This window comes from Cervus elaphus, chromosome 18, assembly GCF_910594005.1.
Source record: "Cervus elaphus chromosome 18, mCerEla1.1, whole genome shotgun sequence".
Classification (NCBI taxonomy): domain Eukaryota; kingdom Metazoa; phylum Chordata; class Mammalia; order Artiodactyla; family Cervidae; genus Cervus; species Cervus elaphus.
The window spans coordinates 100306613-100883328 of NC_057832.1; the positions used below are offsets into that span (position 1 = coordinate 100306613).

The following is a 576716-nucleotide window of genomic DNA, read 5'->3' on the forward strand; positions in this document are numbered from 1 at the left end:
CACCAAGTCACCATTTGTCTTAGTGTGGCCTGGGGCAGAATCTGTAGGGAGTCATTTAACATAAAGGTGGTTAGGTTCCACCCCAAGACTGAAACAGACTCTCTGGGGTAAGCCCCCAAATCCACCTTTTTACCATCTTGTCCAGAAGGTCTGAGGTTTCTTAAAGGCTGAGGACCTCTGATCCCTGCTCCCCTTACTCCCCTGACTTGAAGGAACATGTTCAAGTCTCCCAGGGACACCTGGGGCTTTGGGCCTCCTACCCTCTACTGCTATTAGGGCCAGAGGTGGCTAAAACACTGGGGAGCCAGTCACCCTTCTCCAGAATATTTCCCAGGGGCTGCCTTGACCCTAGCCTAGTGCAGTGTAGTCTGCAGACCACAAGCATCAGCATCACCTGGGAGCTTGTTGGAACGGTAGATTCTCCGGCCACCCCAGCCCTCCTGAATCAGGATCTCTGAGGAGAGGACCCAGGTGATGCTAAAGCCTAATCGGAGAAGCACTGTCCTAGAGGCAGCAGGATCTGGACTTTGATGGGCTTCCCAGTAACCGTGAAAATAATCAACTCTCTCTGGCACACACTACACACCGGGCATGTTTCCAAGGATTCAACCCATTGCCTCCTCACGGCTCCAAGAGGTAGGACTATTACTGTCTTTCATTTTCCAGAGGAGGAAGCTCAGACTCAGACTGGACATTGGCTTTTAAAAGGCACACAGCTACTGAGTGACAGGCCTGGGACAGGCCTGCAGGTGACCCTAGTGATGCTCAAAGCTCTTCAGGACCAGGGCCAGGAACTCATTCTCACAGCCACGTTGGCAAGATCTCTGTGCAGCCAACAGGCCCTCTGAAGTTGAAGCTGAAACTGCTTTCCAGAGGGGGGTCTTCTTAAAAGGTAACTTCTCCCTTAAAAATCCTTCAGTGACTTAATACCCGCCCAAGGTACTGCATGGCTGGCCCCGCCAGGCCCTATGAGGTGGCCAGCCGTGCCTCACCTTTGTTTTAATGCCTCGTTCATCAGCCCCAGCCTCACCAGTTTTCTCTCAGTTCCTTCAGCTCCTTCCCAGCTAGAGGCCTTGCACGTGTTGCTCCTCCTTGTCTGGAATATTGTTTCCTCTTCTTCTTCCTTCATGTGTCCCACTCCTTAAGATTTCCCCTTCAGTATAATTTCCTCACTAGTCCTTCTCAGAGCACCCACTGGAAGTAGATCTATTATTTCCTTTTCTCAAGCCTTATTTATTTCTTTGGGTAAACTCTGGGAGTTGGTGATGGACAGGGAAGCCTGGCGTGCTGCAGTCCATGGGGTTGCAAAGAGTGGGACATGACTGAGTGACTGAACGGAACTGATTCATTTCTTTGACAGCAGTGATACTGATTGACTTCTTTATCTGTGGTTCTGTCTACTGCTATTTGAGAGCCTATGAGGGGACTGACCATGTCTGGGTTATTCCCTCTGGCTCGGCTCCTGTCAGGCACACAGTAGGTACTCAGGATTGAAGGGGTGTTTCTTCTCTTCAGCCTAGTGTAGGTTTAGCATAGGTGACAGAAACCCATCTTGCTGCTGCTGCTAAGTTGCTTCAGTCGTGTCCGACTCTGTGCGACCCCATAGACGGCAGCCCACCAGGCTCCTCTGTCCCTGGGATTCTCCAGGCAAGAATACTGGAGTGGGCTGCCATTTCCTTCTCCAATGCATGCATGCATGCTAAGTTGCCTCAGTCATGTCCAACCCTGTGTGATCCCATGGACAGCAGCCCACTAGGCTCTTCTGTTCACGGAATTCTCTAGGCAAGAGTACTGGAGTGGGTTGCCATTTCCTTCTCCAAACCCGTCTTACTGTGGCTTAACCAGATGAAAGTCTTGTTTCTCTTAACAAGTCATCTGAAGCAGGCAGTCCAGCACTAGTTCAGTGACTCCTTGATACACTGGGGACCCAGACCCCTGTGGCCTGTTCTGTTTTGCCACTCTGCTATCCTCTTGACCGCTAGTCTGTCACTATCATATGACTGAATTCCAGACAGGAAGGGTAAGGGGCTGAGCTGACCGTCCATGGACTTAAATGTACGTCTTATTGGCTGGGACAGTCAGGTGGCCATACCCACCTGCAAGAGAGGCTGGAAAGTTGCTTTCTAGCTGGTCACATTGCTGACCCTTTCCTCAAATTTGGAGTTCTGCTGGCAAGGAGGAAGGGGAGTATGGATATTGGAAAGGCAGCCGCAGACTCTGCTGCAGCTTCTCTGAGAGGGCAGAGGATTTTCAGGGGCCTCTAAATCCTTTCCTTTGCTCTAGCTCATCAAGTTTCTGACTTAATCATAAAGCCATAGAACTTTCCAGCTTAAGGAGTCCTTTGAAAGTTTCTAATCCAACACTTTGCAGTTATAAAGATTGGAGGCCTTTGGATCATCCGACTTACACAAGGCCCCACATAAACTTCATGGCTGAGAGAAGCCAGGGATCGTCCCCCTGCGACTGAGGGGTCTCTTCTAGCAAGCCCAGGGGTGTGATGGCAGGGTGGGGGGTGGGCAGTTTAGGTTTATCAAGTAAAAGCTTAAGACTTAGACATGCAAGTTTGGGAGCTATTACAGAATAATCTCTTTTTCATAAAACTTGAACTCCCCTCCGCCCCATTTCTTAGGTATATAACACTAAACAAGACTTTTTTCTCCCCTGCATTCTGCTTGTTTTTTTTCTTCCAACAGACTTTCCTTTTTTGGTATGTTTTTTCATCCTTTTCACCAGAAAAATTTATGAGCATTTATTTGAAAGAAAAAAAACATTGGAAAAACTGAAGGGAGAAAGAGCGATTATACATATGGAAAGCTATAAAGAACCACAGTGAATGTGCTGTGGTTATTGCTTTCTTAGAAAAACAAACTAGGCAGGCAGTTTGGAATGTAAAAGAGTCCTGTGTGAGGGCAGGGCAGGCAGCAGGGGCCGAGGGTGATGGGCTAATGGCTGGGGTCCTGGGAGTCCGGTGAGGTGCTGTCCACTTCCCCCATCCTCCTCCCTCTCACCTCTGTTTGCCCCCGACAGGGTCAGAGAGAAAATGACTTTACTGAAAGATAAAGTAAAAATTTAAAAAGCTTCCTTAGAAAAATAAAAAGGCCCAGGCAGCCACTTAATACAAACTGAGGGAGAAACCAGTTGACGTGGGACCTGTCAGTGCTTGACAAACTGGCGAGGCCGTGTTCCTCTTGCTGGTGGGGTGTGTGTCCTGAATAACAACTCCAGCCTGTTTGCCTTTGGAGGGTCCATCCTCCAGGATTCGGGGCCATCCTTGGGAATGATGACACGGTTGCAAATCTATTCATTTGGTTTGTCCGTTACTAACCTCTCCCCAGGGTCTGCACTTGGCCTCTTGCTCTGTCCTAACTAGCTTCACCAAGTTCTGTGATTCTCCATCTGCACCTCACCTCCTCACCCATCAGCCCACCTCCCTCAGTTCCCCAAAACAGAGTTAAGACCAGGGATAACATCTCACGAAATTTTACTTGGGAACACAGACGGGAAATGCAATGTAGAAAATAAAACACATAAATTGGATGCTGGAGATTGCTGCCACTGGAGTTGGTGGTTCAGAGGTGGTTTCCTCTGCCTGTTTCTATTTTGCTAGGGCAGCCCCCCAAGGATAGGAATGCACCCCCAAGTGCTCCCCAGCTCCTCTCCCAGGCTCAATCAGAAACATTTTTCCTTGTGTACATGGGACACCCCTCCTCAGTGTCTCTTCTGTATCTCTGTTCTGAGATTTGGGCTCTGATTTTGACTTTTTTTTTTTCTGATTTTTCCTAAAGACCCACTGGAGTGCTTCTTTCTGCAGGTGACTCTTCTTCCAAAGAAAATTTCTGCCTCCATTCTGAGGATGAACACTGCTAGCTACGTTAAAGTGACAGCTCCACAATTTGAAAGCAAACAAATAGTCTCTACTGGGCACTCAGTTATGAAAGCAGAACTCAAGGAGGGCTGCTGATGGACCTCCCCCTTTTCTTCCTTGCCCCCACCAAGACCACCCTCCCTAATACAACCTTAGCAGGACGTGGTCCCTTTCAGCCTACCCTGCCCTGGGAACACTTACCACTGAGAACTCCAGGGCCTCTCTGTCTCTATTCTGACCTTCCCACAGACCTGGCAAACCTCTCTCCACCCTGCCCAGGGTAAAACTATAAATGTCCTAGAATCATTAAGCGTCACAGCTGTAAGGGACTGTGGAGATCATTTTGACCAACTCCCTCATTTCATAGATGAAGAAACTGAGGTCCAGGAATGTGCAGGGACCTGCCCTAGATCATATGCTGGGTTTGTGGCAATCACTGTACAAGGCGTTGCTGTCCCATTTTTCTCTCTTCTGAAGCTAGTGTCTGTGTTAGGTGGGTTCTTTTTTAAAACCAAAATTTATTGGACTATAGTTGATTTACAATGTTGTGTTAGTTTCAGGTGCAGAAAAGTGAATCAGTTCATATATATATGTATATAAAATCAGCTTATATATATATATATATATATATATATATCTCCACTCTTTTTAGACTCTTTTCCAGTACAGACCATTGCAGAGTATTGGGTAAAGTTCCCTGTGCTATACAGTGGGTTTTTATTAGTTAGCTATTTTATAGCTAGATACATTTTTCCATCACATGTGACAGAAAACCAACCTGAAAAAGCTTGTGGGAAAAAAGTAGAATTTGTTGTCTCATCCCTAAAGCTGGGGTGGGGGCAGGGTGGCTCCGTCCACCTGAGTCACATGACCTCAGAGTTGGGAAGGGTGGACCTTAAGGGAAAATGGAGGTGCTGTTATCAGAAGGAGGAGGATACTGGGTGGGGCAAATAAGAGTGTTGTCCTTTACAGTCCACCACGTGGCTGCCCCATATTCCCATAGACGTTTCTTCCCACGCACACACTGTATGTAGCACGTACAGCCTTAAACACACCTGCCAAAGGGGACAACTGACATCTCATTCATTTACTGCATCTAGCCACTCTGACTGCACCCAATTAACTTCCCTTCCAAGATCTCCCTTGCCACTGTCCCCCTTGGATCTCTAATGTAGATATGGGGGACTGTGTCTCCTTATGCTGTTTTAGCAACCCATTTTCTAGGTTTTGCTGTGGGGATCTCTAAGCATTGTCTTAGAGTTCCTGTTGATCATGCTTAGGCATTTTCTGGCAACAGGGCTGCCATGGATAGTTGTCCAGCTTGTGCACTGCACAAAGGTATTCTGCTTAGGACAAGGGATGATGTTTGTCCAGAGAGGGAGGGGTGTCTTTCTCCATTTCACATAAAGGCTCTCTTCTGACAATACAGGTACTTTAAAAATACCTGTATGCTTACCTTAGTGCATCAGTTAGAATGCTTTTTACATTTATGTAAAGTAATTGTAGCAATATTCCTAGATGCTTCCTAAGTGATTGTTCTGCCCATCTGACATCACAAATACTCCAATCTTTAGAGGATTATGTTAGAGTTAGAATATATTAACTAGATTTAAACTTTAAAATATAGATTCTCAACATGGTTTGAAATTCTTCAGTTGATGTCATTAAAGTGTGTAATTCTTTACTGCTTTAAAAAAAAAAGAATGCTTTTTACAACAACAGAAATCCCAATTAATAAAAAGAAAATGTATATTCTTTCATATTATACAATCTAAAGGTGGGGCAACAGACTGGACAACGTCCAGAGAAAGGCATCTCCTTCTCAAGAGTGGGGAAATGTTTTCCAGAAGTTTCCTTGTTGGTCTCCCCTCACATCTCATTGACAAAACTGGGTCACATGCCTACCTCTAACCAATCACTTGCAAAATAGAATGAGATTCTTTGAAGACTGTCTTAGACCAACCTTAGAATTTGGGCTTCCCTTGTGGCTCAGCTGGTAAAGAATCTGCCTGTAATGTGGGAGACCTGGGTTCAATCCCTGGGTTGGGAGGATTCCCTGGAGAAGGGAAAGGCTGCCCACTCCAGTATTCTGGCCTGGAGAATTCCCTGGACACAGTCCATGGGGTTGCAAAGAGTCGGACACAACTGAGCGACTTTCACTTTCATTTCACTTTCAGTTTTAGAATTTACCCCTAAGCTGGGAATGGGGTGACTTTCCTGAGGGGTGACACCCGTGTACAACCTGGGTTTGCTCGGTCAACTCAGCCAGCAGGAAGGAGGGAGGGCACTGAATGCTGGTCGATGTGGTGGCAGCAGGTCCCTGCCTGTTTACACTCAGGCACTTACCCAATGACTTGTCCTTGAATCTGGATGCCAGCCTGTTTTCTCTCTCATGCTACCGGGTCTTGGTGCTCTGCCTGTTCCCTCAGCTTTCAGCCCATTGGCCTTCATCTTTGCCCTTACTCTGGACTGATGTGAAACATGCCCATGGGTAGAAAGGCAGAGCTATGGCCCTCTGCCCCAGGTTCCAGTCTAGCAAATTGGTCTTTACCAAAAGGCAATGTTCAGCATTTGGAGGGACCCCAGAAATTAGGCTTAACTTCTACCTGAGACCCACATTCCTCTGCCACAGTGCTCTCAGCTTGCTGCTCAGTGCTGACCCTAACTTCAACTTATGGCACCCTCCCTTACTGCTCCCCCTTTTCCAACAGGCTTGTCTTTTCTGAAAGGAATTCACAAAAGACCAAGAATTAGCCAGCACCCCCTTCAACATGGGTAGTGTGCATGAAACATTAAAAACTATAGGGTAGCTTTTGACTTAGAAAGAGAAATACTGTTTTCATAATGCAAACTCAAGAAAGGCTCTACAAAACCTTTCCTGGGGGGTGGTGGACAGATTAGAACAGCCCGAGAGCCCCGTGGGACACTTAAGAGATGAGGGGGACTATGAGGGCTGGGTGAGACACGGTTCCTGGTCTCAGGAAGTGTATAGTCTCACTGGGGAGACAGAAATAACACTTCAGGAATGATTAAGGAGAAATAAATGTGTGTTTGTGTTCAAGCACCAAACAGTGTGATAAACATCACTTCCGTGCCCTACCTGGCAAGATCCAGTCATTAGGACCCAGGTCAGATTTTACTCTCTTGGTGAAGTCTTTGCTGGACACTCTTGGCTGGGTCCATAGTTCTGAGTCCACAGCCCTACTGGTGCCTTTCACACCACATTATGGAAAATGCGATGCTCAGGTCTCCTACAGCAAGGGGAGTGGCCCAAGGAGTGTCTTGCATGTTTCATCCTATCTTGATGACAGCTTCTTGGAGACCTATTGGAGAACCAACACGTTGGCTGGTTATTTCTGTCTTTCCCACTAGAAGTCTGTCAGCATCCTAACAAGTCATTGGGGAGCCTAGTGGCCCGATGCTCCCATTGCTATGGTGTGACGAGGCCACGCGTCTCCTGGGCTGTTCTCAGCTGGGCTGAGCACAGCACGGCACTAGTACCAGCGTTCCTGTTGGAGGTAGGATTCCCTGAGCTGCCGTGTTGGCTCCAAGGTTCTGCATTGGCCTGGCTGAAGTGTCCTCAGAACTGTGCTGCTGCCTGAATTCCTCCCCCCGCAATCTGCCTTCTCCCTGCTCCCCTCCCAGGTGTCAGTCCTGCAGCGAGCTGAAGCCTCTTCTCCCTTTCCCCTTTATCTCTCGTGGGTGTGTCTCCCCATGAATGTCATGCATGTTTAATTCAGTCTCAGTGACCGACAGCATCTTGGAAAACTTGAGAGAACACAAGTGAGTTGGTTACTTTCATGTGCCCCATCAGACCAAGTTCCATGAGACCAGGGGCCCATCTGTCTCAGGCATCATGTCAGGGTGGAGCGGAGGACCAGGCCCAGAAGGATGAATGAGCAAAGAGATGAGCATTCATTCAGAGGTGGGACAGAGAGGTGAGAGAGAAGCCAGAGGAAGCTTCAGGAAGGAGGCAAGATTTGCCTGGGGTGTGGAGGGCAGGCAAGGCTGCCAGAGTATAGAAAGGAACAGTCTTCATGGAGGCTCAACATCTGTTGAGGATGGATTCAGCGTTTTATCACCTTCCTGGAGCTATGCTCGGGAGAGTTGTCGGTAAACATAACGGGTCACTCTGCCTTGGCCTAGGACATCTGGCCAGGTAGAGGGTAGGCTGGAGAGGCAGAAGGAACAGATGGAAACCAGAAAGGGCCGCCTTGGCCGTTTCATCAGTGCCCGAGCCTGAGGCCCTGACACAGAGCAGGGCCCCCAGATGCCGCGAGGGAACCGCTTGACCCCTGTGGATTAGGGGGGATTTGTGTTAGATGTCTCTTCAGTGAGGTCAGCATCCTGTGCACTGTGCAGTCCCCACAGGGGTCTGGTCCTGGTTCCCACCATCACACTTTCTGCTCAGAGGACATCTGATTACAGCTCCCACCGAGGGCAAGCCTTGATTCCCAAAGCCCTAGAGCAGCAGGGAGGGAGGGGAACTTCTGCTCCTGTGCTGTGGCCCGATTCCCACAAGGCCGCCAAGACTGGTGGGAGTGGGGCTGGGAAGTTTCCTTCCCAGGGCTGTGCCCTGCAGGTCAGGTGACCCTAGACAAAACCAGGGTGGTTGAGGAGCCAGCAAGTCTGGCTCCCAGCTTGCTCTCTCGTGGGAACAAAAGAGCTGGCGTTCAGGAACGTGGGAGAAGGGACACCCTGCACGAGGGCCCCAGCTGGTGCGGCCAGGCTCCAGGGTCCCGGCTGCTTCAGTACATAGGACTGGAGGGTCTGTGGGCAAGCAGGCTTCCAACTGGGAGGCCGCAAGCCCTAGCTGACCCTCAGGCCCAGGTTGGGCCCTCATGGCAGAGGTTGAGGCCTGGCTTATCTCTCCAGCTGCCCTGTTCCCTGCCACTTTATCATGAAGGGTGGGCCGGTGTCAGAGCCCGGAACTCCCCTCCCCACTGTCCATGGGAGAAGGCCCAGGTGCAACGGAAGGACTACTCTTGGGCTCAGCCAGAAGACCTCTGTCCTGGGAAAGTTTAAAAGGCCCCAGGACTTTCTCTGCGCCAGCTGACCTTCCCAACTGACTGCAGCATGCAGGGCCTGCTGATTTTGAGTGTGCTGCTGGGGGCTGCCCTCGGCAAAGAGGATTTTGTGGGGTAAGAACATGGAGAGGAGGGGGTGCTCAGAGGAGACATGGGGGAGCACTCATCTGCCAGCCAGCGCCTGGGGGAGATATATGGGAAGATGCCCAGAGGGCAGCAAATTAGCACATCCTGGAAGGCAGGCTGACCAGGGACCAGGACTGAGAAAGGGTCCAGTCTCTCAGGACAGCCTTGTGAGCTCTGGAGAATCTGAGCATTGAGGGGGAATTTTCAAAAGAGGAGGCAGGACAAGGCCTGGCGGTCTTTGGAGAGAGAAAGAGTCTAAGCTGGGGCGGTGACGGCAGCAGTATCTGAAGGTTCCAGGGATCCCAGGACTCCCATTGCTAGGATCCCCTGTGCATCCCCTGCTTGGCCCAGCCCCCCTCCTCCCGCCTGGGGAGCGTGCATGGCCAGTAGGAGCTGCTCAGGCCCTCAGCCTCCCCTCCCGCTCTGCCCAGGCACCAGGTGCTCCGAATCTCTGCCGCCGATGAGGCCGAGGTGCAGACGGTGAAGGAGTTGGAAGACCTGGAGCACCTGCAGGTCAGAGGACGTGGGAGCAGCCCCAAGGCCCCAGGGTACCTCTGAGGGCAGACGGGCTTGCCCCAGACCTCCACCCACCTGGGCCCACACGGGACCTGGGCTCTCTCTCCCCAGCCACCCAGGAATGAGCCATGGGTCTGATCCCTATTAGGATGTGATTTAAACCTCCCAATTCCAGAATCTTGCTGCCTTTGAGCATCTGAGCAAAAGGGCCTCCCCCTCCCTCCCCCTGTCCCAACTCCTGGTTGTTGTCTCTCCCCTGCTGCCCCCAAGCCCCTCCACTCTGCTTCCTGGGCCATTTGCCTGACCACACTGGACTTTGTGCGGTGCCCAGGGGTTCCCTTCATCCTCTTCCCCCCATATTCATGCCCTATCCCCAGTTATATGGGAAGTTCTGGCGCCAGCACACCCTCCCATGGGTGCCCTTCCCCAGCCCGCAGTGACAGTGGCTCTTGTCTTCCCTAGTTGGACTTCTGGAGGGGCCCTGCCCAGCCAGGCTCCCCCATCGACGTCCGAGTGCCCTTCCCCAGCCTCCAGGCTGTTAAAGTCTTCCTGGAAGCCCATGGCATCAGATACAGGATCATGATCGAGGATGTGCAGTCGCTGCTAGACGAGGAGCAGGAGCAGATGTTCGCCTCCCAGAGCCGGGCCCGCAGCACCAACACATTTAACTATGCCACCTACCACACCCTGGACGAGGTGAGGGACCCCGGGAGGGCGCTGCTCCCCACAAGCACCAAGCTCTTGGTCAGACTGGCAGATCGCGCCAGGGCCAGCCTGGACGTGTGTGGCCTCTGCCCGGTCTCCACGCCACCTGGAGTCTCTGGATTGCAGCTCCTCCACATTCAGGGCTCACAGCAGGCTCACTCAGGAGCTGCTAAGGGAGGCATCCAGGCTCCCTTTGGAAGCGATGAAGGCAGCCTTCCCTCCTCTGCTCCTTCAGATCTATGACTTCATGGACCTGCTGGTGGCCGAGCACCCACAGCTTGTCAGCAAGCTCCAGATTGGCAGCAGCTATGAAGGCCGTCCCATCTATGTGCTGAAGGTAATGGGTGCCTGCCAGTGCATGGGGCACTTCTGCAAGAATGGATGCCCACATCTGTGCATAGGGCTCCCAGGGGGGAGCCCAGGGTGACAGAAAACACACTGTTACACAGACCCCATGTGTAGCACAGGTGTACACATACCTGTACACACAGTTTAAACTTTTAGGTGACTCCCCTGTTCCCAGTCAAGTGTCACATTGTGCAAAGTATCCCAGAGTTGGGTAGTCCAGATAAAATGTTTTGCACGTGACCTTCGACAGAGCTATGTGTGAGCCTGGGAACACAGTGGGGCCCGGAAGCTGGCCGAGTCATGTTTGCCCCATGCTGCCCACTCCAGTATTCTTGGGCTTCCCTGGTGGCTCAGACGGTAAAGAATCCACCTGCAACGTGGGAGACCTGGGTCTGATCCTTGGGTCGGGAAGATCCCCTGGGAAAAGAAACGGCCACCCACTCCAGTATACTGGCCTGGAGAATTCCATGGACCGAGGAGCCTCGCGAGCTACAGTCCATGGGGTTGCAAAGAGTTGGACATGACTGAGTGACTTTCACTGTCACTTGAGCTGAGGGCAGGAAGCTAGGCTCTGCAGGATCCCTGTTCAGACCCACCTCTGCCTCCCACCTGAGTGACGGCCCCTCAGACGGAGCTTCAACCTGGGGTACAGAGACCAGACAGCTTAGGGTGCACTCCGTTTCCAGGGGCCCCAGCTGAACCATTTCCTGCTCTTCTCATCCAGTTCAGCACTGGGGGAAGCAACCGTCCAGCCATCTGGATCGACTTAGGCATCCATTCCAGGGAGTGGATCACCCAGGCCACTGGGGTCTGGTTTGCAAAGAAGGTGAGCCTGGGGAGGTGAGGGTGCTCTCACCTGGTAGTGCATTGGTATCCAAGGCCCACAGAAGCCCTGGCCCCTGCCTCCCATCCAGAAGCAATCACCACAGAGGGAGGTTGAGGGCAGGCATCCATTGGTCCAGTGTAGCAGATGCCTGGCCTGGCCTGCTCTGCCCCTCTGCTCCCTAACACCGCCCTCCCCCGACCCCAGTTCACAGATGACTATGGCCAGGACCCGACTTTCACCGCCATTCTTGACAGCATGGACATATTCTTGGAGATTGTCACCAACCCTGATGGTTTTGTCTTCACCCACAGCCAGGTATAGGCCTTCTCCTGTTCTTGGGGGAAGCGGGGCGAGCCTCTGTCCTCTGAGCCCCACATGCTGCTCTCCCCTCATCTCAGCCCCCAGAAGTTGAGGGAGGGACGAACAGACCTTTTCTCCTTGACTAGGGGTTCTTGACCCTGGCATTCTTGACAGTTTGGGCAGATAATTCTTGGTGTGTCAGGAGCTGTCCTGCGTAAACAGCATTCTGACCTCCTCAAGCCCCCAGGTGAGACAACTGAAAACATCTCCAGCTTGTGGGGGACAGAACTGTCCCCAGTGGAGACATACATACTCCCCAGAAATTATTTCCTGGTTCTATTTTATTTCTATGGGACAACTTGCTACCAATCAGCTATGTATGGGGTTGGGGGAATGCCACATGCCTTCTTCACTTTCTGCCAGTAGAACCCTCTGCCAAGTGCCGTCTATCATCTCCTCCATTTTCCTTCAGCCAAGAGCCTCCTTTGCAGATCTTCCTCCCTGAAAACCAGTTGAAGTGGTTTCTGATCCCCTACTGTGTCCACACCCAGGCTCTGTGTTGATTTTGGCCCCTATGGGGTGGCTAACCATTTTCCTCTCAGAATCGATTGTGGCGCAAGACTCGATCTGTCACGTCGGGCTCCTCCTGCATCGGGGTGGACGCCAACCGGAACTGGGACGCCGGCTTTGGGAGTAAGGCCCAGTGTGGTTTGGGGAGCGGGGATGGGACACCCCCCCAGAATGGTTTCTTACCATCCTTTGTCCTGGTGTCCCCACCCCACTCCTGCCCCTGCAGTGCGGGCACGTGGGGAATGCTGGCCCCTCCTCCAAGGTACTCAGGGAGGAAGGTGGCCTCTGAGACCTACTTGTTCCTTTGCCAGTAAAATGAAAGTCCCTCCCGATGGAACTGAGGTCTGAAACCCATCCAGGGGTTTCCTAGCGTAACTTCAGCCCCTTCCCTCCGTGGTCACTGCACTGCAGGGAGCGGCCTCACATGAGGACCCTTCTTACCTCTCTGGGTGTGTTCGTCAGCTCTGCCCAAGTTTGGCTGGGAAGGGAGGCCCAGGACCCCCAGGTTATAAAAGGCCTCTGCCCTTTCCTTATCCCGGGGGGGTGAGGCCTTGTACATCTCACCTCATGCAAAGACCAGAAGCCCCTGGAAACCAACTACTTGGGTGTAAGGAATGCCAGCTATCCTCTCTCCCCTCCCGCAGAGGCAGGAGCCAGCAGCAACCCCTGCTCAGAGACTTACCGTGGCAAGTCTGCCAATTCCGAAGTGGAGGTCAAGTCCATCGTGGACTTTGTGAAAGACCATGGGAACTTCAAGGCCTTCCTCTCCATCCACAGCTACTCCCAGCTCCTCCTCTATCCCTATGGCTACACAACACAATCAGTCCCTGACAAGAATGAGCTGGTATGTACCTGATCCCTGCTTGCCCTCGCATCCCAAAGGCAGCTTTGGGCGGGCCCATCAAACCTGCTTAAGGCATGAGGGCCTACACTGTGCCTAGCACCCCTTTCTCCCATGGACCCCTGATGGCTTGGGAAGACCAGCAAGGCCGATTAGACTCTCCGCCTGGGAAGCTGAGGCACAGAGTGCTTCAGTCACTCCCATCACACGATAGAACAAGGGGCAGGGCTGGATTTTGAGCTAGTACCACAAGTTCACACTTGGAGCTGCAGAATGGCCAAAGGGCGGTGAAGTACCAGCCAGACAGCCCACAAGCTGAGAGTCATAGGGCTTCTGGGTTCCTGAGACTGACCCCGCAAGGCCCAGCAGGCTCCATGCTGTCTGCCGGGGGTGGGCTTCTGCAGGGCATGTGCTCCTGAGTCACCCTGCCAGCCCCCAAGATACCCCGGCCCAGCAGTTATGGGGGATCTGGGGTTGCTGGCCATGACAAGTTGTCTTGCTTGGCGTTTTCTCCAGAATCAGGTGGCTAAGTCTGCTGTTGAATCCCTGAGCTCTCTGTATGGGACCAGCTACGAGTATGGCAGCATCATCACAACAATTTGTAAGTGTGCACGGTCTCATGGGTGGTCCCGGGAGGAAGCTCAGTTGACTTCTCCTGCCTACGGGAGTGTCTTTCCCGGAGGAAGTAGCCAGGGGTACCCCAGTGTGGGAGCATGGACGAGGAGCACGGCCCCGGCCATGACTGACTACTGTTGGCTTGGTGTGCAGCAGGCCCTTTCCTGACGTGAACTCTGCCTTCCTTGATACCTTCAGACAAAGACTTCAGTTCCTCTGAGAATTCTTGTCCCCTTATCTTGGGGTTAAATCCAGCTTCATGCATGGATCAGAGAGAGAGTTCTGCTGGCCTTTGTAGTGTAGATCCCCCAAGAAATTAAACTTAAAAAATACTCCTCCTCCAATGCCCTTCTATTATAGAATATATCCTATCTTTTCTCAGCATACTTATCCATGCAGTGCATCAAATGGAATTAAGTCAAATGTTTATTGGACACCTACGATATACTAAGGCTTGTTTTGCGTGCTTGGGATACAGTTGGGAATAGAATAAGCAGACTCCTATTCTAGCCGGGGACAGACAATTTATTCTAGACAATAAACATGAATAAGGAAATGATATGGTGTGTTAAGTGATCAATGCTAAGGAGAAAAAGAACTCCCAGGACAGGGTGAGGGGACTCAAGTAATGGGGGTGGAAGTGGGACTGAAGCATGAGCCTCAGTGAGAGCAAAATTTGGGCAAGTGTTGAAGGAACTGAGGGATGGAGCCAAGAGGCTGTTTGAGGATGAGGTTCTAGGCAGAGGAATCTTCTAGAACAAAGTCCCTCCCATGTGCTCTGGCTTGGTGTGCTTTGGGAACAGCAGGAAGAGCACAGAGACTCATTGGCTGCAGCAGAGACAGGCTGGGGCGGGGGATGGAGGAGATTCTGTAGGGCCCTGAGGGGATACAGCAAGTGTGGGGCTCACTCTTCGGGGCAGAGTCCTGAAGAAGCAGGGCACAGGGACACACTTCTGACTTCCTGCCCTGAGTGCCCAGTTCTGGGGGGGCTAGTGGGGTCACAATCTCACCTCTGGCTGGCCTTGCTTTTGGACTGTTTGGAGTTTGTTTGGAGACTGTTTCAACCCTGAATGAAAAGGTTTTTGCTTTGTTCAGTGTTGTGGGGTTCAATTCTGATCTGGAGCCTCCTCCTCCTCCCCAGCAGTTCCTAGGGAGCTTTGTCTATCTGCTGCAGAGCTGTCTGCCAAAGACAGCCGAGGGCTTCTGCTATGACTCTGGCCCCTTGCACTTTCCCCCTGCAGAGCAGGACCCTGGGGGACGATCCTGGTTACCCAAGTGGGCAACTCTGGTATATGCGGGGGCTTGACCCAAGTAGCTGTTAGACAGAGGCGGCTTTCCAAATCATGGGAGCTTCCTTGCACGCTCCAGTGAGGGGAGAACTGTTGCTGGTCTGCCTCTCTGGGCCTCTTGGACTGCAGTCTTTCACAGGAGCTTCTTGGGAGGAAGCCAAGCTGCTTGGTCAAGAGCGGGAAGGTAGCAGAGGTTGACTCCAGTCAACACTGGACGAGGCTCTCGGCTTGGGATCATTAGCTTGGCCCTTGCAAATATTTTCAAGTGAGTGACCTTGTTCTGCTGGTTCTACTCCTGCCCCAGACCAAGCCAGTGGAGGCAGCATTGACTGGGCCTACAACCAAGGCATCAAGTACTCCTTCACCTTTGAACTCCGGGACACAGGGCGCTATGGTTTCCTGCTGCCAGCCTCCCAGATCATCCCCACAGCCCAGGAGACGTGGCTGGGGCTTCTGACCATCATGGAGCATACGTTGAATAATGCTTACTGACCCAGCCCTTCAGCACTCTCTTCTTCCTCCTCTTCAGCCCCACCTAGGCAACCAAATAAAGTCTGAGAGTACATGGAACAGAATGGACTCTCGTGTGGGGATGCATGTGGCGTGTCTGCCTTTTCAAGCTGGGGCAGAAGTAATTTAGTTCCTGCAGATCTCAGTGGAAACGTGTGGGTGGTTGGACTAGATGACCCTTAAACTTCCCTGCATTCCAAGGTCCTGTGAAGTTGTATCCAAGTGGCATCTGTTTTAATGAGACCACCCTGAGCTCAGCTCGTCAGTGGGGTGATTTGTTCATACCTTAGGAGCAAGCAGCAGCCACAGCTGCTAACCAAATGCCCAGCACCCCGCCGTGGTAAGGAATTCAGCTTGTACAATAGTCTAGCTAGTTGGATCCATTCATCTACAAAAGCAATAACCCTGAGTATGAAATAGAATAATCCTGGTGGTCACTGCTTTCCCAGATGGATGTCACAGTCAGGCAAAGCTTTCTATACAGCAAAATATGGTCTCCCACTCCTGAACTAAATTGGAAGAAAACAATTGCATTAAATGGAATTATTTAAAGATAAAGAACAAACACCAATCCCAGGGCATTTTTGTAATTGAAGTTTATCACAGAGACTTTGCCTTTAGAGACAGAAGTAGTTTACTTCTCACTGCCACACACTTTCTAGCATCTCCTGGTACACTGTCTGCACTCCCTCTCCTCTCCCACCTACCGCCGCTCCTTATCATTTGCAGAATTTCTCAAACCTGAGACTCTCCTCTTGATACATCACCTCCTCAGCTCCTAGAATTTGGCTTCCCTCCTTTGGCTTGGTGATTCTAGTGTCTGTGATATCACCCTAGTGGCTAGCACCACAAAACACATAGCATATATCTCAACTTTTTTTCAAAGCAAGAATCTATATTCGTTGCTTCCAGATCTCTTAAGGTGTGACTGTTGAGTAGGGAGTCAGTCCTAAGAAGTTACTGGGAAGTTGGGGTGGGGTGATGGCTTGGTAGCTCCCCAAATAGGGGAGCTGGGGTAAGGATGGCAGCCTTTCCCTGTATCAGCCAAAGTACCACAATGCTTCCAACTCCAGTGACTTAAAAATTTGTGTCTTTTTCACACACAATAGCCTGAAGTTAAAATGCTTTTTTTTAAGGGCCCATTAGGGAATTTTCATCTTGGAATTTTAAAAATAATCTTTGATATTCTAAAATTGAGATATAGTTTATTTACTATATATATATTAGTTTCAGGTATACAAAATAGGGATTAAAATTTTTTATATATTATACTCCATTCATTTTTTATTTTAATATGTTTTTGCTACCAAACATTCTGAAAAATAAAATGGATGAGGCTGACTATACATATAGTACACATAAACTTACACATACATAAGTTTATAAGGCAAGGTGAAACGGTGTTTCAGCCTTTACAGAAAGATGATCTAAAGATTTTATAACCCTTCCTTCAGGTTATCTTTTGGGAAGCATTTCCCTTCAATTTATGTAGATAAGCTGAAACCCACTGTGATGGCTCAGCAAAAAAAAAAAAAAAAAGGACAAGAAAAAAAACCTGATCTTACTGCTTAATACAGACTGATAAATGAAAAAATATTAAGTTAGCAAGATAGTGTATCCTCTTATTAAAACTGGATTACTTAGGGATCAAGGGTAGACTTGCTTAATCTAAAATAAACTGTATTCCCTGATAGCAGAGGCTACTTGGTTTGGTATTCAGTCTGCAAAACCCTCAGAAGTACTTGACATACAGATACCCAATAAATATTTGTTGAACAAATGCTCTCCACACTTACTAGAAAACTTTTCATTTTTATAGTCTGTATTTTGTAAGCTTGCAAGTCATTTTGAATTCCCCTGATCTGCAGTTTAGAAAGTAATGCTCTGAACAAGTCAAACTATTAAGAAAGCTGAGAAGACAAGCAGCGTAGCACCAGAATGAAAATGCCATGGGGGCAGGAACCAGGCTGTTCTGCTCAAAACTCAGTTTCTCATGGTTGGCCAAGTATATGACACGTATCATGCACTTAATAAGTGCTTCTCAAATGGAGACATGGAAATTAATCTTTAAAATATTTTTAACTTTATACTTTGCAGATACATATTTTTATAAATCTATGGATTAAAAGTTTTTATTTTCTAAATAAAACAGCACTAAAAGAGAAATGATAATTTTAGAAACCAATACAGCATATATGAAAAAGTATTAATAACCCTGAGAGGAAAAGAGCCTTTATAAGTAAAAGGGGTTTAAAAAAAAAAAGACTTCACATTTCAAAAGAAAAATAGAAGATTTTTTCCCCAAAGAAGAAATACAAAAAGTTGATAAATGAAAGATACTGATTCTCTGGGCAATTTTTTTTTTTTGTACATTAAAGAAAAATATATTATTTTTTTCCCATCAGATAAAGAATAAAAAGACTGACAATTCAGTATTATCAAGAGTATGAAGAAATAAGACCTGTCATATACTGCTGGTGGGAGGATAAATTTATACCACCTTCCCAGAGGGGAATTTGGTGATATAAATAAAAAATTTCAACATATTGCTGCTTTGACTCAGTAAGTCCACTTGGAGGAATTTATTTTATAAAAATTCTCTGAGAAGTTCAAATAAACACATGTACAACATTGCAATAATAAAAATTTAAATAAAATGGAAAAGAACCTAGATAGATACCAGTATTAATATGGGTATTACATGTTTACACAATGGAATATTGGGAAGCCGTTGTAGTCTGTGGTTGATATGGAAAAATGGTCACAATATACTGAGTGAAAGAAGCTGGTCACATGGTGGAAATATTCTAAAATAGGACTGTGGTAATGCTTGCCCAACCCTGTAAATTTACTAAAATCCACTGAACTGTATCCTTCAAATGGGTGAATTTTATGGCATATGATTTGTATTTCCACGACGTTTTTTAAAAAGCAGGCTATAAAATAGTACATGGAATATGAATCTCATTTTTGTTTGAAAAACATACCCACTATGCCTAGAAGTAGATATTCTCCAATAGTAATAATTGTGGTTACCCTAGGTGATGGTTTTTCCTCTTTACACTTTTCTGAGTTTCTTGCAATGAAAGAAGCTACTACAAACACATCAGATCACCTGTGGGTAACATTATCTAGTATCAACTTATTATCAAAATCAAACATCTAAATGATCATCTTAATTTGTGCCCAGATTCTTTTTCATAATTTGTCGAAACTCATTTCTTCTGCTGTCTCCCTGAACAAGGTAATTGTCTTACTTTCGGAAAAGTTTATATTCCAGATGGAGCTGGCAGTAAGTGCCCTACCAAGGGCAGGGTACCAACATCTTGCTGGGGCCAGAGGTAGTGTGGGTGACAAATCCCAGGAGTGCTTGCTGCCCACACTCAGTTCCTGCAGCAATCTGGGGAACTGATTAGGCTTCTGCCTATTCTCCAGGACTTTTCAAAAGTCTTTATTTTAAAATGAACTCATTTACTCCATTCTTAGACCCTTATCCATGATTCTCAGTGTGGGCCGTGAAGCCATTGGTGGTCCATAAGAATCCTTTGGGTGGTCTTTTGAATTAACACTAAGATATGTATGTCTAGCTTTGGCCTGAAATTAAAATTGAAATGTCACTGAATACAATCCAGATATGACCTCACCAGTCCCTCATCCAGTGCAGGGCTGTTCATCATCTCAGCGATTGTTTTGCAAGGACATGTGGGACTAGGTGGATTTGAAGATGCAGACGGATTCTTGCTCTAAGGACTCTAAAGTCAGAAACATCATTCTGTGAACACACTAAGACCCAGATGGTCCTTACAGGAAACTGATATGACCAACCAAAACATTCAAACTGGCCAGATGAAGGAAGAGCTCTGAGAAAGAAGCACAGAACACCCGTCAAATCTGAAAAAACTGTCAAAGGGTAATGAGTTCTCCCCAAAGCTTTCAGGATCCATTTGGCAACTCAAACTGTGAGCATCATCTACCAACCCCAGAGACAAAGACAGCCAAATGTTTCGTGCCAAAAGAAGAAAGTTCAAAGTCTTCTGTTTAACCACGGTGGTGTGCTCAGCCACATTTTTAGAGGAGAGCAGTGGAATGAGAGCCCTGCTCACACACGGACTGAGGTGCAGAGGTTTGCTGCTGCTTCCTCCCGTGAAGCCCAGGCCTGTGACCATGAGCCAATTCACACAATTTATGTTTCAGCCTATGTCAGAAACATAGCCACAAAGGAAAGAGAAGATCGGACACAAATCATATCAATATGGTTTTACTGGAGAGTTAACCATCAGGAAAACAGCCTACTTTCCCCCTATAATCTGTTGAAAAGCTTGTAACTCCCATTCCCTAAGTGATACCTCATTAGGGACACGCTGAGAACCAAAACAGATCTCAGAAACCCTGGGGCACCTGTCTTCAAGATAGGTCACCAGACACAGACAACAGTGGAATGGGGAAATTCATGGTCCCAGGAGCAGATGCTTCTGTCCCTGAACTCCCACCGCCCTTTGTGTAGGTAGAGGACAAAGGCTTTCAGTGGAATCTTGGGTAACGACGAAGGAAGGGAGGCCAACAGCCAAGGGAAAGTTACATTTTTGTTGGTGAACTGGAGGCATGGCCAGGGAGAGCATGCTGGGCCCACCCAGAGTGGGAAGCCCAGAGCAGAGTGGTTTTCTCAACCTTCCAGCTCAGTGACTCAAGGGCGAGTTGCTTAATTTCCTCTTGACCCTCAGTCTCTTCACCTGAAAATGGGGGCGCCTACCTTGTAGGGATGTTGGGATGGTCAAATGAGTCAAAACATAAAATGAAGACTCTAAGAATACTACCTAACACATAGCAAGTGCCCCATAAATGTTTACTAGCATTAATACTGGAAATCTTTAAGATTTGAAACAAAAGAGAAAGTAAAACCTGCTCTCAGATGGGAAGATGGTGTATAACCCGTAGCTGATGAATTCTGAAGGCCACTCTGAGCCTGAGGGGACCATGGAAACAGGCAGACTGTAGACAGCCAGAGTAATAATAAAGGTCCTCACAGCTTCCCGGGTAATCTAAAATTGCAGGGGGTAATCTAAAATTCTCAGAGCTACGAATGCCTCACTTACAAAAGTAGGACGTCCAAGGGGGCAAGGGATAACAAACTTTCCGGGTTTCTGGAATGGCAGACCAGTGCTGAGTGACTGCCACGGTGGGCTTTACATCCCAGACTTCAGTCTTGATGGATTTCTTTAGTTTATTTATTCACATACCCTTATTAAGGGTCACTGTCACATCGTTGGTGATTTTTACCTTCTAGGAGCTTATAGTCAAAATAATTTTTTAAAACGTAGTCAATCAGTCCGTAGTGTCTAGTAAGTGACCTCTGTTGCCATACATTTCACCAAGTGCCTCAGGATGTTATGCATGTGAAGAGAATCTAAGTCTGCATTCGGAACAAAGAGGATCAGCATCAGAGAGTGAGGCCGTAAGGGGACGGGGTGGCAGGGGGAAAGAGGCAGCAGAGTTCTGTAAACACATAAAATCATGCGCTGAATCCCGTTTTGTCAGAATTCAGTGCTGACAAATTGCCACCATTACACATTTTATGCTATAACTGACCTGCGTGCCAATTTAAGGACATGGCAATAGCAATTTCAATAATTACTGCAATTTTAGGAAAGTACTACTACCCAAATGTGTTTTGAACACTTGGGAAGCACAATGTGTCCTATTTATTGTTTTTATAGGAAAAACATATTAATTTTAATCAAAAAAATAATTGAATAGAAGATAAGCATATCATCATGCTCACATAAACTGATGTAAAATACACATTTCTGATGTTTCTTAAAAAAAGAAAAAGGAGAGTATCATGGGAGTTACAACTTTGAAAGAACTGTGAAAAAATAAAAGCACATTATAGATACTGCGAGTATTTTAAAACTGGAGAAAGAAAGGTTCTTAATGATTATCTTCCTGATAGAACAGGAAGGGAGTCATGGATTTAAATCCAGGAGGACAGAAATTAATTATCCCCCCTAAAAAAGTCAGAGAACATAAAAGACAGAATCTACAACCAATATATAACATGACAGAAACCAAAACCAACACAAGAAAAATTGCCTACATATTTCTTTCTAGCCCAGGACTCTGATTTCACTTATATTCCACAAGGGAATTAGAGAAAAGAAGGTTTTGTTTTGTTCTGTGTTCTTGGTGAGTAGCCTAAAGTCTTATGAATTTTTGTATAATCTCAATAGCACCACAGGAAAAATCCCTCAGCAACTAATGAACACTATTTGTTCTCTTTTAATTCTGACTTACACCCTAGTCCAATATGATTGTGCTAGTTCTGACTTTCTACTGAAGGTGAAAAATAAAATTACTTTTAGGCCATTCAAATCATTCTATGCCTTTCAGTAGATTAAACCTGACATTATTACAGCCCGAGATGTTCTTTTTGTACTCGAATGAGTAATGTTGCCTTCTCCTCCCTCTCCATTTCTTGCTTTCATGCTTCTCTCCTTCCTACCTTCCTTTCTTTCTTAAATACACATCCCTTTAGAGTACTGAACGTATTAGTTAGACTTTGACCATCACTGTCGCTCAGACAGAGGAGTAGCTGTACTTCGAGGAAGCATTGTCCATCTAGGGGGTCCTAAGTTCCCAGGCAAGAGCAGCTCGTCAGCCTCTGCAACACTGATGAGAGTCCCATGGTATTGTGTTTAAGGTGGCCATCAGTCCCTGCTGGGCATGGAGAGAAACCCAGACCTTCTGACTAGAGAGCTGAGGTCTCCTGCCCTAACTGGAATGATTTCCTGATTCATTTATACAAAGAAAACATGCGTTCCTGGGAGATACAGCATAAAGAAGTACACTTTCCCATCACCCCAGTCTCATGTGACTCCCCACAGATTATCTCAACAGAGAGGGAGTGAGAAGTTGGCAGACTTCGGCATATTAATAGCAAACAACAAATTAAGAACTATGTACTTTAATTGTCAACATTCATAATTGCACAAAGTATCACAGATCACTTAAATAATACATGTCAGTTAATCTAATGAAGAAACTAGTAATGTAGAACATTCAGAGCAATACCGTGAGCATGTAAAAACTGTCTGCGAGTGACATTTAACACACAAAGTACAGAATGAGAACAGGTCTTTGAGGAGTAGTTATTTAAAACCCTTACCAACAGGCAAAGCACTACGGAGAAACACACATCAATATAGTCAACCTGCCAGATCTCTCAACTAAATGCACAGCAATTCTAATAGGTTTGGCTACACTGACTGTGCACACATACATAGTCATTTCAAACACTCCAGTGTTGTGTGGTGATGGGAATGCAGAATAGAAACAAAAGGGGCTACCACTTACTTGTAAAACTGAATCCAGTGGGGGAAATCTAGACTCCTGACTGGTCAACTTGAAAATGGAATAAACAGAACTCTGTCACAGAGAAAAAAAATTTTTTTTCTTAAAAATGTATATGTGTCCAAAATGGCTGAAAATCTTGTCTATGCTAGGGGAAAGTTGAATGTGGAAAAATTTGCATTTAAAAAAATCTATGCTGTAAAGAAAATAAAAAGCCAGAGCATTTTGGCATTAGCAAAAGGCTGAACTTAGTTCTCAGGCAATAAATTTATGGGGAAACATGACAGGCTCCTCATTAAAGCTTTGTGTACGTTGGCTGAATTTTATACAAGATTCTTGAATCTTATGGAAAATTGGGCACGGCTTGACATCTGAACAATGTCCCTGGTTTGTTTGATTTCTAAAGCATCGGAAAATGTTGCACTTTGGAAATCAAGTAGAGAAGAATAAACACACTAAAATAGAACTGGGCTGAATCTGAAAGTTATTTTTCCATATGTCTCTATAAGATATTTATTACCTTTATTTTTCCTACAAATACAGCTTCCCATGCTGGAAATACTGTGATACCTTTTTTTTTTTTTTGGTGGTGAGAAAAATAGTCCTGTTAAGACAAATCTTACCCAGCAGCAATAACCACCTAAGGATAGGCAATTTTCAGCTGGCTTTTCAGAGGCTGGTTGCCATGACAAAGAGCACAATTTATTCCTCAGTCCCTTATCACAACTACAGATCACAGGCTGTAAAAATTAACAAGCCTCTTTTTCCTTTTCCTGATGATTTCAGAGCTCCTCATCCTTACCTGAGGTCTTTTGTTCCCCCAATTAAATGGAATGAATGTCAGTCATCTAGCAATTCAATTAATGCCGATTCAAAATTCTGGCCAAACAAGAATCTATAATCACAACCTCCTAATCACAGCTCAGTCATGAGAATGAAAAGTAAGCAGGAAATTGCACTAATTACTCAATTAGACTAATACTGTATTTTTAAGCAAGGATTTAAGGGGTTGTCAGCTTTGACAAAGGACTGTGGAGTCGTCCTCACCTTGTGGGCTGGTAGTGACCCAACCACAGCCAGTGTTTTCAACTGGCCATAATTTCTACCCATCTAATATGGATATGCCTGAGCTGGATAATGGAAATTTACAACTAATAAACCAACCACAAATGAGGGACGACTCCAGGGGGCTTCAATGAATGACTCTCAACCCAGCCCTGTACAGTGGATAGGGCTTTCCCATGAGGGTGGCTGGGCACACATCATCACCTGTGCTGGCCCTAGGAGAACATCTTGTGAGGGGGAGCTTTGCACACACGTGACAGCGGCTACTAAATCTTAACTGAGTAATGCTCACAGGTATCGGCTTCCAAACTCAAGGCAGAACCTGCCTCGGGTGGGTGCTGGGCAAAAAGCTCCTGAGCCAGCAGGTCCACACCTGATGGGGACCCTGGTGGCGGCTGAGAGCTATGAATCATCCGCACCCCCAGGGGCAGCTTCTCAGGCCACAAAGCCTACCTAGAGAACCTTTGTGAAACCAAGAACACTAAGTGAAAAAGAACTGGCTGGGAAGGACACACAGATGTGCCTGAAGTAGTTACAAAACAATGCAGGATACAGACCAAAACAAACTCGACCTTATTTTTTAAAAAATGAAAGCCTAAAAAAATTAAGACTTTTTTCCTACTCAGTTTCAGAGACTTAAATATTCTGTAAACAATAGGGAGGACACTAGAGCCTGTCATGCCTCTGGTTTTTGTAAAAATCCTTCCCAAGCTGGATGTGGGAAAGCAGTTGGAGATAGGAAGAGGGCCTGATACACAAGCTTAGGTCTTTGCAGCAGTTTCTGAAATGACCACCTTGGGAACTGCTTGGGGTTCCAAAAGGAGAGAAAACATTTATTTGACTAAGGCAGACAAAGTCTTTTACTTCCAGGGTTTGCCTTGCAGGTGGCCACTGCCCAGTGAGCGGGGATTCTGGTGGCTGGCAGGGCCCCCCGCGGGGAGGTTCTGACCACTGCGGGTACCTGGAACCTTGGCATCTCTTCCAGAAGCGTTAGCTTGGCTCAGCCGGCCTGGAGGAAGCAAGAAAGCAGGGAGCAGAAATGCAAAAATGATTGCAGAGACAATCTGCCAAGTATACTTTTAAACTAATGAAGTCTTATGCTACAAACCACTTTTAAGCTAATGAAGTTCTATTCAGCATCTACTTTAGGTTAAAACCTACTCTTGAGCCTTGAGATCAATTAGAAGGTAGGGAAGAGGGTAGGGATGAAAGGAAACCCAGATTGCTCTTCTTTCCTTCCTCTCTATTATCCCAACCAACCTCGCCTATTTGTCATTTCTTCTCATAGAGAAGGGAACAGCAACATTTAGAGGAGAAAGAGAAAGCACTGTGCCAAAGGAAAGGCTGGAAGTGTAAGAAGAAGCAGCAGAAGGAAGCAAAGTTTTCCAAGAAGGAATTGAGGGCTTCCCTGGTGGCTCAGTGGTAAAGAATCCGCTGGCCAATGCAGGAGACACGGGTTCAATCCCTGGGTTGGGAAGACCTTCTTGGAGAAGGGAATGGCAACCCACTCCAGTATTCTTGCTTGGAAAATCCCATGGACAGAGGAGCCTGACAGGCTACAGTCCCTGGGGTGGCAAGAGAGTCAGACATGACTTAGCGACTAAACAACAAAAACAATGGTAATAATGAGGGGAAAGATGGAATACTTTGTATTCCAAGAAGGATTCTGAATGCTTTAGCTTAGCCTCTCAACTCCGCCCGAGACACCCACTTTATTTGACTGAAAACTTCTCCTATTTTGGTTGTCTGTGTGCAATGCCTAATTCTTGCCATCATCTGGGAGCACCTCCACTCACTCATTTCCCCTCTCCTCACACAGCACCTGCATACTTCCCTCCCTGCTGCAAATATTTTAAGAATCTGAATATAAGAGATCAAGCTTCTCATATGATGAGGTTGGTGTTCAAAGCTGTAAATCTCAAGTTCTACAGAAACATTATTTCCAAAGGTCAAAATATCTTACTAGGATTGTCTGCAGGACCCTGGTCCTCTTCCAGGTAATATTCTATTTTCTTTAGGTCTTCTGGGGTAAATCTCCATTTATTCTCAGCTGGTAGGGGCAGCACTTTGGGGCTGGATCGTTTCCGAGCAGAACCAGGAGGAAGGGCCTGCTGGCAAGACGCTGGCAGGGAACCTGTAATCAGTCCTTCTGGGAATTTCTGAGCTAAGACTTTTAGACCTAGGTATGGAAGATCATCAGAAAAAGCAGTGTTAGCACAGTGAGGCCAAGGCAAACCTGGAAAGCAGCCCACGTGTCTCCTCAACACAAGGACGGGAAATCTTTCTTAATTGCTTCACCATTAAGTAAATTACCCCAGAAAATGTCCGTTGTTATGTGGGATTTCTGAGAATTCCACCAGAAATTGCTTTGCTCAAGTCTTCAGCACTGAGGCTTGCTTACAGAGCCATAAAGCAACATCATTCTTTCAGGAATTAGAAACATGTGCTGATTGAGCTAAGGGAAGTTTCACATATCCTGCCTCCCTTCCGCCAGCATGGTTTTTTCTCTTTCCAGAACACTGAATTCTGAGCTCTGCAGGGGAGGGGAGGGGGAAACTCTAGGAGTGAAGTTGGAGTGTAAGTCCAAGTATTCGCCTTTTAAGTCCAAAGCAGAACATAGCCCCTCACCTCCGGAAAGCATGAAGAGGTTCTCAAACCCCCGCTCGCACATGGTGGTGGCCGCCTGGCTGGCCAGCCTCTCATCGTCATCGTACAGGATGATGATCTTGCCATGGGCGTTTTTCTAGGAGTCAGATGAGTTAAGGTTTGACCACACTGAGCTAATGCTCCTAGACTATACAGAAATGCCCAGGGAAGGAAAGCAGTCAAGGTTTGCCTATCTTGAGTTCAGGGAGCACAGGACGACCCCTCTTCAGGGCATCCTGAATTTTTTTTCCTGTGCTGAAAACCAACACAAGCTGGTATCCTTTTATTGTATATATATGTATATATATATATATGTATATATATATATATATATATATACACAATATATATATATATATATATATATCTCCAAGATGGCACTAGTTATATACTGTATACTCTTTGGCCCTTTCATCTATACAATCCCGGAGAGCAATTATAACCTCCATTTATAGTTGAGGAAACATAAAAACTTTTGTGCCCAATGTATCCACGGCAGCCTTACTTAGAACAGTAAGAAAGTGGGAACCACCTAAAAGTCCAGTGCTCCAGAGAGGAATGATTTAGTAAACTACAGTAAATCTAAAGATGAGATATTTTACTGCATCAAAAACAGAGTTTATAAAGAGCTTGTATTAGTGTGGGGAAATTTACTGTAATAGGAAGTGGGGGAAGCAACACACTAAATTATATATATGACTTTCACTTTGTTAAAGTCACTACATAGAAGACCGCCTGGAATAAAATACACAAAAGATACCGTAAGAGTTTGTTGTTCAGTTGTGTGGTTATCGGGGATCTCAATTTTCTTTTTTATATTTTTCAGTATTTAAATTTTCTATTTGTACTATTCTTATGAGCAAATTAAAATTTTAAGAAGAAAAAAATTAAAGTAGAAGGAAAAAATTCACTCCTTACATTTTACTTGGGGAAAATGGGAAAAAAAATCTTTCTGGGGAAAAAAATGTCGAAGGACTAACTGTCAATAGATCCTAACTGTTAATCTAATGTTTCTTGTCCAACTGCAGGACGGACTAGAAAGCAGCCTCAGCAACAGCTAAGGATCCAAATTCTAAAATATGCTAAGTTAGCTAATTAATATTGGTAAATTTGATTCTTACAATCCTTATACCACCCAACTCCTTAAAGTGCAACAAAGGATACATACTCAAGAATATCATTTGAGTAAGGGTTCATTGTTCTAGACAGAGTTGCAATTGGGTAACTGTAAGCTGCAAAGAGAAGAAAAAGCTTAGGAAGTTTGTAGTTCACAGTACAACTAGGCCCCAATCCCTAGCTGCTTTAACATCTAAGAGTTAAAAGAAACATATTTTCAAACTCACTAGTGATAAACCTAAATACTTCTGTGAAAGAGAAGAGAACAGGACTCAATGAACAACAGGAAGCACTGCTTCACTGTTTCTGACATTTAGCCCTGGGCCCCTGATCCCTCTGAGAATGTCCCCAGCCTCTCTCAGAACATGCAGTGGAGCCAACTCACAGGTTCCCGGAACCCATCTGGCTAGCACTATGCTGACCACGGGTGGGGGTCGAGCCTGCCCGGGCTCAGGTCTGGGCTCTGTTCTTGGGAGTGAGACACTGAAAAGCCTTTCTCTCTTACCTCCAACAATGTGGCACTGCTGGTAAGAGTCTCTATCTCGCACATCTAGCAGCAGGAAAGGGCAGTCGGGATAAGGTTTGTCTTTGGTATTGGGCTCTGTTTTCTTCACAAGCCCTTTGTCTAGATCCAGTTCCCCAACACCACTGATGACGCTGCAAGTGAAAAAGTAGGCCGGCAGACACTAGTCAGGGGTGGGTGGCTTAAAGGTCAAATGCGTTTTTTTCACAATGGCGACAAGAGTGCTCAATGTCTTTTCAAAAAACACCTCAAAGAAAAAGGAAAATGGATATGGTGTCTCAGTTCTGTCTCTGAATGCAAGGTCCTATGGATGGATTCTTATTCTATCACCCTGGACACCAAGGAAGGGATCCACTGTCCATACTCACCTTCAGAGAGTGCATGTTAGGTCATTAGCATGGCAGAGGGGGTAGAAACTGTAGGGCACATGCTGCCTCCAGCAACAAGGGCAGCATTCAGAGAAAGAAAGAGGCGAACAGTTAATCCAACGGAATTTTGATGAGTGTAAGAAAGCAGAGCAAAAGGAAAGAATAAGGTTGACAGGACAGGAAAACTGAAGACATTTCTATGTATATTATGTGTAACATAAAGTAACAATGGTATTTTAATATATTTCATATACCATGACTTATCCAGTATGTCTTATCCTCAATGTCTTCAATAGTTATCTGTAGTCACTTAAATTTTTATAGGTTACGAAGTTGAGGTTGAAGAGGCTTTTAGATTTTGTGGCATGTGATAAGACGGTGGAAAAACTATGATTAAAATGAGGAAGCTGTTTCTGACCCATTTCTGAAGTCATATAATTACCAAAATTGCTTGCCATGTTAATATAGGCAAAATATGGCATAAACATGAATTGGAGAAAAAATGTGTTATGATCAAAATGGCAAGCAGTGAAATATCTGCATTGGGATAAGAAGATGATCACTTTTCTGATAATATGAAGACACACATGCCAAACCACAGGTTAGTTAGTATGTAGCAATAGTTCCTCTCCCATCACAGCAAGTCAAATTCTGCCTTTAAATCCAATGAAAAACTACAACTATATGCCATATAGTGCATATTTTGTTGAACCAAAGAAGAAAAAACTCTATGTCATGTGAAACTACATCCTCATGGAAGCCTTGTTTGTCTGTCTTGTTTTGAATGCAATTTTAGAGTCCATGCACAGAAGTAGTTATGAAAATAATAGTAGTGCAATTGACAATAGCAATACTGTCTCCAGTAGAACTAGCCTGTCTGGTAGAACTGTTTTACCAGTAGAAGGGATGCATATATGCAGAAAATTAGTACCATCTTATAACCAACAGTGAATATAGGTGAGGAAGTACTGCATCGTGAAACTGCCATGTGCATTTGAGAGTTGACATCAAGGCTGCTTTCACTCTCCTTTGCACCTATTTAATATCAGAGCACTATATGTGGCACTCTATTTTTCTTCTGATTCTAGACAGGGTAATTATAAGCTGCAGCAGACAGAAAAGGAGAGGGGGGGAAATCATACTCTCTGAGTCAAAAGACAGCGTGGTTGTAAAACTGAGTCCTAATAGCAAACTTGCATATAGGAAAGCTCAGAAGAAAGGGGTTGAGGAGTGAAAATTAATGCTCTCCTATCAATAGATGCTTGCATTAACTAAGAATGCTGTGAAAAGATTCAGGAGGTGGCATTTATATAGAGAGAAAATCAAATGGCTGGGATGAAAATGTGGGATTTCATGACGCCAACCTGTTTCTAAGGTAATTAAATCATTGACATGGTATGTAGATTAATGAAGGTAAAATGCAGTGAAAACATGAATCTGATAAGAGCACCTCTGAAGAGTCGAGCGGCTAAAGTCCCCGGCTCCCTCACTGTTTATGAACTGGACGGGGCTTGGCGACTGCTCCCCAGGGCTCCCATTCCCGTTGGTCTTGGCAGTGATTTCGGCATCAGGCTCTGAAGTTGCAGAATCATTGTCTAAAATTTGCAAATGAATAAATAAATAAATTTAACCTCAGAATTTTTATTTACTTGTTAGGTAGTTCCACTGAAAGTAGGTGGAAAAAGGAACTCATACAATCATTATTAAATTGTTCTCTAAGTTCTAACATACAGATTCTCAAACTGTAGCCTGTGGACCCCAGGAGTCCCCAAGACCCTTTTTCAGGGGATCTGAAAGGTGAAAACTATTTTCATAATACTATGATGTTATTTGTCTTTTTTACCATGCTGATATTTGCACTGAGGGTAAACATGGCAGTAACATTTTCTAAAAAGTCCCTGATAAAGTAGTAATCATAATTTTTATTAAATGTCCTCCTTAAACAACACACCTTTAAAATATTCTGTGTGATGAAATGGGGGAATTCACACACAACAAATTTGCTACACACCAACATCCCATTGGTGTTTCAAGGGGAAGTATGTATGGGATTTGTGCTACTTTTGCCTTGAACTCCACTTTTATGTGGAAGAAAAACTGACATGAAAACTATAGTTATTTAGAGTTGTGCATTTGGCAGATATTTTCTAAAAGATGATCTAAGTGAATTTCTCATTTCAAGGAAAACAACCAATGGTATTTGTTGCAATGATTAAACTTTAAACAAGAATAGAATTTTGGAAGCTATTTGCCACCAAGAGCTTGACTTCTTTACCATCTTAATGACTTTTCTGATAAGATGGGTGTTGAGGTTAATAAATGTGACTTATTGATATTGTATAACAAAATTTGTCAACATTTGGAAGATAACTCTTAACTCAGTGAAACTAGTGAAAATTAAAGTCGCTCAGTCGTGTCCAACTCTTTGCGACCCCATGGACCATACAGTCCAGGGAATTCTCCAGGTCAGAATACTGGTGCACTGGGAAGACCCAGAGGGATCGGGTAGTGCGGGAGGTGGGAGGGGGGATCAGGATGGGGAATACATGTAAATCCATGGCTGATTCATGTCAATGTATGACAAAAACCACTACAATACTGTAAAGTAATTAGCCTCCAACTAATAAAAATAGATGAAAAAAAAAATAATACTGGAGTGGGTAGCCTTTCCCTTCTCCAGGGTCTTCCCAACCCACAGATTGAACCCAGGTCTCCTGCACTGCAGGCGGATTCTTTACCAGCTGAGCCACAAAGGAAGCCCAAGAATACTGGAGTGGGTAGCCTATCCCTTCTCCAGGGGATCTTCCTGACCCAAGAATCTAACCTGGGTCTCCTGCATTGCAGGCGAATTCTTTACCAACTGAGCTATCAGGGAAGCCCTCATCAGTACTTTCCAAATGACCAATGAATGATGTTATAAAATTATGTATGAGTAAAAAATACATTCAGAGTTCAAAACAGACCAATGGGTTCAATGTAACAGGGTATGAAAAGTTCATTGATATGGTTTCAGATTCCACACTACAACCAACCTTTAAGAAGGTACCAGCTATCAAGTTTTGATGTAGTGTCAAAGAAAAATATATATATTATATGAAAGGACTATTAAAATGTTCTTCCTTTTTTCAGTTACAGATCTGGGTGAGGCCAGATTTTCTTCAGGTTACTTCAGCCCAAAGAGCATATTGCAACAGACTGAATGCAGAAGGTATGAGATATTTGCTGTCTTCTGTTAAATCAGACATTAACAAGACTTACAAAAAGTGTGAAACAATGTTATGCTCCATATATATTTTTGTTTTGGTAACACAGCTATTTTGCATAAAAATATGTTATTTATGTTTGCAATGGGTTTAGTAGTATTATTTTTAAGGTAAATAGCAAATAAATATTCTTAAAATTCTATTTAAAATTTTAATACCCCAAGTATTAATAGATATAATTCACAAAAACCAAAACTCTTTGAGGTCCTCAAAAATTAAGTGTAGAGGAAGATTAATATGAAAAGGTTTGAGAATTTGCTGTTCTAACCAATATAATGAGAGAATAAATAGAAATAAGAAGTGTAGTTATTAAAGAGAATATCAAATTTTAATTTGCATATGACATAATATACCTAGAGACTTTAAGAGAATCCTATGAGAATAAGGAAAATATTCATAAATATGTTAGATTTTAAAATTAATCTAGATTTTAAGGTTAATTAAAAAATAAGCTATTTATAAAATAAATAAATTAAATACTGACAATCAAAATATTTTTTCTACATACCAATTAGAAAATAACATGAAGAACATCTCATTCACGATAACAGCTATAGTTACAAAATATACTCTCCTAGAAAATTAACCTATTAAAGAATGTGAAGGCCCTATAAAAACTGGTAAGTACTTTATAGGTCTTATAAAAATTTTACTTAGGGACATTAAAGAAGACCTGGATGAAGAGAGAGTGACATATTGTGCATATTCCTGACTTAATGATTAAAGTGAAATGATGTTAATCCTTTCCTAATTTAATTTTCAGCCTTAAAACAAATCCCAATGGACTTTTTTTTTTTAAAAAGCTTAAAAGGATTTTAAAGATGAGAAGAAAAAGGATATATGTATATGTAATTTGGAGAACCTGCCTTTTCAAGTAGTCACATATATTGTAAAGGTAAAGGGTCAAAACAATGCAGTAGAACAATGGAAAATTACAAAGAACACGGAAACAAATCCTAGGAGATATAGATATATATAAATAAATATATATATATATACATATATATATATATAAATCTAATGTATGGTAAAGGTACAAAAACCAGTAGGCAAAGGGAGAACTGTTAAATAAATAGTGCTGGGACAATCTGTCAACTATTTAAAAAAAGGAAACTTAGATAACCTCTTCTTATTTTGGATTTTATGACTCTAAAGCACTAAAATGAAAATACAACAGGCTAATAGATTTAATCATGAAAAAATGCAAACCTCAAATATGTCAAAAGTCACCACAAAGAAAATTAAAAATCACAAATTAGAAAAAAAATCCATGACATATGTAAGTGAGAAAAGGTTAATATGCTTAGTTCATTAATATTTTAAAACTAGTTCTTTAGTAGGAAGAAGATTGTATGCACAAAGTAAAAATGCAATCAAGATAAAACTTAACACGGAAAGGAAGCCTTCTTTGCACTCCGTAACTGCAGGCCAGTCAGGCCCCTTCCCCCAAGGGGACTACCTTCAAATATATGTCTCCTTCCAAAAATGAAAAAACTACATATTTTATACATATTTATTTCTCCCGTTCTTACACATCCAGAAAGACGCTATTCGTACTGCTCTACAATATGGTTTGTTGTTTACCTTTTTTTTTTTAACTTAATAACATCAAGTAAAGATTTTTCTCGTTTATTTTCAAGGCTATATTGGTTTCCAATGAATAAAGAGATCATAATTACTTAAAGATTTTACAAATCAGTAAGTAAAAGATGAACATACCATTAGAAAGAAGCAAGAAAGGGCATGTCCTCAAAAGAAGAAATATCTATGACCAACAAACACAGACATGTATGCAAGACTCAATCTCATTTTCAGATAAATTAAAAATAAAACTATTATATACCATTTTTCATCCATCAAACTGGGAAACATTTACAAAAGTGAGAACAATTCAGCACTGGCTAGGATGGGGAGAAATGGGTCTTCTTATTTGTTTGGTGGGAATACAAACAAGTAGAACCTTTCTGGAGATAATGTGGAATCGGCACTGAGCATCTTAAAAATGGTTCCACCCTTGACCATCTGCAGCAGTTTATCTTCAGGAAATAAGTAAGAACCATACAAAAATTTATGTATTTACATTACAACATTCTCTCATAAAAATGAAAAATCAGAAAAACATTAATGGCCAACAATAGGAGAATAATTAAATAAATAATGGCATATCTAAAGGCTAGACATTATATGACAACACAGCCTTTACTATTGAGCTTTCGAAATCTATTTAATGAGATAGCAAAGTTTTCATGATAAAATGTTCAATGAAAACAGCATAATACAAAACTATATACGAAGAGTATGGATTTGGATGGGGAAAATAGACCAAAATGTTAATAGGGTTTATTAGTTATTTTAATTTTCTTCTTTATATATTTTTTAAAACAGGTTTCTGATTTTCTAGAAATCTATTTTAAAGCAGGGAAAAAATAAATATTATAAAAGGAGTTTTTTTGTTCCTTCAAAAACAGCCAATGTGTATACAGATACAGTCTGCTCTACAGGCATTCCTGAGTGAGTTGTTATTCTGTATAGAGCACTAAAAAGACTAATATTACTCACACATTATGGTGTCCTACTTTACAAGAGCCTATTTTGCTCTGCAAATTTATCTCAGAAGAGAAAATTGCATGTGCCCATATGTCCTGGTGTTGCAATCTCGACAATGAATTAAAGGACAAAATCCAGGTACTTTATAATAACCAGGTTAAAATTGGGAGTACTCATATGAGGACACTCAATTATCTCTATTACAAAGAGCCCTTATTTCTCTGCAGTGTGAGAGGCATCCATCAAAAGGTAAATTCCTGTCTTTTCCAGATTCTCTTTATCCTCCCTAACAAAAACAAGCCCAGGGAAATGACAGTTGAGTTGTACAAACCCGGTGTTCAGACTTCCTGAGAAACTTGTCTTGAAATCAGAAGTCAAATTCCTGGCCTACATCAACCTTAACAAAACACATCCCCTTCAACAAGCAGCCGCACACTGACAGCTGAGGGCTTCAGGATGAATAAAGACCTTTGCTCTGTGGATTCTTTTCATGATAGTACACCTAAGAGACTTTCTTTTCAACCTGGTATTTAAGAAAGGAGATCTGGTGCCTATCTGTCTTTCTAGCCTTATCTCATAGCCTTCATTCAGACCCCAGCCAGACTGGGTTATGTGATTCCCCAAACACGCTTGGACTTCTCCGTGCCTTTGCTCAGGCTCAGTCTCACCCTTAGCTTGCACCTGTTGAGACTCCACACCCTGAAGGCCACAGTGTGCACGTGCACACATGTATGGGGACGGACACACATGTGTTGGGGAGGAAAATAATAACAGAAAGACAAGGTTACTCATATGACAGAAATTCATACGACTCCAAGTAAGCAGAGCTGTGTCTTTTTCATCTTGGTAATCTCACAGCACCTAACTCTATGGCCTGTACATATACAGAGAGCAGTAAAAATATTTGTTTAAAAAATTAATTAGTACATTTAAAACATTTAAGACTAAAAATGTTACAACTACTAAACCAGACAGCTTTTCTTTTTCTTTTATTTTTTTCTCAGCTTTTCTTTTTAAAGAAATAAGAATCAGCAAAGCACCAGATAGCATTTCTCAGAGAGTCACAATCTAATTACAGACAGATACATCAAAGTCCCTGTGAACACAACAGCACAGGATTCCACAGTCAAACGGTCAATTTGTTATTTTCCCCAAATCCTCAATTCTCATTACCTTCTAGCCTTTGAATCTCCTCAGCTGTCACTTCCAGTGTTTGATCAGATAGGGATGCAACCTGGATGACCTGATAAAAAACAGAATGGAATGTGTAGATGTGTGTATGTTTGTCTTTAAACAGAGACAATTCTGTTTTTAACAGAAGGTGAGGAAATATCAAACATCAAAGATCTCCTGTTTTAAGAAACTGTCAGTGTCCCCAGTTGAAGACTAAATCTCAGGTCTTCTTACTTTGAGGGCAGTAATTACATTTTCTTCATTCCAGAAGAAAAAACTTGTTTAAAACATTACACAATAAACTTAAAAGACCAAAAGGATAATTTTGGACAAGAAACATAAATAAGAGTTTAAAAATGCCTTCATGTATATTCTAGTTTCAATATAACATGCTACTTCTTAAAAAATGCATAACAGCATTGTATTAGAAATTATTCATGCAACGAAGAAATAAATGTAATTATGGATATATTGATTACAATGTTGTACAGCCAACACACAGTTTTTAAAGTACTTTTCTGTTGTAGGAAATGATAAATTAGGAGATTGTGATTAATATACACATACTACTACATATAAAATAGATAATTAACAAGGACCTACTGTATAGCACAGGGAACTCAATATTCCATAATAACTTATATGAGAAAAGAATCTGAAAAAGAATACATATATATATAATAACTGATTCACTGTGCTGTACATCTGAAACTAACACAACATTATAAATCAACTACACTCCAATAAACATTTAAAAACTGGTACGTAGAATTCAAATTAAAAAATAAATAAATCACTTTTTACAACTTAGCTCACTAGTCTAACATCCACCTTGAGTTGCACATCACTGGAACCCTTGTTTGGGGGCCAGAGAGACATTTTGTCCATAATTTTCAAATGAAAGAAGAAAGTAACTTTCCTAAAGTAACAAAATAGCCCATGGCAGAAAGACTTGGAAAAAGAGTACAGTCATAGATGGGATATTACCTGCTTTGCACAGAGAAATATGTCCAGGCAATAAAGAACCCAGAATTCTAGATTCTCATTATTAAGATAAATTGACAAGGAAAAGTAAAACTTAAACTACAAATTTGATGATTAAAAAGTAGAATGTATATTTTACTGTATAGAATTCTTTTCAAAGAAAAAAGTTTCATACCAATTAGCCCTCTCATAGGTGAAATATAAAGAAGCAGAAGAAAACCCTCTGCAAACATTACTCAGAGTTGAATTTAGAAATACAGAAAGTAGCACAAATTAGATAGTCTTTACTCCAATGGAAGATCATTAAACTTACCAGCTGGGCAAAAGTTGTTACTTTTAGTCTCTTGAAAAGCTCATCTTTTTTGTATCTATAATCTGCAAAGCAGAACGGGACAAATATTTTTTCCAGGTTTATTTTGCTTTCTTGGAGGTAATAATTCTTTCTAGTCATCAAGAAATTTCATCAAGAAATGTACCCCCAAATGGTATATTTTTCCAGTTATTTACATGTATTTCCTTGCATTACTTCATTTGATCCTCAGGATAGCCTCAGAATTAAATGTGGCAGGTGTTGTATCATTTTTGCTCTGGCCAGGAGAAGCATCCTGCTGCAAATCTAAGCTATCTTTTTGGGTCCAGTGATTTTACCTCTTCCCTTTATTTTTATTGGTCTACAATTATCCTTATCATGCTGTCTCTACTTTGACCACACTGTATTGCACACATTTTTGTAAGTCCTTTAAATCCTTTTCAGAACAAGCAGGGGATAAATACCTGAATTTTACAAATGAGGACAGAGACCCAGAGAAGCTGAGGTGCCCTAGGTCAAAAGCTGGTAAGACATTTACACCCCACTATTCTATCTCTGTCCTAGAAAGAGAATAATTAGTCCTGAGGTTACAAACTATGCTAGAAACAGAGGATGACCCTTTTTTCCTGGAGCACATTACTGGGCACAAACTTACGATCGGTCCTGATAATCTCTTGTATCAATTTTCCGTCAACTTTACCTCAGTAAAAATCAACTTAATGCAGTTTTGCAATAGGAAAAAGTTCTGGAGATCTATTGTGCAACAAAGTAAATATACTTAACAGTACTGAACTGTACACTGAAAGAGGTTACAATGATAAATCTTGTACTGTGGATTTTTTTAAAACCAAACTTAGAAAAAAAAAGAGAAATCAACTGAAAACATCAATATTTACTCAGTGCTATCTTTACAGTTCTGAGACATAACTCAAACTTTTGCATTTGTTTGTGTTAATAATTCTTCACATATTAAACAGTTTTAAGAAATACAGCCAATCTCACTTTATTATTTGTCCCACAGAGGCATGTTAAAAGCTGGCCTCCCTAAACTTTTCTGAAGAAGACTTGCCAATTCTGAAGAGTTTCCAGGATTGAACTCCTGCCCACCCCTACTCTTCACTCCTCTTCTAGGTTTATATATTGGCATCCTTGACTCCTTAAATACTACCTCATTATTTCAGAATTACTGAAGGTTAGCTGGATAATTACTTTAGTCTCATAAACAAAGAATCCTGGCAAAGGAAAGATTAAAGGTACTTAATATTATTTACTTGGTTATACTAATCATTCCCATCAATTTTCCAAAAAACCAGCACAGACCAGATAGCTACTTTGGAGGATAATGTAAGCATGGTTTACCAAACACCTTGAGACTCAAGAGTCAGGAAATGATATTATCTTAAAAACATGCCTTCTCTTAAGTACCTCAAGACTCTTTCTGAGGAGGAACTAAAGCTTCTCTGTTCTAAAATGTCCTTAAGATAGCAATTTGGCTAAAAATTTTCTTCCAGGAAATTCTTAAAACAGTTTCTTTTAGATACAACAAGGTAGCAAACCTAGATGCAAAGTAGCTTCTAAAACACATCAGGATGCAGACCCGAATAAGCTGAGCAGAAGCTTTAGAAAGTGCAACTCAACTACAGTATTTCTTTCAGTTGCCACCAACTTGCCCACCCAAAGTCATTTATGTAAATCAAAATGGCAATAAGTCAGCCAATGAAAATAGTCAATAGCTTTCAAAGTAGTTTGCACTGTGGCATTTATCCATTGCTATTCTTTTGGTATAGTTAACATAGTTGGAAATACTACTCTAGTTCTTCATGTTCTATGTACAAAATACACACATTAAAACCCTCTTTAAATAGAAATCCCCTTAAATAAGGACACAGGCGCTGCTGTTTTCTAACGACCAGCACTTCCAGCATCCTCTCATAAGCACTAGAAATTGCGCTGCACATTTGAGCCTGAACACTACATACCTGGTTCTGGTTTAGAAGGACAGCCATCATGAGGACTTTCTGACATTATTACTCAGATAAAAGATTAAGCTAGACGTTTTACAGTAAGTCTTAAATTTTATAAAAAGGATAACTTGGAAAGCTCTGTCAGTCTGTCCTTGCAAGGGCGAACAGAGCTTTAAGAATGGAGCTTCTGCTACTGTAGCTTCTCCCAGACTCTATAATGGAGACAAACAATCCTAGTTTCAGATGTGTTATCAAGTTTTGCTTCTCCGGTAAGTCTGGAGTCTAAGTGTGTCTCTCTCGAGTTACTGGAAGGACAGAGACCTAACTATCTAGGGTGCTTCACTCCGGGCCCAACCAGTGTCATCTAACCACCAGAAGCCAAGAATGGGCTTTGTGAATGGTCAATAGACACAGGGTGTCTATTTTCCCCAGGCAGAGTTGAAAGAATATTCAGATCACAAAGGAATTCTGCGTTTTCAGGGTTCTGTTAAAATGCGTTATTAGCAAAGGGAAGTTGGGCTCACAGTGGAAGACAAATCAAAGGAAGTAACAGGACAAGGTTTGTGATTTCACAGAAAGACATGGCATCTAAGGTAATCTGAGAAAAGGGATGGGTTTAGGGTGTCACAAAACAAGGCAACATTCTCCTCCTTCTGACCCAAAAGAACACCTACAACAGAAGATGGGAAAAGAGAAGGAAATATTTTCCAAGATGTAGATCCCAAACCAGAATCTGAAGTAATTCTAGCTGGAGAATCAGCACAAAGTGTGTGAAACCAGGTGAGAGGAACCTCCTGTCTTACTAAATGGCAGCCCACAGCTTCTAAAGAGGGAAGGTGAAGTGCGCATTTTCAAAGACTCTAACCCACAGGTATTTCTTTTGGGAGATAAGCTCCATTTAAAGTTTATATATCACAGAAACCACATTGTGCTTTTATGAGGAATATTTTAAACAGGGTTTCAGCAAGCTGGGTGGAATGGGACAATTTTTATATGGGACAAATTTTGGTGTGGATGGGTGAGTTTACACTCGGCTACCTATGCTTAGGAGGTGAAAAAGGCTACAAACCAGAACAGAAGCAGGCCAGTTGAATTTTGCTCACAGTGGATGAATTAAGGATGACAACAATAAAGTTTAGGTGAGTAAACAAGATTTTTTTCATAGTTTAAAAATTTAATATCCACATATTTATGTATGTAAAGTGGAATATTTTGCAGATACATAGCATTTTAAATATACAGCATAAATGTATAAAGTATAAAATATGTAAGAAAAAAAGGATACTGTGACATTACACATTAAAAAACAAATGTCAATAACATCAGTCCTTATAGCTGAATGTAGCAAATAACAGATTCAGCACGGAGCTGCTCCTGAGTCTATGTCTATTGTCTGGGATTTCTAATACTGCAGCAATTCAAAAGGAACAGGAACATTATCATTTAAATTAAAAGTCCTGCTATGTAAAAACAAAAGTTCTGGTGAATTCTGGGTTTGTAGTATTTTCTTCCCAGAAGGTATATTTGACCAGAGCCAGGTCCTGAACTGCTCCCAATCAGGGTACCTCTCCACCGCCCTTAGCTCAACACTGCCGCAGCATGGGGCTCTCCTACTGAAGCTATGAGCAAATCCACCTTGGAAAACAGATGTCCCTGCTTCTCTGATGCTGGCCATGATGTGTACATTTTACATCTGTTTTGGACACAGATTGAAAAATTATGATTTTGTGCAAGCGCAGTGCACTCAGTGACTAGAAGCATATCTTTGGCGAAGATTAGTTTTTTAAAAGGATGTGCATGAAATATGATTTTTAATTAAAAGAAAGCTGACTGCAACGAATTTATAATGCATAACACCACTTTAAGAATAAGCTCTTTCTCACACCTCTAAGTCTTTCATGAATACTGTCGAATTTATACTAAAAAGAATGCTATGAAATAAGATATTATTACTCCTATCTCAGGTACAGAGAAAATAAGAAAATAGGAAAGATTAAGTATCTTGAATACAGATCATAAAGACTGCAGTACAATGAAACTAGAAGCTGGGGTTCTCACTGCTTAACTAGAGATTATTTCATAGTCCAACATTAATATCTCCCATGGGATTTAAGGCAGGCAGAACGCAGACTCAAAGACCACAACCTCAGCAGCTGACCTGATGGTACAGTGTTTCCCACATCCTTCAAGGCATCTGCCATGCTCACCTGACTCCCATAGCTTTGTATGCAAGTCACCTGTAGAGTATGGTTAGGATCGTTAAAAACCAACTTACAGAGCCACTATAGGGTTCCATTACCCCACACCATAAATAGTGTTACTCACTTTTTTTGATCTCTTCTAGCTTCTCAATGTATTTAGTCATACTGTTACCTAAAAAGAGAAGGATTTTAAATATGCTTTTAATGGAAGAAAATGAGGTCTGAGCCTTCCCATCCTGTTTTTACAGAACTGCAGTAGACAAATGGATCAGACATAGTAAATAGTTTTTAGGATTATACGGCATTATTAAAAGATAAGGAATCCAGGGAAATGTTTTGGTCAAATGTGTTAAGCTGAGGTGCACACCCAATAAACATTAAGAAGTCCCCCCAGGCACTACAAATGATCACTTTATGCAATTTTTTTTCTTTCCAAGTTAAGCCCGTCATCCTCCATTCATTCGCCCTGTAAGCTTTTTTTGTGGGGAAGGTATGCAGAGGAAGAGAAAGAAGCAACAACCTCTGAATGTATAAAATGAGCTGCTGTGCCTGGCCAAGTAACCCTTTCCTCTTCGCTTAATCTTTGTGGTTTCCTTCTCTTCCCTGAACTTGGTCTTCCACTATTCATGCTGATACTGCAGCCTGAACGAGACCACACAGTCTGTACACCAGTATTCACCATGGATTTGATTTGCTGAGAAATAACAGCAGATCCTCAGCACTGTGGGGAGTCCCCCACCCTCATGTTTTATGGCCTGGTTCTATAACACTAGGTTCTAGCCAAGGTGGTTTGGAGAGTTTTCATGCATTAAAACTGGGCCAGGATTCTTATGGTTTCCGAATGAACTAAAGTCTGGTTCTCAAGCCAGGGGCTATTATACTGAGCATGCTTCGATTTGATTCAGTTCAGCACAGCAAGCTCTATCTGGTACCTAACACGTATAGCAAAAATAAAGGAACACATTAAAAAGAATTTTTCATTTCTAAAACTGTGCTCCTAACTTTTAAGCCTTGAGAGCAACTAGTCAGTTTCAGTCACAAACTTTGGGTAAAAGAAATGCTTCTGATTAATGGTATGAACTTATGCTTTCAAGCACTGTTCTGAACTTTTCTTCATGTGTAGGTGAGAAGCAGAGAAAGAAAATTCTTTTTCTGAAACCCAAAGCACATTTTCAAAAAACTTACATCACTTGTTATTATTAAATCTATACCATCATGGAATAAAATTTCACTGAGTTAAAACATTCTTTTTTCATCTGACAACACACAGTCCCCAGATCAGAACCGAAGAGCAGGACTGATTCAGTGTGGTCCTGGACCCAGACCGTATCCTTCCAAAAGCTCAGAGACGTGACAGTAGTAGGGCTGCTCAGAAGGCCTGAGGCTTCTCAAGACAGACACTGAGAATACCCCAGAAAAGATCCAAAAAGGACCAAAGACCAAGGCTGGAATCAAATATGATCTTTTCTAGGTTCTTCAGGCTGGAATGAACCTGAGATGTTGACCAGATCTCCACAGTGGAAACCATGAATCCTTCCCAGACTCACAGCCTCTCCTGTGCAACTGTGCACTTGGGCGGGAACTCAACTGGTCAGTACTCAGCTTAGAAGACAGGGCAAATGGCATGCTCTGCCCTGTCCCACAGTCTTATTCTTAAACGACTTTATAGGAGCTTCTGGTTGCATGTTCCTGGGCCCCTTACAGTGCCAGGCTATTGACGTGCCAGTTAGTTTCTTTTCGTTGGAGAAGCTTCAGGACTCCTTCCAGAACTGTTGAAAAATTGAGGTACAAAAAGGTCCACTGACTTGACTGGAGACATAGCAAGTTAGTAACTAAGTCGATTAATATTCCCAACCTCCTGGTTTCTAACATGGCTCACAGAAACACACTGCTTCTCTAGCTGTGCTGTTTTAAAAACATGATTTCACTGTGAGGTAAATATGTAGGAAGTGTTACTTTCTTCATAGTAGCAGGTGGGAACCATTTCATGCTCTCAAATTCCCTGAGGCATGCTATGCATGGGAAATAATAGCCAGCCTTATCATATAGTCTTTATTATTAAAACACTGCATTTCCAGTCTATAGCAGTTTCCACTAACAATGTGTCTAAAATCCATTTCTCAGTCAGTTAACAACATTTTCAGAATATTTACACAGCACTTCATCTTTGTACCAGCAGAGCCTCACAATGACCCTGTGAGGTATGTTTTCATTCCTACTGATTATTTTTTCCACTAAAAGAGAAGGCAGAGAAACAAAGTCTTTTGCAGAGGTGTACAAATACTTGGCAAAATTAAGAACAAATCTAAGAGTGCTATTGATAAGAAGCTTTTTTCATTATGGCTATTCATTGTTTCCTGTAGGGGGGAAATAAAAGAAAATGGAAGATTTCTGCATTGCTTTAATTGGAGAAATGACTAAGCAACACACAAAAAAATCCCTAAAAATGATTTTAGAAAGTATGAAAAGTAGTATTTTTACCCCACTTCATGTACTGCTTGTATCTTAACTAAGCAGCTCATCTTACTGGATCTAATTTCATCTGAAAACAGCTTTTTGACTACCTTTTAAAAAGAATACAAATGAATCTATTTTATAATTGACTTATTTATAAACATATTTTTACTTTATACAAAAGTAAGGAGGCTAAAAGACTATCAACAGAATAATTTTTTTTAATTGAAATTACACATTACTGCCAGATAAATTTTCCTAGACAAGACTTTGATTAAAAAAGAAAGTCAGTGGCTCCCCACTGCTTACTGACTGAAGTTTAAACTCCTTGTTCTACTGCTGAAGACGCCAACATCTTACTACCTCTTCAATCTTGCCTTAATTACTAAACTTGACAAACTCGCTGTGAGTCTTTGGCACTCTAACATGTCACCTTGCCCACGTAATCATAATAGCTCACCCAGCTGGAAGTGACCTTTCCCTCCTCTGAACTTCTACAGAACTCAGCTTACCAGTCACAGGGCATTTATCATTATACTGCCTTATTTGTGTGTAAGTCGTATCTATCTTATTATACTGAAAGCCTAAAATAACTACACACACATAGACACACAAACACACACACAGAATACCTTTATCCTTTCCACTGTCTAGTGTTGGAGGCACTCAAAAATATTTGCTAAATGAGAAATACTATGAAAATTTACTAGTTGAAGAATCCTTATAATGGATCATATTATAATGTAAATAATCATACCCTAATTTGCTTTGAGTTTTTGGACGCCTGATTTTCTCTAAGCTATACACAACTTGATTTATATATAGTACATATATGTTACATACTATTTAAATGACCAAATTGTTTCAGGACTCAGGTAACAGAAAGGTGGTATAAGGTGGTATTTAGCCTCTACTTAGTTTATAATTTAAGTTGCAAAAAAAGATATATAAAAAGGCTTTACAAGTGGAATCAAGAGAAAGAGACAACTCAACTATATTGATATTGCTAAGCAAAGATACAGCACAATCAATGAACTGAGGGGCTCATTCATTAGAGTTTTTCCTTTGTTTTCCTATAATGTAATAACCTTATTTGTACTGAGCCAGTAAGAAAAGCAAGTGATTTTGAGCAGCAGTAATCTAAAGTGGTTAAGATTTATAAGGCAGGAACTCAGTTGCTAAGAGACAATTCCACTGCTTTATTTTTCTTCAATATTTCCCTCCTCTATGGAGAAGTTCTTTTGGCTCGGAAGGAGCAGAAAGCGTGAAAAGAGGCACAGAGGTCCTTTGTTAATCTCAATAAGTTATACGAGCGCATAGTGCTTTCTGGTTTGTAAAAGGCTTTCACATACATTTCTTCCTTTGGCGTAAGAAACAGAATTAAATACCAAGTAAAGATGAAGAGTACCTAGTCTGTAATGAGTTTCAGTGCTTAAGATCAAGGCTATTAGCAGATATTCAGGAAAAGTAAAGACTAAGAAGAAAAAAAGGAAATGACTAGTTTGTATAGAGATAAGAAAAGTAAGGTGAATTTTAAAAAATTTAAAAATGGCTAGAAAAGACTGAGTGGAAATAGTCTATGGAATTTTAGAAAGCTAAAGAAATTTGAAATTAGATTGAATATAGATTGAAACGAGAGAATGCCAGAAATGAAAGAGTGTAGAAGACTAACAAAGGGAGAGCCCTGTGGTTTGGAAATTGTCCCTTAATCAGCCTGCAGGGCTACAGAGCAGAAACCCAGAGAGGGTGCTTGAGAATACACAAGGACCCTGCGGTGGTGACTGAACAAAATGCCGGCAGGGATTTCATCGGAAGCATAATCCATTCCGGGCACAGTCTGGCAGTGCTGGGGAGCTGGGAAGATACACTCAGGCACCTATGGAACAAAAGAAATATTTGAAGTTCAAAATAATTCTGATATTTCTAGCCATGGCTATACAATGGTGTTTGAATTTATAAGAGAAGTAGTGTCAGAAGGACAGAAATAAAATATTGTCTTTACCCAGGAAGAAGATATCTGGCTTTGAAGAACTCAGTGGAAGGCGATTTGGGTGAAGACTGGAGATGCCACAAAATTCTTGATTTCTTGGGATTAACTCTGAATTGCTCACTGTTTGGTAAGAAAAGATTAAAGACCCATCTATTTAGCCTAGAAATGAGAAATGCTCATTTGTTCCTGTGCCTATTTCTACTGCTCTGACTGCAGAGCTTAAAATCATACCTCAGACAGGAATTTCTTACTTTTACTTGACCTTTAGAGTCAGTCTGGTGTTTTCACAGTCAGGATTCCTCACACTTTTCGCCTTATGGCAGACATACATAAGTGATAACATTTGGACACAACACTGAGGTTTGGGCTGTGTCAGGCCCTGACGGCTAGCCAGAGGGCTAAAGAGATCCGTATCCTGGCTCATAACCCACAGGCCACTGTACTGAATATACAGAGAGGTAAGTCACACACACACAAATGAATAGAAAGAAATGAAAATCTTTCCCTTAAATTGACTTTAACATAATTTTTAAAATCCAAAACAAAAAATCAAACACTAGAATTATACTTCTTCCATACTGATATTAAAATACACTGGGTTTCCGGCAATGAAACACACTTTGGCCTTCCAAAGGTATTATAAAACTAGACTTCTGTTTCCAGGAAGATGAGGTAGGATGTACTTTTCTCTATTCCTCCAGCTAAGTACAACAAAATCCCCAGATGACCCACAAAACAGGAGGAAATATCTGCAAATTATCCTTCAGATAAGGGTCTACTATCCAGGGTATATAACAGAACTCCTGTAACTCAACAATAAAAAGAAAAATAACCCAACTAAAAAAAGAAAACAGGCCAAGGATATGAATAGCCATCTCTCCGCAGATGTATAATTGCCAATAAGCACATTAAAAGGTGCTCAACATCATTACTCATTAGGAAAATGCAAATCAAAACCACAATGAAAATACCACTTCACACCCACAAAGATGGCTATAATCAAAACAATGGACAACAAGTATTGTTGAGGATGTGGAGAAAAAAAGAGCCCTCCTACACTGCTGGTGGGAATGCAAAGTGCAGCTGCTTTGGAACACAGTTTGGCAGTTCCTCAAAAAATTAAACACAGGGTTAACATCTGACCAAGAATTCAACTTCTAGGTACATAACCAAGAGAACTGAAAACAGGTTCACACAAAAACATGTATACTAATACTTTAGCAGCATTATGGTCAAAAAGCATAAATAAACCAAACATCTATCAAATGATGAGCAGATACACCAATTGTGGTGCTGTGCTTAGTCGCTCGGTTGTGTCCAACTCTTTGTGATTCCCATGGGTTGTAGCCCACCAGGCTCCTCTGTCCATGGGGATTCCCCAGGCAAAAATACTAGAGTGGGTTGCCATGCCCTCCTCCAGGGAATCTTCCCAACTCAGGGGTCAAACCCAGGTCTCCCACACAGCAGGCAGATTCTTTACCATCTGAGACATCAGGAATAGCTATATAAAAGAATACTGTTTAGCATTAAAATATTGACACATGCTAGAACAATGATGAACCTTGAAAACATTATGCTAAGTGAAAGAAGTCAGACACAAAGGTCACATGTTGTATGATTCCATTTTTATGAAATATTCAGAAGAGGCAAAGTCATAGATACAAAACATAGATTGGTGATTACCAGGAACTGGTAAAAGTAAGGCATAGGAAATGACTGCTTTGGGTATGGGGTTTCTTTATGGGATGACAGAAATATTCGGGTGGTGCAAGTGGTAAAGAATCTGCCTGCAAATGCAGGAGATGCAACAGATGTGGGCTTGATCCCTGAGTTGGGAAGATTCTCCTGGAGAAGGAAATGGAAACCCACTCCAGTATTCATGCCTGGAAAATCTCATGAACAGAGGAGCCTGGCAGGCTATAGTTGCAGGCTACATGGGGCTGTAAAGAGTCAGACATGACTGAGCGTGCACACACACACACACATACACAGAAATATTCTACAGTTGATAGTATTGATGGTTTGACAACCTTGTGAATGTTCTAAAAACGTCTGAATTGTACATTTGTAAAGGTTGAATTTTATGGTATGTAAATTATATCTTAAGAAAACATACCCAGTTAAAAAAAAAGATTGAATGGAAAAAGAAAATCCTGGATGGGGTAAATTAAGAGTTTGGGATTAGAAGCTACATATTACTATATATAAAATAGATAAACAAAGTCCTACTGTATAGCACAGGCAACTATATTCAATAGCTTATAATAACCTATAATGGAAAGGAATCTGAAAAAGAAAATATATTTTATGTATATATACATATATGTATAAAACTGAGTCATTGCTATACACTAGAAACTAACATGACATTATAAATCAACTATACTTAAAATTTAAAAAAATACTGGACATTATATATAAAACAAACATAAGACAACTCTGATAGGTGGAGCGAGGAAGGCAGATTGGCTAGGGACTTTGGGACCTGAGCAATGACATAATGGTTGAGCTACCTGGGTGTGTGTGTGTTTGGTTTTTGTCTCATTACCCTCAACTTGGAGCTGAAAAAGCCAGAAATCCAAAAATACCAACAGATGGAAAAATTCCTAACAAAAATCTGCTATCTCCAGCCAAAGGACAGCAAGACAGAAAACTATCAGATAATAACTGCCTTATTCCAGTTGCATTCCACAGAAAAGCTATGTCTTACCCTTACCTGCCCACAAAGGCCAGATGGAGAATCTTGATTTTCATCTTTGTTGGGTTGTGATGAGATGCTATCAGAGTACCAAAAAGGAGGATAAAGAGGCTGGGGCTGAAAATGTACTCAAAGATACAATTGCTGAAACCTTTTCAAATTTGTTCTCAGTCCCTGGTGGCTTAGACGGTAAAGAATCTGCCTGCAATTTGGGAGACCCAGGTTTGATGCCTGGGTTGGGAAGATCTGGAGAAGGGAATGGCAATCTACTGCAGTATTCTTGCCTGGAGAATTCCGTGGACAGAGGCTACAGTCCATGGGGTTGCAGTCAGACACGCCTGAGAGACTAACACTTTGAATAATAGAAGGAAATACTATTTGGTGTTTACTCCAAGGAAATCCACAGCAAGATGTTATCATAGTCAAACTTCTGAAAACTAAAGAAAGAAATCTTGAAAGCAGCAACAGAAGAATGACACCTGACCTATATGGGAAAAACAGTTTGAATAACAGGAGATTTCTCATCAAAAATCAGGTGTCCAGAAGAAAGTGGCACAATATTTTTCAAGTGCTGGAAGGAAAGAACTGTTAACTGGAATCCTATACGAAGAGAAGATACCCTTTAGGAAAGAAAAGAAATCAAGACATTCTCATTAAGGAAAACTAAGAGAAATTGTTACCAGTAGACCTATCCTAAAGAATGGTTAAACGAAGCTCTCTAATTAGAAAGGAAAAGATAAAAGAAGGTATCTCAGAATATCATGAAAAAAAGAATTCACTAAGCAAAACTATGCCTCTTTTTAAGTACCCATGGAACATATACCAAGATAGACCATATCCTAGACAATAAAATAAACATCAATACATTTAAAAAAATTATATATACAGAGTACATTCTCTAACCACAGTGGTATCAAACTGGAAGTCATTAACAGAAAGATAACAGGAAAATCTCCAAATACTTGTAACTAAATAGCATACTTCTAAATAATCCATGGATCAAAGAAGAAGTCTTAAGAGAGATAAAAAGATACACTGATGTGAATGAAAATGAAAATTCAACATATAAAAATTAATTTTTGAGACACAGCTGTTAATCAGTGCTGAGAGAAATTTGTATTACTAACTATATGCATTAAAAAGAGGAAAAGTCTTAAATCAATAATCTAAATGCCTACCTCAAGAATCTAGAAACAAGAGCAAAATAAACCCAAAGCAAGTAGAAGAAAGGAAATAATAAAGAGAAAAACCAATAAAATTTAAAACAGAAAACACAGAAAATTGATGAAACCAAAAGCTAGTTCTTTGAAAAGATCAATAAAATGGATAAATCTGTAGTGAAGAAAAAAAAAGGCACAAATTACCAATGTCAGTAATGAAACAGAGGCTTCACTTCAGACGTTACAGATATCAGAAGGATAACACGGAAATGCTACAAACAACTCTATGCACATAAATTTGAAAACTTGGATGAAATGTACTAATTCCTCAAAAAACACAAACCCATAACTCATCTAATATGAAACAAACAATTTGAATATCCCCTTAATTATTAAAAAATTAAATTCAAAATTTTAAAACTCTCAAAAAAGAAGTCTCCAGACACAACAGTTCTATTGGAGAATTCTACCAAATGTTTAAGAAAGAATTGACAATAATAATACACAATCTCTTCCAGAAAAACAGAACAGGAGGGAATACTTCCCAACTCATTTTATGAGACCAGTATTATAACAATACTAAAACCAGACAAAGACAATCCAAAACAAACCAAAACTACAACCAATGTCCCTCATGAATATAGACACAAAAATCTTTAATGAAATAATAAATAGACTTCAGTAATATATAATAAGAATTATTATACCATGATTAAGTGAGGTTTATTCAATAAATGCAAAACTAGTACAATATTTAAAAATCAATACAAGTAATCCACTATATTATCAAGATAAAGAAAAAATACATATGATAATATCAATTGAGGTAGTAAAAAAAGTATTCAATAAAATTCAATTGTCATTCAGGATTAAAACTCTCAGAAAAATAGAATAGGAGGAAACCCCCTCAACCTGATACAGCTAACATTATCCTTAATGATGAAAGACAATGATTTCCCTCTAAGTCTGGGGTAAAGATAAGGATGTTTGCTCCAATCACTCTCATTTAACATAGTTCTGCCAGTTCTGACCAGTGCAATAAGACAATAAAAGGAAATAAACACATGTAGACTGGAAAGGAAAAATAAAACTTTCTTTTTTTAGATGACGTGATTGTCTACATAGAAAAGCCCAAGAAGTCTACCAAAAACTCCTCCCTTACCTAATAAGTACTTTTAGCAATGTCTCTGGATACAAGTTAAATACACAAAATTAAGCTGTACTTCTATATGCTAGCAATGAAAACATGGGACGCTGAAATTTAAAAATACAATACCATTTAAAATTGCCCAGAAAAAGAGAAATATTTATCTGTAAATCCAAAAAAAATGTATAGGATTTATACGCTGAAAACTGTACAATGCTGATGAAAGAAACAAAGAGTGAAGTATATGGAGAGAAATAGCATATTAATAGAATGTAAGACTCAACATAGTAACGTGTCAATTTTCCCCAAATTGATAAGACAGGTTGAGTAAATTCCTATCAAATGTATAGCAATATTTTTAAAGTGTAAATAAGATTATTCTACAGTTTACATGGAAAGGCAAAGGAATTAGAGTAGCTAAAGTAATTTTGTAAAGAAAAATAAAGTGGGAATAATCCATCTAACCAATATCCAATTTACTATATACAGCTACGGTAATCAAGACTGTGGTACTGGCAGAGGGATGGACACAGAAATCAATGGAACAGAATACAGAAACCAGAAATAGATCCACATAAATATGCCTACTGGTTTTCAACAAAGGTGAACATACAATTCAATGGAAGAAATGCAACCTTTTAAACAAATGGTGCTAGATAAATTGGACATCCACAAGCAAAAGTTAATCTCAATCTAAGTTGCACATCTTTTTTTTTTTTTTAATTTTTTATTAGTTGGAGGCTAATTACTTCACAACATTTCAGTGGGTTTTGTCTTACATTGATATGAATCAGCCATAGATTTACACGTATTCCCCATCCCGATCCCCCCTTAAGTTGCACATCTTATACAGAAATTACCTCAAAATGTATCATGGACTTACATATAAACCTAAAATACGTAACTTTTAGAAAAAATTATGATAGAAAATCTTTGGGATCTAGGTTAGGCAAAGCATTCTTAGGCTGGACAACAAAAGCAGGATCCATAAAAGGAAATACTGATATCCTGGATTTTACCCAGATTAAAAACTTTTGCTCTTTGAAAGACCCTGTTAGGAGGATAAAAAGACAGGCTACAGACTGGCAGAAACTATTTGCAAACCATGTATCCAACAAAGGACTAGTAGCTAGGATATATAAAGAACACTCAAAACTCAACAACTAAAAAGCAAGCAATCCAATTAGAACATGGGCAAAAAACAAACATTTCAGTGAAGATGAAATACAGATATACAGATGGCAAATAAGCACACAAAGAGATATTCAACATCATAAGTCATTAGAGAAATGCAAAACACAAGGGCAATGATATGTTACCACACATCTATCAGAATGACTAAAATTAAAAATGGCAACACCACCAAATGCTAAGGACATGGAGAAACTGGATCACACTGCTGATGGGAGTGTAAAACGGTCCAGTCACTCTGGAAAACAGTTCGGCAGTTTCTTAAAACACTACAAATGCAACTGCCAAACAACCTAGTAACTGCACTTCTGGGCACTAATCCCAGAGAAATGAAGGCTTATTTTCACACAAAAATCTGTATACAAATGTTTATAGCACATTTACTTGTAACAGTCAAAAAGGGGAAACGATTCAACTGTCCTTCAATAGGAAAATGATTAAACTTTCGACTCTCTGTGATCCCATGGATAGTAGCCCACCAGGCTCCTCTGTCCATGGAACTTCCCAGGCAAGAATACTGGAGAGGGTTGCCATTTCCTATTCCAGGAGATCGAACCTGAGTCTCTTGCATCTCCTGCATTGGCAGGCGGATTCTGTACCACTCTGCCACTTGTGAAGCCCATGGTGCATCCATACTATGGAATATTCCTAAGAAGTGATGTCATTTAGTCGTGTCCAACTCTTTGCGACCCCACAGACTGTAACCTACCAGGCTCCTCCATCCATGGGATTTTCCAGGCAAGAATACTGGAGTGGGTTGCCATTTCCTTCCCCAGGGGATCTTCCCAACCCAGGGATCGAACCTGGGTCTCCTGCGCTGCAGGGAGCTGCTGCTGCTAAGTCACTTCAGTCGTGTCCAACTCTGTGCGAGCCTGTAGACGGCAGCCCACCAGGCTCCACCGTTCCTGGGATTCTCCAGGCAAGAACACTGGAGTGGGTTGCCATTTCCTTCTCCAATGCATGAAAGTGAAAAGTGAAAGTGAAGTCGCTCAGTCGTGTCCAACTCTTAGCGACCCCATGGACTGCAGCCTACCAGGCTCCTCTGTTCATGGGATTTTCCAGGCAAGAGTACTGGAGTGGGGTGCCATTGCCTTCTCTGCACTGCAGAGAGACTCTTTACCATCTGAGCCACCACTCAGGAATAAAAAGGGATGAACTACTAATACATGCAACAACCTGGTTAAATCTCCAGAGAACTTCCTGAGGGAAAAATCCAGTCAAAGTTATATACTGTATGATTTGATCTATATAGAAGTTGTGAAATGACAAAATTATAGAAGTGGAGAGCAGATTGGTGGGAGCCAGGGGTTAAGGAGCAGGTGAGGGTGGAAAGTGAATATGAAGCATCCTTGTGGTCATGGAAAAAAAGTTCTATATCCAGACTCTATCTATCAATGTCAGTATCTTGGTTGGGGTAGTGCAGTATAGTTTTGCAAGATGTTACTATAGGAAACTAGGTAAAGTACATGGAATCTCTGTTTTACTTCTTACCATTCCATGTGAATCAACAATGACCTCAAAAGCCCAGATGGTAAAGAATCTACCTGCAATGCAGGAGACCTGGGTTCAACCCCTGGGTTGGGAAGATCCCCTGGAGAAGGGAAGGGCAATCCACTCTAGTATTCTTGCTGGAGAATTCCAGGCAAGAATGGACAGAGGAGCCTGGTGGGCTACTGTCCATGGGGTCACAAAGAGTCGGACACAACTTAGTGACTAACACTATCTACTGACACTAACAAGTTTAATTAACAAAAACACTAGATTAAAAAATCTCAGAATATACAAGGATATAGGCAATTACTTTGTATTATAAAAAGAATATACAAATCTCAATTTCCAAAAAACTGAATTATTTTCAGGTATCATAATTGAGTCAAACTTTGGTTATGAGTTGAGGAACTGAAGAGAAAGAAATAGGTTTTCATTCACAAAACACAATTCAATTTCCAGGAGGAAAAAAAAAATGATGTTATAAACAAATCTATATAGCTGAAAAACATCTCAGCTCTTACAAATTTTAATTTTAAGAAGGCATTAAGCAGTCTTTAAAACATTATCTGTACTTCTCAGAGAAAATATGGTATTTTTAATAAAAGTACTTCCCTCTCAGAATAACTTTTTCCAGAAGGGTGGGTTCACAGTTGCAATTATGGGGAGATAGGTAGAGATGCAGAAGCTGAGGGCATTGGTGGTAGAAGAAATGAGGCTGGAGGAAATAACTGGGATAGCGTGGCCAAAGACACAGTACACAGGACCTCAGGCCAGGTCTCCAAAGTTGACCTCTTTATCCTGCACACAATCCTAGTTCTGTCTCCTTTATTGAACTTTAAGTAAATCTCATAATCTCTGGACTAAGATTTCCTCTTCCTCAAAGACAGAGATAACATTTTTTACCTCCTCCCATAAAACAGGATATTTACAAGGACAGATATCTGAATAGCACAAAAATGTTTGAAAGAAAGGTCCCAAAAAATAGTATCTGCAAAGCAGGCTCATTTAAAACATTTAAGTCTATTTTATATGTGGGAAAATGCATAACAGAAGACGATAATTTTGAAGAAGACTAGGAGAAAGAGAAAGAAAATGAATGAGATTTAAACAGTCAACATCTCAGTTTATTTTCTCAGTTGTTTTGAGGTTATTGGTAGAAAATTTTGTATTGCTAAAGGCATGTGGTACTCCAATCTACTAGCAAAACCATCTTAACAGGATGGATTTTCCACAGCAGACTTTAAGAGGTTGAAAAAAACTAAACAACCAACCAAAATCTCACAAGACTGCAAATCCACCAGGGGTTTGGGGAGTGGTTTTCATCCTGACACTGAAAAATGTCAACAGCATGGAAATAAGCAGTAATGCACTCTTAAATTTCATTTTACCTGAATTGCAGCACTAATTTAATTTTGTCTGGTATTTTAGTTACTCATTCAAGTCTGTCTGCCTCCACTTGAATCTAAGCTCTTTGATTGCAATAATCAACTGTTCACACTCATCTTTACATGTCCCATAGCCCAGAACTTTGCATGTAGCTGTACTCTGCAAATAGGGAATTGAACAAACATGCACAAAGTATAATCAACTGCTCCCAGTTTTAAGCAATATACTTAAATTGCTTAACATACTTAAAGGTGTTCCAAGATAGAGGTGACATCCTCATATTTTTATTAGCCTCAGTCCTGTAACTTATTAAACAATTTTTTTTAATCAGTTTCGCAATTTATAGTAAGCTCAATTATGTGAATGGAGTTTTCAAAGATAATCTGAAAAATAGCTTTCATAAGTCCTGAACTCAGAACGATATCAGACAAGACAGTGAGAAACTTTTAGCTATGATTTGTATCAGGCATGACATACTGCTTTTTGTCAATAATCAGCTATTAAGATTTTTTTTTTAAGTTTTAATTTGCTAATCTTTACTCACCAGTGTCTAGTCTTGATTTGACATGCTGATACCTTGGGTTTTGTGGTATCCTTCTGGTTAGATACTAAAAAATAAGAAAATTCACAAATAATTGGGTTAATGTTGGGAAAGGGATAATATACTTTAACAATTAGAACAAATTCTAAAATTTAATTGAATTTAAAGATGGAAGGAGCTCTAGAGGTCCTACAAGGCTCTTCACTACAGCTTCTCCACAGGTGAAGATGGTTATCATGTTCTGTCAAAATATTTCCGTATTTTGTCAAAATAATCTCATAGCACTGTGCAATTAGGAAAAAAGCTCTTGAAAATGATTTCCGACATTGAGCCAAAATTGATCTAATTTCCACCCAGTCCACTGATACAACCTAGAATGAACCATTCCACCCTGCCTCAAGCAAGCCATTAAAATAACTAAAGGCAGCTCTTTTCTCCTTTTTGATTTTCCCCTTTAGATGATGATTTGAAGGCTGTCTTCTCTGGATGCCCTCTAGATTTTATCTATACAACCCCTAAAAAATGGCACGCAGACCTGAGCTCGCTGCCCAGATGTTGCCAGGTCAGGACCCGGTTTGGCAGGTCTTTCCTTCAACTCCCCTTGAGTTGAAGCTTCACAGATGTCACCGTGATGGCATCTGCTCTCACGGCAGCTGGGGCGTATCATGGGCTCAGGGAAAGTTTATGGTCAGTAAAAAGCTGTCAGGTCTCCCCTGTCCTGTGCTTTGGTAGTAAATCTGAATCCAAGTACAAGGCATTTACCCATATTAAATTTCAGTGGCATTTTCAAAAGCCATTGAAAGAGGGAAGGCTAATGAATAAAGACATTACAAAATACAGTTTTCCTGCTCAGGCTTTTTTTCTGGCCTATAAGTATGAAAAGCAGATGTTCCAAAAAGAAAAAAGAAAAGCAGATGTTCAGTGACAGGTAGCAGCGGAACCTGAGATTAGAACTGGGTAATACCTCTCTAGCTTCATTTTCTGTTCTCTCCCACATGTTCCTGGGTTGAAGTTGCCCAAATGTTCTCCAAATGTACCAGGTTCACTCAGGTTTCCAGTCTTAGCAAATTGTCAACTTGTCCATGAGTAAAACTTCACTTCCTCTATAAAGGTGTCCAGGGTGAAATTAGCTACTTTCTCCCTGGCTACTAGAGGACTGAACCCTGCACTATTGTTTATACCTTCTTTTCTAGTCTAGGATTTCCTTGAGGGTAGGAATGATAACTCACTCAAATTTGTTTTTATCCAGGACCTAGCACATGGAGGGCACATTTACTGATATTCAACCAATAAATAAATATCTAGAATGAGGATCTTGTTGTTTGCTGTTCAGTTGCTGAGTTGTGTCCTATTCTTTCTGACCCCATGGACTGCAGCATGCCAGGCTTCCCTATCCTTCACCATCTCCTGGAGCTTGCTCAAACTTGTGTCCATCAAGTTGGTGATGCCATCCAATCATCTTGTCCTCTTACCACCCTTTCTCCTCCGACCTTCAATCTTTCCCAGCATCAGGGTCTTTTCTAACGCGTTGGCTCTTTGAATCAGGTGGCCAAAGTATTGGTGCTTTGGCTCCAGCATCAGTCCTTCCAATGAATATTCAGGACAGATTTCCTTTAGGTTAGTCTCCTTGCAGTCCAAGGGACTCTCAAGAGTCTTCTTCCAACACCACAGTTCAAAAATATCAATTCTTCAGTGCTTGGCCTTCTTTATGGTCCAACTTTCAAATCCATACATGACTACTGGAAAAACCATAGCTTTGACTGGATGAACCTTTGTTGGCAAAGTAATGTCTCTGCTTTTTAATACACTGTCTAGGTTGGTCATAGCTTTTCTTCCAAGGAGCAAGTGTCTTTTATTTTCATGGCTGCAATCACCATCTGCACTGATTTTGGAGTCCAAGAAAATAAAGTCTGTCACTGTTTCCATTGTTTCCCCATCTATTTGCCATGAAGTGATGAGACTGGATGCCCTGATCTTCATTTTTTGAATGCTGACTTTTAAGCTTTTTCACCCTCCTCTTTCACTTTCATCAAGAGGCTCTTTAGTTCCTCTTCACCTTCTGCCATAAGGGTGATGTCATCTCCATATGTGAGGTTGTGGATATTTCTCCCGGCAATCTTGATTCCAGCTTGTGCTTCATCCACCCTGACATTTCTCATAATGTACTCTGCATATAAGTTAAATAAGCAAGGTGACAATATATAGCCTTGATGTACTCTTTTCCCAATTTGGAACCAGTCTGTTGTTACATATCCAGTTCTAACTGTTGCTTCTTGACCTGCATACAGGTTTCACAGGAGGTAGGTAAGGTGGTCTGGAATTCCTGTCTCTTTAAGAATTTTCCATAGTTTGTTGTGATCCACATAGTCAGTGGCTTTAACATAGTCAATGAAGCAGAAGTAGATGTTTTACTGGTATTCTGTTGCTTTTTTGATGATCCAATGGATGTTGGCAATTTGATCTCTGGTTCCTCTGCCTTTTCTAAATCCAGCTTGAACATCTGGAAGTTCATGGTTCATGTACTATTAAAGCCTAGCTTGGAGAATTTTGAGCATTGCTTTGCTAGCATGTGAGATGAGTGCAATTGTGTGGTAGTTTGAACATTCTTTGGCATTGCCTTTCTTTGGGATTGGAATGAAAACTGACCTTTTCCAATTCTGTGGCCACTGGTGAGTTTTCCAAATTTGCTGGCATATTGAATGCAGCACTTTAACAGCATCATCTTTTAGCTCAGTTGGAATTCCATCACCTCCACTAGCTTTGTTTGCAGTGATGCTTCCTAAGGCCCACTTGACTTTGTACTCCAAGATGACTGGCTCTAGGTGAGTGATCACACTGTTGTGGTTATCTGAATCATTAAGATCTTTTTTGTATAGTTCTTCTGTGTATTCATGCCACCTTTTCTTAATATCGTCTGCTTCTATTAGGTCCATACAGTTTTTGTCCTTTATTGTGAGGATTATATTACAGCAACTATTTAATTTCTTAGAAGAGAACATTGGATTTTAAAACTTGTATCATTTGCCCTTGAAAACATAGTTAAATTACAGCATGCCCTGTTGGGAGGACTGAAAAACAAATCTACATATTAAAATACCTTTTCAAATGACTCAAAAAGCATTAAAAAATAGGGCAAATATGTCTTACAGAATATCTATTAGTCAGAGTTTTTGATTTTGAAAACCAGGAAGAATTTTTAAAAATTGGGATACCTACAGAAAATTATCAACATTTAATTTTGACAAGGACATAAACAAAAACAAAGTAAAACTTCACAATTTCCATCTACTATTTTAATATTAAAAAGAAAGAAAAAATCCTAGAATAAAAAGATCAGCTCTATAGTGTTATTAAAAAACTCATTGATATTGTCTGTTTTTCATTTCACCCCAGGCACATAAAACCTTTGTCACGGACACTTGGCATGGGTACTCAAGAGGTGGAGGCCCTGAGCTTCTTCATCCTAAGAGACAGGTTGGAAAGCACCATCTGATCAGTAACCCCGTTGTCGGTAAGAAAAAGTGACTCTATCATCTTCTAAGATGAAGACAGAGAAGATTCTTAAGCGAGAGATGGAAAATATTCAAAGACTGAAAAGTTCCCCAGAGGGAGACAATACTGTGGCAAAACAAAACAATGAAAGAAACAACAACAAAAACCCAGGGAAAATATGTGCATGTTAAATTAAGTCAAGGAAAGCTAAAACTAGAATTTAGTTATCTCAGGCTAAGGGATTTTCTTTTTTCTGTCTTTCCCTTTCTTTCGTCCCTTCACACTCTGTATTTTTATAGTTTCTATATACTGTTTCCTGTTTTTACTTTTGTTTTTCCCACTAGTTTCCTAGCAAAGCTTCTTTTGAAAGATTCCAGGCCAGTCTCTGCTGAACCAGGGGGATTTGTCCATACCTCAGCCAACATAGCTAAGAAGTGACGGTGTCTCTGGGGACCAGGTGTGGTGGCAGCAGAGTGATGGGGGGAGAGAGTGTGGACAGCTGCAACGGCTGAGCCCTTCCCGCCCCCGGTTTTCCCTTACATAGACTAATGAGAAATCCATATGCTACAGGACAAAAATGTAGTGTTTCTTGCCCATTTTCCCATTTTGGTCCAAATCCTTGTTCCTGACTTTCTGGTACCAACCATAACGTAAAACTTTTGTGTTCTATCATATGCAGAATACAGAGTTTATGGAACTGCCAGACTTTTTTTCCCTTAAAATCCTTGCTTTCAGGGTGACTGTTTCTTGACCTACTGACCAACTAGCTTCTTTTTTTCAATTACATAAACAGGATGGAATGGTGGAAAGTGAAAGAGCTGAGAAAAGCAGCTGTTTCAAGGAGGACTATTCATTCATTCAACAAAGGCTTATTGAGCACCAACCATTCATTCGGTCGACATTTACTGGGTGCCTACTAGGAGTAAGCTACCATGCTGAGGACACAGAGGTAACAAAACACAGTCCTTGCCATCCAGCTCTCACTGATGCTGGGAAGTGAGACAAGCGAGCAGATGTCACACTGCATGATGAACAAGCAGAGGGAAGCAGGGGGTGTGTGTTAAGATTGGAACTACTTCCTGAGGGGTGATTTCTGAGCTGAAACCTGAGGGCTGAGGAAGTTAGTCAAGCTGAACAAGTAGTGGGAGGGAGCTGCAGGGCTCCTGGTAACTGTCAGGCCTGCAGGACTACGGGCAGTATGGGGTCAAGTGGAGCTAGAGGAGCAGGCGGGAGCAGAGCACAAAGGGCCTCGTACCCATGCTGAGAAACCGAGAGTTTATTCTGTAGATCACTGTGGATCCTGTAGATCAAAAGGGGCCATTTTGCTCCCCCCAACTCACAGGGATATTTGTCAATGTCTGGACTGGGTGGTGGTAAGTCACCAACATCTAGTAAGTAGAGGCCAAGGATGCTGTTAAATATCCTACAATGACAGGAGGAGCCCCCCCAACCCCCAGAAAGAATTAGCCGGCTCCAAATGTCGATCGTGCTTAAATTGAGGAACCGTGGTGTTGATGATGGGAGTAACTGAAGAAGGTTTAGGGAGAAGGGGTGGGATCCTATTTCCATTTTAGGAAGATCACTCTGGCAGCACCCTGGAGAACTAATAGGATCATAGTCAAGAGTGGAGGCACAAGGATCACGTAAGAGCTTGTGCTCAGAGAACCTGTGGCCCTAAGAAAGTGGCAGTAAAGTTGAGAGGCAGACAGTTTTAAAAAGTCTTTAAGATATAAAATCTTTAAAACTACCAGTATAACAGGGGAAGGGCAGTGATTGTCACTGTCGTTCAGTTGCTCAGTCGTGTCCAGATCCTCGTGACCTATGGACGGTAGCCCGCCAGGCTCCTTTGTCCATGGAATTTTCCAGGCAAGAATACTGGAATGTGTTGTCATTTCCTCCTCTAAAGGACCTACCCGACTCAGGGACTGAACCTGTGTCTCTTGTGTCTCCTGCAGTGGCAGGCAGATTCTTTTCCACTGCAGCATCTGGCAAGCCCAAAGGAGAGCGATACCATTCCCCTAAAAAAGGACTTAAGGAGGAAGCATATATTGGAAAACATCATGTATTCTGTTTGGGGCATTTTGAATATGAGGTATCTGTGGGTTATCCAAAACAGAAGTTTTGGATATCTAGATAAACTAGATATCTAGGGGCTCTGCAGATCAAGAGAGATTTCTGAACTGGAAAAAAACAAGATTTGGGGGTTGTCAGCATGCAGGCAACAGGGGAAGCCATGGGAATGACAGAATCACCACTGGAGAGTGTACAGGCTGAGGGAAAAAATCTGCAACGTTTATGGTCAGGTGGAGAAAACCACTGTGGGTGAAACTTGTAAGAGGCCAGAAGAAAGTGGGTCATGAGAATTAAAGAAGAGTTTCAGGAAGAAGGGAATGGTCAACAGTGATTGATGCTGTCAAGTCAGAGAACAGGAGGTCAAATATGAACAACTGAACAAGAATGAAGGTCAAGGAAGATAAAACAGAAAAGTGAATTTGGACTGAACAAACCAACAGTGGTTGATGACCCTGGTGGATGCCGTTACGGTAAACTGACACCAAGAAAAGCAAAAAAGCAAGTTAAGTGTATGAGAAGGGAGGATAGTAGCCAGTTGGGTCTTTCTTTTTTTCCTCTTCAGAGTTGCTAAGGAATAGTTTTTGTTGTTTGAAGAAAGGAGAGGTTCGAGGATGTTTGTAAGCAAATTGGTTGAATAAAAGGCTGAAAATGAGGCGAGCAGTTATGAAAACAAGGGAGTAGGAGAAGATGAGGCCCAGAGCCCAGGCAGAACGTGCAGCTTTGGAAATATATTTAAGATAATGAAATAAGGGGACTTCCCTGGTGGTCCAGTGGTTAAGACTCCATGCTTTCAATGCAGGGGGGTGGGTTTGATCCCTGGTCGGGGCAGGGGCTGGGGGGCGGGGGGGCGGAAGGATCCCACAGGCCGTGTGGTGCAGCCAATAAATAATGAAATAAGATAGGTTGTCATGATGAAGTTCAATGGGAGGGAAGAGGGAGAAAGTTGAGAAAGTTCATGTTTGTGGTATTAGCACAGGCTCTTTGAAAGCAACCAAAAGTGTCAGAGGCCCTTTGAGGGCTTACATCTCTCAGTTCAGTTGCTCAATCGTGTCCGACTCTGCAACCCATGAATCGCAGCACGCCAGGCCTCCCTGTCCATCACCAACTCCCAGAGTTTACTCAAACTCTTGCCCATTGAGTCAGTGATGCCATCCAGCCATCTCATCCTCTGTCGTCCCCTTCTCCTCCTGCCCCCAATCCCTCCCAGCATCAGGGTCTTTTCCAATGAGTCAACTCTTCGCATGAGGTGGCCAAAGTATTGGACCTTCAGCTTCAATCTCAGTCCTTCCAATGAACACACAGGCTGATCTCCTTTAGGATGGACTGGTTGGATCTCCTTGCAGTCCAAGGGACTCTCAAGAGTCTTCTCCAACACCACAGTTCAAAAGCATCAATTTTTTGGTGCTCAGCTTTCCTCACAGTCCAACTCTCACACCCATACATGACCACTGGAAAAACCATAGCCTTGATCAAATGGACCTTTGTTGGCAAAGTAATGTCTCTGCTTTTTAATATGCTATCTAGGTTGGTCATAAGTTTCCTTCCAAGGAGTAAGCATTTTAGTTTCTTTTCCTCTCTAGGGAGGGTCAAAAACAAAAACAAAAAATACCCTCCCCATCTACCTGCCTATCTGTGCTCTTTAACTTCTAGTCAGCTTTCAAGATCCAGCACAAGCACATCTTCCAGGAAGATTCCTCCTCTGGGGAGTGCAGTCAAACAGAAATCTCTTCCCTGCCTAGACTGTCACAGCACTTTGTACCATTTACACCCCTCACTGCCTGCACTTGGGACACAGGCTCCACCTCTGTACCTGGTACAGGGCCTTGCACCAGTGTGAGAGTAATAAGTACTGCCAGATGCACGGAGATGGTCCTGAGACCTGAGCCACATGCAGTGTGAGCGCTAGTGCCCCGTGGGCAGCACTGACGTCAAGGGCTCGAGGAACCTGGACCAGAGAGAGCTCTCACACTGGGGATGATAAGGGAGACTGCATGGAAGAAACTGTACTGGAGCTGTATTTCAAGGGTTGAACTTCTGTGGATAACAAGATGGGGGAAAGGGATGGAAAAAGTATTCTTTTTTTTTTTTTTTTATTGGCAGGCTGATTCTTTTTTTTTTTTTGGCTTTTCTTTTTTTTTTTTTTTAATTTTTTTATTAGTTGGAGGCTAATTACTTCACAACATTTCAGTGGGTTTTGTCATACATTGATATGAATCAGCCATAGATTTACACTTATTCCCCATCCCGATCCCCCCTCCCACCTCCCTCTCCACCCGATTCCTCTGGGTCTTCCCAGTGTACCAGGCCCGAGCACTTGTCTCATGCATCCCACCTGGGCTGGTGATCTGTTTCACCATAGATAGTATACATGCTGTTCTTTTGAAACATCCCACCCTCACCTTCTCCCACAGAGTTCAAAAGTCTGTTCTGTATTTCTGTGTCTCTTTTTCTGTTTTGCATATAGGGTTATCGTTACCATCTTTCTAAATTCCATATATATGTGTTAGTATGCTGTAATGTTCTTTATCTTTCTGGCTTACTTCACTCTGTATAAGGGGCTCCAGTTTCATCCATCTCATTAGGACTGGTTCAAATGAATTCCTTTTGACGGCTGAGTAATATTCCATGGTGTATATGTACCACAGCTTCCTTATCCATTCATCTGCTGATGGGCATCTAGGTTGCTTCCATGTCCTGGCTATTATAAACAGTGCTGCGATGAACATTGGGGTGCACGTGTCTCTTCCAGATCTGGTTTCCTCAGTGTGTATGCCCAGAAGTGGTATTGCTGGGTCATATGGCAGTTCTATTTCCAGTTTTTTAAGGAATCTCCACACTGTTTTCCATAGTGGCTGTACTAGTTTGCATTCCCACCAACAGTGTAAGAGGGTTCCCTTTTCTCCACACCCTCTCCAGCATTTATTGCTTGTAGACTTTTGGATAGCAGCCATCCTGACTGGTGTGTAATGGTACCTCATTGTGGTTTTGATTTGCATTTCTCTAATAATGAGTGATGTTGAGCACCTTTTCATGTGTTTGTTAGCCATCTGTATGTCTTCTTTGGAGAAATGTCTGTTTAGTTCTCTGGCCCATTTTTTGATTGGGTCATTTATTTTTCTGGAATTGAGCTGCAGGAGTTGCTTGTATATTTTTGAGATTAATCCTTTGTCTGTTTCTTCATTTGCTATTATTTTCTCCCAATCTGACGGCTGTCTTTTCACCTTACTTATAGTTTCCTTTGTAGTGCAAAAGCTTTTAAGTTTCATTAGATCCCATTTGTTTAGTTTTTCTTTTATTTCCAATATTCTGGGAGGTGGGTCATAGAGGATCTTGCTGTGATTTATGTCGGAGAGTGTTTTGCCTATGTTCTCCTCTAGGAGTTTTATAGTTTCTGGTCTTACATTTAGATCTTTAATCCATTTTGAGTTTATTTTTGTGTATGGTGTTAGAAAGTGTTCTAGTTTCATTCTTTTAGAAGTGGTTGACCAGTTTTCCCAGCACCACTTGTTAAAGAGGTTGTCTTTTTTCCATTGTATATCCTTGCCTCCTTTGTCAAAGATAAGGTGTCCATAGGTACGTGGATTTATCTCTGGGCTTTCTATTCTGTTCCATTGGTCTATATTTCTGTCTTTGTGCCAGTACCACACTGTCTTGATGACTGTGGCTTTGTAGTAGAGTCTGAAGTCAGGCAGGTTGATTCCTCCAGTTCCATTCTTCTTTTTCAAGATTACTTTGGCTATTCGAGGTTTTTTGTATTTCCATACAAATTGTGAAATTCTTTGGTCTAGTTCTGTGAAAAATACCGTTGGTAGCTTGATAGGGATTGCATTGAATCTATAGATTGCTTTGGGTAGAATAGCCATTTTGACAATATTGATTCTTCCAATCCATGAACACGGTATGTTTCTCCATCTGTTTGTGTCCTCTTTGATTTCTTTCATCAGTGTTTTATAGTTTTCTATGTATAGGTCTTTTGTTTCTTTAGGTAGATATACTCCTAAGTATTTTATTCTTTTTGTTGCAATGGTGAATGGTATTGTTTCCTTAATTTCTCTTTCTGTTTTTTCATTGTTAGTATATAGGAATGGAAAAAGTATTCTAAGTGGAAAAAATTATAATAGCAAGGACACTTTAGAAGCATGTTTGCATGAGTGCTAAGTCACTTCAGTCGTGTCCGATTCTTTGCAACCCTATGGACTGTGGCTCACCAAGCACTTCTGTGGGATTGTCCAGGCAAGAATACTGGAGTGCATTGCAATGCCCTCCTCCAGGGGATCTTCCTGACATAGGGATCAAACCCTAGTCTTTTATGTCTTCTGCATTGGCAGGTGGGTTCTTTACTACTAGCACCACCTGGGAAGCCCCAAAAGCATGCTGAAAGAACAGCAAACTGTTCTATTAGATGGAGAAGACCCAACAACAATAAAGGTAATCGCTGCTAACATTTACTGAGCACTTAACTGTATTGTCAGGCACTCAGCTGAGCATTTCTCTCCATTATCTCCTTTAATCCTCACAACCAATAAAGTAGATATTACTGTTACCCTCATTCTACATATTAGGAAACGGGAATAGAGAGGTGGAGTGACTTTCTGAGGTTAGCTGCTAAGAGTGATAGAACCTGTAATTAAACTGGACAGTCTGGCTCTAGAGCTTGAACTCTTATTCTACTGCACAGCCTCATTCAGGCAGCGATTCTGAATATGGGGTCCATGGATGGAACTTAGGAGGTCCATGAGTCCCATGAATCTGTATGCAAAAACTTTGAGTGTATGTACATTTTTCTAGGGAAGGGTCCTTGATTTTCACCAGATTTTCAAAGGGGTCTTATCACCAAATGGTTAAGAATCACAGGTATATAGAATCCTATGTTGTAAGGTTGGACATGGGTACAGAAGCACCAGGTGGAAACCCGTGAATTTATAATAGCAAGGTCTGAGAGTCTGGACTAGCCCTGAAGATGATGGAAGATACCAGAAACACTGAAATATGAGCCACACAATCAAAGGAGTATTTTGGCAGATCACTATTACATGCAAGGTAAGACCATGTATTTGTGAATACATGGATGTTGGAGAAGAAGGGAGAAGAATGAGATGTCAACAGTGGGGATTTTTCTGCAGGAAAATCACTAAAAAAAAATGAGGGAGATTGAATCACAGGTCATTCAAAAATGAATAAGCTTTTCTGACTTCCCACTTCTTTTCAAATGAAATTCACAAGGTTGTTCACATTAAAATGACAATGTATGATTTACAATTAAGCACTAAAAAAAAAATTCCATTACATATTTTGTTCAGAATTTATCTACTTATCTCATTTGCATAAAGAGAAAGTCAATAAAATGAAGGCACTACGTGTCAATTTTAAAAGAGATTTTTTTTTTTAATGGAAGTTTTAATCTGGTCCAATTCTGCTGACCTAAAACATCAGCCTTGACCCACGTTGCACGTGCAGCAGCCCTTACTCTGCCAGCAGCTACCACCTGTGGTAGACTGTATTTTTCAAGATGGCCACAACAGGATTTCCCAACCCACTTTCGCTGTGATGCTGACACTCCTCCCAATGAGAGGTGGGGGCCTATGTTCTTTCCCCTTGAATCTGGATGGGCATGTGACTGATGGAGGTGATGCCACAGGACTTCGGAGGCTGGATCATAAAAGATAATGCAACTTCCACCTGGTTCTTTTGAGACACTTGTTCTTGAGATCCAGCTCACACTACAGGGAAGGCCAAGTCACATGGAAAAAGTCATTTGTAGGTGGTCTGGCTGACAGCACCAGCTGAGGTTCCAGCAACAGACTATATCAGCAATCTGATGTGAAAAAGCCTTCACGATAACTTTAGACCCAGTTTCTGTCTGTCTGCAAAACCACATGAGAGAGCCCAAGTAATTGCCAAGTTGAGCCTAGTCAGCCTCTAGAACTTGATCAATAATAATGTCAAGTTATCACATCTCCTACACATTCTCTCTCTTTCGGGGGCTTTATGTCCTTAAAATAGTATCCTTTTAATGAGGTTTTTACTGAGGTTTTGGAAGGAAGTGCATTTGCTCAACATGCTGTCTTCACCCAGTAGGTCATGATCCCACCTTCTTCAGTTTGTTGTTGTTCTAAGCCACTAAATACTGAGAAAACTCATGACAAACCAACATATAATTGGAACGCCATCTCACCCTTTTTACTTTCTAGCTAACCTCGTTTTATTTATTTTTGGCTGTGCCGTGCAGCATGTGGGATCTTCATTCCCTGACCAGGGATTGAACCTGTGCAGAATGCAGGATTGAACCTTGCAGCTGAAGTGTAGAATCTTAACCCCTGGCCTGCCAGGGAAGTCCCTCTAGCTATGCTCCTTGGTTTTGGTTTTTGTTTTTTTTACACTAAGTAACTGCATCTTACTCTTCCATCCGTTGCAATGTGGCCCCTGTCCGCATCATTCTACTGTGGTTCCTGGAGGAGCTAGCCAATGTCAGAGATTCCCTAACTGCTAAATATAACAGCTACTTTTCAGCCTCTAACTTACATGACCTTTCTGCACAGTGTTATATAGTCCCACTGTCTTCAGTTTTCACTTGACTTCAATAATAGCTCTCTCTCCTGATTCTCCAATGACTCATGGATCCTTCTCTTAGCCATTTAAACACTGTCTTCCCTAGGATTCCATCTTCTTAATCTATAAGTTCTCTGTGGACCATTTAGCTTTAATTCCATTTACATGCTTCTAATTTCCAAATAGTGAACTTTAGCCTTGACTTCTTCTCCCAGCTGAGATATACTCATTTACTCATTTAACAAATATTTAAAGAACAATTGTGTGCCAGGCAGTGGCACAGTACAGACAAGATCCCTATCTTATCTTCTTGTAGATGTGCCAGAAATAGACAAGCAAATAATTATATAGATCATGATTATAGATCATGACCTACTGGGTGAAGATAGAATATTGAACAAATGCACTTCCTTCCAAAACCTCAGTAAAAACCTCATTAAAAGCATACTATTTTAAGGACATAAAGCCTCCAAAAGAGAGAGAGTGTAGGAGAAATGATAACATGTGTTTTCGGAAGTCTAGGAAGCCCATCAACAAGTGAAAATTACTTGATAGACTCAAGATAATTGAAGCGAAAGCCAAGAAAAATTCTTAATAGGTCCACGAATTGACAGCTCCAGGCACCTCCAGAAGTAAAAGGGCTGAAATAAGCAAAATTGGTTGAAATCTGAATGAGAAGCTACTGGATCTACAAAACCTTCTCCCTCTGTGCCACTGGGTGACTGCCCTTCCCCCACCACAGCATCTATCCATAGAGTTATTTCTTGAAAACGGTTTCTGGACTTGGGGCGGGGTGGTTTCCAGACACAGGGAAAGGCTATCGTTACTGCAAAGAGGGATATTAAGTGACTGATGCATACTCATGTTGAAATTTAGCCCCTAACTTTACTTTCTCCAGCAACTCAACTAGGCTTCTACTTTCAGGCTTCCCTGGTGGCTCAGATGGTACAGAATCTGTCTACAATGGAGGAAAACTGGGTTTAATCCCTGGGTTGGGAAGATCTCCTGGAAAAGAGAATGACTACCCACTCCAGTATTCTTGCCTGTAGAATTCCATGGACAGAGGAGCCTGGAGGGCTACAGTCCATGGGGCTGCAAAGAGTCGGACACGACTGAACAACAACATTAAGTGTACAAAAGAATTATGTCTTTAAAGTGTATATATCTTAATTAAAAAATACGTTTTTGCTAAAATATGCTAACCATCATCTGAGCTTTAAGCAAGTTGTAGTAGTAACTCAAAGATCACAGATCATCATAACAAACATTAATAAACAGTTTGAAATAATTGTGATAATTGCCAAAATATGACACAGAGACACGAAGTGAGCAAAGGCTGTTGGGAAAATGATGCCAAAAGACTTGCTTGATACAGAATTACACAAACCTTCAATTTCTGAAAATGAAGTATCTACTAAACGCAATAAAACAAAGTATGCCTGTATGAATACACATAGTAGCATCATTCATAATAGCCCTAAAATGGAAACAACGAAAATGTCCATCAATAAAAGAATGCATAAAAAAAGTGGCATATCCATGCAAAGGAATATTACTCAGTAATAAAAAGGAATGAAATATCAAAGCACAATACAACATGCATGAACTTTTAAAACATTATGAAAGATGCCAGCCACATAAGACATTTTGCATAATTCAATTTACATGAAATGTAGAGAACAGGCAAAGCCAGAGAGAAACAGACAGGAGAGGATTAAGGATTGATAGCTAGAGGTTACAAAATTTCTTTTGGGGGTGACGAAAATGCTCTGAAATTGATTTTTGTGATGACTGCACAACTCTGTGAAAATACTGTTGTTTAGTCGCTAAGTTGTGTCCAACTTTTTCCAACCCTATGGACTGTAGTCTGCCAGACTCCTCTGTCCATGGGATTTCCCAGACAAGAATACTGGAGAGGGTTGCCAATTCTTACTTCAGGGTATCTTCCCCATCCAGGGATCAAACCTGCATCTCCTGCATTGGCAGGTGCATTCTTTACCACTCAGCCATCTGGGAAGCCCCAGGATCAGTTAGGAAAATGCAAATTAAAACCATGAGGAGATATCACTACACACCTATTAAAACAACTAAAATTTAAAAATGCGTGTAATACTCAATGTTGCCAAGAATGTAAAAACAATGGATTTCTCATACACTAGGGCTGGGAATGCAAAATGCTATACCCGCTCTGGAAAACTGGTTTGGCAGTTTCTTACAAAACTTAATATATGGGACTTTCCAGTGGTTCAGTGGCTAAGACTCTGTGCTCCCAATGCAGGGTTTGATCCTTGGTCAGGGAACTAGATTCCACATACTGCAACTAGGAGTTTGAATGCCGAAACTAAAAGATCCTGCATCCCACATGCCGCAACAAAGACCCTGCACAGCCACATAAATATTTTAAAAAGAAACACACCTAATATAAGCTTACCATACCACCCAGCAACTGCACTCTTGAGCATCTATGCCAGAGAAATGAAAATTAACATCCACACAAAGAACTGTACCCCAAAGTTCATATCTCTGTTTGTTGACCAAACAGAAAACAACCAAAATATCCTACAACAGTTTAATGGTTAAACAAACTGCTATACATCCATACCACAGAATGCTAATCAGCAATAAAAACGAATGAACTATTGCTACAGGCAACAACATGAATGTGTCTTAATAATACTATTTTGAGTGAAAAAAGCCAGTCTTAAAAGGTCACAAACTGTACGATTTCCATTTATGTAACATTTTCAAAATTACAGAAATAAGAGGCCATTTAATGGTTGCCAGGGGTTAGGATGGTGAGGAGGAAAGTGGGTGTGACTAGCAACGAGTAGCTTGAGGGAGAAATTTGTGGCGATGGAATAGTTCTCTATCTTGATTGTAAATCAACACTCATGCAAATCTTGATTATATTAAATCTACACATGTGATAAAATAGCTCCAAACTACACACATGTTATACAAATGTCAAATTCTGCTTTTCATATTGTACTATATTTACATAAAATATAATCATTGAGGGAAACTGGGTAAAGGGTACATGGGGTCACTTTGTAGTATTTTGGAAACTTCCGGTGAATTTATTAAAAAATAAAGGTTTTTTTAAAAGGACACTAGAGTCCAAATCAGAGTTCTTAAGAATTAACAACATGATGGCAGAAATTAAAAACTCAACAGAAAGATTGGAGAATAAAGTTACATCTTCCAAAGAGAACAAAAAAACAAAAGATGTGGAAAATAAGAGATAAAATTTAAGAAAATTAGGGAACCAGTCATATAGAAGCAACATCAGAATAATGAATTCAAGAAAGAGAGGATGGAGAAAATGGAGGACAAGAGTCAACAACAATTTTTTTAAATGTTTACAGAATAGAAAGATGAGTTTCTGGTACCTCTCCCCCCAAAAAATGAGAACAAACATCTATCAAGAAATATCTTTGTAAAACATCTTAACGCTGGTGACAAAGAGAAGATTCTATAAGCTTCCAGAAAGGAACACTCAAGTGGCATACAAAGGAACAGAATGGTGTAACATTTCCACAACAAAAAGTGAATGCTATGAGACCACCTTGCAATGTTTTCAAAAGACTGATGATTTCTAACCAAGAATTCCATACCGAAATAAGCTTTCAGGCAAATAAATATGAAGGTAAAATAAAATTTTTAGATATGCCTAATGTCGTAGACATAAATTTAAAATATTTATTTCTTATGCAATCTTTCTTAAGAAAACAACTGGCTGTTGTGCTCCATGAAAACAAAAGAGTAAGCTGAACATCTTTATTCGGGGCACAAATATGCAACCATAGAGGACATCCCTGCTCCTCTACCCCTACACTCCTAACACTATTCCTCCTCTTTCTCCCATATTTCTAATCTCATTAATGACATCAGCACCAATGAGTAGCCCAAGCTCAAAGTCATCCATCACACTCTCATTTTTCAGAGTTAATCATTAAGTCATGATTATTTTATCCCCTAAGTATTTCTGACCCTAGTTCCACAGCCTTACTTGAGGTCTGTATCATAACCACCACCTAACCCCAATCTCCCTAGCCCCAGTCCTGGCCTCCTCAAATCCCTTCTCTTCAATGTGGTTACAACCACCACCTAAAATGCACAACTGTTCATGGCACTGGGCTGCTTAAAACCACAAAGCTTTTCAAATTCTGACCAGCAGTCAGCAGGCGTTGGTCAAAGTGTTACTCTTCACACCTACGTCCCCTACATCCATGGTAGACATTATAATGGATCATGGCACTCCCCTGCAGAGCCTAAACTCAACCTTACAACTTTCTCAACAAAGCTCATAGGCATCCATCATGAGATGAAACAAGCTGCAACTCCTATTTATTACACTTGCAAGGCACAGAAGGCCCTTCCGGACTTTACTCCTGCCTCTCTATGAGGCGCTGTCTACCTGCGTGTTTCACATCTCCTTAACTTGGCTCCAGCTGTCCTCTCTAGCTCCGGCTGTCCTCTCTACCTGGGATGTTTCTTCATCTGCCTAGTAATTTGAGACCAGATCATCTCCAGGCCCTTTCTCTCATTCTCTCAGGTGAGCCCTAGCTTTCTTCTCTGCTCTCCTAACATCTTATTCTCCAACCACATTGAACTCAAATTGTTTATAAGTCTTCCTCACTAGACTTAACTTAATGAAGGACAAACAGGCCTTGTCTGATTCTCTTTGTATTTATAGCACCCCCCTGCACAGTAGGAATCCAGTAAACATTTGTTGCGAAATGACCCCATATGCAGAGGGCAACCGGGTGTGAAACTGCCAAGTATGTAAAGGTCTTAATCGAGGAGGGGGTAAAATTTATGTCATATTTTGCGTCCTTTCCAACTGGCTTAGTCTGCTTATTCCTGCTCTTTCTGTATCCCCATAATCAGAAATGATGGCTCCTTTGATTTGGTTCCTTTAGTGTTTCAGGCTTCATCCTGATGTTACTTATTTTTTTAGCTGCCGTTCTTAGACTGTAAGCCCTCTGAGGGAAGCGACTTGTGTCTTCATGCACTTCGCTCCTTTTGGCGACAAACAATGAGCCTGTGCGGGATGGTGGCCTGTGGCCGCAGGATAAGGGTCAGGCATTTCATCCCCCCCTAGACCCGCCCCGCCTCCCTCCCCCTCCAGACCCCTCCTCACGCAGCCGCTTCCCGCCTTCCGGACGGCGGAAGTCGCTGGCTACTCTTCCCCGCCCACGTGGAGCCTTTTCCGGCGCGCCCCCCCCTCCGATTCTCCGATCCGGACCTGGCCCTCACCTCAGGATTCCCAATGTGCCTCCGGACAGACATATTTGCTCCAACCGACCACGCTCGGGGTTCTAGCCTCACCGGTAGCCTCTAACCCTAGCTTCCTACCCCCACAACCCCCGCTCAGCCGCCTCCCTACAACCTCTTCTCCGATTGGCCTGCTTTCCCCTGCCAGCCAATGGATGCCCTGTTTACTCTCTCATTGCAGGGTCAAGGGAGAGTGAGACGCTGCTCAATGGTTGCCAAGGGCAACGCGGTACGCCGGCTGGCGAGGCTCTTTGTGCTCTCGGCTGGGCCTGCAGACTCCAGCCTCCGCGCGGGATGAGGGACGCGGGGGGAGGGGAAGCTGCAGACAGCGCGTGGGCGGCTGCGGAGAGTTCGAGGGGGGAGGGGCTCGAAAGCGTGGAAAAAGCAAGTGTTTCTAGCTAAGGTGGAAGCACAAACACCGCGCAGGCCCACCCCCCCTTTAAGGCTCTTTTAGCCAAACATCTGGATACTTCTTCCACAATAGAGGACAGTTATGGGAAATGGTTGTTCAGTAGGGATGAGAATCTAGTTTATTTTCAGGTTAAGTTAATATTGCAAATTGTGCAAAATATCATGTGGAAATACAGGCATTATTGTTGCTTTAAAAGCTTTTAACTAGCAACAGAACGGCAGCCTTAATTGCAAAGCACACACATCATTCTGTGATTCTTCATTCATTTAACAAATATTTAATAAGCACCTTATGAGAAAAGCTGCAGAAGGTTTTGTGGAGGATGGGAGGATGACTAAGACCCAGTCCCGTTGTCATGGAAACCATTGTGACTCCTGCCATCAGCCACCACCTGTTCTTATTCCAGATCTGAAAATTAAGTCCTAGCACCTTTACAAAACAATCACACACACAGTTTGACTTGGCTCCAAAATGTCCCACCAAATCCATCAAAATTATTATTTCCTTTTACACGGGGGGAACAAACACAGTAACCCTTTGTCCTTTGCTTTAAGTTGTTTTTCCAGGAATGAAGAAAGGTTACCCTGAACTGTTCATACTCGCTAGCTCTCTGCTTGTGAATAATAGCATACATCTGAACTGTTGCAGGGTCTGGGCAGATGACCCATTCAACAACATGGCGTGACATGCCCTTGTCCTTTCAGACTCCTCAGCAACCCACCCTTCCGGTCAAATCTTCAGTCGATTTGTTTCTCAGAGCTGCTTGATCTCCAGGATCTTAAACTGGCCACAGCTGTCTTCTTGCACGTTCATGCCTCCTGAGTTTTAACTTCCTTGTTATCTCCAATCCTTCCACTCTTTGCAAATACCAGTTTTTCTCCCCTCCACTAAAATAAAGAAGAGTTTAGAGACTGCAGAAAATTGAAGGTGGGAGGATATTTAGAAGCTTTTGCATAGCAAACAGAGGCTTCTGGACACATTACAACTTAGAAAGATGCTTACCTGGTGCAGAGTGGGGGTGGTGTGGTGATAAAGATTATGAGTAGAATAAACAGGAGAAAGGAAAGCAGAGAGGGAGATAATAAGGGACTCAACTAAGGGGTTGTGAGAAAGAGGAAAAGAGATTTAAAGACGTGAGAAGAGGTAAGGAGTGCAAGAGATAGGGAGGAATCAAGGATGGTTATCATTTTTATGCCTCGGAGACTGAATAGATAATAGTGATAATGCATTAATCAAGTTAAAGTACAATGGATGTCAAGAAATCAAAAGAACAGAAAGTACAAGACCCAGTAGCTCGTCCAAATTGGAAGCTCAACTTCCATTTATCAGTGTTTGGACTCACTTCTCTGTATGGTTGCCTCCCCTTTGTTGCAGAGGGAATGGGAGTATCAGGTTTCTTTGCCTCAGCAGTCATTGTGGTTGTCAAATTTGGGCTGCATATAAAGCAATCAGAGATATTACAGAAATGTGGCTTCTCAGGTCCAGTTGTCAGAGATGCTGACTCTTTGTGTCTGGGGTAGAAATGTAGGAATCTAATTTAAATGTGTCTTCCCCCACTCCCACCCCTGAGTCTGATGCACAGGGTCCAAGGGCCACACCTTGAGAGATTAGAACAGCCTCCTATTAATATTTCCTTCCATTTTGCCTCAGTGGAAATTTTGGAAAGCTTAAAGCTATAAATCAAAAGTTTTTAACATCATGAGTTTCTCTTTAGGATTTCTTTTGGGTCCTGCTATAGCAAAACTGCTTCAAAATTAAAGCAAGATGCTTATCCACAATATGAAAAGTAGGTAAATCACACAATATAATAATTCATAGAAGAAAAGCATTTGATAAACTGTGAAGAAATATCCAACTAGTAGGGAAAGATAAAAAATAAAACAATTAGATCCCATTTTTTGACTAACAAATAGAAAAGGTTTTGTTTTCTCTTTTTTTAATGATAAATGCTAAGTGTTAGCTAACGATTTGTGAGACAAGCATGCTTGTACATTGTCAGTGTGAATACAAAGAAGTGAAAAGTAATTCAAGAGTGGGTATCAAAAAAGCCCTCTAATTTTAATATGCTGAGAATTCTTCCTGAGGAAATAATCAGGGAGTTGCACAAACATTACACCCACAGATGTTTACTGGAATCTTATTTTAAATGATGAAAAACTGAAACAACCTAATTGATCATTAGTTTAAAAATGATTAAAATAAATAATGGCATATCCATAATGAGTAATATTATGGAACCATTAAAAAATTTGTTTCAGGGAATAATGAAGGCAATGGAGAACTAACTGTTCTTGATAGAGTAAATGGAAAGAGCTGGAAACAATTTTTTAGTTAATAGACTCCTGATTTGTGTGGAGAAAAACATAGGTATTCACACACAAAAAAAAATCTGACCAAAAAATATTTAAAATGTAAACCATCTCTAGATTATGGAATACAGTTATTTATTTTATTCTTTAAACTTTGTGGGTTTTGCAAATCTGCTTCAGGGACTGTGAATTAATTTTATATCTTAATAAAAACCATTCTCTCTGTAAGAAACAAAAAAAACTTGATTCTGACTTCAGGCTGAAAATTGTCTCTGGTCTTTGTCTGGGCGAATTTAGAGCTGAACTGAATTCTACGTAATTCTGCTCTCTGAAGAGCTACAACTCTCCCGTTCTTGGCAGTAAAAGACTCTCTAGGCACTTGAGTAAGATCCTTGCAATCAGAGTCATGATTGCTAAGAGGTTCAAGCTTTGTTTGTAAGAGAAGAAGTTCTGATTCTTTTCTTTAAAAGTTCCTACTTTCACTGATTAACTTATTTTTCATGAAGTTAGAAGTGCTCTTGTGAACTTCCATTTGTTGGATGTCTTCTTTTTAACCCTGTATATGTTCCAAAAAGCTTTTGGTCTCTACAGAGTCGATGTGAGCCCCAGGTAGGTAAGTGTTGCTGGTTTAAGGCTACTTATTGTCTTAGGTACTCCTGTGCTTGGTCAGTCCCCTCCATCTAGCCTCCTCTCCCCAACAACTAGATGGGTATTTGGGTATCAAGCAGACTGGCCCTCTCTGAGCTAAAACCTTCTGGACCCCTTTATGCCAAATCCATCCTCTCCTCCAGTCTCATGCCAATTAGCTCTCTATCTCCAGCTCTCAGCCCAGGTTCCTGCTCAGAGCCCAGCATCCTCCCCTCAGACCTGTCTCATGACAATGTTTCTGGGATCTGGGCCTTGGCTCCCTTCCTTGGCTTCATTTACCTTCATTCCCTAAATGATGTGCACTTCCAGATGTTAAGGAACTAATTCCGTCCAATCCAGTTCAGTCCTGGGTTCCTTCCCTGAGCCCCTAGAAATGAAACTGCCCCCGAGGAAGTGAACCCACCGGTCCATAGCCACCCCACCTCGCCGCCTCCGGGATGAGGTCTCTACGGTTCTGGTAACAATTTGATGTTGTTCTACCTGGTGGTGGAATGTGCCCAGGAAGGAGCACATCAACTGCTGATTGGAGAGCTGACCCCTGCCCTTCTCCAGCTTAGGACTGAGTTGAAGTGCTTTATCTGGGCCCAAAGACCTCCAGCATCCATGCAGCCCCTTCCAGGGGAGTAATCCCTACCTCCCAGAATTTCTTTGGCTACACTGCTCACTGGTGAAACAAAAAAATTGGCGTGCTGGTTGCTTACCTGATGGGATTGGCATTCCCACATGTACAGTTTTGTATTCACTTCTGAGAGCCACATGAGTCTCTTACACTATATACTACACTATAGCGTTTCCTCCCAGGGAGATCCAAGACCTTTTTTACCACTAGGCTAGGACATTTAGTTGTCATATGTCATGTTTTGCTTCTGGAATTTGCATAGAACAATGCTTTGCCATGGAATCAGTTCCAAGTGGACTCTGAGCAGCCAACATGGGTCTCAGAATGGTCTGCCCCAAGGTGATAGAGGAGAAGTCAGTGTTGGGAGTTAACTGTGTCACTCTGGGCACAATGGTCATCTGGAGAGCTTGTGCCCCTTAAAAGTCCAGTAAAAGTGGCTCAAGTGTGTCATATGGTCCCATTTCTCAAAACAATCTAGAAACCTAGATTCTCATGTGAAATCTACAGGCCACTAATTTGCAACCCCTGTGCTTGACTCTGTGAATATAATTCCTGTCCTTCCTGGTTTTTAAATAATCAAGATCATACCCAAGGTAAAAACAAACAAACTGGTGGAAGTCCTGCTTCTATTTAGGATGGAGGAAGCAGCAAAGGACATCACTCACATCTTAACAATAAGGAAAAAAAAATGAATAATCTACAAAGTCATGTTTTCTTAAATACTTCAGAGAGCTGAGATCACAAGGTAGCCAAATAACCAAATTTCAAGAAGTGACAAGTTCTACTGTGGAGAGGAAGGACATACAGACTGCTTCATGTTTGGCAGACCGCTGGAGAAAAGGTGATGGCCATAGAAGTGGGTAAGAAAAAATCAGCTACAATCTTCATCAATTCCTAAAGGCTGAGTTTAGCCTAGCAGATCAGTTTAGAATAACTGGGAGCCTGTGTTTGTTAATTTTATGCATCAGTTTGACTAGGCATGATACCCAGATATTTGGCCAAACACTATTCTGGATGTTTCTGAAGAGGTTTGGTTTTGTTTTTTTTTTTTTTTTGGTTTTGTTTTTTAATGAACATAGCATTTAAATCAATAGGCTTTGAATAAAGCAGATTGCCCTTGATGTGTGGGTGGGCCATATCCATTCAGTTGAAGATCTTAAAAGACTGAGGTCCCTGGAGGAAATGGGAATTCTGTGAGCAAATGGCCTTTAGATCTGAGTTATAGAATCAGCTCTCCTCTGGGGCTTTTGCCTGCCAGCCTACCCTGCAGATTTTGGACTTACCAGTCTCTGTAATTGTGACAGCCTCCATGTATATCTGAGAGAGAGAAAATAAATCTTATTTATATTTAAATATATAAATATACATTTGTATCTATATGTATTTATACTGGTTTTGTTTCTCTGGAGAACCCTGACTAGCACAGAGTCCCAGACAAAAGGAGAGTTTCTGTTCACTTGCAAAATCTTCTCCGTGGGTGGCTAATAGGTGCTCCTGAGGAAGACTGGGGGCAGGACAGGAGATCAGAGGGAGCCCCCTTGGAGGTATAGGTTTGTAGAGGTAACTGGCTGCTGCTGGGAATAGGCACAAACCACCACCAGGATCCATACCATCTGACTCTTCTTTATTAAAGCAAAAAAGCTTTAAGCCGCAAGAGGAGAGGCAGTAACCCTCTTGCCCACAGGGTCACCAGGAGAGGGGTTGAAGCGAAGACCATCTATCTGCAGATGGGGGACGGCAGGAAATCATTTCTCACTCATAGGAGCTGAGCGGACATCTATTGCTTCAGGAGGAAGCATAGAAGCAGAAGCTGTTTGTTCCTGGGGCAGTGCGGGGAGGGTGGGAGAAATCATGGAAACCTCGGGTCCAAGAACCTACACCAACATGAAACAGAGGCAGACAGCCACTGGGAGAGAAGCACATGCCTCTCTCCTGCCCAGACCCCACCAAAGACACAAGGCAGAGCTTGGATCTCATGGGAGATGTGGGGAAGGAGGGTGGGAACATTAACAAGGTCCCACTCCCCAGGCGCAGATGCATAGGCCTTGTCTGAGACTGGACCAGGAGAATCAGGGGCCACCACCTGCTTCCAACATGGTCTGGTAACAAGCAGCCTATTGCTGAGGTGGAGACAAGACTGTGAGAGAAAATCCCCCAGCATCCATGCTCCACGCTAAGCACAAGGTAACGGCACTTGCTGGTACCCCAAGGGTAATGATAGTGACAACTAAATTCAAACCATCTCAACCACTGCCTCGGAGAAGGCACTGGAGACCCACTCCAGTACTCTTGCCTGGAAAATCCCATGGATGGAGGAGCCTGGTAGACTGCAGTCCATGGGGTCGCTAAGAGTCTGACATGACTAACGCAACTTAGCAGCAGCAGCAGCAACTACTGCCTAGATCAACTCAAGCCCCATAATAATTGCCTAACAGAAGAAACATGACTCTTTCCAGGCATAAACACTGTTTGCCTCCATCTCTATTGGCTTCTGCACATAATGTCCAGCATTTGATAACAAATTATGACAATACAAAAAGGAAAAAATGAGAGCAAGAAAGAGGGGAAGGCTTATCATCAAGAGGTAGAGCTATCAACAGAACCAGATCTCAGCAGTAAGGGCCTATCAGATAGAAACTTCTACATGTCTATGACTAATACATTAAAGATCTAGTGGAAAAGGCAGAAAACATGAATGAACATATGGGAAATTTTGTAGCTAGATGGAAACTCTAAAAAGTAAATGTGAGAGATAAAAAATACAATATCAAAGATCAAGAATTCTTGTAATAGAATCATCAGCAGACTAGATAACTAGAAGACAGTACATTAGAAATTATCCAAAATGAAACACAAGGAGAAAAAAGTGGGGGAGGAGGGTCAAAAGTGAGAATTTTAAAACTGTAGGACGGAAATTCCCTGGCAATCCAGTGATTAGGACTTGGTGCTTTCACCCCAAGTGCTTGGGTTCAGTCCCTTTGTCAGGAAACTAATCCCACAGGTTGCAAAGCATGGCCAACAAAAAAACAAAAATGAAAAAACTGTGAAACTGTGGGACAATATCAAGGAGACGGTAGAGAATGGGGCAATAGAAATATTTGAAGATATAATGGCGAAGAATTTTCCAAAATTAATGAAATACAACAAACTACAGATCCAAGAGGCACAGAGAATCTCAAGCAGCATAAACACAACCTAACCAAAACAAAGTCAAACCTACCTATACAATCATATGTCATTTTGTATGTGCTTTATAAATACTGTAATTTTTACAAATTAAAGTTTTGGGGCAGCCTTACATTGAGCAAGTGTATTTTCAGTTTTTCCAACAGCATTTGTTTACTTCATGTTTCTGTGTCACATTTTGGTAATTCTCACAATATTTCAAACTTGTTTCAAACAAATTATATTTGTTATGGTGATCTGTGATCATTGATCTTTGATATTACTACTACAACTCATGAAAAGCTCAGATGATGGTTAGCCTTTTTAGCAATACATGATTTTTAAATTAAGGTACATATATACATATATTGTTTTTGGACATAATGCTATTGCACACTTTGTTGTCTACATTATAGTGTAAGCATAACTTTTATATGCACTGGGAAACAAAAAAATGCATGTGACTAATTGTATTGCAATGGTCACTTTATTGTGGTGGTCTGGAATCGAAACCATGATATATTTGAAAAATGCCTATATGCTCACAGTCAATTTGCTAAAAACTAAAGATTTCTCTTTTTTGGAAGAAAATCTCAAAGGCAACCAAGAGGGGGGGAATTATACACAGAAGAAAAAAGATAAGAATACAGCAAACTTCTTGTCAGTAACTACACAGAAGACATTTTTAAGCACAGAAAGGAAAAAGTCAACCTAGAATTCTATCCTCAGTGTAAATATCTGCTAAAAATGAAAATGATAAAGACTTTTTTAGACACTAAAAATTGAACGAACCCATTGCTAATAAACCTGTATTACACAAAAAGTTAAAGAAAGTTCTTTGACAGAAAGAGTATGATACTAGTGGAAACTTGGACATACATAAATGAAGAGTAATGGAAATGACAAAATGAGGATAAATATAAAAGATGTTTTTAAATATTTATTCTATTTAAAAGAAAATTTACTAAGTAAAAATAGTAACAAGGTATTATGGGAATTATAACATACAGAATTAAAATATATAATAACAATGGCACAAAGGTTAGGAGAGGAAATTGAGATGTACTGTTGTAACGGTCTTAAACTAAACATGGAGTGGTATGTTATTTCAAGGTAGACTATACTAAGTTTAGGATGTATATTGTAAATCTTAGAGCAAGCACTTAAAAGTCATAAATAACGAGCCAATAATGGAGATTAAATGGATTAATAAAAATACTGCTACTCCAAAAAAAAAAATACTGCTACTCCAAAGAAGGCAGGAAAAAAAGAATAAATAATAAATGGAACAAATAGAATACAAAGAGCAAGATATTAGGTTTTGATCCAAGCATGTGTGTGTGTGCATGCTAAGTTGCTTCAGTTGTGTCCAACTCTCTGTGACCCTGTGGACTGTAGCCCACCAGGCTCCTCTGTCCATGGGCTTCTCTAGGCAAGAATACTGCAGTGTGTTGCCATTTCCTTATCCAGGGGATCTTCCCGATCCAGGGATCGAACCTGTGTCTCCTGAGACTCCTGCATTGCAGATGCATTATTTTACCACTGAGCCACCCAGGAAGCCCAAGCCAAGCATACCAATAGTCAATATAAGTAATTCTACACCAGGAGTCAGTAAACTATGGCCCTCAGCTCAAGTCTAGCCTGCTGCCTGTTTTTGTAAAATAAGTTTCATTGGAGCACAGTCAGGCCCATGAATTTATGCATTACCTATGGCTTCCTTCTCACTATAATGGCAGAGTCAAGCATTTGCAACAGAGACTGGATGACTTGCAAAACAAATACTTACTATCTGGCCCTTTACAAAAAAACATTTGCAAACAAACCCCTGCTATAAACACCTCAATTATCAATAAATGGTAAAGACTGTTATATTGGCTAAAGAAAACTATCTGTCATCTACAAGAAATATACTTTAAATATAAAACTACTCATTGGTTAAATGTAAATGGATAGAAAAAAACTATACCATGTAAACACTAACCAAAGGAAAGCTGGACGAGGGAAAGGAAAGTCCATTCAATAAATGGTGCCATAGTGGGGAGGGATAAATTAGGGGGTTGGGGTTAACTTATACACATTACTATAAATAAAGTAGATACAAAGTAGATATATATTATATATGTAATATATATATAAAGTAGATATATATTTTTATATATAAAGTAGATATATATATAATATATATATAAAGTAGATATATATATAATATATATATAAAGTAGATATATATAATCAACAAGGATCTACTTTGTAGCACAGGGAACTCTACTCAATACTCTGTAATAACCTGTATGGGAAAAGAATCTGAAAAAGAATAGATATGTGTATATTTATAACTGAATCACTTTGCTGCACGCCTAAAATTAACCCAACATTGTAAATCAACTATATTCCAATATAATATTTTTAATGGTGTTGGGGAAATGATATTCACATATAAAATAACAAAGTTAAACCTTATACCATATACAAAAATTATCTCAAAATGTATCAAAGACTTAAATACAAGAGCTAAAACTATAAAACTGTTAGAAGAAAACATAGGGAAAAATCTTTATAACACTGGACTTGGTAATGATTTCTGAGCCAAGAGCTCAGGCAACAAAAGAAAAAACACTTAATTGATCTTCATCAAGATTAAAACATTTATACTTTAAAAGACATTGTAGACAGAATGAAAAGATAACCTACAGAAAGGAAGAAAATATTTGCAGAAAAAAATTATTGCATAATCAGAATCATGAATCTGATAAGAGATTAATATCTGGAATATATGAAGAACTCTTAAAAATCAACACCAGCAACAACAAAAGAAAGAAACAACCAAAATTTTAAAAGGGCAAAGACTTAAATAGACATTTCTGCAAAGAGAATACTCAAATGACCAGTGAGAACATGAAAAGATATTCAACATCATTAGTCATTAGAGAAAAGCAAATTAAAACTAAACTAAGGTACTGCTTGATAACCAGTAGGATGGCTGCTGTTGATGCTGCTGCTAAGTCGCGTCAGTCGTGTCCGACTCTGTGCGACCCCATAGACGGCAGCCTACCAGGCTCCGCCATCCCTGGAATTCTCCAGGCAAGAACACTGGAGTGGGTTGCCATTTCCTTCTCCAATGCATGAAAGTGAAGTCGTTCAGTCATGTCCGACTCAGCTACCCCATGGACTGCAGCCTACCAGGCTTCTCCATCCATGGGATTTTCCAGGCAAGAGTACTGGAGTGGGTTGCCATTGCCTTCTCCGAGTAGGATGGCTAGGACTATTTAAAAAATGGAAAACAGGTGTTGGTGAGGATGTGGATTGGAATGCTTATGCGTTGCTAGTGGGAAGGTAAAATGATGCATCTCCTATGTAAAAATAGTTGTGTGTGTGTATTCAGTAGTTCAGTCATGTCCAACTCTTTGCAATCCTATGGATTGTAACACGCCAGGATCCTCTGTCCATGGAATTTTCCCTGGCAAGAATAATGGAATGGGATGCCATTTCCTCCTCCAGGGGCATCTTCCCAACCTCAGAGATCAAACCCATCTCCTGTGTCTCCTGCATTGCAGGTGGATTCTTTACCACCAAGCCACTGGGGAAATCCATGAAAAAATAGTTGATGTTTCTTCAAAAATGTAGACATAGAATTACCATATGACTCAGCAATTCCACTCCTAGGCATATACCTGAAAGAGTTGAAAAAGGAACCCAAACAGATACTTGTATACCAATGTTCATATTGGCATTATTCACATTAGCCAAAAGGTAGAAACAACCCAAATGTCTACAACTGATGATTAAACAAAATATTATATGTATATATATACTTTAAAATGTTTAAAATGGTAAGCTTTCTGTTATATATACTTTATCACAATGAAAATAAAACAACAGGTTGGACTGGCTATATTAATTTTACACCAAGTAGACTTTAGAACCCTTCAGTGATTTTCCAGAGTCTTATGACCAGATCTTATTCTTCAGATGACACATAAGACCTTTGAAATTCTGTTCTCTGCCTACCATTTCAGCCCAATCTCTTACCATATAGAATGGCTTCAAGTGGGCCATGTTGTCTGTTGCCCCTGAGTCTTTGTGTTGGCTCTTCTTTCTGTTTGGAAAATCCTATTTTCACTCTTCACTCTCCCTTTAGGATAAAATTCATCTCTTTCTGGCAGCCTTCCCTGACTAACTTCTACTCTCATCTCAGACTTTGGGAAGTGTTTTTTTATTTATTTATTTGTCCTGCACCAGGTCTTAGTTGTGACATGCAGGATCTTTGTGGCAGCATGTGGGATCTTTTTTTTTTTTTTTGGGATCTTTTTTTTTTTTTTTTTTTCCAGTTGTAACATCGGAACTCTTCATTGCAGCATGTAGGATATAGTTCCCTGACCTGGGATTAAACCTGGGCACCCTGCTTTGGAAGCGTGGAGTCTTAACCACTAGACCACCAGGAAGTCCCTGGGAAGTGGTTTTTCAAAATGCTTCCATGGAACTCTTCCATGGTAGACACAGCGTGTCTACCACACTGTGCTGTGATGAATTATTCCATGCCTGCCTCCTTCACTACCTTATCAGCTCCTTGAGGCAGGAATATAGTTCTTCATATTTCTAGTGCCTGGTATGGTGCCTGGCATATAGTAGGCACACAATAAATATTTGTCAAAGGAGTGAAATTCTGTGACAGTGCTCATGAAGGCACATGGGAGATCAAACCATAGGAAAACTTCCCCTTTATCACACTGGTCATTTTTTTTTTCATTTATTTTTATTAGTTGAAGGCTAATTACCTTACAATATTGTGGTGGGTTCTGTCACACATTGACATAAATCAGCCATGGAGTTACATGTATTCCCCATCCCTATCCCCCTTCCCACCTCCCTCTCCACCCGATTCCTCTGGGTCTTCCCCACACTGGTCATTTTTAACCTTTTTTTCTGCTGTCTAATATATCCGTACATAGGGCACAATTGTAAAGTATCATCCAAAATGGTAAATAATATTAGCATTTGATTGTTGAACTAGTGAAATCCACACAAAATGAATATGAATAAATGTCTGCAAATGTCATCCTAAGAAACAGGATGCAGCAGCTCCTGGAAATTTAATCAAGGCATGATGGAATGTGGAGCAAAGCTGTAACCTAATCAATGGCCTTAACAGCTGAAAAAGGAATATGTGAGCAGAAAGGGGGTCTGTAGGGAGTGCTGAAAAGTGGAGCCAAGGAACAAACATTTGTCATGATGTCTCCAGCCCTGTCAAGGGAAAGAGTTGTTTTTTGACCATTTGACACAAATATGCAGTCCACTCTATATCCCTATGGATGCCACAGAGCTCATCCAATTCCCTCCCTTTGTTCTGATTTCATGCTCACAAACAACCTCTTGATTATAATTTGGCTTTCCATGTAGATTTTCCAACAGGAGAGAATGCGCTGACCAGTCAGCATGAACATCTGGTCTCTTTGGCAAGGAGCGTCCTCTTTGTATACGAACGCATTGCATTGGTGTTCTGGTTTATACATCAGTCAGCTCATACACCCTGGGGGCGGCAGAGGTGCTCATTCTTCCAGCTCTTGTGAGACTGCCTGCGAGGTCCTGTTCCCCTTTGCTTGCACCCTGCCTTGGCATGAGCTGAGGACAAAGTATCACAAGTCAGCCACTGCTTTTCCAGGTTTGAGCCCTTCTTGTTCAGACTCACATCTTCCCTGTAGAAGAAAAGGGCTTTTGGATCCACAGCTTAAGCTGCTGCTCAGAGTCTTTCATCAGGACTTTCTCTCCTCTTCAAAAATTTGACCTCTGCTGATGATACAGTTCTCATCTTCCCATACCATGATTCCTTGCCAGCATGTTTATTTATCTTAATAATCATTTCCAAAGGCTTGAGATTAGGCAAAATAATTTCAAGAGAACATGGTTAGAATTGATATGAGTCTGGCGAGGACTTACCCTGTAAAGCTCAGGCACAATTAGCATGGAAGATACAAATGGAGGCCAGCCTCTACCTGGTTGTTATTCTTGTTGAAATGGATGCTTGGACAATTTCTATAGGCCTAAGGCCACAACTATTGGGTGTTCCGTGGGGTGTTTTGAGTTCTAGAAAAATTTAGGGGCTAAATTAATGGAGTTGCTGAGAGGAAATGCCAAACGGATCTACACTAGGCTGGAGAGAGACCTTGAATACATATTCAGGCTGAAAGGAAGCTGTATAGAAAGTAGAGGAAAGAAAGACAGGGTTGGTGAACTCTAAGGGAAAATTTGTAACTAAGGGCTTCCCTGGTGGCTCAAATGGTAAAGAATCCGCATGCAATGCAGAAGACTTAGGTTCGATCCCTGGATTGGGAAGATCCCCTAGAGAAGGAAATGACATCCCACTCCGGTATTCTTGCCTGGGGAATTCCGTGGACAGAGGAGCCTGGTGGGCTACAGTCCATGCGGTCACAAAGAGTCAGACATGACTGAACAACTAACACGTTCACTTTCAAGCATTTATCCTTCCTTTTCAGTAGGAACTGTATTTCAGAGTAAGGAAATAAGTCCTAGCCAATGAGGCAAAGTGATACCAGAAGAATGCCAGCAGATAAATGCAGAAGGAATTACACAATAAGGAAAGCAATAGTTAGGAAATTCTAGTGAAAATATTCTTTCAAGCAAGATGCTTCAATTGATTCTAAAAGAATGGTGAATCATGTTGAGGAGGTGATACCTGTATAGCACCAAAGCAACACACCACAGAGAGATTTCCAGTGGTCAGGTGAAAAACGGGTAAAGCAAGGGTGTTAGACTGTCATCACTTATCCTGGCCTCAGTCCTTGTGTTCCTAAGAGATGGTCATCCATGTGTTATGTGTCCTATGATATGACTTAATACTGAGTACACAGTATAACCTATGATACATTCTATCCAAATATACCTCACTTGAATAAATACTTTATATATAAGTTTTATTTTGTATGCAAAGCAGGAGATGGAGGCACAAGTTGAACAATACCACAAGGGAGCAACCAAACAAATCCTGATGGTAGGATATTCTACAAGACAACTGATCTGGCCTCTTCAATAGTCAGTGTCGTCGAAAAAAGACCTGTGCTATGATCAAAGAGACTTAAGAGACATCAAAACAAGAGCTGCTCTAGGGTTCTGGATTGGATACTGATTCGGATGAACCAATTGTAAAGACCATATTTTAAACAAATGGGGAAATTAGAATCTGGATTGGGTATTAGATTAAATGAAACTTACAGATAGGTCAAGGTGACTGGAAAAAAGGCTACAAAAAAGTGTATCTAGTAATATGTCATTTTGGTTAAAACATTCAGTTCAGTTCAGTTCAGTCGCTCAGTCGTGTCTGACTCTTTGCAACCCCATGGACTGCAGTACCAACTCCAGGAGCTTACTCAAACTCAACTCCATTGAATCGGTGATGCCATCCAACCATCTCATCCTCTGTCAACCCCTTCTCCTCCTGCTCTCAATGTTTCCCAGCATCAGGGTCTTTTCCAATGAGTCAGTTCTTCACATCAGGTGGCCAAAGTATTAAGAGTTTCAACTTCAACATCAGTCCTACCAATGAACATCCAGGACTGATTTACTATAGGATGGACTGGTTGGATCTCCTTGCAGTCCAAGGGACTCTCAAGAGTCTTCTCCAACACCACAGTTCAAGAGCATCAATTTTTTGGCGCTCAGCTTTCTTCACAGTCCAACTCTCACATCCATACATGACCACTGGAAAAACCATAGCCTTGACTAGACGGACCTTTATTAGCAAAGTAATGTCTCTGCTTTTTAATATGCTGTCTAGGTTGGTCATAACTTTCCTTACAAGGAGTAAGCTTCTTTAAATTTCATGGCTACAGTCACCATCTGCAGTGATTTTGGAGCCCCTAAAAGTAAAGTCTGTCACTCTTTCCACTGTTTCCCCATCTATTTGCCATGAAGTGATGGGACCAGATGCCATGATCTTAGTTTTCTGAATGTTTAGTTTTAAGCCAACTTTTTCACTCTCCTCTTTCATTTTCATCAAGAGGCTCTTTAGTTCTTCACTTTCAACATAAGCGTGGTGTCATCTGCATATCTGGGGATATTGATATTTTTCCCAGCTATCTTGATTCCAACTTGTGCTTCATCCGTTCCAGCGTTTCGCATGATGTACTCTGCATACAAGTTAAATAAGCAGGGTGACAGTATACAGCCTTGTTGTACTCCTTTTCCTATTTGGATTCACAGTCCAGAGTGCTCACCACTACACCATGGAACCACGACTTCCTTTTCCTATTTGGAACCAGTCTGTTGTTGCATGTCCAGTACTAAATGTTGCTTCCCGACCTGCATACAGATTTCTCAGGAGCCAGGTCAGGTGGTCTGGTATTCCCATCTCTTTCAGAATTTTCCACAGCTTGTTGTGATCCACACAATCAAAGGCTTTGGCATAGTCAATAAAGCAGAAGTAGATGTTTTTTGGAACTCTCTCGCTTTTTTGATGATATAGTGGATGTTGGTAATTTGATCTCTGGTTCCTCTGCCTTTTCTGAAACCAGCTTGAACATCTGGAAGCTCACAGTTCATGTACTGTTGAAGCCCGGCTTGGAGAATTTTGAGCATTACTTTGCTAGCATGTGAGATGAGTGAAATTCTGTGGTAGTTTGAGCATTCTTTGGCATTGCCTTTCTTTGGGACTGGAATGAAAACTGACCTTTTCCAGTTCTGTGGCCACTGCTGAGTTTTCCAAGTTTGCTGGCATATTGAGTGCAGCACTTTCACATCATCATCTTTAAGGATTTGAAATAGCTCAACTTGAATTCATCACCTCCACTAGCTTTGTTTGTAGTGATGCTTCCTAAGACCCACTTGACCTCATATTCCAGGATGTCTGGCTCTAGGTGAGTGATCACACCATTGTGGTTATCTGGGTCATGAAGATCTTTTCTGTATAGTTCTTCTATGTATTCTTGCCACCTCTTCTTAATATCTTCTGCTTCTGTTTGGGCCATACCACTTTTGTCCTTTATTGTGCCCATCTTTGCATGAAATGTTTCCATGGTATCTCTAATTTTCTTGAAGAGATCTCTAGTCTTTCCCATTCTATTGTTTTCCCCTATTTCATTGCACTGAGGAAGGCTTTCTTATCTCTCCTTGCTATTCTTTGGAACTCTGCATTCAAATGGGTATATCTTTCCTTTTCTCCTTTGCCTTTCACTTCTCTTCTTTTCACAGCTGTTTGTAAGTCCTCCTCAGACAGCCATTTAGCCTTTATGCATTTATTTTTCTTGGGGATGATCTTGATCCCTGTCTCCTGTACAATGTCATGAACCTCTGTCCATAGTTCTTCAGGCACTCTGTCTATCAGATCTAATCCCTTGAATCTATTTGTCACTTCCACTGTGTAATCGTAAGGGATTTGATTTCGATCATACCTGAGTGGTTTAGTGGTCTTCCGTACTTTCTTCAATTTAAGTCTGAATCTGGCAGTAAGGAGTTCATGATCTGAGGGACAGTCAGCTCCCAGTCTTATTTTTGCTGACTGTATAGAGTTTCTCCATCTTTGGCTGCAAAGAATATATTCAATCTGATTTCGGTATTGACCAGCTGGTGATGTTCAGGTGTAGAGTCTTCTCTTTTGTTGTTGGAAGAGGGTGTTTGCTATGACCAGTGCGTTCTCTTGGCAGAACTCTATTAGCCTTTGCCCTGCTTGTTTCTGTACTCCAAGGCCAAATTTGCTTGTTACTCCAGGTGTTTCTTGACTTCCTACTTTTGCATGCTAGTCCCCTGTAGTGAAAATGATATCTTTTTTGGGTGTTAGTTCTAGAAGGTCTTGTAGGTTTTCATAGAACCGTTCAACTTCAGCTTCTTTAGCATCATTAGTCGGGGCATAGACTTGGATTACCGTGATATTGAATGGTTTGCCTTGGAAACGAACAGAGATCATTCTGTGGTTTTTGAGATTTCATCCAAGTACTGCATTTCGGACTCTTTTATTGACTATGATGGCTACTCCACTTCTTCTAAGGGATTCCTGCCCACAGTAGTAGAGATAATGCTCATCTGAGTTATATTCACCCATTCCAGTCCCTCTTAGTTTGCTAATTCCTAGAATGTCAATGTTCACTCTTGCCATCTCCTGTTTGACCACCTCCAATTTGCCTTGATTCATGAACCTCTAACATTCTAGGTTCCTATGCAACATTGCTCTTTACAGCATTGGACCTTGCTTCTATCACCAGTCACATACACAACTGGGTGTTGTTTTTGCTTTGGCTCCATCCCTTCATTCTTTCTGGAGTTATCTCTCCACTGATCTCCAGTAGCATATTGGGCACCTACTGACCTGGGGAGTTCATCTTTCAGTGTCCTATCTTTTTGCCTCTTCATACTGTTCATGGGGTTCTCAAGGCAAGAATACTGAAGTGGTTTGCCATTCCCTTCTCCAGTGGACCACATTCTGTCAGACCTCCCCACCATGACCCATCCGTCTTGAGTGGCTCCGCATGGCATGGCTTAGTTTCATTGAGTTAGACAAGGCTATATGTGATCAGATTGGCTAGTTGTCTGTGATTGTGGTTTCGGTCTGTCTGCCCTCTGATGCCTTCTCTTGGCACCTACCGTCATGCTGGGGTCTCTCTTACCTTGGACGAGGGGTGTCTCCTCACGGCTGCTCTGGAGGGGCTCAGCGCCGCACAGCTGCCTCTCCTTCAGTGGCCACAGGACTGGAAAAGGTCAGTTTTCATTCCAGTCCCAAAGAAAGGCAATGCCAAAGAATGCTCAAACTACCACACAATTGCACTCATCTCACACGCTAGTAAAGTAATGCTCAAAATTCTCCAAGCCAGGCTTCAGCAATACGTGAACCATGAACTTCCAGATGTTCAAGCTGGTTTTAGAAAAGGCAGAGGAATCAAAGGTCAAATTACCAACATCCACTGGATCATCAAAAAAGCAAGAGAGTTCCAGAAAAACATCTACTTCTGCTTTATTGACTATGCAAAAGTCTTTGTGTGGATCACAATTAACTGTGATCTGAAATTCTGAAATTCAGAATTCTGAAATTCTGAAAGAGATGGGAATACCAGACCACCTGACCAGCCTCTTGAGAAACCTGTATACAGGTCAGGAAGCAACAGTTAGAACTGGACATGGACCAACAGACTGGTTCCAAATAGGAAAAGGAGTACAACAAGGCTGTATATTGTCACTCTGCTTATTTAACTTATATGCAGAGTACATCATGAGAAATGCTGGACTGGATGAAGCACAAGCTGGAATCAAGATTTCCGGGAGAAATATCAATAACCTCAGATATGCAGATGACACCACGCTTATGTTGAAAGTGAAGAACTAAAGAGCCTCTTAATGAAAGTGAAAGAGGAGAATGAAAAAGTTGGCTTAAAACTCAACATTCAGAAAACTAAGATCATGACATCTGGTCCCATCACTTCATGGCAAATAGATGGGGAAAGAGTGCCTGACTTTATTTCGGGGGGTTCCAAAATCACTGCAGATGGTGACTGTAGCCATGAAATTAAAAGAAGCTTACTCCTTGTAAGGAAAGTTATGACCAACCTAGACAGCATATTAAAAAGCAGAGACATTACTTTGTCAACTAGAGGTCCGTCTAGTCGAAGCTATGGTTTTTCCAGTGGTCATGTATGGATGTGAGAGTTGGACTATAAAAGCGGAGCACCAAAGAATTGATGCTTTTAAACTGTGGTGTTGGAGAAGACTCTTGAGAGTCCCTTGGACTGCAAGGAGATCCAACCAGTCCACCCTAAAGGAAATCAGTCCTAGGTGTTCATTGAAAGGACTGATGTTGAAGCTGAAACTCCAATACTTTGGCCACTTGATGCGAAGAGTTGACTCATTTGACAAGACCCTGATGCTGGGAAAGATTGAGGGCAGGAGGAGAAGGGGACGACAGAGGATGAGATGGTGAGGATGGCATCACCGACTCAAAGGACATGAGTTTGGGTAAACTCCGGGAGTTGGTGATGGACAGGGAGGCCTGGAGTGCTGAGGTTCATGGGGTCACAAAGAGTCAGACAGGACTGAGTGACTGAAGTGAACTGAACTGAATAATTAGTGATGTTGAGCATTTTTTCATTTGTTTGTTAGCTATCTGTATGTTTTCTTTGGAGAAATATCTATTTAGGTCCTCTGCCCATTTTTTGATTGGGCTGTTTTTGTTTTGTTTTTTTTAATTGAGATGCATGCGCTGTTTGTATATTTTGGAGGTTAGTCCCTTACCAGGTGATTCATTTGCAAATATTTTCTCCTATTCTTTGGGTTGTCTTGTCTTGTTTATGGTTTCCTTTCCTGTGCAAAAGCTTTTAATTTTAATTAGGTCTTATTTTTTTTATGTTCATTACTCTATAAGAGGTGATTCAAAAAAGATCTTGCTGCAATTTATGTCAAACAGTGTTCCTCCTAAGTGTTCCTCCAAGAGTTTTATAGCGTCCTGCCTTACATTTAGGTTTTTAATCCATTTTGAGTTTTGTTGTGTAAGGAAGTCTCACACTTCTTTTGTTAAATTCAGTCCCAGGTATTTTTTGATGCTACCATAAATGGAATTGTTTCCTTCATTTTATTTTTGAATTGTCCATTACTAGTGTGTAGAAATACAACTGATTTTTAAAACTTGTATCCTGTAATCTTGTTGAAATTTTATTAGTGCTAACATTTTGTGTGTGTTTTAGGATTTACTGTATACAAAATAATGTCATCTAGAAATAGACATAGATTTTTACCTTTTCCTTCCCAATCTGTGTGTCTTTTTTTTTTTTTAATTGTACTGGCTGGAACCTCCAGTACCATGTGGATTAGAAGTGTTGACAGCAGACACCCTTGTCTTGTTCCTGATCTTAGGGAGAAAAGCTTTCAGTCTTTCACCATTAAGTATGTCTTCCAAGGGGTTTTTGTAGATGCCTTTTTATCAGATTGAGGAAGTTCTCTTCTATTTATAGTTTTTTTGAGTGTTTTTTATTATGAAAGGGTGTTGACATTTGTGAGATGCTTGTTCTGGTGTCTATTGAGATGATCATATGGTACTGTGCCTCATTCTATTAATATAATGTGTTACATTGATTTTCATACATTGAACCAAAACATATTTTGTTATAGTGTATAATCCTTCTTACATGTGGCAAGATTCAATTTTCTGGTATTTATTGAGAATTTTCTGGTATTCAATTTTCTGGTATTTATTTTCCGGTATTATTTGCGTCTAAGATCTTAAGGGATACTGCTCTTTAGTTTTCTTACTATCTTTGTTTGGTTTTGGTATTAGGTTAATAATGACCTCAAAGAATGAATTGGAAAGTGTGCCTTCATCTTGTATTTTTTGCAACAGTTTGTAAAGGATTTATGTTAATTCTTCTTTACATATTTGGTAGAATTCACTGCTAAAACCATGTGGTTCTGGGCTTTTCTTTGTAGGAAGCTTTTGATTATTAATTCAATCTCTTTACTTGTTATAGGTCTATTCAAAATTTCTATTTCTTCTTCAGTCAGTTTGATAGTTTGTGTCTCTCTAGGAATTTGTGCATCTTATCTAGGCTGCCTAATTTGTTGGCATACAATTATTCATAGAACAATTTTTTAAAATTATTTATTTTACTTTACAACATTGTATTGGTTTTGCCATACATTGACTTGAGTCCGCCATGGGTGTACATGTGTTCCCCATCCTGAACCCCACTCCCAACTCCCTCCCCATCCCATCGCTCTGCGTCATCCCAGTGCACCAGCCCCGAGCATTCTGTATCATACATCGAACCTGGACTGGCGATTCGTTTCACGTATGATAATTTACATGTTTCAATGCCATTCTCCCATATCTTCCCGCCCTTGCCTTCTCCCACAGAATCCAAAAGACTGTTCAACACATCTGTGTCTCTCTTGCTGTCTCGCATACAGGGTTATCATTACCATCTTTCTAAATTCCATATATATGCTTTAGTATACTGTATTGGTGTTTATCTTTCTGGCTTACTTCACTCTGTATAATAGGCTTCTGTTTCATCCACCTCATTAGAACTGATTCAAATGTATTCTTTTTAATGGCTGAGTAATATTCCATTGTGTATATGTACCACAGCTTTCTTATCCATTCATCTGCTGATGGGCATCTAGGTTGCTTCCATGCCCTGGCTGTTATAAACAGTGCTGTGATGAACATTGGGGTGCACATGTCTCTTTCAGATCTGGTTTTCTTGGTGTGTATGCCCAGGAGTGGGATTGCTGGGTCATATGGCAGTTCTATTTCCAGTGTTTTAAGGAATCTCCACACTGTTCTCCATAGTGGCTGTACTAGTTTGCATTCCCACCAACAGTGTAAGAGGGTTCCCTTTTCTCCACACCCTCTCCAGCATTTGTTGCTTGTAGACTTTTGGATAGCAGCCATTCTGACTGGCGTGTAATGGTACCTCATTGAGGTTTTGATTTGCATATCGTTGATAATGAGTGCTGTTGAGCATCTTTTCATGTGTTTGTTAGCCATCTGTATGTCTTCTTTGGAGAAATGTCTGTTTAGATCTTTGGCCCATTTTTTGATTGGGTCATTTATTTTTCTGGAATTGAGCTTCAAGGGTTGCTTATATATTTTTGAGATTAATCCTTTGTCTGTTTCTTCATTTGCTATTATTTTCTCCCATTCTGAAGGCTGTCTTTTCACCTTGCTTATAGTTTCCTTTGTTGTGCAGAAGCTGTTAAGTTTAATTAGGTCCCATTTGTTTATTTTTGCTTATATTTCCAATATTCTGGGAGGTGGGTCATAGCGGATCCTGCTGTGGTTTATGGCAGAGAGTGTTTTGTCTATGTTTTCCTCTAAGAGTTTTATAGTTTCTAGTCTTACATTTAGATCTTTCATCCATTTTGAGTTTATTTTTGCATATGGTGTTAGAAAGTGTTCTAGTTTCATTCTTTTACAAGTGGTTGACCAGTTTTCCCAGCACCACTTGTTAAAGAGGTTGTCTTTTTTCCATTGTATATTCTTGCCTCCTTTGTCAAAGATAAGGTGTCCATAGGTGCGTGGATTTATCTCTGGGCTTTCTATTTTAGAACAATTTTTATAATCATTTTTTATATCTGTGAGGCACTGGTATTGTCTGTCTTTCATTCTTGATTTTAGTAATTTGAGTGTCCTATATTTTCTTGGTCAGTCTCGCTAATATTTTTTCAATTTTGTTGATCTTTTCAAAGAACCAACTTTTGGTTTCATTGATTATCTCTATTATTTTTCTGTTCTCTATTTCATTTATTTCAGGTCTAAGCTTTATTATTTACCAGGGGCTTCCCTGGTAGCTCAGCTGGTAAAGAATCCACGTGCAATGCAGGAGACCTGGGCTCAATCCCTGGCCTGGGAAGATCCCCTGGAGAAAGGAATGGCTACCCACTCCAGTATTCTGGTCTGGAGAATTCCAATGACAGAGGAGCCTGGCAGGCCATGGGGTCACAAAGAGTCGGGACACAGCTGAGTGACTTTCACTTTCAAGCTTTATTATTTCTATCTTTATGTTTGCTTTGGGTTTAGATTGCTCTCTTTTACTAGTTTTTCAATATGGGAGGTTTGATTGTTGTCAAGAAAACTTTATTCTTTTAAATATAACAACTTAAACTCTACACTTGCATATGAAGACTGCTTTCATTGCATCCCAAGAGGTTTGGTATGCTGTGTTTTCATTTTCATTTATATCAAAGTGCAGCTAACTCCTTAATAACACAGGTTTAAATTGCACAGGTTCACTTATATATGGATTTTTTCAACAAATATGTACTATAGTACTGTACAATCTGCAGTTTGCTGAAACCATGGATGCAGAACTTAGGATATGGAGGGTTGACTGTAAAGTTATACACAGATTTTTGACTGCATGCAAGATCTGTGCCCCCAATCCTGTGTTGTTTCAGGGTCAGCTGTATTTTTTAATTTCCCGTGTGACATTTCTTTGACCTGGTAACTATTTAGGGGTGTGTTGTTTAATTTCCAAATATTCGTGAATTCCCCAAATTTCCTTCTGTTAGTGATTTCTAATTTCAGTTTGTTTTGGTCAGGGAAAATACTTTATATGATTTCTGTCTGTTTGAATTTATTAAGACTTATTTTATGGGAAAGATGGAAGGCAGGAGGAGAAGGGGACGACAGAGGATGAGATGATTAGATGGCATCACTGACTCAATGGACATGAGTTTGGGTAAACTCTAGGAGTTGGTGATGGACAGGGAGGCCTGGTATGCTGTGGTTCATGGGGTCACAAAGAGTTGGACACGACTGAGTGACTGAACTGAACTGAACTGATTTTTATGGTCTAACATATGGTCTATCCTGGAGAATGTTTCATATACATTTGAGAATGATGTGTATTCTAATGTCATTGAGTGGAGTATTCTGTAGATGTCTGTTAGATCTAGTTGGTTTATAGTGTTGTTGAAGTCTTCTGTTTCCTTGCTAATCTGTCCTGTTGTTTTACCCATTATTGAAACTGGGTTAAATTTTCAACTATTGTTGAATTGCTGATGTGGCCCAGAGGTCTCTAAGAATCTTTTCATCTTTCTTCATTCTTTTTTAATTCTCTTCCTCAGACTGAATAAACTCAACTGAACTATTTTCAAGTTTGAAAACCTTAAATCTGCCTGCTCAAATCTGTTCTAGAGCCCCTCTAGTGAATTTTTCATTTCTGTTATACAGTAGTATTTTCCAACTGCAGAATTTTTAATTGGTTCTTTAAAAAAAAAAAAAAGTCTACCTCTTTAATGATATTTGTTATTTGATGAGATATTGTCCTCATACTTTCTATTAGGTTTTTAGACATGGTTTCAGTTCATTCTTTTAAAATATTTATAACAGCTGATTTAAGTCTTTGTCCTTTCAGTCCAACGTCTGGGCTTCCTCAGGGAGTTTCTATTGGTTGCTTTTTCCCCCTGTGTATTGACCCTAAGTTAATATTTATTTTTTTTCTCTCAATTTTTTATGAAAATTAGACATTTAAAATAATATAATATGGTAAACCAGAATTCAGATTGGCAATCTGGAATATAATCTTTAAATCAGATCCTCTCCCCTCCCCAGGGTTTGTCATTGCTATTTCTGTTTGTTATTGTTTGTTTAATGACTTTTCTGAACAAATTCTGTAAAGTCTATATTCTTTCTGTGTATGACCATTGAAATGTCTGCTTTCTTAGCTTAGTGGTCAGCTAATAATAGGCAGATGTTTCTAGGAATCAACAAGTCTTCCAGTCTTTGCAGAAGAGTTCAGTGTGTATGTTGGGGCACTTCTTCAACACTCAGCTAGGCAGTTGAAAATTCTTGCTTTGCCCTCACTTCCTGCTTGCTCGGGCTTCCCTGATAACTTAGTTGGTAAAGAATCTGCCTGCAATGCAGGAGACCCCAGTTCAATTCCCTGCTTGGGAAGATCCGCTGGAGAAGGGATAGGCAACCCACTCCAGTATTCGTGGACTTCCCTTGTGGCTCAGCTGGTAAAGAATCCACCTGCAATGTGGGAGACCTGGGTTCGATCCCTGGATTGGGAAGATCCCCTGGAGAAGAGAAAGACTACCCACTCCAGTATTCTGGCCTGGAGAATTCCATGGACTACAGTCCATGGGTTGCAAAGACTCAGACACAACTGAGCAACTTTCACTTCACTTCCTGCTCGCAGAGACTCAGTGTCAGTAAAAATGAGTTCTTAAGGTCTTTGCTGAATACATGCACAGCCTTGGGTATGAGTGGCCTTCTAGATATCCAGGAATATTTTTACATACTGTTTCACTGTCAAATTTTCCTGTTAAGTGTTTTGGTTAGTCTGTTATTTGCCCCATTGATTATCCAATGAATGAGGCGGTTGTGAAGTTTAACAAGTACCTCTAATTGTTTTTGATAATTGTCTTGGGGAAAAGTTTTTTGGCATTGGATGAACCCTGAGTTAGTCAAATAAAACCAACCTTGCAAGTGAGATCTCCCAGGATCCACCAGATAGGTCAGATTATGACAATTCTTTATGAGTGAGCTTTGAAGGAGCTCCAGCTCCATTCTGCCAGTCTAGTAGCTGCCAGGCGGTGGGTTTTCACTGTAATTGTGAACTGTTGGTTTCCAAGACAACCGTGGAGCTGGAAAGACATGCATTGGAATAGGGCAAATTAAATTATTATACAGATCTCAGTTCTTACTGAAATTTAGCTTTTTTAAAAATAAATACTTTTCGGATTACTGTAACTCTTTAATTTCCAGAGTTCTGAAAAAAATTGATTCTGATTATTTTTGCTAGTTTTCCATCGTTTTTGCAGAAGAGAGAATTTTGAGGTTCTTAGCCCACTGTTTTTGCTGACATCACTCAGTAGCAGTAATTTCTAGGTAAAGGTGTTTTATTTTGTAGCTTTGGTTTGTCAACATTTTCTTATTTTTCACAATACACATGGGATGTGTCTGCAAGAATAAGTTGCATTTACATAAAGAAAAAGAAATAAAATCTAAAACTAAAGTCTATGAAATTTTAGTTGCCATCTCAGTGTATTTGGCTATTCACGGACTATAAATTAGAAAATTAATATTCTTTTAATTTTCTCTGATTTTTTTTTTACTTATCATTGTCAATTTACTTCTAATGACTAGAAATAAAGCCCTTAAAATGAAAAGCCTACCTGCATTTTTGTGGGGGCAGCAAAAAAAATGGTGTGATGACCATGACTCTTCAGTTAGTTTTAAGAAAGAGAACTCCTTGGCCAGAGAAGTGGTCATTAGAGTGACCATATGCCCTGGTTTTCCTGGGATAGTCCCAGTTTATACCTGGTGTCATACTGTAATATTTCTTAGCACCCATTTTACATTCACAGAAGTGTCCCAATTTGGATAATAAATTTTATGGCCACTCTAGTTATTGACAGCAGCAGGAGGTGAGGAGGCCAGATTACTCAGGGGCTGCTGCAAGAACAGAATACACAGGAAGCCAGTCTAGTAGAAAGAATGGCCCTGGGGATGAACAATTGAAAGTCCTGAGTTCGGACTCTCCAACAAATGCACAGAGGTTTCTCAAGCATCTCTTGGATCGCCATCTTGGATGAGTTCTTGATTAAGGTTGATTCCTTCTGCGTTGCTACAAGGCAGTCACTAGATGCTTCTCCCACCTGCCTCGGCCAGCCAGGTAGTTTAGGCCCGTCTCCAGGCTCTTGCAGGCATTTCCCATTTATTACTGGTGAGAGGAGCCGCATAGTAAGCCCTCTCTGGGCTCCTCGAGTTGGAATTTGTGATGCTGAGTTATCTGGTGAAAGAAATCCTTCTATAATGGTCGTCTTGGTGTCAGGAGCTTTGCTGAAGCTTCTTCAGAAGTGCAGACAGAGAGACTCATGTTGGCTTCAGGGACTTAGGTAAGTAATCAGGTTTGGAAGAACAGAAGCTGAGTTGTGTTGCCTGGAGTTTACTGAGAACAGGTTCCTGGTTTCAGGGTGGCTGTTAAATGCAAAGTCTGGCTGTGGTGATTTTTGGATGCCTCTGGTGTGCCTCATGTTTCATTAGCATCTAAAATTTGGGGAGGAGAAGAATATCAGCCAGGAATTCTCCTTGTCTGGGGCAAGTATCTGGATGTTTCTCATCAAAAAAATAAAATGCAACAAATTCCAGAATCCAGTGTGATTGTCACAGCAATGCAAACCCTTTCTACAGACAAATTCTTCCAACAAAATAGTCAGAAAGCAAAGGTGATTTCTGACTTCATCTTCATCTTCTGAAGACCTTCATCAAAGGTCTTCATCTGAAAATCTGTTCTGACCCTCACATGCAATGCAGGCATGGGCCTGGGGTACTGATAATGCAAAGCTCTTTTAAAAAACAGCCAGTGATTAGGTGTGGGGTAAATTGGCAGGTGGGGTCGAGTCAGTATTAAGTCATATTAGACAAGATTCAGCTGGAGAGAGAATCTTTTAAAAGGTATTCTTGAGTGCCTGCAAAATTGTCTGCCACATTTATTTTTTTTTCTCTTTTCTTTAGTTAACATATTGGACTCTATCCATTGATTTTCAAATATTAAGCCTATCTTCTGTTTGGGGGATAAACTCCCCTGTTGGTCATGATGTATTATCATTTTTACATATTGCATCCAGTTTATTAATATTTTATCTATTCATGAGGAATATTGGCCTGGAGGGGGTTTTTTTGTAATGGGTTTGGTTTCCATATCATGGTACTGTTGATCCCATAAAATGGCTGAGAAGTGTTGCCTCCTCTATTTCCTGAAAGCACTTGTGTAAGACTGGTATGATTTCTTCCTAAATATTTAATAAAAACCAGTGAAACCATCTGGGCTTGGGGTTTTCCTTGTGGAAGGATTTTTTATACTGAACTCTGAGTTATAATTTACATGCACCAATTTTAGGCACAATCCAGTGAATTTTAACAAATATATCGATTCAGGTTACCACACCTGCAAGTAATTCCATTATCTCTCTAAAAGTTCCCCCATGCCCTGTGTAGACAGTATACTTTCCCCTCATCCTAGGCTACCACTGAGCTACTTTCTATCACTATAGGTTGCTGTTCAGTCCTGTCTGACTCTTTGCAACCCCATGAACTGCAGCACACCAGGCTTCCCTGTCCTTGATTATCTCCTTGATTTTGTTCAAACTCTTGTCCTTTGAGTCAGTGATGCCATCCAACCATCTCATCCTCTGTTGCCCCTTCTCCTCTTGCCCTCAGTCTTTCCCAGCATCAAGGTCTTTTCCAGTGAGCCAGTTCTTTGCCACAGGTGGCCAAAGTATTGGAGCTTCAGCTCAGCACCAGCCCTCCCAATGAATATTCAGGGTTGATTTCCTTTAGGATTGAGTGGTTTCATCTCCTTGCTGTCCATGGGAAGACTCTCGTCTTCTCCAGCACAGTTCAAAAGCAACATTTCTTTGGTGCTCAGCCTTCTTTATGGTCCAACTCTCACATCTGGAGATGTGACTACTGGAAAAATTATAGCTTTGACTATACGGACCTTTGTTGGCAAAGTGATGTCTCTGCTCTTTAATACGGTGTTTAGGTTTGTTATAGCTGTTCTAAAGAGCAAGCGTCTTTTAATTTTGTGGCTGCAGTCACCATCCACATTGATTTTGGAGCTGAAGAAAATGAAATCTGACATTCTCTTTCCACATTTTCCCCATCTATTTGCCATGGAGTGATAGAACAGATGCCATGATCTTAGTTTTTTGAATGTTGGGTTTTAAGTCAGCTTTTTAACTGTCGTCTTTCACCTTCATCAAGAGGCTCTTTAGTTCCTCTTCACTTTCTGCCATTAAAGTGGTATCATCAGCATATCTGAGGTTGTTGATATTTCTTCTGACAATCTTGATTCCAGCTTGTGATTCTTCCAGCCTCACATTTCACGTGATGTATTCTGCATATAAGTTAAATAAGCCGGGTGACAAAATACAGCCTTGATGTACTCCTTTCCTAGTTTTGAACTAGTCCATTGTTCCATGTCCAGGTCTAACTGTTGCTTCTTGTCCTGCATACAGGTTTCTCAGGAGACAGGTAATGTGGTCTGGTATTCCCATCTCATTAAGAATATTCCACAGTTTGTTGTGATCCACACAAAGGCTTTAGCATAATCAGTGAAGCAGATTATTTTTTCAGCATTCCCTTGCTTTTTCTATGATCCAGTGTATGTTGGCAATTTGCTCTCTGGTTCTTCTGCTTTCTCTAAATCCAACTTGTACATCTCAAAGTTCTTGGTTCACATACTGCTAAAGCCTAGCTTGAAAATTTTGAGCATAATCTTGCTGGCATGTGAAATGAGTGCAACTGTATGGTAATTTGAGCATTCTTTGGCATTACCTTTCTTTGGGATTGGAATGAAAATTGACCTTTTCCAGCCCTGTGGTTGTTGCGGAGTTTTCCATATTTGCTGGCATATTGAGTGCAGCAGTTTCACAGCATCATCTTTTAGGATTTGAAATAACTAAGCTGGAATTCCATCACCTCCACTAGCTTTGTTCATAGTAATGCCTCCTAAAGCTCACTTGACTTCACACTCCAGAATGTCTGGCTCTAGGTGAGTGACCACACCATCACTGTTATCCGGGTCATTAAGAGCTGTTTTGTACAGTTCTTCTGTGTATTCTTGCCACCTTTTCTTAATCTTTTCTGCTTCTGTTAGGTCCTTGCCATTTTTGTCCTTTATTATGCCTATCTTTGCATGAAATGTTCCCTTGTTATCTCCAATTTTCTTAAAGAGATCTCTAGTCTTTCCTATTTATGTTTTCCTCTATTTCTTTGCATTGTTCACTTAAGAGGGCTTATCTCTCCTTGCTATTGTCTGGAATTCTGCATTCAGTTGGGTATATCTTTCTCTTTCTCCTTTGCCTTTCCCTTCTCTTCTTTTCTCAGCTATTTGTAAGGCTTCCTCAGACAACCATTATAGGTTAGATTTGCATTTTCTAGAATTTAAATGGAATCATATAGCATGGTTCATTTAAATGGAACCATATAGCATGGTTCTTGTTATTCATTATCATGTATTTTTGAGATTTATCCATGTTGCTATAGGTATTAACACTTGGTTTCTTCTTTTTTGCTGAGTGGATATACTAAAATTTGTGTGTCCATTCACCTGTTAATTGACATTTGAGTTGTTTTAGACTTTATTATGAATGAAACTGATATCAATATTCATGTACAAGTCTTCTCTTCAGTAAACAGGAGTGGAATTGCTGGCTTATATGGTAAGTGTATGTTTAATTTTATAAGGAATTGCCAAACTGTTTTCCAAAATAGTTATACCATTCTACCTTCTCACAATATGAGTTCCAATTTCTCCACAACTTCTCCAACACTTAGAAAGGTAGTTTTTAAAAACTGTAATCATTCTGGTGAGTGTGTAGTTTTAATTATTGTACTTTTAGTTTTCATTTCCCTGATGACTGATATAAATTTATATCTTCCATGTATTTATTGCCTATGTGTCTTATTTTGTAAAGATCTCTTCAAATCTCGTCTCATTTTAAAATTGGTAGTTTGTCTTCTTATTAATAAGCTGTGGTAGATCTATAGATATATTCTGGATACAAGTCCTTTATCTGATATATATGTTGTGAATACTTGCCTTTTGGGGTGTCAATTTAATACTACAAATTGTATTTTTCAAGAACTTTCCTCATTTCATCTTGGTGGTCAAAATTATTTAAAATATTATTTTATTACCCTTTTAATGTCTTCAGGGTCTGTGGTGTTAGCATCTTTTCATTCCTGATATTGGTGACTTGTGTTCTTAATCCCTGGATCAGTCTAGCTAAGGTTTCTCAGTTTTGTTGGTCCTTTCCAAGAAGCATTCTTTCACTTTGATAATCTTTCCATTATCTATCTCCTTTCTCACTAGTTAATTTCTGCTTTTATCTTTATTATTTCTTTCCTTTTATGGTCATGGGCTTGCTTTGCTCTTCTAATTCAGTTCTTTTTTTTTTTTTTTTTTATAATTTGATAGAATTCCTATTGGGGGTATTTACTTATTTATTTTTCCCCCAATTATTTTTATTAGTTGGAGGCAAATTACTTTACAATATTGTAGTGGTTTTTGCCATACATTGACATGAATCAGCCATGGATTTACATGTGTTCCCCATCCTGAACCCCCCTCCCACCTCCCTCTCCACCCGATTGCTCTGGGTCATCCCAGTGCACCAGCCCTGAGCACTTGTCTCATGCATCCAACCTGGGCTGGCGATCTGTTTCACCCTTGATAATATACAGGTTTTGATGCTGTTCTCTCAGATCATCCCACCCTCGCCTTCTCCCATAGAGTCCAAAAGTCTGTTCTGTACATCTGTGTCTCTTTTTCTGTCTTGCATATAGGGTTACCATTACCATCTTTCTAAATTCCATATATATGAGTTCGTATACTGTATTGGTGTTTATCTTTCTGGCTTACTTCACTCTGTATAATGGGCTCCAGTTTTATCCATCTCATTAGAACTGATTCAAATGAATTCTTTTTGATGGCTGAGTAGTATTCCATGGTGTATAAGTACCACAGCTTCCTTATCTATTTGTCTGTTGATGGGCATCTAGGTTGCTTCCATGCCCTGGCTATTATAAACAGAGCTGTGATGAACATTGGGGTGCACATGTCTCTTTCAGATCTGGTTTTCTTGGTGTGTATGCCCAGGAGTGGGATTGCTGGGTCATATGGCAGTTCTATTTCCAGTGTTTTAAGGAATCTCCACACTGTTCTCCATAGTGGCTGTACTAGTTTGCATTCCCACCAACAGTGTAAGAGGGTTCCCTTTTCTCCACACCCTCTCCAGCATTTGTTGCTTGTAGACTTTTGGATAGCAGCCATCCTGACTGGCGTGTAATGGTATCTCATTGAGGTTTTGATTTGCATATCGTTGATAATGAGTGCTGTTGAGCATCTTTTCATGTGTTTGTTAGCCATCTGTATGTCTTCTTTGGAGAAATGTCTGTTTAGATCTTTGGCCCATTTTTTGATTGGGTCATTTATTTTTCTGGAATTGAGCTTCAAGAGTTGCTTATATATTTTTGAGATTAATCCTTTGTCTGTTTCTTCATTTGCTATTATTTTCTCCCATTCTGAAGGCTGTCTTTTCACCTTGCTTATAGTTTCCTTTGGTGTGCAAAAGCTTTTAAATTTCATTAGGTCCCATTTGTTTATTTTTGCTTTTATTTCCAATATTCTGGGAGGTGGGTCATAGAGGATCTCGCTGTGATTTATGTCGGAGAGTGTTTTGCCTATGTTCTTCTCTAGGGGTTTTATAGTTTCTGGTCTTACATTTAGATCTTTAATCCATTTTGAGTTTATTTTTGCATATGGTGTTAGAAAGTGTTCTAGTTTCATTCTTTTACAAGTGGTTGACCAGTTTTCCCAGCACCACTTGTTAAAGAGGTTGTCTTTTTTCCATTGTATATTCTTGCCTCCTTTGTCAAAGATAAGGTGTCCATAGGTACGTGGATTTATCTCTGAGCTTTCTATTTTTTTCCATTGATCTATATTTCTGTCTTTGTGCCAGTACCATACTGTCTTGATGACTGTGGCTTTGTAGTAGAGCCTGAAGTCAGGCAGGTTGATTCCTCCAGTTCCATTCTTCTTTCTCAAGATTGCTTTGGCTATTCGAGGTTTTTTGTATTTTGTGAAATTATTTGTTCTAGTTCTGTGAAGAATACCATTGGTAGCTTGATAGGGATTGCATTAAATCTATAGATTGCTTTGGGTAGTATAGCCATTTTGACAATATTGATTCTTCCAATCCATGAACACAGTATATTTCTCCATCTGTTTGTGTCCTCTTTGATTTCTTTCATCAGTGTTTTAAAGTTTTGTATGTATAGGTCTTTTGTTTCTTTAGGTAGATATACTCCTAAGTATTTTATTCTTTTTGTTGCAATGGTGAATGGTATTGTTTCCTTAATTTCTCTTTCTGTGTTCTCATTGTTAGTGTATAGGAATGCAAGGGATTTCTGTGTGTTAATTTTATATCCTGCAAGTTTACTATATTCATTGATTAGCTCTAGTAATTTTCTGGTAGAGTCTTTAGGGTTTTCTATGTAGAGGATCATGTCATCTGCAAACAGTGAGAGTTTCACTTCTCCTTTCCCATCTGGATTCCTTTTACTTCTTTTTCCACTCTGATTGCTGTGGCCAAAACTTCCAACACTATGTTGAATAGTAGTGGTGAGAGTGGGCACCCTTGTCTTGTTCCTGATTTCAGGGGAAATGCTTTCAATTTTTCACCATTGAGGATAATGTTTGCTGTGGGTTTGTCATATATAGCTTTTATTATGTTGAGGTATGTTCCTTCTATTCCTGCTTTCTGGAGAGTTTTTGTCATAAATGGATGTTGAATTTTGTCAGAGGCTTTTTCTTCATCTATTGAAATAATCATATGGTTTTTATCTTTCAATTTGTTAATGTGGTGTATTACATTGATTGATTTGCAGATATTAAAGAATCCTTGTATTCCTGGGATAAAGCCCACTTGGTCATAATGTATGATCTTTTTAATATGTTGTTGGATTCTGTTTGCTAGAATTTTGTTAAGGATTTTTGCATATATGTTCATCAGTGATATTGGCCTATAGTTTTCTTTTTTTGTTGCATCTTTGTCTGGTTTTGGAATTAGGGTGGTCGTGGCCTCATAGAATGAGTTTGGAAGTTTACCTTCTTCTGCAATTTTCTCGAAGAGTTTGAGTAAGATAGGTGTTAGCTCTTCTCTAAATTTTTGGTAGAATTCAGCTGTGAAGCCATCTGGTCCTGGGCTTTTGTTTGCTGGAAGATTTCTGATTACAGTTTCGATTTCCGTGCTTGTGATGGGTCTGTTAAGATTTTCTATTTCTTCCTGGTTCAGTTTTGGAAAGTTATACTTTTCTAAGAATTTGTCCAATTCTTCCAAGTTGTCCTTTTTATTGGCATAGAGCTGCTGGTAGTAGTCTCTTATGATCCTTTGTATTTCAGTGTTGTCTGTTGTGATCTCTCCATTTTCATTTCTAATTTTGTTGATTTGGTTCTTCTCCCTTTGTTTCTTAATGAGTCTTGCTAACGGTTTGTCAATTTTGTTTATATTTTCAAAAAACCAGCTTTTAGCTTTGTTGATTTTTGCTATGGTCTCTTTTGTTTCTTTTGCATTTATTTCTGCCCTAATTTTAAAGATTTCTTTCCCTCTACTAACCCTGGAGTTCTTCATTTCTTCTTTCTCTAGTTGCTTTAGGTGTAGAGTTAGGTTATTTATTTGACTTTTTTCCTGTTTCTTGAGGTAAGCCTGTAATGCTATGAACCTTCCCCTTAGCACTGCTTTTACAGTGTCCCATAGGTTTTGGGTTGTTGTGTTTTCATTTTCATTCATTTCTATGCATATTTTGATTTCTTTTTTGATTTCTTCTATGATTTGTTGGTTATTCAGAAGCGTGTTATTTAGCCTCCATATGTTTGAATTCTTAATAGTTTTTTTCCTGTAATTGAGATCTAATCTTACTGCATTGTGGTCAGAAAAGACTAATTCATTTCTTAAACGAAGCTTAGGTCATTGATTTCAGAACTTTCTTTTTTTAATAAGATGAAAGTTTTCCTATAAGCACTGCCTTAGCTGCATCCTAGAAATTTTAATATGTTGTATTTTCATTGTCATTCAGTCTAAAATATTTCCTCATTTTCCTTGTGATTGCATCTTTAACCCATGAATCATTTATGTTTCTTCATTTTCCTTCTATTTGGGGTTATGAGGAACACATGAAAGAAACTTAAACTCCCATTGACATTTGATTTATTGTTAGACATCTTTAAGCCTTATTGCGTGCCTGTGTTTGTTGCCTCCTGTAGCATCCTAATAAGCTCACCTGCATCCAAGCCCCTCAAGAACATGTAACTTCTTACTGCCTCTTTGCCTCTCTTCATGCTGGGTGGAACCTCTTTCAAATTTTACACAGTCAGGTATTTCTATTTATAAAATGTTGCACACTCACTATCCCCTCTCTTTCTGTGTTCTGGACTTCTCCTCCAAGAAACTGCTCTCTCATCACTCACTTTGGAACTTCCACACTATGTGAGTAATTAATATTTCTTTGATCATACCAAAGGATCACTGTCATATTGACATCCAAACATAAAGTTGGAGTGTCTCCATGTTATGGTGGAGTTGCTATAATAGGGTTGTTTTTTGTTCTTTTGCATTCTAACTTAATGCCTTTGCAGGCAGAGAATACACTCTGTATAATTTCCACCCTTTTGCATTTGATGAAATTTATTTTATGGCCCAACATATAGTTTATCATGGTGACTATATCATATAAACTTGAAAAGGATAGCCTTTCTTAAATCATTAGAAGTAGTGCTCTACAAACGTCAATTAGGTCAACTTGATTAATAGGGTTGTTCAAGTCTTCTATATCTTAACTAATTTTCTGTCCTTTTGTTCTATTAATCACTGAGAAAGGAAGGCTGAAATCCACAACCACAGCTGTGAATTTGTATAACATTTTTAGTTACACTAGTTTTTCTCTCATGTATCTTAAAGCTCTGTTATTAGATGCAAACGTATTTTAGTCTTACTATGTCTAAATGACTTGATTATTTTAGTTATTTTTTTTCTTGTAGGTAAGTTTTTATTCATCTATTGGGAAACCTTTTCATGCTTTTCTACATATACTCTGTTGATATTTAGCAAAATATAAAGCAAAAGAGGACATAATGTCATATACAGCATTATCCTTAATACTATAAAAATCAAACAAAGAAAGCAAAGCAAATAAATTCTGTACTACCTGGTCAAATTGACTTGGGAAATAGCAACCTCACAAAGTTCATGGGCTGTATAGGCTTATGATTATTTCATTATGTTATATTTTAGGTTTTTAAAATTATATTGTAAATTCATAAGATACAATACTTAGATGATTTGATTATTTCATCATTATTGACATGTTCTAAGACAGGAGAGAGTTTAAAATGACTCGCAAAATTTCCTTCCCTCTCTGGTATATGTAACCTGACTAAGCTCCACATTTTACTGCCTGGATTAGGTTATATTGTATTGGCACTGTTGACCTGAGACTGGGGAGATTATCTGAGTAGGCCTGACCTAACGACATAAAAGCAGAAAGTTTTCTCCAGCTGGTCACAGAAGAGGAGTCAGAAATTTGCAGCTTGAGAAAGATTCAGTGCTTTTTGCTGGCTTGAAGATGGAGGGAACCACACGACAAGGAATGAGGGTAACCCCTAGGAGCTGAGTGAGATCCCTAGCTGACAACAAAGAAATGGGGAACTCAGTTATACAACCACAAGGAATCGAATCCTTCCAACTACAGTAGCAAACGTGAAAAGAGATTTGCTTTTTACCCCAAGAGTTCCTAGATGAAAACTCAACCTGACTAATTTGAGCCTTGTCACGTGTTAACTAGAGAAACCTGTCAGGCTATGCCAGGCTTCTAATGCACAGAATGTGAACTAATACATGGGTATTGTTTTAGGCTGCCAGGCTTGTGGTAACTTATTATGCAGCAACTGGAAACCAGTGTGGTTCTTCCTTAACTCTTAGCAACATTCTAAGTCTAATAAAGTAGACTTTGCTCTAATGTCTACTTTTTCTGATATTTATATAGATGATCCAGTTTTCTTATAACTAGTGTTAGCATGTTATCTCTCTCCATCTTTTTATTTTAGTCTATTTCTTTGTATATCAAGTCTGATTCTTGTAGTCCATCATATAGTTGGGCGTTGCTTTGTTATTTACTCTGACAAGCTCTGCTTTATAATTATTTTCATTTATTTACATTTAATTACATATATTGTCTGGCTTATGTCTACCATCTTGCTATACTTTTCTATTTCTCTCATCTGATTTTTGTTTTCTTTTTCTTCTTTTCTGCCTTCTTTTGCCCTAACTACCTATTTTTTAGTGTTTCATTTTATTTCCTCTAATGCATTACTGGTTATGACTCTTTGTTTTTTCATTTTTGTGACTGTCCTATGTCTTATAATATTCACCTTTAATATGTTACACTGCACCTTCATATAGTATCGTATTTAATATGAAGCATGCAACTATATACTTCTATGTGTGCTCAGCTGCTCAGTCATGTCCAACTCTTTGTGACCCTATGAACTGTAGCCTGCCAGGCTCCTCTACCCATGAGATTTTCCAGGCAAGAATACTAGATCAAGTTGCCATTTCTTCCTTCAGGGGATCTTCCTGACCCAGGGATTGAACTCATGTCTCTTATGTCTACTGCATTGGGAGGCAGATTCTTTACCACTGGCGCCACCTGGAAAGCCCATACTTCTACATACACCCCCCATATTTGGTTCTCATTGTCATACTTTACTTCTACATATATTAATCCCACAATACATCAATAATATTCTAGTTTAAACAGTCAAATACACTTTAAAGAAATTACAAAAATAAGAAAATTTATTTATTTTAACCCACATACTTGTCATTTCTGATGCCTCGTGTGTGTGTGTGTGTGTGTGTGTGTGTGTATAGATCTGAGGTTTCTTCCTTCAAGAAGTAATCATTTTCCTTCAGACTGAAAACCTTTTTCTTGTATGTAGTGCTGAAGACACATTATTTCAGGTTTGTGTTTGTCTGGGAATGGTTTTATGTCACCTTCATTAAAAATAACCTTTATATCTTGGAATAAATTTAGATTTATAGAATAGTTGCAAAGATAACAGAGAATTCTGATAAGTTCCTCATGATTTCTTCTATTTTTAATATTATACATTTGTCAAAGATAAGAAACCAACATGGTACATCTTTGTTAATTAAATTCTAGAACTTTTCCCATGAATATCCTCTTTCCATTCCAACGTTTTATCTTGGGAGCCACGTCACACTTAGTACTCATGTATCCTTAGATTCTTTGGCTCTGTGATAGTTTCTCAGTCTTTCCTTGTGTTTTATGACCTTGAGAGGTTTGAAGAGTACTAGTCAGGTCTTTTTTTAATGTTCTATGACTTGGAGATTTTTTTCTCTCTCTCATAGTTATGGGTTGTGGGTTTTGGAAGGAAGATCACAGAGGTGAAGTGCCTTTTTCATCACATCTCATCAGGAGGTACACAATGTCCACATGATATGGTCATATTATTTTATCATTTAGTCTATTAATATGAATTATATTCATTTATTTTCTTCTCAGCTTTATTGAGATGTTATTTACAAATAACATATGTAAATTTAAGGCATACACTGATGATTAGCTACATATTACAAAATTAATACCACAATAAGGTGGGTTAATATCTCTATCCTGTCACATAATTATAATTGTATGTGCAGTGATAACATTTAAGACCAAATTTAAGTATATAATGCAGTATTAATAATTATAGATACCTTTATATTGATAATTTCTAAGTGTTGATTCAGTCTTGCATTCCTAATATGAACTTCACTTAGTCATATGTATTTTCCTCTTGACACATTGGTGGGTTCAATTTACTAGCATTTTGTGTCTAACTCATGAGAGATATTATTCTATAGTTTTCTTGAAATCAGTCTTTGTTTGATTTTTGTATTTAGGATAATTCTAGTCTCATAAAATAAGTTTGGAAGTGTTTCTTTCTTTTGTATTGTATTGCATAGTCAGTGTTATTTCTCCCTTAAATATTTAGTAGAATTCACATTGAAACTGTCTTTTACAGGGTTTATTTGTAGGGGGTGTTTCAACTACAAATTTATTTTTTCTCTAATAGATAAGAGGGTTATCAGAACTATCCTTATCTATTCCTCTGTGTCAAGTTTTGGCAATGTGTGTCTTTCAAGGAATTGGTTCATTTTATCAAAGAGTTTGAATTTTGAGACATAGAGTTGTTTTTATTTTTTTAATTAATTTTAATTGGAGGTTAATTACAATATTGTAGTGTTTTTTGCCATACATCAACATGAATCAGCCACGGACACACATGTGTTCCCCATCCAGGACCCCCCTCCCACCTCCCTCCCCATTCCATCCCCCAGGGTCATCCCAGTGCACCAACCCTGAGCACCCTGTCTGATGCATTGAACCTGGATCGGCGATCCACTTCACATATGATAATATACACATTTCAACACTACACTCTCAAATCATCCCATCCTCGCCTTCTACCACAGAGTCCAAAAGACTGTTCTTTACATCTGTCTCTCTTTTGCTGTCTCGCATATAGGGTCATCGTTACCATCTTTCTAAATTCTGTATATATGTGTTAGTATACTGTATTGGTGTTTTTCTTTCGGACTTACTTTACTCTGTATAATAGGCTCCAGTTTCATCCACCTCATTAGAACTGATTCAAATGCATTCTTTTTAATGGCTGAATAATATTCCATTGTGTATATGTACCACAGCTTTCTTATCCATTTGTCTGCCGATGGGCATCTAGGTTGCTTCCATGTCCTGGCTATTATAAACAGTGCTGTGATGAACACTGAGATACAAGTGTCTCTTACAATTCTGGTTTCCTTGGTGTGTATCCCCTAGAGTTGTTTTTAACATTGCCTTATCTTTTGAATATTGGTGGGGTTTCTCTTCTTTTAGTCCTAATATTGGTAATTTTTATCTTCTCTCTCTCTTTTTCTTTTAGTTATTTGTGCTAATATTTGGTTCTTACTGAGAAGTAGGGGACATTCAGGGAGTAACAACATGCCCAGAAAATCAGTATGCAGTGAAAATCACTGGTCTAAGAACACCTTTAGATTTTTGATTCTCAGTGAAAAATGTAATTTCTTGGTATTAGGAAGGCTAGTGTTATTGATCATGCTGAGGATCTCTGTATTAAGATGAATGGTGAATTTATGTTCTAGCATAATTCCTTGACAATCTGAATTAAATGGATGCCTTTAGATATGGGTCTAGAATGCTCTTGTGATAAGGGATAAGTTAATGGTTCAAGGTTCTAGAAATTTGCTTTAAAGCTCATTCTTTGAGATTGTTAAAAGCTGGTTCTTTGGGAGCATGTTTACAGTAAGTAAATATGTAGGCATACTGATCAGAAAGAAAAGAACAAAATTACCATTATCAAGAATAAAGGAAGGGATATCACTGCAACTTCAACAGACATTAAAAAGATAAGAACAGGGGCTTCTCTGGTGATCCAGTGGTAAGAATCTGCCTCCCAATGCAGGGATTTGATTTTTGGTCAGGGAATTAAGATCGCACATACCCGGGGCAACTAAGCCCACACACCACAACTAGCAAGCCCATGCACCACCAGTGAAGAGCCTGTGCCCTGCAACAAAGACCCAGAGCAACCGAAATATCAATCAATATAAGAAAATGCCAATAAATATATGAAAAAAATGTATACCAATAAATCTGACAACGATTCAAAGTACCAAAGCTTTCTCAAGGAGAAATTGGTAACCTGAATAATCTCATATCTATTAAAGAAATAGAATTTGTAGATTCAAAAATCTCCATTCCCCCCGAAACAACCAGAGCAACAAAAATTCCTCTAGGTCTAGATAGCTTCATTGATGAATTCTACCAATAATTAAGGGAGAAAAATACCAATTCTATGCAAAATTTATCAGAAAAGAGAAGAAGAAACATTTTCCAATTTGTCTTATTAGGTCAGTGTTACCTTGATACCAGAGTTGGCAAAGACATTATAAGAAAAGAAAACTGTATATCACTATCTTTCATGAGTGTTCATCACACAGTCGTGTCTGACTCTTTTGCAACTCCATGGACCGAAACCTGCCAGGCTCCTCTGTCCATGAAGTTCTCCAGGCAAGAATACTAGAGTGGATTGTCATTTCCTTCTCCAGGGATCTTTCATGAACATAGTCAAAAATTTTCATAGACATTTAGTAAATCAAATCCAAATCAAATAATACATCATTCACATTTACTTAAGAGGAATATGTCCACACAAAGCTTTGTATATGAATATTCATAGCAGCTAAACTTGTAATATCTCAAAATGGAAACAACCAAAATGTTTATCTACAGATGACTAGATAAATGGATAGTTGATTCCAGTTAGCTGTGGAATACTATTTGACAATGAAAAGGAACAAAGTTATGATACACACAACAACATGGATAGATCTCAAAATCATTATGTTGAGGGAAAGAAGTCATCCAAAAAGGAGTACATACAAAGAATTTTATTTATGTAAAATTCTAGAGAAGCCTAACTAACCCTTTGTGACAGATGCTGGATCACTGAGTGCCTGGGGATGCGGTTGGTGGATAGGAATTGAGGAAAGGAAAATAAGTGCCCCACGGAGGAGCAGGAGGAAATTTTGGGGGTGACAGATATATTCATAATCACTAACTGGATTATGGTGATGATTTCGGGGGTATAAAGACATATCAAAATTCGTGAATTTTGTTTTAAATATATGTGATTTGTTGTACATCAATTATATCTCAATAAAACTGTTTAAAACTCACCCCTGAAAAAAGAGAGGGCTGAGGAAACCTTTTAAGTGGATTTGGTCTCTGGTGGTTATCCGTCTCTGGCTCTGCCTAGTGCTCAGTCTTGGACTTCCTAACACCTTGGTTTTCCCTTATTTTGACCCTGTATCTTAGCTTTTACTTCCTTTTGCTGCATCAGAAGTTTATAGGGTTAGAACTTGAAGAGCACTGGGTCTTTTCACTCTTTCTCTTAAGCCCCTCTTATATCCCTAGCTTGCTCTCTTGTCATTTTCAAAGCTAAGACCATTTCCAGAGCAACAATTTTTGTCCCCTCTATACATCCTCTGTATGGTCCCTGGCCCTACAGGCTGAGGCCCTTCTCTTGCTTCTCTATAAAACCAAAAGTTTAAATGTAGCGAGTGTTGCCATCTGTTACTTTTCAGTGCTCTTGAGCATTTAGCCTTAACCTAACTCCATCCTCAGAATGCAGTAACTGAAGATAGTCTCACCTCTGAAGATGGTCCAGGCGGCTACATCCAGGGCTTTGGGCCCTATCTCTTTTGAGAGGGTGGCAGAAGACCTCTTTTCCTTCATATTCCATTTACTTTCTGTTTCCGGGAATCATTTTAACCAATTTCATAGCCTCCAGCTGCTTCATCTTGAGAGCAGAGAGTGCTACACTAATAACAGGCAGTTCTCCCAGTGCAATTTATGGCTTCACAGCTCTGAAAATTACAGTCATTTACAGTCTTCTCCATTAGTGCCCTGACCCCATCCAGTTATGTCTGCATGTTTTTGGTTCCTGATGTCTAAAGCTTGTTGTTGCTTTACTACCTGAGCTCCCCAAGCTGAAAATGTACTTTTTCCATTTCCTGTGGGGGCCTTCTAATCTGGCAGTCATGAGTATTCAGATTATAGGGTCACCTTTGTTTGTTTGTTTTCTGTTATTGGGTTCACTAATTCTATTACAGGCCTGTAGTTTTCCAAAGCTAGTTCTCTGATAGGAGAAATTATCAGTGAATTCTGATTCTTCCCAAAGTTCTGTTACTTCGGTTAGTCCTGTCTACCTTTTTTCTATAAGCTGGGTAGTTCTGCTTTGAACTTCTCCCAAAATCAGTCCTATCCCAGTGTCAAACCCACACCTGGCTTCTTGTGGCTCCCCTCCAGTGAGTCTTATCAGCTATTCATACATTAGGCCAACCCAGAGGTCGAAATGAGTCCCACTCCCTGGATTCTTTGCCTCAGAGGCCATTGAATGCAAGCCAGGGATGCTTCACTAGTGTTGTTCTCCAACTGTAGTGTCCATCACTTTTTTTAAAAAAATTAATTAATTAATTAATTAATTTTTTATTAGTTGGAGGCTAATTACTTCACAACATTTCAGTGGGTTTTGTCATACATTGATATGAATCAGCCATAGATTTACATGTATTCCCCATCCCGGTCCCCCCTCCCACCTCCCTCTCCACCCGATTCCTCTGGGTCTTCCCAGTGCACCAGGCCCGAGCACTTGTCTCATGCATCCCACCTGGGCTGGTGATCTGTTTCACCATAGATAGTATACATGCTGTTCTTTTGAAACATCCCACCCTCACCTTCTCCCACAGAGTTCAAAAGTCTGTTCTGTATTTCTGTGTCTCTTTTTCTGTTTTGCATATAGGGTTATCGTTACCATCTTTCTAAATTCCATATATATGTGTTAGTATGCTGTAATGTTCTTTATCTTTCTGGCTTACTTCACTCTGCATAATGAGCTCCAGTTTCATCCATCTCATTAGGACTGATTCAAATGAATTCTTTTTAACGGCTGAGTAATATTCCATGGTGTATATGTACCACAGCTTCCTTATCCATTCATCTGCTGATGGGCATCTAGGTTGCTTCCATGTCCTGGCTATTATAAACAGTGCTGCGATGAACATTGGGGTGCATGTGTCTCTTTCAGATCTGGTTTCCTCAGTGTGTATGCCCAGAAGTGGGATTGCTGGGTCACATGGCAGTTCTATTTCCAGTTTTTTAAGAACATCACTTTCACTTCAAGGGTTTGTTAAAGCACGAATTGCTGAGCCCATCCCCAGGGCTGCTGATTCAGGGGGACTAAGTATTTGCATTTTACCAAATTCTAGATCATGGTGATGTTGCTGGTCAGGGAACTACATGTTGAGAACCTCTGCTGTAGTCCGTTCTCAGCAATTGCCTGAGGCAATATATTATCCTTCTGTCCCCATTCCTCTTTCCTTTGTTATTGGCTACTGGTTTATCTTCCCATCTGTCTTTCATGCACATCCTTGGTTCTTTCAGTTGTTCCTTACTCCAAGCCCTTTGACCCACCTTGCTGGTTCTTTGCACTCCAGGAAGCCCCTTCTCCAGCTCCAGCCTCTTGGCAAGGGAGGTCCTGTTAATATTTCAGTACCAAAACCCTTAGCCACCTTGAAGAGGGGTGTCCAGAACCACTTTGACCAAATCTTAATCTGTAATTCTCCTAGCCATGGCTGCCTAAGCCATCTCCCCGCAATCACTGCCTTGCTTTGAAACTTGCTAATTAATACCTGTGGATTTTATGCTAAATATCTCTGGACTTCCTTCTGTTAAATTTAATATCTCAAGTTATTATCATGGGCACTAAGAGGCAAGCTCCCTGGATTTATTTTTAATATTATTTCTCTGTCGATAGCTTTCTGAAAGAGTATTTCAATAGTACATTCTGGAACAGAGGCTAGGAGATAGGTAAGTGTATCTCAGGTTCTGCTCCTAACACATTCTTTTTTTTTTTTTTCTTTCTATTAAATGTCTTGAGTGTCTGACTGCCCATCCTAACCCAGAAACAACTAAAACAGTTTCCTTCTTCCTATCTTCATTTCGCAAAGCAGTTAAATCTGTATTTATCCTTTTAAGAACATTTATTTCATGCAGTATAGTTTGGTTTCTAAGACATCAACCATCCTAAGCAGTGCCTTTTTTTCTTCTTTCTCCCTTAAGCCCCTGTTATTTTTCCATTTGCCATTTCTAAGCTAAGACTGTCTCCAGGGCAACGGTCCTCTGCTCACCAGCGAGGCCTCAGCTCCTGCCCCCCTGCCGGCCCTCAGCAAAGGCCCCTCCACTCTCTATGTGCAAATTGGATTTCCTGAACCTAATGCTCTGGGTGCAGGCTGATTGTTTTTTTCTTTTATTTGGCCTTTGGGTTTATAATTATATAATTTCTTCATCCACCTCAGTCTAAGAATCTATATTTCCAGTTTAATTCTCTCATTCTTCTCCACCTCCTCTTGTTCCTTGTTCTCTAAAATTCTCTCTCCTGGCCAAGATTTATTGATTCAGGTTTCCAGAGGGTCCTCACCCAGGAGAGGCTGAAGCAGCAGTGCCCTTTGCTATCCTGTGGTCAGGTTGTAGATCTCCTAATTGCCATGAGCTTGTCTTTTCCCCTGTTTTTTCTAACTGAGATATAATTGACATATAATATTACGCAGCGTTTAAGATGTATAAAGTGTAGGATTGATACATTTAAATATTGCAAAATGATGACTACAGTAGTGTTAGCTCATCCCTCTGTCTTTTAATAAGGTCCTCCTGGGGGGCAATTTTCATGCCATCCCAGGATGAATAAAAGAAAGGACCCATCCTGTCCTTCACGGCAGTGTTCTCAATCCCTCAGAATGATGTGATCTATGATAAAGTTTTTCTTTTCCTTTTGATGAAAGGGGGAAAAAAAAGACCAGGTGCCAACTAATGGTCCTTTTCTGGGAAAGGACAGTCATTTCCATTTAGTCCTTATTTCTGTGGTGTTAGAATGTCCTTTTATTTTTATGACCCTTTGTAGATCTATCATATCATATTAAATCTGTGAACTCTAAACCTTCTGGGCTCCATCTCTCCTCACCACCAATTCTGAGGCAAAACTGCTGCCTAGAGCTTGTTGTTTAGAGATGAACTCTGCCTGACCCTAGAAATGAATCTGCCTCTCCAAGAACACTAGATTCCTACTCCTCAAAGAGATGCTAATCCAGACCCCAAGCCAGGGCAGGATCCCATACTTTCCACATGAGATGTTACCTAGGAATGCAGCTGCTCTTAGGATTTACGTGAGTGGCCCTGAACCTCAGTCCCTCATGCGTGTACTAACATCGGTTCTGCCAGCCTCTCCAGATGTTAGCTCTGTCCTCAAAATCCCAAATCTTTCTGAACCCTTGCCTGGTTTCTTCTTCTAGCAAAGTGTCTGGACACTGTGAAAACCCCAAGCACATCCTTTATGCCTTAAAGAAACAGCTCTCAAAATTTTCCACCAAAGCATGGCAGAGGAGACTGAATTCACATGAAGGAGAGCATGAGAGGCAGCCTGAAGGGGTTATTGCAAGCAAGAAATTTGTATTTTATCTTAAAATCACATGTGTTTCTTGCATTCTACTTCATAATACACTCTTATTTGTATTAATATCAGTTCAGTTCAGTTCAATCACTCAGTCGTGTCCGACTCTTTGTGACTCCAAGGACTGCAGCACGCCAGGCCTTCCTGTCCATCACCAACTCTGGGAGTTTACACAAACTCATGTCCATTGAGCCAGTGATGCCATCCAACCATCTCATCCTCTGTCGTCCCCTTCTCCTTCAGCCTTCAATCTTTCCCAGCATCAGGGTCTTTTCAAATGAGTCAGTTCTTTGTATCAGGTGGCCAAAGTATTGGAGTTTCAGCTTCAACATCAGTCCTTCCAATGAACACTCAGGACTGATCTTTAGGATGGACTGGTTGGATCTCCTTGCAGTCCAGGGGACTCTCAAGAGTCTTCTCCAACACCACAGTTCAAAAGCATCAATTGTTTGGTGCTTGGCTTTTGTTATAGTCCAACGCTCACATCCATACATGACTACTGGGAAAACCATAGCCTTGACTAGATGGACCATTGTTGGCAAAGTAATGTCTCTGTTTTTTAATATGCTATCTACGTTGGTCATAACTTTTCTTCCAAGGAGCAAGCATCTTTTAATTTCTCGGCTGCAGTCACCATCTGCAGTGATTTTGGAGCCCCTAAAAGTAAAGTCTGTCACTCTTTCCACTGTTTCCCCATCTATTTGCCATGAAGTGATGGGACCAGATGCCATGATCTTAGTTTTCTGAATGTTGAATTTTAAGCCAAATATAAAAGTACTTAAAATTATTTACCATCAAGCTAAATTGGCCTGACACTTCAGAAGTTCAATATCCTTATCCTGGAGCTTGAGTCCAGGTAGCACATGGAAGTAACCCCACAACTGCTTCAGTCAACCACATCCCAGAATGGCTACATTGTGGCCACCTTCAGCTCTACTGAGAAGTCCCTCTTTCATCTTTAGTCAGCCACCTTTGCCATTCCCCTCCAAGCCCAATCTTATCTCTACTCCTTTCTACCATTTACCCTCTATTTGGGCAAGAACAGGGTTCCCCTTGAATGGCATCCTCCTTAACTTCTAATTCATCACAGAATGCTGCTATGTGGGGCATGTAGTCAGCTTGGGTCACTGTAACAATCACCACAGACTGAATGACTTATACAACAGAGATTTATTTCTTACAGTTCTGGAGGCTGTAAGAAAGTTCAAGATGAAGGTGCCAGAAGATTCAGTGTTCTGTGAGCATCTGCTTCTTGGCTTGAGGATGGCTGCCTCCTCACTGTATCCTCACATGGTGGACAGAAAGACTTCTAGTCTCTTTCTCTTTTTAGAAGGATATTAAGCCCATCACAGAGGCTCCACCCTCATGACTTCATCTAAACCCAACTACCTCTCAAAGGCCCAACCTCCTAATATCATCCCATGGGGGATTAGGGTTTCAACATAAGAATTTTGGGGGGACACACACATTCACTTAGTAACAGTGGGCTTTATGCTATGTTCTCTTAGAAAAGCATCAGAGGATATTGCCTTGGGCTGTGTTATTCTAATGATAAAAACAAAATAACTTTATCCTAATTCCAAAAGCAGTACATTATAGTATGTGCTTAGTTGCTCAGTCATGTCCAACTCTTTGTGACCCCATGGACTACCAGGCTCCTCTGTCCATGGGGATTCTCCAGACAAGAATACTGTATTGGTTTGCCATTCCCTCTTCCAGGGCATCTTCCCAACCTAGGGATCAAACCTAGGTCTTCTGAATTGCAAGTGGACTCTTTACCATCTGAGCCACCAGGGAAGCCCAAGAATACTGGAGTGAGTAGCCGATCCCTTCTCGAGGGGATCGTCCCAACCCAGAAGTCGAACTGGGGTCTCCTGCATTGCAGGCGGATTCTTTACCAGTTGAACCACCAGGGAAACCCATACATTATAGTAGTCATATGCTATTTTTTGTCTGATAAACAGCGTTTATTCTGATATCAGACTCTCTTTTCTTTTTTCTCCTTTTGAGAAAAACTCTTCAGTGTGGGGCTGACACCACCCTGCCCTTGCTCAGCCCCATTCATGGTCCTGTGACCCATGTCTGGCCATCACGGTGCCAGTGATCAGGAAAGGTCATGTGTCCCAGGCAGGTCACTAAGAGTTGGCTCAGGACTTTTCCTGGTGTGTCTTTTGCTCCAGGGTTGCTAAGGTACTAGGCTGCTTTATCATCATCACAGGGAGAAAGACAGTCTGAGAATGAAACCAATGCAGGGGAAGGAAGAAGCAATAGATGAGGAAAGCCTCATTTTCAAAAACTTCAGTGGAGCACCTAGATCTAGCTATGTCTGAATCTACCCCTGAACTGATACAGGCATGTGAATCAATAAATTCTGCCTTTTCTTAAGTTAGTTTGAGTTGGGTTTCTGTCACTAGCAATCATAAGAATCCTGACTAATATAGAAGTCTCTTTGGAAAACGATGAAACATTATAGAGTACATAACAAGTGAAATAGCAAAGTGAAAGTCTTTTATAATCTCATCTCCATTGTTAATAATTTAATATATATTCTTCCAGACTTTTGTTAAACTTATACTAAATATTTTACATCATCTTAAAAGTTAACTTTATTGAAGTATAATTTATATACATAAAATTTAATAAGTTTAAGTGTATAGTTGACTCTTGAGCAACATAGGTTTGAATTGCGTGGGTCCACTTAAATGCAGATTTTTTTTCCACCAAATCTGTACTATGGTACTATATTATATGTGATTGGATAAATCTGAGGATGTGGAAGGCTGGCTGGACTTTTGACTGCATGGTGGGTTGATGACTTTAACTCCCATTTTGTTTAAGAGTCAACTGTATACTGTATATAGACATTTCACCACATTCATAATCATGTTATATGGAACATCTCTGCTATCCACAAAAATTGAGAAGTTTTATATAAATGGAATCACATAGTTTTATAGCCTTTTGCATCTGGCTTCTTTCACTTAGAATGCTTTTAAGAAACACCCACATTGTTAACATGTATAAATAATTTATTCCCTTTTATTCAATTGAGTTAATAGTGTATAATGTCTCCATTTATAAGTTGAAGGACATCTGGGTTCTTTCTAGATTTGACTTATAAATAAAATTGCTCTAAACATTCAACAAGTCTTCATGTGAATATACATTTTCATTTCTCTCAGTATATACTCAGGATCAGAGTAATTGAGTCAATATAGTAAGTATATTGTTAGCTTCATAAGAAATAGCCCATTTCCCAAAGAGGTTATATAATTTTGCACTCTCATCAACAATATATGACAATTTCAATTGTTCCACATCCTTGTCAACACTTGGATTGTTAGTATTTTTCACTTTAGTCACTTTACTGCATCTGAAGTAGTGTTTTACGGTGATTTTAGTTTGCATTTCTCTAATGATGAACGTGGAAACAGTGGCTGACTTTATTTTTTTGGGCTCCAAAATCACTGCAGACGGTGATTGCAGCCATGAAGTTAAAAGACACTCACTCCTTGGAAGAAAACTTAAGACCAACCTAGACAGCATATTAAAAAGCAGAGACATTACTTTGCCAACAAAGGTCTGTCTAGTCAAGGCTATAGTTTTTCCAGTGGTCATGTATGGATGTGAGAGTTGGACTGTGAAGAAAGCTGAGCACTGAAGAATTGATGCTTTTGAACTGTGGTGTCGGAGAAGACTCTTGAGAGTCCCTTGGACTGCAAGGAGATCCAACCAGTCCATCCTAAAGGAAATCAGTGCTGGGTGTTCATTGGAAGGACTGAAATACTTTGGCCACCTCATGCGAAGAGTTGACTCATTGGAAAAGACCCTGATGCTGGGAGGGGTTGGGGGCAGGAGGAGAAGGGAACAACAGAGGATGAGATGGCTGGATGGCATCACCGACTCGATGGACATGAGTTTGAGTAATCTCCGGGAGTTGGTGATGGACAGGGAGGCCTGGCGTGCTGCAATTTATGGGGTCGCAAAGAGTCGGACACGACTGAGAGACTGAACTGAACTGAATGATGTTAAGCATCTTTTCTTGTGTTTATTTGCCATTAATATGTCTTCTTTGGTGAAGTGTCTGTTGGAATCTTTTCCTCATTTAAAAATTGGTTTTTCTTTGTATTGAGTTGCAGGATTCTTATATATGTTGGATACAAGCCCTTTTTAAGCTACATGCGCTGTGAATACTTTGTGTGTCACTTTCCTTTTCATTTTTATCACAATGTCTATTGAGAATAAAAAGGTTTTAATTTTGATGAAGTCCAATTTATCATTTTTCCTGTTATGTCTTATATTTTTATATCCTAGTTAAGAACTAGTTGTCTAACCAAAGCCCACTAAGACTCTTCTCTCATGTTTTCCTCTAGAACTATTATGGTTATAGTCCTGATAATGTTTAGATATGTAATCCACTTTGAATACATTTTTAATGTAGGCTATAATTCATTTTGAATTTAATTTTGTAAATGGGGTGAGGTAAAATTTTGTAACAGGTTCATACCTCCTCACTTGTATGTATGTGTGTTTTGCATATGGATATCCACTTGTTCCAGTATTATTTTCTGAAAATATCTTTTCACTACTGACTTGCTTTGGCAACTTTGTTGAAAATCAAATTAACATACATATGTAGGTCTATTTCTGGACTCTATTCTGTCACACTGCACTACATGTCCACATTTACACCCATGTGTTTATTTGCTTGCTTATTATAGTTTTATAGTAAGACTTTAAATAAGGTAATATAAATCTCCTAGCTTTGTTCTCTATTTTGAAAATGGTTTTGACCATTCTAGGCTTTTTGCATTTCCATATAAACTTTACAATCAGCTTGTTATTTTCTAAATAAAAAAGCCTGCTTGGCTTTTTATTGTGGTTGTGTCAAATCTGTAGCTCAATTTGGGAAGCATTGCTATTTTAATAATACTGAGCCTTTTAATCCGTGAACATGATACAACTCTTCACTTATTTAGATATTCCCTAATTTTTCTTAGTAATGCTTTCAGTGTACAGATCTTGTCATGTTTTATTTAATCTATCCCCAAGTAGTTCATATTTTTAGAAGTTACTATGAATGGTATTATTTTAAAATTCAGCTTTTAAATTTTCATTGCTAGTAAATAGACAAACAATTGTTATTGTATATTAACTTTGTATTCTAAAATCTTACTAAACTCACTTCTTGGTTCCAATAGCTTTTTGTAGATTCTTTAGGATTTTCAACACATACAATCATGTTGTATATAAATAGATGTAGCTTTACTTATTCTTTTTCAATGTGTATCATTTTATTTCTTTTTCTTGCATTATTCCACCATCTGGGGCCTCCAGGACAATGCTGAACAGAAATATGGTGAGTAGAAATCCTTGCATTGTTCCCTGTATGAGGAGGGAAAGCAGTAAGGATAATGTTAGCCATAGGCTTTTCATAGATGCCCTTAATTAGGTTGAGGAAGTATCCTTCTATTCCTAATTTTCTGAGTTTTCATTAGAAATTAGATTTGAATTTTGTCAAATGCTTTCTGCATCTATTGAGATGGTTTTTCTTTTTTAGTCTGTTAATGTGGTGAGTTACACTGATTGATTTTTGAATATTAAAACAATTTTACATTCCTTGGATAAACCCCATTTAGTCATGATGTGTCATTCATTTTATATGTTGTTAGATTTAATTTGCCAAACACTTGTTAAGGATTTCTGCATCTATATTCATGAGGATATTGGTTTTGTAGTGTTCTCTTCTTGTAACGCCTTTGTCTGGTTTGGAACAGAATAATGCTGTTATAAAATGAGTTGGGAAGTGTCCTCTCCTCTTCCATTTCTAGAATATTGTGTAAAATTGGGATTATTCCTTCCTAAAATGTTCTGTGGTATTCACCAGTGAAGTCACCTATGCTTGGAGTTTTCTTTTTAGGGAGGTTTATAACCATGAGTCCAATGTAATTGGTAAATATAGAGATACCGTGTTTGTTTCTATCTTCATGAATGTTCTTCATAGTTTGCATTTTTCAAGGAATTTGTCTTTCATTGAAATTGTTAAATTTATTGGCCTAAAGTTGTCCATAATATTCTGCTTTCATCCTTTTAATATCTGAGGATCTTTAGTCTCTTCTCATATACTTCTGACACCATTAAGTCTTATTTTTTTCTTTTCCCTGATTCATCTGGTTTTTATTAATTTGATCTTTTCAAAGAATTAGCTTTTATTTATTTTTTTATTTTCTCAACTGTTTTTCTATTTTCAGTTTCACTGATTCTGCTCTTTATCATTTCTTCCTTCTATTTACTTGGGTTTATTTTGCTCTTCTCTTTTACAGCTTCTTAAGGTAGAAGATTAAGTTTTTGATCTGAAACAGTTCTTATGAAAAACAATCGACCCTCCTTATCTGCAGGATGGGCAGTTGGTTGAATGAGAGGATGAGGAACCCAGGGATAAGGAGGGCCAACTGTACTACAGTCATGTTATAGAAGGTACTTGAGCATTCTTGTATTTTGGTATGGTGGTGGTCCTGGAACTAATCCTTCCCCCCAGATACCAAGGGGCTATTGTATTCCTTGCTATAAATTTTCTTCTTAGCACAACTTTAGCTGTATCCCAGAAATTTTGATATATTGTGTTTTTATTTCCATTCAGTTAAAATGTTTAATAGTTTTGCTTGTGATTTGTATTGGACCCACAGATTATTTAGAAGTCTACTGTTTAATTTCCAAACACTCGAGGAGTTCCATATATTTTTCTGTTGCTGGTTTATCATTTAATTCTATTGTGGTTAGAGAACACGTTCATTTGAATTCCGTCCTTTTTAATTTATTGAGATCTATCCAATATGGTCCAGAAAATGATCTATTTTGAGTATGATCTATCTTGGTGAATAGTTCATGTTCAGTTGAAAATACTGTGTGTTTTACTTTTGTTGTATGTTTTCTTTAAACAGCAATTAGTTCTAGTTGATTGATAGTGTTGTTCAAGTGTTTTATATTTTGATTTTCTATTTCCTCTATAAATTTTTGAGAGGAGTATAAAAATCCCTAGTTATAATTGTGGATTTGTCTATTTCTTCTCTAATTCAGAGAGTTATAATTATAGAATTATAATCAGTTTTTGCTTATTTTGAAGCTCTATTACCATATGTATACACATATAGGATTTTTGGGGAGGGTAAATTAATTCCCATTTCACTGTGAAATCCTTCTTTATCCATGGGAATGTTCCTTGTTACAAAATCTTTTTTATCTTTTTTTTAATATTATAAGCCACTTCAGCTTTTTAAACTAATGTTTTATTTTCTACTCATCTTGTCTTCCTTTTATTTTTCAATAATGACTTTATTGAGATATACTTTATATAACATATTCACTTATTTAAAATATAAGTGGTTTTATTATATAATTGTATAGCTATTACTACTATTAATTTTATACTTACCACTTCCACCCCCAAAGTCCCTGTAACTATTAGCAATGACTCTCTTTCCCACTTCCTACCCCAGCCCTAGGCCACTAATCTACTTTAGGTCTCTATAGATTTGTCTAGTCTTGACATTTTGTAGAAATAGAACCATATAATATGTGGTCTTCGTGTCTGACTTCTTTTAGTTAACATGTTTTCAAGGTTCATCGATGGTATATCATGTATCAGTACTTCAGTCCCTTTTGTTGCCAAATAATATTCTATTATATGCATATGCCACATTTTATGTATCCATGCTTCAGTTGATGATCATTAGGGATACTTGTGTGAACTCAGTGGATTTGCATTGAAGTACCTGAATGTCTATGACAGGCATAATGCTGTGGGACAGAGACAGTGGGAATGGGGGTAGCATGAATCATAGATGGAGTGTAACCCCTCTTATGGTTGTAAAACCTCTGATTCCTCTCTCTCTCTTTCAGTGAGTCAGGCAAAAAAAAAAAAGAGTAATTCATGGATCAGACTTTATTTGTGACCCAATCTCCCCAATTTAGCACCATGCTGCATTCCCCACTGTTCAGACTACAGAAGAGAAAGTCCATGAAATATCAGCCTAAATTCAACGAAACCTTTTCAAATAAGTAATTTCATTCAACTGAAGAATTTCCAGCAGATCAAAGAGCAAAGTATGGGGTCCAGGACTCTCATACCAGCTGCTATTAGCAACTGCCAAAAACAAGGGAACGTTTCATTTGGAAGTTTTCCTTGTTCTTATTTTAATGTAAAGCTTTACTCTTATTTTCAGACTATTAGGGTTCTAATATGTTAACTGTGGAAGCCACGAGCCTACAAGGTAGATAGAGGCCAGGACAGTACATTCTGGTAGACTCTGTACAGGCACATCCAAGTTTCATTTCTGCTGTATCTTTGGTGCTAAAGACTCCCACTTCCTGTACCATTGGTGCCAACATGGCGGAGGGAAAGAAATTAACTCACAGGTACAGGAGCATGAGGCTCTCCAGGAGCACTAAGAACAGAGCTGGATTCCTGCAGAGCACAACAGGGCTGTGCCCAGCGGCCCATGTGATAAACCACAGGCTGCAATTTTTAATGACAGGAAAGAAGGAGAAAGCAAGGAAGCCTGTACATTCCTTTAACTGCACTGGCTGATAAGGGATTTTAAAAGGAGTTTCAAATCTGGGTTTTACAATTCATCCTTGCTGTTACCGCCTGCTTCAGACTCTGCTTGTTTCTTATCTTGACTGTAGCAATAGCTTCCATATCAGTGTCTCATCTTTCAGGATCTTTATTTTCCTCTAGTCCTTCTTTTCTCTGGCATGGAAAGACGTCAGTCTCCACTCCACCCTCCCTTAAGTCATAAATGTCATGTTTGCTTATAGAACAGAAGTGGAAAATAAATACTAAAAGCATGCCTCCAGCTACCCCAACAAGGGCCTGCATCTATCCCCACTTGCATTTAGGGGCCAGGTCAAGTAACAACTGGGGGAAAGGAAGGGTGTAAGACTACGGAGTAAAGAGGACTTTATGGGAGCCCTTTCCCACAGGCATTCACATTCAAATTTAAAACAAAACAAAACAATATATAAATCTCCCTGTAGACCAAATTTGTCCCTAAGCTGACACTTTGCCACATCTGGATCTTTCCAGGGATTTCTAATATGTATATAAATATATTGATATTGTAAATTTTAAAATATTTAGTTATATTGTACACATGTTTTATGCAAGTAGGATTATAATACATATACTGTTTTGAACCTTGAACTTTGCTTTTTCATGCAAACTGAAAACCTTTATGTTAGACAGCCTCATAGTCAGCACCTTATAGGTGGCCACTTAGATTGTTTTAAGTTAAAAAGATTATTTTTCCAAATAATGCAGCATTGTTCATCCTTGGACATATGTCAGGGAGTATACACATAGAATAAATTTGGCAAAGTGGAATTGCCGGATCGATTTTAATAGCTATTGCCAAAATGCCCTCCAAAAAAGTTGTATCCAATTCTACCAACAGTGTTCTTCTGTTTCATGTTTAACTTCTTTTTTCCTGTATGTATCTCATTAGTTATTCCCATCAGAATAGCTGCTCTCATTTCACTAGTCCAGAGTGAACTACCCACAGAAAGTTTCTTTACTCTGTTTATTGAAGAACGGGAGGAACATAAATATGTTTTGCCTACATATAAAGTTAATGGTCTGTGGTAAAGAATGTAGACTTTTAAGCAGCCTTCCATGTCATTTGGCTTGGGAAACACTGAGTTAGTGTACTAGACACTTGGCATGGGTTTGGCGGAAAAAGGTGGGCCTTCTTGGGCAGTGCCTGCCAAGCTGGATGGTGGCTTCAGTCCTTCCTTCCTGCTCATTGCATACAGCACTAAGTCTGTGCCCATCTGTTTCTCCTCTAGTAGGGAAGGGCTGGAGTCTGGGGATGGGAATGTGCTTGCCTTTCCTGGGAAGTGTGTTTTCCCCTTCCCAGGACCTCCTGGAGTCCTGATTATCCCAACTGGATTTGTGGGTGGGGCTGGGACTTTCCTGGAGTACTGGGTCACCCCATGGCATGCTTCAGTCTCACCTTCTCCCCTCCTCCATACTCTCATGTCATCTGGGTGAAAGTCTTGCTCTTTTGCAGGGTGGCCAAGGCCCCAGAGTAAGGAAACGTTAAACTTTAGAGGTTCTAAGAAACAGAACTTTCAGTAGTAAAAGATCTACCAACAGATAAAATGATTCTGCAGAAGTTAGGTGGTGTTGCTCTGGTTCTAGCAACTAGCTCCCTGCTGGGTGCCATCTTGTTCCCTGCCCCCACTTCCTAGCTCCTGGCAGATCCTCAGGCCCCTCCTCCTCTGGGAACTCCCACGGAGCTTTGTTCACAGCTGTATTATTCACTCATCAGCTTATGTACTTGTCTTTACCACTGAGTTGGGAACTATTGAAGTTCTTAACAATAGCATGGACAGTAACAGTGATAGCAATAATATGGTGCTTCCTCTGTGCTAGAAACTCTTCTCTTCAAATGTATGAACTTACTGAGACATCATACATCCCTCATGGTATGTTGGTATCCCCATTGCTGGTAAGTTTTTGAACATTGTATGATGACTCTTTCAATTTAGCTTTCTCTCTCTGCTCTTATCCAGAAGGAGTTTTGAATAAAAAAAGTCTACTTATTAACGGTTTACAATCAGCAGTCCCTTAGCCAACAACAACATTCATATAATAAGAATAAATTATACATAACAATAGCAGAATTGTTTCCTTATTTAGCCTGACATCAAGGATATTTATTTGGCCTTCTATAGCATTAGTTTAAATTAGAACACTCTTACTTCCATCTACTAGAATAGGACAGCTGTGTGTTTTTCCTTTAAAAAATAAATTCTGTAAGCATTAATACTTTTAAAAGGTGATCTGTGATTTTTCAAATATCATTTTAATTGTACAAACCTTTTTGATGAATAGATAAACAGGAGCAGACATATCTGTGTTCAAATCCTGGCTCCACAACTTACTAGCTCTGCAAGCTTGGGCAAGCACCTTCATCTTTCAAAGCCTCAATTTTCTCATTCATAAAATTAGGATAGTAATAGTCCCTTGACAGCATTATCATCAGAATTAAATAATATAATGTACATAAAGTGTTTAGCACAAGAGTTTGGCACATAACGATCAACAGATGTTTGTACAAGGGACAGAGATAGCACCAAGGGAGTAATATTGTCTATAGGAAGCTTGTGGGGAAGGCTTGCAAGAGGTTGTGACACCTAAGTTGAATTTTCAGGAATGAACTTTTTAGATAGCCAAAGTGGGGAATAATGTATTTGGTAGGGGACAGAACATGTGTAAAGGCATGGACAATAGAAACCACACTGTTTTGTGTGATTCCCACACAGGGAAGAACTACAATTAGCAACATTTGGTCAGATTATGAAGTTTTGGGAGGTAAGTGAAGTAGCGGTGTAAGAGAGAAGATACTAGAGTAATGGAAAGACCAGATTTTTGAAGCGTTTTGCATGACCAGTGACAGAGCTTGAATTTAGCATTGGAAATAGGAGTTAGTAAAGAGTTTCAAGATGAAAGGAGATGTGATCTGATTTGAGTTTAAGAAAGGTCACTTTTGACAGGTGTGTGAATATTGGATTAGAAAGGTGTGATTGTGGAGACCTGGGAAAACCAATTAGGAGGCAGTAGTCCAGGTGAGAGATAATGAAGCCTGAAAAAGGGGAACTGTTTGTTGCAAATAGAGGGAAGTAAGATGAATTCAAGATACTTTGGAGGTAAGTTGAAGAGAAGGGGGAAGGGGGAAGGAGGAAGGAGGGAACTTGCTCGGATTTGTACCCAAGGCTGCTAGCCTTTTAGCCCCATTTCATTAGGCCACAGGTATTGGAGGAGATTGGAGTGGCTAATGATGCCATTAACAGTGGTAGAGAATACAGAAGGTAACACAGGTTCTGGGGAAGGGGGAGGAATCAGTTTGTAGTGTGGGAAGGAGGAGATACAGAAAGGGTAAGGAATTTCACTTAGCTCTTGTGGTTTATAAGACGTGAGTGGGCCTCTTCATTTACGTGAAGAGGAACAGAAGGCAGTCAAATATATGGATCTAGAGTTTGGGGTAGAGGGAAGGGCTGGAGACATAGATTTGGGAGTCTTTAGGATAACTATGAAGTTAGGGAAATAGTTGAGATATGGAAGGTTCACCAAAGATCTTGGCATAGTTAATAACTAATCAAAGTATCACTTCTTGGCCTTCAGTTTTATCACATAAAAGTATGCAAATTGGGCCCTGTAAAGTTTATTCGTTTATTCAGCCTCTTTTTGTTCGAGGCACAGCCTGCCATTTCATACCTTTCGGGCGCTGACGCCCGACAGGCAGCAGCACAGGTTGGGTCGGGGGCGATGGGCACGAGCTCGGAGGTGGCGACGCTCTAGCCCAGAGCCGGGTATTCGGTGGCTTGGCTGGCTCTTCCTTGAGAGCCGGGTCAGACCGAGGAGCGCTGACCACGGGAGGCGCATGTGCAACCTGGTCCCCCAAACATGGAGTCTTGTAGCCCAGGTCTTAACTAAATCAGCTAGGAGACGGGCAGGGAAGAAATGTCCCTCCACCTTTACCCTCCCAGCCCACCCGATGAGTGGGAATGGGCACACTCGGGGTAAGTGACTAGTGTGCGTGGACCACACCAACCCTGGGGCCAAGCTATGAGTGATAGTGGCCCGGGAGGCCGTGAGGACTGGCCGAGGCATGCCGGACTACGCTGGGGTTGGTGGGTGGCCGCACGAGGTGTGAGCGCCACTCAAGGGCCACGCGGGCAAGGTCCTCCTCAGTCTTCGTATCCTAGAACCTCAGGGTCGGAGGAGAACACAAAAGTCCCCTTACCCTCGTCCGAGGCTCAGCCTGCTTGACCACCCCTCCAGGAAATCGGGTCTCGAGTTCCCGGGAAGCTGCGTCTTCCCGCTGTAGGACATCCTGGGTGGTTGGGAAGGTCCAGCCACACGGGCCTGGGCGAATGTTGGGGGTGGGGGGATACCGGGGGCGCGGCGCCGGGTGGGTGGTTTTGGCTGGGAGTTGGAGCAGCCAATTCCGGGGGGGGGGGGGGAGTGCAGTTTCGTAACAAAGCACTACGGTAGTAGAGGGGGTGGGGGCACTGGAGGGCCTGGTGGAGGAGGACAGCTGAAGGTGTGAGGTGTTGATCGCAATCGAGGAAAAGCAAAACACTGGCTTCTGGTTTGACTCATCCAGGCTTGAGGAATAACCTACTGTGGAATGTTTAAAAAAAAAAAAGGGCGGGGGAGTGGGGAGTTCTGTGCTGTAGCCCTTTCTTCCCCAGGCAGCTAGAAAATTGCTTGTCTGACTGAAAAAAGAAAAAAAAAAAAAAAAAGCTGTTTAGAGGACTGTGATGAGCATCAGATGAGCTAATATACATGAAAGTGTAAAGAACTATAAAAATTCAAGATAGGATTCACATCAACTTCTTAAACTCACTTATCTGTGTGTGCAAGATGTATTCCAGGTGTGAAACAGCAATACAGGACTGAGAGTGGGATTATGGGATGTGCCCAGTAATGCACAGGGTGTGTAAAGATACTTTAGGGGTGCTCAGTAGTACTGTAACCTGCCTCTCAGGTTTATCTTATCTGGTTAATGGGTTATTCAGTTCCCTTTCTTTTCCCCAAAAATGAGCCTGAAGAAGAAGGGAAGACCCTAGTGGCTTTTTGGATATATGGGTTAAATTGAATTCAGAGGAAGGTTGATATGACTGTATGGATAATTTCTTCAATTTGTCTTGCCCTCAGCTTGAAGCATCATGTTGTACAAAGCACTCTGGGCTGAAGGACACCCAGGAAAGATCTTGTTGTGGATCTGACCCTTCAGGGAGGAGGGTGGTCACCCTGGCCAAGTTCCAGCACCTCTCTCAGCCTTAGTTTCTATCAGATGGGACAAGACCTTAAAGGTCATTCATGCATTCATCCAGAACTTGCATACCTGCCACGGGACTGCCCAGTCCCTAGAGACGGTGAACTTGTCACGTCTCCATATGGCTGAGATACCCAGTCTCTCTAGACAACCCTGACTATTGGAAAATTCTTTATGTTGAATCGACATCTGTTTCTCTACAATTTGCACTCATTGGAGCCATACAGAATAAAACGTCTAAACATCTAATGCTGCTTCCACAAATATTTGAGCACTGCTAACACATTTCCTTCTTCCACTCACTCCACAAGGCTTCTTTTCTTCCAACTAAATATGCCCGGTTATTTTAAACAGGGAGGCAGTGTGGGGTAGTGGAAAGGACGCCAGCTTTGGAGCCAGAACACATCTGTGTTCAGTTCACAGTCCTTCACATACGAACAGTGCTCCGAGCTGCTGTATCTTTCTCTGAAAAATGTGGATGAAAATACTCATCTAGCGAGTTATTATGAGAATTAGGGATAAATTGAGTAAGGATTCATGCTATAGTAGGAGTTTAAAATATGACAGCTATTACACCTTCAGTGACATAATTTGCAATGCATTTTAGACAGTCTTCTCTGAAAAAATTCCTGTTTATGTGTCTCTTAATAATATCTGGTCTGTAGAACAAAATAAAACACTTTCTGTGAGGTCTAACTAGCAAATAGAGCAGGATTAGCTTATTCTGGGTGCTTCTCTGATTACAGTCTACAGTCTGCTATGGGTTTTTTTGAGACATATCACAGACTCACTGTCAACTAAAATCACGAGTCTCTTTATGTGCTGCTGTTCAACCAGGTTTCCCCCATCTTGAACTTCTTTAGTTTATATGGATCGATAATTATGGTTCTTGAAAGTAGCAGTCCCAGTTCTGTCCTGTTGTCTCCATAAATATCCTTGTGTTTGTCATTGTAATGATAAACTGGGGTCTCAAACTGGGGTTCAGAAAATATGATTATTGAACCCACAGTGTCAGCCCTGCTGATCTCGCACTGCTGTTGCATATCAGCAGGCTAATAAATGTCAAACTTTCTACCCTCATCTTTGCACAAATCTGAGGTCTTACTATGTGAGACTGTCTGAGAATTGGAATGTGACAAGAATGTATGATAAGCTATGGGTTGAGGGAATGCTGCTATCTGTGATCTCGGTCAAGTGTGGTATTTGTGTCTAAGAACTGAAAGAGTGCACTGAGAGCCAGCCAGAGGCAGGCTTTGGATTTATGTATGGTTACATGTTTTCTCAGGCGCTTAAAATGTTTTATACTTTGGGCCAGATTCTCCCTTGGTGGAGGAAGCTTCTCTCTGTAAGTCAAGCACAGTTAGAAAACTCATTAACTGTTTGGCTCCTGGGGCATTCTCTGGCATTTTCTCCTGGCTTTGGCCAAGCTGATCTCTCCTGGTATCCTCTGCATTTTTCAGACTCCTTGCTTGTGCGCTGGGAGGTTCTTCCAAACAGGAATGCTTCCTTCACCTAAATGAGTTAGGAATTTGAAGTCCTTCTCAACCTACTTCTCCAAGGAAGGTTTTCCTAGCCCTGTGTCTGGGAGGGTTTGTGGAAAGCATCAGAATTTCACTTGTCTTTAAGCACTTCCCTTGGTCCCTGCCCTTCCTCCACCCCAGCGGGCTCCCCTCCTGTCTGCCCGCTTGTTCCATGTGGGTGGACATGTTCCTTGGCTTTCAGAGTAAGATCCTTTGTGAACTCTCAGTCCATTAAATACAAAATTACCTTCATCTTGGATGCTGGTGCTTCTGGTGTGGTGGGAATAAAAGTAGGGAATTGTTTGTGGGACTCGTAGATTCCATTGACAATAACTATGAGAAACTATAATGCCAAGTTTGTTTTATATTGTTCTCTTAGTTAAAATAGGAAAGTCTTTATTTTGTTGAAAGGACTGATTTAAATTTTGCTCAGTAATTCATTCCGTGCTTAAAAGGTGGCGGTTCGTTAAAATAGGTAATCCTCCGCTTGTTAAGGGGAGTAATTGAAATTTCATTAAGTAACCAATTAAGGCCGTAAAGGGTTTAAATCCAGCGGTGGCTCCTCATATTATTTAGGACAAATTGTAAACTCCTTAAGATGAAATACTCCTTCTAGCCTAATTTTTTTTGCTTCCTTAGCGCGGTAGCCCAAAGGGTTTGCAATTTTCCCCAAAGGTCATGCGGTCGTGCACCTCCGGTGCTTCTCGAATGCCGTCCCCTCTGGTTAGAATGTCCTTTGTCTCTGGTAAATGTCTATTCATCATTCGAAACAACCCTTTTCCCCCTCCCCTTAATTACTTCCTCCCCTGTGCGCCCTCAAATTCTTGCACTTATTCATGCAGTATTTATTAGGGGCCTGCTTTGTGGCCAGTGCCTTGGCGGGCTCTTGGGGATACAAAAGGTGAATAATACTTGGGCTCGGCCTTTGAGGGGCATGTGTGTTGAGGGGAGGGGGACCAACCTGTCACAAAACGTTGCCGGGAAATTTTAAGCCGTTGTCAGTTCTTGGGTGTCATCCCTACCAGATGGTCAGCATCTCGCTTTGGGGGGGTGCCCGGGGTCATTTCTCCTTGGCCTTTGCACCGCTAGCTCTTAGTATTCTGGAGGTGCTCCATTAGCACTGTTTCAGGAACCTCTGAGGCAACATCAGTAGAGGTGTACCCTGGACCGTGCCGCACGTTTTTGGTGACAACGTTCACAGACAGCGGTTTCTCCTGTGTCCGACTGGCGCCCCTCAGCTCCCTGGCACCCCGTGAGGCGCCCGGTGGTCTCGGCTGGCCGGGCCTTTCAAGCCCGGGATGTCGGAACTCTAGCTCGCCGGCTCTCTGGGCCGCGGAGTGGCCGCGGTGGGCGCGAGTGGAAGGGAGGCCTGCAGCGCCCCCGCTGGAGGGAGCCGGCATCGCAGCCCGCACGTTTGTCAGGATTTCCATTTACAGCCAGAAAACGGAACACACTCTGATTCTCTACATTTTTCTCTTCAAAGGTAAATGTCTTTTAAAGGACTATGGATGAAGGGGGGTGGAAATCCTTCCCTCTTTTCGGTACCACTGGGCCCCTCGCATTGTGGTTCAGTCTTACACAAATAAAGGGCGCTTTAGTCTCATCTCCCGTGCCGATCACCCCTCCTGGCTCGGGTCGGGCCAGTGCTGGGAGTGGGTGCCGCGGGAGGGCTGCGGCAGGGCTCGGGCGTGCGGACCACGTTGTGCTGCCGCAGAGGACAAGCCCGCTGCCGTGGCCGCGCGCGAAAGAGAGCCTGGGTTTTCCGCAAGTTTTGCCGCCCGCCCCCCCTTTTTTCTTTTGCTTCTAATCGGCCGTCCCACGAATCCGCCGATTACCCCAGAGGTAGGCCCAGCTCGGCTTAGATCCCCGCATTTAGGGACCTAGGAGGTGGTGGGAGCTCACGGACCGCTGCTTTGCCGCGGGCGCTTGTGCCGTTAGGTTCACTGTCACCCCCGCCCCCCCGCCCCCCCACACCTCCGCGAGGATCGCCAGGCAAAAGCAGCAGCCCGTAGCCCTGGGTCTCACTGCATCCGAGGTTGAGCGGCCACGTTTGGGGCTGGGGGCTTATGGGTGGTCTGGGGAAGGAGTAGGGGGGTTTCAGGAATTTGTGGTCTCTACCTGCATTGTTAATTCGCCAGAGGAGGGTTTTTTTTTTGTTTTTTGTTTTTTTTAGAACCTGTGGTTCAGGGTAGGGGGCTGTGAGGGAGCAGTGGGGTGCTGGTGGGGTCAATACCCCTGAAAGGGCCCCCCCTCCTCCAGGAGCTGCTCTAGGGGGGGCGCCCCCTCCTCGTGCCAGCAGCAGGGCTGCGGGGAGGGGAGGTGGCTTCAGCGGGAGGGGCACTGCGGTGCGGTGGGCGGGCCAGGGGCGGGGCGCGGGTGGGCTCTAAAAGTCGGTGCCCACTCGCTCGGCGCTGCCGCGGCCACGAGCACCTCCTGGTGCATCCCGGCGGGTGGCGCCTCCTCTGCGGCAACCGCGCCTTCGCGCATTGCCGCAGCGCCCACCCCGGTGGCTGCCTGCCGCGGCCGCGCCGCCCTCCTGGGCCGTGGGCTGCGCCCCGCAGCCGGCCAGCCCTGCACGGCTGCGGGCGCTGCGGCGCGCCGTTTGCTCTGGGCCGGCGTGCAGGCGGCATGGGCTAAGACACCACCATGGTGCGCCGAGATCGTCTCCGCAGGTGGGTGCGTGGCGGGCGCCGGGGGTGGGGTGGCGGTGGCAGTGTGTGCTTGGCTTGGAGCCTCTGTCCCCAAATGGGGTGCGGGCTAGCGGGTAAGACGTTGCCGGTCAGAGCTGGGGCTACTGGACTGCGACTCCTGCAGTGGAGGGGAAAATCTCGGGAGGTCGGGGGGCATGCGTTCTTGTCCTCTGAGCCCGCTCTACCTGCTTGGGGAGGAGATGTCTCGCCGGCATGCCATAGACCGTTCAGAAGAACGCTGGAGCTTCCTGAATTAGGATTTCTAGACCCCGGTATCGCTCTGATGCAATTTAGAATTTCTGGACCCTGGGCGTCGCCCTGTGCGATTTAGGGTTTCTAGACCCTGGTATGCCCCAGGGTTAAGATTTTTAGACCCTGGTACCACTCTGATGTAATTTAGAATTTTTAGACCTCAGTATCACCCTGACATGATTGAGAATTTTTAGACCCCGGCATTGCCATGGTGCGATTGAAGATTTTTAGATCCTGGCGTCACCCCTGCACAATTGACGATTTTTAGACCCCAGTACCCGCTTGGTGTGATTGAGTGATTCTAGACCTGGGTTTCACTTTGACGCGACTTAAGATTTTTAGACCCTGGTATCACCTTGGCGCGATTTAGGGTTTCTAGATCTGGGTTTCGCCTTGGGGTGAATTAGGATTTTAACACCTGATATCACCCTGACACGATTTAGGGTTTCTAGACCCCTGCATCGTCATGGCGCGATTTAGAATTTCAAGACCCCGGTGTTGCCTTGCCATGATTTAGGGTTTGAAGACCCTGCGGTCGCTGTGGCATGAGTTACCGCATAGGTGTGACTAGAACTGGCAGTGTGTTATCACCAAGGCGTAAGTATTGTTTAGATTTAAGTAAAAGGAAGCCAAGTGAGAATGATGTGACCAAACTGTCATAATATTACACATGAATTATTTGCACTGGTTTACAAAGTAGTGGGCTTCCTAAATGGCGCAGTGGTAAAGAATCCTCCATTTGATGCAGGAGACGCAAGAGACGCAGGTTCCATCCTTGGGTTGGAAAGATCCCCTGGAGGAGGAAAGATCCCCACTCCAGTATTCTTGCTTGAAAAATTCCATGAACAGTGGAGACTGGTGGGTTACAGGCTATGGGGTCGCAAAGAGTCGGACATGACTGAGCGACTTAGCACACACACACATGCACAAAGTAGTTAATAGTCTCACCGCGATGCTGTAAAGTGGGCAGGTTTCATAGTATTAAATGTGTGTATTTTTCCTATTTACAAGATAAATAAAGGTTCGTAAATGTTCCTTAATTTCTGGAAGGTTTGTTACTGGCATTTGTTGAATTTATATTCTTAATTTTTGGCTCATCAAATAATGGAGATTTTAGTCAAAAATGTTTAATCCATTTTACCTACTGACTGCCTGATTGCTTTCATACTAACTCCTAAAATATTATTAGGGGCATTTTTACTGAAGTAATTAAATTTATGGCTTCGTGAGGGGTTGCCTCTTTGCTTTCTTAGAGTAAATGAGAAGAGGTGGCGGATGGTGGTGTCCAGAAACAGTGTCTGTTCATTCCTGTGGCTACCACCGCCCCCCCTCACTCCAACCCCAAGAATGGAGGGGGGAGCTGCCTCCTGCTCCTCTCCTCTAGTATCCCTTGCCTGACTCTGCTGAGTCACTGCAGATACACGGCTGCTGGAACCTGTATGAATGAAAAGTATGGGGAGATCAGGAAGGATGAAATGTGCAGGTGAAAATGTGTGAGCTGAAGTCCAGGACAGGTAGCACGGAGAAATGATAACCTAAACCTAATAATACCTTTAGTCACCTCACCTTTTAAGGAGATGATGGGATGCAGTCTACTACTGTTATGGGGTGAATATTGTGATATAATGATCATGTTCAGGGCACTTTTTCTAATCATTTCTTCATCTTTCTACCTTAAAAGATAGAACCAAGTCACTGACTATTTTATGGACATATACTTCAGAGGGGCAAAAAAAAAAAAAAAAAAAAAAAAGACTGCCTTGGTATGCCTTAAAACAGGCAAAGGAGCTGAGATTCTCTGTGGACATAAAACCACAGAGTTTATTTTAAAAAAAAAACTCTAAAATAAATAAATATTAGTTTGTTAGGGATTCTGACCAGATTACAGGTAATATGGTAGAAGGGTGTGTGTCCAGACAAAGCCATTTCCACCAGGGCTTTCACAATTAATTCCCTTTATTTATAGTTCTGTGTTCTTGGTAATTCTTAGTTTTAGGAAGTATTTCCATTCTGGCTATTTTTAAGAGAACATCCATTCTACTGATAATTCTTTCCTTGGTGACCCTCAGGAGTCATAATCTAGAAACCGAGGGAAATGTTTCTAATTCCTGTTTAGCACTTGCCATTGTGGATAAACTGACCTGGACCTTCAAAGTCCTGGGCATGGGAAAGTTGGGTGTGTAAATCACTGCCTTTCTCCCCAAAACAAAATCAGTTCTCAGATTCTCTGCCTCCTTTTGGGTGTGGGGGTAGATGGGGAGTAAGGGGCATGCTAAGAAATTAAATAAATAGGGGTGCTTCCTTAAGAGTCTGCTAAGAAAAGCAGAAATAAAATCTGCTGCTCCACTGCCTCAAGAGATTAGATATTCAGGGTCATGACAAAGCTGCTTATGTTGGAATGTACAAAGCATCTATCTTCTTACTTTCACACTCTTAACCCCTAGCAGTTTCTCAGCACAAATCTATATAGTAGTATCAAACTGGGCTTCACTGGAGTCAGAGGGTTGATAAATATTAGAAAATCAAGAGTAGCTCTCTGCTTAAGGACATGTGATGTCACTATGTATTTTTTTAATGAATTAAAAAATATATATATATATGTAAAACATTTTACTGGTGGGGGGCCAGTGGGTAGGTGGTAGAGCTTTTAGAGTAAATATGAGGGAAAGACCCCTATCCCCCCAGGAATGCCTTGATAAAAGCCAATGTAGTTACTTAAGTAACTTGTCTTCCTTTTGCTTTATATAAAAACCCCTACAGCACAAGGGGAGGGGCTGCAGAGTTAAAGTGGGGAGAAGTTGAGGGGGAAGGTTAGGTATGAAAATAATCTATTTTTCCCTGAAAATTAGAACGACGACCAAATGTGGCAATGGCCGTAGGAGGCAGAGTGCACTTTTCTTGGTAAATTTTCTGCCATGGTTGACATGGAGGACAAGGCAGTCACCACGTGGCGCAGAAATTCCCGACCCTACTTTACCAGTTTGGGGCTTGCAGAGTCGTGCACAGTGTCACCTGACTGCTTACACCAGGTTTCTGATTTTCCTACAGGATGCGGGAGTGGTGGGTCCAGGTAGGGCTGTTGGTGGTGCCCCTGCTTGCAGCCTATCTGCACATCCCGCCCCCGCAGCTTTCCCCTGCTCTCCACTCATGGAAGTCGTCAGGCAAATTTTTCACCTACAAGGGACTGCGCATCTTCTACCAAGGTAAGAACAGGGCTCTTTGGAACACTGCATGTAAAAGGTCCCACGGGTCCCACCAAGGGAGTTATTTTGCGTCCATTGGTCTCTGTCGCCCCTCCGAGATGGAGGCAAAAACCCTATTTTTTTCTGTGCAGTGTTCATTTGGAGGAATGGACTAATTTCTTTCGTTACCTTGACAGTAGGGAAGCTCACAGAAAACGGCTGGGAGGGAGAAAGGGTGGTGGAATTGAGATTCCAGTCTGCCGACTGACTTGTGCATTTACTTTGTGGTCTGATTTGCATTGATGGACAGTACTGGCTTTCTCTTGTGAGCGCCCCTAGTGTCAGGTAATATAAACAGCATTCATAGACACAGCTACCAGTGGTTCTGTTCCTCCCCCATCCGGGAATTTATTTTTCTATAAAGATTATTTCTTATATGCATAACTGAATGTGATTTAAATATTATACCTTTGTATAAATTAACTTGCTAATAATTATTGTCATGACTGCTACTTATTGACTGCTAATAACCTTATGCTAGACATTGAATTATGTTTTCAACCTTCATTATTTCATTTAATTTTTACAACAGTACTTGGAGGTAGGTGCTGTTCTTCTCATTTTATAGGTAGAGAAAATGAGAAACGAGATCGGAAAAGATTACTTTTGGGCGGGGGTCAAGAGCAATAACGAAAAATGTTTGTCATAAACCGTTTTTCATTATTGCTCCTGACCTCCTCTCATTTGTTGTATTCAATAAAAAGTAAGTATATAATTTTCTTTATGTTGGTTACTTACATTGTTTCCAGTTTTTCAGGGCTTTAAATAGTTAATGTTGAGGGGAAATCTTCATGTATGTGTTAATTTTTTCCTTATTTTTTTTTTCAAACAGTGCTACTTGTAAATGAAATGACTTATTTGCATGGATTCTCAAGAATAAGACTTCTAGGCTAAAGTATATAAAATTTTTAATTGCTTCTAACACATTATTTTTATAAACCTTATTATCAAATTCTCATGCCAGTGGTGGTATATGAATCTATCACTTTTAATCTAATACTGTTAGCAAGGCTACTTACTCTTTAAATGTTTGGCTAATATAAAAGATGTTTATACATTAAAACATGTTCATGATTATGTTGATTAACCTTTTTTATAGTTGTTAGAATTTTGCAGTAGTCATGCATTATGCTTTTAATATTCGACTGAGTCTCCAATGAGGGAAATATCAGTGTTGGGCAAAGAGCATAAACTGAGCTCACTGAGTTGAGGAAGAGTTACTACATTTCAGGGAATGTTTGTGAGGCTGTTCGTGACTATAGGTACACAGAACTTGTAGTTTGTAAATTGTGAGTGTGCTTTTAATAACTGTGAAACTTTACTGTGTGGAAAAGCAGTTTACATAACAATAATACAGAATAAAGGGAGAAATAGGGAAATACTTTAAAAACTTAGGTGAAAGTAAGCAGTTTGCCATCAAGTATTTTCATATAAAGTGAGCTATTTACATTTTGAAATATAGTTGATGTACAATTAGCTTCAGTGTAGAATATTAGTGATTCAGTATTTTTATAAACTATGCTCCACTTAAAGTTTTTATAAAATATTGACTGTATTTACAATTTTTAAATATACTGGATAAAAGAAAATAGATATCAAATGCCTGTTCTTACCTACTAAAGCAATAAGCTTGCATTTTAAAAAGAAATCTATTATTTTAATGTCATTAATTTGGTCAGGGTTTCTTGACATTTATACCAGATTAGATTTTTTTTACATCTTCAAAGTTATTTTCTTACAGAGTTGGCCTAACTGCTCTCTCTCCTTCCCAGACTCTGTGGGTGTGGTCGGAAGTCCAGAGATAGTCGTGCTTTTACATGGCTTTCCAACATCCAGCTATGATTGGTACAAGGTAATAAAATCAGACTTCTAGGTCCTACTATGCCTTTAAAATCCAAAATCAAGGATTTTCTTGCAACAGCAGAAAGCTTTTACATATCTGAGTTGCTTAATAAAATAGGATTAAATGTAGAACAGTTTCTCATTTACTGTAAGGGAGTGAAAAAAAAAAAGTCTTTGGCAATCTGGGAAGGATCATTGCCAAGTTAAAAAGTGCTCAAGTTCCTCCCTCAATGGAGATTAATTATTAGGAATAAAGCACTTTCCGAGAGGATCATTTGTGGGCCTGTGGTGGTTTCATGAGACTTTCCTTTTATCAAAGGCTGTTTGTTAAGCTGAGATAGGGATGAAACTCTTGTTCCTGTAGGTTGGAGACGAGGAGGAGTACGATTAGAAGGACCAAACCATCCTTTTCTCTCTTGTAGATTTGGGAAGGTCTGACCCTCAGGTTTCACCGAGTGATTGCCCTTGATTTCCTAGGCTTTGGCTTCAGTGACAAACCGGTAAGCGGCATCTAGATGGTACAGCGTTGAGGGGTGGGGGTAGGTGAGGATGGAGGGATTGGCCTGGCAGACAGACCTCATCCTGTGTGTCTGGGCTCTCCTTTCCCTAGAGGCCGCATCACTATTCCATATTCGAGCAGGCCAGCATTGTGGAGGCGCTTCTGCGACATCTGGGGCTCCAGAGCCGCAGGATCAACCTGTTGTCTCACGACTACGGGGACACGGTGGCTCAGGAGCTGCTCTACAGGTCAGTGAGGCCGTGACTTTCCCACAGGTCTCACTCATCTAAGATGGTAGAAGTACATTCTTTCTGTCCCTTTTCCCTCTTGGGAGTTCGTCTTCACTGGCTCAGTTAGCTGTGTGTTTCCCTCCCCTCTCTAGATTCAAGCAGAATCGATCTGGTCGGCTTACAATCAAGAGTCTGTGCCTGTCAAATGGAGGTAATTGCATGGAGGAGGGTGGGAAGCAGGTGTAGCCTAGAAGGGCCATGTTTAGAAATGGCAGTGACGTCTAAATGGTCGTCTGATGGTACTGCAAACAGACCCACAGAAAGGAGTGGATCTTTACCTCTCCTGTGCCATGATCACTTTCATAGTCTGAAGAGATTTCCTGACCCTTTCTCAGAATAATGTTTTTGAATATAGAAAATAAGATTACAAAGGAAACTGATTATCTTGATATAAGTTAATAAAAAGGTGTGTTACCATTAGATAGGGTATAGTAAGATTTTTAAATGTGTTTAATGCATAGTCCAGCAAGATCTCATGGTGGGTCTGGAAACAGTTCTGATTAGTACAGAGGATGCCTCACTGTCTCTGCGACAACTGCAGTGGATTCTGCGGACAGTGGCGATGCAGCCACCCGTGCCGCTGTCCTGGTTTGTGTCAGAAACTCTCAATTCACAGCAGTGCCAAGTTTCAGCTGGAAGTTTGAGAACCCATAATTAGACCTTTTGGAGTTGTTTCCTATTCTTTGCCTGCCATTGAGCCTGGCTTGTAAATCCATGAATATATCCAGGTGTCCCCCAAATACCTTAGACTACCTTAAGGGCAGATGGGGAGAGGAATCTGTCTTTTTATCAGTCATGCTCATAGCTTTCTCCCATGGACTCTGGGACAAAAAAATGGAAATGGAAAAACTAGGTTTAAGGACCTACACTTCCTGAAAAATCTCTGGTTTCCTTGCAGCCCGGAACAGTAACAACGCTATGCATCCCAAGGAATGGGTGGAATCGCTGGGGGGAGCAGGTCTAGTCATCGCCAGTGTGGATGACTGAGGCATACTCTTCCCTTTTCTCTGCAGTGGGGAAAGTAATCCCAGTGGGATAGAATCTGACCTGGTAAACACAGTTCCCTGGAGAATTAATAAACGACAGTACTAAGTTTTTTGTAATTCTGTTTTTGGCAGTAAAAGCCACTAAGGTGACTAATAGGGTGACTAACCTCTGAGTCTGTGTTTCGCCTAAAATCGTTGGTAAACGACTAACTTAAGTCTCTTCTACAGGTATATTTCCTGAGACTCACCGTCCTCTCCTTCTACAAAAGGTTGGTTACTCCATCGACCAGCTCTTTAATAGTTTTTCAAATTTATACTGACCTAAGTAATGCTGGGACCTTTACAAGGGCCCCTACCTGCTGCCACAGGCTGTGGTTAAAAAATCTATTTCTTGCTGAACTTATATGTTAATGAAGTTAATTTTTTTCTTAATAAAGGAAAAGCAAAGCAGTAGAAGTAACCCTAGATAAACAAAGCCTTATTTCTGAAAATGAGATCAATAACTATTTTTGGAGAAATATAGCTATCTAAAGACATTAGCATGATGTTTGAACAAATTGGGATCCTAAAGTCAAATATATCAGTGTAGAATGTAATCTTAAAGGAAATTAGAAGTAGGTTTGTCATCTATGAGAAAAGAATGTGGGTAAGCAAATCAAGAAACTGAAAGCTGGTGGATTTAGTTAAAGTCCTTTTGTGTTCCTAATATAAAATGTTTTATCCTGGCTAGCTGTCTTCTTTCTTTGCAATCCTGAGTTTCACTTTATACCTATAGCTTCTCAAAGATGGAGGCATGCTGTCACCCATCCTCACACGGTTGATGAACTTCTTCGTATTCTCTCGAGGGTAAGTTATTGTTAAAGATGGACTTACTTCAGCCTGGGAACAGTGTAGTGAAAAGTTTCTGCATTAAAGCTCTGGGCCAGATCTTAGGGCTTGATACTTTAAAGGTGTTGACCACTTGCCAGGCAAGTAGTAGGAGGAACTCATAAAAACAAGTCAAGGGTTGGACATATGTGACCTGAAGTGCCAGTCATACTTGATGTACTGAGCTCTTCTCACATTTAACCTTTCTTCTTTTTTGGACTTACTCAGTCTCACCCCTGTCTTTGGGCCATACACCCGACCTTCTGAGAGTGAGCTGTGGGACATGTGGGCAGGGATACGCAACAATGACGGGAACTTGGTTATTGACAGGTAAGAAATAACCCTTGTTTTGGTTTCCAGAGACACTTTTTTGGGGAAGTAGGGAAAAGATGTGGGATTGTGTTCTGTTCTTTGCTTTCATAACTTCAAGAAGAGTGCTTATGACGTATGAGGCAAACCAATAAGTCCTGCTCTGTACCTTCTAAGAAGAAAGAAATTGAGAATAGTTACCACTGAGCCTAAGCCATTTGGGACAAAAGGTTTGGATAAACAGCTGCAAATTCTAGTGTTAATTCAGTTTGTAACCGGCCAATTGACTGGTAAATTGTCTTTGAACCTTTTGTCAATAGTAAGTGCTTCAAAATGTATAATCATAATTCTGAAAGGTGCCTAATTCCTCTCTCAAAGTACAGATTTCTTACTTTTTTGTATCCTTTCTATAGCAACAGGGACTGAGAAGGGAGGATTCTCTGTCTTGTACAAAGAATTCCCATCCTTTGGTTCAAATGAGAATGTAGCTGCTTTCACAGAGGGACCTTGAGATAGGATATCCACAACTGCTTGGGATACGGCCTCTTTGCCAACTGGGTCAGTGTAGCTTCCAGTGTAGCTCTGTTCGGAATTGTGAGGTTGAAGGAGTCATTCCTCCTCCTCACCTCAAACTCACCTGGGATCCTTGAACATTCATTTTAATATAAAAAAAATTGGAAAACAAAGACCTCTTGTATTTTCAAGAAAGTAAATATTTCAAGAAAGTAAATATTTCTACAAGGTGAAGTTTTAAGTTCACAAAAACAATGCCAGGCACAGTTTTTAGAGCACGTGAGTTTGAGTTCTGACATCTTACACCATAGGGAAAGGGCTCCTCCTCCATTTTATCTGTGGATAATGCAGGAGATGAAGCTTTGTGCTCATGAACTTTTACACTGAGAATTTTAGAAGTAGATGTCAATTTACAGATTACGTAGTTGAGTCCTCCTAAAGATGAGAAAACTGAGGTGAAAGGTTACTAACAACTTTTGAGTCATAGAGCTAGTTAGTGGTGGAGCCAAAATCAGAACTTTAGACTCAGACTTTAGTCACTTTTAATCCAAAGTAATTTCCAGCCTTCCTAGATCTGTTCCTGCTTCATAAACACAAAGAACCATTAATTCTAACATTGATAGTAGGTATGATCACTGCCATAGTTACATAGTAGTGAACTCTAGAGGTTAAGAGAAATGAGTAAGTTAAGTGGGTCATTCCCAGGAATGGCAAGGTGGTTCTGGATTAAGAAAACATAGATTGTGTTCCTTGTGGTTCCTGTCAGGCCTTTGCATCCATATAACAATAGAAGTTTCTTGTTTTACTCTTGCCAACTTGTCTGTCCTACAGTCTCTTGCAGTACATCAATCAGAGAAAGAAGTTTAGAAGACGCTGGGTGGGAGCCCTTGCCTCTGTATCTATTCCCAGTGAGTATTTCTGTGTTACTTCCTGGCAGGAAAACTGAGGGACCATGGGCTTAAGTAATTGCCAGACCTAGCAAATCAAGATACCCAGCTATGAAAATAAATTTCAGATAAACAACAGATATGTATTTAGGATAGGTATATGCTGTGCAGTCTTTGAGACATAGTAAAAAAAAATTATTTGAAGTTCAGATATAACTGGCCACCCTTATTTAATCTGACAACCAGTGATGTGTGTTGTACAGAAGTATATAAAACATTGAGTTCCTATCGCAGAAGGCATTGGTGTCCGTGAGGAGTGCGATTAGACCACTTTCTGTGCTGTGCATTGTCGGTAGTTGCCACATTCAGTGCTGAATTGCTGGGACGACAGACTGTTTAGATTACTAATCTAGAGGCTTATAGGTGGTTTCTGCTCATTTGTCTTTTCATTCCTATGGATTTAAAAACAGTGCATGGTCTCACATAGAATAATTAGTGCTCAAAATATCATTGGTTGATTTCAAATGTCAAGGGTCAATTATAAGTGAAGAGAGACTTAAAAGAATGACAGTCTCCTGGATTTATAAAGTGGAAATGTTGGAAGTGGGACTTATTCCTTTTGGTCCAGGGCAAAGAAGAGATGAAGAGAATGAATGGGTGTTTTAGGTGAAAAGGTCTCAAATGGACTAATTTTTAGGCTTATTCTCATATGTTCCTTGTAAACTACTTATTGAAAGAAGCTAGGTTTTCTATTATTAAAAAATTATTAAAAAAAAATTATTTAAAGAAAAAATTTTTGAGGGGTAATTTTATGGTGTGAGAGCTGTTAATAATTCATTCCTCTCCCCTCTCCTAGTTCATTTTATCTACGGGCCATTGGATCCCGTGAACCCCTATCCCGAGTTTTTGGAGCTGTACAGGTGAGTCTCCCTCAGGGGTCTTTGTTTTCCTGATAGTGGTGAACAGGATTGCCTGTTGAGGGCTATTGCTCTGGCCTGTCTCTGACCTCACTGGCTATATTATTCATCTAGGAAACACTTAATAGAGGATGAACTGGGGAAATCTTAACTCTCACATAATGTAAAGATCAAGAAATTCAGTTATACATTCTCTTGGTTTATACAGTCTGTTTTCACTATCATGGTTATCAGTCGACATTATCACTCTACATGTTCCAAGGTGTACAGGTAAGAAAAAGCTATTGTGTGAACCAAGGAATGGAAGTGGATATATTTTAAATGTTTGCTTTAAGTTTGATTGTAAAGCCAACTCACTGGCCTCAGCTGAGGAGACTCTGTGGGAAGAATGAGCTATGGAAGAGTGCCTTCTCAGGTTGTTCTTCTGTCTAGGTACTTAGTCGGAAGGTGTCGGAATATGAGTGCTTGACTGACAATGTCACATAAAAATGTTCCATACCTTCACATGGCCTAGTAGAAACAACCCAGTAGTAAATAGCTTGCATTTAATTTTAAACAGACTACCCTCTCATCTCCTCAGGATAAGCAAGGTCTTTTGTCTTTACTCGGACAGTGAGTTGCTGAGTGGCCACTTCCCTAAGGAGTTGGAAGTCATCCTGCTCTGACCTGTGTTGCATATGTGTTGTATTTTCACATTGTGGTCTGTTGGAATATTTAAAAACTAGTCTGTATACATTATAAATGGAATTGGCATGTTTATCTGCCTAAAGATACAATTCTAAAGTAGAAGGTGAATAAGCTCTTTGTTGGTTCTTTCCAGTGTGGTATGTCCACAGGGGCATTTACTAGGGCTGCCCACTGGCTTACACCCCTCTCCTTCCCTCCAGCCTCAAGTTCACCTCCATGCTGTTCTCTTCCACTAGGAAAACGCTGCCGCGGTCCACAGTGTCGATTCTGGATGACCACATTAGCCACTATCCACAGCTAGAGGATCCCATGGGCTTCTTGAATGCATATATGGGCTTCATCAACTCCTTCTGAGCTGGAAAGAGTAGCTCCCCTGTATTACCTTCCCTATTCCTTATCTGTTGTGTAATCCACTTAGGAAGAAATGCCCAAAAGAGGTCCTGGCCACCAGACACTATTCTCTCACTAAAGTCCACCTGACTCACACTGGTGAACAGCACATAGTAAAAAGCCAGCAGAAGCTGTAAGGTGACCTGATGGTCCACCTCCCATTCCTCTGACATCTGATCAAGCGTATGGACTTGCCTTTGTCTTTGTGATACATAGGAACTGATGATGGGCACTACCACTCACTGATGCAGGAAGATAGATATTCTTTTGCATAAAAGTCTTTGAAATACTTCTGTGGACTTTTCTGAAGTATTGGGAAATGCTGATTTCTGGCCCTGTTTGGAATTATCTAAAGGTGCTGCCTTCACCTTGCCTTGAATGGCTTTGAGTTCTCTAAGTGACACAGCTTCAAGTGAGAATGAGTTTCCCTTGTCATAACTTTGGATTTAGTTTCATTAGCTGCTTCTAGTTGTAGACATTCTGTTAGACTTTGGTTTAAATAATGCAGTATTCTAAGTATACTTCAAGACTATGATTTCCCTACACTTATTATATATATAAGATACTAAACCAGCAGACACTCTAGCAGACCTTAAACATTTCATTTGAGTAAACGGAACTAAATCCAAGCTATTTACAGAATTTCCTAAAATCACAGGACATTAAAGACAGTAGCCTCTGTGCCAGAGATTTACTGTTATTTTGCTGTTAGAACTGATCCTTCCAGCTAATAACAGTCAGACTCTTCATACCTCAGTGTGTAGAAGCATGTCCCTCCTGAGCTAGTGGAGAGGAGGGGAGCGTTGTACAGTCCAAGTCACCGGGCTGAATGTATACTGACTGCTTAACTTCTCATTGGTTGTCCCAGAGAGGGTTCCTCGTGTAGCTCAGCAGTTCCTGTACTTTACAGACAGGAATGTTCCAGAAACTTAAACAACAAAGTCTGAAAGGCCTATGAGCAAACGGTGCTGAATACTTTTTTTTTAAGCCGCAGTTTCATTGTCTTAGTAGTTAAAGCAGGATTATTAAGTGGTGATTTATATATTTTTTTTTATTAGCAACTTCAAGTATAACAACTGGAATAAGTGTTTATTTTCTATTAATAAAAATGAATTTGACAAAAGTGGACTCTGGCTCCCCCTCCCCCACCACCCCTCTGGGATATAAGCTTTCCAACATTGCCAGGAGCTTTCAGATACACATTAAAGAATTCAATGAAGTTAAGCAGCTGGGGTATAGGATAGTATTTGATTTTCAAGCTCACCAAAAGCTGTACTACCATACCAAAGCTGACCAAGTGTATTAAAAAGGAACAACAACAGAAAGACATGCACAAGGACAGACGTTTGCTTGATCTGCTGGCTCAGGGCCAAATATTTAATTTGCTTTTTGGAAGTCATTAATTTTTAAAAGTATGATTCTGGGAAATTCATGCCAATAGCCTGAAAGCCCACCGACAGTGAAGGGTACATCAATTTCAACTCGCCCAGTAAAACCTTATCCAACAGAAGCCAAGATAACATCTACAGGTGTTCCCTCTTTGCTTCTGACAGTCACCTGCATGGTCACCCCATCTGCTAAGGCCAGCCTGGACCTCACCAACAAATCATAGCCACCTCTGTATACACCTGAGAGGAAAACAAGTGAGGAAACCATGTTAAGAACTCAAAACAAGCTCTGAATAATGAAACTTCTCATGCTCTGCCTGCATTTCCTTTCTATTATTTTAGCTTTTCTAGAGATTTGTGCCTATGGTGGGAACTGAATCCTACATACAAATTCTAAATACTCTTTTATATTCCCATAATACCAGGTACATGGAAGGTATTCAATAATACTGATATGAAGTACTTAAGGTGGGGGCATTGGTAGCTATAGGAGAGATTTAAGTGCTTTGGGCCAAATATGCATCTTAAGAGAACCACCTAAGAATAGCATGCAAATTAAACAGCTAAAACAGATTATTCAGTTTGATGGGGCTTCAAACTGTAACTCTGATAACAGTGGGACAGTAGCAGGGCATGAGATGCCCATGCACATCCCTTTCTATCAAAGTCTGCAACAAAATAAAGGAGAAATCTGATGAAGGTTTCTTACCTGCCAGATAGAGGGAATGGGAATTCTTGTTCTCAGGTACTTTGTCTGACCTCTCACATGGCTGCATGCCCAGAAATGTGATGATGTTGTTGACAGCTTCTGTGTTGAGAAGATGGATGCCACAGTATCAGAAAAGGTCAGCGTAGGGGTTTGCCTCTGCACTAGTTTGGGTGGGGGGGCGGTAGAGGTGGGGACTGGTGGTGGTGTGTGCCAGGAGGTGACTGGCCTGGAAGTGGGCTGATTCAGTTAGATGATGAAGACAGGGTTCTGGCCTTTTAAGTGAAACAGTTGGTGAAGTATTTGAAGAAAAGGGAGTCCTTCTGGAATAACAAATGTGCCTACTAGGTGTTAGACTGTTAGGCAATACACTATTAAGGAAAACTGTTCTCACCTTCAAGAGTTTTGGTAGAACTGAGGGCAAAGGTCTCCTCTTTCTCAAAGGTGTCGCCTACCTCCTCCCAGGCAGCAGCAAAGTTAGGCTTCATTACCTTCTGAATGTGGTCAGACACAGTCACTTCAAGATCTTCTAGCTAGTAGGTTAACAAGCAGGGGTCAGAAAATGAACATCCTCTCAGTTCAGAACAAACATAGAAGAGACTAGTTCATTTGGTTTTATCATCCTGTGATATATCCTTTACAGGAGCCTAGGAAGAACTACTAAACTAAACTAAAACTTCAGACTAGTTTGAAGTTCTGTAGTCTGGATAAGTCAAACAGCATAGGGCATAAGTCAAATACCATAGGCCCTGACAAAGGAAAGCAAAAAACCAGGTTGTTTGGCAAGACCTGTATTCAGATCAGCATCTGTAGCCCTGGGGTAGGTACAGAGCAGTCACATTCCCACATATCACCACAGAGTTCAGGCTGTATGTGGCCTTCTGAACTCTGCATTCTCTAACAGGTAGAATTTTTCCATAATAAAACTTTCCCTGAATTCTTTGAAGCCTTTGCTGTCCATGATGTGGCTATATTATAAGCAAATTAAAAGTTGCTGAACAAAACAAAAAAAATCCCAATTCTCAATACTTTAAATAAAACTGATCTCCATGAAGATCATGTAATTATTTTCATCTCTGAATTATCCCTATTACAAAGACATTAGAAAGGGTGAGTTTTGCATTAACCAGTTATGGAGTGGTAAATCCCATTTCTCTTTGGCATGAGGCACTCCCATGACAGGAGATTAACCCAGGTCCTCCTCAGCTGTAATGTGTTTGAGAAGAATACAGTCCCATAAGTTCATGTCAGATGTTCCTAGAAAAATGTTCTCTCTGGACAGAAGTCACTCGGTGGAGCAAGGGGTCAGAGTGAATCCCTCTGTGCAGGGGAGACTCACCACATACTCGTCATCATACCCCTCCTCAGCAGGAACCCCCGTGTCGGGGTCGCAGTCCCGGACCGTGAACTTCATGGTGCAGCTAAAGGTGCCTGCGGCTGGAGGAGACAGCAGGTGAGCCTGGGTCAGTGGGCCGCACAAGCTCTAGTGTCCATCAGTAACTTAGGAAGCACTATCTGTCCTTGGCTCTGTGTTCTGAATTACCAAGTGAAACATATGTAGGCTGTTCTCTAGGGTCATAGTTCTCACAAGAAGCCTGCAGGCTGGACTTTGAAATCTGTTTCCTGCTGCGAGTCAGAATAGTACAGAAAAGAAGACATGAGCAAAACTCCGTTTTTATATTCAGATAAGGAAAGCAGGGGGTAGAGCTCAGTGGTAAAGCATCTGACTATGGATCAGGAAAGCAGCAGGGGAGACACCTTCCAAGGAACTTTTCACCACACCGGTCAAAACATTAAGAACCACTGCTTTATGAGCTGACAAAAGCATAAAATATGGATAGTTAAAAGCACACAGATCATTAATCCTGACCAAGTATAGCAGAGTCTCAGTATCTTTTACCAATAATTATATCCATAGATTGTGGACCAACAGTGGATTTACAGATCACCAGAATGAACTTGCAGTATGTAAACTTTCAACCTGTAGTGAGTAGGTCAGTAATGAAGTTCTAATATTGGTAAAGTCAGTGTTGTACAATGGAAAAGCAAGTGGACAATGATATGTTTTGAGATTATCAGTGGAAATAATAAGAAAAGAAGGAAAATAAAGTCTTCATGAAGAAGATAGGATTTTCTAAATTGTTTGAAGGTGGGTTATTTATTAATCATGGATGAAGAAAAGGCACACAGGGTCTAGTCCATGGTCTGGAAAAGGGCTATCAGTTTAAACAGTTTCATGTGTGTGTATGAAACTGTGGAGTTAGAAAGCTGGGAGACAGAGAGAGAGAGAGACTGTGGAGTTAGAAAGCTGGGGGATAGGCAAGGACAGGAAAGAACTGACTCAGATGTAAAGACCATGTGTGACAGGTTGGAGAGTGGGACTTTCATTTGCTCAATGTTAACTTTAGTAAACTCCCTCCATTCAAAACTACAGAAAATGTCAATACATTTATAATGCAAAGATGTAAATAAATGTGCCAGGCCCTTAGCTGTGAGACATCTACCTCTATACACCTGTGGCATTACAATTCAATGCCATAGATTCTTTAATGTAAGTTTTAACAGAGTGCTATGTGGGAGTTCAAGATTAACAGCCTGAGAAAATTACAACAAATTTGAACGGATATATAGTTTAATCGGATCTCAAAAGATGCAGAAGAGCTTCGGCAGGCAGAGGAAGGTACACAAGCCAAAGGAAAGAGGCCAGAAAGGCATGGTGTAAATGGAAGCAGTAAGAGAGATGCTAGTACATAGGTGCTGAGAAGAGAATCTTTTTAGGGACAAGTCTGAAGTACTTTATATTTCCAAGGAAGGAGAATAGATATTTTCCAGCAGGCTCTAGTGAGCTTAAGTAGTCAAGAGATTAAAATGTTAGAGATAATTGAAGTCCTATGAAGAATAGGCCTGAATTCAGAAAGCAAGTCAATTTACTCAAGTATACTGAAAACACATGGTGGGAGTGGATTGCCCCACATAGGAAAGGGTGTACCTATCAATTACAGAATCTGTTTCAGTGCCATAGGGGGTTGATTGATGAATGATCTTGGTTAAACTGAGGTAGGGTTTTCTGCAGGAGGAAGGTGGAAGAAGAAAGAAGTAGAAATTAACACAAATTTAGAATAGATCAGGTGAGTTATTTTTTTAAAAAAGAGGAGAAGATGGGACTATGATATGGACAAAGGTCAAATAAAAATGGAGAGGCAGGGCAGATGCTGAGTCATAGAAGATTATGAGGTATGGTGAACCCCATGCTGGTTCACCGAGGCCACTGGAAAATGAGGGAGAGCAGTAAAGAGAGATGGGAACAATGGCAGATCAGAGACTGGGCTACCTGGTTAAATTTTATTGTAAGTAAAGACACAAGACACTATGTATAAGCAAGTGATAAGGAAAAATGGATTAAGAAAGTAAATGGGAGTGGTATTAATACAGATAATATTCCTGAAACTTTTGTGGCAAATTTTCAATTAAATGGCTTCGTTGATACAGTGAAAACTTACATGGAATCTAGGGTGAACTCCAGTAAAACCCACTGGTAGCAATCGCTTATTGTTGTGAGAGAGGATGACTACCAACATCAGTGATGAGGAGAGTGGGTGAGAGAGCCTTTCCATGGCAGGAGGACAAGACTGAGCCCATTGCCATAACAAAGATAAGCACTTCATGAACCACACAAGGCAGATGACAAGGGAACAGGGGAGGAATGCCCTGAAGATCTGCATTAAAACTGTTCCCAGAAAGGAGGCTTGTCTTGTGAGGACTGACTGAAAACGGGAGATAACTGTTGAGCAAACCTGTATGGAGAAAACCCCAAAACACAGAATTAAAGAAAAGCTGGATGCTGGAAGACAAGAAAGGCAAGAGCTGTGTGACTTCGGCTGGGGTGCAGCACACGCACTGTGGCAAGTGGCAGACTGGGAGATTTGGTAGGGAGCTGCCAGGTCTCAGCCACTGGAGGGAAGACTGTGACTAAGTGAGTGGGATTATAGGTGATTCCAGAAAGCTTTGTTGGAATGATAGTTACAGAGAAGGATGTGGTCAGTGGGGCAGAAGATAAGAGGATAGGAGGGATGGGCCAGAAACACAGGCTACCCACAGCATTGCCCACAGGTCTGGACTGAACTGAGAAGAAAGGGTTGTATAGAGAGTGAACGGAGTCAAGGCAAATGAAAGAAAGCGAGTGGGGCAGTGAGTGCCAGAAGTAAGCATGTGCCCTCCAGGAAAACGCTGCACACACGGCAGGAGGGGTGCTGAAGATAAGGCTCTTCTCTAGGACAAAGATGGGGGGCAGGGAAGAAAGGTACAGAACCGAAAGATTAAACTGCTCCCAGGCGGAAAGGAGCCACCGAGGAATGACAGAGGTCAACATGAAGGACAAGTCAGCATTCCTGGGCCAAGAGTCAGGACGGAATGAAGAACGGAGAGACTGGAGGCAAAGAAATGGAAATAAGTACTGTATAGTGGACAGCAGAGAAGGCAGAGAGGTGTGGGACAAAGATTTTGAATCAAGAACCCCGCCAGAGCTCAGCAGGGTCTAACGGGACACGTTTTGGATGTAAAGACCGTATGGGGATGAGAAGTACACAAAGTGTGAGGCCAAAGACTGGAGTGGGAGGGAGGAGCACCGATTTGGAGGGAAATTGTCAAAGGATTTGGGTGACAGGAAAGTATTTAAGGAAGCTGGTTACAATGAATGCAGATAAAAACCCATTGCTGGCATCTTTGGAGATTAGGTTTGACTTATTAGAGGATATGAATAGGTAGTTTGGCCAGAGGACAGATTATTGTAGTAGATGGGGAGATGAGTGAAGATTCTGAAGGAAATATACCTGAAGAGAAGTATTTTGCATCCATTTCATCTGTAGACAGATGGGAAATGAAAGGGTGATGGAGAGCTAAGATATGGTAGATTACTGCAGTACACCATTAAAATTGGTTACTCTTAGAAGTTACCCTATTAGGGCTAAAAGTGACAGACATTTCCTAGGGAGATTTGTGTGGAAAAAATTCTGGAGGAAGAGAGAGGTGAAAAGATGGAGGCTAGAAGCATAAAACAGAAGTCAGAGGGTTTAAGCTGGGGTGCTGAATATAAGATGTGTGAGAGTTGGGAAGGGCAGTAAAGAGGGCCAGAAGGAGGAACACTGGAAAAGGGAAGAAATGCGTATTAAGTAGAGAGATGGGAGCTAAGCTAGATTACAACCAAAGAGGAGAGAGGATGTGAAGAGGAAGTGGCAAATGAGAGCTGGTGTTAATGAGAGAGTGCCTAACAGAATCTGGGAATCTTTGCTCCAGTGATGTTTGAAGCAACAAATATGACCAATAGAATGATAAAACAAGAGTCTAAAGGTGATGGATCTGAGCCATGGCCAGGGGCAGAATCCTGTGAAGGTCTGTACTGAACTGAAGAGTGCAAATGTACTCATAATAGTGTACAGGAAACAAGGAAGATGAAAGAAAAACACTCACTACTCAATCCACGGGGAATGCTACAGACGTGGTTGCTGTGATGTAGGTAACATAGTGATGTAGGTAACATAGTGTTTCTCTAGGGTTAATCAAAGAAAAGAGCAGAAGAACCTGCAGAAGAGATGGGGTCATGTGAAGACTGGCAGGTACTGCAGGAGGGAGTTGGCACTGTACTTGTACCAGAGATCATGATTAACTAAGAAAGAAGAGAGATGGGAAACTAAACAAGGGAAGAACTTAAGAGTAGTTGAGAACAGGTGGAGTGGCATGGGCAGGTAAGATGAGGAACAGTTTCCCAGAATGGGAACTCCTGCAAGATCTTATAACAGGTCTAATTGGTCAAATGATGGTTCTTAATGCCAGACTCTGAAAAGCAGTATATACAATAGGAGAATTGGGATGTTTTAGTGGGAAGTTTAAGTTAGGAGGATTAAAAGCAGGCTAGCAACCTTAAAGACACCAAGATAAATCTCTGAGCACTTGGTTCTGTAGCATGGATCATGAGTAAGTGGCTAGGGATATGTTGTAAACCGATATGAAAAGTAAAACTTCATTTGTTATTTTCACGTACAGATGGTAGAGGAAATTATGCTATATGTAATTAAGATATGGGAGGGCAAAAACCAAAGGGAGATACAAACGAATAGCATGCAAATACCACGTGAAAGTTGTCCTTAGAATTTACTCTGCCATGTGAAGGTTTTCTGAAAGTGAAGAGACAGCTACAGGGGAGAGAACCTGGCTAGGAAGTGCTGTTTCCAAGGAGACTGAATCCACTTGAATGAAACAGAACGGTAGCTAAAACAAGAAGAGAAGCTAAAGATAAGGTAGCATATTTCTTTAGGGTAAGACAGGTAATGAGAAAACGAATCGGAGAGTGACGTTACAGATGCCCCCAGATTAAAACAATGCCATTTGAAGAATGACAGGCATTGACTGGAGAGAGAAGATCCCATATGTGGCCAAAAGACACAGAAAAGGGCATAGGGCGGGGGGAGTTAAAGCCAAGAGGAGTGCTGTACAGACAAGAGGACGACTCTGAGTGGATGGTAACAAGCAAAACCACAGGACCCTCAGGATTCCCAGAATGGGGAAGCCTACAGGTGTGAGGATGGACCTAAGCAGTCAGTGTGTTGGATGTCAGCCAGACTGCAATGACTAGTCTGTACAATGGGAGAGAAACAGAGGCTTGAAAAGGAGTGACAGTCAGGAGTAGACTCCTGATGCCTTCACTGGAAATTTTAAAGGGCTTGGTTTTTGTTACAAAATTCTCTGGCCCCACTAGACCCACTGAATCAGCAATTTGGGGTGGGACTCAGCCGTTTGTATTTTAACAAACTGCAGTTTGAGAGCCACTGCTTTAGATAAAGGCAGATAAGGAGTAATTCTGATTAAAAAATTTTTGCTAGCAAGCAGTCATACTAGGATTAGTTGGAAATAAGAGAAACAGCTGAGGAGACTCGTAAGAAAAGACAGTAGATAAGGGGAGAATGGTGGCTATAAAAAGGGAAAGGGCTGTGTGACTTAAAACTTGGGTGGGAAGCTTGCAGGAAGTAACATGGCCAACGAGTAGGGGCATGAAAGAGTGCTAGAGTGAGAAATCCTGGGACATGGGAGGCGGGGAAACTGAATAGAGTGATTTTTGTTAATCTAGATCACAACCACTCAAAGAGAGGAGGGAGGGAATGTGGCTACATAAGAACTGAGGTGATGAGGGGGGACCTGTTCAGGAGGCTTTGTAGAAGACAGGTTACAGGGGCTGGAACTATATAATCCAGTTCAGGGTCTGAACAGTGACACGTTCTCCTTTATCTAGATATGGGAATGTGTACATACCCAGTCTCTGAATGAAAGAGGGATGCTGAATATAAGGTACCACTTTATAAAAAGGAGTACAATAGTAAAGTTAAAATTGCTGCCAGATGAGACAGTATCACTTAATATTGATGAAGAAACTGTCACTGATACCACATGGAGGCATATGACACCACACCTAAGCCAGAGACCATGATGAAAAGGAAGAAGACAGCTTAGCAGCTATCTAGGGGAAAGGCTTGTCTGAAGAGTAGAACATTGGTTTTGTGTGAGGGAGAGAGTGGGTGTGAGGAGAAGAGGAAACCTCAAAAAGAATATGCATTCATTGTTATGAAAGTTGAAGATATACGGGGGAATTCTCCAAAGGGAAATTGACTATATGAGGGATGTTAAAGATATACTCAGAAGTTAAAGAAATATATTAGAATTTATAGAAGGTAAGAGAAACACCTGGGGAGACCTGTATGAAAAAATAGCAAAGAAGGAAAGAGCAAAAGAGGTTAGAAGCTAAATAAGGAGAAAGTGTGTGTGAATTAGGGTGAAGAACATGCAATGTTGAAGAATAAACATGGAAGGGCACTGAAGAGCGCTAAATGGGAACATTAGGGAATAGGAACTGGAGATGTGTCAGAGTTGTGTATGAATAAGGAGAGAACGTGAGGTTAAAAGCCAAACAAGAGCTGGAGTATGAAGTTTTGCAGTCCAGGATGCTTTTTGGAAAAATACTAGAAGTAATGGGTGTGGTCAATAAGAGTGAAAGGTCAGAAACAAGCCAAGTGGGATGGACATAAAAGGCAGGCCAGTGACAGGAACCCTATGGAGGTTTCTGTTGAACCAACAGTACAAACAAAAGCTTTGGGAAAGAGTCTGGGACACTTAGGGAAGATGGCAGGGCCTGAGCAGCGAGTGCCCAACATGAGAGGATATCTGTCCCGAAGCAACAACTGGATCCATAAGCATGCTGTAAATGTAGGTGGAAGCTGAAAGGAGGGACACAGAAGACCAGGAAGCATGCTTCTCTACGGCAACGTAGGAACAGAGGGAAAGGAATGAAAGAGCAGTGAAGCTTCCTGCAGATGTGGAGGGTTGATTTAAGAATGGTGTTTATTGACTGGTGGGTCATGGTACAGTATTTGGACTAAGTGGAAAACAGAGTTTGTGAAGTGAATAAAGGACTATTGTATGAACTAGAGAAGACTTAAGAATAATGGAGTGGCAGCAATACAGATCAGGTATGTAATAATGAGATGCAGAATGGAGATCTTGATGTAAGTTTAAATGTTCACATTGGATGGGAAGGCCCAATGGTAATGAGTGGTGTATCTGTTAACAGAGTTTCAAGGACCTAGATAAAAATGGGAATTAGAGAGTAGACTAGAATGCTGTGAGTAAATTACTCACAGTAAATTAGAATGCTGTGAGTAAAATTTTTTAATTAAAAGCTTGTTTAATAGGAAAGTTTAAAGGAGTTTTATTAAGAGGATTTCTCATAAAAAGACATTGTTAGTAACCTTAAAACACATCAGGATTGACCAATTAGGGAGCATGGGCCAGTGGTTCTTCTGTAGAGAAGACTATTTGTATTTCTTGAGGAATGGTTGGGAATCATTAGGGAGGTAAACCTCAGCAGAAACATACTGTGTCCTTTGCTGTGATATAGGACAGTAGCTGAAATGGTTAGTTAAGATTAAAACCCCCTCTTCTTTCTTATTCTTTTATGCTCTACCATATCTTAAATAATGGGAGCATTGCATGAATTAGAATGGGGTTCTCAGTAGAGTAGCAAAAAGGCAAATGAGATATGAACTGAAGAGACCTGGAATGGAAAAGTCTGTCAGATCTCAGAAGGGGTCTGATTGGTTAAAAATGTTTGCTGTTAAAGAGGACAGGGAGTGGTGTATATAATGAGAGAGAAGCAAAGGCCTGCATATGAATGAGTAGGAGTTAGAAAGTAGACTAGCACTTACAGTCTTGATGAAAAAAAAAATGGGACAATTTATACATATATAAAAAACCCTCAAAGATAGCATTACATATTATTTGTGGGTACATAAATATTTATGAAAAGTATAACAATATGTTTATCAAATTATTTAGTGATTTTTCTCTTAGGAAAGAGGTAAATGATTCTTAAGTGGTACATAAGTCTCAATTACATGTGCATTATTCTGTTCCTTTAAAAACTATCAATCAAATATAGTATAAAGTCATGATATAAAGAAGTGAGGTAATAGGTGTATGAATTTGGGGGGAATAAAACATTTTAAAGGGCTGGGTTGATAAGAATGGTTAGAAGGGAAAGTTAGGATGTTAAGTCATTGATAGCAACCTGAAAGACACTGGTTTGACTAGAAAGTGCAGGTGAGTGGTTTATCTGGTGAAGGATGAACTGTATTTGGTAAGCAGTAAATGTAAATATGCCTCAAGAGTACACCTCAAGAGAAGACTAATGTATCCCTCACTATGATTAGAGACGGAAGCCAAAAATATTATAGATGTTCATATATATGACAGAGCGAATAATCAATGGAACTCAGGAAGAATTTGTTGAAGTATGATGTTAAAGTACTAAGAAATTAGTCTGTTAGGACTGACTTGAGAGAAACTGCTGAGATACGTATTTTTAAAAAGAGAGAAAGAAAAAGTAGGGAAAAACTGAGGTTGAGGTCTAAGTAAGGAGAAGGGAGTAGATATAGGCTGTGGCGCAGAGCATGCAGTTTTGCAAACTTGAACAAACAAGGGCACTAAAGAGGGCCAGAATGAGGAGCACAGCCGTCAGAATTGGACGTTGAGTGAAGAACTGTATGGTAAGCCAGACATCAACCAACTGAGGAAAGAAGTGAGAGTACTGCTAAATAAGAGCAAGAGTATGATGTGTTGCTGTCCAGAAAGTTTCGTTGGAAAAAGATTTTTAGTAATCAGTGTAGTCAATAGAATGAGAAGTTAGAGCGTGATTAAATGCAGTTGGACTTAAAATGGGCCAGAGCAGAAATCCTGAATAGATTTCAGTACAGAATGTAGGAAATAAGGAAGATAGATGAAGGTGGAATTGTGGGTGCTGAATTTCAGAAGTATACATATCCAGAAAAGATGACTAGATTCACTGGAATGATATAACTGGAAGAAGAAGGAATGTTGGAGGAAACATAGGGAGTTTTCAGCAAAAGGAGGCAGAAAAGGAATAGAAGAGCAATGTTCAAGTTACTTGCAGATGGAAAGACATTATTTGAATAGTCATAGTGATGAAAGAAATGGTTATTACTCCATACTAAGGCCGGAGGTTATGACAGAATAAGAAAAAAATAAGAGAGGATGGCAAGTAAGTAAAGGGGCACTGTATGAATTATATAGGAGTTCTGAGTAGATAGAATGGCAACAAAACAGATCAGGTGTGAATGAAAGAAACAGAACCATCAGGTCCTTCAACTGTGTTTAGAATGAAAGACGATCTGGGGCCTAAAAAAGAACAGGACTTGGGTAGGCTGGCTCTTCAAGTGTTTGTGGGAAATTTATCACTGAAGTGACTGTTTATGAGGGAAGGTTAGAAAGACATGGATTAAGATAAAACTTGACAAGGCGGCATTGGTGGAAACTTAAAGATATCACCACTGATTGACCTTTTAGGAGGTGTGGATTGGATACTTTTTTCTGGTAGAACAAATGAGTGCTGTTGACTGAGGAGTGGTCGGAGATCATGAGGAAGCCAACCTCATAGTACTAAACTCATTGATATATTACAGAATCTGCAGGGGAAAGATAAGGAGAATGTTTAAGATGTGGTAGGGCAGATGTTCAAAAGGAGTTATGGAAGACTTGCCTGTAAGTATGAGGTTAGTTTGCCGAGAAGTTAAGGTGTCACATGAGAGCTGGTTGACAGTGAAAGAAGCAACTGCAAACCCTTGTATTAAAGAGAGAGGAAAGGGGAAGGGGGGAGAAGATGCTGGTTAGAGAGGGATGCATGAAGTAGGCTGGGTATGTAGTATGCCAGGTGCAAAATGGCAAATATTCCTGGGACCAGAATGAAGAATGTGGGTATCTCCAGCTGTTTACTACATTATCAGAATACTTGTTAATATGAAAAGTTTTTAACCTGCATATCATTATGTGCTTCAGCAACCTGGTACAGTAAGTTAGCACTCTTAAGCTAGCAAAAACTGAGTTTGTACTGTCTGTTTGGGATAGTGTATGTTTGCTGCAGATATAGTTCCTCCATGTATAAGCTCACCTCCTATGCTCAACGGTTTTAAACGTGTTGTGCATTATTCCGGTCATCTTCCCTACAATATGTGTGGATCAACCCCAGCAATTCACCAGTTGGTAAGTAAATGTTTCACAAAAGTTTCTTATTTACACATTGCATTTAAAAAATGTATCTGCATTTGGTATTTCTCTTGAGAACCTCTCATTATCCATGCAGTGTAAAACGGAGAATGCGATTAGAGTCCTATAGAATGGGGTCATTTTGCACTACATACAAACATGTACGCTAGTGAATGAGTTTTATGCTAAATAATTATGTAGCTGTCCTTTAAAGTGGCTTATAAGAAATACTTAGAATTTTTTTATAATAGCATTTGTGTGATGGTTGATAAGATATGTTGGATTTTTTTTTAAATGAAGATGGTTACAGGCCTTTGAATTTAAGATATTGCAATATAAGCATTTACTAAGAAAAACTGTTATTCAGCATATTTTAAAGAAAAGATAATGAAAATTGCTTGTACTTATAAAGCAGTTGAGTCAAGAAGAGAACTGGGTGGTGAGGCATTTCTTAAAAAAGAAAGGGGGGTAGATAAAGTGATAATTGAAAATGAGACATAAGGACAGGATCTGGGAAAGCATGCCTTCATAAGAAAGTGTAGTTGGCAGAAAGGTCAGAGACAAACTCAGTGAAGTGGACCTAAAACAAGACAAATTGCAGGGCTCCAACCAAGGAATAAATAGAAAACCAAAGCAATTCAACAAAATATGTAAGAAAGGAGAAACATGGAACTGGATTGAACAATGAATGTAGAACAAAAAGAAGAACCAAAGAGGGAGGTATTAGTGAGTGTGTGAGAATGGTACATACTCAGTATATAAATGGTTAATAAAAGGTAGAATAGGGAAAGAAAAACCAGAAGAAAATGGGTGGAAAAGTAAAACTTAACTTTAGATGGGAAAGATCATGTGAGCAATGATATGCTGAAAAACAAGGTTTGGCACTATAATTGTATTTAATGGAACAAGGAAGAATGTAGGTGACAGAAATCAAGGAAAAAGAGCACTGTATGGATAAAAACATTTCTGAACAACAAGATTAAACATAGGGTAAAACAGTTTCACAATTAGGAGATCCTTGTTGAGGGCAGAAATGGACACAGGATTAAAGACAGGCCACAAGTATTAAATAAGTGAAGGCAGATAAAAACAAGTCAGAAGGCAACTGCATGCATTAGAGTGGACTATTACAAAAAGGCAAAATGGAAAAAGAAGTTAAGACATAAATAAAGAGGGATTCAGCTGACATGGGGGAAAGGATGCAATGGAATAAATTAAAAACTGTACATCTGCATCAAGAAAGGATTCATAACTTCGTAAGATGGTACTGGGCAAATTATGAAATGGGGGTGGGTTGAGGTATACAGGGTTTAAATATGGCAGAGAAGAGAAAGGGGAACAAAATAGATGTGTAAAACTAGAGTTACACCTAGAAATAAAGGAGTCCATGAGAAGAAACAAGAATAAGACGAAAATGTCCTTATTCAGTAATAATGGAAATAGAAAAAGAATAAAGGAAAGGAAGACTGCATGGATTACATACAGACAATGACAAAACTAGAGTCCAGTAAAACCCAACGCATGATGAGGATAATAGCAAAGACTGGGTAAAATAAGGTAGTAGAACAGAGAATCCTGCCAAGCTTGTTACAGTATATAAACTTAAAACATACAAAGTATTAATGAAAGGAGAATATTAAATGAGAATGTGAGTGAAATCAGGTTAAGAAGAGGGGTTAAACCCACATATACTTTTTAATAGCTGAGTAAAGGAAGGTTCAAGTTTTCAACGAGATCTAGAAGGGAGAGAAATTAAGAGTCTGGCAAAGAGAGTGTAGTCGAGGGACAAAGGATGAGAGGGAAGGTTTAGAGCATCTCCTGCAAAATATTAAATACAGAAAAGAATGAGAGCTGCAATAAGTAGACTTCTGGGTCTATAACACAGGGAACACTAAACAAGTGTTTTCAAACAAGTTGTTTGAACAACTTGTTTGAAAACAAGTAATAATGGAATGAATGAGGGATGTTTGAGGAAGTTTACGAAGAAAGAATTAAAATCACATTCAACAATTATTCCTGACCAAAAGGGAGGACAGACCTAAGGAAATTAAAAGTTTAACGAGGAAAAATAGGCTGGAGTTTGGGGCATGTAAGATGGAAGGGAATGGGGTGGTTCCAAGAGGATAGTGCTAGCACAGTGTTGGGGTCATGACGGAAGCAGTGCTGGGATCTTGAGGAACTGGGCCAGTGGCAGCTGATGGGAGGCCCAAGGCGGGAAAGGGAAGAGTGCAGCCCAGGGAGGCAGGCTGGCCTTCCACAGCAGTGATTCTTTCCCGGGGTGGGGGGGGTGTGGTTTTCACCCGCGGGGGGGCTGGGGCATGGCCCCCAAGGGAGGCCTATCAGAACATCTGAGGGTTAGCAGTGCTCTGCTCCAAACAAAAACAAACCCAAAAACACCCAAAAAGAAAACACAAAAACAATCCTCAGAGATGCTGCTGATAGGCTGGCCTTGGGGGTCATGCATCCTCGGGTGAGAATTACTGGGGGGAAGGCAGGTGGAGAGCGGGGCAGAGAGGTGAAGGGTGGGTGGGGCAGAGGGAGGCATCAGAGTCCAGACTGTCAGACGAGGAGGAAGAAAACCCAGGACCAGGCAGACAGCGAGCAAATGGATGTAGCCGACAAGGCACCTGAACAGTGCAGGCTGGGGGTGGGATTGGGCAGGTGGTTACAATCCGTTGATTGGGAGTGGATTGTAAGCATGGTGTCCCTGAGCTTAAGCCTTCTGAATAGGGCTAAGGGAGACGGAAGTGGTGACCGAAGGGAAGGAGCGTTGTGTGCATTTGCACATAGAGCAGAGGACAGGACGTCTGCATGAAGGAAGGGGCAGAGGGGGTGGGAGAGGTCAGAGACTCTGGGGAGAGGTGACTGCGAGGAGGGAGGAGGAGGGCGGACAGCAGGACCAGGGCTCGGTGCGGGTCTGGACAGAGTGTGGAGGTGTCAGGGGCGGGGGTGGCTGGCAGGTGAGGGGGCAAGAGGGTGAGAAGAAGGTGAGAGGGCTGTGGTGAAAGGAAGGGGTAGGAGAATCAGAGGCCGAAAATCCCTGAGCGCTGTGTCAGAGTGTGAGACGAGGGTCTGGATGGAAACAGGAAGGGTTACAGGGGCTGTGGGGCCTGGGAGGGAGCTCAGCCTGGCTCTCTAGCATGTGTTGGAGGTGGAGCCTGTGTTCAGCAGAGAGACTGAGGCAGAGAGAACTGAACTGGGTTGAGCAGCGGATGGGCAACCGAGAAGGGAGCACACAGCAGAAGAGACACCTCAGTCCAGCTGGAAGGGTCACAGAGAGTAGCTGAAAGTGTTGCTGTGTGTGCCCTAGAGAAGCAAGCCAGGAGAGACCTAGAAACCGGGCCCAGGGCGTGGGAGGTCAGGTGAGCTGCCTCAGACAGCTGAGAGAGCGGCATGGTGGAGGAGAGGGGGTCCGACAGGCCAGAGAGTGAGGAACCGCCGGAGATGGCGCCCGGCAGCCAGGGCAGGAGCGGCTTGATGAGAGGGCCAGCGAACACACTGTGCCCAGAGGGATGGCAGAGAACTAGGAGAGAGTGGGTGTGGAGAACCTGGCCCCCAAAGTGGGCCAAGGGCATGAGGAAGCCCCTGCAGGAGATAGAGCACAGCGCAGGTCAGGCGAGTGAGGAACTGGGGGAGCTGGGATGAGGCCAGTGGAGGATGAGCTGCTGGAGGCAGTGGCCCAGTGGAGATGCTTGAGATGGGGAAAGATGAGAAGAAAGGGCCCAGAGAAGCAATGGCCTTCCCCAGTGTGGTGGGCACAAAAGGCATGGGTCTTACGGGTGAATCCACACAGTAGATGGGTTTAGTACAGTGTGCTGGGGACAAAGGAATTGGCCATCCTGGGAGCATGAAGGTTGGTCAAGGAGAAGAGCACTGCATGCTTCTCATGACTGAGTGGTAGGGAGTTGCTCAGAGGGTGGAAGGGAAGAGAAATGGGGACGGCCATCAGAAGAGAAGGGAGAGGGAGAAAGCCTTAGGGATGGGTGAGAGGCTCAGCAGGGAGAGGGGAAGGCAGCCTGTAGAACGCTCAATCTGGAGACTTCAGCAGATCTCAGGGTTCAAGGGGCAGAACGTAGGTGCAGCACAGAGATGAGACCTAACCGTCCAGGCATTTGAAAACCTCAGGTCCTCACGAGCAAATGGGGTCCTGGAGCTGCAGTGACTGGCCATCACTGCACATTAAGAAGGATCCTACAGAGAAACCACCAGTGCGTAACCTCAAGAGATTTCCGATGGACTTACATGGTTGGAGTTCAGACTGTGGGTAGCAAAACTGGCAGGGGAGTGAGAGAGAACCAAGGCTGTGTCGATATTTCCCAACCATCACCAATTCTGAGCTTTTGCTCTTCGGGTGGGGGGGCGGTGGGCACTGGAAAGCGGGGTGGAGGTGCAGCTTGTAGTGGAGAGACTACACACATGGACGGAGGGGGACCTTCAAACGCAGTGGGGTGTCAGAGGTCTGGTCTGAGAAGATCATGTGGGCAGCAAAGGGGCACAGAGGGAGTGGGCAGTGGGTGGGATACGGAGGGGCTTGGGGGTGAAGGGCTCTTGCTTGAGAGACTTAATCCAGGAAACAACACGGGGGGCAGTGCAGAATGGGAGGGAAGAAGGAGGGGTCTGCACAGGAGGGATCACGGCCCAGAGGGAAAGAGGGCAAGGAGTAGATCCAGGCCATGTCACTGGGGAGTGGGGGGGGCAAGGCGCGGATCCCAGGGCCTATGGGAGAGGGAGAAGCAGTGGAGGCGGGGGAGGAAAGTGGGGAGTAGGGGCCTGGTGCAAAGAACTGTGGTCAGTGGCTGATTAAAAGGGAACAGAGAAGAGTAAGGAAGGTGAGATGAGGCGGGTATAAGGATTAGGAAGCCTAAAAAGACAGGCACACTAGACCCAGTGGAAGGACCTGACAAGAGACAGCAGATGGTTTCAGAGCGAATGTAGCAGGGTAGGGGAAGAAGAGAGTATGACAGAAAAGCAGGTCACAGGAGGAGCACCCCTACAGGGAAGGGATGCCCCAAAGCTACTCAGCGACAGACATGACTGAGCTTGGAGACCGGAGGCCCCTAGAGAAGAGGCAAACTCTTCCTAGAGAAGGAAGGGGCTGAGTGGATGGGAGAGGACAGTTCAGGAAAGCATGTGGGGGAGACGAGTGCTCTGGAGGAGGAAAAGGGCAGGAGGGTGGACAGCAGGACCAGGGCTCTGTGCTGGGCGAGACTGGGGTCGGTAGATGTGGAAGCAAGAGGGGAGTCAAAAGGCAACAGTACTGCGGTGAAGGGATGAAGGTAGAGTACAGAGGGGTTCCCTATCAGCTGAGTCCCTAGAGAAGGGTCAGGAAGGGAGAGGGAAGAAATGGATCACATGAGGAAAGGTCTCAGGAAGCAGTATTCACATGGGGCCTCAGTGCAGCACCAAGGGAGAGTCATCTACCAGAAACACACCAGAAGACAGGAGGCACCCGGGGAGGATGGAGAGCAGAGGGCAGGGGAAGGGACACAGGCTGGACAGCAGCAGGGGGAAGGAGGAGAGTGAGGTGGCAGAGAGGCATTCTGGCAGGCGGAAGGACTTAAGACTTACAGGGCCAGCCAGTGGGGACAGAGGCTTGTGGAGGGAGGCATGAAAAGAAAGGGGTGGCTAGTGGTGGGTGGAAGCAGTGGCTGCTGCTACAGCCTGGAATATTGTGGCTAGGGTAGAACTTTTCGGCCAGGCTCTTTACTATTACGGATCCGATCTGCTGGGGATGGGGTGGGAGGTGGGACAGGGTGGGAGGGACTGGCTGGGGTGGTTGCGTTTGACTGGGTTGGGGGGAGGGGAGGGATGGAATCAATGGGGTAGGGGATTGAGGGGGGGCGGCGTGAACCAATCTTAAGACACTGGAAACATCATTTACTTTTAACTGAGTTTCTGGACTGATGGCACATCCAGTGTTGGGGTCATGACTACAGGTTGAGGACCAGGAAGAGCAGTGAGTCCAACCACACAGGACAAAGAAGTGTCACTACAAGAAGGGAGGAAGGGAAAGGTCTGCTCAGTGGAAACACAGAGGGACAGGAAGACTGAGGTGGGGGGCAAGGCTCCCCAAGGGGACACTGTCACAGGTCTGATATGAAGAGGGGTAACTTAGGGTAATGCACAGTGGCAAGTGCCAAGGAGGACAGGTTTCGAACAAAGATATTGTTCCAAAGCCTGAGAGTCACAAAGGGTGGAGGGAAGGAGGGGTCATAGGGGTGTGTGAACAATAGTTTTTAATGCAAACTGGGGTTTGGGGCGCCTCAGGTGTCCGTGAGCTAACAGGGAAGGGAATGAGGTGGTTCCAGGAGGACAGTGCCCGGCCAGTGTCAGGGGAGCAGTGCTGGGATCTTTGAGGACCTGGGCCACTGGCAGCTGATGGGAGGCCCGAGGTGGGCAAGGGAAGAGTGCAGCCCAGGGAGGCAGGCTGGCCTTCCACAGCAGTGATTCTTTCCCGGGGTGGGGGGGGGGTGGTTTTCACCCGCGGGGGGGCTGGGGCATGGCCCCCAAGGGAGGCCTATCAGAACATCTGAGGGTGAGCAGTGCTCTGCTCCAAACAAAAACAAACCCAAAAACACCCAAAAAGAAAACACAAAAACAATCCTCAGAGATGCTGCTGATAGGCTGGCCTTGGGGGTCATGCATCCTCGGGTGAGAATCACTGGGGGGAAGGCAGGTGGAGAGCGGGGCAGAGAGGTGAAGGGTGGGTGGGGCAGAGGGAGGCACCAGAGTCCAGACTGTCAGACGAGGAGGAAGAAAACCCAGGACCAGGCAGACAGCGAGCAAATGGATGTAGCCGACAAGGCACCTGAACAGTGCAGGCTGGGGGTGGGATTGGGCAGGTGGTTACAATCCGTTGGTTGGGAGTGGATTGTAAGCATGGTGTCCCTGAGCTTAAGCCTTCTGAGTAGGGCTAAGGGAGACGGAAGTGGTGACCGAAGGGAAGGAGCGTTGTGTGCATTTGCACATAGAGCAGAGGACAGGACGTCTGCATGAAGGAAGGGGCAGAGGGGGTGGGAGAGGTCAGAGACTCTGGGGAGAGGTGACTGCGAGGAGGGAGGAGGAGGGCGGACAGCAGGACCAGGGCTCGGTGCGGGTCTGGACAGAGTGTGGAGGTGTCAGGGGCGGGGGTGGCTGGCAGGTGTGGGGGCAAGAGGGTGAGAAGAAGGTGAGAGGGCTGTGGTGAAAGGAAGGGGTAGGAGAATCAGAGGCCGAAAATCCCTGAGCGCTGTGTCAGAGTGTGAGACGAGGGTCTGGATGGAAACAGGAAGGGTTACAGGGGCTGTGGGGCCTGGGAGGGAGCTCAGCCTGGCTCTCTAGCATGTGTTGGAGGTGGAGCCTGTGTTCAGCAGAGAGACTGAGGCAGAGAGAACTGAACTGGGTTGAGCAGCGGATGGGCAACCGAGAAGGGAGCACACAGCAGAAGAGACACCTCAGTCCAGCTGGAAGGGTCACAGAGAGTAGCTGAAAGTGTTGCTGCGTGTGCCCTAGAGACGCAAGCCAGGAGAGACCCAGAAACCAGGCCCAGGGTGTGGGAGGTCAGGTGAGCTGCCTCAGACAGCTGAGAGAGCGGCATGGTGGAGGAGAGGGGGTCCGACAGGCCAGAGAGTGAGGAACCGCCGGAGATGGCGCCCGGCAGCCAGGGCAGGAGCGGCTTGATGAGAGGGCCAGCGAACACACTGTGCCCAGAGGGATGGCAGAGAACTAGGAGAGAGTGGGTGTGGAGAACCTGGCCCCCAAAGTGGGCCAAGGGCATGAGGAAGCCCCTGCAGGAGATAGAGCACAGCGCAGGTCAGGCGAGTGAGGAACTGGGGGAGCTGGGATGAGGCCAGTGGAGGATGAGCTGCTAGAGGCAGTGGCCCAGTGGAGAAGGGTGAGCAGATGAGCCCCTGGGTCTGAGGGAGGCATCAGAGTCCAGACTGTCAGACATGGAGGAAAAGGACCCAGGACCAGGCAGACAGTGAGCAAATGGATGTAGCTGACGAGGCACCTGAATGACGGCGGGTGGGTTGCAACTGCTCTTAATGGTTCAAGAGTCAATTGAATTGCCAGCTTGGTGGTCCCAGAGCTGAGGATGCTTGAGATACAAAGCCCAGAGATGCAAGTGGAGACTGAAAGGATGACGGGTTGTATGTACGTGGGCAGAGAGCACCAGAGGAGACGTCCACACTGATGGAAAGGCCAGAAGGGGTGGCAGAGGTCAGTGCAGGAGAGTGTCCGGGGGAGAGGTGACTGCTAGGAAGGAGGAGGAGGAGGGCAGACAGCAGGGCCAGGGCTCTGTGCAGAGGGAGGTTGGGGTTAGAAGGTGTGGCAGCCTGGGAGGAGGCTAAAGATAACAGTAGTGTGGTGAAGGGATGAAGGTAGAGAGTCAGGAAGGGTTCCCCACGAATGTGTCAGAAGAGTATGAGACAATCTGAATGGAAAATGAAAGGTTACACGGCAGGGGGGGGAGCTGGGAGGACAGGGTGCCTGGGTTCACAGGACAGGAGCTTTGCCAGCTGGGGCATGTGGACAGGGCAGTGCGTCTCAGTGTGACTGAGGCAGAGACGACTGAACGGGGTTGAGCAGCGGATGGGCAACCGAGAAGGGAGCACGCAGCAGAAGAGACACCCGAGTCCAGCTGGAAGGGTCACAGAGAGTAGCTGAAAGTGTTGCTGTGTGTGCCCTAGAGAAGCAAGCCAGGAGAGACCTAGAGACCGGGCCCAGGTCAGGTGAGCTGCCTCGGACAACTGAGAGTGGGTCGTGGTGGAGAGGGGGTCCGAGGGGAGGAGGGGCAGGTGCTGGACCCTTGCAGCTAAGGATTGAGAAGTTACGTGAGAAGATCAGGGAATCCACCACCTCAGGAGAGGGATTACAAAGAACCTGAAGGAGTGGGCATGGAGCAGCAGATATTCTGCCTCCAAAAGTGGGGCAAAGGTATGACAGATCCCATGCAGGAAAAAGAGCAGTGTTGGTACGACCAGCAGGGAACCTGGGAGAGGTGTGAGGAGATGATGGAAGGTCAGAGAGGAGCCCAGAGAGGCAGGTCTGTCTCCACAGTGGTGGCACACATGGCACCAGAGGGCCCACGAGGGCAGGTCCAGAAGTGAGTGGACGTCAAGGAAAGACCACTGGGCCTGTGGCATGCTGGCAGGACGTGAGAGAGACAGGAAGACTCTTGAAGATAAGAGAGAAAGAAAAGGCAGAGGCGGGGCCAAGTAATGTTCCGTCCACACTCAGTGTGGGGAAGGGGATAGTGGAGTCTGGCCGCAGCCGTGAGCCTTGGTCCCTGAAACCACGAGGGGCGTCAAGGGGAGAAAAGGGACAGAAGAGGGGAGAAAAGCTCATGGCGGTGCCAGGGGCTCGGAGACAGTAAAGGGGCCAGCGTGGACAAGGGGAAGGCCATGTGAGCAGCTGCTAGTCTGGGGATGTTGGCAGATCTTGGGGGTAAGGTGACTGGATATATGTGGCATTGAGTGGAGACAGTAGGAGCAGAGCTGGGAACCCAGGGCCCGGGTTTAAACACCTGGGGCCCTCAGGAGCAAAGAGGGGAAGGGACCCAGTGACAGGGACGGAACTGAGGAAACAGGGCAGTGTTGCACAGCGAGAGGGCCTCTACACAGAGCCCTGGCAAGAATTCTGAGGGCCTGCAGTGTGGACACATGTGGGTGAGTCCAGTGTGGGGGGAGCAGATGTGCTTAGAAATGGTGGAGGAGGGAGCAGGAACCAAGGTGGAGGTGACACGTCACAACCATTGCTGAATTCATGCATCTGCTTATGGGGGAGGGAGGGCAATGGAAAGGGTGGGAGTCTAATGCAGTGGAGAGAGTCCACCCAGAGAAGTTGGAAGAGAGGAGGCACCATCAAAACCTGTGGAGTGTCAGAGATCTAGTCTGAGAAGATAACATGGGCAGCAAAGGGGCGCAGAGGGGGAAGGCAAGGGGTGGGTGATGGGGGTTAGGAGGTCAGGAGCTCTTGTCTGGGAGGCTGAGAGCTGATGGACAACAGAGGGAACGAGGCAGAACAGGATGGAGAGTGGGGGGGCGCGGGCGGTCACAGAAATCTGCACACAGGTGGGGTGAATGGAATGTCACCAGGAGGGAAAGAGGGCCAGGGGGACCTGGACTATTTCAAGGGGGAATGTGAGGTCAAGCACAGCTGGCAGGGGTGTAGCATGGGTGCTGATGGAGAAGAAGTGGAAGCAGTGGCGGCCAGGGAAGGAAGAAGAGGAGGGAGCGGCAGCTTGGGGTAAAGAACTGTGGCCAATGGCTTGACTAAGAGGGAAGAGAGGAGAGGAAGGAAGTTGAGACAGGAAAAGGGAGCCTAAAGACCATGGCCTGGTCTGGGTGAGGACCCAAGGCTCCCAGGAGCAGCTGGAGACAGGGGCCATGACGACTGGTGACGTGGGCAGCGCTGCACAGGGAGAGACGAGACAGCCTGCACAGAAACACCGCAGGCCTCGGGGGCTCGAGGGTGGACTCAAGTGGATGGGGTCCAGTGTGGGTAGCAAATAGAATTGGCAGAGGAGTGGCCGGGAATTAAAGTGGTATCAACAGTGCTTCTGTCATTTACAAGGGACCTCTAAAGGGTGGAGGCCTAGAATGTGGCAGAGAGACTCCACACAGGGAGCCAGGGGAAAAACAGGGACCTTCAAACCATAGGTCTAGTCAGAGAAGAAACCGGGGGAGGCACAGAGGCACAGCAAGAGAGAGCGGAGGGCAGGATGGTGGAGCCTGGGGTTGGGGGCTCAGATCAGGAGGCTGGATGTGGGGAACAGAGGGGCAGGCAGAATGGGATGGAGAACCAGAAGAGTCTTAAAGCACAGCTGAGAGGGAAAGAGGGCAGAGGGGAGATCTGGATCATGTCATCAGGGAGTGGGAGAGCAAGGCAATGGTGCAGGGAGGGGTGCATTGCAGGGTCCGAAGGAGGAGAGGTGGGAGCAGTGGAGGAGAAGGAGGGAGGAGGTGGGAAGGTAGGGGCCTGGTGTCAGTCCTGTGAGCAGTGGCTGGATGAAAAGGGAAGTGAGACGAGAAGAGCCAGTGCCAGGCTAAGGAAAAGGGAGCCTAAAGGGAAACCGTGGCCCGAGCTACGGAAGGACTGAACCAGAGACAGCGGGTGGTTCTGGAGAGAAGGGGGCAGGGCAGGGGATGGAAGGAGTGTGAGCTGGGAGAGCAGGTCCCAGGACGGAGCACCCCCTATGGAGAAGGGATGACCCAGGGCAGTGATGAGAGGCATCAGGGAGGATGGAGAGGAGATGATGGGCCTAGAGGAGAGGCTGACGCTCTCCCTAGGCCAGGGAGGGGAAGGGGAGGAGTGGATCACGTGAGGAAAAGTCACAGGAAGGAACGTCCACACGGGTCGTGAGGTGGCAGGACAGGAGGGTCACCTGGCAGAGACAGACCAGGCGATGGGAGGCACGCGGGGAGGATGGAGAGCAGAGGGCAGGGGCAGGGACACAGGCTGGACAGCAGCAGGGGGAAGGAGAAGGGGGAGGTAGCAGAGAGGCATTCTGGCAGACGGGCCACCCAGAAGGACTTAAGAGTTACGGGGCTAGCCAGTGGGGGCTGAGGCTTGTGGAGGGAGGCGTGGAAAGAAAGGGGTGGCTAGTGGTGGGTGGGAGCAGTGGCTGCTGCTGCGCCTGGAATGTCGTGGCTAGGGGAGAACTTTCAGCCAGGCTCTTCAGTACTATGGATCCGATCTGCTGGGGATGGGGTCGGGGGACAGGGTGGGAGGTGGCTATCAGGAGTGGGTAGGGAATGGGTTTGGGTTGGGGTTCAGGCCGGTTTGACAGAGCTGAACATGGGAGGGGGATGTCTGGGATCAAGATGCGGGGGTGGGGGGGTTATGAGACAACTTCAGATAGTGGAACATCATGTGCTTTAACTGAGCTTCTGGAGTGATGACACGCCCAGTGTTGGGGTGATGACTACAGGTTGAGGACTGGGAGGACCAGGGAGTCCACACAGAGAGGACAAAGGGGAGTCACTGCAGGGAGGGAGGAAGGGAAAGGTCTGCTCAGTGGAAACACAGAGGGACAGGAAGACTGGGGGGGGGGGGGGGGTAAGGCTCCCCAGGGGGGCAGCGTCACAGGGCTGAAATGAAGAATGGTAATCTGGGGTAATGGACAAAGTGCCAAGCGGACAGGTCTGCACCAAAGATATTGTTCCAAAGCCCGAGAGTCATAAAGGGTGAGGGGTGGGGAGAGGAGTGTTGGCAGGGGGTGTGGTTTAACAAGAGAGTGCTCTAATGCAGACTGGGGTTTGGGGCGCCTCAGGTGTCCGTGAGCTAACAGGGAAGGGAATGAGGTGGTTCCAGGAGGACAGTGCCCGGCCAGTGTCAGGGGAGCAGTGCTGGGATCTTTGAGGACCTGGGCCACTGGCAGCTGATGGGAGGCCCGAGGTGGGCAAGGGAAGAGTGCAGCCCAGGGAGGCAGGCTGGCCTTCCACAGCAGTGATTCTTTCCCGGGGTGGGGGGGGGGTGGTTTTCACCCGCGGGGGGGCTGGGGCATGGCCCCCAGGGGAGGCCTATCAGAACATCTGAGGGTGAGCAGTGCTCTGCTCCAAACAAAAACAAACCCAAAAACACCCAAAAAGAAAACACAAAAACAATCCTCAGAGATGCTGCTGATAGGCTGGCCTTGGGGGTCATGCATCCTCGGGTGAGAATCACTGGGGGGAAGGCAGGTGGAGAGGGGGGCAGAGAGGTGAAGGGTGGGTGGGGCAGAGGGAGGCATCAGAGTCCAGACTGTCAGACGAGGAGGAAGAAAACCCAGGACCAGGCAGACAGCGAGCAAATGGATGTAGCCGACAAGGCACCTGAACAGTGCAGGCTGGGGGTGGGATTGGGCAGGTGGTTACAATCCGTTGGTTGGGAGTGGATTGTAAGCATGGTGTCCCTGAGCTTAAGCCTTCTGAGTAGGGCTAAGGGAGACGGAAGTGGTGACCGAAGGGAAGGAGCGTTGTGTGCATTTGCACATAGAGCAGAGGACAGGACGTCTGCATGAAGGAAGGGGCAGAGGGGGTGGGAGAGGTCAGAGACTCTGGGGAGAGGTGACTGCGAGGAGGGAGGAGGAGGGCGGACAGCAGGACCAGGGCTCGGTGCGGGTCTGGACAGAGTGTGGAGGTGTCAGGGGCGGGGGTGGCTGGCAGGTGTGGGGGCAAGAGGGTGAGAAGAAGGTGAGAGGGCTGTGGTGAAAGGAAGGGGTAGGAGAATCAGAGGCCGAAAATCCCTGAGCGCTGTGTCAGAGTGTGAGACGAGGGTCTGGATGGAAACAGGAAGGGTTACAGGGGCTGTGGGGCCTGGGAGGGAGCTCAGCCTGGCTCTCTAGCATGTGTTGGAGGTGGAGCCTGTGTTCAGCAGAGAGACTGAGGCAGAGAGAACTGAACTGGGTTGAGCAGCGGATGGGCAACCGAGAAGGGAGCACACAGCAGAAGAGACACCTCAGTCCAGCTGGAAGGGTCACAGAGAGTAGCTGAAAGTGTTGCTGCGTGTGCCCTAGAGAAGCAAGCCAGGAGAGACCCAGAAACCAGGCCCAGGGCGTGGGAGGTCAGGTGAGCTGCCTCAGACAGCTGAGAGAGCGGCATGGTGGAGGAGAGGGGGTCCGACAGGCCAGAGAGTGAGGAACCGCCGGAGATGGCGCCCGGCAGCCAGGGCAGGAGCGGCTTGATGAGAGGGCCAGCGAACACACTGTGCCCAGAGGGATGGCAGAGAACTAGGAGAGAGTGGGTGTGGAGAACCTGGCCCCCAAAGTGGGCCAAGGGCATGAGGGAAGCCCCTGCACGAGATAGAGCACAGCGCAGGTCAGGCGAGTGAGGAACTGGGGGAGCTGGGATGAGGCCAGTGGAGGATGAGCTGCTAGAGGCAGTGGCCCAGTGGAGAAGGGTGAGCAGATGAGCCCCTGGGTCTGAGGGAGGCATCAGAGTCCAGACTGTCAGACATGGAGGAAAAGGACCCAGGACCAGGCAGACAGTGAGCAAATGGATGTAGCTGACGAGGCACCTGAATGACGGGGGGTGGGTTGCAACTGCTCTTAATGGTTCAAGAGTCAATTGAATTGCCAGCTTGGTGGTCCCAGAGCTGAGGATGCTTGAGATACAAAGCCCAGAGATGCAAGTGGAGACTGAAAGGATGACGGGTTGTATGTACGTGGGCAGAGAGCACCAGAGGAGACGTCCACACTGATGGAAAGGCCAGAAGGGGTGGCAGAGGTCAGTGCAGGAGAGTGTCCGGGGCAGAGGTGACTGCTAGGAAGGAGGAGGAGGAGGGCAGACAGCAGGGCCAGGGCTCTGTGCAGAGGGAGGTTGGGGTTAGAAGGTGTGGCAGCCTGGGAGGAGGCTAAAGATAACAGTAGTGTGGTGAAGGGATGAAGGTAGAGAGTCAGGAAGGGTTCCCCACGAATGTGTCAGAAGAGTATGAGACAATCTGAATGGAACATGAAAGGTTACACGGCAGGGGGGGAGCTGGGAGGACAGGGTGCCTGGGTTCACAGGACAGGAGCTTTGCCGGCTGGGGCATGTGGACAGGGCAGTGCGTCTCAGTGTGACTGAGGCAGAGACGACTGAATGGGGTTGAGCAGCGGATGGGCAACCGAGAAGGGAGCACGCAGCAGAAGAGACACCCGAGTCCAGCTGGAGGGGTCACAGAGAGTAGCTGATAAGTGTTGCTGTGTGTGCCCTAGAGAAGCAAGCCAGGAGAGACCTAGAGACCGGGCCCAGGTCAGGTGAGCTGCCTTGGACAACTGAGAGTGGGTCGTGGTGGAGAGGGGGTCCGAGGGGAGGAGGGGCAGGTGCTGGACCCTTGCAGCTAAGGATTGAGAAGTTACGTGAGAAGATCAGGGAATCCACCACCTCAGGAGAGGGATTACAAAGAACCTGAAGGAGTGGGCATGGAGAAGCAGATATTCTGCCTCCAAAAGTGGGGCAAAGGTATGACAGATCCCATGCAGGAAAAAGAGCAGTGTTGGTACGACCAGCAGGGAACCTGGGAGAGGTGTGAGGAGATGATGGAAGGTCAGAGAGGAGCCCAGAGAGGCAGGTCTGTCTCCACAGTGGTGGCACACATGGCACCAGAGGGCCCACGAGGGCAGGTCCAGAAGTGAGTGGACGTCAAGGAAAGACCACTGGGCCTGTGGCATGCTGGCAGGACGTGAGAGAGACAGGAAGACTCTTGAAGATAAGAGAGAAGGAAAAGGCAGAGGCGGGGCCAAGTAATGTTCCGTCCACACTCAGTGTGGGGAAGGGGATAGTGGAGTCTGGCCGCAGCCGTGAGCCTTGGTCCCTGAAACCACGAGGGGCGTCAAGGGGAGAAAAGGGACAGAAGAGGGGAGAAAAGCTCATGGCGGTGCCAGGGGCTCGGAGACAGTAAAGGGGCCAGCGTGGACAAGGGGAAGGCCATGTGAGCAGCTGCTAGTCTGGGGATGTTGGCAGATCTTGGGGGTAAGGTGACTGGATATATGTGGCATTGAGTGGAGACAGTAGGAGCAGAGCTGGGAACCCAGGGCCCGGGTTTAAACACCTGGGGCCCTCAGGAGCAAAGAGGGGAAGGGACCCAGTGACAGGGAGGGAACTGAGGAAACAGGGCAGTGTTGCACAGCGAGAGGGCCTCTACACAGAGCCCTGGCAAGAATTCTGAGGGCCTGCAGTGTGGACACATGTGGGTGAGTCCAGTGTGGGGGGAGCAGATGTGCTTAGAAATGGTGGAGGAGGGAGCAGGAACCAAGGTGGAGGTGACACGTCACAACCATTGCTGAATTCATGCATCTGCTTATGGGGGAGGGAGGGCAATGGAAAGGGTGGGAGTCTAATGCAGTGGAGAGAGTCCACCCAGAGAAGTTGGAAGAGAGGAGGCACCATCAAAACCTGTGGAGTGTCAGAGATCTAGTCTGAGAAGATAACATGGGCAGCAAAGGGGCGCAGAGGGGGAAGGCAAGGGGTGGGTGATGGGGGTTAGGAGGTCAGGAGCTCTTGTCTGGGAGGCTGAGAGCTGATGGACAACAGAGGGAACGAGGCAGAACAGGATGGAGAGTGGGGGGGGCGCGGGCGGTCACAGAAATCTGCACACAGGTGGGGTGAATGGAATGTCACCAGGAGGGAAAGAGGGCCAGGGGGACCTGGACTATTTCAAGGGGGAATGTGAGGTCAAGCACAGCTGGCAGGGGTGTAGCATGGGTGCTGATGGAGAAGAAGTGGAAGCAGTGGCGGCCAGGGAAGGAAGAAGAGGAGGGAGCGGCAGCTTGGGGTAAAGAACTGTGGCCAATGGCTTGACTAAGAGGGAAGAGAGGAGAGGAAGGAAGCTGAGACAGGAAAAGGGAGCCTAAAGACCATGGCCTGGTCTGGGTGAGGACCCAAGGCTCCCAGGAGCAGCTGGAGACAGGGGCCATGACGACTGGTGACGTGGGCAGCGCTGCACAGGGAGAGACGAGAGAGCCTGCACAGAAACACCGCAGGCCTCGGGGGCTCGAGGGTGGACTCAAGTGGATGGGGTCCAGTGTGGGTAGCAAATAGAATTGGCAGAGGAGTGGCCGGGAATTAAAGTGGTATCAACAGTGCTTCTGTTATTTACAAGGGACCTCTAAAGGGTGGAGGCCTAGAATGTGGCAGAGAGACTCCACACAGGGAGCCAGGGGAAAAACAGGGACCTTCAAACCATAGGTCTAGTCAGAGAAGAAACCGGGGGAGGCACAGAGGCACAGCAAGAGAGAGCGGAGGGCAGGATGGTGGAGCCTGGGGTTGGGGGCTCAGATCAGGAGGCTGGATGTGGGGAACAGAGGGGCAGGCAGAATGGGATGGAGAACCAGAAGAGTCTTAAAGCACAGCTGAGAGGGAAAGAGGGCAGAGGGGAGATCTGGATCATGTCATCAGGGAGTGGGAGAGCAAGGCAATGGTGCAGGGCAGGGGTGCATTCCAGGGTCCGAAGGAGGAGAGGTGGGAGCAGTGGAGGAGAAGGAGGGAGGAGGTGGGAAGGTAGGGGCCTGGTGTCAGTCCTGTGAGCAGTGGCTGGATGAAAAGGGAAGTGAGACGAGAAGAGCCAGTGCCAGGCTAAGGAAAAGGGAGCCTAAAGGGAAACCGTGGCCCGAGCTACGGAAGGACTGAACCAGAGACAGCGGGTGGTTCTGGAGAGAAGGGGGCAGGGCAGGGGATGGAAGGAGTGTGAGCTGGGAGAGCAGGTCCCAGGACGGAGCACCCCCTATGGAGAAGGGATGACCCAGGGCAGTGATGACAGGCATCAGGGAGGATGGAGAGGAGATGATGGGCCTAGAGGAGAGGCTGACGCTCTCCCTAGGCCAGGGAGGGGAAGGGGAGGAGTGGATCACGTGAGGAAAAGTCACAGGAAGGAACGTCCACACGGGTCTTGAGGTGGCAGGACAGGAGGGTCACCTGGCAGAGACAGACCAGGCGATGGGAGGCACCCGGGGAGGATGGAGAGCAGAGGGCAGGGGCAGGGACACAGGCTGGACAGCAGCAGGGGGAAGGAGAAGGGGGAGGTAGCAGAGAGGCATTCTGGCAGACGGGCCACCCAGAAGGACTTAAGAGTTACGGGGCTAGCCAGTGGGGGCTGAGGCTTGTGGAGGGAGGCGTGGAAAGAAAGGGGTGGCTAGTGGTGGGTGGGAGCAGTGGCTGCTGCTGCGCCTGGAATGTCGTGGCTAGGGGAGAACTTTCAGCCAGGCTCTTCAGTACTATGGATCCGATCTGCTGGGGATGGGGTCGGGGGACAGGGTGGGAGGTGGCTATCAGGAGTGGGTAGGGAATGGGTTTGGGTTGGGGTTCAGGCCGGTTTGACAGAGCTGAACATGGGAGGGGGATGTCTGGGATCAAGATGCGGGGGTGGGGGGGTTATGAGACAACTTCAGATACTGGAACATCATGTGCTTTAACTGAGCTTCTGGAGTGATGACACGCCCAGTGTTGGGGTGATGACTACAGGTTGAGGACTGGGAGGACCAGGGAGTCCACACAGAGAGGACAAAGGGGAGTCACTGCAGGGAGGGAGGAAGGGAAAGGTCTGCTCAGTGGAAACACAGAGGGACAGGAAGACTGGGTGGGGGGGTGGGTAAGGCTCCCCAGGGGGACAGCGTCACAGGGCTGAAATGAAGAATGGTAATCTGGGGTAATGGACAAAGTGCCAAGCGGACAGGTCTGCACCAAAGATATTGTTCCAAAGCCCGAGAGTCATAAAGGGTGAGGGGTGGGGAGAGGAGTGTTGGCAGGGGGTGTGGTTTAACAAGAGAGTGCTCTAATGCAGACTGGGGTTTGGGGCGCCTCAGGTGTCCGTGAGCTAACAGGGAAGGGAATGAGGTGGTTCCAGGAGGACAGTGCCCGGCCAGTGTCAGGGGAGCAGTGCTGGGATCTTTGAGGACCTGGGCCACTGGCAGCTGATGGGAGGCCCGAGGTGGGCAAGGGAAGAGTGCAGCCCAGGGAGGCAGGCTGGCCTTCCACAGCAGTGATTCTTTCCCGGGGTGGGGGGGGGTGGTTTTCACCCGCGGGGGGGCGGGGGCATGGCCCCCAAGGGAGGCCTATCAGAACATCTGAGGGTGAGCAGTGCTCTGCTCCAAACAAAAACAAACCCAAAAACACCCAAAAAGAAAACACAAAAACAATCCTCAGAGATGCTGCTGATAGGCTGGCCTTGGGGGTCATGCATCCTCGGGTGAGAATCACTGGGGGGAAGGCAGGTGGAGAGCGGGGCAGAGAGGTGAAGGGTGGGTGGGGCAGAGGGAGGCATCAGAGTCCAGACTGTCAGACGAGGAGGAAGAAAACCCAGGACCAGGCAGACAGCGAGCAAATGGATGTAGCCGACAAGGCACCTGAACAGTGCAGGCTGGGGGTGGGATTGGGCAGGTGGTTACAATCCGTTGGTTGGGAGTGGATTGTAAGCATGGTGTCCCTGAGCTTAAGCCTTCTGAGTAGGGCTAAGGGAGACGGAAGTGGTGACCGAAGGGAAGGAGCGTTGTGTGCATTTGCACATAGAGCAGAGGACAGGACGTCTGCATGAAGGAAGGGGCAGAGGGGGTGGGAGAGGTCAGAGACTCTGGGGAGAGGTGACTGCGAGGAGGGAGGAGGAGGGCGGACAGCAGGACCAGGGCTCGGTGCGGGTCTGGACAGAGTGTGGAGGTGTCAGGGGCGGGGGTGGCTGGCAGGTGTGGGGGCAAGAGGGTGAGAAGAAGGTGAGAGGGCTGTGGTGAAAGGAAGGGGTAGGAGAATCAGAGGCCGAAAATCCCTGAGCGCTGTGTCAGAGTGTGAGACGAGGGTCTGGATGGAAACAGGAAGGGTTACAGGGGCTGTGGGGCCTGGGAGGGAGCTCAGCCTGGCTCTCTAGCATGTGTTGGAGGTGGAGCCTGTGTTCAGCAGAGAGACTGAGGCAGAGAGAACTGAACTGGGTTGAGCAGCGGATGGGCAACCGAGAAGGGAGCACACAGCAGAAGAGACACCTCAGTCCAGCTGGAAGGGTCACAGAGAGTAGCTGAAAGTGTTGCTGTGTGTGCCCTAGAGAAGCAAGCCAGGAGAGACCCAGAAACCAGGCCCAGGGTGTGGGAGGTCAGGTGAGCTGCCTCAGACAGCTGAGAGAGCGGCATGGTGGAGGAGAGGGGGTCCGACAGGCCAGAGAGTGAGGAACCGCCGGAGATGGCGCCCGGCAGCCAGGGCAGGAGCGGCTTGATGAGAGGGCCAGCGAACACACTGTGCCCAGAGGGATGGCAGAGAACTAGGAGAGAGTGGGTGTGGAGAACCTGGCCCCCAAAGTGGGCCAAGGGCATGAGGAAGCCCCTGCAGGAGATAGAGCACAGCGCAGGTCAGGCGAGTGAGGAACTGGGGGAGCTGGGATGAGGCCAGTGGAGGATGAGCTGCTAGAGGCAGTGGCCCAGTGGAGAAGGGTGAGCAGATGAGCCCCTGGGTCTGAGGGAGGCATCAGAGTCCAGACTGTCAGACATGGAGGAAAAGGACCCAGGACCAGGCAGACAGTGAGCAAATGGATGTAGCTGACGAGGCACCTGAATGACGGGGGGTGGGTTGCAACTGCTCTTAATGGTTCAAGAGTCAATTGAATTGCCAGCTTGGTGGTCCCAGAGCTGAGGATGCTTGAGATACAAAGCCCAGAGATGCAAGTGGAGACTGAAAGGATGACGGGTTGTATGTACGTGGGCAGAGAGCACCAGAGGAGACGTCCACACTGATGGAAAGGCCAGAAGGGGTGGCAGAGGTCAGTGCAGGAGAGTGTCCGGGGGAGAGGTGACTGCTAGGAAGGAGGAGGAGGAGGGCAGACAGCAGGGCCAGGGCTCTGTGCAGAGGGAGGTTGGGGTTAGAAGGTGTGGCAGCCTGGGAGGAGGCTAAAGATAACAGTAGTGTGGTGAAGGGATGAAGGTAGAGAGTCAGGAAGGGTTCCCCACGAATGTGTCAGAAGAGTATGAGACAATCTGAATGGAAAATGAAAGGTTACACGGCGGGGGGGCAGCTGGGAGGACAGGGTGCCTGGGTTCACAGGACAGGAGCTTTGCCGGCTGGGGCATGTGGACAGGGCAGTGCGTCTCAGTGTGACTGAGGCAGAGACGACTGAACGGGGTTGAGCAGCGGATGGGCAACCGAGAAGGGAGCACGCAGCAGAAGAGACACCCGAGTCCAGCTGGAGGGGTCACAGAGAGTAGCTGATAAGTGTTGCTGTGTGTGCCCTAGAGAAGCAAGCCAGGAGAGACCTAGAGACCGGGCCCAGTTCAGGTGAGCTGCCTCGGACAACTGAGAGTGGGTCGTGGTGGAGAGGGGGTCCGAGGGGAGGAGGGGCAGGTGCTGGACCCTTGCAGCTAAGGATTGAGAAGTTACGTGAGAAGATCAGGGAATCCACCACCTCAGGAGAGGGATTACAAAGAACCTGAAGGAGTGGGCATGGAGAAGCAGATATTCTGCCTCCAAAAGTGGGGCAAAGGTATGACAGATCCCATGCAGGAAAAAGAGCAGTGTTGGTACGACCAGCAGGGAACCTGGGAGAGGTGTGAGGAGATGATGGAAGGTCAGAGAGGAGCCCAGAGAGGCAGGTCTGTCTCCACAGTGGTGGCACACATGGCACCAGAGGGCCCACGAGGGCAGGTCCAGAAGTGAGTGGACGTCAAGGAAAGACCACTGGGCCTGTGGCATGCTGGCAGGACGTGAGAGAGACAGGAAGACTCTTGAAGATAAGAGAGAAGGAAAAGGCAGAGGCGGGGCCAAGTAATGTTCCGTCCACACTCAGTGTGGGGAAGGGGATAGTGGAGTCTGGCCGCAGCCGTGAGCCTTGGTCCCTGAAACCACGAGGGGCGTCAAGGGGAGGAAAGGGACAGAAGAGGGGAGGAAAGCTCATGGCGGTGCCAGGGGCTCGGAGACAGTAAAGGGGCCAGCGTGGACAAGGGGAAGGCCATGTGAGCAGCTGCTAGTCTGGGGATGTTGGCAGATCTTGGGGGCAAGGTGACTGGATATATGTGGCATTGAGTGGAGACAGTAGGAGCAGAGCTGGGAACCCAGGGCCCGGGTTTAAACACCTGGGGCCCTCAGGAGCAAAGAGGGGAAGGGACCCAGTGACAGGGAGGGAACTGAGGAAACAGGGCAGTGTTGCACAGCGAGAGGGCCTCTACACAGAGCCCTGGCAAGAATTCTGAGGGCCTGCAGTGTGGACACATGTGGGTGAGTCCAGTGTGGGGGGAGCAGATGTGCTTAGAAATGGTGGAGGAGGGAGCAGGAACCAAGGTGGAGGTGACACGTCACAACCATTGCTGAATTCATGCATCTGCTTATGGGGGAGGGAGGGCAATGGAAAGGGTGGGAGTCTAATGCAGTGGAGAGAGTCCACCCAGAGAAGTTGGAAGAGAGGAGGCACCATCAAAACCTGTGGAGTGTCAGAGATCTAGTCTGAGAAGATAACACGGGCAGCAAAGGGGCGCAGAGGGGGAAGGCAAGGGGTGGGTGATGGGGGTTAGGAGGTCAGGAGCTCTTGTCTGGGAGGCTGAGAGCTGATGGACAACAGAGGGAACGAGGCAGAACAGGATGGAGAGTGGGGGGGCGCGGGCGGTCACAGAAATCTGCACACAGGTGGGGTGAATGGAATGTCACCAGGAGGGAAAGAGGGCCAGGGGGACCTGGACTATTTCAAGGGGGAATGTGAGGTCAAGCACAGCTGGCAGGGGTGTAGCATGGGTGCTGATGGAGAAGAAGTGGAAGCAGTGGCGGCCAGGGAAGAAGAAGAGGAGGGAGCGGCAGCTTGGGGTAAAGAACTGTGGCCAATGGCTTGACTAAGAGGGAAGAGAGGAGAGGAAGGAAGCTGAGACAGGAAAAGGGAGCCTAAAGACCATGGCCTGGTCTGGGTGAGGACCCAAGGCTCCCAGGAGCAGCTGGAGACAGGGGCCATGACGACTGGTGACGTGGGCAGCGCTGCACAGGGAGAGACGAGAGAGCCTGCACAGAAACACCGCAGGCCTCGGGGGCTCGAGGGTGGACTCAAGTGGATGGGGTCCAGTGTGGGTAGCAAATAGAATTGGCAGAGGAGTGGCCGGGAATTAAAGTGGTATCAACAGTGCTTCTGTTATTTACAAGGGACCTCTAAAGGGTGGAGGCCTAGAATGTGGCAGAGAGACTCCACACAGGGAGCCAGGGGAAAAACAGGGACCTTCAAACCATAGGTCTAGTCAGAGAAGAAACCGGGGGAGGCACAGAGGCACAGCAAGAGAGAGCGGAGGGCAGGATGGTGGAGCCTGGGGTTGGGGGCTCAGATCAGGAGGCTGGATGTGGGGAACAGAGGGGCAGGCAGAATGGGATGGAGAACCAGAAGAGTCTTAAAGCACAGCTGAGAGGGAAAGAGGGCAGAGGGGAGATCTGGATCATGTCATCAGGGAGTGGGAGAGCAAGGCAATGGTGCAGGGCAGGGGTGCATTGCAGGGTCCGAAGGAGGAGAGGTGGGAGCAGTGGAGGAGAAGGAGGGAGGAGGTGGGAAGGTAGGGGCCTGGTGTCAGTCCTGTGAGCAGTGGCTGGATGAAAAGGGAAGTGAGACGAGAAGAGCCAGTGCCAGGCTAAGGAAAAGGGAGCCTAAAGGGAAACCGTGGCCCGAGCTACGGAAGGACTGAACCAGAGACAGCGGGTGGTTCTGGAGAGAAGGGGGCAGGGCAGGGGATGGAAGGAGTGTGAGCTGGGAGAGCAGGTCCCAGGACGGAGCACCCCCTATGGAGAAGGGATGACCCAGGGCAGTGATGAGAGGCATCAGGGAGGATGGAGAGGAGATGATGGGCCTAGAGGAGAGGCTGACGCTCTCCCTAGGCCAGGGAGGGGAAGGGGAGGAGTGGATCACGTGAGGAAAAGTCACAGGAAGGAACGTCCACACGGGTCTTGAGGTGGCAGGACAGGAGGGTCACCTGGCAGAGACAGACCAGGCGATGGGAGGCACCCGGGGAGGATGGAGAGCAGAGGGCAGGGGCAGGGACACAGGCTGGACAGCAGCAGGGGGAAGGAGAAGGGGGAGGTAGCAGAGAGGCATTCTGGCAGACGGGCCACCCAGAAGGACTTAAGAGTTACGGGGCTAGCCAGTGGGGGCTGAGGCTTGTGGAGGGAGGCGTGGAAAGAAAGGGGTGGCTAGTGGTGGGTGGGAGCAGTGGCTGCTGCTGCGCCTGGAATGTCGTGGCTAGGGGAGAACTTTCAGCCAGGCTCTTCAGTACTATGGATCCGATCTGCTGGGGATGGGGTCGGGGGACAGGGTGGGAGGTGGCTATCAGGAGTGGGTAGGGAATGGGTTTGGGTTGGGGTTCAGGCCGGTTTGACAGAGCTGAACATGGGAGGGGGATGTCTGGGATCAAGATGCGGGGGTGGGGGGGTTATGAGACAACTTCAGATACTGGAACATCATGTGCTTTAACTGAGCTTCTGGAGTGATGACACGCCCAGTGTTGGGGTGATGACTACAGGTTGAGGACTGGGAGGACCAGGGAGTCCACACAGAGAGGACAAAGGGGAGTCACTGCAGGGAGGGAGGAAGGGAAAGGTCTGCTCAGTGGAAACACAGAGGGACAGGAAGACTGGGGGGGGGGGGTGGGTAAGGCTCCCCAGGGGGACAGCGTCACAGGGCTGAAATGAAGAATGGTAATCTGGGGTAATGGACAAAGTGCCAAGCGGACAGGTCTGCACCAAAGATATTGTTCCAAAGCCCGAGAGTCATAAAGGGTGAGGGGTGGGGAGAGGAGTGTTGGCAGGGGGTGTGGTTTAACAAGAGAGTGCTCTAATGCAGACTGGGGTTTGGGGCGCCTCAGGTGTCCGTGAGCTAACAGGGAAGGGAATGAGGTGGTTCCAGGAGGACAGTGCCCGGCCAGTGTCAGGGGAGCAGTGCTGGGATCTTTGAGGACCTGGGCCACTGGCAGCTGATGGGAGGCCCGAGGTGGGCAAGGGAAGAGTGCAGCCCAGGGAGGCAGGCTGGCCTTCCACAGCAGTGATTCTTTCCTGGGGTGGGGGGGGGTGGTTTTCACCCGCGGGGGGGCTGGGGCATGGCCCCCAAGGGAGGCCTATCAGAACATCTGAGGGTGAGCAGTGCTCTGCTCCAAACAAAAACAAACCCAAAAACACCCAAAAAGAAAACACAAAAACAATCCTCAGAGATGCTGCTGATAGGCTGGCCTTGGGGGTCATGCATCCTCGGGTGAGAATCACTGGGGGGAAGGCAGGTGGAGAGCGGGGCAGAGAGGTGAAGGGTGGGTGGGGCAGAGGGAGGCACCAGAGTCCAGACTGTCAGACGAGGAGGAAGAAAACCCAGGACCAGGCAGACAGCGAGCAAATGGATGTAGCCGACAAGGCACCTGAACAGTGCAGGCTGGGGGTGGGATTGGGCAGGTGGTTACAATCCGTTGGTTGGGAGTGGATTGTAAGCATGGTGTCCCTGAGCTTAAGCCTTCTGAGTAGGGCTAAGGGAGACGGAAGTGGTGACCGAAGGGAAGGAGCGTTGTGTGCATTTGCACATAGAGCAGAGGACAGGACGTCTGCATGAAGGAAGGGGCAGAGGGGGTGGGAGAGGTCAGAGACTCTGGGGAGAGGTGACTGCGAGGAGGGAGGAGGAGGGCGGACAGCAGGACCAGGGCTCGGTGCGGGTCTGGACAGAGTGTGGAGGTGTCAGGGGCGGGGGTGGCTGGCAGGTGTGGGGGCAAGAGGGTGAGAAGAAGGTGAGAGGGCTGTGGTGAAAGGAAGGGGTAGGAGAATCAGAGGCCGAAAATCCCTGAGCGCTGTGTCAGAGTGTGAGACGAGGGTCTGGATGGAAACAGGAAGGGTTACAGGGGCTGTGGGGCCTGGGAGGGAGCTCAGCCTGGCTCTCTAGCATGTGTTGGAGGTGGAGCCTGTGTTCAGCAGAGAGACTGAGGCAGAGAGAACTGAACTGGGTTGAGCAGCGGATGGGCAACCGAGAAGGGAGCACACAGCAGAAGAGACACCTCAGTCCAGCTGGAAGGGTCACAGAGAGTAGCTGAAAGTGTTGCTGCGTGTGCCCTAGAGAAGCAAGCCAGGAGAGACCCAGAAACCAGGCCCAGGGTGTGGGAGGTCAGGTGAGCTGCCTCAGACAGCTGAGAGAGCGGCATGGTGGAGGAGAGGGGGTCCGACAGGCCAGAGAGTGAGGAACCGCCGGAGATGGCGCCCGGCAGCCAGGGCAGGAGCGGCTTGATGAGAGGGCCAGCGAACACACTGTGCCCAGAGGGATGGCAGAGAACTAGGAGAGAGTGGGTGTGGAGAACCTGGCCCCCAAAGTGGGCCAAGGGCATGAGGAAGCCCCTGCAGGAGATAGAGCACAGCGCAGGTCAGGCGAGTGAGGAACTGGGGGAGCTGGGATGAGGCCAGTGGAGGATGAGCTGCTAGAGGCAGTGGCCCAGTGGAGAAGGGTGAGCAGATGAGCCCCTGGGTCTGAGGGAGGCATCAGAGTCCAGACTGTCAGACATGGAGGAAAAGGACCCAGGACCAGGCAGACAGTGAGCAAATGGATGTAGCTGACGAGGCACCTGAATGACGGGGGGTGGGTTGCAACTGCTCTTAATGGTTCAAGAGTCAATTGAATTGCCAGCTTGGTGGTCCCAGAGCTGAGGATGCTTGAGATACAAAGCCCAGAGATGCAAGTGGAGACTGAAAGGATGACGGGTTGTATGTACGTGGGCAGAGAGCACCAGAGGAGACGTCCACACTGATGGAAAGGCCAGAAGGGGTGGCAGAGGTCAGTGCAGGAGAGTGTCCGGGGGAGAGGTGACTGCTAGGAAGGAGGAGGAGGAGGGCAGACAGCAGGGCCAGGGCTCTGTGCAGAGGGAGGTTGGGGTTAGAAGGTGTGGCAGCCTGGGAGGAGGCTAAAGATAACAGTAGTGTGGTGAAGGGATGAAGGTAGAGAGTCAGGAAGGGTTCCCCACGAATGTGTCAGAAGAGTATGAGACAATCTGAATGGAACATGAAAGGTTACACGGCGGGGGGGCAGCTGGGAGGACAGGGTGCCTGGGTTCACAGGACAGGAGTTTTGCCGGCTGGGGCATGTGGACAGGGCAGTGCGTCTCAGTGTGACTGAGGCAGAGACGACTGAACGGGGTTGAGCAGCGGATGGGCAACCGAGAAGGGAGCACGCAGCAGAAGAGACACCCGAGTCCAGCTGGAGGGGTCACAGAGTGTAGCTGATAAGTGTTGCTGTGTGTGCCCTAGAGAAGCAAGCCAGGAGAGACCTAGAGACCGGGCCCAGGTCAGGTGAGCTGCCTCGGACAACTGAGAGTGGGTCGTGGTGGAGAGGGGGTCCGAGGGGAGGAGGGGCAGGTGCTGGACCCTTGCAGCTAAGGATTGAGAAGTTACGTGAGAAGATCAGGGAATCCACCACCTCAGGAGAGGGATTACAAAGAACCTGAAGGAGTGGGCATGGAGCAGCAGATATTCTGCCTCCAAAAGTGGGGCAAAGGTATGACAGATCCCATGCAGGAAAAAGAGCAGTGTTGGTACGACCAGCAGGGAACCTGGGAGAGGTGTGAGGAGATGATGGAAGGTCAGAGAGGAGCCCAGAGAGGCAGGTCTGTCTCCACAGTGGTGGCACACATGGCACCAGAGGGCCCACGAGGGCAGGTCCAGAAGTGAGTGGACGTCAAGGAAAGACCACTGGGCCTGTGGCATGCTGGCAGGACGTGAGAGAGACAGGAAGACTCTTGAAGATAAGAGAGAAAGAAAAGGCAGAGGCGGGGCCAAGTAATGTTCCGTCCACACTCAGTGTGGGGAAGGGGATAGTGGAGTCTGGCCGCAGCCGTGAGCCTTGGTCCCTGAAACCACGAGGGGCGTCAAGGGGAGGAAAGGGACAGAAGAGGGGAGAAAAGCTCATGGCGGTGCCAGGGGCTCGGAGACAGTAAAGGGGCCAGCGTGGACAAGGGGAAGGCCATGTGAGCAGCTGCTAGTCTGGGGATGTTGGCAGATCTTGGGGGCAAGGTGACTGGATATATGTGGCATTGAGTGGAGACAGTAGGAGCAGAGCTGGGAACCCAGGGCCCGGGTTTAAACACCTGGGGCCCTCAGGAGCAAAGAGGGGAAGGGACCCAGTGACAGGGAGGGAACTGAGGAAACAGGGCAGTGTTGCACAGCGAGAGGGCCTCTACACAGAGCCCTGGCAAGAATTCTGAGGGCCTGCAGTGTGGACACATGTGGGTGAGTCCAGTGTGGGGGGAGCAGATGTGCTTAGAAATGGTGGAGGAGGGAGCAGGAACCAAGGTGGAGGTGACACGTCACAACCATTGCTGAATTCATGCATCTGCTTATGGGGGAGGGAGGGCAATGGAAAGGGTGGGAGTCTAATGCAGTGGAGAGAGTCCACCCAGAGAAGTTGGAAGAGAGGAGGCACCATCAAAACCTGTGGAGTGTCAGAGATCTAGTCTGAGAAGATAACACGGGCAGCAAAGGGGCGCAGAGGGGGAAGGCAAGGGGTGGGTGATGGGGGTTAGGAGGTCAGGAGCTCTTGTCTGGGAGGCTGAGAGCTGATGGACAACAGAGGGAACGAGGCAGAACAGGATGGAGAGTGGGGGGGTGCGGGCGGTCACAGAAATCTGCACACAGGTGGGGTGAATGGAATGTCACCAGGAGGGAAAGAGGGCCAGGGGGACCTGGACTATTTCAAGGGGGAATGTGAGGTCAAGCACAGCTGGCAGGGGTGTAGCATGGGTGCTGATGGAGAAGAAGTGGAAGCAGTGGCGGCCAGGGAAGGAAGAAGAGGAGGGAGCGGCAGCTTGGGGTAAAGAACTGTGGCCAATGGCTTGACTAAGAGGGAAGAGAGGAGAGGAAGGAAGTTGAGACAGGAAAAGGGAGCCTAAAGACCATGGCCTGGTCTGGGTGAGGACCCAAGGCTCCCAGGAGCAGCTGGAGACAGGGGCCATGACGACTGGTGACGTGGGCAGCGCTGCACAGGGAGAGACGAGAGAGCCTGCACAGAAACACCGCAGGCCTCGGGGGCTCGAGGGTGGACTCAAGTGGATGGGGTCCAGTGTGGGTAGCAAATAGAATTGGCAGAGGAGTGGCCGGGAATTAAAGTGGTATCAACAGTGCTTCTGTTATTTACAAGGGACCTCTAAAGGGTGGAGGCCTAGAATGTGGCAGAGAGACTCCACACAGGGAGCCAGGGGAAAAACAGGGACCTTCAAACCATAGGTCTAGTCAGAGAAGAAACCGGGGGAGGCACAGAGGCACAGCAAGAGAGAGCGGAGGGCAGGATGGTGGAGCCTGGGGTTGGGGGCTCAGATCAGGAGGCTGGATGTGGGGAACAGAGGGGCAGGCAGAATGGGATGGAGAACCAGAAGAGTCTTAAAGCACAGCTGAGAGGGAAAGAGGGCAGAGGGGAGATCTGGATCATGTCATCAGGGAGTGGGAGAGCAAGGCAATGGTGCAGGGCAGGGGTGCATTGCAGGGTCCGAAGGAGGAGAGGTGGGAGCAGTGGAGGAGAAGGAGGGAGGAGGTGGGAAGGTAGGGGCCTGGTGTCAGTCCTGTGAGCAGTGGCTGGATGAAAAGGGAAGTGAGACGAGAAGAGCCAGTGCCAGGCTAAGGAAAAGGGAGCCTAAAGGGAAACCGTGGCCCGAGCTACGGAAGGACTGAACCAGAGACAGCGGGTGGTTCTGGAGAGAAGGGGGCAGGGCAGGGGATGGAAGGAGTGTGAGCTGGGAGAGCAGGTCCCAGGACGGAGCACCCCCTATGGAGAAGGGATGACCCAGGGCAGTGATGACAGGCATCAGGGAGGATGGAGAGGAGATGATGGGCCTAGAGGAGAGGCTGACGCTCTCCCTAGGCCAGGGAGGGGAAGGGGAGGAGTGGATCACGTGAGGAAAAGTCACAGGAAGGAACGTCCACACGGGTCTTGAGGTGGCAGGACAGGAGGGTCACCTGGCAGAGACAGACCAGGCGATGGGAGGCACCCGGGGAGGATGGAGAGCAGAGGGCAGGGGCAGGGACACAGGCTGGACAGCAGCAGGGGGAAGGAGAAGGGGGAGGTAGCAGAGAGGCATTCTGGCAGACGGGCCACCCAGAAGGACTTAAGAGTTACGGGGCTAGCCAGTGGGGGCTGAGGCTTGTGGAGGGAGGCGTGGAAAGAAAGGGGTGGCTAGTGGTGGGTGGGAGCAGTGGCTGCTGCTGCGCCTGGAATGTCGTGGCTAGGGGAGAACTTTCAGCCAGGCTCTTCAGTACTATGGATCCGATCTGCTGGGGATGGGGTCGGGGGACAGGGTGGGAGGTGGCTATCAGGAGTGGGTAGGGAATGGGTTTGGGTTGGGGTTCAGGCCGGTTTGACAGAGCTGAACATGGGAGGGGGATGTCTGGGATCAAGATGCGGGGGTGGGGGGGTTATGAGACAACTTCAGATACTGGAACATCATGTGCTTTAACTGAGCTTCTGGAGTGATGACACGCCCAGTGTTGGGGTGATGACTACAGGTTGAGGACTGGGAGGACCAGGGAGTCCACACAGAGAGGACAAAGGGGAGTCACTGCAGGGAGGGAGGAAGGGAAAGGTCTGCTCAGTGGAAACACAGAGGGACAGGAAGACTGGGTGGGGGGGTGGGTAAGGCTCCCCAGGGGGACAGCGTCACAGGGCTGAAATGAAGAATGGTAATCTGGGGTAATGGACAAAGTGCCAAGCGGACAGGTCTGCACCAAAGATATTGTTCCAAAGCCCGAGAGTCATAAAGGGTGAGGGGTGGGGAGAGGAGTGTTGGCAGAGGGTGTGGTTTAACAAGAGAGTGCTCTAATGCAGACTGGGGTTTGGGGCGCCTCAGGTGTCCGTGAGCTAACAGGGAAGGGAATGAGGTGGTTCCAGGAGGACAGTGCCCGGCCAGTGTCAGGGGAGCAGTGCTGGGATCTTTGAGGACCTGGGCCACTGGCAGCTGATGGGAGGCCCGAGGTGGGCAAGGGAAGAGTGCAGCCCAGGGAGGCAGGCTGGCCTTCCACAGCAGTGATTCTTTCCCGGGGTGGGGGGGGGTGGTTTTCACCCACGGGGGGGCTGGGGCATGGCCCCCAAGGGAGGCCTATCAGAACATCTGAGGGTGAGCAGTGCTCTGCTCCAAACAAAAACAAACCCAAAAACACCCAAAAAGAAAACACAAAAACAATCCTCAGAGATGCTGCTGATAGGCTGGCCTTGGGGGTCATGCATCCTCGGGTGAGAATCACTGGGGGGAAGGCAGGTGGAGAGCGGGGCAGAGAGGTGAAGGGTGGGTGGGGCAGAGGGAGGCATCAGAGTCCAGACTGTCAGACGAGGAGGAAGAAAACCCAGGACCAGGCAGACAGCGAGCAAATGGATGTAGCCGACAAGGCACCTGAACAGTGCAGGCTGGGGGTGGGATTGGGCAGGTGGTTACAATCCGTTGGTTGGGAGTGGATTGTAAGCATGGTGTCCCTGAGCTTAAGCCTTCTGAGTAGGGCTAAGGGAGACGGAAGTGGTGACCGAAGGGAAGGAGCGTTGTGTGCATTTGCACATAGAGCAGAGGACAGGACGTCTGCATGAAGGAAGGGGCAGAGGGGGTGGGAGAGGTCAGAGACTCTGGGGAGAGGTGACTGCGAGGAGGGAGGAGGAGGGCGGACAGCAGGACCAGGGCTCGGTGCGGGTCTGGACAGAGTGTGGAGGTGTCAGGGGCGGGGGTGGCTGGCAGGTGTGGGGGCAAGAGGGTGAGAAGAAGGTGAGAGGGCTGTGGTGAAAGGAAGGGGTAGGAGAATCAGAGGCCGAAAATCCCTGAGCGCTGTGTCAGAGTGTGAGACGAGGGTCTGGATGGAAACAGGAAGGGTTACAGGGGCTGTGGGGCCTGGGAGGGAGCTCAGCCTGGCTCTCTAGCATGTGTTGGAGGTGGAGCCTGTGTTCAGCAGAGAGACTGAGGCAGAGAGAACTGACCTGGGTTGAGCAGCGGATGGGCAACCGAGAAGGGAGCACACAGCAGAAGAGACACCTCAGTCCAGCTGGAAGGGTCACAGAGAGTAGCTGAAAGTGTTGCTGCGTGTGCCCTAGAGAAGCAAGCCAGGAGAGACCCAGAAACCAGGCCCAGGGCGTGGGAGGTCAGGTGAGCTGCCTCAGACAGCTGAGAGAGCGGCATGGTGGAGGAGAGGGGGTCCGACAGGCCAGAGAGTGAGGAACCGCCGGAGATGGCGCCCGGCAGCCAGGGCAGGAGCGGCTTGATGAGAGGGCCAGCGAACACACTGTGCCCAGAGGGATGGCAGAGAACTAGGAGAGAGTGGGTGTGGAGAACCTGGCCCCCAAAGTGGGCCAAGGGCATGAGGAAGCCCCTGCAGGAGATAGAGCACAGCGCAGGTCAGGCGAGTGAGGAACTGGGGGAGCTGGGATGAGGCCAGTGGAGGATGAGCTGCTAGAGGCAGTGGCCCAGTGGAGAAGGGTGAGCAGATGAGCCCCTGGGTCTGAGGGAGGCATCAGAGTCCAGACTGTCAGACATGGAGGAAAAGGACCCAGGACCAGGCAGACAGTGAGCAAATGGATGTAGCTGACGAGGCACCTGAATGACGGCGGGTGGGTTGCAACTGCTCTTAATGGTTCAAGAGTCAATTGAATTGCCAGCTTGGTGGTCCCAGAGCTGAGGATGCTTGAGATACAAAGCCCAGAGATGCAAGTGGAGACTGAAAGGATGACGGGTTGTATGTACGTGGGCAGAGAGCACCAGAGGAGACGTCCACACTGATGGAAAGGCCAGAAGGGGTGGCAGAGGTCAGTGCAGGAGAGTGTCCGGGGCAGAGGTGACTGCTAGGAAGGAGGAGGAGGAGGGCAGACAGCAGGGCCAGGGCTCTGTGCAGAGGGAGGTTGGGGTTAGAAGGTGTGGCAGCCTGGGAGGAGGCTAAAGATAACAGTAGTGTGGTGAAGGGATGAAGGTAGAGAGTCAGGAAGGGTTCCCCACGAATGTGTCAGAAGAGTATGAGACAATCTGAATGGAACATGAAAGGTTACACGGCAGGGGGGGAGCTGGGAGGACAGGGTGCCTGGGTTCACAGGACAGGAGCTTTGCCGGCTGGGGCATGTGGACAGGGCAGTGCGTCTCAGTGTGACTGAGGCAGAGACGACTGAACGGGGTTGAGCAGCGGATGGGCAACCGAGAAGGGAGCACGCAGCAGAAGAGACACCCGAGTCCAGCTGGAGGGGTCACAGAGAGTAGCTGATAAGTGTTGCTGTGTGTGCCCTAGAGAAGCAAGCCAGGAGAGACCTAGAGACCGGGCCCAGGTCAGGTGAGCTGCCTTGGACAACTGAGAGTGGGTCGTGGTGGAGAGGGGGGCCGAGGGGAGGAGGGGCAGGTGCTGGACCCTTGCAGCTAAGGATTGAGAAGTTACGTGAGAAGATCAGGGAATCCACCACCTCAGGAGAGGGATTACAAAGAACCTGAAGGAGTGGGCATGGAGAAGCAGATATTCTGCCTCCAAAAGTGGGGCAAAGGTATGACAGATCCCATGCAGGAAAAAGAGCAGTGTTGGTACGACCAGCAGGGAACCTGGGAGAGGTGTGAGGAGATGATGGAAGGTCAGAGAGGAGCCCAGAGAGGCAGGTCTGTCTCCACAGTGGTGGCACACATGGCACCAGAGGGCCCACGAGGGCAGGTCCAGAAGTGAGTGGACGTCAAGGAAAGACCACTGGGCCTGTGGCATGCTGGCAGGACGTGAGAGAGACAGGAAGACTCTTGAAGATAAGAGAGAAGGAAAAGGCAGAGGCGGGGCCAAGTAATGTTCCGTCCACACTCAGTGTGGGGAAGGGGATAGTGGAGTCTGGCCGCAGCCGTGAGCCTTGGTCCCTGAAACCACGAGGGGCGTCAAGGGGAGAAAAGGGACAGAAGAGGGGAGAAAAGCTCATGGCGGTGCCAGGGGCTCGGAGACAGTAAAGGGGCCAGCGTGGACAAGGGGAAGGCCATGTGAGCAGCTGCTAGTCTGGGGATGTTGGCAGATCTTGGGGGTAAGGTGACTGGATATATGTGGCATTGAGTGGAGACAGTAGGAGCAGAGCTGGGAACCCAGGGCCCGGGTTTAAACACCTGGGGCCCTCAGGAGCAAAGAGGGGAAGGGACCCAGTGACAGGGAGGGAACTGAGGAAACAGGGCAGTGTTGCACAGCGAGAGGGCCTCTACACAGAGCCCTGGCAAGAATTCTGAGGGCCTGCAGTGTGGACACATGTGGGTGAGTCCAGTGTGGGGGGAGCAGATGTGCTTAGAAATGGTGGAGGAGGGAGCAGGAACCAAGGTGGAGGTGACACGTCACAACCATTGCTGAATTCATGCATCTGCTTATGGGGGAGGGAGGGCAATGGAAAGGGTGGGAGTCTAATGCAGTGGAGAGAGTCCACCCAGAGAAGTTGGAAGAGAGGAGGCACCATCAAAACCTGTGGAGTGTCAGAGATCTAGTCTGAGAAGATAACATGGGCAGCAAAGGGGCGCAGAGGGGGAAGGCAAGGGGTGGGTGATGGGGGTTAGGAGGTCAGGAGCTCTTGTCTGGGAGGCTGAGAGCTGATGGACAACAGAGGGAACGAGGCAGAACAGGATGGAGAGTGGGGGGGCGCGGGCGGTCACAGAAATCTGCACACAGGTGGGGTGAATGGAATGTCACCAGGAGGGAAAGAGGGCCAGGGGGACCTGGACTATTTCAAGGGGGAATGTGAGGTCAAGCACAGCTGGCAGGGGTGTAGCATGGGTGCTGATGGAGAAGAAGTGGAAGCAGTGGCGGCCAGGGAAGGAAGAAGAGGAGGGAGCGGCAGCTTGGGGTAAAGAACTGTGGCCAATGGCTTGACTAAGAGGGAAGAGAGGAGAGGAAGGAAGCTGAGACAGGAAAAGGGAGCCTAAAGACCATGGCCTGGTCTGGGTGAGGACCCAAGGCTCCCAGGAGCAGCTGGAGACAGGGGCCATGACGACTGGTGACGTGGGCAGCGCTGCACAGGGAGAGACGAGAGAGCCTGCACAGAAACACCGCAGGCCTCGGGGGCTCGAGGGTGGACTCAAGTGGATGGGGTCCAGTGTGGGTAGCAAATAGAATTGGCAGAGGAGTGGCCGGGAATTAAAGTGGTATCAACAGTGCTTCTGTTATTTACAAGGGACCTCTAAAGGGTGGAGGCCTAGAATGTGGCAGAGAGACTCCACACAGGGAGCCAGGGGAAAAACAGGGACCTTCAAACCATAGGTCTAGTCAGAGAAGAAACCGGGGGAGGCACAGAGGCACAGCAAGAGAGAGCGGAGGGCAGGATGGTGGAGCCTGGGGTTGGGGGCTCAGATCAGGAGGCTGGATGTGGGGAACAGAGGGGCAGGCAGAATGGGATGGAGAACCAGAAGAGTCTTAAAGCACAGCTGAGAGGGAAAGAGGGCAGAGGGGAGATCTGGATCATGTCATCAGGGAGTGGGAGAGCAAGGCAATGGTGCAGGGCAGGGGTGCATTCCAGGGTCCGAAGGAGGAGAGGTGGGAGCAGTGGAGGAGAAGGAGGGAGGAGGTGGGAAGGTAGGGGCCTGGTGTCAGTCCTGTGAGCAGTGGCTGGATGAAAAGGGAAGTGAGACGAGAAGAGCCAGTGCCAGGCTAAGGAAAAGGGAGCCTAAAGGGAAACCGTGGCCCGAGCTACGGAAGGACTGAACCAGAGACAGCGGGTGGTTCTGGAGAGAAGGGGGCAGGGCAGGGGATGGAAGGAGTGTGAGCTGGGAGAGCAGGTCCCAGGACGGAGCACCCCCTATGGAGAAGGGATGACCCAGGGCAGTGATGACAGGCATCAGGGAGGATGGAGAGGAGATGATGGGCCTAGAGGAGAGGCTGACGCTCTCCCTAGGCCAGGGAGGGGAAGGGGAGGAGTGGATCACGTGAGGAAAAGTCACAGGAAGGAACGTCCACACGGGTCTTGAGGTGGCAGGACAGGAGGGTCACCTGGCAGAGACAGACCAGGGGATGGGAGGCACCCGGGGAGGATGGAGAGCAGAGGGCAGGGGCAGGGACACAGGCTGGACAGCAGCAGGGGGAAGGAGAAGGGGGAGGTAGCAGAGAGGCATTCTGGCAGACAGGCCACCCAGAAGGACTTAAGAGTTACGGGGCTAGCCAGTGGGGGCTGAGGCTTGTGGAGGGAGGCGTGGAAAGAAAGGGGTGGCTAGTGGTGGGTGGGAGCAGTGGCTGCTGCTGCGCCTGGAATGTCGTGGCTAGGGGAGAACTTTCAGCCAGGCTCTTCAGTACTATGGATCCGATCTGCTGGGGATGGGGTCGGGGGACAGGGTGGGAGGTGGCTATCAGGAGTGGGTAGGGAATGGGTTTGGGTTGGGGTTCAGGCCGGTTTGACAGAGCTGAACATGGGAGGGGGATGTCTGGGATCAAGATGCGGGGGTGGGGGGGTTATGAGACAACTTCAGATACTGGAACATCATGTGCTTTAACTGAGCTTCTGGAGTGATGACACGCCCAGTGTTGGGGTGATGACTACAGGTTGAGGACTGGGAGGACCAGGGAGTCCACACAGAGAGGACAAAGGGGAGTCACTGCAGGGAGGGAGGAAGGGAAAGGTCTGCTCAGTGGAAACACAGAGGGACAGGAAGACTGGGTGGGGGGGTGGGTAAGGCTCCCCAGGGGGACAGCGTCACAGGGCTGAAATGAAGAATGGTAATCTGGGGTAATGGACAAAGTGCCAAGCGGACAGGTCTGCACCAAAGATATTGTTCCAAAGCCCGAGAGTCATAAAGGGTGAGGGGTGGGGAGAGGAGTGTTGGCAGGGGGTGTGGTTTAACAAGAGAGTGCTCTAATGCAGACTGGGGTTTGGGGCGCCTCAGGTGTCCGTGAGCTAACAGGGAAGGGAATGAGGTGGTTCCAGGAGGACAGTGCCCGGCCAGTGTCAGGGGAGCAGTGCTGGGATCTTTGAGGACCTGGGCCACTGGCAGCTGATGGGAGGCCCGAGGTGGGCAAGGGAAGAGTGCAGCCCAGGGAGGCAGGCTGGCCTTCCACAGCAGTGATTCTTTCCCGGGGTGGGGGGGGGGTGGTTTTCACCCGCGGGGGGGGCTGGGGCATGGCCCCCAAGGGAGGCCTATCAGAACATCTGAGGGTGAGCAGTGCTCTGCTCCAAACAAAAACAAACCCAAAAACACCCAAAAAGAAAACACAAAAACAATCCTCAGAGATGCTGCTGATAGGCTGGCCTTGGGGGTCATGCATCCTCGGGTGAGAATCACTGGGGGGAAGGCAGGTGGAGAGCGGGGCAGAGAGGTGAAGGGTGGGTGGGGCAGAGGGAGGCATCAGAGTCCAGACTGTCAGACGAGGAGGAAGAAAACCCAGGACCAGGCAGACAGCGAGCAAATGGATGTAGCCGACAAGGCACCTGAACAGTGCAGGCTGGGGGTGGGATTGGGCAGGTGGTTACAATCCGTTGGTTGGGAGTGGATTGTAAGCATGGTGTCCCTGAGCTTAAGCCTTCTGAGTAGGGCTAAGGGAGACGGAAGTGGTGACCGAAGGGAAGGAGCGTTGTGTGCATTTGCACATAGAGCAGAGGACAGGACGTCTGCATGAAGGAAGGGGCAGAGGGGGTGGGAGAGGTCAGAGACTCTGGGGAGAGGTGACTGCGAGGAGGGAGGAGGAGGGCGGACAGCAGGACCAGGGCTCGGTGCGGGTCTGGACAGAGTGTGGAGGTGTCAGGGGCGGGGGTGGCTGGCAGGTGTGGGGGCAAGAGGGTGAGAAGAAGGTGAGAGGGCTGTGGTGAAAGGAAGGGGTAGGAGAATCAGAGGCCGAAAATCCCTGAGCGCTGTGTCAGAGTGTGAGACGAGGGTCTGGATGGAAACAGGAAGGGTTACAGGGGCTGTGGGGCCTGGGAGGGAGCTCAGCCTGGCTCTCTAGCATGTGTTGGAGGTGGAGCCTGTGTTCAGCAGAGAGACTGAGGCAGAGAGAACTGAACTGGGTTGAGCAGCGGATGGGCAACCGAGAAGGGAGCACACAGCAGAAGAGACACCTCAGTCCAGCTGGAAGGGTCACAGAGAGTAGCTGAAAGTGTTGCTGCGTGTGCCCTAGAGAAGCAAGCCAGGAGAGACCCAGAAACCAGGCCCAGGGCGTGGGAGGTCAGGTGAGCTGCCTCAGACAGCTGAGAGAGCGGCATGGTGGAGGAGAGGGGGTCCGACAGGCCAGAGAGTGAGGAACCGCCGGAGATGGCGCCCGGCAGCCAGGGCAGGAGCGGCTTGATGAGAGGGCCAGCGAACACACTGTGCCCAGAGGGATGGCAGAGAACTAGGAGAGAGTGGGTGTGGAGAACCTGGCCCCCAAAGTGGGCCAAGGGCATGAGGGAAGCCCCTGCACGAGATAGAGCACAGCGCAGGTCAGGCGAGTGAGGAACTGGGGGAGCTGGGATGAGGCCAGTGGAGGATGAGCTGCTAGAGGCAGTGGCCCAGTGGAGAAGGGTGAGCAGATGAGCCCCTGGGTCTGAGGGAGGCATCAGAGTCCAGACTGTCAGACATGGAGGAAAAGGACCCAGGACCAGGCAGACAGTGAGCAAATGGATGTAGCTGACGAGGCACCTGAATGACGGGGGGTGGGTTGCAACTGCTCTTAATGGTTCAAGAGTCAATTGAATTGCCAGCTTGGTGGTCCCAGAGCTGAGGATGCTTGAGATACAAAGCCCAGAGATGCAAGTGGAGACTGAAAGGATGACGGGTTGTATGTACGTGGGCAGAGAGCACCAGAGGAGACGTCCACACTGATGGAAAGGCCAGAAGGGGTGGCAGAGGTCAGTGCAGGAGAGTGTCCGGGGCAGAGGTGACTGCTAGGAAGGAGGAGGAGGAGGGCAGACAGCAGGGCCAGGGCTCTGTGCAGAGGGAGGTTGGGGTTAGAAGGTGTGGCAGCCTGGGAGGAGGCTAAAGATAACAGTAGTGTGGTGAAGGGATGAAGGTAGAGAGTCAGGAAGGGTTCCCCACGAATGTGTCAGAAGAGTATGAGACAATCTGAATGGAACATGAAAGGTTACACGGCAGGGGGGGAGCTGGGAGGACAGGGTGCCTGGGTTCACAGGACAGGAGCTTTGCCGGCTGGGGCATGTGGACAGGGCAGTGCGTCTCAGTGTGACTGAGGCAGAGACGACTGAATGGGGTTGAGCAGCGGATGGGCAACCGAGAAGGGAGCACGCAGCAGAAGAGACACCCGAGTCCAGCTGGAGGGGTCACAGAGAGTAGCTGATAAGTGTTGCTGTGTGTGCCCTAGAGAAGCAAGCCAGGAGAGACCTAGAGACCGGGCCCAGTTCAGGTGAGCTGCCTCGGACAACTGAGAGTGGGTCGTGGTGGAGAGGGGGTCCGAGGGGAGGAGGGGCAGGTGCTGGACCCTTGCAGCTAAGGATTGAGAAGTTACGTGAGAAGATCAGGGAATCCACCACCTCAGGAGAGGGATTACAAAGAACCTGAAGGAGTGGGCATGGAGAAGCAGATATTCTGCCTCCAAAAGTGGGGCAAAGGTATGACAGATCCCATGCAGGAAAAAGAGCAGTGTTGGTACGACCAGCAGGGAACCTGGGAGAGGTGTGAGGAGATGATGGAAGGTCAGAGAGGAGCCCAGAGAGGCAGGTCTGTCTCCACAGTGGTGGCACACATGGCACCAGAGGGCCCACGAGGGCAGGTCCAGAAGTGAGTGGACGTCAAGGAAAGACCACTGGGCCTGTGGCATGCTGGCAGGACGTGAGAGAGACAGGAAGACTCTTGAAGATAAGAGAGAAGGAAAAGGCAGAGGCGGGGCCAAGTAATGTTCCGTCCACACTCAGTGTGGGGAAGGGGATAGTGGAGTCTGGCCGCAGCCGTGAGCCTTGGTCCCTGAAACCACGAGGGGCGTCAAGGGGAGAAAAGGGACAGAAGAGGGGAGAAAAGCTCATGGCGGTGCCAGGGGCTCGGAGACAGTAAAGGGGCCAGCGTGGACAAGGGGAAGGCCATGTGAGCAGCTGCTAGTCTGGGGATGTTGGCAGATCTTGGGGGTAAGGTGACTGGATATATGTGGCATTGAGTGGAGACAGTAGGAGCAGAGCTGGGAACCCAGGGCCCGGGTTTAAACACCTGGGGCCCTCAGGAGCAAAGAGGGGAAGGGACCCAGTGACAGGGAGGGAACTGAGGAAACAGGGCAGTGTTGCACAGCGAGAGGGCCTCTACACAGAGCCCTGGCAAGAATTCTGAGGGCCTGCAGTGTGGACACATGTGGGTGAGTCCAGTGTGGGGGGAGCAGATGTGCTTAGAAATGGTGGAGGAGGGAGCAGGAACCAAGGTGGAGGTGACACGTCACAACCATTGCTGAATTCATGCATCTGCTTATGGGGGAGGGAGGGCAATGGAAAGGGTGGGAGTCTAATGCAGTGGAGAGAGTCCACCCAGAGAAGTTGGAAGAGAGGAGGCACCATCAAAACCTGTGGAGTGTCAGAGATCTAGTCTGAGAAGATAACATGGGCAGCAAAGGGGCGCAGAGGGGGAAGGCAAGGGGTGGGTGATGGGGGTTAGGAGGTCAGGAGCTCTTGTCTGGGAGGCTGAGAGCTGATGGACAACAGAGGGAACGAGGCAGAACAGGATGGAGAGTGGGGGGGCGCGGGCGGTCACAGAAATCTGCACACAGGTGGGGTGAATGGAATGTCACCAGGAGGGAAAGAGGGCCAGGGGGACCTGGACTATTTCAAGGGGGAATGTGAGGTCAAGCACAGCTGGCAGGGGTGTAGCATGGGTGCTGATGGAGAAGAAGTGGAAGCAGTGGCGGCCAGGGAAGGAAGAAGAGGAGGGAGCGGCAGCTTGGGGTAAAGAACTGTGGCCAATGGCTTGACTAAGAGGGAAGAGAGGAGAGGAAGGAAGCTGAGACAGGAAAAGGGAGCCTAAAGACCATGGCCTGGTCTGGGTGAGGACCCAAGGCTCCCAGGAGCAGCTGGAGACAGGGGCCATGACGACTGGTGACGTGGGCAGCGCTGCACAGGGAGAGACGAGAGAGCCTGCACAGAAACACCGCAGGCCTCGGGGGCTCGAGGGTGGACTCAAGTGGATGGGGTCCAGTGTGGGTAGCAAATAGAATTGGCAGAGGAGTGGCCGGGAATTAAAGTGGTATCAACAGTGCTTCTGTTATTTACAAGGGACCTCTAAAGGGTGGAGGCCTAGAATGTGGCAGAGAGACTCCACACAGGGAGCCAGGGGAAAAACAGGGACCTTCAAACCATAGGTCTAGTCAGAGAAGAAACCGGGGGAGGCACAGAGGCACAGCAAGAGAGAGCGGAGGGCAGGATGGTGGAGCCTGGGGTTGGGGGCTCAGATCAGGAGGCTGGATGTGGGGAACAGAGGGGCAGGCAGAATGGGATGGAGAACCAGAAGAGTCTTAAAGCACAGCTGAGAGGGAAAGAGGGCAGAGGGGAGATCTGGATCATGTCATCAGGGAGTGGGAGAGCAAGGCAATGGTGCAGGGCAGGGGTGCATTCCAGGGTCCGAAGGAGGAGAGGTGGGAGCAGTGGAGGAGAAGGAGGGAGGAGGTGGGAAGGTAGGGGCCTGGTGTCAGTCCTGTGAGCAGTGGCTGGATGAAAAGGGAAGTGAGACGAGAAGAGCCAGTGCCAGGCTAAGGAAAAGGGAGCCTAAAGGGAAACCGTGGCCCGAGCTACGGAAGGACTGAACCAGAGACAGTGGGTGGTTCTGGAGAGAAGGGGGCAGGGCAGGGGATGGAAGGAGTGTGAGCTGGGAGAGCAGGTCCCAGGACGGAGCACCCCCTATGGAGAAGGGATGACCCAGGGCAGTGATGACAGGCATCAGGGAGGATGGAGAGGAGATGATGGGCCTAGAGGAGAGGCTGACGCTCTCCCTAGGCCAGGGAGGGGAAGGGGAGGAGTGGATCACGTGAGGAAAAGTCACAGGAAGGAACGTCCACACGGGTCTTGAGGTGGCAGGACAGGAGGGTCACCTGGCAGAGACAGACCAGGCGATGGGAGGCACCCGGGGAGGATGGAGAGCAGAGGGCAGGGGCAGGGACACAGGCTGGACAGCAGCAGGGGGAAGGAGAAGGGGGAGGTAGCAGAGAGGCATTCTGGCAGACAGGCCACCCAGAAGGACTTAAGAGTTACGGGGCTAGCCAGTGGGGGCTGAGGCTTGTGGAGGGAGGCGTGGAAAGAAAGGGGTGGCTAGTGGTGGGTGGGAGCAGTGGCTGCTGCTGCGCCTGGAATGTCGTGGCTAGGGGAGAACTTTCAGCCAGGCTCTTCAGTACTATGGATCCGATCTGCTGGGGATGGGGTCGGGGGACAGGGTGGGAGGTGGCTATCAGGAGTGGGTAGGGAATGGGTTTGGGTTGGGGTTCAGGCCGGTTTGACAGAGCTGAACATGGGAGGGGGATGTCTGGGATCAAGATGCGGGGGTGGGGGGGTTATGAGACAACTTCAGATACTGGAACATCATGTGCTTTAACTGAGCTTCTGGAGTGATGACACGCCCAGTGTTGGGGTGATGACTACAGGTTGAGGACTGGGAGGACCAGGGAGTCCACACAGAGAGGACAAAGGGGAGTCACTGCAGGGAGGGAGGAAGGGAAAGGTCTGCTCAGTGGAAACACAGAGGGACAGGAAGACTGGGTGGGGGGGTGGGTAAGGCTCCCCAGGGGGACAGCGTCACAGGGCTGAAATGAAGAATGGTAATCTGGGGTAATGGACAAAGTGCCAAGCGGACAGGTCTGCACCAAAGATATTGTTCCAAAGCCCGAGAGTCATAAAGGGTGAGGGGTGGGGAGAGGAGTGTTGGCAGGGGGTGTGGTTTAACAAGAGAGTGCTCTAATGCAGACTGGGGTTTGGGGCGCCTCAGGTGTCCGTGAGCTAACAGGGAAGGGAATGAGGTGGTTCCAGGAGGACAGTGCCCGGCCAGTGTCAGGGGAGCAGTGCTGGGATCTTTGAGGACCTGGGCCACTGGCAGCTGATGGGAGGCCCGAGGTGGGCAAGGGAAGAGTGCAGCCCAGGGAGGCAGGCTGGCCTTCCACAGCAGTGATTCTTTCCCGGGGTGGGGGGGGGGTGGTTTTCACCCGCGGGGGGGCTGGGGCATGGCCCCCAAGGGAGGCCTATCAGAACATCTGAGGGTGAGCAGTGCTCTGCTCCAAACAAAAACAAACCCAAAAACACCCAAAAAGAAAACACAAAAACAATCCTCAGAGATGCTGCTGATAGGCTGGCCTTGGGGGTCATGCATCCTCGGGTGAGAATCACTGGGGGGAAGGCAGGTGGAGAGCGGGGCAGAGAGGTGAAGGGTGGGTGGGGCAGAGGGAGGCATCAGAGTCCAGACTGTCAGACGAGGAGGAAGAAAACCCAGGACCAGGCAGACAGCGAGCAAATGGATGTAGCCGACAAGGCACCTGAACAGTGCAGGCTGGGGGTGGGATTGGGCAGGTGGTTACAATCCGTTGGTTGGGAGTGGATTGTAAGCATGGTGTCCCTGAGCTTAAGCCTTCTGAGTAGGGCTAAGGGAGACGGAAGTGGTGACCGAAGGGAAGGAGCGTTGTGTGCATTTGCACATAGAGCAGAGGACAGGACGTCTGCATGAAGGAAGGGGCAGAGGGGGTGGGAGAGGTCAGAGACTCTGGGGAGAGGTGACTGCGAGGAGGGAGGAGGAGGGCGGACAGCAGGACCAGGGCTCGGTGCGGGTCTGGACAGAGTGTGGAGGTGTCAGGGGCGGGGGTGGCTGGCAGGTGTGGGGGCAAGAGGGTGAGAAGAAGGTGAGAGGGCTGTGGTGAAAGGAAGGGGTAGGAGAATCAGAGGCCGAAAATCCCTGAGCGCTGTGTCAGAGTGTGAGACGAGGGTCTGGATGGAAACAGGAAGGGTTACAGGGGCTGTGGGGCCTGGGAGGGAGCTCAGCCTGGCTCTCTAGCATGTGTTGGAGGTGGAGCCTGTGTTCAGCAGAGAGACTGAGGCAGAGAGAACTGAACTGGGTTGAGCAGCGGATGGGCAACCGAGAAGGGAGCACACAGCAGAAGAGACACCTCAGTCCAGCTGGAAGGGTCACAGAGAGTAGCTGAAAGTGTTGCTGTGTGTGCCCTAGAGAAGCAAGCCAGGAGAGACCCAGAAACCAGGCCCAGGGCGTGGGAGGTCAGGTGAGCTGCCTCAGACAGCTGAGAGAGCGGCATGGTGGAGGAGAGGGGGTCCGACAGGCCAGAGAGTGAGGAACCGCCGGAGATGGCGCCCGGCAGCCAGGGCAGGAGCGGCTTGATGAGAGGGCCAGCGAACACACTGTGCCCAGAGGGATGGCAGAGAACTAGGAGAGAGTGGGTGTGGAGAACCTGGCCCCCAAAGTGGGCCAAGGGCATGAGGAAGCCCCTGCAGGAGGAAGAGCACAGCGCAGGTCAGGCGAGTGAGGAACTGGGGGAGCTGGGATGAGGCCAGTGGAGGATGAGCTGCTAGAGGCAGTGGCCCAGTGGAGAAGGGTGAGCAGATGAGCCCCTGGGTCTGAGGGAGGCATCAGAGTCCAGACTGTCAGACATGGAGGAAAAGGACCCAGGACCAGGCAGACAGTGAGCAAATGGATGTAGCTGACGAGGCACCTGAATGACGGCGGGTGGGTTGCAACTGCTCTTAATGGTTCAAGAGTCAATTGAATTGCCAGCTTGGTGGTCCCAGAGCTGAGGATGCTTGAGATACAAAGCCCAGAGATGCAAGTGGAGACTGAAAGGATGACGGGTTGTATGTACGTGGGCAGAGAGCACCAGAGGAGACGTCCACACTGATGGAAAGGCCAGAAGGGGTGGCAGAGGTCAGTGCAGGAGAGTGTCCGGGGGAGAGGTGACTGCTAGGAAGGAGGAGGAGGAGGGCAGACAGCAGGGCCAGGGCTCTGTGCAGAGGGAGGTTGGGGTTAGAAGGTGTGGCAGCCTGGGAGGAGGCTAAAGATAACAGTAGTGTGGTGAAGGGATGAAGGTAGAGAGTCAGGAAGGGTTCCCCACGAATGTGTCAGAAGAGTATGAGACAATCTGAATGGAAAATGAAAGGTTACACGGCGGGGGGGCAGCTGGGAGGACAGGGTGCCTGGGTTCACAGGACAGGAGCTTTGCCGGCTGGGGCATGTGGACAGGGCAGTGCGTCTCAGTGTGACTGAGGCAGAGACGACTGAACGGGGTTGAGCAGCGGATGGGCAACCGAGAAGGGAGCACGCAGCAGAAGAGACACCCGAGTCCAGCTGGAGGGGTCACAGAGAGTAGCTGATAAGTGTTGCTGTGTGTGCCCTAGAGAAGCAAGCCAGGAGAGACCTAGAGACCGGGCCCAGTTCAGGTGAGCTGCCTCGGACAACTGAGAGTGGGTCGTGGTGGAGAGGGGGTGCGAGGGGAGGAGGGGCAGGTGCTGGACCCTTGCAGCTAAGGATTGAGAAGTTACGTGAGAAGATCAGGGAATCCACCACCTCAGGAGAGGGATTACAAAGAACCTGAAGGAGTGGGCATGGAGAAGCAGATATTCTGCCTCCAAAAGTGGGGCAAAGGTATGACAGATCCCATGCAGGAAAAAGAGCAGTGTTGGTACGACCAGCAGGGAACCTGGGAGAGGTGTGAGGAGATGATGGAAGGTCAGAGAGGAGCCCAGAGAGGCAGGTCTGTCTCCACAGTGGTGGCACACATGGCACCAGAGGGCCCACGAGGGCAGGTCCAGAAGTGAGTGGACGTCAAGGAAAGACCACTGGGCCTGTGGCATGCTGGCAGGACGTGAGAGAGACAGGAAGACTCTTGAAGATAAGAGAGAAGGAAAAGGCAGAGGCGGGGCCAAGTAATGTTCCGTCCACACTCAGTGTGGGGAAGGGGATAGTGGAGTCTGGCCGCAGCCGTGAGCCTTGGTCCCTGAAACCACGAGGGGCGTCAAGGGGAGGAAAGGGACAGAAGAGGGGAGGAAAGCTCATGGCGGTGCCAGGGGCTCGGAGACAGTAAAGGGGCCAGCGTGGACAAGGGGAAGGCCATGTGAGCAGCTGCTAGTCTGGGGATGTTGGCAGATCTTGGGGGCAAGGTGACTGGATATATGTGGCATTGAGTGGAGACAGTAGGAGCAGAGCTGGGAACCCAGGGCCCGGGTTTAAACACCTGGGGCCCTCAGGAGCAAAGAGGGGAAGGGACCCAGTGACAGGGAGGGAACTGAGGAAACAGGGCAGTGTTGCACAGCGAGAGGGCCTCTACACAGAGCCCTGGCAAGAATTCTGAGGGCCTGCAGTGTGGACACATGTGGGTGAGTCCAGTGTGGGGGGAGCAGATGTGCTTAGAAATGGTGGAGGAGGGAGCAGGAACCAAGGTGGAGGTGACACGTCACAACCATTGCTGAATTCATGCATCTGCTTATGGGGGAGGGAGGGCAATGGAAAGGGTGGGAGTCTAATGCAGTGGAGAGAGTCCACCCAGAGAAGTTGGAAGAGAGGAGGCACCATCAAAACCTGTGGAGTGTCAGAGATCTAGTCTGAGAAGATAACACGGGCAGCAAAGGGGCGCAGAGGGGGAAGGCAAGGGGTGGGTGATGGGGGTTAGGAGGTCAGGAGCTCTTGTCTGGGAGGCTGAGAGCTGATGGACAACAGAGGGAACGAGGCAGAACAGGATGGAGAGTGGGGGGGCGCGGGCGGTCACAGAAATCTGCACACAGGTGGGGTGAATGGAATGTCACCAGGAGGGAAAGAGGGCCAGGGGGACCTGGACTATTTCAAGGGGGAATGTGAGGTCAAGCACAGCTGGCAGGGGTGTAGCATGGGTGCTGATGGAGAAGAAGTGGAAGCAGTGGCGGCCAGGGAAGGAAGAAGAGGAGGGAGCGGCAGCTTGGGATAAAGAACTGTGGCCAATGGCTTGACTAAGAGGGAAGAGAGGAGAGGAAGGAAGTTGAGACAGGAAAAGGGAGCCTAAAGACCATGGCCTGGTCTGGGTGAGGACCCAAGGCTCCCAGGAGCAGCTGGAGACAGGGGCCATGACGACTGGTGACGTGGGCAGCGCTGCACAGGGAGAGACGAGAGAGCCTGCACAGAAACACCGCAGGCCTCGGGGGCTCGAGGGTGGACTCAAGTGGATGGGGTCCAGTGTGGGTAGCAAATAGAATTGGCAGAGGAGTGGCCGGGAATTAAAGTGGTATCAACAGTGCTTCTGTTATTTACAAGGGACCTCTAAAGGGTGGAGGCCTAGAATGTGGCAGAGAGACTCCACACAGGGAGCCAGGGGAAAAACAGGGACCTTCAAACCATAGGTCTAGTCAGAGAAGAAACCGGGGGAGGCACAGAGGCACAGCAAGAGAGAGCGGAGGGCAGGATGGTGGAGCCTGGGGTTGGGGGCTCAGATCAGGAGGCTGGATGTGGGGAACAGAGGGGCAGGCAGAATGGGATGGAGAACCAGAAGAGTCTTAAAGCACAGCTGAGAGGGAAAGAGGGCAGAGGGGAGATCTGGATCATGTCATCAGGGAGTGGGAGAGCAAGGCAATGGTGCAGGGCAGGGGTGCATTGCAGGGTCCGAAGGAGGAGAGGTGGGAGCAGTGGAGGAGAAGGAGGGAGGAGGTGGGAAGGTAGGGGCCTGGTGTCAGTCCTGTGAGCAGTGGCTGGATGAAAAGGGAAGTGAGACGAGAAGAGCCAGTGCCAGGCTAAGGAAAAGGGAGCCTAAAGGGAAACCGTGGCCCGAGCTACGGAAGGACTGAACCAGAGACAGCGGGTGGTTCTGGAGAGAAGGGGGCAGGGCAGGGGATGGAAGGAGTGTGAGCTGGGAGAGCAGGTCCCAGGACGGAGCACCCCCTATGGAGAAGGGATGACCCAGGGCAGTGATGACAGGCATCAGGGAGGATGGAGAGGAGATGATGGGCCTAGAGGAGAGGCTGACGCTCTCCCTAGGCCAGGGAGGGGAAGGGGAGGAGTGGATCACGTGAGGAAAAGTCACAGGAAGGAACGTCCACACGGGTCTTGAGGTGGCAGGACAGGAGGGTCACCTGGCAGAGACAGACCAGGCGATGGGAGGCACCCGGGGAGGATGGAGAGCAGAGGGCAGGGGCAGGGACACAGGCTGGACAGCAGCAGGGGGAAGGAGAAGGGGGAGGTAGCAGAGAGGCATTCTGGCAGACGGGCCACCCAGAAGGACTTAAGAGTTACGGGGCTAGCCAGTGGGGGCTGAGGCTTGTGGAGGGAGGCGTGGAAAGAAAGGGGTGGCTAGTGGTGGGTGGGAGCAGTGGCTGCTGCTGCGCCTGGAATGTCGTGGCTAGGGGAGAACTTTCAGCCAGGCTCTTCAGTACTATGGATCCGATCTGCTGGGGATGGGGTCGGGGGACAGGGTGGGAGGTGGCTATCAGGAGTCGGTAGGGAATGGGTTTGGGTTGGGGTTCAGGCCGGTTTGACAGAGCTGAACATGGGAGGGGGATGTCTGGGATCAAGATGCGGGGGTGGGGGGGTTATGAGACAACTTCAGATACTGGAACATCATGTGCTTTAACTGAGCTTCTGGGGTGATGACACGCCCAGTGTTGGGGTGATGACTACAGGTTGAGGACTGGGAGGACCAGGGAGTCCACACAGAGAGGACAAAGGGGAGTCACTGCAGGGAGGGAGGAAGGGAAAGGTCTGCTCAGTGGAAACACAGAGGGACAGGAAGACTGGGGGCGGGGTGGGTAAGGCTCCCCAGGGGGACAGCGTCACAGGGCTGAAATGAAGAATGGTAATCTGGGGTAATGGACAAAGTGCCAAGCGGACAGGTCTGCACCAAAGATATTGTTCCAAAGCCTGAGAGTCATAAAGGGTGAGGGGTGGGGAGAGGAGTGTTGGCAGGGGGTGTGGTTTAACAAGAGAGTGCTCTAATGCAGACTGGGGTTTGGGGCGCCTCAGGTGTCCGTGAGCTAACAGGGAAGGGAATGAGGTGGTTCCAGGAGGACAGTGCCCGGCCAGTGTCAGGGGAGCAGTGCTGGGATCTTTGAGGACCTGGGCCACTGGCAGCTGATGGGAGGCCCGAGGTGGGCAAGGGAAGAGTGCAGCCCAGGGAGGCAGGCTGGCCTTCCACAGCAGTGATTCTTTCCCGGGGTGGGGGGGGGGTGGTTTTCACCCGCGGGGGGGCTGGGGCATGGCCCCCAAGGGAGGCCTATCAGAACATCTGAGGGTGAGCAGTGCTCTGCTCCAAACAAAAACAAACCCAAAAACACCCAAAAAGAAAACACAAAAACAATCCTCAGAGATGCTGCTGATAGGCTGGCCTTGGGGGTCATGCATCCTCGGGTGAGAATCACTGGGGGGAAGGCAGGTGGAGAGCGGGGCAGAGAGGTGAAGGGTGGGTGGGGCAGAGGGAGGCACCAGAGTCCAGACTGTCAGACGAGGAGGAAGAAAACCCAGGACCAGGCAGACAGCGAGCAAATGGATGTAGCCGACAAGGCACCTGAACAGTGCAGGCTGGGGGTGGGATTGGGCAGGTGGTTACAATCCGTTGGTTGGGAGTGGATTGTAAGCATGGTGTCCCTGAGCTTAAGCCTTCTGAGTAGGGCTAAGGGAGACGGAAGTGGTGACCGAAGGGAAGGAGCGTTGTGTGCATTTGCACATAGAGCAGAGGACAGGACGTCTGCATGAAGGAAGGGGCAGAGGGGGTGGGAGAGGTCAGAGACTCTGGGGAGAGGTGACTGCGAGGAGGGAGGAGGAGGGCGGACAGCAGGACCAGGGCTCGGTGCGGGTCTGGACAGAGTGTGGAGGTGTCAGGGGCGGGGGTGGCTGGCAGGTGTGGGGGCAAGAGGGTGAGAAGAAGGTGAGAGGGCTGTGGTGAAAGGAAGGGGTAGGAGAATCAGAGGCCGAAAATCCCTGAGCGCTGTGTCAGAGTGTGAGACGAGGGTCTGGATGGAAACAGGAAGGGTTACAGGGGCTGTGGGGCCTGGGAGGGAGCTCAGCCTGGCTCTCTAGCATGTGTTGGAGGTGGAGCCTGTGTTCAGCAGAGAGACTGAGGCAGAGAGAACTGAACTGGGTTGAGCAGCGGATGGGCAACCGAGAAGGGAGCACACAGCAGAAGAGACACCTCAGTCCAGCTGGAAGGGTCACAGAGAGTAGCTGAAAGTGTTGCTGTGTGTGCCCTAGAGAAGCAAGCCAGGAGAGACCCAGAAACCAGGCCCAGGGTGTGGGAGGTCAGGTGAGCTGCCTCAGACAGCTGAGAGAGCGGCATGGTGGAGGAGAGGGGGTCCGACAGGCCAGAGAGTGAGGAACCGCCGGAGATGGCGCCCGGCAGCCAGGGCAGGAGCGGCTTGATGAGAGGGCCAGCGAACACACTGTGCCCAGAGGGATGGCAGAGAACTAGGAGAGAGTGGGTGTGGAGAACCTGGCCCCCAAAGTGGGCCAAGGGCATGAGGAAGCCCCTGCAGGAGATAGAGCACAGCGCAGGTCAGGCGAGTGAGGAACTGGGGGAGCTGGGATGAGGCCAGTGGAGGATGAGCTGCTAGAGGCAGTGGCCCAGTGGAGAAGGGTGAGCAGATGAGCCCCTGGGTCTGAGGGAGGCATCAGAGTCCAGACTGTCAGACATGGAGGAAAAGGACCCAGGACCAGGCAGACAGTGAGCAAATGGATGTAGCTGACGAGGCACCTGAATGACGGGGGGTGGGTTGCAACTGCTCTTAATGGTTCAAGAGTCAATTGAATTGCCAGCTTGGTGGTCCCAGAGCTGAGGATGCTTGAGATACAAAGCCCAGAGATGCAAGTGGAGACTGAAAGGATGACGGGTTGTATGTACGTGGGCAGAGAGCACCAGAGGAGACGTCCACACTGATGGAAAGGCCAGAAGGGGTGGCAGAGGTCAGTGCAGGAGAGTGTCCGGGGGAGAGGTGACTGCTAGGAAGGAGGAGGAGGAGGGCAGACAGCAGGGCCAGGGCTCTGTGCAGAGGGAGGTTGGGGTTAGAAGGTGTGGCAGCCTGGGAGGAGGCTAAAGATAACAGTAGTGTGGTGAAGGGATGAAGGTAGAGAGTCAGGAAGGGTTCCCCACGAATGTGTCAGAAGAGTATGAGACAATCTGAATGGAACATGAAAGGTTACACGGCGGGGGGGGAGCTGGGAGGACAGGGTGCCTGGGTTCACAGGACAGGAGCTTTGCCGGCTGGGGCATGTGGACAGGGCAGTGCGTCTCAGTGTGACTGAGGCAGAGACGACTGAACGGGGTTGAGCAGCGGATGGGCAACCGAGAAGGGAGCACGCAGCAGAAGAGACACCCGAGTCCAGCTGGAGGGGTCACAGAGAGTAGCTGATAAGTGTTGCTGTGTGTGCCCTAGAGAAGCAAGCCAGGAGAGACCTAGAGACCGGGCCCAGGTCAGGTGAGCTGCCTCGGACAACTGAGAGTGGGTCGTGGTGGAGAGGGGGTCCGAGGGGAGGAGGGGCAGGTGCTGGACCCTTGCAGCTAAGGATTGAGAAGTTACGTGAGAAGATCAGGGAATCCACCACCTCAGGAGAGGGATTACAAAGAACCTGAAGGAGTGGGCATGGAGCAGCAGATATTCTGCCTCCAAAAGTGGGGCAAAGGTATGACAGATCCCATGCAGGAAAAAGAGCAGTGTTGGTACGACCAGCAGGGAACCTGGGAGAGGTGTGAGGAGATGATGGAAGGTCAGAGAGGAGCCCAGAGAGGCAGGTCTGTCTCCACAGTGGTGGCACACATGGCACCAGAGGGCCCACGAGGGCAGGTCCAGAAGTGAGTGGACGTCAAGGAAAGACCACTGGGCCTGTGGCATGCTGGCAGGACGTGAGAGAGACAGGAAGACTCTTGAAGATAAGAGAGAAAGAAAAGGCAGAGGCGGGGCCAAGTAATGTTCCGTCCACACTCAGTGTGGGGAAGGGGATAGTGGAGTCTGGCCGCAGCCGTGAGCCTTGGTCCCTGAAACCACGAGGGGCGTCAAGGGGAGGAAAGGGACAGAAGAGGGGAGAAAAGCTCATGGCGGTGCCAGGGGCTCGGAGACAGTAAAGGGGCCAGCGTGGACAAGGGGAAGGCCATGTGAGCAGCTGCTAGTCTGGGGATGTTGGCAGATCTTGGGGGTAAGGTGACTGGATATATGTGGCATTGAGTGGAGACAGTAGGAGCAGAGCTGGGAACCCAGGGCCCGGGTTTAAACACCTGGGGCCCTCAGGAGCAAAGAGGGGAAGGGACCCAGTGACAGGGAGGGAACTGAGGAAACAGGGCAGTGTTGCACAGCGAGAGGGCCTCTACACAGAGCCCTGGCAAGAATTCTGAGGGCCTGCAGTGTGGACACATGTGGGTGAGTCCAGTGTGGGGGGAGCAGATGTGCTTAGAAATGGTGGAGGAGGGAGCAGGAACCAAGGTGGAGGTGACACGTCACAACCATTGCTGAATTCATGCATCTGCTTATGGGGGAGGGAGGGCAATGGAAAGGGTGGGAGTCTAATGCAGTGGAGAGAGTCCACCCAGAGAAGTTGGAAGAGAGGAGGCACCATCAAAACCTGTGGAGTGTCAGAGATCTAGTCTGAGAAGATAACATGGGCAGCAAAGGGGCGCAGAGGGGGAAGGCAAGGGGTGGGTGATGGGGGTTAGGAGGTCAGGAGCTCTTGTCTGGGAGGCTGAGAGCTGATGGACAACAGAGGGAACGAGGCAGAACAGGATGGAGAGTGGGGGGGCGCGGGCGGTCACAGAAATCTGCACACAGGTGGGGTGAATGGAATGTCACCAGGAGGGAAAGAGGGCCAGGGGGACCTGGACTATTTCAAGGGGGAATGTGAGGTCAAGCACAGCTGGCAGGGGTGTAGCATGGGTGCTGATGGAGAAGAAATGGAAGTAGTGGCGGCCAGGGAAGGAAGAAGAGGAGGGAGCGGCAGCTTGGGGTAAAGAACTGTGGCCAATGGCTTGACTAAGAGGGAAGAGAGGAGAGGAAGGAAGTTGAGACAGGAAAAGGGAGCCTAAAGACCATGGCCTGGTCTGGGTGAGGACCCAAGGCTCCCAGGAGCAGCTGGAGACAGGGGCCATGACGACTGGTGACGTGGGCAGCGCTGCACATGGAGAGACGAGAGAGCCTGCACAGAAACACCGCAGGCCTCGGGGGCTCGAGGGTGGACTCAAGTGGATGGGGTCCAGTGTGGGTAGCAAATAGAATTGGCAGAGGAGTGGCCGGGAATTAAAGTGGTATCAACAGTGCTTCTGTCATTTACAAGGGACCTCTAAAGGGTGGAGGCCTAGAATGTGGCAGAGAGACTCCACACAGGGAGCCAGGGGAAAAACAGGGACCTTCAAACCATAGGTCTAGTCAGAGAAGAAACCGGGGGAGGCACAGAGGCACAGCAAGAGAGAGCGGAGGGCAGGATGGTGGAGCCTGGGGTTGGGGGCTCAGATCAGGAGGCTGGATGTGGGGAACAGAGGGGCAGGCAGAATGGGATGGAGAACCAGAAGAGTCTTAAAGCACAGCTGAGAGGGAAAGAGGGCAGAGGGGAGATCTGGATCATGTCATCAGGGAGTGGGAGAGCAAGGCAATGGTGCAGGGCAGGGGTGCATTCCAGGGTCCGAAGGAGGAGAGGTGGGAGCAGTGGAGGAGAAGGAGGGAGGAGGTGGGAAGGTAGGGGCCTGGTGTCAGTCCTGTGAGCAGTGGCTGGATGAAAAGGGAAGTGAGACGAGAAGAGCCAGTGCCAGGCTAAGGAAAAGGGAGCCTAAAGGGAAACCGTGGCCCGAGCTACGGAAGGACTGAACCAGAGACAGTGGGTGGTTCTGGAGAGAAGGGGGCAGGGCAGGGGATGGAAGGAGTGTGAGCTGGGAGAGCAGGTCCCAGGACGGAGCACCCCCTATGGAGAAGGGATGACCCAGGGCAGTGATGACAGGCATCAGGGAGGATGGAGAGGAGATGATGGGCCTAGAGGAGAGGCTGACGCTCTCCCTAGGCCAGGGAGGGGAAGGGGAGGAGTGGATCACGTGAGGAAAAGTCACAGGAAGGAACGTCCACACGGGTCTTGAGGTGGCAGGACAGGAGGGTCACCTGGCAGGGACAGACCAGGCGATGGGAGGCACCCGGGGAGGATGGAGAGCAGAGGGCAGGGGCAGGGACACAGGCTGGACAGCAGCAGGGGGAAGGAGAAGGGGGAGGTAGCAGAGAGGCATTCTGGCAGACGGGCCACCCAGAAGGACTTAAGAGTTACGGGGCTAGCCAGTGGGGGCTGAGGCTTGTGGAGGGAGGCGTGGAAAGAAAGGGGTGGCTAGTGGTGGGTGGGAGCAGTGGCTGCTGCTGCGCCTGGAATGTCGTGGCTAGGGGAGAACTTTCAGCCAGGCTCTTCAGTACTATGGATCCGATCTGCTGGGGATGGGGTCGGGGGACAGGGTGGGAGGTGGCTATCAGGAGTGGGTAGGGAATGGGTTTGGGTTGGGGTTCAGGCCGGTTTGACAGAGCTGAACATGGGAGGGGGATGTCTGGGATCAAGATGCGGGGGTGGGGGGGTTATGAGACAACTTCAGATACTGGAACATCATGTGCTTTAACTGAGCTTCTGGGGTGATGACACGCCCAGTGTTGGGGTGATGACTACAGGTTGAGGACTGGGAGGACCAGGGAGTCCACACAGAGAGGACAAAGGGGAGTCACTGCAGGGAGGGAGGAAGGGAAAGGTCTGCTCAGTGGAAACACAGAGGGACAGGAAGACTGGGGGCGGGGTGGGTAAGGCTCCCCAGGGGGACAGCGTCACAGGGCTGAAATGAAGAATGGTAATCTGGGGTAATGGACAAAGTGCCAAGCGGACAGGTCTGCACCAAAGATATTGTTCCAAAGCCTGAGAGTCATAAAGGGTGAGGGGTGGGGAGAGGAGTGTTGGCAGGGGGTGTGGTTTAACAAGAGAGTGCTCTAATGCAGACTGGGGTTTGGGGCGCCTCAGGTGTCCGTGAGCTAACAGGGAAGGGAATGAGGTGGTTCCAGGAGGACAGTGCCCGGCCAGTGTCAGGGGAGCAGTGCTGGGATCTTTGAGGACCTGGGCCACTGGCAGCTGATGGGAGGCCCGAGGTGGGCAAGGGAAGAGTGCAGCCCAGGGAGGCAGGCTGGCCTTCCACAGCAGTGATTCTTTCCCGGGGTGGGGGGGGGGTGGTTTTCACCCGCGGGGGGGCTGGGGCATGGCCCCCAAGGGAGGCCTATCAGAACATCTGAGGGTGAGCAGTGCTCTGCTCCAAACAAAAACAAACCCAAAAACACCTAAAAAGAAAACACAAAAACAATCCTCAGAGATGCTGCTGATAGGCTGGCCTTGGGGGTCATGCATCCTCGGGTGAGAATCACTGGGGGGAAGGCAGGTGGAGAGCGGGGCAGAGAGGTGAAGGGGGGGGGGGGCAGAGGGAGGCACCAGAGTCCAGACTGTCAGACGAGGAGGAAGAAAACCCAGGACCAGGCAGACAGCGAGCAAATGGATGTAGCCGACAAGGCACCTGAACAGTGCAGGCTGGGGGTGGGATTGGGCAGGTGGTTACAATCCGTTGGTTGGGAGTGGATTGTAAGCATGGTGTCCCTGAGCTTAAGCCTTCTGAGTAGGGCTAAGGGAGACGGAAGTGGTGACCGAAGGGAAGGAGCGTTGTGTGCATTTGCACATAGAGCAGAGGACAGGACGTCTGCATGAAGGAAGGGGCAGAGGGGGTGGGAGAGGTCAGAGACTCTGGGGAGAGGTGACTGCGAGGAGGGAGGAGGAGGGCGGACAGCAGGACCAGGGCTCGGTGCGGGTCTGGACAGAGTGTGGAGGTGTCAGGGGCGGGGGTGGCTGGCAGGTGTGGGGGCAAGAGGGTGAGAAGAAGGTGAGAGGGCTGTGGTGAAAGGAAGGGGTAGGAGAATCAGAGGCCGAAAATCCCTGAGCGCTGTGTCAGAGTGTGAGACGAGGGTCTGGATGGAAACAGGAAGGGTTACAGGGGCTGTGGGGCCTGGGAGGGAGCTCAGCCTGGCTCTCTAGCATGTGTTGGAGGTGGAGCCTGTGTTCAGCAGAGAGACTGAGGCAGAGAGAACTGAACTGGGTTGAGCAGCGGATGGGCAACCGAGAAGGGAGCACACAGCAGAAGAGACACCTCAGTCCAGCTGGAAGGGTCACAGAGAGTAGCTGAAAGTGTTGCTGTGTGTGCCCTAGAGAAGCAAGCCAGGAGAGACCCAGAAACCAGGCCCAGGGTGTGGGAGGTCAGGTGAGCTGCCTCAGACAGCTGAGAGAGCGGCATGGTGGAGGAGAGGGGGTCCGACAGGCCAGAGAGTGAGGAACCGCCGGAGATGGCGCCCGGCAGCCAGGGCAGGAGCGGCTTGATGAGAGGGCCAGCGAACACACTGTGCCCAGAGGGATGGCAGAGAACTAGGAGAGAGTGGGTGTGGAGAACCTGGCCCCCAAAGTGGGCCAAGGGCATGAGGAAGCCCCTGCAGGAGATAGAGCACAGCGCAGGTCAGGCGAGTGAGGAACTGGGGGAGCTGGGATGAGGCCAGTGGAGGATGAGCTGCTAGAGGCAGTGGCCCAGTGGAGAAGGGTGAGCAGATGAGCCCCTGGGTCTGAGGGAGGCATCAGAGTCCAGACTGTCAGACATGGAGGAAAAGGACCCAGGACCAGGCAGACAGTGAGCAAATGGATGTAGCTGACGAGGCACCTGAATGACGGGGGGTGGGTTGCAACTGCTCTTAATGGTTCAAGAGTCAATTGAATTGCCAGCTTGGTGGTCCCAGAGCTGAGGATGCTTGAGATACAAAGCCCAGAGATGCAAGTGGAGACTGAAAGGATGACGGGTTGTATGTACGTGGGCAGAGAGCACCAGAGGAGACGTCCACACTGATGGAAAGGCCAGAAGGGGTGGCAGAGGTCAGTGCAGGAGAGTGTCCGGGGGAGAGGTGACTGCTAGGAAGGAGGAGGAGGAGGGCAGACAGCAGGGCCAGGGCTCTGTGCAGAGGGAGGTTGGGGTTAGAAGGTGTGGCAGCCTGGGAGGAGGCTAAAGATAACAGTAGTGTGGTGAAGGGATGAAGGTAGAGAGTCAGGAAGGGTTCCCCACGAATGTGTCAGAAGAGTATGAGACAATCTGAATGGAACATGAAAGGTTACACGGCGGGGGGGGAGCTGGGAGGACAGGGTGCCTGGGTTCACAGGACAGGAGCTTTGCCGGCTGGGGCATGTGGACAGGGCAGTGCGTCTCAGTGTGACTGAGGCAGAGACGACTGAACGGGGTTGAGCAGCGGATGGGCAACCGAGAAGGGAGCACGCAGCAGAAGAGACACCCGAGTCCAGCTGGAGGGGTCACAGAGAGTAGCTGATAAGTGTTGCTGTGTGTGCCCTAGAGAAGCAAGCCAGGAGAGACCTAGAGACCGGGCCCAGGTCAGGTGAGCTGCCTCGGACAACTGAGAGTGGGTCGTGGTGGAGAGGGGGTCCGAGGGGAGGAGGGGCAGGTGCTGGACCCTTGCAGCTAAGGATTGAGAAGTTACGTGAGAAGATCAGGGAATCCACCACCTCAGGAGAGGGATTACAAAGAACCTGAAGGAGTGGGCATGGAGCAGCAGATATTCTGCCTCCAAAAGTGGGGCAAAGGTATGACAGATCCCATGCAGGAAAAAGAGCAGTGTTGGTACGACCAGCAGGGAACCTGGGAGAGGTGTGAGGAGATGATGGAAGGTCAGAGAGGAGCCCAGAGAGGCAGGTCTGTCTCCACAGTGGTGGCACACATGGCACCAGAGGGCCCACGAGGGCAGGTCCAGAAGTGAGTGGACGTCAAGGAAAGACCACTGGGCCTGTGGCATGCTGGCAGGACGTGAGAGAGACAGGAAGACTCTTGAAGATAAGAGAGAAAGAAAAGGCAGAGGCGGGGCCAAGTAATGTTCCGTCCACACTCAGTGTGGGGAAGGGGATAGTGGAGTCTGGCCGCAGCCGTGAGCCTTGGTCCCTGAAACCACGAGGGGCGTCAAGGGGAGGAAAGGGACAGAAGAGGGGAGAAAAGCTCATGGCGGTGCCAGGGGCTCGGAGACAGTAAAGGGGCCAGCGTGGACAAGGGGAAGGCCATGTGAGCAGCTGCTAGTCTGGGGATGTTGGCAGATCTTGGGGGTAAGGTGACTGGATATATGTGGCATTGAGTGGAGACAGTAGGAGCAGAGCTGGGAACCCAGGGCCCGGGTTTAAACACCTGGGGCCCTCAGGAGCAAAGAGGGGAAGGGACCCAGTGACAGGGAGGGAACTGAGGAAACAGGGCAGTGTTGCACAGCGAGAGGGCCTCTACACAGAGCCCTGGCAAGAATTCTGAGGGCCTGCAGTGTGGACACATGTGGGTGAGTCCAGTGTGGGGGGAGCAGATGTGCTTAGAAATGGTGGAGGAGGGAGCAGGAACCAAGGTGGAGGTGACACGTCACAACCATTGCTGAATTCATGCATCTGCTTATGGGGGAGGGAGGGCAATGGAAAGGGTGGGAGTCTAATGCAGTGGAGAGAGTCCACCCAGAGAAGTTGGAAGAGAGGAGGCACCATCAAAACCTGTGGAGTGTCAGAGATCTAGTCTGAGAAGATAACATGGGCAGCAAAGGGGCGCAGAGGGGGAAGGCAAGGGGTGGGTGATGGGGGTTAGGAGGTCAGGAGCTCTTGTCTGGGAGGCTGAGAGCTGATGGACAACAGAGGGAACGAGGCAGAACAGGATGGAGAGTGGGGGGGGCGCGGGCGGTCACAGAAATCTGCACACAGGTGGGGTGAATGGAATGTCACCAGGAGGGAAAGAGGGCCAGGGGGACCTGGACTATTTCAAGGGGGAATGTGAGGTCAAGCACAGCTGGCAGGGGTGTAGCATGGGTGCTGATGGAGAAGAAATGGAAGTAGTGGCGGCCAGGGAAGGAAGAAGAGGAGGGAGCGGCAGCTTGGGGTAAAGAACTGTGGCCAATGGCTTGACTAAGAGGGAAGAGAGGAGAGGAAGGAAGTTGAGACAGGAAAAGGGAGCCTAAAGACCATGGCCTGGTCTGGGTGAGGACCCAAGGCTCCCAGGAGCAGCTGGAGACAGGGGCCATGACGACTGGTGACGTGGGCAGCGCTGCACATGGAGAGACGAGAGAGCCTGCACAGAAACACCGCAGGCCTCGGGGGCTCGAGGGTGGACTCAAGTGGATGGGGTCCAGTGTGGGTAGCAAATAGAATTGGCAGAGGAGTGGCCGGGAATTAAAGTGGTATCAACAGTGCTTCTGTCATTTACAAGGGACCTCTAAAGGGTGGAGGCCTAGAATGTGGCAGAGAGACTCCACACAGGGAGCCAGGGGAAAAACAGGGACCTTCAAACCATAGGTCTAGTCAGAGAAGAAACCGGGGGAGGCACAGAGGCACAGCAAGAGAGAGCGGAGGGCAGGATGGTGGAGCCTGGGGTTGGGGGCTCAGATCAGGAGGCTGGATGTGGGGAACAGAGGGGCAGGCAGAATGGGATGGAGAACCAGAAGAGTCTTAAAGCACAGCTGAGAGGGAAAGAGGGCAGAGGGGAGATCTGGATCATGTCATCAGGGAGTGGGAGAGCAAGGCAATGGTGCAGGGCAGGGGTGCATTCCAGGGTCCGAAGGAGGAGAGGTGGGAGCAGTGGAGGAGAAGGAGGGAGGAGGTGGGAAGGTAGGGGCCTGGTGTCAGTCCTGTGAGCAGTGGCTGGATGAAAAGGGAAGTGAGACGAGAAGAGCCAGTGCCAGGCTAAGGAAAAGGGAGCCTAAAGGGAAACCGTGGCCCGAGCTACGGAAGGACTGAACCAGAGACAGTGGGTGGTTCTGGAGAGAAGGGGGCAGGGCAGGGGATGGAAGGAGTGTGAGCTGGGAGAGCAGGTCCCAGGACGGAGCACCCCCTATGGAGAAGGGATGACCCAGGGCAGTGATGACAGGCATCAGGGAGGATGGAGAGGAGATGATGGGCCTAGAGGAGAGGCTGACGCTCTCCCTAGGCCAGGGAGGGGAAGGGGAGGAGTGGATCACGTGAGGAAAAGTCACAGGAAGGAACGTCCACACGGGTCTTGAGGTGGCAGGACAGGAGGGTCACCTGGCAGGGACAGACCAGGCGATGGGAGGCACCCGGGGAGGATGGAGAGCAGAGGGCAGGGGCAGGGACACAGGCTGGACAGCAGCAGGGGGAAGGAGAAGGGGGAGGTAGCAGAGAGGCATTCTGGCAGACGGGCCACCCAGAAGGACTTAAGAGTTACGGGGCTAGCCAGTGGGGGCTGAGGCTTGTGGAGGGAGGCGTGGAAAGAAAGGGGTGGCTAGTGGTGGGTGGGAGCAGTGGCTGCTGCTGCGCCTGGAATGTCGTGGCTAGGGGAGAACTTTCAGCCAGGCTCTTCAGTACTATGGATCCGATCTGCTGGGGATGGGGTCGGGGGACAGGGTGGGAGGTGGCTATCAGGAGTGGGTAGGGAATGGGTTTGGGTTGGGGTTCAGGCCGGTTTGACAGAGCTGAACATGGGAGGGGGATGTCTGGGATCAAGATGCGGGGGTGGGGGGGTTATGAGACAACTTCAGATACTGGAACATCATGTGCTTTAACTGAGCTTCTGGGGTGATGACACGCCCAGTGTTGGGGTGATGACTACAGGTTGAGGACTGGGAGGACCAGGGAGTCCACACAGAGAGGACAAAGGGGAGTCACTGCAGGGAGGGAGGAAGGGAAAGGTCTGCTCAGTGGAAACACAGAGGGACAGGAAGACTGGGGGGGGGAGGGTTGGGTAAGGCTCCCCAGGGGGACAGCGTCACAGGGCTGAAATGAAGAATGGTAATCTGGGGTAATGGACAAAGTGCCAAGCGGACAGGTCTGCACCAAAGATATTGTTCCAAAGCCCGAGAGTCATAAAGGGTGAGGGGTGGGGAGAGGAGTGTTGGCAGGGGGTGTGGTTTAACAAGAGAGTGCTCTAATGCAGACTGGGGTTTGGGGCGCCTCAGGTGTCCGTGAGCTAACAGGGAAGGGAATGAGGTGGTTCCAGGAGGACAGTGCCCGGCCAGTGTCAGGGGAGCAGTGCTGGGATCTTTGAGGACCTGGGCCACTGGCAGCTGATGGGAGGCCCAAGGTGGGCAAGGGAAGAGTGCAGCCCAGGGAGGCAGGCTGGCCTTCCACAGCAGTGATTCTTTCCCGGGGTGGGGGGGGGGGGTGGTTTTCACCCGCGGCGGGGCTGGGGCATGGCCCCCAAGGGAGGCCTATCAGAACATCTGAGGGTGAGCAGTGCTCTGCTCCAAACAAAAACAAACCCAAAAACACCCAAAAAGAAAACACAAAAACAATCCTCAGAGATGCTGCTGATAGGCTGGCCTTGGGGGTCATGCATCCTCGGGTGAGAATCACTGGGGGGAAGGCAGGTGGAGAGCGGGGCAGAGAGGTGAAGGGTGGGTGGGGCAGAGGGAGGCATCAGAGTCCAGACTGTCAGACGAGGAGGAAGAAAACCCAGGACCAGGCAGACAGCGAGCAAATGGATGTAGCCGACAAGGCACCTGAACAGTGCAGGCTGGGGGTGGGATTGGGCAGGTGGTTACAATCCGTTGGTTGGGAGTGGATTGTAAGCATGGTGTCCCTGAGCTTAAGCCTTCTGAGTAGGGCTAAGGGAGACGGAAGTGGTGACCGAAGGGAAGGAGCGTTGTGTGCATTTGCACATAGAGCAGAGGACAGGACGTCTGCATGAAGGAAGGGGCAGAGGGGGTGGGAGAGGTCAGAGACTCTGGGGAGAGGTGACTGCGAGGAGGGAGGAGGAGGGCGGACAGCAGGACCAGGGCTCGGTGCGGGTCTGGACAGAGTGTGGAGGTGTCAGGGGCGGGGGTGGCTGGCAGGTGTGGGGGCAAGAGGGTGAGAAGAAGGTGAGAGGGCTGTGGTGAAAGGAAGGGGTAGGAGAATCAGAGGCCGAAAATCCCTGAGCGCTGTGTCAGAGTGTGAGACGAGGGTCTGGATGGAAACAGGAAGGGTTACAGGGGCTGTGGGGCCTGGGAGGGAGCTCAGCCTGGCTCTCTAGCATGTGTTGGAGGTGGAGCCTGTGTTCAGCAGAGAGACTGAGGCAGAGAGAACTGAACTGGGTTGAGCAGCGGATGGGCAACCGAGAAGGGAGCACACAGCAGAAGAGACACCTCAGTCCAGCTGGAAGGGTCACAGAGAGTAGCTGAAAGTGTTGCTGTGTGTGCCCTAGAGAAGCAAGCCAGGAGAGACCCAGAAACCAGGCCCAGGGCGTGGGAGGTCAGGTGAGCTGCCTCAGACAGCTGAGAGAGCGGCATGGTGGAGGAGAGGGGGTCCGACAGGCCAGAGAGTGAGGAACCGCCGGAGATGGCGCCCGGCAGCCAGGGCAGGAGCGGCTTGATGAGAGGGCCAGCGAACACACTGTGCCCAGAGGGATGGCAGAGAACTAGGAGAGAGTGGGTGTGGAGAACCTGGCCCCCAAAGTGGGCCAAGGGCATGAGGAAGCCCCTGCAGGAGGAAGAGCACAGCGCAGGTCAGGCGAGTGAGGAACTGGGGGGGCTGTGATGAGGCCAGTGGAGGATGAGCTGCTAGAGGCAGTGGCCCAGTGGAGAAGGGTGAGCAGATGAGCCCCTGGGTCTGAGGGAGGCATCAGAGTCCAGACTGTCAGACATGGAGGAAAAGGACCCAGGACCAGGCAGACAGTGAGCAAATGGATGTAGCTGACGAGGCACCTGAATGACGGGGGGTGGGTTGCAACTGCTCTTAATGGTTCAAGAGTCAATTGAATTGCCAGCTTGGTGGTCCCAGAGCTGAGGATGCTTGAGATACAAAGCCCAGAGATGCAAGTGGAGACTGAAAGGATGACGGGTTGTATGTACGTGGGCAGAGAGCACCAGAGGAGACGTCCACACTGATGGAAAGGCCAGAAGGGGTGGCAGAGGTCAGTGCAGGAGAGTGTCCGGGGGAGAGGTGACTGCTAGGAAGGAGGAGGAGGAGGGCAGACAGCAGGGCCAGGGCTCTGTGCAGAGGGAGGTTGGGGTTAGAAGGTGTGGCAGCCTGGGAGGAGGCTAAAGATAACAGTAGTGTGGTGAAGGGATGAAGGTAGAGAGTCAGGAAGGGTTCCCCACGAATGTGTCAGAAGAGTATGAGACAATCTGAATGGAAAATGAAAGGTTACACGGCCGGGGGGGGGGGGGGCTGGGAGGACAGGGTGCCTGGGTTCACAGGACAGGAGCTTTGCCGGCTGGGGCATGTGGACAGGGCAGTGCGTCTCAGTGTGACTGAGGCAGAGACGACTGAACGGGGTTGAGCAGCGGATGGGCAACCGAGAAGGGAGCACGCAGCAGAAGAGACACCCGAGTCCAGCTGGAAGGGTCACAGAGAGTAGCTGAAAGTGTTGCTGTGTGTGCCCTAGAGAAGCAAGCCAGGAGAGACCTAGAGACCGGGCCCAGGTCAGGTGAGCTGCCTCGGACAACTGAGAGTGGGTCGTGGTGGAGAGGGGGTCCGAGGGGAGGAGGGGCAGGTGCTGGACCCTTGCAGCTAAGGATTGAGAAGTTACGTGAGAAGATCAGGGAATCCACCACCTCAGGAGAGGGATTACAAAGAACCTGAACGAGTGGGCATGGAGCAGCAGATATTCTGCCTCCAAAAGTGGGGCAAAGGTATGACCGATCACATGCAGGAAAAAGAGCAGTGTTGGTACGACCAGCAGGGAACCTGGGAGAGGTGTGAGGAGATGATGGAAGGTCAGAGAGGAGCCCAGAGAGGCAGGTCTGTCTCCACAGTGGTGGCACACATGGCACCAGAGGGCCCACGAGGGCAGGTCCAGAAGTGAGTGGACGTCAAGGAAAGACCACTGGCCCTGTGGCATGCTGGCGGGACGTGAGAGAGACAGGAAGACTCTTGAAGATAAGAGAGAAGGAAAAGGCAGAGGCGGGGCCAAGTAATGTTCCGTCCACACTCAGTGTGGGGAAGGGGATAGTGGAGTCTGGCCGCAGCCGTGAGCCTTGGTCCCTGAAACCACGAGGGGCGTCAAGGGGAGGAAAGGGACAGAAGAGGGGAGAAAAGCTCATGGCGGTGCCAGGGGCTCGGAGACAGTAAAGGGGCCAGCGTGGACAAGGGGAAGGCCATGTGAGCAGCTGCTAGTCTGGGGATGCTGGCAGATCTTGGGGGTAAGGTGACTGGATATATGTGGCATTGAGTGGAGACAGTAGGAGCAGAGCTGGGAACCCAGGGCCCGGGTTTAAACACCTGGGGCCCTCAGGAGCAAAGAGGGGAAGGGACCCAGTGACAGGGACGGAACTGAGGAAACAGGGCAGCGTTGCACAGCGAGAGGGCCTCTACACAGAGCCCTGGCAAGAATTCTGAGGGCCTGCAGTGTGGACACATGTGGGTGAGTCCAGTGTGGGGGTAGCAGATGTGCTTAGAAATGGTGGAGGAGGGAGCAGGAACCAAGGTGGAGGTGACACGTCACAACCATTGCTGAATTCATGCATCTGCTTATGGGGGAGGGAGGGCACTGGAAAGGGTGGGAGTCTAATGCAGTGGAGAGAGTCCACCCAGAGAAGTTGGAAGAGAGGAGGCACCATCAAAACCTGTGGAGTGTCAGAGATCTAGTCTGAGAAGATAACATGGGCAGCAAAGGGGCGCAGAGGGGGAAGGCAAGGGGTGGGTGATGGGGGTTAGGAGGTCAGGAGCTCTTGTCTGGGAGGCTGAGAGCTGATGGACAACAGAGGGAACGAGGCAGAACAGGATGGAGAGTGGGGGGGCGCGGGCGGTCACAGAAATCTGCACACAGGTGGGGTGAATGGAATGTCACCAGGAGGGAAAGAGGGCCAGGGGGACCTGGACTATTTCAAGGGGGAATGTGAGGTCAAGCACAGCTGGCAGGGGTGTAGCATGGGTGCTGATGGAGAAGAAGTGGAAGCAGTGGCGGCCAGGGAAGAAGAAGAGGAGGGAGCGGCAGCTTGGGGTAAAGAACTGTGGCCAATGGCTTGACTAAGAGGGAAGAGAGGAGAGGAAGGAAGCTGAGACAGGAAAAGGGAGCCTAAAGACCATGGCCTGGTCTGGGTGAGGACCCAAGGCTCCCAGGAGCAGCTGGAGACAGGGGCCATGACGACTGGTGACGTGGGCAGCGCTGCACAGGGAGAGACGAGAGAGCCTGCACAGAAACACCGCAGGCCTCGGGGGCTCGAGGGTGGACTCAAGTGGATGGGGTCCAGTGTGGGTAGCAAATAGAATTGGCAGAGGAGTGGCCGGGAATTAAAGTGGTATCAACAGTGCTTCTGTCATTTACAAGGGACCTCTAAAGGGTGGAGGCCTAGAATGTGGCAGAGAGACTCCACACAGGGAGCCAGGGGAAAAACAGGGACCTTCAAACCATAGGTCTAGTCAGAGAAGAAACCGGGGGAGGCACAGAGGCACAGCAAGAGAGAGCGGAGGGCAGGATGGTGGAGCCTGGGGTTGGGGGCTCAGATCAGGAGGCTGGATGTGGGGAACAGAGGGGCAGGCAGAATGGGATGGAGAACCAGAAGAGTCTTAAAGCACAGCTGAGAGGGAAAGAGGGCAGAGGGGAGATCTGGATCATGTCATCAGGGAGTGGGAGAGCAAGGCAATGGTGCAGGGCAGGGGTGCATTCCAGGGTCCGAAGGAGGAGAGGTGGGAGCAGTGGAGGAGAAGGAGGGAGGAGGTGGGAAGGTAGGGGCCTGGTGTCAGTCCTGTGAGCAGTGGCTGGATGAAAAGGGAAGTGAGACGAGAAGAGCCAGTGCCAGGCTAAGGAAAAGGGAGCCTAAAGGGAAACCGTGGCCCGAGCTACGGAAGGACTGAACCAGAGACAGTGGGTGGTTCTGGAGAGAAGGGGGCAGGGCAGGGGATGGAAGGAGTGTGAGCTGGGAGAGCAGGTCCCAGGACGGAGCACCCCCTATGGAGAAGGGATGACCCAGGGCAGTGATGAGAGGCATCAGGGAGGATGGAGAGGAGATGATGGGCCTAGAGGAGAGGCTGACGCTCTCCCTAGGCCAGGGAGGGGAAGGGGAGGAGTGGATCACGTGAGGAAAAGTCACAGGAAGGAACGTCCACACGGGTCTTGAGGTGGCAGGACAGGAGGGTCACCTGGCAGAGACAGACCAGGCGATGGGAGGCACCCGGGGAGGATGGAGAGCAGAGGGCAGGGGAAGGGACACAGGCTGGACAGCAGCAGGGGGAAGGAGAAGGGGGAGGTAGCAGAGAGGCATTCTGGCAGACAGGCCACCCAGAAGGACTTAAGAGTTACGGGGCTAGCCAGTGGGGGCTGAGGCTTGTGGAGGGAGGCGTGGAAAGAAAGGGGTGGCTAGTGGTGGGTGGGAGCAGTGGCTGCTGCTGCGCCTGGAATGTCGTGGCTAGGGGAGAACTTTCAGCCAGGCTCTTCAGTACTATGGATCCGATCTGCTGGGGATGGGGTCAGGGGACAGGGTGGGAGGTGGCTATCAGGAGTGGGTAGGGAATGGGTTTGGGTTGGGGTTCAGGCCGGTTTGACAGAGCTGAACATGGGAGGGGGATGTCTGGGATCAAGATGCGGGGGGGGGGGGGTTATGAGACAACTTCAGATACTGGAACATCATGTGCTTTAACTGAGCTTCTGGGGTGATGACACGCCCAGTGTTGGGGTGATGACTACAGGTTGAGGACTGGGAGGACCAGGGAGTCCACACAGAGAGGACAAAGGGGAGTCACTGCAGGGAGGGAGGAAGGGAAAGGTCTGCTCAGTGGAAACACAGAGGGACAGGAAGACTGGGGGGGGGGGGGGTGGGTAAGGCTCCCCAGGGGGACAGCGTCACAGGGCTGAAATGAAGAATGGTAATCTGGGGTAATGGACAAAGTGCCAAGCGGACAGGTCTGCACCAAAGATATTGTTCCAAAGCCCGAGAGTCATAAAGGGTGAGGGGTGGGGAGAGGAGTGTTGGCAGGGGGTGTGGTTTAACAAGAGAGTGCTCTAATGCAGACTGGGGTTTGGGGCGCCTCAGGTGTCCGTGAGCTAACAGGGAAGGGAATGAGGTGGTTCCAGGAGGACAGTGCCCGGCCAGTGTCAGGGGAGCAGTGCTGGGATCTTTGAGGACCTGGGCCACTGGCAGCTGATGGGAGGCCCGAGGTGGGCAAGGGAAGAGTGCAGCCCAGGGAGGCAGGCTGGCCTTCCACAGCAGTGATTCTTTCCCGGGGTGGGGGGGGGTGGTTTTCACCCGCGGGGGGGCTGGGGCATGGCCCCCAAGGGAGGCCTATCAGAACATCTGAGGGTGAGCAGTGCTCTGCTCCAAACAAAAACAAACCCAAAAACACCCAAAAAGAAAACACAAAAACAATCCTCAGAGATGCTGCTGATAGGCTGGCCTTGGGGGTCATGCATCCTCGGGTGAGAATCACTGGGGGGAAGGCAGGTGGAGAGCGGGGCAGAGAGGTGAAGGGTGGGTGGGGCAGAGGGAGGCACCAGAGTCCAGACTGTCAGACGAGGAGGAAGAAAACCCAGGACCAGGCAGACAGCGAGCAAATGGATGTAGCCGACAAGGCACCTGAACAGTGCAGGCTGGGGGTGGGATTGGGCAGGTGGTTACAATCTGTTGGTTGGGAGTGGATTGTAAGCATGGTGTCCCTGAGCTTAAGCCTTCTGAGTAGGGCTAAGGGAGACGGAAGTGGTGACCGAAGGGAAGGAGCGTTGTGTGCATTTGCACATAGAGCAGAGGACAGGACGTCTGCATGAAGGAAGGGGCAGAGGGGGTGGGAGAGGTCAGAGACTCTGGGGAGAGGTGACTGCGAGGAGGGAGGAGGAGGGCGGACAGCAGGACCAGGGCTCGGTGCGGGTCTGGACAGAGTGTGGAGGTGTCAGGGGCGGGGGTGGCTGGCAGATGAGGGGGCAAGAGGGTGAGAAGAAGGTGAGAGGGCTGTGGTGAAAGGAAGGGGTAGGAGAATCAGAAGCCGAAAATCCCTGAGCGCTGTGTCAGAGTGTGAGACGAGGGTCTGGATGGAAACAGGAAGGGTTACAGGGGCTGTGGGGCCTGGGAGGGAGCTCAGCCTGGCTCTCTAGCATGTGTTGGAGGTGGAGCCTGTGTTCAGCAGAGAGACTGAGGCAGAGAGAACTGAACTGGGTTGAGCAGCGGATGGGCAACCGAGAAGGGAGCACACAGCAGAAGAGACACCTCAGTCCAGCTGGAAGGGTCACAGAGAGTAGCTGAAAGTGTTGCTGTGTGTGCCCTAGAGAAGCAAGCCAGGAGAGACCCAGAAACCAGGCCCAGGGCGTGGGAGGTCAGGTGAGCTGCCTCAGACAGCTGAGAGAGCGGCATGGTGGAGGAGAGGGGGTCCGACAGGCCAGAGAGTGAGGAACCGCCGGAGATGGCGCCCGGCAGCCAGGGCAGGAGCGGCTTGATGAGAGGGCCAGCGAACACACTGTGCCCAGAGGGATGGCAGAGAACTAGGAGAGAGTGGGTGTGGAGAACCTGGCCCCCAAAGTGGGCCAAGGGCATGAGGAAGCCCCTGCAGGAGGAAGAGCACAGCGCAGGTCAGGCGAGTGAGGAACTGGGGGAGCTGGGATGAGGCCAGTGGAGGATGAGCTGCTAGAGGCAGTGGCCCAGTGGAGAAGGGTGAGCAGATGAGCCCCTGGGTCTGAGGGAGGCATCAGAGTCCAGACTGTCAGACATGGAGGAAAAGGACCCAGGACCAGGCAGACAGTGAGCAAATGGATGTAGCTGACGAGGCACCTGAATGACGGGGGGTGGGTTGCAACTGCTCTTAATGGTTCAAGAGTCAATTGAATTGCCAGCTTGGTGGTCCCAGAGCTGAGGATGCTTGAGATACAAAGCCCAGAGATGCAAGTGGAGACTGAAAGGATGACGGGTTGTATGTACGTGGGCAGAGAGCACCAGAGGAGACGTCCACACTGATGGAAAGGCCAGAAGGGGTGGCAGAGGTCAGTGCAGGAGAGTGTCCGGGGGAGAGGTGACTGCTAGGAAGGAGGAGGAGGAGGGCAGACAGCAGGGCCAGGGCTCTGTGCAGAGGGAGGTTGGGGTTAGAAGGTGTGGCAGCCTGGGAGGAGGCTAAAGATAACAGTAGTGTGGTGAAGGGATGAAGGTAGAGAGTCAGGAAGGGTTCCCCACGAATGTGTCAGAAGAGTATGAGACAATCTGAATGGAAAATGAAAGGTTAAACGGCGGGGGGGCAGCTGGGAGGACAGGGTGCCTGGGTTCACAGGACAGGAGCTTTGCCGGCTGGGGCATGTGGACAGGGCAGTGCGTCTCAGTGTGACTGAGGCAGAGACGACTGAACGGGGTTGAGCAGCGGATGGGCAACCGAGAAGGGAGCACGCAGCAGAAGAGACACCCGAGTCCAGCTGGAAGGGTCACAGAGAGTAGCTGATAAGTGTTGCTGTGTGTGCCCTAGAGAAGCAAGCCAGGAGAGACCTAGAGACCGGGCCCAGGTCAGGTGAGCTGCCTCGGACAACTGAGAGTGGGTCGTGGTGGAGAGGGGGTCCGAGGGGAGGAGGGGCAGGTGCTGGACCCTTGCAGCTAAGGATTGAGAAGTTACGTGAGAAGATCAGGGAATCCACCACCTCAGGAGAGGGATTACAAAGAACCTGAACGAGTGGGCATGGAGAAGCAGATATTCTGCCTCCAAAAGTGGGGCAAAGGTATGACAGATCCCATGCAGGAAAAAGAGCAGTGTTGGTACGACCAGCAGGGAACCTGGGAGAGGTGTGAGGAGATGATGGAAGGTCAGAGAGGAGCCCAGAGAGGCAGGTCTGTCTCCACAGTGGTGGCACACATGGCACCAGAGGGCCCACGAGGGCAGGTCCAGAAGTGAGTGGACGTCAAGGAAAGACCACTGGGCCTGTGGCATGCTGGCAGGACGTGAGAGAGACAGGAAGACTCTTGAAGATAAGAGAGAAGGAAAAGGCAGAGGCGGGGCCAAGTAATGTTCCGTCCACACTCAGTGTGGGGAAGGGGATAGTGGAGTCTGGCCGCAGCCGTGAGCCTTGGTCCCTGAAACCACGAGGGGCGTCAAGGGGAGGAAAGGGACAGAAGAGGGGAGAAAAGCTCATGGCGGTGCCAGGGGCTCGGAGACAGTAAAGGGGCCAGCGTGGACAAGGGGAAGGCCATGTGAGCAGCTGCTAGTCTGGAGATGCTGGCAGATCTTGGGGGTAAGGGGACTGGAAATATGTGGCATTGAGTGGAGACAGTAGGAGCAGAGCTGGGAACCCAGGGCCCGGGTTTAAACACTTGGGGCCCTCAGGAGCAAAGAGGGGAAGGGACCCAGTGACAGGGACGGAACTGAGGAAACAGGGCAGTGTTGCACAGCGAGAGGGCCTCTACACAGAGCCCTGGCAAGAATTCTGAGGGCCTGCAGTGTGGACACATGTGGGTGAGTCCAGTGTGGGGGTAGCAGATGTGCTTAGAAATGGTGGAGGAGGGAGCAGGAACCAAGGTGGAGGTGACACGTCACAACCATTGCTGAATTCATGCATCTGCTTATGGGGGAGGGAGGGCACTGGAAAGGGTGGGAGTCTAATGGAGTGGAGAGAGTCCACCCAGAGAAGTTGGAAGAGAGGAGGCACCATCAAAGCCTGTGGAGTGTCAGAGATCTAGTCTGAGAAGATGACATGGGCAGCAAAGGGGCGCAGAGGGGGAAGGCAAGGGGTGGGTGATGGGGGTTAGGAGGTCAGGAGCTCTTGTCTGGGAGGCTGAGAGCTGATGGACAACAGAGGGAACGAGGCAGAACAGGATGGAGAGTGGGGGGGCGCGGGCGGTCACAGAAATCTGCACACAGGTGGGGTGAATGGAATGTCACCAGGAGGGAAAGAGGGCCAGGGGGACCTGGACTATTTCAAGGGGGAATGTGAGGTCAAGCACAGCTGGCAGGGGTGTAGCATGGGTGCTGATGGAGAAGAAGTGGAAGCAGTGGCGGCCAGGGAAGAAGAAGAGGAGGGAGCGGCAGCTTGGGGTAAAGAACTGTGGCCAATGGCTTGACTAAGAGGGAAGAGAGGAGAGGAAGGAAGCTGAGACAGGAAAAGGGAGCCTAAAGACCATGGCCTGGTCTGGGTGAGGACCCAAGGCTCCCAGGAGCAGCTGGAGACAGGGGCCATGACGACTGGTGACGTGGGCAGCGCTGCACAGGGAGAGATGAGAGAGCCTGCACAGAAACACCGCAGGCCTCGGGGGCTCGAGGGTGGACTCAAGTGGATGGGGTCCAGTGTGGGTAGCAAATAGAATTGGCAGAGGAGTGGCCGGGAATTAAAGTGGTATCAACAGTGCTTCTGTCATTTACAAGGGACCTCTAAAGGGTGGAGGCCTAGAATGTGGCAGAGAGACTCCACACAGGGAGCCAGGGGAAAAACAGGGACCTTCAAACCATAGGTCTAGTCAGAGAAGAAACCGGGGGAGGCACAGAGGCACAGCAAGAGAGAGCGGAGGGCAGGATGGTGCAGCCTGGGGTTGGGGGCTCAGATCAGGAGGCTGGATGTGGGGAACAGAGGGGCAGGCAGAATGGGATGGAGAACCAGAAGAGTCTTAAAGCACAGCTGAGAGGGAAAGAGGGCAGAGGGGAGATCTGGATCATGTCATCAGGGAGTGGGAGAGCAAGGCAATGGTGCAGGGCAGGGGTGCATTCCAGGGTCCGAAGGAGGAGAGGTGGGAGCAGTGGAGGAGAAGGAGGGAGGAGGTGGGAAGGTAGGGGCCTGGTGTCAGTCCTGTGAGCAGTGGCTGGATGAAAAGGGAAGTGAGACGAGAAGAGCCAGTGCCAGGCTAAGGAAAAGGGAGCCTAAAGGGAAACCGTGGCCCGAGCTACGGAAGGACTGAACCAGAGACAGTGGGTGGTTCTGGAGAGAAGGGGGCAGGGCAGGGGATGGAAGGAGTGTGAGCTGGGAGAGCAGGTCCCAGGACGGAGCACCCCCTATGGAGAAGGGATGACCCAGGGCAGTGATGAGAGGCATCAGGGAGGATGGAGAGGAGATGATGGGCCTAGAGGAGAGGCTGACGCTCTCCCTAGGCCAGGGAGGGGAAGGGGAGGAGTGGATCACGTGAGGAAAAGTCACAGGAAGGAACGTCCACACGGGTCTTGAGGTGGCAGGACAGGAGGGTCACCTGGCAGAGACAGACCAGGCGATGGGAGGCACCCGGGGAGGATGGAGAGCAGAGGGCAGGGGCAGGGACACAGGCTGGACAGCAGCAGGGGGAAGGAGAAGGGGGAGGTAGCAGAGAGGCATTCTGGCAGACGGGCCACCCAGAAGGACTTAAGAGTTACGGGGCTAGCCAGTGGGGGCTGAGGCTTGTGGAGGGAGGCGTGGAAAGAAAGGGGTGGCTAGTGGTGGGTGGGAGCAGTGGCTGCTGCTGCGCCTGGAATGTCGTGGCTAGGGGAGAACTTTCAGCCAGGCTCTTCAGTACTATGGATCCGATCTGCTGGGGATGGGGTCGGGGGACAGGGTGGGAGGTGGCTATCAGGAGTGGGTAGGGAATGGGTTTGGGTTGGGGTTCAGGCCGGTTTGACAGAGCTGAACATGGGAGGGGGATGTCTGGGATCAAGATGCGGGGGTGGGGGGGTTATGAGACAACTTCAGATACTGGAACATCATGTGCTTTAACTGAGCTTCTGGGGTGATGACACGCCCAGTGTTGGGGTGATGACTACAGGTTGAGGACTGGGAGGACCAGGGAGTCCACACAGAGAGGACAAAGGGGAGTCACTGCAGGGAGGGAGGAAGGGAAAGGTCTGCTCAGTGGAAACACAGAGGGACAGGAAGACTGGGGGGGGGGTGGGTTGGGTAAGGCTCCCCAGGGGGACAGCGTCACAGGGCTGAAATGAAGAATGGTAATCTGGGGTAATGGACAAAGTGCCAAGCGGACAGGTCTGCACCAAAGATATTGTTCCAAAGCCCGAGAGTCATAAAGGGTGAGGGGTGGGGAGAGGAGTGTTGGCAGGGGGTGTGGTTTAACAAGAGAGTGCTCTAATGCAGACTGGGGTTTGGGGCGCCTCAGGTGTCCGTGAGCTAACAGGGAAGGGAATGAGGTGGTTCCAGGAGGACAGTGCCCGGCCAGTGTCAGGGGAGCAGTGCTGGGATCTTTGAGGACCTGGGCCACTGGCAGCTGATGGGAGGCCCGAGGTGGGCAAGGGAAGAGTGCAGCCCAGGGAGGCAGGCTGGCCTTCCACAGCAGTGATTCTTTCCCGGGGTGGGGGGGGGTGGTTTTCACCCGCGGGGGGGCTGGGGCATGGCCCCCAAGGGAGGCCTATCAGAACATCTGAGGGTGAGCAGTGCTCTGCTCCAAACAAAAACAAACCCAAAAACACCCAAAAAGAAAACACAAAAACAATCCTCAGAGATGCTGCTGATAGGCTGGCCTTGGGGGTCATGCATCCTCGGGTGAGAATCACTGGGGGGAAGGCAGGTGGAGAGCGGGGCAGAGAGGTGAAGGGTGGGTGGGGCAGAGGGAGGCACCAGAGTCCAGACTGTCAGACGAGGAGGAAGAAAACCCAGGACCAGGCAGACAGCGAGCAAATGGATGTAGCCGACAAGGCACCTGAACAGTGCAGGCTGGGGGTGGGATTGGGCAGGTGGTTACAATCCGTTGGTTGGGAGTGGATTGTAAGCATGGTGTCCCTGAGCTTAAGCCTTCTGAGTAGGGCTAAGGGAGACGGAAGTGGTGACCGAAGGGAAGGAGCGTTGTGTGCATTTGCACATAGAGCAGAGGACAGGACGTCTGCATGAAGGAAGGGGCAGAGGGGGTGGGAGAGGTCAGAGACTCTGGGGAGAGGTGACTGCGAGGAGGGAGGAGGAGGGCGGACAGCAGGACCAGGGCTCGGTGCGGGTCTGGACAGAGTGTGGAGGTGTCAGGGGCGGGGGTGGCTGGCAGATGAGGGGGCAAGAGGGTGAGAAGAAGGTGAGAGGGCTGTGGTGAAAGGAAGGGGTAGGAGAATCAGAAGCCGAAAATCCCTGAGCGCTGTGTCAGAGTGTGAGACGAGGGTCTGGATGGAAACAGGAAGGGTTACAGGGGCTGTGGGGCCTGGGAGGGAGCTCAGCCTGGCTCTCTAGCATGTGTTGGAGGTGGAGCCTGTGTTCAGCAGAGAGACTGAGGCAGAGAGAACTGAACTGGGTTGAGCAGCGGATGGGCAACCGAGAAGGGAGCACACAGCAGAAGAGACACCTCAGTCCAGCTGGAAGGGTCACAGAGAGTAGCTGAAAGTGTTGCTGTGTGTGCCCTAGAGAAGCAAGCCAGGAGAGACCCAGAAACCAGGCCCAGGGCGTGGGAGGTCAGGTGAGCTGCCTCAGACAGCTGAGAGAGCGGCATGGTGGAGGAGAGGGGGTCCGACAGGCCAGAGAGTGAGGAACCGCCGGAGATGGCGCCCGGCAGCCAGGGCAGGAGCGGCTTGATGAGAGGGCCAGCGAACACACTGTGCCCAGAGGGATGGCAGAGAACTAGGAGAGAGTGGGTGTGGAGAACCTGGCCCCCAAAGTGGGCCAAGGGCATGAGGAAGCCCCTGCAGGAGGAAGAGCACAGCGCAGGTCAGGCGAGTGAGGAACTGGGGGAGCTGGGATGAGGCCAGTGGAGGATGAGCTGCTAGAGGCAGTGGCCCAGTGGAGAAGGGTGAGCAGATGAGCCCCTGGGTCTGAGGGAGGCATCAGAGTCCAGACTGTCAGACATGGAGGAAAAGGACCCAGGACCAGGCAGACAGTGAGCAAATGGATGTAGCTGACGAGGCACCTGAATGACGGGGGGTGGGTTGCAACTGCTCTTAATGGTTCAAGAGTCAATTGAATTGCCAGCTTGGTGGTCCCAGAGCTGAGGATGCTTGAGATACAAAGCCCAGAGATGCAAGTGGAGACTGAAAGGATGACGGGTTGTATGTACGTGGGCAGAGAGCACCAGAGGAGACGTCCACACTGATGGAAAGGCCAGAAGGGGTGGCAGAGGTCAGTGCAGGAGAGTGTCCGGGGGAGAGGTGACTGCTAGGAAGGAGGAGGAGGAGGGCAGACAGCAGGGCCAGGGCTCTGTGCAGAGGGAGGTTGGGGTTAGAAGGTGTGGCAGCCTGGGAGGAGGCTAAAGATAACAGTAGTGTGGTGAAGGGATGAAGGTAGAGAGTCAGGAAGGGTTCCCCACGAATGTGTCAGAAGAGTATGAGACAATCTGAATGGAACATGAAAGGTTACACGGCGGGGGGGCAGCTGGGAGGACAGGGTGCCTGGGTTCACAGGACAGGAGCTTTGCCGGCTGGGGCATGTGGACAGGGCAGTGCGTCTCAGTGTGACTGAGGCAGAGACGACTGAACGGGGTTGAGCAGCGGATGGGCAACCGAGAAGGGAGCACGCAGCAGAAGAGACACCCGAGTCCAGCTGGAGGGGTCACAGAGAGTAGCTGATAAGTGTTGCTGTGTGTGCCCTAGAGAAGCAAGCCAGGAGAGACCTAGAGACCGGGCCCAGGTCAGGTGAGCTGCCTCGGACAACTGAGAGTGGGTCGTGGTGGAGAGGGGGTCCGAGGGGAGGAGGGGCAGGTGCTGGACCCTTGCAGCTAAGGATTGAGAAGTTACGTGAGAAGATCAGGGAATCCACCACCTCAGGAGAGGGATTACAAAGAACCTGAACGAGTGGGCATGGAGAAGCAGATATTCTGCCTCCAAAAGTGGGGCAAAGGTATGACAGATCCCATGCAGGAAAAAGAGCAGTGTTGGTACGACCAGCAGGGAACCTGGGAGAGGTGTGAGGAGATGATGGAAGGTCAGAGAGGAGCCCAGAGAGGCAGGTCTGTCTCCACAGTGGTGGCACACATGGCACCAGAGGGCCCACGAGGGCAGGTCCAGAAGTGAGTGGACGTCAAGGAAAGACCACTGGCCCTGTGGCATGCTGGCAGGACGTGAGAGAGACAGGAAGACTCTTGAAGATAAGAGAGAAGGAAAAGGCAGAGGCGGGGCCAAGTAATGTTCCGTCCACACTCAGTGTGGGGAAGGGGATAGTGGAGTCTGGCCGCAGCCGTGAGCCTTGGTCCCTGAAACCACGAGGGGCGTCAAGGGGAGAAAAGGGACAGAAGAGGGGAGAAAAGCTCATGGCGGTGCCAGGGGCTCGGAGACAGTAAAGGGGCCAGCGTGGACAAGGGGAAGGCCATGTGAGCAGCTGCTAGTCTGGGGATGCTGGCAGATCTTGGGGGTAAGGGGACTGGAAATATGTGGCATTGAGTGGAGACAGTAGGAGCAGAGCTGGGAACCCAGGGCCCGGGTTTAAACACTTGGGGCCCTCAGGAGCAAAGAGGGGAAGGGACCCAGTGACAGGGACGGAACTGAGGAAACAGGGCAGTGTTGCACAGCGAGAGGGCCTCTACACAGAGCCCTGGCAAGAATTCTGAGGGCCTGCAGTGTGGACACATGTGGGTGAGTCCAGTGTGGGGGTAGCAGATGTGCTTAGAAATGGTGGAGGAGGGAGCAGGAACCAAGGTGGAGGTGACACGTCACAACCATTGCTGAATTCATGCATCTGCTTATGGGGGAGGGAGGGCACTGGAAAGGGTGGGAGTCTAATGGAGTGGAGAGAGTCCACCCAGAGAAGTTGGAAGAGAGGAGGCACCATCAAAGCCTGTGGAGTGTCAGAGATCTAGTCTGAGAAGATGACATGGGCAGCAAAGGGGCGCAGAGGGGGAAGGCAAGGGGTGGGTGATGGGGGTTAGGAGGTCAGGAGCTCTTGTCTGGGAGGCTGAGAGCTGATGGACAACAGAGGGAACGAGGCAGAACAGGATGGAGAGTGGGGGGGCGCGGGCGGTCACAGAAATCTGCACACAGGTGGGGTGAATGGAATGTCACCAGGAGGGAAAGAGGGCCAGGGGGACCTGGACTATTTCAAGGGGGAATGTGAGGTCAAGCACAGCTGGCAGGGGTGTAGCATGGGTGGTGATGGAGAAGAAGTGGAAGCAGTGGCGGCCAGGGAAGAAGAAGAGGAGGGAGCGGCAGCTTGGGGTAAAGAACTGTGGCCAATGGCTTGACTAAGAGGGAAGAGAGGAGAGGAAGGAAGCTGAGACAGGAAAAGGGAGCCTAAAGACCATGGCCTGGTCTGGGTGAGGACCCAAGGCTCCCAGGAGCAGCTGGAGACAGGGGCCATGACGACTGGTGACGTGGGCAGCGCTGCACAGGGAGAGACGAGAGAGCCTGCACAGAAACACCGCAGGCCTCGGGGGCTCGAGGGTGGACTCAAGTGGATGGGGTCCAGTGTGGGTAGCAAATAGAATTGGCAGAGGAGTGGCCGGGAATTAAAGTGGTATCAACAGTGCTTCTGTCATTTACAAGGGACCTCTAAAGGGTGGAGGCCTAGAATGTGGCAGAGAGACGCCACACAGGGAGCCAGGGGAAAAACAGGGACCTTCAAACCATAGGTCTAGTCAGAGAAGAAACCGGGGGAGGCACAGAGGCACAGCAAGAGAGAGCGGAGGGCAGGATGGTGCAGCCTGGGGTTGGGGGCTCAGATCAGGAGGCTGGATGTGGGGAACAGAGGGGCAGGCAGAATGGGATGGAGAACCAGAAGAGTCTTAAAGCACAGCTGAGAGGGAAAGAGGGCAGAGGGGAGATCTGGATCATGTCATCAGGGAGTGGGAGAGCAAGGCAATGGTGCAGGGCAGGGGTGCATTGCAGGGTCCGAAGGAGGAGAGGTGGGAGCAGTGGAGGAGAAGGAGGGAGGAGGTGGGAAGGTAGGGGCCTGGTGTCAGTCCTGTGAGCAGTGGCTGGATGAAAAGGGAAGTGAGACGAGAAGAGCCAGTGCCAGGCTAAGGAAAAGGGAGCCTAAAGGGAAACCGTGGCCCGAGCTACGGAAGGACTGAACCAGAGACAGTGGGTGGTTCTGGAGAGAAGGGGGCAGGGCAGGGGATGGAAGGAGTGTGAGCTGGGAGAGCAGGTCCCAGGACGGAGCACCCCCTATGGAGAAGGGATGACCCAGGGCAGTGATGAGAGGCATCAGGGAGGATGGAGAGGAGATGATGGGCCTAGAGGAGAGGCTGACGCTCTCCCTAGGCCAGGGAGGGGAAGGGGAGGAGTGGATCACGTGAGGAAAAGTCACAGGAAGGAACGTCCACACGGGTCTTGAGGTGGCAGGACAGGAGGGTCACCTGGCAGAGACAGACCAGGCGATGGGAGGCACCCGGGGAGGATGGAGAGCAGAGGGCAGGGGCAGGGACACAGGCTGGACAGCAGCAGGGGGAAGGAGAAGGGGGAGGTAGCAGAGAGGCATTCTGGCAGACGGGCCACCCAGAAGGACTTAAGAGTTACGGGGCTAGCCAGTGGGGGCTGAGGCTTGTGGAGGGAGGCGTGGAAAGAAAGGGGTGGCTAGTGGTGGGTGGGAGCAGTGGCTGCTGCTGCGCCTGGAATGTCGTGGCTAGGGGAGAACTTTCAGCCAGGCTCTTCAGTACTATGGATCCGATCTGCTGGGGATGGGGTCGGGGGACAGGGTGGGAGGTGGCTATCAGGAGTGGGTAGGGAATGGGTTTGGGTTGGGGTTCAGGCCGGTTTGACAGAGCTGAACATGGGAGGGGGATGTCTGGGATCAAGATGCGGGGGTGGGGGGGTTATGAGACAACTTCAGATACTGGAACATCATGTGCTTTAACTGAGCTTCTGGGGTGATGACACGCCCAGTGTTGGGGTGATGACTACAGGTTGAGGACTGGGAGGACCAGGGAGTCCACACAGAGAGGACAAAGGGGAGTCACTGCAGGGAGGGAGGAAGGGAAAGGTCTGCTCAGTGGAAACACAGAGGGACAGGAATACTGGGGGGGGGGGTTGGGTAAGGCTCCCCAGGGGGACAGCGTCACAGGGCTGAAATGAAGAATGGTAATCTGGGGTAATGGACAAAGTGCCAAGCGGACAGGTCTGCACCAAAGATATTGTTCCAAAGCCCGAGAGTCATAAAGGGTGAGGGGTGGGGAGAGGAGTGTTGGCAGGGGGTGTGGTTTAACAAGAGAGTGCTCTAATGCAGACTGGGGTTTGGGGCGCCTCAGGTGTCCGTGAGCTAACAGGGAAGGGAATGAGGTGGTTCCAGGAGGACAGTGCCCGGCCAGTGTCAGGGGAGCAGTGCTGGGATCTTTGAGGACCTGGGCCACTGGCAGCTGATGGGAGGCCCAAGGTGGGCAAGGGAAGAGTGCAGCCCAGGGAGGCAGGCTGGCCTTCCACAGCAGTGATTCTTTCCCGGGGTGGGGGGGGGTGGTTTTCACCCGCGGGGGGGCTGGGGCATGGCCCCCAAGGGAGGCCTATCAGAACATCTGAGGGTGAGCAGTGCTCTGCTCCAAACAAAAACAAACCCAAAAACACCCAAAAAGAAAACACAAAAACAATCCTCAGAGATGCTGCTGATAGGCTGGCCTGGGGGGTCATGCATCCTCGGGTGAGAATCACGGGGGGGAAGGCAGGTGGAGAGCGGGGCAGAGAGGTGAAGGGTGGGTGGGGCAGAGGGAGGCATCAGAGTCCAGACTGTCAGACGAGGAGGAAGAAAACCCAGGACCAGGCAGACAGCGAGCAAATGGATGTAGCCGACAAGGCACCTGAACAGTGCAGGCTGGGGGTGGGATTGGGCAGGTGGTTACAATCCGTTGGTTGGGAGTGGATTGTAAGCATGGTGTCCCTGAGCTTAAGCCTTCTGAGTAGGGCTAAGGGAGACGGAAGTGGTGACCGAAGGGAAGGAGCGTTGTGTGCATTTGCACATAGAGCAGAGGACAGGACGTCTGCATGAAGGAAGGGGCAGAGGGGGTGGGAGAGGTCAGAGACTCTGGGGAGAGGTGACTGCGAGGAGGGAGGAGGAGGGCGGACAGCAGGACCAGGGCTCGGTGCGGGTCTGGACAGAGTGTGGAGGTGTCAGGGGCGGGGGGGGCTGGCAGATGAGGGGGCAAGAGGGTGAGAAGAAGGTGAGAGGGCTGTGGTGAAAGGAAGGGGTAGGAGAATCAGAAGCCGAAAATCCCTGAGCGCTGTGTCAGAGTGTGAGACGAGGGTCTGGATGGAAACAGGAAGGGTTACAGGGGCTGTGGGGCCTGGGAGGGAGCTCAGCCTGGCTCTCTAGCATGTGTTGGAGGTGGAGCCTGTGTTCAGCAGAGAGACTGAGGCAGAGAGAACTGAACTGGGTTGAGCAGCGGATGGGCAACCGAGAAGGGAGCACACAGCAGAAGAGACACCTCAGTCCAGCTGGAAGGGTCACAGAGAGTAGCTGAAAGTGTTGCTGTGTGTGCCCTAGAGAAGCAAGCCAGGAGAGACCCAGAAACCAGGCCCAGGGCGTGGGAGGTCAGGTGAGCTGCCTCAGACAGCTGAGAGAGCGGCATGGTGGAGGAGAGGGGGTCCGACAGGCCAGAGAGTGAGGAACCGCCGGAGATGGCGCCCGGCAGCCAGGGCAGGAGCGGCTTGATGAGAGGGCCAGCGAACACACTGTGCCCAGAGGGATGGCAGAGAACTAGGAGAGAGTGGGTGTGGAGAACCTGGCCCCCAAAGTGGGCCAAGGGCATGAGGAAGCCCCTGCAGGAGGAAGAGCACAGCGCAGGTCAGGCGAGTGAGGAACTGGGGGAGCTGGGATGAGGCCAGTGGAGGATGAGCTGCTAGAGGCAGTGGCCCAGTGGAGAAGGGTGAGCAGATGAGCCCCTGGGTCTGAGGGAGGCATCAGAGTCCAGACTGTCAGACATGGAGGAAAAGGACCCAGGACCAGGCAGACAGTGAGCAAATGGATGTAGCTGACGAGGCACCTGAATGACGGGGGGTGGGTTGCAACTGCTCTTAATGGTTCAAGAGTCAATTGAATTGCCAGCTTGGTGGTCCCAGAGCTGAGGATGCTTGAGATACAAAGCCCAGAGATGCAAGTGGAGACTGAAAGGATGACGGGTTGTATGTACGTGGGCAGAGAGCACCAGAGGAGACGTCCACACTGATGGAAAGGCCAGAAGGGGTGGCAGAGGTCAGTGCAGGAGAGTGTCCGGGGGAGAGGTGACTGCTAGGAAGGAGGAGGAGGAGGGCAGACAGCAGGGCCAGGGCTCTGTGCAGAGGGAGGTTGGGGTTAGAAGGTGTGGCAGCCTGGGAGGAGGCTAAAGATAACAGTAGTGTGGTGAAGGGATGAAGGTAGAGAGTCAGGAAGGGTTCCCCACGAATGTGTCAGAAGAGTATGAGACAATCTGAATGGAAAATGAAAGGTTACACGGCGGGGGGGCAGCTGGGAGGACAGGGTGCCTGGGTTCACAGGACAGGAGCTTTGCCGGCTGGGGCATGTGGACAGGGCAGTGCGTCTCAGTGTGACTGAGGCAGAGACGACTGAACGGGGTTGAGCAGCGGATGGGCAACCGAGAAGGGAGCACGCAGCAGAAGAGACACCCGAGTCCAGCTGGAGGGGTCACAGAGAGTAGCTGATAAGTGTTGCTGTGTGTGCCCTAGAGAAGCAAGCCAGGAGAGACCTAGAGACCGGGCCCAGGTCAGGTGAGCTGCCTCGGACAACTGAGAGTGGGTCGTGGTGGAGAGGGGGTCCGAGGGGAGGAGGGGCAGGTGCTGGACCCTTGCAGCTAAGGATTGAGAAGTTACGTGAGAAGATCAGGGAATCCACCACCTCAGGAGAGGGATTACAAAGAACCTGAACGAGTGGGCATGGAGAAGCAGATATTCTGCCTCCAAAAGTGGGGCAAAGGTATGACAGATCCCATGCAGGAAAAAGAGCAGTGTTGGTACGACCAGCAGGGAACCTGGGAGAGGTGTGAGGAGATGATGGAAGGTCAGAGAGGAGCCCAGAGAGGCAGGTCTGTCTCCACAGTGGTGGCACACATGGCACCAGAGGGTCCACGAGGGCAGATCCAGAAGTGAGTGGACGTCAAGGAAAGACCACTGGGCCTGTGGCATGCTGGCAGGACGTGAGAGAGACAGGAAGACTCTTGAAGATAAGAGAGAAGGAAAAGGCAGAGGCGGGGCCAAGTAATGTTCCGTCCACACTCAGTGTGGGGAAGGGGATAGTGGAGTCTGGCCGCAGCCGTGAGCCTTGGTCCCTGAAACCACGAGGGGCGTCAAGGGGAGAAAAGGGACAGAAGAGGGGAGAAAAGCTCATGGCGGTGCCAGGGGCTCGGAGACAGTAAAGGGGCCAGCGTGGACAAGGGGAAGGCCATGTGAGCAGCTGCTAGTCTGGAGATGCTGGCAGATCTTGGGGGTAAGGGGACTGGAAATATGTGGCATTGAGTGGAGACAGTAGGAGCAGAGCTGGGAACCCAGGGCCCGGGTTTAAACACTTGGGGCCCTCAGGAGCAAAGAGGGGAAGGGACCCAGTGACAGGGACGGAACTGAGGAAACAGGGCAGTGTTGCACAGCGAGAGGGCCTCTACACAGAGCCCTGGCAAGAATTCTGAGGGCCTGCAGTGTGGACACATGTGGGTGAGTCCAGTGTGGGGGTAGCAGATGTGCTTAGAAATGGTGGAGGAGGGAGCAGGAACCAAGGTGGAGGTGACACGTCACAACCATTGCTGAATTCATGCATCTGCTTATGGGGGAGGGAGGGCACTGGAAAGGGTGGGAGTCTAATGGAGTGGAGAGAGTCCACCCAGAGAAGTTGGAAGAGAGGAGGCACCATCAAAGCCTGTGGAGTGTCAGAGATCTAGTCTGAGAAGATGACATGGGCAGCAAAGGGGCGCAGAGGGGGAAGGCAAGGGGTGGGTGATGGGGGTTAGGAGGTCAGGAGCTCTTGTCTGGGAGGCTGAGAGCTGATGGACAACAGAGGGAACGAGGCAGAACAGGATGGAGAGTGGGGGGGCGCGGGCGGTCACAGAAATCTGCACACAGGTGGGGTGAATGGAATGTCACCAGGAGGGAAAGAGGGCCAGGGGGACCTGGACTATTTCAAGGGGGAATGTGAGGTCAAGCACAGCTGGCAGGGGTGTAGCATGGGTGCTGATGGAGAAGAAGTGGAAGCAGTGGCGGCCAGGGAAGAAGAAGAGGAGGGAGCGGCAGCTTGGGGTAAAGAACTGTGGCCAATGGCTTGACTAAGAGGGAAGAGAGGAGAGGAAGGAAGCTGAGACAGGAAAAGGGAGCCTAAAGACCATGGCCTGGTCTGGGTGAGGACCCAAGGCTCCCAGGAGCAGCTGGAGACAGGGGCCATGACGACTGGTGACGTGGGCAGCGCTGCACAGGGAGAGACGAGAGAGCCTGCACAGAAACACCGCAGGCCTCGGGGGCTCGAGGGTGGACTCAAGTGGATGGGGTCCAGTGTGGGTAGCAAATAGAATTGGCAGAGGAGTGGCCGGGAATTAAAGTGGTATCAACAGTGCTTCTGTCATTTACAAGGGACCTCTAAAGGGTGGAGGCCTAGAATGTGGCAGAGAGACTCCACACAGGGAGCCAGGGGCAAAACAGGGACCTTCAAACCATAGGTCTAGTCAGAGAAGAAACCGGGGGAGGCACAGAGGCACAGCAAGAGAGAGCGGAGGGCAGGATGGTGCAGCCTGGGGTTGGGGGCTCAGATCAGGAGGCTGGATGTGGGGAACAGAGGGGCAGGCAGAATGGGATGGAGAACCAGAAGAGTCTTAAAGCACAGCTGAGAGGGAAAGAGGGCAGAGGGGAGATCTGGATCATGTCATCAGGGAGTGGGAGAGCAAGGCAATGGTGCAGGGCAGGGGTGCATTGCAGGGTCCGAAGGAGGAGAGGTGGGAGCAGTGGAGGAGAAGGAGGGAGGAGGTGGGAAGGTAGGGGCCTGGTGTCAGTCCTGTGAGCAGTGGCTGGATGAAAAGGGAAGTGAGACGAGAAGAGCCAGTGCCAGGCTAAGGAAAAGGGAGCCTAAAGGGAAACCGTGGCCCGAGCTACGGAAGGACTGAACCAGAGACAGTGGGTGGTTCTGGAGAGAAGGGGGCAGGGCAGGGGATGGAAGGAGTGTGAGCTGGGAGAGCAGGTCCCAGGACGGAGCACCCCCTATGGAGAAGGGATGACCCAGGGCAGTGATGAGAGGCATCAGGGAGGATGGAGAGGAGATGATGGGCCTAGAGGAGAGGCTGACGCTCTCCCTAGGCCAGGGAGGGGAAGGGGAGGAGTGGATCACGTGAGGAAAAGTCACAGGAAGGAACGTCCACACGGGTCTTGAGGTGGCAGGACAGGAGGGTCACCTGGCAGAGACAGACCAGGCGATGGGAGGCACCCGGGGAGGATGGAGAGCAGAGGGCAGGGGCAGGGACACAGGCTGGACAGCAGCAGGGGGAAGGAGAAGGGGGAGGTAGCAGAGAGGCATTCTGGCAGACGGGCCACCCAGAAGGACTTAAGAGTTACGGGGCTAGCCAGTGGGGGCTGAGGCTTGTGGAGGGAGGCGTGGAAAGAAAGGGGTGGCTAGTGGTGGGTGGGAGCAGTGGCTGCTGCTGCGCCTGGAATGTCGTGGCTAGGGGAGAACTTTCAGCCAGGCTCTTCAGTACTATGGATCCGATCTGCTGGGGATGGGGTCGGGGGACAGGGTGGGAGGTGGCTATCAGGAGTGGGTAGGGAATGGGTTTGGGTTGGGGTTCAGGCCGGTTTGACAGAGCTGAACATGGGAGGGGGATGTCTGGGATCAAGATGCGGGGGTGGGGGGGTTATGAGACAACTTCAGATACTGGAACATCATGTGCTTTAACTGAGCTTCTGGGGTGATGACACGCCCAGTGTTGGGGTGATGACTACAGGTTGAGGACTGGGAGGACCAGGGAGTCCACACAGAGAGGACAAAGGGGAGTCACTGCAGGGAGGGAGGAAGGGAAAGGTCTGCTCAGTGGAAACACAGAGGGACAGGAAGACTGGGGGGGGGGGTTGGGTAAGGCTCCCCAGGGGGACAGCGTCACAGGGCTGAAATGAAGAATGGTAATCTGGGGTAATGGACAAAGTGCCAAGCGGACAGGTCTGCACCAAAGATATTGTTCCAAAGCCCGAGAGTCATAAAGGGTGAGGGGTGGGGAGAGGAGTGTTGGCAGGGGGTGTGGTTTAACAAGAGAGTGCTCTAATGCAGACTGGGGTTTGGGGCGCCTCAGGTGTCCGTGAGCTAACAGGGAAGGGAATGAGGTGGTTCCAGGAGGACAGTGCCCGGCCAGTGTCAGGGGAGCAGTGCTGGGATCTTTGAGGACCTGGGCCACTGGCAGCTGATGGGAGGCCCGAGGTGGGCAAGGGAAGAGTGCAGCCCAGGGAGGCAGGCTGGCCTTCCACAGCAGTGATTCTTTCCCGGGGTGGGGGGGGGTGGTTTTCACCCGCGGGGGGGCTGGGGCATGGCCCCCAAGGGAGGCCTATCAGAACATCTGAGGGTGAGCAGTGCTCTGCTCCAAACAAAAACAAACCCAAAAACACCCAAAAAGAAAACACAAAAACAATCCTCAGAGATGCTGCTGATAGGCTGGCCTTGGGGGTCATGCATCCTCGGGTGAGAATCACTGGGGGGAAGGCAGGTGGAGAGCGGGGCAGAGAGGTGAAGGGTGGGTGGGGCAGAGGGAGGCACCAGAGTCCAGACTGTCAGACGAGGAGGAAGAAAACCCAGGACCAGGCAGACAGCGAGCAAATGGATGTAGCCGACAAGGCACCTGAACAGTGCAGGCTGGGGGTGGGATTGGGCAGGTGGTTACAATCTGTTGGTTGGGAGTGGATTGTAAGCATGGTGTCCCTGAGCTTAAGCCTTCTGAGTAGGGCTAAGGGAGACGGAAGTGGTGACCGAAGGGAAGGAGCGTTGTGTGCATTTGCACATAGAGCAGAGGACAGGACGTCTGCATGAAGGAAGGGGCAGAGGGGGTGGGAGAGGTCAGAGACTCTGGGGAGAGGTGACTGCGAGGAGGGAGGAGGAGGGCGGACAGCAGGACCAGGGCTCGGTGCGGGTCTGGACAGAGTGTGGAGGTGTCAGGGGCGGGGGTGGCTGGCAGATGAGGGGGCAAGAGGGTGAGAAGAAAGTGAGAGGGCTGTGGTGAAAGGAAGGGGTAGGAGAATCAGAAGCCGAAAATCCCTGAGCGCTGTGTCAGAGTGTGAGACGAGGGTCTGGATGGAAACAGGAAGGGTTACAGGGGCTGTGGGGCCTGGGAGGGAGCTCAGCCTGGCTCTCTAGCATGTGTTGGAGGTGGAGCCTGTGTTCAGCAGAGAGACTGAGGCAGAGAGAACTGAACTGGGTTGAGCAGCGGATGGGCAACCGAGAAGGGAGCACACAGCAGAAGAGACACCTCAGTCCAGCTGGAAGGGTCACAGAGAGTAGCTGAAAGTGTTGCTGTGTGTGCCCTAGAGAAGCAAGCCAGGAGAGACCCAGAAACCAGGCCCAGGGCGTGGGAGGTCAGGTGAGCTGCCTCAGACAGCTGAGAGAGCGGCATGGTGGAGGAGAGGGGGTCCGACAGGCCAGAGAGTGAGGAACCGCCGGAGATGGCGCCCGGCAGCCAGGGCAGGAGCGGCTTGATGAGAGGGCCAGCGAACACACTGTGCCCAGAGGGATGGCAGAGAACTAGGAGAGAGTGGGTGTGGAGAACCTGGCCCCCAAAGTGGGCCAAGGGCATGAGGAAGCCCCTGCAGGAGGAAGAGCACAGCGCAGGTCAGGCGAGTGAGGAACTGGGGGAGCTGGGATGAGGCCAGTGGAGGATGAGCTGCTAGAGGCAGTGGCCCAGTGGAGAAGGGTGAGCAGATGAGCCCCTGGGTCTGAGGGAGGCATCAGAGTCCAGACTGTCAGACATGGAGGAAAAGGACCCAGGACCAGGCAGACAGTGAGCAAATGGATGTAGCTGACGAGGCACCTGAATGACGGGGGGTGGGTTGCAACTGCTCTTAATGGTTCAAGAGTCAATTGAATTGCCAGCTTGGTGGTCCCAGAGCTGAGGATGCTTGAGATACAAAGCCCAGAGATGCAAGTGGAGACTGAAAGGATGACGGGTTGTATGTACGTGGGCAGAGAGCACCAGAGGAGACGTCCACACTGATGGAAAGGCCAGAAGGGGTGGCAGAGGTCAGTGCAGGAGAGTGTCCGGGGGAGAGGTGACTGCTAGGAAGGAGGAGGAGGAGGGCAGACAGCAGGGCCAGGGCTCTGTGCAGAGGGAGGTTGGGGTTAGAAGGTGTGGCAGCCTGGGAGGAGGCTAAAGATAACAGTAGTGTGGTGAAGGGATGAAGGTAGAGAGTCAGGAAGGGTTCCCCACGAATGTGTCAGAAGAGTATGAGACAATCTGAATGGAAAATGAAAGGTTACACGGCGGGGGGGGGAGCTGGGAGGACAGGGTGCCTGGGTTCACAGGACAGGAGCTTTGCCGGCTGGGGCATGTGGACAGGGCAGTGCGTCTCAGTGTGACTGAGGCAGAGACGACTGAACGGGGTTGAGCAGCGGATGGGCAACCGAGAAGGGAGCACGCAGCAGAAGAGACACCCGAGTCCAGCTGGAAGGGTCACAGAGAGTAGCTGATAAGTGTTGCTGTGTGTGCCCTAGAGAAGCAAGCCAGGAGAGACCTAGAGACCGGGCCCAGGTCAGGTGAGCTGCCTCGGACAACTGAGAGTGGGTCGTGGTGGAGAGGGGGTCCGAGGGGAGGAGGGGCAGGTGCTGGACCCTTGCAGCTAAGGATTGAGAAGTTACGTGAGAAGATCAGGGAATCCACCACCTCAGGAGAGGGATTACAAAGAACCTGAACGAGTGGGCATGGAGAAGCAGATATTCTGCCTCCAAAAGTGGGGCAAAGGTATGACCGATCCCATGCAGGAAAAAGAGCAGTGTTGGTACGACCAGCAGGGAACCTGGGAGAGGTGTGAGGAGATGATGGAAGGTCAGAGAGGAGCCCAGAGAGGCAGGTCTGTCTCCACAGTGGTGGCACACATGGCACCAGAGGGCCCACGAGGGCAGGTCCAGAAGTGAGTGGACGTCAAGGAAAGACCACTGGGCCTGTGGCATGCTGGCAGGACGTGAGAGAGACAGGAAGACTCTTGAAGATAAGAGAGAAAGAAAAGGCAGAGGCGGGGCCAAGTAATGTTCCGTCCACACTCAGTGTGGGGAAGGGGATAGTGGAGTCTGGCCGCAGCCGTGAGCCTTGGTCCCTGAAACCACGAGGGGCGTCAAGGGGAGAAAAGGGACAGAAGAGGGGAGAAAAGCTCATGGCGGTGCCAGGGGCTCGGAGACAGTAAAGGGGCCAGCGTGGACAAGGGGAAGGCCATGTGAGCAGCTGCTAGTCTGGGGATGTTGGCAGATCTTGGGGGTAAGGTGACTGGATATATGTGGCATTGAGTGGAGACAGTAGGAGCAGAGCTGGGAACCCAGGGCCCGGGTTTAAACACTTGGGGCCCTCAGGAGCAAAGAGGGGAAGGGACCCAGTGACAGGGACGGAACTGAGGAAACAGGGCAGTGTTGCACAGCGAGAGGGCCTCTACACAGAGCCCTGGCAAGAATTCTGAGGGCCTGCAGTGTGGACACATGTGGGTGAGTCCAGTGTGGGGGTAGCAGATGTGCTTAGAAATGGTGGAGGAGGGAGCAGGAACCAAGGTGGAGGTGACACGTCACAACCATTGCTGAATTCATGCATCTGCTTATGGGGGAGGGAGGGCAATGGAAAGGGTGGGAGTCTAATGCAGTGGAGAGAGTCCACCCAGAGAAGTTGGAAGAGAGGAGGCACCATCAAAACCTGTGGAGTGTCAGAGATCTAGTCTGAGAAGATAACATGGGCAGCAAAGGGGCGCAGAGGGGGAAGGCAAGGGGTGGGTGATGGGGGTTAGGAGGTCAGGAGCTCTTGTCTGGGAGGCTGAGAGCTGATGGACAACAGAGGGAACGAGGCAGAACAGGATGGAGAGTGGGGGGGCGCGGGCGGTCACAGAAATCTGCACACAGGTGGGGTGAATGGAATGTCACCAGGAGGGAAAGAGGGCCAGGGGGACCTGGACTATTTCAAGGGGGAATGTGAGGTCAAGCACAGCTGGCAGGGGTGTAGCATGGGTGCTGATGGAGAAGAAGTGGAAGCAGTGGCGGCCAGGGAAGAAGAAGAGGAGGGAGCGGCAGCTTGGGGTAAAGAACTGTGGCCAATGGCTTGACTAAGAGGGAAGAGAGGAGAGGAAGGAAGCTGAGACAGGAAAAGGGAGCCTAAAGACCATGGCCTGGTCTGGGTGAGGACCCAAGGCTCCCAGGAGCAGCTGGAGACAGGGGCCATGACGACTGGTGACGTGGGCAGCGCTGCACAGGGAGAGACGAGAGAGCCTGCACAGAAACACCGCAGGCCTCGGGGGCTCGAGGGTGGACTCAAGTGGATGGGGTCCAGTGTGGGTAGCAAATAGAATTGGCAGAGGAGTGGCCGGGAATTAAAGTGGTATCAACAGTGCTTCTGTCATTTACAAGGGACCTCTAAAGGGTGGAGGCCTAGAATGTGGCAGAGAGACTCCACACAGGGAGCCAGGGGAAAAACAGGGACCTTCAAACCATAGGTCTAGTCAGAGAAGAAACCGGGGGAGGCACAGAGGCACAGCAAGAGAGAGCGGAGGGCAGGATGGTGCAGCCTGGGGTTGGGGGCTCAGATCAGGAGGCTGGATGTGGGGAACAGAGGGGCAGGCAGAATGGGATGGAGAACCAGAAGAGTCTTAAAGCACAGCTGAGAGGGAAAGAGGGCAGAGGGGAGATCTGGATCATGTCATCAGGGAGTGGGAGAGCAAGGCAATGGTGCAGGGCAGGGGTGCATTGCAGGGTCCGAAGGAGGAGAGGTGGGAGCAGTGGAGGAGAAGGAGGGAGGAGGTGGGAAGGTAGGGGCCTGGTGTCAGTCCTGTGAGCAGTGGCTGGATGAAAAGGGAAGTGAGACGAGAAGAGCCAGTGCCAGGCTAAGGAAAAGGGAGCCTAAAGGGAAACCGTGGCCCGAGCTACGGAAGGACTGAACCAGAGACAGTGGGTGGTTCTGGAGAGAAGGGGGCAGGGCAGGGGATGGAAGGAGTGTGAGCTGGGAGAGCAGGTCCCAGGACGGAGCACCCCCTATGGAGAAGGGATGACCCAGGGCAGTGATGAGAGGCATCAGGGAGGATGGAGAGGAGATGATGGGCCTAGAGGAGAGGCTGACGCTCTCCCTAGGCCAGGGAGGGGAAGGGGAGGAGTGGATCACGTGAGGAAAAGTCACAGGAAGGAACGTCCACACGGGTCTTGAGGTGGCAGGACAGGAGGGTCACCTGGCAGAGACAGACCAGGCGATGGGAGGCACCCGGGGAGGATGGAGAGCAGAGGGCAGGGGCAGGGACACAGGCTGGACAGCAGCAGGGGGAAGGAGAAGGGGGAGGTAGCAGAGAGGCATTCTGGCAGACGGGCCACCCAGAAGGACTTAAGAGTTACGGGGCTAGCCAGTGGGGGCTGAGGCTTGTGGAGGGAGGCGTGGAAAGAAAGGGGTGGCTAGTGGTGGGTGGGAGCAGTGGCTGCTGCTGCGCCTGGAATGTCGTGGCTAGGGGAGAACTTTCAGCCAGGCTCTTCAGTACTATGGATCCGATCTGCTGGGGATGGGGTCGGGGGACAGGGTGGGAGGTGGCTATCAGGAGTGGGTAGGGAATGGGTTTGGGTTGGGGTTCAGGCCGGTTTGACAGAGCTGAACATGGGAGGGGGATGTCTGGGATCAAGATGCGGGGGTGGGGGGGTTATGAGACAACTTCAGATACTGGAACATCATGTGCTTTAACTGAGCTTCTGGGGTGATGACACGCCCAGTGTTGGGGTGATGACTACAGGTTGAGGACTGGGAGGACCAGGGAGTTCACACAGAGAGGACAAAGGGGAGTCACTGCAGGGAGGGAGGAAGGGAAAGGTCTGCTCAGTGGAAACACAGAGGGACAGGAAGACTGGGGGGGGGTGGGTAAGGCTCCCCAGGGGGACAGCGTCACAGGGCTGAAATGAAGAATGGTAATCTGGGGTAATGGACAAAGTGCCAAGCGGACAGGTCTGCACCAAAGATATTGTTCCAAAGCCCGAGAGTCATAAAGGGTGAGGGGTGGGGAGAGGAGTGTTGGCAGGGGGTGTGGTTTAACAAGAGAGTGCTCTAATGCAGACTGGGGTTTGGGGCGCCTCAGGTGTCCGTGAGCTAACAGGGAAGGGAATGAGGTGGTTCCAGGAGGACAGTGCCCGGCCAGTGTCAGGGGAGCAGTGCTGGGATCTTTGAGGACCTGGGCCACTGGCAGCTGATGGGAGGCCCGAGGTGGGCAAGGGAAGAGTGCAGCCCAGGGAGGCAGGCTGGCCTTCCACAGCAGTGATTCTTTCCCGGGGTGGGGGGGGGTGGTTTTCACCCGCGGGGGGGCTGGGGCATGGCCCCCAAGGGAGGCCTATCAGAACATCTGAGGGTGAGCAGTGCTCTGCTCCAAACAAAAACAAACCCAAAAACACCCAAAAAGAAAACACAAAAACAATCCTCAGAGATGCTGCTGATAGGCTGGCCTTGGGGGTCATGCATCCTCGGGTGAGAATCACTGGGGGGAAGGCAGGTGGAGAGCGGGGCAGAGAGGTGAAGGGTGGGTGGGGCAGAGGGAGGCATCAGAGTCCAGACTGTCAGACGAGGAGGAAGAAAACCCAGGACCAGGCAGACAGCGAGCAAATGGATGTAGCCGACAAGGCACCTGAACAGTGCAGGCTGGGGGTGGGATTGGGCAGGTGGTTACAATCCGTTGGTTGGGAGTGGATTGTAAGCATGGTGTCCCTGAGCTTAAGCCTTCTGAGTAGGGCAAAGGGAGACGGAAGTGGTGACCGAAGGGAAGGAGCGTTGTGTGCATTTGCACATAGAGCAGAGGACAGGACGTCTGCATGAAGGAAGGGGCAGAGGGGGTGGGAGAGGTCAGAGACTCTGGGGAGAGGTGACTGCAAGGAGGGAGGAGGAGGGCGGACAGCAGGACCAGGGCTCGGTGCGGGTCTGGACAGAGTGTGGAGGTGTCAGGGGCGGGGGTGGCTGGCAGGTGTGGGGGCAAGAGGGTGAGAAGAAGGTGAGAGGGCTGTGGTGAAAGGAAGGGGTAGGAGAATCAGAGGCCGAAAATCCCTGAGCGCTGTGTCAGAGTGTGAGACGAGGGTCTGGATGGAAACAGGAAGGGTTACAGGGGCTGTGGGGCCTGGGAGGGAGCTCAGCCTGGCTCTCTAGCATGTGTTGGAGGTGGAGCCTGTGTTCAGCAGAGAGACTGAGGCAGAGAGAACTGAACTGGGTTGAGCAGCGGATGGGCAACCGAGAAGGGAGCACACAGCAGAAGAGACACCTCAGTCCAGCTGGAAGGGTCACAGAGAGTAGCTGAAAGTGTTGCTGTGTGTGCCCTAGAGAAGCAAGCCAGGAGAGACCCAGAAACCAGGCCCAGGGCGTGGGAGGTCAGGTGAGCTGCCTCAGACAGCTGAGAGAGCGGCATGGTGGAGGAGAGGGGGTCCGACAGGCCAGAGAGTGAGGAACCGCCGGAGATGGCGCCCGGCAGCCAGGGCAGGAGCGGCTTGATGAGAGGGCCAGCGAACACACTGTGCCCAGAGGGATGGCAGAGAACTAGGAGAGAGTGGGTGTGGAGAACCTGGCCCCCAAAGTGGGCCAAGGGCATGAGGAAGCCCCTGCAGGAGGAAGAGCACAGCGCAGGTCAGGCGAGTGAGGAACTGGGGGAGCTGGGATGAGGCCAGTGGAGGATGAGCTGCTAGAGGCAGTGGCCCAGTGGAGAAGGGTGAGCAGATGAGCCCCTGGGTCTGAGGGAGGCATCAGAGTCCAGACTGTCAGACATGGAGGAAAAGGACCCAGGACCAGGCAGACAGTGAGCAAATGGATGTAGCTGACGAGGCACCTGAATGACGGGGGGTGGGTTGCAACTGCTCTTAATGGTTCAAGAGTCAATTGAATTGCCAGCTTGGTGGTCCCAGAGCTGAGGATGCTTGAGATACAAAGCCAAGAGATGCAAGTGGAGACTGAAAGGATGACGGGTTGTATGTACGTGGGCAGAGAGCACCAGAGGAGACGTCCACACTGATGGAAAGGCCAGAAGGGGTGGCAGAGGTCAGTGCAGGAGAGTGTCCGGGGGAGAGGTGACTGCTAGGAAGGAGGAGGAGGAGGGCAGACAGCAGGGCCAGGGCTCTGTGCAGAGGGAGGTTGGGGTTAGAAGGTGTGGCAGCCTGGGAGGAGGCTAAAGATAACAGTAGTGTGGTGAAGGGATGAAGGTAGAGAGTCAGGAAGGGTTCCCCACGAATGTGTCAGAAGAGTATGAGACAATCTGAATGGAAAATGAAAGGTTACACGGCAGGGGGGGGAGCTGGGAGGACAGGGTGCCTGGGTTCACAGGACAGGAGCTTTGCCGGCTGGGGCATGTGGACAGGGCAGTGCGTCTCAGTGTGACTGAGGCAGAGACGACTGAACGGGGTTGAGCAGCGGATGGGCAACCGAGAAGGGAGCACGCAGCAGAAGAGACACCCGAGTCCAGCTGGAAGGGTCACAGAGAGTAGCTGAAAGTGTTGCTGTGTGTGCCCTAGAGAAGCAAGCCAGGAGAGACCTAGAGACCGGGCCCAGGTCAGGTGAGCTGCCTCGGACAACTGAGAGTGGGTCGTGGTGGAGAGGGGGTCCGAGGGGAGGAGGGGCAGGTGCTGGACCCTTGCAGCTAAGGATTGAGAAGTTACGTGAGAAGGTCAGGGAATCCACCACCTCAGGAGAGGGATTACAAAGAACCTGAACGAGTGGGCATGAAGCAGCAGATATTCTGCCTCCAAAAGTGGGGCAAGCGTATGACCGATCCCATGCAGGAAAAAGAGCAGTGTTGGTACGACCAGCAGGGAACCTGGGAGAGGTGTGAGGAGATGATGGAAGGTCAGAGAGGAGCCCAGAGAGGCAGGTCTGTCTCCACAGTGGTGGCACACATGGCACCAGAGGGCCCACGAGGGCAGGTCCAGAAGTGAGTGGACGTCAAGGAAAGACCACTGGCCCTGTGGCATGCTGGCGGGACGTGAGAGAGACAGGAAGACTCTTGAAGATAAGAGAGAAGGAAAAGGCAGAGGCGGGGCCAAGTAATGTTCCGTCCACACTCAGTGTGGGGAAGGGGATAGTGGAGTCTGGCCGCAGCCGTGAGCCTTGGTCCCTGAAACCACGAGGGGCGTCAAGGGGAGAAAAGGGACAGAAGAGGGGAGAAAAGCTCATGGCGGTGCCAGGGGCTCGGAGACAGTAAAGGGGCCAGCGTGGACAAGGGGAAGGCCATGTGAGCAGCTGCTAGTCTGGGGATGCTGGCAGATCTTGGGGGTAAGGGGACTGGAAATATGTGGCATTGAGTGGAGACAGTAGGAGCAGAGCTGGGAACCCAGGGCCCGGGTTTAAACACTTGGGGCCCTCAGGAGCAAAGAGGGGAAGGGACCCAGTGACAGGGACGGAACTGAGGAAACAGGGCAGTGTTGCACAGCGAGAGGGCCTCTACACAGAGCCCTGGCAAGAATTCTGAGGGCCTGCAGTGTGGACACATGTGGGTGAGTCCAGTGTGGGGGTAGCAGATGTGCTTAGAAATGGTGGAGGAGGGAGCAGGAACCAAGGTGGAGGTGACACGTCACAACCATTGCTGAATTCATGCATCTGCTTATGGGGGAGGGAGGGCACTGGAAAGGGTGGGAGTCTAATGCAGTGGAGAGAGTCCACCCAGAGAAGTTGGAAGAGAGGAGGCACCATCAAAACCTGTGGAGTGTCAGAGATCTAGTCTGAGAAGATGACATGGGCAGCAAAGGGGCGCAGAGGGGGAAGGCAAGGGGTGGCTGATGGGGTTTAGGAGGTCAGGAGCTCTTGTCTGGGAGGCTGAGAGCTGATGGACAACAGAGGGAACGAGGCAGAACAGGATGGAGAGTGGGGGGGCGCGGGCGGTCACAGAAATCTGCACACAGGTGGGGTGAATGGAATGTCACCAGGAGGGAAAGAGGGCCAGGGGGACCTGGACTATTTCAAGGGGGAATGTGAGGTCAAGCACAGCTGGCAGGGGTGTAGCATGGGTGCTGATGGAGAAGAAGTGGAAGCAGTGGCGGCCAGGGAAGAAGAAGAGGAGGGAGCGGCAGCTTGGGGTAAAGAACTGTGGCCAATGGCTTGACTAAGAGGGAAGAGAGGAGAGGAAGGAAGCTGAGACAGGAAAAGGGAGCCTAAAGACCATGGCCTGGTCTGGGTGAGGACCCAAGGCTCCCAGGAGCAGCTGGAGACAGGGGCCATGACGACTGGTGACGTGGGCAGCGCTGCACAGGGAGAGATGAGAGAGCCTGCACAGAAACACCGCAGGCCTCGGGGGCTCGAGGGTGGACTCAAGTGGATGGGGTCCAGTGTGGGTAGCAAATAGAATTGGCAGAGGAGTGGCCGGGAATTAAAGTGGTATCAACAGTGCTTCTGTCATTTACAAGGGACCTCTAAAGGGTGGAGGCCTAGAATGTGGCAGAGAGACTCCACACAGGGAGCCAGGGGAAAAACAGGGACCTTCAAACCATAGGTCTAGTCAGAGAAGAAACCGGGGGAGGCACAGAGGCACAGCAAGAGAGAGCGGAGGGCAGGATGGTGCAGCCTGGGGTTGGGGGCTCAGATCAGGAGGCTGGATGTGGGGAACAGAGGGGCAGGCAGAATGGGATGGAGAACCAGAAGAGTCTTAAAGCACAGCTGAGAGGGAAAGAGGGCAGAGGGGAGATCTGGATCATGTCATCAGGGAGTGGGAGAGCAAGGCAATGGTGCAGGGCAGGGGTGCATTCCAGGGTCCGAAGGAGGAGAGGTGGGAGCAGTGGAGGAGAAGGAGGGAGGAGGTGGGAAGGTAGGGGCCTGGTGTCAGTCCTGTGAGCAGTGGCTGGATGAAAAGGGAAGTGAGACGAGAAGAGCCAGTGCCAGGCTAAGGAAAAGGGAGCCTAAAGGGAAACCGTGGCCCGAGCTACGGAAGGACTGAACCAGAGACAGTGGGTGGTTCTGGAGAGAAGGGGGCAGGGCAGGGGATGGAAGGAGTGTGAGCTGGGAGAGCAGGTCCCAGGACGGAGCACCCCCTATGGAGAAGGGATGACCCAGGGCAGTGATGAGAGGCATCAGGGAGGATGGAGAGGAGATGATGGGCCTAGAGGAGAGGCTGACGCTCTCCCTAGGCCAGGGAGGGGAAGGGGAGGAGTGGATCACGTGAGGAAAAGTCACAGGAAGGAACGTCCACACGGGTCTTGAGGTGGCAGGACAGGAGGGTCACCTGGCAGAGACAGACCAGGCGATGGGAGGCACCCGGGGAGGATGGAGAGCAGAGGGCAGGGGCAGGGACACAGGCTGGACAGCAGCAGGGGGAAGGAGAAGGGGGAGGTAGCAGAGAGGCATTCTGGCAGACGGGCCACCCAGAAGGACTTAAGAGTTACGGGGCTAGCCAGTGGGGGCTGAGGCTTGTGGAGGGAGGCGTGGAAAGAAAGGGGTGGCTAGTGGTGGGTGGGAGCAGTGGCTGCTGCTGCGCCTGGAATGTCGTGGCTAGGGGAGAACTTTCAGCCAGGCTCTTCAGTACTATGGATCCGATCTGCTGGGGATGGGGTCGGGGGACAGGGTGGGAGGTGGCTATCAGGAGTGGGTAGGGAATGGGTTTGGGTTGGGGTTCAGGCCGGTTTGACAGAGCTGAACATGGGAGGGGGATGTCTGGGATCAAGATGCGGGGGTGGGGGGGGTTATGAGACAACTTCAGATACTGGAACATCATGTGCTTTAACTGAGCTTCTGGGGTGATGACACGCCCAGTGTTGGGGTGATGACTACAGGTTGAGGACTGGGAGGACCAGGGAGTCCACACAGAGAGGACAAAGGGGAGTCACTGCAGGGAGGGAGGAAGGGAAAGGTCTGCTCAGTGGAAACACAGAGGGACAGGAAGACTGGGGGGGGGGTGGGTAAGGCTCCCCAGGGGGACAGCGTCACAGGGCTGAAATGAAGAATGGTAATCTGGGGTAATGGACAAAGTGCCAAGCGGACAGGTCTGCACCAAAGATATTGTTCCAAAGCCCGAGAGTCATAAAGGGTGAGGGGTGGGGAGAGGAGTGTTGGCAGGGGGTGTGGTTTAACAAGAGAGTGCTCTAATGCAGACTGGGGTTTGGGGCGCCTCAGGTGTCCGTGAGCTAACAGGGAAGGGAATGAGGTGGTTCCAGGAGGACAGTGCCCGGCCAGTGTCAGGGGAGCAGTGCTGGGATCTTTGAGGACCTGGGCCACTGGCAGCTGATGGGAGGCCCGAGGTGGGCAAGGGAAGAGTGCAGCCCAGGGAGGCAGGCTGGCCTTCCACAGCAGTGATTCTTTCCCGGGGTGGGGGGGGGGGGGTTTTCACCCGCGGGGGGGCTGGGGCATGGCCCCCAAGGGAGGCCTATCAGAACATCTGAGGGTGAGCAGTGCTCTGCTCCAAACAAAAACAAACCCAAAAACACCCAAAAAGAAAACACAAAAACAATCCTCAGAGATGCTGCTGATAGGCTGGCCTTGGGGGTCATGCATCCTCGGGTGAGAATCACTGCGGGGAAGGCAGGTGGAGAGCGGGGCAGAGAGGTGAAGGGTGGGTGGGGCAGAGGGAGGCATCAGAGTCCAGACTGTCAGACGAGGAGGAAGAAAACCCAGGACCAGGCAGACAGCGAGCAAATGGATGTAGCCGACAAGGCACCTGAACAGTGCAGGCTGGGGGTGGGATTGGGCAGGTGGTTACAATCCGTTGGTTGGGAGTGGATTGTAAGCATGGTGTCCCTGAGCTTAAGCCTTCTGAGTAGGGCTAAGGGAGACGGAAGTGGTGACCGAAGGGAAGGAGCGTTGTGTGCATTTGCACATAGAGCAGAGGACAGGACGTCTGCATGAAGGAAGGGGCAGAGGGGGTGGGAGAGGTCAGAGACTCTGGGGAGAGGTGACTGCGAGGAGGGAGGAGGAGGGCGGACAGCAGGACCAGGGCTCGGTGCGGGTCTGGACAGAGTGTGGAGGTGTCAGGGGCGGGGGTGGCTGGCAGGTGTGGGGGCAAGAGGGTGAGAAGAAGGTGAGAGGGCTGTGGTGAAAGGAAGGGGTAGGAGAATCAGAGGCCGAAAATCCCTGAGCGCTGTGTCAGAGTGTGAGACGAGGGTCTGGATGGAAACAGGAAGGGTTACAGGGGCTGTGGGGCCTGGGAGGGAGCTCAGCCTGGCTCTCTAGCATGTGTTGGAGGTGGAGCCTGTGTTCAGCAGAGAGACTGAGGCAGAGAGAACTGAACTGGGTTGAGCAGCGGATGGGCAACCGAGAAGGGAGCACACAGCAGAAGAGACACCTCAGTCCAGCTGGAAGGGTCACAGAGAGTAGCTGAAAGTGTTGCTGTGTGTGCCCTAGAGAAGCAAGCCAGGAGAGACCCAGAAACCAGGCCCAGGGCGTGGGAGGTCAGGTGAGCTGCCTCAGACAGCTGAGAGAGCGGCATGGTGGAGGAGAGGGGGTCCGACAGGCCAGAGAGTGAGGAACCGCCGGAGATGGCGCCCGGCAGCCAGGGCAGGAGCGGCTTGATGAGAGGGCCAGCGAACACACTGTGCCCAGAGGGATGGCAGAGAACTAGGAGAGAGTGGGTGTGGAGAACCTGGCCCCCAAAGTGGGCCAAGGGCATGAGGAAGCCCCTGCAGGAGGAAGAGCACAGCGCAGGTCAGGCGAGTGAGGAACTGGGGGAGCTGGGATGAGGCCAGTGGAGGATGAGCTGCTAGAGGCAGTGGCCCAGTGGAGAAGGGTGAGCAGATGAGCCCCTGGGTCTGAGGGAGGCATCAGAGTCCAGACTGTCAGACATGGAGGAAAAGGACCCAGGACCAGGCAGACAGTGAGCAAATGGATGTAGCTGACGAGGCACCTGAATGACGGGGGGTGGGTTGCAACTGCTCTTAATGGTTCAAGAGTCAATTGAATTGCCAGCTTGGTGGTCCCAGAGCTGAGGATGCTTGAGATACAAAGCCAAGAGATGCAAGTGGAGACTGAAAGGATGACGGGTTGTATGTACGTGGGCAGAGAGCACCAGAGGAGACGTCCACACTGATGGAAAGGCCAGAAGGGGTGGCAGAGGTCAGTGCAGGAGAGTGTCCGGGGGAGAGGTGACTGCTAGGAAGGAGGAGGAGGAGGGCAGACAGCAGGGCCAGGGCTCTGTGCAGAGGGAGGTTGGGGTTAGAAGGTGTGGCAGCCTGGGAGGAGGCTAAAGATAACAGTAGTGTGGTGAAGGGATGAAGGTAGAGAGTCAGGAAGGGTTCCCCACGAATGTGTCAGAAGAGTATGAGACAATCTGAATGGAAAATGAAAGGTTACACGGCAGGGGGGGGAGCTGGGAGGACAGGGTGCCTGGGTTCACAGGACAGGAGCTTTGCCGGCTGGGGCATGTGGACAGGGCAGTGCGTCTCAGTGTGACTGAGGCAGAGACGACTGAACGGGGTTGAGCAGCGGATGGGCAACCGAGAAGGGAGCACGCAGCAGAAGAGACACCCGAGTCCAGCTGGAAGGGTCACAGAGAGTAGCTGAAAGTGTTGCTGTGTGTGCCCTAGAGAAGCAAGCCAGGAGAGACCTAGAGACCGGGCCCAGGTCAGGTGAGCTGCCTCGGACAACTGAGAGTGGGTCGTGGTGGAGAGGGGGTCCGAGGGGAGGAGGGGCAGGTGCTGGACCCTTGCAGCTAAGGAATGAGAAGTTACGTGAGAAGGTCAGGGAATCCACCACCTCAGGAGAGGGATTACAAAGAACCTGAACGAGTGGGCATGAAGCAGCAGATATTCTGCCTCCAAAAGTGGGGCAAGCGTATGACCGATCCCATGCAGGAAAAAGAGCAGTGTTGGTACGACCAGCAGGGAACCTGGGAGAGGTGTGAGGAGATGATGGAAGGTCAGAGAGGAGCCCAGAGAGGCAGGTCTGTCTCCACAGTGGTGGCACACATGGCACCAGAGGGCCCACGAGGGCAGGTCCAGAAGTGAGTGGACGTCAAGGAAAGACCACTGGCCCTGTGGCATGCTGGCGGGACGTGAGAGAGACAGGAAGACTCTTGAAGATAAGAGAGAAGGAAAAGGCAGAGGCGGGGCCAAGTAATGTTCCGTCCACACTCAGTGTGGGGAAGGGGATAGTGGAGTCTGGCCGCAGCCGTGAGCCTTGGTCCCTGAAACCACGAGGGGCGTCAAGGGGAGAAAAGGGACAGAAGAGGGGAGAAAAGCTCATGGCGGTGCCAGGGGCTCGGAGACAGTAAAGGGGCCAGCGTGGACAAGGGGAAGGCCATGTGAGCAGCTGCTAGTCTGGGGATGCTGGCAGATCTTGGGGGTAAGGGGACTGGAAATATGTGGCATTGAGTGGAGACAGTAGGAGCAGAGCTGGGAACCCAGGGCCCGGGTTTAAACACTTGGGGCCCTCAGGAGCAAAGAGGGGAAGGGACCCAGTGACAGGGACGGAACTGAGGAAACAGGGCAGTGTTGCACAGCGAGAGGGCCTCTACACAGAGCCCTGGCAAGAATTCTGAGGGCCTGCAGTGTGGACACATGTGGGTGAGTCCAGTGTGGGGGTAGCAGATGTGCTTAGAAATGGTGGAGGAGGGAGCAGGAACCAAGGTGGAGGTGACACGTCACAACCATTGCTGAATTCATGCATCTGCTTATGGGGGAGGGAGGGCACTGGAAAGGGTGGGAGTCTAATGCAGTGGAGAGAGTCCACCCAGAGAAGTTGGAAGAGAGGAGGCACCATCAAAACCTGTGGAGTGTCAGAGATCTAGTCTGAGAAGATGACATGGGCAGCAAAGGGGCGCAGAGGGGGAAGGCAAGGGGTGGCTGATGGGGTTTAGGAGGTCAGGAGCTCTTGTCTGGGAGGCTGAGAGCTGATGGACAACAGAGGGAACGAGGCAGAACAGGATGGAGAGTGGGGGGGCGCGGGCGGTCACAGAAATCTGCACACAGGTGGGGTGAATGGAATGTCACCAGGAGGGAAAGAGGGCCAGGGGGACCTGGACTATTTCAAGGGGGAATGTGAGGTCAAGCACAGCTGGCAGGGGTGTAGCATGGGTGCTGATGGAGAAGAAGTGGAAGCAGTGGCGGCCAGGGAAGAAGAAGAGGAGGGAGCGGCAGCTTGGGGTAAAGAACTGTGGCCAATGGCTTGACTAAGAGGGAAGAGAGGAGAGGAAGGAAGCTGAGACAGGAAAAGGGAGCCTAAAGACCATGGCCTGGTCTGGGTGAGGACCCAAGGCTCCCAGGAGCAGCTGGAGACAGGGGCCATGACGACTGGTGACGTGGGCAGCGCTGCACAGGGAGAGACGAGAGAGCCTGCACAGAAACACCGCAGGCCTCGGGGGCTCGAGGGTGGACTCAAGTGGATGGGGTCCAGTGTGGGTAGCAAATAGAATTGGCAGAGGAGTGGCCGGGAATTAAAGTGGTATCAACAGTGCTTCTGTCATTTACAAGGGACCTCTAAAGGGTGGAGGCCTAGAATGTGGCAGAGAGACTCCACACAGGGAGCCAGGGGAAAAACAGGGACCTTCAAACCATAGGTCTAGTCAGAGAAGAAACCGGGGGAGGCACAGAGGCACAGCAAGAGAGAGCGGAGGGCAGGATGGTGCAGCCTGGGGTTGGGGGCTCAGATCAGGAGGCTGGATGTGGGGAACAGAGGGGCAGGCAGAATGGGATGGAGAACCAGAAGAGTCTTAAAGCACAGCTGAGAGGGAAAGAGGGCAGAGGGGAGATCTGGATCATGTCATCAGGGAGTGGGAGAGCAAGGCAATGGTGCAGGGCAGGGGTGCATTGCAGGCTCCGAAGGAGGAGAGGTGGGAGCAGTGGAGGAGAAGGAGGGAGGAGGTGGGAAGGTAGGGGCCTGGTGTCAGTCCTGTGAGCAGTGGCTGGATGAAAAGGGAAGTGAGACGAGAAGAGCCAGTGCCAGGCTAAGGAAAAGGGAGCCTAAAGGGAAACCGTGGCCCGAGCTACGGAAGGACTGAACCAGAGACAGTGGGTGGTTCTGGAGAGAAGGGGGCAGGGCAGGGGATGGAAGGAGTGTGAGCTGGGAGAGCAGGTCCCAGGACGGAGCACCCCCTATGGAGAAGGGATGACCCAGGGCAGTGATGAGAGGCATCAGGGAGGATGGAGAGGAGATGATGGGCCTAGAGGAGAGGCTGACGCTCTCCCTAGGCCAGGGAGGGGAAGGGGAGGAGTGGATCACGTGAGGAAAAGTCACAGGAAGGAACGTCCACACGGGTCTTGAGGTGGCAGGACAGGAGGGTCACCTGGCAGAGACAGACCAGGCGATGGGAGGCACCCGGGGAGGATGGAGAGCAGAGGGCAGGGGCAGGGACACAGGCTGGACAGCAGCAGGGGGAAGGAGAAGGGGGAGGTAGCAGAGAGGCATTCTGGCAGACGGGCCACCCAGAAGGACTTAAGAGTTACGGGGCTAGCCAGTGGGGGCTGAGGCTTGTGGAGGGAGGCGTGGAAAGAAAGGGGTGGCTAGTGGTGGGTGGGAGCAGTGGCTGCTGCTGCGCCTGGAATGTCGTGGCTAGGGGAGAACTTTCAGCCAGGCTCTTCAGTACTATGGATCCGATCTGCTGGGGATGGGGTCGGGGGACAGGGTGGGAGGTGGCTATCAGGAGTGGGTAGGGAATGGGTTTGGGTTGGGGTTCAGGCCGGTTTGACAGAGCTGAACATGGGAGGGGGATGTCTGGGATCAAGATGCGGGGGTGGGGGGGTTATGAGACAACTTCAGATACTGGAACATCATGTGCTTTAACTGAGCTTCTGGGGTGATGACACGCCCAGTGTTGGGGTGATGACTACAGGTTGAGGACTGGGAGGACCAGGGAGTCCACACAGAGAGGACAAAGGGGAGTCACTGCAGGGAGGGAGGAAGGGAAAGGTCTGCTCAGTGGAAACACAGAGGGACAGGAAGACTGGGGGGGGGGGGTTGGGTAAGGCTCCCCAGGGGGACAGCGTCACAGGGCTGAAATGAAGAATGGTAATCTGGGGTAATGGACAAAGTGCCAAGCGGACAGGTCTGCACCAAAGATATTGTTCCAAAGCCCGAGAGTCATAAAGGGTGAGGGGTGGGGAGAGGAGTGTTGGCAGGGGGTGTGGTTTAACAAGAGAGTGCTCTAATGCAGACTGGGGTTTGGGGCGCCTCAGGTGTCCGTGAGCTAACAGGGAAGGGAATGAGGTGGTTCCAGGAGGACAGTGCCCGGCCAGTGTCAGGGGAGCAGTGCTGGGATCTTTGAGGACCTGGGCCACTGGCAGCTGATGGGAGGCCCGAGGTGGGCAAGGGAAGAGTGCAGCCCAGGGAGGCAGGCTGGCCTTCCACAGCAGTGATTCTTTCCCGGGGTGGGGGGGTGTGGTTTTCACCCGCGGGGGGGCTGGGGCATGGCCCCCAAGGGAGGCCTATCAGAACATCTGAGGGTGAGCAGTGCTCTGCTCCAAACAAAAACAAACCCAAAAACACCCAAAAAGAAAACACAAAAACAATCCTCAGAGATGCTGCTGATAGGCTGGCCTTGGGGGTCATGCATCCTCGGGTGAGAATCACTGGGGGGAAGGCAGGTGGAGAGCGGGGCAGAGAGGTGAAGGGTGGGTGGGGCAGAGGGAGGCACCAGAGTCCAGACTGTCAGACGAGGAGGAAGAAAACCCAGGACCAGGCAGACAGCGAGCAAATGGATGTAGCCGACAAGGCACCTGAACAGTGCAGGCTGGGGGTGGGATTGGGCAGGTGGTTACAATCCGTTGGTTGGGAGTGGATTGTAAGCATGGTGTCCCTGAGCTTAAGCCTTCTGAGTAGGGCTAAGGGAGACGGAAGTGGTGACCGAAGGGAAGGAGCGTTGTGTGCATTTGCACATAGAGCAGAGGACAGGACGTCTGCATGAAGGAAGGGGCAGAGGGGGTGGGAGAGGTCAGAGACTCTGGGGAGAGGTGACTGCGAGGAGGGAGGAGGAGGGCGGACAGCAGGACCAGGGCTCGGTGCGGGTCTGGACAGAGTGTGGAGGTGTCAGGGGCGGGGGTGGCTGGCAGGTGTGGGGGCAAGAGGGTGAGAAGAAGGTGAGAGGGCTGTGGTGAAAGGAAGGGGTAGGAGAATCAGAGGCCGAAAATCCCTGAGCGCTGTGTCAGAGTGTGAGACGAGGGTCTGGATGGAAACAGGAAGGGTTACAGGGGCTGTGGGGCCTGGGAGGGAGCTCAGCCTGGCTCTCTAGCATGTGTTGGAGGTGGAGCCTGTGTTCAGCAGAGAGACTGAGGCAGAGAGAACTGAACTGGGTTGAGCAGCGGATGGGCAACCGAGAAGGGAGCACACAGCAGAAGAGACACCTCAGTCCAGCTGGAAGGGTCACAGAGAGTAGCTGAAAGTGTTGCTGTGTGTGCCCTAGAGAAGCAAGCCAGGAGAGACCCAGAAACCAGGCCCAGGGCGTGGGAGGTCAGGTGAGCTGCCTCAGACAGCTGAGAGAGCGGCATGGTGGAGGAGAGGGGGTCCGACAGGCCAGAGAGTGAGGAACCGCCGGAGATAGCGCCCGGCAGCCAGGGCAGGAGCGGCTTGATGAGAGGGCCAGCGAACACACTGTGCCCAGAGGGATGGCAGAGAACTAGGAGAGAGTGGGTGTGGAGAACCTGGCCCCCAAAGTGGGCCAAGGGCATGAGGAAGCCCCTGCAGGAGGAAGAGCACAGCGCAGGTCAGGCGAGTGAGGAACTGGGGGAGCTGGGATGAGGCCAGTGGAGGATGAGCTGCTAGAGGCAGTGGCCCAGTGGAGAAGGGTGAGCAGATGAGCCCCTGGGTCTGAGGGAGGCATCAGAGTCCAGACTGTCAGACATGGAGGAAAAGGACCCAGGACCAGGCAGACAGTGAGCAAATGGATGTAGCTGACGAGGCACCTGAATGACGGGGGGTGGGTTGCAACTGCTCTTAATGGTTCAAGAGTCAATTGAATTGCCAGCTTGGTGGTCCCAGAGCTGAGGATGCTTGAGATACAAAGCCCAGAGATGCAAGTGGAGACTGAAAGGATGACGGGTTGTATGTACGTGGGCAGAGAGCACCAGAGGAGACGTCCACACTGATGGAAAGGCCAGAAGGGGTGGCAGAGGTCAGTGCAGGAGAGTGTCCGGGGGAGAGGTGACTGCTAGGAAGGAGGAGGAGGAGGGCAGACAGCAGGGCCAGGGCTCTGTGCAGAGGGAGGTTGGGGTTAGAAGGTGTGGCAGCCTGGGAGGAGGCTAAAGATAACAGTAGTGTGGTGAAGGGATGAAGGTAGAGAGTCAGGAAGGGTTCCCCACGAATGTGTCAGAAGAGTATGAGACAATCTGAATGGAAAATGAAAGGTTACACGGCAGGGGGGGGAGCTGGGAGGACAGGGTGCCTGGGTTCACAGGACAGGAGCTTTGCCGGCTGGGGCATGTGGACAGGGCAGTGCGTCTCAGTGTGACTGAGGCAGAGACGACTGAACGGGGTTGAGCAGCGGATGGGCAACCGAGAAGGGAGCACGCAGCAGAAGAGACACCCGAGTCCAGCTGGAAGGGTCACAGAGAGTAGCTGATAAGTGTTGCTGTGTGTGCCCTAGAGAAGCAAGCCAGGAGAGACCTAGAGACCGGGCCCAGGTCAGGTGAGCTGCCTCGGACAACTGAGAGTGGGTCGTGGTGGAGAGGGGGTCCGAGGGGAGGAGGGGCAGGTGCTGGACCCTTGCAGCTAAGGATTGAGAAGTTACGTGAGAAGATCAGGGAATCCACCACCTCAGGAGAGGGATTACAAAGAACCTGAACGAGTGGGCATGGAGAAGCAGATATTCTGCCTCCAAAAGTGGGGCAAGCGTATGACCGATCACATGCAGGAAAAAGAGCAGTGTTGGTACGACCAGCAGGGAACCTGGGAGAGGTGTGAGGAGATGATGGAAGGTCAGAGAGGAGCCCAGAGAGGCAGGTCTGTCTCCACAGTGGTGGCACACATGGCACCAGAGGGCCCACGAGGGCAGGTCCAGAAGTGAGTGGACGTCAAGGAAAGACCACTGGCCCTGTGGCATGCTGGCGGGACGTGAGAGAGACAGGAAGACTCTTGAAGATAAGAGAGAAGGAAAAGGCAGAGGCGGGGCCAAGTAATGTTCCGTCCACACTCAGTGTGGGGAAGGGGATAGTGGAGTCTGGCCGCAGCCGTGAGCCTTGGTCCCTGAAACCACGAGGGGCGTCAAGGGGAGAAAAGGGACAGAAGAGGGGAGAAAAGCTCATGGCGGTGCCAGGGGCTCGGAGACAGTAAAGGGGCCAGCGTGGACAAGGGGAAGGCCATGTGAGCAGCTGCTAGTCTGGGGATGCTGGCAGATCTTGGGGGTAAGGGGACTGGAAATATGTGGCATTGAGTGGAGACAGTAGGAGCAGAGCTGGGAACCCAGGGCCCGGGTTTAAACACTTGGGGCCCTCAGGAGCAAAGAGGGGAAGGGACCCAGTGACAGGGACGGAACTGAGGAAACAGGGCAGTGTTGCACAGCGAGAGGGCCTCTACACAGAGCCCTGGCAAGAATTCTGAGGGCCTGCAGTGTGGACACATGTGGGTGAGTCCAGTGTGGGGGTAGCAGATGTGCTTAGAAATGGTGGAGGAGGGAGCAGGAACCAAGGTGGAGGTGACCCGGCACAACCATTGCTGAATTCATGCATCTGCTTATGGGGGAGGGAGGGCACTGGAAAGGGTGGGAGTCTAATGCAGTGGAGAGAGTCCACCCAGAGAAGTTGGAAGAGAGGAGGCACCATCAAAACCTGTGGAGTGTCAGAGATCTAGTCTGAGAAGATGACATGGGCAGCAAAGGGGCGCAGAGGGGGAAGGCAAGGGGTGGGTGATGGGGGTTAGGAGGTCAGGAGCTCTTGTCTGGGAGGCTGAGAGCTGATGGACAACAGAGGGAACGAGGCAGAACAGGATGGAGAGTGGGGGGGCGCGGGCGGTCACAGAAATCTGCACACAGGTGGGGTGAATGGAATGTCACCAGGAGGGAAAGAGGGCCAGGGGGACCTGGACTATTTCAAGGGGGAATGTGAGGTCAAGCACAGCTGGCAGGGGTGTAGCATGGGTGCTGATGGAGAAGAAGTGGAAGCAGTGGCGGCCAGGGAAGAAGAAGAGGAGGGAGCGGCAGCTTGGGGTAAAGAACTGTGGCCAATGGCTTGACTAAGAGGGAAGAGAGGAGAGGAAGGAAGCTGAGACAGGAAAAGGGAGCCTAAAGACCATGGCCTGGTCTGGGTGAGGACCCAAGGCTCCCAGGAGCAGCTGGAGACAGGGGCCATGACGACTGGTGACGTGGGCAGCGCTGCACAGGGAGAGACGAGAGAGCCTGCACAGAAACACCGCAGGCCTCGGGGGCTCGAGGGTGGACTCAAGTGGATGGGGTCCAGTGTGGGTAGCAAATAGAATTGGCAGAGGAGTGGCCGGGAATTAAAGTGGTATCAACAGTGCTTCTGTCATTTACAAGGGACCTCTAAAGGGTGGAGGCCTAGAATGTGGCAGAGAGACTCCACACAGGGAGCCAGGGGAAAAACAGGGACCTTCAAACCATAGGTCTAGTCAGAGAAGAAACCGGGGGAGGCACAGAGGCACAGCAAGAGAGAGCGGAGGGCAGGATGGTGCAGCCTGGGGTTGGGGGCTCAGATCAGGAGGCTGGATGTGGGGAACAGAGGGGCAGGCAGAATGGGATGGAGAACCAGAAGAGTCTTAAAGCACAGCTGAGAGGGAAAGAGGGCAGAGGGGAGATCTGGATCATGTCATCAGGGAGTGGGAGAGCAAGGCAATGGTGCAGGGCAGGGGTGCATTGCAGGCTCCGAAGGAGGAGAGGTGGGAGCAGTGGAGGAGAAGGAGGGAGGAGGTGGGAAGGTAGGGGCCTGGTGTCAGTCCTGTGAGCAGTGGCTGGATGAAAAGGGAAGTGAGACGAGAAGAGCCAGTGCCAGGCTAAGGAAAAGGGAGCCTAAAGGGAAACCGTGGCCCGAGCTACGGAAGGACTGAACCAGAGACAGTGGGTGGTTCTGGAGAGAAGGGGGCAGGGCAGGGGATGGAAGGAGTGTGAGCTGGGAGAGCAGGTCCCAGGACGGAGCACCCCCTATGGAGAAGGGATGACCCAGGGCAGTGATGAGAGGCATCAGGGAGGATGGAGAGGAGATGATGGGCCTAGAGGAGAGGCTGACGCTCTCCCTAGGCCAGGGAGGGGAAGGGGAGGAGTGGATCACGTGAGGAAAAGTCACAGGAAGGAACGTCCACACGGGTCTTGAGGTGGCAGGACAGGAGGGTCACCTGGCAGAGACAGACCAGGCGATGGGAGGCACCCGGGGAGGATGGAGAGCAGAGGGCAGGGGCAGGGACACAGGCTGGACAGCAGCAGGGGGAAGGAGAAGGGGGAGGTAGCAGAGAGGCATTCTGGCAGACGGGCCACCCAGAAGGACTTAAGAGTTACGGGGCTAGCCAGTGGGGGCTGAGGCTTGTGGAGGGAGGCGTGGAAAGAAAGGGGTGGCTAGTGGTGGGTGGGAGCAGTGGCTGCTGCTGCGCCTGGAATGTCGTGGCTAGGGGAGAACTTTCAGCCAGGCTCTTCAGTACTATGGATCCGATCTGCTGGGGATGGGGTCAGGGGACAGGGTGGGAGGTGGCTATCAGGAGTGGGTAGGGAATGGGTTTGGGTTGGGGTTCAGGCCGGTTTGACAGAGCTGAACATGGGAGGGGGATGTCTGGGATCAAGATGCGGGGGTGGGGGGGTTATGAGACAACTTCAGATACTGGAACATCATGTGCTTTAACTGAGCTTCTGGGGTGATGACACGCCCAGTGTTGGGGTGATGACTACAGGTTGAGGACTGGGAGGACCAGGGAGTCCACACAGAGAGGACAAAGGGGAGTCACTGCAGGGAGGGAGGAAGGGAAAGGTCTGCTCAGTGGAAACACAGAGGGACAGGAAGACTGGGCGGGGGGTGGGTAAGGCTCCCCAGGGGGACAGCGTCACAGGGCTGAAATGAAGAATGGTAATCTGGGGTAATGGACAAAGTGCCAAGCGGACAGGTCTGCACCAAAGATATTGTTCCAAAGCCCGAGAGTCATAAAGGGTGAGGGGTGGGGAGAGGAGTGTTGGCAGGGGGTGTGGTTTAACAAGAGAGTGCTCTAATGCAGACTGGGGTTTGGGGCGCCTCAGGTGTCCGTGAGCTAACAGGGAAGGGAATGAGGTGGTTCCAGGAGGACAGTGCCCGGCCAGTGTCAGGGGAGCAGTGCTGGGATCTTTGAGGACCTGGGCCACTGGCAGCTGATGGGAGGCCCGAGGTGGGCAAGGGAAGAGTGCAGCCCAGGGAGGCAGGCTGGCCTTCCACAGCAGTGATTCTTTCCCGGGGTGGGGGGGGGTGGTTTTCACCCGCGGGGGGGCTGGGGCATGGCCCCCAAGGGAGGCCTATCAGAACATCTGAGGGTGAGCAGTGCTCTGCTCCAAACAAAAACAAACCCAAAAACACCCAAAAAGAAAACACAAAAACAATCCTCAGAGATGCTGCTGATAGGCTGGCCTTGGGGGTCATGCATCCTCGGGTGAGAATCACTGGGGGGAAGGCAGGTGGAGAGCGGGGCAGAGAGGTGAAGGGTGGGTGGGGCAGAGGGAGGCACCAGAGTCCAGACTGTCAGACGAGGAGGAAGAAAACCCAGGACCAGGCAGACAGCGAGCAAATGGATGTAGCCGACAAGGCACCTGAACAGTGCAGGCTGGGGGTGGGATTGGGCAGGTGGTTACAATCCGTTGGTTGGGAGTGGATTGTAAGCATGGTGTCCCTGAGCTTAAGCCTTCTGAGTAGGGCTAAGGGAGACGGAAGTGGTGACCGAAGGGAAGGAGCGTTGTGTGCATTTGCACATAGAGCAGAGGACAGGACGTCTGCATGAAGGAAGGGGCAGAGGGGGTGGGAGAGGTCAGAGACTCTGGGGAGAGGTGACTGCGAGGAGGGAGGAGGAGGGCGGACAGCAGGACCAGGGCTCGGTGCGGGTCTGGACAGAGTGTGGAGGTGTCAGGGGCGGGGGTGGCTGGCAGGTGTGGGGGCAAGAGGGTGAGAAGAAGGTGAGAGGGCTGTGGTGAAAGGAAGGGGTAGGAGAATCAGAGGCCGAAAATCCCTGAGCGCTGTGTCAGAGTGTGAGACGAGGGTCTGGATGGAAACAGGAAGGGTTACAGGGGCTGTGGGGCCTGGGAGGGAGCTCAGCCTGGCTCTCTAGCATGTGTTGGAGGTGGAGCCTGTGTTCAGCAGAGAGACTGAGGCAGAGAGAACTGAACTGGGTTGAGCAGCGGATGGGCAACCGAGAAGGGAGCACACAGCAGAAGAGACACCTCAGTCCAGCTGGAAGGGTCACAGAGAGTAGCTGAAAGTGTTGCTGTGTGTGCCCTAGAGAAGCAAGCCAGGAGAGACCCAGAAACCAGGCCCAGGGCGTGGGAGGTCAGGTGAGCTGCCTCAGACAGCTGAGAGAGCGGCATGGTGGAGGAGAGGGGGTCCGACAGGCCAGAGAGTGAGGAACCGCCGGAGATAGCGCCCGGCAGCCAGGGCAGGAGCGGCTTGATGAGAGGGCCAGCGAACACACTGTGCCCAGAGGGATGGCAGAGAACTAGGAGAGAGTGGGTGTGGAGAACCTGGCCCCCAAAGTGGGCCAAGGGCATGAGGAAGCCCCTGCAGGAGGAAGAGCACAGCGCAGGTCAGGCGAGTGAGGAACTGGGGGAGCTGGGATGAGGCCAGTGGAGGATGAGCTGCTAGAGGCAGTGGCCCAGTGGAGAAGGGTGAGCAGATGAGCCCCTGGGTCTGAGGGAGGCATCAGAGTCCAGACTGTCAGACATGGAGGAAAAGGACCCAGGACCAGGCAGACAGTGAGCAAATGGATGTAGCTGACGAGGCACCTGAATGACGGGGGGTGGGTTGCAACTGCTCTTAATGGTTCAAGAGTCAATTGAATTGCCAGCTTGGTGGTCCCAGAGCTGAGGATGCTTGAGATACAAAGCCCAGAGATGCAAGTGGAGACTGAAAGGATGACGGGTTGTATGTACGTGGGCAGAGAGCACCAGAGGAGACGTCCACACTGATGGAAAGGCCAGAAGGGGTGGCAGAGGTCAGTGCAGGAGAGTGTCCGGGGGAGAGGTGACTGCTAGGAAGGAGGAGGAGGAGGGCAGACAGCAGGGCCAGGGCTCTGTGCAGAGGGAGGTTGGGGTTAGAAGGTGTGGCAGCCTGGGAGGAGGCTAAAGATAACAGTAGTGTGGTGAAGGGATGAAGGTAGAGAGTCAGGAAGGGTTCCCCACGAATGTGTCAGAAGAGTATGAGACAATCTGAATGGAAAATGAAAGGTTACACGGCGGGGGGGGGGGGAGCTGGGAGGACAGGGTGCCTGGGTTCACAGGACAGGAGCTTTGCCGGCTGGGGCATGTGGACAGGGCAGTGCGTCTCAGTGTGACTGAGGCAGAGACGACTGAACGGGGTTGAGCAGCGGATGGGCAACCGAGAAGGGAGCACGCAGCAGAAGAGACACCCGAGTCCAGCTGGAAGGGTCACAGAGAGTAGCTGATAAGTGTTGCTGTGTGTGCCCTAGAGAAGCAAGCCAGGAGAGACCTAGAGACCGGGCCCAGGTCAGGTGAGCTGCCTCGGACAACTGAGAGTGGGTCGTGGTGGAGAGGGGGTCCGAGGGGAGGAGGGGCAGGTGCTGGACCCTTGCAGCTAAGGATTGAGAAGTTACGTGAGAAGATCAGGGAATCCACCACCTCAGGAGAGGGATTACAAAGAACCTGAACGAGTGGGCATGGAGAAGCAGATATTCTGCCTCCAAAAGTGGGGCAAAGGTATGACAGATCCCATGCAGGAAAAAGAGCAGTGTTGGTACGACCAGCAGGGAACCTGGGAGAGGTGTGAGGAGATGATGGAAGGTCAGAGAGGAGCCCAGAGAGGCAGGTCTGTCTCCACAGTGGTGGCACACATGGCACCAGAGGGCCCACGAGGGCAGGTCCAGAAGTGAGTGGACGTCAAGGAAAGACCACTGGCCCTGTGGCATGCTGGCGGGACGTGAGAGAGACAGGAAGACTCTTGAAGATAAGAGAGAAGGAAAAGGCAGAGGCGGGGCCAAGTAATGTTCCGTCCACACTCAGTGTGGGGAAGGGGATAGTGGAGTCTGGCCGCAGCCGTGAGCCTTGGTCCCTGAAACCACGAGGGGCGTCAAGGGGAGAAAAGGGACAGAAGAGGGGAGAAAAGCTCATGGGGGTGCCAGGGGCTCGGAGACAGTAAAGGGGCCAGCGTGGACAAGGGGAAGGCCATGTGAGCAGCTGCTAGTCTGGGGATGCTGGCAGATCTTGGGGGTAAGGGGACTGGAAATATGTGGCATTGAGTGGAGACAGTAGGAGCAGAGCTGGGAACCCAGGGCCCGGGTTTAAACACCTGGGGCCCTCAGGAGCAAAGAGGGGAAGGGACCCAGTGACAGGGACGGAACTGAGGAAACAGGGCAGTGTTGCACAGCGAGAGGGCCTCTACACAGAGCCCTGGCAAGAATTCTGAGGGCCTGCAGTGTGGACACATGTGGGTGAGTCCAGTGTGGGGGTAGCAGATGTGCTTAGAAATGGTGGAGGAGGGAGCAGGAACCAAGGTGGAGGTGACCCGGCACAACCATTGCTGAATTCATGCATCTGCTTATGGGGGAGGGAGGGCACTGGAAAGGGTGGGAGTCTAATGCAGTGGAGAGAGTCCACCCAGAGAAGTTGGAAGAGAGGAGGCACCATCAAAACCTGTGGAGTGTCAGAGATCTAGTCTGAGAAGATGACATGGGCAGCAAAGGGGCGCAGAGGGGGAAGGCAAGGGGTGGCTGATGGGGTTTAGGAGGTCAGGAGCTCTTGTCTGGGAGGCTGAGAGCTGATGGACAACAGAGGGAACGAGGCAGAACAGGATGGAGAGTGGGGGGGCGCGGGCGGTCACAGAAATCTGCACACAGGTGGGGTGAATGGAATGTCACCAGGAGGGAAAGAGGGCCAGGGGGACCTGGACTATTTCAAGGGGGAATGTGAGGTCAAGCACAGCTGGCAGGGGTGTAGCATGGGTGCTGATGGAGAAGAAGTGGAAGCAGTGGCGGCCAGGGAAGAAGAAGAGGAGGGAGCGGCAGCTTGGGGTAAAGAACTGTGGCCAATGGCTTGACTAAGAGGGAAGAGAGGAGAGGAAGGAAGCTGAGACAGGAAAAGGGAGCCTAAAGACCATGGCCTGGTCTGGGTGAGGACCCAAGGCTCCCAGGAGCAGCTGGAGACAGGGGCCATGACGACTGGTGACGTGGGCAGCGCTGCACAGGGAGAGACGAGAGAGCCTGCACAGAAACACCGCAGGCCTCGGGGGCTCGAGGGTGGACTCAAGTGGATGGGGTCCAGTGTGGGTAGCAAATAGAATTGGCAGAGGAGTGGCCGGGAATTAAAGTGGTATCAACAGTGCTTCTGTCATTTACAAGGGACCTCTAAAGGGTGGAGGCCTAGAATGTGGCAGAGAGACTCCACACACGGAGCCAGGGGAAAAACAGGGACCTTCAAACCATAGGTCTAGTCAGAGAAGAAACCGGGGGAGGCACAGAGGCACAGCAAGAGAGAGCGGAGGGCAGGATGGTGCAGCCTGGGGTTGGGGGCTCAGATCAGGAGGCTGGATGTGGGGAACAGAGGGGCAGGCAGAATGGGATGGAGAACCAGAAGAGTCTTAAAGCACAGCTGAGAGGGAAAGAGGGCAGAGGGGAGATCTGGATCATGTCATCAGGGAGTGGGAGAGCAAGGCAATGGTGCAGGGCAGGGGTGCATTGCAGGGTCCGAAGGAGGAGAGGTGGGAGCAGTGGAGGAGAAGGAGGGAGGAGGTGGGAAGGTAGGGGCCTGGTGTCAGTCCTGTGAGCAGTGGCTGGATGAAAAGGGAAGTGAGACGAGAAGAGCCAGTGCCAGGCTAAGGAAAAGGGAGCCTAAAGGGAAACCGTGGCCCGAGCTACGGAAGGACTGAACCAGAGACAGTGGGTGGTTCTGGAGAGAAGGGGGCAGGGCAGGGGATGGAAGGAGTGTGAGCTGGGAGAGCAGGTCCCAGGACGGAGCACCCCCTATGGAGAAGGGATGACCCAGGGCAGTGATGAGAGGCATCAGGGAGGATGGAGAGGAGATGATGGGCCTAGAGGAGAGGCTGACGCTCTCCCTAGGCCAGGGAGGGGAAGGGGAGGAGTGGATCACGTGAGGAAAAGTCACAGGAAGGAACGTCCACACGGGTCTTGAGGTGGCAGGACAGGAGGGTCACCTGGCAGAGACAGACCAGGCGATGGGAGGCACCCGGGGAGGATGGAGAGCAGAGGGCAGGGGCAGGGACACAGGCTGGACAGCAGCAGGGGGAAGGAGAAGGGGGAGGTAGCAGAGAGGCATTCTGGCAGACGGGCCACCCAGAAGGACTTAAGAGTTACGGGGCTAGCCAGTGGGGGCTGAGGCTTGTGGAGGGAGGCGTGGAAAGAAAGGGGTGGCTAGTGGTGGGTGGGAGCAGTGGCTGCTGCTGCGCCTGGAATGTCGTGGCTAGGGGAGAACTTTCAGCCAGGCTCTTCAGTACTATGGATCCGATCTGCTGGGGATGGGGTCGGGGGACAGGGTGGGAGGTGGCTATCAGGAGTGGGTAGGGAATGGGTTTGGGTTGGGGTTCAGGCCGGTTTGACAGAGCTGAACATGGGAGGGGGATGTCTGGGATCAAGATGCGGGGGGGGGGGGGGTTATGAGACAACTTCAGATACTGGAACATCATGTGCTTTAACTGAGCTTCTGGGGTGATGACACGCCCAGTGTTGGGGTGATGACTACAGGTTGAGGACTGGGAGGACCAGGGAGTCCACACAGAGAGGACAAAGGGGAGTCACTGCAGGGAGGGAGGAAGGGAAAGGTCTGCTCAGTGGAAACACAGAGGGACAGGAAGACTGGGGGGGGGAGGGTTGGGTAAGGCTCCCCAGGGGGACAGCGTCACAGGGCTGAAATGAAGAATGGTAATCTGGGGTAATGGACAAAGTGCCAAGCGGACAGGTCTGCACCAAAGATATTGTTCCAAAGCCCGAGAGTCATAAAGGGTGAGGGGTGGGGAGAGGAGTGTTGGCAGGGGGTGTGGTTTAACAAGAGAGTGCTCTAATGCAGACTGGGGTTTGGGGCGCCTCAGGTGTCCGTGAGCTAACAGGGAAGGGAATGAGGTGGTTCCAGGAGGACAGTGCCCGGCCAGTGTCAGGGGAGCAGTGCTGGGATCTTTGAGGACCTGGGCCACTGGCAGCTGATGGGAGGCCCGAGGTGGGCAAGGGAAGAGTGCAGCCCAGGGAGGCAGGCTGGCCTTCCACAGCAGTGATTCTTTCCCGGGGTGGGGGGGGGTGGTTTTCACCTGCGGGGGGGCTGGGGCATGGCCCCCAAGGGAGGCCTATCAGAACATCTGAGGGTGAGCAGTGCTCTGCTCCAAACAAAAACAAACCCAAAAACACCCAAAAAGAAAACACAAAAACAATCCTCAGAGATGCTGCTGATAGGCTGGCCTTGGGGGTCATGCATCCTCGGGTGAGAATCACTGGGGGGAAGGCAGGTGGAGAGCGGGGCAGAGAGGTGAAGGGTGGGTGGGGCAGAGGGAGGCACCAGAGTCCAGACTGTCAGACGAGGAGGAAGAAAACCCAAGACCAGGCAGACAGCGAGCAAATGGATGTAGCCGACAAGGCACCTGAACAGTGCAGGCTGGGGGTGGGATTGGGCAGGTGGTTACAATCCGTTGGTTGGGAGTGGATTGTAAGCATGGTGTCCCTGAGCTTAAGCCTTCTGAGTAGGGCTAAGGGAGACGGAAGTGGTGACCGAAGGGAAGGAGCGTTGTGTGCATTTGCACATAGAGCAGAGGACAGGACGTCTGCATGAAGGAAGGGGCAGAGGGGGTGGGAGAGGTCAGAGACTCTGGGGAGAGGTGACTGCGAGGAGGGAGGAGGAGGGCGGACAGCAGGACCAGGGCTCGGTGCGGGTCTGGACAGAGTGTGGAGGTGTCAGGGGCGGGGGTGGCTGGCAGGTGTGGGGGCAAGAGGGTGAGAAGAAGGTGAGAGGGCTGTGGTGAAAGGAAGGGGTAGGAGAATCAGAGGCCGAAAATCCCTGAGCGCTGTGTCAGAGTGTGAGACGAGGGTCTGGATGGAAACAGGAAGGGTTACAGGGGCTGTGGGGCCTGGGAGGGAGCTCAGCCTGGCTCTCTAGCATGTGTTGGAGGTGGAGCCTGTGTTCAGCAGAGAGACTGAGGCAGAGAGAACTGAACTGGGTTGAGCAGCGGATGGGCAACCGAGAAGGGAGCACACAGCAGAAGAGACACCTCAGTCCAGCTGGAAGGGTCACAGAGAGTAGCTGAAAGTGTTGCTGTGTGTGCCCTAGAGAAGCAAGCCAGGAGAGACCCAGAAACCAGGCCCAGGGCGTGGGAGGTCAGGTGAGCTGCCTCAGACAGCTGAGAGAGCGGCATGGTGGAGGAGAGGGGGTCCGACAGGCCAGAGAGTGAGGAACCGCCGGAGATGGCGCCCGGCAGCCAGGGCAGGAGCGGCTTGATGAGAGGGCCAGCGAACACACTGTGCCCAGAGGGATGGCAGAGAACTAGGAGAGAGTGGGTGTGGAGAACCTGGCCCCCAAAGTGGGCCAAGGGCATGAGGAAGCCCCTGCAGGAGGAAGAGCACAGCGCAGGTCAGGCGAGTGAGGAACTGGGGGGGCTGTGATGAGGCCAGTGGAGGATGAGCTGCTAGAGGCAGTGGCCCAGTGGAGAAGGGTGAGCAGATGAGCCCCTGGGTCTGAGGGAGGCATCAGAGTCCAGACTGTCAGACATGGAGGAAAAGGACCCAGGACCAGGCAGACAGTGAGCAAATGGATGTAGCTGACGAGGCACCTGAATGACGGCGGGTGGGTTGCAACTGCTCTTAATGGTTCAAGAGTCAATTGAATTGCCAGCTTGGTGGTCCCAGAGCTGAGGATGCTTGAGATACAAAGCCCAGAGATGCAAGTGGAGACTGAAAGGATGACGGGTTGTATGTACGTGGGCAGAGAGCACCAGAGGAGACGTCCACACTGATGGAAAGGCCAGAAGGGGTGGCAGAGGTCAGTGCAGGAGAGTGTCCGGGGGAGAGGTGACTGCTAGGAAGGAGGAGGAGGGCAGACAGCAGGGCCAGGGCTCTGTGCAGAGGGAGGTTGGGGTTAGAAGGTGTGGCAGCCTGGGAGGAGGCTAAAGATAACAGTAGTGTGGTGAAGGGATGAAGGTAGAGAGTCAGGAAGGGTTCCCCACGAATGTGTCAGAAGAGTATGAGACAATCTGAATGGAAAATGAAAGGTTACACGGCGGGGGGGGGGGAGCTGGGAGGACAGGGTGCCTGGGTTCACAGGACAGGAGCTTTGCCGGCTGGGGCATGTGGACAGGGCAGTGCGTCTCAGTGTGACTGAGGCAGAGACGACTGAACGGGGTTGAGCAGCGGATGGGCAACCGAGAAGGGAGCACGCAGCAGAAGAGACACCCGAGTCCAGCTGGAAGGGTCACAGAGAGTAGCTGATAAGTGTTGCTGTGTGTGCCCTAGAGAAGCAAGCCAGGAGAGACCTAGAGACCGGGCCCAGGTCAGGTGAGCTGCCTCGGACAACTGAGAGTGGGTCGTGGTGGAGAGGGGGCCCGAGGGGAGGAGGGGCAGGTGCTGGACCCTTGCAGCTAAGGATTGAGAAGTTACGTGAGAAGATCAGGGAATCCACCACCTCAGGAGAGGGATTACAAAGAACCTGAACGAGTGGGCATGGAGCAGCAGATATTCTGCCTCCAAAAGTGGGGCAAGCGTATGACCGATCACATGCAGGAAAAAGAGCAGTGTTGGTACGACCAGCAGGGAACCTGGGAGAGGTGTGAGGAGATGATGGAAGGTCAGAGAGGAGCCCAGAGAGGCAGGTCTGTCTCCACAGTGGTGGCACACATGGCACCAGAGGGCCCACGAGGGCAGGTCCAGAAGTGAGTGGACGTCAAGGAAAGACCACTGGCCCTGTGGCATGCTGGCGGGACGTGAGAGAGACAGGAAGACTCTTGAAGATAAGAGAGAAGGAAAAGGCAGAGGCGGGGCCAAGTAATGTTCCGTCCACACTCAGTGTGGGGAAGGGGATAGTGGAGTCTGGCCGCAGCCGTGAGCCTTGGTCCCTGAAACCACGAGGGGCGTCAAGGGGAGAAAAGGGACAGAAGAGGGGAGAAAAGCTCATGGCGGTGCCAGGGGCTCGGAGACAGTAAAGGGGCCAGCGTGGACAAGGGGAAGGCCATGTGAGCAGCTGCTAGTCTGGGGATGCTGGCAGATCTTGGGGGTAAGGGGACTGGAAATATGTGGCATTGAGTGGAGACAGTAGGAGCAGAGCTGGGAACCCAGGGCCCGGGTTTAAACACTTGGGGCCCTCAGGAGCAAAGAGGGGAAGGGACCCAGTGACAGGGAGGGAACTGAGGAAACAGGGCAGTGTTGCACAGCGAGAGGGCCTCTACACAGAGCCCTGGCAAGAATTCTGAGGGCCTGCAGTGTGGACACATGTGGGTGAGTCCAGTGTGGGGGTAGCAGATGTGCTTAGAAATGGTGGAGGAGGGAGCAGGAACCAAGGTGGAGGTGACACGTCACAACCATTGCTGAATTCATGCATCTGCTTATGGGGGAGGGAGGGCACTGGAAAGGGTGGGAGTCTAATGGAGTGGAGAGAGTCCACCCAGAGAAGTTGGAAGAGAGGAGGCACCATCAAAACCTGTGGAGTGTCAGAGATCTAGTCTGAGAAGATGACATGGGCAGCAAAGGGGCGCAGAGGGGGAAGGCAAGGGGTGGGTGATGGGGGTTAGGAGGTCAGGAGCTCTTGTCTGGGAGGCTGAGAGCTGATGGACAACAGAGGGAACGAGGCAGAACAGGATGGAGAGTGGGGGGGGCGCGGGCGGTCACAGAAATCTGCACACAGGTGGGGTGAATGGAATGTCACCAGGAGGGAAAGAGGGCCAGGGGGACCTGGACTATTTCAAGGGGGAATGTGAGGTCAAGCACAGCTGGCAGGGGTGTAGCATGGGTGCTGATGGAGAAGAAGTGGAAGCAGTGGCGGCCAGGGAAGGAAGAAGAGGAGGGAGCGGCAGCTTGGGGTAAAGAACTGTGGCCAATGGCTTGACTAAGAGGGAAGAGAGGAGAGGAAGGAAGCTGAGACAGGAAAAGGGAGCCTAAAGACCATGGCCTGGTCTGGGTGAGGACCCAAGGCTCCCAGGAGCAGCTGGAGACAGGGGCCATGACGACTGGTGACGTGGGCAGCGCTGCACAGGGAGAGACGAGAGAGCCTGCACAGAAACACCGCAGGCCTCGGGGGCTCGAGGGTGGACTCAAGTGGATGGGGTCCAGTGTGGGTAGCAAATAGAATTGGCAGAGGAGTGGCCGGGAATTAAAGTGGTATCAACAGTGCTTCTGTCATTTACAAGGGACCTCTAAAGGGTGGAGGCCTAGAATGTGGCAGAGAGACTCCACACAGGGAGCCAGGGGAAAAACAGGGACCTTCAAACCATAGGTCTAGTCAGAGAAGAAACCGGGGGAGGCACAGAGGCACAGCAAGAGAGAGCGGAGGGCAGGATGGTGCAGCCTGGGGTTGGGGGCTCAGATCAGGAGGCTGGATGTGGGGAACAGAGGGGCAGGCAGAATGGGATGGAGAACCAGAAGAGTCTTAAAGCACAGCTGAGAGGGAAAGAGGGCAGAGGGGAGATCTGGATCATGTCATCAGGGAGTGGGAGAGCAAGGCAATGGTGCAGGGCAGGGGTGCATTCCAGGGTCCGAAGGAGGAGAGGTGGGAGCAGTGGAGGAGAAGGAGGGAGGAGGTGGGAAGGTAGGGGCCTGGTGTCAGTCCTGTGAGCAGTGGCTGGATGAAAAGGGAAGTGAGACGAGAAGAGCCAGTGCCAGGCTAAGGAAAAGGGAGCCTAAAGGGAAACCGTGGCCCGAGCTACGGAAGGACTGAACCAGAGACAGTGGGTGGTTCTGGAGAGAAGGGGGCAGGGCAGGGGATGGAAGGAGTGTGAGCTGGGAGAGCAGGTCCCAGGACGGAGCACCCCCTATGGAGAAGGGATGACCCAGGGCAGTGATGAGAGGCATCAGGGAGGATGGAGAGGAGATGATGGGCCTAGAGGAGAGGCTGACGCTCTCCCTAGGCCAGGGAGGGGAAGGGGAGGAGTGGATCACGTGAGGAAAAGTCACAGGAAGGAACGTCCACACGGGTCTTGAGGTGGCAGGACAGGAGGGTCACCTGGCAGAGACAGACCAGGCGATGGGAGGCACCCGGGGAGGATGGAGAGCAGAGGGCAGGGGCAGGGACACAGGCTGGACAGCAGCAGGGGGAAGGAGAAGGGGGAGGTAGCAGAGAGGCATTCTGGCAGACGGGCCACCCAGAAGGACTTAAGAGTTACGGGGCTAGCCAGTGGGGGCTGAGGCTTGTGGAGGGAGGCGTGGAAAGAAAGGGGTGGCTAGTGGTGGGTGGGAGCAGTGGCTGCTGCTGCGCCTGGAATGTCGTGGCTAGGGGAGAACTTTCAGCCAGGCTCTTCAGTACTATGGATCCGATCTGCTGGGGATGGGGTCGGGGGACAGGGTGGGAGGTGGCTATCAGGAGTGGGTAGGGAATGGGTTTGGGTTGGGGTTCAGGCCGGTTTGACAGAGCTGAACATGGGAGGGGGATGTCTGGGATCAAGATGCGGGGGTGGGGGGGTTATGAGACAACTTCAGATACTGGAACATCATGTGCTTTAACTGAGCTTCTGGGGTGATGACACGCCCAGTGTTGGGGTGATGACTACAGGTTGAGGACTGGGAGGACCAGGGAGTCCACACAGAGAGGACAAAGGGGAGTCACTGCAGGGAGGGAGGAAGGGAAAGGTCTGCTCAGTGGAAACACAGAGGGACAGGAAGACTGGGGGGGGGGGGTTGGGTAAGGCTCCCCAGGGGGACAGCGTCACAGGGCTGAAATGAAGAATGGTAATCTGGGGTAATGGACAAAGTGCCAAGCGGACAGGTCTGCACCAAAGATATTGTTCCAAAGCCCGAGAGTCATAAAGGGTGAGGGGTGGGGAGAGGAGTGTTGGCAGGGGGTGTGGTTTAACAAGAGAGTGCTCTAATGCAGACTGGGGTTTGGGGCGCCTCAGGTGTCCGTGAGCTAACAGGGAAGGGAATGAGGTGGTTCCAGGAGGACAGTGCCCGGCCAGTGTCAGGGGAGCAGTGCTGGGATCTTTGAGGACCTGGGCCACTGGCAGCTGATGGGAGGCCCGAGGTGGGCAAGGGAAGAGTGCAGCCCAGGGAGGCAGGCTGGCCTTCCACAGCAGTGATTCTTTCCCGGGGTGGGGGGGGGTGGTTTTCACCCGCGGGGGGGCTGGGGCATGGCCCCCAAGGGAGGCCTATCAGAACATCTGAGGGTGAGCAGTGCTCTGCTCCAAACAAAAACAAACCCAAAAACACCCAAAAAGAAAACACAAAAACAATCCTCAGAGATGCTGCTGATAGGCTGGCCTTGGGGGTCATGCATCCTCGGGTGAGAATCACTGGGGGGAAGGCAGGTGGAGAGCGGGGCAGAGAGGTGAAGGGTGGGTGGGGCAGAGGGAGGCACCAGAGTCCAGACTGTCAGACGAGGAGGAAGAAAACCCAGGACCAGGCAGACAGCGAGCAAATGGATGTAGCCGACAAGGCACCTGAACAGTGCAGGCTGGGGGTGGGATTGGGCAGGTGGTTACAATCCGTTGGTTGGGAGTGGATTGTAAGCATGGTGTCCCTGAGCTTAAGCCTTCTGAGTAGGGCTAAGGGAGACGGAAGTGGTGACCGAAGGGAAGGAGCGTTGTGTGCATTTGCACATAGAGCAGAGGACAGGACGTCTGCATGAAGGAAGGGGCAGAGGGGGTGGGAGAGGTCAGAGACTCTGGGGAGAGGTGACTGCGAGGAGGGAGGAGGAGGGCGGACAGCAGGACCAGGGCTCGGTGCGGGTCTGGACAGAGTGTGGAGGTGTCAGGGGCGGGGGTGGCTGGCAGGTGTGGGGGCAAGAGGGTGAGAAGAAGGTGAGAGGGCTGTGGTGAAAGGAAGGGGTAGGAGAATCAGAGGCCGAAAATCCCTGAGCGCTGTGTCAGAGTGTGAGACGAGGGTCTGGATGGAAACAGGAAGGGTTACAGGGGCTGTGGGGCCTGGGAGGGAGCTCAGCCTGGCTCTCTAGCATGTGTTGGAGGTGGAGCCTGTGTTCAGCAGAGAGACTGAGGCAGAGAGAACTGAACTGGGTTGAGCAGCGGATGGGCAACCGAGAAGGGAGCACACAGCAGAAGAGACACCTCAGTCCAGCTGGAAGGGTCACAGAGAGTAGCTGAAAGTGTTGCTGTGTGTGCCCTAGAGAAGCAAGCCAGGAGAGACCCAGAAACCAGGCCCAGGGCGTGGGAGGTCAGGTGAGCTGCCTCAGACAGCTGAGAGAGCGGCATGGTGGAGGAGAGGGGGTCCGACAGGCCAGAGAGTGAGGAACCGCCGGAGATGGCGCCCGGCAGCCAGGGCAGGAGCGGCTTGATGAGAGGGCCAGCGAACACACTGTGCCCAGAGGGATGGCAGAGAACTAGGAGAGAGTGGGTGTGGAGAACCTGGCCCCCAAAGTGGGCCAACGGCATGAGGAAGCCCCTGCACGAGATAGAGCACAGCGCAGGTCAGGCGAGTGAGGAACTGGGGGAGCTGGGATGAGGCCAGTGGAGGATGAGCTGCTAGAGGCAGTGGCCCAGTGGAGAAGGGTGAGCAGATGAGCCCCTGGGTCTGAGGGAGGCATCAGAGTCCAGACTGTCAGACATGGAGGAAAAGGACCCAGGACCAGGCAGACAGTGAGCAAATGGATGTAGCTGACGAGGCACCTGAATGACGGCGGGTGGGTTGCAACTGCTCTTAATGGTTCAAGAGTCAATTGAATTGCCAGCTTGGTGGTCCCAGAGCTGAGGATGCTTGAGATACAAAGCCCAGAGATGCAAGTGGAGACTGAAAGGATGACGGGTTGTATGTACGTGGGCAGAGAGCACCAGAGGAGACGTCCACACTGATGGAAAGGCCAGAAGGGGTGGCAGAGGTCAGTGCAGGAGAGTGTCCGGGGGAGAGGTGACTGCTAGGAAGGAGGAGGAGGAGGGCAGACAGCAGGGCCAGGGCTCTGTGCAGAGGGAGGTTGGGGTTAGAAGGTGTGGCAGCCTGGGAGGAGGCTAAAGATAACAGTAGTGTGGTGAAGGGATGAAGGTAGAGAGTCAGGAAGGGTTCCCCACGAATGTGTCAGAAGAGTATGAGACAATCTGAATGGAAAATGAAAGGTTACACGGCGGGGGGGGGGAGCTGGGAGGACAGGGTGCCTGGGTTCACAGGACAGGAGCTTTGCCGGCTGGGGCATGTGGACAGGGCAGTGCGTCTCAGTGTGACTGAGGCAGAGACGACTGAACGGGGTTGAGCAGCGGATGGGCAACCGAGAAGGGAGCACGCAGCAGAAGAGACACCCGAGTCCAGCTGGAAGGGTCACAGAGAGTAGCTGATAAGTGTTGCTGTGTGTGCCCTAGAGAAGCAAGCCAGGAGAGACCTAGAGACCGGGCCCAGGTCAGGTGAGCTGCCTCGGACAACTGAGAGTGGGTCGTGGTGGAGAGGGGGTCCGAGGGGAGGAGGGGCAGGTGCTGGACCCTTGCAGCTAAGGATTGAGAAGTTACGTGAGAAGATCAGGGAATCCACCACCTCAGGAGAGGGATTACAAAGAACCTGAACGAGTGGGCATGGAGAAGCAGATATTCTGCCTCCAAAAGTGGGGCAAAGGTATGACCGATCCCATGCAGGAAAAAGAGCAGTGTTGGTACGACCAGCAGGGAACCTGGGAGAGGTGTGAGGAGATGATGGAAGGTCAGAGAGGAGCCCAGAGAGGCAGGTCTGTCTCCACAGTGGTGGCACACATGGCACCAGAGGGCCCACGAGGGCAGGTCCAGAAGTGAGTGGACGTCAAGGAAAGACCACTGGGCCTGTGGCATGCTGGCAGGACGTGAGAGAGACAGGAAGACTCTTGAAGATAAGAGAGAAAGAAAAGGCAGAGGCGGGGCCAAGTAATGTTCCGTCCACACTCAGTGTGGGGAAGGGGATAGTGGAGTCTGGCCGCAGCCGTGAGCCTTGGTCCCTGAAACCACGAGGGGCGTCAAGGGGAGAAAAGGGACAGAAGAGGGGAGAAAAGCTCATGGCGGTGCCAGGGGCTCGGAGACAGTAAAGGGGCCAGCGTGGACAAGGGGAAGGCCATGTGAGCAGCTGCTAGTCTGGGGATGTTGGCAGATCTTGGGGGTAAGGTGACTGGATATATGTGGCATTGAGTGGAGACAGTAGGAGCAGAGCTGGGAACCCAGGGCCCGGGTTTAAACACTTGGGGCCCTCAGGAGCAAAGAGGGGAAGGGACCCAGTGACAGGGACGGAACTGAGGAAACAGGGCAGTGTTGCACAGCGAGAGGGCCTCTACACAGAGCCCTGGCAAGAATTCTGAGGGCCTGCAGTGTGGACACATGTGGGTGAGTCCAGTGTGGGGGTAGCAGATGTGCTTAGAAATGGTGGAGGAGGGAGCAGGAACCAAGGTGGAGGTGACACGTCACAACCATTGCTGAATTCATGCATCTGCTTATGGGGGAGGGAGGGCAATGGAAAGGGTGGGAGTCTAATGCAGTGGAGAGAGTCCACCCAGAGAAGTTGGAAGAGAGGAGGCACCATCAAAACCTGTGGAGTGTCAGAGATCTAGTCTGAGAAGATGACATGGGCAGCAAAGGGGCGCAGAGGGGGAAGGCAAGGGGTGGGTGATGGGGGTTAGGAGGTCAGGAGCTCTTGTCTGGGAGGCTGAGAGCTGATGGACAACAGAGGGAACGAGGCAGAACAGGATGGAGAGTGGGGGGGGCGCGGGCGGTCACAGAAATCTGCACACAGGTGGGGTGAATGGAATGTCACCAGGAGGGAAAGAGGGCCAGGGGGACCTGGACTATTTCAAGGGGGAATGTGAGGTCAAGCACAGCTGGCAGGGGTGTAGCATGGGTGCTGATGGAGAAGAAGTGGAAGCAGTGGCGGCCAGGGAAGAAGAAGAGGAGGGAGCGGCAGCTTGGGGTAAAGAACTGTGGCCAATGGCTTGACTAAGAGGGAAGAGAGGAGAGGAAGGAAGCTGAGACAGGAAAAGGGAGCCTAAAGACCATGGCCTGGTCTGGGTGAGGACCCAAGGCTCCCAGGAGCAGCTGGAGACAGGGGCCATGACGACTGGTGACGTGGGCAGCGCTGCACAGGGAGAGACGAGAGAGCCTGCACAGAAACACCGCAGGCCTCGGGGGCTCGAGGGTGGACTCAAGTGGATGGGGTCCAGTGTGGGTAGCAAATAGAATTGGCAGAGGAGTGGCCGGGAATTAAAGTGGTATCAACAGTGCTTCTGTCATTTACAAGGGACCTCTAAAGGGTGGAGGCCTAGAATGTGGCAGAGAGACTCCACACAGGGAGCCAGGGGAAAAACAGGGACCTTCAAACCATAGGTCTAGTCAGAGAAGAAACCGGGGGAGGCACAGAGGCACAGCAAGAGAGAGCGGAGGGCAGGATGGTGCAGCCTGGGGTTGGGGGCTCAGATCAGGAGGCTGGATGTGGGGAACAGAGGGGCAGGCAGAATGGGATGGAGAACCAGAAGAGTCTTAAAGCACAGCTGAGAGGGAAAGAGGGCAGAGGGGAGATCTGGATCATGTCATCAGGGAGTGGGAGAGCAAGGCAATGGTGCAGGGCAGGGGTGCATTCCAGGGTCCGAAGGAGGAGAGGTGGGAGCAGTGGAGGAGAAGGAGGGAGGAGGTGGGAAGGTAGGGGCCTGGTGTCAGTCCTGTGAGCAGTGGCTGGATGAAAAGGGAAGTGAGACGAGAAGAGCCAGTGCCAGGCTAAGGAAAAGGGAGCCTAAAGGGAAACCGTGGCCCGAGCTACGGAAGGACTGAACCAGAGACAGTGGGTGGTTCTGGAGAGAAGGGGGCAGGGCAGGGGATGGAAGGAGTGTGAGCTGGGAGAGCAGGTCCCAGGACGGAGCACCCCCTATGGAGAAGGGATGACCCAGGGCAGTGATGACAGGCATCAGGGAGGATGGAGAGGAGATGATGGGCCTAGAGGAGAGGCTGACGCTCTCCCTAGGCCAGGGAGGGGAAGGGGAGGAGTGGATCACGTGAGGAAAAGTCACAGGAAGGAACGTCCACACGGGTCTTGAGGTGGCAGGACAGGAGGGTCACCTGGCAGAGACAGACCAGGCGATGGGAGGCACCCGGGGAGGATGGAGAGCAGAGGGCAGGGGCAGGGACACAGGCTGGACAGCAGCAGGGGGAAGGAGAAGGGGGAGGTAGCAGAGAGGCATTCTGGCAGACGGGCCACCCAGAAGGACTTAAGAGTTACGGGGCTAGCCAGTGGGGGCTGAGGCTTGTGGAGGGAGGCGTGGAAAGAAAGGGGTTGCTAGTGGTGGGTGGGAGCAGTGGCTGCTGCTGCGCCTGGAATGTCGTGGCTAGGGGAGAACTTTCAGCCAGGCTCTTCAGTACTATGGATCCGATCTGCTGGGTCGGGGGACAGGGTGGGAGGTGGCTATCAGGAGTGGGTAGGGAATGGGTTTGGGTTGGGGTTCAGGCCGGTTTGACAGAGCTGAACATGGGAGGGGGATGTCTGGGATCAAGATGCGGGGGGGGGGGGGGTTATGAGACAACTTCAGATACTGGAACATCATGTGCTTTAACTGAGCTTCTGGGGTGATGACACGCCCAGTGTTGGGGTGATGACTACAGGTTGAGGACTGGGAGGACCAGGGAGTCCACACAGAGAGGACAAAGGGGAGTCACTGCAGGGAGGGAGGAAGGGAAAGGTCTGCTCAGTGGAAACACAGAGGGACAGGAAGACTGGGGGGGGGGGGTTGGGTAAGGCTCCCCAGGGGGACAGCGTCACAGGGCTGAAATGAAGAATGGTAATCTGGGGTAATGGACAAAGTGCCAAGCGGACAGGTCTGCACCAAAGATATTGTTCCAAAGCCCGAGAGTCATAAAGGGTGAGGGGTGGGGAGAGGAGTGTTGGCAGGGGGTGTGGTTTAACAAGAGAGTGCTCTAATGCAGACTGGGGTTTGGGGCGCCTCAGGTGTCCGTGAGCTAACAGGGAAGGGAATGAGGTGGTTCCAGGAGGACAGTGCCCGGCCAGTGTCAGGGGAGCAGTGCTGGGATCTTTGAGGACCTGGGCCACTGGCAGCTGATGGGAGGCCCGAGGTGGGCAAGGGAAGAGTGCAGCCCAGGGAGGCAGGCTGGCCTTCCACAGCAGTGATTCTTTCCCGGGGGGGGGGGGGGGTGGTTTTCCCCCGCGGGGGGGGTGGGGCATGGCCCCCAAGGGAGGCCTATCAGAACATCTGAGGGTGAGCAGTGCTCTGCTCCAAACAAAAACAAACCCAAAAACACCCAAAAAGAAAACACAAAAACAATCCTCAGAGATGCTGCTGATAGGCTGGCCTTGGGGGTCATGCATCCTCGGGTGAGAATCACTGGGGGGAAGGCAGGTGGAGAGCGGGGCAGAGAGGTGAAGGGTGGGTGGGGCAGAGGGAGGCATCAGAGTCCAGACTGTCAGACGAGGAGGAAGAAAACCCAGGACCAGGCAGACAGCGAGCAAATGGATGTAGCCGACAAGGCACCTGAACAGTGCAGGCTGGGGGTGGGATTGGGCAGGTGGTTACAATCCGTTGGTTGGGAGTGGATTGTAAGCATGGTGTCCCTGAGCTTAAGCCTTCTGAGTAGGGCTAAGGGAGACGGAAGTGGTGACCGAAGGGAAGGAGCGTTGTGTGCATTTGCACATAGAGCAGAGGACAGGACGTCTGCATGAAGGAAGGGGCAGAGGGGGTGGGAGAGGTCAGAGACTCTGGGGAGAGGTGACTGCGAGGAGGGAGGAGGAGGGCGGACAGCAGGACCAGGGCTCGGTGCGGGTCTGGACAGAGTGTGGAGGTGTCAGGGGCGGGGGTGGCTGGCAGGTGTGGGGGCAAGAGGGTGAGAAGAAGGTGAGAGGGCTGTGGTGAAAGGAAGGGGTAGGAGAATCAGAGGCCGAAAATCCCTGAGCGCTGTGTCAGAGTGTGAGACGAGGGTCTGGATGGAAACAGGAAGGGTTACAGGGGCTGTGGGGCCTGGGAGGGAGCTCAGCCTGGCTCTCTAGCATGTGTTGGAGGTGGAGCCTGTGTTCAGCAGAGAGACTGAGGCAGAGAGAACTGAACTGGGTTGAGCAGCGGATGGGCAACCGAGAAGGGAGCACACAGCAGAAGAGACACCTCAGTCCAGCTGGAAGGGTCACAGAGAGTAGCTGAAAGTGTTGCTGTGTGTGCCCTAGAGAAGCAAGCCAGGAGAGACCCAGAAACCAGGCCCAGGGCGTGGGAGGTCAGGTGAGCTGCCTCAGACAGCTGAGAGAGCGGCATGGTGGAGGAGAGGGGGTCCGACAGGCCAGAGAGTGAGGAACCGCCGGAGATGGCGCCCGGCAGCCAGGGCAGGAGCGGCTTGATGAGAGGGCCAGCGAACACACTGTGCCCAGAGGGATGGCAGAGAACTAGGAGAGAGTGGGTGTGGAGAACCTGGCCCCCAAAGTGGGCCAACGGCATGAGGAAGCCCCTGCACGAGATAGAGCACAGCGCAGGTCAGGCGAGTGAGGAACTGGGGGAGCTGGGATGAGGCCAGTGGAGGATGAGCTGCTAGAGGCAGTGGCCCAGTGGAGAAGGGTGAGCAGATGAGCCCCTGGGTCTGAGGGAGGCATCAGAGTCCAGACTGTCAGACATGGAGGAAAAGGACCCAGGACCAGGCAGACAGTGAGCAAATGGATGTAGCTGACGAGGCACCTGAATGACGGCGGGTGGGTTGCAACTGCTCTTAATGGTTCAAGAGTCAATTGAATTGCCAGCTTGGTGGTCCCAGAGCTGAGGATGCTTGAGATACAAAGCCCAGAGATGCAAGTGGAGACTGAAAGGATGACGGGTTGTATGTACGTGGGCAGAGAGCACCAGAGGAGACGTCCACACTGATGGAAAGGCCAGAAGGGGTGGCAGAGGTCAGTGCAGGAGAGTGTCCGGGGGAGAGGTGACTGCTAGGAAGGAGGAGGAGGAGGGCAGACAGCAGGGCCAGGGCTCTGTGCAGAGGGAGGTTGGGGTTAGAAGGTGTGGCAGCCTGGGAGGAGGCTAAAGATAACAGTAGTGTGGTGAAGGGATGAAGGTAGAGAGTCAGGAAGGGTTCCCCACGAATGTGTCAGAAGAGTATGAGACAATCTGAATGGAAAATGAAAGGTTACACGGCGGGGGGGGGGAGCTGGGAGGACAGGGTGCCTGGGTTCACAGGACAGGAGCTTTGCCGGCTGGGGCATGTGGACAGGGCAGTGCGTCTCAGTGTGACTGAGGCAGAGACGACTGAACGGGGTTGAGCAGCGGATGGGCAACCGAGAAGGGAGCACGCAGCAGAAGAGACACCCGAGTCCAGCTGGAAGGGTCACAGAGAGTAGCTGATAAGTGTTGCTGTGTGTGCCCTAGAGAAGCAAGCCAGGAGAGACCTAGAGACCGGACCCAGGTCAGGTGAGCTGCCTCGGACAACTGAGAGTGGGTCGTGGTGGAGAGGGGGTCCGAGGGGAGGAGGGGCAGGTGCTGGACCCTTGCAGCTAAGGATTGAGAAGTTACGTGAGAAGATCAGGGAATCCACCACCTCAGGAGAGGGATTACAAAGAACCTGAACGAGTGGGCATGGAGAAGCAGATATTCTGCCTCCAAAAGTGGGGCAAAGGTATGACCGATCCCATGCAGGAAAAAGAGCAGTGTTGGTACGACCAGCAGGGAACCTGGGAGAGGTGTGAGGAGATGATGGAAGGTCAGAGAGGAGCCCAGAGAGGCAGGTCTGTCTCCACAGTGGTGGCACACATGGCACCAGAGGGCCCACGAGGGCAGGTCCAGAAGTGAGTGGACGTCAAGGAAAGACCACTGGGCCTGTGGCATGCTGGCAGGACGTGAGAGAGACAGGAAGACTCTTGAAGATAAGAGAGAAAGAAAAGGCAGAGGCGGGGCCAAGTAATGTTCCGTCCACACTCAGTGTGGGGAAGGGGATAGTGGAGTCTGGCCGCAGCCGTGAGCCTTGGTCCCTGAAACCACGAGGGGCGTCAAGGGGAGAAAAGGGACAGAAGAGGGGAGAAAAGCTCATGGCGGTGCCAGGGGCTCGGAGACAGTAAAGGGGCCAGCGTGGACAAGGGGAAGGCCATGTGAGCAGCTGCTAGTCTGGGGATGTTGGCAGATCTTGGGGGTAAGGTGACTGGATATATGTGGCATTGAGTGGAGACAGTAGGAGCAGAGCTGGGAACCCAGGGCCCGGGTTTAAACACTTGGGGCCCTCAGGAGCAAAGAGGGGAAGGGACCCAGTGACAGGGACGGAACTGAGGAAACAGGGCAGTGTTGCACAGCGAGAGGGCCTCTACACAGAGCCCTGGCAAGAATTCTGAGGGCCTGCAGTGTGGACACATGTGGGTGAGTCCAGTGTGGGGGTAGCAGATGTGCTTAGAAATGGTGGAGGAGGGAGCAGGAACCAAGGTGGAGGTGACACGTCACAACCATTGCTGAATTCATGCATCTGCTTATGGGGGAGGGAGGGCAATGGAAAGGGTGGGAGTCTAATGCAGTGGAGAGAGTCCACCCAGAGAAGTTGGAAGAGAGGAGGCACCATCAAAACCTGTGGAGTGTCAGAGATCTAGTCTGAGAAGATGACATGGGCAGCAAAGGGGCGCAGAGGGGGAAGGCAAGGGGTGGGTGATGGGGGTTAGGAGGTCAGGAGCTCTTGTCTGGGAGGCTGAGAGCTGATGGACAACAGAGGGAACGAGGCAGAACAGGATGGAGAGTGGGGGGGGCGCGGGCGGTCACAGAAATCTGCACACAGGTGGGGTGAATGGAATGTCACCAGGAGGGAAAGAGGGCCAGGGGGACCTGGACTATTTCAAGGGGGAATGTGAGGTCAAGCACAGCTGGCAGGGGTGTAGCATGGGTGCTGATGGAGAAGAAGTGGAAGCAGTGGCGGCCAGGGAAGAAGAAGAGGAGGGAGCGGCAGCTTGGGGTAAAGAACTGTGGCCAATGGCTTGACTAAGAGGGAAGAGAGGAGAGGAAGGAAGCTGAGACAGGAAAAGGGAGCCTAAAGACCATGGCCTGGTCTGGGTGAGGACCCAAGGCTCCCAGGAGCAGCTGGAGACAGGGGCCATGACGACTGGTGACGTGGGCAGCGCTGCACAGGGAGAGACGAGAGAGCCTGCACAGAAACACCGCAGGCCTCGGGGGCTCGAGGGTGGACTCAAGTGGATGGGGTCCAGTGTGGGTAGCAAATAGAATTGGCAGAGGAGTGGCCGGGAATTAAAGTGGTATCAACAGTGCTTCTGTCATTTACAAGGGACCTCTAAAGGGTGGAGGCCTAGAATGTGGCAGAGAGACTCCACACAGGGAGCCAGGGGAAAAACAGGGACCTTCAAACCATAGGTCTAGTCAGAGAAGAAACCGGGGGAGGCACAGAGGCACAGCAAGAGAGAGCGGAGGGCAGGATGGTGCAGCCTGGGGTTGGGGGCTCAGATCAGGAGGCTGGATGTGGGGAACAGAGGGGCAGGCAGAATGGGATGGAGAACCAGAAGAGTCTTAAAGCACAGCTGAGAGGGAAAGAGGGCAGAGGGGAGATCTGGATCATGTCATCAGGGAGTGGGAGAGCAAGGCAATGGTGCAGGGCAGGGGTGCATTGCAGGGTCCGAAGGAGGAGAGGTGGGAGCAGTGGAGGAGAAGGAGGGAGGAGGTGGGAAGGTAGGGGCCTGGTGTCAGTCCTGTGAGCAGTGGCTGGATGAAAAGGGAAGTGAGACGAGAAGAGCCAGTGCCAGGCTAAGGAAAAGGGAGCCTAAAGGGAAACCGTGGCCCGAGCTACGGAAGGACTGAACCAGAGACAGTGGGTGGTTCTGGAGAGAAGGGGGCAGGGCAGGGGATGGAAGGAGTGTGAGCTGGGAGAGCAGGTCCCAGGACGGAGCACCCCCTATGGAGAAGGGATGACCCAGGGCAGTGATGACAGGCATCAGGGAGGATGGAGAGGAGATGATGGGCCTAGAGGAGAGGCTGACGCTCTCCCTAGGCCAGGGAGGGGAAGGGGAGGAGTGGATCACGTGAGGAAAAGTCACAGGAAGGAACGTCCACACGGGTCTTGAGGTGGCAGGACAGGAGGGTCACCTGGCAGAGACAGACCAGGCGATGGGAGGCACCCGGGGAGGATGGAGAGCAGAGGGCAGGGGCAGGGACACAGGCTGGACAGCAGCAGGGGGAAGGAGAAGGGGGAGGTAGCAGAGAGGCATTCTGGCAGACGGGCCACCCAGAAGGACTTAAGAGTTACGGGGCTAGCCAGTGGGGGCTGAGGCTTGTGGAGGGAGGCGTGGAAAGAAAGGGGTTGCTAGTGGTGGGTGGGAGCAGTGGCTGCTGCTGCGCCTGGAATGTCGTGGCTAGGGGAGAACTTTCAGCCAGGCTCTTCAGTACTATGGATCCGATCTGCTGGGTCGGGGGACAGGGTGGGAGGTGGCTATCAGGAGTGGGTAGGGAATGGGTTTGGGTTGGGGTTCAGGCCGGTTTGACAGAGCTGAACATGGGAGGGGGATGTCTGGGATCAAGATGCGGGGGTGGGGGGGTTATGAGACAACTTCAGATACTGGAACATCATGTGCTTTAACTGAGCTTCTGGGGTGATGACACGCCCAGTGTTGGGGTGATGACTACAGGTTGAGGACTGGGAGGACCAGGGAGTCCACACAGAGAGGACAAAGGGGAGTCACTGCAGGGAGGGAGGAAGGGAAAGGTCTGCTCAGTGGAAACACAGAGGGACAGGAAGACTGGGGGGGGGGGGGTTGGGTAAGGCTCCCCAGGGGGACAGCGTCACAGGGCTGAAATGAAGAATGGTAATCTGGGGTAATGGACAAAGTGCCAAGCGGACAGGTCTGCACCAAAGATATTGTTCCAAAGCCCGAGAGTCATAAAGGGTGAGGGGTGGGGAGAGGAGTGTTGGCAGGGGGTGTGGTTTAACAAGAGAGTGCTCTAATGCAGACTGGGGTTTGGGGCGCCTCAGGTGTCCGTGAGCTAACAGGGAAGGGAATGAGGTGGTTCCAGGAGGACAGTGCCCGGCCAGTGTCAGGGGAGCAGTGCTGGGATCTTTGAGGACCTGGGCCACTGGCAGCTGATGGGAGGCCCGAGGTGGGCAAGGGAAGAGTGCAGCCCAGGGAGGCAGGCTGGCCTTCCACAGCAGTGATTCTTTCCCGGGGTGGGGGGGGGGGTGGTTTTCACCCGCGGGGGGGCTGGGGCATGGCCCCCAAGGGAGGCCTATCAGAACATCTGAGGGTGAGCAGTGCTCTGCTCCAAACAAAAACAAACCCAAAAGCACCCAAAAAGAAAACACAAAAACAATCCTCAGAGATGCTGCTGATAGGCTGGCCTTGGGGGTCATGCATCCTCGGGTGAGAATCACTGGGGGGAAGGCAGGTGGAGAGCGGGGCAGAGAGGTGAAGGGTGGGTGGGGCAGAGGGAGGCATCAGAGTCCAGACTGTCAGACGAGGAGGAAGAAAACCCAGGACCAGGCAGACAGCGAGCAAATGGATGTAGCCGACAAGGCACCTGAACAGTGCAGGCTGGGGGTGGGATTGGGCAGGTGGTTACAATCCGTTGGTTGGGAGTGGATTGTAAGCATGGTGTCCCTGAGCTTAAGCCTTCTGAGTAGGGCTAAGGGAGACGGAAGTGGTGACCGAAGGGAAGGAGCGTTGTGTGCATTTGCACATAGAGCAGAGGACAGGACGTCTGCATGAAGGAAGGGGCAGAGGGGGTGGGAGAGGTCAGAGACTCTGGGGAGAGGTGACTGCGAGGAGGGAGGAGGAGGGCGGACAGCAGGACCAGGGCTCGGTGCGGGTCTGGACAGAGTGTGGAGGTGTCAGGGGCGGGGGTGGCTGGCAGGTGTGGGGGCAAGAGGGTGAGAAGAAGGTGAGAGGGCTGTGGTGAAAGGAAGGGGTAGGAGAATCAGAGGCCGAAAATCCCTGAGCGCTGTGTCAGAGTGTGAGACGAGGGTCTGGATGGAAACAGGAAGGGTTACAGGGGCTGTGGGGCCTGGGAGGGAGCTCAGCCTGGCTCTCTAGCATGTGTTGGAGGTGGAGCCTGTGTTCAGCAGAGAGACTGAGGCAGAGAGAACTGAACTGGGTTGAGCAGCGGATGGGCAACCGAGAAGGGAGCACACAGCAGAAGAGACACCTCAGTCCAGCTGGAAGGGTCACAGAGAGTAGCTGAAAGTGTTGCTGTGTGTGCCCTAGAGAAGCAAGCCAGGAGAGACCCAGAAACCAGGCCCAGGGCGTGGGAGGTCAGGTGAGCTGCCTCAGACAGCTGAGAGAGCGGCATGGTGGAGGAGAGGGGGTCCGACAGGCCAGAGAGTGAGGAACCGCCGGAGATGGCGCCCGGCAGCCAGGGCAGGAGCGGCTTGATGAGAGGGCCAGCGAACACACTGTGCCCAGAGGGATGGCAGAGAACTAGGAGAGAGTGGGTGTGGAGAACCTGGCCCCCAAAGTGGGCCAAGGGCATGAGGAAGCCCCTGCAGGAGGAAGAGCACAGCGCAGGTCAGGCGAGTGAGGAACTGGGGGAGCTGGGATGAGGCCAGTGGAGGATGAGCTGCTAGAGGCAGTGGCCCAGTGGAGAAGGGTGAGCAGATGAGCCCCTGGGTCTGAGGGAGGCATCAGAGTCCAGACTGTCAGACATGGAGGAAAAGGACCCAGGACCAGGCAGACAGTGAGCAAATGGATGTAGCTGACGAGGCACCTGAATGACGGGGGGTGGGTTGCAACTGCTCTTAATGGTTCAAGAGTCAATTGAATTGCCAGCTTGGTGGTCCCAGAGCTGAGGATGCTTGAGATACAAAGCCCAGAGATGCAAGTGGAGACTGAAAGGATGACGGGTTGTATGTACGTGGGCAGAGAGCACCAGAGGAGACGTCCACACTGATGGAAAGGCCAGAAGGGGTGGCAGAGGTCAGTGCAGGAGAGTGTCCGGGGGAGAGGTGACTGCTAGGAAGGAGGAGGAGGAGGGCAGACAGCAGGGCCAGGGCTCTGTGCAGAGGGAGGTTGGGGTTAGAAGGTGTGGCAGCCTGGGAGGAGGCTAAAGATAACAGTAGTGTGGTGAAGGGATGAAGGTAGAGAGTCAGGAAGGGTTCCCCACGAATGTGTCAGAAGAGTATGAGACAATCTGAATGGAAAATGAAAGGTTACACGGCGGGGGGGGGGAGCTGGGAGGACAGGGTGCCTGGGTTCACAGGACAGGAGCTTTGCCGGCTGGGGCATGTGGACAGGGCAGTGCGTCTCAGTGTGACTGAGGCAGAGACGACTGAACGGGGTTGAGCAGCGGATGGGCAACCGAGAAGGGAGCACGCAGCAGAAGAGACACCCGAGTCCAGCTGGAAGGGTCACAGAGAGTAGCTGATAAGTGTTGCTGTGTGTGCCCTAGAGAAGCAAGCCAGGAGAGACCTAGAGACCGGGCCCAGGTCAGGTGAGCTGCCTCGGACAACTGAGAGTGGGTCGTGGTGGAGAGGGGGTCCGAGGGGAGGAGGGGCAGGTGCTGGACCCTTGCAGCTAAGGATTGAGAAGTTACGTGAGAAGATCAGGGAATCCACCACCTCAGGAGAGGGATTACAAAGAACCTGAACGAGTGGGCATGGAGAAGCAGATATTCTGCCTCCAAAAGTGGGGCAAAGGTATGACCGATCCCATGCAGGAAAAAGAGCAGTGTTGGTACGACCAGCAGGGAACCTGGGAGAGGTGTGAGGAGATGATGGAAGGTCAGAGAGGAGCCCAGAGAGGCAGGTCTGTCTCCACAGTGGTGGCACACATGGCACCAGAGGGCCCACGAGGGCAGGTCCAGAAGTGAGTGGACGTCAAGGAAAGACCACTGGGCCTGTGGCATGCTGGCAGGACGTGAGAGAGACAGGAAGACTCTTGAAGATAAGAGAGAAAGAAAAGGCAGAGGCGGGGCCAAGTAATGTTCCATCCACACTCAGTGTGGGGAAGGGGATAGTGGAGTCTGGCCGCAGCCGTGAGCCTTGGTCCCTGAAACCACGAGGGGCGTCAAGGGGAGAAAAGGGACAGAAGAGGGGAGAAAAGCTCATGGCGGTGCCAGGGGCTCGGAGACAGTAAAGGGGCCAGCGTGGACAAGGGGAAGGCCATGTGAGCAGCTGCTAGTCTGGGGATGTTGGCAGATCTTGGGGGTAAGGTGACTGGATATATGTGGCATTGAGTGGAGACAGTAGGAGCAGAGCTGGGAACCCAGGGCCCGGGTTTAAACACTTGGGGCCCTCAGGAGCAAAGAGGGGAAGGGACCCAGTGACAGGGACGGAACTGAGGAAACAGGGCAGTGTTGCACAGCGAGAGGGCCTCTACACAGAGCCCTGGCAAGAATTCTGAGGGCCTGCAGTGTGGACACATGTGGGTGAGTCCAGTGTGGGGGTAGCAGATGTGCTTAGAAATGGTGGAGGAGGGAGCAGGAACCAAGGTGGAGGTGACACGTCACAACCATTGCTGAATTCATGCATCTGCTTATGGGGGAGGGAGGGCAATGGAAAGGGTGGGAGTCTAATGCAGTGGAGAGAGTCCACCCAGAGAAGTTGGAAGAGAGGAGGCACCATCAAAACCTGTGGAGTGTCAGAGATCTAGTCTGAGAAGATGACATGGGCAGCAAAGGGGCGCAGAGGGGGAAGGCAAGGGGTGGGTGATGGGGGTTAGGAGGTCAGGAGCTCTTGTCTGGGAGGCTGAGAGCTGATGGACAACAGAGGGAACGAGGCAGAACAGGATGGAGAGTGGGGGGGGGCGCGGGCGGTCACAGAAATCTGCACACAGGTGGGGTGAATGGAATGTCACCAGGAGGGAAAGAGGGCCAGGGGGACCTGGACTATTTCAAGGGGGAATGTGAGGTCAAGCACAGCTGGCAGGGGTGTAGCATGGGTGCTGATGGAGAAGAAGTGGAAGCAGTGGCGGCCAGGGAAGAAGAAGAGGAGGGAGCGGCAGCTTGGGGTAAAGAACTGTGGCCAATGGCTTGACTAAGAGGGAAGAGAGGAGAGGAAGGAAGCTGAGACAGGAAAAGGGAGCCTAAAGACCATGGCCTGGTCTGGGTGAGGACCCAAGGCTCCCAGGAGCAGCTGGAGACAGGGGCCATGACGACTGGTGACGTGGGCAGCGCTGCACAGGGAGAGACGAGAGAGCCTGCACAGAAACACCGCAGGCCTCGGGGGCTCGAGGGTGGACTCAAGTGGATGGGGTCCAGTGTGGGTAGCAAATAGAATTGGCAGAGGAGTGGCCGGGAATTAAAGTGGTATCAACAGTGCTTCTGTCATTTACAAGGGACCTCTAAAGGGTGGAGGCCTAGAATGTGGCAGAGAGACTCCACACAGGGAGCCAGGGGAAAAACAGGGACCTTCAAACCATAGGTCTAGTCAGAGAAGAAACCGGGGGAGGCACAGAGGCACAGCAAGAGAGAGCGGAGGGCAGGATGGTGCAGCCTGGGGTTGGGGGCTCAGATCAGGAGGCTGGATGTGGGGAACAGAGGGGCAGGCAGAATGGGATGGAGAACCAGAAGAGTCTTAAAGCACAGCTGAGAGGGAAAGAGGGCAGAGGGGAGATCTGGATCATGTCATCAGGGAGTGGGAGAGCAAGGCAATGGTGCAGGGCAGGGGTGCATTGCAGGGTCCGAAGGAGGAGAGGTGGGAGCAGTGGAGGAGAAGGAGGGAGGAGGTGGGAAGGTAGGGGCCTGGTGTCAGTCCTGTGAGCAGTGGCTGGATGAAAAGGGAAGTGAGACGAGAAGAGCCAGTGCCAGGCTAAGGAAAAGGGAGCCTAAAGGGAAACCGTGGCCCGAGCTACGGAAGGACTGAACCAGAGACAGTGGGTGGTTCTGGAGAGAAGGGGGCAGGGCAGGGGATGGAAGGAGTGTGAGCTGGGAGAGCAGGTCCCAGGACGGAGCACCCCCTATGGAGAAGGGATGACCCAGGGCAGTGATGACAGGCATCAGGGAGGATGGAGAGGAGATGATGGGCCTAGAGGAGAGGCTGACGCTCTCCCTAGGCCAGGGAGGGGAAGGGGAGGAGTGGATCACGTGAGGAAAAGTCACAGGAAGGAACGTCCACACGGGTCTTGAGGTGGCAGGACAGGAGGGTCACCTGGCAGAGACAGACCAGGCGATGGGAGGCACCCGGGGAGGATGGAGAGCAGAGGGCAGGGGCAGGGACACAGGCTGGACAGCAGCAGGGGGAAGGAGAAGGGGGAGGTAGCAGAGAGGCATTCTGGCAGACGGGCCACCCAGAAGGACTTAAGAGTTACGGGGCTAGCCAGTGGGGGCTGAGGCTTGTGGAGGGAGGCGTGGAAAGAAAGGGGTTGCTAGTGGTGGGTGGGAGCAGTGGCTGCTGCTGCGCCTGGAATGTCGTGGCTAGGGGAGAACTTTCAGCCAGGCTCTTCAGTACTATGGATCCGATCTGCTGGGTCGGGGGACAGGGTGGGAGGTGGCTATCAGGAGTGGGTAGGGAATGGGTTTGGGTTGGGGTTCAGGCCGGTTTGACAGAGCTGAACATGGGAGGGGGATGTCTGGGATCAAGATGCGGGGGTGGGGGGGTTATGAGACAACTTCAGATACTGGAACATCATGTGCTTTAACTGAGCTTCTGGGGTGATGACACGCCCAGTGTTGGGGTGATGACTACAGGTTGAGGACTGGGAGGACCAGGGAGTCCACACAGAGAGGACAAAGGGGAGTCACTGCAGGGAGGGAGGAAGGGAAAGGTCTGCTCAGTGGAAACACAGAGGGACAGGAAGACTGGGGGGGGGGGGGGGGGGTAAGGCTCCCCAGGGGGACAGCGTCACAGGGCTGAAATGAAGAATGGTAATCTGGGGTAATGGACAAAGTGCCAAGCGGACAGGTCTGCACCAAAGATATTGTTCCAAAGCCCGAGAGTCATAAAGGGTGAGGGGTGGGGAGAGGAGTGTTGGCAGGGGGTGTGGTTTAACAAGAGAGTGCTCTAATGCAGACTGGGGTTTGGGGCGCCTCAGGTGTCCGTGAGCTAACAGGGAAGGGAATGAGGTGGTTCCAGGAGGACAGTGCCCGGCCAGTGTCAGGGGAGCAGTGCTGGGATCTTTGAGGACCTGGGCCACTGGCAGCTGATGGGAGGCCCGAGGTGGGCAAGGGAAGAGTGCAGCCCAGGGAGGCAGGCTGGCCTTCCACAGCAGTGATTCTTTCCCGGGGTGGGGGGGGGGTGGTTTTCACCCGCGGGGGGGCTGGGGCATGGCCCCCAAGGGAGGCCTATCAGAACATCTGAGGGTGAGCAGTGCTCTGCTCCAAACAAAAACAAACCCAAAAGCACCCAAAAAGAAAACACAAAAACAATCCTCAGAGATGCTGCTGATAGGCTGGCCTTGGGGGTCATGCATCCTCGGGTGAGAATCACTGGGGGGAAGGCAGGTGGAGAGCGGGGCAGAGAGGTGAAGGGTGGGTGGGGCAGAGGGAGGCATCAGAGTCCAGACTGTCAGACGAGGAGGAAGAAAACCCAGGACCAGGCAGACAGCGAGCAAATGGATGTAGCCGACAAGGCACCTGAACAGTGCAGGCTGGGGGTGGGATTGGGCAGGTGGTTACAATCCGTTGGTTGGGAGTGGATTGTAAGCATGGTGTCCCTGAGCTTAAGCCTTCTGAGTAGGGCTAAGGGAGACGGAAGTGGTGACCGAAGGGAAGGAGCGTTGTGTGCATTTGCACATAGAGCAGAGGACAGGACGTCTGCATGAAGGAAGGGGCAGAGGGGGTGGGAGAGGTCAGAGACTCTGGGGAGAGGTGACTGCGAGGAGGGAGGAGGAGGGCGGACAGCAGGACCAGGGCTCGGTGCGGGTCTGGACAGAGTGTGGAGGTGTCAGGGGCGGGGGTGGCTGGCAGGTGTGGGGGCAAGAGGGTGAGAAGAAGGTGAGAGGGCTGTGGTGAAAGGAAGGGGTAGGAGAATCAGAGGCCGAAAATCCCTGAGCGCTGTGTCAGAGTGTGAGACGAGGGTCTGGATGGAAACAGGAAGGGTTACAGGGGCTGTGGGGCCTGGGAGGGAGCTCAGCCTGGCTCTCTAGCATGTGTTGGAGGTGGAGCCTGTGTTCAGCAGAGAGACTGAGGCAGAGAGAACTGAACTGGGTTGAGCAGCGGATGGGCAACCGAGAAGGGAGCACACAGCAGAAGAGACACCTCAGTCCAGCTGGAAGGGTCACAGAGAGTAGCTGAAAGTGTTGCTGTGTGTGCCCTAGAGAAGCAAGCCAGGAGAGACCCAGAAACCAGGCCCAGGGCGTGGGAGGTCAGGTGAGCTGCCTCAGACAGCTGAGAGAGCGGCATGGTGGAGGAGAGGGGGTCCGACAGGCCAGAGAGTGAGGAACCGCCGGAGATGGCGCCCGGCAGCCAGGGCAGGAGCGGCTTGATGAGAGGGCCAGCGAACACACTGTGCCCAGAGGGATGGCAGAGAACTAGGAGAGAGTGGGTGTGGAGAACCTGGCCCCCAAAGTGGGCCAGGGGCATGAGGAAGCCCCTGCAGGAGGAAGAGCACAGCGCAGGTCAGGCGAGTGAGGAACTGGGGGGGCTGGGATGAGGCCAGTGGAGGATGAGCTGCTAGAGGCAGTGGCCCAGTGGAGAAGGGTGAGCAGATGAGCCCCTGGGTCTGAGGGAGGCATCAGAGTCCAGACTGTCAGACATGGAGGAAAAGGACCCAGGACCAGGCAGACAGTGAGCAAATGGATGTAGCTGACGAGGCACCTGAATGACGGGGGGTGGGTTGCAACTGCTCTTAATGGTTCAAGAGTCAATTGAATTGCCAGCTTGGTGGTCCCAGAGCTGAGGATGCTTGAGATACAAAGCCCAGAGATGCAAGTGGAGACTGAAAGGATGACGGGTTGTATGTACGTGGGCAGAGAGCACCAGAGGAGACGTCCACACTGATGGAAAGGCCAGAAGGGGTGGCAGAGGTCAGTGCAGGAGAGTGTCCGGGGGAGAGGTGACTGCTAGGAAGGAGGAGGAGGAGGGCAGACAGCAGGGCCAGGGCTCTGTGCAGAGGGAGGTTGGGGTTAGAAGGTGTGGCAGCCTGGGAGGAGGCTAAAGATAACAGTAGTGTGGTGAAGGGATGAAGGTAGAGAGTCAGGAAGGGTTCCCCACGAATGTGTCAGAAGAGTATGAGACAATCTGAATGGAAAATGAAAGGTTACACGGCGGGGGGGGGAGCTGGGAGGACAGGGTGCCTGGGTTCACAGGACAGGAGCTTTGCCGGCTGGGGCATGTGGACAGGGCAGTGCGTCTCAGTGTGACTGAGGCAGAGACGACTGAACGGGGTTGAGCAGCGGATGGGCAACCGAGAAGGGAGCACGCAGCAGAAGAGACACCCGAGTCCAGCTGGAAGGGTCACAGAGAGTAGCTGATAAGTGTTGCTGTGTGTGCCCTAGAGAAGCAAGCCAGGAGAGACCTAGAGACCGGGCCCAGGTCAGGTGAGCTGCCTCGGACAACTGAGAGTGGGTCGTGGTGGAGAGGGGGTCCGAGGGGAGGAGGGGCAGGTGCTGGACCCTTGCAGCTAAGGATTGAGAAGTTACGTGAGAAGATCAGGGAATCCACCACCTCAGGAGAGGGATTACAAAGAACCTGAACGAGTGGGCATGGAGAAGCAGATATTCTGCCTCCAAAAGTGGGGCAAAGGTATGACCGATCCCATGCAGGAAAAAGAGCAGTGTTGGTACGACCAGCAGGGAACCTGGGAGAGGTGTGAGGAGATGATGGAAGGTCAGAGAGGAGCCCAGAGAGGCAGGTCTGTCTCCACAGTGGTGGCACACATGGCACCAGAGGGCCCACGAGGGCAGGTCCAGAAGTGAGTGGACGTCAAGGAAAGACCACTGGGCCTGTGGCATGCTGGCAGGACGTGAGAGAGACAGGAAGACTCTTGAAGATAAGAGAGAAAGAAAAGGCAGAGGCGGGGCCAAGTAATGTTCCGTCCACACTCAGTGTGGGGAAGGGGATAGTGGAGTCTGGCCGCAGCCGTGAGCCTTGGTCCCTGAAACCACGAGGGGCGTCAAGGGGAGAAAAGGGACAGAAGAGGGGAGAAAAGCTCATGGCGGTGCCAGGGGCTCGGAGACAGTAAAGGGGCCAGCGTGGACAAGGGGAAGGCCATGTGAGCAGCTGCTAGTCTGGGGATGTTGGCAGATCTTGGGGGTAAGGTGACTGGATATATGTGGCATTGAGTGGAGACAGTAGGAGCAGAGCTGGGAACCCAGGGCCCGGGTTTAAACACTTGGGGCCCTCAGGAGCAAAGAGGGGAAGGGACCCAGTGACAGGGACGGAACTGAGGAAACAGGGCAGTGTTGCACAGCGAGAGGGCCTCTACACAGAGCCCTGGCAAGAATTCTGAGGGCCTGCAGTGTGGACACATGTGGGTGAGTCCAGTGTGGGGGTAGCAGATGTGCTTAGAAATGGTGGAGGAGGGAGCAGGAACCAAGGTGGAGGTGACACGTCACAACCATTGCTGAATTCATGCATCTGCTTATGGGGGAGGGAGGGCAATGGAAAGGGTGGGAGTCTAATGCAGTGGAGAGAGTCCACCCAGAGAAGTTGGAAGAGAGGAGGCACCATCAAAACCTGTGGAGTGTCAGAGATCTAGTCTGAGAAGATGACATGGGCAGCAAAGGGGCGCAGAGGGGGAAGGCAAGGGGTGGGTGATGGGGGTTAGGAGGTCAGGAGCTCTTGTCTGGGAGGCTGAGAGCTGATGGACAACAGAGGGAACGAGGCAGAACAGGATGGAGAGTGGGGGGGGGCGCGGGCGGTCACAGAAATCTGCACACAGGTGGGGTGAATGGAATGTCACCAGGAGGGAAAGAGGGCCAGGGGGACCTGGACTATTTCAAGGGGGAATGTGAGGTCAAGCACAGCTGGCAGGGGTGTAGCATGGGTGCTGATGGAGAAGAAGTGGAAGCAGTGGCGGCCAGGGAAGAAGAAGAGGAGGGAGCGGCAGCTTGGGGTAAAGAACTGTGGCCAATGGCTTGACTAAGAGGGAAGAGAGGAGAGGAAGGAAGCTGAGACAGGAAAAGGGAGCCTAAAGACCATGGCCTGGTCTGGGTGAGGACCCAAGGCTCCCAGGAGCAGCTGGAGACAGGGGCCATGACGACTGGTGACGTGGGCAGCGCTGCACAGGGAGAGACGAGAGAGCCTGCACAGAAACACCGCAGGCCTCGGGGGCTCGAGGGTGGACTCAAGTGGATGGGGTCCAGTGTGGGTAGCAAATAGAATTGGCAGAGGAGTGGCCGGGAATTAAAGTGGTATCAACAGTGCTTCTGTCATTTACAAGGGACCTCTAAAGGGTGGAGGCCTAGAATGTGGCAGAGAGACTCCACACAGGGAGCCAGGGGAAAAACAGGGACCTTCAAACCATAGGTCTAGTCAGAGAAGAAACCGGGGGAGGCACAGAGGCACAGCAAGAGAGAGCGGAGGGCAGGATGGTGCAGCCTGGGGTTGGGGGCTCAGATCAGGAGGCTGGATGTGGGGAACAGAGGGGCAGGCAGAATGGGATGGAGAACCAGAAGAGTCTTAAAGCACAGCTGAGAGGGAAAGAGGGCAGAGGGGAGATCTGGATCATGTCATCAGGGAGTGGGAGAGCAAGGCAATGGTGCAGGGCAGGGGTGCATTGCAGGGTCCGAAGGAGGAGAGGTGGGAGCAGTGGAGGAGAAGGAGGGAGGAGGTGGGAAGGTAGGGGCCTGGTGTCAGTCCTGTGAGCAGTGGCTGGATGAAAAGGGAAGTGAGACGAGAAGAGCCAGTGCCAGGCTAAGGAAAAGGGAGCCTAAAGGGAAACCGTGGCCCGAGCTACGGAAGGACTGAACCAGAGACAGTGGGTGGTTCTGGAGAGAAGGGGGCAGGGCAGGGGATGGAAGGAGTGTGAGCTGGGAGAGCAGGTCCCAGGACGGAGCACCCCCTATGGAGAAGGGATGACCCAGGGCAGTGATGACAGGCATCAGGGAGGATGGAGAGGAGATGATGGGCCTAGAGGAGAGGCTGACGCTCTCCCTAGGCCAGGGAGGGGAAGGGGAGGAGTGGATCACGTGAGGAAAAGTCACAGGAAGGAACGTCCACACGGGTCTTGAGGTGGCAGGACAGGAGGGTCACCTGGCAGAGACAGACCAGGCGATGGGAGGCACCCGGGGAGGATGGAGAGCAGAGGGCAGGGGCAGGGACACAGGCTGGACAGCAGCAGGGGGAAGGAGAAGGGGGAGGTAGCAGAGAGGCATTCTGGCAGACGGGCCACCCAGAAGGACTTAAGAGTTACGGGGCTAGCCAGTGGGGGCTGAGGCTTGTGGAGGGAGGCGTGGAAAGAAAGGGGTTGCTAGTGGTGGGTGGGAGCAGTGGCTGCTGCTGCGCCTGGAATGTCGTGGCTAGGGGAGAACTTTCAGCCAGGCTCTTCAGTACTATGGATCCGATCTGCTGGGTCGGGGGACAGGGTGGGAGGTGGCTATCAGGAGTGGGTAGGGAATGGGTTTGGGTTGGGGTTCAGGCCGGTTTGACAGAGCTGAACATGGGAGGGGGATGTCTGGGATCAAGATGCGGGGGTGGGGGGGTTATGAGACAACTTCAGATACTGGAACATCATGTGCTTTAACTGAGCTTCTGGGGTGATGACACGCCCAGTGTTGGGGTGATGACTACAGGTTGAGGACTGGGAGGACCAGGGAGTCCACACAGAGAGGACAAAGGGGAGTCACTGCAGGGAGGGAGGAAGGGAAAGGTCTGCTCAGTGGAAACACAGAGGGACAGGAAGACTGGGGGGGGGTGGGTAAGGCTCCCCAGGGGGACAGCGTCACAGGGCTGAAATGAAGAATGGTAATCTGGGGTAATGGACAAAGTGCCAAGCGGACAGGTCTGCACCAAAGATATTGTTCCAAAGCCCGAGAGTCATAAAGGGTGAGGGGTGGGGAGAGGAGTGTTGGCAGGGGGTGTGGTTTAACAAGAGAGTGCTCTAATGCAGACTGGGGTTTGGGGCGCCTCAGGTGTCCGTGAGCTAACAGGGAAGGGAATGAGGTGGTTCCAGGAGGACAGTGCCCGGCCAGTGTCAGGGGAGCAGTGCTGGGATCTTTGAGGACCTGGGCCACTGGCAGCTGATGGGAGGCCCGAGGTGGGCAAGGGAAGAGTGCAGCCCAGGGAGGCAGGCTGGCCTTCCACAGCAGTGATTCTTTCCCGGGGGGGGGGGGGGGGTGGTTTTCACCCGCGGGGGGGCTGGGGCATGGCCCCCAAGGGAGGCCTATCAGAACATCTGAGGGTGAGCAGTGCTCTGCTCCAAACAAAAACAAACCCAAAAACACCCAAAAAGAAAACACAAAAACAATCCTCAGAGATGCTGCTGATAGGCTGGCCTTGGGGGTCATGCATCCTCGGGTGAGAATCACTGGGGGGAAGGCAGGTGGAGAGCGGGGCAGAGAGGTGAAGGGTGGGTGGGGCAGAGGGAGGCATCAGAGTCCAGACTGTCAGACGAGGAGGAAGAAAACCCAGGACCAGGCAGACAGCGAGCAAATGGATGTAGCCGACAAGGCACCTGAACAGTGCAGGCTGGGGGTGGGATTGGGCAGGTGGTTACAATCCGTTGGTTGGGAGTGGATTGTAAGCATGGTGTCCCTGAGCTTAAGCCTTCTGAGTAGGGCTAAGGGAGACGGAAGTGGTGACCGAAGGGAAGGAGCGTTGTGTGCATTTGCACATAGAGCAGAGGACAGGACGTCTGCATGAAGGAAGGGGCAGAGGGGGTGGGAGAGGTCAGAGACTCTGGGGAGAGGTGACTGCGAGGAGGGAGGAGGAGGGCGGACAGCAGGGACCAGGGCTCGGTGCGGGTCTGGACAGAGTGTGGAGGTGTCAGGGGCGGGGGTGGCTGGCAGGTGTGGGGGCAAGAGGGTGAGAAGAAGGTGAGAGGGCTGTGGTGAAAGGAAGGGGGTAGGAGAATCAGAGGCCGAAAATCCCTGAGCGCTGTGTCAGAGTGTGAGACGAGGGTCTGGATGGAAACAGGAAGGGTTACAGGGGCTGTGGGGCCTGGGAGGGAGCTCAGCCTGGCTCTCTAGCATGTGTTGGAGGTGGAGCCTGTGTTCAGCAGAGAGACTGAGGCAGAGAGAACTGAACTGGGTTGAGCAGCGGATGGGGCAACCGAGAAGGGAGCACACAGCAGAAGAGACACCTCAGTCCAGCTGGAAGGGTCACAGAGAGTAGCTGAAAGTGTTGCTGTGTGTGCCCTAGAGAAGCAAGCCAGGAGAGACCCAGAAACCAGGCCAGGGCGTGGGAGGTCAGGTGAGCTGCCTCAGACAGCTGAGAGAGCGGCATGGTGGAGGAGAGGGGGTCCGACAGGCCAGAGAGTGAGGAACCGCCGGAGATGGCGCCCGGCAGCCAGGGCAGGAGCGGCTTGATGAGAGGGCCAGCGAACACACTGTGCCCAGAGGGATGGCAGAGAACTAGGAGAGAGTGGGTGTGGAGAACCTGGCCCCCAAAGTGGGCCAAGGGCATGAGGAAGCCCCTGCAGGAGGAAGAGCACAGCGCAGGTCAGGCGAGTGAGGAACTGGGGAGCTGGGATGAGGCCAGTGGAGGATGAGCTGCTAGAGGCAGTGGCCCAGTGGAGAAGGGTGAGCAGATGAGCCCCTGGGTCTGAGGGAGGCATCAGAGTCCAGACTGTCAGACATGGAGGAAAAGGACCCAGGACCAGGCAGACAGTGAGCAAATGGATGTAGCTGACGAGGCACCTGAATGACGGGGGGTGGGTTGCAACTGCTCTTAATGGTTCAAGAGTCAATTGAATTGCCAGCTTGGTGGTCCCAGAGCTGAGGATGCTTGAGATACAAAGCCCAGAGATGCAAGTGGAGACTGAAAGGATGACGGGTTGTATGTACGTGGGCAGAGAGCACCAGAGGAGACGTCCACACTGATGGAAAGGCCAGAAGGGGGTGGCAGAGGTCAGTGCAGGAGAGTGTCCGGGGGAGAGGTGACTGCTAGGAAGGAGGAGGAGAGGGCAGACAGCAGGGCCAGGGCTCTGTGCAGAGGGAGGTTGGGGTTAGAAGGTGTGGCAGCCTGGGAGGAGGCTAAAGATAACAGTAGTGTGGTGAAGGGATGAAGGTAGAGAGTCAGGAAGGGTTCCCCACGAATGTGTCAGAAGAGTATGAGACAATCTGAATGGAAAATGAAAGGTTACACGGCGGGGGGGGGAGCTGGGGAGGACAGGGTGCCTGGGTTCACAGGACAGGAGCTTTGCCGGCTGGGGCATGTGGACAGGGCAGTGCGTCTCAGTGTGACTGAGGCAGAGACGACTGAACGGGGGTTGAGCAGCGGATGGGCAACCGAGAAGGGAGCACGCAGCAGAAGAGGACACCCGAGTCCAGCTGGAAGGGTCACAGAGAGTAGCTGATAAGTGTTGCTGTGTGTGCCCTAGAGAAGCAAGCCAGGAGAGACCTAGAGACCGGGCCCAGGTCAGGTGAGCTGCCTCGGACAACTGAGAGTGGGTCGTGGTGGAGAGGGGGTCCGAGGGGAGGAGGGGGCAGGTGCTGGACCCTTGCAGCTAAGGATTGAGAAGTTACGTGAGAAGATCAGGGAATCCACCACCTCAGGAGAGGGATTACAAAGAACCTGAACGAGTGGGCATGGAGAAGCAGATATTCTGCCTCCAAAAGTGGGGCAAAGGTATGACCGATCCCATGCAGGAAAAAGAGCAGTGTTGGTACGACCAGCAGGGAACCTGGGAGAGGTGTGAGGAGATGATGGAAGGTCAGAGAGGAGCCCAGAGAGGCAGGTCTGTCTCCACAGTGGTGGCACACATGGCACCAGAGGGCCCACGAGGGCAGGTCCAGAAGTGAGTGGACGTCAAGGAAAGACCACTGGGCCTGTGGCATGCTGGCAGGACGTGAGAGAGACAGGAAGACTCTTGAAGATAAGAGAGAAAGAAAAGGCAGAGGCGGGGCCAAGTAATGTTCCGTCCACACTCAGTGTGGGGAAGGGGATAGTGGAGTCTGGCCGCAGCCGTGAGCCTTGGTCCCTGAAACCACGAGGGGCGTCAAGGGGGAGAAAAGGGACAGAAGAGGGGAGAAAAGCTCATGGCGGTGCCAGGGCTCGGAGACAGTAAAGGGGCCAGCGTGGACAAGGGGAAGGCCATGTGAGCAGCTGCTAGTCTGGGGATGTTGGCAGATCTTGGGGGTAAGGTGACTGGATATATGTGGCATTGAGTGGAGACAGTAGGAGCAGAGCTGGGAACCCAGGGCCCGGGTTTAAACACTTGGGGCCCTCAGGAGCAAAGAGGGGAAGGGACCCAGTGACAGGGAGGGAACTGAGGAAACAGGGCAGTGTTGCACAGCGAGAGGGCCTCTACACAGAGCCCTGGCAAGAATTCTGAGGGCCTGCAGTGTGGACACATGTGGGTGAGTCCAGTGTGGGGGGAGCAGATGTGCTTAGAAATGGTGGAGGAGGGAGCAGGAACCAAGGTGGAGGTGACACGTCACAACCATTGCTGAATTCATGCATCTGCTTATGGGGGAGGGAGGGCAATGGAAAGGGTGGGAGTCTAATGCAGTGGAGAGAGTCCACCCAGAGAAGTTGGAAGAGAGGAGGCACCATCAAAACCTGTGGAGTGTCAGAGATCTAGTCTGAGAAGATGACATGGGCAGCAAAGGGGCGCAGAGGGGGAAGGCAAGGGGTGGGTGATGGGGGTTAGGAGGTCAGGAGCTCTTGTCTGGGAGGCTGAGAGCTGATGGACAACAGAGGGAACGAGGCAGAACAGGATGGAGAGTGGGGGGGCGCGGGGCGGTCACAGAAATCTGCACACAGGTGGGGTGAATGGAATGTCACCAGGAGGGAAAGAGGGCCAGGGGGACCTGGACTATTTCAAGGGGGAATGTGAGGTCAAGCACAGCTGGCAGGGGTGTAGCATGGGTGCTGATGGAGAAGAAGTGGAAGCAGTGGCGGCCAGGGAAGAAGAAGAGGAGGGAGCGGCAGCTTGGGGTAAAGAACTGTGGCCAATGGCTTGACTAAGAGGGAAGAGAGGAGAGGAAGGAAGCTGAGACAGGAAAAGGGAGCCTAAAGACCATGGCCTGGTCTGGGTGAGGACCCAAGGCTCCCAGGAGCAGCTGGAGACAGGGGCCATGACGACTGGTGACGTGGGCAGCGCTGCACAGGGAGAGACGAGACAGCCTGCACAGAAACACCGCAGGCCTCGGGGGCTCGAGGGTGGACTCAAGTGGATGGGGTCCAGTGTGGGTAGCAAATAGAATTGGCAGAGGAGTGGCCGGGAATTAAAGTGGTATCAACAGTGCTTCTGTCATTTACAAGGGACCTCTAAAGGGTGGAGGCCTAGAATGTGGCAGAGAGACTCCACACAGGGAGCCAGGGGAAAAACAGGGACCTTCAAACCATAGGTCTAGTCAGAGAAGAAACCGGGGGAGGCACAGAGGCACAGCAAGAGAGAGCGGAGGGCAGGATGGTGCAGCCTGGGGTTGGGGGCTCAGATCAGGAGGCTGGATGTGGGGAACAGAGGGGCAGGCAGAATGGGATGGAGAACCAGAAGAGTCTTAAAGCACAGCTGAGAGGGAAAGAGGGCAGAGGGGAGATCTGGATCATGTCATCAGGGAGTGGGAGAGCAAGGCAATGGTGCAGGGCAGGGGTGCATTGCAGGGTCCGAAGGAGGAGAGGTGGGAGCAGTGGAGGAGAAGGAGGGAGGAGGTGGGAAGGTAGGGGCCTGGTGTCAGTCCTGTGAGCAGTGGCTGGATGAAAAGGGAAGTGAGACGAGAAGAGCCAGTGCCAGGCTAAGGAAAAGGGAGCCTAAAGGGAAACCGTGGCCCGAGCTACGGAAGGACTGAACCAGAGACAGTGGGTGGTTCTGGAGAGAAGGGGGCAGGGCAGGGGATGGAAGGAGTGTGAGCTGGGAGAGCAGGTCCCAGGACGGAGCACCCCCTATGGAGAAGGGATGACCCAGGGCAGTGATGACAGGCATCAGGGAGGATGGAGAGGAGATGATGGGCCTAGAGGAGAGGCTGACGCTCTCCCTAGGCCAGGGAGGGGAAGGGGAGGAGTGGATCACGTGAGGAAAAGTCACAGGAAGGAACGTCCACACGGGTCTTGAGGTGGCAGGACAGGAGGGTCACCTGGCAGAGACAGACCAGGCGATGGGAGGCACCCGGGGAGGATGGAGAGCAGAGGGCAGGGGCAGGGACACAGGCTGGACAGCAGCAGGGGGAAGGAGAAGGGGGAGGTAGCAGAGAGGCATTCTGGCAGACGGGCCACCCAGAAGGACTTAAGAGTTACGGGGCTAGCCAGTGGGGGCTGAGGCTTGTGGAGGGAGGCGTGGAAAGAAAGGGGTGGCTAGTGGTGGGTGGGAGCAGTGGCTGCTGCTGCGCCTGGAATGTCGTGGCTAGGGGAGAACTTTCAGCCAGGCTCTTCAGTACTATGGATCCGATCTGCTGGGTCGGGGGACAGGGTGGGAGGTGGCTATCAGGAGTGGGTAGGGAATGGGTTTGGGTTGGGGTTCAGGCCGGTTTGACAGAGCTGAACATGGGAGGGGGATGTCTGGGATCAAGATGCGGGGGTGGGGGGGTTATGAGACAACTTCAGATACTGGAACATCATGTGCTTTAACTGAGCTTCTGGGGTGATGACACGCCCAGTGTTGGGGTGATGACTACAGGTTGAGGACTGGGAGGACCAGGGAGTCCACACAGAGAGGACAAAGGGGAGTCACTGCAGGGAGGGAGGAAGGGAAAGGTCTGCTCAGTGGAAACACAGAGGGACAGGAAGACTGGGCGGGGGTTGGGTAAGGCTCCCCAGGGGGACAGCGTCACAGGGCTGAAATGAAGAATGGTAATCTGGGGTAATGGACAAAGTGCCAAGCGGACAGGTCTGCACCAAAGATATTGTTCCAAAGCCCGAGAGTCATAAAGGGTGAGGGGTGGGGAGAGGAGTGTTGGCAGGGGGTGTGGTTTAACAAGAGAGTGCTCTAATGCAGACTGGGGTTTGGGGCGCCTCAGGTGTCCGTGAGCTAACAGGGAAGGGAATGAGGTGGTTCCAGGAGGACAGTGCCCGGCCAGTGTCAGGGGAGCAGTGCTGGGATCTTTGAGGACCTGGGCCACTGGCAGCTGATGGGAGGCCCGAGGTTGGCAAGGGAAGAGTGCAGCCCAGGGAGGCAGGCTGGCCTTCCACAGCAGTGATTCTTTCCCGGGGTGGGGGGGTGGTTTTCACCCGCGGGGGGGCTGGGGCATGGCCCCCAAGGGAGGCCTATCAGAACATCTGAGGGTGAGCAGTGCTCTGCTCCAAACAAAAACAAACCCAAAAACACCCAAAAAGAAAACACAAAAACAATCCTCAGAGATGCTGCTGATAGGCTGGCCTTAGGGGTCATGCATCCTCGGGTGAGAATCACTGGGGGGAAGGCAGGTGGAGAGCGGGGCAGAGAGGTGACGGGTGAGCAGATGATACCCCAAGTCAGGCAGAGGGAGGCATCAGAATCCAGAATGTCAAACAAAGAGGAAAAGGACCCAGGACCAGGCAAACTGCGACTAAGTGAATGTAGCTGAATTATGGGGGGTTGGGTGGTTTGGAATTACCGTTAGTGGGTCAGAAGTGAAGTGCCACTGTGGTGGTCCCAAAGCTGAGGATGCCTGAGTGTTCTTAGTAGGGCTGAGAAAGTTGGGAGAGCTATTTGAACAGATGGTGGGTCGTGTGTATGTGAGCAGAGAGCAACAGGAAGGAGGGGACATTCCAACTGAAGGAAGGGGCAGAGGCGATGGAGAGGATATTTCAGGAGAGTGTTTGGGGTGAGATGCCTGCACGGGAGGGAGTAGGAGGAGGAGACAAGGAGGATGGAAGGTGCGCCCACAGCTGTGAAGGGTGAGACTGAGAACTGTGGCGTGGATCTGGCGTCAGCTGTGCAGAGCGAGAGAAGAGCAGAAAGTGCCTCCGTGAGAGGAAGGAGGGTCAGGAGAAAAGGCTCCCTCAGCACTGTGTCATAAAAAATGCAACAGAGGAGTCTGAATAGAGATATGAAAGGTTATGGGGAGCGACATGTTGGGAGCCTGGAAGGAAACCATAGACTGTGTTCACAGGGCGTGAGCAGGAGTTGGTGGGGCAGGGCATATGGATTCAGTACAGTGTTTCTGAACAAAGAGACAGATGGCTATGTTGGGGTGAGCAGAAGGTGATGGATGGAGAAGGGAACTTAGAGCAGAGGAGACAACTGACTCCAGCTGGAAAGTTCACAGTGGTAGCTGAAGGAATATCACAGGGCTTGGGGAGGACTGCTCCTTTGCTATTTAGGCAGTAACTGAAAAGCAGCAGAGACCTGGAAAGGCGACCCAGCAGTCTGCTGAGCAAGGGAGAATGTGGTAAAGAGCGGTGCTAATAGTGAGGAAGGGCTCGCTGTGGAGCCTGGTGTCGAAGGCAGGAGAGGCTTGTTGAAAAGGTCAGTAAAGACCTGCACCAAGTGTGGGATGCGATAGAGTGTGTAGGTGGGAGTGGACATGGAGAATCTAGGAACTTTTGCCCCTAGTAACGGACTGAGGGCTTGAGGAAGTCCGTGCAGGAGGCAAAGCAAAGCACACAAGAAGCCAGCAAGGGAAACACGAGTGGTGAGAGAAGGCCTGGGGAGGATGAGGTGGTAGCCAGAGGTACTGGCCCACTGAAGACCGTGGGAAACAACTGCGTCAGTGTAGGATAATAGGCAGATATGACAGGTCAGAGAGAAGCTCATAGAAGCATCAACCTCCAAAATGGTGGACCAGAAAAGGTGGGGGAGAGCAGAAGGACTCTTACCCTGTATTAAAGAGGAAGAGGCTGACAACAGGTGGAGCATCATGGCAGGAGGGAGCAGAGATCAAGGAAAAGACCCATGAATTGCCCCAGAACTAGCAGGTGGAAGGGAGTGTTGAAGGTGAAGTAGAGGGTCTTGTGGGAGACAGGAGTGGGAGAAAAGGAGGACAGGGGCTGAGTCAGTTCAGTGTATAACCAGTGTGCAAAGGGAGACGCACACTGGAGTCTGGCAGCCACACAAGGTGATCTGTGGGATTGCAGTTGCTTCAGGAGAGTGGATGGGAGGAGAAGGGACTGGTGGCAGTAAATGGGGGCCAGGAAGGAAGAGGCTCACCACCATGTGAGGGACTCAAGGTCACATCAGGTGGAGGTGACTCTGGGCAGTGGTCTCTGATCTGTGCTTCTGCGCTTCCTAGGGGCTGGAGAGGGTGGAGGTCCAGCATGTGCACAGAGACTCTGCCCAGGAGGAGGGACCTTGGCTAGTGGTGGGGGTTACAGTCCAAGAAGATAATGGCAGATGCAAAGGGCCACAGAGAGCACTAGCAAGTATTCTTAGGACCTGCAGTGTGGACGCATGGGGATGAGTCCAGTGTGGGGGTAGCAGATGTGCTTAGAAATGGTGGAGGAGGGAGCAGGAACCAAGGTGGAGGTGACACGTCACAACCATTGCTGAATCCATGCATCTGCCTATGGGGGGAGGGAGGGCATTGGAAAGGGTGGAAAGTAGAAAGACTCCTCCAGTCCATTAGACTAGAAAGTCTAATGTAGTTGAGAGAGTCCACCCAGAGAAGTTGGAAGAGAGGAGGCACCATCAAAACCTGTGTAGTGTCAGAGATCTAGTCTGAGAAGATAACATGGGCAGCAAAGGGGCGCAGAGGGGGAAGGAAAGGGGTGCGTGATGGGGGTTAGGAGGTCAGGAGCTCTTGTCTGGGAGGCTGAGAGCTGATGGACAACAGAGGGAACGAGGCAGAACAGGATGGAGGGGGGGGGGGCGCGGGCGGTCACAGAAATCTGCACACAGGTGGGGTGAATGGAATGTCACCAGGAGGGAAAGAGGGCCAGGGGGACCTGGACTATTTCAAGGGGGAATGTGAGGTCAAGCACAGCTGGCAGGGGTGTAGCATGGGTGCTGATGGAGAAGAAATGGAAGCAGTGGCGGCCAGGGAAGGAAGAAGAGGAGGGAGCGGCAGCTTGGGGTAAAGAACTGTGGCCAATGGCTTGACTAAGAGGGAAGAGAGGAGAGGAAGGAAGTTGAGACAGGAAAAGGGAGCCTAAAGACCATGGCCTGGTCTGGGTGAGGACCCAAGGCTCCCAGGAGCAGCTGGAGACAGGGGCCATGACGACTGGTGACGTGGGCAGCGCTGCACAGGGAGAGACGAGAGAGCCTGCACAGAAACACCGCAGGCCTCGGGGGCTCGAGGGTGGACTCAAGTGGATGGGGTCCAGTGTGGGTAGCAAATAGAATTGGCAGAGGAGTGGCCGGGAATTAAAGTGGTATCAACAGTGCTTCTGTTATTTACAAGGGACCCCTAAAGGGTGGAGGCCTAGAATGTGGCAGAGAGACTCCACACAAGGAGCCAGGGGAAAAACAGGGACCTTCAAACCATAGGTCTAGTCAGAGAAGAAAACGGGGGAGGCACAGAGGCACAGCAAGAGAGAGCGGAGGGCAGGATGGTGGAGCCTGGGGTTGGGGGCTCAGATCAGGAGGCTGGATGTGGGGAACAGAGGGGCAGGCAGAATGGGATGGAGAACCAGAAGAGTCTTAAAGCACAGCTGAGAGGGAAAGAGGGCAGAGGGGAGATCTGGATCATGTCATCAGGGAGTGGGAGGGCAAGGCAATGGTGCAGGGCAGGGGTGCATTCCAGGGTCCGAAGGAGGAGAGGTGGGAGCAGTGGAGGAGAAGGAGGGAGGAGGTAGGAAGGTAGGGGCCTGGTGTCAGTCCTGTGAGCAGTGGCTGGATGAAAAGGGAAGTGAGACGAGAAGAGCCAGTGCCAGGCTAAGGAAAAGGGAGCCTAAAGGGAAACCGTGGCCCGAGCTACGGAAGGACTGAACCAGAGACAGTGGGTGGTTCTGGAGAGAAGGGGGCAGGGCAGGGGATGGAAGGAGTGTGAGCTGGGAGAGCAGGCCCCAGGACGGAGCACCCCCCATGGAGAAGGGATGACCCAGGGCAGTGATGAGAGGCATCAGGGAGGATGGAGAGGAGATGATGGGCCTAGAGGAGAGGCTGACGCTCTCCCTAGGCCAGGGAGGGGAAGGGGAGGAGTGGATCACGTGAGGAAAAGTCACAGGAAGGAACGTTCACACGGGTCTTGAGGTGGCAGGACAGGAGGGTCACCTGGCAGAGACAGACCAGGCGATGGGAGGCACCCGGGGAGGATGGAGAGCAGAGGGCAGGGGCCAGGGACACAGGCTGGACAGCAGCAGGGGGAAGGAGGAGAAGAGGGATTTGGGCAGGTAGGAATCCAGGCAGATTTCAATGTGCCAAGCAGAAGGACTTCAGAATTACAGAGCCAGCCAGTGAGTGCACAGGCTTGGGGAGGAAGGTGTGGAAAGGAGTGGTGAGTGGTGGGTGAAAGCAGTGGCTGCTGCCACAGCCCTGAATATTGTGGCTGGAGGAGAACTTTTTTGCCAGGCTCTTTACTACTACGGATCCGCCGAGGGATGGGGGCGGGAATAAGATGGGGTGGGTAGTGGGGGTAGGGAGTGGGGTGGGATTTTGGGAAGGGATTGGGATCAGTGGGTGTGTGGGAAGGGTGGAGGGTGGTGTGGGAGGTGGGATGAGGTGGGAGGGACTGGGTTTGGGTGGGGGTGGGGTAGGGTTTGACTGGGTTGGGGGGAGGGTAGGGTTGGGATTATTGGGGTGGGGGATTGGGGGGGAACTTGAGCCAATCTCTAGGCACTGGGAACATCATCTACTTTAACTGAGCTTCCGGACTGATAGAACCTCCAGTGTTGGGGTGATGACTATAGGTTGAGGACTGGGAAGACCAGTGAGTCCACCTAGAAAGAACAAAGGAGTCTCTGCAGAAAGGGAGGAAGGGAAAGGGCTGCTTGGTGGAAACACAGAGAGACAGGAAGACTGGGGGGAACATGAGGACAACAGGGGCAAGGTTCTCCAGGGGGACAGTTTCACGGTTCTGAAAATGAGGAGTGGTAACCTGGGTTAATGGACAGTGGCAGGCACCAAGAAGGACAGGTTTATACCAAAGATATTCTCCCAATGCTTGAGAATCATAAAGGTTATATAAGGGTGTGTGAAAGGAATAGTGTTTAATGCAGACTGGGGTTTGGGGAAAGTCAGTGAGTTCATAAAGAAGGGAATGAGCTGGTTCTAAGAGGACAGTGCCAGGCCAGTGTTGGGATCTTTGAGGAACTGACGGGAGCTGATGGGAGGCCCGTGGCGGGCAAGGGAAGAGTGCAGCCCAGGGAGGCAGGCTGGCCTTCCACAGCAGTGATTCTTCCCCGGGGTGGGGGGGGGGTGGTGGTGGTTTTCACCCACGGGGGGGCTGGGGCATGGCCCCCAAGGGAGGCCTATCAGAACATCTGAGGGTGAGCAGTGCTCTGCTCCAAACAAAAACAAACCCAAAAACATCCAAAAAGAAAACACAAAAACATTCCTCAGAGATGCTGCTGATAGGCTGGCCTTGGGGGTCATGCATCCTCGGGTGAGAATCACTGGGGGGAAGGCAGGTGGAGAGCGGGGCAGAGGGTTGAAGGGTGGGTGGGGCAGAGGGAGGCATCAGAGTCCAGACTGTCAGACGAGGAGGAAGAAAACCCAGGACCAGGCAGACAGCGAGCAAATGGATGTAGCCAACAAAGGACTTGAGAGGGGGTGGGTTAGGTTTCACCTTCTGTGGTGGCGAGTGCGGCACCATGGCTGTGTTCTGGGAGCTCAGGAAGCCTGAGCAGCAGGGCTGAGAATTGGAGTGGCAAGCAGAAGGACGCTGGGTTGTCTGTCTCTGAGCAGAGAGCTCCGGGTGAGACGACCACATGAAGAAAGTGCAGACGGGCTATGGGACACACCATGGACAGCGTCTGGGGGAGAGATGACTGGAAGGCGGGGAGAGGAGGACGGCAGGAGGGCAGACAGCAGGACCACGGCTCTGTGCAGGTCTGGATGGAGTGTGGAGGTGTCAGGGGCGGCTGGCAGATGCAGGGGGAAGAAGGTGAGAAGAAGCTGGGAGTGTGGTGGTGAAAGGACAAGCAGGAGAATCAGAGGCCAAGACGCCCCAAGAGCTGTGGAAGAGGAGTGCTTGCCGAGGGCCTGGATGGGAACATGCAAGTTTATGGGGAGCGATTTTCCAAGGTCCTGGAGGAGAAACACAGTGTCGGTCCACATGGCTGAAAAACGGGATGGTGGGCAGAGCCTGTCGATTCAGGTGTGTCTGCCACAAAGAGGGTGGAAATGGGATGAGCAGTGGGTGAGGATCAAGAAAGTAGCACAGAGCAGAGGAGATGATGGAATCCAGTCTGAAGGCTCACAGTGTAGCTGAAAGAATCTCACATGTTAGGCAGGACAGGTTTGTGTCTTCTTTTCTTCCTATGTTGCAGTAGGGAATCGAAGCAGGAGAGACCTTGAAACCAGGAGGCTGGGTGGGCAGTCTGGGGGAGGTGGAGAGTATGGAGAGGGAAGAGGGTCCAGCGGGCCAGGAGAGCGAGGGACTGCATGTGACGGCGCCCGGCAGCCAGGGCAGAAGAGACTTGTTGAGAGGAACACGAATGCAGTGCACCAAGAGATGGATGACAAAGGGCTAGAAGGAGAGATGTGAAGAATCTAGGAACTGTGCTCCTGGAAGTGGGCCAAGGGCATGAGGAAGCTTGTGCAGAAGGAAGAGCGCCATGAGGGCCAAGCAAGTGAGGAAGTCAGGAGAGATGGATGAGACCAGAGTGGGTAAGATGGTAGAGGTAGTGGTGGTTTGAAAATATGAAGACAGCCCTGTCTATGTAGCACATGGTGAGATGATGAAAGGTCAGAGGATGCCTAGAAGCAATGACTTTCTCCAAAATGGTAACCCCAAAAGTAGCATGTTTTGCTGTGAATTCGCTGGGGACCAAGAAGCTGGCATTCGGGGAGCGTAAGGGCAGGTCAGAAAAGAAGCTGAGGGAAAGATTAGGGAATGTGTCGCAAGACTGGCAGCTGGGAGAGGGAGTAGGATGAGATGTTGAAGAGGAAGCAGAGGGGCTCTTGAAGACAACAGCAGGAGAAAAAGTGGGTGAGGGGCCGAGCCAGTTCAGTGGCAACCAGCCTGGAAAGAGACACATTGGAGTCTCGGGCAGCTGTGGAAGGTATCTTTAGGATACGAGTTGGGTCGGGGGAATCGATGGAAAAAGAAAGGAACAGGTGGCAGTGAAGAGGGGAAAGAATGTCATGAACTTGCTGGGGCTCCGAGCAGGTAAAGGGGATGCTGTGAGAAGAGCAGGGCAGCCTGAAGGACTCCTAGTTCGGCGCTGTGACAGATCTCATGGGGCAGGAGGCTTTTATGTGGTAATGATGCCAGACAGCAGGAGCAGAGCAGAGCTGAGATACCATCACCAGGGCCTGTGAAGACCTAAGGCCCTCAGAGCAAAGCGCAAAGGGCCACAATTGACAGAGGACAGGGCAGGGCTGTGCCATCAGATAGACACTGGCAGAGAACCTCAGGGACACTGGCAAGGACCAGGTGGAACCCAGTATGTGGGTAGCAAACTTGTTCAGTAATGGCATGGGGATGGGTGGGAACTAAGGTGGCACCAACATTTGCCGTCCATCACCGAGTTGGTGTCCCTGCTATCCCATGGCTGTTGAAGAGTGGACATTAGCAAGTGGCAGAGAGACTGCACAGAGAATCAGGGGAAAGCAGGGATTGACGTGGGCAGGAAAGGGCCACGAGAGGAGAGAGCAGTGGGTGGGATGCTTGAGGAGTGAGGGACTCCTGTTTGGGTGGTTGGAGCCGAACAGCAGAGCAGGCAAGGCCGAACGGGATGGGAAGCAATTGGAGGGTCATAAGATCTGTACATGGGTGCTGTGAGGGAATGGTGGCCTACAGGGAATGAGGGGGGTCTGAACCTGTCATCAGGGAGAGCAAGGCAATGGGCAGGGATGCACCCTGGTTCCAGTGGAGGAGCGATGAAGCAATGGAGGCAGGGGAGGGACAGATGGGGAAGTAGGGGCCTGGTGTAAAGTCCTATGGGCAATGGCCTGAATAAAAGGGAGGAAAGAGGAGGCAGAGTGCAAGACTGAGGTAAAGGGAGCCTAAAGGGAAACGGTGGCTGGGGCCAGTGGAAGGACCAGACCAGTGACAGTCCATGATTTAGGGAGAAGAATGAGGCATAGAGGGGAAGGAAAGAGCTAGGAGAGAAGGTCACAAGAGGGAGCACCCTCTGTGGAGGACGGATGACCCACTGCAACTTGATGGGCATCAGGAACGTTGAGATGAGACCATGGCCCTTAGAGAAGGGCCAGAGAGGGAAACGGAAGGGATGGCTCACACGAGGAACAGTCACAGGAGGGAATGTACACGTGGCAGTCTCAGTGCACCACCAAAGGAGGGGCACCTGCCAGCGACAGATGGGAGGTACATAAGGAGGATGGAGAGGGGAGAGAGGAGGAAGGAGACAGGCAGGTTATCACCAAGAGGGACAATGAGAAGAGGGAGGTGGCATGTAAGAATCCAGATAGATGTCAGAGGTGCCATCTGGAAGGAAGTTCACAGCATCGGGGTCAGCCAGTGGGGACAGAGCCATGGAAGAGGACAGGAAAGGGAGGGGTGGCTAGCAGTGGGAGGGGAGCAGTGGCTACTCTTACAGCCTCAAATGTTGTAACAAGGGTGGAACTTTTCGGCCAGGCTCTTTATTACGGATCCAGCTGGGACACGGTGGGAGCTGGGGGGATGAGATTTGGATTGTGGGTAGAAGTTGACTGGGTCAGACAGGAGAGCAGGGATGAGATCAGTGGGGGTGGGAGGAGGGGGTGGGAGTCAGGACACATGAGCCAAGTTCCAGGTACTGGGAATGTCATCTACTTTAACTGAGCTTGTGGGCTGATCACAAGTCCAGTGTTAGGGGTGATGCCTACATTAAGAAGAGGGAGGGTAAGAATGCTGAGTCCACCCAGAGAGGACAAAGGAGAGTTGCTGCAGGAAAGGTGGGAGGGAAGCACCTGGCGGGCAGGAAAGACAGATGGACAAGATAACCATAAGGGCAGGGCTTCACAGATCTGAAATGAGGAGGGATGAACTGTTGAAAGGGACAAATGACAAGCACTGAGAAAGAGGAGAAGTGGACCAAAGATACTGTCACAGTCTTGAGGAGTCATGAAATGTGGGCGGCAGGAGGGGTGTGTGGGGTTTGGCATGAAGAGATGGGACAGCCCAGTGTAGGAGAGCGTGTGGGGGAGAGGTGACTGCCCGAGGTGGAGGAGGAGTGCAGGACGGCAGGACCAGGGCTCTGTGCGGGTCCACACGGACTGTGGAGGTGTTGGGAGAGGGGCGGGCAGATGTGGGGGCAGGAGGGTGTGAAGAAGGTCAGAGGGCTGTGATGAAAGGAAAAGGAGAGAAATCAGAGGCCGAGGGTCCTTGAGAGCTGTGTCAGGAGAGGGTGCGACGAGGGTGTGGATGGAAACGTGGAAGCGACGATGAGGGGTCGTGGGGCCCGCAAGGTGAGCTCAGCCAGGCTGTTGAGCGTGGGTTGGTGGGTGGAGCGTGTGGATTCGGCACAGTGTGACACAGTGTGAGTGAGGCAGAGACGACAGAACTGGGCTGAGCAGCGGAGAGGGGACAGAGAAGGTAGCACAGAGCAGAGGAGACACAGTCCAGCGGAAAGGGTGCAGTGGAGGCTGAGAGAAGGTCACATGTTCAGGGAGGACTGCTACATTGCTCTGTGTGCAGTAACTGCAAGTCAGCAGAGACCTGGAAACGGGGCCCAGGAGAAAGGAGGTTTGGTGAGTCGTCTCCAGCTGGTGGGAGAGTGTGGCAGAGGAGAGAGGGTCTGACAGAGCAGAGTGAGGAAGGTGAGGCAATGGCACCCAACAGGAGAGGCTTGTTGAGAGGGTCAGGGAACACACTGTGCCCAGAGGGATGGCAGAGAACTAGGAGAGAGTGGGTGTGGAGAACCTGGCCCCCAAAGTGGGCCAAGGGCATGAGGAAGCCCCTGCAGGAGATAGAGCACAGCGCAGGTCAGGCGAGTGAGGAACTGGGGGAGCTGGGATGAGGCCAGTGGAGGATGAGCTGCTAGAGGCAGTGACCCAGTGGAGAAGGGTGAGCAGGTGAGCCCCTGGGTCTGAGGGAGGCATCAGAGTCCAGACTGTCAGACATGGAGGAAAAGGACCCAGGACCAGGCAGACAGTGAGCAAATGGATGTAGCTGACGAGGCACCTGAATGACGGGGGGTGGGTTGCAACTGCTCTTAATGGTTCAAGAGTGAACTGAATTGCCAGCTTGGTGGTCCCAGAGCTGAGGATGCTTGAGATACAAAGCCCAGAGATGCAAGTGGAGACAGAAAGGATGACGGGTTGTATGTACGTGGGCAGAGAGCACCAGAGGGGACGTCCACACTGATGGAAAGGCCAGAGGGGGTGGCAGAGGTCAGTGCAGGAGAGTGTCTGGGGGAGAGGTGACTGCTAGGAAGGAGGAGGAGGAGGGCGGATACCAGGGCCAGGGCTCAGTGCAGAGGGAGGTTGGGGTTAGAAGGTGTGGCAGCCTGGGAGGAGGCTAAAGATAACAGTAGTGTGGTGAAGGGATGAAGGTAGAGTCAGGAAGGGTTCCCCACGAATGTGTCAGAAGAGTATGAGACAATCTGAATGGAACATGAAAGGTTACATGGCGGGGGTGAGCTGGGAGGACAGGGTGCCTGGGTTCACAGGACAGGAGCTTTGCAGGGTGGGGCATGTGGACAGGACAGTGCGTCTCAGTGTGACTGAGGCAGAGATAACTGAACGGGGTTGAGCAGCGGATGGGCAACCGAGAAGGGAGCACACAGCAGAAGAGACACCCGAGTTCAGCTGGAAGGGTCACAGAGAGTAGCTGAAAGTGTTGCTGTGTGTGCCCTAGAGAAGCAAGCCAGGAGAGACCTAGAGACCGGGCCCAGGTCAGGTGAGCTGCCTCGGACAACTGAGAGTGGGTCGTGGTGGAGAGGGGGTCCGAGGGGAGGAGGGGCAGGTGCTGGACCCTTGCAGCTAAGGATTGAGAAGTTACGTGAGAAGATCAGGGAATCCACCACCTCAGGAGAGGGATTACAAAGAACCTGAACGAGTGGGCATGGAGAAGCAGATATTCTACCTCCAAAAGTGGGGCAAAGGTATAACCGATTCCATGCAGGAAAAAGAGCAGTGTTGGTACGACCAGCAGGGAACCTGGGAGAGGTGTGAGGAGATGATGGAAGGTCAGAGAGGAGCCCAGAGAGGCAGGTCTGTCTCCACAGTGGTGGCACACATGGCACCAGAGGGCCCACGAGGGCAGGTCCAGAAGTGAGTGGACGTCAAGGAAAGACCACTGGCCCTGTGGCATGCTGGCGGGACGTGAGAGAGACAGGAAGACTCTTGAAGATAAGAGAGAAAGAAAAGGCAGAGGCGGGGCCAAGTAATGTTCCGTCCACACTCAGTGTGGGGAAGGGGATAGTGGAGTCTGGCCGCGGCCGTGAGCCTTGGTCCCTGAAACCACGAGGGGCGTCAAGGGGAGAAAAGGGACAGAAGAGGGGAGAAAAGCTCATGAGGGTGCCAGGGGCTCGGAGACAGTAAAGGGGCCAGCGTGGACAAGGGGAAGGCCATGTGAGCAGCTGCTAGTCTGGGGATGTTGGCAGATCTTGGGGATAAGGTGACTGGAAATGTGTGGCATTGAGTGGAGACAGTAGGAGCAGAGCTGGGAACCCAGGGCCCGGGTTTAAACACTTGGGGCCCTCAGGAGCAAAGAGGGGAAGGGACCCAGTGACAGGGAGGGAACTGAGGAAACAGGGCAGTGTTGCACAGCGAGAGGGCCTCTACACAGAGCCCTGGCAAGAATTCTGAGGGCCTGCAGTGTGGACACATGTGGGTGAGTCCAGTGTGGGGGGAGCAGATGTGCTTAGAAATGGTGGAGGAGGGAGCAGGAACCAAGGTGGAGGTGACACGTCACAACCATTGCTGAATTCATGCATCTGCTTATGGGGGAGGGAGGGCAATGGAAAGGGTGGGAGTCTAATGCAGTGGAGAGAGTCCACCCAGAGAAGTTGGAAGAGAGGAGGCACCATCAAAACCTGTGGAGTGTCAGAGATCTAGTCTGAGAAGATAACATGGGCAGCAAAGGGGCACAGAGGGGGAAGGCAAGGGGTGGGTGATGGGGGTTAGGAGGTCAGGAGCTCTTGTCTGGGAGGCTGAGAGCTGATGGACAACAGAGGGAACAAGGCAGAACAGGATGGAGAGTGGGGGGGCGCGGGCGGTCACAGAAATCTGCACACAGGTGGGGTGAATGGAATGTCACCAGGAGGGAAAGAGGGCCAGGGGGACCTGGACTATTTCAAGGGGGAATGTGAGGTCAAGCACAGCTGGCAGGGGTGTAGCATGGGTGCTGATGGAGAAGAAATGGAAGCAGTGGCGGCCAGGGAAGGAAGAAGAGGAGGGAGCGGCAGCTTGGGGTAAAGAACTGTGGCCAATGGCTTGACTAAGAGGGAAGAGAGGAGAAGAAGGAAGTTGAGACAGGAAAAGGGAGCCTAAAGACCATGGCCTGGTCTGGGTGAGGACCCAAGGCTCCCAGGAGCAGCTGGAGACAGGGGCCATGACGACTGGTGACGTGGGCAGCGCTGCACAGGGAGAGACGAGAGAGCCTGCACAGAAACACCGCAGGCCTCGGGGGCTCGAGGGTGGACTGAAGTGGATGGGGTCCAGTGTGGGTAGCAAATAGAATTGGCAGAGGAGTGGCCGGGAATTAAAGTGGTATCAACAGTGCTTCTGTCATTTACAAGGGACCTCTAAAGGGTGGAGGCCTAGAATGTGGCAGAGAGACTCCACACACGGAGCCAGGGGAAAAGCAGGGACCTTCAAACCATAGGTCTAGTCAGAGAAGAAACCGGGGGAGGCACAGAGGCACAGCAAGAGAGAGCGGAGGGCAGGATGGTGGAGCCTGGGGTTGGGGGCTCAGATCAGGAGGCTGGATGTGGGGAACAGAGGGGCAGGCAGAATGGGATGGAGAACCAGAAGAGTCTTAAAGCACAGCTGAGAGGGAAAGAGGGCAGAGGGGAGATCTGGATCATGTCATCAGGGAGTGGGAGGGCAAGGCAATGGTGCAGGGCAGGGGTGCATTGCAGGGTCCGAAGGAGGAGAGGTAGGAGCAGTGGAGGAGAAGGAGGGAGGAGGTGGGAAGGTAGGGGCCTGGTGTCAGTCCTGTGAGCAGTGGCTGGATGAAAAGGGAAGTGAGACGAGAAGAGCCAGTGCCAGGCTAAGGAAAAGGGAGCCTAAAGGGAAACCGTGGCCCGAGCTACGGAAGGACTGAACCAGAGACAGTGGGTGGTTCTGGAGAGAAGGGGGCAGGGCAGGGGATGGAAGGAGTGTGAGCTGGGAGAGCAGGTCCCAGGACGGAGCACCCCCTATGGAGAAGGGATGACCCAGGGCAGTGATGAGAGGCATCAGGGAGGATGGAGAGGAGATGATGGGCCTAGAGGAGAGGCTGACGCTCTCCCTAGGCCAGGGAGGGGAAGGGGAGGAGTGGATCACGTGAGGAAAAGTCACAGGAAGGAACGTCCACACGGGTCGTGAGGTGGCAGGACAGGAGGGTCACCTGGCAGAGACAGACCAGGCGATGGGAGGCACCCGGGGAGGATGGAGAGCAGAGGGCAGGGGCAGGGACACAGGCTGGACAGCAGCAGGGGGAAGGAGAAGGGGGAGGTAGCAGAGAGGCATTCTGGCAGACAGGCCACCCAGAAGGACTTAAGAGTTACGGGGCTAGCCAGTGTGGGCTGAGGCTTGTGAAGGGAGGCATGGAAAGAAAGGGGTGGCTAGTGGTGGGTGGGAGCAGTGGCTGCTGCTGCGCCTGGAATGTCGTGGCTAGGGGAGAACTTTCAGCCAGGCTCTTCAGTACTATGGATCCGATCTGCTGGGGATGGGGTCGGGGGACAGGGTGGGAGGTGGCTATCAGGAGTGGGTAGGGAATGGGTTTGGGTTGGGGTTCAGGCCGGTTTGACAGAGCTGAACATGGGAGGGGGATGTCTGGGATCAAGATGCGGGGGTGGGGGGGTTATGAGACAACTTCAGATACTGGAACATCATGTGCTTTAACTGAGCTTCTGGAGTGATGACACGCCCAGTGTTGGGGTGATGACTACAGGTTGAGGACTGGGAGGACCAGGGAGTCCACACAGAGAGGACAAAGGGGAGTCACTGCAGGGAGGGAGGAAGGGAAAGGTCTGCTCAGTGGAAACACAGAGGGACAGGAAGACTGGGCGGGGGTGGGTAAGGCTCCCCAGGGGGACAGCGTCACAGGGCTGAAATGAAGAATGGTAATCTGGGGTAATGGACAAAGTGCCAAGAGGACAGGTCTGCACCAAAGATATTGTTCCAAAGCCCGAGAGTCATAAAGGGTGAGGGGTGGGGAGAGGAGTGTTGGCAGGGGGTGTGGTTTAACAAGAGAGTGCTCTAATGCAGACTGGGGTTTGGGGCACCTCAGGTGTCCGTGAGCTAACAGGGAAGGGAATGAGGTGGTTCCAGGAGGACAGTGCCCGGCCAGTGTCAGGGGAGCAGTGCTGGGATCTTTGAGGACCTGGGCCACTGGCAGCTGATGGGAGGCCCGAGGTGGGCAAGGGAAGAGTGCAGCCCAGGGAGGCAGGCTGGCCTTCCACAGCAGTGATTCTTTCCCGGGGTGGGGGGGGGTGGTTTTCACCCGCGGGGGGGCTGGGGCATGGCCCCCAAGGGAGGCCTATCAGAACATCTGAGGGTGAGCAGTGCTCTGCTCCAAAGAAAAACAAACCCAAAAACACCCAAAAAGAAAACACAAAAACAATCCTCAGAGATGCTGCTGATAGGCTGGCCTTGGGGGTCATGCATCCTCGGGTGAGAATCACTGGGGTGAAGGCAGGTGGAGAGCGGGGTAGAGAGGTGACCAGTGAGCAGATGATACCCCAAGTCAGGCAGAGGGAGGTATCCGAATCCGGACTGTCAGACTTGGAGGAAAAGGACCCAGGACCAGGCAGACAGCGAATAAATGAATGTAGCCAACAAGGCACCTGAATGATGGGGGGGTGGGGGGCAGGATGTGGGGGTGGTTACTATCAATCAGTTGGGAGCAGATTGCAAGCATGGTGTCCCCGAGTTTGAGGTTTAAAACTCTTTAGTAGGTTCAAGGTAGATGGAAGTGATGACTGAAAGGAAGGAGCATTGTGTGTATTTGTACAGAAAACACCAGAGGGCATGTCCACATCGTGGAAGGGGCAGAGCTGGGGGAGAGGTCAGTGCAGAATAGCGTCTGGGGGAGAGATGGCTGCTAGGAGGGAGGAGGGCAGGAGGGCAGACAGCAGGATGGACCAGGGCGGACAGCAAGTTGTGTGTATTTGTGCAGAGAACACCAGAGAGGATGTCCACCTGATGGAAGTGGCAGAGGGCGTGGGAGAGGTCAGAGCGTCTGGGAGAGGTGACTGCTCGGAGGGATGAGGAGGAGGAGGGTGTCTAGACCAGTCTGTGCAGGTCTGGACGGAGTGTGGAGGTATCAGGAAGGGGGCTGGCAGGTGTGGGGGCAAGAGGGTGAGAAGAAGGTGAGAATGCTGTGGTGAAAAGAAAAGTAGGAGAATCAAAGGCCGAGGCTCCCCAAGACCTGATCAGAGGAGCGTGAGACAAGGGTGTGGATGGAGACATGAGAGGTTACACGGAGGGGCGACATCGGGTCATGGGGCCCAGGAGGTGAGCTCAGCCTGGTACATGAGGGTGGGTGGAAGGTAGTGTGTGTGGATTCAGCATATTGTATCACAGTGCTGAAGCAGAGAGGACTGAACTGGGTTGAGTAGAAGGCGAGGATCAAGAAGGATGCACAGGACAGAGAAAAATGAATTGGAAGGTTAAGACAGTAGCCTCTTTAAAGAATGTCACATGACTAAGGTTGGACAGTTTCTTTTGCATTTGTGCAGTAGAGAAGGAAGTCAGGAGAGATGATGAAATCAGGCCCCAGGCGTAGGAGGCATCAGGTGAGCATTCTGAAACAGGTGGTAGAGGAGAGGAGGTCTAATGGGTAGGAAGAGTGAGGAAGGTGAGGCGATGGCACCTGTTACCTAGGGTGGGAGAGGGTAGGTGAGAGGGTCAGGAACACAGTGCACCAAGTGTGACAGCAAGTGGCCAAAGGATGGAGCTGGATGTCCATCCAGGAGCTCTGCCCCCACGAGCGGGCCAAGGCAGTGAGGAAGCCCACACAGGAGGCAGAGGACAACATGGTTGAGGCCATGGTGGAACATGGGAGAAGTGGATGAGGCAGAGGAGGTTGAGCTGGTAGAGGTAGTGGGCTGTAGAAAGTGTTTGAAACAAGTCTGTCAGTGCAGAGCGTGACTAGATGAAATGATAGAAGGTCAGACAGAAGCCTGAGGGACCTGAAAAGACAGGTACTTAGGGATGAATGGGGACAGCATACAGAGTCACTACAGTATGATGCAGACCAAGAGCTGGCTACAGGGGAGCATGAGAGAGGCTCAACGAGAGACCAGATATCAAGGAAAAGCCCACTGCCCCTGTGGGCAGGTGGTCGGGGAAGTAGGATGGCATGCTGAGGACAAAGCAGAAGGGCTGGAACACAAGAGTGGAGAAAAGTCAAGAGGATGCCGGAGCAAGGTTCACTCGGATTCAGCGTGCAAAGAGAGAGACTTTGGATTCTGGAGTGGCTGTGAAGGTGGTGGGCCAGTGTTGAGATGGGTGAGGAGAGCCAATGGGAAAAGAAAGAGACAGGCAGCATGGAGGGCAGGAGGACCTAATGGCTGTGTAAGGGGTCAGGGTAGTTAAAGGGGGCTCCACAGAAAAGGGGAAGACAGCTTCAAGAGCTCCCAATCTGGGATACCAGCAGATCTCATGGGCAGGATGGGTACCGTATGTGGTATGGAGGTCAGACGGTAGGTGCAGACTAGTGACTATAAGAAAGCATAGGTGCCATCTGTTATAACCACGAGCAAGCACTGTTTTATGGGAAGAGAGACAATGCAGAATGTTTATGGAGGGAGAGGCTACAACATGGTCAAGTACAAAGCAAAGGTGCAATCAACTGGATTTTTAAAGAACTGTGTTTAGCACTGGGAAAATATACCTCCTACATATACTTGATAAAGTGTTCATATGTTTGTTTTCTAATGACAGTGAGTGAAGGAAAAATGGAAAGAAGTGGTTAAAGTGGGAACTTAGTTGACAATATACATATAAATCATTCTTCCAATTATTAAGGAGCATTATAACAGTTATGATGCAGAGTGCTACCTGTTCAACTTGATCACAATTAATGAAGTAAGGAAAAATGGGAGAAAACATAAAAAGAAATTGTCACAGGGAAATCCGTGGCTGCCTGAAAATCTATCAGATAATTATGTCAGAGTAGGTGGATTCAAGAGAATCAATGGTCATATAGAGAGAAAGTCAAAAAACAAAATCTGAAGGGAGAGCATAAGCAGCAGTCCCTGTAACATCAGTACTGCGGACATCCAAAGATGATAATGCATGCCAGAGGATGGGATTGTTTTGAATATTAAAGAGTAGGGTTACATTTTCACATACTGAAGGCACTGAAAGGCCAGACTGTGAACCAAACCTGAGGGGTACCAACAAGCAGAGGTTTTTACTAAGGCTACAAGAGAGGGAAGAGGAAATGAGTGGATATCCCATGGGTACACTGCATTCTGGAGAGATGTTATCATTCAAGAAAGGCAGCAATAAAGATGACAGCTATCAATGATGATGGTGAACATGAAGTGTAGGATAGGAAGAAAGGTTCAAAGTCAGCACAGAGGAAATGTTAAAAAGTTCAGTGTTTGAGGAAAGGGAAATTGGTTATGAGATGAATGAACAAGTGAATAAGTGTCTCAGACTTGATCCTGGCCGATCTCTTTTAACAGGTCAAATTTGGAGGAATATGGACTCTCTAGCTAGACTGATACAAATTCTAGTGATAAAGGGAACAGATATATGGTGGCTAAATAGTAATGTTCAACTTATCCTGCCTGCTTTTTTAGTGTTTGAACAAAGATTGCAGATTATGTGCTTAGCTTGGAAGAATGCAAGGTTTCACCTAAGGATCAGTAATATAAATCCCAGTGAGTGGTTGGAGGTGAGTCAGAGTTAAAATTTATCTCAGTTTTTTTTTTTTTTACTTCATTGAAATTGTGGATTTAATTCGGAATGTCAGGAGTTAATGTGATCAATACTGAACAGCAAATAATGGAACAGAAACAGCAGCTTCAGAGAAGAGTTTGGAGTCCATCAGAATCCTAGGGTAGCTCCAGTTAATATAAAGGTTTAAGGAGGTGTAGGTAGAAAGTCTAGAACTACAGTATGAATGTTGGTATGCATCGTATGAAAGAGTTGTGAATTGTTAAGTGGGAGGCAGCCACTTTCATTTTCCCTAATGAAAAAGAGGTTCAGATATGTACTGTTAAATGTGACCTTGGTATGGATATTTTCTGTTGAGGGCTATTTAAATTTGTTTAGATGGTTTGAGGTAAGAAATATGATTCTATAATAACTGAGAGTTCAATAATTAAAGCAATATAGGGATTAGAATGGTTCTGAGTAAGTAATAAAACAAAAGGGTATGGTCATTACAGAGGTTCCAAGCAGGGGAAAAATTTACAGAATGTTGCATGTATGTGTTGTTACTGGTGTAATAAACCTGCAGAGGAAAGAAAGTTGCTGTGTGAGAAAGGACACTAAGAAAGTATGCTGGCTTGTAGGCTTTTCTGACAGTTTTTAAGTAAAGGGTAGTTGCTGGAGAACAGAAGATCAGTTGGACTAATTGAGACTTAAGATGTTGGTTACTCTTTTTACAATTTTCCCAAGATTTCAAGGAAGAAGTTATGGTAATACTTGATGTTGAGTTTATATTTTTTCAGCTGGCATAGATTTTTTGTACACTTTTACAGTAAGGAGAAATGGGAAGGTTTTAAGGATAAAGAAAAGGTAAGAACAACTGACAATAATTTTCTGAGGAAACTGGTGGGTCTCTATCTTTTGAACTGTGAACAGCTTGATTTTTAAAGAGTTAGGTAAAGGGAGAAAGTGGATAGTTTCAGAATACCTTCTACCTATTAAGTATTTACTATGTGTCTGGCACCATGCTCATCACTTTACTTAATTTCATTTTATCCTTACAACAATCCTAAAAGGTATACAGAGATCAAAACATTTGCCTATGATTAAGCACTCAGTGAGTAGCAAAGTCAGAATTCAAATCCTAATTTATCTGTCTCCAAAACCTATTTTCCTTCCTATTCTGTATAGTTTTCAGGTTGAAGGAAGGAAATCACAATCTATAGAATTTCTTTTTTTTTTCCTGTAACTATATGGAAAATATCTTTTCTGAGATGAGACAAGCAGAGGTGACGTATAGATCTTTATGTCATTGGTTAAGATTCAGAATATCTACAACAGGAAAATGCTGAAAGGAAGGAATAGGGAAAAAAGACTTTTATTACCACCTGTGCCCTGGTATTTCTCTTCTGTTCATTGCACAGCAAAGACTTTGGATTGGCCATAGGCTTAAAATTTCATAATTTCTAACAAAGACTAAAGAATAGAAAGGAGTTTTTTTTCCTAAGCAGGTAAATGATGGGTAAAATCATTGGTAAAATTAGTAAGTCAACCTACTAATTTTTTTAAACTTTCCAAATTTTAAAAGTCCGAATGTTGAGACTAAATTTCATTTCTTTTATCCAAGATATAATCACAAGAGTTTATAACTGAGTTTGAACACCAATCAGCAAACACTGTTGAATTTAGAAAATTCTCCAAATGCCAGATTTTTATAAACAAAATACTCACAACCAAAAAAAAAAAAAAAAACACCCCACTAACAACCATCAACCAAAAGAGTCCATAGCCAGCAGACCAAAAGCTGAAACCTCTGGGCTAATTTGTAAGATGTATGTTTTAAAAAGAAATTAACTCCTTAGTAAGGAGGGATAAAACCTCCCTATGCTTTCTGTCTTGGTAGAAATGTTTTCTGTTGTTGTTGTTGTTGTTTTCTCCTATACTGTATATAACTTATGTAATTTCAACATTGTTGTTTTATGTATTTTTGATATTGTAAAACTGTATTTATTGTATTCTGTTAGAACCACTCCCTGGGATGTGAGGCACCTGAGTTATCAGTTATCCAAGTGAACCTGGGGAAATGGGAGGAGCTAGTATTCTCAACTGGGAAGAGCTTGATTCTTCAATGAGTTTAGCATTTTGGTTCCCTCTAAAATTAAGTGGCGAAGTAATGTCATTCCTTAAAAATACAGAAAGTTTGTGGGAAGTAAAAATGGGGTTAGAATTTTGAAATATGAAGAGGTGGCTACTTTAGAAAAAGAACAGAGTATCCCAGGATGATGGCAAAAGTCACAGGGCTACATTAAGACTGGGCCCAGATATTGGTTTAGAATAAGGTTAAATGAAACTAGCTACATAAGAGTATAGCCAGCTTAATTACTGGCTTGTGGACATTAGATAATCTAACTAGAGGGAAACAGACCAGGAAAGAAAATGAAGTTAAAAGGGAATGGAATAAGAGAAACCTCATAAAAAGGGGTAAAGGAGATAATTAAAGGTTAAAGTTGGATGGCCTAATGTTCAAAGGAGAAATAGTGGAGGCCAGATAGAAAGTGCCTTCCTACCCAGGGGGTTATGGATCCAGGGTGGCTGCAACTGCAGGTCCACCCAGGGCCAGAGGGAACAACCTGGGGTTCAGACCCAGCAATGGTGCCAACTTGAATCTACCTCGTGCTAGAGTTGAGTAGCCTGGTCTATCATCCAACAGCCAGCTAAGATTGGGCAGGCGCTCCCGGAACCAATATCGAAAAAGGGAGTTGGGAGAGGGGCTAAAGGAAGACAGGTTAAGCCCCAAATGTAACTGAATGATGACCAGGGATAACTATTTACTAGTACTTTTACGATTTCTTGTAACTCTGTAACTTTCCCAATATTTGTTAGCTATATGTTTTTTCCTGTATTAGTAGTAAAAATTGTTTTTTCCTGTACTAGTAATAAAAACTGTTCAAAATTTAAGTACAATGTGTGTGTTGTGTGCTTATTTCGGTACAAACTGGGTAACAGTTGTGAATATACTCTGCAGCAAACATGGGAAGAAAAGGACTCAGGTGGGAAAACGGAGAAAAGAAATCAAATACAATACTTGACATTCACAGGGGGTAGGTCATAAGGTCTTAGAATCCCAAATTTGTAACTACTGTTGACACTAGCAGTTGGCTCTCCTTCCCACGTGTGCCGCACCACTCCCCCCGCCCCCTCCAACCAAGCTCCCAATCCAATCCCCAAGAGTGCACACAGGTCAAGTAGATCACAAAGCCTTTCTCAAATGTGGATACACAAATGTTGGTTAAACTAGTCACTAGGCTGAGACATACTCTCAGACACTTGCCTTGTGTTATAGGACCCTTAAAAACAATATATTTTACAATGCCATGGGTCTACTAACTAAAAAGTCCTTAGGCTGCTCTAAAGAAACATCAGGGAAAAGCAGGCCATGATCCTTCATAGGGGACATCAGGTATATGCACCCTCACTAGTGGTGATACTGTTTGAACAGAAAGTGTGAGTTCTGTTTTGGGCTACCACTGTATACATTCAGTTTCTCTTTTAAAATTAAATGTCCAGCATATTTTACTCAGAAACTTGGTTATAAAATTAGCATTTCTATAGCAGTAACTAACTTTATAAATTTACAATTCATTATCACTACATTTATGAATCCCAGAAAAGAAACAAATTCTTTGGACCCCAAATATCTGTCCAGATACTTCAGAGTTCAAGTGGTAATGCACTCTTAACCACATCTCTTGCACCCTGTGTATCAGTACCTGCTACAGAGTCATCTTCGGGTAAGCGAACGAGAGTATAGCACACTCCTGGCTGGTTGTAAGGCAGGCTGGGGGCTGGGACACAACACAGCACTTCATGGGCCTCTGACGGCTCCACCCGCACTGTCACTTTCTCCAGTAGCTGGTCATTGAGAGTATTGGTACAATCAAACTGAAAAGTCATCAAACAGGAAAGTTACGAAAAAGAACTGTTTTCAAATAAATGGTTTCTTCCTCCCCATAACCCACGACTCAGTTCTGGAATCCATTAAACTTTCTCTCTCTAAACACTACACATGTCTCCCCCTAAGATATTTATGAGACAACAAGGATAAGCTTATTCTTGAAGTCTTTCTTGTTCATATTATTCACCAGTCTTTTCCTCTTTCCTGAGATTTGAGTTCTACCAAACAAGATGGTAGAAGTCTGACAGCTGGCTGAGAATTAACTTGAAATCCAAGTTTTTGGAACAACACACTTAATTTACCCTGATATTAAGTGACGATCATTTTTTCACAGGTTATACTTTATGCTGTCCAACTTTTTCAGACATTTCAGTTTTATGTTCTTTTAAGTTTAAATCATCAAAAGTATCACATCACACAAAGGCGTCTCTCTAGCTATGGAGTTAGGAATGAAAACCAGAAAAATGCTGCCAAGTTGCTTCTCTATAAAAGGAACCAGAATCATAAACTAAAGGAGTTCAGTCAGTTCAGTTCAGTCGCTCAGTCGTGTCCGATTCTTTGCGAGCCATGAACTGCAGCACGCCAGGCCTCCCTGTCCATCACCAACTCCCGGAGTCCACCCAAACTCGTCCATTGAGTCGGTGATGCCATCCAACCATCTCATCCTCTGTCGTCCCCTTATCCTCCTGCCCTCAATCTTTCCCAGCATCAAGGTCTTTTTCAAATGAGTCAGTTCTTTGCATTAGGTGGCCAAAGTATTGGAGTTTCAGCTTCAACATCAGTCCTTCCAATGAACACTCAGGACTGATCTCCTTTAGGATGGACTGGCTGGATCTCCGTGCAGTCCAAGGGACTCTCAAGAGTCTTCTCCAACACCACAGTTCAAAAGCATCAATTCTTCAGCACTCAGCTTTCTTCACAGTCCAACTCACATCTATACATGACTACCGGAAAAAACATAGCCTTGACTAGACAGACCTTTGTTGGCAAAGTAATGTCTCTGCTTTTTAAAAATGCTGTCTAGGTTGGTCATAACTTTCCTTCCAAGGAGCAAGCGTCTTTTAATTTCATGGCTGCAGTGATTTAATGAAATTAACTTACATTAAATTTAATTTCACCATCTGCAGTGATTTTGGAGCCCCCCAAAATAAAGTCTCTCACTGTTTCCCCATCTCTTTGCCATGAAGTGATGGGACCGGATGCCATGATCTTAAGTTTCCTGAATGCTGAGCTTTAAGCCAACTTTTTCACTCTCCTCTTTCACTTTCATCAAGAGGCTCTTTAGTTCTTCTTCACTTTCTGCCATAAGGGTGATGTCATCTGCATATAGGAGGTTATTGATATTTTTCCTGGCAATCTTGATTCCAGCTTGTGCTTCATCCAGCCCAGCGTTTCTCATGATGTACTCTGCGTATAAGTTAAATAAGCAGGGTGACCATATACAGCCTTGACGTACTCCTTTTCCTATTTGGAACCAGTCCATTGTTCCATGTCCAGTTCTAACTGTTGCTTCCTGACCTGCATACAGGTTTCTCAAGAGGCAGATCAGGTGGTCTGGTATTCCCATCTCTTTCAGAATTTTCCATAGTTTATTGTGATCCACACAGTCAAAGGCTTTGGCATAGTTAATAAAGCAGAAGCAGATGTTTTTCTGGAACTTTCTTGCTTTTTTGATGATCCAGCAGATGTTGGCAATTTGATCTCTGGTTCCTCTGCCTTTTCTAAAACCAGCTTGAACATCTGGAAGTTCACACTTCACATATTGCTGAAGCCTGGCTTGGAGAATTTGACCATTACTTTGCTAGCGTGTGAGATGAGTGCAATTGTGCAGTAGTTTGAGCATTCTTTGGCATTCATTGCCTTTCTTAGGGACTGGAATGAAAACTGACCTTTTCCAGTCCTGTGGCCACTGCCGAGTTTTCCACATTTGCTGGCATATTGAGTCATCATCTTTTAGGATTTGAAATAGCTCAACTGGAATTCCATCACCTTCATTAGCTTTGTTGGTAGTGATGCTTCCTAAGGCCCACTTGACTTCGCATTCCAGGATGTCTGGCTCTAGGTGAGTGATCACACCATCGTGATTAACTGGGTCGTGAAGATCTTTTTTGTACAGTTCTTCTGTGTATTCTAAACTAAAGGAGAATTAATACTAAATCCCTTATCAGAGCCAGTTATGACACGTCTCTCACCTGGAACACAATGTGATTGGTAAACATGTGCTTGACACAACGAACAAAATATTCTGTCTCTGCTTCTGTAAGTTGAACAGGCTCAGAAGACTTGAACAAGGGTCCTAGATTCATAAACTCAGGAATGGCAGCCAGTTGCTCTATCAAGAAAAAAGGAAAGAAGAGAAGGAAGAAAAAGAAGACAGGAGAAGATATTACTCTGGGTAGCGAAAATGTTTTAAGAACACTCAATTAATAATATGTCCCCAAGCTTTAGTGAAGTAATCTTTTAAATAAGAGTTTATACAGTTAATTGGGCTTCCCTGGTGGCTCAGCTGCTAAAGAATCTGCCTGCAACTTGGGAGACCTGGGTTCAGTCCCTGGGTTGGGAAGATCCCCTGAAGAAGGGAAAGACTATCCACTCCAGTATCCTGGCCTGGAACATACCATGGACTGTATAGTCCAGGGGGTCACAAAGAGTCAGACACAACTGAGTGACTCTCACTTCACTTCACAGTTAATTACTAAGAGCAGGAAAAAAAAAAAAAAAAAGAAACTTAATTCCTAATTTCATAGAATTTGAGTCCCGTTAACCAAGATACAGAGTAAGAACAACATTCTGAGTAAGCTGACAACTGGAAATTGCCAAGTCCCACAGATTCCAATAGTCCTAACAATAGGAAGCTATGACAATAAATCATATTCAGTCATATAAAGATTTCCCATAATGAGAACTAATCAAATTAAATAAAAAGTGGTGGCCTTCATTATAGTTACAATGCCTAGGGAGCTGGGCTACTTCCTCTACACAGCAAATTATCATACCTTGGAAAATGTCTTGCCTGGAAGGTGCCAGCTTCTCGGGCTTAGTAGACAGCAGTGTGATTTCTACAGAGACAGGGATGAGCAGTTAAGTGAGCTTTCCCTCCCACTATGTCAAGTCAAACATGCATACAGGAGATGAGGACAAAAACTTCCAGCAGATATATAAGGGGCTATTGCTAAATCATACTAGGAGGTTCTTTATCACCCTTTTTGGAGGGATACTCAAAGTGTATTTAGTGAACATACTTCATGAAATAAATAAAGCAAGTTCTAAAAATACAGAATTTGCTTTAATGGACCAGAATATTTTAAAAAATTACTCTTAAAAGGAGGAACAGTTTATAAAACAAATCTCGTTATTCAAATAGGAAAAACTACTTATGTAGTATCAACAACAAAAAACTGAAAATGTTGAGGGCATAAGATCTTTCATTTTTGGTTTGAACCACTACACACTTTGTCCATTTATTTTTTTAAGCCTTCCAAAGAAAAATGAACTAAGAAGTTAATCAAGATCAGAAAACAAAAATAGGAGGTGACAACACAACTACTGCTCTGAAACACTGACAACTTCAAAAGCTATAACACTCAGCATTAAAAAAAAAATCTTTCATTCTATGTCACACTTCATATTCTTGCTTTCATGAGAAAATAAGGAAACAATTTTAAAACCCTAACTTTAAAAATATCATTCATCTTAGTTCTATTAGATTTAGAAGGAGTGGCCATTAAAAGAAATATTAGAAAAAATATGCCAACAGTGTATTTTATTGGGGTAAAACTATACACAGTTTAAAAACAAAGTGTTCCCATTACCTGCTTTCTGTTCAAAGACAGGAGCCATAGCTAGAGGAATAGATTTCATATCAAAGGGCTTTTCTGAAGGCTCCAGCGTGTACTGGTGTAAGGCTTTTTCCATCCCTGGTACAGAGACTGTTAGACCTATGAAAGAGAAAACTCTCAGCACTAGAACTTCTTGCCAATCCTAGGATCCAGACAGGCCCAGATTTGTAATATTTATCTAAGCTTTCTAAAGAAAACTATAACCACAGATTTATAACCTAAATTATTAAAAGACTATAGGCACTTATAATTCCATCTGAGGAAGCACAGGAGCTGAGTATACATATTTGCAACAAAATGGAAGTATCTTCCAGAAAACAAAGCAACAGAGCCATGTGGAAACAAAGATAGCATAAAAAAAGGGGAAAAGGTAAACCCATCCAAGAGGGAGCTCAAAGAGAACCAGGAACAAGCAATATTCTTTGGACTTTTACATACTTTTAGGTTTCTTTAGAAATGGAAGTGCATTCAGAGACAAAAACCAAGCATTCTGCCTAGTGAAGCCAGCTCATATGCAAATCATGAGATATGCTTCCAAGACACCACTTGTAGAACAAAAGTAAATTTGTCTCCATTCTTGGCTCTCACTGACCATTGAAGATGTATGTAGCATTCAGTGCCATCTGCCTCTGCTGCAGCACATTCAGATAGAAGGTAGCTCTATCCCGTACCTCATCATCAGTATCCATCATACACCTGTCCAGGGGATACAGAATAGGCATGTCATAGCGCTCTAAAAGATATCCAGAGCTTTACCACTATGCCTAACGGACACGATCCAGGCCATCTGATACTACTGTAATACAAGAGCTCAACAACAGGCAACAGTGGCTCCTAAAATCTCCATACATCCTGGGTATTGTTCTGAATTGGTAAAGAAATGGTGTCATTATGAATCAGAAGCACTACATAAGTAGGCATTAAAATGAATAGGAAGAACACAGTAGCATAAGATAGCAGTTTGGAGTCCGTTCTTTGATCTGCAACCACATGACCCTGGTAAAGTTTTAGACTTCTACAAACTAAAAACTGGCAATATTAGACTTTCCAAGGATACTAAAAAGCATTCTAAACCCAGGCACTGATATTGCTCAGACGGCAATTTGTTTTATTTAAACCAGCCAGCTTTTGGCTTATAATTTTTCTGCTTCAATTGCAAGATGTAATCACAGAGTGTTTGCTAAAGCAAGTTTCTTCCTCATCAAATAGGGAGTCAAGGAGACCATGAAAAGCTGGTATTTTCAACTCAGCACAGTGAAGCTCTTTGAAGTTGGCCTCTGCTATACAAATTGAGGCACATGTATTTAAGTCACTTTCTCAAAATCATGCATGAGAAATTAGAAGTAAAATTTGTATGCACTTAGTACACGCAAAATTACCAAGAGTAAGGAAAACGCCATTTGCCCCTGACTTACTCCATCAGCTCTACTCTTAGGCCCTACAAGGCATTTGATATGGTATAATAAGGAATTATCTATTCAGTCACATGGCATTCTTTTTTTTTTTTTTTAATTCTTTTAGTTACCTTTGTAGGAGTACTAGGATGCTTGGGAGAAGATTTTCATTCTGAGCCCCAAATTTGGCCAAAGTACTCACAGCAGCTATAATGGAGCATAAAATGAAACAACATGAATATTGACTTCACAGAGTTAAGCAATGATTATTGAGAAAAAAATTATAGGAGTTTCCCCATGTTTGGCTGAAATAAACTCTCACTGTTTGTGAACTTCTTGTTCTTATTTCCTTGATCCATTTAAGCATAAATAGAGATAGAAAGTGGGTCCAAGAGAGCTCTGAATAAGAAAACTCTGTGCACTGAGGAAAAAGGATCATATGTATTTCTCATATGAGCTATTCTTCAGTCTGACTTCTTACAGAGGAGCCTGGTGGATTACAGTCCATGGGGTCGCAAAAGAGTGGAACACAACTTAGCGACTAAAGAACAACAAAACAAACCTCAAACAACCAGCCCCACACACAGGGGGAAAAACACCCAAAACTCTATTAAAATTCACTGTATCAACAAAGATTTATTGCTTACTTAACTTTTGTCAGGAGTTGTGCTAAGTGCTGAAGGTAAAAAGATAAAAGATGTAGCCCCTGACCTCAAGGAGTTGTAGTCTAGTGGGAAAGACAGGTATAAATAGTTACAACATAGTAAATTCATGGTAGAACCATATCCTGGATACTATATGAGCAGAAAAAGGAACTTTAAGTCAAAACTGGAGGAGAAAACAGACAAAGAGCTCACACTTACTACTTGCACTAAAGCTTGCAGAACAAGTAGTTAGTCAGAGGAAAACGCAGGAAAAGAGTATTTGCGGGAAAGAGAAGTGAAAAGTACCAAGGCCCTCAGGCCAGAGAATAAAGTGTGGAATGATTCTGGGACTGGATGCAGCTGAGTAAGGCTGAAGCACTGGACCTGCGCTGGAGAGCAGGAGGAGACAAGTGAGAGATTAGACGCAAAACAAAAATAGGTTCCAGTTTAACCTCAAAATTATTATTAACAGGAGTTAATAATACAGGATGAATCTGTGTATCTGTAGCAGGGTGTGCTACACTAAATTTGTGAGCAGATTTTGTATGCAATGTCCATTTTGGTAGCAGAGTGTGGAGAATATAGTGGATGTGGGTGAGAGTACAAGCAGTCGGACTAACTGGGCACCTGAAATGGATGGGAGCCTAACACAGCCCTCAGGAAAACTGAGAAACAAAAAGAATGAAGAAATATATATTGAGGGGACAGAACCGACAGAACTCTGCCAAAAGGTAGACGGAAGTTATAAAACAATGGATTAAGGTTCTAGTCTTGCAACTGAGTGGACAATATAGGTAAGGATTTCTGTTTGGGACAGTTTGAATTTCAAGCTGAATTTGAAGTGCTTGGGACAGCTAAACATACAAGTTCAGGAGAGAGACATGACTACAATGCCACAGCATATCAGCAGAACTCTGAAAGTGATCACCAGAAAGAATGTGGATGTTGAGAAGACAACCCCCTAAAGAAAACTAACATTTTAAGGAATGGAAGAGAAGCTCTGTAAAGAAGACTGAGGAATGATGGAAAGATGCAGGTTATTTGTGGAAACCAAGGGAAGAGAGTTTCATGAAGTGTTTAGTCAACAGCCCATCAAATTGACTGAAGTGAATAAGGATAAGAACATTAAAGTGTCCAACTTGATTTTCCAGCTAGCTTCTAAGTAATTTTTTTAAAAAACAGCTTCAGAAGATTTTTAAGGGAGAGAGCAAGATTATAGTGAATTGAATAGGAAATGGAAAGTAAGTTCAGAGAGGCAGCTGATAATGGCTGCTTCAAGGTTCCGTAACAGGAAATATGGTCAGTACCTAGTGAGAGACAATGAATCAAATGAAGGCCTGTAGTTTTTTAACAGGAGAGATTTGGACCAGTCCACATGCTAAGGAGAAGGAACAATTAGAGAGAAGGAAGTAAAAAAATTCCTAAGATCTGTTCAAAAAGTCACTTAAAAGTTATAGTGGGAGTGGTGGTCCACATTCTGAAGCATGTTCTATGCGACTGAGATAGGATCCCTGGAGGTACCTGATGATTTTGAAGTTCTGTGACATCCACCTATGTATTTTATTCTCCTGCTGTACAAAAACCTCAATATTTATTGATGTCTTATGTAACACAGGACAAGGAATAATCATTAAGTGAATAAATGAAGGTTATAAAATGTCACTGTAACAATAAAAAAAAAAAAAGTTATAGTGGGAGACAAATTTCAAAGACATTCATACTTGAGGCTTTAACTGAAAAAAAAATGGATGACACCATCAAAGTCTTCTGTCAATCTGAAGGTCAAGGGTTATTTGTCTCTGATACAAGGCTGAAATCAGGATGGAAACTGGAATACAGAGAGCTGTATATCTGAGGCCTAAGTATGCACCAAGATCCCACCACCAAATAGACATTGCAACGTCATTTTCCAATTTCATTACCACCCCCTTGAGTTAAGCATTTCCCAAGATCATCAGTTATGCTCATCATCAGTGCTCCAATTACTCACCAGCTCTGACGGCCTCATTCTCCAGGACAACCCTATTAAAAATAAAGCGGATATACTTGGAGGGGACAGGTGTTCTGGGGCCCTCTTTGCCCAACAAGTGTAGGATCTTAGTAGCCAGAACGGTGTGTTCACAGTCCTCGATGAATTCACAGAGGTGGGCTAGACCTGCCTCTTTACTCTCAGGGTTCTCTTCCACAATGCTGATTATGCAGTCCACGATGGCCCGCTTATATTCAAAGCCTCCCTGGCAGAAAAGAAAAACTGCCATTCACTCTGAGGGTACTGTTTGGAAAATGATTTTACTCCAAGGCTTATGATGTAACATTCAAATTTCATTTCCCTTACCTTCTGAAAGAAACAAAAATATTTTTTCCTTCCAAGTGGGAAAGTCAAAAACAATAATATGTCTAGTAACAAGACATAAGCTAGAATTGAGAATATTATTTGACAGCCATGTTGAGATTATAAAGAAAGCTGCTTTAAACACTAGGATATAAGAACTGAAGCGAGCAACTCCCCACAATTAAAAAGCAGTCCACCTACATCATCTCGGAGCATGTTGGAGAGGAAAGTCATCATGACACTGTGCTTTCGAGGGTACTTCTGACAGAGAGCACTAATTGCCTGTACAACCACGACCTGTAGGAAAACAAACAAAAGGACACGCACCTTTTCAATGGCTGTACAACTGCCACCTAGAGAAAGACACAGAAAGGCCGTTCCTCTTCATAACTTCAGCTGCTTAGGCATACATTCCCTCTTACTTACCACAAGCTAAGAAGGTACCATAATTAACTAAAATGACAATAATGGCTCTTTGTGAAAGAAAACCAAAGAGGAAAGGAAAATAGAAAGCAATGTAAAAATGAAGTGCATTCAAGAGACCCCTCCCTTTGCTCCAAAGCAAAATAAGCTTCGAGCATATTTTAAAATTTTACTTTTAAAATTTTCACATAAAACTTTTAAAGTGAACAGTAAAGATAAAAAAAACTTAAACAGACTGCTTTCCAGAGAAGAAACAGAGAAAGTCACTAAGGAACTACTTCAAAATGGTTTCTAGGAAGTTTTTACCACAATTTTAAAGACCAGTGTCAAGAAGTAAAAAGGGTGTGAGACTTTTACCCTACTTGCAAACTTTAGACTACCATAATATCATGGATGCTAGAAGAGAACACAAGGATCCTGAATGAGAGATGAAAGACAGTTATTTACTCACAGCAAAAGCAGTAGCCAGTGTATCGGCATTTGGGGCTCAGTTTTCTGAGCCCCAATACCCACAGGATGATGCAAAAAGAACTAGATAACTTGAGTCCACAGTAGGCAGCATTACAGGAGAATCTGAGATATGAAACTTGAATATGAATCTGAGATATGAAACTTGAAACTTGAATGACAGTGGGCAGTAAGCATGCCAGTCATTTATTCAGAAGGGAAACATCATCTTTATTACACCGGGCAATAAGCATGTTTGCTTTTTGCTCTATAGGAAGGACTAACTGTCTCTTCTAGGGCTGTATGGAAATCTGCCCTTTACTACTTAAGGGAGATGCTTACATCTTTTGAGATTGGAAGAAACTTTGTACTATACAAAGGGAGCTTTGCTTTTTGCTCTATATGAAGGACTAACTGTCTCTTCTAGGGCTGTATGGAAACCTGCCCTTTACTACTTAAGGGAGATGCTTACACCTTTTGAGATTGGAAGAAACTTTGTACTATACAAAGGGAGCAAAACTGGTATAGTAGGAAACAAAGGGCAGTTAGTGTGTAATTTGCTGGGTGTGCAGAAATGCAAGAAATTTATGGAGACTGGAGAATTGTCTCCCAATAATCAGACAGTCCCAAATCTATATATGTTGTTTCAGAGCATAGAAAATGAAGGGAAATAACCACAATCTTTATGAAGCAATGACACATAAACCTAATAAAGATAGTATATGTGCAGAGAGAAAAATTATAGATGGAAATCATTTGTGAATATTGATACAAAAATTCCAAGTGATATATTGGCTAACAGACTCCAATCCTACAGTAAGAAAAGGATATTCCATGATGAAATGGAATGTATACCAAGAATGCAAGAATGGTTTGACATTAGAAAATTAATATAATTCATCAATATTAATGAGTCTAAGAAGAAAAAGAATATGACTACATTCACAGATGCTGAAAAGCCTTTGATAAAATCCAACACTTATTCCTAATAAAACTTCTTTTTTTCATTTATTTTTGGCTGTGCTGGGTCTTCATTGTGGCACACGGGCTCTTCATTGCTGTGCATGGGCTTTCTCTAGGTGTGGCAAGTGGGGGCTAGTTGCAGTAAGCAGGCTTCTTATGGCGGTGGCTTCTTTTATTGCAAAGCACAGGCTCTAGAATACATGGGCATCAGTTATTTGTGGTACATGGGCTTAGTTGTTCCATGGCACAGGGGATCTTAGTTCCTGGACCAGGGAACTGGACGTCCCCTGCATTGGCAGGTGGATTCTTAACCACTGGACCAGGAAAGTCCCTTAAAAATTCTTTAAAATGTAAGATAGGAATGGATGGAAACTTTCATTTTATGCACACACACACACATACTCCCTCAATCCTACTGGCAGCATATTACTTAATGGAGAACCCCAAGAGTCATTTGCTTTAAGATCAGAAACAAAAAAAGGATGAGACTACCTTGACTATTATTTAACATTATTCTGGCACTATTAGCCAACGTGAGTAGACAGGAGAAAACAATTGAGGAATAAAAATCAGAAAATAAAAAAGACAAAATCGTCTTTATTTACAGATGATATAACAAAATAATATGGAAAACTTCAGAGAATTGATGATAAAACTAACTCAATAAAATAATTCATCAAGGTAGCAGGTTGTAAAGTTAACATGCAAAAATAATACTACTCATACACATGAATAATAACTACTTAGAAGATATAGTGAATAAAAGAAGATTTATAATAGAAACAATAAAGTACATAAGAAAAGAATTTTTAAAACATTCAAATCTAATATAAAAATACCATAAAATATTCATGAAAGGCACAAAAGTAGACTTAAATTTTAAAATATCCTTTGTTCTTGGTTAGGATATCTCAACAGTATTATGTGTTCTCCCCTAAGAAAACTTATAAATTTAATGTGATCTCAATAAAAATGCCAATGAGATTTTTTAAATGAAGCCACTAGATGGGCTAATACTAAAGTTCAAAAGAAATATAAGCATGTAAAAACAGCTAAGGAAAATAAAGAGCTATGAGAGAAGACTAACAGATATTAAAACATCCTTACAAATTTTTAAAATATTTAGTAAAATATTTAATACAAATATTTAAAACAGTGTGTGGTACTGATGTATGAATAGATAAAGGGAACAGAAGAATAGAACAGAAAGCCTCCAAACAGACACATATGTATTAATACATATGGAACTTTAGTATATGGTAAAAGTGGTATCTCAAATACTGGGCAAAGACAACACTTTAAATAAAATTGTGGGGGGTGGACAACTGGACAGTCATTGGAAAATTGTAAGATCCATTTCTCATTCTATATAAATATAATAATAAAACCTAATAGATCATATATTTAGTATGAAATTATACATATACTACAAGAAAACATGGGTGAATTCTTTCCCCCCCACCATGGGTGAATTCTTATTACTCAAAAGCCCAATGCAGTAAAAGATCAACAAATTTGCATAAAAATTAAAAACTTGTGCATGACCAAAGTATCATGAGAAAAGTCAAAGGACAAATGACAAATTGGGAGAAAATATAACATGTTTCACACTTAAAGAACTAATATCTCTAATATACCAAAAACTTTAATAAAGGAAACAAAAGAACAAAAATCCTATAGAAAATTAGAAGAAGACATGAGCAGACAATACTCAAAAAGATATTAAATGATCTTTTGAAAAAACTTCAAAATACAATATATATACTCTACTGATGAGGGTATGGGGAAACAGGCTGGTAGAATTTAACATTCTCTATGAAACTACATATTTATCTACTCTTCAACCTAGCATATGAACTTCTAGAAATTTACCCTCAGGACACACCACCAAAATTTCAAGAAAACACAGACATAAGGTTGTCTACTGCAGCATTATCTGTAACCACAGAATACTGCAAAGTATCCAAACGTTCACACATAGGAGATGCATTCAATAAACTACACTACAAAATGAACTTCATAACCTCCCAAGGTTTCCCAAAGATTCAAAATGTCTATTTGAATACACAGGCTACGTAGGTTTTTTTAAAAGTAGGTAAATACAAGAAGAGAGTAAATAGGGTCAGTTATACCTCTTGACTGAGAATTAAATAAAAATGAAGGAATAAAATCTTTTAATTTAATTCATCTAAAATTTATTGCTATTTTGATTTTCTTTGACACATTCTCACCAGTTCTACTCAACACTATATTGGAAGTCCTAGCCATTTTAGTTCCGTGAAAAATACCGTTGGTAGCTTGATAGGGATTGCATTGAATCTATAGATTGCTTTGGGTAGTATAGTCATTTTGACAATATTGATTCTTCCAATCCATGAACACGGTATATTTCTCCATCTGTTTGTGTCCTCTTTGATTTCTTTCATCAGTGTTTTAAAGTTTTGTATGTATAGGTCTTTTGTTTCTTTAGGTAGATAGACTCCTAAGTATTTTATTCTTTTTGTTGCAATGGTGAATGGTATTGTTTCCTTAATTTCTCTTTCTGTTTTCTCATTGTTAGTGTATAGGAATGCAAGGGATTTCTGTGTGTTAATTTTATATCCTACAACTTTACTATATTCATTGATTAGCTCTAGTAATTTTCTGGTAGAGTCTTTAGGGTTTTCTATGTAGAGGATCATGTCATTTGCAAACAGTGAGAGTTTCACTTCTTTTCCTATCTGGATTCCTTTTACTTCTATTTTAATAAGGCAAGAAAAAAAAGGAAAGGTACTTGAACTGGAAATGAAGTATCTATTCACAGTAACATGATTATTTACATAAAACAATCCTAAGGGATGTATATAACAACAATGAGAACCAATAAGGGAACTTAAAAAAAAATAAAGGAACTTAGCAAGAATATTGAGTTATGAGAAAGTTAAAAAAAGTATTTTAAATATAATACTAGTAGCAAACAATGAAATAGAAATGTTAATAAAACAGATTTTAAAAAGCATAAAATATTTAGATATGAATTAAACAAAAGATGTGCAATACCTCTAGAGTAAATGCTACCAAACATTGCTCAGATAAATTAAAGAAGACCTAAATAAAGGGCGCAATATGCCATATTCATGAACTGAAGAATCATTATTATTAAGCTGTTAGCTCTCCCCAAACTGATTACAGATTTAACACAACTCGAATCATAATCCTAGAAGGCTTTGTTTTACAGAAATTATAATCTGATTCTAAATTTTATATGGAAAGCAAAGGAACTAAAATATTACAAAAAAGGAAAAAGTTGGGAGACCACACATTTAAGAGGTACCATAAAGCTACATTAATTGATACAGTGTGATACTGGCATAGGACCAACTAATAGTTGCACAGAATGTGATAAGCATCCCAGAAACATACCTACAACTGTATGGTTATCTGCTTTTTAGACAAAGATGTCAAGCACTCCAGTGGGGAAAGAGAAATGTTTTAAATTATGCTGGAATAACTAGAAATCACAATGGAAAAAAACCTGAACTTACACACAAATATTAATTCAAGTTGGATCATAGACCAAAATGTAAAAGCTAAAACTGTAAAACATTCACAATAAAACATGGCAAAGTATCTTGAAGACTTAGACAAACGTTTTTGAGGACACAGAAAGCAATAACTGTGAAAGAAAAAAATTAATAAATTAGACTTCATAAAAATTTAAAACCTTTGTTCATCAAAAGACACTATTAAGAACAGAAATGTTACGGTAAGCCAGAGACTGGGAGAAAACATGGTCATATTTAAACTCCTACCTTGAACTCATCTGAGATTTCAGACACAAAGGATGATATCTGCTTCATGAGTCTGTCCACACTGCTCTCACTTCCTGTTTTGAGAAGCGTAGTAATGGCCAGGGTAGCAATGCTTCTGTTTGAGTCTGTGATCAAGTTTTCTAGGTCCAGATTGCAGGCAGTGACAGCAGAGGGGTGCTTCATTGCCACCTTGTCGAAGGGCAAGAAAAAAAATTAAGCAAATTGCTACTAATAAAGACCAAAATTTTAAAAAATAAAAGAGGAAAATATGAATTTTAATTAAAGTAAATGGCTTTTGAAAATCTAAGTGAAACAGCATAAGTTAAAAAATAATTATTTCAAGATGACTGCTTTGGATTAATAAAGTATGCTATATTATTTGATAAATGATTAGCTGCTAGTTATAGTACTGCATAGCACTTTATCTTCATAGGTTTCTATAACCTTTATAACAATATCACAGTCTGTCTTTTACTATAGTTGGACTGTTTCTCCTCAAAGTACATGTGTTCATGGTTATCTATTCTACTAGATGTTAGGATCTCTGAGAGTAGGAGCTAGAATTATAAACATTGCTCAAAGATATTTAAACTTAGTATCACTTACAACACCTCTGGTATTTAAGCAAGCAAACTCCAGTCAAATTGGATTGGACATGGTCACTAAATGGACATGGACATGTCATTGACCTGATTCTTTGCTTTTATTGATGATGTTCACTTCTCTGCCTAACCCAGTACTGGTATAGGATCCTTTACCATACAATGCTAAAATTTTGAAAACTCAGTAAAGTACTGGCATCAAAATTCACTTCACAGCAAAACATGACCCAAACTAATGTAAAACTAAGTATTAATTTATTCCAGTTAGTGAGGATAGCCATATATATAAAGCAGAAATATTACCGTGTCTGTGTCTAATGGCTCCAGGCATAAAGGGATTAGTATTAATTTAAGAGATGGCACGATATTACCTCTCTAAAATTCAAAAATTGGTGAGTTCTCAGATACATTTGGCTGCAAGATCATAGATGAAGAAATGTACACCTATATCAACTCTTCAAAATACAATTCCTATTGTTCTATAAAAGTTTCTTCCTTGGCTGCTCTAAATTTCTCTCTTCTCCAATTGTTCATACAATTAATTTATAATCTAATGTAGTATATAAGTACATTAGATCAGGCTTCTATAATGTTAAACTTTCATTTAAAATGTTTATATGTTATTTAATTCATCCTATGCTTTGCACTGTATCCTCCAGATTTACGCTGTCCAATGTGGTAGCCAACAACTACATGTGACTACTAAGCATTTGAAATATGACTATTCCAAATTGAGGTATGCTATAAATACAAAATAAACTAGATATCAAAGACTTAGTATGAAAAGCTAGAAGGTAAAAATGTATCAATACACGGTCAGTATAAAATTATCAGATATATTTTATAAACATGGTGGTAAATAAGATGTATTATTAAAATCAATATCATTAAAAAATTTAATATGGCTACAATAAAATGTAAAATTACACAAGTGACTCATATAAGTGTTTCTACTGGATAGTGTTGCTACAGACCAGTCTTATCCAAGAGAACTTTCTGCAGTGATGGAAATATTTTATATATGCAGTGTCTAATGTGATAATCAATAACAACACATGGGTATTGAGCACATGAAGTGTGACTGCAATGACTGAGGAACTGAATTTTTAAATTTTTGCTTAATTACAATTAACTTAAATGGAAACAGCCACTTATTGCTAATGTCTGTCATATTGGATGGTATGGCTCTTGAATGTAAAATGCTTAAAGTCAGAAATTATAATCCTTAGTTGAATAATACTACCTATGGCCATATGTAAGGCCACAAATGCAAGTGAGGTGCTACAGAAGTGAAGCCCATAAATCATATCTACTAACTTTGGATGGAAAGCCAAATGCTTTAATTTAATGTTTCTCAATCAAACACTGATACAAAACAATAGTTAGAAAAGGAACCCCTACCTTGTTCAAGGTCCTCACAGCTGCATATCTCAAAGCTGGCTTAGGAGAACTACAGAAAAGCTGAAGAACTAGGAAAGAAAAAGAGTCACTGTTAATATAGCTCATTTCAACGTTTAGCATATTTCTGAAAATATAGCACATGAAGAATCATATTAAAAATACACATAAGGAAATTAGATCATAGCATCAAAAATCCACATAAAAATATACCATCAAAACTAGAAAAAGTACTTTTTGTTGAGTTATAAAAACTTTAAATATAGGAAACAAAGTTTATTCTTTTTCCTAAAAAATTAATATACCCATTAATATCTGAAGTTAAAGAACAGGAATATTTATAGTTATAAGAGAAAATGGGTTTTTTAAACATGAAAGAAAACTTAATTTACTTGTTTTTTACTTTTTTTCTCAGTAAAAACTTACATGTTCTGAATATGAGGAAATAACTTCAGAAAGAGGAGTACAGTCACCCTTCCACACCTGCTGGGACCCCTGGCAGATACCCAAATCTGGGGATGCTAAAGAACCTTATAGAAAATGGTGTAGTACATTCAGCCCTTGGTATCTGCAGGTTCTACATCTAAGGATTCAATCAACCATGAATCAATCTAGTTGAATCAATAGGATGTAGAACTAAGGACATAAAAGTACAACTATCATTAAAGTACCAAAATAAATCATCTACTTATCAGAATGGAAAGGCTATATATACAGAGCTAAGGTTTGAAAATATCTAGTTTGCAGACCTATGGAACTTAAAAAAACATAAGACTATAAACTTATGTTTATAGTTTATCAAAGCCAGTTATCAAATATACAACTAACCTGAAACAGCAGGTGCCAACTCCCTTGCAGTACAGTTAGGAAGATGAATGATAGCAGAAGCAGCTTCATAAATAACCATTTCATGTTTATTTCGCAAGCAGCTCTCAATGAAATCAAAGACTGGACTTTCATGGCTAACAATAAATAGACAGGGCCATAATTAGACATCATAAAGAACAGAGGCAATGTGCACAGTGGTTAAAAGCACAGACAGAATGAGAAGCACTTTGGAAATATGAATGAAGGACCTCTGAAAATCGACCCCTCCATAAAAGCAATGAGAATACCAGTGTAAATTTAAAAATCAACTTTTTCAGCACTTTAGAAAATAGCAAAAGGCTTGCAACAATCCTAGAAATATTTATTCAAGATGAATTGCTGAATTTTCATAAGAACAGTAAGCTTTCCAATATTTTGTTTGCTATGTGTGCTCAATCACTTTAGTCATGCCCAACTCTTTGCAACCCTATGGACCGTAGCCTGCCAGGCTCCTCTGTCCACGCAATTCTCTGTGCAAGAATACTGGAGTGGATTGTCATGTCCTCCTTCAGGGGATCTTCCCAAACCAGGGATTGAACCTGCATCTCTTATGCCTCCTAGCACTGGCAGGCGGGTTCTTTACCACTAGCGCCACCTGGGAGGCCCCTGTATTCTGGTATTTTAACTTGCTCTACTTCATGCCATCTTCCCAGCTTCATGGGAGCCTTGAAAAGCAGGGCCTCAGAACCATACTAGCTCTGAAAGCCAGCAGCCTTGGAGCCACTGAATGGGGCAGATGAATTTGGAGCATCATCAAAAGCCCTGTCCCTAGACCACTGTCACAGCTTGACCTGAGTGATGCTCCCTAAAAATGCCCCATTCATGAAGCTGATCTCTTTTTTTTTCTAATGGGGGAACATGCCACACAACACTGGGACCTCAGTTCACCGAACGGGGACTGAACCCATGTCACCTGCAGAAGCAGCATGGAGCCCTAACCACTGGACCGCCAAGGAATTCCCCAAAGCTAATTTTTATCTCATCTCACTCAGATGTCATTCAGTGAGGGAAGTCCTATCCCCAGGAGATCCGTCTCCCCAAAACCAGCAGCAATTGCTGAACACTGCAGTGCCATAGGCAGTGATTCTAGCTGGGGCAAACAAGAAACTGGCCCAAAAAACATAAAGAGAAAATATAAGAAATGAGATGCCCGCTTCTGACATACTCCTAGGATCTAGAAGGCTGTGCAAATACCCAGGAAATTTCTGACAGAGCTTGAGCCTCTCACTCATGCTTGACTTTGAGTTTCTGCACAATTAGGAAGGGAAGGCTAAGACAGAGCTATGAATTGCCAGATCATGGGAGGCATGCTCCAACACACAAAGTGCCCACTGATAAAAAGATGGGAGATATGTTGGTCAAAAGCATTTCAGAAAATCTGTGAAATTATTATCCAAACACTCAGCTAACCAAGCAGAGACTTCAGTAGGGATAAAGAATGACAAAGAGTAAGGACCACAAAATTACTTCTGGAAAGTCACTACACAAACAACAACAACAAGCAGCAACAAAAACAAACTCCAAGGATGGAGAAGGGGGAAGTAAGAGTGCCAGAGTTAGCACAGTATATTAAATATCCAGTTTTTGACAAAAAAGTTATGACACACACAAAGAAATAGTGAGATATGGCCCATATATACAGGAAAAAAGCAGTAGAAATTACTCAAGGGAGCCCAGATGTTGGATTTACTAGGCAAAAACTTTAAGTCAACTAATATAAATATGTTCAAAGAAGCAAAGGAAACCATATCTAAAGAATTAAAAGGAATTTAACAATTACAGGCATGACAGTCATGCTTCACCCAAAGGAGATTATCAAAAAAGAAAAAAAAAAGCCAAATAGAAACTCTGGATTTAGAAAAGTGTATAACTAGAATAAAAAATTCAAATCTGCTTGGATAAAAAAATAAGAACCTACAACATACTGCCTACAAGACACTCACTTTAGAATGAAAGACACAAACAGACTGAAAATGAGGGGATGGAATAAGATTTCATGCAAAAGGAAACAACAGGAAAGTAGGGGTAGTGATATTCATATCAGACAAAATGGACTTTAATACAAACTCTATAAAGGAAGACAAAGGAGGATACCATAAAATGATAAAGGGATTAATACAAAAAGCAGACATTAAACTTGTTAATATGTGTGCACCCAATGTAGGAGCACCTAAATATATAAAATAAATACTAACAGACATAAACGGAGAAATTAACAGGAATACAGTAACAGTAGGAGACTTTACCATCCCACTGACATCAATTAACAGATCTTTCAAGACAGAAAATTAATAAGGCAAGAGAGATCCTAAATGGCACAAAAGAATGGATGTACTTAATTGATATCTACAGGATATTTCATCCCCCTTCCAAAAAAAAACAAAAGAAATACACACTCTTTTCAAGTGCTCATGGAACATTCTCTAGGATAGACTATATACTAGAACACAAAGACAACAGAAATTATTCAAGACAACAGAAATTATTTCAAGCATCTTTTCTGCCCACAACAGGATGAAACTAGAAATCAACCACAGAAAGAAAGACGGGGAAAAAAACAATTACATGAAGACTAAACAGCATCCTACTAGAAAAAACCAATAAGTCAATGAGGAAATCAGAAAATATTTCAAGACAAATGACAATGAAAAACACAACCTTACAAAAATCTACAGGATGCAGCAAAAGTAGTTCAAAGAGGGAAATTAATGATACAGGCCTTTCTCAAGAAACAAGTAAAATCTCAATTAATCTATCCTACCACCTAAAAGAACTTGGGGAAAAAAAGAATAAACAGAAACCAAAGTCATCAGAAGGAAGGAAATAATAAAGATTAGAGAGGAAATAAATAAAACAGAGATCAAATAATAATAGAAAATATCGATGAAACCAAGAGCTGGTTTTTTTGAAAGGACAAACAAAATAAACAAGCCTCTAGCCAAGATAACCAAGAAAAAGAGAGGACCCAAATAAACAAGAAATGAGCAATAACAACCAATGTCACAGATATGCAAAAAAACATAAGAAAATACTATGAACAATCAAGATGAAATAGAAAAGGTTTTGGAAACATAGTCAGCCAAAACTGAATCAAGAAGAAACATAATTTGAACAGACCAATCATTAGAAGTGAAGTCAATTGCTGATTCATGTCAATGTATGACAAAACCCACTGAAAAAATAAATTAATTAATTAAAAAAAAAAAAAAGGAAAAAAAAAAAAGAAGTGAAGTCAAATCTGTAATAAAAAACAAACCAAAAAACTCCCTGCAAAAAAAAGTCCAGAACTGGATGGCTTCACTGGGGAATTCTACCAAACATACAAAGAGGAACTTAATCCTATCCTCAAATTATTCCAAAAGATTTAAGAGGAGGGAACATTCCCAAAGTCATTCTATGATGATTCACCCTGATACCAAAACCAAAGACACTACAAAAAAGAAAATTACAAGCCAATATCTTTGACAAATAAAGATGCAAAAATCCTCAATAAAATTTAAGCAACCCAATAATACATATAAAGGAGCATATACCATAGTCAAGTTGGATTCATTCCAGAGTCACAAAGATGGTTCAACACATGCAAATCAATGTGATATACCACATCAACAAAGAAAAAGACAAAAACCACATGATCATCTCAACTGAAGTAAAAAAGGCATTTGATAAGATTTAGCATCAATCCACAATAAAAACTCTCACCAAAGTGGGTAGAAAGGGGATACATTTCAACATACTAAAAATCATTTATGACAAACCCACAGCCAACATAAATACTTAACAGTGAAAAGCTGAAAGTCTTCCTGCTAAATTCTGAAACAAGACAAGGATGCCCACTGCTATTCAACATAATATTGGAAATCCTAGCCACAGCAATCAGACAAGAAAAAGAAAAGAAAAAGTAACCAAATTTGAAAGATAAAATTGTCATTCTATGCAGATGACATGATACTCTATATAGAAAACCCTAAAGACTCCACACAAAAACCATTAGAATAAATGAATTCATCAAGGTAGCAGAGTACAAGATTAATACACAGAAAGCTGCTGCATTTCTTTACAGTAACAATGAAATATCAGAAAGTTAAAAAAAAAATCTGTTTAAAATCACATTAAAAAAAGAAACACCTGGTAATAAACCTAACCAAGGAGGTAAAAGAACTATGTGCTGATAACTCTAAAACAATGATAAAACTGAAGATGACTCACAGAACTGGAAAGATATTCCATACTGTTGGATTGGAAGAATTAATATTATTAAAGTGACCATACTACCCAAAGCAATCTACAGATTTAAGGCAATCTCTATCAAATTCTCCATGACATTTTTCACAGAACTAGAACAACAATCCTAAAATTTGTAAGGAACCACAAAAGGTCCAGAATTGGCAAAGCAATTCTGAGAGAAAAGAACAAAGTTGGAGGTATAATCTTCCCAGACTTCAGACAATACTACAAAGCTACAGTAATCAAAATAGTGTGGGATCTGCACAAAAACAGACATACAGATCAAGAGAACAGAATAGAGAGAACAGAAATAAACCCATACAATTAATCTTCAGCAAAGGAGGCAAGAATATGCAATGGAGAAGACAGTCTCTTCAGCAAGTGGTGCCGGGAAAGCTGGACAGCTACATGTAAATCAATGAAATCAGAACACTCTTTCACACAACATACAAAAATAAACTCAAAATGGTTTAAAGACACATAAGAATGATACCATAAAGCTCCCAGAAGATAAGAAAACATTCTCTGACATGTAGCGTAGCAATATTTTTCTTAGACCTGTCTACCAAGGTAAAAGAAATAAAAGCAAAAACAAACAAATGGGACCTAATCAAACTTAACAGATTCTGCATAGCAAAGAAGCCCACAAAATGAAGACAACCTATAGGGGTCTTCCCTGGCGGTCCAGTGGTTAAGAATCTACCTTCCAGTGCAGGAGACACAGGTTCAAACCCTGGTCAGGAAACTAAGAACCCACATGCCACAGGACAACTAAGCCTACAATGCCACAACTAGAGAGCCCACGGACCACAACTAGAGAGCCCATGCACTGAAATGAAGACCCAGCACAGTCAAAAAAAAAAAAAAAGCTATTAAAACAAAAGGACAACCTACAGAATGTAAGAAAATATTTGCAAACAAGGTGACTGACAATAGGTTAATTTCCAAAACACACAAAGAGCTCATACAACTCAGTATCAAAAAAAATAGAAAAATTTAAAACTGGACATAAGACCTAAATAAACATTTCTCTAAAGAAAACATACAGATGAACAACATGCATATGAAAGGATGGTCAACATCAGTAATTAGAGATATGCAAATGAAAATCCCAATGAGGGGGACTTCCCTGGTGGTCCAGTGTTATAAGAATCCACCCTGCATTGCAGAGGACGCAGGCTTGATCCTGGTTAGGGAACTAAGACCCCACATGCCTTTCGGGGCAGCTAAGCTTGTGCACTGCAGCTACTGAGCCTGTGCACTCCCGAGCCCAGGAGCCCCAGCTAGAGAGCCCGTGTGCTGCAACTGCTGAGCCTGTGCACTCCCGAGCCCAGGAGCCCCAACTGGACAGCCCGTATACCACAGCTAGACAGTCCTTGCACTGCAACAGAAGATCTCACGTGACACAACACAGACCCCACGTGCTGCAACTAAGACTGGGTGTGACCAAATAAATATTTTTATTAAAAAAACACAATGAGGTATTGACTCACACCAAAGATCTACACACAGACACACCACAGTTGAAGTGTGAAAGGCATAAGACAAAAGAATGACAGCAGCAGGATAAAAGCTACTCAACACCTTGCAGAGTTGAGGTACAATACGATTACTGGCTTTTCATCTTAAACAATGGAATAGAGAATCCATATTCAAAGTGCTGAAATAAAAAAAAAGTCAGAATGGCTATCATCAAAAAGTCTATAAATAATAAGTGCTGGAGAGATGTGGAGAAAAGGGAACCCTCTAACACTGTTAGAATGTAAACTGGTGCAATCACTAGGCAAAACAGTATGGAGGCTCCTTAAGAACTAAAAATAGAGCTACCAATTGATTCAGTAATCCTACTTTTGGGCACAGAACCAGAAAAGACAAAAACTCTAACCTGAAAAGACACATGCAGCCCAGTGTTCACAGCAGCACAATACAACAGCCAAAAAAAACATGGGAGCAACCTGAATGTTCAACAACAGGTGATGGATAAAGAATGTGTATATATACATACATATATATTATTAATACACACACACAATGGCCTACACATACACACACACACACACAAGAACTATATAACTCAGCCATAAAAAAAGAATGAATAATGTTGCGATACACCTGAAACTAACACAGTATTGTAAATCAACAATATTTCAATTAAAAAAAAGAGTTCAGAAACAATTTTTAAAAAATTAAAACCTGCACTCCAACAGCTGATTTGTACCAACAGTAGTTGAAGACAGGTTAAACTGAGATAATCCAGCTAAAGAGAATAAAGAATGAAGGAACAAAGAACAAACAAACAAACAAAAAAACAGCCTTAGAAACCTGTGGAATATGATCATGTGTATCAACATTTTCATGACAGAAATGCCAGAAGGAAAGGGGAGAGACAAAGGAGCAAAAGGAATATCCTGAGAAATAATGACCAAAAACATCCAATATTTGTTTAAAATATTAATGTACACACTTGAGAAGCTCAACAAATCCCAAGTAGGAAAAATACAAAACGATCTACACATAGACACACCACAGTCAAAGTGCAAAAGACATAAGACAAAATAAGGACAGCAGTAAGATGAAAGCTACTCATCACACTGTAGAGAAGAGCTACAATATAATTATTGCCTTTTCACCTTAAACAATGGAATAAAATATCCATATTCAAAGTGCTGAAATAAAAAAATAAAAATTCTCTATCTAGCACAACTAAGATCTAAAAATGAAGGTTAAAAAAGGACATTCTCAGATAAACCATGCCTAAGACAATGCATTGCTAACATACCTTATGTTATAAAAAATACTAAACAAAGTCTGTTAAACTGAAAGACTGACTCCAAACAATGACATGAATAATCAAGGAGATACAAAGAGCACTAGAAATGATAAATATGTGAGTTAATATAAATGATTCTGTAAATATTGTTTTTATTTTTCTTAACTAAAGGACATAAAATTGTATAAAACAACTATAACAGTGTATGTTGGATTTATAATGCACATACAAGTAATATACATGACAATAATAGCAAATAGGAGCAAGGAGAGAACAGAACTACACTGGAGCAAAGATTCTATATCTTACTAAAATTAAATTAGTCCTAATCTGAAGTAGATTGTGGAAAATTAAAATGCATATTCTAATTCCCAGAGAAACAACTTTTAAAAAAGTAAAAATACTGACAGAGGAATTAAAATATACTGAAAATGTTAACACAAAATAAGGAAAAGAAGGAGAGAAGAACAAAAAAGGAGACTTCTATAGAACAAACAGAAAAATAGCAAAGGTTAAATACAAGCATATCAATAATTATATTAAATGTGAATGGTCTAAACATTCCAACAAAAAGACAAAGATTGCCAGATATGATGAAAAAAAGCAGACTCAAACTATGTGTTGTTTACAAAAGACATGCATCAGGTTCAAAGATACAAATGAGATGAAAGTAAAATGATGGGAAATGATATGCTCTGCAAACTACTCATAAAAGATCAAGGGTGGCTATATTAAAATCAGACAAACAGAATTTAAGAAAAAAATATTACAAGAGATAAAAAGAGGTATTTCATAATGAGAAACTGGTCATTACAGTAGATTGATAAAACAATGATAAACATATACAAACAACAGAACCTCAAAATACATAAAGCAAAACTTAACACAAAAGGAGAAATATATCATTTAACAATAATAGCTAGAGACGTCTAAACCTACTTGATAGTTGATAGAACACCTAGATAAAATCATTAAGAATGTAAAAGACTTGAACAATTTAATCACTCAACTCAACCTACAACATTCAACCCAGTGACTGTAATATATACATTCTTTTCAAGTGCACATACACAGTTCTCAAAGATATTAAACGTCACTCATAAAACAAGTCTGAATACATTTAAAAGGACAGAAATCATCAAAATATATTCCCCCAAAACAACTGAATTAAATACATGATCAGAAAATCAATCAAGGAAATCCTCAATATTTAGAATTTAAAAACCTATTTCTAAGTAACCCATGGGTCAAGAATAAATCAAATGAAAAACAAGAAAACATCTGAAACAGAATGACAACAAAAACATAACAAATCAAAATTTATAAGATATAGCTAAAACAATGCTTCAAGGGAAATTTACAGCTGCAAACATCTATACCAGAAAAGAAGAAAGCTCTCAAATCAATAACCTAAGTATCTACAATAAAGAAATCAGAAAAAGAAGAGTAAACCAAGCACAGAGTAAGGAGAAAGAAAGTAAATAATAAAGATCAGAGCAGAGATCAGTGGACAAGAATGCAAAAATATAGTAATTAAAAAAAAAAATCAATGAAACACAAAGTTAGTTCTTTGTAAAAATTCAACAAAATTGACAAACTTTTAGCTAGACTAAAGAAGAAAATAAAAGAGAAGGAATACAAATTACCAAAATCAGGAATGAAGTAGAGGACACTACTACTGACACTAAAGAAATTTAAATGATTCTAAGAGAATATTATAAACAACTATATGCCAACAAACTTAGATGAAATGCCAAAATACCAAACTACAAAACCTGACTTACAAAGAAAATATAGAATCTAAACAGAACTATGAGTTAGTTATTTAAAATCTTACCTCAAAAAAAGCAGGGGTCACAACAGCTTCACCAGCTAAATCTATCAAGTATTTAAGGAAATAATATCAATCTTTCACAAACTCTTTTAGAACATAACTGAGGGTAAAATACTTCCCAACATATGATGTGATGCCAGTATTACTCGATTAACAAAGCCTGACAAGTTCTCACAAGAAAACAATAGATTAATATCCCTCCTGACACAGTCATATAGCTCTTTAATAAAATATCAGCTAACTGAATTCACCAATATTTAAAAAAGAATTATAAACCATAATCAAGAACAAAAATTGATTTAACATCAGAAAATCTAATTTATGTTACATACCAAATTAATAATGAAAGGGACAGAAACCACTGATCATCTTAATAGATTAAAAAAAAATCAACAAAATCTAATATCCATTCATGATAAATACTCTGAAAAAGACTAAAGATTGAAGAGAATGCCCAAAACCTGATAAAAGGCATCTTCAAAAAAGTTATGGTTAACATCATGCTTAATGCTTTCTCCTTAAGATTAGGGACAAGGCAAGTATACCTGCTTTCACCACTTCTACTCAACATTGTTATGAAGGTTCAAGATGATATAATTAGGAAAAAATTAAAAACATCTAGTTTGGAAAGAAAGAAAATTGTCTTTGTTCTCAGATGACATGATCCTGTACGTGAAAATCCGAAGGAATATCACACACACACACACACACACACAAATACACAAGTGGAATTAATTAACCACAGCAAGGTTACAGGATGCAAGATCAACATGAAAAAATTAAAAATAAACTGTATTTCTATATATTGGCAAAAATTAATCCAAAACAAAATTAACAATACTATTCAAAACATCAGAGAGAATAAAATACATAGAAATAAATTTAATAAAAGCAATGCAAGACTTTTACACTGAAAACTATAAAATCCTGCTGAGAAATCTAAATAAATGGAGAAAAATTCTGTTCATGGACTAGAAGACTCACTATCAAGATGGCAATTCTCCCAAATTGGTTTATCCAAAATAGATCTATTCTATTCAACGTAATCCCAATAAAAATACCAGCAGGCTTTTTGTTGTAGAAATTCAAAGCTGATCCCCAAATTTACATGGAAATATAAAGGACCTTATCTGTAGGGCTTCCCTGGTGGCTCAGCCAGTAAAGAATCTTCCTGCAGTGCAGGGGACCCGGGTTTGATCCCTGGGTCAAAAAGATCCCCTGGAGAAGGAAATGGCAAACTACTCCAGTATTCCTGCCTGGAAAACCCCATGGACAGAGGAGCCTGGTGGGTTATAGTCCATGGGATCACAAGAGCTGGTCACAACTTGGCAACTTAAACCATCAACACCTTACCTGTCTCCTGAGTAGCCTGCTTGCAGATCAAGAAGCAACAATTAGAACCAGACATAGAACAACGGACTGGTTCAAAATTAGGAAGGGAGTACATTGAGGCTGTATATTGTCACCCTGATCGTTTAACTTACATGCAGAGTACATCATGTGAAATGCTGGGCTAGGTGATGCACAAGCTGGAATCAAGACTTCAGGGAGAAATATCAATAACCTCAGATATGCATAATGATACCACCTTTATGGCAAAAAGTGAAGAGAAACTAAAGAGCCTCTTGATGAAAGTCTAAGAGGAGAGTAAAAAAGCTGGCTTGAAACTCAACATTCAAAAAAACTAAGATGAGGGCATGCAGTCCCATCAATTCACAGCAAAAGATGTGGAAAAAGTGGAAACAGTCACAGATTTTATTTTCTTGGGCTCCAAAATCACTGCAGATGGTGACTGCAGCCACAAAATGAAAAGATGCGTGCTCCTTGGAAGAAAAGTTATGACAAACCAAGACAGTTTATTAAAAAGCAGAGACATCACTTTGCCAACAAAGGTTCGTCTAGTCAAAGCTATGATTTTCCAGTAGTTATGTATGGATGTGAGAGTTGGACTATAAAGAAGGTTGAATGCTAAAAAACTGATGCTTTCAAATTGTGGTGCTGGAGAAGACTCGAGAGTCCCCTGGACTGCAAGAAGATCCAACCAGTCCATCCTAAAGGAGATCAATCCTGGGTGTTCATTGGAAGGACTGATGCTGAAGCTGAAACTCCAATACTTTGGCCACCTGATGCGAAGAGCCGATTCACTGGGAAAGACCCTGATGCTGGGAAAGATTGAGGGCAGGAAGAGAAGGGGGCAACTGAGGATGAAATGGCTGGATGACATCATCAACTCAATGGACATGAGTTTGAGCAAACTCTGGGAGATGGTGAAGGACAGAGAAGCCTGGCATGCTGCAGTTCATGGGGTTGCAAGGAGTCAGATACGACTTAGCAACTGAACAACAATAAAGGGCCCAGAAGAGTCAAAACAACTTTCAAAAAGCTAAATACAGCAAACATAGACAGATCTGAATGGAAAAACAGAGAGCAATTCAATAATATTGATAGGAGAGGACTTCAATACCCCACTTTCAATAGTGGATAGAACATCCAAATAGAAAATCAATAAGGAAGCAATGGATCGAAACAACACTGACCTAACATATATATAGAAACTTTCACTCAACAGCAGCAGAATATACATTCTTATCAAGTGCACAGGGAACATTTTCCAGAACAGATCGCATGTTAGGTCACAAGTCTTTAAAAATTTAAGAAGGTTAAAATCATACCAAGCATCTTCTTCAACCATAATGTGATGAAACTAAAAATAACAAAAGAAAAACTGGAAAATTCACAAATATAAGAAAAATAAAAACACACTCCTGAACAAACAATGGGTCAAAGAAGTAATCAGTAGAGAAATTAGAAAATACCCTCAGATAAACAAAAACACAGCACTCCAAAATCTATGGGATGCAGTTAAAAAAAAAAAAAAAGGGAAGTTTATAGCAAAAACTGAAAATTTTGAAACACCATCTATGATAATATAGATACAAAATTAAAAATAATTGCCAGAGAAATGCTGAAATTAACAAGTGAGTTTAACAGAATATGGGTCATTTTGTCCAAAACTGATCTTCTGGCCACTCAGAAAAGAAGCCAAATTCCTATTAACCTCCATAACAACTGGACTCAGCTGAATGTGTAATCAATTCTGGTCAATCAGAAAGCCTGGACTGAAGCTCCTTCCCAACATGCCAAAGGAGTGGATGATACTTCCCCAACAGCAAAAGGTGGACATGGAGTAGCCCATGGCCACTAGTATGCCATGTCATACATCTGAAAAGGTTTGGATCCCAGTCTTCGATTATGCCAGAGAAGGACTGCTCCCCTCAAAACTTATGCTAAGTCATCAAAATAAGGTCTAGGCTATCCAATTTGTTCACATATAATTGTTAACAGTAGTTTGTTTTGACCTTTTTTTATTTCTGTGGCATGAGATATAATGTCTGCCACTTATTTTTTCTGCATTCCACCCCTGATCACAACAGTGAGTGGTAGGTGCTTCACTACCTAATGTAGTTTAAAAATCTCAAATCTCAAGGGTCATAATCCTTCTCTTGGGATGAGAAAAATGGTCCTGATAGATGTCTGTACACCGTTCTAGAATAAAAGGGCAACGTGGAGCTCAGTGCAACTAGTACTGCTCCAGTGCATGAGTTTTGCCCAATAAATTTTACTCCAGTAGGTCAGGTATGAATTTTGCTTGGAAATCTGTACTCACCTGCATAAAAATTATTATAGGAAGGTGGGCATCAAGTCAGATTTCTACTGTGGCTTTCTGGAAGTGGATCAAAGGATGAGAGGTCAAAGACTCATTTTGGCAGCATGACCAGTCATTGGGATGGCTGGTCTCCTTAGAGAAAAGTCCCAATGAATGAAAATCTGGGGAATAAGATTGCCCAGGTTAGAACTTGATTGTTATTAATGGTCTTGGAAGGAGTGTTCCAGGAAGAGGAAAACTCAACTGAGGGGAAAGCTAAACAATCCCTGATAACAAATTAAACACACACACACACATAAAATACAAATAAGGATACAAAACTAGAACTGGAAACACTGCTGCAAATGAATAGGAAAAGAAGATTTCTTCTACCATATACCTACACTATTAGAAATCTGTGATGATAAGGCATGTTCTGCTGGTACAGGGACAGAAATATAGAGCAGTGGAGAACAGGAGCCCAGAAACAGACCAATGCATACAAGGATGCCTATTTCATGGCAAAGCTGATACTGCATAGCAATGAGTATAGACAGGTATTTCAACAAACGGTGCTGGAACTACTGGGTATCTATATGGGGAAAAAAGACTGCTATCTTATACGAGTCAATCCTAAAGGAAATCAATCCTGAATATTCATTGGAAGGTCTGATGCTGAAGCTCCAATACTTTGGCTATCTGATGCAAAGAGCTGAAACTCATTAGAAAAGACCTTGATGCTGGGAAAGATTGAAGGCAGGAGGAGAAGGGGATGACAGACGACAAGATGGCTGGATGGCATCACCGATTCAATGGACATAAGTTTGAGCAAACTCTGGGAGGTGGCGAAGGACAGGGAAGCCTGGCGTGCTGCAGTCCATGAGCTACTAAACAACAACAATCTCACACCATATCCAAAAAACAATTCCAGGTAGATTACAGACCTAAAACATGAAAGTTAAAACTATACTGCTTATAGAAAACAGTACAGATGATACAGTTCAGAACTTGGGGTAGAAAATATTTCTCGATTAAGACACCCAAAATATCACTCCAAACGTAAAAGAGTGACATTATATTTAAGAACATTCTGTTCATTAAGATATCAAAAAAGGAACAGACAAACTCGAGTGCAAAAAACTATTTGCAACACATAAAACCAACAAAGGACTCACATCTAGAATGCAGAAGAACTAGAAATCAATAAGGATAAAGTGGATAACCCAAACTCCTTCCCCCAAAATTGCAGCAAAATACCAAAAGGTATTTAAATAGAATATCAAATGGTTAATTAATACAGAAAAAGGTTTTCAAACTCATTAGTAATTAGGAAATTACAACTTAAAACCACAATGACTTGTCAAGGATGCCAAGACAATTTAATGGAAAAGGAACAGTCTTTCATCAAATGGTGCTGCGTGCTCACGCTCAGTGGTGTCTAACTGTTTGCAACCCCACGGACAGCAGCCTGCCAGGCTCCTCTGTCCATGGGATCTCCAAGGCAAGAACACTGGCGTGGACTGCCACTTCCTTCTCCAAAATGGTGCTGAGACAACTGCAAACTCATATTGCAATTGGATATCCGCATGAAAAAGATGAAACTGAGCCCCTACTTCAAATCATACAAAAAATATCTCAAAATGGATCAAAGATCAAAATCTGTAAAAAATAAAACTCTCAGAAGAAAGAAGCAAAAGTTTAAGTCTTTGTGACCTTGGATTAGACAATGGCTTCTTAGGTAAAATAACAAAAGCACAAGCAACCAAAATAAAACACCACACATATTAGGCTTGATCAAAGGACACTATCAAGAAATTGAAAAGAAAGACCACAGAATGGAAGGAAACACTTGCAACTTATATGTGTAATAAAGTTCTAGCATCCAAAATATATTTAACAACTACTGCAAATAAAAGATAAATGACCCCATTTTTATAATAAGAAAAGGATTTGAAAAAACCTTTCTCCAGAAAAGATACAGAAATGCCCAACAAGCACATGAAAAGATGCTCAAACTTGTTAGGGAAATAAAGCCTTTCTTGCTATCAAACCAAGAACTTCTTCATATAGTTTTTTTCAATAAAACTTTTCCAATGGAAAAAGAAATCCCACATTGATATACCTCTTCATACTTCCTATGGCATGTATAATTTCAAAAGACAGATAATAGTAAGTGTTGGTTAGAATGTGGAGAAGTCAAGAGTCTTCACACATTGCTGTCAAGAATGCAAAATGGTGCAACTACTTTGTAAAACAGTCTGGCATTCCTCAAAATGTTAAACATAGTTCCATTATGATCTGGGGATTCTACTCACAGGTAAATGTCCAAAAGAACCGAAAGCATGTTCACATAAAAAAACTATGCATAACTGCCAATAGTGGTATTATTCATAAAAGTCAGAGTGGAAACAACCCAAATGTCCATCAACAGATGAATGAAAACAAATATGGTAGAGCTGCCCAGTGGAATACTATTCAGCCATAAAAAGAATGAAGTACTGATACCTCTATAACATAGATGAACTCTGAAAACATTATTGTGTGTTCAGTCACTCAGTCGTTTCCAACTCTTTACAACCCCATGGACTGTACAGCCTGCCAGGCTCCTCTGTCCATGGGATTTTCCAGGCAAGAAAGAATACTGGAGTGGGCTGCCATTTCCTCCAGGGATCTTCCAGGCCCAGGGATTGAACCCGCATCTACCACATCACCTGAATTGCAAGCATATTCTTTACTGCTGAGCCAAAGAAACCAAAAACTAAAGACCACATACTGTTTGATTCCATTTATATGAAATGTCCAGAACAGGCATATCCATAGAGATGGGAAGCAGATTAATGTTTTTCAGGGCTTGAGGGGAGGGTAGTATAGGCAATGGGACTGTTAATGGGTTGTCGGTTTCTTTTTAGGGTGGTAAAAATGTTTTGGAGTTAGTGGTAGTGGTTATACAACTTTGTGAACATACTATAAAGGCCACTGAATTACACACTTTAAAAAGGTGAATTTTATGACATGTGAGTTATATGTCAATAAAAAAATATAGATTAGTAAAATTATATTAGTAAAATTTTAAAATTTTGACAGTATCAAGCCTCAAGAAATCTCACACTGCTGGCTAGAATGTAAATTGGTACAATCACTTTGAAAAAAGCTCAACTTACCTAGTAAAGAGATGTATACCCAATGATCTAGCAATTCTATTCCTAGATATATACCCTATAGAAATGCATACTTACATACAAAGAGGTAAAACTATGGTAATGAAACAGTGTGGTATTAGGTACAGAGATGCTGTTTATAGCCATTTCATTATTATTAAGTGCTCAAAACAGAAAACAATCCAAATGCCCATTAATAGAAGAATGAATATAAATAAATTGGGAAGTATTCAATCAAGGAAATATAAAATATAATTAAAATGAACAGCACTCTTAAGACATTGCTCCACTGCTGCCTTGCATGCAAAGCAGCTGAGAGAAACCCGAAGTAAAACTATGGGTCAAATTATCTTTACATAAAATTTAGAACCTTTTATTTATTCTTGATGCTAAAAGAATTCACTGTTAGAACATACTTGCCTGTGTTTATCTTTGTCCGTCATTCTACCAGCATTTGGTGCTTTTTTTAATTTTGTTTTTTAACTCTAACGACTATTTCTTTATACAGGCCTGAGAAATTATCAGCCATTTTTAAAAGTTAACTTTGTATTATAACAAAAATATAGAAAAATACATGAAGTAACTATTGTGGACTTAATGCCTGCATTCCCCTATCCCTCCCACCAAATTCATATATTGAAGCCCTAACCTACAGTGTGACCCTATCTGGAGAAGGGGCCTCCAAGAAATAATTAAGGTTAAATGAGGTCCTAAGTGTGGGGTCCTGATCTGGCAGGCTTCAAGTCCTTAAAGAGACAACAGAGAGCGTTTCAGCTCCCACTCTTGCTCTCTCGTTCGCTTGCTCTCTCCCTCCACAGGCACCAAAGGAAGATCATGTGAGCACACATTGAGAAGGTAGTCAGCTACAATGCAAGTGAAGCTCCCACAGGACACCAACTCTACTGGTATTCTGATCTCCGATTTCCTAGCCCCCAGAGCTGTGAGAAAATAACTTTCTGCTGTGTAAGTCTCCTAGTCTGTGGTATTCTGTTTGGCAGCCCTAGAAAATGAACACAGTACCAACCCTGAAGATGCCCCAGTGACGGTTTTCCTGGGGTTCAATCCCTTGTGTTGTCCCCACTCACACTGAATAGAGCTGACCTTTTTTATCCAACAAAATGCTGCAGAAATGTTGGGATGTGTTTTCAAAGACAAAGTCGTAAAAATGATTGTGACTTCCACTTTGCACTCTCCTGTATCACCTGCTCTGAGGGAAGCAATCCTTAATATTATGAGGACATTCAAGCAGCAATATGGAGAGGTCTACGTAATAAGAAACTGAGGTGTTCTGCCAACAGTCTGCTTGAAGGTACCAGTTATGTGTGTGAGACACATGGAAGCAGATTTTCCAGCTTCTGTCAAGTCTTCAGATGACTGCAACTCTGGCCAATATCTTAAGTGCAACTTCACAAAAGACCTCAAGCAAAAACCACTCAGCTAAAATACTCCCAAATCCCTGGCCTACAGCAACTGTGTGGGGAAAATAATTATTATCCTTTTCATCTGATTAAGTTTTACAGTAATGTGTTATACCTGACACATAATTAAATCATAGGTAAATTATTTAAAAAACTCTATCTGCAGATCATAAATGAATTATAACAAATCTATTCATTTGTTACAATATTTAAAACACTTCAGAAGCCCCCTATTTGCCACCTTCCAAGCAGTACTATGCTGATGCCCTAAAGATAAACACTATCTTAACTTGTAATACCATAGATTAGTTGTGCCAGCTAAATCTGAAATTAACTTATATAGAACTCCAAGGAATGTATTTGTTTGTATGCGACTTCTTTGAGATTTATCCATGTGGTCACATTTATCAATGGTTATTGCTGTTGTTCAGTCACTTAGTCATGTCCAACTATTTGCAACCCCATGGACTGCAGCATGCTGAACTTCACTGTCCTTCACTATCTCCCAGAGTTTGCTCAAACTCATGTCCATTGAATAACCATGGTAATTTTTTCATCTCTATTATTGTACATATACTACTGACTATATGTTGTTGTTGTTCAGTCGCTCAGTCATGTCCAACTCTTTGCAACCCCATGGACTGCAGCACACCAGGCTTCCCTGAGTTTTGCCATCTCCTGGAGCTTGCTCAAATTCATGTCCACTGGTTGGTGATGCCATACAACCATCTCATCTGTAGGCCCCTTCTCCTCCTGCCTTCAACCTTTCCCAGAATCAGGGTTTTTTTCCCAATGAGTCAGCTCTTCACATTAGGTGGCCAAAGTACTGGAGCTTTAGCATCAGTCCTTCTAATGAATATTCAGGGTTGATTTCCTTTAGGATTGACTGGTTTGATCTCCTTGCAATCTAATGGACTCTCAATAGTCTTCTCCAACACCAAAGCTCGAAAGCTTCAATTCTTCAACGCTCAGCCTTCTTTACAGTCCAACTCTCACATCTGTACATGACTACTGGAAAGACCATAGCTTTGACTAGACAGACCTTTGTTGGCAAAGTAATGTCTCTGCTTTTTAATATTCTGTCTAGGTCTGTCATAGCTTTTCTTCCAAGGAGCAAGTGTCTTTTAATTTCATGGCAGCAGTTACCATCTGCAGTGATTTTGGAGCCCAAGAAAATAAAGCCCTGTCACTGTTTTCACTGTTTCCTAATCTATTTGTCATGAAGTGATAGAACCAGATGTCATGATCTTAGGTTTTCTGAAAGCTGAGTTTTAAGCCAGCTTTTTTGCTCTCCTCTTTCTCCTTCATCAAGAGGCTCTTTAGTTCCTCTTCGCTTTCTGCCATAACGGTGGTGTCATCTGCATATCTGAAGTTACTGATATTTTTCATGACAATCTTGATTTCAGCTTGAAATTCATCCAGCCCAGGATTTTGCATGATGTACTCTGCATGTATGTTAAATAAGCAGAGTGACAATATACAGCCTTGATGTACTCCTTTCCCAATTTGGAACCAGTTCAGTTCTAACTGTTCCTTCTTGACCTGCATACAGGTTTCTCAGGAGACAGGTAAGGTGGTTTGGTATTCCCATCTCTTTAAGAATTTTCCACATTTTGTTATGATCCACACAATCAAAGACTTTAACATAGTTAGTGAAGCAAAAGTGGATGTTTTCTAGATTCCCCCAGCTCTCTCTTTATGATCCAACCAATGTTGACAACTTGATCTCTGATTCCTCTGCCTTTTCTAAACCCAGCTTGTACATCTGGAAGTTCTCAGTTCATGTACTGCTGAAGCCTAGCTTGGAGAATTTTGAGCATGAACTTGCTAGAATGTGAAGTGAGTGCAATTGTACAGTAGTTTTGTTAGGTAGTTAGAATAGGGAAAAGGAGTCCAAAATGGCGGTGGCTAAAAGACCTGAAAGGGGAAAGCCCGCGGAAAATAGAACAAAGGGAGGTCAGAGGACCGGAGTGAGAACCTCAGGTAAAACAAACAATGCTCCTGCCTAAGCCCAATTTACATAAGACAGGCCCAGGGACAGAGAAACATATAAAAAGAGGAGCCAAAGCCCTCTTCACTCTCTCCCTCTCCCTCTCTCTCTCCCGCACAATGGGGCGATCTTCTCTTCGCGTCTTTGGATCGATGTGCCCTCGTGCCTTGAAGATGGATTTTCCTGCTATTATCTAAATAAATAGAGCTGTAACACTGAGCTGTAACACTGATTTATTTAAGAGCTATAACACGGTCTGTCCTCCAAGAGCTGAGACCCACCAAGGGGGCTTCAATGTCCGTCACTCCAAATTTTTGTTGTGACGAGACAAAGAACCGAGGAGCAAACACTCACATGACAGTTTGAACATTCTTTGGCATTGCCCTTCTTTGGGATTGGAATGAAAATCGATCTTTTCCAGTCCTTTGGGATTGGAATGAAAATCGATCTTTTCCAGGTGACTCCTGAGGTTTCCAAATTTGCTGACATATTGAGAGCAGCACATTAATAGCATCATCTTTTAGGATTTGAAATAGCTCAACGGGAAATCCATCACCTCCACTAGCTTTGTTTGTAGTGATGCTTCCTAAGGCCCACTTGATTTCACACTCCAGAAGTCTGTTTCTAGGTGAGTGATCACACCATCATGGTTATCTGGGTCATAAAGGTCTTTTTGTATAGTTATTTTGTGTATTCTTGTCATCTCTTCTTAATATCTTCTGCTTCTGTTAGGTTCATATAATTTTTGTCCTCTATTGTGCCCATCTTTGCATGAAATGTTCCCTTGGTACCTCTAATTTTCTTGAAGAGATCTCTAGTCTTTCCTGTTCTATTGTTTTCTTCTATTTCTCTCCACTGTTCTCTTAGGAAGGCTCTCTTATCTCTCCATGCTATTCTCTGAAACTCTGCATTCAGCTGGGTATAGCTTTCCTTTTCTCCTTTGCCTTTTGCTTCTCTTCCTTTCTCAGCTATTTGTAAGGACTTCTCAGACAACCATTTGCCTTTTTGCATTTCTTTTACTTGGGGATGATTTTATAAATATACCAAATTTTATTTTTTGATTCAAGCATTAATGGATGTTTGACTTGCTTCCATTTGGGGGCTATTATGAAAAAGCACATTTGGGATGTCTTTTGACACACAAATGCATGCATTTCTGCTTGGTATTTAAAAGAAGTCAATTCAAATTTTGATCAAGGATTCAGTGAATCCGTGGATCAAAGAAGATGTGGTATCTTTACAGTAGTGAATATTCTAAGAACTTGATATATCCCTCTACTTATTCAAGTCATACTTGTTAAATAACATTTTATAATCTTGTGTAGAAATATACAAAATTTTTGGTAGATTTATTTCTAAGGATCTGATTTTTACTGAAATGATACCATCTTTTCAAAACTGTTTCATATTGACTAGCTGTCGGTGTGTAGAAACAAAACTGATTTTGGTTATTAGCCTATCCAGTAATTCTGGTAAACTCATATCAATTTTAATAGATAATATATAGATTATTTTGCATTTTCTATATACAAAATAATGTTGTATACAAAGATAGTTTCACGTCCCGTTTCAAATCTTTATATATTTTCCTTAACTTATTGTACCACGTAGGACTTTGCAGTAAAATGTTACCTAAAAAGCAGGATTAGCAGGCATCCTTGTCTCATTCATGATCTTAAGGGGAATGTCTTTCATATTTCACCAATAAATATTAGTGTATTGGAGATTTATTGGGGGTAGACTTATCATAATAATAACATTCCTTTCTATGGATTCTTTACAGTCTGAGCCACCAGGGAAGCCCTCAGATCTCAGTTCCTCTGCAGGATCTCAGTTCCCTGATCAGGTATTGAACCCATGCCTCAGCAGTGAAAGTGCCAAGTCCTAACCATGGAACTGTCAGGGAATTCTTGAAAAGAGAGATATAATTTACAAATTGCCATTGAATTTTATCAATTGCTTTTTTAGCATCTATTAAGATATTAAGATTTTTACCCTTTATTCTTTAAATGAGGAATATAATGACAATTGTTGATTGTTAGATCAATCTTGCAGTTCCAGAAGAAATGCATACTGGGAAATACTTGTTCATTATTTCTTCAAGTTTTGCTCCATTCTCTCACATCTCCCTCTAGAATTCCAATTATGTATCAAGTGGTAGGCCACTTGATACTATTCTATTGTTCTCTGAAGCTCTGTTTATTTTTCTTTAATCTGTTTTCTTTCTAGTCTCCAAATTAGTTACTTTTATAGCAATATCTTCCAATTCACTAACTCTAACACTTTCACTCTTCTCAGTGATCTCTAGCTTCACGTTAGGACACCCCGCAAATTGTCCCTTTCAGTTACTGTACTTGTAGCAGGCAGACTGGTTTCCCAAAGATGTCCATGCTTTCTCCCACAGAACCTGTGAATACATTACCTTATACAACACAGACCAACCCCTGGCTGCCAGCCAGCAAGGAAAGAGACCTACAATCTATGACCACAAAGAAATGAATCTGGCCAACAACCTTAATGAGATTGAAAGTGGATTCTTCAGTAAGCAACAGCACCCTGCCAACATTTTAACTTTAACCTATGAGACTGATGTCTAACCTACAGAACTGTGAAATCATGGATGTTGTGATTACACCTGTGGTAATCTGTTATGGCAGCAATAAAACACTAATACAGATTTTGGTATCTGAAAGTGAAGGTGCTACAACAACAAATACCTAAAATTGTGGAACTGTTTTTGGAACCAGATAATGGGTAGAGGCTACAAGAATTTTAGTGAACATAATGAAGAAAATCTAAAACGCCTGAACAAACTATTAATAGAAATGTGGTCTTGAAGGAAGAGCCAGTGAAGGTTCATAAACTGCTTGTAGAAAGCTGGTCCCAGAGCATCAGAAGAAACTTGTTATTATAAACTGGAGTAAGATGGACCCTTGTTATGTACTGATAGAGAGTCTAGTGAAACTGTGTCCTGCAGGTTACGTGGAAAGCGGAATTTATAAACAAACTTGGATACTGACTTGAGGAAATTTCCAAGGAAACTGGTGAAGGTATGACCTGGTTTCCTCTTGCTGCTTACAGTAAAATGTGAGATGACCAATTTAACCAGTCAACAGCAGCCTTGACCTATACCCATGACCTGTAGACTGCCTACGGACTTCCTTTTCTACAGTCTATCCTACTGATTTTTGGACTTGCTTAGCAAGGTCCAAAACTGTTTATGCTGTTTATTCCATGTTTTAAAAAAAATGTATTTAAAAAACAAACCAGAAACCTCTTCATATTTTTAACTCCTATTGGTTCTGCTGCTCTGGTTGAACTCTGATATAGCACTTTTAAGTTCTTAAAAAAATTTTTTTAACTTTTTTAGTTTCCATGTCCTCTATTCATTCACTGTAACTATTTTGCATTAAAGTCTTTAATAACAAATTTACAATAGATGCTTTAATTTTTTATCTGCCAATTGCAATATCTGGGCCACATCAGGCCCAATTTCTATTGATTGCTTTTTCTCAGCTACTCACATTTTCCAAAATCCTTGAACTTCTAGCAATTTTATTTTTTAATTACTTTCAAATTTATTACTATATACAGACAACTGTGTATGATAAAATGCAAAGACTTTAGAATCTAAGGTGTTTCTGGAGCAGGCAGTTAACTTAGCTGGAAGAAAACTCTAAACATCATCTTCTCCATGCAGTGTTGCAACTGAATTCTCCATTTAGTTCTTTCGGCTGACAGCTACTGCTTTATGCCAGGTTTACCAGTATTCTCCTGTACATGCATAATTAGAGGAACTGTACATAGTTCTGTATTTCTCCTGTACACAATGATTTTTGTGCAGAGTTGAAAATTTATTTTGAGACTCACTGTATCTATGGCCCCCTTTTTCCCAGGATTTCCACCCTAAATTTCCATCATTCTTCTAATTTCAAACTGTTCTGACCCCACTGTCTACTTAGTAAATACTATGGCTTTTGGGGTTCCCACACACAAAAGTTGTGGCATGCCCTCAGAGACCAGCCAGATATATGCAAATTTTACCCAGTATAGTTTCTGTCTTTCAGACATCCACTTCCCTCCAGTTTTTGCCTGTTTTTCACCACTCACCAGTACTTTCAAATAGTGTGGGGTTTTTTGTTTCAGGGAAGCATGCTGCTGCTGCTGTTTAGTCACTAGGTTGAGTTCGTCTCTTTAGCTACAGCCACCAGGCTCCTCTATCCAAAGGTTTTCCCAGGCAGAATACTGGAGTGGGTTGCCATTTCCTTCTCCATGGGATCTTCCCGATCCAGGGATCAAACCTGCATCTCCTGCTTGGCGTGCAGGTTCTTTACCATTAAGCCACCTAATGATATAATCATTATTTGCAGGAGGGCTAATATAACCAAGCTACCCTACCATTACTGAGAGCAGGAAGCTCAACAGAGTATTTTTTTTAACATTCCATTTTATGTTCTCTATTGACATTTACATTGTATCTCCTAGTTTTCTTAATGATTACTCAACAGATTACAATACTTATCCTTATATTATCACTGTATACCATCAGATAATATAACACTACTTCATGAAAAATATAAAAACCTTATGAATGTGTAATTCTACTAGTCTCCCTCATGTGCTTTAAATGAATAAATTATTTAAATAAATCATTAAATACAATACTTCAACATTCTCTTTTATAAAAATAAAAAAGAAAAGATGATTCTTAAGGTCACTTCCAGCTTTCACATTTAATTATTATATAACCTATGGTAAGTATTTTTTTGTTCAATATCAGTTTGTTATTTATTGTATTATTAGTGGTCATACCCTATTAAGTACATATACTAGAGCATGTGTGTGGTCAGTAACGTCCAACGGTTTGTAGCCCCATGAACTGTAGCCCACCAAGCTTCTCTGTCCATGGGGCTTTTCAGGCAAGAGTACTAGAATGAGTTGCCATATCCTACTCCAGGAGATCTTCCTGACTCAAGGATTGAACCTGCATTGCAGGCAGATTATTTACACTGAGCCAAAAGGGAAGCCCATACCAAAGCATACATTAAGGTAAAAATAAAAGTTGTGTTACTAGGAATCCCATGATTTTCCTTCTTAATTTGGAAAATCCCAAATCCCTCTGTAAAGTCAGCACTGCCCAAAAAATATTCATAAAGGAAATAAACTCTGAGGCATGTTAACCAGCAAATGGAAAATTACTTAGGTTTAGATGAAAACACTTACCCCTCTTCATTTTCTTTTAGTAAGCGACTGGCAATTCGGATCAACATGCAGTAAGCAAACTGTGATTTGAGACCAGATTTAGTAAATTTATTCAACATCTTAGAAACAGCAAGGCGATCATTCTTTTTAAGGTGATACAAAACTCCCAATGCATGGTACTAAAGAACAAGAAAAAGAATGTAAGACAGAAAGAAGGCTGAATAGGAAGAGGATAAAATTGACATAAAAATGCAATCATACAGAGCTAGGTTTTTAATAAAAAGATACCCAACTCTAATGTATACAAAGAGAATTATCTTTTCCATGCTGAATCAAACACAGGCATGATTGAAAGGATGAGTTTTTAATTTACCCTGTTAATTCAGATTAGGTAAGTATTAAGGGGATGACATACAATCTGAAGACGGCTCTAGCAGATTCAGCGTTGCCCCATCCATCCTTAGGACAAAGGCTCTCAGGTCCAAGGCTTTAACCAGTGTTACAGGTCTTGCTTAGTGGCTTTAAATCATCTGTGGTTATGTTAGTGGTTAATAGATTCATCTCCTAAAGTAGGTTTACGGCATGTAATTATCATGGCATTTTGTGTAAAAACACAATGATCAGAGTTAGGAGGGTGAGAATGTTTCCCAAGGGAAAAATTACTACTTTATTTCCTCATAACTGAATATGCTAACATGAGAAGTAAATGCTGAAATGGAATAAGTACTCTCTCAAACACAAATGGGGTATTTTATACAAAACTTGCCAGTTAAGAATTTAATCTTCTTCCTTTTAATTAAGAATAGCCTAGTGAATATCAAAAGTAGATCCTTCCAACAGAAGTTTTATAATGTCTAATATAATCATGGGTTTTGGGTTTTGGGTCATGGGTTTTCCGCTTCCCAGGTGGCTCAGGGGTAAAGAATCCACCTGCCAATGCAGGAGATGCAGGAAACACAGGTTCGATCCCTGGGTCAGGAAGATTCTCTGAAGGAGAACATGGCAACATGCTTCAGTATTCTTTCCTGGAAAATCCCATGGACAGAGGAGTCTGGTGGGCTACAGTCCATAGGGTCGCAAAGAGTCTAACTTGACTGAGTGACTGAGCACACACCTCAAACAGTATAATCAAGGCCTGAAAAGCTTGGAATTGAACATCCACCTTCACAAATTTTCAAACAGGAATAAAATAAATTATGACTTTGGGAATAAGCACCTCAAATATTACTGAATATAAGAATCTTTCTCAAACATTCTTATAGCTTCTACTAAACACTAGCAGGGTAAATCATAATTAGGGGATACTTACTTGAGAATATGCACTAATAGGCTACTTAATATTAAATTGCTTAATATTAGTCTTTAGCTAATACTCATCTGGAGAGTCAATAAATTGCCCCTAAAATGCAGGGTTACAGAAAGCTGATCTAGAGACATAAGCCAAGGTGATTCAGTGACAGTACCTGGACCATAATATTATCACTTGAAGCAGCTTCTTGGGCTTCATTGACCCAGCGCTTAACCACATCATAGCTTATCTTCATCATGTGCTAAATACAGAAAAAATTGAGAACAGATCACACATAGTCACTAAAAGTTTAGAAACATGAGTTAGTTTTCTTGGGAAATCACTAACAGACATTTCCAGAAAAAAAAAAAAGAAACAACTTTACAGTGTTAGATGTCTATTTCAAGTCTCTGAGACAACTAGTGAACCTGACACACTTGTTCAAGACCCCTTTGCAAAGGTGAGCATATGTCTGTGGGCTGGGAGAGATGTATAAAGGGAAGTAATGAGAGGGAAAGGACGGGAAGGGAATGGATAATTAATAAGATGGTACTTAAATAATGTTAACATCAAAGGTTTTACTTCCAGGAAACTCACCTGGAAGAAAAAACAGAGTGCCATAAAAAAGTAGAGTACCTGCTGTAAAACTCGACCAATTATATTCCAGAACCAGCAACTCTCGTGATTCAGATGATCTAATCCATTCACACATTAGTAACCAATTTTAATCAAATACAATGTGATAGTCTGTCATGAATAAATTTTGTTTTGGTGAAAAAGAGAAAGAAAAGATATTACTAAAACAAAGAGCACTTCCTGGGAGGAAATTCAGTAGTGGGACAGTAGACTTTGGGTTGAAGGACAATTGCAGACACAAGGCACCCACAAAAGCAGAGGACAAAGAGACAAGAGGCTCAAGGGCAGGTCACAGAGGAAGACAGAGAAAGAGACTACCTCCCAGTTTCTCTCCTGACCCTCATCCCACCCTTATCCCCCATCTGTGTTATGTGTATAACATAGCTTTCTCATGACAAAAACCTTTCAAACATATGAAAATTTCACACTTTAACTGCCCATTTTAATCCTTCAATGTTCCTCTGTCAGATAAAGCATTTGTATAAAGTAACAGAAATGTATACATATTTTTTAATGTTTCATTTGTGAGAGAATCATAGTGGTATTTTGTTTTTGCAACTAGAAACTGTACCATGCATGAGAATCAGTTACTTGTTCACTTACTAAGGAAGATACCAATGCTGAACTTGATACACTGGAGACTTTATCCACAATGGCCTGCTTCATGTACCTCTCAATGGCTTGCAACATTGTCCCCTGAGAACATTCATAAAGAAAAAGGCTGAAGTAAGACATTTCCATGCAAAATTACCACTTCAAAATAATCTACAAACACAAGTCACACATTTGTTTCTGTGCAAATATTTAGAATGTATTAAAAGGCTTATCATATAATAATCAGATCCCAGAGGACAGGACCCAGACAACCAAGTGGTAGCTTCAAGAAGGAACATTTTAGAGTATACAGAAGGAGAAGGAATAACTGCTCCACAATGAAATAAATGGTCTCAAAGTGGAGAATCCCAGTTCGGAAATACACAAGTAAAGGCTGAACCTACCAGAGGTATTATAAAATGAATTCCTAAATGGGGATGCTTTAGAAGTCCTGAAGATACCTCTATGTATAGGGCATATACTGGGCTGGTCAAAAAGGTCATTTGAGATTTTGTACATCTTATAGAAAAACCCAAACAAACTTTTTGGCCAACCCAACATTTTTCATATGGATCCCAGAAAGTTCTATAAATCAATTGTAAACTCTGATTATTTCAAATACATAAGAAATTACATGTGGAATATGCTAATTATATTGAGTCCTCAGCTTGAAATCCTCTGAAAATAAACTTCTTTTTAACTTACCTGGAAGAAAGTTTAGCCCTGGCAAGGTGGTGGCAAATAAGGATGGTACACACACCAAGCTCAATGACTTAGATGAAGAGATTCTTACTGCTAGCCTTGGCATGGTCAAGTCTCATGCTACTGATTTAATGCTAAAAACAAAAGCAACCACAACAAAGTAAGGGAGCCTGAGAAACGTTAAACCACTCCTATTGCTCCTTCTAGGTCCAGAGCTACCATTTATGCCTGCTCAGCCTCTGTAACTCAGATGCAAATGTATACACAAAATACATGTGTATATACGAATACACATATGAATGTGTATTCATTCATGAATACACCAAACACAGCACTCATGAATACAGCCAAAATCTTATTCAGTTTGGTTGGCAATGCCCAGTCTGCCCTTCACTTTAACCTTTCCTGCAGAGTTCCAAGAAAGGGACAGCCTAACATACTCTATAACCTCATTCCTTCTAATACAACAGACTAAGTCAAGGTTAAACACCTGACTTAGACCCAGGTGGACACAAGCTACTGGCTAGCTGACGGCTAGTCAGACTGTTTCTCCTAAATATTTAAATGAGGAGGCTTGAGCCTCATAAATAATGGATCGTAATGGTAAATACCTGGAAATCTTGCTGTTGCATTCCTTACAGCTGTCCTACTTCTAGTTCTGGTATCTGGTTGTAAGCTTTACCTCAAATTCTGAGAGATTTGTGTTTTGTAATAAAGTTTTCTTTTAAGCTAAATTTGGGACATTCCCAGTGGTCCAGTGGTTGGGACTTCACCTTCCAGTAGGTGGGAGGGTCAATTCCTTGGTCAAGGGGTTGAGATCCTACATTCCTCTTGGCCAAAAAAAACAGAACATAAACAACAGAAGCAATGTTGCAACAAACGTAATACACACTTTGAAAATTGTCCACATCAAAAAATGTTTATAAAAATAAAAAAATAAAATATAAAAGCTAAATTCAAATGGCTTTTGTTTCCTACAAGCAACGTGCCCTATGACAAAAATTCATGCGAGTAAATATGGCGAGAAATAGACTAATATAAATAAAAGGCAAAAACAATCTAGAAGGAAAAAAGCCTGGAGCCACAAAAGCCTTTCTGGTAGTCATGTTTCTCTGCTGCTGCTAAATCACAAAGTCAGACAAGGAATCCTACTAAATTTACATGGCCACCTGCAGATAAACACAGGTCCCCTTTGATGCCTCAGTAAAGCAAAGAACTTACATCAGTGATCCTGCAGAGAGCCCTGATGGCTGGGCCTCGGTACACATCTTCCTTTCCAGTCATGTCCTTAGTCAGACTGAGAAAAATCAAATTAGTTACCATAAGATTAAAGTTCTCTCTTCTGTGGAGTCCACCCATACTTAATTCCACTTGTCCCCATAATTATCTTAATGCAACTATTAATTCAACAAATATTTATTGAGTATCTTCTTTGGATAAACATAAAAACTATTGGATAGAAGACCATTTTAAATCTAAAGAACACAGCAGTGAGCAAAACCAAGTCTTTGCCTTCATGAAGCTTACATTCTAGAGGGAAAAGAGACATTAGTCACAAAAAACTAAGTACATACATAATTTTAGGTCATCCAGGTCTCTGCAATCTCATTCCTTTTTATGACTAAGTAATATTCCATTGTATACTGATTACTGGCATAAAAAACAGACAACGATATAGAGAGCCTCATGCTCAAATCCCCCCAAACTCCCCAAATCTAACTCTTTAAAAGAAACTGACTGATAGCCAAGAGGCACATGAAAAGATGCTCAGCATCACTAACTATTAAAGAACTACAAATCAAAGCTCACACCAGTTGGAATGGCCATCATCAAAAAAATCAACGCATGATAAATGCTGTAGAGGGTGTGGAGAAAAAGGAACTCTCTTACACTGCTGGTGGAATGTAAATTGATACAGTCACTATAGAGAACAGTACAGAGGTTCTGTGAAAGTGAAAAGTGTTAGTTGCTCAGTTGTGTCCGCCTCTTGACAACCCCATGGACTGTAGCCCGCCAGACTCCTCTGTCCATGGGATTCTCCAGGCAAGCATACTGGAGGGAGCTGCCATTCCCTTTTCCAGGGGATCTTCCCAACTCAGGGATCGAACCTGGGTCTCCTGCATTGCAGATGGACTCTCTAGCATCTGAGCCACCAGGGAAGCCTAAAGAGGTTCCTTAAAAAACTAAAAATAGAACCACCATATGACCTAGCAATCCCCTCCTGGGCATATACTGAGAGAAAAACCATAACTCAAAAAGATACATGTACCTCAATGCTCACTGCAGCACTATTTACAATAGCCAGGATATTGAAGCAACCTAGATGGCCATCAACAGAGGAATGAATAAAGATATGACGTGAAGTGAAGTGAAGTCACTCAGTCATGTCCAAGTCTTTGCAACCCCATGGACTATAGCCTACCAGGCTCCTCTATCCTTGGGATTTTCCAGGCAAGAGTACTGGAATGGGTTGCCATTTCCTTCTCCAGGGGATCTTCCCAACCCAGGGATCAAATCTGGGTCTCCCACACTGCAGGCAGATGCTTTACCATCTGAGCAACTAGGGAAGCCCCAGGGAAGAATATGATACATATATACAACGGAACATTACTCAGCCATAAAAAAGAACAAGACTGCAGAGACATGGATAGACCTAGAGACTGTCATACAGAAAGAGATAAGTCAGAAAAACAAATATTGCATATTCATGCATATACGTGGAATCTAGAAAACAGTAGAGATGAACCTGTTTGCTAAGCAGAAACAGAGACACAGATGTAAAGAACATACATATGGACACCAAGGGGGGGAAACTGTGGGGATAAACCGAAAACTTGAGATTGACATATATACACTACTATGTATAAAACAGGTAACTAATGAGAACCTACTGTATAGCACAGGGAAAAATAAAGAAGGGATAATCTTCTTTATTGTAGGACATTTGTTTGTAGGACATTTGTTAAAGTAACCTTACAAAAATGCATTTCAATATACGTTAGGTGCAGACAAACATTATTTGATTCCAATTATATGAGATACCTAGAATGAGAACAAGACCCAGTTTCCCCCTCAGTCAGTCTATCCCATCAGGAAGCTTCTATAAGCCTCTTATCCTTCTCCATCAGAGGGCAGTCTGAAAACCACAATCACAGAAAACTAACCAATCTAATCACATCGACCATAGCCATCTCTTCACTCTTGCCATCTCCTGTTCGATCACTTCCAATTTGCCTTGATTCATGGACCTAACATTCCAGGTTCCTATGCAATATTGCTCTTGACAGCATTGGACCTTGCTTCCATCACCAGTCACATCCACAACTGGGTGTTGTTTTTGCTTTGGCTCCATCTCTTCATTCTTTCTGGACTTATTTCTCCACTGATCTCCAGTAGCATGTTGGGCACCTACCGACCTAGGGAGTTCATCTTTCAGTGTCCTATCTTTTTGCCTCTTCATACTGTCATAGGGTTCTCAAGGCAAGAATACTGAAATGGTTTGTCATTTCCTTCTCCAGTGGGCCACATTTTGTCAGAACTCTTCATCATGACCCATCCGTCTTGGGTGGCCCTACACAGCAACGGCTTATAGTTTCACTGAGTTAGACAAGGCTGTGACCTCACAAGAGACTGTCCCGAACTTGCCTGTGGGTGTCTGGGAGTCTCCGGACGTGGGTTGGTGGTGTCCTCCTGCAGGGTAGGGGGCACTGAGTGTAACAGTACATGCATAGGATCTTTTGAGGGAAGTCACCATTATCTTCATTACCTCCACCATAGCTTGGCCCCAGGTAAATGGCTCCACCCATCCACAGAAAATTGGATTTAAGATTTACTGAGTCAAACACATAGAGTCAAAAAATACACTGGTATATGCCAGGGGCTGGAGGTGGGGGTGGAGAGGGGGAATGGGGAGTTAGTGTTTAATGGGGACATAGTTGTAGTTTAGGAAGGTGAAAAATTTGAGAGATGGATGATGAGAGTTGCACAACAATGTGAATGTATTCAGTGCTACTGAACTGTAAAGTATGGTTAAAATAGTATGCTTTATATTACGTGACTGTGTGCATGCTCAGTCGTGTCCAACTCTTTGCATCTCCATGGACTGTAGCCCATCAAGCTCTTCTGTCCATGGATTCTCCAAGCAAGAATACTGGAGTGGGTTGACATGCCCTCCCCTCCAGGGAATCTTTCAGACCCAGGGATCAAACCCACTTATCCCTGTGTCTCCTGCACTGCAGGCAGATTCTTTTCCTGCTGAGTTATGGAGGAAGACTTTTACCACAATAAAAAAAAAAAAAAAAAAAAAAAAAAACAACTCTTTTTTAAAGGAAAAAAAGAAATTGGCTAAAATGATTACTTTAAGATGTCTCTTTCTCAGGAATGGCTTTCTAAAATGACAACTGTCAATGATTTCAGACCCTTCTATGGAGCTGCAAAGGCAGGAGGGGAGTGTGGACTGAGGTACAAAATTTCATGTCCATAATTTTAAAAGGTTTTTCATCTTTAGGTTATTCACTCTTTTGTCCCTCCTTCTCTTGTCTTCTGTGTACTTATATTGCCCTCAGATTGACTCTCCATCTCCTCTCCCACTCAGTTCCCCTCACATGATCCAAAATGGCCTCCAACTCCAACTCACTTCATCAGGGCACCAAAAGGAGAAAGCCTGAATAACTGACAGTCCTTCAGCTTCTTTCATTTTTCAGTTATTAAAGTATTTTACTCATGTAACAATCCATTCTCAACATATTCAGAAAGGTATAAAATATAAAGTCTAAGTCTGTCCTCATCCACGCTAGCCTATAATGCCACTCAACTAGAAACAGTCATTGTGAATAGTCACTTATGTTTTCTTAAGGAAGTTCTTAAAATACATATTTACAACCACCGGGGTTTATTAAAATGCATGCCAATGGATATCCACTCCTCTGGTACCTTCAATTTTACTTAATGATATAACCTAAGAATCTTTCCATACAGGGAGATGTTTTAAAATTTTAGATATTTATGTTTTTTAAAATATATAAATGCATATCTAAAATTTTTTTAATAGCAGCACAGATTTCCATTGTTTGGATACAAATAGTTTATCAACCAGTCTTTTTCACAAATATTTGCATTTATCCAGTTAGATAAAAAACTGAGGTTTGGCAGGATTAGTTTCTTCTAAGGTTTCTCTCCTTTGTCTACTGATAGCATGGAAGTAGTCACAATAATGTATAAACAAAAAGGCATGGCTACGTTCCAAAAAAACCTTACTTACAAAATGGCACAACAGCTTTGGCCACTGGCCATAGTTTGCCAACAGTTGCTCTGAACTTCTGTTTAGCTTAGGCTGCCCTGACAGTAAAGGTTTACCTACAGATAGTTTATTTGGGAATGTGTTCTGAGGGAGAAGTAAAAGATAAGGAAGTAAACAAAGGAGGAGGGAAAATCAACCCAGACAAGTTTTCTCTAGTGAATCACTGCCACAAGCAACTGGTTTTTTAATGAGCAACCTTCTGAGGAACCTAGTGAAATATATCTCAGCAACCATACATTCAAGGAATGAAAAAGAAAGAATTTATCCATAAGCTCTTCGCCCCTAGTAGAGAGTTAACCCCAGAGAGTTAACTTCCTGTTCTCTTAACATTCACATGTTAACTCATACATATATGAGTTCAGAGTATGTACAAGAAATCTCAGGGCAGAAAGCAAAACGTTCACCACATGCTTCAGGTGAAGCACTATCAATGCAAGTAAGCTGGACCTCATGGAAATGCTGACCACAGCCATGACTGGAACCAAAGATGAGGCTGAAGAAACGTGAGGTGGCTTGAAAGTGGCACCCAGTATGGCTCATCCTTTGCACCCCTCACATTTGAACATGTCTTCCATTGAATCTAATCTATCACTGAGTCTTCAGGATGGTACTGTTTACTATTTCTACAAGAGACAGGAAGATGAGTAGAACATGGTACAATCCTTGCTGCTACAGCTCATTTCAAAGCCATAACTGATACTCATCATCTCCTTCATATAACCATCCATTCTGTATTTCCCTCACTCTTGGCCAGATAAGGTAACTTATCTCGGTTATGCCTCTGGTAAGTGACTCAAACCTTTATCCCAAGGGACCCACACCTTTTGTTGGTTTTAACCTGGTTGGACCATTGGTTGTTCTCTAATCACCACTCTCCCATGCATGAATGCACCAAAATACACTTGAGTGAATACTCTGAATTCTGGATACAGTCCTCTCTGTCACCTTTATATGAACAACCCTAGATCCTGGTAGGAATCAAGGTCAATTACCTCTATGAGTATATCAGCACCTTCCATTGCCCGCTGGTCCACTAGGCATGAAGAACACAAAGTGACCCAATAATAGTCATCATTTCAAATGTTTACCTGGCTCACTTGCTGCCCCAAGGCTGTTCTGACTCTGGAGTGTGTGATGCCTTAGGTTTGCCAACCTGTTACTCAGACATGTAGCATCCAGAAGTGGGACAGTTCTGAGCTGGAGTTAATCCATAACCAATGGGAACCAGGGATCAATGGGTTAAATGCTTCCCCTTTTTCATCCCTTGAAAACATTGTCCCCTGGGAATCAGGCCCTCTAATCTATACTTAGGGTGAGAATGGGAAGAATAAATTCTCCAAGTGGGTCACTGGGAGTGAGGGAGAGGGGCCGGTCCTACTTCTAACTATGGATTTCTGGACCCACCTGGTCTGTTTACTGGCGACAGTATCATACACTGGCAACTGATTCAGTGGATACATGGCATCTTGGAGGAGAATTCCCAACCTCACAGGGTCTTACTTCCAACCTACTACTTCCGCTGAGCATTCAACAGGCCATGTCATCATGGCATCAGGCTGTCTCCTCCTAAGTGAAGCACAATGTAGCAAAACTACTGATCTCCTTTCTCGTCATGAACCCACTATCAGTCCATTTTTGCCATAAAATGAGTGGCAATGTCGTGTAGGATACCATGACAATAAATTAAGAATAACTGTTTATACCACAACTTGCACCTACTGCAAACCTCTAGTTTATTCTCTATTTTATGGTGTTTGGGTCATGCAATTTAAAAAAATTATGTAGTCAAATTTATCAACCCTTTCTTTCATTGCCTCTGGATTTTAGTGATAATTACAAACCTTTTCCCTACAGCAAGGTTTTCCTCTAGTACTTACATGGCTTCATCTTATAAAATTTATATTCCTTATCTTTTCAGAGTTTACTTATTTATATGTCGTGAAACACAGATCAAATTTTATCTTTTTCTAAGTGGCTACTTAGTTATCCCAGCATCATGTATAAAAAAGTACATGCTAAGTTGGAAAGAGAAAAATATCGTATATTAATACAAATATATGAAAGCTAGAAAAGTGGTACTGACAAACCTATTTGTAGGGCAGGAATAGAGACACAGACGTAGAGAACAGACTTGGGGATACAGCAGGTGAAGGAAAGGGTGGGACAAACTGAGAAAGCAGCACTGACATGTGTACACTACCATGTGCAAAAGAAATAGCTAGTGGCAAGATGCCGTATAGCACAGGGAGCTCAGCTCCGTGCTCTGTGATGACCGAGAGGGCTGGAATGACAGGGGGGTAGGCGAGGAGGCTCAAGAGGAAGGGGATGTATGTATACTCACAGCTGATTCACACTGTTGTATAGCAGAAACTAACACAAAATTGTAAAGCAATTATACTTCAATTAAAAAATAAATTACAAAAAAAAAAAAACAAAAAAGATCCTGAATGCTGCAACTAAGACCCGGCATAGCCAAATAAATCACTTTTTTTAAAGTACATGTTTACCCCAGTGATTAGAGATGCCACCTTCATCATATACTACATTTCCACATGTACTTGGGTCTAATTCTGCACTTTCCATTTGTATCAGAGAAGTCCAAAAAATGTAGATCAGTACAGCCGAGGTGATGCTTTACATAGCCATAGTGATTTTGTCTATGGTACTGACTCCTACCAGAAGCATATGGGAAACCTAACTCTTCTACATTCTTGGTAATATTTGGTAAAGTGAGTCTATTTAATTTTTAGTTGATTCAAAGATGTATAGTAGTATCTCATTGTGGTTTTAAATGGCATATCTCAGGGTTTCAGGTGTCACATCACAGTAATGTTCCAGAACTAGGGCTGGCCTCAAGCAAGACCAGAAAGTAAAGAGAAAAACAAGAATAAACAAGGATTCTCCCTCCATGCTCTCCAGCTTGCAGAGGTCTTGTCTTTAACCTGTGCTCAGGATCGAGACAGGCTTCAGTCTTTGTTGACTCCTCCCACCATACAGTTCTTGGATTAGTCCATTCTTGGTCCAAAATAACCATGAAACTCACCATATTGTTATTCATTAAGTTCAGTTGCTCAGTCATATCCAACTCTTTGTGACCCCATAGACTGCAGCACACCAGGGTTCCCTGTCCATCACCAACCCCTGGAGCTTGCTCAAACTCATGTCCATCAAGTCGGTAATGCCATCCAACCATCTCATCCTCTGTCGTCCCCTTCTCCTCCTGCCTTCAATCTTTCCCAGCATCAAGGTCTTTTCCAATGAGTCAGTTCTTTGCATCAGGTGGCCAAAGTATTGGAGTTTCAGCTTCAGCATCAGTCCTTCCAATGAATATTCAGGACTGATTTCCTTTAGGATGGACTAGTTTGATTTCCTTGCAGTCCAAAGGACTCTCAAGAGTCTTTTTCAACACCACAGTTCAAAAGCAGCAATTCTTCGGTGCTCAGCCTTCTTTACGGTCCAACTCTCACATGCATACATGACTACTGGAAAAAGCACAGATTTGACTAGATGGACCTTTGTTGGCAAAGTAATGTCTCTGCTTTTTAATATGCTGTCTAGGTTGGTCATAGCTTTTCTTCCAAGGAGCAAGTGTCTTTTAATTTCATGGTTGCAATCACCATCTATAGTAATTATAGAGCCCAAAATAATAAAGTCTCTCACTGTTTCCACATCTATTTGCCATGAAGTGATGGGACTGGATGCCATGATCTAATTCACTGTTATTATTCAAAGGCCTCAGGCATACCTATATACCTTTCTATACCTCTGTCCAAAGGTTTTTGTTGTAATTATTGGAATAGATGACTTGTCATGGCCTTACTCCATCTTGGCTAGAATTAGAAGTCCCCCGACTTTCCCTTTTACTCACTGGTGTTCATTAAGCAAGAGTAGGGAATTTTATGGCTTGGCATCATTTTCATCATTTTCTCTCAAAAGTCTTCCACAATTTCATTTTAATAGAGAATAAGTATTTAATAGAGAATAAGAATCCAAATAAACTGGGGCAGTCTATGTGTCAACTGGGAAGGAGAGAGGGAAGAAAAGCAGGATATAGAAAGGTTTCACAACACCCATTAAAGCCACTGAGACAGTTAATTTTCTGTGTCAACTTCACTGAGTTAAGGGATGCCCAGATAACTGGTAAAACATTATTTCCGGGTGTGTCTAGGAGAGCTTTTTCCAGAAGAGACTGGCATTTGAATCAGTAAGCTGAATAAGGAACAGAACAGCCACTTCTGTGGAAAAATAAAATGGAGTAACCAGAGATGCAAGAAAATTCAGTTCTACGGTTCTGAAAGCCAAAGACTGTAGAACTTCATGGAGTGTTTAACCATATTAAAGCTAAGAGAGCGGCCAAGTAAAATATAGACTGAAAAATCAGCTTTTGGGATTCTGCAATTAAGAGATTACTAGAAATCTTTGAGAAAGAAGTTTCACTAGAGTGATGGCTAAGTCAAATTAGAATAGTATCTCACTTCCTTTCTTATTCTACACCAAGTCCTGGTAGACATAATGTCAGGGACAGCACCACCATTCAAGTCAAAAGGCTGTTTCAGGCTTGAATATTTCTTACCAAGTCTGTGGATGGTCTTAGCTTCTTGCTTCCTTCAGAAACTCAAGTACTGTCCTCCTCTTGTCCAAATCCTCACATTCCCACAACTGATATCAAAACTGCTTGCCAGACAGTCATTGCCATAGCCCCTAGCTGCTTTACTTCCTCCTAAACCATGGTCTCTGAACTGAGACTGTGTAATTTCCTGAGACTAGGGATGTAATTAATCACATACTGATACCCACTCCCCCACGCTACCTGCCATGTGAGCAATGACTCAGTCCTCAGGACTCAATCCCAGAATTCTAAGCAATCTTCAGATGCAGACTTTCACTGGTGAGTCTCATCAGACAGGGGTAGAACAGTATGACCAGACTGTCAATATACTTGATCATCCTTAAGCCACTAACTACATCTTTGTATTTTTATTTTCATTAACTGAATTGTAATTTATATACAATTTAAAAATGTCAGCTTAAGTGTTCGGTTAGATGGCATTTGGAGTCACTCATGTAAGCTTTACCCAAAATAAATACTGCATACTTCCCTCACCTCGGAAAGTTCCCTCATTCCCACATCTAGTCAGTTTCCTCCAATCTACCAGACTTCTGGTTTCTATCACCACAACTGAGTTTTGGCTGGTCTTCGAACTTATATGAAAAGAATCATCCAAGCATTCTTTGTGTGTCTTCTTTTGTTCCAACATACTATTTTAGGACTGTGTCTGTGTTGTTGCTTGAATCAGCAATTTGTTCTTTTTTATTGCTGAGTAGTGATCCACTATACTAATAAAATACAATTTGTTTAGCCATCCTCCTATTGATGAACCTTTGGGTTGTTCCTAGTTTAGGGCTTCACAAAGCTGCAATCAAATTCTTGTACAGTCTTTTTTTGTGGTCAAAGATTTTCATTTTCCTGGGTAAATATACAGCAGTAAAATCACTGGTCACAGGGTAGGTATATGTCTAACTTCATAAAAAACTGCCAAACCTTTTCTGAGGTTGCTGTACCATTCTACATTCCCATCTACAATGTTTGACAGCTTCAACTGCTCCATATACCAAGTTCCATACTGGAGTAGGGTTGTTGATTTGGTATTGTCAGGCTTTGCTATTTTAACCATTTTAGTGAATGTAAAAAGATACCTTACTGAAGTTTTAATCTTCATTTCCCTGATGACTAATAATATTGAGAACATTGCCATGGGCTTAATGGCTCTTTATATATATTCTTTAGCAAAGGGTATGCCTTCAGGTCTTCTCAATATTCATGCTAACATAATTGCCTATGTATATAGAATGGTCATCTAATATATTCGTTTTCTATTCCTGCTATAACAAATGACCACAATTAGAGGCTTAAAATAACAAAAGTACATTATCTTCTAGTTAGTTCTAAGGGCTAAAATTCCAACTTAGGTCTCACTGGGCTAAAATCATGTCAGCAGGCCTGCATCCATCTCATAGGCAAAATACATTGAACCCATCCCAAGATTCCCCCAAATCAACACATTACAGCATTAGCTCAAAGTCCAAAATCTCAATTAAATCTCACCCAACTCAAAGCACCAATCTTATTATCAAAAATCATAAGGGATGGGTAAGAAAGGGTATAATTTATCCTGAGGCAAAATTCCTCTCTACCCATGGACATGCTAAACTTTAAAACAAGTTCGCTGCTCTGAAACACAAAGATGGGACCTGGCATAGCAGAACACACACAAATATTCCTACTCAAAAAGAGAAAATGGAAGGCTAAAAAAGAGTTACTGGCCCCAGACAATTCTGAAATCCATCCAGGCAAACAGGAAGAGGGTTTAAGTCCTAAGCCGATTTCACTAGGTTCTCAGCTCTACCCTATGGGCCTGCAGCTCTGCCCTCTGAGCCATCCTTCCTTTTTATAAAGGGCAGCCTGTGTTTAAAGCTGAGGAGTCTTACCAGCCTATCTCCTGCCTGCAGAATTTTGGGGCTCTGATAGTCCACCTTCACTTCATCTCTGGTCCTTTCAGTCCAAGCTGGCAGTGTTTCTGCTGGTGTAAGGTTCTCAAGTGCCTTGTGGGACTACCATATTTGTACAGACTCACTCCACTAGTCAAGAGGTTCCTTCACAGATCTTGCCTAGATAATCCCATCTCTATTTTCAGCTTCTGCTTAAATGCTGAGGGAATCTGTGAGTCACACCTTTGATCTCTCAGAGTGGTTTGTGTGAGTGAATACACTGACCTTTTAATCTTTCTGAAGTTTGAGCAAAAGGCGATACAGTAACTCTTTTTCTCTAGAGAACGCTTTCCAAACACACATCTCTTGATTTGAGTATCCTCTGCCATTTTGGTAGGCTGAGAATTTGCAAAATCAGCAACTCCTGGCTTATTTTTGTTGTGTTTTTGAGGTGTAATTGATCCTACAACATTATATTAGTTTCAGGTGTACAACATAATGATTCAGTATTTATCAAGATCTCCTGGTTCACGTTTAACAGGTCTCTCCTCAATTTTTACTGTACTCTCAAATTTTACTAAATGACAAAGAGAGAAATCAAGCCACACCTCAACATTCTGCTTAGAAATCTCAGTTAAATATCCAAATTCATGTTTGTAAGCCCCACTTTCCACCTAGGGCAGGATACAATGCAACTAAGCTTCCTGCCACAATATAACAAGGATCCCCATCCTCCAGTTTCTATTAATAATAGAAACTTCTTCCACATTTTCTCCTGAGCCCTCACCAGCAGCACCTTTAATGTCCATATTTCTGTCAACAGTCTGTTCACAATGATACCTGATAAATGTTTTCTCTATCCTGCTGCTCACTTCCTTCTTAGTCTAGAAGAGGCATTAATGCTCATATTTCTACTAACAGTTTGTTCAAGGCAGTACAGAATTTTTCTATCATGCTCCCCAAACTCTGCCAGCATCCGCTCACTACCTAATTACAAAGCCACTTCCACATTCTTAGGCATTTGTTACAGCAGCACCCCACTTTCAGGTACCAAAGGCTCTTACTAGTTTTTTTCCAGTTTTGAGATGTGACATATAACACTGTCTAACTTTAAAGTGTACAAGGTATTGATCTGATATATTCAGTTCAGTCACTCAGTCGTGTCTTGACTCTTTGCGACCCCATGAATCGCAGCCTGCCAGGCCTCCCTGTGTTAATATACTGCAAAATCCAGTAGTTTCCAATTGTTGCTGTAACAAATTACCACAAACTTAAGAGGCTTAAGACAACATTCATTTCTTTACCTTGCAGTTCTGTAACGTGAAGTCCAACACAGGCCTCAGTAGGCTAAAATCAAGGTATGAGCAGGAAGGCATTCCTTTCTGGGGGCTGCCAGGGTTCATCCATTTTCCTGCCTTTTCCAACTTCTGAGGTTACCCATATTTCCTTGGTTTGTGGACACTCCTTCCTCCATCTCCAAATCCAGCAAAAACAGTGCAGCTCTGTGGCCCTGCTTCCACCATCACATCCCTTTACTGAGGCTTTTCTTCCACCTCTCTCTTCTATGTAAGGGCCCTTAGCCTTGTATTGGGCCCGCGTAGATAACCCAGGATATGCTCCCTATCTGCTGATTAGCAACTGGAATTCCCCTTTGCCATAGACCATACTGACAGGTCCTAGAAATTAGGACAGGGAGGCCTTGCAGGTGGAAGGTATATTATTCTGCCCACAACATCTACTAATCACTTCAAACGAACAAGAAGCAAACCACATTGCAAAGCAGCCTAACAGGACAAAGGTGGAAGTACTACCAGCTACACAAAGAAACGAAAATCCTCAATCAACAGTTGATACTCTATTTTTAACTTTTCCACTATTCAGTGAGACTAGCAACCTCAGAGAAGGCAATGGCAACCCACTCCAGTACTCTTGCCTGGAAAATCCCATGGACGGAGGAGCCTGGTGGGCTGCCGTCTTTGGGGTCGCACAGAGTTGGACACGACTGAAGCGACTTAGTAGCAGCAGCAACAATCTCAGTGAAGATTTTTTTGTTTTTGTTTTTTATTTGTGCCACTTGTGGTGAGTTAACTAATCTAAGTATCCATTTTCAATCCCTTCTCTCAAGCTTGCCCCTTGGGCTATAAAAGCTAAATACTCACTTTCCTGGCCTCCTAAGGTTAGTCATAACACAGTTGTGCCAAATGAAATCTAAAAATTGCCTTGGGAAAAGCTTTTGCATACCTGATGAAAGAGGCAGATGGTGCTGGCTCTCTCTGGCCCCCTTCCCGGTACCCCTCCCATCTTGAATGGTGCACTGCCAGTAATTCAGGCATCTATTTTGCAATAATGTGAAGATGTCCCAAAGAATTTAAGATACATCAGCCCTGACACTGCTGAGCCACTGAAGCAACACCAGTTTCTCTGCCTATTTTGTTTGTTACTATTTACATCTGGCTCTCTGTTCTTTTCAGCTGAAAGCTTTACTAATTGAAACTTCAACACAACTGCTGGTTAAGCATAAGTATCCTCCTCCAAAATTTATTTTGCTATACAAATATCAGAGTCACTTGAATGAGTTATAATTAATAACTATTAACTATTTTCTACATAAAATTTGTTAAATGTCTTAGGACTCTAAATTATACACTCTCATTCTAGGAAATTTGAAAATTATCAAAAGTTTAAAGAATATAAATAACCACAATTCCAAACACCCAGAGGTAACTTACTGGTAATCAATCAGTGTATTTTCGGCCATAAATTTTTATATATATACTTAGAATATTTTTAAGACTACAAGGAATATACAGACTTGAATCCAACTCTCATTCAGCACTGTACTGAGGACTTTTCCATATCATTAAAGATGTTTCAAAAATATATCCAAAAAATTAAAATATTTCATCAATAATGAATGCTCTGTTTTCTGAGGATAATTTCATAGATGTGGAATTACTGGATTAAAGGGATAAACCCTTTCAAACATTAAACAAATGCTGCCACACTGCTTTCTAGAAAAACTGAACCAATTCATTATTCTACCTCCTGTTTAAAAGAAAATCAATATCCCTTACAAGTTCTGACTAACTTTTTTCTTTATTGCCAATTTGATTGGCAAAAATACTGTAATTTCCCAAAATTTATACAGAACTCATAAACTCAGTGCAAAAAAAAAAAAAAAATTTTTTAAATGGGCAGATGTGAATAGACATTTTTCCAAAGACGACATACAGACGGCCAACAAGTACATGAAAAGATGCTCTACTTCATCAGTTATCTGGAAAATGTAAATCAAAACCACAATAAGATTATCACTTCACACCTGTTAGAATGGTTATTAACAAAAACATAGAAATAGCAAGCGCTGAGGACATGAAGAAAAGAGAACCCTCTGCACTGCTGGTGGACATGTAAACTGGTACAGCCATTATGGAAAACAGTATGGAGATTCCTCAAAAAACTGAAAACAGAACCACCATATCGCAATTCTATTTCTGGGTATTCATCTGAAGAAAACAATAACACTAATTCAAAAAGATATATGCATTCCCATGTTCACTGCAGCATTACTTACAATTGCCAAGATATGGAAACAAGCTAAGTATCCATCAATAGATGAATGAGTAAAGAAATTGGGGTATATATATGCACTGGAATATTATTCAGCCATTAAAAAAATAAAATCCTGCCATTTGTGACAATATGTATGGACCCTGAGAGCCTTATGTTAAGTGAAATAAGTCAGACAGAGAGAGACAAATACCATGTAATAGTTCTTATACATGGAATTTAAATAAGTATATAAATATACATATATAAAACCAAGTTCATAGATACAGAGAACAGTTTAGTGGATGCCAGAGGCAGGGACTAGGGGTGAAACAGGTGAGCTGCTTGGGTTTTGGGGGTTTTATTTTTTTAGTTTAAATAATTTGAATTTAAAAAGCACAAAAAAATACTGTAACTTATTATTGAATTTTTAATTTACATTTTTTGTAAATGTAGTGAGAATGACTAAAGATATTTAGATTCTTTATATTAGTTATTTTATTAATTATCACATGGAGATAACTTTTGAAATATGAGTTCTTTATATATTAGATATTAGTCTTTTGATGTACTTAAATTTTATTTCATAAAGCAACTATAATATAAAATTTTAAATTTTTAAATAATATTTTATTTCAGTGCATCATTTACTTTTTAGTTTTGTTTAATGACATATTATGATTCTAAATGTAATCAATCTATTAGCATTAGCCTTCGTGACTTCTTTTTTTTGCTTTATCAGACAGGGGTGGTTTTCACAGGATGACAACCACATTTTAGAAAAGAATGCTCTTTGACATTATATTCTTTTTTAAATTCGTATTGGCTTTCTTACAGTCAAAACGTAAAATTAATAGAAAGAGAACAACAAATACTCCACTAAATATGTAAGTATCCCATCCCAGGTTTTAACTATTCACATACCTGCTTGTAACAATTATCACATCCTCAGAGATGTTAGCCATTTCTTTGATGGTAAGGTAGCACATTCTTCTCAATGTTTGCTAAAAAATTATTTATAAAAGGCAACAGGTTATTCATAAGGAAATGGTTTTTTAAACTGTTTGAAATGAGGACCCCAAATACATATACTTACAAAATATTCTTAAAAAGATTATCATCTACCCAAAAAATCCTTTTAAAAATGTCTGGATGAGGGGACTTCCGTGGCATTCCAGTGGTTACAACACTACGTTCCCAATGCTGAGAGCCTGGGTTTAATCCCTAGTCAGGTAACTAAGATCCTGTATGCCGCAGGGTGTAGCCACAAAAGAGAGAGACAGAGAACTACCTAGATGAGAAAATGTTCAGAATTCTACTATTTCCTAAACACAAGTGACTGATGCACTAAGAGTAGAAAACATCTAGATGAAAATACAAACATTCAATTAATTATATGGGTCTTTATACAGAAACACCTACACTGTGACTCTGACAGTGAGTCCAGAGACAGGTTTTTCAGAGAGCTAAAGGCTTGCCCTAGAAAATATTTTTTCATTCTTTAAAAATATATACAGAGACATGCAGACTCTGTGTTTTCCTCAGTTTAGCATATTTTTCCTTAAGACATTTGTAGTTGTATAACTAACTTCTATTTTCAATTATCAAGATTTCTACATGGATACCTGGATCCAAAATCAGTGTTAAACTAACAATAATGAAGTTCTGCCCACCCTTTCTCCTCACCTGGATCTCCAGTTTTATTTATAAACATTCATACTCAAAGCTAGAAGGAGTGGTTCCTCTCGCCTGTCTTGCTTCCTTCTTTATCAAGTAACTTCAAATTTCTTAGGAGTAGTGAAACTCAAATACCTCGGACCCAGCTCGAGTCCAAGCTGTACAAAGGATCTGCTGGAGACTACTGAGCCCGTGAAGGAACAGACAGAACAGAGTGAGGATTTTCATGGTGATTAAACACAGAAAAAAAATCACCCCAGAAAGAGAAAGGCAGCATGGGCAGGATGAATGAGGCATACCACATACATCTGAAGCTACTATGAGAAGAAAGCAAAAAATGAGAATCAAAATTTCAGAGCAAAAGAAAATTACACCCCCTTGTAATAAAAATCTACCATGAAGCAGAATAAAACTAGAGATATGAAAAAATTAGCTAAAGCACAAAAAATTGAGGCTCAACACTGTTAGTCATTGGGGAAATACAAATTAAAGCCACATTTCAGATATCACCTCACACCTACCAAAATGTCTAAAATTTAAAAAGAGTGATAATACAGTGTTGACAAAGATGTGTTTTTAACAAGTAAAATATAAGACCTAAACAAATACACAGAAATGCTGAATAAAATAGGAACAAAAAGATTTTAATATGAAGCCAAAGGCAAAGTGAAGGGACATTCACAGGTGCCAAAAATGGAAAAATAAGTAACTCAGAGCCACAAAAGTACAAGCTCAGGCTCTTGCATAGGAAGAAGTATCTACAGTCTACAAAGGATGGGATTATAAAAGGTATATTCTTCAGGCACAAGGAAACTATTCTAGGTAGTAACTCAGAAATACAGCAAGGAGTGAAAAGTTAAAAAAAAAGTGGTAAACAGTAACCAGACAGTGTGGTATTGGTGAAAGAATGGACAAATACATCAATGCAACAGAAAAGACAACCAAGAAATATACTCACATAAATACAGTCAGCTGATCTTTGACAAAGAAGCAAAGGCAACACAATGGAGTGAAAATAGTCTCTTCAACAAATGGTGCCAGAAATGGATATCCACAAGCCAAGAAGTTGAATCTAGATGCAAACTTTACACTCTCTTCACAAAATTACCTCAAACTCAATCACAAACCTAAATGTAAAATGCAGAACAATAAAGTTCCTAGTAGAATACAGAGAAGGAAACCTAGATGATGTTTATTTAGTATGGTGATGGTTTTTTAGATACAACCCCAAAGGCAAGATCCATGAAAGAAATAATTGATAGGTCAGCCTTTAATACAATTAAATACTTCTGCTCTGCAAAAGACAGCGTCAAGAGGATGAGAAGATAACATAGACTGGGAAAAATATTTACAGAACACATAACTGAGAAAAGATTATCCAAAATACACCCAAAAAATCCTCTTCAGAGTCAAAATAAGAAAACATCATATTAAAGTGGGCCAAAGACTTTAGCAGATAACTACACTTAAGAAGATAAAACAAAAAAAAAATAAATAAATAAAATTAAAAAAAAAAAAGAAGATAAAACAGACGGCAAACAAGTATATGAAAAGATGCTGCATGTTATATTCAACAGGGAAAGTTAAATTATTAATAAAACAAGGTATGACTACACTACTGACAGAATGGTCAAAATCAGGAACACTAACACCACCAAATGCTGACAAGGATGGGAAGTCACAGGATTTCTCATTCATTGTTGGTGAATAAAAATCATACAGCCTCTTTGGAAGACAGTTTGACAGTTTCTTACAAAAACAAACATACACGTAACATGTAATCCAGCAATTGCTCACTTTGACATTTATTCACAGGAGTTGAAAACTTATGTCCACACAGAAACCTGACTTTATACAAGCTTTATTCATAATGGCCAAAATTGGAAGTAATCAAGATGTCCTTTAGTAGGTGAATGGATAAACTATGGGACATCCAAACAACAGAAAGTGATTCAGTGCTAAAAGAAAATGAGCTAGCAAGCCATGAAAAAACAAAAAGGAAACTTAAATACATATTACTAAGTAAAAGAAACCAATATGAAAATGCTACATGCTGTTTGAGTCCAATTATATGATAAATAGCCAAGAAAAGAGAAGTGAAAGGCAAAGGAGACAGGGAAAGATATACACAACTGAATGTATAGTTTCAGAGAATAACAAGGAGAGATAAGAGCACCTTCTTAAGTGAACAGTGCAAAGAAATAGAAGAAAAACAACAGAATGGGGAAAACTAGACATCACTTCAAGAAAACTGGAGATACCAAGGAACATTTCATGCAAAGATGGGCACAATAAAAGACAAAAACGGCAAGGACCTAACAAAAGCAAAAGAGATTAAGAAGAGTTGGTAAGAACACACGGAAGAACTATACAAAAAAGGACTTAATGACCTGGATAACCACGATGGTGTGGTCACTCACCTAGAGCCAGATATTCTGGATTGTAAAGTCAAGTGGGCCTTAAAAGTGCTACTATGAACTAAGCTAGTAGAGGTGACAGAATTCCAGCTTAGCTATTTCAAATTTTAAAAGATGCTGCTGCTAAAGTGTTTCACACAATATGACAGCAAATACGGAAAATTCAACAATGGCCACAGGACTGGAAAAGGTAGGTTTCATTCCAATACCAAACAAGGGCAATGCCAAAGAATGTTCAAACTACTACACAATTGCGCTTATTTCACAGGCTAGCATGTAATGGTCAAAAATCCTCCAATCTAGCTTTGAAAAGTATGTGAACTGAGAACTTCCAGATGTACAAGCTGGATTTAGAAAACACAGAGGAACCACAGATCTAATTGCTAACATCCACTGGATCATAGAAAAAAACAAAAGAATTCCAGAAAAACATCTACTTCTGCTTCACTGACTACGTTAAAGCCTTTGACTATGTGGATCACTGCAAACCGTGGAAAATTCTTAAAGAGATGGGAATACCAGACCACCTTAGTCTCCTGAGAAACCTGTATGCGGATCAAGAAGCAACAGTTAGAACCAGACATGGAACAACTGACTGGTTCCAAATTGGGAAATGAATATGTCGAGGCTGTATATTGTCACCCTGCTTATTTAACTTATACGCAGAGCTGTTGTTGTTGTTCAGTTGCTCAGTCATGTCCGATCTTTGCAACCCCATGAACTGCAGCACACCTGGTTTCCCTATCCCTCACCATCTTCAGAGCTTGCTCAATCTTATGTCCATTGAGTCAGTGATGCCATCCAACCATCCTGTCCTCTGTCATCATCCCCTTCTCTTTCTGCCTTCAATCTTTCTCAGCATCAGGGCCTTTTCTAATGAGTTGGCTCTTCCCATCAGGTGGCCAAAGTACTGGAGTTTCAGCTTCAGTATCAGTCCTTCCAATGAACACCCAGGACTGATCGGATCTCCTTGCAGTCCAAGGGACTCTCAAGAGTCTTCTCCAACACCACAGTTCCAAAGCATCAATACACTGGCGTTCAGCCTTCTTTATGGTCCAGCTCTCACATCCGTACATGACTACTGGAAAAACCATAGCTTTTACCATGCAGCTGCTTGGCGCTGGAACAGCGGCTGCGTGGCTCTGGAGCGGGGACTTGCTGAGAGGAGATACCCCACGTCCAAGGTCAGGAGCAGCAAATGTGAGAAGATACCCTAGGACCAAAGTCAGGAGCAGCAGCTGCGCGTTGCTGGACCAGCAGTGTGGAGATACCCCACATCCAAGGTCAGAGAAACCCCAGTAAGATGGTAGGCACTGGAGCGGCTGTGAGATACCCCATGTCCAAGGGCAAAGGAGAAGGTACAGCAAGACGGTAGGAGGGGCGAATTCGCATTTAGAATCAAACCCCATTCCCACCAGAGATTCTAATAAGGCTCAAACAAATCTTGTGCGCACCAGGGCCCAGGGACCCCACAAACACTGAGACAGAACTGTGTTTGAGCGTCTCCTGTGGGGGTATGGGTCATCAGTGGTCTGCCAGAGACAGGGGCTCTGGATGCAACAGACTTTGGTATAACATAAGCCCTCTTGGAGGAGGTTGCCATTAACCCCACCATAGAGCTGCCAGAACTTACACAGGACTGGAAAATAGACTCTTGGAGGGCACAACAGAACCTTGTGTACCAGGACCCAGGAGAAAAGAGCAGTGACCCCACAGGAGATTGTCCAGACTTGCCTGTGGGTGTCCAGGAGTCTCTGGCAGAGGCGTGGGTCCCTAGTGGCCTGCTGCAGGGTTGGAGGCACTGACTGTAGCAGTACATGTCTGGGATCTTTTAAGGGAGGTCATCATTATCTTCATTACCTCCACCATAGTTTGGCCCCAGGTAAAGAGCAGGGAGGAAACAGCTCCACCCATAAACAGAAAGTTGGATTAAAGATTTACTGAGCACGGCTCTGCCCATCAGAACAAGACCCAGTTTCCCCCTCAGTCAGTCTCTCCCATCAGGAAGCTTCCATAAGCCTCTATCCTTCTCCGTTAGAGGGCAGACAGACTGAAAACCATAATCACAGAAAACTAACTAATCTAATCCCATGGACCACAGCCTTGTCTAACTCAATGAAACTATGAGCCATGCTGTGTGGGGCCACCCAAGATGGTGGAGAGGTCTGACAAAATGTGGTCCACTGGAGAAGGGAATGGCAAACCACTATAGTATTCCTGCCCTAAGAACCCCATGAACAGTATGAAAAGACCAAAAGATAGGACAATGAAAGATGAACTCCTCAGGTCGGTAGGTGCCCAATATGCTACTGAAAAAATCAGTGGAGAAATAACTCCAGAAACCATGAAGAGACGGAGCCAAAGCAAAAACAAAACCCAGCTGTGGATGTGACTGGTGATGGAAGCAAGGTCCAATGCTATAAAGAGCAATACTGCATAGGAACCTGGAATGTTAGGTCCATGAATCAAGGCAAATTGGAAGTGGTCAAACAAGGGATGACAAGAGTGAACGTCAACATTTTAGGAATCAGCGAACTAAAATGGACTGGAATGGGTGAATTTAACTCAGATGACCATTATATCTACTACTGTGGGCAAGAATCCCTTAGAAGAAATGGAGCAGCCATTATAGTCAACAAGAGATCCGAAATGCAGTATTTGGATGCAATCTCAAAAATGACAGAATGATCTCTGTTCATTTCCAAGCAAACCATTCAATATCACAGTAATCCAAGTCTATGTCCCAACCAGTAATGCTGAAGAAGCTGAAGCTGAATGGTTCTATGAAGACCTACAAGACCTTCTAGAACTAACACCCAAAAAAGATGTCCTTTTCATCATAGGGGACTGGAATGCAAAAGTAGGAAGTCAAGAAACACCTGGAGTAATAGGTAAATTTGGCCTTGGAGTATAGAATGAAGCAAAGGCTAACAGTCTTGCCAAGAGAACACATTGGTTAGAGCAGACACCATCTTCCAACAACACAAGAAAACACTCTACACCTGGACATCACCAGATGGTCAATACCAAAATCAGACTGATTATATTCTTTGCAGCCAAAGATGGAGAAGCTCTATACAGTCAGCAAAAACAAGACCTGGGAGCTGACTGTGCCTCAGATCATGAACTCCTTATTGCCAAATACAGACTTAAATTGAAGAAAGTAGGGAAAACTACTAGACCATTTAGGTATGACCTAAATCAACTCCCTAACGATTATACAGTAGAGGCAAGAAATAGATTTAAGGGACTAGATCTGATAGACAGAGTGCCTGATGAACTATGGACAGAGGATTGTGATATTACACAGCAGACAGGGAGCAAGACCATCCCCAAGAAGAAGAAATGCAAAAAAGAAAAATGGCTATCTGAGGAGGTCTTACAAATAGCTGTGAAAAGAAGAGAAGCAAAAAGCAAAGGAGAAAAGGAAAGATACACCTATTTGAATCCACAGTCCCAAAGAATAGCAAGGAGAGATAAGAAAGCCTTCCTCAGTGATCAATGCAAAGAAATAGAGGAAAACAATAGAATGGGAAAGACTAGAGATCTCTTCAAGAAAATTAAGAAATACTAAGGGAACGTTTCATGCAAAAATGGGCTCAATAAAGGACAGAAATGGTATGGACCTAACAGAAACAGAAGAAATTAAGAAGAGGTGGCAAGAATACACAGGAGAACTGTACAAAAAAAATCTTCACGACCCAGATAATCATGATGGTGTGATCACTCACCTAGAGCCAGACATCCTGGAATGTGAAGTCAAGTGGGCCTTAGGAAGCGTCACTACGAACAAAGCTAGTGGAGGTGATGGAATTCCAGTTGAGCTATTTCAAATCCTGAAAGATGATGCTGTGAAAGTGCTGCACTTAATATGCCAGCAAGTTTGGAAAACTCAGCAGTGGCCACAGGACTGGAAAATGTCAGCTTTCATTCTAATCCCAAAGAAAGGCAATGCCAAAGAATGCGCATACTACTGCACAATTGCACTCATCTCACACGCTAGTAAAGTAATGCTCTAAATCCTCCAAGCCATGCTTCAACAATATGTGAACTGTGAACGTCCAGATGTTCAACCTGGTTTTAGAAAAGGCAGAGGGACCAGAGATCAAATTGCCAACATCTGCTGGATCATCAAAAGAGTTCCAGAAAAAACATCTATTTCTGTTTTATTGACTATGCCAAAGCCTTTGACTGTGTGGACCACAATGAACTGTGGAAAATTCTGAAAGAGATGGGAATACCAGACCTCCTGACCTGCCTCCTGAGAAATCTGTATGCAGGTTTGGAAGCAACAGCTAGAACTGCACATGGAACAACAGTCTGATTCCAAATAGGAAAAGGAGTGTGTCAAGGCTGTCTACTGTCACCCTACTTGTTTAACTTATATTCAGAGCACATCATGAGAAATGCTCAGCTGAATGAAGCACAAGCTGGAATCAAGACTGCTGGGAGAAATATCAGTAACCTTAGATATGCAGATGACACCGCCCTTACGGCAGAAAGGGAAGACAAACTAAATAGCCTCTTGATGAAGGTGAAAGAGGAGAGTGAAAAAGTTGGCTTAAAGCTCAACAATCAGAAAACAAAAGATCATGGCATCCAGTCTCATCACTTCACGGCAAACAGGAGAAACAGTGGAAACAGTGGCAGGCTTTATTTTTTTGGGCTCCAAAATCACTGTAGATGGTGACTGCAGCCATGAAATTAAAAGACGCTTACTTCTTGGAAGAAAAGTTATGACCAACCTAGATGGCATATTAAAAAGCAGAGACATTACTTTGCCAACAAAGGTCCATCTAGTCAAGGCTATGGTTTTTCCAGTAGTCATGTGTGGATGTGAGAGTTGGACTACAAAGAAAGCTGAACGCCAAAGAATTGATGTTCTTGAACTGTGGGGTTGGAGAAGACTCTTGAGAGTCCCTTGGACTGCAAGGAGACCCAACCAGTCCATCCTAAAGGAAATCAGTCCTGAATATTCATTGGAAGGACTGATGTTGAAGCTGAAACTCCAATACTTTGGCCACCTGACGCAAAGAGCTGACTTGTTTGAAAAGACCGTGATGCTGGGAAAGATTGAAGGCAGGAGGAGAAGGGGATGACAGAGGATGAGATGGCTGGATGGCATCACCGACTCAATGGGCATGAGTTTGAGTAAACTCCGGGAGTTGGTGATGGACAGGGAGGCCTGGCATGCTGCAGTCCATGGGGTCTCAAAGAGTCAGTCACAACTGAGCAACTGAACTGAACTGATGGAACTAGATGCTATGATCTTTGTTTTTTGAATGTTTACTTTTAAGCCAGGTTTTTCACTCTCCTCTTTCACCTTCATCAACAGTTTCCTAGTTCCTCTTCGTTTTCTGCCATAAGGGTGGTGTCATCTGCATATCTGAGGTAATTAATATTTCTTAACCAGCAATCTTGATTACAGCTTGTGCTTCATCCAACCCGGCATTTCGCATGATATACTCTGAATATAAGTTAAATAAGCAGGGTGACAATATACAACCTTGATGTACTCTTTTCCCAATTTGGAACCAGTCCATCGTTCCATGTCTAGTTCTAACTGTTGCTTCTTGACCTGCATACAGGTTTCTCAGGAGGCAGGTCAGGTGGTCTGGGATTCCCATCTCTTTCAGAATTTTCCAGTCTGTTGTGACCCACACAGTCAAGGGCTTTAGCATAGTCAATGAAGCAGAAGTAGATGTTTTTCTGGAATTCTCTTGCTTTTTCTATGATCCAACAGATGTTGGCAATTTGATCTCTGGTCCCTCTGCCTTTTCTAAATCCAGCTTGAACATCTGGAAGTTCATGGTTCATGTACTATTGAAGCCTGGCTTGGAGAATTTTGAGCATTACTTTACTAGCATGTGAGATGAGTGCAATTGTGTGGTAGTTTGAACATTCTTTGGCATTGCCCTTCTTTGGGATTGGAATGAAAACTGATCTTTTCCAGCCCTGTGGCTACTGCTGAGTTTTCCATATTTGCTGGCATATTGAGTGCAGCACTTTCACAGCATCATCTTTTAGGATTTGAAATAACTAAGCTGGAATTCCATCACCTCCACTAGCTTTGTTCACAGTGATGCTTCCTAAGGCCCAGTTGACTGTGCACTCTAAGACGTCTGGCTCTAGGTGAGTGATCACACCATCGTGGTTATCTGGGTCATTAACATCTTTTTTGTATAGTTTTTCTGTGTATTCTGCAGAGTACATCATACGAAATGCTGTGCTGGATGAATCTTAAGCTGGAATCAAGACTGCTGGGAAAAATATCAACAACTTTGGATATGCAGATGATACATTCTAACTGTGGAAAGCAAAGAGGAACTAACGAGCCTCTTGATGAGGGTGAAAGAGGAAAGTGAAAAAGCTGGCTTAAAACTCAACATTCGAAAACCTAAGATAATGGCATCTGGTTCCATCACTTCATGGCAAATAGATGGGAAAACTGTGGCAGATTTTATTTTCTTGCTCTCCAGAATCACTGTGGAAAGTTACTGCAGCCACAAAATTAAAAGATACTTGTTCTTTGAAAGAAAAGCTATGATAAACTTAGTGTATTAAAAAGCAGAGACCTCACTCTGCCGAAAAAGTTCCATATATTCAAAGCTATCGTTTTTCCAGTAGTCATGTATGCATGTGAGAGTAGGACCATAAAGAAGGCTGAGCACCAAAGAATTGATGCTTCCAAACTGTGGTACCAGAGAAGACTCTTCAGAGCCTCTTTGATAGCATGGAAATCAAACCCGTCAATCCTAAAGGAAATCAACCCTAAAATTTCATTGGAAGGACTGATGCTGAAGCTGAAGCTTCAATACTTAGGCCACATGATGCAAAGAGCCGACTCATTGGAAAAGACCCTGATGCTATGTAAGATTTAGGACAGGAGCAGAAGGGGATGACAGAGGATGATATGGTTGGATGGCATCACCAACTCAATGGACATGAGTTTGAACAAACTCTGGAAGATAGTGAAACACAGGAAGCCTGGCATGCTGAAGTCCATGGGATTACAAAGTTAGAGATGACTGAGCTGCTGAACAACTAACAACCCCTGTAACAATCTGAGACCTGTAATCTTCCCCAAGGAAACGAACTAGTACAAGCATTGGTTTTTCTTCATATCATAATCCTGGAATTTTTGTTAATCTAATATCTTGAAAACCACTGTGTGGGAGATATATGTATATATTTTTTAGATATCTTTGGTAGCAGGGAAAATCTAGAAACAGAAGAGACATGTGCTTTTTTTTTTTTAAGTCTTGAGGCTTGCAGGATCTTAGTTCCCCAACCAGGGATTAAACTTGCAACCTCAGCCATGAAAATGCAGAGTACTAACCATGGAACCACCAGATGATTCCCAGAAATGTGTTATTAATATCAAAAACATATGGTAAATCATCTAGTTACTCTTTTAAAAAACATTTATTTATTTGGCTGCTCTGGGTCTTCACTGCTGCACATGGGCTTTCTCTAGGTATAGGCAGCAGGGACTACTCTCCAGTTGCAGTGCACCACCTTCTCATTTTGGTGGTTCCTCTTGTTGTGGAGCAGGGGTTCTAAGGCATAGCAGGCTTCAGTAGTTGTGGCAAGTGGGCTTAGTTGCCTCACAGCATGTAGGAACTTCTTGGACCCAGGGATCGAACCCATGTCCCCTGCATTGGTAGGTAGATTCTTAACCATTGGACCACCAGGGAAGACCTATCCAGTTACTCTTTTATTATTGATTACCAACATTAACCCAAGGTAATGAGAACACAAGATACATAACTTCATTCATTTGGAATTTGTTTTGTCTTATTTTATGGCTCAGTGTACAGTCAATTTCTGTAAATGTTCTTTGTGTTATTCATTTACATTTAAAGCAATAATGATATATTTGGGTCTATATCTACCATCTTATTATATACTTTGTTTGTTCTGCTTGACCTATTATAATATCAAAGTGAAAAAAGAAGTATCAACAGATTCTACAAACCCTTAAAAGAACAAGAAAATATTAAGAATAGTTTTAGCCAATGAAGTTCAACAATGTAAACAAAATGGAGAAATTCCTTGAAAGACACAAACTACCAGAGATCACTCAAGAAGACAAATAATCTGAATAATACCATCTGTTTCCTTTTAAAATTATCATCAAAAACCTTACCACAGTGCAGATGCTTTCAATACTGAATTCCAACAAACATTTCAGGAAAAATTAATAATGATTCTACAGGACTTCCCTGGTGGTCCAGCCAGTGTTTAGTTCAGCAGCTGTGGCTTACAGACTTAGTTGCCCCAAGGCATGTGGAATCTTCCCAGACCAGAGACTGAACCCACATGCCTTGGGGCAACTAAGTCTGTAAGCCACAACTACTGAACCCGAGTGCTGCAACTACTGAAGCGTCTTCACCTCGAGCCTGTGCTCTGCAACAAGAGAAGCTACTGCAGTGAGAAGCCTGTGCACTGCAACGAGGAGTAACCCCCACTTACCACAACTAGAGAAAGCCTGAGCACAGCAATGAAGACCCAGTGCAACCAAAAATAAAACAAATAAATATATATATATATAAGAATAATAATGATTCTACAAAACTCTACAAGAGAGAAGAGGAAGTAACACTTATCAATTCATTTTATGATGCCAGCATCACCCAAATACAAAATCCAAACAAAAACATAAGAAAAAATTACAGATAAATATTATTTCATGACCACATACTCAAAATTAATACCAAATTTTGAATTTTAACAGAAAATAAAGATATTATATTTTCCAGGAAAACAAGTAAATGCATCTTACCATATTAACAAACTAAAAGAGAAAGACCATGATAATTCAATAGATACGGAAAAAACATTTGACAAAATTCAACACTCATCTACAAAAAAAAAAAAAAAACCCTCCTAGCAAACAAAGAAGAGACAATGACTTCCTCAACCTGATAAAGGTCACCTATGAAAAACTTAGGGGCTCCCCAGGTGGTACAGTGGTAAAGAATCTGCCTACCAAAGCAGGAGATGCAGGAGATGTGGGTTTGATTCCCTGGTTTGGGAAGGTCTCTTGGAGTAGGAAATGAAAACCTGCTCCAGTATTCTCTCTTGAAAAATTCCATGGACAGAGGAGCCTGGCAAGTTACAGTCCATGGGGTCACAAATAGTCAGACAAGACTAAGCAACTAAGTACACACACACATGAAAAACTTAGAACTAGCATCACATTTAATGTGGAAGATTAAATACTTTCCCTCTAAGATCAGGAACAAAACGAGTATATCCTCCACCACAACTTCCATTTCACGCTGTATCACAGTGCAAGATATTAAGGTAAGATAAACAAGTAAAAATCATTCAGACTGAAAAAAGTAAATCCTAAGGAATCTCCAAAAATACTGCTAGAAGGAATAAATTTAACAAAATCACAGGAAACAGATCAATATACAAAAATCTATTTAATTTCTATAGAGTACCTAAAACAATACAAATGCAATAGTATAAAAATATTAACTACTTCAGGGATAAATTTCACAAAACATGTTTAAGACTTTTGTGCTGAAAGCTATAATACTGCTGACAGAAATTAGAGACTTGTATAAAGGGAAATATATACCACGGCTGTGGAATAGAAAACTCAATAATGTAACGTGAATTCTCCTCAAACTGATCTTTTTGTAAAATTTTATTGAAATAGTTTAGCAAAGTGATCATTAGAGTCAATGCAATCACCATCAACATTCTAGCAGGCCTTTTTTTTTTTTTTAAATAGAAGTCAATAAGCTGATTCTGGTGGCTCAGACGGTAGAGTCTGCTGCAATGCAGGAGACCCAGATTCAACCCCTGAGTCAGGAAGATCCCCTGGAGAAAGAAATGGCTACCCACTCCAGTATTCGCACCTGGAAAATTGCATGGACAGAGGAGGCTGGCAGGCTACCATCCATGGGGTCACTAACAGTTGGACATGACTGAGCGACTTTCACATACATACACAAAGTTGATTCTAAAATGAATATAGGAATGCAAAGAACTTACAAGAGCCAAAACAATTCTTTAAAAGAAACTGACAGATGGCCAAGAGGCACATGAAAAGCTGCTCAACAGCATTAATTATTAGAGAAATGCATATCAAAACTACAATGAGGTATCACCTCTTACCAATCAGAATGGCCATCATCAAAAAACCTACAAACAATAAATGCTGGAAAAAGTGAAAGTGAAGTCGTGTCCGACTCTTTGCGACCCCATGGACTGTAGCCTACCAGGCTCCTCCGTCCATGGGATTCTCCAGGCAAGAATACTGGAGTGGGTTGCCATTTCATTCTCCAGGGGATCTTCCCGCACCAGGGATCAAACCGGGTCTCCAGCATTGCAGGCAGATGCTTCACTCTCTGAGCCACGAGGGAAGCCCCAAAATGCTGAAAAGGTTGTGGATAAAGGGAACCTTCTTGCACTGTTGGTGGGAATGTAAACTGATATAGCCACTATGGAGAACAGTAAAGAGATTCCTTTAAAAACTAAAAATAGAACTATCATATGACCCAGCAATCCCACTACTGGACATACACCCTGAGAAAACCATAACTGAAAAACACATGTATCCCAATGTTCACAGCAGCACTATTTACAACAGCTAGGATATGGAAGCAACCTAGATGGCCATCAACAGATGAATGGATAAGGAAGATGTGGTACACACACACACCCACACACCCCAATAGAATACTACTCAGTCATAAAAAAGAATGAATTTGAGTAAGTTCGAGTGAAATGAATGAACCCAGAGCCTGTTTATACAGAGTGAAGTAAGTCAGAAAGAGAAAAACAAATATCATATATTAATGCATATAGATGGAATATAGAAAAATGGTATCGATGAACCTATTTGCAGGGAAGGAATGGAGACATGGATGTAGGGAAGCAGCTTGTGGACACAGTGGGGGAAGAGGAAAGTGGGACGAATGGAGAAAGTAGCATAGACATATATACATTACCATGTGTAAAATAGATAGCTGGTAAGAAGTTACTCTATAACACAGAGTCCAGCCAGGCATTCTGTGATGATCTAGAGGGGTAAGATGGGAGGAGGGGAGGGAGGCTCAAGAGAGAGGTGATATATACATAAATTATAGCTGATCTGCATTGTTGTATGGCAGAAACCATCACAACATCATAAAGCAATTTTCTTCCAATTAAAAATAAATTTAAAAGAATTTAAGTTAAAAAAATTTGAAAAAGAAAAAAATAATAAAATAGGAAAACATGTACTACCTAATTTAAAACATACTATAAAGCTACAGTAGGACTTCACTGGTGGCTCAGTGGATAAGAATCTGCCTGCCAAAGCAGGGCACATAGGTTTGAGCCCTGGTCCAGGAAGATTCCATATGCCTAGGAGAAACTAAGCTCGTGAGCCACAACTACTGAAGCCCATGCCTGAGAGCCACAACTACTGAGCCCACATGCTACAACTACTGAAGCCTGTGCACTCTAGGGTCCATGAGCCACAACTACTAAGCCTATATGCCACAACTACTGAAGCCTGCATGTCCTAGAGCTGTATTCCACAAGAGGAAGCCACCACAATAAGAAGCCCGTGCACCACAACAAAGAGTAGCCCCTGCCTGCCACAACTAGAGAAAGTTTGCACAAAGCAATAAAGACCCAGTGCAGCCAAAAATAAATAAATAAATAATTTTTTTAAGCTACAGTAATAGTGTGATTCTGGAATAAGAATAAACATATAGAAAAAAAAAAAAGCAAAGTGCCAATGTAACACAATCATTATTATTATTCCTTATCCTTCTCCCTCCATATTGATAAGCAATTATTCCAGTAGAATTTGTTGAGAAAAAAAGAGGGGGAGGAAACGGAGGAAGGGGTGAAGGAAGAGAAAGATGAAAAGAAATTCAACCCTCACTTCATATAATGTGCAAAAATTAACTCAAAATGATCAAACAGCAATTTTAAGACACAAAAACTACAAAATACCTAAGAAAAAAGCATAGCAGAAAACCTCTGTGACTTTGGGTTAGACAAAGATTTCTACAGTACACATCAAAAGCACAATCCGTAACAGGAAGAAGAAAAACCTGATAAACTGGACTTCACCAAAATTAAAAACTTCTGTTCTTTTAAAGACTAAGAAAATGAAAAATAAGATATAGGCTGGGAGAAAATATTTGGAAAACATCTGATAAAGGACTTGTGTCCAGAATACAGAAAGACCTTTCAAAATTCAGTAGAAAGAAAATATACAACCAAATTATTAAAAATGGGCAAAAGATATGATCAGAACCTTCATCATAGAAGATATATGAAAGTGAAAGTGAAGTCGCTCAGTCGTGTCCAACTCTTTGTGACCCCATGGACTGTAGCCTGCCAGGCTCCTCTGTCTATGTGATTTTCTGGGCAAGAATACTGGAGTGAGGAGCCAACCACTCCCTTTTTCCAGGGGATCTTCCCCACCCAGGGATCAAACACCCGTCTCCTGCATTGCAGGTCGATTCTTCACTATCTGAGCCACCAGGGAAGCCTCTACACCTACCATATGACCCAGTAATTCCACTCCTAGGTATTTACCCAAGAGAAATAAAAACTATGTTTAAAAACTTATACATGAATGTTTACAGCAACGTTATTCACAGCCATGAAAAAATGGTGACAAACCAAATATTCTATAGCTGGTGAACAAATAAACAAACCGAGGTACATCTATACAACAAATATCTACAATGAAATAAAAAGGAATCAACAAACAAAAACATGCACAAATCTTAAATGAGTTATGCTAAGTGCCTGAAAAGGAGACTCAAAAAGCTTCATACATATGATGAAGTATGATAAGTGAAAGTATGATATCATTCTTATGACTTCCTGGAAAGCAAAACTATAAGGTAAGAAAAGAGATTACTGGTTTCCTGCGCCTGAGGATGGGAGGAAAAAATCATATAATAGAGAACCTTTTGGAGTGATGGAAATGTTCTAAATCTTGATTAATACTACTGTATGAATTTGTCAAAACTCATAAAACTATACCCTAAAAAGGGTGGATTTTACTATTTGTAAAGTGTGCTTTTAAAAAATGCGGTAATGAGTAAATGAGAACTCAAACCACAGGCTGGGAGGAAATATTTACAAAAAGACTCTTGAGAGTCCATAGGACGGCAAGGAGATCCAACTAGTCCATCCTAAAGGAGATCAGTCTTCGGTGTTCATTGGAAGGACTGATGCTGAAGCTGAAACTCCAATACTTTGGCCACCTCATGCGAAGAGTTGACTCATTGGAAAAGACCCTGATGCTGGGAGGGGTTGGGGGCAGGAAGAGAAGGGGATGACAGATGAGATGGCTAGATGGCATCACCAACTTGATGGACATGAGTTTGAGTAAACTCCGGGAGTTGGTGATGGACAGGGAGGCCTGGCATGATGCGATTCATGGGGTCGCAAAGGGTCAGACACGACTGAGCAACTGAATTGAACTGAACTATCTGATGAAGGTCTTGTATTCAGAAAATACAAAGAGCACCCACAACACAATAGGTGAGTTGAGAGATGAGGTGAGCAGAAGATAAACAACCTGATTAAAAAAAAAAACAACAGGTAAAAAGATGTAAACAGAAGATGCTTATCTTCTTCTTACTAAAGAAAATAAACAGGTGGCAAATCAGCATATGTTTACTTAATACATGATTAATATATTCATCATTCAGGAAATGCAAACCCAAGAACGCCACTTCTAGATATTAACCAAAGAAAATGAAAATATATTAATAGGTCCACACAAAGACTTGTATTGAGTAGTTTTACCAGCTTTGTTTATATTTATACACTAGAAATAAGCCAAATATCCATTAACTTGTTAATGGATAAATAAATTAAAATTACCTACCTCCATACAATGGAATACTACTAAGCAATAAAAATTAATAAACCACTGATACACAAAAGAACTTGGATCAATCTCAAAAGCCATAAGTAAAAGAAACAAGACAGAAAAGTCATAAGAGACTATATATACACTCTATGATTAAATTTAAATAAAATTCTTACTGATTTGATAAAAGGCATTGCTGACTCTGTCTCTAGTGGTAAAGAGGACCCTAGTGGTCCTTGGCATGCAGTGGCAAAACACTTAAATCATCAATGCAGACAAGTATGATCAATGACCTACAGAAGACAAAGCTTTGGGTAATCAACTAGCTGCCACCACAGAAGACTGCTGTAAAAATGAGTTGGATAATAGGACAGTTCCTTCTAAGTACACTGGTGAACTTGGTAAAAGAAAATGCTAAGCTCAGAACATTAAATTCACAGCCTAAGGTCTATGTCAGGGACTAGAAAACATCCATAATGCCTTAACAGAAAGCCTCATTTCAAGTGGGCACAGGCCTGAGATTTCCGAAAAGCATATCCTGCAGGTGACTGAATAACAATGCAAATTCAATTCACCTCCTGTGGGAAATTTTATGTTAAAGTTAGCACCCTAACTGAGAAAGAAGGAGTGGGGCCCTGAAAAATGGAATGGGGACACAGGGGCAGTTTCTGATGAAGCTTGAACCTCTAAATTCCTCCAGGCTTCCATGGCAAGTGAAAGCAGTCCTGCATACTCTGTCTGAGGAAATCAGACTCCTTTGCCTGAAGAATGTGCAGCGACTTCCCCTGAGACACTTGCCTTAAAAGGGACTGCTGATGTCCCTGAGGACCTAATCCCCAAGCTGCTCATTATCTAGACACATAACCAGACTCAAATCCCATAAAGTCCTCAACACAAAATGTGGCCTGTGTTGATATGCAAAACATACCAAAAGGACTGCACAGTTTGACCAATCTATGTTAACAGAAAACAGAAATACAGATTCCATAATCCCCTTCTCTGGATGGGTTTGAGTCAGAGCTGGGCAAAAAGGAAATATGTGCCACAATGGAGGACAGAAATGAAGCACAGTTGTTATGCTTGAAAGTTACGGTGTCAAAGGGAAAGAGAGACAGATGCGGGGTTGCTGGCAGCCTCAGTCTGTCCTCACTCTTCTTTTCCCTACTCCTCATCCTCTTCCCCACTCTGCACTGAACTCTTCTCAACTGCCAACAGAAACCCCAGTCCCACCAGAAACTTGACTGAGAATTTAAGAGATGAGATAGCTATGTCCACTGATTTCTATACCAGTCCATCTGTGCAGTGTCATGCCAGAGGCTGGATATTAGCAGTTTTCATGACTGCATGGCAGATCTGTGAGTGAACAGCTTTAAACAATATACTTTCATTCTTTCATTTTCCTGTGTTCTTTAATAAGCATTTATAAGTTTTATGAAAACAATTTTTAAATAGTTTTTAAACATTTCAAACAACCTTCCCTCATTTGGACCACTCTAAGTTCCCCCAAGGAAAACAAATAAAAAGAGCATTTTTAGCCTAAAAGAATTCTTTTTAAAAAAAAAAAAAAAGACTTACATCATTAGATTGAAACAGTCGAGTCATTGCAAAGAAGGCCTCTGTGGCTTCTGTAGTTCCAAAGTGTTCACCCTAAGTAATGTAAAGTAAATCTAAATTAAAACAATTTCTTAAACAACAACAAAAAAAATATGGATTTTTCCAATTATTTCTGCAAAGATCTTTTAGAACTCAGGGGAAAAAAATCGATTTATAAACACTGTGCCTCTTTGTTATTTTTCTGACTTTTTATTTATAAACCCACATGGCCATTTATGCATTCCTTATTTAAAATAATTTGTTATCACACACTATGCTATAAAAGTTCTTGAACAGTGGTCTCTAACCTTATAGCAGGAACTATTTTAAATTCCCTGAAGAACTGAAATTTACAAGAGCTAGAAAATGAAGTTGAGTTCTTAATCAGAACAAGATGTTAATGTTACGCAGCCTAAGGGCAGATATCATATCTCCTACATTTCTATAATTCAATGCCCAGTGCAAAGCCTGACCTATCATAGGAGCATAATAAATATTAAACTGTAAAGAACTATAGGAATCACAGAAAACATGGTAAGAAGGGACCAACCAAAAGGACAGGAATCAGATTATACAAAAAGGCTTATAGGGCTACTAATACAAAAGACTTACAGGGCTGCCAATACATCTCAAGATACTGGCTCAAGCCCCTAAAAACATCCTTTGGGTCAGAACTTTAATGTGCTTAATAGATTATCCGGGGACCTTCCCAAAATACAGATTCACTGGCTCTGGTGTAAAACCTAAAATTTTCCATTTAAATTAGCTCCCAGTGATGTGAATGCTACTGATCTGGGAACCACATATTTTTCAGTAGTAAGGTGTTAGATAACATATCTTATTAATAGTCAAAACACTGCAGACCACAGACCACCTGAGACATTATCATTTCAGTATTTAGTTTCTTCATTAAAAGCAATCCTATGTAATATGTTAGGCTCCAGCATTTTTCAGGGCTTCAGCTTTCACAAAAAATACAACTAGTCTTCAATCTATTTGTCATAGGTGTAAGAATAAACCAATTTTGATGAAAAACCTTAAAAGTTTAGGATGAAAGACACCTTAAGTCTCTACTTTCTGACTTGAAACTCAAAAATATATGGATGTGTCAACTCTGGTAGAAATTTAAAAGAAATTCTCCATAAAGAACTACCATGAATTAGGCAAAAGTTAAGGCTAAGGTTCCCAAATCTGTTCACCTAGTTGTCAGTGTTTATCAGACTATGTGGGTAACTTTCTCATCAAAATAGTTATGTTTCGACACAGGTTGCCCATCAAAGCAGCATTGGTCAATATAAAAATATATGCTACTCTAGACCGACATTACTCGAAGCTATGCTTGCTGACGAGTTAGCCAACTTGGACACAATGTGTGCCATGAAAAGTTAAATCAAACTGACTTTGCCTTAAATGTTTCTAATAATACCACAAGAGGATATATGTTTGTGAATAGATATATTTTATTTAAAAGCATGGACTTGTTGTTCAGCCTTCATTTGCAAACTACAAAACTTTATCTCTGTGGATAAAGTCATCGGTCATGAAACGTAGTCAAGTAAAAATATTCTCATGGAATTCAAGCTGGAAACCACAGTGTTCTTTGCACCATATGTAAACCACCTGAGGTATATATAGGTGTGTGTATGCATGCATGTACACGTGTGTGTGTATATGAATCTAACAAACAAAATCACATTTTCTAAGGTCCTAGACATTTCATGAGATTTTTTAGTCTGAAGCAATAAAAAACAAAAACAAACAACAACAAAAAAAACACACACATAAGAGAAAAAAAAAAGAAGTAGGATCTATGTTTCATGAAGGCAAACATTTTTGTTGGTTTTGTCTGCTATATCCCCTGTGCATAGGACACAGCAGGTGTATAATAAATATATATGCTGAATGACTGAATGAAAACTATTCCTGAATGTTTACTATGTGTCCAGAACTATTTTTGGTGCTTCACATTTACTGTATCATTTAATCATTACCATTGTCTAAAACAGGTATTATCATAATCCCCATTCAGAGAAAAAGACATAAAGCACGAAACAGTTAAGCCCAGAACCATACTAAGAAAATCATAAATAAACAAACACAGGCATACCTTGCAGATACTGTAGGTTCAGTTCCAGACCATGACAATAAAATAAATATTACAATAAAGCATATCATAGGAATTTTTTGGTTTCCCAGTGCATATAAATGTTACACTATTTATACAAATAAATTTATACATTTATACACATAAATGTTGCATATAAATGTTTACACTACACTGTAGTCTATTTTGTGCAATAGCTTTATGTCTAAATAAAGACAATGTACAAACCTTAACTTAAAAATACTTTATTGCTAAAAAATGCTAACCATCATCTAACAATACAGGGTTGCCACAAACATTCAATTTGTAAAAAAAAAAAAAAAATGCAATAAAGTGAAGTACAATAAAACAATATTCCAGCTTATATCCCTTAATTTGAATATTAAAATGAAAGCTTTAAAATATTAATATAATATACCCTCAGAAAAGGATAAAATATCTATCTAGAATTTGTCTAAGCTTTTTTAAAATATTTTTGGAGGGACATAAAGACCTCTGAACATACCTAAACAACATGTTTTAATATTAACTAATACTTGTTAAATTCAAATCAATGTTGAGATTATACTGTGTGCTTAGCTGATCTGGTACCTCATGAATAAGAAAGAAGTATATGTCATACACCTTGTCCACAAGAAATTTTACATATTACTACATTAATCAAACACTGCAAATTTTAAAATTAAGTGGATTATTAAAAAATTAATAATTATACTTTCTAGAAAAATTTCACTGCACATTATGTATTTCTATTCTAAGACACAAATCTGAGGAAAATCACAATAATTTACCTGGTTCAGTAAGTAAAGAATCTTTGTAAGAATATGCAAACATCTTCTTGGATTGATGGGCGTTTCATTGAATATACGAGCCTGTGGAAACAAAAAACACTGCTATATATATTTTCTATCACAGGTTATAGAAAATCAACTTAAATAAAATGAAGACTATTATATATAGGTTTTTAGGACTATTACATATTTTAATCATAGTATCCAAATAATGTAGCTTATAGTTTTCAATTTATTATGGTATATAATAAATTATTAGATGTGACCCTGATTTTCCACTCCATACTCACTCCCTTAGGTCTCCCATTTCAACTTGTGGACTTTACCTAAAAATCTCAATATTTACCTACATCATTTGAATACAATGAGCTTAGTATCTACAACTTCCTTCAAAAGCCTCGCACTAAACACCTCCTACCTTATTTTACTTAAAATTCTCAACATGTGACAAAGTCTACAAATGTTTGCATTTCTATAAACTCTAGTCTTTCCTATGGCAAGAAACCCCTCTTTTTTTTTCCCTCCAGTATATATTCTCTGAAATCAGTTACACTTATTTTGGATCATAGAATTCCAGGTGCTCTGTCCCCATTCTAAAATGGAACAGAAAAGAAAAAACACACTATACTTCCAAGCCATACCTCTTGTAAGACAGCACTCTTCTCCAGATGCCGAAAAGGATTGGAGCCACTACCTATATCATGGGGGAAAAAATGTCTTTAATAGCTGGCATACACAGATGTATTTACTTTCTATAGAAGGGTTTTAAATGCTTGAGAAATCTCACCTAAGCGAGGTATCCACTTGGATATTACAGTGATAATCATTACTAATATGCATACAAATTGATTAAAATCTTTTTGACTCTGACACTAGCTCTGTCTGCTATCCTGTAAGATCCTGTACTTCTCTTTTACAGAAACTCTGCCTGAAATGAGTATCTTCTTGGCCTGCCTTCTTTTTATATGAATGTTACAAATACCTGCCATGTCCTCACAACTAAGGTAAGATTGTGGCAAGGCCCTTTGGATTTCCCTACAGGAAAGCACTATTTTATGTATTTCTAACATTTTGCTGGGAGGCAGAAAACTTTATCAGAGAATTAGATACACTTCAAGCTTTGAAAGGGTCATAGAGGTTTCCTAACCCAACCCTCGACCATGCTTTGTGAGAGCAGCTATCAATCACTGAGACTTTTTTTTTTTTTTTTTGAGGGGACTTGGCTATCTGCCTCATTTACTCTGGACCAAAGATGGGTATCAGGATGCAACTCACTTTTGGATGCTTGAGTATTAAATGAGCTAGGTACCACGGAACAGCCTTGCCCCCAGGGAAGCGGACAGCGCAGAGGTCCCCAGGGAGACTGTAAGGTACAAGCACCACAAAGTTCATACACACACACACAGTCCGGTCGACCCCAGACCCACTCCGGGCCGTACACTACCAGTACCCCGCCCCCACCCCACCCCATCCAACCCCCGCCTCTCGCAAGCGCACACTCACTCCCTCCGCCACCTGCCTTGGGCCCGCCTCTTTGGTGGGCAAGCCCACCCCAGGCGAACGGGCGGAGGAGAAGGCGGGTCCGAGGAGCGGCGGCGCCAGAGGAGGGGGGCTGGGGGGCGGGGCCGCCGAGCAGCCCGAGGCGGCGCGCGGCCGGCCGCGCGCGAGCGCGCAGACCTGAAGGGAGGCTCCGGAGCCCGGGGGGGAGGGGCTAGGGGCAGGCCCCCGGCTGAAGTGAACCGGGGTCGGAGGAGGGGCCGGGCTCCAACTCCAGCCCCCTGGCACACCGGCGCCCACGCCCCCAGGTCCGCAGTCCCCGAGAGCAGGTGGCGGCGGGGCGGGGGAAGGGGAAGGGGCCCTCGAGGCTGAGCCCCGGGCGTACCAGACTCTTCGTCCTTCTTGTCGAATTTTTTAATCATCTTGGACGACTTCCCAGCGCCCAGACCCACCGCAACCGTCCCAGGCGCCGCAGCCGGCAAGCGGAAGAGGCTGCAGGAAGGCCGGCCCGGTGCTCTGGCACCGGTTGGGCCGCGGTCCCGTCACTCGGAAAGAAGGCCCGCCCTCCCTGCTCTGCGCTGGCCGCTCTCACCGCTCCCCCGGGGGCGTGGCCACGCCCTCTCCTCCTTCCCAAGCGGGCGGAGGCGGGGCCAGCGATGGGTCCCACCGGAGCCGCATCTCCGCCCCTACAGCGACCGGTCGCTACTGGGGGCTAGCCCCGGCCAGCCCTGCAAGCCACCCGGCAGCCCACGCCCGGAGCGGGCAGAATGAAATTTTATTTGGTTGGCACGCCCTAGATGGCGACTTCTGCAGGCCCCTCAAGTCTTTGGAGAGAAGCGGGGGCCCTGTAGGGTTTGTTTTCACTTAATGGCAGTGGCGCTTTTTATAAACCACTGCTGGGCCCTTCCATTGCGGAACTCGCTCTCTCCAGGTGCGGTTCTGGTGGGCTTCTTCTCCAGGAGTGATGAAAGGGTTAATGGTTCCGAAATCATCTGCGAAGTTGGCGAGTCGCTCCCTGACTTCTTGGAGACTGCAACAAAGCACAGGGCATCCCGAGGGAGGACACAAAATGTGAAAAACGAAAAGAGACCCATTTGGAGGGGTGAGAAACCTGGTCTTTACTCAGAGCAAGAAGGGTAGGTTTTGGACTACTGACCACCATTACCAACTTTGTTTATAATTCTTCCCTTCATCAAGACACACTTTAAAACACTACCAGTTTAGGATCTTCCCTATCTAATCCCACCCCTTTCAAATGATTCCATCTGTGACCATTTCGACACTTGTGTGTTTGTGTGTGTGTGTGTGTGTGTGTGTGTTAGTTGCTCAGTCGTGTCCAACTCTTTGCGGCCCATGAACAGTAGCCCACCAGGCTCCTCTGTCCACAAAATTCTCCAGGCAAGAGTCCTGGAGTGGGTTGCCATTCCCTTCTCCAGGGGGTTGACACTTACATAACTCTTAGTAAGTTAAGGTACTTTCACTTGTGCATTCATATTTCTCTTAGCCCTTTCCTAAAATGTATGTTGATTTTCAGTTCTCCTGTCTGAGAGTGTAACTAAGAAGCTGTTTCTGCCTTTGGCTTCAGTATCACTTTTTCCAGATTCTCTTTCAATTTCAGCCTTTCTTGGATGCCTCTGCTGTGGGCTTGTCTTGTTCCCATCCCTCCCCTCTATTCTGAAGCATTATGCCATGTAAATATCCCTTAAATCTGTTTTCTTACTCCTACTGCTATTGCCTTAATTCAGGTCCTGTCTGTTTGTTGGACAGCCTCCTAACCAGCCTTCATGGCCCCCATCAAAACAGTTTTCTATGTAACCTTTTATTTGGATGGATGGAAGGAGGGCTTGCTAGGTTCTCTTTTGCTTGAAGTAGAGACACTGCTTCAACTTCACAATAGATTGTTTAGGAAAAGCACAGTAATTACCCTTTAGATACATAGGTAAATATCCATTCATTTTTCTTGAGGGAACCTGTAAAGTTACCATAATTCTAAGAAATTCTGCAGACTGAGATATTAAGTGTTCTGTTTAGAAGTGTAAACTGGGTTATTGGGTTACCTTAACAGAATCATGGCCTTGAAAAATCAGAGAAATTCTAATCCAGATTAGATTCTAGACCCTGGAGAAATTCTTTCTTCTAATATGGATTTAAGCTAAACTGCTGATACCCTGCATATGGTATTAATTGAGATTTAACTCCAAGTTTACTAAATATACTATTATGCTTGCCTTTTCTGGCTTATAAAGCTCAAACTTGCTTTCCATGTAGCATTTCCCTTGAAGGAAATAGATGTTCCTACATATTTATTCTGGGCCTGAAGATAAAAAGGCTTAGGGGAAAGGAGCAACCTTTTCCCCTCTCGTGGGTGAAAGGTATTGGGAGCCTAAGCAGAGATGGTGCATGTAAACCAAGAGACTCCCAAGAATGGATAATATGCTGGGGCCTGCTGGTAAGTGTGAAGGAACATGGAGGATGGAGGGGAGGGTTGAGGCTGAGCCTTAAGAGTGGCCCTTTTTATTTATTTATTTTAAAACATTTATTTGTTTGGCTGCACTGGGTCTTAGTTGCAGCATGTGGGATCTAGTTCCCTGACCTGGGATTGAACCTGAGCCCTCTGCATTGGGAGTGTGAAATCTTAGCCACTGGACCACCAGGGAAGTCCCAGAGTGGCCCCTTTTCAAACAAGATAAGTGACTCTCTGCCATCCCTGAACTTTTGTCCACATCTGTGAAGTGTTTGGGGTTTTAGTTTTGTTTGTTTGTTCTGTTTTGGCTGTTTACTGCAGCGTGTGGGATCTAGTTCCCTGACCAGGGATCAAACCCACACCCCCTGCATTGGAAGTGCAGAGTCTTAACCACTGGACTGCCAGAGAAGTCTCTATGAAGTGTTATTTAATGCCACAGTTTGGGTTTAGCTGCATATGGGGAGTTAAGAAGGTGCTTCCCTGATGGCTTAAGTGGTAAAGAATCCGCCTGCAATGCAGGAGATGTGAGAGACATGGGTTCAATCCTAGAGTCAGGAAGATCCCCTGGAGAAGGAAATAGTAACCCACTCCAGTACTCTGGCCTGGAAAATCCTATGGACAGAGGAGCCTGGTGGGCTACATTCCATAGGGTCGCAAAGAGTCAGATACAACTGAACACTCAAGCACAGGGAGTTAAGAGAGGCAGTAGGTGGATTTTGGGTGAGGTGGCACATAGGTCCAGGAGGAGCAGAGATGCTTGAAGAAGCCAGGTAAGGGATGGTAAAATATGCCCTCATGCCTCTGGAGCTGTGACTGTTGGAACTGAGGATGGTTGGCTGTCACTAGAATGGCCTTGGAGAACAGAGAAGCATACCTTTGGGAGTTTCAGAAATTGCTCAAGGAGGGAAACCCCATAGAAGAAATGAACCTTATCTTGGAGCCACAGGCTAGGGAAGTCTGGGCACTCACCGATTAAACTTCTAATACATAAATGTGAATTCAGTGCTCTGAAATTCTTCAGTGGGTCATAAACACTTGCTGGATAAAACCTAAGCCTTTATTTATACTAATAGACAAAGCCCTTAGTGACCTAGCCATCCATCTATCCTATGTACTGAAAATGCTATTACTGGTGCTTGATAAATATCCAACACTTAGTAAGTGACCAATAAATGTTGCTAAATGAATGATAGTTTGTGAGGAGAATTCTTACTGCACCCCTACCTTATCCGAAACCTATTCCACACTATGTCCTGCCTCAGCCCCAAGGAGACTCATGGACCTCTGAGACTCACAGCTTATCCTTTGGCCCTTTTAGAACAGTTTTCCTCAAAGTATGATATGCACACCACTGGGTAGTTTGGGGAGATACATAAACATTTTAAATTTAATTATTATGAATTTGATTGAATATATGCTGTGCTTTGTCCTTCATTCATTTCCGACTGCAACCCCATGAACTGTAGCCCACCTACAGGCTCCTCTGTCCATGGTGGCAAGAATACTGGAGTGGTTTGCCATGCCCTCCTCCAGGGAATCTTCCCAACCCAGGTCTCCTGTGTTGCAGGCGGATTCTTTACTGTCTGAGCCACCAGGGAAGCCTCACTTAAACATATAAGAGGAGGAAAAAACCCATGTGTTAGTATATCAAACCCATAATGTCAATAACATAGGACATTAGGACATAGGACAATAATTAGGATGAAACCAAAAAATAATAATTTTAAAGAAAAACATTAAGTAAATGATAGGGCAAATAACACATTGACCAAAACTAGTAACGTGTAAGTTAAGTAGTTTGGGAAACACTATGCTGGAACTTTCTTGAAATTTGAGGATTTAAACAAGGTCAAAAGCCTAGAACCACTCAGGCCTCTATCTGTTCTTGGCTTCCATGCTACACAGATAAACAGTCTCTGGAACCTCCAAGAGAGATGTTGATTTGCCCTCATCACTCATCCCCATAGGTTGTCCCTTCTGCCCACATCGCTGTCTTGTAAAGCATTGCTTTGAAAGAGAGGACCTTACCGTCATTCTTCATATCTTTTTTACAGACTGAAGCAAAGGTGAGCTGAGGGTACATTTTCTTCTGTTGCCTCAAAGTGTAGACCTTTGAATACTTCCCTTCACTCTTGAAATCCTTGTCGGTGGAAAACCTTAACAAAGAAAGTTGACTTAGTAGGTCCTAGTGCGGGGATGGGGTAAGGGTAGGGGGTTATTGAAACCAGGCACTGAATCCTCAGATTCTAGGGAAGAAGAAAGGACAGCACAATTGGAGGGTGTTCATTGGTACAGAGTGGCAGTATTTTTCAGGGGAAGGGATGCTTCTAGAACCTAGCATTGCAAGCCTATGAAGGAATTATCTCCTCTCTCCTCTCCAAACTAGATAGAGGCTGTGCCTATAACCAGTTTCAAATCAGATTGTTCCTATACCACAATCCTTCTGTGCACTGAAGGAGATTTTTTGTTGTTGTTTCCTCAAATCATAGACCTTTGACTACATCTCTTGTGAAAAATCTTAGTTTGCATTACTGTTTCTCTGTCGCTAAGGTAGAAATGTGGTTGGGGGTCACATAGGAAAACTGTCTTATTGTTATACAATTTTCCACATTCCCTATAAACAACAAGTATAAATGTTAAATTGTATTGAAGAGAGATAGTGACATAAATAAGGACAAGGGAAGAAAGAGCCAGGACTTCACCTAAACCATTGTTCTCGCTTGGATTTGGTGTCCTCCAACAGCATCAGAGGAAATACTGGTTTCAGTTCAGATCTTAACTTTTTTTTCTGAGGCATCAAGGGTAGGAAGAAGTTCGCGGTGGGCTTGTGCTGATGACTTTCCTGCAGCAATGGGAAGAAGAGTAAGTGAGGGAGTGAGCCGAGTCCCCTTGGATTAAAGGCAAAGCTAGGTTCCTGGACTAAGCTCCAGTTCCCTAAACTCATGCAACAAAACCTGCCAAAGAGGGAAGGAGGGCTACAGAAACCCAAAGAAGAGAAAGCAATTCCCTCAGTGGGCTAACACATATTCATTTCACAGCCAGATGATTTGTCCAAATTTTGGTCAGATTCCAAAGTCATTGATTAAGCTTGCACACTAGCCCTTGGTGTAAATGGAAGAATTTCCTGGGTTCTGAGGATTCACTCTTAGTGAATTACCAAACATTTGGTAATAAATTGGGAAATATTGTTGATCCATGGGATGCTACCCACCTTTCTTAGAGATGGCTGTCTCATTCACATCCCATTCTCTGCAGTGAAAAGGCCACAGAATGGGATGATTTGTGAGGTAATAATTTTGTCATTATTAAAGTCACAGAATCAAAGACTTTCAAAGGATCTTAAGGGCCATCAAGTCTAACCATTCATCTTATCCCCTCCATATCATTATCAAGTGGTCAATCTTCCTATCTCTAAAAACTTAACCTACTTAATTAATAGCTGATTGCTAATACCCTGTACCAGACCACCTGACCTGCCTCTTGAGAAACCTGTATGCAGGTCAGGAAGCAACAGTTGGAACTGGACATGGAACAACAGACTGGTTCCAAATAGGAAAAGGAGTACGTCAAGGCTGTATATTGTCATCCTGCTTATTTAACTTATATGCAGAGTACATCATGAGAAACGCTGGGCTGGAAGAAGCACAAGCTGGAATCAAGATTGCCGGCAGAAATATCAATAACCTCAGATATACAGATGACACCACCCTTATGGCAGAGAGTGAAGAGGAACTAAAAAGCCTCTTGATGAAAGTGAAAGAGGAGAGTGAAAAAGTTGTCTTAAAGCTTAACATTCAGAAAACTAAGATCATGGCATCTGGTCCCATCACCTCATGGGAAATAGATGGGGAGACAGTGGAAACAGTGTCAGACTTTATTTTTTTGGGCTCCAAAATCACTGCAGATGGTGACTGCAGCCATGAAATTAAAAGATGCTTACTCCTTGGAAGGAAAGTTATAACCAACCTAGATAGCATATTAAAAAGCAGAGACATTACTTTGCCAACAAAGGTCCATCTGGCCAAGGCTATGGTTTTTCCAGTGGTCATGTATGGATGTGAGAGTTGGACTGTGAAGAAAGCTGAGTGCCGAAAAATTGATGCTTTTGAACTGTGGTGTTAGAGAAGACTCTTGAGAGTCCCTTGGACTGCAAGGAGATCCAACCAATCCATCCTGAAGGAAATAAGTCCTGGGTGTTCATTGGGAGGACTGATGCTGAAGCTGAAACTCCAATACTTTGTCCACCTCATGCAAAGAGTTGACTCATTGGAAAAGATCCTGATGCTGGGAGGGATTAGGGGCAGGAGGAGAAGGGAATGACAGAGGATGAGATGGCTGGATGGCATCACTGACTCAATGGGCATGAGTTTGAGTAAACTCCGGGAGTTTGTGATGGACAGGGAGGCCTGGCGTGCTGTGATTCATGGGGTCGCAAAGAGTCGGACACGACTGAGCGACTGAACTGAACTGAACACCCTGCAACTTCTACCCTACAGTCCAAATTTCAGCCATGAAATAGAAAGACACTTGCTAACTGGAAGAGAAGCTACGGCAAACCTAGACAGAGTACTAAAAAGCAGAGACAACACTTTGCTGACAAAGATCCGTATAGTCAAAACTATGGTTTTTCCAATAGTCATGTACAAGTGTGAGAGTTGGACCATAAAGAAGGCTGAGCACCAAAGAATTGATCTTTGGAACTGTGGTGCTGGAGAAGACTCTTGAAAGTCTTCCCAAGAGGAGAGCAAGGAGATCAAACCAGTCAGTCCTAAAGGAAATCAACCTTGAATATTCATTGGAAGGACTGATGCTAAAACTGAAACTCCAATACTTTGGCCACCTGATGCGACAAGCTGACTCATTGGAAAAGACCCTGATGCTGGAAAAGTTGAAGGGCAGGAAGGGAAGCGGGTGACAGAGGACGAGATGGTTGGATGGTATCATTAACTCAATGGACATGAGTTTGAGCAAACTCCAGGAGATAGTGAAGGATGGGGACACCTGGCATGCTGCAGTCCATGGGTCACAAAGAGTCAGACATGACTGAGTGACTGAACAACAGCAACAACTCCAAACAGAACAAATCTAGTGTCTCTTTCATAGAGTCCTTAAATAATTTAAAGAAATCTATCACATTTCCCGAGTTCCCGCTCTCTTCCAGACTCAACATTGCCAGCACTGTGAACTTTTTTCACATGACATGGCTTTGGATTGTTCCCCGTTCTCCTGATTTCTCTCATTTTAACTCATTTGAGAAAGTTACAAATTAGATTCTTCCTAATGTGTGGCAATCTGAAATGGGAACAATATTCTAGGTGTAGCAGCTGCAGGACATATCTCATTAAAGTCCCTATTCAAATGTCATCACTGCTTCTGAGAACCTTCTCTAGCTACACCGTCTAAAATCACACCCATCACTCTCCATTCCTTTACCCTACTTTTGGGGGCACTTATTACATTAGACATTTTCTGTGCAATCATTGACTTGCTTATGGTCTGTCTACTCCACTGGAATTAAACTTTGACTTAGTCACTGACCAATCCCTGCCACAAAGCATTGCCTGGCAAATAGTAAGTGCTCAATAAATGTTGTTGAATGAATAAAAGAATGACAGAATAAGTGAATAACCAAACTAATTAGTTGACCTGTACTGAACCTTTTTGCTCAGAATTTTCAAACCTCTTTTTTAAAATGCTTGCTGCTGAATTAACCATGTCTTTTTTTATATTTGTTATTACATTTATTGGTTATTTTGTTGTATTTATTTGCTATATAAATTACATTTATTGTTTAATTCTCATAAAAATCTCATAAATTTATAAAAATCCTGTGGTTGAACCATGTCCTTTTGATTCTCATGCTCTTGAAACTATTTAATTTTGAGGAACAGGATTCATTGACATTACCTCCATTAATAGGGGTATTCATTGAAGTTACCTCCATGTATGCCTAGGACCTGTCATAGCCAATAATCTGACCACAAAAAAGCAGAAACCTTAGCAGGGCTAGATTTTAGAGCAGAAAAACAAGAATAAAACCATTATTTGGAATCCAAAGCAGCACGAGGTAAGGACACCAACTGCATGAGCTTGTCTGTCTTATCTCATATCATTTAGCATCATGCTATTAACATTTTGCTACTTTCTTCCTGTCTCCTTCTCGCTCTAGCATTCATTCCTTACTTTTGCCCTGAATGTATATATATTTTTTTTAACCTACAACTTTTGCTTCAATCTGCCCCTACCTACCTGCTACCTTCTTACTCATGGTTTGACTTTTTTCTGTCCTTCCTTTCCATGCCCTTTCAGTTTTTATTCCCATGTGCACATGTGTGCTAAGTCACTTCAGTCGTATCTGACTCTGTGACCCTATGGACTGTAGCCCACCAGGCTCTTCTATACATGGGATTCTCCAGACAAGAATACTGGAGTGGGTTACCATGCCCTCCTCCAATCTCAATGCTCTCCTCCTCCTCACACACTCTCAATCTTTTCCTTTCCCAATTCAGATGCCTGGAAGCAAGAATCTGATTAGCTCAAGGATTTTGGTTGTTGGTAGGTTACGAAACTAAGCAGGACCCTGTGGGGCTCCTGGGCACAGATCTTTCTGTCGCCTATTTCTCATTTGTAGGACTCCAGCCTCCATGACCTTCCCTGATTAGCAAACAGTTGTTATTCAAGGGAAGAGTAGTCAAGACACCACCTGAAGCAAGATTAAAGGAACCAGAGAAGTTCATCAGGACCACCTGAGACAAGATTAAAAGCATTCAGGACCTGAATACAGCCTAATTTTATCAGCAACACCACTCATGAACTATTACTATAAAACTCTTCAAATCCTCCTAGGTTGTGACACACAGTTTCTCAGTGTAGGAGCCCACTGTGTCCCCCTTTGCCTGGCAAAGCAATGTCAATCATTAATTGTCACTTACCAATTGCATTGCCAATGACTGAACAACAGGGCATTTGCCATCTCCCTCTGCAGAGACTGAACACTGTGCCACAGCAGCTGTTGACTTTCAACACCCCCCGAGGGAATTCAGTTTGGAGTGAGGCACTCTGTGCTCCAGGGAATCTGGTGGAACAGGTCTTTAGATAGTTGGGTGTTTTTCTGTCAATTTAGTCACTCAATTGCGTCTGATTCTGTGTGACCCGATAGACTGCAGCATGCCAGGCTTCCCTGTCCATCACCAACTCCCAGAGCTTGCTCAAACTCATGTCCATCGAGTCAGTGATGCCACCTAACCATCTCATCCTCTGTCCTCCCCTTCCCCTCCTGCCTTCAATCTTTCCCAGCATCAGGGCCTTTTCTAATGAGTCAGTTCTTTGCGTCAGGTGGCCAAAGTATTGGAGTTTCAGCTTCAGCATCAGTCCAGCCAATCAATATTCAGGACTGATTTCCTTCAGGATGGACTGGTTGGATCTCCTTGCAGTCCAAGGGACTCTCAAGAGACTTCTCTAACACCACAGTTCAAAAGCACCAATTGTTTGGCACTCGGCTTTCACTATAGTCCAACTCTCACATCCATACATGACTACTGGAAAAATCATAGCCTTGACTAGACGGACCTTTGTTGGCGAAGTAATGTCTCTGTTTTTTTAATATGGTGTCTAGGATGGTCATAAATTTTCTTCCAAGTAGCAAGCATCTTTTAATTTCATGGCTGCAGTCACCATCTGCAGTGATTTTGGAGCGCCCAAAAGTAAAGTCTATCACTCTTTCCACTGTTTTCCCATCTACTTGCCATGAAGTGATGGGACCAGATGCCATGATCTTACTTTTTTGAATATTGAGTTTTAGCCAGCTTTTCACTCTCTCTCTCATTTTAACCAAGAGGATCTTTAGAACCTCTTCACTTTCTACCATAAGGGTGGTGTTATCTGCATATCTGAGGTTATTGGTATTTCTCCTGGCAATCTTGATTCCAGCTTGTGATTCATCCAGCCCAGTATTTTGCATGATGTATTCTCCATGTAAGTTAAATAAGCAGGATGACAATATACAGCCTTGATGTATTTCTTTCCCAATTTGGAACCAGTCCATTGTTCCATGTCTAGTTCTAACTGTTGCTTCTTAACCTGCATACAGATTTCTCAGGAGGAAGGTAAGGTGGTCTGGTATTCCCATCACTTAAAGAATTTCCCACAGTTTGTTGTGATCCACACAGTCAAAGGCTTTGGCATCGTCAATATAGCAAAAGTAGTTGTTTTTCTGGAATTCTCTTGCTTTCTCTATGATCCAACAGATGTTGGCAATTTGATCTCTGATTCCTGTGCCTTTACTAAATCCAGCTTGAACATCTGCAAGTTCACAGTTCACATACTGGTGAAGCCTAGTTTGGATAATTTTGAGCATTACTTTGCTAGGGTGTGAGGTGAGTGCAATGTTTAAACATTCTTTGATGTTGTCTTTCTTGGATTGGAATTGAAACTGACCTTTTTTCCAGTCCTGTGCCACTGCTGAGTTTTCCAAATTTGCTGACATATTGAGTGCAGCACTTTCACAGCATCATCTTTTAGGATTTGAAATAGCTCAACTGGAATTCCATCACCTCTGCTAGCTTTGTTCATAGTCATGCTTTCTAGGGCCCACTTGACTTCGCATTCCAGAATGTCTGACTCTAGGTGAGTGATCACACCATCATGATTATCTGGGTCATGAAGATCCTTTTTATATAGTTCTTCTGTGTATTCTTGCCACCTCTTCTTAATATCTTCTGCTTCTGTTAGGGCCATACCATTTCTGTCCTTTATTGTTCCCATCTTTGCATGAAATGTTCCCTTGGTATCTCTAATTTTCTTGAAGAGACCTCTAGTCTTTCCCATTCTATTGTTTTCCCCTATTTCTTTGCACTGATCACTGAGGAAGGCTTTCTTATCTCTCCTTGCTATTCTTTGAAACTCTGCATTCAAATTTGGGTATATCTTTCCTTTTCTCCTTTGCCTTTCACTTCTCTTCTTTTCTCAGCTATTTGTGAGGCCTCCTCAGACAACCATTTTGCCTTTTTGCATTTCTTTTTTTGGGGGATGGTTTTGATCACCACCCCCTCTACAATGTCACAGACCTCCATCCATAGTTCTTCACACACTCTATCAGATCTAATAATCCCTTGAATCTGTTTGTCACTTCCACTGTATAATCCTAATGGATGTGATTTAGGTCATACCTCAAGGGTCTAGTGGTTTTCCTTACTTTCTTCAATTTAGTCTGAATTTTGCAATAAGGATTTCATGATGTGAGCCACAGTCAGCTCCTGGTCTTGTTTTTCCTGACTGTATAAAGCTTCTCAATCTTTGGCTGCAAAGAATATAATCAACATGATTTCATTATTGACCATCTGGTGATGTCCATGTGTAGAGTCTTCTCTTGTGTTGTTGGAAGAGGGTGTTGCTATGACCAGTGTGTTCTCTTGGCAAAACTCTGTTAGCCTTTGCCCTGCTTCATTTTGTACTCCAAGGTCAAACTTGCCTGTTACTCTAGGTATCTGTTTACTTCCTACTTTTGCATTCCAGTCCCCTATGATGAAAAGGGCATCTTTTTTTGGTGTTAGTTCTAGAAGGCCTGGTAGGTCATCATAGAACTGTTCAACTTCAGCTTCTTTGGCACTAGTAGTTGGGGCACAGACTTGGATTACTGTGATTTTGAATGGTTTGCCTTGGAAATGAACAGAAATCTTTCTGTCGTTTGTGAGATTGCATCCAAGTACTGCATTTAGGACCCTTTTGTTGACTATGAAGGCTACTTCATTTCTTCTACCTACAGTAGTATATAATGGTCATCTGAATTAAATTCACCCATTCCAGTCCATTTTAGTTCACTGATTCCTAGAATGTTCACTCTTGCCATCTTCTGTTTGACCACTTCCAATTTACCTTGATTCATGGATCTAACATTCCAGGTTCCTATGCAATGTTGTTCTTTATACATCGGACTTTACTTCCTTCACCAGTCACATCCACAGCTGGGCATTGTTTTCGGTTTGCCTTCGTCTCTTTCTTCTTTCTGGAGTTATTCTTCTACTCTTCTCCAGTAGCATATTGGGCACCTAAAGACCTGGGGAGTTCATCTTTCAGTGTCATTTCTTTTTTGCCTTTTCATATTGTTCACGAGGTTTTCAAGGTAAGAATACTGAAGTGGCTTGCCATTACCTTCTCCAGTGGACCACATTTTGTCAGAACTCTCCACCATGGCCTGTCCATCTTGGGTTGTCCTACATGGCATGGCTCCTATTTGCATTGAGTTAGACAAGGCTGTGGGTGTTTTTAGGAACAGAATTTATGATCTCAATCCTTGTATCTCCTCATATCTAGAAAAGTACTAAATCCCTTCATGGTGACATCAACTCTTCATAACTAGCAGAAAACCTTTTGTAAAGTGAGTGCCTGACTGCACTGAACTCCCTCTTCACCAAAATTTTATATATATTGACCTTGCCCCACTCCCTCTTTGGAGCAGTCTCTCAGAGCTCTCTGAGATGCTGCCTCCCAGGCTGCAGTCCTCATTTTGCCCCAAATAAACCTTAACTCACAACTCTTAAGTTGTACATCTTATTTAGTCAAGAGCAATAAGTCTATTCTTTTCTATTTCACCCAAAATTCTGTCTCTGAGATTTGCTTCGGTACCAGTGTACTAATGCCAAGCTTTTGGCCTCAGTTGGTTTTGGTTTGGTTTCAGTTTTTGTTTGGTGGTTTGGTTTAACAGCACCAATCTATAGCACAGGTCACTAAGCAGCCTATGAGATTGACTTCCCTGGGTCTAGTGTCCTCCTGAGTCTAGTTACTCAGAATATGGCCTTTCTTCACAAACTGTGGTAGGGCCATGTTACTTAGAAAGGGCTGTGAGTATAACAACCACTGTGATAGACATGTCTGGTCCATTCTTCAACTTGATTGCTAATACCCACACTCTTCTTATACACATGTCTGGATGTAGCAAAAGAATGCTTCCTTTGTGTATAGTCTTAGGCTCACAAAAGATTGCCACATTTGTCTAGTAAGACAAGGAGGGATGCAGCATGAATATTCAAGAGGCATTCTAGATATTGGGCATTTCCATCTTCTTGGACTTGTTCCAAATAGCCCCATAAAATTACCATGCTGCCAGTCTTCAACAATCAAAGCCTTACTACTGTCTATTAATACAATTTGGCTGGTACTGTAATTTACTCATGAATAGGATCAGGTCCCGCATGTGACCTGCAAGGCTCACAAAGTGGCAGCTGTTGGAAGGAAGCTCTTCTTGCACCAAGGTTACATGATAGTCTTGTATTTCCTTCTCTACCTTGAGCAAGGCAACCCTGGCCTGGCATTTGTTCCTCTCAGTGTATATTACCCACTACCAGGAGAACAATCACTGAGCTTATGCTCAAATGGCACAAATTCTGAGACCCAAGAAATCACAGGCAATGAATCAATTAACTCCTCTGTCAGCTTATATTGTTGGATGTTAGCATTTTATCTTCCATTTGGAAAGGAATCTTTCATTGCCATCCATCTAGCAATGGAGGAAATACTAACTCTAAATTAACCACATGTTATTATAATGGTCTATCTTGGGTAATTCCACTCCCAGCATCATATTTATGTTATAATTAGATTTTTTGTTAACACTTTCACTTATTTAATTTCTTCTAGTTATATTAGCAGAGAAGGCAATGGCACCCCACTCCAGTACTCTTGCCTGGAAAATCCCATGGATGGAGGAGCCTGGTAGGCTGCTGTCCATGGGGTCGCTAAGAGTTGGACACGACTGAGTGACTTCACTTTCACTTTTCACTTTCATGCATTGGAGAAGGAAATGGCAACCCACTCCAGTACTCTTGCCTGGAAAATCCCATGGATGGAGGAGCCTGGTAGGCTGCTGTCCATGGGGTCGCTAAGAGTTGGACACGACTGAGTGACTTCACTTTCACTTTTCACTTTCATGCATTGGAGAAGGAAATGGCAACCCACTCCAGTACTCTTGCCTGGAAAATCCCATGGATGGAGGAGTCTGGTAGGCTGCGGTCCATGGGGTTGCTAAGAGTCGGACACGACTGAGTGACTTCACTTTCACTTTTCACTTTCATGCATTGGAGAAGGAAATGGCAACCCACTCCAGTGTTCTTGCCTGGAGAATCCCAGAGACAGGGGAGCCTGGTGGGCTGCCGTCTATGGGGCTGCACAGAGTTGGACATGACTGAAGTGACTTAGCAGCAGCAGCAGCAGTTATATTAGGTCCACTCTTATGGCTGTCAAGATCTTTTTTCACAAGAAAGACACACATACACACACACACACATATTTTTGGCCACACCACAAGGCTTATGGGATCTTGGCTCTCTGACTAGAGACTGAACTAGGGCCCCTAGCAATGAAACCCCAGAGTCTTAACCACTGGATTGCCAGGGAGTTAAAGATCTTTTTTAGATCATGATTCCTAAATATATTTTGAATTGGTTTTCTTCATTTTCTGTTATTGATTTAGTTCTGTCAACTACAAATTGGCACTGGCCTGTCAAGTGCAAATTGGCGCTTGCCAAGAGCATGTGCCAGTGACTGAACAACAACAGGGGCATTTACACCTGCCTCTGCAGAGATTGAATCCTGTGCTACTGCAGCTTCCGATTTTCAACACTCTGAAGAGAAATCAGGGTGGAGAGCCACTGTGTGCTCCAGGGAAACTGGTGGAACACGTCTTTAGATAGATATTTTCAGGAACCGATAATGATTCCAGTCCTTCAGTTCAGTTCACTTCAGTCTATCAATCATGTCCCTGACTTTTGCAACCCCATGGACTGCAGCATGCCAGGCTTCCCTGTCCATCACCAACTCCTGGAGCTTGTTCAGGCTCATGTTCATTGAGTTGGTGATGCCATCCAACCATCTCATCATCTGTCGTCCCCTTCTCCTCCCTTCAATCTTCCCCGGCATCAGGGTCTTTTCTAATGAATCAGTTCTTCAATCCATACATGAGTACTGGAAAAACCAAAGCTTTGACTATACATCCCAATCCTTGCCTCTCCTCATATCTAGAAAAGAACTAAATCCCTTCATGGTGACATTAGCCCCTCATGACTAGCAGAAAACCTTTTGTAAAATAAGTGTTTGATTGCACTGAACTCCCCTTTCACCAAAATCTTATATATTGACCTTCCTCCACAACCTCTTTGGAGCAGTCTCTCAGAGCTATCTGAGGTGCTGTCTCCTGGGCTGCAGTCCTGATTTTGTCCCAAATAAAACTTAACTCACAACTCTCATGCTGTTTATCTTTTTTAGCTGACAATTAAATTCTTCAGCATGTCTCACCTTGACAATTGTAACAACAAAATAGTTGTTGTTCAGTCATGTCTGACTCTTTGCAGTCCCATGGACTGCAGCCCACCAGGCTTCCTTGTCCTTCACCATCTCCTGGAGCTTGCTCAAACTCATGTCCATCGAGTAGTGATGTCATCCAACATCTTGTTCTCTGTCCTCCCCTTCTTCTCCTGCCTTCAATCTTTCCCAGCATCAGGGTATTTTCTAATGAATTGGCTCTTTGATCAGGTGGCCAAATATTGGAGCTTCAGCTTCAGCATCAGTCCTTCCAATGAATATTCAGAGTTGATTTCCTTTAGGATTGACTGGTTTGATCTCCATGCAGTCCGATGGACTCTCAAGAGTCTTCTCCAGAACCACAGTTCAAAAGCTTCAATTATTTGGTTCTCAGCCTTTTTTATGGTCCATCTCTCACATCTGTACATGACTACTGGAAAGACCATAGCTTGGACTAGACGGATCTTTGTTGGCAAAGTAATGTCTCTGCTTTTTAATATACTGTCTAGGTTTGTCATAGCTTTTCTTCCAAGGAGCAAGTGTCTTTTAATTTCATGGCTGCAGTCACCATCTGCAGTGATTTTGGAGCCCAAGAAAGTAAAGTCTGTCACTGTTTCCATTGTTTCCCCATCTACTTGCCATGAAATGATGAGACCAGATGCCATGATCTTAGTTTTTGAATGTTGAGTGATAGTTAATCTTTGTGATTTTTATCTCCTCTGCAACTATTATACTTTTCTCTCAACTTCCATAAAAGATCTTTCTAAACTGCAGATTTGGTTATACTTTTTAACTCCTGCCATTTACTCTCTTATTGCTGCTGTTCAGTTGATAAGTCATGTCTGACTTTTTGTGATCCCATGGACTGCAGCATGCCAGGCTTCTCTGTCCTCCACCATCTCCTGGAGTTTGCTCAGAGTCATGTCTGTTGAGTCCATCATGCTATCTAACCACCTCATCCTCTGCCGCCGTCTTCCCCTTTGCCTTCAATCTTTCCCAGCATCCAGGTATTTTCCAATGAGTCGGCTCTTTGGCTGTTCACATCAGGTGGCCAAAGTATTGGAGCTTCAGCCTTAGCATCATTGGTCCTTCCAGTAAATATTCAGGGTTGATTTCCTTTAGGATTGACTGGTTTGATCTCCTTGCAGTCCAAGGGACTCTCAAGAGTCTTCTCCAGTACCACCATTTACTCTGTTACATTCCCCTAAATGCACCTCACTTTCTCATGAATCTATGCCTCTGCTTTTCCCATTGATTAGAATATCTTCTTTTATTTTTGGTTAGGGTTCACCTCCTTTGCCAAACCTCCCTGATTATTTCCTTTCCTCCAACAAAGATACTGTTCTCTACTGTATATTAGTATATCTTGTATATTCTTTTATTACTCACATATTCTAGTATATTATATTAATAATTACTTTGTATATCTCATTTATTGATCTGTCTCTCCTGTTAGACTCCGAATTCCTTTAAGATAGAAACTGTCCTGTAATCACCTTTATATTTTAGTTCTTAGCTTAGCATGTATCTAGCATTTGTCCTGGGCTTGCTTGGTGGCTCAGTGGTAAAGAATCCACCTGCCAATCCAGGAGATGTGGGTTCAATACCTGGGTCAGGAAGATTCCCTGAAGAAGAAAATGGCAACCCATTCCAGTGTTCTTGCCTGGGAAATCCCATGGACAGAGGCACCTGGCGGGCTACAGTCCTTGTGGTCGCAAAAGAGTCAGACACAACTAAACAACAACCACAGTTTATAACAGAGCCCCAAATATCTGGCTGCTGGGATAGTAAATTTTCTGTTCCTCTTCCCTCTTGATACCCAAGAGCTATGGGTGGAGAGCATAACTCTTCCCGTTTAGATATTCATTTCTGTTCCTTACTTGTCATTCCAGATTTATCTGTTGCTACTTTATACTCAAAGAATCCGCCTGCAATGTGGGAGACCTGGATTCAGTCCCTGGGTTGGGAAAATTCCCTGGAGGAGGGCATGGCAACCCACTCCAGTATTCTTGCCTGGAGAATCCCATGGATAAAGGAGCCTGGTGGGCTACAGTCCATGGGTCACAAAGAGTCAGACACAATTGAGCAACTAACCACAGCACTTTATACTCAATTAGAAAGCCAGTGGCTAGTTTACCCTTTGTTAATTACAAATATCTTTGATCAAGGAAGAACAATTTTTTTACTAAGACCTTCTTTTCTCTGTGCAATGAATGAAGTTTCATGACCCAAGTTTGTACAGCTCTGATTCAGAGTATTTCCCAGGCCCTCAGATTCTGTTTGGTGAAGCATGTGGCAAAGAATAAGAAGAAAGTAGTTGGCCCTGAGTACCATCTTCCATGTTAAGTTAGCTCCCTTCTTCAAGCTAACTGCTAGTTCCTCAGGATCCTTACTCATGATGCCAGGAAACTTCCCCAGGTGTTCTTACCTTGAGCAGTAACTCATTGGAAAAGTATTTTGGTGTGATGTCCTTTCCTTGATGATCTATCGGGCAGGGAAGTGGGTTGTTGGTCAGAATCAGTAAGGTCTTATCCTGATCATACTCTATTACTTTTAACATGAAGCTTCGAATTTTCCTGTTTCGAGCCAGGAATTTCTGCAGTGCAGTGGGCTTCAAAGGCTCATAGTACTGGGCCTGAGCAGACAGAAAATTTTCCAGAGAGACAAAGGGATTAGATCAAGGGCAGATTAACTGATTGGTTAGCTAATCTTTTGCCTCTAAGGGGTAGGGACAGAGAAGCTGGACAGGGCCTGACTAAATCTGCTCAAAAACTTGTTTTACAGAAAATGTCTGAAGCTTTCAGTCCCTTTCTCCTCTCAGAACATTTCCCTGCAAATCCACCAAGGGGCTGGGGAAATGAGATGGGAAAGTTTCCACATAAAAAGGAACAGAGAGGACTTAATGCTTGTGAAAAAGTGTAACATTGTGTCCAACAACAATAGGGCCAACAGAAGTTTCTATGTTAAACCTAAATGGCCTTCTCTACAAGGCTGTGGCAGAGTGGACCATGAGGTACCAAATCTCTGATCCCAGGGAGCCCTGAGGAGGCCAACACAGCTCTCATCTACCTCTTCCCACCCACCAACGTTTCTCCAGGCACAACCACATTAAAAGGCAGAATAAGCACAATGTCAAAAAGGAAAAACAGTCACAAAAAGAGCCGGTCACTTTAGATGTGGTGGGGGAAGGGGGAGGCCCACTAAATTTGCTTTTCCATCAGTAGGTGGATGGCAGGGGACTAGGGAGGGAGGAAGGGAGAGGGAGAAAACAGAATACTTCCTAATGAGACATATGTTTTCTCAACATAAGAAAAAAAAGTCAGCTGCAGGGCCTACTTTCTTCACAGCCCCACCCTCCTCCCTCGCCACCGTTCCCATCAGCGCCCTGAGACAGCTCTGCTTCCCGGTCCCAGGAGGATGCACAGGCACAGTAGCTGGTGGCACTTGGGGGCACTTGGGTTATTCTCTGCACTGGGCCTCGGCACCGCAGCTGAAACTTGCTCTTGGAGACTGTGGGGGAATGCTTTTTATCACCTACCAAATTTGGATGGACTGTGTAATGGTGCAGGTTCTTTAGAACAAATTTTGATTGCCCGACTGCATCAATAACCTAGAGAAAATAAACAAAATATTAGTGTTTCAAGTTGCACCTATCCTAAACAATATTCCATTCCTTACTCCACCTCAGTCCAGCTAAAATCTGGTCTCTAACTCAAATTAAGTGAGAAGAACTTCATGTTCTGCACCCTGGGTTGCTGGAATGAGAGCCATAACCTGCAGAGCTAAGTTCTAAGGCGTCCTGACAGAGCAGCTTGTATATGGAAATGTGGACCAGCTGTGTGAAATGTTAGGGGTCATTAGGAGGTGAAGCGGTGAAATAGACAAGGACGGCATCAAAGTTTAGACAAATCACCCCAAGGGTTTACACCTCTTTCCTCTGCCTTTCCCATTTCTGTAGGAAGGAAAGCAGATAAAAAGAAGCGGAAAGAAAAAAATGAAGGACAATCTTTAAGGAGAAAAGCAAGTTACAGAAGGACAATAACTTAAGGGTTGTGAGTGGAAGAAAGTCCTGGGGATAACTGCTTGCTGAGCTGGGGGGTGGCACACAGGAAGAGAGAAATAGCAGTGCACTCTGCATTTTTTAAAAAATAATTTTGCGATTTATGATTCTTCCAGAAATGTAGTAAAGAGTAATTTAATTTTGGTAACACTTCTGTCTGAGAAGTGTGGAAGTGTTAGTTGTCCAGTTGTGTCTGACTGTTTGCAATCTCATGGACTGCAGCCTGCTAGGCTCCTCTGGCCTTGAAATTCTCCAGGCAAGAATACTGGAGTGGGAGTCATTCCCTTCTGCAGGGGATCTTCCCGACCCATGGACCAAACCCAACGTGTACCGCATTGCAGGCAGATTCTTTACCGTCTGAGCCACCAGGGAAGCCCCAGCCCTTCTGCCTGCCGTTTTGCATTTATCTGCCAGTGGTGGTGCTGGTGGATTGTTTGAGTGTCATGCCTGGTGGTAGAGTTGCTGGGCCTGTTCCACCTCCTGCTGACTCCGGGGTTATTGTCTGGCCCTAGATAATCTAAGAATGAGTCAAAGGCATGAGAACACAAGGAGATAAAAAAAACTCTGAGTTACCTCCTTCGGGCTTGGTCTGATGAGAAATTAGATAAAGAGCACAATCCTGTGTGTGGATCAGCATTTCTAAAGATCGCCTGTTCTCAAGAAGGTGATGGGGTAAGATGAGATTCAGAAGAAAGGGAACTGCACAGGCAAATAGAGTAAGAAGGTGAATGAAAAAGAGGGAGATAGTAAGGAGCAACAGAACTGTGTGGTGAGGGGAGGTGTTATGCTCCAGGAGGAAAACGCCAGGAGTTGGCAATTTTCAGGGGTTGGAGGAGGACTAGGAGAAGGACTAGCAGAGCCATGCCATACATTCCTTTAGGGATGGTGGGAAGCAATAGGGGGCAAATCCAAAGATGTACTTATTTAATTTATACTACTTATTGTAAAACTGGAGTCCCTGGGTTCAAAACAAAAATACATTTGAAAATCCTGCTTCACAGATGTGATATATAGTATATAACATTTAGAATCATAAACATCTTGGAAAAATTTTGGGGGGAGAAGATGCAAAGGCTTCTTTTATAGTATATTTAAAAATTAATTTTGGGGGGGAAAGCCTCTGGAAATTTTTCTGAGGTATTACATCTTTTTCCAAATTAGTCTCCAGCAGTTAACTAAGATCCCCTGGAGTAGGAAATGGTACCCCACTCCAGTATTCTTGCCTGGAAAATTCCATGGGCAGAGGAGCCTGGCAGGCTGCAGTCCATGGGACCACAGAGTCCGTCACGACTGAGTGACTAAGTGCACACACACATGTAAAAATGTCTAAATTGAAGTATGTTTTTAGTTTTACGTTGAATTGCACTATCTCTGGCTGATGAAATGAAAGTTGACCCAGAAAATTAGCTTGAATATGATTAGAGTATGTTTTTAGCTTTATGTTGAATTGTACTATCTCTGGCTGATGAAATAAAAGTTGACCCAGAAAATTTACTTGAATGTGATAAACCTAGGGAAGTAACCAAGCTACCCAATGGAGTTTTGTTTTAAGAAGTGATCACAATATCTAGTTTAAGTCAGGATTTAATGTTCACTCATGTCCTAAAATAGATTTCTGGTCCCTGGGTTTTGAGCCATGATTCTTTGTTGATATGTCCCTGTCTCTTCCCTTTTCTTTTCCCACTTCCCTGGTGGCTCAGATGGTAAAGCATCTGCCTAAAATGCGGGAGACCCGGTTTGATCCCTGGGTCAGGAAGATCCTCTGGAGAAGGAAATGGCAACCCACTCCAGTATTCTTGCCTGGAAAATCCCATGGACGGGGGAGCCTGGTAGCCTACAGTCCATGGGGTCGCAAAGAGTTGGACACGACTGAGCGAGTTCACTTTCTTTCTTCCCTTTTCTATGTCTCTGTTTCTCTTTCATTAAATTAGATAAATTAACCTGCTTTCTATATGAATCTTGACTACTTTTTGCTTTTCAACAGGAAGTTTGTGAGACCCTGCTTATAAAGTACTCTAAGCAACTCCAAAGAAAGATTATAAATGAACATTGCTAATGTTCTTTCTTACCTCATCACTATCAAAAAATATTTCTTTCTCAAATGTAACTGGGCTAGTTCTGGAAGTCCTTGGTTTGCCATGTTGAGACCTAAAAAAGAAGCAGAATACCCAATTATAATTTTCTTACTCAAAGGTGTGGTCTTCTACACGTTCTTGACCTCCCTCAATGAAGTTTGGGAGCCAAACTTAAAGGAGCCAATTTAGGTGATCATTAATTGCATATGTTTGAATGTGGGAGGAGAAGGGGATGACAGAGGGTGAGATGGTCGGATGGCATCACCGACTCAATGGACATGAGTTTGTGTAATCTCTGGGAGTTGGTGATGGACAGGGAGGCCTGGCGTGCTGCAGTCCATGGGGTCACAAGAGTCAGACACTACTGAGCAACCAAACTGATCTGAATTGCATATATATGGGTAGCAAAGAAAAGGATTCATTATTCAGCCTGCATGCTAGGGGAAAACCAAACTTCATTTTGAAGAGTTTAGCAAGCGGGATTTCTTAGAGACACGATGACAATTGATACGTTGATTACTCCTAAAGTAGCAGTTTTAAGAAATGAAAATTAAAACCACAATAGGCTATCACCTCACATCTGTCAGAATGGTTATAATCAAAAAGAACACAAATAACAATTATTGAAGAGGATGTGGAAAAAAGGAAGCCCTCATATATTGTTTGTGGGGATGTAAATTGGTGCAGCCACTGTGGAAAACAGTATGATGTTTCCTTAAAACAAAAAAAAAACAACAACTAAAAATGGAACTACCATGAGACCCAGCCATTCTACTCCTGGGTATATATATATATATATTTAAAAGTCTGAAAATGCTAATTAAAAAAAATACATGTACCTCAATATTTATAGCAAATATTTACAATCGCCAAAATATGGAAACAACCTTAAATTGAATAGATAAAGAAGATATGGTATGGCACTTCCCTGGTGGCTCAGTGGTAAAGAGTCTGCCTGCTAATGAAGGAGAGACAGGTTTGATCCCTGATCTGGGAAGATCCCACATGCTGCAGAGCAAGAGCAACTAAACCCATGCACCACAACTATTGAGGCTGTGCTCTAGAGCCCAGAATTGCAACTCCTGAGCCCAAGTGCCCTTGAGCCTGAGCTCTGCAAGAGAACCCATTGCAATGAGAAATCCACACATGGCCCCTAAAGAGTAGCTCCCACTCCTCAACTAGAAAGAAACCTGCAGAGCAACAAAGACCTATCACACCCCAAAAAATAAATAGGAGATAAAGATTATATAAAAAAAGAAAATGTGGTATGTATATAAAATGGACTATTACTCAGCCATAAAAAGAATGATATTTTGCCATTTTCAACAGCATGAATGGACTGGGAGGGTATTATGCTAAAGTGAAGTAAGTCAGACAGAGAAAGACAAATATTATATGATATCACTTCTACATGGAATCTAAAAAAAAATAAACTCTGACTGTAACAGAAGAGAAGCATACTTACAGATATGGTGAGCAAACTAGTGATCACCAGTGGGGAGTGAGGAGGGGGAGGGGCAAGACAGGAGTGGGAGATTAAGGGGTACAAACTGCTATGTGGAAGACAAATAAGACACAGGGATATATTCTACAACACAGGGAATACAGCCAATATTTTATAATAACTTTAAATGGATTATAACATTTAAAAATTGTGAATTACCATGTTGTACACCTGAAACGTATATGATATTGTACATTAACTATACCTCAATAAAAAAAAAATAGAGATTTTAGATCATTCAAGGAACTGGTCTAGTTGACTATTTAAGCAAATGCTTTTGTGCAACTGGACCATGACAATATTCTTAAATTATAAATACTGTTTTATAGACCTACCTGCCTACTCTTCTCTACATGGAAACAATTCTGCCTTAGCCAATAATTAGCCAATAATTCCACGAGAAGGGATATAGTTAGTGGAACATCACAACTAAATTTCCAGTTCTTAATGACTGCTTGGATTACTGGTTCCCTCAGGTACCTAAGCATAGCTGTTTCCCTACCTAGAATTAAGATAATAAAAATAATCATCAGTTACAAATATTCTCGCAATCTATGCTTTCACTTACTTTCCCATCTCCCCTCCCCCAGATACCAGTTCCCTCTGGGGAAAAGGGGGGGGGGGGGTGCAAAAGTTGCAATATTTAGTAACAAAGTATTTTGATTCCTTGACTAATTCTTAGGAAGCCCATTTACTGTTCAAACATGGTGAAAGATGCACATCAATAAGATTGGGTTAATGGTGAAAATAAATAACCTGCTTTCTCTTTGGAGTTTAAACTAGCTTAAATTAAGCTTATGGCTGATTCACACTGTTATACAGCAAAACCAATACAATGTTGTAAGGCAATTATTCTCCAATTAAAAATAAAGATAGAAAAACAAAAATCCCCACTATATTATCAGCTTTATTGTAGCACTTTTCAAAATGCTTCTTTGGTATCTAAAAGGCAGCAGAGGATCCCAGATGCTCTTGTTCAAGGCCAATTTAAGGCATAGATCAACCTGAAAATGCTCCTTCAACCCAGCAGTGTCCATCTCTGACAGCCTGGTGCTTTCTCTTTGGTAAAGCTACTCTAGTTGCTGCATGAAACACAGCCCAAGATCTGATTATTGATCCGAGAACTGTCAATTAAAATGTTGTATTTAAAAAAAATTTTTTTTCCTATTTTTTGACCATGCCACGTAGCATGCAGGATCTTAGTTCCCTGATTGGGGATAAAACTCCTGCTCCCTGCAGTGGAAGCACAGAGTTTTAACCACTGGATCACCAAAGAGGTCTCTAAAATGTTGTTAATTGAGCATCTACTCTGTGACTAGTACTGTTCAAAGTGATATGGGCTACAAAATAAGTCTGTATTAGAAGGTAGTTATAACTTAGTTGGGCAAACAAGACTACACACTTGATTTGTGTCTTTTGGCCCATTGCTGTTCACTGCTAAGTGGGCCAGCTGAGGCAAGTAGTCACCGAGAGGCCAAACTCCGTGCCTCTAAATCGTCCACGTTCTGCAGGGGTTCAGTTCAATGCAAACATTCTCTTCTTAGCACATTCTATGTGCTCAGCCCCATTCTTGATCCTGGATGGGAAACAAGAGGAGACAGCAGTGCCCTTGTGAGTGCAGAAAATGCATGAGATGTGATGATCCTTGCCCTCAAGAACTTAACTTTAGTTGGTAAATGCAGGGAGGGAAGAGGAAGTGATTGTTACATGTGAAAAAATAATGACAACTACATGCTAACATATTAGGTAAATCAATTCATTTCTTGGGGCCTCAATTTCCTCATCTGTGAAAAATGGAGTTGACAAAATGATTTAAAGGTGACATTCCAACTCCATGATAGTGGTGAAATTTACCTACATGAAGACATTAAAAAAAATTCCTGTGTCAGTCGTGGGTGAAATTAGGAGGAGTAGCCATTCTGTACTATATACCTCCCCTCTCAATATGATATTTTTCCAGTTATTAGGCCTGACTGGAGGGTTATTTTGGTTTTGTTTTGTTTTTTTTTTTTTGCTATTGTTGTTTGAAGTAACAACATATAAAAGTGGAGAGGTAGAATGAGGTCAAATTAAGGAGACCCAGACAATTAAATTGGAGAAGGAAATGGCAACCCACTCCAGTACTCTTGCCTGGAAAATCCCATGGATGGAGGAGTCTGATGGGCTACTGTCCAAAGGGTCGCAAAGAGTCGGACACGACTGAGTGGCTTCACTTCCTTCTGACAATTAAGTAGAGGTTTCAGTTCAGTTCAGTTCAGTCGCTCAGTCGTATCCGATTCTGCAGTAAGGCCTATTAGCCCAAGCGCCAATAAAGCTTATGAGTTTGGAGGAAAGATCATATTAGTAATAATAGTGTCCATAGGTGATTGTTTGCAGTTTGTCTAGACATAAACACTAAATGTACTGTCTAGTGATAACTAAACTGAGCTAAACTCTGCAAATCCCCTTTAAGGGAAACAGACTAGTAAGCTTTTCATCCTTTTCTCATGTCTAATTTTTCTGGAATTGTGGGTCTAGCTCATGTTTAGATTGAAACTAAAATAAATAGAAGCCAGCAAATGGGGGTGGGGTGGGGGGGTGCAAGGCTTCTGCTGCTTGTCTGCAACCCAGGGTGGGGAAAAACATCACACAAACACAAACACTTCATCTAAAATAAGAATAGAAAGATCTAGTGTACAGTACCTTGAAGGACATAGGGAAATCTTAGTTCGGGGGGAAGGGGGAATTCCTTGACCTGGAAACTGTCCATTTTCAAAATATTCTAGAGGAGACACAGGGTGTTTGTGATGAAAAGGCAGTCTAGAATGTTCTATGTTGGAGTCAGAGAATGGAAAGCACAGAGATTTTAAACAAAATCTGCTACAATCTGCTCCAACTTGTTTTTCTAACCTATGACTCCCCAACATACCACATACTGATTTTTTCACTATATCTTTAGAAAAATTTTATTGAAGTATCTTTGATTTATAATGTTGTGCTAATTTCTACTGTATAGCAAAGTGATTCAGTTATATATATATATATATATTCTTTTCATGTTCTTTTCCATTTTGGAAGATATTGAATATAGTTCCCTGTGCAATACAGTAAGGATGTATTTTCACTGTATCTTAATCAGCCTCTGCCTAGCCAATGGTTTTAGCTTATCCCTCAAACACATTTATAAAGTAAGCATTTATTTATCTTATTCTCCAAACTCCAAACTCTCTTCCCAACCTCTTCAATCCATTTGAGTCTTCCTCTTTCTTTATGCTACTTCTCAGACCTTTCTTCTTGGGAGAAGACTTTTCATATCAATCCAATCTCACACTCTAGCCTGCAGGTTCTGTTTTTCTCGAGCTGCAATTACATAATAAATTGTTGCTCTGCGTGTGCTTTTCTTATATGTAGGGTGTTTGTCTCCTAGGCAGTAAGCTCTGCTTTATATCAGGCATTCAAAATCAGTTTTATTTATTTCAATATATTTATCAAACATCTGTGACCTGTTAGGCACCATCCTAGGTAATGGAAACCAAATATAAATTAGATGTAGTCTTCAACCTCAAGGAGCTCATTTTTTAACCAAGAAGAAGACAAGGAGAGAGCTGAGTGTAACATTGCAGTGTGTATGTTAGAGATAAATTCAGGATGCTAGTGGAGTAGAGGGGAAGAGGACTTAACCTGGATAATAAGAGACAGGAAGAGGTTTGGAACTAATCTCTAAACTGAGTCTGGAAAGATGAATGTATTGACCAGGTGAAAAGAAGAGAGGGAGGATGAGGGAGGAACACACACAAAAACATGAACATAGAACAAGGCATGACTTGTTTAGGAGCATTGCCAGTAACTGCAGTATGCCTGGAAGATAAGATTTCGTGAAAAGGTAGCAAGAGATGAGACTGGAGAGAAAGCCAGGATCCAAATCCTAGAGTGAAGTCTTTAGAAGAAACTTACAGGTTATTTTCTGAACAATGAAGCACTATGGAGGGATGTTAAGTAGCGATACTTGGAACAAGATATATTTTTAAAATATGAAAGTGATGGTGGTGTGAACTATAGATTGGAAAGATGAAGAGGACTTTGAGAAGGCTATGACAGTACTGAGGAAGGGTTGAGAAGTTATAAGAGTCTATAGTAGTCACAAACTTGTGCCACTAACCCCTAATCCTGGATGACTTACTCAAAGATGGCCAACCAGATTTTCTCTACTAGGAATCTGAAAGTTTGATAAAGACAGAGAGATGAAAGATGATTGCAGCTGAGTTACCCAATGCCGTGTCACAGACAGAAAGTCTGAGCTCCACCTGCCAAGGCCCCTAGAGATGCCCCAGATCTATGCTTCCTGAAGTAGGGTTATTCAGTTCTCCCTTCAACTCTGTCAGCCTTTCCAATGTCTTTTCAAATAAATTCCTTGTTTTGCTTAATCAGTTCATTTCTGTTGTTTGAAACTAACAAGAAAACCCTGAACTTATATAGGTTCTAAAGGTAGTAGCAGGATTGAAGGCAGAAGGAGAAACGGATGGTAGAGGATAAGATGGTTGGATGGCATCACTGACTCTATGGACATGAGTTTGAGCAAACTCCGGGAGCTGGTGCTGGACAGGGAAGCCTGGCATGCTGCAGTACATGGGGTTGCAGAGTCGGACATGACTGAAAGGTGGTAGCAGTGAAGAAGGATAAAAGAAGATCTGAAATACGTTAGAAAGGTGGTATCGCTAGGACTTGGTAACCAATTGGATCCATGCTCTCATGAATATTATAGTCACATGGCTAGCCTGAGTGATGTAGGTGTAACTTACCAAAATGTAGAATAAAGGAAATGGAGTCAGTTTGGGGGATACATGATGAATTTTGGTTTTGGTCAATTGAGTATGAGGTGCAGGTGGGGACAGTGTCTAGTAAATGGCTTAAGATATGGGTCTGGGGCTCAAAAGAGAGGTTTGGGAAAGAATTACACATTTGGGGATCAGCCTCAAGTACATGTGCTAGTTGAAGATACTGGAGTAGAGAAGCTCAAGAGGAGAATGGTGGGCTGAAATGACACTTAGGCATAGGACAGAGCCTCAGACCGAGCAAACACCAAAGGAGAAACATGACAAGTGGATGGAGTTTAAAAACAAAAACAAAAAGCCTGAACAGGAGTGATTTGCCAACCAGAGGCTGGAGAACCAGGAGAAAGGAGCACCAGAAATCAGGGGAAGAGATGAGAAAAGAGAGAAGAGATTCTACCTTAAAGTACCTAAACTGCAACTTCTGAAGGTACAGAAAAAGATTAAGAACTCATGAAAAGTAACAAAGCTTAATAAACAAGCCCATGCGACCAATTACAAGGCAGATCAGTCAGATCGGAAAAGCCTACTAAACTTGAATTCACAGCAAAGCCAGGATGTCCTTGAACGGAGACCATCTGAGAGAAGATAATGTGAGTGCATCACACACTCCCCACTGACTATCTTCTTTCCAAACACAGGGACTGTGTCCACCAAAACTCAAGTCAGTCATCCCTTTGATTACCCCTTGGCTGCTGCTCTCTGATGAGAACTAAGAATGGTTCCTCCTCAGCCTTCCTGCCTCCACAGCTTTCCACGTCTAGACAGAGACCTCACAGTCCCATAAATGCTGGGTGGTGAGGATGGGGCGCCTGGGGGTGGCAAAATGCATTATGGGAGATGTCACCTCAGTACAAAGAGGTTTAGGTGAGGGCACCAGGCAGGAAGAACTCTTTGTGGAACCACTTTCTTCCTCTCTTTCTATTTCTAACTGCTTATAAGGGACTTCTCTGGCAGTCTAGTAGTTAAGATTCTGCTCTTCCACTGCAGGGGGCACAGGTATGGTCCCTAGCTGGGGAACCAAGATCCCACATGTCTCGCAGCATGGCCAAAAATAAAATAATAAAACAACTGTTTATAAAACAGAAACTTCCATGCTTTTAAGAGTATTAGCATGGCAACACCACCCCCCTCCTTTTCTGCAAAGAAAAAGTAGTGGCATATAGTGCAGAGCAAGGATAGTATCTCAATTTTGGCTCTTGCTTTCTCAAACAGCCTGCCAGCAACAGGTGGTAAGTTACCTGGGGACTAGAGGGATGTATTAAAAAGCCAAATTTATATTCAGGTCCCAACCACAGACTCCAAATTAGCCTCCAGCCAAAACAGATACTTTGAACTTACTTGATTCTTGCATTCCCCCGCCCTGCCACCCACCGTTGCTTTAGAACCTGTGAGGGGAGGAGATACGTTTGGTACCTCAAATACTTTAACATGCTGGCTGCTGTGAATGCTGAGGCTGAGTTTGAACTTTCTATATCAGTTCAAATACTAGCGAACAAGGAAATAGGGGTTTCAAGAAATTATCCCCATAGCAAAGCAAAAATGAAAGCCTGCTAGAAGCTGGAGCCTGGAAAGAAAGCCTTGCTTAGCAACCTGCCTTCCATTCGTGGGCAGAGTGGGAGCAGGGTTGAAACATTCATTCATGTCATCTGTTGATCAATACCAAATCTGAACAGAATTAGCATTATACAGTGATGAATGAATGGAAAATGACTTTCAGAGTTAATTAATTCTATGAGGAGGAGAATGTAGCAGGAGGAGGAGAGGAATGTGATAGTCATTATGGAATAAATACAGATCTAAGAAAGACTGCCAGAAATAGAGACACATGAATGTGAGCAGGAGACTGGGAACCTGAGAAATTAGAGGCCATGAGATTTGTTTGTAGGTCTGTCTATTTAAAATATGGGGATATCTACTCACAAGACGGAGTGGAAGCTGGTTTTTTTTTTTTTTTTTTTACACAAAGCTTTCACTTAATTTAGCATTGACGTGTCAGGGATATGGGCACCAAAGGAGAAACAAAAGGGGAAATTTTTTTTTTAAATATACAAGATGGACAGTATGGGACAGAAGGTGGTCCCAGGAAAAATCTTGGGAATAGAGCTGCCCGCCATGGCAAGTTTCTAAATGTTTTGATGGGATGCTATTTGGAGAGGCAGAACACATGCTTTCCCACTCATGGCACCTTCCCAACCCCACTGACACATTTCATTTCGTCTCTTTAGAGCGTTTCTCCTGATCTATTTCAATGGCACCAGAAAACAAGGTTGCAGAGTCTTAGCTTGTCAGTCCAAACATCAAAGACCCAACTGTAAAATAGAACAGTTCAGGAAATAGATGTGATAAATTCAGATGCCTCTCTCCATGAGAGAAGAGTATTTGACAGTATTCTAGAATTCTACCCTGATATGGGAGACATAGGGCTTCCCTGGTGGCTCAGACAGTAAAAAAAAAAAAATCCCCTTGCAGTGCGGGAAATATATATTCGATCCCTGGGTCAGGAAGATTCCCTGGAGAAGGAAATGGTATCCCACTCCAATATTCTTGCCTGGAGAATTCCATGGACAGAGAAGCCTGGCAGGCTATAGACCATGAGGTCACAAAGAATTGGACATGACTGAGCAACTAACACACACACACACACACACACACACACACACACACACTCACCATGGGAGACAGAGTATCACAATTCAGTCAAGACTGAGTTCACCCACAAAAGGTAGACTCTTGGTAACTAGCACTGGTTTATTGGTATCTCAGAAGGCTGAAACTAAGAAACTTCCCCCCACACTCTTACTTCTTTATTTTCTTGATCCTTCCAGTTATTTCAAATAACACCAGACTTTTCACAGCGTAATAGCCAGCAAGAGTGATATAGGGTGATACATAATCATGCCAAACTATATATATATATATATACTTCCTGTACAGTACATTTTTCACACCAAACCATGTATTGAATTTCAGTACTGGCAAAAGCTTTAAAAAACAACAATATTTTGTATCACAGACTTAGGGTGAGGGGGTTGGAAATGGGGAGGGAGTCTCTTCTTTTTCGTATTCCCACATTGTTTTCCCTCAAGAAGGAAATGAAAATCACTGTTGAGGCTTTCTTTGTCTTTGGAGAGATCTTATACATTAAAGGATCACATAGCATTTCCCTCGTGGTCCAGTGGTAAAGAATCCGCCTGCCAAGGCAGGGGACACAGGTTTGGCCCCTGGCCTGGGAAGATCCATATGCTGCAGGGCAGCTAAGCCCGTGCACCATGACAACTGAGCCCATGCCCCCAAACTATGGAAGCTTGTGCACATGGCGCTGGTGCCCTGCAGCAAGAGAAGCCACTGCAGTGAGAGGCTGGTACACCACAACTGGAGACTAGCTCCCGCTCGCTGCAACTAGGGAAAGACTGCAGCAACAAAGACCCACGGCACCCGAAATTATAAAATAAAATAATCTTTTAAAAGATCACATAAATGGATTGGCTCACTCTTCTGTGTGGACTCTGGCCCTCCATTCTCCTTGCTCCCCTTTTCTCCATGTGGCAGGCCAATCCAGAAATCTGAACTTGAGTTCAGATAGGTGGAAGAGGCCCCTTGGACTTGGCTTTCTCTCACCAATTTAGATATTAATATATGGTATTTGTTGCCACAGTTTGCTTTTCATCACTTTATTCAGCAAGGGCTATAGGCCAAGACTTCAAACTAAAAAGTCTCAAGACTCATATTTATTCATTTATTTGTCCAGTCATTCAGCAAATATTTATCAAGCACCTGCTATGTGCCAGGGCCTCATCTAGGTTTCAAGAATATGGTAGTAAAAAAAAACAGACAAAAATCCCTATTATCTTGGAGCTTACATTCTGGTTGGGGACCAGGTGTAATAGCAGTTTACATCTGCTCTTGGATGCTAACAGGCATTTCAGACTGACAAGTTCAAAATAATCCTCGATCCTCCTTCCCTGTCATTCCTCCCTTAGTCTTTTTTTTTTTTAATTTATATTTTTATTGAAGGATAATTGCTTTACAGATTTTGTTGTTTTCTGTCAAACCTCAACATGAATCAGCCATAGGTATACATATATCCCCTCCCTTTTGAACCTCCCTCCCACCTCCCTCCCCATCCCACTCCTCTATATTGATACAGAGCCCCTGTTTGAGTTTCCTAAGCCACACAGAAAGTTCCTGTTGGCTATCTATTTCACATATAGTAATGTAAGTTTCCAAGTTACTCTTTCCATACATCTCACCCTCTTCTCCCCTCTCCCCATGTCCATAAGTCTATTCTCTATGTTTCTCCATTGCTGCCCTATAAATAAATTCTTCAGTATCATTTTTCTAGATTCTATATATGTGTGTTAAAATATGATATTTATCTTTCTCTTTCTGACTCACTTCACTCTGTATAATAGCTTCTAGGTTCATCCACCTCATCAGAACTGACTCTAATGTGTTCTTTTTTATGGCTGAGTAATATTCCATTGTGTATATGTACCACAACTTCTTTATCCATTCATCTGTTGATGGACATCTACATTGCTTCCATGTTCTAGCTATTGTAAATAGTGCTGCAATGAACAATGGGGTTTCCTCACGGTATATGCCTAGGAGTGGGATTGCTGGGTCATATGGTGGTTTTATTCCTAGTTTTTTAAGAAATCGCCATACCATCTTCCATAGTGGCTGTATCAATTTACATTCCCACCAACAGTGCAAGAGTGTTCCCTTTTCTCCACACCCTCTCCACCATTTATTGTTCGTAGACTTTTTGATGATGGCCATTCTGACTGTTGTGAGGTGATATCTCATTGTGGTTTTGATTTGCATTCTTTAATAATGAGCAATGTTGAGCATCTTTTCATGAGTTTGTTAGCCATCTGTATGTCTTCTTTGGAGAACTGTCTTTTAGGTCTTTCCCCCACTTTTTGATTGGGTTGTTTGCTTTTCTGGCATTGAATTGTATGAGCTGTTTGTATATTTTGGAAATTAATCCTGTGTCAGTTTTTTCATTTGCTATTATTTTCTCCCATTCTGAGGGTTGTCTTTTCACCTTGCTTATAGTTTCCTTTTTCTGTGCAAAAGCATTTAAGTTTAATCAGGTCCCACTTGTTTACTTTTGTTTTTATTTCCATTACTCTAGGAGGTGGGTCATAGGGGCTCTTGCTTTGATTTATGTCATCGAATGTTCTGCCTATGTTTTTCTCTAAGAGTTTTATAGTTTCTGGTCTTACATTTAGGTCTTTAATCCATTTTGAGTTTATCTTTGTGTATGGTGTTAGGAAGTGTTCTAATTTCATTCTTTAACATGTAGCTGTCCAATTTTCCCAGCACCATTTATTGAAAAAGCTGTCTTTGCCCCTTTGTATATTCTTGCCTTATCTTGGTCAAAAATAAGGTATCCATAGGTGCATGGGTTTATTTCTGGGCTTTCTATCTTGTTCCATTGGTCTGTATTTCTGTTTTTGTGCCAGTGCCATACTGTCTCAATGACTGTAGCTTTGTAGTATAAGCTGAAGTCAGGAAGCTTGATTCCTCCAGCTCCATTCTTTTTTCTTGAGACTGCTTTGGCTATTCAGGGTTTTTTGTGTTTCCATATGAATTGTGAAATTTTTTGTTCTAGTTCTGTGAAAAATGCCATTGGTAATTTGATAGGGATTGCATTGAATCTGTAGATTGCATTTGGTAGTATAGACATTTTGACAGTATTGATTCTTCCTACCCAGGAACATGGAATATCTCTCCATCTGTTCATGTCAACTTTGATTTCTTTCATCAGTGTCTTATAATTTTCTGTGTACAGTTCTTTTGTCTCCTTAGGTAAGTTTATTCCTAGATATTTAATTCTTTTTGTTGCAATGGTGAATGGGATTGATTCCTTTTCTCTTTCTGATTTTTCATTGTTAGTATATAGAAATGTAAGTGATTTCTGTGTATTGATTTTGTATCCTACAACTTTGCTAAATTCACTGATTAGCTCTAGTAATTTTCTGATACTATATTTAGGATTTTCTAGGTACAGTATCATGTCATCTGCAAACCATGATGGCTTACTTCTTTTCCAATCTGTATTCCTTTTATTTCTTTTTCTTCTCTGATTGCTGTAGCTAGGACTTCCAGAACTATATTGAATAATAGTGGTGAAATTGGATACCCTTGTCTTGTTTCTGATCTTAGGGGTAATGCTTTCAGTTTTTCACCATTGAGAATAATGTTTGCTATAGGCTTATCATACATGGACTTTACTATGTTGAGGTAGGTTCCTTCTATGCCCATTTTTTGGAAGAGTTTTAATCATAAATGGGTGCTGAATTTTGTCAAAGGCTTTTTCTACATCTATTGAGATTATCATATGGCTTTTATCTTTCAATTTGTTAATATAGTGTATCGCATTGATTGATTTGTGTATATTGAGGAATCCTTGCATTCCTGGAATAAACTCAACTTAATCATGGTGTGTGAGCTTTTTGATGTGTTGCTGAATTCTAAAATTTGCTAAAATTTTGTTGAGGATTTTTTTAATCTATGTTTATTAGTGATATTGGCCCATAATTTCCTTTTTTCTATTGTCTTTGTCTGGTTTTGGTATCAGAGTGATGATGGCCTCCCAGAATGAATTTGGAAATGTTCCTTCCTCTGCAGTTTTTTGAAAGAGTTTTGGAAGGATAGGCATTAGTTCTTCTCTAAATGCTTGATAGAATTCTCCTGTGAAGGCATCTGGTCCTGGGATTTTGTTTTTTGGGAGATTTTTTTTATCACAGCTTAAATTTCAGTGCTTGTAATTGGGTTGTTCATAATTTCTATTTCTTCCTGGTTCTGTCTTGGAAAATTGAACTTTTCTAAGAATCTGTCCATTTCTTCCACGTTATCTATTTTATTGCCACGTAGTTGTTCATAATAGTCTCTTATAATCCTTTGTATTTCTGCATTGTCTGTTGTAACCTCTCCTTTTACATTTCTAATTTTGCTGATTTTATTCTTCTCTTTTTTTTCTTGATGAGTCTGGCTAAAGGGTTGTCAATTTTGTTTATCTTCTCAAAGAACCAAATTTTAGTTTTATTAATCTTTATTATTGTTTCTTTCATTTATTTCTGCTCAGATCTTTATGATTTCTTTCCTTCTTGTAATTTTAGGCTTTTGTTGTTGTTGTTGTTGTTCTTTTTCCAGTTATTTTAGGTGTAAAGTTAGGTTGTCTATTCAATGTTTTTCTTGTTTCTTGAGGTAGGACTGTATTGCTATAAACTTCCCTCTTAGGACTGCTTTGACTGCATCCCATGGGTTTTGAGTTGTCGTGTTTTCATTGTCATTTGTTTCTAGAAATTTTTGCTTTCCCTTTTGAATTCTTCAGTAACCTGTTGGTTATTTAGAAATGTGTTGTTCAATCACCATGTGTTTGTGTTTCTTAGTTTTTTTCTTGTAATTGATATCTAGTCTCATAGTGTTGTGGTCAGAGAAGATGCTATATATGATTTCAGTTTTCTTAAATTTACTGAGGTCTGATTTGTGACCCAAGATGTGGTCTATCCTGGAGAATGTTCCATGTGCACTTGAGAAAGAGTTGCATTCTTCTGCATCTGGATGGAATGTCCTGAAGATATCAATGAGATCTATCTCATCTAATGTATCATTTAAGACTTGTGTTTCCTTATTAATTTTCTGTTTTGATGATCTGTCCATTGGTGTCAATGGGGTGTTAAAGTCTCCTACTATTATTGTATTACTGTCAGTTTCTCCTTTTATGTCTGTTAGTGTTTGTCTTATGTATTGAGGTGCTCTTATGTTGAGTACATAGATATTTACAATTGTTATGTCTTCCTCTTGGATTGATCCCTTGATTATTATGTAGTGTCCTTCCTTATCTCTTGTAATCTTCTTTGTTTTAAAGTCTATTTGGTCTGATATGAGGATTGCTGCTCCTGCTTTCTTCTGCTTTCCATTTGCATGGAATATAGTTTTCCATCCTCTTACTTCAGTCTATGTGTCTTTAGGTCTGAAGTGGGTTTCTTGTAGACAGCATATATATGGGTCTTGTTTTTGTATCCATTCAGCCAGTCTGTGTCTTTTGGTTGGAGCATTTAATCCATTTACATTTAAACTAATTATTGATATATATGTTCCTATTGCCATTTTCTTAATTGTTTGGGGTTGATTTTGTAGATCTTTTTTCTTCTGATGTATTTCTTGACTATATAAGTCAGTTTAACATTTGTTGTAAAGCTAATTTGGTGGTACTGAATTCTCTTTTGCTTATCTAAAAATCTTTTTATAAAAAAAATAAAAAATAAAAATCCTCTTATTTCTCTATCAATTTTGAATGAGATCCTTGCCAGATACAGTAATCTTGGTTGTAGATTTTTCCTTTTCAGTACTTTAAATATATCCTGCCATTCCCTTCTGGCCTGCAGAGCCTCTGCTGAAAGATCGGCTGTTAAAGAGTATGGGGTTTCCCTTGTATGTTACTTGTTGCTCCTCCCTTGCTGCTTTTAATATTCTTTCTTTGTGTTTAGCCTTTATTAGTTTGATTAGTATGTGTCTTGGCGTGTTTCTCCTTTGGTTTATCCTGTATGGGACTCTTTGTGCCTCTTGGATTTGATTGACTTTTCCTTTTCCATGTTGGGGAAATGTTCAACTATAATCTCTTCAGAAATTTTCTCAAACCCTTTCTTTTTCTCTTCTTCTTCTGGGATCCCTATTTGAACATTTGAATTCAAATGTTGGTGCATTTGCTATTGTTCCAGAGGTCTCTGAGACTATCCTCAGTTCTTTTCATTCTTTCTACTTTATCTGCTCTTCAGAAGTTATTTCCACCATTTTATCTTCCAGCTCACTGATTCATTCTTCTGCTTCAGATATTCTGCCATTGATTCCTCCTAGAGTATTTTTAATTTCAGTAATTCTATTGTTTGTCTCTGTAAGTTTATTCTTTAATTCTTCTAGGTTTTTGTTAATTGATTCTTGCATTTTCTCCATTTTGTTTTCAAGGTTTTTGATCATCTTTACTATTATTATTCTGAATTCTTTTTCAGGTAGGTTGCCCATTTCCTCTTCATTTATTTGGACTTCTGTGTTTCTAGTTTGCTCCTTCATTTGTGTAGTATTTCTCTGCCTTTTCATTATTTCTTTTTTAACCTATTGTGTTTGAGGTCTCCTTTTCCAAGTCTTCAAGATTGAATTCTTTCTTCCTTTTGGTTTCTGCCCTCCTAAGGTTGATCCAGTGGTTTGTGTAAGCTTGTATAGGGTGAGATTTGTGCTGATTTTTTGTTTGTTTGTTTGGTTTTCCTCTGATGGGCAGGGCTGAGTGAGGTGGCAATCCTGTCTGCTGATGACTGGGTTTGTATTTTTGTTTTGTTTATTGTTTAGATGAGGCATCCTGCACAGGGTGCTGCTGGTGGTTGGGTGATGCCGGGTCTTGTATTCCAGTGGTTTCCTTTGTTTGAGTTCTCACTATTTGATACCACGTAGGATTAGTTCTCTGGTAGTCTAGGGTCTTGGAGTCAGTGCTCCCACTCCAAAGGCTCAGGGCTGGATCTCAACTGCTGTCTCAGATTTGGGTCAGTTAGTCCACTTGCTTGTTGCTGACAGTCAAGCCAAACAGTGAATGAATTTTGCTGGATGGGAACATCCTTTTATCTCCTTAGTTTCTCTGCTCCTATTCATTTACTAGGCTGAGGCTTCTTAGAAAAGTATCATGCTGAAATTTCTGTCTCCTGAGCAGAGTATGCCCGGCACTCAGCTCCAGCCACATCCCAGGTGAAGCACTGTGGTCCACTGGCTGCAAGCAGAAAACTACTGCCAGGCTGGATTTGGGCTATTGCCCTTATTTCCCACCTGCCAGGCCCATCGTTGACTGGCAGCCTCGAATGCTGTCCTGGACCCCCTCCGTCTTTACCATCTCAGTGAATGACATTGCCATTCATTCTGTTGTTCAGGCAGAAAGCATCCTTGATTCCTCTTATTTTCTCAACTACACATCCACTCAATTCATCATCAAGAACTATTGATTCCATTATCCAAATGTATTCCAAATATGACTGCTTTTCAACCACCCTGGTCTAAGCCAAAGCTCCCTTTTACCATAGGCTGCCTAAACACAATTGCAGCTTTCTTTGTGATGAAACTTCTTTGCAGGAAAATGGGGGGTGAGGTGGGAGGAGAGGAAGTAATGTTAGGGAGTGAACAATGTATCAGTCAGAGATTAGATGCATATTGACAGTTCTTATCAGCTCTGTTTCCCTTAAGAAATCTGACACTTTTATCAGAAAGAATTCTAAGTGATCTTTCTTGACTTTATATAAAGAATCTATGAACTATGGTCCAAGTATGCCATTTTCCTGGGTGCACAGTGGCCTTCTTCTTTTATGTCCTCATGAACACCTGGTTAAATCCAGAGGCAGTGTAAAATGTGTAGAAGAAGGGGAAAGAAAGAAACAAAAGTATTTCTATAGATAGGTCTTTTTTTAATGAAAAAAAAATCACAGACTTCTGCTCAAATCTTGTCAATACTTTCCTATCACATTCAAAATAAAATTCAGGGCTTTTCTGGTGGTCCAGTGGTTGAGAATCTGCCTTGCAATGCAGGGGACATGAGTTCAATCCCTGGTTAGGGAACTAAGATCCTAGATGCTGCGGAGCAACTAAGCCAGTGTGCCACAACTGCTCAGCCTGCACACTACAACTAGAGTCTGTGTTCCACAACAAAAGACCCTGAGAGATGCAACTAAGACCCAATGCAGCCAAATAAATTCCCATCTCCAGGGGATCTTCCCAACCCAAGGACTGAACCCAGGTCTCCTGCACTGCAGGTAGATAATTTTAAAATAAATAAATGAAAGAAATAAAATCCAAACTCTTTATTATGCAAGATCACCCTTCTCCCCACCTTCGTCTCCTGTTAGTCTCTCCATTGCAGCAGCAATTCTTGCCATCTTAGACTTCTTGGTATTCCCTAAACAGGCTAAGGTCATTTCCTTTCAAGGTTTGTTAATTCTAGTCTCTAGAACACTCTTCACCAAAAACTTCCAATGGCTTATACTCACTCCATTCATTTTTCTGGGCAAGTGTCACCTCATAAGGCAGGTCTTCCTTCCAAATAGGTACTCTCTTCCTCTGAAATTCTATCTCTTTATTGTGCTTTATTAGTCTTCAAAGTCCTTAGATTTACCTGAATCTACATACTTTAAAATTTTTATCCATCTCCTTTAGGAGAACATACACTGTAATGTGGCATGGATTATGCATGCTTAGTTCACTACTATCTCCCCAGTGCCTGGAGCAGTAGTACTTGGTACAAAGTAGACACAAATATTTATATCAATAGGTTAAATGAGTAATTGAATGCCTAGTTGAAAAATCACAAATAGGTTATGTGAGATTTGAGGCTTTATTTATAACTGCTATGCATTGTTGCCATGTTTCATTGTAGCCATGAAATTAAAAGACACTTGCTCCTTGGAAGAAAAGCTATGACAAACCTAGATAGCATATTAAAAAGCAGAGACATTACTCTGCTGACAAAGGTCTATATAGTCAAAGCAATGGTTTTCCCAGTAGTCATGTATGGATGTGACAGTTGGACTGTAAAGAAAGCTGAGTGCTGAAGAATTGATGCTTTTGAACTGTAGTGTTGGAGAATACTCTTGAAAGGAGTCCCCTTGGACTGCAAGGAGATCAAGCCAGTCTATCCTAAAGGAAATCAGTCCTGAATATTCATTGGAAGGACTGATGCTGAAGCTGAAGCTCCAATACTTTGGCCACCTAATGCGAAGAGCTGACTCACTGGAAAAGGCTCTAATGCTGGGAAAGATTGAAGGGAGGAGGAGAAGGGGATGACAGATGGTTGGATGGCATCACTGACTCAAGACATGAGTTTGAGCAAGCTCAGGGAGATGGTGAAGGACAGGGAATGCTGCAGTCTGTGGGGTTGCAAACAGCTGGACATGAATCAGCGACTGAACAACAGAGTGTTGGTGGTACAAAATAGCTGTCCTCAACTTTTCTTCCTTTTTATCTTGTTCTTAAAGAAGAAGTAGTTACAAGGAAAAATCATCATGGAACCAGAATCAAGGGTTTTATTTGGCTTATCCAAGCCTCTTTGAGGCATTTACCTCTCTACACACCTCTGCTCTGTGCTCTTAGGTTAGCTCTGATATGTCTATTAGTTTTGAACTGGTCACATTTGTGACTACATAGCAGGATAGCCATAACTGGGCTTCCCTGGTGTCTCAGACAGTAAAGAATCTGCCTGCAATGCGAGAGACCTGGATTTGATCCCTGGGTCAGAAGGATCCCCTAGAGAAGGGAATGGCTACCCATTCCAGCATTCTTGCCTAGAAAACTACAAGGACAGAGGAGTCTGGTGGGCTACAATCCATGAGGTCACAAAGAGTCAGACATGACTGAGCAAGCTTCACATAGCCATGACTAGATGAAGAAGAAGAGGCCTGTTCTTACAAGAAGAATGAAACAACAGCATTGAATAGGCTGAGAGTTCACTATAGGGAGCCTGCATCTGCTATGCCTTTACTTTTGGAGACAGGCCGGTCCAGAAACAGTGGGAGATCAGCAGGCAGAGCCAACCCACTGTGTGCTTCAAATGAAAAGAGAAGTATGGCTTGAAAATGTTAGTTTTAAATATGATAGAAGGCAAACTACTGGTATATCGATGGATGAATGAAGAGAGATTGATACTCAGGGGAAGACATGAGATCTGAAATATCAAAACTAGTCTTATACAAAAGAAAACAAGAGTGTCTCTCTGATTTTGTAACTGTCACTGCTTTTACACTTGGGGACTAGGTTAGAAAAGGGCTGGGAGGGAAGTTTTTGATGGTAATAGGTTTGGGGAAATGACCGTGTTCTAGAGAGATTTCATGGAAGAGTAAAGGAATGACATCAGGGAGCAATTTAAAATTATACCCCAAGAGGGAGCCTGGATCCAGGAAATTATTGAAAGTCGCCCTCTGATGGTAACAAATAGGAAGTCCTTAGTGAGAATAACTGGGGAACTTTGATGACTCCTGGGAATAAAAATTGGGGGGAAAGAATAACTAGGAATCCATAAGCAGATACAGAGGATCTGGGGCTTTAGGGTCAGTTTAAATATAAGCCAAGGGGAAAAGATATTGATTTATATTTGAGAAAACCTATATAGCTAAATAGTTATCGGAAAGCTGATCAAATTAATATTTATTACATTATTACATGCATTTCAGGTATTCAAATTCATAATTGGAATGTGAGTATAGCCTCTGAGTAGTGACTAAAGCAATGTTTGAACTTTATGTAATTGGACATGCAAGGAATCCAGTCTATTTCCCCAGTACCTGCCCTCTCTACTCCTTATATGTCCAGAAATCTTTGAGTGGTCACCAATATGGTGGAGGTCAGAGCAAAGAATAGTCTTCCTTCTTTCTTATTGCGTAGTCTAAGGTAACTCTTCAACACATACAGACTCTAACTTTTACCTAAGCCTCTGTCTTCAGGGCAGAGACACTGTTTGATGGGATGCTAGAGTTGGCTAATAGATAACCCTTAGGGGATCTAGAAGATTCTATGTTGGTTTAGGAGCACTTTTGGAAATTCTCTTGGGCAGTTTCATGTGTGCATGCTAAGTTGCTTCAGTCGCGTCTGACTCTTCTTAGTCCTATGGACTGTAGCCTGCCAGGCTCCTCTGTCCATGAAGATTGTCCAGGCAAGAAAATTAGAGTGGGTTGTCGCCCTCCTCCAGGGGACCTTCCTGACCCAGGGACCGAACCCTGCATTTCTTGGGTCTCCTGCAGTGGCAGGTGGGTTTTTTTTTAACCACTAATGCCACCTAGGAAGCCAGGGAGTTTCACAACTCCATTTATTAAAAACAACAACAACAACACATAAACATACAATATGAGATTAAAACATAATCTAATCAAAACCTCAACTAATATAGGGGAAAATATCCACATATAGAAGAGAAACACATTATCCAATTCAAAAACTATTTGGTCCAGTACTTCAATTCACACAATTAAAACATTTAATAACACTACTTTTTGAATATTTGGTATATTAAATATGCTTGTATAGCTTTTTATGACTGAATGTCACTAGTCTAACAGGTTCCATAGGAAAAAATATGAAATCTAATTACAGTAAAGGGCTTACCAGCAAATTAGACACTAAAGAAGAAAATCTCAGTAAATCTGATAACTAACAAGAGAAACTATCCAAACTGAAGTATATGGAGAGCATATGAAATACATAAGAAAAATAAACAGTCACATGACCTTTGCCTTCAGGGAAGAGACACTATTAAACGGGATGCTGAGTTCAGTTCAGTCGCTCAGTCGTGTCCAACTCTTTGCGACCCCATGAATCGCAGCACGCCAGGCCTCCCTGTCCATCACCAACTTCCAGAGTTTACTCAAACTCATGCCCATTGAGTTGGTGATGCCATCCAGCCATCTCATCCTCTGTCGTCCCCTTCTCCTCCTGCCCCCAATCCCTCCCAGCATCAGGGTCTTTTCCAATGAGTCAACTCTTTGCATGAGGTGGCCAAAGTACTGGAGTTTCAGCTTCAGCATCAGTCCTTCCAATGAACACCCAGGACTGATCTCCTTTAGGATGGACTGGTTGGATCTCCTTGCAGTCCAAGGGACTCTCAAGAGTCTTCTCCAACACCACAGTTCAAAAGCATCAGTTTTTCAGCGCTCAGCTTTCTTCACAGTCAAACTCTCACATCCATACATGACCACTGGAAAAACCATAGCCTTGACCAGACGGACCTTTGTTGGCAAAGTAATGTCTCTGCTTTTTAATATGCTATCTAGGTTGGTCATAACTTTCCTTCCAAGGAGTAAGCGTCTTTTAATTTCATGGCTGCAGTCACCATCTGTAGTGATTTTGGAGCCCAAAAACATAAAGTCTGACACTGTTTCCACTGTCTCCCCATCTATTTCCCATGAGGTGATGGGACCAGATGAGTTGGCCAATAGATAACCCTTGGGGGATCTACCACAGTATCAAGTGGTCTAACTCTTGTGTAATCAGAGGGCCTGGGAAGTGGGGGAGGGCAAATATTTTAAGACATGATAGCCAAAAGATTTCAAATTTGAAGAAAAATTTCAATCAATGGGTTGAAGAAGCTTGGCAAACCTAAAGAAGAATAGACAAAAAGAAAATGACACTGAGGCTCCTTGTGCTCAAATCTCTGAACACCTGCAGTAAAGCAAAGGGGGAAAAAGGGACACAGTTGTTTGGTCTGGGTTGAGGGTACATGCCATTCTAACAAGGTTTTTTTCTCTAAGTTTTAAATTCTTTTTTTTTTTTTTTTTAATTCTAGGCTTTACATTTTTCTTCTAATTTTTAAAAGTTTTTTTTTCTAAGTTTTAAATTTTTGTTAAGTTTTAAATTCTATCAAAATGAATAGTTACCGAGAAAACAAGATATAACAAAAATACTGGTTGCCAGTAGGAAAAGTGGTAGGGAAGAATTCAGAGGTAAGCAGGTGTCTTCCTTTTTAACTTCATCTGTTCAGGAAGATGATATATTTCTTAAATTTGTAAGTGATGAAAGGGAAGAACCTACAACTAAGAATACTCTACCAAGCAAGACTCTTATTCAGATTTGACAGAGAAATCAAAATCTTTCCAGACAAGTAAAAATTAAGAGAATTTAGCATCACCAAATTGGCTTTACAACAAATGCTAAAGGAACTTCTCTAGGCAGGAAGCACAAGAGAAGGAAAAGACCTACAGAAAATAAAGTCAAAACATTTAAAAAATTGGTAGGATCATATATATCAGTTAATATCTTAAATGTAAATGGATTAAATACACCAACCAAAAGACATAGACTGACTGGGTGGATGAAAACATGTGCATGTATGCATTTCCACTCACCACATCACTCTATTTAACCCCTCAAATTGTATGTAATTATTTTATATTGTTAGGTTAATCATGTTTCCATAATGGCTTACAATTGTAATTACCTTTAGACCATAAAATTTTTGCACTTTGTTTTATGTCCCTGAATATGTTCCAGTGTCTCCTAGTTTAGAGTCTATGGGAATTTGAATAGAATTTGTATCCTACTGTTGTGTGAAAAGTGTGTAAATCTTAATTATGTTGAACTGATTGAAGTTACTTTTCATATCTACTACATCCTCTACTTTTCTGTATATTTATTCTATTAATTTTTGAGAGTTTGGTATTGAAACTCCAACTAAAAAAACTCTTAATTTAGCTACTTAAAAATATTGCAATATATAGTGAAACTGTATATAACTTTGTTCTGTATTTTCCAAGTCTCCTGTAAATGTGTTATAATACTTCCATAATTTAAAAATACAAAAGAGGAAAAAAATATTTTCCATCCTTATTTATCTAAGAAAAACTTACATTCATTTCATAAAACTCAACACAACTTAAAAATGTGTTTTATTAAAAAATGTTTTATTATTTCTAAGGTGCTGTAATTTATTAATAATGGTCTCTTATTTTTTAATTGAAGTATAGTTTATTTACAATATTATATTAGTTTCAGCTATACAGGCTAATGATTCAGTATTTTTACAGATTATATTCCATTAAAAGCTGAGAATTTCCTGGCAGTCTGGTGGTTAGGACTCAGCGCTTTCACTGCCAGGGCCCATGTTAAATCCCTAGTGAGGGAACTATGATCCTGCAAGGGAACTAAAATCCTGTGCATGGCATTGCCAAAAACAAAAAACTTCTTACAAGATAATGATTATAATTTCCTGTGCTATACAATATATCCTTGTAGTTTATCAATTTTATATGTAGTAGTTTGTATTTCTTAATGCCCTACCCCTAATTTGTCCCCCTCCTCTTTGATAACCATTAATTTGTTTTCTATATTTCTGAATCTATTTTGCATATACATTCATTTGTATATTTTAGATTCCACTTATAAGTAATACCATAATATTTATCTTTCTTTCTCTGTTTTACTAAGCATAATAATCTCTAAGTTCATCTACATTGTTGCAAAGAATTTCATTCTTTTTCATAGTTGAGTATTAGTTCATTGTATGTATAAACCACATCTTCTTTATCTATTTATCTGTTGATGGACACTCAGGTTGTTTCTATACCTTAACTATTGTAAATAGTGCTGCTATGAACACTAGGATGCATGTATCTTTTTGAATTAGTGTTTTCTCTTTTTTCTGGATATATACCCAGGAGTGGAATTGCTGGATCATATGGCAAATCTGATTTTAGTTTTTTGATGACCCTCCATAGTGGCTGTACCAATTTACATTTCCACCAACAGTTGTACCAGAGTTCCCTTTTCTCCACATCCTCTCCAACATTTCTTATTTGTAGACTTTTTGATGATAGCCATTCCAACAGATGTGAGGTGATGTCTCACTGTTGTTTTTATTTGTTATTTCTCTGTGATGTTGAGCATCTTTTCATGTGCCTGTTTGCCATCTCTATGCCTTCTTTGGAAAAATATCTATTCAGATATTCTGCCTATTTTTTGATTGGGCTGTTGGTTGATGTTGAATTATATCAGCTGTTTATATATTTTGGATATTAACCCCTTATCAGTCATGGTATTTGAAAATATTTTCTCCCATTTCATAAGTTGCCTTTTCATTTTGTCATTGGTTTCCTTTACTATGCAAAAGTTTTTATTGATAATTAAGTCCCATTTCTTTACTTGTGTTTTTATTTCTATTGCTTTAGGAGATTTACCCAAAAATATTGCTACAATTTATGTCAAAGAATGTTCTGCCTATATTCTCTTCTAAGAGTTTTATGGTTTCTGGTCTTACACCTAGGTCTTTAATCCATTTTGAGTTTCTTTTTTGTGTATGGTGTTAGGAAATGCTCTAATCTCATAATTTTATATGTAGCTGTCCAGTTTCCCCAGCATCACTTATTGAAGATACTGCCCCATCTCCATTGTATATTCTTGCCTCCTTTGTTGTAGATTAGTCAATCATAAGTGTGTGGGTTTATTTCTGGGCTCTCTATTCTATTCCATTGAGCTATGTGTCTGTTTTTGTGCCAATTCCATGCTGTTTTGATTACTGTAGCCCTGTAGTTTAGTCTGAAGCCTAGGAGGGTGATACCTCTAGCTTTGTTCTTTTTTTTCTCCACATTACTTTGGTAGTTTTGGGTCTTTTGTGGTTCCAAATGAATTTTAAGATTATTTGTTCTAGTTCTGTGGAAAATATCATAAATATTTTTATAAGGATTGTATTAAATTTGTAGATTGCTTTGGATAGTATGGCACTTTGTACAATATTAATTCTTCCAATCCAAGAGCATGGATACCTTCCCATTTCTTTGTATCATGTTCAATTTCCTTCATCAATGTTTTATAGTTTTCAGAGTACAGGTCTTTCACCTCCTTAGTTAACTTTAAAAATATGTGTCTTAAAGTTGTATAGTTTTTTTGAAGAAGACATATAGATAGCCAAAAAGCATATGAAAAGATGCTCAATATTGCTATTAGAGAAAAGCAAATCAAAACTACAATTAGGTATCACCTCACACCAGTCAGAATGGCCATCATCAAAAAGTCTACAAATAAAAAACACTAGAGATGGTATGGAGAAAAGGGAACTCTCCTATACTGTTGGTGGGAATGCAAATTGGTGCAGCCACTAGGGAGAATAGTATGGAGGTTTCTTAAAAAATGAAAAGTATAGTGGCTGTATGATCTTGCAATCCCACTCCTGGACATTTATCTGGAGAAAATCATAATTTGAAAAGATACATGCACCCCCAATGTTTACAGCAGCACCATTTACAATAGCCAAGACATGAAACAACTTAAATGTCCATTGACAGGTGAATGGATAAAGAAGATGTAGCATACACACACACACACACACACACACACACACACAATGGAATACTACTCAGCCATAAAAAGAATGAAATAATGCCATTTATAGCGAGGTGGATGGAACTAGAGATTATCATACTAAGTGAAGTCAGACAGAGAAAGACAAATATCATGATATCACTTAAATGTGGAATCTAAAAAAATGATACAAATGAACTTATTTACAAAACAGAAATGGACTCATAGACATAGAAAACAAACATGATTATCAAAGGGGAAAGATGGGGGGAGGAATAAATTAGGAGTTTTTGATTAACATATACTACTACATATACAAAATAGATAATGAACAAGTACCTCCTGTATAGCACAGAGAACTCTACTTGATATTCTGTAATTACCTACATGAGAAAAGAATCTGAAAAAGAATGGATAAATGTATAACTGAGTCACTTTGATGTATCCCTGAAACTAACATAACATTGTAAGTCAACTATACTCCAGTATAAACTAAAAATTATAAATAAATAAAGAATTAAAGTAACTGTTAAAGCAAACAGTCATTATATATAAAGTCTTATAGCTTATGTAGGTGCAAAATATGACAAGAATATAATGTACTGGGGGAACAGAAGTATACAGTTGTAAAGGCTTTTCTATATGTATCAAAGATACACTAAAATATATATAGGTACACTAAAAGATATATATCGCAAACATATAGCAAACAATAAAAACAAAGAAATGCAGCTAATAAGCTTCTAGAGCAAGGGTGCCCAATCTCCAGGATCTAATGCCTGATGATCTGAGGTGGAACTTATGTAATAATAACAGAAATAAAGTGCACAATAAATGTAATGTGCTTGAATCATCCTGAAACCATGCCTCCCCTAAACCCTCAATCCATTGAAAAATTGTCTTCCACAAAACCAGTCCCTTTTGCCGCTGTTCTAGTGGATATTAAAAAATTCTAAAATTACTTAATCTAGGGGATTCCCTGGCAGTCCAGGGCCCAGGATCAATCTCTGGTCAGGGAACTAAGATCCCACAAGCTGCACAGCATGGCCAAAATAAAACAAAACTAAACTAAAATTACAGTCTACAAGAAACTGGAAAAGAGAAAGATGTACAAAAAATAGTGGTAACAAATAGAGAACAAACAAGATTGTTTTAAAGACAACTATATAAATTAAATATTTATTTTTTTAATTAAATATTTAAATAACCTAACAGACCATCTGAAAGACAGATGTTAAACTGGATTAAAAAGCAAGAACCAATTATGTGCTATCTCCCACGTACTTATTTTGTAAAGATACAGATTGGTTAAACAGAAAAGTTTAAATATAACATAGTCATACCAATCACTTCATTTCAGATTAAGTAGATTTCAGAGGAGAAATATTACCAAGGATAAGGAGGAATGTTTCATAAACTAGTCAGTTACAAAGATATAAAAATCCTACTAATATATTCAAAATAAGGTTAAATGTGCAGAGAAAATCTAACTGAAGTAAAAGGAGAACAAAATAACTCAATTGCAGCATCTTCATAATTATACAGATAATGACACAGAATTTGTGAGGGACACAAGCAAGCAACAACACCCGTGTAACAATTATGGAATAATATACAAAACAGCAAAAGAAATCTCAAATGCCCACCAGACATTGATCAAGATCACATTCTGGGTCACAAAATAAGTCAATTTTTAAAGGATTAAAAAAATGAGTATGTCTCCTAACCATTTTGAAATTAAATGAGAAATCAGTAGAAAGACACAAAGTCACCAAACAGTGGGAAATAACAGTGTACTTCTAAAGTATTCATTGGTTATAAAGGAAATAAAAGGGTATTTTTTAATGTTTTGAAATAAAATGCACGCATTAAGACTTCTGAGATACAGGTAAGGCAGCTCTTACAGGAATATTTGTATTATTAGGTGATTGTATTAGAATAGAAGAAAGATTCCAAAACAATGATGTAAACGTCAACCCTAAAAAACTAAAATAGGCAGAGCAAACTAAACACTAAGTGAACAGAAGGAAATAAATTAAATGGAAGCAACAACCAACAAAATAAAAACAATAATCAATGAAACCAAAAATCATTTATTTGAAAAGATCAGTAGATACAACTATTTTAACAGTAATAAAAAAGCAGATAACCACAGGAGATGCTATAGATATTTAAAAGATCAGTGAACTATAGATTCTAAGCTTAATCCAGCCTACTGTTTACCAAAAATCTTACTGGAGCACAGCATGGCCACTTTCATGTCTACATTGCTTTAAAAAAAATTGTACAACTAATGATTTGATTTACATTCCAAATACAATTAGCAGAATGTCAAAATCATATGTAGTGATCTTATAAAAGACACATATTGACAAAGAAACATGCATTTCAGATATTGCTGGTACTGAGAAATCAAGTTTTACATCAAATCAAGTGCTTTACAATTATATTAATTACTTCTAATCAGAAGCCAATTTTAAAGTATTTTTCTTCTTAAATTGATGATTTGCTAATGATAGATAGGTGTTTTAGTTATGTTTTAAGACCTGATTGGGAGATTTTTATTGACATATAATTCATTATAATATTTCCACTTAAAATGATAGGAAATACACTCCTGCTTAACATTTTTATACAGAACATCTGGTTTTCAGGAAAGAATTATTCACTTAAGTAGGAGATGTCTGAAAACAAATTTATAATCTTCAAATGAATGGAAGGGAATAAAGAAAAACTGATGCAATATAAGCCAGGAAAAGAAAAAGAATAAAAGCAAAGACAAATAGGGTAAATTTGAAAAAAACAAAAAATGTTGACAGAGAATTTGCAAAAGAAGAGGGACAGGTACATGTGTAACTAAATCACTTTGCTATACACCTGAAACTATCACAACATTGTTCATCAACTATACTCCAAAATAAAATTAAAAGTTAAAAAAATGGGTTAGTAGAAATAAGTCCAAATAAATCAATAATCACAATAAACAAAGTGGATTAAGGTTACCTGTGAGATTGGATTTTAAAAATCTGGTCATGTACTGTTTACCTAGACACATCTAAAATATAGCAACACAGAATGGCTGTAAACAATGGAATGTAGTGTGTGGACAGAATATTCTGTTCACTGTCTTTTTAGGTCTCCTCCACCTCTATCTACTTTGTCTCCTATGCCATCATATCTCTGTCACAGGTGGTGTCCAAGAGTCTCCCCTGGAACAGAACCAATAATGGCAGCTTAGTGACCAATAACAGTAGCCTTGGTGAATAGCTCAGTTGGTAAATAATCCACCTGCAATGCAGGAGAACCCAGGTTCAATTCCTGGGTTGTGACGATCCAGTGGAGGAGGGATAGGCTACCCGCTCCAGTATTCTTGGGCTTCCCTTGTGGCTCAGCTGGTAAAGAATCCACCTGCAGTGTAGGAGACCTGGGTTTGATCTCTGGATTGGGAATATCCCCTGGAGAAAGGAAAGGCTACCCACTCCAGTATTCTGGCCTAGAGAATTCCATGGACTGTATAGTCCATGGGTTCACAAAGAGTTGGACACAACTGAGCGACTTTCACTGGTAAATTTAGGCAGGTATTGTGTGATCCTGGCTAGGATTAAAAAAATATACTGGAAACTGTTTGATTTCATCCGGCAGGGCCAGGAGCACACTTTTACCATCTTGCTATAAGTGTGTCAGACATGTATCTATCTATGATGCTGGGACTGGATTCTACAAATTTCCCTTTTCCAGATTCCCTTGCAAGCTAGGAGGCGCTGTCAACTGGAGACACTTTCAGAAACTGGAAAGTGGAGGAAGGAAGCAGTCTTTTCTAGTTTCTAGTTTGAGTCTACATACCTTCCAGGTCTAGCCTCCAGCTTCTTCAAGAATTTCCGGTAATAACCTTACCACGCCCAATCAAGATACCAGTAGCAGCCAAGTCCACCATACTCTTTTATCCATTTGGCCATATCTCATTAAGTGATCTGGGCTGTACTCCCGTAACAGTCTACACACTGCAGTAGTAAATTGTCCTCTTCCCTAGGTTCTGGTAACATCATATCTTCCATTCTGTTACCCAGCTCTAGGAATTGTAGCTTCTTCCTACAGATATTAATCTCTGAGTTACCCCAACCTCTCTTTTACATGTTTGGTGTTCCAACAACTGTGTAATCAGTTCCCCTTATTAAACACCCCTCATTTGAAATATTGAAGATAGTTTCCACTGTTTTGACTGGACCCTAACTGATGTAATAACATCGATCTTCTTATCATCCCAAAGAAAATCATGCCTGTCCAGCAAGTATTCTAAAAGCCTTGGTAAAACACATGTATACCAGGAAGTAGGGAAATATGAGGGCTTTTAACCTGCCTTACACTAAGAAAAAGGCACAATGCTTGGAGGCAAAAAATAACACATCTGGATGTGTTGCATTGACAAAACAGATGACTTGAAAAACTGCCAAATTTGAGTGGAGCAAGGAAAGTTTCTTCAGCTGGCTCACGCCACAGACAAGCAGTTCTGTCACTTGGCTCTTATGATTCATTAGATCTCAGGATACTAAAAGGTCAGGATGATGAAAGGTGCCTGTGTGACATGTTGGTAATAAGATCACATTAGTGACTCCTAGGGCTTTGGGAAAAAAAAAAAAGCAGTGTCCTTGTGGACATGTCCAAGTAACTATTCTCCTTATGAACCCAAGTTATCGTTTCTTTGGAATATGTATCCAAAATAAAAACACTGTGTCATATGATACACGTATCTATCTAACAATCTAGTTTATCTAAGAAAGGCTAGATTGCTTTCCACAATGGCTTCCAGTCTATTTTTCCACCCGTAGTCCTGGAGGTTCTTATATTATCACATCTTACTGCAGACATTTTTTCCTGCAACGCTCAGAAACTCATGGATCCCTTTTTCTTTTTTATGATATTTATTAATATTTATTTGGCTGCATCGGGTCTTGGTTGCAACAAAGATCTGAGGGCTACAACTAAGACATCAGGTCTTCCTTGCATTATGTGGAATCTTTTTGTTGGGGTGCATGGACTCTCTGATTGTGGCTTACAGGCTTTATTGCTCTGAGGCATGTGGGATCTTCCCGGTTCAGGGACCGAACCTGCATCCCCTCCATTCCAAGGCAGATTGTTAACCACTAGACCACTAGGGAAGCCCCTCATGGATCCCTTTTTCTACCTCTGTTGGCTCATCTCCCTATGTGCTTTGCTTCCGGCCAGTCATAAAATCTTTAGAGGATTACTCTTGGGCTGTTGGAGCCACTTACTCCAGAGAATAGGAAGTGCCTGGCAGTTTGGGTCACCCCAGGGTATTTTGTAGGCAATGAGTAACTATAGTATTAAGTATTAAAGCCCAGCTCCTTTGCCATAAAATGGCTCAGACTGTGTAATTTCCTCTCCAGAACTCCCCCACAGGATTGGGTTGAGGCTAGGACTCTGTCTGAAACACATCATTTTTCAGTTTCTTCTGTTTTTCTGTCCTGCATCCCTTATTCCCTTACCAGTTTATCCTGTGATGACTTCTTTAGTAAATCACCAGCAAATAAATCCCTATCTCAAGGTCGGCTTTTGAAGAACATGATCTAAGATGTATCTCCCTCCTCTCCACATATATATTTAGTACTATTCAACTTTCTAATTTTTTCCTAATCGATGTAAATTAATATCTCGTTGTTTGAATTTGCATTTCTCTGATTATTCGCTAGTGTGAACATTTCTTCATATCTTTATCAATTTTTGGTTTCTTCTGCCCATTGTTTTATTAGGATTGCTGTTTTTTATTTTCTTTGTCTACACCAGGCTTAGTTGTGGCACATGGGATCTTTGATCTTTGTTGCAGCATGTAGGATCTAGTTCCCTCAACAGGGATCAAACCTGGGCCCCCTACACTGGAAGCTCAGTCTTAGCCACTGGACCACCAGGGAAGTCCCTGGATTGCTGTCTTTTTCTTGTTCATTTAGAAGATTTTTTTGGTGTGTTCTATATTTCAATCCATTATCAGTTTTAATGAGTACAAGTAATCTGCCTTAATTCTATTATTTGTCTATTAATTTTTCCCCTGGATAGAAAGCTTTTATTTTTTTAGTACTTCAACCAAGACTTTTATTAACTATTTTAAAGTGAACAGTTCAGTGATATGTTCATTCACAATATTGTGCAACCACCACTTCTGTTTAGTTCAGAAGCATCACTCCAAAGTAAAACCCTGATGTATTAAGTTAGTTTCCCCCAACCCTGCCTCCCCAACAGCCCTGGCAACCACCAATCTGTTCAATCTCTATGAATGTTTGTATTCTCGATAGGTCATGTAAATGGAACCATAGAATATGTGGTTTTGTGTCTGATTTCTTTTGCTTAGCATGTTTTGGAGGGTCATAAATGTTACAGCCTGTATTATTATTTCATGTTTTTAAATGGCTGAATAATATTCCATTGAATGGATAGACCACACTGTGTTTATTCATTCTTCCATTGATAGACTTTTGTGCTATTTCCACCTTTTGGCCATTAAGAAGAGGGCTATTATGAACATTCATGTTATATACTTGTCTGAGTACTTGTTTTTAATTCTTTGGAGTATATAGCTAGGAGTAGAACTGTGGAGGCATATGGCAATTCTGTGTTTAACTTTTTGAAGAACCACTAAACTATTTTCCATGAGGACTGAACCGTTTTACATCCCCAACAGCAATGTACCAGGGTTTCAATTTCTTCACCTCTTTGCTTGTTATTTTCCACTTTTTAACATTGCAGTCTTTCTAGTGGATGTGAAGTGGTACCTCATCATAGTTTTAGAAAACTTTTATTTTGATGTAATCAACATTTTTGCATCATGGTTTGAGTTTTCTAAATTTTGTTTAAAAGTCTGTCCCTGCTCCTAGGACATAAATGCATTCACTGAATTTTTCTTCTAGGACTCCCCCCATGCCCCCTCTCACACATTTGTCTTTAATTCATCTAGAATCTCCCTTTGTATTTGATGTTAGGTAAGTATCCAATTTTTATTTCTCAACATAGTGATGATGTTAAGGAATAATTCAGTTTATATTGCTCCACAGAGTGAGCCAGTTTCCTCAAAATCACCTACAAATCAATCAATCAAGCAAGCAAGCAAGCAATGTTCATTTCTCAAAGAGTTTTTTGTGCCTTCTTTACTATACTCTTGATTCTGACAAGTATTTGTTTCTAAGTTCTCTATTCTATTTCACATGTCCAAAACTGGTCTCCTAAAATCCACCCAGAACAAAATACACCAAACTTGGACTTCTTGTAACCTCTATCTCAGTAAATAGCAATTGCTTTTTTCCCCAGTAACCTAAAAACCCTGGAGTCAATCTCCTCCTTTTCTCTTACATGCATATCCAATCCTTCAGCAAATCCTGTTACCTTTACCATCCACTATGCCTACTACCATCATGATCTAAGCCATCATTGTCCCTTGACTGCATTATTGCAATATCCTTCTATCCTAACTGGCCTCCTTTTCTTTTAGCCTGGATCCACCTCTCCACATCAATCTATCTCAACATAGTAGCCAGAATGATGATGTAAGCACATGTCAGATCACACTGCTCCTCTGTTCAAAACCCTCCAATGGTTTCCCATCTCACTCAGAGTAAAAGGCAAGTTTCTGTCAAAGTCCTACAAAGCCTTACTGACCTGGTATGGTCTCCACCCTGCCTCCCCTACTGCTTCACCTCTCTGATATTATCTCTTAATACCATATCCCTCTTGCTCAAGTCTACCTCACCTAGTCGACTTCTCTCTGTTCCTCAGATATGCTGCATATTACTCACATCTCAGAGCCTTTCCACTTGCTATTCCCTATGTATGGTCTGCTTTTCAAGATATCTACAGATTTGAATTCCTGACCTCCTTCAGATTTTCCCTGAAGCCCTCTCTATCATCTTATTTAAGATTGTGATAATCCTCCCCAGCCATTATTCTGTATATCCCTTCCTTGCTTTATTTTCTCATTATTACTTGTGCATATCTTATATACTACATATGTTTATGTACGTACTTTATGAGCTCCATGAGGTTAAGAGCTTTTTTGACTATTCTATTCCCAACATCTGGAATAACACTTGGTGCATAGTAGGTGAACTTGATAAATAATTTTTGAACTGACGTGTGCTGGATATCTCCTGTGTGCCTTTCTAGATCCACTCTTCACTCTTTTCCACCTCTCTGCCTAGTTCTTCTTTTTTTTTTTCCATTTATTTTTATTAGTTGGAGGCTAATTACTTTACAATATTGTAGTGGTTTTTGCCATACACTGACATGAATCCGCCATGGATTTACATGTGTTCCCCATCCTGAACCCCCCTCCCACCTCCCTCCCCATCTCATCCCTCTGGGTCATCCCAGTGCACCAGCCCTGAGCACTTGTCTCATGCATCCAACCTGGAAAGGCGATCTGTTTCACACTTGATAATATACATGTTTCGATGCTATTCTCTCAGATCATCCCACCCTCGCCTTCTCCCATAGAGTCCAAAGTCTGTTCTCTACATCTGTGTCTCTTTTTCTGTCTTGCATATAGGGTTATTGTTACCATCTTTCTAAATTCCATATATATGTGTTAGTATACTGTATTGGTGTTTATCTTTCTGGCTTACTTCACTCTGTATAATGGGCTCCAGTTTTATCCATCTCATTGGAACTGATTCAAATGTATTCTTTTTAATGACTGAGTAATATTCCATTGTGTATATGTACCACATCTTTCTTATCCATTCATCTGCTGATGGGCATCTAGGTTGCTTCCATGTCCTGGCTATTCCCTGACCTAGGAGGCTGACCTGTTCGGTCTGCATCCTTTGACTTCTGGCTTCTGGTTAGGTTTGGTAAATAGGAACCCTAGCAGGAGTTGAAAGGGAAGGTCATTTAAATCAAATGGTATGGTTTCTTGACTCTCAACCTACTAGATTATCACAAATAAATGTCCCAGCTTTCCTTCAGGTAGACCTCTCTGTATGACTTTATCTTTCTGGGTTTTCCTTTTTCCCTTAGCTTTTGGGTCTAGGTGTGGTAATGGCACTAGGGTACTGTGCTATTCTTTGTGCTACATGCTGCCTAAGCATTTGTAAATAACCCTCATTACCTCCTTGAAATACCTTAATTTGCATGTACCCTTTGTTCCTACTGGGACCCTGAGTGGTAGAGAATGAGTGAAAGAACAGCTCAGAATGAACCCAGAGTGTTCAGTTCAGTTCAGTCGCTCAGTCATGTCCGACTCTGTGACTCCATGGACTGCAGCACACCAGGCTTCCCTATCCATCACCAACTCCCGGAGCTTGCTCAAACACACATCCATTGAGTCAGTGATGCCATCCAACCATCTCATCCTCTGTTGTCCCCTTCTCCTCCCACCTTCATCTTTCCCAGCATCAGGGTCTTTTCGAATGAGTCAGTTCTTTGCATCAGGTGGCCAAAGTATGGGAGCTTCAGCATCAGACTTTCCAGTGAATATTCAGGACTGATTTCCTTTAGAATGGACTGATTGGATTTCCTTGCAGTCCAAGGGACTCTCAAGAGTCTTCTCCAGCACCACAGTTCAAAAGCATGAATTCTTCAGCGCTCAGCTTTCTTTCTAGTCCAACTCTCACATCCATACATGACTACTGGAAAAACCATAGCTTTGACTAGACGGACCTTTGTTGGCAAAGTAATGTCTCTGCTTTTTAATAAGCTGTCTAGTTTGCTCATAACTTTTCTTCCAAGAAGCATCTTTTAATTTCATGGGTGCAGTCACCATCTGCAGTGATTTTGGAGCCCCCAAAATAAAGTCTGTCACTGTTTCCGTTGTTTCCCCATCTATTTGCCATAAGTGATGGAACCAGATGCCATGATCTTAGTTTTCTGAATGTTGAGTTTTAAGCCAACTTTTTCACTCTTCTCTTTCACTTTCATCAAGAGGCTCTTTCGTTCTTCTTTGCTTTCTGCCATAAGTGTGGTATCATCTGCATATCTGAGGTTATTGATATTTCCCCTGGAAATCTTGATTCCAGCTTGTGCTTCACCCAGTCCAGAATTTTTAATGATGTACTCTGCATATAAGTTAAATAAGCAGGGTGACAATATACAGCCTTGATGTACTCCTTTCCCGATTTGGAATCAGTTTGTTGTTTCATGTCCAGTTCTAACTGTTGCTTCTTGACCTGCATACAGATTTCTCTGGAGGCACGTCAGGTGGTCTGGAATTCTCACCTCTTTAAGAATTTTCCACAGTTTGTTGTGATCCACACAGTCAAAGGCTTTGGCATAGTCAACAAAAGACTCTTACTGCAGAGAAGCCTGAATTATCAGATAGATAAAATGACTTCCTATAGATATCAATCAGTTTCTTTCCAGCTCATGAAAAGAGTGAAATAGTGGCAGATTTCAAGTTTTTACACAGACTCGATAACTCGATTGCTTTTTTCTTTTCAGGTTATCAACCTGTGAACAGTAATGATCCCTGAAACTTCACACTCAGGGGAGTGGTGGTGAATGAGTTACACTGAATTCCTTCAGTCATGGAAGGGACTTCTCTTTCCCTGTATCAAAATAATCACTTATTTTGGATAGGAATTTGTTTTCCATGCCTGCCCTTTCTCTCCCATTAGCATCATTTTTGGACTTAGTGTTGATTTGCTAACACAATATTTTGTATCACTTTGTTTTGGACCAAGAAATTCACTCTTTCATAAAAGTAATAGAGCAAAAGGTTGATTATGCCCCTGGGATCTCCTGGTTTTACCATCATCATAAGTCAATGGGTGGAAAGGCTTTTGGAGATTCATTTTTGGTGTCAGCAGGGAGAACTTATACAACTGGGTGCACTTATAAGATTGGGATGCTTGTCAGGGCATATATTCAGAACCAGGACTATATATGGAGCTGTTTCTCCCAAACTCAGAATACATGGATCAGGCTAAATATTGGAGTAGGATTCTCATATCACTTACAAGGTTTTTATTTCCCTTCTCCACTGCTTTGGGCTTTGCTTGCTTAAAGCTCCTAATACTAAAGGTCTCAGAATGGTCCCATTGAATTAGAAACGGAGGCTACCTCTTGACCATCTGGGGCTCTTCATTTCACTGGGAAAATAGATTAAAAGGAAGGTTATAATGTTGGTTACTGTGCCTGATCCTTGATAAGATTGCTGCTGAAATAAGAGGGCAAATATGAATGAAGAGTATGGTAGAATCTAGGGGTCATAGGAGAGGGAGGATGTAGTGTCTGAATGTTTAATGGAGCTGTCTTAGAGAAAAACCCCAACTGTTGGGTATAGAATTAATTTTCTTCCTAGCAGGTGCTATAATCACTTTTCAGAAACTTCCTTTCCTATTGATTCCCAGCTATTCATTTTTAGAACAGTCATTTCCAGTTCTTATGACTCCTTGCTGTTCATTTCATAACTTCAACCTTCTATGTGATTTTAAGGTTTCCTCTAAACCCCTTATTCACCGTAGTTTCTAATGGCTTAGATTGGAGGGAGGTGTGATTCTCATCCCTCTCTCCCTGACACGTGTCCTTCTGATGATGGAGTGGGGAAGAAGGATAACAAAGGTGGGTTGCCCACAAAGAAGTTGTTTATGTCTCTCTTTGGCTGACTGTCTGTGGCTACACTATGGCCAAGGCTGCAGTTTCAACAGGCTCCACTGAGAGATTTGTTCTCAAGCTCTCCCCTTGGCTACCTTCCAACTGGAGTCCTTCCATCACATTCATTTTATACGTGTGCATCTTTGTCTCACTGAAAAGTGTAGCATCCAATCTCATTCACCCTCTGCAGCTAACTCTTGGGCCCACAGGCATTTGGGGGATTCAGGTGCTGTTCTTTCTAGGAATTGAAAATTTGGTGAGGGAGTAGTCCTGGATTTCTCTTTTCCTTGTTAACCCTTTCATACCATCTCTCCTCCATTTTTCCCTCCTGATCTCAAAAAATAGGGCTGGATCCTTGCCAGTCCTTTGGCTAAGAAGACATTCACCTGTGCTATCAATTGCCAGCCTCCCTTATAGGACACTGGTAGGTATCCTCAGGAAAATCACTCTGCAAGGAATTACTATGTTTCTTTTTTGGTCAGGAGACAGTCTCCTAAATTAGTTGAAACTTGTGTTGGTTTATAAGGAAAACAAAGCAATCTCTTTTCTAAATCAAGGTCAAGACTGGGACCAGATAGGAAGGTGCTGCTCCTTGATAAGCCTAAGTTGGACACTCTTGGCTCCTGTCAACTGACATCCAGTTCAGTGCTGTTCTGACATTCTGGGCTTTGACTCTATTGCTAAGTTTCCTGCTTTTTGGTTTTTAGAAGGCTGGACCATCTGATATCCTCAACTGTATACCTCAGGGGAATAGGCTCAAGTCTAGAAAACAACCCAGGAAGGCATTTTAGCATCTGGCGCTGTTTTATGTCAATTCTCAAGGTGATGTGCTATGCTGGGAAAAAAATTATTTCACCAAGTCCCAACATATTATCCTGCTTAAATAAGCACCTGAAAGGAAACAGAAGGTAATTTCTCTTCTTTCCTGAGTGGTTCCACTGTTGGGGAGGTTGTTTATGTCCTGGCAGAAATGACTGATTTCTCTGTCTTCTATACTAAACATTTAAACTGAACACCTGGAACTGACTTCTCCACAATGATATGTTTCACCCTAAATGAGATGGAATGCCAGCAACCAGACTGTTGGAACTGAAGCATCATTTGCCTGACTATCCAGTATCTAACTCAAAGGTGACTTTCTCAGGTCCCTCTCTGAGCCTTCTAATATTTCTTGGGTTTACTGATTTAGAGTCTCAGCCCCGTAAGTAGGATCATGGCTGGGTATCTGTCACACGACCCTTCACAGCCTGTCCCCAGAGTATTTACAAATGTCTGAGGGTGTTCAATTACTGGATAAGTCTGTTCTGATCTGATGGAAGTTCCTTAATAAGGGTTCTGCTATCATTATTATTCTTTTATTTAATTTTGAGGATTTCCCATTATACTTGGGGATACTGATGGTTTAGAGGTTATTGGCATAACTTGCCTCTGTTAGAGTTTACATTTGATTACTATCAAATAATCTGGAACAAATGTATGTGTGTATAAACTATATATATATATATATATATATTATATGCACACATACACAGAAAGAGAGATGAACGAAGCAAATGTGGTTAAAGGTTAACATTTAGATGATCACTGTGAAGGGTATATGGCAATTTTATGTATTGTTACTGCAACTTCTTTGTCTAAAATTATGTCAATGTAAAATGTATACACATAGCTGATTCACCTCATTGTACAGCAGAAACTAACACTACTTGTAAAGCAACCATATCTCAATTAAAAATAAAACATAAAAAAGTTAAAAAATTTGCAAACATATATGCAAGGCATGATTAAGAAACTTAAGAAATATATCCGATAATGTTAGCAGCTGTTACTGCTAAAGTGTGGGATTACAAGAAAGTTTTGTTTTCTCTTTCCAGTTTATCTATGTTCCTAAATGTTCTACAATGTAAATGTATTGCTCTTGCTCTATAATAAGGGCAAAAGAGCATTAAAATCATAAACTGGTAAAAGGTAATGCTTCTCAAAGTTGATTTCATTGGCCACACTAATCACATGATAGTTACTGCCCTTTTTGAGGAACGTAATGTAGACACAGAGTTCCGTAATGTGTAGTTGAGATATCCCGTGTTGACTGGATAGATATTTTGTTCTATCCTCGAAACAAGTTAAAAAGGAAAAAGAATCACTGACCTTCCTCTATCTTCTGATATCCCTCATTTACTCTACCTTTCTCTGTTCTTCTTCATCCTCAGATGTCTGACCCAGTCAAAATACCCTCTTGTTCTCTGGCTTCCAGTTGGGTTTGGCCAAGTTTGAGGAAGTAGGAAGAGATTCCATGGGAGGGAGGAAAGTGAGATCTGGATAATTTTTTCTTGGTTTCCCCCTGGCAGGCTTGCTACAGGCTGGCTTCTCCCCTTAACAGAAAAACATTGCACCTGTCAGGTAACCCTCTACACAGCTCTGTCTCTCTCTTACTTCAGGTCTGGTAATCTGCTCCTAAGCCCCACCTGTGGCTCCTTCAAGAGTGGTGGTGTTTTAGTCGCTAAGTCGTGTCTGACTCTTGCGATACCATGGACTGTAGCCCACCAGGCTCCTCTGTCAATGGGATTCTCCAGGCAAGAAAACTGGAGTGGGTTGCCATTTCCTTCTCCAGCCTTCAAGAGTAGGAATGGTAATTGTACCTCAGGTAACTAGTTGCAGGATACTTGGTTCACCTCTATAACAACGTTGAAGATAGCAACTTTAATAAATGTCCTTCTATGACCAAACTGAATGTGCCATACGTTTCTTACTGGGACCCCAAAAGACATGGCAATATCTGGTGCCTTGTGGCTTTAAAGGAAAATTCATCAGCTATGCTTGATAGCCTTCAGTAGAGGTCATTTTCCTACAACTCAGCTCTTTGATTCTCTCAAATAGCATCTTAAAAGATTGGCCACAGATGACTCATAGAATTGTTGCATGGGTCTTTAGCTTGACTCAGATATAACATCTACCACAATTATTTGTTGCCATTGATATAGCCCATGCTTTTCTTTAGACCTCTATCCACTCCAACCAGCAGCATTCCCTTCACTTGTGATGTTCAGTGACACACTCTCAGCATATTTAACTATGGTTCCATTAATTCTCTTGACTTGTATTACTCTGTGGCGTGGCAAGACCATTTTCTTAGTGTTCACTCCTCCCTATGAATTTTTTGACAGGATTTCATCAATGATGTCCTTATCTATAGTCCGTTTTGAGATATATGCACATATCCAAGCTCCAAAGCCATCTTAAAGAAAAAGAAATGCAAGAAGTCACAATGATTGTCTGAGAAACAGCTGAGAAAGAAGAGAAGCAAAAGGCAAAGGAGAAAGAGAAAGATACACCCAACTAAATGCAGAGTTCCAAAGAATAGCAAAGAAAGATAAGAAAGTCTTCTTAAATGAACAATGCAAAGAAATAGAGGAAAACAATAGAATGGGAAAGACCAGAGATCTTTTCAAAATAATTGGAGATACCAAGGGAATATTTCATGCAAAGATGGGCACAATAAAGGATGGAAACAGTATGGACATAACAGAAGCAGAAGAGATTAAGAGAAGGTGGCAGGAATACACAGAAGAATTATACAAAAAAGGTTTTTTTTTTTTTTTTTACAAAAAAAAAAAAAAAAAAGGTTTTAATGACCTGGATAACCATGATGGTGTGGTCACTCACCCAGAGTGGGATTTCTTGGAGTGTCAAGCCAAGTGGGCCTTAGGAAGCATTACTGCAAATAAAGCTAGTGGAGGTGAAAGAATTCCAACTGAGCTATTTCAAATCCTAAAAGATGATGCTATTAAAGTACTGTAATCAACATGTCAGCAAATTTGGAAACCTCAGCAATGGCCAGAGGATTGGAAAAGGCCAGTTTTCATTCTAATCCCAAAGAAGGGCAATGCCAAAGGATGTTCAAACTACCATAGAATTGCATCATTTCACATTCTAGCAAAGTAATGTTCAAAATCCTTCAAGCTAGGCTTCAACAGCACGTGAGCTGAGAACTTCAAGACGTACAGGTTGGACTTAGAAACGGCAAAGGAACCAGAGATCAAATTGCCAACATCCGTTAGATTGTAGAGAAAGCAATGGAATTCCAGAAAAACATCTACTTCTGTTCATTGGGGGCTTCCATCGTGGCTCAGCAATAAAGAATCTGCCTGCAATGCAGGAGACCTGGGTTCAATCCCTAGGTCAGAAGATCCCCTGGAGGAGGGCATGGAAACCCACTCTAGTATTCTTGCCTAGAGAATCCCATGGACAGAGGAGCCTGGCAGGCTGCAGTCCAAAGGGTCGCACAGTCGGACATGACTGAAGCGACTTAGCAGCAGCAGCAGCTGCTTCACTGACTATGCTAAAACCTTTGACTGCATGGATCACAACAAACTGTGGAAAATTCTTAAAGAGATGGGGACACCAGACCACTTTACTTTCCTCCTGAGAAATCTCTATGCAGGTGAAGAAGCAACAGTTAGAACCAGACATGGAAAAATGGACTGGTTCAAAATTGGAAAGGAGTATAACAAGGCTGCATATCATCACTCTGCTTATTTAACTTATGTGTAGAGAACATCATGCAAAACGCTGGGCTGGATGACTCACAAGCTGGAATCAGGATTGCTGGGAGAAATAACAACCTCAGATATGCAGATAATATCACTCTCATGGCAGAAAGTGAAGAGGAACTAAAGAGCCTCTTGATGAAGGTGAAAGAGATAGTGAAAAAGCTGGCTTAAAACTCAACATTAAAAAAACTAAGATCATGACATCTGGTCCCATCACTTCACAGCAAATAGGAGACAAGATGGAAACAGTAGCAGATTTTATTTTCTTGGGCTCCAAAAGCATTGTGGACAGTGACTTTAAATTAAAAGAAGCTTGCTCCTTGGAAGAAAAGCTATGACAAACCTAGACAATGTGTAAAAAGTAGAGACACCACTTTGCCAACAAAGATCCGTATACTCAAAGCTATGATTTTTCCAGTAGTTATGTACAGATATGAGAGTTGGATGTAAAGAAGGCAGAGTGCCAAAGAACTGATGCGTTTGAACTGCGGTGCCGGAGAAGACTCCTGAGAGTCCCTTGGACTGCCAGGAGATCAAACCAGGCCATCCTAAAGGAAATCAGTCCAAATATTCATTGGAAGGACTGATACTGAAGCTGAAGATTCAATACTTTTGCTGGCCACCAGATGCCAAGAGGTGACTCATTGGAAAAGACCCTGATGCTGGGAAAGATGGAGGGCAGGAAGAAAAGGGGGAGACAGAGGATGAGATGGCTGATGGCATCAATGAACATAAGTTTGAGCAAACTCCGGGAGATAGTGAAGGACAGGGAAGCCTGGCGTGATGTGGTCCATGGGGGCTGCCAAGAGTCAGACCCGACTTAGTGACTAAACAACAACGGGGTCTAGAATGTCAGTGCCTGAATTCTGAGTATTAAAAGTCTGTTGTTACATATTTTACCCTGAAGGTGTCTTTTTCCAAGAAGGAGACTCAGTATCTTGTCAACTTGTCTAGTGACCTGCGTCTTATTCCAATTTATGTATAGAGTCACCTATCAGTCTTTTACCTCGGGCTCTCTTGAATGGAAAACCCAAGAAGCAGGAAGGGTTCAAATCAGTACACAGGGGAGGACTGTCATTCTGGCCTTGAGGTCTCTGTTACTCTAACTGGAGTGACTGTTACTTTTTCTTGAGGCTTCCTTGTTGGATGATGTGCCTCCAAGAACTCTAGCAGAATGTGGAATCTTGAAAAAGAGTCTCTGAACTTCTAGACATACACATTGCCACCGCCAGTTCCTATTAAAACCCTGGAGACCCTCAATTTTTGGAGGTCTTGTGAGCTAAACAAGACCAACATAAAAAAAAAAAAAAACCCTGGAGAAAAGCAACTTTTGGTTCTTATTAAACTGAATTTGATATTCTGGGCAATATAAGGAAGGTGACCTACCATTCCCTGCCTTATATGTCTACCTAAGTTTTAAGAGTGGATCCTAAGACTCTTTAATCCTAGACCTGAAACACCCACCCATAATAGCTAATGGTGAAACAACACCACAGGGAGGGGCTAGGGAAGAATTTTATATCACAGGAGAATACCACTGTGACATTGTCTATGACTCCAAACCCGTTAAGCTGCTGGTTGTCTGAGAAAAGTGTTTTGTATTAGCTATGCAAATACCTGTGAGGATGGGAAGGTAGGTCTATTAATATTTTCTAGGACTCCAGAACAAGAAATACCTCTCTCCCGTAGGAACTACATCAGGATAGGCCAGACACTGAGCACAATCACGGTGGTCCTCTGAATGGGACTGAATACATGTTCAGGGCCTCCTGGACAATAATGCAAGACTTCCTATTGCAAAAACATTAATATATTTGGTTGGTCAAAAAGTTCATTCAGGTTTTTCCGTACCATCTTATGGAAAAGCCTGAGTAAACTTCTTGGCTAACCCAATAATAGCTAATGGCCAACATGTCACAAAAATGGACTAGAAGACCCCATCTATCTCAGTCATTCTAGTTATAGAGGAGATCAAAATGCCCCCGTCAGCCTTAAAAATGGTGCTGAGATAAAAAATTATGAGATATTAGCAATCTAAGGGAAAAGGTATGTATGATTTGAAATTAAGAATTTAACACCTCGTAACTTTACGTGGATCCTTTTCTTTTGCTGTCCAACCTGAAAATTCATCAGAGAAGCAAATGCCTTATCACGGATTTTGTACCAGTAATTGAGTAATTAAAGGGTCACTATAATGTGGATCATGCCTTACTAGGGAAGAGATCTGAATACCCAACCACTTCACAGATGACATATTCATGTTCCTAGCTAAAATCAGTCCCTCTACTTGTGCACTAAATCCCACTGCCTTTGCCTCCTCAAGGATATCACTCTGGCAATTCTCCCCAACCTCTGTCTTACATTAGCAATTTTTCATTCCTTCTTGGATCATTTTTATTAGCATATAAATGACTGGGTTCCCCCTCCCCCATCTTTAAAAAAAATCACTTCTCTTGAGCTCATTTTTCCCTACCAACTTCCACTCCATTTCTTTGCTCCCAGTTACAGAAAAATGTCTCAAGTAGTGCCCTGTACTCATGGTCTCCAGGTTCTTTCCTCCTGTTCTTGTCTAAATCCATGGAAATCTGGCATTGACTCATACCACTCTATAATGACTGCTCTTATCAAGATCACCAATGACTGCTGAATGGTGAGAGCCAATGTCCAGCTCCCCAGTCTTCATTCTACTTGACTTAGCACAATCGTCTGATAAAGTCGACCACTCCCTTTCTGGACACTTTCTTTATTAGGCTTCATGCTTTTTATTAGAACATCATGCTGTTGACTTTTTTCCTACTCACTGGTCACACCTTCTCAGCTCCTTTTCTGGTTCCTCCCCAAGTCCCTCAGTTCTTCACGTAGGTTGTCCCAGGAATCACTCTTAGCCTTTCTTCTCTTCTCCCTCTACACTCACTCTCATTGATCTGATTCAGACTATGAGCTTAAAATATGCTATTAACTCCCAAGTTTTTAACCTCCAGTCCAAGACCTTTCTCCCAAACTCCAGACTTCTTTCATTGCTTATGCACAATTTCCACTGTTTGTATAACATACAACTCAAACTCAACTTGTCCAAAACTGAACACTTGTTCTTCCCCTACACATGTGCCTCAACTTGTTGTTATTGTTCAGTTGCTAACTTGTATCCAACTTTTTGTGACCCCATGGGATATAGCACACCAGGCTCCTCTGTCCTCCACTATCTCCTGGAGTTTGCTCAAATTCATGCCCACTGAGTTGGTGATGCTATCTAACCATCTCATCCTCTGCCACCCACTTCTCCTGCTCTCATTCAGAGTCTTTTCCAACAAGTCGAATCTTCACATCAGGTAGCCAAATTATTGGAGCTTCAGCATCAGTCCTTTCAATGAATATTCAGGGTTGATTTCCTTTAGGATTGACTGGTTTAATCTCCTTGTTGTCCAAGGGTCTCTCAAGAGTCTTCTCCAGTACCACTATTCAAAGGCATCAATTCTTTGGCACTCAGACTTCTTTATGGTCCAATTCTCACATCTGTACATGACTAATGGAAAAACCACAGCTTTGACTATATGGACCTTTGTTGGCAAAGGGATGTCTCTGTTTTTTAATACACTGTCTAGGTTTGTCACAGCTTTCCTTCCAGGGAGCGAGTGTCATTTAATATCATGGCTGCAGTCACAGTCCTCAGTGATTTTGGAACCCAAGAAAATAAAATCTGTCAATGTTTCTATTTTTTCCCCTTCTTTTTGCCATAAAGTGACTGGATGCCATGATCTTAGTTTTTTGAATGTTGAGTTTTAAGCCAGCTTTTTCACTCTCCTCTTTCAGTTTAACCAAGAGACTCTTTAGTTTCTCTTCACTTTCTGCCATTTGAGTGGTATTATCTGCATGACTAAGGTTGTCGATATTTCTCCCTGCAATCTTGATTCCAGCTTTGATTCATCCAGCCCGGCATTTTGCATGATGTAATAAGCATGGTGATAATATACAGCCTTGATGAACTCGTTTCCCAATTCTGAACCAGTCAGTTGTTCCATGTCCAGTTCTACCTGTTGCTTCTTGACCTGCATATAGGTTTCTCAGGAGATTAAAGTGTTTGGGTATTCTGATATCTTTAGGAATTTTCCACAGTTTATTGTGATCCACACAGTCAAAGGCTTTGGTGTAGTCAATGAAGCAGAAGTAGATGTTTTTCTGGAACTCCTCTGCTTTCTCTGTTTCTCTGCCAATGGATGTTGGCAATTTGATCTCTGGTTCCTCTGCCTTTTCTATATCCACCTTGCACATCTGGAAGTTCTCTGTTCAAATATTTTTGAAGCTTAGTTTGAAGGATTTTGTGCATTGGATTTTGTGAAGGGTTTGTGCTAGCAATCACAAGATTGCTAGCATGTGAAATGAGTGAAACTGTGTGGTAGTTTGAGCATTGCCCTTCTTTGGGATCGGAATGTAAACTGACTTTTACCAGTCCTGTGGTGACTCCTGAGGTTTCCAAATTTACTGGCATATTGAGTGCAGCACTTTAACACCATCATCTTTTAGAATTTGAAATAGCTCAGCTGGATTTCTGTCACCTCTACTAGCTTTGTTCATAGTAATGCTTCCTAAGGCCCACTTGACTTCACACTCCAGGAAGTCCTGATCTGGGTGAGTGACCACACCATCAAGGTTATCTGGTTCATTAAGACTTTTTTTTTGGTACAGTTCTTCTGTGATTTCTTGACACCTCTTCTTAATCTCTTCTTCTGTTAGGTCCTTACCATTTCTGTCCTTAATTGTGCCCATCTTTGCATGAAATGTTCCCTTGGTATCTCTAATTTTCTCAAAGAGCTCTCTAATCTTTCCCATTCTATTGTTGTCCTCTATTTCTTTGCATTGTTCACTTAAGAAGACTTTCTTACCTTCCCTTGCTGTTCTCTGGAACTCTGCATTCAGTTGGGTATATCTTTCCCTTTCTTCCTTGCCTTCTGCTTCTCTTCTTTCCTCAGTTATCTGTAAGGCCTCCTCAGACTAGCACTTTGCTTTCTTGCATTTCTTTTTCTTGGAAATGGTTTTGGTCACTGTCTCTTGTACAGTGTTATGAACCTCCATCCTTAGTTCTTCAGGCACTGTCTACCAGATCTAACCCCTTGAATCTATTCATAACCGGTACTTTATAATCATAAGGAATTTGATTTAGGTCATACCTTAATGACCTAGCAGTTTTCTCTACTTTCTTCAACTTAAGCCTGAATTTTGCAATACAGAACTCATGATCTGAGCCACAATCAGCTTCAGGTCTTGCTTATATTGACTGTATGAAGCTTCTCCATCTTTGGTTCCAAAGAGCATAATCAATCTGATTTCAGTATTGACCATCTGGTGATATCTATGTGTACAGTTGTCTCTTGGGTTGTTGCAAAAGGGTGTTTGCTATGACCAGCATGTTTTCTTGACAAAACTCTGTCAGCCTTTGCTCTGCTTCATTTTGTACTCCAAGGACAAACTTGCCTGTAATTCTGGTTATCTGTTGACTTCCTACTTTTGTATTCCAGTCCCCTATGATGAAAAGAACATTTTTTTTTTTTTTTTTGGTGTTAGTTCTAGAAGGTTTTGTAGGTCTTCATAGAACTGGTCAACTTCAGCTTCTTTGGCATCAGTGGTTGGAGCATAGACTTGGATTACTCTGGTACTGAACGGTTTGTCTTAGAAATGAACCAAGTTCATTCTGTCATTTTTGAGATTACACCCAAGTACTGCACTTCAGACTCTTGTTGATTATGAGGGCTACTCCATTTCTTCTAAGGGATTCTTACCTACAGTAGTAGATATAAAGGTCATCTGAGTTAAATTTACCCATTCCCATTATTTTAGTTCACTGATTCCTCAGATGTTGATGTTCAATCTTGTCATCTCCTGCTTGACCACATCCAATTTACCTTGATTCATGGACCTGACATTCCAGGTTCCTATGCAACATTGTTCCTTATAGCATCTGTCTTTACTTTCAGCACCAGGTATATCTACAACTGAGTGTAGTTTCTGCTTTGTCCCAGTTGCTTCATTCTTTCTGGAACTATTAGTAATTGCCCTCCATTCTTCCCTAGTAGCATACTGGACACTTTCTGACCTGGGGGATTCAGCTTTCAGTGTCATATCTTTATGCCATTTCATAATGTCTATGGGGTTCTTCAATTAAGAGCACTGAAGTGGGTTGCCATTTCCTTTTCCAGCCCCTACTTCTAGACTTCCTCAACTTAATTGATGACAACTCCATCCTCCCAGCTGCTCAGGCCTACGCACTTTGAATCATTCTGACTCTCATTCTCTCACTCACTATAACCAATCTTTAGTAAAGTCTATTGGTTTTTCCTCCAAAATGTATTAGAATCTGATCACTTCTCACCACCTCCTCTACTATCACTCTGGTCCAAGCCATCGTCATCTAGACTAATGAGACTGCCTCCTGACATATCACCTTATTTAAGTCCCTTTAACATAACAGTCTTCCTGGTGGTTTCCCTGGTGGCTCAGATGGTAAAGAACCTGCCTACAGTGTGGAAGACCTGGGTTCGATCCCTGGGTTGGGAAGATCCCCTGGAGGAGGGCATGGCAACCTACTCCAGTATTCTTGCCTGGAGAATCTCCATGGACAGAGGAGCCTGGAGGGCTACAGGGTTGCAATGAGTCAGATATGACTGAGCTACTGAGCACCTGGAGAATCTCCATGGACAGAGGAGCCTGGAGGGCTACAGGGTTGCAATGAGTCAGACATGACTGAGCTACTAAGCACAGCACAGCAGAATAGAATGATCTTCAACATAAGGCAGATCATATCATGCTTCTGCTCAAGGTCCTCAATAACTCAACATTTTATCCAGAGAAAAGGCCAAATTGTAGGCTATAAGACCCATATGATATGGCATCTCCTCTTCCTTCTAATCGAAATTCTCCAGCCACCCTGGTTTCCTTTCTCTCTCTTGATCTCATCCTCTATGGTTGTTTGTATAACTGTCCCCTCTGCCTGAACAATTTCTTGCCAGATAGTTCCTGGCTAATTCTTTCGCCTCCTTCAAGTCTTTGCTCATATTTTAATGTACAATGAAGCCTATCCAGATCACCCTGTTTATAATCTCAGTCTAACCTGTATTCCCACCCAGCACTCCTGATCCCACTTAGCCTACTGTACTTTTTATTAACTTATTTTCTTTTATTACTTAAAATACTACATACTTATTGCTTCCTTTTTTCTATTTGGCCACACCACACAGCACATGGGATCTTAGTTCCTCCATCAGGGATCGAACCCACACCCCCTGCATTGGAAGCACAGAGTCTTAACCACTGGACCACCAGAGAAATCCCTATGTTCTATATCCCTTCCTCTAAAATATGAGCGCATAAGGGCAGGAATCTGTTTTAGTCACTTTGTATCCTAAGGGCCTATAACAGTACTTGACACATTCTAAGTGCTCAATAAATATTTGTTGACATGTATGTCCCAGTCCATGAAAGCCTGGTTCTTTTAGGTAAAAGCCACACACAGCCCCAGAAGGAAAGCCTCTGGCATTGTCTTCTGGGGCTGCTAGATGCATTCTAGTCTATTGCTGACCCCTGCTGGAACCCACTGAGCAAGTTGCTATCCTACCCTTGACTGCAGGAATGGGCCCAAAATTTCATGGGTGACAGGACATTGCTGATATTTTTTTCTGCCGTCTACTGTGTTGTACACATACATTTAGAGCAGTAATAACTATAATCTTTCCTTTCCCTTGGACTTATCCTGATTCTAGGGGTCTGCAAGATAGACTTAAAGTTTGCTTTTGTTTTATTTATATTTGATGTTTGTTCTTTAGTAAGGACTCCATTAGTTGGGGATGGGGAGGCTGCTCTTAGTTCTACCTTCAGAACTAGTAACTTAATCCTTTTTTTCTTTCTCTTTTTTTGGCTGTGCCTTGGGGCTTGTGGGATCTTAGTTCCCCAACCAGAGACTGAACCCAGGTCCTTGGCTGTGTAAGCACAGAGCCCTAACCAGTGAACTGCTAGGGAATTCTAATAACTAATAACTTTGTCTTTAACCAGACTAAAAATTGGTGGGAGGGAGATATGCTTTTCTTCCACGTGACCATTACCTTTGTAACCAAAGGCATCCAATTTGCCTCAAAAAAAAAAAAAGATAATTATAGTAGGAATGCAAAGGTAAATAATGACTCTAGACCAGCTTTTGAAGCCTATAACTAAATACTAATCTTGAAAGCTTTGTTGGGAAAGTAAAAGAAGCTCCAAATTTCAGACATTCTTAAATACTGAGCAAAGCATGAAGCCTGGACAAAAAGTCTTACTATAAATCAGTAGGCAAAGTAAACTTGGAGAATGACATTAAGAAGTTGTCACCTACTGAGGGGGAAATGCAGTGTTCTTCCAGCCAAAAGAACCTAGGCTAAGCGGAAGGTTAGTGGGGTTGAGACAAAACTTACCTGGTACTTAGATCCCTGAGAAGGAACCCATCAACCCCCTCATTACTTGGGTATTGGCCCCAAAAAAGGAAGGAGGACATGGCATCAGGAACTTAAATAAGATGAGGTAGAATCTGGACTTCTGGGCTAGCCCTTCACTTCCACTGCAAGTTCAGTGTGGTGCAATGGGAACGTGGTGTTGTCAAGAAGTAATTCTCCAATGGCTGAGATATCTAAACAGATGAACCTGTACCCGTTTCCTATTCCCTTGGTGTGATATGGTGTGACATTTTTCATGTCTTGGCAAGAGGGTGCCAAAATGCTGAGAGAACTCAACACCCAGAAGTCTTCAATTGGGATGAGAAAGTTACATTCAACAGAGACCTCATAAATAAATGCTATAGCAGGACCACTAGCTCCAGCAGAGAAATGAGAAATGGGTCAAGCTCTGAATCATCAAGAGTTTTTGTAAAAAATAAAATGAGAGGGACAATGAGTATTCCAGAGAAAGAGAAAGGAAGGAAGACCTGGAAAGGGAGAGAGATTTTCCTGAGGGAGTTTAGATTGGGCTCAGTTTCTATGTGATTTAACTTTTGTTGGCACTCCCACCCTCACGTGCCTACTTCTGCAATGAGCTTAGAAAATGGGAATGAGTCTCCGAGTTTCGGGAAAAGGATGAGCAAAGAAACCCCTGTTCAAATCCTAGAATAGACATTAGCACTCCTGAGCTGACATCTCTAACATTAATATATGGGCAAAAAGGATGTTGATTCCTTTAGATTCTTGAAGTACTATACGTTCGCAGTATAAAATGATCTATTTTTGCCCCACTAATGCTTTATACTTTGAATTTTATTTTGACTCTGGTATTAATCTTGTCATACCTGCTTGCTTTTATTAACATTTGCCTGGTGTATCCTATCCTACCTTACCATCTGCTTTTGTTTTTCAATCAATAGCATTTTCCCCCTCCTTTAAAATATTTTTCAATTTTTAAAAAATGCATGCAAGCAATACATGGAGACATTCACATTTTAAAAGAGCAAAAACATTACATTATTGTCTCTCAATCCTGGTTCTTTCTTTAATTGTTGGCTACTATCCTTTGACCACTTTTTTTTGGTCTGTACATCTTAAATTGTGGATTCTTTATATTTTCTGGATATGAATCCTGTTCCTGTTAATTTTCTTTCAGAGTGTAGCATGCTGTTTAATTTTCATTCTGTTTTCACAAGAAGGCAGAGTGCTAAAGAATTGATGCTTTCAAACTACGGTGCTGTGAGAGTCCCTTGGACAGCAAGGGGATCAATCCAGTGAATCCTAAAGGAAAGCAACTCTGAATACTCATTGAAGGACTGATGCTGAAGCTAAAGTTCCAATACTTTGGCTACCTGTTGTAAACAGCCAACACACTGGAAAAGACCCTGATGCTTGGAAAGAATGAAGGCAGAAGAGGGTGACAGAGAGTGAGATGGTTGGATGGTATCAGCGACTCAATGGACATGAACTTGGGCAAACTCTGGGAAATGGTGAGGGACAGGGAGGCCTGACATGCTGCAGTCCATGGAGTTGCAAAGAGTTGGACACAACTTGGCAACTGAACAACATGTTTTCAGATGTAAATCATTTTAGAATTTGGATGCAGTCAAACTTGTCATTTCCTCCTTTAAATTTTTGTTTTTAAAATTTTTGTATCCTAAACTAGAAGGTCTTTAACCCAATGATGATATCTTCAAGTTTTTAAATAAATTTTATGGCTTAAAAATATTTAGATCTTTACCATCTAACATCTGGGATTTATTTTTCTGAAAGATTTGGGACAGAATGTAATGTTATGTTTTACTTTGTTGTTTTATTTTCTCATGAATAGCCAGTTGTCTCAATGAAATTTATTGACTAGTTTGTCCTTTCCACACTGATGTGAAGTAATACATCTGCCATATGCCAAATTCTATAGTCACAATGAGTTCTTTATTGGGGGGTGGGCTGAGTTCTTTATTCAGCCCACTGATTTGTCTATTCCTGCACTATACCACACTGTTTTAATGACCACAGCTTTGTAACATGTTGATATTTGATAAATCAACTCTCCCTCTCACCTCCCATGTTATTCTGTAATATTTCCTTGAAAAAGTTTCATGAAAAATCTATTGGGGGTTTTGACTGAAATTGCATTAAATATATAAATTTTAGAAAAGGGCAGACACCTTTATATTATTGAATTTTAGGAACATTATCCCTATTTAGTCATATTTTCTTTTATATCATTCAGTAGAAGTTGTACAGTCTTGTCTATAAAAGATTTTTTATGTTATTCATTGCTACTGCATATGGAATAATCACTTAGTTTGTCATATTTTCTGATTAATGATTGCTGACATATAGAAAAATCAATGATTTTCTCTTTTGTTCCATTAATGTAGTAAATTATATCAATGTTGTTATTGTCATTTAGTCACTAAGTCATGTCTGACTCTTTTGTGGCCCCATGAACTGTAGCCCACCAGGCTCCTCTGTCCATGGGATTTCCCAGCAAGAATACTGAAATGGGTGGCCATTTCCTTCTCTAGGGCATCTTCCTGACCCAGGGATTGAACCCATGTCTGTTGTGTCTACTGCATTGGCAGGCAGATTCTTTACCACTGAGCCACCTGGGAAGCCCTAAAATTAGTTTATATAAATTATATCAATAGAGCTCAATTAGTGAATTCATCTTGCATTTCTGAGATAAATTTAACATTATCATGTTGCATTATTATTTTCACTGCTGCTGAAATACAGTTTATATTTTATTTGGAATTTTTACATAATCTTTACAAATCAAAAGTGGTGTACTTTTTCCCCTCATCTTTTATATATCTTGTTTTGGCATCAAGGTCAGCTTAACTATATAACATGAAATAAACTGGATAACTTTCTCTTCCTACGATTTAAAATGATTTATGAAATATGGAAGTTATCTGTTTCTTGAAGGTTTAGAGAACTAGCCTATATAACCACCTGGACCAAGTGCCTTTTTTGGAAATAAATCTTTTTTTGGAAATAAATCTATTTTGGTTTCAGATTTTCTACATTTTCTTCAACTCTTTTGAAATTTTATATTTTCCTGTAAAATGATCCATATATTTTCAACTCTATTGATATAAAGTTATTTGTATTATAACTTAAAAATCTGCTCATACATTATAATTTTATATCCCTTGTTATACCTGATAATTTTTTATGCCTTCTTGCCTCTTTCTTAATCATATTTGCCAAATAAATGTTTTTATTAGGCTCTTAAAAACAGAGTTTTGGACAACTCTACTCATCTTTTTTTTCTTGTTTCACTAATTTCTGCTTTTATCTATTGCAGTGTTTTTTCAACTTTTTTTCATTATTAGTCCTCTAGGGAACTTTTTGGACCTTTTCCCCCTTAATCACTACTTTTTTCATACCCCCAATATTAAACCACACATAGAGTATATGTGTGTTTCTATAGTATAGTCTTGTGAAAAGCCATAATCACTGAAATATCTAATATTTTTTTCAGTCCTCAAGAACTAATTATTTCCTAAGTGGCAATATTTTCCCTATTGAGAATGCATACCCATTGTAATGTTTTTTTCTATTTTCTTTGGGCTTATTTTCCTTTTCTTATGGAATTACTTCCATTTTTTTAAAATAAGAAATTTAAGGCTATAAGCTGTACTTTTCCCCCCAGTGCTGTTTGCTTACATTACTGAAGTTTTGCTATTTTGTATTTTTGGTTTCCATTCAGATCTAAATTTTTGTAATTGCCACTTTTACCTGAGTTATATAGAGGTTTGCTTTTACATTTCCCAATATGTGGATTTGGGGTTAGGTTGTTATAGTATTTTTATGTGACTGCCTATCTGAAGTTTGTTGAGACATGCTATCTTACCATATGGTCAACTAAAATTCCTGCAATCTTTCAAAGCTTGATGTTTTCTGTAGACTTTTTGTGGATACTTTTTATCAATTTAAAAATTATTTTTGTTACTAGTTTGCTAAGGTGTTTTTACTTTTTATTTAAAAATTTTTATTTTTAAATTGTAGTTGATTAACAGTATTGTGTTAATTACTGCTACATAGCATGCTAAGGTGTTTTTAAATTAAATTACAAATTGGTGTTGAGTTTTTTGTTTTTATCTTTTTTGACAGTGCCTTGTGGCATGTGGGATCTTTCCTACCCAGGGATCCAACCCACGCCCCCTACATTGAAAGCACAGGGTCTTAACTACTGAACCACCAGGGAAATCCTGGTATTGAGTTTAAACAAGTATTTACTTTGGAACCAGAGATGATTTTGATTTTTCCTTCTTAATTTCTGTTAATTTGATTAACTACTTTAATACATTTCATGTGTCTCATCTACCCTATGCTCTCCCTTAGAGGCCTAACTCTGTACATTCTCTATACAGAGAATGGAGAATGTACACATTTGTGATCCTATTTAAAATGGTAATATCACTAAGACTAAGCTAAAAATGTTGAAGATACACCTATATTTTCTGTAAGCTTCTAATATACCTATCTTAGTGTTAATGGGATAATTTCCTATTGCTTCCTCTGCAGATTCAGGTAGGTACCTCTCAGTATTTCCCTGGATCTGCGATCCCTAGTGGAAGTGCACATTTCTGTTTCCTCTCTGAGAACTTGCTTCCATTCTTCTGTTGTATCTCTTTGGGCTCCAATTACCTCCTCTACTTTGGTAATGAGTAAATTACCACCCTCTTTTATAGTCTCATCTTAAGATCATTTGGGTCTTTGCCATTTTTATTTTCCAGTTTGTATTATCAATGTTTCTGTGTCCTTTAAGAACACAACATTTGTTTTAAAGAAATCCTTTTCTTCCTCCAGATCAATTGGTCTCTCTTCCTTTATTCACTTTTCACCCTCCCTGGGCTCCCTTGACTTCCAGGTCTGCACATACACTTGAAGTCAGTGTAGTTCCTACTTGATTTCCTAAATAGACCTGCTTCCTAGGGAGAGAAGAATCCAGGCACAACCCTTTTTAATACTCTTCCTGGCCTTTGAAATTACAATAGCATTGCTTCTCTTTACCTTAAATCCCCATATAACAAACATTTGCATTTCTTTTTACATTTCTGATTAAAATCCACCATTCCTCTGTGACTGAACAAACAACTTGAGTCCTTGAAATTCCCATCAGGGCTCATATGGTCAACACATGAGGCACCAACTTGGGACATAAATGGAAGGTGACTCTTAATACCCATATGACTTAAAGAACTTTACCCCTTCCAGAAGTCTCTCCATAGACCCTATAAAAGGATGCAATGCAAATCAAGATTAGCCCAAATTGGGTGAAACTATTCTAATGCCACCTGTTAATCCCCAGTAAAATTGAAGGGCTAGACTTTCCCAAGTTTGTTTGAGGTACACAAGGAACTTCTGCCATGAAGTTTCCTAAATTCCTCATCTGGAATTCTGGCAGAGAATAAAAGGCAGCACAGATTTTCCTATTCAATAGTGCCTTTCCCTTCTGCAGCAAGCCTATTCTTGTGAATATCTATGTGAAGCCTCAACTGTATCTATGTGAATCAAGATCAGTCACAGTGACCTGTACAGACTACTTTTGCAAAGCCCTACATCTAGTACCTCTAAAAAAATAACGACTTGCCTGTGGACACTAGCTACCATAAGCTGCTAGGACTTGAAAAGGTCAAAGAACTAAAAGGCCCCAAATCACTATAGCACTAAAGTCTGTGCCCTGGCAAACCAGATGTTCCATCCCCATCTTATTTGGGTCCCCTAATTCCAGTCAGACTGCCTATTTCTCACGACTTAGTAGACAATGCATATTTGCATGTGTTAGGGCTCAAGGAGAACAATTAATTGCATTCATTTCCTTTCTAAGTTCTCAACCAACTAGGTAATAGATACAATAATCAGACCAATGAAGATCAAAATATCAGTATTTTGTTGAGAAGGCTGTACCTATAACCAAATTGGGCTTTCCAAAGCCACCCCTCCACTACCTTTCACACCCTTCCTGATTCCTCTATTGGGATTACTCACCCAAAGAATATACAAAAGAAACACTTACCTGGTGAGTTGCAAGGGGGCATGGCTGTTCCAAAAGTGGAGACAGAGAGAAGTACTCTTCAGACTTGCCTCTGCAAGGCAGGCCTGGGCCTCAGCAGGTGTGCTTACCATATGAAAGCTGGGATTTGAGTGGTGTGGGTACAGATAGCAGGCAAAGAAGTACAAGAGGCAGGCCTAGCCCACAGAAGGTATGCTTACCATATGAAAGCTGAGTGGTGCTGGTACATATAGCAAGCAAAGAGGTTCAAAAAAGAGAAGAGAGCTTAGAGTGAGTGTGTGTGTGTGTGTGTGTTCATGATGACCCTCTTCTCTATGTCTCAATCAGAGAATACAATCTTCCTTTGGAGACAAGTGAGTAAGAGGTGCAGACAGGGGCCAAGAGTGAATTCCAATACAACTGTCTACTTGGAGGAGAATAGGAAAATAAGGACAAATAAAGATTCCTGTCCCCATAGGTGGGACAAAGCCTGTACTCTTCATTCCCTTCCAGCAGGGACAGGGGATCCCATTCCCTCATGCCCAAGGGCTGACGTGGAATTCACTCCCAGCCCCCAACCTATATATCAGGAAGAATTTGATAAATAGATTCAATGTTACTAGGTCATTCCTATATCAAAACTCAGGATGGTGGGAGTAGGGTAGCGGCCAGAGGTTCAGATTGACCCCACCGAACTCCAGACATATTCACTTGCTAAGGTCCATCTGACTAGCAAAAAGAAGCAAAAGAAACACTAATAAAACTAGGAAGGCCCTTTCAAGGCATTTCACTAATATGTCCTCAAGAGCTCTCCGGCTGCTGGAGTGAAAAGGGTAAAACAATACCCAAGGCCAAGAAAGACCAGCCTACAAATACTGTCCCCGTTATCTGTCTCCCTTCCCACCACCCCAAGTCCTTGAAGAAGTCAGTGAAAGACACGCCGCGTTTAGACTGTCAGAGGCCAATCCCAGACAAAAGTCCCCAAGGTACAAGAACTCAAATAAGGACACTACTGGGGAGATTGAAAAGCAAACATTATTTATCAGATGGTGATAGGAAACATCACGCTTTCTTGAGCCCAATTCCAGAATGGTCAGTGGGAGTTTCTCTCACATTAACTTCATTTGTCCGCCTACCCAATGGCAGCTCTTCTACTGAAGGGGACAAAGGAGAAATCATAGTCCTCAAGAGGGCCTCAGAGTGCCCTTCTTATCAAGTCCCAGCTGAGGAGACAAAACCAGCAAACGAAGGACTTCCCACCACCAAAACCCGCTTTCACGACTCGGGGCCTCCTCTTCCCACATGTAACTCAAGGAGAACTCCACTCACCCTGCTTAGTCCTCAACAGGGAAACATTGTACTTCTTTATACCCTTTGGGTCCTTCCTAAATATCTTTCCTTCACTTAGTGTAGTGAGCACTTAGTAGAGTCCCCGCATTCATATCACTTGCTCTCTCAAGGAAGCTAGAGTGTCCAGGACTAGAAACTGGCATTGAACAGTAATCTACCAGATTAAAAGATAAAGGCATTCCCACTTTAAGTCCATATTGTATGGAAGGAGGGAATGTACTCAACCTGCTTAGAAAACGGCTTTCGGGTTAAACACAACAGGCAAAGGGTTCAGCGGGAACTGGACAGCTGAAGGAACATAGAAGTGACAGTGAATAGGGAAGGAGGGGATCTTGGTGGCAGTAAGGAAGAGTGGTGCCCTTTGACTAAGAGCCCAGATGGGGTAACTAAGCATGATGGAAAGAGTCATATAGAAGGCCAAATAACTAAATTTTAGTTATGACTTTTGCCAGCAACTCAGCATGTGACTTTGAGCTTATCTAGCCTTCATCTGCAAAATAGGGGAAAGCAGTCTGTTTAACTAGATGCCTCTTATGGTCCTTTGATAATATGGCATCCTTCACAAGTGTGATTGATGGACTATTACAAGATATTCAGGAGGGGGCCAAAGGGGACTTTACCAGAGCAGGAAATGCCTTTCAGCCTCATCTCTAATGAAAGGGTCACATTCACACATACATAAGCAGAGTGGCCGACAATTTCATCATAGCAGCAGAAACACAGAGAAAAATACATACTGGTGAAGCTCAATTCCTGCACTAAGGGAGCAACACGGAGGGGCTCCAAGGTCAGGGGAGAAGGGTCCTTCCATACGACAATAACTTTCACCTTTCTGTCCCTTCCCCAAATCCAGAGCAGCTTGCTTTTTGAAAGAAGCCACTCCCACTTCACTTCCCTAAAACCACCAACTCACCTGTTGCAGAAACAAAAATGCACAGATCCCAAGGGAAATAACCCACTAGCTAGCTAGAAATGAACAGAACCTACCACACCTAAGGTTACTTGGGAGTGGCAGCTGGGACCAAAAGCCCTTATTTCCCTGAACATTAACAATGACTCTGAAAGGTCTTCATTTGGACCTGTCCCAACCACAGTCACTTGGGTTTGCCCTCTTGGTGAAGTGGGAACTCACCTGGACCACTGTTTTATTTCTGGTGCATTTATGATTGTTTCCAAATTTTCAGACCAATCTCATTGTGAGTGAGCCAGGAAGTTACCTCCCCAAGTAGGACTCCAAATGACAGGAAAACCTAGGACAACGACGCAAGTGCAGGGTTTCAGCCCTTGCAACAGGACCTGCAAACAGACGCATGCCACTCCCCAGACACCAAGAAGCATCTCCCAGCCATCCATCCACATGGATTCTTACATGGCCTCTCCTAGCAGAGGTAGCTGGGGCAATTGGGGTGCGGAGGACATCGACCTCCTATCAACCTGGGATCCCTGTTTAAAAGATACTAAAAATACATTAGTAAACATCACTGTTTACAGAAATAGAAATCATTTCTGTTTCCAAAGGCCTCTCACCATCCCAGTCCTGGACATTCCCAAGACTGCCACCCCTGACACCCTCTCCAAGGTCCGCCCTGGTGGGTGGGTAAGACACCAGAGTCTTTTGAGACTGAGAGCTCCTCAGGCACCTGAGAATTCCAGTTTCACATCTCTGGTTCCCATGGAAGGGAGAATCTTCAAGACTCTGGAGAGAACGGGGGTTCATCCCTTCTTATCAGTTCCAGGGGGCTGTCTTGAGGCAATCCCCCCCTTTTGGATGATATACGTGTTGTAACAAATCCTGCTATTTTCGGGCCCCCAGTCCCTCCCCAGAGTCCAACATGCCTGCCTGGACCCTCCCACCCCCATCCCCCAGAGCGGAGAAGCCAGTCTGTGCCTTGGTATAATCACTCAGGGAAAGAGGGATGGGCAGAGAAAAAGCAAGGACAGTGGCCTGGGGTATCGTCCTTGAGGGAACGACTAACAGCAGTGACTGTCAGACAAGCAGGTGGTGAAGCTGGGCACCTGCCCGGGGACGGAGCCGGAGCTGTCCACCAGGTTGGCGGGTTGCGGGTCGACGCGCGGGGTGCGACGGCGCCCCCGGTACTCGATCATGTCAGGATGATAGGATGGGTGGCGGCGGGCGTGCTTGGTCAGGTGGTCGCTCCGAGAGAACTGCTTGGGGCAGAGTGGGCAGGAGAAGCGTTTCTCGCCCGTGTGCGTCCTGTAGTGGCGGGCCAGCTCGTCGGAGCGCGTAAACTTCTTGTCGCAGTCGAGCCAGTCGCAGGAGAACGGGCGCTCACCCGTGTGGGTGCGCTGGTGGGACTTCAGATGTGATGACTTGTAATAGGCTTTGTTGCAGCCCGGGAAGGGGCAGCGATGGCGCTTGGCAGCAGGTGTTACTGGCCTCCGACGGGGGCCTGGACCCGTGGCGGGGGCGGGGCCGGCCCCAGGGGCCACGCCAGACGCCGCGCCAGGGTGGGCAGGCGCTCCCGGGACGGCTGGCGCGCCAGGGACCTCGAGCGCGTCGGAGGAGTGCATGGGTCCCGAGACCTCGGCTGCGCAGGAGGCCGGGGCTGGCTGGGAGCCCAGGGTCGGGCCGGAGCACGGGGTCGGGTCGGAGGAGCCGGACGAAGCGCGCAGAACTTCCCCGGAGTACTCTGCGAAGCCCCCATCAGAGCCGCCGCGCAAGTCAGCCAAGACGCTTGCAGCCAGCAGGTGGGGCGCGGCGCCGCCCGCGCCGGGGCTAGGGGCGGGGACCTGGGGGAGCGGGGGGACCGACGCGGGCCCCGGTGGCCCCGGACCCGGCAGAGCGGACTCCGGCGGCGCCGCACCCACCTCCGAGCTGGCCGCTCCGCCCGCGCCCTCGGGGTCCGGCGGGCGGCGGTGAACCACAGCACCCGCGGACATGGACACCAAGCACTCGGCGGCGAAGTAGTCCAGGCACGCCACGGCAGCCGACATGCTGGCAGCGCCGGGCCGCCGGCGCGCGCCGTCCGAGCGCGGCCGGCCGCGGGCGAGAGAGTTCTCGGGAGCGTCCGTCCCCGCTGCCTCGGAGCGAGAAGCAGGAGGCCCGGTGCGCGCCGCCCGCCACCCGCAGCCGCCGCCGCCGCTGCCGCCGCCGCCGCCGCCGCCGCAGCAGCAGCCGCCGCGGCCGCCCGCGCGGAGCCCGCCCCGCCTGACGCGCCCCTGACGCACCGGAGCCCGCGGGGGCGGCGGGACCCGCCCCGGCCGGCAGGACACCCCTCGGAACGCGCGGCCCACCGGGGCTAAGTCATTCCTAACAGCCTAAGAAATTATCTTGTCTTCGCATTCTTGCCTCTGCCGGCGAGCCAGGTAATTTTAATAAAGAGAAAACTCCCCGATCGTAACTTCTGGGCAGCCTGCCGGCTTCGCCCCCCCTTCGCCCGCTGGTCCTCCGCCAGCTGGGTGTCCGGCGGAGTCCGCGAAACTTTTTTTTTTAAGGGAAAAAAATGCTTGTACCTGACATGTCTTTCGATTCATAATTACGATTGTTAGTAAAGCGGGCTGGGATTACGTTTCACTTCTGTTACCGCTCTCCGATCAGATTTAAAATATCCCCGTGTCTTCACCAAAAAAAAAAAAAGTTTTCTCATCTAACAGTCCCGCTGTCAACCCAGGGTCCGTACCAATTCCCTAAATAGAGCCGCTACGTAGCCATTAATTAATTTTCGAACCAGAAACATTTTTAACCTTGAAAAAAGCAAAGAATCCTCTCATGGTTGAAATTGAAACTTAAAATCCTTTGAGTAACGATTTAACTATTCAGCCAACGAAAGAAAAATGCATGTTTAAACTGCATTAACCTGTCACAGGCATACAAACAAATTTCCACGCTGAAATATAAATTATAGACTAGCAGCGAGATAAACACATTAAAATGGACTCCCACAATTTTAATAATAGAAAGTCACGTTTCCAATTAGGCAACGTCTTTTATTTTTCTCTTGACAAAAATTAAAAATAAGAAAACGCAGCAAATTATATAGAATTGCTCATATGGTGTTTTGTGATTGTAGAGCCTTTTTATACAGTCAGATATATGTGTGTGTATGTTTACATTTCTTTGCTGCTTTAATTTTTTTTCCTCCTTTGACTTAAAAAATTGAAAACACACAGAAAAGCAAACAGGATAATTTCTAAAAATAGTCATAGCGTGGTTTTTGATGTATACAAGCTTTACTTATATATATTTGAATTATGTGCAGTTTATTTGCAGTTCTTTAATACTTTTCTTTTTCTTTTGAAAATTAAAAATGCAGATACCTCAAGAATAACAAACATTAATGTATGTACTTCCTGAGGATAATCAAACTGTGAAATATTTGTCACGTTGGCTTCAGGCTTTTTATTTATATTAAAGATTCCAGATAGAGCTGACTGTCACCTTATTTCCCTCCCCTGTTTCATTCACCTTTCTCTCTTCTTACTTGCCTAGGTAATCAGTGTCATAAAGTGTGTATGCTTCCAGTACTGTTGCTATTCTTTATTACCTAATTACCTCTATATATTTACATGTAAATATATATGTCTATGCTTATATGTTTTAAGTTTTCTTTATAAATGGTACAGCAAAATGTAGAAATAATTTTGCAACTTACTTTTTGCCCTCAATATGATTTTGAAAACTATCCATGTTGACACTTACAGAATCTACTTTATTCATTTCAGTAGCTTTATGATCCTGTCAGCTTTATTATTTTTATGGAGATTCTATTCTAAAACAGATAATTATTATAAAGCTGCTTGCTTCAACATTTTAGACAATTAACTCTCACTCTACACATATTAAAATTGTATCAGATAGAATTCTTCACTAGCTTTTTTAAAAAAATATTATTATCTAGAAAAAAATCTAAAGCTATTTTAAAATGCAGAGAGACTATTACAGGCACCCATGTACCCATCTCATATAACTAGTATATGACAGCATTTCGCCATACCTGCTTCAGGTCTGTTTTTAATTGAGCTGTTCATCATTTCTGATAAAATTGAAGTCCCTTTGTACTCCTCCCCAAAACCATTCTACACCCTTTTCTCCAAGGCAAGTATTACCATGAATTTTGTATGTAACTTTCCTCTAGGTTTATACTTTTACTATATATGAACTCACACAGAGTATTGCTTTGATTTTTAAAATGCACATGTGTGGTGTTAGACTGTACATATTCTGTGACTTGTTTTGTTTTCCCTTTGTGGTATGTTTTCATTCTTTCTCACCATGTTGATAAATATAAATCCTGTTCATTCATTTTAATTGCTATATTACAGATCCATGCATATGAATATGTTGGGTTTATTCATTCCCCTATTAATGAATATTGAAGCTGCTGCAAATATTTTGGTATTAACAGCAATGCTCTTATGAACATATGTGTTCCTGTGTCCCTTGCATACCTGCGAGAATTTCTGTGTCTTCCTAATGGGGAATTGCTAGGTTACACACACATTTTCAGTTTATTAGAGACTGCCAAATATTTTTTCAATTTGCACAACTATTAGCAGTCTATGAGAGTTCCTGTTTCCCTCACATGACCTTCAACACTTTCTAAATTCAGACTTTTCTTATTTCTGACAATTAGATTTTTTTTTTAAAACTCAGAATCTCATTGTTAATTTAATTTTCCCTCACTGACAGTGAGGTTGTGTATTTTTTCATATATTTACTGGCCATTAAGGTTTCTGAGTGTGTGGTTTGTTTTTTCATAGTCCTCATCTATTTATCCAATGGGCTGTGAATGTTTTCATCTTTCCCCGTCTTGGTTTGTAGGAGTTCACATATATAACATTATATTGCCTCATTCTGGGACTCTTAACTTTTGATAACTTTTGAACTATTGAAAATTTAAAATGTAGTCATATTCACTGATCTTTAGAGTTTGTGTCATTTGTGTCATGTTAAAGACATCTCTCCACATGTGATGCCACAAAGATACCCTCCTATGTTTTTTCCCTTAATGTTTTAAGTTTTGTTTTCCACACTTGTAAAATGGATCCATCAGGGATTTATTTTTTGAATGGTGTAAAGTAGGAATTTAATTTTATTCTCCCTGTTTCCATATGAAAAACTGTTATCATTACTTGATTTACTAAACAGTCTTTCATTCCTTCCCTTAATGGGTAATGCCACTGTGATTATAAATTAAATTTCAGTATATTCATGGATAGATTTCTACTTTGTCCTTTTCTATTGGCCAAACCAATTCTGAGCCAGTACCACATATTTTTAATTATTATGGTTTTATAATAAATCTTCATTTATAGAAGTGCGTTTACCTATTTGTTCATTAAAAAAAGCTGTAACAGCTATTTTTGGACCTCTGCTTTCCTACACTAACTTTAGTATCAGTTGGTCAACTTCTGTTGACAAACCTTTCTGGTATTTTGGTCAGTTAAATTTGCAGGTTAAATTTTGGGAGATATGACATTTTTATAAAATTGAGTCATCCAGTGTATTAATATTATTCTGATTTCCTGATATCCTTCTGTAACATTTTATACTTTTGTGTTTAAAATTCTTGTACTTGTTAGGTTTATTTCTAGGTATCTTACTATTTTGTTGCTTTTAGAAGTGGAATCCTTTAAAATTTCTTTAATGGGTTAGTGCTGCTACTGGGAATTGTTACTGATTTTAGAATAATCCTCTTTTTTTTTTTTTTGGCCATGCTGCGTGGCCGGTGGGATCTTAGTTCTCCAACCAGGGGTTGAACCCCGGCCCTTGGCAGTGAGAGGGTGGAATCCTAATCTCTGGATTGTTCAGCCAATATGCTTAACTTTCTTATTCAAGTTTGTTTGCAAATTCTCTTTTATTTTTATGTAGATAATATTATCTCTGAATAATACTCTTAATACTTTCTCCTTTTCTTATCGCATTGAATGGATGGGGACCTCCAGTATAATATCAAATAGTAAGCAGTATTTTCCTATTTCTATCTCATTGAGAATGTCTCTGGTGTGTCATCATTATTTATTATAGTTGCTATAAGTTTTTGATAGAAACTCTTTATCAGGTTAGGGAGTCCTTTTCTCTCCTAGTTGAGTTTAAAGAGGAATATTTTTAAACAATGAAATGAATGTTGAATGTTATTAAGTGCCTTTTCTAAAACTTTTGAGATGATAATTGGTTTTGTCTAAAGTAATGGATAACTTTGATAGGTTTTTCTACCATGGATTTATCCTTGCGTTCATTGACATAAATCTTGCTTTGCCATGATGTACTGTTATTTTTTATTACACTACTTAGGCAATTTGCAAGTGCTTTTTTATTTTAGCATCTATGTTCATAACTGATATTGGTGTCATAACTGATAATTTTCTTTTCCTGTGCTACCTTTGTCCATGTTTATACTACTCTCATAAAATGCATTTAGATGTTTTTCTTTTTCTGTTATCTGTAATAATTTGTATATTATAGGTTTTCTATTTGTTCCCTGAATGTTTGGTAAATCTCATCTGTGCAACCATCATATTTTGAAAATTCAGTTCAATTTCTCTCATGATTATTAGTTTATTTGGATTTTCTGTACCTTCTTGAGTCAATTTTGGTAATTCACATATTTTCTTTAGAAATTAGATGCTACAATCAAGCCTCTAAAACTTTGGTGTGTGATTCATAACATTCCCTCATTATTTAAAAATTCTCCGTGGTATCAGTAGTTATATCCTCCTTTTCAGTCCTGATATATATTTGTGAATTCTCTGTTCTTTTTTGTCTCAGCAGAGGGTTTGTCTACACTTTAAGACAAACGTGTACAAGTTTGTCTGTAGTCTTTTAAAAAATAGCCAGCTTTTGCTGATCATATCTGTCTCTTTTAAAATATACATTTGTTTAATTGCTGCATTTATTTTTATTAATCTCTCATGCTTTTTGTCTAGTTTAGCATATTACATCTTCTTTTTTAAAAAAAAAGTGTTTCAACTGAAATACCTAACACATTAACTTTCAATCTTTCTTATTTTCTAAAATATAACTTAGGGCTATAAATTCCCATTGAAGAGAAGTTTCCTATGTCTTGTCTTTACTCCACAGGTTTCAAAATAGTGCTTTCATTGTCATTCAATTCTACATCATAATTCTGTTGTGATTTCTTAGCTGTTGAATTTTCAGAAGGGTGCTTTCTGTAGATGACAGCATCCTTCCTACCAACAGTGCAGAAAAAGTAACATTTACTTTTGTGTAGGTGATCACCTAAGGGAAGATCTTTCTGGAACAAAAAGGAGGTGCCTCTGTGTTGAAGGTAAGTATTTGCTCATGTTTTTCTTCATTTGTGGATGTGGAGCTGATAGTGCAGCTTGTCTAGATGGCGCTCTTGTATTTTGGAAAAGCTGTGCGAACGAGGGACTTGGGGCTGGGGCCCTAGTACTGTTTTAGAGGTTGCTGAAGGAGCTCTTCCAGTTCCAGTGGAAAACACACAGTCTTCAACTGCTGGGAAGGATCTCCTAAAAGATTTCTTTGTATGAAAAGCAGCAGAATTGGAGGAAATTGCAGGGAAGTGACGCTTTATACATAGATGGTTTCTCTGGATAGGGAGGGGAGTTTTTGGTTGTTTCTTGGGATTGATTGACTCTGGTTGTTTCTCTGAATAATGTACAGGGCATCAGTTGTTTAAGTTGATGAGAAGACTTTTGGGTTTTGGTGTAACTGGTGTTCTATCACTTGAGCTGATCTGTAACCAATGCATATTGTATCGCCTCTTAAGAATTTGCTCTGGACGTATAATGGAGGATTATTTGAAATGGAAAGTAGAATAAGAGTAATTTCTCAATGTAGTGTTTACTGTGACTTGAAATAAATGTTACAGAAATGATCTCTCTCCCAAGCTTATTCAGAAGCTTCCAAGAGCAACATCAAAAAGATGTTCCTGAAAGCCTAGAGAGATTGACCTGCCCATCCCTTTGGTGATAAGTGGTTCAAAGGAGGCACATAGTAGGCCTCCTCTAAATATATATGGAACAAATGAATAGGAATATATAAACTGACAGATTAGTATTGCTATTCATTCATGCTTACCAGTCTCAAGTAGACATTTAACATTCCCAGAAATATTGCAAACCCATTTGCATCTGTGCTAGTCTCCTTCCTGCCTTTTGGCAAAGTTCAGTCCATTCTCATTAATTCTAGCCCCATGACTTCTTGTTTCTCAAGGTCCACAATCCAAACATATCTTCTCTCTCTCCATCCATCACATTCTTTCTCTCCTCCTCTGCAGAATAGTTTCTATCAACATTCAATAATGAACCATTATAATAGCTCCAATTAAAACAACTCCCCACTCAACTCTCCATCTCCTCTAGCTGCTGTCACATAGCCGCTTTCCCCTATAAAGCCAAATTTCTCAAGAGATGGATATCTTATCTATTCTCTTGCACCATTTCCACACCCTCACGTGTTATTATTAAAATCACTCCAATATTTAGCCCTTACTTTGCCATGGAAATTCTTCTTGTTAAGATCAGTACTGATGCACAACGGTGTGAATGTACTTCATGCCATGGAACTGAACACCTAAGAGTGGTTAAAAATGGTAAATTTCCTGTTATGTTTATTTTACCACAATGCAAAAGTGCTTTCCTCAAAAAGAAAACAAGATCAACATTGACCTCCACATTGCTAAATCGAATCGTCAGGTTAACAGATCTTTCAGAGCAGTGGAGTCACCCTGGAGACAGTCTTTTACGGCTTCTGTGGGACTTCATTCTTCTGGGCTTTCTTTTGTCTTTCTAACTGTTCCTTTCCAGTGTTAATTATTCATTTATATTCCTTTACTTAAGTTTTAAAATTTAAATTTCTACAGAATTCTATACAAATCCCTCTTCTGTTAATTCTACACAGTCTCTAGGTACTTGTTAACATTTTCCATGACTTAAGCACACCTGTATACTGACAGTTTATGAAATTATAATCTTTACACCAGATATATTTTCCAGAGATGTCAGGTAGTTTTATATCCATGTGACTACTTGATAACTCCCCAACCCTCCTGTGATGTCTCATAGATGTCTCAAACTTAATATATTCAAAAGCTGACTTCTTCTTACCCCTAAATCTAATCTTCCTGTATTTTTCCCTGTCTCAGCAAATAGCCATTTCATACATCCTGTGCCTCAAGCCAGGAAACTGGGTGTCATTCTTGACACCTCCCTCTCCATCACCTCTCCCCCATTTAATTCATCTTCATGTTTAGTTAATTCTGTCTTCAAAATATATCTTGACCATTCACTTTTCTGTTTTCCCTGCCAGTGTCCTAATCCAAACCACTGTCATCTTTTGGTCTAATTACTGTAATAGTGTAACATATTCGTGGGTTCTGGGGGTTAGGGGCGCCCTTATCCTGCCAACACAAGGCTGTTGCAGAGTAAATGAAGAGGAAGAGATGGGAAGAGCATGGGAAGAGTTAGATGAGTTCAGAGATCTGGGTGGTGGAAGGCTGGTCATGTAGAACCTTAAAAGCCAGTATAAAGAATGATATGGAAAGTTTTAGGGAGGATTTTGAGCAGTTATATGATTTGAATTACTCTTTAGAGGTTTACCCTGTTTGCTATGTGGAGAACAGACTAGAGTGCCAGCAAGAGTGGAAGCAGGTGACGGGTTAGTTAGCCACAGCAGAAACCCAAGCCAAAGGTGACGGTGCCACCAGAGTGGGGGCAGTGAAGGTGGCGAGATGTGGCCTGAGTCTGGATGTCTCCTGCAGAAAAGAACAGTGCAAGATGTGTGCTTGCTGACCTGTTGGATATAGGGCAGGAGAGAGGCTGAGGGCTCACAAATGACTCTTAAGATTTCAGTCCAGCAATGGGAAGAATATATTTTGTATTTTGAGATGAAGAAGACTTGAGAGGGAGCAAGATATAGGAGGTGGAAAGGGAGTTGGTGTTTGGAGACTTTGAAGTGCCTTGCAGACATGCTGGGGATGTTGAGCAGGCATTTGGATCTATGAGTCTGATGCTTTTGCAGTTTTCAGTTTGGTCTGCATGCCTGACTGGGCAACAGGATAAAAGGGTCTTTTTAAAAGTGCTACGTATTTTTTACGGGCTTCCCTGGTGGCTCAGATGGCAAAGAATCCTCTGAAATGCAGGAGACCTGAGTTCAAATACTGAGTCAGGAAGATTCCCCTGGAGAAGGGAATGGCTACCCACTCCAGTATTTTTGCCTGGAGAATTCCATGGACAGAGGAGCCTGGTGGGCTACAGTCCACAGGGTCACTGAGAATTGAACTCGAATGAAGCAACTTATGCATGCATGCATATATTTTTATGTGTATGTTTTTGGAGGATAGGGATTCTAACTTTTGGTAGAGTTTCTCAAATGCCATATATGATTCTTTTGTTTAATATTTTAGTATAATGATAATAAGTCATTATCTAAATATTTTTAAATTTACAGTTTATATTAAGCTATAAACATTGAATACTTTCTATTTCATGTAATCTAATAATTTAAATATAATTCTTTAGATTCAATTTCAATTCTTAGTAAAACTCCTATGTTCTTAGCTGTCAGTTTCTTTTAGATCCAGCTGAACTTCTTTCATGCTACATTCAGGCTCATGTTAATTTACAAGCCTAAGCAAAGTATTCATGACCTTATGAAAATCAGGTGAGCCTTTATTTGACTAATTTCAAATACTTTTCCGTGCCTGTACTGTTATGAGCTTTAAAAAATAATCATTGACAGGAAGAGTTAGCACATGGTAAATTATCAGTAAATATTTTTACATAATGAGACTGAGAGCAAAGGCTTGACTGAGTTGTCTATATTGAGACAGAAAAAAGTCGGTGAAGGTTTTATAATATGATGGGCCAACAGTTCAGCAATATGTGTGGAGTCGAACAAGTCAGATTCAAATCTCAGCACAGGACATGGTACCTTCCCCTTTCACGTGGAGGAATATAAGTTGGTGCAGCTATTTGACAATAATTTGTAAAGATGACACTGTACATACCCTGTAACTTGGAAATATCATGCCTTGGTAGATATTTAGAGAAACTCTGATTGCTAGCCCTAGGAGATGGCTTCAGATATGTTCAGTGGAACATTTGCTGCAAATTTTTGAAGCAATCTAAATATTGATAAAAATGCAAGGCAATACTATACACTAGTAAAAATAAATGATGAACAAAAAAAAAAATCCCAGCTAGCTCATAGATAATGTTTCATGCTCAGTAAATAGGGCAGGAAAAAAAAAAACCCCAAGATTTTAGAAGAATTTGTCTAATATGATAGCATGTACGTGGCCTGGTGGGCTACAGCGCATGGGGTCAGAGAGTCAGACACGACTGAGCAATTGACACACACGTGAAGATTAAGTACATGGGAATTATTATTAAATTAGCAGATTACCGTTGTTAACAGCACAAACTCTGTGCAGCCAGGCTTTCCGGCACTGGTTGCTGTCGCTTAGCTGATCAGCTATGAGACTTAATTAAATTACTTCTCATTTATAAAAAGGTGAAAATAATAGTACCTACTTCCTTGGGCTGTAGTGACAAGTTATTATATGTAAGGTGATCGGATCATCCATAGGCAGATAGTAAGCACTATATGAGTTATTAATTTTTTAATTCATGTATTATCCATCATATATATCCATATATCAAAAATAAAATCCGAGAATGGGTATGATAAACACATTTTAAGCAGTAATCATCTCTGGTGTGAGAGGATGGGTATGATAAACACATTTTAAGCAGTAATCATCTCTGGTGTGAGAGGAAAGGGAATGAGATTTCAACAGATTCTTTAGTGTTTTATTTATTTTTTAAGAAACTTGAATCAAGTCAGGCAAAATGGTAAGATCTGTCAGCATGGATGGTGGGTGCAATCCTGTTTGCTGTGTTTTTTAACCTCTATACTTTTCTATGTGCATGAAATATTTCATTTCAAAAAATCCCAGTAGAGAGCCTGGGACATGACATGCACAAAAACTTCTTGCTGAACGAGTGAGTGGTTGAGAAGTGGTTGGCGAAGCGTCCAGGAGAGCACTCAGATGAACTCCCCTTATGGTCTACTTTCTAGTCCCTGAGGAGGAGAACAGTGGGTATGTGGCCGCCGAGTCAAAGCTTCTCCCCAGCAACAGTGAGACAGTAGAGCAATGCTTTCAAGGTTCTGGGGGAAATGATTTTCGACTGAGAATTCTGTTTGCTTGTAAACCTACCATTCAAGTGTGCAAGCACAATAAAAACACTTTCAGGAATGGAAGGGTTCAGAAAATATGCCACTCAAGCACCCTCTCTGGAAAAATAGCTAAACAGTGTATTTCCGGGAAAATGAAAAAGCAAATCAGAGGGGAAGGTGTGGTGAACACAAAATCTGGTGGCAAAAGACGGCAAAACTTGTTTAAAGTCACTGTTGATCGAGGAGAGTGAGCAAAGAGAACGAGTGAGAGCCCGAGTGCATCATCTGGAATTAAAATCCCTGATGACCTTGACTTGGGAGGTAGCAGGGCAAAGGAGAGAAGTAAAAGCATGAAGAGGTTTTTGACTTATTTGGAGAGAAGCTAGTTGTACTCAGTGACGGAAAATATTGATTTTATAAGATAAGTTTAATATATGCTTCAAAAATAGAGGAACCACTGGAAAAGTTGAAACAGGATGTCTAACTTCCTAGCCATTAAAAAATAATAAATAGGAAAACATCATCCTTTCAACAGAAAGGGAAATGAGAAAAAAGGAGAAATAATAACAAAGTATTATAAACAGAATACACAGAAGATGCACAGATTAGTCCATAATCACAATGTGAATGGATTTAATAACCATATGAAAAGACAGAGTCCCTCAGATTGGAAAAGAAAGAAAAGACCCCAAGCCCTAAAGACCTATATGCTGCCTACCTAAAACACCTAAAACAAAATGACCCAAGAATTTAGATTGAGTAATAGATGCAACAAAGAAAACCAAATTTACATTTCAAGTATGAAAAAAAAAGGATTGGGAGGTTCAATTTTTAAGAAGCTTTATACTTAAGAAATAATGGGGAGATATACACATTTTTAAAACTTACATGGAATATTTACAAAGAAAATTTCAATAGACTCAAAAAAGTAGAAGTCATTCAAACTTTAACATTTTATGTTACACATTCAAACTTAACCATATGCATAACATTATTTTTTAACAACAACAACAAAAATAGTAAAACTGACAAACAGACAAAACACAGTCCTCGTAAAAATGAGAAAGCACACTTCTAATTAACTTGAATTAAAGAGGAATTAAAATTGAAATTACAGACTACTTGGAAATGAACAAATGAGCACATTACATTTCGAGATCTGTGAGTGCTGCCAAAGTGGTCCAAATGGAAAGATTTACAGCTTCAAGTGTTTGTAGAAAAAAGAAATTGTGAAAATAAACAAACTAAGCATTTAACTCAAGAGCTAGAAAAAGAACAGGAAAAATAAACCCCAAGAAGTAAAACAAAAGAGAATAAGAATAAAAATAGAAATTAATGGAATTTTTAAATAATTGGACTTCACTACTAAAGCCCATTACTACTCTTTGTGAAGACAGATATAAATAATGTAAGGAACGAGAAATGTGGAAAAAACTGCATGATTGCTATGTACAATTTTAAACAAATGCAATGTAAAATTAAGATAACATTTTTGATCCATGAAAGTACAAATCACTAAAGCTGGTTCAACAAGAAGGAGAAAATTTGTGGACTATCACCTAAAATAAATAGAGAAGTAATTTAAAATTTACCCCCTCCTCAACCAAAAAAGCACCAGACCCAAACACTTTTGCAATCTAGAGCTACTAAAATGAAAAAGCAGATATTTCCCATGTTATATGTATATGATTCTAGCTCATAGAACAGATTGGAAGCTTTCCAGTTTATTTAAGGGAGGGGTACTATCCCAGTTCTGAAATCAGGTGAACGTAGCTCTAAAAAAAGTTGATCTCAATTATGAACATAAATACAACTTTTCTAAATAAATTGTTAGCATTTCACATCTACCAGGTTAGACAGATTTACTGTCTACTGTGTCTTTTCTAGTACTGCTTCCCTCGTGGCTCAGATAGTAAAGAGTCTGCTTGCAATGTGGGAGACCTGGGTTTGATCCCTGGGTCAGGAAGATCCCCTGGGGAAGGGAATGGCTACCCACTCCAGTATTCTTGCCTGGAGAATTCCATGGACAGAGGAGCCTGGCAGGCTACACTCCATGGGATCACAAAGAGTCAGACATAACTAAGTGACCAACATTGCATCTTGTCCAAATTGAGCTACCCCAGGGGAGAACAAGAGCTTCCCAAGTGGCACTAACGGTAAAGAATCTGTATGCTAGTGCAGGAGATGCAGGAGACTCGGGTTTGATCCTGGTCAGGAAGATCCCCTGGAGTAGGAAATGACAACCCACTCCAGTATTCTTGCCTGGAATTTTCCATGAACAGAGGAGCCAGGCAGGCTATAGTCCATGGGGCTGCAAAGAGTCAGACCCGACTGAGTGACCGAGCACCACCAGGGGAGGAAAAATAGTTGGAAAGGAAAAAATACATTAATAGAATTCACTGTATTTGCTGAGGAGAAAAAGAAGATGACTATCTCAACAAATGCCCAAAAAGAGTGGTTGATAAAATGGAATGCATATAGTTTAAAATGGAGATCTTAGTAAACAGGTCATAGAAGAAAATGTCCTATATTTGAAAAGGTATCTCTACTAAAAATCTACAACAAACATAATGTTTAATTCATGAAATAATAGAAGCATGCCCATCAAAATGAGAAAGAATCCAAGTGTAGCCCCTGCCATTACTATGTAGCATTGAACTTGAGGTCCCCATTCAATGCAGTAATGAAAAAGAGATGGGGCCAGAAATAAGATATATAAATATTGGAAAGGAAGATAGAAAACTATTACTTTTGGCAAATATTTCCATCTACTTGGAAAAATCCAAAAATGTCAGAAACTACAAGTAGTAAGATATCGGTAAGGTGAATATATAAAGATCTTCATGAAGGAAAGTATATAAAAGAATAAAGTTCACAAATGAAGGCCTGAATAAATGGAGAAATACATCTGTTTCTTATCAGAAAATCTCAGTGCTATAAGGTAATTATTCCACCAAATTTATAAATTTAATGTATCTCAAACAATATATATCAACAAGTTGCTGATATAATTTGGCAAACTGAGATTCACTGGAAGAGTAAAATGGCAGGAATAACATTTTTCTAGCAGATATGAAAACGTATCAAATTTAGTAAGTAATTCAGTGTAGACTGGCATAAGCATAGACCAATAAATTGATGAAACAAAAGAGATGGTCCAGAGGTATTTATGAGAGTTCAATGTATGATAAAAGTGACATTTCAAATAAGTGGGGAAATTATAGACAATTTCAATAATTGTTTCAATAATTAGTCGTTTGGAGCAAAATAAAGTTCAGTCACTTCCACATAAAGTATAAAAAATAAATAACTAGGTGGATTAGAGATCTCAGCATAAAAATAAAATTTAAATTGCTGGGATAAACATCTCAATAGACGTAGAATAAATTCTTAACAAAAGTAAAAATCCACTGGTGATTAAAAACTCTTAAAAAACTGGCAATAGAAAGGAATGTCCTTAATTTGATAAAGGGCACCTACAAAAAACCCTACATTGGACTTGATGATGAAAGACCAAATGATTTCCCTGAGATTAAAAACAAGCCAAGGATGTTCACTCTCTTACTTCTATTCAGCATTACACTGGAGGACTTTGTGTAATAAGGCAAGGAAAAGCCATACAGCTTGGGAAGGAAGAAATAAAACTATCTTCAGACATGATTGTCTGTTTAGAAAAGTCAAAGGAATCTACTGAAAAGTCACTTGAACTAATGAGTAATTCTGGTAAGGTTGCAGGACACAAAAATCAATAGTATTTTTATATACTAACCACAATTAAAAATAAAAAATTTAAAAATTATTACCACCAAAAACATTACCATTTTAGTATCCCCCAGTGAAATATTTAGTATACATTTAAAAAATATGCGTTTTCTGTATACTTAAAACTATAAAATGGTGATGAAAGACAGCAAATACATAAATAAATAGAGAGACATACTTTCTACATGGATTGAGGGACTCAATATTGGGAAGATGTTAATTCTTCCAAAACTGATGAATAGATTTAATACAAGCCTAATCAAAATCCCAGTAGGATTATTATTTTTGTTAGATACTGTATCTAAAACTGATATAGAAAGACAAAGAAAGTAAAATAACCAAGATGGTTTTGGTAAAGAAGAGCAAAGTGGGAGGGTTCACACTATCTGATTCCAGGAGTTATAAAACCACAGTGATTGGGAGAGTGTGATGAAAAGATAGATCCAGGATTAATGGAACAGAAGAGAGATTCAAGAAATAGATCAAATTAGCCAACTGAATTTTTGACAGGGGTGCAAACACAATAGAGAAATACTAGTATTTTCAATGGTTGGTGATCAAACAATTAAAATCCATATGCAAAAACTCAATCCAGAACTTTCACTTGATACAAAATTAATAAAAAATGGATTATAGACCCAAATGTAAAATTCAAAACCATAAGATTTCTGGAAAAGCAAAATCTTTGTGAACTTTGGGTTAGGCAAAGATTTCTTACATGCAATACCAAAAGCATAAGCCATGAGGAAAAAAATTGTAAATTAGACTTCATAAAAATGAAATTTGTCTACAGAAGACACTATGAAAAGAATGAGAAAACAAGACTGGGAGAAATATTTGTATATTACATATCTCACAAAGGACCTGTATTGAAAAAACATAAAGAACTTTTGAAATTCAATACTAAAAAATAAGCAACCCAATATTTTAAATAGACAAAAGATTTAAGGAGACACTTCACCAAAGAAGACAAATATAACAAAAGATGCTCAGCGTCATTGTTAGGGAAACGCAAATTAAAGCCACAATGAGGTACCATTATATATTTATTAGAATGTTTTTTAAAAACCTGGCAATACTAAGGGCAGAGCAACTGGAACTCTCCTCATACACTGCAGGTGAGAGTGCATTTTGGAAGACAGTCTGAACTTACAAAGATAAGCTTACAAAGTTAAGCTTACACATACCATGCGTGCATGTGTGCTGAGTCACTTCAGTTGTGTCCGACTCTTTGTGACCCTATGGACTGTAGCCCACGAGGCTTCTTTGTCTATGGGATTCTCCAGGCAAGAATACTGGAATGGGTTGCCATGCTCTCCTCCAGGGGTTCTTCCCAACCCAGAGATTGAACCCACATCTCCTGAGGCTCCTGCATTGCAGGCAGATTTTTATCACTGAGCCACCAAGGAAGTCCATACATATCATATGATCCAGCAATCCGTTTCCTGGAACTTAGCCAAGAGAGATGAAAACTTATATTCACCTCAGAACCTTTCATAATGTTCATAATGTTTTTATTCATAATAGCCCAAACCCAGAAACAACCCACATATCCTTTGGCTGGTGAATGGATCAACAAACTGTAGTACAGTTGGCCCTGTGTATCTGTGGAGTTCTACACTGGCAGATTAAACTGAGGATCAAAAACATTAGAGAAAAAGATTCTAGAAAATTTCAAAAAGTGAAGCCTGAATTGCCATGTGCTGGTAACTATATACACAGCATTTACATTGTATTAGGTATTATGAGTAATCTAGAGATATTTAAAGTGTTGGGGAGGGTATATGTAGATTATATGCAAATACTGCAGCATTTCATATGAGGTTCTTGAGCATCCCTGGATTTTGGTACGGGGGACCATCCTGGAACCAATTCCCCACTGTTACTGAGGGATGATTCCATACAAGAGAGTACTATTCAGTAAAAAACAAAGCAAAACAAACCCAGAACAAGTAGCTAATACACACAACATGGATGAATTCCATATGCATTATGCTCAATGAATGAAGTTAGGTAAGAGGCTACATAAGTTATGATTCTGTTTATATGAGAAATATTTGAAAATGGGTCTGTGGTCACCATGGGGCTGGGTGTGGGAAGAAGGGAATGAATGAATTCGGGGGTTTATAGAACCATTCCATATCTTTTTTTTCTGGTTACTTGGCTGTATGAATTTGTTAAAACTTCTGTGAAGTAGGGAAGCAAGCTTTGAAGGAAAAGACTCACAGATAGGATTACTACAAAATATTAAACTTCTATAGGACAAACATCATCATAAGCAAAGTTAAAAATCAAGCCACAGACTTTGAGAACATATATTTTCCACACATATAGCAGACCAAGGATTAATGCCTACAGACTAATATGAAGAAAGATGAATAATGTAACAAGTGGGCAAAGTACATGGAGTTCAGACAAAGTGCAGAGAGTTCATAGAAAGAACCAAATGGTCAATAAACACGAAAAGAGTCATACCTCACTGTCACTCAGAGAGTTAGGAATTAAAGCAATGCTGTCATAGCATTTTCAGACATCAGATAAGCAGATCTTTTAAAAGATAGTTCAAACCCAGAATTAGTAAGGATGTGAGGCTACAGGTAATCCCATGGAGTTTTTAAGAGTATATAATGGTACAGTTTGAAGGATGATTTGGTCATAGCTATCAAAAACTTTCCTAGTAGTTCAGATGGTAAAGCGTCCTCCTGCAATGCAGGAGACCCGGATTTGATCCCTGAGTCGGGAAGATCCTCTGGAGAAGGAAGTGGCAACCCACCGCAGTATTCTTGCCTGGAGAATTTCATGGACAAAGGAGCCTGGTGGGCTACAGTCCATGGGGTTGCAAAGAGTCGGACACAACTGAGCAACTAACACACACACACATTAAAAACTTCAATGTGTTTTGAATTACTTTTGACTAAGTAATTTCACTTCTGGGTATTAACACTATAGTAGTACTTCCACAGGTGCACAGAGATGTATATAAAAGAATTTTTTTTTTAGTGCCTTGTTTGTAGTAGTGAAAATTAGGAATCAATATGAATGTCTTTGGGTAGAGAAATGGTTAAATAAATGAGATTAGTCCATACAATGGGACTTCCCCTGGTGGTCCAGTGGTTTAGATTCCAGGCTCCCAATACAGAGAGCCTAGGTTCAATCCCCAGTCAGGGAACTCGATCCCACATGCCACCATTAAGAGTTCACATGTTGCAACTACACAGCAAAGATCGAAGATCCTGTGTGCTGCAACTAAGACCCAGTTCAACCAAATAAAGATTTTTTTAAAATATGGCCTTTGAAAATTAAAAAAAAATTGTATAATGGGCTTTTATGACAAATTATATATGTAAGTACTGACATAGCACTGTATATTTTTATTTACAAAGAAATACGGTATTAAATGAAAAAAGCAAGTAGTAATTAATGTATATTGTTCCTATTTGTGTTTTTTAAAAGTCTACAAATCTGTTCACATAAACACACTCACACATGCACAGAGAAAGGTCTGGAGAATTATGCATCAAAGTCAGGCTAGTGATTCTCTGTAGGAAGAGCCATGAGACTCTCTTTACTTTACATACTTTGGTCTTTTTCCTTTTTTGTTTATTTATTTTAATTGAAGCATAGTTGATTTACAATGTGCACAGCAAAGTGATTCAGTTATATATACAGTCTTTTAAAAAATATTCCTATCCATTATGAACATACTTTGGTCTTATTTGAACTTTTAAATGCAATTATATTTGAACTTTTAAATGCAACTATATCTATGTTTTATTTATACAGTTTTTTAAATTAATGAAAAAGGTATAATTCAACTATATCTATACATTTTAAATTAAATAAGTTCAAGTGAAAAACACAAAAGTATGCAGTTTCCAAGTCATGAATGGGGAAAAAGGAGTAAACTTATTTACTGTAGTGAGAAATAAAAGGGAAAGAACCAGGAAGCATTACAAATAAAAATTCTAAAATAAATTAGCAGAACAAAGATCAGGTAAAACTGTTGTCATGATATGATAGATATGAATGGCTTTAAGATCTCTATCAAGAGACAGAAGATTCTCAGATGAAGTGGGGATAAAAAGAAATTTGGGCCCTAAGCTGTTTATAAATTGAATATATCAGCTAGATATCATATAATGAATATAAATAAATGAATAAACAGAAAGTGAAGATGATAGAGAAACTTGAGAAGTAATGGGATGGGCAGAAATGTCAGAGACAAATGCAACCAAAGGGCCCTTCATATGTACTAAGATTAAAACCATACAAAGTAGGATTCAGGACCAGAATATTAAATGTATCAAGTGTAATTAATTTTATACTGATAAATGATTGAATGCACTACAAAGGCAATACAGTCAAGAATGTAAATACCTCCAAATAGAGAACAGATTGGTTACATTATAATACCTATTTATTTACCATGAGACTACATGGACAATAATAAAAAATACACAATGACCCCAAAATATGTTATAGATACACTGTGAAGGGAAAAAGATATTCTGTAAATAGTGTCTGAGCTCAGATTTGTTTTAAACTTTTGTAAACAGGAGGAAAAGGACTGGTAGGATCACAGCGTCAGGGCTGTCCCTTGCAAATGTGGTGTGGACAAACAAGCTGTGAAGTAGTCCTAAGACGGGACACTTGACCATTTGAAGGATGTAAGACTGGGAGCTCTGCCTGGGGGTTGGACAGCTCTGGCTTTAAACCAGCTTTAGCTGATATGTCTCTTCCCTTTGTTTCTCAGCTTTCCAGCAGCCTGGATTTCTCGATTAAGGCCCATAACAGGGGTGCCTGGTGTAGCTTGTAATCACTTTTCCTGAAACTAGTAGCTACCATAGCGAGCCATCACTCTTCCCCTATGACTTGTGTGATTTCGATATTTAACTCCATTATTGATGTGGTGGGATATGCCCTGAGGGGTGCCAAGATATTAGGAGGGGCCAGATTAAGATTCCACTTAAATGGAAACATTTAAGTGGTCATAGAAAAGTGCTCTATGTCACAAGGTGGCCAAATCCAACAACAAGAACAAGATGACTGTGGATTCCTTTGAGGACAGGTATCTACATTAGTACTAGAGGTCTTGTTGGAAGCTTATTCTCTCCACCTCTCCTATAACATCTCCATAGCTGCTCACGGGAATTGGGTGTTATGATGCTGGGAAGGGAATAAACTCAGAGAAAATTGAGAAGATATTGCAATGGAAGAAATTACTCAATTGATATAAGCCTAAGTGAGTGTGCACTTTTTTGGGCTAAGCTCGAGGTGGTACATTACCTCTTCTATGATTCTGGGCAGCATTGTGAGACCAGAAAATGTCCTCAGGTCCTTTGCTGAATGACCCTGAAGCACTGAAATTTAAGAGGTGTCTTAGAACTCTAGCCACATGGGACAGGGTAATTGAAATTACTGGGAAGAAAATGTTTGGGGAAGAAACTGGACACTGACTGTGTCCTCCCTCATAACCTCAGAGGAAATAAGTCGGGGCTGACTTTGTGGAAACAAGGAAAAATAAATCTTTGCAATTGTGATAAAATTGTAGGGGCAGAGTGTAGTAATCTACTAACTCCGGGGGCACAGATACAGGGTTGACTGAAACAAAATATTACTACTTGTGCAGAAAGCAAGAAAATGACCAGATTTCAGTGGAGAGATTTGAATGAGACATAAAAGATACATAAGCTGAAAATCTTCTCCTGGCACTTTCACGAATTCTGTAACTTTGGACAAATCCCATAGACTGGTGGTTTTCAAAGTTAAGCCTGCACAAGAAGTGTCTGGAAGGCTTGTTAAAATACAGATTGCTTCTCTTTCCCCTCAAATTTCTGACTCAGTAGATCAGGGATGGGCCTTAGAATTAGCATTGTTAACAAGTTCCCAGATTGATGCTGCTGCTGCTGCTCTGAGAATCACACTTGGACAAGCTCTGGCTTAGAATCCCACTGGGCAGGTAAATAAAGTGGGTGAATAGAAGATCTAAAAAGACCCTTTCTTAATTCCAAAATTCTAGGATTCATGCATTGAAGGACTGATACAAGAGTTATTAAATAATGGACTCCTTTTTTACATTTAAGTGGAAGAAGCTGGTTGGCTGCTCAGGCAGTGACCTCAGAGGTCCTGCTCCTGACCCTGTAGCATATATCCAGTATATGTGTGCTCAGCTGCACGGTCATGTCCAGCTCTTTGCAACCCTGTGGACTGTAGCCCACCAGGCTCCTCTGTCCATCCTCCAGGCAAGAATATTGGAGTGGGTTGCCATCTCCTCCTCCGGGGGATTTTCCTGACCCAGGGATGGAACCTGCGTCTCCTGCATGGCAGGCGGATTCTTTACCACAGTGCTCACGCCTGATCCCTAATCTCCCAGGATCAGTAGAGCCACAAATTAAGGGATGGTGGGTGAGGGGAAATAATAGACAATCTAGAATTTTCATAAAATTGGCTCCCAAGCTCCTTCAACATCCTGGGGAAATCCCAGTGACCTCTCCTAGGAGGTACATTTTAGGGACTCATGTCTCAGGGCCACCTTTGGTTCTTGAGCTCCTATCTCCTCTGAACTCTCATCTTTGACGGCGGTTCGCTTGTCTCTGCACACAACCAGAATGTGGGTCCCTGCCTCTTTCCTTCATTCTTCTGATACCACTCACGGGAGATGTGGGCATAGCAGGCATCCGTTGTTTTGTGTCCCCATCTTCCTGGTCAAAGTATCCTCAACTGCTTGGGGCAATTACCCCTCCCCTAGTGGAAGCAGATACCGTGGGGCTGTGTCGGTTCCTGTTGAGCCAGGCCAGGCAGAAGCTGGCTCCCTGGCCTTCCAATCCGGAGTGGAGCAGCTGCAGCTGATCTCAGGAGGGGCAGGCCGGCCAGATCAGCAGAGCTGCCTTCTAAGCCCAGATCTTTGATTTCGTTCTATATCTTCACATAAATCCTGTGTTGAAGCTACCCACATTCCTACTGGTGGAGAAAAAAACACAAACTGGAGGTCTGGGATCTGGAAAGAGTTTATATTACAGCAATACAAATAGCTTGAGATGAGATGTTATTCAGCCTTGAAATAAAAGTCTTTTGGCCACTCGGCCACAGGACTGTGTCTCTGTCCACGTTTCTTCATGGGCTTCAGTCACCTCCCATGTTGTCCAACACCCATCTTCCCTTCCCCTCTCGGCCCATCTGCCTTTCCTCCCAGTGTTCATTTGCTCACTGATGTCTCTTACAGTGTAACTCTGTATCCCAGCCATGCCTGTGGAGTCTCACCCTCCACATCCAAGGCGATCAGTCTATCAAGGTCTTCTCAAAGAAGACCATTGCCTCCTCAAGAGGAACCTTGGTACCTGACATTCAAATAATACATTTTTTTTCCACCCTGCAACAAAGTAAATGCCTATTATGTGTCAGGTTTTACAACTGATACATTATCTGATGCAGCAGATCATTGTTAATGTTAAACCAACAAAAATAAATCAATGAAAGACTGACTTATAAACCAAGGGGAAGATCTATTATAGTTGATAACCAACAAAGAGATTGGAACAAGGATCGCAAAACGAAGACCTGTGGTCTGTGTACAATCCATGAACTAGAACCTTTAAAATTTTTTTAATGGCTTTGTAAAACAAAAGTAAGAATATGGGATAGAAACCTATGTGACTCACAGACCTAAAATACTTAATTTACTACCTGGCCCTTTATTTCTTTTTAAGATTTTTTTTTTTTTTTTTGGTATGGAAGATTTTTAAAGTCTTTATTGAATTTGTTATAGTATGATTTATGTTATTGTTTTTTGGCCACAAGGCATGTGGGAGGGATCTTAGCTCCCCAATCAGGGACTGAACCCCCTGTATTGGAAGGCAAAATCTTAACCACTGGACTACCAGGGAAGTCTCCTATCTGGCCCTTTACAGAAAATGTTGACTGACTTCTGAATCAGAATTATTTTATAAGAAGGGGCCTGTGGCTGAGATGGACTGCCCCAGACTGTAGGCATCAGATCAGTGTCAAAGTATTTGATTTGGAGGTTATCTCTTTGGGCCATGAAGACCTTTCTGCCTGTCATCTTAGGAGGTGGCTGATTCTGTGGTCAAAAGCAGGAGAGGGAGGGATGCTTTGTGGTTGCTGGGACCAACTGAGAGAGATGGGGAGGAAGAAAGGTGTGGGTGGAGGATTCTGCCCTGCAGAGGATATGAAAGACAGGCCCACCCACCTTCATCTTTGTCACAGGTAACAGTAGCAGGGGATACAGGGCATGAGGACTTCTGGGATGAGGAGAATACGCCTGCACATGGGAGACGTGGTCCTGGCAGTCATGGGATATCCCTGATGCCTGTGAGTTCAGCAGGAGTGATAGCTTGGGGAGAGCAGTGGTAGAGACCCAGACTGGGGAACATCTGAATTCCTAAAACTCTCAGTGGGTAAGGTCAACTGGCTCTTAGACCAGCGGATGCCACCCTCAGCTCCTTCAGGTCCAGACTGTCCTTTTCTATCTAAACTGACATCACCTCCCCCTCCCCCACAGATCCCTCTTGCTTGCTTTTTTCTCCTTGGGACATCACTATCCAGCTATGATGTTATTTAACTCATGCCCTAATTATCATTTGTCTCCTCCACCAGAATGTGAGCTTCATGAAAGCAGGGTTTCACTGTTTTGTTCACTGCAGTCCTCAACTACAGTATCCAGTGGTGCCGACCACAGGGAAGGTGCTTAATAAATACTTGTTGATCGAACTGAAAGAACTCTGTTTCATTACAAATATTTATGGGAAAAGATCCGTGGAAGAGCTTAATTCCTGTTAACTTGGTCAGGTAGGGACTTGGGTCCCAAATTGAACGTTAAAGGAAATACACCCTTATTTTATATCCTAAACTGATAGTGTGAGTTGCTCAGTCGTGTCCAACTCTTTGCCACCCCATGGACTATAGCCTGCCAGGATCCTCTGTCCATGGGATTTTCCAGGCAAGAGTACTGGAGTGGGTCGCTGTTTCCTTCTCCAGCCTAAACTGGTAAGGGGTGGTATATCAGTTACATTGGTATCAGCTCACCGGCGCATTTTCTCCTCAGCAAAATGTTTACATAGGATGCCAACTTACTATCAAAAGGTTACTTACTGAAATGAATCAGAATAGAGGAACCAGTGTAATCGTCACAGCTGGTGTTTTCAAGCTATAGTGTAGGTCATGACCACCTACATGTAATGGGAACACACTTTCTGTGAGGATCAAAAAACACTAATGGGCTGTCGGGGGCCCTACTCCCATACGATGACAGCCTATGCTTACCTAGTATCTGCTCTGTGCTTGCAATTTGTTGCCAATTTTCGGTGTGATTTGTTGAATGAGCTTATGAGTAATGGTGAATCTTTTGTTTCTTTTCCGTGTGCCAGGTACTATTTCAGCCACTTTTCATGTATTATCTCATTAGCAGGTGGTCCTAATTAGCATCTCCACTTTGCACATGGAGCAGCAGAGGCATTGAGAGGTTGAGTAGCTTATTCAAGGTCACACAGCAAGTGGCAGAGCTGAGATTTGAGTTCCAGCAGCCACTGTGCCTCTCGTGGGCACCGCTGGAGGCTGAGAAGTGCCATTCCTGACTTTCTTATGTATCACAGCCTCTGACACAGCAGCTCTGCAACTAAGTAGCTCTCTCACCATTGTTTTATCTTCCTTTTTTTTTGTTTGTTTGTTTTTTCATCAAACACATTCCAGTCACGCCTTCCTCTGGAAGCAACTCTGTGCATCTTGAGTGGGCTTGTCTGCCCCTTAGGTCTCATTTGCAAGAGCCTGTCACTATTTAAATCATAACTGTCCCTTGTAAAAGTGGCTGCCCCCTTAATTCTACAAACAAGATCATATTTTAAGTGTATCAGGAGAGGCTTTCTATTGTACATTTGTGTTGAAATCGTCCATAAATCTGAGAACATTCTTATAAGCACATATTTTTTGTGTTTTATATATTTGAATTTTTGCATATTAGATTTTCTTAGCATAGCACGATTCAAGGGAGAATGTCAACCTTTTCATTCAATTAAATATTTTCACACTCCTTTACTGATTAGAACTGAGCTGGCTAATTAGAGAGAAATGAGCTTAAACATGAGCTTGCTTGCCTGTTGTGGAGGCAAGACACAGACACAGGATACAATTTGATAACAAGCCTGCTTTTGATCAGTGTCAGATTGAATGGAGCAGATATTAAGTACAGTGAATTTGAATAAGATGGGGTATCTTGGGACTGTCTAATCACAGAAGACACATTTCACTGTTAGGAACGGTTTAAATTCAGTCCCCTTGGGTGGGTTCGATAATGCGGTCTGGAAGATTTCTCAGATTTGAACAGCCTTGTTTATTTAAAAAAAAAAAAAAAAAAATCCATTAGCTCCAAGAATAATCTTGACGGGGATGTGGTTCCCTCTAGTGGTGGTAGAGGGAGCTGCAAGTTTTCTTTACTGTATATTTCTTTTTTTCCCTGTCATTTACTCATTCAGTCAACAAAATACTTAATGAGGACATGCTGTATAGCGACTGAACTGAACTGAACTGATATAGGTTCTGTATTAGGGATGAACAATTAAGGACAGTTTCGTTTCTAAAAATCTCACAAGGGTGGAAGACAGAAAGCCAAAGTATTACGATACACACTTAAACATACTGTGTGCTTGCGTGCTCTAAGTCACTTCAGCCGTGTCTGACTCTTTGTGACCCTACGGACTGTAGGCTGCCAGGCTCCCCTGTCCATGGGAATTCTCCAGGCAAGAATACTGGAGTGGGTTGCCATTCCCTTTTCCAGGGGATCTTCTTGACCCAGAGATCGAACCCAAGTCTCCTGAGGCTCCTGCATGCAGACACATTCTTTACCAGGGAAGCCCATGATACACTATATCTACAAATAAAAATAACAATGTGAAGCTGCCTAGTGGAGGTCAGGAGAGCTGGGGTTAAATAAGAGTAAAGATGTGATCTGAGCTTTGCTAAAATAATTGCTACATTTTCCTCTTTATGGTATCTGTATATGTTTGTTATAGAAAATGTAGGAAATGCAGATGATCTAAAAAAGAATTGGACATTATTCTATCACCCAGAGACCACTAACAATATTTTGCTATATCTACTTTATGCATTATTTATTAACAGACTATACTCATAACATTTTGTAATCTGCCACATTGCAGATGTAAGTGCCATTGCCATAAACAAGTTAATATATTTTGAATTTTTTCTTACTGTGTATACTAATGCAGTGTTATTACTCTTTTTCAAAATAGTACTGGTTATTTTTCTACTTTTATTTTTTTAGATGTCCTTTAGAACACTTTTGTTCAGTTTTTAAAACCCCATTGGTATTTAGATTGTGGGAAATATAGAGATTTATGTGGGGAGATTATATCTTTATAGTATTGAATTAGAAATATTTGATCTAGAAATATTGTATGTCTATTTGTTTGGATTTTCTTTTATGTTCTCTCAATTAAATACTATAATTTTCATCATTAGGGTCTAACATCTCAATTTGAAGGTTTATTTGTAGGCATATTTTTATTGCATTACCATTTGGATCTTTCTCAACTCATTATTTTTCAAACTAATTATTAGGGATGTAGGCATGGAAATGCAGCTGATTTTTAAATATTTTTCAATCTTACTGATGTTTGAATTTTAATTTTTTAAAGGTAATTGCTGTGCATTTCCATATGGACAATTACAGCGCCAGAAATAATGACTATTTTTTGCCACCGCCTTCTCAGTAACTAATCCTCTTTCATATTTCTTACTGCATTGGGAGGAACATCATAACTATATTCAATAATATAGGGGTCCTTGTCTGTTTTATTTACTTTATTCATTTTTTTAAGTAGAAGTATAGACTTACAACACTATGTTAGTTCCAGGTGCACAACATAGTAATTTGATATTTTTATACTTTGCAAAATAATCGCCATAAGTCTAGTTACCATCTGTCCCCGTACAAAGTTATTACAATGTCATTGATTATATTCCCTGTACTGTACATTTTATCCCCATGACTCATTTATTTTGTAATTGGAAGTTTATACCTCTTAATCTTCCTCACCTATTTCACTCATCTCCCTACCCCCGCCTCTCTGGTGACCACCTATTTGTTCTCTGCATCTGTGAGTCTGTTTCTGTTTTGTTTGTCCAATTTTTTTGTTTTTTTACATTCCACATATAAATGAAATCATACAGTATTTGCTTTTTTCTGTCTGACTTATTTCACATAGCATAATACCCTCTAGATCCATCCATGCTGTTGCAAATGGCAAGATTTCATTCTTTTTTTACACCACTTCTTCTTTTCCATTCATTCATCAGTGGACACTTAGGTTGCTTCCATATCTTGGCTATATTGTAAGTAATGCTGCAGTGAACATAATGGATGAATATATCTTTTCAAATTAGTGGTTTTTTTTTTGCTTCAGATAAATACCCAGAAGTGGAATTGCTCAATCATCCTGTAGTTCTTTTTTAAATTTTTTGAGGACACTTCATACTATTTTCCATAGTGGCGGTTCCAATTTATATTTCTACCAGCAGTGCATGAGGGTTCCCTTTTCTCCACATCCTTCTCTATACTTGTTACAGTTCTCTTTGTGATAGTAGCCATTCTGACAGGTGTGAGGTGATATCTCATTGTGACTTTTGCATTTCCCTGGTGATCAGTGATGTTGAGCATCTTTTCATGTGTCTGCTTGCCATCTGTATATCTTCCTTATAAAAATGTGTATTCGGATCTTCTGCCCATTTTTTAATCAAGCTGCTTGTTTTTGTTTTTTGATGTTGAACTGTATGACTTCTTCTTATATTTTGGATATCAACTCTTTATTGGATGTATCATCTGCAGATATCATCTCTAATTCAGTCATCTGCATTTTTGTTTTGTTGATAGTTTCCTTCACTGTACAAAAGATTTTTTTTTTTTTTTGGTTGTGCTAGGGCTTCATTGCTGCATGCGGGCTCTCCCTAGTTGCAGGGCTGCTCTTCACTGTGGTGCACAGGCTTCTCATTGCAGTGGCTTCTCTTGCTGCAAAGCACAGGCTCCAGGCACACGGGCTTCAGTAGTTGCAGCATGTGGGCTCAGCAGTTGCGGCTCGCGGGCTCTAGAGCACAGGCTTAGTAGTTGTGGGGCATGGGCTTAATTGCTCTGGGGCATGTGGAATCTTCCCAGACCAGGGTTTGAACCTGTGTCTCCTGCATTGGCAGGAGTGAGGAAGAAATAGGTGAGGAAGATTAACCTCCCTCCCACCCCTATAGATTTCACAGAGCACCGGGTTTGAGCTCCCTGCAACATAACAGCAAATTCCTCCTGGCTATTTTACATATGGTAATGTATGTGTTTCAATGCTACTTTCTCAGTTCATCCCACCCTCTTCTTCCCCTACTGTGTCCGCCAGTCTGTTCTCTATGTCTGCGTCTCCACTGTTGCCCTGCAAATAGGTTCAACAGTACCGTCTTTTTAGCTTTCATATATATGCATTAGTATGTGATATTTGTTTTTCTCCTTCTGTATAAGAGGCTCTGGGTTCATCCATCTCATTAGAACTGACTCAAATGCATTCCTTTTTATGACTGAGTAATATTCCATTGTATGTATGTACTACAACTTTATCCATTCATCTGTTGATGGACATCTAGGTTGCTTCCATGTCCTAGCTATTGTAAATAGTGCCTTTCTCATCATGTAATGTCCTCCTTTGTCTCTTGTTACAGTCTTTGTTAAAATCTGCTGAACTCATTTATTAGTTCTGGGGTTTGCTTTTCTTTTTTAAGACTCCTTGGGATTTTCTATGTACATCATTATGTCATCTGCAAATAGGAACAGCTTTATTTCTTCCTTTCCAATCCATATCACTTTTTATTTCCTTTTCTCTCTTCATTGCACTGGCTAGGATTTCCAGTACTATGTTGAATGATACTGATAAGAGTGGACTTCTTGCCTTGTTCCCAACCTAAGTGAGAAAGCATTCAGTCTTCCACTGTTAAATATGCCCTTTATCAAATTGAGGAAGCTTTCTTACAGTTTTTCACTATGGGTGTGTGTGGAGTTTTATCAAAAAAATTTTTTTGTATCAATTGATATGATTATGTGAGTTTTATTCTTTATGCTGTTAATATGGTACATGCCTGCATGCTAAGTCACTTCAGTTGTGTCTGACTTTGTGATCCCATGAACGGTAGCCTGCCAGGCTCCTCTGTCCATGGAATTCTCCAGGAAAGAATACTGGAGTGGGTTGCCATGCCCTCCTCCAGGGAATCTTCCTGACCTAGGGATCAAACCCATGTCTCTTATGTGTTCTGCATTGGCAAGCGAGTCTTTTACCACTAGCACCACCTGGGAAGTCCCATTAATATGGTGGAATACCTTGATTTTTAATTATTGAACCAAACTTGCATCCTTGGAATAAACCCTACATCATCATGATGTATGTCTTTTTACATATTATTGAATTCTATTTGCTGATATTTTGTTTTAAAATTTGCATCTATATTCATAAAGGATATGAATTTGTAGTTTTCTCCGTGTGTGCGTGTGTGTGTGCATGCATGTGCATACTATCTTTGGGCAATACTGGCCTCAAAATTCGAGTTGAGAGCTATTTCCTCTTTTTATTTTCTGGAAGAGATTGCATACTTGGTATTAACTCTTCTTTAAACAACTAGTAGAATTCTGTTTCAGGTTCACTGATTGTTTCCTCTGTCCTCTTCATTCTGCTATTACAACCATCTGTTGAGTTCTCAAAGTTAGGTTATTGTATTTTTCTGTCATAAACTGTTGTTTAATTCTTCTTTATATATGTTTTCTGAATATATTTTTTTCATTTGCATTAACTGCTCATTGAAACAGTTATATGATGGCTCAGTTGATTTTTGTGTTAGGTGTGAGTTAAGGATCTAGTTTTATCTCCTATATACAAATACCCAAATTTCCCTGCACTTTTAATTGAAAAGTATATCCTTTCTCTCTATTTTAGAGTTCCATCTTAGTCATCTATCAAGTATTCTTACATTCATGGTTCCACATCCCCATATTCAGATTCTCTATTCTGTTCCATTGATCAACTTGCTTATTACCATATTATTACTTATTACCGTAGTTATACCATAAATCTTCATGTCTTGTAGAGCCAGTTATCTTCCTTTGTTCTTCAAGATTGTTTTTGTGATTCTTGATTCTTTGCATTTCCATATAAATCTTGGAACCAGTTTGTCAAGTTATTTTTTAAAAGTTTTGAGATTGCATTGACTCTAGCCAATTTATTAAGACCTGATATCATCAAGTCATCTTCTTATATATCAATCTTTATTTTTTATTCTTTTCTCACTTTTTACTGAAATAATTATAGATTCTTGGGAAGTTGCAAATATCATACAGGAGACCCAATATATATTCACCAAGCCTCCCCCCAAAGTAACATTGTACATAACTATAGTGAGAAAAACAAACATCCTATATTAATGTATATATGTGGAATCTGAAAAAAAATTGGTATAGACGATTTTATTTACAAAGTAGAAATAAAGACACAGACTTAGAGAACAAATGTATGGATACCAAGGAGAAGAGGTGGGGGTGGGAGAATTAGGAAATTGGGTATACACTGTTAATATTATGTATAAAATAGATATCTAATGAGAACCTGCTTCATAGCACAGGGAACTCTCCTCAGTGCTCTGTGGTGATGTAGATGGGAGGGAAATCCAAAAAAGAGGGGATTTATGTATATTTATGGCTGATTCACTTTGCTGTACAGTAGAAACTAACAACATTGTAAAGCAGCTATACTCCAGTTTAAAAAAAAAAAAAGACCCATACCCCCAGGTAGGTGACCCATGAACAGGAGGATAATTAAAAAACAACAACAACAACAAACAAGACATTGACATTGGTGCAATCCATAGAACTTATCCGGATCTCACCAGTTTTACATGCACTCAGTTGTGTATGCATTATTCGTTATTGTTTACTCATTAAGTCGTGTCCGACTCTTTTGCAGTTTTCCAGGCAAGAATACTGGAGTGGGTTGCTATATCCTTCTCCAGGTGATCTTCCCAACTGGGGACCAAACCCACGTCTCCTGCATTGGCAGGCAAGTTCTTTACCACTGAGCCACCTGGGAAGCCCTGTGTATGTTTAGTTCTGTGTAATTGTATCACATGTAGATTTTCTAATTACCAGCACAATCAAGATACAGAACTGTTCCATTGCCTCAAAGATTCCTGGTGCTACTCTTTATGGTCACACCCATTCTTTGATTTTGTTGATGAAAATCTTAATTCCCTTCACTCAACAGTATGTCTTGGAGATCTACCCATGTTAGTACATGTACTTAATTCTGTTTAAATGCTGAATATAACTTTATAATTCAAATATACCTTAGTATTTAACCACCCTCCTACTGATAGACTTTTCAGTTATTTTCATTTTGTCACTATTTTAGACTCCATTGCGGTGACTATGCTAATACTTGCCTCCAGGTGTTTATCTGGGATAGGAATGGAGTAGTGTAATTCCCGAGTTGTAGGATAAGCCCACCTTATAGTTCAATATGCAATGCCAAATTGTCCCTCCAGGCGGCTATCGCAGTTTGTCGTACCACCAGCAGGTAGGGAAGGCTCAGTACAGTGAGAAGAGTGAATAGATGTTCAGGATGGAGAGAGATGGTGCGGTTTTAAGTAGGATTGTCAGGATGGTTCTTCCTGAGAAAATGGAATTTGAGCATAGACCTCAGGAGAAGAAGGTGTTATGTGGCTATCTAGGGGAGAACATTCCAGGCAGATGGAATAGCCAATGCAAAGGCTCTGAGGTGGCAGTATGAATGTGCTGCTTGTTCGGGGCACACTCAGGAGAAGAGGAGATGAGGTTGAATTGTAGCAAGAGACGGTACCGACTGTAAAGGGTATTGGAGGCCAGAGAAAGGCCAGAGTCAAAAGGAGATCATGGCAAGGTTTTGAGCGGAAGAGTGATGTGATCTTTTTTTTCTTTTTTTTCCATAAAATCAATTTTAGGTAGAATTTACATACACTAAAAGGCACTCATTTTGACTGTGAAGTTTGATGAGTTTTGGTCAAGCTCAATGGTTATGTAAGTTGCTCCCGTCCAAACACTGCGGATATGGCAACACTAGCATTTTGGCCTTGGCCCGTCTACTGCCAAAGGCCCTGCTTGTTTCTCTGTGCGCTCAGAGGATAGGGACCCCGCACTGGGGTCTCCTGTCCCAGTGAATCAGGAGGAAGTGGGCACTAGGTCACAGGAAGCCCACCCTGGGGACAACAGTATGATGAGGCCTTGAGGGCTCAGGGTGCCTGGGCCTCCCCATCCTCACCACACGTGCTCACCAGTGGGCAAAGCCCACTGCACAATTGGTTAGTCAAGAGACATCAACTTGGTTTGGCTCTTACTCTTGTTCTCTAGGTAATTTTAGGGAGGAAAAAAGTCTGCTACTCTCTTATTTATTTATTTATTGGCCATGCCACATGGCATGTTGGATCTTAGTTCCTTGACCAGGGATCAAACCTGTGCCTCCCTGCCATGGAAGCATGGAGCCCTAATCACTGGACAACCAGGAATTCCCCTCTACTCTCTAAATTTAATTCCCTTTTTCTACTCTTTTTAAAAAAAATTACAGAATAAATGTTTTTCCATTATATAAAACTCAGATATCATCACAATACAATAATAAACCTCTCTTATAATTTCTTCCCCTGAGATAACCATCCCTAAGTTTGACACACAGTCCTCTTTTATTCTCCTTATTTACTCATATGCTAATATCTATTAGGATGATTCATATATCTTTAGAAAAAATAAGGTCATGCATAGCACTGCAATTTCCGCTTCATTTTCAATGGCCTTTGGAACATTTCTATGTCAGTATCAGTTCAGTTCAGTCACTCAGTCCTGTCTGACTCTTTGTGACCCCATGAATCTCAGCACGCCAGGCCTCCCTACCCATCACCAACTCCCGGAGTCTACCCAAACCCATGTCCATCGAGTCAGTGATGCCATCCAGCCATCTCATCCTCTGTCATCCCCTTCTCCTCCTGCCTTCAATCTTTCCCAGCATCAGGGTCTCTTCCAATGAGTCAACTCTTTGCATGAGGTGGCCAAAGTATTGGCATTTCAGCTTCAACATCAGTCCTTCCAATGAACACCCAGGACTGATCTCCTTTAGGATGGACTAGTTGGATCTCCTTGCAGTCCAAGGGACTCTCAGGAGTCTTCCCCAACACCACAGTTCAAAAGCATCCATTTTTTGGCGCTCAGTTTTCTTTATAGTCCAGCTCTCACATCCATACATGACTACTGGAAAAACCACAGCCTTGACTAGATGGACCTTGTTGGCAAAGTAATGTCTCTGCTTTTTAATATGCCATCTAGGTTGGTCATAACTTTCCTTCCAAAGAGTAAGAGTCTTTTAATTTCATGGCTGCAGTTACCATCTGCAGTGATTTTGGAGCCCAAAAAGAAATAAAGTCTGACACTGTTTCCACTGTCTCCCCATCTATTTCCCATGAGGTGATGGGACCAGATGCCATGATCTTAGTTTTCTGAATGTTGAGCTTTAAGCCAACTTTTTCACTCTCCTCCTTCACTTTCATCAAGAGGCTTTTTAGTTCTTCTTCACTTTCTACCATATGGGTGGTGTCGTCTACATATCTGAGGTTATTGATATTTCTGCCGGCAATCTTGATTCCAGCTTGTGTTTCTTCCAGTCCAGCATTTCTCATGATGTACTCTGCATGTAAGTTAAATAAGCAGGGTGACAATATACAGCCTTGATGTTCTCCTTTTCCTATTTGGAACCAGTCTGTTGTTCCATGTCCAGTTCTAACTGTTGCTTCCTGACCTGCATACAGGTTTCTCAAGAGGCAGGTCAGGTGGTCTGGTGTTCTCATCTCTTTAAGAATTTCCCACAGTTTATTGTGATCCACACAGTCAAAGGCTTTGGCGTAGTCAATAAAGCAGAAACAGATGTTTTCCTGGAACTCTCTTGCTTTTTCTATGATCCAGCGGATGTTGGCAATTTGATGTCTGATTCCTCTGCCTTTTCTAAAACCAGCTTGAGCATCTGGGAGTTCACAGTTCACATATTGCTGAAGCCTGGCTTGGAGAATTTTGAGCATTACTTTACTAGCATGTGAGATGAGCGCAATTGTGTGGTAGTTCGAGCATTCTTTGGCATTGCCTTTCTTTGGGATTGGAATGAAAACTGAACCTTTTCCAGTCCTGTGGCCACTGCTGAGTTTTCCAAATTTGCTGGCATATTGAATGCAGCACTTTCACAGCATCATCCTTTAGGATTTGAAATAGCTCAACTGGGATTCCATCACCTCCACTATCTTTGTTTGTAGTGATGCTTTCTATGGCCCACTTGACTTCACATTCCAGGATGTCTGGCTCTAGGTGAGTGATCACACCATCGTGATTGTCTGGATCATGAAGATCTTTTTTGTACAGTCATATACAGTATATACAGATGTAATTCTATTCTTATAAACAGATGCATACTGTAACACTGCGTGGCCTACCACTGATTTATCTGGTGGGAAATTTTATTCCTCTCCCTCATGCTTCACGAGGGAATTTCCTCTCCCAGGGTGTAACACTGTGAATGATTCCATCCCCCAGGTAGGAGTGACTGATCTTGCTGATGAGACTCAGAGTGATTTATCTCTCGTGGTGTAAGTAGCCTCACCCCTTCTGTGCTTTGGTCAGGGTGGCTGCTTTGGGAGATGCTTGCAGGTGACCTGCCTTGCAGGGTCTCTGCTCCTGCAGGCAGGAGTCTGAAGTCCGAGGTGGGCTCTTGGAGAGCAGAGATGAGAAGACCCACCTGTGGCCTCATATTTCTGTCATACTCTCCAATGAAGCTCAGTGTGGACTTTGAATTATGACTTTTCCTTAAAAAAGAAAAACAAACAAAAGAACATTCTTTCTCAAGAAGGAGAGAGCAGTATTATTTTTTGTCCACCTCAAATCACAACATTTCTGCATTCCCCACTAATGGACATTTATGCTGTTTTGTCGCAGCAAATATTGCCCTTTCCACATTTTCTTTTTATACCTATGCTACTGGAGTTGACAACAACAGGAAAGACATCTTTTGAAAGAAGCTCTCATTAGAAGTCCTTGAATTGGGACTCAGGGTGAATATTGAGGAGAACTTTCATTATCAATGCTAGCTACGACAGGCTGGACTATAACAGTCTCCTGAGACACAGAGAAAACTGCATTCCAGGAAGGTTTATTCATTCATTCATTCATCATTAAGATCACACCTGCTATGTGCCAGGCCCAGTTTTAGGCAGCAGGGTTAGAGAGATGGACAAGGCATGCAAAACCTCAGCTTTTGTGGAACCTGCAACACACAGAGAAGCAAGCAATAAACAAGGAAATGTCACGGTGATAATTTCTATGTGGTATCAAAAGAGGATGATGAATCTTAATACTTGTAACTTTTGAGAACCGTGGAGCAGTTATAAGAGTATGCTTTCTGCTCTTAAAGTGTAAAAGCAAAAAAAAAAAAAAAAAAAAAGTGTAAAAGCAGCTGTAGACTTTATTTCAGAAATATCTAGTTCTCGAGCCTATATTCCAGTAGTTGGTCTGTTGGTAAGTGATGGGTTTTCCACGGTGCTTCCTGTGCCATGGGTCATTCAGGAAAGGTGTCTCTGAATTTCAGCTACACAGGCCCTCAGTTCTCTTCCCATTATCCTGCACACATCTTTTCAAGGCACTTTAGGTTATATATGTATTTAAAATTCTGGATCTACATATAGAATTCGAAAGTGTACAGCAAAATGAATCAGTTATACATATATCCACTCTTTTGTTGTTGACAATCACATTTTTATTCACTGAATGTTCTTTCATGTTCTCTGATATCTCTTTTTTATGGGATGCTCTTTGTGTTTTATTAAATATATCCCCCCACTCTCTCCGAAATGCCACATGTGCTTTTCCAGTTCTAGACTGTTCACTTCATTGCTTCTTCTGGGGAATTCTTTCCTCTTAATTCTGGTCTTTTTCTTCTGTGTTGCAGATTTTCCTCCAAGTTGGTGATCCTTGCCTGGTATTCCATTTTGTCCTGAAATTTTCTGGGCCAGTAGTTCCCATCTAAAAGTTAAAACTCTTCACATCTTTGTGCTAAGTCACTTCAGTCGTGTCCCACTCTGCGACCCTATGGACTGTAGCCTGCCAGGCTCCTCTGTCCATGGGATTCTCCAGTCAAGAATTGGAATGGGTTATCATGCCCTCCTTCAGAGAATCTTCACGACCCAGGGACTGAACCGGCATCCCTTATGTCTCCTGCATTGGCAGGCGGGTTCTTTATCTCTGGCGCCTCCTAGGAAGCCTTTCAGTCTTCACTGATAGTCAAAACTGTTTGTATGGGTTCTTCCCCCTTAAAGCTCACTGTTCTTTCATTACTGAAGGTGATGTGTTGAGTACCTTTTTGGAATCCTCTCACCAAAGGAGAGCCTTCTTTTGCTCTTGTAAATGACCCCCAGATGATACACTCATCTGCACGTTCAAGTACAGTCTGGATTCTGCAGAAGCTGGCAAAGTGGGTGAGGAGCGGCTCCCTGCCCACTCCTGGTCAGCAGTTAAAAGCTCTGTGTGAGTCCGCCTGCCAGAGTGAGTTGCCCTGCAGCAGCACATATCCAGACCCTGTCATCCTGGTCACTTAATTTCTGGCTGTTCTGGGAGTTCTTGAAAAATACACCTGGCTCATTAGCATCCTGGGTAGTAGTTCCCTCTGCTTCACATAGCCATTTCATTAGGAGCCTGGCAGGATGATTTTTATAAGCTAAAGAGGTATGTATAAGCCCAAATCTCCAAAGAGGGACTGTCCTTTCTGGGAACAGGAATTGTAGCATGTTGAGAGTGTGCGATCTGTCTTTATGGTGAAGGGAGGAAATTGCTCCAAAGCATATCTTCTAGAGACAAAGACATAGAGAACAAACATATGGATACCAAGGGGGAAGGGGTGGGAGAGGAATTGGGAGATCGGGATTGATTTATATACACTGTAGGTGCTAAGCACAAAATATATAGCTAATGAGAACCTACCATCTAGCACAGGGAACTCGACTCAGTGCTCTGTGGTGACGTAGATGGAAAGGAAATCCAAAAAAGAGGGGATACATGTCGGTGTACGAGGTCTAGTGTCTGACTCAGATGGTAAAGACTCTGCCTGCAATGCAGGAAGCCTGGGCTCGATCCCTGGATCAGACAGATCGCCTGGAGAAGGGAATGGCTACCACTGCAGTGTGGAGAATTCCATGGACAGAGGAACCTGGGGGACTACAGTCCATGGGGTCACAAAGAGCCCGCATGACTGGGTGACTAACAGCTGACTTCACTTTGCTCTACAGCAGAAGCTAACAACAGTGTAAAGAAGCTATACTCCAATAGAGATTTTTAGAAAGTTAACAGAAATGCCTAATAAACATCTAAAAATATTTAATTTGTCTAATAATAAAATACATGTCAAGCCCCAAAATAAACAAAGAAGCACATCCTATACCTTTATATTCTCATCTTGCTTATAGTCAAGAATTATACTCTTGGTAGAGCTTAACTTGGGGGGAAGAAAGATTAAGAAAAAAGAGTAAATAAGAGCCCTGAGTATGAGACACTGGCACAGTCACACCAGCAATTTATACTTGGCTAATTGGTATTTCTTTATCCTGGATAATTCTAAATGATAATTCCCTTTCCCTAGATTATAAATTCAGGCAAATCTGCTTCTATCTGAAAAGCTAAGGAGGCACAAACCTTCAATTATTCTGTAACTAAATGCATCACTTATAATAAAAATGTAGATGAACTAGTAATCCTCGTTTCAGCTTTAAAACACAAAAAGGTCTTAAATGATTAAGAATCCTTATCCAGCAAGTGAGACTGGATGGATGCCAAGGTTTGAGATCTAAGAAGAGTGCAGGTGAGTAACCTTCCAGGCTTTTATTATATGAATCTCCTTATTGGAGTAAAAAGATAAAGAAAATTCCAAATCGTGGTACTAACACTTGGATAACCAGTGAAAGTGTAAGTGAGTGTGTCTGTTTTATAATTATTGTGTTGCTCTACAGCTATTCTGAAAGGGCTTTAACGCATTTACGAGAATCTGATATATTAGACATTGAAAAGTTTACTTTGCAATCAACATTTAAATGTCCGGGGAACTCTTTTTATATATTTATTTGTTTTTTATTTTTTGTTAAATGCATGAATCCTTTGAGAAATTTTTAATGTTGACAACATACTACACTATATTTTGCAAGATAATAAAATGGATATTAGATAAAGCACTGCCTAAGAAAGTGCATCCCTCCCTTCCCCTACCTCTGCATATTCTGCTTGGAAAGCTTTCTCTGATTGCACCAAACCACTGACATTATTGTGCTATGAGAAAAGGAGAGAATTCTACAGAGGGAGGGTAAGAACTGAATCAAGAGTGATACATTTTGTATCATTATAAAATCCTTTCCATGGCTATGTTTCTCTCTGCTCCACCTTAAACTCATGATTCAACCCTATTTTTCAGAGGGCAATTTCTTCACTATGTTTAGAACTCTACTTCAAAAAGCTGATTAGATAATGTCCTGTGTGTTTGCTAAGTCGCCTGAGTCATGACCCACTGTTTGTGATCCTGTGGACTGTAACCTGCGAAGCTCATCTGTCCCTGAAATTCTCCAGGCAAGAATACTGGAGTGGGGTGCCATTCCCTTCTACAGGGGATCTTGCTGACCCAGGGAGTCTCTTACATCTCCTACAATGGAAGGCGGGTTCTTTACCACTGGTGCCACCTGGGAAGCTCTAGGTAGTGTTTCAAAACAACTTTTTTTTTCCCCCGCAATTATTTTTATTAGTTGGAGGTTAATTATTTTACAATATTGTAGTGGTTTTTGCCATACATTGACATGAATCAGCCATGGATTTACTTGTGTTCCCCATCCTGAACGCCCCTCCCACCTCCCTCCCCATCCCATCCCTCTGGGTCTTCCCAGTGCACCAGCCCCGAGCACTTGTCTCATGCATCCAGCCTGGACTGGTGATCTGTTTCACACTTGATGTTTCAATGCTGTTCTCTCAGATCATCCCACCCTCGCCTTCTTCCAGAGTCCAAAAGTCTGTTCTATACATCTGTGTCTCTTTTTCTGTCTTGCATATAGGGTTATCATTACCATCTTTCTAAATTCTATATATATGCGTTAGTATACTGTATTGGTGTTTATCTTTCTGGCTTCACTCTGTATAATGGGCTCCAGTTTCATCCATCTCATTAGGACTGATTCAAATGAATTCTTTTTAATGGCTGAGTAATATTCCATTGTGTATATGTACCACAGCTTCCTTATCCATTCATCTGCTGATGGGCATCTAGGTTGCTTCCATGTCCTGGCTATTATAAACAGTGCTGCGATGAACACTGGGGTGCACGTGTCTCTTTCAGATCTGGTTTGCTCGGTGTGTATGCCTAGAAGTGGGATTGCTGGATCATATGGCAGTTCTATTTCCAGTTTTTTAAGGAATCTCCACACTGTTCTCCATAGTGGCTCTACTAGTTTGCATTCCCACCAACAGTGTAAGAGGGTTCCCTTTTCTCCACACCCTCTCCAGCATTTATTGCTTGTAGACTTTTGGATAGCAGCCATTCTGACTGGTGTGTAATGGTACCTCATTGAGGTTTTGATTTGCATTTCTCTGATAATGAGTGATGTTGAGCATCTTTTCATGTGTTTGTTAGCCATCTGTATGTCTTCTTTGGAGAAACGTCTGTTTAGATCTTTGGCCCATTTTTTGATTGGGTCATTTATTTTTCTGGAATTGAGCTGCAGGAGTTGCTTGTATATTTTTGAGATTAATCCTTTGTCTGTTTCTTCATTTGCTATTATTTTCTCCCATTCCGAAGGCTGTCTTTTCACCTTGCTTATAGTTTCCTTTGTTGTGCAAAAGCTTTTAAGTTTCATTAGGTCCCATTTGTTTATTTTTGCTTTTATTTCCAATATTCTGGGAGGTGGGTCATAGAGGATCTTGCTGTGATTTATGTCGGAGAGTGTTTTGCCTATGTTCTCCTCTAGGGGTTTTATAGTTTCTGGTCTTACATTTAGATCTTAAACCATCCAAAACAACTTTTCTATTCATGCTAGGCATGCTGCAGTCCATGGGATTGCGAAGAGTCGGACACAACTGAGCGAGTGAACTGAACTGAGGCCATTACCAAACAATAGTAAGAAAATTACTTTTAATTATCATGTTGTCCTTTTATAGCATCTCTCTTCACAAAATAAAACCAAACCAAACAACAAAAACCTCAAACTATTCTAAAAAGAAAATTTTAAAACCATTGAATTTCTGCAGTTTTTGAGTAATTGAATTCTATTTTGATTTTTTTAAATTTATATATGTTTTGACTGTGTGGCTTGTGGAGTCCTAGTTCCACAATCAGTGATCAAACCTGGGCCCTTGGCAGTGAGAGCTTGGAGAATTAACCACTGGACTGCCAGGGAAGTCCCGCCGTTCTATTTTGAACTCAGAAAGATCCTATGTACTCAAACTAAATTAAAATTTAGATGCAAGGAGACAGATGGATTTTCATATGAACAATAATAATGAGGATGATGAAAATGTTTGGATGCTCGCTTTGTGCAAGCTGTATTTTGGGTCTTATCTGAGCCTCACTGGGAGGCTCCTCAATGGAGCCTCACTGGCAGCATTGTGTTTCCCATTTTGCGGATGAGGAAACTAACTTGCAGAGAAAGTGGGCTGTTGCTCATATCTACCCATACAGACCTTCTCTTGGTCAAGTGTACAGAAATAAATTTATTCTTTAAACTTCTAAATGCCTGCTATGTGAGTCTGGAAAAAACAGAGCAGTATTTGGGTTACATACACATAAGAAAGTACAAATAAGAATAGAAGCTTCATCATTATCAGGGTGTGCCGTCCTATCCTTGACAGTACGTTCTAATGGCATAAAGAAATGTCACCAAAGGGTTAAAGAGCTGGCTTAGCTGATTTTTCTATTTCAGGCACAATTTTATTTAGGTAGTGATGGCCTTCATAGCCTGAGATAGAAAGCATTTGGCATTCTGCCCAGAACTTGCCAAGGGTTCAAGTATTAGGGAAAAAATTTATGGTTTAGGTTAATTTGGGATCTTGGCTGGTGGCCACGGCGTATATAGCTTCTGAGCTGAGAGTGGGGGAGGGGTGAGCTGAACTTCACCTCCTGCCTTTAGTAAAAGGAGTGTGTGAGGAGAAGAGAAAAGGATGATATTAAGCAAAGAAAACAAAAATACTATTAGTGAAATGAGCAAGATCAGGACCTCAGTCACCAGGTGCCTGGAGAGGCCCAGGCACGCTAGCTACAAGCGACGCTGGAATCAGGAAATAGGAGAGGTTGGTGAGAAGGAGCCTGTGCCTGAGTGCCGGAGAGGGGTGCTTGCTCAGGGCGGAAGTGCTCAGAGCTGGCGCAGCCCTGCTGCTGGGCAGACTGGAGGGGAGCCGGAGACCTGCTCTCACCGGGCTGGAGAGTTTAAAGGCCTAGAGCACGGTGACCCTGAAGGCCCAGACGGAGGCATCTCCCTACCACTACGCAAACACCAACTGGTGTATGAGGTGGGGACGCCCAGTGTCGTCACCCCAAACAAAGACTTTAATATGGAATAAATGATTTCAAATGGGAATCACGTTTTTTGTTTGTCCGCCGCTCGGTTTGTGTCCAACTCTTTGCGACCCCATGGACTGCAGCACTCCAGGCTTCCCTGTCCTTCGCTGTCTCCCGGAGCTTGCTCAAACTCATGTCCATCGAGTCGGTGATGCCATCCAGCCATCTCATCCTCTGTCGTCCCCGTCTCCTCCTGCCTTCAATCTTTCCCAGCATGGGTGCTCAGTCGCTCAGTCATGTTCAACTCTTTGCAACCCCGTGGACTGTAGCCCGCCAGGCTCCTCTGTCCATGGGATTCTCCAGGCAAGAAGACTGGAGTTGGTTGCCACGCCCTTCTCCAGGGGATCTTCCCAACCCAGGGATTAAACCCACATCTCTTATGTCTCCTGCATTGGCAGGCGGGTTCTTTACCACTAGCACCACCTAGAAAGCTGTCAAGATCTTTTCTAATGAGTCGGCTCTTTGCCTTAGGTGACCAAAATATTGCAGCTTCACCTTCAGCATCAGTCCATCCAATGAATATTCAGGACTGATCTCCTTTAGGATGGACTGGTTGGATCTCCTTGCAGTCCAAGGGACTCTCAGGAGTCTTCTCTAACACCACAGTTCAAAAGCATCAATTCTTCAGTGCTCAGCTTTCTTTGTAGTCCAACTCTCACATCCATACGTGACTACTGGAAAAACCATAACTTTGACTAGATGGACCTTTGTTGGTAAAGTCCAACAAAGCTTTTTAATATGCTATCTAGGTTGGTCATAACTTTTCTTGCAAGGAGCAAGGGTCTTTTAATTTCATGGCTGTAGTCACCATGTGCAGTGATTTTGGAGCCCAATAAAATAGTCTGTCATTGTTCCCATTGTCTCCCCATCTATTTGCCATGAAGTGATGGAACTGGAGGCCATTATCTTCATTTTTTTATTACTGAGTTTTAAGATCTTCGTTTTTTGAATGTTGAGTTTTAAGCAAGCTTTTTCACTCTCTTCTTTCACCTCCATCAAGAGGCACTTTAGTTCCTCTTCACTTTCTGCCATTAATGTGGTGTCATCTGTGAATCTGAAGTTATTGATATTTCTCCCTACAATCTAGATTCCAGCTTGTGCTTCATCCAGTCTGGCATTTCACATAACGCACTCTGCTTATAAATTAAATAAGCAGGATGACAATATACAACCTTGATACACTCCTTTCCCAATTTGGAACCAGTCCGTTGTTTCATGTTCAGTTCTAACTGTTGCTTCTTGACCTGCGTATAGGTTTTGCAAGAGGCAGGTAAGGTGGTCTAGTATTCCCATCTGTTGAAGAATTTTCCACAGTTTGTTGTGATCCACACAATCAAAGATTTTAATCAATAAAAAAGATGTTTTCCTGGAACTCTCTTGCTTTTCCTATGATCCAATGGATGTTGGCAATTTGATCTCTGGTTCCTCTGCCTTTTCTACATCCAGCTTGAACATCTGGAAGTTCTCAGTTCACATACTGTTGAAGCCTGGCTTGGAGAATTTTGAGAATTAACTTTGCTAGCATGTGAAATGAGTGCAACTGTGCGGTAGTTTGAACATTCTTTGGCTTTGCCCTTCTTTAGGATTGGAATGAAAACTGACCTTTTCTGGTCCTGTAGCCACTTCTGAGTTTTCCAAATTTGCTGGCATGTTGAGTGCAGTACTTTTAACAGATCACATAGGCAGAAAAAGAAATGCAAAAAGGCAAAATGGTTGTCTGAAGAGGCCTTACAAATAGCTATGAAAAGAAGAGAAGCGAAAGGCAAAGGAGAAAAGGAAAGATATTCTGTTTGAATGCAGAGTTCCAGAGAACAGCAAGGAGAGATAAGAAAACCTTCCTCAGTGGTCAGTGCAAAGAAATAGAGGAAAAAAATAGAATGGGAAAGACTAGAGATCTCTTCAAGAGAATTAGAGATACCAAGGGAACTTTTCATGCAAAGATCAGCACCATAAAGGACAGAAATGGTATGGACCTAACAGAAGCAGAAGATATTAAGAAGAGGTGGCAAGAATACACAGAAGAACTATACAAAAAAGATCTTCATGACCCAGATAACCACAATGGTGTGATCGCTCACCTAGAGCCAGACATCCTGAAATGCGAAGTCAAGTGGGCCTTAGGAAGCTTCACTTAGAACAAAGCTAGTGGAGGGGATGGAATTCCAGTTGAGCTATTTCAAATCCGAAAAGATGATGCTGTGAAAGTGCTGCGCTCAATATGCCAGCAAGTTTGGAAAACTCAGCAGTGGCCACAGGACTGGAAAAGGTTCAGTTTTCATTCTAATCCCAAAGAAAGACAATGCCAAAGAATGTGCATACTACTGCACAATTGCACTCATCTCACTTGCTAGTAAAGTAATGCTCAAAATTCTCCAAGCCAGGCTTCAACAGTACATGAACCATGAACTCCCAGATGTTCAAGCTGGATTTAGAAAAGGCAGAGGAACCAGAGATCAAATTGCCAACATCTGCTGGATCATAGAAAAAGCAAGAGAGTTCCAGAAAAACATCTATTTCTGCTTTATTGACTATGCCAAAGCCTTTGACTGTGTGGCTCATAACAAACTGTGGAAAATTCTTAAAGAGATGGGAATACCAGACCACCTGACCTGCCTCCTGAGAAATCTGTATGCAGGTCAGGAAGCAACAGTTAGAACTGGACATGGAACAACAGACTGGTTCCAAATCTGGAAAGGAGTATGTCAAAGCTGTATATTGTCACCCTGCTTATTTAACTTACATGCAGAGTACATCATGAGAAATGATGGACTGGATGAAGCACAAGCTGGATTCAAGATTTCCAGGAGAAATATCAATAACCTCAGATATGCAGATGACACCACATTTATGGCAGAAAGAGAAGAAGAACTAAAGAGCCTGCTGATGAAAGTGAAAGAGGAAAGTGAAGTAGTTGGCTTAAAACTCAACATTCATGTATGAGTCAATGAATAAATAAGTACATCGATGAATGAATGGAGGAAGAAGGAAGGAAGGAAAAGGAAAGAAGAAAGGAAGGGAGCCCTTATTTGTACTTTGTGTCAATTTCTATGGAATCCCCATAGACATTCCCATTGTGCCTGGTTTTGAACTATCAGTATGAAGTCACTGCACAGAGTTGATAAGACATGCAGAGAAGTGGCTCTCTTGGGCGAGTACAAGCCAGCCACAGCCTGCCACTTGGTCTGCCCTGCTCTCAGGAATCTAGTTGGTCTTCATCCATAAAGTAGAGACAACTGCAATAAGGTGATTCTGTGTCCCTCCCCCTGCACTAATGACAGGTTCACCACAGGATACAAAATTGGAGCTTGATATGCTTTAGAACTTCAAGTGTTAATCAAAACTTTCATAATGTTGCCAAATTCTTTGGTGGTTTTATATCAAATAAAACCCTCTGGTCGGGTTTCAGATGTGTCTGAAAATTACTTGTAAAGTTATTAGGATAACAAAATATAATTTTGCTACTAAAACTACTAAAACATGTTAATTAAAACATACTAATGTCCTTTGAGTAGTTCGTATGGAATACCAACAATGTTTTAAAGCTATTTCACTTCACAGATTGTTTCAATGACATTTTCTGGATCAAAAGTTCTGAAAATCCATGATAATTCTGGTTTTTAATTGGGGGAGAGTTGCTTATATCTTTAGAGTTAATGCAGTGTTGAGACAGTAAATATTTGTTTAAAGACCTTACAGAAATTGGACATTAAAGTTATCTGTCATAAAAGAAATAATGTACCAATTCCCATAATCAGAGTTAAATGAGAGTCAAAGCCTCCAAGTCCTAGTTGGTCTCTTTTTTATTATTCTCTGTTACCTCGCTGCACCCATTTATTCTCCTCCTTCTCAGCTTTGCACCACAATCTGAGAGTTGGACCCTGTGATTGCATCATTAAGTTCCCTGGCATTGGCTTGAATTTGGCAAATGGGAGGCGAAAGATTGGAGGGCGGGAGGGGATTAGTCCAGATATTTCTTCTTCCTTCCTTCCTTGCTCTGGATCCACATCTTGGGCAGCAGGCGGGTCCTTCCATGCAAATACTTCCCACTGGGTGAACTTCTTCCCCAGTGACACCATTTCCTTCCTTTGTCTCTTCCTTCCAAGGGAGTCTAGTGGCTGGACACCGTTGGCCAGCCTCTGGGTTCCTGGCTCTCCTTCATTTGTTCCCGAAACCCTGCCTCCCACCCCATGCCCCCAGTCTGAAATCTCCCCGTCACTCAGGTCTGTTTATCTGAACCATCTGCAGTGAATTCTGCTTTCTGCCGAGTTCCTGCCCTGAGACGTTCACATTGTGCTCTTTTGTTTGTAATTTCCATTAATTGTGAATGTCCTTCTAAGAGCAGTGTGTTTGTGTTCTTTCCCTTTTGATGAGATTTATTTAAAGCCTCGTACAGTACGAGCCACAGCCAGTCAGACCAGGTGCTCACTTGTGTGTTGTTCTGGTACCTTCTGGATGAATAGCAACCTTTTTTTTTTTCTTTTTAGTACAATAAAACCTAATTCCAAGATATTGGGGTTGAAAGGAGATAAATAAAAAAAAATTACTGATGAGGTCTAAAATAAAATGCATTAGCTGATTCTGCAGCCAAGGCAATGGCCTTCAGTTTTGATTCTGTTATTTCCTTTGTTTGAAGTGGGTTTTTTTTTTTTTTTAATTGAAACTGAATTTTCCTCTGCTCTCTTTTTGAGATGTGGCAAATTTATAAATCCAAGCCCCAGAATTAGAAAAAAAAATCATAAAGCAATAGTACCTAAACTTTAGTGAATGTCAGGGTCTAGAGAATTTGTTAGGACAAGGACTACTGGGCCCCATTCCCAGAATTTCTGATTCAGTATGTGGCATAGTAAGAAATATATTTGATCTTTTTTCCCTGGTTCCTGGAACAGAGCTCCTACAACCTTTAGAGTTTTTTGAGCAATAGGAGTGGCTTGTTCGTAAGGAGCCCCTTTTGAGTGCACCAGTAGTTTATGTGAGTTGGGTGATGGGATGGAGCCGATGGGGCTGATTATCAGAGAGACCAAGCAGCAACTAAATGCTGGAGCTTTCGGCCTGATCCACTGACCTCTGGGAATGGGTGGGGAGCTGGAGATGAAGCTGCGTCAGAACTCTTGAGCAAGAAGATTTGATGATCCTCAGGACTGGCGAACCACCCAACTCCATGGGACAGAATCTCTGCCTAGGGATCCTCTCAGACCTCACCTATGTACCTCTTCATCTGGGTGTTCATCTGCATCCTCTAAAGTGATCTGGTAAATGCAAGAAGATGTTTTCTTGGGCTTTGTGAACCATCCCAGCAAATTATCAAACCCAAGGAGGAGGTTGTAGGAACTCAGATTTAGAGCCGGTTTGGTCAGAAGCATCTGGTGTCTGAAGTGGGAGCCGTCTTGTGGGACTGAGCCCTTCAGCCGTAGAGTCTGACACTGTCTCTAGGTAGATGGTGTCAGAGTTGAGTTAAATTTAGAAGACACACAATCTGTGTCCCTTAGATCTGGAGGATTGTTTGGGGTGCTGGGGAATACCCCAGAAGTAGGTGTAAGGTGGGACCTGAGGACCAACACTGCTAATGTGTTTCCAGATGTTGTTGATGTTGCTTGGTCCAGGGACACACTTTGTGAATCCCTGCAGTAAATAAACTGGATCACAGAACAGACGGTTGTCTGGTGGCCCTCCAGATTATTCTCCATGTTACAGTTTATATTGGTGCTCTGTGTTGCTTGTGAGAGAAGGGGAGATAATAAATCAGCTAAAATTTTTTTGTTGTTTTCCCCTAAGTATTAAGTATTTTTCTCAAGATTTTTATCTCTCATGCATTATTTTATGTTCACAGTGTAAAGAACCCTCGGAAGACAGTTGTCTTGGGTCCTTTCCTAAACTCCTAATGGGTTTTATTTCAGTTTCCCAAAGTAGTGACTGTATATATTTTCCAGTTATATAGATGTAACTTATTATAAAAGAGTTAATTCATTTGCTGTTACAAAGACATATTTGAATGATTTTAATTCCTTATTGGAAATGTTCTGTTTCCACTGTCATGGAGAATGGGTCAGGCACGTAAATCAAATAAATACATTTTAGTGCTTAACGACTTTTGTACTTCCTTACTAGCCTCAAAGTGCAGGAGGAACTAAGAAAAGACACAGTATTTCAAAGAAAATAGTGGCTATGCTGTTGTAACACTAGTTGGACTTATGTCAAAGCAGGATATGCATAAATCTAGAGAATTTCTAGATTTCATAAATTTCTTTTTATGAGAAAAGAATAAACCATACCAAAATAACTGGGTTTAACCTGGCATTATAGTTATTGTTGAATATATTAGGAGACTTAAGATAGAAAACTGAAGCAAAGGAAAAGCTCATAAATTTTAACGAAATCGTAAACGCTTTAGGAGTTTTCATGTTCAAAGTCAGCTCACAGCTGGAGGATACTAGGAAGGTAACCAGGTTCTTAACATGACTCATGGCAACCTGACTCCCATCTTGGAAGATGGATTAAGTTGCTACATCTGGGGCCATGGCCCAGCCTACATGAATTAGGACACACTTCTTAGTGGTATTCCAATCTGACTGCCCAGAACTAGATTTATTTGAGTTCCTTTAAAAATATTGCTTTAAACATTCTGACATGAAGCATAGCAATATTTTCTTTAGATTTGTCTCTTAAGGCAAAGGAAACAAAAGCAAAAATAAATAAATGCAACCAAATTAAACTTAAAAAGCTTTTGCACAGCAAAGGAAACCACGGACAAGACAAACAGGCAGCCTACTGAGTGTGAGAAAATGTTTGCAGATGATATGATATTGATATTAATCTGATAACGGGGTAATATCCAAAATATATAAACAGCTCACACAGCTTGATAGCAAAATGATAAATAACCCCCCAAAAATGGGAAGACCTGAAAAGACATTTTTCCAAAGGAGACATACAAATGGCCAACAGGCCCATGGAAAGATGCTCAAATTGCTAATCATCAGAGAAATGCAAATCAAAACCACAAAGAGGTATCATCTCACACCTGTCAGAATGGCTGTCATCAAGAAGACCACAAATAAATATAGGCAAGGATGTGGAGAAAAGGGAACCCTCTCACATTGTTAGTAAAGTGGTGTAGCCATTATGGAAAATGGGTCTGAAGAGTTGTAAAACAACTAAAAATAGAACTACCACATGATCCAGCAGTTCCATTCCTTGGATATATTAATATATATCCGACTCAATCACCGACTCAATGGACATGAGTTTGAGCAAGCTCCAAGAGTTGGTGATGGACAGGGAGGCCTGGCATGCTGCAGTCCATGGGGTCACAAAGAGTCAGACATGACTGAGCGACTGAACAGCAACAATACAAGGCTATATTATACAGCGCAGGGCGTACTGTCAATATTTTATAATAACTTGAAGTATAATCTATAAAAATTTTGAATTACCATGTTGTATACTTGGGCTTCCCTGGTGCTCAGATGGTAAAGAATCTGCAATGCAGGAGACCGGGTTCAATCATTGGGTGGGGAAGATCCCCTGGAAGAGGAAATGGCAACCCACTCCAATATTCTTGCCTGAAGAAGTCCATGGACAGAGGAGCCTGGCGGGCTACAGAGGAGTCCATGGGGTCTCAAAGAGTCGGACATGACTAAGTGAGCAACACACACACACTTGAAACTAATGTAATATTATAAAGCAACTATACCTCAATACACACACACACACACACATATATACACACATATATATATTGCTTTAAATTGTCACCGTCTTCTGAATGACACATGACTGTCCTTGGCAGATGGAAAGGCAGATCCTCCTGCCTTTGAAGTTGAAGCCTCATATTATAAGCACAGTAGTGGCACGCAGGTAAGGCAGGTAGAAGCAACTTTGACACTAATATTATTCCAGGGAAGGGCTTCCCTAGTAGCTCACCTGGTAAAGAATCTGCCTGCAATGCAGGAGACCCTGGTTTGATTCCTGGGTCGGGAAGATCCCCTGGAAAATGGATAGGCTTCCCACTCCTGTATTCTTGGGCTTCCGTGGTGACTCAGTGAGTAAAGAATCCACCTGCACTGCAGGAGACCTGGGTTTGATCTCTGGGTTGGGAAGGCCCCCTGGAGAAGGGAATGGTTGCCCACTCCAGTATTCTGGCCTGGAGGATTCCATGGACTGTATAGCCCATGGGGTCGCCAAGAGTCGGACATGTCTGAGTGACTTTCACACGCACACTTACTCCAGGGAAGGTAACTAAGGCACTTTTAACTGGAGGCAGTACTCTCTCAGATTCCTTCCTCTACAACTTGACTTGAGATAATGAGCTTTTCTCCTTATGTTTTTTTTTTTTTTCATTTATTTTTATTAGTTGGAGGCCAACCATTTCACAACATTGCAGTGGGTTTTGTCATACATTGATATGAATCAGCCATAGATTTACACTTATTCCCCATCCCGATCCCCCCTCCCACCTCCCTCTCCACCCGATCCCTCTGGGTCTTCCCAGTGCACCAGGCCCGGGCACTTGTCTCATGCATCCCACCTGGGCTGGTGATCTGTTTCACTATAGATAATGTTCATGCTGTTCTCTCGAAACATCCCACCCTCGCCTTCTCCCACAGAGTCCAAAAGTCTGTTCTGTACATCTGTGTCTCTTTTTCTGTTTTGCATATAGGGTTATCATTACCATCTTTCCAAATTCCATATATATGTGTTAGTATGCTGTAATGTTCTTTATCTTTCTGGCTTACTTCACTCTGTATAATGGGCTCCAGTTTCATCCATCTCATTAGAACTGATTCAAATGAATTCTTTTTAACGGCTGAGTAATATTCCATGGTGTATATGTACCACAGCTTCCTTATCCATTCATCTGCTGATGGGCATCTAGGTTGCTTCCATGTCCTGGCTATTATAAACAGTGCTGCGATGAACATTGGGGTGCACGTCTCTTTCAGATCTGGTTTCCTCAGTGTGTATGCCCAGAAGTGGGATTGCTGGGTCATGTGGCAGTTCTATTTCCAGTTTGTTAAGAAATCTCCACACTGTTCTCCATAGTGACTGTACTAGTTTGCATTCCCACCAACAGTGTATCTCCTTATCTTTTAAGAGCCCTCATGCTTTCGATGCAGCCACTGTGCTCAGTTGGTCCTACATATCTCGTATCTACCCCAGTTCTCCTCCTTGATGTGATTATTAGCTAGTTCCTTTCTATGCATACAAAAGCATCTGCTCATATGTTTAAAATAAACTCACTCTGGTAATGTGAGCTTCCCCTGCTGAGCAAAACACATAAATATGTGTCTGCAGGGAAAAATAAATGCTTCTTGCTGTAAATGGAACAAAAGACGGAAAATGATGTGGAAATTTCACTGCTGCCTTGTACTCTGTTTATATTCAGGCAAGGCAAGTTTTATGAAATACATAAAGCCAGATTCAAGGTTGAGTTGGCATGATCTGAATGCAGGCACTTTATTGCTGTCTAGTCTATATCACCAAGCCCTGATACCTGGAAACATTTACATGAAGTTTTTGACCTTTAAAGTATGCTAGTATTGGACTGCTGATGTCAATATTAAAAAAAAAAAATCAGCTTATGCATGAAACATGTCTTTGGAATTTTCTTAAAGAATTCTGCAGCTCTTTTACGTCAATTTTAAATAATATATATCTATAAATCTGAGGCTCTGGTTTCTCTTACAATCAGTGCCAGGCTAACTTCAACAATGCCTCAGTTCTGTGGTCAAATGCCTCTTCATTACACATTTCAGATGGCGATATCAAGACAAAGAGATCCCTTTTGAAAGAGTCTACATGGGTCTGTGTGATGGAAGAACTTACTATGATATCTATTGGAACTATTTAGAACTTTTTTCTTTTAAGTCATATATCAATACTTTTTGTATTGGGTTGGCCAAAAAGTTTGAGTTTTAAAATTCAAACTTTTTGGCCAACCCAGTAACTAGTATTGGTAGATTCTGGTAAGCATGCTTGCTTCGTTTGAGTACTGGATGTGAAAGAAGCTCATTGAAGTGGTACATTATAAGTGCCATTTATATATACATATATATATATATACATATATATATATATATATATATATATATATATATATATAGAGAGAGAGAGAGAGAGAGAGAGAGATGAAGACAGAGCTCTATGTATCTATACTATATGAGACATTTATTACGAGGAATTGGCTCACTCAATAATGGAGGCTGAGATGTCCCAAAATCTACCAAATGCAAGCCAGAGGTCCAGGAGAGCTGATGATGTAATTACAGTCTGAGGGAGAATCAGGAGAGCTAATGGTGAAACTCCCATCCAAGGGCAGAAGGAGACCAGTGTCCCAATTCAGCAGGCAGGCAGGACAAAAAAGGGGTGAGTTCTTCCTTTCTCTGTTTTTTGTCCTATTTGGGCTTTTAATGGATTGAATGATATCCACCCACACTGGGGAAGGCAATCTACTTTACGGAGCCCACCAATTTAAATGCTAATTTCAGCTGGAAACCCCCTCACAGACAGACCCAGAAATGTTTAATCTGGGCAGTTCATGGCACAGTCAAGCTGACACATAAAATGAACCACCATACTGTCCTTCAGAACTGAAAATGAAAGTGATTCTCAGATAAACAGAGCCTGGAGGAATTGATATTAGACCTGACTTTTAGAGAAGTCCTTCCAGCTGAAAAGAAATGATACCAGACTAAAATTCAAATCCAAAGGAAGGACTGAAGACTATAAACAGTGATAAATTTGTGGGTAAATATAAATGTTTACATTTTTCTTTTTTTCTCTTAAGACACACAAGATTGTTTAAAAAAATAACACTGTGTTTTGGGGTGTATAACATATATAAGTTGTAATAGCACATATGTATGCTATATCTATGTTTTATAAACTACCTATAGATACATAAAATATATATATATTAAAAATAAGTATATAAACAGCATCTATAGATAAACAGATGTAAGGAAGGAGAAGGAAATGGAGCTATAGTATAGCAAAGTTTCTGTGTTTTACTAGAATAACATAAATATTAACCTGAAGTAGATTGTGATCATTTAAATTTATTATATTGTAATCCCTATAGAAACTACTAAGAAGATAATTCAAAATGTATAGTTAAATCAGCAGAACAATTTAAATGAGACAATAAAATTTTTGTTTAACATGAAAGAAGACAATAAGGAGGAACAGAGTAACAAAAAAGATTTAGACATGCAGAAAACAAATAGAAAAATACCAAGTGTAAATCTAACCACATCAATAATTACATTAAATGTGAATGAACTAAATACTTCTGTCAAAAGGCAGATACTGGGGACTTCCCTGGCAGTTCCGTGGTAAAGACTGTGTGCTTCCATTTAAGGGAGAATGGGTTCAATCCTTGATCAGGGAACTAAGAATCCATATGTGGTACGCTACCCACCCCCCAAAGGCACATGTTGTCAGAATTGATAAAAAAAAAAAAGCAAGATATAACTATGTTCTGACTACAAAATCAGACTTCATATTCAATGATTAAAATGGATTGAAAGAAAGTGATGGAGAAATATATAACAGGAATTGTAAGAAAGCCGGAATGGCTACCTTAATATCACACAACATGATGTTAAAACTCAAAATATTGCTAGAAACCAAAAAAGACATTTCATAATGATCAAAAGGGCCAATACGTCAGGAGGACATAGCAATTATAAAAGTGTATATATATATATATTATATATATATATATATGAAAGTGAAAGTGAAGTTGCTCAGTTGTGTCCAACTCTTTGCAACCCCGTGGATTGTAGCCCACAGAATTTTCCAGGCAAGAATACTAGAGTGGGTTGCCATTTCCTTCTCCAGGGGATCTTCCTAACCCAGGGATCAGACCCGGATCTCTCGCATTGCAGGCAGAGGCTTTACCTCTGAGCCACCAGGGAAGCCCTATATATATATGAGAGGGCCCCAAAATACTGAGGCAGAAATTGATAGAATTAAAAGAAGTGCATGGTTTAACAGTTATAAATGGAACTTCATTACTCACCTCTCAGTTAATTGATAGAACAACTAGACATAAAATGACCAAGGATACGGAAGACATGAACAACACTATTAAACAGCTTAACCTAACATTTTATAGAACACTCCAGTCCACCCCACACGAGCAGAGAAAAGATTCCAGATTCTTTAAAGCACACATGGAATATTCTCCAGCACAGATTATATGCCAGTCGTAAGACAAATCTCAGTAAATTTAAAAAGATTTAAATCATTCAAAGTATACCTGACTACAATAGCACTAAGTTGTAAATCAACAGAAAGGAATGGGGGAAGTCTCCAAATCTTTGGAAATTAAAGAACATACTTCTAAATAATTCATATATCAAAGAAGAACTCACAATGGGACTTGTAAAATATTTTGAACATAATGAAGGTGAAAACATAACATTAAAATTTAAGGGATGCTCATAAAGTAGAAATTGGTAACTTTAAACATCATGTTAAAAAGAAAGGTCTCAGATCAATAATCTAAGTTACCATTTTAGTGAACTGGAAAAGGAAAAGTAAAGCTAACCTAAAGCAAGCTAAGGAAGAATATAATAATTATATGAGTGGAGATCAGTGAAATAGAAAACAGAAAAAAATAGGAAAAAATCAGTAGATGCAAAAATTGGTTCTTTGAAAAGCTCAGTGAAATTGATAAACTTTACCTAGACTAAGAGAGAAAAAAAGACAAAGATTACCAAACTTAAAAAAATTCAAAAAACAAAGTTAAAACAAAATTAAAAAAACAAGGATCATTGATGACAACCCTACAAAAGTAACAAGGATTATAAATGGATGTTCTGAACCACTCTGTCAATACCAATAGTTAGATAACATAAATGAAATGGTAAATTTGTAGGAGGACACAAACTAAAGTTAACTAAAAGATAAATAGAAAGGCTGCATAGACCTATAACAAAAATATAAATTTGTGATTAAAAATCTTCCTTCCAAAAAAATATAGGCTTCCCTGGTGGCTCAGATGGTAAAGAATCTGCCTGCAATGCAGGAGACCTGGGTTTGATCCCCGGTTCGGGAAGGTCCCCTGGAGAAGGGAATGGCTACCCACTCCAGTGTTCTTGCCTGAGAACTCCATGGACAGAGGAGTCTGGAGGGCTATAGTCCATGGGGTGGCAAAGAGTTGGACATGACTGAGCAACTACCAACACACACACACACACACACACACACACACACACACACATGACTTCACTGGTAGACTATCAAATATCTGAAGAAGAAATAAAGTCAATCTCACATGAACTCTTTCAGCAAACAGAGGAGGAGGAAACACTTTCCAAAATGTTCTGAGTCTAGTTTTATCCTAATAACAAAGTCAAGACAAAGACATGTAAGAAAACTACAGAACAATATCCTTAATTAACACAGACATAAAAATCCTTAACAAAGTATTACCAAACCAAATCCAACAACTTATAAAAAGAATTATACACCATGACCAGGTGTGATTTATTCCAGGAATGCAAGTTTGATCTAACATTCAAAAATCAGTTTAGGTAATAACATACCATACTAACAAAGGACAAAACCTACATAATCATGTTAATAGAAACAGAAAAAGCATTTGACAATAGACAAAAACTGTTTATGATTAAACTCTCAACAAAGCAGGAATAGAAGGAAACCTCCTCAGCCTTATAAAACAGGCATCTACAAAAAAACTACAACTAGCATTATTCTTAATGATGCTTTCTTTCCTAATATTAGGGATAAGGTGAGAACATCTGCTCTCACCACCCCTATTCAACATTGTACTGAAGAAATGTAGTAAGGCTAGAAAAATACATTAAAGGCATAGAGGCTGAAAGGAAGAAGTCAGTCTTTATTTCCAGATGACAATCCTATATGGAGGAAATCTTAAAGGGTCAACAAAAAATTTCACTAGAACTAGTGAGTCTAGCATTGTTTTCAGAATACAAGATCAAGATAAAAATCAATTGTATTTCTATACCTCAGCAACAAATAATCCAAAACCAAAAATAAAGTTTTTCTTTTTTTTTTACTTTTTTACAATGCTGTTTTGGTTTCTGCCATACAAGAATGCGAATCAGCCATAATTATACATACATCCCTTCCCTCCAGAGCCTCTCTCTCCTCCCCCATCCCATCCCTCCAGGTCATCACAGAGCGCAGGACTGGGCTCCCTGTACTACACAGGTCCTCACCAGCTATCCATCTTACACCTGATAGCGTATATATGTTGATGATACTTTCTCCATTCATCCCACTCTCTCCTTCCCCCACTGTGTCCACAGGCCCATTCTCTACATCTGCATCTCCCTTCCTTCCCTGCAGATAGGTTCATCAGTACCATTTTTCTAGATTTCATATATATGTGTTAATATACGCACTTGTTTTTCTCTTTCTGACTTAATAGGCTCTAGGTTCATCCACCCCACTAGAACTGACTTGAATTCATTCTTTTTTATGGCTGAGTAATATTCCATTGTATATATGTACCACATCTTCCTTATCCATGCATCTGTCGGTGAACATCTAGGTTGCTTCCATGTCTTGTGCGTGATGTGCATGATAAGTCACTTCAGTCACGCCCAACTCGGTGCATCCCACACAGCCAGTCTGTGTCCTGGCTATTATAAATAGTACTGCTATAAACACTGGGGTGCATGTGTCTTTTTCAATTATGGCAAAACCAAAATTTAAAAATTCTTTTCACAGTAGTACTGAAATGAATAAAATGCATAGGAGCAAATTCATAAAAGACAAGTACACTGAAAATTAGAAAGCATGGCTAAGATAAGATAAAGAAGAGCTACATAAATGGGGAGACATTTTATATTCATGGATTAAAAACTAACCAGTGGCAACTGTCCCCAGAATGATCTATAGTTTCAATGCAATACCGCCAGTCCTAGCAAGCATTCTAATAGAAACTGACAAACTGTTCCCAAAATGTATATGGAATGCCAAAGAACCTGGACTAGTCAAAACAATTTTGCAAAGTAAGAAGACAGAATTTTGTGTACTTAATTTAAAAACTTACCATAAAGGTGCAACTTGGCTGGTTTTAGTGTAAAGATAGATATACATATAAATTAAGCAGGGTTGAGAGTCAGAATTAAGAAATAAACCCCTATATTATAGTTAATTCATTTTCAAGAAAGGGGAAAGAATAGTTTTTTTCAACCACAAGTGATCTTGAGGGAAAGGAGAAAAATACCCTTAACCCACAGCAAAAATCAACTTGAGATGACAGACCTAAAAATATAAGAACTAAAACAATAAACGTCTGGAGAAATACATTGAAGAAAATCTTTGTGACCTTGGATTAAGCAAAGATTTCTTAGATGTGATACTCAAACCAGAATTCATTACAGAACAAATTGATCAAATAGACTTTATCAAAAAGACTGTTGCTCTTCAAAAGATAGTATTAAGAAAATTAAAAGTCAAACCACAAACTGGGAAAAATATTTTCAAATCACATGTCTGATAAAGGACTTATATCCAGAATATATGAAGAGCTCCTTAACTCAAGATAAACAATATAATTAAACAATAGGCAATAGATTTGAATACTCATTTCACAAAAGAATATGAATAGCTAATAAGCATGTGAAGAGATGCCCAAAAGTTTAGGGAAATGCAAATTAAAACTACAATGAAATGCAATGCAATGGCAATAAAAATATCAATATATTATTAAAGAAATTAAAAAAAAAACCCACGATGGAAACTATGTAAGGATGTAAGACAAAAAGAGACATGATAAATAAAACACACAAAAAAATATACATACTAGAAAAGTTACCTCATGATCTGGTAAAAATTGCAATCAGAGAATTATGAAATCAAATAATTTAATGAGGAGATGAACTCCATGAAAATTAAGTTCAAATAAGATAATATAGAGGCTCAGGAAATGAATGATAGGATAATAGAAGAAAATAAAAATAAATTAGCAAGAGATCCGGAAAGCAAAGAAAGGAGAAAACTTAAAATGATCATGAAAATTAAAATCACTATTAAAGCAGCAATGAGGACAATGAATACTGCTAAATATACACCTGGGGTCATGGGATAAAGTCTTAAGAAATTGAACACTATTATGTGGAAATGAACAAAGAATGCAAATGGATGGGATAGACGACAAATATTGAAGACAGAGAGTTGAGTTAACATACTCAAAATTAGGGACCATGGATAAAAGAAAAGAGCATAAGAACAAGAGAAAGAGCACTCACATATAAAATTAGGACTAGGTTTTGAAACAGACATGAATATACAGATTGAAAGTACATACTATATCCTAAGAAAAAATCACATATGCTAATACAAACAAGAAATATTCTGGTTAATGTGTTCTGTATAGCACAAAATTAACTATGTATAATGAATCTGATGGGCATGAGGCAAAAAAAATAAGACACTTTTCAAGGAGAATCAATTTGACTTCATACTTCAGAAAGTGAAAGTCGCTCAGTCGTGTCCGACTCTTTGCGACCCCATGGACTTTACAGTCCATGGAATTCTTCAGGCCAGAATACTGGAATGGGTAGCCTTTCCCTTCTCCAGAGGATATTCCTGACCCAGGAATCAAACTGGGGTCTCCTGCATTGCGGGTGGATTCTTTACCAACTGAGCTATCACATTCGGTATTCTTTGTGAAAAAAGCAATGCATACTTTTACCAAATTTTTACCCAAGATCGAAGGCAGATATTTTCAAATATAGTTTCCTGGTGTATTTATTATTTTTTTTTACCTTTGCATTTTGTATTGGGGTATAGCTGATTAACAATGCTGTCATAGTTTCAGGTGGACAGTGAAGGGACTCAGCCATACATATACATGTATTCATTCTCTCCTGGTGTATTTCTTGAACAAAGTATTAGAAGTTGAACTTCTCATGGTGAATCAAATGGTGAATGGAAAAGTTTAGGGTTAAAAACAACTGTGGTGGTATTGAATCCATTGGATGCAAAACTAAGATTTAGAAAATGAAGGAATAGTTAGAAAATCACAGATGGTGTTTACTCTCAAGGTAGAAAAAATGATTCATCTTAAAGGCAAAAGGTGGAAACAGAGAAACAGTAGGAGATAATGTAAATATGTCAGTTTTCACATGTTCTATGACGAGTTAGCACTTTTCAAAATTGAAAAATTAATGTGAGAAAATATAACAACAATAATGAGTAGTCAGACTTGAGTGTGAAGGGAAAGATGGTACAATGAAATGTAGAGTTATACTTATTTCATCATTTTGCAAAGAGACAATTCAGTATAAATCTAATTATAAAGTAAAAAAAGATTTAGTATGTTGTAGCAATGTCTAAAACCCAATGGGATTAATTTCACTATTATAAGGAAACTTGGGTGTTCATTGGAAGGACTGATGCTGAAGCTGAAACTCCAGTACTTTGGCCACCTCATGCAAAGAGTTGACTCATTGGAAAAGACCCTGATGCTGGGAGGGATTGGGGGCAGGAGGAGAAGGGGACGACAGAGGATGAGATGGCTGGATGGCATCGCCAACTCAATGGGCATGAGTTTGAGTAAACTCCGGGAGTTGGTGATGGACAGGGAGGTCTGGTGTGCTGCGGTTCATGGGGTCGCAAAGAGTCAGACAAGACTGAGCGACTGAACTGAACTGAACTGAAAGGAAACAGTACACTGGATCAGAAAGCAAAACTATTTACAAAGGACACAACTAAAACAAAGTGACTCAGTAAGCTCAAAAATAAGAGGCTAGGAACAGCAAGATCCTACTGTATAGCACAGAGAACGATATTCAATATCCTATGATAAACTATAATGGAAAAGAATATATAAAACAAGAATATATGTGTGTGTATAACTGAATCACTTGGCTGTACAGTAGAAATTAACACAACATTGTAAGTCCATTATACTTCCATTTAAAACATGAGGATAGGAAGAGTCATACAAGGTAAATTAAATAAAGAGAAAGTGAAGATCTTAATATCAGACCATGGCAAATTAAAGACATAGTTCACCGAATGAGATAAACATGCCATCCCACATTCATGACTTAACAGTCATGCACATTTACACACCAAAGAAAACATGAAGAAAATCTGGAGGAACACAGATTCTTTTTACTACTCAGGATAGATCAATAGATTCTAAAAGTGTAATGGGTGCTGCGGATGTCTCCTGGGAGTTCTTTTACCCTCTCCCCCATTGAATAACAGCAGGAAGTGCTCTTGGAGTGGGGATGGTAGTGAGAGGGAATTAATCCTGTCTAGAATTCAGGATTAGTGCCTCATTGTTTTAACCTAATCAGGACCATCTTGTCAGGCCTGCCAGTGATTGTTTCAGCAAACCAGGCCTATGTAGTCACTGTGCAGTATGCCCCTTGCCTGTGATGACTCAGGAATGGACATGGGCCAATAACTCAGTTGAGGTCAAAGAGTTGGAAAATGTGTTGGGCCTCCAGGCAAAATTTCTGCATTCTATAAAGAGAAGAAACATGGTCATCTGTCTGCCGTGTGGGAATGTGAGTTCTGGAACTGCTCAGCCATCTTTACGAAGCACTGTCAAACCAGAGGGTTTGGCCCAAGAGGACCACGAGAAATGATCTGGCGCTATATAGCCTCTGGGGAAGTCAACTTGAGGCTCCCCCTACCTCGGGCTTTCAGTCAAGTATGTTTCTGATAATTAATAAGATAAATAAGATCATTAAAGTATATCTAATTTAGATATAAAAAACTCCACACCTGAAAACCAAGCATGCAACTTGTTTTCAAGTGCCCAGGAAAATTTTCTAAAATTGACCATGTACAAGGCCACCAAGAAACTATCAATTCAATGTAAAAATAGCAGTATCACAGCTTTCAATCATAGTACAATAAGGCTAGAAATGAGTATCACAATATAGAAAACCCACGGTCATAAATACTAAAAAAGATGGACAATGAATACAAATAAAGTTCATTGCTGCTGCTGCTGCTGCCAAGTCGCTTCAGTCATGTCCGACTCTGTGCGACCCTATAGACGGCAGCCCACCAGGCTCTGCCGTCCCTGGGATTCTCCAGGCAAGAACACTGGAGTGGGTTGCCATTTCCTTCTCCAGCACTATTTAAATAACCAAAGGTAGAAATAACCTACATGTCTATCAGCTGATTAATGGATAACAAAATGTGGTCATCTGTACAATGGGTGGAAAGCAGACTAGGAGTGCCAGTGGCTGGGGGAGACTAGCAAGTGGGGGGAGACTATTAATGGGTACAGGGCTTCTTTGGGGGGAATATTCTGGAATTAAGATAGTGGTGATGGCTGCACAGCTTTGTGAATATACTAAAAAAATCACAAAATCATACTTTAAAATATATATGTGTTCTATCTCAATATAAAAAGTGACATACTTCATAGAAGATATTGGTCACAGAGACCAACCCTGATATGCTATACGAAGGGACACAAGGGCGTGCATTTGTGTCCATACAGGGAGGCAGGGAGCATTTAGGACTCTTTTGCAGGCTGGCTACCACAAACAGCTTAAAAGATTTGTCCAGTCACATTTAACACGTTCTATGTCAAATACCTTCAACTGTATGCAGCTTCTAATGCACCAACTCTTAACATCTGTGTACTTATGTCCTTTCCTTGGCCAGTTCTGGCTGTATTCCACAGCTCATTTTCTATCTATGATGTTCTACTTGAACAAAGGTGATATGACTTGAAAATCATTTTCTAACACAACATTATCTCTTATTGAGCTGTCTCAGTTCAGTTCAGTCGCTCAGTTGTGTCTGACTCTTTGCGACCCCATGGACCACAGCATGCCCGGCCTCCCTGTCCATCACCAACTCCTGGAGTTCACTCAAACTCATTGCATTCATTGCATCAGTGATGCCATCCAACCATCTCATCCACTGTCATCCCCTTCTCCCACCCTCAATCTTTCCCAGCATCAGGGTCTTTTCAAATGAGTCAGCTCTTTGCATCAGGTGGCCAAAGAATTGGGAGTTTCAGCTTCAACATCAGTCCTTCCAATGAACACCCAGGACTGATCTCCTTTAGGATGGACTGGTTGGATCTCCTTGCAGTCCAAGGGATTCTCAAGAGTCTTCTCCAACACCACAGTTCAAAAGCATCAATTCTTCGGCACTCAGCTTTCTTTATAGTCCAACTCTCACATCCATACATGACCACTGGAAAAACCACAGCCTTGACTAGACGGGCCTTGAGCTGTCTGCTATCATGTATAACAGTTTCCACTTTTAAGAATCTCAACTATATTAACCATAGATTCAGTATCTAGAGCCCTAATAGAAATCCTGTAGAGTTGCATATTATTGATGAGGAAACAAAGGCTTAGAAAGGTTGCATAATTTGCCCAAGATTTTAGGCTAGTAAATAGCAGAGCAAGAATTCTAAACCGTATGATTTCCCTGGTGGTCCAGTGGCTAAGACTCTGTGTTCCCAGTGCAGGGGGCCTGTGTTCAGACCCTCGTCAGGAAACTAGATCCCACATGCCACAACTAAGAGTTCACACGTTGCAACTAAAGACCCCGCATGCCACAACTAAAAAAAAAAAAAATCCACATGCCACAGCTAAGACCCAGTGCAGCCAAATAAATACACAAACAAATTTAAGAAAACCATATGACCGTATGATAACAATCACCACAAAAGCTAACATATATTGAGTATTTACTGTATCAGGCTTTATTCCACATGCTTTCCATGGATTATCTCATTTAATCATCACAATAACCTGATGAGGTAGGTACCATTATTAATATCTTACAAACGAGAAACTGAGACTCAGAGAGGTTAATTAACTTGCCTGAAGTTACAAAGGTAGCAAGTGACAGAACAGAGACTAGAATCTGGGTATGTCTGATGCTGGGTGCACCTTCCATTTTTCCATACTGTCTCTCACTGTAAAACAGAGCTGAGATGATCTGAGGGAGGATTTCAGATTTTATTTATGTGTTATTCATTAATTATGTACATACCCTTATATCTTTGGTCCATAAAAAGCTTCAAGTGAAAAAAAAAAAAAAAGCTTCAAGTGGCCAGTGGGTCTGGCATCTCTTTCCGTGAGGGTATCACTAACTCATCTTTCTCATGGAGAAAATAACTGACTCAGTTTTCCATGCAGGTCTTTCACAGAAAGACTGACTGAATTTTTCTAGACTCTGTCCCTGTATCTTTCCTTACATACTTGTTGAACTTTCTAATTATTTCTCCGTTTCAGTTCAGTTCAGTTACTCAGTCGTGTCTGACTCTTTGTGACCCCATGAACCGCAGCATACCAGGCCTCCCTGTCCATCACCAGCTCCTGGAGTTTACCCAAACCCATGTCCATCGAGTCGATGATGCCATCCAACCATCTCATCCTCTGTCGTCCCCTTCTCCTTCTGCCTTCAATCTTTCCCAGCATCAGGGTCTTTTCCATTGAGTTAGCTCTTCGCATCAGGTGGCCAAAGTATTGGCATTTCAGCTTCAACATCAGTCCTTCCAATGAACACCCAGGACTGATCTTTAGGATGGGCTGGTTGGATCTCCTTGCAGTCCAAGGGACTCTCAAGAGCTCTCATTATTATGAACAAAATCTTTGTGACCCAATTCCACCAAAATGGTTTCCTCACCAACTACCTTGTCTGGAGAGAGATCTCCAGTTCCCAAAGAGGGTGCTGTGGCTCAGGTTGGTGCATTTGCTCAGAAGTCCCACTCAGCTTGCTTTCTTTTACTTCTTTTAAACAATGAATTGCAATATAAATTTAGGATCAACTTTTCTAGGAACTGGGCAACTCCTTCATCAAACACAAACCAAACATAAAAAACAGATTTTTCTTGGAGGGAAAGGATACAGCTGACATTTCTGCATAGAATGAGAGGAGAGTTCCCTCAACAAGTGTCCATCTAGTAAAGAACTAGAGACTGAAACAGATTTATATGAACACAGTTAATGGAAACTAAACTTTAGGATCACCCCCACACAGAGCACTTTCCAGGTCCCAGGAATAGGTTTGGTACTGAGTTCAAATGGTCATGTGTTTCTGTAAAATTTGCAAAATGTGGTATTTATTTTAACCGCAGTCAGTTAAGGTTGCTATTCCTTCTTCAACTTTCTCTTGCTCACATACCTGCCTAGATCTGGTCCTTCTGGGTGGCCTCAGTATGACTTGGATCTGGCTAATGCCAAGTAGAGCTGGGGAAGCATTCAGTTTGGGGCTGATGTTAATAGACTGTCTTTATGGGCATGTGTGTTTGCGTGTCTGCTCCGTTGCTTCAGCCATGCCCAAGTCTTTGCAGTCCTGTGGACGGCAGTCCACCAAGCTCTTCTGTCCGTGGGATTCTCCAGGCACGAATACTGGAGAATCCAGTATTCCAGTTGCCGTGTCCTCCTCCAGGGGATCTTCCCAACCCTGGGATCAGACCTGCATCTCCTGCAGCCCCTGCACTGCAAACAGATTCTTTACCGCTGTGCCACTGGGGAAGCCCATCTTTATGGAATTTGTGGTTATTTCTGTAGAATTAAATTACTGCCAGGTGCCCTCATGCTGAAATGGCTTCTAAGAACAGTGCTGTCACCCACCGAGCCAACTCACCCAATTATAATGACATCCAAAGTGTGGGCTAGTGGTTCTATTGGGATAGGAATGTGTGCCCAGTACCAAAATTATGTTGGTTGTGGTGGAAGAGCAAGATTTGGAAGGTATGGGAACAGAAGCTAGTACACAGAGATCTCTTAGAATTGTTAGACATGTGAATTATAAGGGCAGGATTTGGTCTCATAGATGTCTGGTCAAAATAGGAGTACTATTTGATAATGCAGCATATCCACTAAACATTTTTTAGGGCTTCCCAGGTGGTGCTAGTGGTAAAGAACCTGCCTGCCAATGCAGGAGACATAAGAGATGCAGGTTCGACCCTGGGTCGGTAAGATCCCCTGGAGGAGGACACAGCAACCCACTCCATATTCTTGCCTGGAAAACACCATGAACAGAGGAGCCTGGTGGGCTACAGTCCATGGGGTCACAAAGAGTCAGATAGGACTGAAGTGACTGAGCATGCACCTAAGCAACCTTAAACTGTATAGATGTATATATGTAATACATAAATATGTTATATAATAATATGTATATAAAGCCTTACTATAAGAAATATCTTTCTCTTTCTATAGAAAAATATCATCAAATCACTCTCATATAAAGTGATCAAGAGTATGCAGCCAAGAAATGTACAAAACATAGAGGTTTGTCAGGCAAAAAATCAATAAAAACACTGAATTAGACTTGTGATGTTTGTGGTATTTGCCATATTTTTATAATTTTTAAATTTACTGTTGACTATTTTATCACTTTAAACAAACATTCTCATTCCTGACTAATTTTATATTTGTAAATTTGTGTTCTCTGGCTCACAAGACCTCCAAAATTACCTGTATTTCAGGCCCCATGAGACCCACACAGGCCACTGATTAGAGATGTTCTCACTGAAACCAGAGTAGAAGGGTGGCCAAAATAAAAGATTTAAAATTTTGATTTAATAATCTGAAATTTTATTCCTGAGTTTCAGTTTTAGTTCTGTTAGTTTCCTTTTTCACTCAGTTTTCTTGAGATATAGTTTACATATGGCTTAGAGAGATCTTAATTTTATGTACATTTGAAAAATATATGTATGAGATAATAGAAAATACATACACTGGCCTCTGCCCCCAGTTCCTGGCACAGAGCTTTAAAACCCAAGTGATAAGTGTGGTTGGATCATCTTTTGTTCTAGTGAGGTGACTGTGGGTGGACTCCTGGCTGGCTCCTGGTGGGGGCTGGTTAGCAGAAAGACCGAACCATGATTAAAAGCTTGGGATTTTAGCCCCAGTTAGTAACTGATCATGCCTATGTAAGGAAGTCTCCAGAAAAATTTCAGTAGAACAGTATGCATGGTGTTCAGAGGGCTTCCAGGTTCAAACACATCCACACTGAGAGGGTAACACATTCTTACTCCGTGAAGACAGAAGCTCCTGCTCTCAGGACCCTCCTGACCTCATCCTGGGTACCTCTTCATTAGGCTGCTCACCTGCATCCTTTATCATGTGCTTTAATAAACTGGTAAAAGAAAGTAAATGTTTCCCCACATTCTGTGAGCTACTCTAGCAATTCATCAAACTGAGGAGGGGGTCATGGGACGCTCCAGTTTAATAGCCACTTCAGACAGAAGTTGTGAGTAAAAGCTGGGAACTACTTCTGGCAATCGGCGTTTGAAGTCTTACCCTGTGGGCTCGGACAGTACCTCCAAGTAGACTGTGTCAGAACTGAGGGCAGCCAGCGTCACAGGGAGTTTGCCTGGGGTAGGACAAGCTCCCACCATTTAGTGACCAGAAATACTGGACGTGTGTTCTGTGTGAATGTGGTGGTAGTGTGTGAGTAATGGAGACACACAGGAGGGGAAAGATGGGGTTTTTCCCTACACAGAAGGAGAACTGAGCTGGTTTTTCTAACTCAGTGGAAACCCATGAAACTAACACCCAAATGAAGATATAAAACATTTTCATAACCCCTCCAAATTCTCTTGTGTCACTTTCCAGTGAATACGCCCCCACTAGAGGCAACTGGTATTCTGATTTGTATCACCAGAGATGAGTTTGCTGTTGCGGAACTTCATATAAGTGGAACAATGAAGTACACAGATATTCGTTTCTAACTGCTTTCTTAAGCATGTGTTTCTGAGATTCATCCATGCTATAGCATACATCCATAATCTCATCCTTTTTATTGCTGAGTAGTTTTCCATTGTGAAGCTGTATCACAATGTGTCCATTCTCCTGTTAAACATTTGGGTTATTTTCAGGTTTGGGATATTAAGAATAGAGCTGCTACATATATTTGTGTATAAGTTGTTTTGTGAAGATTGTCGATTCTCTTGGGAATGTACTTAGGAATGGGATTGCTGGATCCTATGATAGGAGAAGATGTATATATGTGTACATCCATGTACCTATTGGAAAAGGGCATGGTAACGCACTCCAGTATTCTTGCCTGGAGAATCCTATGGACAGAGGAGCCTGGCAGGCTACAAGCAATGGACTTGCACAGAGTCGGACACAACAGAAGCAACTTAGTACACACAACATGTGTGTGTATATGTATATATATATATATTCTAACCATTATTGAAAATAAGATGTTAAAGTCTCCAGATATTATTGTTGAATTGTATATTTCTCCCTTCAATTTATATTTCTTTCTGTACTTTATAATATGCATCCAACTGCCTCTACTGTTTCTAATGGAAATTCAGGCATTAATCTTATTGGGATTCTCTTGAAAATGATGTCACTTTTTCTTGCTGCTGTCGATTTTTTTTCTCATTAACTTTGACTTTCAGCATTTGTGTTTATTGTGCTAAGAGTCTGTTGAGCTCCTTGGACATACAGATTTTTGTGTACCAAATATGGGAAGTTTTCAGCCATTATTTCTCCTCCTTTCTCTCCTCTCCTTACCTTAATGTGTATATTGTTATGCTTATTGGTGTCCTATGTTTCTTTGAGATTCTCTTCACTTTTCATCATTTTTCCTCTGTTCTTAGATTACATAATCTCTATAAATCTATTTTTTAAATTGTTGACTCTATCTTTGCCTGCTCAAACATAATGTTGAACTTCTCTAATGAGTTTTTCATTTCTGTTATACTTCTTGACTCCAGAATTTCCATTTGGTTCTTTTTTTAATAGTTTCTATCTCTTTATCTTATTGCTATTTTCTATTTTACGAGACATTGCCAGCATTCCTTCCTTTGCTTATTTAAGAATTGTTTCTGTAACCTCTTTAGGCATAGTTATAATGATTGCTCTGAAGTCTTTACCTGTTAAATTCAACAGTGGAGCCCTTTCATAGGCACTCTGTTTCTGCTGCTTTCCTGTGTAGGGTTACACTTCCCCGTCTCTCTGCATGTCTCATAATTAATTGTTAAAAGTGAACTATTTGTTGAAAGGTGTACATTGTGGACAATATATTGTAGCAACTCTGGATGCTGATTTCTTTCCATGCTGGGGCTTGTTGTTTTGGTCTGTTGATTTCCGCTGATTGGTCTGTTGTGTTCAGGGCCCTGGGGTCCACATTGCTCCTCAGTCTGACCCAGTTAAATCAGGCCACTTTGCAGGGGTTGTTTTTGAGGCAGGTCTTTGAGGTCTGTTTTGACTTTAGAAGTGTTTTCCATAGTGGTCTCTTTTCCTGATTTTTTTTTTTCCTGGCTAGGCGAGCTGGCCCACAGTTTAGCATGTTGCTCTAATGAAACTCTTCGCCTCCTCTTAGTTGCTCAACAATGAAATCTCCATTGTTTTTGAGGGTGTTCTTTGTCTTGGATGTTCTCACAGTTTCAGATAAAAGTCAGTTCCCTTGGGATACTGAGAACTGAGATGCTCTCTAATCCTACAGACGGTCTCTCCCTCTGAGCAGAATCTAAGGAAACTGGCTTCTCGTCGAGAGACACCCTGCTTTAGGGGCCAGGAGCTGGGTAGGTGGCTTGCCTCTCCCGGCATGGAACATCTGCTCCATGAGCAAGCTGGAGCAAGGGCAGTTGAGGCCTGCTATTCTTCTCTGGCTGAGCTTGTGGTAGAGTCTCTGCCCTGAGTTTGGGCTGGGTGGAGGAAGAGTGCCCTGACCTCTCAGCCACACTCCCCAGGAATTTAGCCTCTGCAACTCCTCAGCTCTCACTACTGTCTACCAGCTCTCACCCACCCTCGTGGGTGGATGGCACCGGGGCATGAGTTCTCCTCTCCGTTCTTCTAGGCTAGCTCATGTGCTGAGCAGGTGTATTTGTGAACTCAGTAACAAAATACCATGGATGAGGTGGCTTAAACAACAGAGAAGTATTTTCTCAGGCTCTAGAGGCTGGAATTCTGAGTGCCAGCATGGTCAGTTCTGGTGAACGCTCTTGCTGGCTTGTGGATGGCCGACTTCTCACTGCATCCTCTCATATTGGAGAGAGAGATAAAAAGGAAGGGGCAAGCTCTCTGGTTTTCTGGTTTCTCTTTTATAAGGGTACTAATCCCATTATGAGGGCCCCACCCTCATGGCTTCATCTAAACTTAATTACCTCTGGAGATCCCACTTCCAAATACCATCACACTGAGGGTTAGGGCTCTAGCCTAAGAATTTGAGGGGAATACATAAGCATTCAGGACGTATCAGCAGGTTTCAGTGGCTTTCAGAAGCAGAAACTGTGGCATGCCCTTGAGGCAGAAGAACCCTGATAGCATGATATATGTAGTTGTTATATTGATTATGCTGGTTAGATTTTCTACATAATCTTATTTTTTGTCCAACGACCTGTGTCCTGTGTTGGACTAAAAGTTCTGTCTCCTAGTTTCAGTGTAGTTTTCTGTATGTCTCTTGTATATCCTTAACTGTCTGATTTATAAAGGTAGTTTCCGTGCTATTTATGTCATATATATTCACAACAGATGTATTATCATTGTGAATTAAGCTCTTGGAATTATCAAGTATTCTGCTGTCTCATTTAATGCTTTTTGTCCAGATTCAACGTTTTCTGAAAACATGATCATAAACTCTCCTTTCTTACTGCCTTATTTGCCTGCTATGCCTTTATGCATCTCCCTAGTTCTAGCTATTCTGAAGCACTTTGATTTCGTTGTATCTCCTGAGCACAGAGAGGGGTTTTACTTTGTGAATCAATCTGAAAATCCTTTTAATAGGCAAGGTTCCATTTACATGCATTGAAATGAGTGACAGGCCTGATTTGCTATTAATATCTGTTTTGACATTGTATTTACCATGCATTTTGGTGGCTCCAATGGTAAGCAATCTAGGTGACCTGCAATGTAGGAGACCTGGGTTCGATCCCTGGTTGGGAAGATCTCCTGGAGAAGGGAATAGCAACCCACTCCAGTATCTTTGCCTGGACAAGCCCATGGACAGAGGAGCCTGGCAGGCTACACAGTCCATAGGGTCCCAAAGAGTTGGACATGACTGGGTGACTAACACTTTCACTTACTTTTTGTTTTATCTAATATGTTCCTTTCTCTGGGTATGGCTTCCCTGGTGGCTCAAATGGTAAAGAATCTGCCTGCAATGCAGGAGACATGGGTTCGATCCCTGGGTCAGGAAGATCCCCTGGAGAAGGAAATGGCAACCCACTCCAGTACTTTTGCCTGGAGAATTCCATGGACAGAGGTACAGTCTACAGTGTTGCAAAGAGACAGACATGACTGAGCGACTAAAACTTTCCTCTGTGTAGTATGTTTTCTTTCTCACTAAAAATTTAAAATACATATATTTATTTGGCTGTGCTGGGTCTTAGTTGCAGTCCATGGGATCTTCCATTTTCACTGTGGCATGTGGGATTTTTAGTTGTGGCAGGCGAACTCTTGGTTGCAGCATGTGGGATCTAGTTCCCTGGCCAGAGATGGAACCCAGGCCCCTTGCATTGGGAACCCAGAGTCTTAGCTCCCGGCCCACCAGGGAAGTCCCTCTGCCCAAGTTTTAGTAGCTGTGGGCTTGGCATCACAGTGGAAAACTACCCAGTTCTGGTCTCTTCTCCTAAGCATCAACCTCGCTCGTTTCTGCTTCCTTTTGATTGTTCTCTAGTGCCCTCAAGTGGTTGTTTTTATATTTTGATAGGAATTCATAACTGTTATTTGAAGAGGATTGATCCAAACATATCCTTCCACCGTTATTGCAAGACCCTCATTTTTATGTTATCTTGGGTTTTGTTTTGTGGTACTGGGGGTGTCTATTTCTGTTTGAGTTTTTGATTTGTAACTAGGTGTGTTTATATCTGCAAATGTTTAAGAATGTTTAATTCGGCTTCGTTATTGTACATGTTTCCTTCTGCTTCATTTTGGGGAAGGATTTTTTACCAGCTGAAATGTGATGATTTCTATTTTATATTAACGTTTGTGTGTTGGCTTCGTTTGTACGTTATCTGCCATTTGCCATTCATTTGAAACGTTCTGGTTTTTTCTTTGACTAGCAATGACAGACAGGGATAAGGATTTCAGACAGGTTACTATATTTCACAGTTCAAGAGCGCCCTCTTCTGTTGACTCAAAAAATTGTAGTTCCTTTGCTAATTAGGCTTTTTTGGGGGTAGGTTAGAATATTTGATTTTGTTCTACTAGTTATTTTTAAAACTTTGCTTAACTTCCTGAGGAGCTAACAATATTTTATTTCTTGTCTGCAAGAGTGTTCACCTAGAGAAAATTCAGAGAGCTGTATACTTACATGTATATTTATATTTCAATACATGCATATGTCTATAAAAAGGTAAAATATATTTAAGTGTATAATTCTCCAAATACTAATGTCAATTGTTAAATGGTATTCTATTAGAGAAAATTATCCTCCATCTTCCATTTCTGTAATGACTTGCCTACTACTTTTGTCCATTTGTTACTCTAAATTATACTCTGCACGTATGTCTAAAAAGTATAGTTAATGAAAACACCTAGTGGCATCTTACAGATACTTGTTTTTAAAATCATTGGATGCTCACTGCCAGTCTTTTCAAATTATGTCTTTAGCATTCATGAATTCTTTACCTTGGTTCATCTTGCAGCTGGCTAAAGTACAACATTAAATAATTTTAGTGGAAAATAGCTTTCCTTCATAGTTTCAGCATTAAAACTAGCACAACCTTGAATATTTAAGACTGTCTTTCTATTTCTTCCAAGAGTTTATTTGACGATGTTTTATTTTCTGACATCCATACTGTGGTATGATATGAGTTCAGCCCATTTTTAAAAAATTATATGAAAGATTCTTTAAATTCTATAGTACTTTACAATTTTCAAAAGTTTCACACACATGATTTCATATAATCCCATAATCCTTTCCCCCTACTCCTATATTGCCCCTTCCCCTTTCCCTCTCACCACTGGTAACCATGGACTTGCCAGGTGGCTCAGCGGTAAATAATCTGCCTGCCAATGCATAAGATGCAAGAGACGTGAGTTTGATACCTGGGTGAGAAGATCCCCTGGAGAAGGAAATGGCAACCCACTCCAATATTTTTGCCTGGAAAATTCCATGGACGGGAGTCTGGTGCTACAGTCCATGGGGTTGCAAAGAGTCGGACATGACTTAGCGGGCACACACACACACACACACACACAGGTAATTGCTGGTTTGAACTCTGTATCAGTGAGTCAAAGCTAACACATTTTCAGAAATTCCATTGTCTAATTTTTTGTTGCTAGCATGTAGAAAGACAATTGATTTTTTAGTATTAATCTTGTATCTAGTGACCTTAATGCATTTATTAATTATTATAATTTATTGGCTGATTCTTCTGAATTCTGTTTGTATAGGATTGCTTCATCTCTAAATTTAAAAGAAAATTCTATCTTCTGCTCTCTCGTAGGACTCTATTCCCCTGCTTTACTGTGAAACAGCAAGTGCCCTCCAAGGAAAGGCCCGAGGGAATGAGAAATCCACCTTCACTGTGTTTCCCTTGTCTCAGGTATTGTCACCCCTCAAATCCTGCCTGCGTTACATGTTCTCCAGATATTATACACAGTTCTTAAATGTACACTGTGCATCTTTTATAGTTGTTTATAGTGAGAGAATTCATCTGATATTAACTATTCCATCATGGTTGGATCAGACGTTCAGCCTGCCTTTTTGCTTTGTTTATAATTGTATTTTCCACTTACTTGCTGCAATGTGGAGACCTGGGTTCGATCCCTGGGTTGGGAAGATCCCCTGGAGAAAGGAAAGGCTACCCACTCCAGTATTCTGGCCTGGAGAATTCCAGGGACTGTATAATCCATGGGGTCATAAGATTTATCCTTTACCTTTAAATCTTAAGATTAACCAAGAAATGTATAGGTGTTGAATGCTTTTAATTAATTTATTGTTTCATGGGAATCTTTTTGATATGCAGTGGGGTCTTTACCTTGGTTCCATCAAATATAATTTTACTTATTTTGTTTATAAGTCAGTGAAGAGAGCCACAGTCAAAGAGCACTGTCTCATAGTTTCATCATTAACACAGACATCCACCTGCCTTTTCCAACCCTGGATGGAAGAGTGAAGGGACAGCCCCTCCATATTGTGCCCTCCATCAGACCCCTCTCTTCCTCGGAGAATTAACTTCTTAATCTCCTGCATCTTTAGTTCCTTCCTCACTCGTGAATCACCAGCAGCAAACAAGCGCACTCTAGTACCCCTCATCCTAAGAGACAGAAAATTTGCCTTGACCACACATCTCCTCCAAGCCCACTGTGGCTCCCCTTCAGAGGGAAACTTACCAAAATTCCCTTCATTCTCTTTTGTCATTTTCTTCCATTTTCTCCTCAGCCCTCTCAGACTGCCTTCCCTGCCCCCATCCCCATCACACAGAACTCTGTTGAAACTTCCCTTGTCAAAGCTGCCAATCGGCTCCGTTGGTCAACTGCTATAATCGCTTCATGTCTCATTCAGCTTCTCAACAACATTCAAAACACACTTTCTTCTGGCTTCTGTGACCACATACTTGCCAGGTTTTTCTCCTATCTTTTCATTTTTTATGCTATGTATATTCTCTCTGGATGATCGAATTTAGTCCTTTGAGTTAAATATATTTGTATACTAGTGACTTCCAAATATATACATCTTTGGCTCAGGTGTTCCCTTGAGAGATGAGATTGACTCTCTAGTCACTTGTTTAACATGTGCATACAGCTGTCTAAAGCTAATACAGAGAAAAATAGCCTCCATTCCCTCTCTTCATGCCTGTTACTCCTTCATTTGCTTCCATTTCAGTAAATGGCCCTATCATACATTCACTTGTTCAACCCAAAACGGTGATCATCTGCAATCCACCCCTTTGCCTCAACTTTTATTTCCCACTTTTCTGTAAGTCCCATCAGGTACAGCTACAAAATGCATTCCAAAAAATTCCACTTCTGTTTTGCCTGTAATCGGTGATGTTCAAGTCACCATCATCTCACCATTCCTACTTCTCTAACTGGGCTCTGTGGTTCCACACTTGCACGCAACAGTACATCCTCCATACACAACCAGAATTACCCCCTTTAAAGTGTGATGTATATCGTATCATCCTCCTAAACCCACCAGTGGCTTCCTTGTAACAAAGTCCAAGCTCTGCCCCGCTGTCTATATGCTTCAGTCCCTGCCCAGCCACAAAGAACCAGAGAGCAATCCCATTATGTACACAGAAGGTGGCAGCTCTCATAGCTTTCACATTTCTTATCATATCATTTGTTTACACTTTTCTACTTATGAAATATAAAGAATGAGCATTATTACATCAGGGTCGGGGGAGTGATGTCAGCATCATGGCAGCACAAGACAGTCCTCTTTTTATCCCCATTTCAAAACAACAGAACAGACATCCACCCACAAAGGCGCCTTGTGGGAGTTGCAGGATCCAGGAGGCCCACCTACCTGTACACCCAGTAATGGGCAGGCAGATTTCAGTATAGACGGCAGAACCCGGGGGCGGCCAGTGAGCCTGCCCAAATCCCACTCTTGCTGTGACTGGAAAACAAGAAAAAACAAAATCATCTGGAGCGTGCTGACCTGGGCAGATACTCGTGCCCGAGACAGAATTTGCAGAAGTCCAGCCGTCCTGAGGGGAGATTCCAGCACACCGTTCTAGAAACAACAAAAACAAAACACAGCAGACCAAACAGTTTGGTCACAGCAGAGGTGGTGGTAAGGGAAGCTTTCCTAGTGTCCCCCGCCCCCAAGGAAGCGCTGCACCAGGCCGATGTACCCAGTGGTGGCACCCTCTCCCTGGGCGGAAGGAGAGTTGGGAGTGAGTACCCAGCTATTCCAGTTGTGTGGGACAAACCTGGTTCTCTCCAGCAGCACCCAGGGTCCTGAGGTGGATCTTTCACGACTGGAGGTGGGGAAACGGGCAGAGAAGGGACGCCTTCCCTGCTGATTGCACTCAGCAGGAAGGGCAGCCACAAGTCCCTGGGAGTACCAGCTGTGCATCTCCCTACTAGACCGATGGGCCAGTGTTAAACCCACACCTCACCCTAGGCTGTGGCATCCCCACTTGTGTGCTTCAGAGTGCAGCTGTGAAAGCAAGCTCCTGTAGACCCGAAGACAGGCTACAGTGTGGGCGAGGAGAAGCCACTAACTGGAGCTGTAGCGCCACCTGCTGGGAAACAAGAGAGCGTTCCAGGAGCCTGCCTAGTGTGATGTGTAAGAATCAGTCAATCAGTTCAGTTGCTCAGTTGTATCCAACTCTTTGCGACCCCATGGACTGCAGCACGCCAGGCCTCCCTGTCCATCACCAACTCCCGGAATTTACTCAAACTCACGTCCATTGAGTCGGTGATGCCATCCAACCATCTCATCCTCTGCTGTCCCCTTCTCCTCCCGCCTTCAATCTTTCCCAGCATCAGAGTCTTTTCCAATGAGTTAGTTCTTCGCATCAGGTACTGGAGTTTCAGCAAAGTACTGGAGTTTCAGCTTCAGCATCAGTCCTTCCAATGAACACCCAGGACTGATCTCTTTTAGGATGGACTGGTTGGATTTCCTTGCAGTCCAAGGGACTCTCAGGAGTCTTCTCCAACACCACAGTTCAAAAGCATCAATTCTTCAGCGTTCAGCTTTCTTTATAGTCCAACTCTCACATCCATACATGATTGCTGGAAAAACCATAGACTAGACGGACCTTTGTTGGCAAAGTGATGTCTCTGCTTTTTAATATGTTTAATATGCTGTCTAGGTTGTCTTTTTTTTTTTGCAGCTATTACTTATGCAGCTCCTACTCCAAAGATTTCAAATACAAGGGCAGGAAAAGACTGCAAAAGTGTTTGGTTTATGCCTTTTTTGACACCACAGTCACTAATTTGCAAAAGTGAATGGGCAACACAAAGGCTGCATGTTCATATTTTGTTTCTTATTCAGTCTTGGGTGATTGTACATTTATAGGAATTTATTTAGGTTTTCAATTTTATTGGTGTATAATTAATAATCTCTCACGAGCCTTTGTATTTCTGTGGTGTCTCTTGTAACTTCTCTTTATGATTTTATTTATTTTGGTCCTCTTTTTTTTTTGGTAACTCTGGCTAAATTATCAATTTTGTTTACCTTTTCTCAAATAATCAACTCAGTTTTACTGATCTTTTCTATTTTTTTTAAAAGTATCTATTTCATTTATATATCTGCTCTGAGCTTTATGATTTATTTTCTCCCACTAACTTTGGGCTTTGTTTGTTCTTCTTTATCTAGTTCTTTTAGGTGTGAGGTTTGGTGGTTAGAGGTATTTCTTATTTCCTGAGGTGGGCTTGTATTGCTATAAACTTCTCTCTTAGAACTGCTTTTACTGAGTTCCATACATTTTGGATCTTTGTGTTTTTGTTTTCATTTGCCTCCAGGTATTTATTTCTTTGATTTCTTCAGTGATCTATTGATTGTTTATTAGCATGTTGCATAGACTCCATATGTTTGTGTTTTTTGCAGTTTTTTTTTTCCTGTAGTGTATTTCTAGTCTCATAGTATTGTGGTAAGAAAAGATGCTTGATATGATTTAAATTTTCTTAAATTTATTGAGACTTGTCTTATGATTTAGCATGTGAATCTATCCAGAAAATGTTCTATGTGCACTTGAAAAGAATGTGTATTCTGCTGCTTTTGGAAGGAAATATATATATATATATATATAATTTTTTTTTTCCTCTCAGGATGATCTGTCCTTTGACATAATTTGGGCATTAAAGTCACCTACTATTATTATGTTACTGTCAGCTTCTTTTATGTCTGTTAATATTTGGCTTATGTATTTAGGTGCTTCTATTGGGGGTGCATGCATATTTACAATTGTTATATCTTCTTCTGGAATTGAACCTTTTATCACTATGTAATGTTCTTTTCTGTCTCTTGGAACTGTCTGTTTTAAAGTCTGTTTTGTCTATATAAGCACTGCTGCCTCAGCTTTCTTTTTATTTCCATTTTCATGGAATATCTTTTCAGTCTGTGTTATCTTTAGATCTGAAGTGAGTCTCTTGTAGGCAGCGTATATATGTATCTTGTTTTTGTATTCATTCCCTCACTCTTTATCTTTTGATTGGACATTTAGTCCATTTACAGTTAAGCTAATTATTGATAATTATGTAGGTATTGCCATTTTGTTAATGACTTGGCATTGTTCTTGCAGATCTCTTGTGTTCCTTTCTTCTTTTGCTCTCCTGCCTTGTGATTTGCTAATTATCTTTAGTCTTACGCTTGCATTCCTTTCTCTTTTGTGTGTGTGTGTGTGTATCTACTGTAGATTTTTCATTTGTGGTTACTATAGGTTCATATTAACTATAAATATGATTATTTAGTTGTCTTAAGTTTACAATCTAAGAACCCTGCATTTTTACTCCCCCTTACACACATTTAATATTTTTGATGTCAAATTTTACATCTTTTTGTATATCCCTTAACTACTTAGTATAGATTTTTTTTTTGTACCTTTGTCTTTTAACCTTCCTACTAGCTTTATAGGTAGTTGATCTACTACTTTTGCTGTATATTTTGTCTTTACCAGTGAGATACTCTCATAATTTAAAAATTTTCAGTTGTGGCCTTTTCCTTAACACTTAAGAGAAGTCCCTTTAACATTTCTTATAAAGTTAGTTTCACGGTGCTGCAGTCTTTTAGCTTTTGCTGGTCTGTAAAACTCTTTATTTCTCCTTCATATCTGAACGATAGCTTAGGCAGGTATTCTTGGTTGTAGGATTTTTTTCCTTTCATCATTTAAAATATACCACTCCCTTCTAATCAGATAGTCTTGTGGGAGTTCCTTTGTACATAACTGGTTGCTTTCCCTTGTTGCTTTTACTATTCTCTCTTTATCTTTAACTTTTGCCATTTTAGTTGCAGTGTGTCTTGGTGTGGTTCTCTTTGAGTTCATCTTGTTTGGGACTCTCTGTGCTTTCTGGACCTGGATGTCTGTTTCCTTTCCCAAATTAGTTTAGCTATTATGTCTTCAAGTATGTTCTCTGTTCCTTTCTCTCTTCTCCTTCTGGGACCTCTGTAATGTAAATATTATTAATAGCATGCTTGGGGCTGGAGGAAGCACAAACTGGAATCAAGATTGCCAGGAGAAATATCAGTAACCTCAGATATGCAGATGACACCACCCTTATGGCAGAAAGTGAAGAACAACTAAAGAGCCTCTTGATAAAAGTGAAAGAGGAGAGTGAAAAAATTGGCTTAAAGCTCAGCATTCAGAGTACTAAGATCATGGTATCCAGTTCCATCACTTCATGGCAAACAGATGGAGAAACAGTGGCTGACTTTATTTTTCTGGGTTCCAAAATCACTGCAGATGGTGACTGCAGTCATGAAATTAAAAGACGCTTACTCCTTGGAAGGAAAGTTATGACCAACCTAGACAGCATATTAAAAAGCAGAGACATTACTTTGTCAACAAAGGTCCGTCTAGTCAAGGCTATGGTTTTTCTAGTAGTCATGTATGGATGTGAGAGTTGGATTATAAAGAAAGCTGAGTGGCGAAGAATTGATGCTTTTGAACTGTGGTGTTGGAGAAGACTCTTGAGAGTCCCTTGGACTGCAAGGAGATCCAACCAGTCCATCCTAAAAGAAATCAGTCCTGGGTGTTCATTGGAAGGACTGATGCTGAAGCTGAAACTCCAATACTTTGGCCACTTGATGTAAAGAGCTGACTCATTTGAAAAGACCCCGATGCTGGGAAAGATTGAGGGCAGGAGGAGAAGGGGACGAAAGAGGATGAGATGGTTGGATGGCATCACTGACTCAATGGACATGGGTTTGGGTGGACTCCGGGAGTTGATGATGGACAGGGAGGCTTGGCGTGCTGCAGTTCATGGGTTCGCAAAGAGTTGGACACGACTGAGTGACTGAACTAAACTGATGTTGTTTCAGAGGTCTCTGAAACTGTGCTCATTTTTTCAAATTGCTTTACTTTTTTCTGTTCAGCTTCCCTCTGATTTTATTCTGTCTTCCAGGTTGCTGATCCGCTTCTCTCATCTGCTAATCTACTGGTGATTTTTTTCTAGTGTATTTTTTAACTTCAGTTATTGTATTCTTCAGCTCTTTTTGGCTTTCTTTATATTTTCCAACTCTTTGTTAGATACCTCTGTCTTCTAATGAGAAGATGTATTCCATTCTTCTTCCGAGTTCTTTGACCATCTTTATAGTCATACCTTGAATTCTTTATTGAGTAGACTGTTTATCTGCACTTAGTTCTCCTTCTAGAGTTTTATCTTGTTCCTTTGTTTGGAACATATTTCTCTGACTCACTTTGCCTAATTCTGTATTTATGCTGTGTATGCTCAGTCGTGTCCAACTCTTTGTGACCCCATGGACTGTAGCCCGCCAGGCTCCTCTGTCCTTGGGGATTCTCCAGGCAAGAATATTGGAGTGAGTTCCATGCCCTCCTTCAGGGGATCTTGCCAACCCAGGGATTGAATCCAGGTCTCCCACATTGCAGGTGGATTCTTTATTGTCTGAGCCACAGACCCTAGAATACTGGAGTGGGTAGCCTATCCCTTCTCCAGAGGATCTTCCTGACCCAGGAATCAAACCAGGGTCTCCCACATTGCAGGTGGATTCTTTACCAGCTAAGCTACCAGGGAAACCCCTATTATATGTTTCTATGTATTTGGTAGATTGGTTATGTTTCCTAATCTTGGAGATACAGCCTTATATA

General features: G+C 45.1%; 6 protein-coding genes and 1 non-coding gene across 13 annotated transcripts; 2 read left to right on the plus strand and 5 right to left on the minus strand.

Annotated features, from left to right (window-relative positions):
- The first annotated feature begins 8868 nt into the window (after positions 1-8868).
- On the plus strand, positions 8869-15598 carry CPA1 (carboxypeptidase A1). Its single transcript, XM_043872050.1, has 10 exons — positions 8869-9006; positions 9450-9531; positions 9997-10230; positions 10475-10576; positions 11312-11413; positions 11618-11728; positions 12316-12406; positions 12928-13127; positions 13641-13725; positions 15333-15598. Exons 1-10 carry the CDS (start codon positions 8942-8944, stop codon positions 15518-15520), a joined length of 1260 nt encoding a protein of 419 aa, XP_043727985.1. The 5' UTR covers positions 8869-8941; the 3' UTR covers positions 15521-15598.
- A 6885-nt stretch (positions 15599-22483) lies between these two features.
- Positions 22484-72599, minus strand: CEP41 (centrosomal protein 41). 3 transcript variants are annotated; one of them, XM_043872571.1, is made up of 13 exons: positions 72477-72550; positions 55107-55170; positions 45502-45609; positions 42748-45375; positions 41170-41217; positions 36884-36945; positions 35587-35656; positions 30054-30198; positions 28218-28369; positions 27761-27828; positions 26579-26693; positions 25914-26129; positions 22484-24959 (listed from the first exon to the last, which is right to left on the minus strand). In XM_043872571.1, the coding sequence occupies exons 5-13, from the start codon at positions 41207-41209 to the stop codon at positions 24811-24813; spliced, it is 1017 nt and encodes a 338-aa protein (XP_043728506.1). In that variant the 5' UTR covers positions 41210-41217; positions 42748-45375; positions 45502-45609; positions 55107-55170; positions 72477-72550; the 3' UTR covers positions 22484-24810. The 3 variants fall into 3 exon arrangements, with proteins under 3 accessions (XP_043728506.1, XP_043728504.1, XP_043728505.1); XM_043872569.1 differs by lacking the exons at positions 42748-45375; positions 45502-45609 and having other exon boundaries at positions 72477-72599; XM_043872570.1 differs by lacking the exons at positions 42748-45375; positions 45502-45609; positions 55107-55170; positions 72477-72550 and adding an exon at positions 42634-42693.
- Positions 72600-134505: 61906 nt separating this feature from the next.
- MEST lies at positions 134506-148664 on the plus strand. Of its 4 annotated transcripts, none has more exons than XM_043872666.1 (12): positions 134506-134653; positions 139161-139315; positions 141127-141206; positions 141619-141696; positions 141807-141943; positions 142078-142136; positions 143200-143240; positions 143747-143817; positions 144067-144168; positions 145492-145568; positions 146404-146467; positions 147352-148664. In XM_043872666.1, the coding sequence occupies exons 2-12, from the start codon at positions 139162-139164 to the stop codon at positions 147503-147505; spliced, it is 1017 nt and encodes a 338-aa protein (XP_043728601.1). In that variant the 5' UTR covers positions 134506-134653; position 139161; the 3' UTR covers positions 147506-148664. The 4 variants fall into 4 exon arrangements, with proteins under 4 accessions (XP_043728601.1, XP_043728602.1, XP_043728600.1 ...); XM_043872667.1 differs by lacking the exon at positions 134506-134653 and adding an exon at positions 134860-135012; XM_043872665.1 differs by lacking the exon at positions 134506-134653 and adding an exon at positions 135565-135842.
- Positions 148572-417060, minus strand: COPG2 (COPI coat complex subunit gamma 2). 2 transcript variants are annotated; one of them, XM_043872663.1, is made up of 24 exons: positions 416922-417060; positions 415681-415733; positions 415040-415120; positions 412127-412198; positions 393530-393609; positions 378490-378565; positions 376576-376668; positions 375512-375598; positions 374070-374227; positions 349765-349898; positions 348940-349007; positions 346937-347125; positions 341514-341609; positions 340971-341214; positions 338468-338543; positions 337535-337638; positions 336916-337041; positions 336100-336162; positions 335296-335435; positions 332919-333090; positions 150975-151072; positions 150030-150168; positions 149639-149737; positions 148572-149169 (listed from the first exon to the last, which is right to left on the minus strand). In XM_043872663.1, exons 1-24 carry the CDS (start codon positions 416956-416958, stop codon positions 149039-149041), a joined length of 2616 nt encoding a protein of 871 aa, XP_043728598.1. In that variant the 5' UTR covers positions 416959-417060; the 3' UTR covers positions 148572-149038. The 2 variants fall into 2 exon arrangements, with proteins under 2 accessions (XP_043728598.1, XP_043728597.1); XM_043872662.1 differs by lacking the exon at positions 416922-417060 and adding an exon at positions 416315-416397.
- Positions 417061-417292: 232 nt separating this feature from the next.
- TSGA13 (testis specific 13) lies at positions 417293-442695 on the minus strand. The gene is made up of 8 exons (XM_043872669.1): positions 442615-442695; positions 441335-441508; positions 438423-438501; positions 435832-435903; positions 434722-434928; positions 421703-421842; positions 421029-421156; positions 417293-417566 (listed from the first exon to the last, which is right to left on the minus strand). Exons 2-8 carry the CDS (start codon positions 441355-441357, stop codon positions 417397-417399), a joined length of 819 nt encoding a protein of 272 aa, XP_043728604.1. The 5' UTR covers positions 441358-441508; positions 442615-442695; the 3' UTR covers positions 417293-417396.
- A 54347-nt stretch (positions 442696-497042) lies between these two features.
- On the minus strand, positions 497043-498599 carry KLF14 (Kruppel like factor 14). Its single transcript, XM_043873116.1, has one exon. It carries the CDS (start codon positions 498470-498472, stop codon positions 497489-497491), a length of 984 nt encoding a protein of 327 aa, XP_043729051.1. The 5' UTR covers positions 498473-498599; the 3' UTR covers positions 497043-497488.
- Positions 498600-572781: 74182 nt separating this feature from the next.
- LOC122674987 lies at positions 572782-572916 on the minus strand. Its single transcript, XR_006335145.1, has one exon. It is a non-coding gene; the product is annotated as a small nucleolar RNA SNORA13 (small nucleolar RNA).
- Positions 572917-576716: the final 3800 nt, after the last annotated feature.

What these genes read in the sequence shown, in the direction of transcription:
- CPA1 (XM_043872050.1), top strand. Translation starts at nt 8,942, where the DNA reads ATGCAGGGCCTGCTGATTTTGAGTGTGCTGCTGGGGGCTGCCCTCGGC. An exon ending in AAGACCTGGAGCACCTGCAG is followed by an intron (nt 9,532 to 9,996) that starts GTCAGAGGACGT and finishes TGTCTTCCCTAG; the next exon opens with TTGGACTTCTGGAGGGGCCC. An exon ending in GTCCCATCTATGTGCTGAAG is followed by an intron (nt 10,577 to 11,311) that starts GTAATGGGTGCC and finishes CTTCTCATCCAG; the next exon opens with TTCAGCACTGGGGGAAGCAA.
- CEP41 (XM_043872569.1), bottom strand. Translation starts at nt 72,509, where the DNA reads ATGTCTGTCCGGAGGCACATTGGGAATCCTGAG. An exon ending in TAACAACTTTTGCCCAGCTG is followed by an intron (nt 35,657 to 36,883) that starts GTAAGTTTAATG and finishes GTTTTTTATCAG; the next exon opens with GTCATCCAGGTTGCATCCCT. An exon ending in GCAGTGCCACATTGTTGGAG is followed by an intron (nt 27,829 to 28,217) that starts GTAAGAGAGAAA and finishes TTCTCTTTGCAG; the next exon opens with CTTACAGTTACCCAATTGCA.
- MEST (XM_043872665.1), top strand. Translation starts at nt 135,817, where the DNA reads ATGGTGCGCCGAGATCGTCTCCGCAG. An exon ending in CGCCGAGATCGTCTCCGCAG is followed by an intron (nt 135,843 to 139,160) that starts GTGGGTGCGTGG and finishes ATTTTCCTACAG; the next exon opens with GATGCGGGAGTGGTGGGTCC. An exon ending in GGGAACTTGGTTATTGACAG is followed by an intron (nt 144,169 to 145,491) that starts GTAAGAAATAAC and finishes TCTGTCCTACAG; the next exon opens with TCTCTTGCAGTACATCAATC.
- COPG2 (XM_043872663.1), bottom strand. Translation starts at nt 416,958, where the DNA reads ATGATTAAAAAATTCGACAAGAAGGACGAAGAGTCTG. An exon ending in CTCTCTGCAGGATCACTGAT is followed by an intron (nt 376,669 to 378,489) that starts GTAAGTTCTTTG and finishes GAATGTTCTCAG; the next exon opens with GGGACAATGTTGCAAGCCAT. An exon ending in CTGTGAGGACCTTGAACAAG is followed by an intron (nt 347,126 to 348,939) that starts GTAGGGGTTCCT and finishes CCCTTCGACAAG; the next exon opens with GTGGCAATGAAGCACCCCTC.
- TSGA13 (XM_043872669.1), bottom strand. Translation starts at nt 441,357, where the DNA reads ATGGGCCAAAAGACACAAATCAA. An exon ending in TATTTTTTGATAGTGATGAG is followed by an intron (nt 435,904 to 438,422) that starts GTAAGAAAGAAC and finishes TATTTTCTCTAG; the next exon opens with GTTATTGATGCAGTCGGGCA. An exon ending in ACACAGTCCATCCAAATTTG is followed by an intron (nt 434,929 to 435,831) that starts GTAGGTGATAAA and finishes CTGTCTGCTCAG; the next exon opens with GCCCAGTACTATGAGCCTTT.
- KLF14 (XM_043873116.1), bottom strand. Translation starts at nt 498,472, where the DNA reads ATGTCGGCTGCCGTGGCGTGCCTGGACTACTTCGCCGCCGAGTGCTTG.